Source organism: Eretmochelys imbricata, chromosome 2 (assembly GCF_965152235.1).
Source record: "Eretmochelys imbricata isolate rEreImb1 chromosome 2, rEreImb1.hap1, whole genome shotgun sequence".
NCBI lineage: Eukaryota > Metazoa > Chordata > Testudines > Cheloniidae > Eretmochelys > Eretmochelys imbricata.
The window spans coordinates 245,939,577-246,493,603 of NC_135573.1; the positions used below are offsets into that span (position 1 = coordinate 245,939,577).

General features: G+C 42.4%; 1 protein-coding gene across 1 annotated transcript; it reads left to right on the forward strand.

Moving 5' to 3' along the window:
* Positions 1–61,363: 61,363 nt before the first annotated feature.
* Positions 61,364–487,045, forward strand: ADARB2 (adenosine deaminase RNA specific B2 (inactive)). The gene is made up of 10 exons (XM_077809481.1): positions 61,364–61,463; positions 337,961–338,047; positions 346,424–347,331; positions 401,520–401,634; positions 426,762–426,930; positions 434,702–434,853; positions 457,862–458,030; positions 474,388–474,569; positions 483,304–483,482; positions 486,869–487,045. Exons 1-10 carry the CDS (start codon positions 61,364–61,366, stop codon positions 487,043–487,045), a joined length of 2,238 nt encoding a protein of 745 aa, XP_077665607.1.
* Positions 487,046–554,027: the final 66,982 nt, after the last annotated feature.

Below are 554,027 nucleotides of genomic sequence, written 5' to 3' on the forward strand. Positions count from 1 at the left end.
TATCTAGGAACAGAGAATGTAGGTCAGGTTACATTTAAAAGATGGGAGACTATGCCCTGGTCTACACTATGAGTTTAGGTCGAATTTAGCAGCGTTAGGTCGATTTAACCCTGCACCTGTCCACACAATGAAGCCATTTTTGTCGACTTAATGGGCTCTTAAAATCAATTTCTGTACTCTTCCCCGACGAGGGGATTAACTCTTAAATTGACATCACTGGGTTGAATTTGGGGTGGTGTGGATGCAATTCGATAGCACTGGCCTCCAGGAGCTATCCCAGAGTGCTCCGTTGTGACCGCTCTGGACAGCATTCTCAACTCGGATGCACTGGCCAGGTAGACCAGAAAACCCCGTGAACTTTTGAATTTCATTTCCTGTTTGGCCAGTGTGGCATGCTGATAAGCACAGGTGACCGTGCAGATCTCATCAGCAGATGTGACCATGGAGTCCCAAATTTGCAAAAGACCTCCAGCATGGACCGAACGGGAGGTACTGGATCTGATCGCTGTATGGGGAGAAGAATCTGTGCTATCAGAACTCTGTTCCAAAAGACAAAATGCCAAAATATTTGAAAAAATCTCCAGGGCACGAAGGACAGAAGCTATAACAGGGACCCGCAGCAGTGCCGCATGAAACTTAAGGAGCTCAGGCAAGCCTATCGAAAAACCAAAAGAGGCCAACGCCCACTCAGGGTCAGACCCTCAGACATGCCACTTCTATGATGAGCTGCATGCAATTCTAGGGGGTGCCTCTACAACTACCCCACCCCTGTTTGTGGACTTCTGCAAGGGAGTCTCACGCAACAGGGATGAGGATTTTGGGGACAAAGAAGATGAGGAGGAGGTGGTTGAAGGAAGCACACACCAGGCAAATGGAGAAACCGTTCTCCCCGACAGCCAGAAACTGTTGATCACCCTGGAGACAGTACCCTCCCAAACCAGGCTTCTGGACCTTGAAGGCAGAGAAGGCACCTCTGGTGAATCTGCCTTTGTAAATATAATAAACAGTTTAAAAGCAAGTGTGTTTAATGATTAATTTGCCCTGAAGACTTGGGATGCATTCACGGCCAGTACAGCTACTGGAAAAGTCTATTAATGTGTCTGGGCATGGAGCAGAAATCCTCCAGGGACATCTTAATGAAGCTCTCCTGGAGGTACTCCGAAAGCCTTTGCAAAAGGTTTCTGGGGAGGGCAGCCTTATTGCATCCTCCATGGTAGGACACTTTACCATGGCAGGTCAGTAGCACGTAGTCTGGAATCATTGCCTAAGAAAGCATGGCAGCGTATGGTCCCGGTGTTTGCTGACATTCAAGCAACATCTGTTCTTTATCTCTCTCTGTTATCCTCAGGAGAGTGATATCATTCATGGTCACCTGGTTGAAACAGGGGAATTTTATTAAGGGGACAGTCAGAGGTGGCCGTTCCTGCTGGGCTCTTTGCCTGTGGCTGAAAATAAATCATCCCTACTGTTAGCCATGCAGTGGGGGGAGGGGGAAGCGATCATCCCAGAAAACTGGGTGTGTGGGGGGGAGGGTTAGTAAAAATTGATATTTCAAAACAAAGCATCGAAGTAGATATCATGGGAAAAATCAGAACTTTTTTAGACTTCCTTACACTCCACTCCACACTCTTCCCCCATTTTTCTGTTCTCTTTTTATTACTTATTCCCACCTAAACCAGGGGGGCCTCCTACTAATGTAGATTGAAATAATGCGAGGAAATCAGATCCTGTCATGTATTACAATAAATTTATATTTTATTATTGATATATTCTTCTGAATTATACGTACTTGATTCATTTTTTTTTCATACATACACAATAGTGTACGTTGTATAATTTGTTGTTTTTTTTTAAAGTTCAGATAACTGAGATAAGGGGCAGGATGAAACATAACCAACTGAGTGGAGCACAGAAACGTAAACTGGCAGAAGAAACAAAAAACTAGTGAAATTTTCCAAAATCTTCCAAAGCTGACATCATTTTTCAAAGCAAATCCATCAGAAGCAACATCTTCTCTCAGTAGCACAGACATTGTTCCAAAACCTGTAGGTGTTTCAGAGATTGACCCTTCTTCTATTGATGAAACAAACACCATTCCAGAACATGTGGATGTCTCAGAGACTGTAACTGATCATCCTACTCCCGGTAGTAAAACAGACATTGTTCTAGAAGGTGTGGATGTGTCAGAGACTAAACCTGTTCATGCTGTAAATAATAGGAGAAAAGATCCTAGTATGTGGGTTGATTTCAGTACCGATGATATAGCTTACTGGATAAATTGTGGACCAAATGACTGTCAACACCACACTGGGCCATTTGAGAAATCATGTTGGACTTTTACCAATGGCAAACAAACAAGATATTGTCCACAAAAAAATATTTTTTGGCATGAAAGCCAATGGTGAGAAATACACAGGAGAATGACTACTGTATTCACCATCAACAGGTTCTGTGTACTGTTCTGTTTGCAAACTTTTTGCATATAAACATCCCGGTTTGCTGCAGATGGATTTAGTGACTGGTAGAATACTGCTTTAATTGAACAACATGAAAATAGCACTACTCCCAGAGATTCAAATGTTGAAATATATAAATCGAAGACAGGGCTTTGGATTGACAGAAAAATTGGAAGAACAAATTAAAGGGGAGCGTGAATACTGGCAACATGTCTTGCAGCATGTTATAGCTGTTATTCAAACATTAGCTGAACGTGGTCTGCCTTTCTGGGGATCAAATGACACATTTGGATCTTTGCAGAATGGAAATTTCTTGGGATTGTTGGAGCTTGTGGCTCAGTTTGACTCATTTTTAGCAGGTCATATCTCAAAATATGGGAATGCTGGCAAAGGTAACCCATCATACTTATCCAAGACAATACGTGATGAACTCATTGGTCTAATAAATGACAAAGTTTGTTCAGCTATTGTGGATGAAATAAGTACTGCTGTGTACTTCAGTTTATCTGTCGACTCTACACCTGATCTTTCACATATTGATCAATTGAGTATTGTACTAAGATATGTGTCTCCCACAGATGGAAAACCAGTTGAACGATTTATAACATTCCTCAATTTGAAAAGCCACATTGGTGAAGAAATGGCAAATCAAGTACTGCATTATCTGTGCCAAGTTTGCAAAATAGATTTCTCAAAGTGCAGAGGTCAATCTTATGACAATGCTGCCAACATGTCAGGGCGTTATCAAGGAATGCAGAAGCTTTTAGAACAGAACAAATATGCCATATTCATACCATCTGCTGCACACTCTCTCAATCTTGTTGGCCGCAGTGCTGTTGAATGTTGTCCAGTGGCAGTAAGTTTTTTCTCAACAGTCCAGTTACTTTATACATTTTTCTCTGCCTCAACACTCCGATGGGCAGTTCTTAAAATATATTTGGGCAATGATCGTGTGTTGAAATCTCTTTCTTAATACTCGCTGGGAGGCACATGCAGTGTCATCAAGTGCAATTCTGGAGTCCTACTCAAAGATTGTGGATGCATTAGAAAGTATAGCTGAAGACCAATCACAAAAGGGAGAAACTATACGTGAGGCAGAAAACACTGCAAACAAGATGCAAGAACTAGTTTGTATTCATGTTGACCAAGTGGAATGAAATTTTACAACATTTTTACCACACAAGTCAAGCTCTCCAAGAAAAAGAATTGGATTTGAAAACATGTGCAGACCTCCGTCAATCATTAGCAGACCACGTACACACTTTGAGGAATGATTCTGAAAGATTTGAAGACATATCAAAAGATATCTTGCCTAATACTGCAAAGAAGCCCAGTCCCACAAGCGAATCAGGAAAAAACAAGCAAATGATAGCAGTGCAACAGAAACAGCTTTGAATCCTAGAGACAAATTTCACGTATCTATGTACTACGCTATAATTGATAAACATGTAGCTCATATGAAGAGGAGAGGTGAAGCGTACAAAGAAGTATCAAGTAGATTTTCTTTTCTAAATGATATGGACTTATCTGATTAACAATATTCACAAGGTTCCCAAAAGCTAGTTGTCTCATACCCTGTTGACTTGAACATGAATCTCTGTGGAGAAGTATGGCAGTTCCACTGTTATATGCGTGCAAAGTTTAATGAAACAGGAAAAATGAAATTCAGTCACATTGATCTTCATGACACAATAATGAAAGACAGAATACAATGTGTATTTCCAAATGTAGAGATCGCACTATGTATTTTTCTAACATTGATGAATACTAACTGCACTGCAGAAGACTCTTTCTCAGCTGAAAAGATTAAAAAACCGTCAGAGAACAACAAAGTCAAAGACAGACTTGATTCACTTTCCCTATTGTATATGGAAGCGGACATGCTTCATCGAGTCAGCTTTGCAAAATTCTGGATAAGTTCATCAATCAGAAAATCTAGAAATAAACTATTTTAATTTCAGCATACATGTAAGTTTTGTGTCATTTCGAAAAAATAAAATTTTCTTTTATGGTATAGTATTGTTTTTATTTTGAATTACACATGGGGGGGGCCCACCATAATCTTTTCAGTGCTTAGGGCCTCTAAAGGTCTTAATCCAGCCCTGCACAGACCACCACTGCAGCCCCTGTGTAACCAACCACCCTCCTCCCAAAGTTCAATAGCCTCCTCACCCAGATGCCTAAGAACACGGGGGGGGGGGGGGGGGCTGAGGGCGGGGAAGCAAGGCTCCGGGCACCCAACCACTCCACCCCAGAGGACTGCCCAAGCAACAGAAGGCTGGCATTCAATAAAGTTGTGAAGTGCAGTGTGGCCTTGCCCTTCCCTCCTCCCCCACCCCACCCAGTGCTTCCCTCCTCCCCAACCCCTCCCAGGCTACCTTGGCAGTTATCCCCCTATTAGTGCGATGAATTAATAAAGAATGCATGAATTTGAAACAATGACTTTATTGGCTCTGCAAGCGGTGATTGAAGCGGGGAGGGGAGGGTGGTTGGTTTACAGGGAAGTAGAGTGAACCAAGGGAGCAGGTTTTCATCAAGGAAAACAAACAGAACTGTCACACTGTAGCCTGGCCAGCCATGAAACTGGTTTTCAAAGCTTCTCTGATGTGCAGCGTGCCCTGCTGTGCTCTTCTAGTCACCTTGGTGTCTGGCTGTGCATAATCAGCAGCCAGGCGATTTGCCTCAACCTCCCACCCCGCCATAAACGTCTCCCTCTTACTCTCACAGATATTGTGGAGCACACAGCAAGCAGTAATAACAATGGGAATACTGGTTTCACTGAGGTCTAACCAAGTCAGTAAACTGCGCCAGCGTGCTTTTGAACGTCCAAAGGCATATTCTACCACCATTCTGCACTTGCTCAGCCTATAGTTGAACAGCTCCTTACTACTGTCCAGGATGCCTGTGTATGTCTTCATGAGCCATGGCATTAAGGAGTAGGCTGGGTCCCCAAGGATAACTATAGGCATTTCAACATCCCCAACAGTTATTTTCTGGTCTGGAAAGTAAGTCCCTTGCTGCAACTCTTCAGATAGACCAGAGTTCCTGAAGATGTGAGTGTCTTGTACTTTTCCTGGCCATCCCATGCTGATGTTGGTGAAACGTCCTTTATGATCCACCAGTGCTTGCAGCACCATTGAAAAGTACCCCTTTTGGTTTATGTACTGGCTGCCTTGGTGCTCCGGTCCCAAGATAAGGATATGCGTTCCGTCTATCGCCCCACCACAGTTAGGGAATCCCATTGCAGCAAAGCCATCCACTAGGACCTGCATATTTCCCAGAGTCACTACCCTTGATAGCAGCAGCTCAGTGATTGCGTTGGCTACTTGGATCACAGCAGTCCCCACAGTAGATTTGCCCACTCCAAAATGGATTCCCGACTGACTGGTAGCTGTCTGGCGTTGCAAGCTTCCAGAGGGCTATCACCACTCACTTCTGAACTGTGAGGGCTGCTCTCGTCTTGGTATTCTTGTGCTTTAAAGCAGGGGAAAAGCAAGTCACAAAGTTCCATGAAAGTGTCCTTATGCATGCAAAAATTTTGCAGCCACTGGGAATCATCCCAGACCTGCAATGCTATGCAGTCCCACCAGTCTGTGCTTTTTTCCCAGGCTCAGAATCAGAGTTCCACAGCATGAACCTGCCCCATTACCACCATGATGTCCAAATTGCCAGGGTCCATGCTTTGAGAGAAGTCTGTGTCCATGTCCTCATCACTCTTGTCACCGCATTGCCGTCACGTCCTCGCCTGCTTTTGCAGGTTCTGGTTCTGCATATACTGCATGATAATGCGCGAGGTGTTTACAATGCTCATAACTGCCACGGTGATCTGAGCGGGCTCCATCCTTGCCGTGGTATGGTGTCTGCAGGAAAGCAGAGTTGCAGGGGAAGCGGTGGTTGGATGACTAGTTTTGCAGACCTACTGCACGGTCTGCAGCCAGGACACAACAGCTGAGCGGGCTGCACGCTTGCCTTGGTATCGCGAGACAGGAGCAGGAGAGCAGAGTTGCAGCGGAAGCAGTGGATGACAACAGTCATATAGACAATTTGCGAGACCACCAGGAGAGCAGAGTGGTAGCGGAAGCGGTGGTCAGAAGATCAGTTTTTCCAACCTACTGCAGTGTCTTCTCCCAGAGCAGGAGAGCAGAGTGGCAGCGAAAACAGTCATTCAATGATGACTATTAGCAGTCCTACTGCACCGTCTGCTGAAAGCATTAGGGCGCCCGCACAGAAAAAAGGTGCAAAATAATTGTCTGCAGTTGCTTCCACGGAGGGAAGGGCAACTGATGACATATACCCAAAACCACCCACGACAATGTTTTTACCCCATCAGGCATTGGGAGCTCAATCCAGAATTCCACTGGGCGACGGAGACTGCAGGACCTGTGGGATAGTTACCCACAATGCAACGCTCTGAAAGTCGATGCTTGCCTCAGTACTGTGGATGCACTTCGCTGACTTAATGCGTTTATTGGGGACACACAATCGACTGTATAAAATTGCTTTGTAAAAAATCAACTTCTATAAATTCAACCTAATTTCGTAGTGGAGACATACCCTATATCTTCACATGCAGTGACACTGAAAAGAACTTAGGGATCCTGATGGACAACCAGCTGAACATGAACTCCCAGAGCACTGCTGTAGCTAAGAGAGCAAATGGGATCCTGGGACATATAAGCAAAAGATTATGGAAACAGAAATGGCGAGGTAGTCGTACCTCTGAATACAACATTACTGGAGTACTGTATCCGCTTCTTGTGTCTACACTTTAAAAAGAATGTTTACAAATTGGAAAGGGTTCTGAAAAAGTCTGCAAGAATGATTTGATGACTGGAAAACATGAGTTAAAAATGAGAGATGGAAGACGCTCACTCTATTTAGGGTATGTCTTCACTAGGAACGTTAAATCATTGTCGCAGTAGTGCTTTAGCATGGCTGTGTAGTCGCTGCACCAGTGCTGGGAGAGAGCTTCTCCCAGCCTCTCCCAGCACTCTGAAAAACCCACCTCCATGAGGGGAGTAGCTATCAGCACTTGGAGCATAGTTCCCAGTGCTGGTGCATTGTCTACACTGGCACTTTACAGCGCTGAAACTTGCAGCGTTTGGGGGGGGGGGGGGTTCAAACCCCTGAGCGAGAAAGTTGTAGCGCTGTAAAGTGGCAGTGTAGGCAAGGCCTTAGTTTCTCCAAGAGTTAAGAGGTGATTTGCTCACAATCTACAAGTATGAAGAGATTTCTGATAGTTGTGGGCTCTTTAATGGAGCAGAAAACGGCATAATAAGATTCAGTCATTGGAAGCTGAAGGTAGACAAATTCAGACTAGAAATAAAACACATGTGTTTAACAGTGAGGGTAGTTAACCATTGGAACAACTTACCTAAGAACTTGGTGGATTCTCCATCACTTGAAATCTGTAAATCAAGACTGGATATATTTCTAAAAGGCATGTTATTTCTCAAACAGGAATGGTAATTGCTGGCTGACGTTCTATGGCCTGTGTATGCAGAAGGTCAAATTAGATGATTTTAATGGTCATAAGGTCCTTTCTGAGCTTAAAATCTATGAATCTATGCACAGTAGTCTATTACAGTAGTATATTTAAAGCCAATATTATATTCCATTGTATTCACAAGGAATAGGGGAAGAGAGAGCCTCTAGGGTTCCGTGTTAAATAGCAATGAAGTTTTAGAGTTACATTAAAAATGTAAAATTACATTTCCCAAGTGTTACAATGTGGTTGTGAAAATGGAGATGTTTCACTCCAGATAATTCTGGGTGACACTGTACTCTGGATTTTCAAACAGAACTCCCTGTTCAGTGGAGACGTGTTCTATTGAGTGGATGGGAAAGTATGGCCCTTGGGCTCATCTATCCTTACAGCGCTGCTCTGCTGTCAGCATAGGTACTCTACCTCCCGAGAGGCGGTAGCTCTGTCGACAGGAGAAGCCCTCCCGTAGATATAGCACTGTCTATACTGGAAGTTAGGTCTGTATAACTATGTTGTTTAGGGGTGTGGAAAATCCACACTCCTGAGTGATGCAATTATATCAACATAAATTTGTAGTGCAGACCAGGGCTTATTTCTTATCTCACACCAGTTTTTCACTTGTGTCATTCTGACCTCAGTTTAGTTATGGCTGATTCTCACCGGTTCGTGACAGAAGAATCAGGTCTGCAGAGCACAGCTTTAAAAGCTGAGAGTTGGCTGGCACTGTGCTTACTGGAAGTTGAATATTCAGTCTCAAAGAGGGCAGTGTTGATAACTATCAGGATTTGGGGTATTTTTCTCAGCTATTGGAGTCATTTAATTACATGAAAATTTCAGCTTTCTTGTATTTAAAAAAAAAAAAAAAAAGTGTCTAGCCCTCATGGTTGTGGACCAAAGCTTGAAAATGTGAACCCTAAAGGCTCAAACTCCAGAGGGCAAATAAAAAGACCCTATGGCTTCAAAATCATGACTTTTTTTATTTAAAAAAAAAATACAATCTCAATTTATGGGGCTTGATTGATATTTGGTTGGAAATACAGAGATGGCAACTGAAAGACTAAAGTTATGGAACTACTGTGGGGACCCCAAAAGGGATTTCATTTCTTGTTGGTATGTGCTGAACATAGTACTTTTGAAGGCCTTGTAATACTTTATTTTACAATCCAGTGTGAAATCTAAATTGTACGGGTTTCCTTAGAAAATTTTCCAGTGCTGTTCATAAGAAATAATAGCCAAGTGCAGTATTTGAAAGTTCATTTGAAAGAATTTACTGCAGTTGATTAATTTGACTTTTCCAATATTACCACCTTTGAGGTTCGTGGCTAACATTTACTAGAGGTCCCTTGTGAGCTCTTATCAGACATACATTCATTTTTTAATGGCACAAAGGCATTCTTATTGAGGACCAGAAGAAAAGCTGAGTGGTTTCCATATACATGGCAGAGATTTATACCTCTGGGAAAACTGGTGAAAAGTAAGAAAGGGGAGGAAGAGTAGTTAGGAGACAACGAAATATAGTTGTGAGTTAATACACTGGAAAAAACACTGACACATCTCCCATGTCATGCAACTGGGGAAGAATTTGCTATATATTTACAGAGTACACAGTAAGAGAGAAACAGGTACATTGGAAAAAGAAGGGTCAATATTACATACTTAAGTAGTTGAAGATATTATATCAATCACCTACCAAATTTTAGCATATACTAAGCACATAATAATTAGAAGGCCATATCCTAAACTGGAGTAAACTAGTGTGGCTCCATTGACTTCAACGGAAGGCATGGTACTAGCCAATTTAAGCCTTTCTGAAGAACGAACCTAAAGATGCTAATCACCATGATATCAAAGCAATATCTTACTGCTGACACATTCTTTAATGAGATGGTGTAAGTTTCAAACTTAAGGGTGGTGAAAAGAAAGGTGGTTCTACCAGAATGACTCTGTGATTGAGTACAGAATTAGACAAACAGTGGAAAGTTCATTCAGAAGGAAAGAAAATTAACGTCTATGTTAAGAGCAAATTTCTTAGTGCCATGATGATATTTTAGGGAAAGACCAATCTCTCTTTGTAGCTTTCCAAAGCATCCCAGAAAATGAAGTGAGTCGGGGAGAGATTGATAAAGAAGAACTGGAGGGGAAAGAAATCTGAAGATAAAGGAGGAAGGAATATTACAGATTTAAAGAGAGAGAGGGAGACAGAGACAAAGGTTTGATGCAGAACTTCACCATTTTCAGGTTGCATCAAAGTTTCCCAAAATATGAATTTTGACCATGAAACAGTGTGGTGTATATAAAGTGACCATACATCCAGGTGTTATAGAGACAGGTTTGCTTTTTCATATGATATCATAGGAACTTCCTTTGAAACACCTGAAGATTTCACTTTCTTATAACTACCAAATGTTATGATATGACATATTACATATCATATCATAGATATGACAGATAATACAATCACATGCAGTATCTTTGGGGACCATATTGTATGACATTTATACATACAATTCTGTACACATTGTGGGCCAGGCACTGTATTCAGCTCCATGGGAGGAATGCTCATCTAGGAGCTAAAGACAGGGTATGCACTGGTGATTTCTACAGTTCATGAGACAAACATTCCCAGAAAAATACCATTCCTGAGGCTGTTGGCACGTACTGGGTCAAACAGGCACCAGAAGCCCAAGGAGAATAGAAAAAAAAAATGGCTTTTGGCATAAAAAGCTGGTTTAAACAGAGTTAGGGCCTTTATTTTAATCCAGCGAATGGATAGAACCTTTTGTCTAAAGGGAAGGCGGGGGGAGGGGGGAGCTCTGCTGAAGGACTTTGGTTCCCTTATGTGAAAGATGGACTATTTCTGCTATGTTTAGCGTGTGTTTAAATTCTTGTATTAATTTTATGTGTCTGTGTTTTAGATGTAAGCAGGGTCTGAATGAGCTCTCTTCTGACAGCTTCAGGAGCACACTGTATTTACATGAACACACCTGCTCTGTTTAGGTATCCAGCAGACAGAGCAGTGTTGCCCAAAGTGATCAACTTTGGCTGGTGTTGGGTTACAAATCACTTTATTACTGAATGCAGGGATAGTGAAATGTTGTTATCAATGTGGTTATCTTTATTGTCTGAGTAAGCACAGTTCTGCTGCGCTTTAACCTTCCCTGATTGAAGGGGCCACCCTCAACTGAAAGGAGCTCGCTAAGCCAGGGACTTGAATGCCAGACCCCTGTGAAAGTAAGAGGGGTGGGGACAGGTGTCCCTGCCAAGAGGTATGGGCCCTATTGCAGAGCCCCAGGCATGGTTTAACCTGCCCCACCTCTGTTCAAAGACAGAGCTAAGTAAGGCTCCGTTAAGAGTCTTTTGTTTTGTTAAGTACTCACTAGAGCTGAAATCACTTGTGGTGGGACAGCGTTTCTGCCCAGCCTGCTTCAGCAATGAAGTTCACCCACTGGAAGCCGACAATTGCTGAGAGCTGAAAAAATCACTGAGAGTTGGGGGGAACTTCAAGCAACTGACCTGAAGAGGTCACCATACAGAAGCAGGTGGCAGCAGAAGGTGACTGTGTGCAGCGCAGCAGCCTGTAGGGTGGCCAGGGGAGTGGAACAGCAGCTGGCTGGGTGGCCAGTGGAATGGCGAGCTGCTAGCGAGGCAACCCGGCAGAGCGGAATGGAGGCCAGTGGAGTGGAACGGCGGAGCTGGGAGTGACTGGTGTGGCAGCCAGCCAGAACAAGTGCTCAGATGGTGGAGCAAGCAAGGCCCCTCTGCCCCCTGTTCCCTCCCCCAGTGATCAACCTCCCAGTGGGAGGTGAATTTACAAGATGCACCTCTGAACCCTGGGTCCTCACTGACCAAGGACAATTCCTGTGAGTGGGGTGTGGTGAGAGAGCAGAGAGGGGTATTGTAAAGGAAATCTTGGTTGTAGAACTCAAGAACATGAGGCAGAAGACACTGCTGCACACACTCTGGGATGGGTGTCCTGCTCACGGTTTTATGTTTATGAATCCTTCATGTGGCATTTTCCCTAACTAATGTCTGGTGACTTTCTTTCTTTCATTAAAAGTTTCTTTCCTACACTCAAACTCTGCATACGAGAGGGGAAGTACTGCCTCTTAGAGGTGCCCAGGCGTAGTTTGTGTAATTTTCCCAAGTCACCGATTGGGGGATCAAGCCAGTTCGGTGTTGTACTGTTGAAAAGGAACCCCTAGATGTAGAACCCAGCCCTGATTGCTGCTGACTCCACCTGGCAGAAGGGTTACATAAATATTCTCCACTTGTGAGGACTGTCTGGTCACTGATAAGAACACTGTGATTGTCCTTAGATGGAAGCCAAAGAGCACAGGCCAAAAGGTTATCAGACCAGCTTGGGGAGAATCACAATGAGATCCAAGGGGATTGCAGCCTAAAATACCCAGTGGTGGGTGCATGGGTGGGGGTGGGTGAAGAGAAATGGCAAATGAAGTAGATAATATCAAAGCTGTTCTTTTGCTCAAAATGAACAATAAGATTTGTTCTGTGGTTCATAAGAAACTTCACTTAGGGCTCTTAAGTTACTGGGGTGGGGGAAATCCTTCTTTCTGAGAAATATCCACATTTTGGTATTGATTTAGAAGCTAATGATAGAGACACCAATATACATTTTTTAAAACCACATTTGTCTTTTGTACGAGTATTTCATAACCCTAAAAACATATTGCCTCAAAAGTCCCCCTGGCTTTTTTATTCTGAAAATATTGACACCTTAGAATGATGAATGTATCTTGTATCGGTTATGATTTATTTTCTGTGTATTGCATCTTTAAATCTAGGAAAGACCTACTTCCTGTAGCAGAAGCAGCTACCATGTAGTCTGCTACCAAGGAGAGAAACACACTGTGCTCTCTCTCATTGAGACTTTTGTTCATTTGTGTTTTCCTTGGGGCTTGTCTACACTGGCACTTTACAGCGCTGCAACTTTCCTCGCTCAGGGGTCTGAAAAAACACCCCGAGTGCTGCAAGTTTCAGTGCTGCAACGTGCCAATATAGACAGTGCACCAGCACTGGGAGCTACACCCCTCATGGGGGTGGTTTTTTAGAGCGCTGGGAGACCTCTCTCCCAGCAATGTGCTGCGACTACACAAGCCATGTTAAAGCGCTGCCGTTGCCAGTGAAGACGTGCCCTTAATCAGACACACAGGATTTTACACCTTAAAGTATGTGCGTATGGAAACATAGCAAACAGCACTGCAACGTCCTAGAAACTGTGTCTCGGCCATTTTACATGTTATCGGTCTTTAATACTCGAAAACAGTACTTCTTAAAAAGAAGCTAAAAACGGTGTCAAATTCCTGTGAAATTATTTCTCTACTTAGCATGGTATAAAACCTTTTGGGGAATGCATTTTTAAGACACTGCTACATCTGATTATAAGCTTAAATTTAAGAAGATAATGTATACTTTACCAAGTGTTATACTTTAGCACTAAACAAGTGATAAAGTATAATCCTATTCTATGTAAATGGCCAGATTATGAAGTAGATCTGCTCCTGAATTGATCAAGCATATTCTTGTTCCTCTTTTAAGACTTTTGATTGGCTTTATTTATGTTGTTGTAAATATGGTGTGCTTTTCGGAGTTGCATTGTACAAACAACCCATGAAAACCTGAAATAAATGGAAAGTAGAGTAAATCTATTTAATCTGGCTAAAATCAGATGTAGTATCAGTTTAATGTCCAATACATCCTCTGTGGGATTATAGTAGTCATCATTAAAAGGTCAGTTATGCCCCATTCTATGTATAGGTGACCACATATATTTCACATACCATGGAAAGGAAATTGTTGGCAAATACTGACTTTTTAATGGCAAGCAGTATTGCCTAGTGGTGATGGATTCGCTAATCTAATAAATTCCCCAGTTTTTTCCCACAGTTAAGATTCAGGAGGAGGCATAGTGACAAATCATTACATATTTTACCACTGCAAAATCTGCTTTCCAGATTATAAAAAGTATCTTAACAAGGGAGTTTGGTGAAGTATGTAATTAAAAAGAGTCAGCAACATTCTTTTGCTTATGTCCATGTATGCATTCACACAGGCTGATATTCTCCTGAAGTTTCTATCTCCCTGACCTCTGGTTCCTTTTCATCCTTTTAGTGGATTCTGCTTCTCAAGGAAATAAATACTCTGTTACCACCGCAGTACCGTAATGCTATAAAACTATTCCCGAACAAGCCACTTTACTGATGCTGAGTGCTACTTACATCTGGAATGTTTAAAATAACAAAAGAAAACAACTTCGGAAAAAACACACTGTATACAAGAGAAAGAGGACTTGCCTGTACCCTGTGGGTCAGTTCCTTCTGCTACAAAGCTTTCCAAAATCTCTGATTTCACAGTGATGCGTTCTGGAAGCTAACATGATCATACCAGAGCTGCTCAGACCTGGGGCTCTCAAAAGAATTCTTACAAGATTAGGTTTTTGTCAAGTTCTCTGGTTGAGGGTGCATTTAATGCACATGAAGAGGACACTGTCATTTTCTTTACATTGCACCTTGAAGGCCTGGAGTTGTGAACTTCATTATTACAGCCTCCCTTCCTTACTCTGATTTGCATACACTAAATTTACTGTTTGAAATTGACAATTTAGGTCCACTAGAGAAGCAGTCATTCTGTGAAAGCAATGTCCTTAACAGGCTTCTTTATTTAAAGAGCAGGCTTCACTCTGTACCCTTCCACTGCCTATTACCTCCCACCCCTTTTCAGTTAGTTCTATAAACAAACTTTCTAAATCCATCGACATTGCAAAATGTTACCAAGTTATCTTATTCCACTACATGCAATTAGCACACTGAAATCATTGCAACTGAGGTGACTAACTTGTGGAAGATGTTTCTTTTGTTCACTTGGATGGGCCCGGGGAGAGCAGATCACCAGAAACATCAGCAACGATTAGGAACAGTCTGACAAAACCTTCTAAAATTTTAAGTACTCTGTACTATAAACAAACAGAATCAGACCTCCCATAAGGATATAGCGTGGCCACAATTTTCCATTTTTTTCCCTTGAGTCTAGAGTTTAGTTATGTGTATTAGTTCATTACTTCCTCTTCTTTTGTAATTTTGCAAACCAGAATGTGTTCCTTACTGCCATGGGACGCTTCCTTTCTCCTGCTGTCATAGTGCTACATAGGCACTAACAGGGAAATTGGAGTTGGATCTCTTTGGTATTAAAAGAGCAGAGATACCAGCAGGCAGGGCCATCCTTAGGCATACTCAGCTGCATAGACAACCATGAAATTTGGGGCACCAAACTGCCCCAAATTTCATGGTGCCCTAGGCAGCTGCATAAGCGGCCGCCACTGTTTTCCCCAGGAATTGAAATGGGGGCGGGGGGAGGGGGGGATGTCAGGGCCTATGAGCGGTGAGACCATTAGGGTGAAGGTGGTTCTATAGCACCATAGTAAAAACTGAAAAATGTTTCATGATCATTTTATGAGATTTAACTCATGTTTTAAAATCACAAAAATTAAAGTTGTCTAACCAAGCCTTCTATGAAGCACTACATCGACATCCTTCTTGTTATAATTTTGCACAACTCTGTTAATGAACTTCTTGAATGCAATGCGTTCATCCTTGGTGGCTTCTCATGTCTCTGGTACTTCCAGTCCTTCAATTGATATGCTCATTAGATAATTCACATGATCAGGCAGAAGGCGACTTCTTTCAGAAAACAAAATTCAATTCTGTCAAGGTTCCTCCCCCACTCTGAACTCTAGGGTACAGATGTGGGGACCTGCATGAAAAACCTCCTAAGCTTATCTTTACCAGCTTAGGTCAAAACTTCCCCAAGGTACAAAATATTCCACCCGTTGTCCTTGGATTGGCCGCTACCACCACCAAACTAATACTGGTTACTGGGGAAGAGCTGTTTGGACGCGTCTTTCCCCCCAAAATACTTCCCAAAATCTTGCACCCCACTTCCTGGACAAGGTTTGGTAAAAAGCCTCACCAATTTGCATAGGTGACCACAGACCCAAACCCTTGGATCTGAGAACAATGAAAAAGCATTCATTTTAATAAAAATAGAAGTAAATAGAAATAAAGAAATCCCCCCTGTAAAATCAGGATGGTAGATATCTTACAGGGTAATTAGATTCAAAAAACATAGAGAACCCCTCTAGGCAAAACCTTAAGTTACAAAAAAGATACACAGACAGAAATAGTTATTCTATTCAGCACAATTCTTTTCTCAGCCATTTAAAGAAATCATAATCTAACACATACCTAGCTAGATTACTTACTGAAAGTTCTAAGACTCCATTCCTGGTCTATCCCCGGCAGAAAAACAGCATAAGACAGACACACAGACCCTTTGTTTCTCTCCCTCCTCCCAGCTTTTGAAAGTATCTTGTCTCCTCATTGGTCATTTTGGTCAGGTGCCAGCGAGGTTACCTTTAGCTTCTTAACCCTTTACAGGTGAGAGGAGCTTTCCCCTGGCCAGGAGGGATTTCAAAGGGGTTTACCCTTCCCTTTATATTTATGACAAATTCAATGAGGCAAAAGAATGCTCAACTGTAGCTGACGTGACCGGGAGTAACAAGAGATGAATTCCTACTTCTTTCATCCCAGGAAACGTAGCACAAAGATTGGATCAAGCCACTAGTGATGATAAAAAAGAAGTTGAAGTCAAATCTTCATTCATTCGTCATATGATATTCCACTGTGAGTTCAAATTCTCTATTCTGTCCTGAGCACATGGCAGCCCCATTGCTGATAGTGCCTCACTCCACTCAACTGTCGGTGTTTTATAGGACAGGGATCTGTAAAAGCTACATAGAGGTTGAGTAGAATCTATAAGTCGTCACTGTAGATTTTTAAGAATCAAGTCTATGTACTTTTTCAGTTATCTTAAACACTTCTTGTCCTCTTCACTTAAGGATTCAATATAAATGCCTTCATTACTCAACTTCTGGACTGAAGTCTTTGCTTTTTCCAGTACTTTTTCAATGGATAGCTCTCTGATTGTCCAGCAATAGAAGCTACATTTGGATCTGTTGTAGCAGATGCCTGGAAGCCATTGTTTAATGACCCAAGTAGTTTCAACAGTAGACTTACAAGGGAGAGCATGGCAATAGTCTTCTCTGAATGTAGTAGCAAAAGTAATCCACCAGCCTCACTACTTAGATCCATCCCATCTTGGTACCTAGTTTCCAAAGCCAGTAATAACGGCTGGCTTAATTTTAAGACAACAGCCAAGAGAAAGCCAGAGGGTTTTCCCAGATTGGACTAACTTCATCTTCTATATTTTCCAAGATATTCAGTCTTTTTGGACTCTTGCTGAAAAAAGAATATAATGAAGACATTAAATGTATAGCTTTTTAAAAGTCTTCTGAAGAGTCTGCAGCTCATACTAGTGCTAGTTGGAGTAGATGGCCTCTGCAGTATGCATAGGAAAGATTAGGGTTACACTTTTCTCTGAGCAAAGCTTGTACTCCACCAGGTCTTCTAAAGAAGTTTGCAGCTCCATCAAATGCACAAGCAGCCATCTGTTTGGAGTCCAATTGACAAGCATTTAACTCTAAAGATGTGGGTTGTCACAGATACAGCCAATGTGTCTTCTATAACTTGAACATCTAGAAACACATCTACTGGCCTACCACTGACATTAAGATAACATACACAGTGACTTAATACTTGATGCCCATTTGCATCAGTGCATTCATCAGCCATGTATGCAATTTTTTTTTCTGGTGAGAGTTCTTCACTTTTTCAGCTGTTGAGTCTTTCACTGTTGCACCACATGCTTCTAGCCAGTCAGCTGAGTTTCTTGCAGAAAGATAGTGAGCATTTGCTGGTCTTGTTCAGAACCAGTGTTCAACTTCAGGATGAACAAGTGACAAGGCAGTTAACGTTGGCCTCCAGTTTGTAGCGTGTGGTATCTCTTTCTTAAATAGGAAGTATGATGCCACAGCCATGTTTGTTCACGTGAACTGTGTTGTGTCTCCAGCGTTCTTAACAGCCTCATTAACACTCACCGGTGTTGTCCTTGCTCAGTGGAGACTCAGAGTTCAGAGGTCCTTTCACATGAGTTCACCTCCCAGGTGGGGGGCAAGAAGGCACCTTGCTCGTTCCTCCAGCTGCTCACTGTTCACTCTGGCCACTGTTGTTCATTGTGCCACTGTTCACTCCATCGCTCTGTTGCCAATGACCCTGCACCGTCACCTTCTGCTGCCACCTGCCACTGTGACCTCTGCAAGTTGGTCTCCTGAGGTTCCACCCAGCTCTCAGTGATTTCAGCTGAGCTCTTAGTGCAGGAACCTCGCTGCTAGTGCGGACTGGGCCATCTCTTCCACAGAAACACTGTCCCACAGCAGGTCTAAGCACTTAGACCTGATTATCAGTGATTTCAGCTGTAGTGGTCACTTAACAGAACAAAAGACTATCTATGGAGCCTAATCAGCTCTGTCTTTAAACAGTGGAGAGGGGCAGGTCATATAGTACTTGTGACTCAGGCAGACCATCAAGCAAAACATCTCTCTCAATGCCCTCAATCAGCACAGGCTAAGTATAGTTCTACTGCCCTTACTCAGACAATAAGAACAACAACATTTCATTACCCCCCTGCCCCCAATTCAAGTGATTTGTAACCCAGCCCCAGCCTGAGTCTATCACTTGGGCAACACAGCTCTATTTGCTGGATACCTAGGTAGATTAGGTGTGAATGTAAATACAATCTGGTCCTGAATTCTTTCCCCCCAGCCTCTAGCTCATTACTAGCTGTCAGGGAGAGCTCATTTAGACTGCTTACAAATCATAATTTGAAATTATTAGGTTGGCCAGGGTCACCAAAATGAATGCACTGACATGGTCATAAAAAACAACAGCTGTATAAGGAAGCTAAACTATGTTTACACTTTTCAAATCTATGATATTTTTTCAGATACACCTATTTTATCATACACCATATATGCTTTTAAAGCGTGTATTAATGTTTCAATTCACATTGAAACAAACAGGCAATACTGCATGTAACTAGTTCACAAAACTGGGGGGTGGGTGTCGGAGAAATTCGGGGTGGGTGAGAGGGAGGGGGAGAATCCCTACCACCAGCCCCGGCAACAAGCCTTATCCCCCGACTGCCCCCTCCCCGCGGGCTGTGCCTATTGCAACGGGGCAGGGCCGTCCCTAGAGGGGTGTGGGGCCCCAGACAACTCCCTCCATCCTGCCCGTTACCCCTCTCCCCTGCTCCGCCCCCGGCCCGCCCCCATTCCACCTCTTCCCCCCCAAACCTCTTCCCCCAGCGACCCCGCACTCACCGTCAGCGGTGGGAAGCGAGGCAACGTGGCCCCAGCCCGTCCCACTCCGCCAGCTCCCAGCCGCGGCGCTCCGCTCCCCGCCGCCAGTGAGTGCGGGGAAAGGATCAGCCCCCCGCACTCACCGGCAGCGGGAAGCCGAGCGACGCGGCTCCAGCCTGCTCCTCTTCCCTTGCCCCGGCCCCAGCCGTGCCGCTTGGGGGCGGGTAAGGTACCCTGCACCGGCGCCGGGAAGCGGAGCGCTGCGGCTGGGAGCTGGCTGGGGCCGGGCTGCTCCGCTTCTGCGGCTCCCGCTGAGTGCAGGGGGGAGCCCTTCCCCCAAGCCCCGTCCCCTGAGCGATACGGCTGGGGCCGGGGCGAGGGAAGCAGAGCGGGCTGCTCACAGCCCCCTGCTAATCCCCCGGGCCACTCTGGGCCTGCGGGGACCCCAAAAGTTCCCCCCGCCACAGCTCCTGCCTCCCAAATCCTAGGGGGTGGAGACCTGGGGCCCCACACAGCTCCCCCTGCAGGGGGGCTGCATAGGGCTTTCAAAGGGCTAGAGATGGCCCTCCCAGCAGGGCATTCTCCCCGATGGCTCCAGGACTCTGGAACCTACCACCCCCCAGATCTGAAATAGCACCTAATTTCAGGGGGTGAAAGTAATTTAAAGGCCTTACCAACACTCCAGAGTCCTGAACAGGGGGCGTGACCTCAACCAGAAGAGGCGGGGCCTTTAAATACCCAGGCCTTTAAAGCAAGGTTTAAAGGTCCCAGGGCTCCGGCTGCTGCTGGGAGCTCCCGGGCCTTTAAATCACCCACAGAGCTCCGGGGAAATTTAAAAGGCCACGGGCTCCGGCCGCCGCTACCACAGCGGAGCTCCGGGCCCTTTAAATCACCGCCGGAGCCCTGCCGCCGCTATCCCCGGGGCTCCGGCAGCGGGGCTCGGGCAGCGCTTTAAAGGGCCCTGGGCTCCCCGCGGCAGCCGGAGCCCTGGGCCCTTTAAAGAGCTGCCGGAGCCCTGCCGTTGCTACCTCAGGTGCTCCGGCAGCAGGGCTCGGGTGGCGCTTTAAAGGGCCTAGGGCTCGGGCTGCTGCGGGGAGCCCAGGGACCGTTAAAGTGCCAGCCTGGGGAAGCCGGTCCGGTCCAGCACGGTGTACTGGCTCTTGCCAGTATGCCATACCGGACCATACCAGTTACTTTCACCTCTGCCTAACTTGTCAAACTTCCAATCATGCTGCAAAAGCCATTCATTTGATAGGGTTTGGGGGGTAGTGTTGAGGGTATGTATCCCTGAGAAAGTAGAAAAACATAGGTGCTGACTCCGTGGGTGCTCAGCATGCACCAGCCACCCACCGATCGGCTGTTTGGTGGGCCCCGCCAATCAGCTATTCAGCGGGAGGTACTGGGTGGAGGGGGCGGTGAGGGGGTAGGAAGAGGCAGAATGAGGGAGGAGCCTGTAGGGATGGGGGTGGAGCAGGGGCAGGAAGAGTTAGGGTGAAGCATGGGGCCTTGGTAGAGTAGGGGCCAGGACTCGGGGCGGAGTGGGGGTGGAGTATCCACACAGAAAAAGGAAGTCGGCACCCGTGTAGAAAAGGGAGTTTTCTGCTGGGTTAATTTGTTCCTGCATTTGATTATTTTTATGTTGCTAGGTGGTCACTATTTTATTAAAGTCATTTTAATTAACTGTTACGGTGCCCTTCGTTGTGTAGCCGATGGGTTAGTTGCCTCTGGTGGGTGGTGTTTATGGTGCCAGATAGTGCCAACCTGCTGAATCTGTGCAGAGCCTCAAAGAGCATGTTTTGGAAGCTGAGACAGCAGGAGAAATATGAGAGATCAAGGAGAAAGAGGACAAAAAAGAAGCCAACAAAGGCTCAACTGGTTAACTAGTCTTTTTTAGTATGATGCTGTTTAAATGGCTAGCAAGCAGCTCTGGTTCTTGCTCCTGCTGAAGCAGTGTTCTTGCACAGATTTGTTAATAATACTATCTTTGTTTTATTACTTCAATTTCTTTTACAAAGAGCTGTGGATTTCATTCTCCCTGACTTTCCCTGATAAGCCTGTGTGCTAAAAGGAGTACAATGAGACTATTGGTGCAAATTACTGAGCAGATAATGTTGTCTGACATTAAGGTCAATAGTGTTGTTTGCAATGGGGAAGGTAGTTAAATTTATATAGAAGATTGTTCAAATTAGAGAGACCCAGTGTTATTGGCTAGTCACAAAGGATAAAATTATAAATATGGTAATAAGTCCTTCTACCACAATATGTTACTTTGTTGTTAATGAAGTAGTGGAGAAATGTAATCCTGGTTAAATATAGTAAGTTGTTTTCAAATTATTGTCTTATGTTTTGACTTATTTTAATTTTTTATTCATGCAGTGTGCCACGTTAGAGAAAAATTCAAAAAAGATGTCAGTAAAATGTTTTGCTTTTTCTTAGAGTTTCTCTGAGGATTTTGAGAAGAAATTTAGAAAGTATTTTGCATTCAACTAATGAAAAACAAATTCCTGGGAGCAGGTCAAGTTCTCCTATACTTCTGCTCATTTGGCTTTGACAGTGGAATGTATGTGCAAAGCACAAAGTGGAGGAGGTAAGTCCTATTTCACTGGGTTTCTTATTAGGCAACTTGAGAGACAAGTCCATTTTGCATGAAAGTCTAGGACTGAAACAATCTTACTCTGGCCACGGTGAAGTTTTACAGGATTTAGAGGGACATTATACTAGTGCCACTATTGGCTTCCCTGGTACCACAGAGAACAAAACTGTCACATTGTCTATCCTAGGCACCCATAATTCCCTGATTATGACTTTTCTCCTTCCTTTTTGACAAATGAAACAAAAATGAGGTTTGATTAAAATTGCTTTCATATTTGTGTGTGTGTAATTTAAGTAAAGGTTTAGGAGCAAGATACACACTGTCATTTAATAAATCCTTGCGTTGCAGAAAACAGGAAAAAAGGAATACCCCAGATAAATCAGAGAAGAGCCAAAACAAAAAGTCCTTTTCTTCTAGCTCTCAAAATGCAGGTCTCTATCATTTGGCCTAACAGAGCTGTCCGTTAGCTGATGGCACTAGCAGCTAAAGGATGACCTTGCTCACACACAAAGCCTTAGGGCTTATATGTTACAAGAGGGCTGAACTTCTGCAATGCTTTGGCTGGCATAGTCCAGTGAACAGTCCATGGGATTGGGAGGTAAGAGAGCAGCATTTTAATTCTGTGTCTGCCACTGACTTGCAAAGTGATTTGGGGCATGTTACTTCCTCTCCCTGTGCCTCAAGTCCCATATGTGGAAATGGACACAATGATTTCCAAAGCTGGGCAAAGTGCTTCCAAGATCTAAAGATGAAAGGTGCTGAGCATTGTTAGAATAGGGACACTGGGGGTCCAAAGTCACAATCTGACTGGATTTGTCTGATGATATTTCATTATAGGGAAAGGAGGGGGTATAGAGCTGAAATATTGTAAATCGTTGGACTTTGTACCACACAACATTTTGATTAAAAAACTAAAATGATACAAAATCAGCATGGCACACATTAAGTGGATTAAAATCTGACTGACAGGTCTCAAAATGTCAGTGTAAACGGGGACCCATCATAGAGTAGGTGTGGTTCCTGTGGGATCCCGTAGAGATTTGTCTTTGGCCATACACTATTTGACATGTTTATTAGTGAACCTAGAAGAAAACAAAATCATTGCTAATAAAAGTTTGCAAATGACACAAAGACATTTAAATAATGTGTGGTAAATAATGAATCCGATAGGTCACTGATATAGAGCAATCTGGATTGCTTGGTAAACTGGGCTCAAGCAACCAATATGCATTTTAATACAGTTAAATGTAATATGTGTAAATGAACACATCTAGGAACAAATAATGTAGACCATACTTATGGGATAGGGGACTCTATCCTGGGAAGCAGTGACTCTGAAAAAGACTATGGTGGATAATCAGCTGAATATTAATTTACAATGTGCTGCTGTGGCCACAAGGGTTAACATAATCCTTGGATGTGTAAACAGGAAAATATCAAGTAGGAGGAAGGAAATTATATTAGCTCTTTATTTGGGAATATTGTGTCCAGTTCTGATGTCCAAAATTCAAGGAGGATGTTGAAATGGTTCAGAGAAGAGCCACAAGAATGTTTAAAGGATTGGAAAACATATGTTATAGGGAGAGGTTCAAGGAGCTTAGTCTATTTAGCTTAACAAAGAGCAGGTTAAGGGCTGACTTGATCGCAGTTTATATGTACTTACATGGGCAGAAAAACTTTGATAATGGGCTCTTCAATCTAGCAGTCAAAGGTGCAACATGAACCTATGACTGGAAGTTGAAGCTAGACAAATTCAGACTGGAAATAAGGCATATCTTTTTAACAGTGAGGGTAATTAGTCATTGGAGCAACTTTACCAAGATCTGTGACAGGTTGTCCATCGCTGTTAAATTTAAATCAAGATTGGATGTTTCCTTAAAAGTTATGCTCTAGTTCAAACAGGAATGAATTCAAGGAAGTTGTATGCCCTGTTTTTGTGCAAGTCAGACTAGATGGTCGTGGTGGTCCCTTCTAACCTTTAAATCAGTGAATCTATTAATCTCTTCAACCCCAAACTGTTCTAATTTATATTGGGTATGGAGCAGATTGAGTATCAGGGAGGCATAATGTGCTCCCTGACTGCCATCCTTCTACTGTGCCAAGAGTTTGGTCCATATTGTATGTATATAGGTTGACTAATGTACTATGTGCTTTTATATTTGAAGTTTATTCTATTAAAGCACTAAATTAGTGCTTTTATTCCCTCTGTAATACTAGGAACAGGCCAACTGTTATGTAAATGTCAGTATATGTATGGTTCATTATAAGTTTGGCAGACATTGCTTTCTTCCTACTAGCATCACCTCCATCCTGCACACGTTTAGTATTAGCCAGCCAGTTTCTTATTTCAGTGCCCTTTATCCAATAAGGTAGCTGGATGAGAGAATTTCCATGTGTGCACCTTACTCAATTGAATCTCATCTCCAAGACATGCATAATTGTGATCTGAATGTTTGAATCTCGGACCAATAGTTTTCTATATATAAATCCAATATTTGTATATTGTTCTGAAATAAACTTTTAATTCAAATACCTGTGCTTAACTTCAATATGAAAGGCTACTTATATTGATCTCACTATTTATGTCATTTGTGTATCCTGCCGGATTGATGCTTCTCAGCTCGTTTGCAATAATCCATCGGCGTCTTTCTTGGAAAGCAGGAGTTTATTTTGGAAAAATAAATTATTTTCTCATGCATAAAGAAAAGGAGTACTTGTGGCACCTTAGAGACTAACCAATTTATTTGAGCCTAAGCTTTCATGAGCTACAGCTCACTTCATCGGATGCATACTGTGGAAAGTATAGAAGATCTTTTTATACACACAAAGCATGAAAAAATGGATGTTTACCACTACAAAAGGTTTTCTCTCCCCCCACCCCACTCTCCTGCTGGTAATAGCTTATTTAAAGTGATCACTCTCCTTACAATGTGTATGATAATCAAGTTGGGCCACTTCCAGCACAAATCCAGGTCCCACCCCCCCCACCACCCCACTCTCCTGTTGGTAATTGCTATTACCAGCAGGAGAGTGGGGTGGGCGGAGAGAAAACCTTTTGTAGTGGTAAACACCCATTTTTTCCTGCTTTGTGTGTATAAAAAGATCTTCTATACTTTCCACAGTATGCATCCGATGAAGTGAGCTGTAGCTCACGAAAGCTTATGCTCAAATAAATTGGTTAGTCTCTAAGGTGCCACAAGTACTCCTTTTCTTTTTGCAAATACAGACTAACATGGCTGTTACTCTGAAATTTCTCATGCATATACTTGACTATTTAAGAGGTGCATTGTTGTTCCTGCCTCTTGATCTACATTCCAATTCTATTTCTCAAGTGTTTGAAGTTTAGTGCCTGTTAGTCATGTCAGTCAAGTAGAAGGGAGAATACACTGAACTGCTCTTAAGTATGCTCTCTGTCCCATAAGAGATACTAAAATGACTTACATACCTGGGTACTCCTAGCTAGCTTGTAGTCATTTGGAATGCACACCTTTTATTTATGTCACTTATTTAGGCTGAGTACAAAAATTGAAATAATTTCTTAAAAGTTTTCAATAGACTAAGAGCTATCTGCTTATATTATTATTATAATATATCCCGGTTTTAAATGCCATGTAGAACTAAGATATTTTTAACTTTAATTAATGTTTAGGTACAATAAAATATACACAATCATTATTTTGTGACTTTAATGAATTCTATTTTTCTAGCACAATTTGAATAGGCAGTTGAACAACCATGCACTAAAATACATTAACACCAGGTCATCTGCTTTGCATTTCTAACAATAAGCCCACATTTTCGTAAAGGGTAATCTTAAACCACACTTATTTCAGTACCACCAGAACATCTTTATCTAAAATTTCCAAATGTTACAACAATAGAAGATGGCTAAGAATTAGACAATAATTCTTCATCGCTCAGTGATTTATGACACAAAGAATGACCTTTCCTTGAGAGACTGTAAGGGTGAGGGGGAAGTGTTTTAAGAGGGCAGCTTCTCCCCTTTCTTTTTATTTACTCAGCAAGGCCATCATGTTAGAGAAGGTTGAAGTTTCGTGATTGGACATTTGGCTGTGTGTATTCAACACACACACACACACACACACACACATACATACACCTCTCTGTATATTGCACATGTTTACATAGGTATAATATAAAATAAAATGTATATTTCTGGAGTTGTTAAAATAGAGAAATAAAAGGAATGGAAGACTAGGATTTCCACAGTTCATATGAGTTGAATTATTTATCTTTAGTAGCACCCAAAATGTGCTACATACTTCCCAAAAATAGAAGAAAGCACATGCCTTGTTCCAAGAAACACACACTTTAACCATGAATAAATAAACAGCCATAGGAAGGAACAAACATACTGTTAACAAATATGTAAACAAGTGTTAACAAATACTTGAAATTATACCCATGTGAAAGGACAACTCCTTGGCCTTCAGCCTTTGAGTTTATTTGCTAAAAATTATACTGCCTTTGGCTTTGGGTTTATTTAAGGCTTTGTGTTTTTATTTAATAGCTAATACTAATTTATCAGGAAGTACCTTCAAGTTGTTGCTATTATAGTGTGTAACTTTAGCACCCTCGTGGCCAAGATGGAGTCTGCTCTGCAAGCAGCTCTGGCCAAGAAAAGGTGCATGCAGGAATGCAACACGGAACGTCTCTTCCACTCCAGGGTCACCTGTTCCAACCCCCCCTCCCCCACCCCGGATGAATACCTGCTTCCCCCCCGCCCCAAACAGTACAATGTATATAGGAAAGGGAAATATTTATTTACAGAGTGATGAAAGGAGAAAAACAACAGGGGAAATGATAGGGAGAGTGGTAAAACCTGGCCAGCAGTGACCATGAGATGGTCAAGTTCAGGATCCTGACACAAAGAAGAGAGGAGAGCAGCAGAATACGGACCCTGGACTTCAGAAAAGCAGACTTTGACTCTCTCAGGGAACTGATGGGCAGGCTTCCCTGGGAGAATAACATGAGGGGGAAAGGAGTCCAGGAGGGCTGGCTGTATTTTAAAGAAGCCTTATTGAGGGTGCAGGAACAAACCATCCCAATGTGCAGAAAGAATAGCAAATATTGCAGGTGACCAGCTTGGCTTAACAGAGAAATCTTTGGTGAGCTCAAACACAAAAAGGAAGCTTACAAGAAGTGGAAATTTGGACAGATGACTAGTGAGGAGTATAAAAATATTGCTTGAGCATGCAGGGTGTAATCAGGAAGGACAATGCACAGTTGAAGTTGCAGCTAGCAAGGGATGTGAAGGGCAACAAGAAGGGTTTCTACAAGTATGTTAGCAACTAGAAGAAGGTCAGGGAAGGTGTGGGACCATTAGTTACAGATGATGTGGAAAAAGCTGAAGTACTCAATGCTTTTTTTGTCTCGGTCTTCACAGACAAGATCATCTCCCAGATTGTTGCACTGGGCCGCACAGTAATGGGGAGGAGGTGAGCAGGCCTCAGTGATGAAAGAAAAATTGGACATGCACAAGTCCATGGATCCGGATGCAATGCATCTGAGGGTGCTGAGGGAGTTGACTGATGTGACTGCAGAGCCATTGGCCATTATCTTTGAAAACTGATGATGATCGGGGAGGTCCCAGATGATTGGAAAAAGGCAATATTGTGCCCATCTTTAAAAAAGGGAAGAAGGAGAATCCAGGGAACTACAGCCTCACCTCAGTCCCCGGAAAAATAATGAACCAGGTCCTCAAGGAATCCATTTTGCAGCACTTGGAGGAGAGGAAGGTGATCAGGAACAGTCAACATGGATTCACCAAGGACAAGTCATGCCTGACTAACCTGATTGCCTTCTATGATGAGATAACTGGCTCTGTGGATATGGGGAAAGTGGTGGATGTGATACCCCTTGACTTTAGCAAAGCTTTGAATATAGTCCCCCACAGTATTCTTGCCAGCAAGTTAAACAAGTATGGATTGGATGAATGGACTATAAGGTGGATAGAAAGCTGGCTAGATCATCAGGCTCAACAGATAGCGATCAATGGCTCGATGTCTAGTTGGCAGCCGGTATCAAGCGGGGTCAGTCCTGGGGCCGGTTTTGTTCAACATCTTCATTAATGATCTGGATAATGGGATGGATTGCACCTTCAGCAAGTCTGCGGATGACACTAAGATGGGGGAAGAGGTAGATACTCTGGAGGGTAGGGATAGGGTCCAGAGTGACCCAGACAAATTGGAGGATTGGGCCAAAAGAAATCTGATGAGGTTCAACAAGGACAAGTGCAGAGTTCTGCACTTAAGATGGAAGAATCCCATGCACTGCTACAGGCTGGGGACCCATTAGCTAAGCGGCAGTTCTGCAGGAAAGGAGCTGGGAATTACAGTGGATGAGAAGCTGGATATGAGTCAACAGTGTGCCCTTGTTGCCAAGAAGGCTAACAGCATATAAGGCTGTATTAGTAGGAGCATTGCCAGATCGAGGGAAGTGATTTTATTTCCCTCTATTTGGCACTGGTGAGGCCACATCTGGAGTATTGCGCCAATTTTGGGCCCCGCACTACAGAAAGGATGTGAACAAATTGGAAAGAGTCCAGCGGAGGGCAATGAAAATGATTAGGGGGCTGGGGTACATGACTTAGAGGAGCGTCTGAGGGAACTGGGTTTATGTAGACGGAAGAAGAGAAGAGTGAGAGGGGATTTGATAGCAGCCTTCAACTACCTGAAGGGGGGTTCCAAAGAGGATGGAGCTAGGCTGTTCTCAGTGGTGGCAGATGACAGAACAATAAGCAATGGTCTCAACTTGCAGTGGGGGAGGACTAGGTTGGATATTAGGAAAAACTATTTCACTAGGAGGGTGGTGAAGCACTGGAATGGTTTACCTAGGGAGGTGGTGGAATCTCCATCCTTAGAGGTTTTTAAGGCCCAGCTTGACAAAGCCCTGGATGGGATGATGTAGTTGGGGTTGGTCCTGCTTTGAGCAGGAAGTTGGACTAGATGACCTCCTGAGGTCTCTTCCAACCCTAATCTTCTATGATTCTATGACTCTATGAAAAAAGGGTTACATTCAACACAAGGCCCCACAAGCTTAATGGTACCACAGTCTGAAAGGGCAGACACCGAGCAATGTGTCTGCACTCAGAATTCAGGAATCCTGGGCAGAGTTCCAGTTCGATGGTGAGTCTTGGATGCTACTGGTCGTGTTCGGAGCCAATAAACTTTCCCTAGCAAACCCCCCCCCCCCCCCCCCGGTGCCCAATTCTGCCGCTCTCTGCAAAGCCACACAGAGTGACAGCCTCTCCACTTAACTAGCTACAGCCTTCCTCCTTATTCCCAATGCAAAGTCACAAGCCCCAGTACTCATGGCCCAATGTAGCTCTGGGCAGCAGTGATACTGGGTCCAGCTCCAGTGTGTCCTTCTTGGGTGATTCCTCCTTGGCACAGAGCTCCTCCTGGCTCCTGTCCTGGGGCATCCCCAGTCAGCTGCTCTGTCCCTCCCAGACTTCGGGCAGATTCTTGGCTGCTTCACTCTGTGAGGGCCTGATTGCTGCAGCCCTTCTGTCTGGAGTTTCAGACACACACCCTGTCGCTCTCCCTCTCTCCATGTCCCTCACCCCCTCTGGCAAATAGCACTTCCTCTTCCTGGAATAATCCGCACTTCCCTCCTCAGGACAAAGCTTTAAAGAGGTCATGGTCTTTAACCCCCAAAGGGGTTACAATCGTCATTTTAGTTAAACTCTAAGGATAAAATCCTGGCCCTACTAAAGTCAATGGGGATTTTACCATTGACTTAAATGGTGCCAGGATTCCACTTCAAATTGGTAAATGAAACTAGAAAAATTTACCAAAAAAACGAATTGCCTGTCAACCATCGGAGGACATAAAGTTAAAAAATCAAGTGCTAATATTTTGGGGCCTTCCTTTTCCCCACCACTATATCTCCTCCTCTTTTCTTGTTCCATGCCCTTGTTAACTAAATATTCGACTCTACTGTCTGGCCCAAAATAAGAAACTATCACCTGATGAAATCACACTGTAGCTCTGAGTAGTAGAGGTCTGTGCATAGCTGTTTTTCATCAGAGGCTTGTCCCAAGTATCTGAGGTACACTGTACTCCAAATACTCATAACACCAAGGATCATCGCTGGGGACTGAAGCTGTGACAATCAGAACCAGAAACCAATTCCATTGCCCAATGAAGTCAATAGGAGTCTTTCCACTGACTTCATTGGACCTTGGCTCAGACTGGAAGTGAAGGAATTTAACTGAAAAGTAGAGGTTCTGATGATGTAAGCCCCAAGTTCTAGCCTCAGTGATGATCTGCACTGGGTGGATCATTACACTAAGTAGTTCAGAGCTCCTCATGCTGCAGGAGTTTTCCCCCACATCTCAAAGTTGTGCCTGAGCGCCACATTTGCATGTTCTCATGCACCATAGTGAATAACTGTGCTTGTATTGTGCTGTGATTTTTTGGGAAAATCTGTGACCTAAAAGCTCTCTTGTTTTGGTTTATTCAGAATAGCCAGAAACCACCTAAAAAGGGAAATAAGATGGTCTGCTGTTCATAGTATTCTGTTGCCTTCAGTTCAGTGAGTTGAAAGAGCTAAAACCAGGATATAAATTGGGTAATGTCCTGCTTCAGCACAGGAGGATGGACTAGATGAACCCTGGTGGTCCCTTCCAGTCCTACAGTTCTATGATTCTATCTCCCAGTTCTATAGCAGTCATTCCAGATGAAAAAAAGGTATTTTCTATTGGCTGGAAATCTGCAGCCTTGTCAGACAGATTTTCAGCAAATTTTGATCTCTATACATTAAGGCTGACAGACAGGCACCCAGTTTAGATGCTAAAATAGCTTTATGTAGCCATGTATTCCCAGCTGACCTGTAATCACTTTGAGATTTATGCCTTTTATTTATAGCTTGCATCATAGATAGGCATATGAAATGCATAGAATTCTTAAATAATATTAAATGGACTAAGAGTTATCATTATTATTATTATTATTATTACTACAAAAAAGATTTTATACTTCTATTTTTAAACTCTGTGTAATGCTGTGATGCTTTGCCATTTAATTAATGTGCCAGTACAATAAAATAACACACAAAATCATTATTTCATGACATTAACGAAGTCTACTTTTCCAGCACAATTTGAATAGGCAATTGAACAACAGTGCACTAAAACACATTAAAACCAGGTCATCTGCTTTGCATTTCTAACAATAAGCCCACACTTCCATGAAGGGTAATCTTAAACCACATTTTTTTTTTTTTTTTTTTTTACAGAACAGCCAGTACATCTTTATCTTAAAATTCCAAATGTTTCAACAATAGAAGATTGTTAAGAACTAGACAATTATTTTTCAGCACCCATTGATTAATGACTTAGTCTATGACACAGAGAGAAAGTGTAGAACAAAGGAGTCCATTATAATAATGCATAGGCATTAAACCATCTTCATTAATAGGGTCTTTTTGGATTCTGCTTAGCATAAAACAAAATATGCCATAAAAAAAGTGAAGTATTAACTTTAAACATCTCTTTAAACTCAATGAAAGGGAGACCTAAATAGTATTCCTGGAGTAGTCTTAAAAATGTTTTGTTTGCTTCTGTTCACACATGTCTTCCAAGTGAGAAAAAATCGTGAGCCCAGATTTTAGCATCATCATGGGTAGGATGTGTTTTTCAAATAAATGTACAGTTGTAAAATTACTACTTTTTTCATTTTGGAATACTGTATTTTAGAATTAAAAGCAAGATACAATAATAACATATGGTCAGATAGTTCCACATCTAGTCACATTAATTAACTCATAATCCTTACTCCTTTGTGGCTATTGGATACTGCTACTCAACATTAATACAGGTATCAGAATATGGACCGTTAAAACAATTCACTTCTTGTGATTCAGTCATCTAAAATACCAAATCTGGAATAATCTGGAAATAAATCACAACAATTCAAACAATATTAAATAGATCAGACAATTCTGCTTTTATTCAGATGTACCCACATGATTCCAGGAGCTGTCTCTGGCCACCACTTGAACTATGTTGGCCGATCTAGCAAACACTTACACATAGGCTTAACTTTAGTACCATGAATACTCCGATTGACTTCTGTGGGATTTCTATTCACAGCAGTAAATTTAAGCACATGTGTAAGTGTTTGCAGGATCGAGACCTTAGACTAGTCGAATATATTAATTCTTCTTGTTCTGTTGCAGCAAAATCCATGGTTGATCTCTTCAGACATTAGGATAATTTTTATTTAAATATAATAGTTTTGTGCTCAGTTCTGTCCCGACTCTGTGCCTGTGTTTTTAGTAAATATTTTTTCTTGGAGATTTCTCTGGACCTTCCCCAGGCCAGGATCTTTGTTGTTACTTTGGCCAATGTTAACGGCAGAGTGCTGATAATCCTTTTAGAAACATCTCCGGAGGATCCCTTCTGATGTTCCCAAATTTCACAATCACTAGGAATCTCTTATGAAATGGGGCAGAATGGATATAGAGTAGGTCAACCTAATGTGAGAGCTTCCAAGGAGATTTGGAACTGCCAGGGAGCAGAGAGGGGGAAATAGTTTAATGTCATTTCCTATGGTTTTATGATAGGGGGTCAGAGAGATAATGTTCTCTCCAGCCCAAAGAGGTGAGAGCTCCTGGGGTGGATGGGAGTTATGGAAGGAAAAGGCTTTACCACGTCTGTCCTTTATGGGAGGGTTGCTGCAGGGCACTTAGCTAGTCTATCCAAAGTATGCGAGATCACCTTGGGTGATTTGGAGAGTGGTAGGTGGCAGGGAAGGCCATGGAATCTCTGGCCTTTGTAGGGTGGTGGAAAGGATATTGATCATTCTGGAGAGGTGAGGAAATGTTTTAGGAACTGATGTGTATGGGAGAGAGGAGGAAGGGACTTACAGAAGTGGGTGATTTTTTTTTTATGGTAAGGGTCGTTTCATAGATGCTACAGGAAGGAGAGGTTTGAAATCTGGATGTTGCAACTGTGTCATGTCTACATGAAATTCTGTACTACTTTGAGATTGGTGACTGCATTGTTTTTAGCAGGTCAGAATTCTGAGTTTATATTTGGCAGGTGCATGGAATAAAGGGCATTTTGGCCTATTTTGGTTTTGACTAGTTTTACTGGGAATTGTTCAGTGTTTCTCTTAGCATATCACATAGGACCCTGGTCATGCACCAGGACCCCATTGTGCTAGGCACTGTAAAATCATCGGTGACCACATTTAATATGGATTTCATACCAGCTTTTAAAGTAAGTTTCCTTCTTGATTTTTAAATTTTAAGTGCCACATTGACAAGCCTGGAAACTGTTTATCCGCAGAACATGCACTTCTGCAGCCTATGCTTTGCTGTCTCTGTTTTCTCCACACAGCTTTTCCACTACAGGACCCATCTATAAAGTGAGAGAGTAGTTGATTCTGATGCTGGGAGAAATCCTAGACATCGGTGAAACCACTGGTCCTTCAGTAGGGGGCTACAGGTACTTAGTATCATTGATTTAGATACCTAAATATGGAATTTGGTGTCTGACCTTATGCACTATAGTTATTATTTTATTATTGTGGTAACATATCGGGGTAAAACAAGAACAAGCTCCCATTATGGCAGGCACTAAGCAAGCATAAAGTAATAGGTGGTCCCTGCCCCTAAAGGGCTTACGGTCAAAGTAGACAAGACAGTCACTTAGGAGAAAAGGGGCATAACATATAAGCAGAGTAATCAGAGTGATAATTTGCCAAACAATAGTTTTGAAAAGATGTTCATCTTATATACTGGGATTTGTGCTAGGCTCTAAGGTAGAAACTAGTTCCAATTGATGAAGTTTTTATTTTGGTAAGGAACAGCCACAGAGCATTTTGATTTTCTGACACCAGTTTCATTTGGTATTATGTCATGTACAGTACAAAATATCTAATAATAGTAATTACTGTTATTTTTGTTATCTAGCCAGTTCTCACAATGCTTTGATGAACTGGCTTTTTGTTGTTGTTCCTTTTTTGCTTTGATTGCACCCATTTAAATAAGTGTATCTGATAAAATAGTTGCTGACAGCTTACCTGACAAGGACACACATGGTTCAAAAAACATGAGTCACTTTGTAATTTGCACATATTTAATAACATTAATTTGTTGGTCAGTGTTTAACAGAATAATGTTACATTATGCATTCTGTTAGCTTATTGATAAACAGTCATACTATATCTTCTAAAGGATCAATTGTAAAAAAAAAAAAAAAACCACAAAACCAAAACCCACAACCTAACAAAAACACTCCCCAACTTTATTAGCTTGCAACTGATGCAGAATAAAATTAACATTTTAAAATTATTGGTATCACAGAGCAACCCATTATTTTGGGCATGAATACAAAAGAAAATGCATTTTGCAACAAAAGTTTTATTATTTTCTTTTTATACTCCCTCAAAATGCAGCAATTAAATTGTTTTAAAAATAGCAGAGAAGCTCATTGTCATGGGGAACTCTACACTTTTTCAACAACTGTTTTGGTGGTTATTGTTATGAGCAGATGTCTTTTAGGTTTAGATTTTATTTTCTGTTCTGTTCTTTTCTTTTCTGTGGCCCCATACTCTACAAACACTGTAGCATGTGCGTAATTTTGCTCTCATTTGAATCCTCTTTGTGTTCTGGGAGTCTACTTATATGAGCAAGTTAAATATGGTCTCAAGTGTACAGAGGATTGAGACCTGTGTCTGTACATACCACACTAGTACAGGGCAAACTGGGAAAGGTTCAGTTTAGATAAGTAAACACAAATTCAGATGCTTCTCTGTACTATCCCAACTGCTGGAGGTAAAACCGGACAGGAATTGTTACAAGAATTCAGGTATTCGCCAGCTCAGGTATATCTGCGTGTGGCTCAAGAAAGGTCTCTCTTCTGGTATTTTGGCCCTTCTTTTCCACTCTAGTCTGATCAGCACTGAAAAACAATGGATCTCTTTAAACCTTAGTCTTGGTTCTATACACATTTTCTTTCAATTTTGATCGGTTCTTGTCCTTCTCAAGCTAGTCCTCCCATCCCTACTACATACTAGAAATAGACCTAAACTGGATTTAAGACACCATGAACTTTGGGGCGTTTCGGATCTGAGTCTATATCCAGGTTCAAAGTTGTGACCGGTTGATACTCTTGACCCACTCCCTGGTGCTGCTCTCGGGGGCCCAAGTCCTTCTGATGGACAGTGGACGGTGTGAGGCCGGTAGTGACCCCCGGCATACCAGGACCAGGTCTTCTTGGAGTCGGGTTACTTGGGAATGCAGCCCAAAGCGGTGGTAAACTCCATCTAAGGCTAAATCTTGGCATATTGTAACTAAAAGGCATTTCCAATAGGAACTGGATCTTAAGTATATTTTATATGGAATGTAGGCAAGTGCAAGGTCATGCTATCATGTTTTGCTTTGGTTTACTTACATTTTTGTGGTCAACAGTACAATCAAAGTGCATAGAACAGGTTAGGAACAGCCACACCTAGACAGCAGCCAGCTTCCTCACAGTGCCCCGATCCAAACCTCGAGGGACTACTTCCATATCCAATCTCTATCTCCATTCGATCCTCACTTCTTTGCTGATGCTGCCAAACAACCAACCACGTAGTGAGACTTAATTTTTAAGCTGTTGGTGAATAAGGCTGCTTTTGTGTTGAGGTGCCACCTTTGACTCTTTACAACATTCCTCTACTATCTAGAAATAGGATAATTGAACAACAGCAAGAGCCACACTCGAAAGAGCTGACCCAGGCATGTGTTCTTTAATTTCAGCACCTTCAAATCTTAGTGAAAGACAGAGTTGCCCTGAAATTTTTGTTTTTGTGTTTGTGAAGATTCCTCCTGTCTTTCACCACGTTACACAAGAAACTTTTCTTCTTAAGTTTCAAATTCATTATAGATGCCCTACTCCTGCAAGCTGTCTATGCCTCCTCTTCCAGAATGTTCTCCTCCTGACACAGTTCAGAACGGTTGTCAAGGGGATGCCCTTACCTGGTGCCCTTACTCTTCTTTTGTTTATTTTTATAGTAGGCAGAGATTTTTTTTTCTTGGTCTATCAACCTAAACCAGTTCATGTTATCTGAATTATTGAACAGATGCAGGCAGCAGGGCTTTATTATATTTTCTATCACAATAGCACCTACAGATCCCCAAAAGATTGGGACCCAACTGTGCTAGTTGTTTTATAAACATAGCAGAAGAGACAGTCTCTGATCCATGAATTTGCAATCTACATTTTAAACTTATTGATTGACTTATAAATTTTAAGACAAGACAGGACCACTATGATAATGTAACGTGGCCTCCTCCATAACACAGGCCAAAGACCTTCACACAGTAATTTCTGCATTGAGCCCATAACATCTATTTGAGTTATAGCATATCCTTTAAAAAAAGATATTTAGTCTTGACTTACGGACTTTAAATTATGGAAAATTCTATTACTCTCCTACTGTGTATTTCAAATTATCCCAGTACATAATTTCAGTATGCTTTATTTAGCATTAAAAACACCATCTACCAACAGGTAAGAACGTGCTTGGAAAACAGGATTGCTGAAAGAAACTAGAGGGGATGATGCACAAGTGACGGAAACTTGAGGTGATGGTGTAGTCATGGGCTTACAGTCTCATGTGGCAGTAAAAAAAAAAAAGGCTAGTGCTATTTCGGGTAGCATATGAAGAGGCATCACACAGTACAAGAGGAAGCTTACAGCACAGGACTGAGTGTCAAAAGTTCAGGGTTTTAGTTACAGTTCTGACACATGATTCCTGAGTGACTTTGAGCAAGTCACTCAGGGCCTTTGTGGTGGGGAGAACAATACATGTAGGTATTACTAGAAGTGAGGCCGAATGAAATATAACATGGAATATTTATACTGAATGTAAGGGAAAATGTTCTTCACAGTGGAATGTATCAGGCTATGGAATAAGGAAAATGGTGGAAAGCCAGTTATTTGGGACATTAAAACTAGACTGACAAAAATTCTGGTGTTTTACAGTAGAAAACAATCCTGCGCTAGCAGAGAGACTGAATGACTGAGCTAATAGATCGTCTTCATGCCTTGTTTCTAGGACCTGCTGGGTTCCCATCCTGCTCTTAGTGAAGGCTTGCCATAACTCCTGTTTACTTCAGGGGGATCAGGATTGGCAATTAGCAGACTATGGGAGGGCAGCCATTGGAGGGAGACGTGATCCCACATCACAAAGCCAGTGTATCGGCATGAATATTTTTATTTCCTTTATTAAAAAAAAAATCAAAACATTAGAAGGCAACAGAAACAAAGATGTCTTGTCTGTGTTTGCTCAAATCATTTCACCCTTGCTTGTGTGCGAGAGAGAACGGACAAGCAGTTTTTACCTCCTTCCAGTGGGCTAGTTATAGCTTGAATAGAATCTGAATCTCGGAGAGAAAAGGCTGATTTGTTATCCTCCAGCAAGTAGAAACAGGGCATCATAGGAAATTCAGATTAGTCCTGTTTTGTTTGGAATACATGCCCACCAAAAAACCCAAGCAAACTGTAAACCAGTTCACAAAATCCTTATAATTTTGGGCCATATCCTAACACAATAACTACATTTGACCTTAGCAGCTTTATCCAGCACAAGCAAACAAGCCTTGAATTATTGCTCTCCTGCAACATAACAATTCCACTGCTATGACCCCTGGTGTCTTGCAAAATACAGTAGAACAATAATGGTCAATCCTTCCTATACAATGTGTTACATTTGACAGAGGTTAGCATTAGCTACATGACCTTTGGCTGGTACTCAAAGAGGCAATATCTCTTCTCCAGTTCAAGTGATAAAATGTTAAATAGAATCAATGTTGGCCACGCTTTTCTGGAGATAGAAACAAAACCAATTTTTACACTAAAGCATGCTTTTAACGGACTGAAATTCGACGACAGTATTTCTCAAACTACATTGGTAAAGACATTATTTAAATGTCAGAAGTTTAATATTTTTAAAGAAAAGTGACATAATTCTTCTTCCCAATTTGTGGTATGATTAACAAAACTTTGACGTATACGGACAATAAAGGAGTTTGTTGCAGGTCTTATATGAGTAATGCATAAAGAAAAAAAGGAAGGACTCTTATAGATTCACTGTCAGCTTGTGATCAGGATAAAGCAAGCACATAATCAGACAGGGAAAGAAAATACATAAGTAGGTGGGGACTGTGGTGGGGCAACAACTCACTGCTGTGGCGCCTCCTGCTGGTTGTCCAGGGAATTAGCTCTTTTCAGCCAGGAGCACCCTCTGCCGGTCAGTATCTCACCTGCCGCTGGCCTCATGCCCCTCCCGGAACCTGGTGCACTTCTAGATTAGGGTTCTGCCTCCTGGCAGTACCCCCTCAGTCTGGGTCTCCCCTCCCAGGGGAACCCCCAACCCCCTATCCCTCCCTTGCCTCAGTGGCTACTGTCAATCATCAACTAGCCCCCGCTCCCTGGAGCGGACTGCAGTCTGTACCACTCATCAGCAGCAAGGGGGGGTCGGATCATCTGCCTCTGTCTAGATCTGGGCTGCTCCTCTACAGCCTTGGTACCCTTTTGTGTGCCTTTACCTCGGCCTGCAGCCTGGGGCTGGAGCTCCCCAGCTCCCTCTGCCCTTCCCCAGCACTGCTCTGCCTTAGGTACCCTACTCAGCTTCCCACACAGCCAGGTCCTCCTTTCTCCATATAGCTAGAGAGAGTATCCATCTCCTTCTGGCCCACTACCCTCTTATAAGGGCCAGCTGGGCCCTAATTACACAGGCTACAGCTGTGGCTGTTTTCCCACACAGCCCAGCTTTTTCCCTCTCAGCCTTCTCCCAGGGCTGTTGTCAAGGTTCCTCTCCCACTCTGAACTCTAGGGTACAGATGTGGGGACCTGCATGAAAAACCTCCTAAGCTTATCTTTACCAGCTTAGGTCAAAACTTCCCCAAGGTACAAAATACTCCACCCGTTGTCCTTGGACTGGCCGCTACCACCACCAAACTAATACTGGTTACTGGGGAAGAGCTGTTTGGATGCGTCCTTCCCCCCAAAATACTTCCCAAAACCTTGCACCTCACTTCCTGGACAAGGTTTGGTAAAAAGCCTCACCAATTTGCCTAGGTGACTACAGACCCAGACCCTTGGATCTTAAGAACAATGAACAATCCTCCCAACACTTGCACCCCCCCCTTTCCTGGGAAATGTTGGATAAAAAGCCTCACCAATTTGCATAGGTGACCACAGACCCAAACCCTTGGATCTGAGAACAATGAAAAAGCATTCAGTTTTTTACAAGAAGACTTTTAATAAAAAATAGAAGTAAATAGAAATAAAGAAATCCCCCCTGTAAAATCAGGATGGTAGATATCTTACAGGGTAATTAGATTCAAAAACATAGAGAACCCCTCTAGGCAAAACCTTAAGTTACAAAAAAGATACACAGACAGAAATAGTTATTCTATTCAGCACAATTCTTTTCTCAGCCATTTAAAGAAATCATAATCTAACACATACCTAGCTAGATTACTTACTAAAAGTTCTAAGACTCCATTCCTGGTCTATCCCCGGCAAAGACCCAGCATACAGACAGACACAGACCCTTTGTTTCTCTCCCTCCTCCCAGCTTTTGAAAGTATCTTGTCTCCTCATTGGTCATTTTGGTCAGGTGCCAGCGAGGTTACCTTTAGCTTCTTAACCCTTTACAGGTGAGAGGAGCTTTCCCCTGGCCAGGAGGGATTTCAAAGGGGTTTACCCTTCCCTTTATATTTATGACAGCTGTTTTAACCCCTTCGGGGCATGGCAGGGTGGTCACCCTGCCACACAATACCCACCCACCTCCCGGGTTTCCAATAAGACCCCGCCACAGGGATGCACACTTTTTTTTTGACTGTGCAAGGGCTATTGACAAGATCAGCATTTGCAGTTTCCATTTCAGGCTCTGAAGGGTAGTGTGTTGCAATGGACACACAGTTTTCTATCTATCCCCTCTCCTCCCAAGTTTGACCCCCCTTCTGCTCCTTCCCCTCCAACTTGACTCTGTCCCACTCCTATCTCTTCCTCAGAGAGCCCATTCTCCTTGCATACCCAGGCCCAGTCTCCACTTCTCAGGCTTCTCATCCCAGTCTCCTTGCCCCACCAGTCCTTGTCTCCCCCTCTGAGCTTGTTGTCCAAGTACCAATCACTCCAGACTTCCATTCTCTCTCTTCCCCACACCAGGTCTCAGTCTTATTGCCCAGCAAGTCCCTTTCCCCCTCACCCAGCTCCTCATCTGATCTGTCTCTCCTCTTCCCTCCACCGGCTCACAGTCTCTCTCTGCAGGCTCCTCATTCAGTTTCAGTCTCCCCCACATACACACCTTCCCAGGCCCCTTGTCCCAGTCTTTTTGCCTGCTCCATGGCTTCTTTTCAGATTTGTCTCTCCTCCTCCTCCATTCCCCCCACTTACTCCTAGTCCCAGTCTTCTTGTGCAACCAGTCCCAATCCCCCCCACCGCCCATCTCACCCAATCTCAGTGCTTCCCCAGCCACCTGACTGCAAGCCCAGTTCCCTTTTTTCTCATCTGCTCCCAGTTACAGCCTCCCTGCCCAATCAGTCCCACTCATGCCTCCCACCCTCTCGAGTTTCTAGTCCCAGTCTCACCAGACTCCTTGTTCCAATCTACTCCTCTTTCCTCTTCCCTTGTCTACCTTTTGTCCCCTTTTCATTCAGATCAGATGACTTCCTCCTCTGTGCGGCTTGGGAAATAGCAAGTGCGGGTGGTGGGGGGAAATTTTCCAAAATAATTCAGCTTGAGGCATGGAAACCTCAACCCAAATGATTACAGTTTGGCAAAGGTATACAGAAGTTTATAAAGGGAAGTGTCAGACAACCTGAATAACAGGCAGTGCTCTAGCCTCACCAACAGTAATACAGATATAAAAGTAAATTCATGGTTGTGGAGAAAAGCTGGGAAACATGATCCAGGGGTACCATAAAGGTTCAAAAATCAGTAAGTAAAAAGAATGCAAAATGTGTGGTCTTGTTTTAAATCTCATTATTTTTAAACCAATCTAACATTATAGGGACCAGGGGCTGATTCATGATTAATTTAATACTGGGGATGACAATTCTATGGATTATATACAGAACTAGCTTCTAATCGTAGGTATAAGGGCACAGAATCACATGGGAAGTGGTGCAGTACTATAGGAAGCCCTTACCAACATCTGGGTAAAGAAAAATGTAAGATGATTTTTTTGTAGGCAGTGGGAACTGTATTGGATAATAGTATTGATGGAAGGGATTCAGAGTTTTCTAAAGATCCCAGTTTTTCCTCTGCAGGTTTCAGAAGGTTGTTTCTTTTCAAGTCTCAAGGGGCTTCATAATGAGAAGTATCATCAGCCACATTACCTAAGAAAAAGAAGCACTGGTGAACATATTTTTTTTTAAATAGTGCTTGCTATCAAAAACTTTTTGCTGGAAATGAATTAGTTGAGGTAGAGTCTATTATCTTGCTTGCTTTTATTTATTAAATTTTGGGGGCGACCCCTCAAGTAAAATTTTTTTTTTTAGCTCAATCACTGAAACAAAATGCTGCTCTTAAACTATTTTTATTTCAAGTCTTCATAAACATATTTTCCATTTTAGGTTGATACCAATCTCTGACACCCACTTGTTAAACTTTCAAATGAGTGCCTTTGTGTTTTGTTCTTGCTGCCCCTTATGCTTAGGAGCTCCCTGTAAACATCCACAAAGCTACCTCATTATCCCACATAAAACTCTCCTGTACTGTGGTGCCTACAGAAAACTTCACAACAGCTTGGCACTGGTGTGCTGAGACCACTGTCTGTTGACCAGTAGTGTCTCATTGTTTCCTTGTGCTCCCCTGTCTGTTGTATCTACCTGTTATCTCTTGTCTTACATTTAGTTTGTAAGCTGTTTGGCGCACAGTCCATCTTCTTTTTCTGTGTTTTCACAGCACCAAGAACAGTGGGGTCCTTGCGCATGACTGGAGCTCTTAGGCACTATGGTAGGGCAAATAATAAATAATAATAATAAAAACAACAAGGAGTATAGTTTGGTTCCTAAATGGCGAAGGTTTCTCATATTCTAACACCCACTGAAGTCAGTGGAAAGACTCAGATTTCCATGGGGTTTTGGATCAAGTCTTCATTAAATGGTAAACATGCCTGATATAGAAATCAGCCTAAGTAGAAGAATATCTGTTATGGGAACTTTGCCTTAAAAGAGCTTTGGATCAGGCCAGATGTGAAGTAGCAGTTGTTATGGCAACTACTCAAGTTTCTTACTGAATGATTCTGGTCTTGTATTCATGTGTTTAATGCCTATTGACAACAGGCCCTTAGTAATACAATAAACTGTAATACATGATGTATGCACTGTATTTTCTTGTATATGTAGGCCCAGTCCTACCACGTGACAAGCACCCTTAGCTCATATTAAGGGTAGTGGGACTTGAGAGCAGTTAGCATCAGGCAAGAGGAACATTTTACCTTGCAGGATGGGGTGTTAAAAGTAATAACATGTCTGGGATGTTATAATTTCAGTATCATAGAAACCAACCTTTTAGTCTATTCTTTTTTGATCATATGTTTTTATTTTGTTTCTTGGATCTTGCCCTTTTGAAGATCTGGGGAATGTGAACGCACAATACTGTTACACTGAAGGTTGGGTGAAATATTGTTGAAGTTGGTTGGTGTCACAGCCACCCTTCATTCAAGATAAATGGAAGAAGTGGTCAGCTCCTTTTTAGAGCAAGATAAATGAAATGATAGGAGCCACCACTCAAACATGGACCACATGCAAGGCCAGTCAGAAGCTGAGCTATGTGAACAGAGGGTTTTCCCTGGGGACTGAATGCAAACATAGGAGGCTGGATATTATTTGTTGGAAAGGTGTTTGTCTGTGAGCAGAAGCAGCTAGAGAACAAGCAGAAAGCAGGCATCAAGAAAGCCAGGAAGACATCAAGAGAAGCACCTGCAGAGTGATCATGAGAAAAAACGAAGAGAGAGGGATTTTGGGGTAGAGAGCTGGCTGGAAAGAGGTTTGGAACTGCGAGCACAGAAATGATGTCCTGTTGTTTGAATCCTGCAACATTCAGGGCAACAGGACTTTGATGTAATCCTATTTATTTACATAGAATGTACACACAGAAATTCCTGACTCAATCCTCAGTTTCTCCTCCTAATGGAAACCACCACAAGACCACAAATATTGGCTAAGCACTCGGACTGAAAAGGGGTAGCATTATTAATGAACATTTGGTGCCACTTAAGGCATGGGAGAGGGGTTAGTAGTCAACAAAAGATATAACCTGTCCTTTTTCGCAATAAGTTTCAAGAAAATTATGCAAAAACCAAAATAACTATTTTCATTTTCAATTGAATGGGCAGCTGGAAATTTTGGATAGTTATTTCATTTCTTTTATTTGTTATATGTGAACCCCCATAATTTTTCATCTTTACTGCTGTAACCCTTCTGCCCATCAGAGTTGGCAGCAACAAGGGCCAGGTTCAGTATCTAGGGGTTCCATTCCAATAACACAATGCAAAACCGGCTCGAGCCCTCACCCAGTGACCTGGGACAAATATATACCACCCCCACTGGGCGCCTCTAAGAGGCAATACTTCCCCTCTCGCAAACACAGAGTCTGAGTGTAACAAAAGCCTTTTAATAACAGAGAGAAACAATGTGGCATTATGTGGGGGAAACACCACCAACAGGATTCATAACGCAACCTATGAGCAAAAAACCCACCCCAAGCAAATTGGGGCATGTTCTTTCCATTTGGTTCTTGAGTCCAGCAACCCAAAGTCACCCAAAGTCCCAAAAGTCCAACAACCCAAAAGTCTCTGTCCCTGGTCAGGGCAGCACCAGAGTTCAAAAGTTTATCTGCAGAGTTTTACTTGCCAACCTGGGTGGAGATGGGGGGGAAGGGGATGTTAAGGGGCACCTTACATGGTCCAAAGCCAATTGCCCCACCTCTCCATGGGGCTCCGCTCTGCCAGCCTCCCCCATAAGCTGCTCCCGCAAACTGCTCTGCTCCAAGAGCCACTCTCTTCCGCTCACCTTCCCATGAGCCACTCCAGCTGTCCTGCAAACTGCTCCACAATATGTCTTCAGGCTCCCCCACTACTTAACACAACACTCAGTGATTTCAGCTTGTAGTAGGGGAGCCTCCAGTGCTGGTACACCATTGGCCCAAAGTGAATTCACTCAGCAGCCCATAACTAGCTAGCTAATAGAATCAAAATTAGCTCTGATATTCTACAGTAGAGAAAGAAGGAAGTACAATTAGCATGTAAGGCTCTCACTGGGGGGGGCCATACCACCAACTATTAATACCTATTCCCCCAACCTCTCTATATTCACTGAGTTTTGGAACCCATGTCCCTTGCCTAGCGAGTGCTACTTAGTTGATGACGAGTCCCTCCATCATAACAAAAGCCCAAGTACAGTTCCACTGTCCTTGATTCACATAATCAGGATAATAACAATTTATTCTTCCTGCCCCAATAACAGAGAAACTGGGGATCCCACAGCAGCCAAAGTGACCATTTGGGCAGCTATGGGCTCATGGCAGGCGGGGTGGGTGTGCCTATGCAAATGAGATCAGCCCCTGAAGTTCTTTTCCACAACTTGCCACAACTCACCACCAGATGTCAGGGTGGAGCTCATCCTGACTCTGCTTACACTGCATTGGTGTGTTTGGAGGCATTTATACAATTTAGGTCAGAGATCAGCAACCTTTGGTCCGCAGCCCACCAGGGTAAGCCACGGGCCAAAAGTTGCTGATCCCTGATTTAGGTACACTTATTTTGTTCTACAAATAGTTCCTATTTCTAGGAATATCTTCTCTATTTTGAGGAGGTACTATGGCTTGTATTATGCAGGAGGTCAGACTAGATGATCACAATGGTCTCTTTTGGCCTTGAAATCTATGAATCTTTGAAAGAGAAACCTTTTTTTCCATGGTCTGTGCTTGGTATCAAAAAGCAACCTCCCATTGTGTACACGAAACTTTACAAGCACAAGAATTCCTGCATGTGCGCTCTTGGTCTAACACATGTAAATTTTGCAAAAAGAAAAGGAGTACTCCTTTTCTTTTTGTGAATACAGACTAACACGGCTGCTACTCTGAAACATGTAAATTTTGATCATCCATGTGTACATAACAAATATGTGTACTAGTATTTATGCTAGAAAAGTGTGCACACAGATTTTTCACATGCAAATATGCACACGCACAAAAGGATACCCCTTTGAAAAGCCTGAAACAGAAAAGGTATTAACCAACAGAGGTAAGTATATACAGTTTAATGATAGATGAATTATAAAAAGGTTTAGAGTTTGGGTTTTATTCAGGAAAGCCCTCAGATATTCAGCCATTTATCCAGACAATCTGCACTTCTTGGGCCTGCAAAGCTGAACTGGAAATTGGACAAGACTGGCTTTTCTGAGAGATGTCTAGTCTTTCCTGTTTCTGATTTAGACAGCTAGACTATGATACCATCTTTCTTTATGCTATTTTGGCACTTCAGTTAGCAGTCCTGACTGAAATTGGGAAGTGCAACAATGCACAGAAATGATAATGGAAGCCTGGGATTAATTTTGGGGAACATTCTATTTTATTGTAACCAGAGCACTATTTTGTTTTCATAGGGCTGGATCCTATACCCATTATGTATTCCGGGTAACCAGGCTGTGCTCTAAAATCCTTTTCCCCACTCAGCTAGGGAACAATAAGAAAGCTGCTCAACAGCCTTTACTGCAGTCTTGTGGTTGTCATTCTCCCACATCGCTGCAGTCCTCTGTAGGAGGAATGACTAGTGGATTTGTGTGTTTGTTGATTCTGCAGCCCTGATCCATTTCTCCCATGCCACATCTCCAAAAAATAGATGCATGGATTTTAAGGGCAGAAGGTACCATAACGATCAACTAGTTTGACCTCCTGCATCACATAGGCCAAAGAACCTTACTCAATAATTTCTGCATGAAGCCCATCATTTCTGTTAGAGCTATAGCATATGTTTTAGAAAGAGATCCATTCCCGACTTAAACAAAAACAATCCTGTGACCTTGTCCAAAACAAGCTTTGTGGAGCTTTGTGCCATATCGCTGGGCAAGCTTCTCAAATCCTATAACCTTCTACAATGCATCTTTCCTGTTTCTGCTGAATCTGTGGGTCAACCAGGCCAAAGAAGAAAAGAGGTTATGCTTTCTACAAAAGAAAGGAATGAACAGCCTGGATTTACTTTTCTTGAATTAATTTAAATTGGTAGCTAGAACTACTTGTAAGAAAACAAATTGTATTTTGGATTTTTTTTTTTAATGAAGAGAATATAAAACTACTGTAAATGATTGAAAACTAAGTTACAAAATAAATACTGATCTACACCTACAGCTCACTAGTAAAGAAATTGAGAACATGGCCCACTTAATGTATATTTTAAATAAATGAGACAAATATACATTCTTATGGCTAAGATGCATGAAGAAAACTATAAAAGGAACACCTGACATTTTGAAGGGTGGGAAAAAATGGCAGAAAGTATTGATCACTGATAATGAAATATCAACTAAGTTCACAGAATGCTTTGAGTTACCTCCTCCACTTTGATCAGGTTCAAATGTTACATTTAATCTGTAAAGCTATAAGTGGTACTCAGAACAAAAAAGACTCAAAGACCTGAGGTTTTTGAAAATAACTGCTGACGCTTGATTCAAATGTCAGAACAAAATTACAAAAAGGTGTCTCAGACCACTGTATTTCAAAATGAAATTAAAAATCAATGGATACTTTCTCCCCATGAATTTTAAAGGGATTTTAAGGTATTAAAACTGTATGTAGCAAACAGCCACATATATTCATATTTGTTGGATAACCATATATTATAAATACTAAATAATGCTAACATATCTCCTGTGAGCTTGTGGAGAGCTTATTGTCTTTGATCCTTTTGTTTTCTGAAAGAAAAAACATGTTAAGGTTCCTACAGCCTACATATTTGGGTAGGGAGGAAACACAAAAGATTTTAACAAAACATTGAGTTTTTACTGCTACCTTTACAGGACTGGTCCAGATGTTTGGTGTTGTTTAAATGATAGCCTTCTCAATTCCTAACAAAACAGAGTGTTGGTATTTTCCTTGGTATCTTGTCCACTTGGGAGGTGGTCACTGACTCTATAGATCAGCTGTTAACAGCGAGAATTGCATTGTAATGCAGAACAAATGAGGGTTGAATACATGCCCTCCTGGTATTCAGCAAGGCACTGCTGCCACTTACAATTACAAAGGACAAGAGCAAGAGACACTTCAGCAGCGGGAAAGCATGACCTGAGAGCTGCAGCTCATTTTGCACAGCACTTATTCAATACAGCACTGCCCTATAATTTCCTATAGCATTGTTATCTGTTAGCCGTTTACACAGTCACACCTTCATTATGTCCCCAGTTGCCAACATCAGCTGCTTGTCACATCTATTGATTGCACTCAAACTGCAATTTACATGGATCACTTGGGAGTGTCTTCAGAAAAACTGATATCCCTTCAAATGAGTCTGCAGCTTTCTACCAGGTACCTTTAAGGCACAACAAAATGTCCGGTGGAAACCAATGTGACTTTAAGCAGCACCAGCAGCAAGTATGCCAACATTTGTCAAAATCCAGGCTGCTCCTTGCTCCTGCTAAATGTCAAGGTGTCATTCTCTTCTTGCTATGTGGTATATTAATTGTGAGGTTGCTTAAGGCCATGAAAGGTCAGAAAGGACAGTTATCAAGCATGTCCCATCTGCCATCAGCAATAATGTGACTAACTTATTCAAATAGTCTGGATAAAGAATTAAATGCACATTATATGGTTACAAAGAGAGAAGATGCCCAGGTATTGAACTGCTGTTATTAGTTGTTTGTATTTCAGTAGCACCTAAAGAACTCCATCAAGTCTCAGGTCCCCATTGTGCTAGGCATTGTACATGCACAGAACAAAAAGACAATTCCTGAAGTAGTGGGTGCATTCAGGCAGTTGTGATTGCCGCCAGTGTATCTCCAAGGAATTCAATATTCAAATGTGTGTGTCATTTATTTGGAGTCATATACACCACTATTGTGTGCAATAACTTAGGGGTTTCAGGAGAGACAGAGGCACAGGGAACGTAAAGAAAAAACAATCTTTGGCAAATCTCAGCCAGTATTGCATTATCTTGTGTATTTCCCTACCATAATAAAAGTGCAAGTACAACAGAACGAGGACACAAGTTTGATTTTGAATCTGAGGGTCTCTCATACTACAGCCAACTAAAGTGCTGACTATCCCTAGGTGAACACGTGATTAAGATACTATTGCATGTCTCAGGTGTGATGCTTGTTCTGAATCTGTAATACACGGCATAATGTGTGTCCACACTGGTAGAATTGCAGGTATTTCACTAGTAGCCTACAAGACAATATTTCTGCAGCTGCTCATATTAAAAACAGTGTCAAAACTCCTGTTGTCTTCAAATGGAAAGAGGATCGGGTCTATACATGGTAAGCAAATGAAGATATATGCCAAAAGCACTATTGAAAAGATTGCATTAACAAACCACTATGACACATGAATTACAAGTGTATTAGGAGGTACATAAACAGGATGAGAGCTGTTTTAAAGGCTAGCGATTCACTTGCCTTCTCCCTCTTGCACCATATATTTCAATGAGTGTTTTGTGAGATTTAGATTCCAGAAGGACTAGAAGGAATCTGATGTGTCTCACTCAGCTGGATAACAAAATCCTCACCAAACTGCCAGGCAGGCAATAGACAGGGTAGACAACTACACAAACCTTTTCAAATCATCTCTACAAGGATGGAGTGCTGATAAAAGCTTGCAGTGAAATGTTCCTGAAATTATCTGTGATGGAGTAAAATCATGCACCATTTTGCAAGGGACATTGAATCAATGCTTATTACTAACCAGTAAAATGTTTAAATCTTTCAGTGGTTCTAGTAAGAACAGAAAGCGAGGGAGAAAGATTATGGTGAGCCTGGTAAATTTTAACATATGAGATTACAATCAAATAAATTCATCCTAATAGTCTGGCTTGTTTTGAACAGCACAGATATATTCCTGACATGTCGCCATCCCTTCCTTACAATTTATTACATTGATTAACACACTGAACCATTAATTCCATCTGTGTTTTGTTTTCTGCTTTTTCTTCATGCTGTCACACAGAGCTCTGGGGATATGACATCAATGGTTGAGAACATGAGTGCTTGCAGGGAAAAAAGGCCCGATCCTGCTCAAACTGAGATCTTGCCATCATCTTTAATGGGGACAAGATCAGATACAAAGACCTAAAAATATTAACCCTTAAAACAGGATTCGTTTAATTCTCAAAAAGGGCAATGGAAACAAATATAATCCAGTGTAGCTTCAACTAATTATACTTTTTTTAAAAGTAGTATATTAAGGACTCGCGTTTCAAAAATTAGCAAAAAATAGTCTATGTTAAATGTGAATGATAGTAATAAATTATATAGTGGAGCATAGTGGATTATAGTAAGCCATTACTTTTTATTTCTGCACAAATATATTGGTAAAGTATTATGCTTCTATTCCCATTCAGAAGGTCATGAAAGTCATAAAATACTGAACCTGGACACTTGCCTTTCACTGTTCCTGCATTATACAACAGCACTGGGCTGCTTTAACAATTTACAGCTGAGGTCAAGGTCAAAGGAATCAAATAAGCCCATGCAAGTAGTAGAATATAAAGGTTTATGATGAGGGGTCAGTTATGACAGTTGTATTGTATAATGCCAGCAGGCTAAACATGGACTAGCTGGTTGCCCTGTATATTTGAGGTCCCATGTAGCTGATATTAAACATCGCTTCCTGAACTGTGGCAGGCAAAGTTTTAAAAATAAAAAAGTTCAAAAAATCCGCCTTGGTAATGAGTAACATTTGATGAATGTACATGTGCTGGGGGTGAAATCTTTGCCCCACTGGTCAATGGCAAAGCTCCTGTTGACTTCAGCGGAGCTAGAACTTCACCTTGTGTATATGAACAGAGCAACACAGGCAGATAAAAAAAATACAGGAAAAAATATTGCTAGGAACTACTGAGGGCCTGACTGGGCTTTGAATCAGGCCCTCAGAAAGAGACATATTTTCCATCCAAATTCCCTTCCAGTCTCAAGGAAGCCAAGAGATTTTCATAACCTTTCTATCACAATGTGATTAAGGATGCATCGAGTAATGTAAATACTGTCCACAGTTATGTTTTTTCAATATTTGTAGGTTTTACCTGAAAGTTTTTATGTGAATTATTTAAATCCAAGAACAAAGGTGAAGTTAAAAGAGAAGAAGAGCTTTCCTGTGCTATTTCATTGTTTGCTGAAACTAATAATTCAGTGTCATAAGTGATGGTGTAGTAAGTCAGCAAACATGAAATATTTCTAGGGAGCCCTTTGTTCTGCTATTTTTTTTCTACCCAGTGCCTCTGGTTGTCAACAGGAAAACATAAAATACATTTTCAGATTTGAAATAAGGCGCCTTTAGGTATGATCCTAATCCATCTCCTTGCTGAAAAATTGAAGAAAATTATGTCAAGCATTGATGTAGAATTTATTTTTCCTGAAAGTGTTTAGCCTGGAATCCTAGGCATTTAAGAAAGATGATACTAATGAAATTGATTCAGTACAAAGGTAAAATGACTAGAGTCATGTTGAACTGAAAGATTTTTGGTTTTAGGGGGTTGTGGGAAGCTTTTTTATTGTTTCCATTAATTTAGGTTCACACCTCTTTTTGTCTCGCTTTGAGTTGGGAGTTCTAACAACCTCAAAAAAAAAAAAAAAAAAAAAAAGAAGAGAAACTCAAAAGGACAATTTTTGGGGGGGTGATGGAAGCATTTAGTGGTACCTGATGTCAGAGCACTTTGTCTGTAATAAGACTAAATATAACTGAGTTTAAGAGACTCTGAAAAATTAGAGATATGCCTGAGAAAAAATTCAGATTCAAACCTTCCCTTTCTGCCAACCTGGGAAGAGTTCATCCCCGGAGATTTGGATCAGGCCTGTCTCTATTGAAAGTAGGCAGCATGTAAAGAAAAGTTAATTATTTTAAAATAAATGGTGTCAGCTTCACTAAGCTTCTTTCTGATACTTGTGCTTTGGTAGCTGATTGTCATTATCTCAATGTAAAACTGTGATTTATCACTGGTTTGACATGTAGACTTTGTTATAGGCTGAATGCTGATTCAGTGAACAAAGCTCAAGTAAAAAAAGTTTGGAAAAAGGTGCTGGGGAAAAGAATCCTCAGCCCAAGGTAACCTGCAGCCTCCTACTTTAGCCTAGGAGATGGACACAGGCCTCTATGTACCCAGCAAGCCATTGTAGTGCATTCACTAGCTATGTGTGGGGCCTTCCCACATTCCCCTTCTCCTCTGGAAATAGAGACCAGGATTCTCCATTGAATAATGTTATTTATGATGCTTTAAAATAAAATATAAGGCTTCAGTCCAATTACTAAGCTCTGGCTAAGGTGATTGATCAGGTTTGGGGGAAGTGTCTTCGAAGTCACCTGGAATTTTCAGGTGATTTGTTCCCTCTCACTCTGGCTTTTGGAGCAGGTATGACGTGGAGATGGATTAGTCTTGTTACTTGATTATCTGCTTTTATCCATGCACAGAAGATAAGTGTCCTGTTTTATTATTTTAGACCCATCGTCAGCCTTTGATACTGCTGGGATTTTGTTGACCTGCGTGAGGATCCTGGTTGGGGTGAATGGAATTGCTCTGGAAGGATTTAGCTCTTGAAAGCTCCCAAAGGGTGTTACTGAGCAATAGGTCATCTGCCCTGAGTATTCTCTTATGCAGGAATTCTGTTATCCCTCCTGTTCAACATGCCTCTGGGGGAGATAGCATGGTGATTTGGGATGCAACGGCATAAGTATACATATGACAAGCAGCTCTAGGTCTCTTTTTCTACAGACACAGATGGTGCAGTATATTTGGTTTCCTGATGCCTCCCTGAGATCAGAGTTGGATGAGAGCAAATTAGATAAAGTTCAGGCCAAAGAAAATTCAGGTGACACTGATGTGGTAGGGAGTAAAAGAAATATCTAAACAGTGTTGAATGACTTGTTTTTGCCCACATTTTTGAGGGGGTATGTCAGCGTGCTCTTCAAGAGCTTGACAGTTTAGGAAATCTACTTTTGATCCCCAGTTTCTCCTGCATTCTCAGTGGTGTTAGTGGCTGAAATCTGCATCTGGTGAGGTGATTGCAGTCACTTATGTCGAACGTTTGTTTATTTCTATTACAGTAGTACCTAGAAACACCAAGCAAGATTAAGGCTCCATTGTGGTAGGTGCTGTTTACATACACAGAAAGAGACAGCCATGGCCCTGAAAAGTGTATAGTCTAAATAGACAAGAGACAAAGGAAGTATTACTATCCCCAGTGTATAGATGGGGAACTGGAACACAGAGATTTAAACTACTTGCCCAAAGTCATTCAGGAAGTCTATGGCAGAACTGGGGATTGAAACCAAGTTGAGGGCCTTCCTTTAGTTATCCAAGCCTTTGTGGCCACCGGATAAGGATTTCTGCAGTCTACTTTACATGGGCCTACCACTGAAGACCACTCAGAAGCTACAGGAGTTGCAGAATGCATCTGCTTGTTGGTGTGGGAAGGAGGACCCAAAGATGGCATTGGTTCTCTATTTACTTCTAGAATCAGTGCCAGTTGTTGGCTTTGATTTATAAAGCTTGTCATGTTTTGTGCTCTTTTTGCCTGAGACATTGTCTCTCTCTTTTGAGTTACCACAGAGAGCACCTGTGCTCAGCTGGGACCCTGACAGTTTTCAAAATGAACATCTAAGAGCTTGTGGGAAGGCATTTTCATTGGTGGGATCTTGGTTCTGGAACACGATTCCTTCTCAGCTCTGTCAGAGATGTAGTCTTTGGCGTTCAGGGTACAACATGAGGCTCATGTCATTCATTATTAACTATCATTATTATGAATTTTTCCTTAGCTGGGATGATTATGTGGGTTGAATAAATTCTGTTGTCATTTTTATAAATTAAAATAAAAGAATAAATAAGGCAGATGGTGATGGTGGTATTGGTGTTTTGTTAAATAATCTGTGGGCAAATATGTGTGTCATCCAGTTTTGCCTTTAACTTTAGAACAAGCCTACAGTAGTTCATTATTAAAACACAGTAGAGATATTTATATGAAATGCTGTCAGTCAAATGAAACCAGTCCAGATTAACTCACAGTGTCTGATTCTAAACAATCCAAGTGTGAACGGAAAACAGACACAATAGTCCAGCTTGGCAATCAAGAGACAAACTTTCTTATAGGAAATTTACACCAAAATGACATAGCCATTTAAGAGTCACAGGATAACTTTCCTAGGTCATCGCATAGGGAAATATAATACACTGAAATTGTTTACTAAGTAGCACTAAATCTCCTTTAGTGTCCTTTGCTCCTGATTCTAGACTTATCCTACGGTGAGCTTGACACAGACCAACACTTACGCCTCATGGAGCCTCACTGAAAATGGATTCTGCTCATGGGGAACTCATAGCAGGATCAGGGCCTTAATCACTTTATAAAATTGCCATTGTATCATATAGATGGACAAATGGTGAATAGCACCTGCATACAGACACATCATATTATTTGCACGTATACTTTGCATATGTGTACTCTCTTGCATACACATTTCTGCTCATGATTTTGTGATGGCTCATATACGAGCTCTATCTGAATGTTTTATTATTGCAGCATGTTGCCAAAATTCTTGTTTTTAAATAATTTTTAAAATAAGTGGGCAGATCATAATGGTACATTTTTATTAAGTAATAGAACATCATTACCATAGCATGAATCTGCCAGGGAGTCTCAGATGATGTTATTGCAGTTTAATATACTTCAATCATATTCTACTTAAATATCAGTCACTAACAAAGTTAAAACAAATATGGATTGAAGAATAGTGACAGGTGCAGGATGTCTGAACAAATCATTTGTGATACTGAACATATGCCATGCTCATGTCTGCAGACTTAAACTTTGGAGAGGGATATCCTTACTATAATAAATACTGCAAACCTAAAACATCACATGACTACAATTTGGCATTACATTTCTATGATTACTATTGTACAGTACTACATTATCTCTGCAAAATAGATAATGTATTGCATGATTTTTATACAAAATATCTCTGTGGTTCAAAAGAAATGGTTTGCCATTATAATCTGTGCTAACAGCATTTGGTTTTGTAGATGGTAAAATACTTTTCTACCAACTTTGCAAGACTGGTTTTAATTCATATAGTAGAAAAACTGCTTGGGGGAGGATTATTCCTAGTCTAATGTTTATAAGATTTCCAAAGCAAAGATATTAGGAAAAATAAAATATTTTACACTTAAATGGCACTTTCATTATCATATTATCACATTATCACACTTAAATGGCACTTTCATATCCCCATGTGGTAGGCTAATATTAACATCCCTATTTCACTGATAAGGAAGCTGAAAATTAGAGAAATTAAGACTCATATTTTCAAATGTTTTCAGTAATTTTGGGTGCCCCAGTTTTCTCAAAATGAGCGTCCAAAAGTTGAGGTGGCTAACATGAGGGGACACTTCATCTTTTCCAAAATTGAGCCGAAGAGAGTTGCCCACAAATTGTCTATGGTGGAGATGGGATTACAACCCAGGACACCTGACCCCATTAGTTTTAGACGTAAACCACAAAACCATCCTTCATCTCACTGTTAACCATTTCAATGAACTGGCTAGTATTTACATTAAAGAAACAAGGTGGGTGAAGTAATGTCTTTTATTTGACGAACTTCTGCTGGTGAAAGAGACAAGCTTCCAAGCTACACAGAGCTCTGCAGGTCTCTGTGAAGCTTGAAAACAGAAGTTGGTCCAATAAAATATATTACCTCACCAAACTTGTCTCTCTAATATCCTGGGACCAGCTTGACTATAACACCACTGCAAATAGCATTTACATGTTCCACTGCCCTCTGCTGGATACAATTATAAATACCTGGCTGCATGTCATAGGCTTAACAGAGATTCATTCTACTTTAGTTCCACTGGTAGGGAGCTCTCTCTTTTTATGAAATTTCTGAATGCCCATACTGTGCAATATAGATACCTTGCACGAGGTGAACATTTCCAGCACATGATGAATTTGGAGGATTTAGAAAGATAAAAATGAATTCATTTATTTCAAGATTCTTAGCTGTTACATGCTACTTTTCATTGGTCACTCTCAAGTCCCGTTACAAATTAATATAAGTATCGCTATCCCCTTTTGCATATAGGGAAACTGAGGCACGGAGGTAAAGTGATTTGTAAGGTCACATAGCAAGTTTATGGCAGAGCTCAGAATGGATCCCATATCTCCTAGTTCAGCGTTGTACCACTGAACTCAGGCCTACTTATTAGCCAGAGTGATGATGATGACTATTAAAATAGGCCTTTACACAGCTTAAGCTTCTCAGGCTAGAGACTGGCTAAGACAGTAAAATTTGGATCCAGAACAAGATTTCAAATGTCCCAAAATGCAGGAGGGTTTGAGCACAGAGCTTTAGTTTAGCATGTTATAAAGGTAAGAAGTACTAGCAGCGTTGAAACTGATCTCTAGTAGCAACTTAGTTACCCACAGATTCAGAGCTGTTGGGGTGCTAGGCTGAGGATCTCTGTATAAATGCCTAGAAAGAGTTGGGCCCATCCCTAGCTGTGGCTGTTGTTTCGTGGCCTCTTTTACTGTTCAGATTGGCATTTGTGTAAGCCATAACTGCAGTTACTATTCATGATGATTTGTAACCTTTGGGATCTAGGTGCTTTCCCCATTAAAGAGACTATGGTCTTGAAAACTGGATCTCTCATCAGGGAGATCTGACTCATCTTGCTCCCTTGCATGCTATATACCACAGTATGCATCCGATGAAGTGAGCTGTAGCTCACGAAAGCTTATGCTCAAATAAATTGGTTAGTCTCTAAGGTGCCACAAGTACTCCTTTTCTTTTTGCGAATACAGACTAACACGGCTGTTACTCTGAAACCTGAGAGGAACCTGTTTTTGTATAAGCCATGACCCTTTAAGAAAACCCAGCAAAGAAGACATTCACAAGCCTAGGAAGGAGGGGGAAGCTTATTGTGGGAGTTAAAACTAGTCTATTCTTGCTCCCCAAGCCAGCAGCAGCTGTGGTTATACCCTGAGTTCTATTCCCTTCGGTTAGTGAAGGGTCCAAATCCTTTTTAATGCAACCTCCACCCATCCGAATCCAGCCTAGCTCAGATTTCCTAATGATATTTAAATGTGCAAATCAGCATAACATGGTGACTTGTTTGCATGGAAACAGTTACCTACAGAGTGAGGACAACCTGTAAACATTAAATGTGGATCCTCACTCCTCTTTCTTCCCACCCACTCCTTGATGTCTGGCCCCAAAGCTACAGTGGCTTTCACTGCAAATAGTCACACTGACAGGCTTTTCAGATGCTTGTAAGTAGGGCAAGAGTGGATTAGAGCAGGCATTTTGCAACAGAAGGCTCTGGAGTCTCACCTGCAGAGCCTTAGGATTGCATTTCGTCCTGTTTCAATGCCCTCGAGCGTCTTTTATCTCCCAGTTTCTAAGGTCCTGATTCTTCTTTTCACCTTCATGGGCACAAGGGAGCAAAAGCAGGCAGAAATAGGAGGGGAGGGGGAGCATGAAAGAGAGGGAGAGGAGTCCTCAGAAGCCCTTCTCTACCTCTGAAGGGGACACATTGGGAAGTTGTCACTCTCTGCAGCCTGCTGCCCTCAGAGCCACACAGAGATCCCTGTAGAAGGAAGGAAGTAGAATTCATTAACTCTCACTTTGTGTCTGTGTAACCCACACACCTTCTGGGTATGGTGTTCTGTCCCTTCTTGTGGTAGAGAGAGAGAGAGAGAGATAAAATGAGTCAGCTCTACAGGCTTAGCTAATAGGCAGATGGCTTTTTAGTTCATGCAGTAGAGGCTCATGCAATAAGCTGCGGAGTCCCAGGTTCGATCCTGCGCACCACCAACCGGGGTCTTGTTGATGTTACGTCTGCACCCCCACATCGGAGCTGGAGTTTAGACACAGGCGTCATAGTCAGTCATGAAGTGTAAGGCCAGAAAGGACCAACAGATCATCTAGTCTGCTCTCCTGTATATCACAAGCCACCAACACCCCGCACTCTAAACTCAGCAACCAAATATTGATATCCACTCCACACAGCTCGTAAGAGAGGGAGGGGAAGCTGAGGTGCACCATAGTACAGAAGTAGGACTTCATTTCTGTGCAGATTCTAGCGTCTGCAGGTTTTGGAGGTCATGCCCCTGCTTCCTCTGCCATTCATTCAGACTCTTCTTCACGGAGGGAAACACCCAGTGGAGACACTGCAGAGTTTGCCACCCTGAGTGTCCAGGAATCCCCACCATGTGAGTTTTGCCATGAGAGGAAGCCCCAGCCAGTGGAAGCACTTGCTTCATACAGTATTATAAGGGTCCATAGTAGAGGGTACAGAATTTTTCTCGGTTGTGTTCGAAAACCAAAAGCTTTTTCAAATTTCAATAACCACATAGCTTAGACAAAATCAGATTTTTTTCCTCACAAATATTTTCATATTTTCAAAAAAATCATCAAAAAAATTAACAGAAGATTTCTAACTGGCAGAGGCAATATGGGGGCGGGAGGCATGAAGGGTCAAGTGCCCTCAAGATTGGTTTGTCAAAGGCAGGGAAGGAGAGGGGCTCTGTCCTTCTCTCCCTGCGCTTCTCCCCCGCCATGTTCAGCCGCTTTCCCTGGCTGCCAGGCGGGGAACAGGACAGAGCCTCTTTTGCCTGAGAGTGCCTGGCTAGGAGACAGTGGGGGCCTGCTCCTTGCCCGGGCTTGGCTGCCGGGTACAGGGGTTGAGCATACCCGGGGGGTGCTCTGGCTCACACGGCCCCTGTCCCCAGCAGCAGGGCCTGGGTGGGGGCAGCCTGTGTAAACATGCCAGGGGGGAAGAAGGGGCTCACTTGGCCACTGTCCCCAGGATTTGTGAGGCATGGTGGTCACCCAATTCAGGTGCACACAAAGTTCTGCTAAGATGCAGCCAAAATCTGTCTCTCATATTTTAGCTATTGGTTGCTGCCTACTGGCAAATAAACTACTTGGTCTTTTCTTCCGTTCTTTTAGTTTGGGAGACCCTGTGTGAAGAGGTGAGTTGCACCACATCTAGACTGTATTGAGGCTTCGGTTTGTTGCGATCACTGTTGGTGGGTCATTCCCTGTGCTGAGGGAATGTCTTATAAGAATTTGAGGCTAAGCTCTGACAATCATGTGTTGTACTGGCTGCAGTCAGCTATAGAGATGGGTCACAAAAGCAGTGGCTGTCCTTCAGATAACATAGAGCTGACCGTGAAAGAGCATTATATATGAGGACTGGCACCTTGAAACAAATCCTTCAATCTACTTCAGCTTGTGCAGGTTGCAGTGCCTCTGTGTCATGTGTGGGTTTTGTTTTTCACAGGAGGCAGGCTGAGGTGCGGTAGACAAACTGCAGCTTCTTGAGAGCTTTGGCTTTAGCTCCAGATAATGCAGTCAGAAGGAGTCCAACCAACCGGTAATGAACAAAAGGATCACTGTAGTTGGGCCCTCATCTGAGAAGAAAAGACAAAGTCTCCTTGTTAGACAATGGAATCTGGTATTACTGGTAATTACCATTATTTGGGTGTCCAGGAACAGGAATGATTTCAACAGAACCCCAAGGCTGCATACTGCATTGACCATGCATGGGCATGAGACTGCAGTTGAGAGACATCGTATTTACTACATTCTCTTTTTTGCACTAATATTGCCTGTGTTTTTCCTGGGTCGAGCCCAAGTTACTTCACTTTCATCCAATGGGATATTGTCTGTCTGGGATGAGAGAGAGAGAGAGAGACAGAGAGAGAGAGAGAGAGAGAGAGAGCTGTGTGTAATTGCGCTGGTCCATGTGACCTCACAGTTTCACTTATAGGTTTCACATAGAAGTTAGATAGAAGTGTGGAGACAAGATTGAGTTTAGCTGGATGAGGAGCTGACACCATCCACGATAACATGAGAGGAATGAACATATGCATTTAAGGAATTCTGTCAATTCCAGCAAGTTGTGCAACACTCTATAATGATGGTGTCAAAGGCAGCTGGTTGACTGATTAATTTTCACTTCCATCCATGGCCATAAGGAGGTCATCCATCTACTAGTATAAGAGCTGTCTTTGTTCTATGATCATTCCTGGAGTTGCCTGGGAGGGAACTATGTCATTGCAGAGCTCAGATGTTGCTCAAGTTGGCTTGCTGGTGCTTTCTTGATAACTTTGCCCAGGACTGAAAGATGAGATACTGGGTAGCAGTTCACAGGTGACAGCTTTCTGAGACTGAGCCAAACTGTCACCTTTTTAGGATTGGGTTGGTAGAATGCCCTCCCTGGGGACTGGCAATACCACAAAGACAACCATTCCCATAGTCTGTCAACACTCCAGTTAGAAGTAGAATAAAATTGTGTAAAACACTTTAGAACCTTAAAAGAATTATTTGAATTAAATCTTATAAATAGATGACTGTCCAAGAGTACTCTTTTTGTTTTTAATTAGGATGTGCTTTTCTTTTAAAGCTCATAACCCATATTGCGCACGTACAGCATTTAAATATGGAAGGCAATTGACTTCTAATTTCTATTTGTCTACGCAGGGATGTGATTTCTTCAGTGCTCTAAAACAGTGGTTCTCAAAGCCAGTCCACCACTTGTTCAGGGAAAGCCCCCGGCGGGCCAGACCGGTTTGTTTACCTGCTGCATCTGCAGGTTCGGCAGATCGCAGCTCCCACTGGCCGCGGTTCGCCGCTCCAGGCCAATGGGGGCTACGGGAAGCAGCAGCAGCCAAGCATGCCCAGCCTTACAAGACCTGCTTTTGGAGGATCGGATAGAGGGATTGTCACATTGCCTAGGCACATGTGGGTCAAATTAAGACCTTTACACAGAATGTACTTGATTTTATTAAAGGTTTAAATCAAAACCTTAGTATGATTTTGTGTCCTTTTTATATATTTAATATAAAAAAAATCTATGTAGAGTTCAACCCTGTCTAACCAAAAAGTTTCAGGGGCATAAAACATTTGAATATACAGGGGTCTGAATAACAGGGAGTGTTACAGCCTAAGTGCTGCACAGCCTGGGGTGTAACCTAGATGCAGATAAGAGGGAGTTTGAGATTAAAGAGGTTCCAATAAGCAGAGCTTTACTGTACTCCTATGGCTTACTGCAAATGGAGCAGCCACTGAGGACATTAATTATTTAGCATAACTTTTTCTCTAATATTATTTTCTTCTGTGTTAGCAATCTAGGGTGCAGCTTCATATTCTTTAATCAGATGATAACTAAGAGGAGAAATGCCCTGAAGAAAAAGATCCCTGTCACTTAAATGGGCGATCGACCTGCTGTGTAACCTTTTATTTTCTTGAGAAATATGTAATGTTTTGTGGTCAAGCTTTTCTGAGGAATGCCGTTGCCATCTTCCTCCATATAAGCCCGTCTGTACCAGTTACCTTCATTGCCTGGTTTCCTAAACGGAGCGCCGCAGAGTGTAATATGTCCGTTTTGAAATCAGACTGCACCCTGGCACGCTCATTCATTTACTACACTCACAAGGAAGGGCAAAAAGAGCTATTTGCCCTTCATTATGAATTTAGCAAACAAATGTGCCTTTAAATAACTAGACATGCAATGGGAATCTTGAATAAGATTTGGGGGTAGAGTGTTTCTTCAACGGTAACCCAGATTCTTCCCCTGGAAGCAATCATCAGTGCAACAAATGAACTAGTTAAAAACTATTTTGTTAGGGTAAATAGTCCCAGGATTTCTGTGTGCCGGGAAGCATAATATTCTGTGTTCATATGGTCTACAGCAAAAAAAAAAAAAAGCCTTGCAATCCCTTTTGTAGCATCCCTTCCTGTAAGCTGCCCCTTAGGCTTTTCCCAGATAAACTGGCAGTATGTTTTTATTCCCTACAGTGCAGTTCTCCCTTCCTTTCTATCAGGTCCTAGGCATATCCGTCAGCCCAAATGGGAGCTGAGTTTGCAAGCTGACAGGGGATGGAGAGGGCTGGTGGTGCTGATGTCAGAGCCAGGAGACAGTTGTGATTGGATCTAATTAGACTTTGCAGCAGCAAATAGACAAGCTCCCTGCATGATTGGCTTCAAAGTGGCTGGTGCCAAACAACTAGCAGAGGTGCAAAAAGTAGAAGCCGTGCATTTACAGCCCTGATAAAGGAAGGCAGCCTGAGTGAGAGCTACCAGGCTCTTGAGCAGCTTCAGTCTATACCTTTCCACAGTTCTCACAACAAGCAGTTAAGCATGTCAGCTCAGAAGATCAGAGACACTTAACCCAGCTGATGCCAAGTGACAGAGAATAATTAGAATTAAACACCATGCAGTACTAAAAAGTGAACCTTATCCACAGATCTATCAAGCAGCAAGAACCAGAGGTGAAAATATACAAGAAAGAAAAGACCTCTACATTCTTGTTTACTGAACTACAGTTATGACATCAGTTCTGGGGAACAACAGAGCTTCTGGAGGTCCAAGTACTCAACTAAAATGCAAGTCCAAAAGGAGGAGGAGAAGGAGATCAAAGAGGAAAGGTAAGGTTTGCTTTTCCTCTACCTTTCTTTTCTTTCATTCTCTCTCTTCCTTGTTCTCTCTCACATACTCTCTCCGGGCTGCTGCTGCTTATGTTGTCTATTTATTTTGGATATATGCACTTTTTTGTAGCCTCCAGGATGCTGTCTACACAGAACACTGGGTACAGGGGTTGCAAAATACCCCACAATTTCATGTAGGCTGTAACAAAGAGAGCCTTGCAATTGCTGGAAGTAAGGGGATGCCTGAAAAAGGATAGGGATTGTTATTTTGTTGAAGGAAAAGGGAAGTGTTTTGTTTCCGTCTTTCTTTGTGCTGGATTGAATCAGTTTAATTATCCAGTTTCTGCCGCACAACTCAACAATCCACGGCTAGTGTGCTTCCTTTGACCCTGTCAGAGGTAATGTTATCACATGATTCCTAATGAAATAATACATCGAGCAGTCCTAGGAATTAAAAAAGGAAATAAAAGGAAGCAAGACTTTTGCCAGGTTTTTTTTTTTTCCCCAAATACAAATCACCTTCAGATTCAGAGTTGCTCATACCGCTGACACTGGCTTTGCAATAACATGGGACCAGTTCTTATTTATCTGAGTATTTCTCCTATGACAATTACGAACTGCCTAATAAGTCTCACTTGCACATGGCTTATGAAGCAGAAATTTAGTATGTAAAAACGGATAGAGGATACACCATCTTGTTGGTAATGAAACAAGCTGGAAATCAGTGTGGGGAGAAAAGCAGTTTTCTGACAGGTTGCTACTTACAGACTGTTATTTTTGCCCTGTTATTAATATTTGCCTAAGCTTGCTGCAGTAAAGTTAGTAAATGCATTAATTCTGATCCACTTCTCTAACCAAACCTGCATTATAGAAATGCTAGATTAGTAATTACTCTAATCCAAAAAAAAGTGAAGCTACTGAATGTCATTGCAGACTGTGAGTATGCCTTAGATAAAAGCTTTTCCCAAGACAATCTTGCTTTCTCACAGAGAGGGAATAAGACTTCCTGCCACATTCCTGGTGCTATGCCTGAACAGTTAAAGTTAGGGTTATTGTAAGATATTGTAAGTACTTGAAAGTAAAATAAAATTGATTTAATAAGCAGAATGTCAGAAATGCCCAGCTGCAATTTGTTAAGGCTATAAAGATGCTAATACAAAAGGGTTTACCAGAGCTGTGAATTCCACCTAGTCTGTAATTGTCATTGCTTCGGAGGCCTAAGATAAGTTTCTGTCAGCTAGCTCGTCAGCTCAAGCTGTTCTTTTAAAGCCTTTGAGTAGGTTATTTCTTCTTCAGATTCTGGAAATTAACCAGACAGTTTGGAAGCCCTAAATGTCAATTATTCATGTGTCTTTTAATTATTGCCTCACACAAAATCCATTGGGCGTGCATCCTGATAACTTTCTAGAAAGGCTTCAAAACAGGCTTTCTGTGGCGACTTGCAATAACTAGCCGAATGCTAAAAGGGGGACTCTGCAAAATTGGATTGTCACTATTATATATTTCCCAGAAACTCCATCTTTTTGTTCAAAATTTTAGTAACAAATAGTGCCCTAAAAGTAAGTAAAACAATCAAACGTGTATGTGAACGGATACTTGAAATAGAAAAGCAGCAGCCTGCGTATAACTTTGACTTATTTCAACAAATCTTTAATATTTTCTAATAGCTCATACCAAAGGGTCTTCTACAGTTGTGCTTTATGCTGTGTCACAAAAGAAATATTATCTAAAGTACTAAGCAAGGGAAAAGTCCACCCCACAATTAATGTGGATTAAATCTGTTAGTTTGTAAGGCTCTCTGTTTTTACCTAAACCTAGCTCTACTGACTTTGTAATAAGTTATATGTGCTTTAGCAAACCTAGTTATCAGGACGTTAAAATTTGGCCACAGACTGTTATCCTAAACTTGGGTACAGAAATGAATCAATAATTCATTTAACTATAGAAGAAAGATTCAAAGGCTAATTACACTTGTTAGTTTTGTTTCTAAAACAACAGAAAAAGTGAAGATCTTTAATAAGGTGCCATTTCCTATAAACTGTGTTTTGCTGAAATAATATGGAAGTTAGGCATCTTCTTCAGACAGCAAAGTTGCTAAACGGTAACTATTTGCAGAATGCACAACTGGAATTTTGTAGAATTCCTGAAAGGAATTGATACATTTGTCCAATAGTAGATAGACAACTTTCAGGAGCTAATTTCTGATTCCTTGAAATATGGACATTTGTAACCAGTTTCTGAATATTTTAACTGGTTAGCATGTGAATTGTGTTATCATTCTAATTTCCCTGCCCATAGGCTCATAGTGCACACTCACAAAAATTCATATGTTCATGAATATATGATGACAACTTAAGAAAAACCCAGTATTAAACCTGTTGGATCTGTTTTTTAGAGCACACCAGTTTCCATACTGATTGTATGTATTTTTTTTTTACTAAGAGCAGTTAGTTGCTGATACAAAGGTGTTGTTCAGTGCATCAGATATATTGAGCACTCAACAATAAAAAAGGAACGCATCTTTTACATGAATGAATATGGGTCCTACTGTTTTTCAGATACTGCGCACAATGTAATCTATTTTAATCAATTGAGAAAACCATTTTTAAAGGATTATACCAAAGGTTTATGCATTTAACTATTTTCCAGTGTGTGTTTTACTATCTACAGCAGGTACGCTTTTGTCAGGTGTTATTGAAGAAAATAAACAGGGGGGCGGGTGGCTGTGTGTGTGTGCGCATGTATATGTGTGTTATATATATATATAATGTGTGTGTGTGTGTGTGTGTGTACACAAGTGCACACAGAGACACTCACCTCAGTGTTCAATTTTAATTTAGTAGAAATCAGTGTGAGAAAATGAAATATATCTAAAGACACACAAGTGATTTTACAAACAGATCATTTATAGAAATAAATTCATTATATCAGCTATATATTACATATTTGATGTGTTTATGTATCAGGTTAGAAAGTTGTACTACTTTATAAAACACTTAGGCATGCTTTGGAGTAAAAGCAAGTATTGCTCTCTATTTGATGCCATTCTTTATCTCTTTCTGATTTTACTTTCCAGGTTTTTGTTTATTTTCTTACACTGCTCGATGTGAATTTTAATGCAATGCCTCTGTGTATCAGTGTATAATCCTTTGCTGTGTTTTTCATTGATTCTGGCACTATGCTTTAGGAGTTACGTTACCTCAGAGGCAGTTACATCTGAGGGAAACAAACTGCATTCTACAAAAGTTAAATTTCTGCATTTATTTAGGGTAAATATAGGGAAAGGGACATACTCTCACAGGGACAGGCACTATTTCTGTATATGTAAATCAGGCAGTGGGGAGTGTAATCGCCATGTACTGTATGGTTTCAATGTTCAAAGATATAGTTCAGTTATTATTATTCCCTGTATTATGTTTATAGTGAATGAGTCTCAGGGCTTAGTTAAGACCCTAGTATTAATGGTATAAACAAATGTCCATGCAGTGTGTATCACATTACAAGCATATTTACATAGAAATTTAATTTAGTTTTACACTACTTGCAGAAAGTGTATTGGAAGGCTAAAATATTCTGATATTCATAGCTATTTTGTAAGCAATTATGGTTAGGAATAGTTGCACTATTATTCAGAAAATAACAATTTTAACTCTTAATGGTAAGTAAATATCATAATTTCTCAAAGGGCAGATGTAAAATAAAGACAGATATTTGCCAGAATATCAGCATGCTAATTTTCTGTAAATTACTTAATGGCAGGTCTGTAGCAGTATTAATTTTGTTCTTTTAATCTTTGTCTATGGTGTGATCTGACTTTAGAGAAATATGCTTAATAATTTGGATAAATCCATGTTAACATTTATTCATGTTAACATTTAGTGGCTTGTGTCCCTTTGCAAAACAACAAAAAACACCTTGCAAATTCATATGTGTACGAGTTTGAAACATAATAGGTTATAAACAGATTACTGGTAAAATTCACTTCAGAGCCTTGAACAAATTCTGTGTAGAAATAGGAAGGGAAGGGCAAGAACTTTAAAAAGAAAGTTTGTTTTCAGATGAAAATGCTTAAAAAGGGACTAAAATAAAACAGAGTTGTAACATGTTAATCATGCTGTAAAAGGCCAAACTTTCATAAGCCTTCCTCATCTTGGTGGAAATCAACATTTGGAATCTTAACGTGAAGTTGGTGGGTTGGAATGTACCACTGCTTCATTATTTTCCAAAAGACGACAGCAATTAAATTTACTCATTGTTTGAGTGTGATTTCTTCAAAGCCATTAGTTAAACTTAATCGTAGGAAAATGGGGTGAATCAGATATAAACGCAAAGTGAAATACTGGAATAGAGAGAGCGAGAGAGAGCTGAGTCGCTATTGATATTGAGGGGCAAGAAATAAAAGTTGGCAAAATGAACACAGTAAGTGCAGCGGATGGTGAGAGAGACAGGATTATGATGCAATGAAATTCCAGAGAAAAATAATGAAATAACAAGATTGTACTGAGGATGGAAAGAGGAAGTCAGCTTGAGTCTTCATCACCCAGCAATGCCAAAGTAATAAATAAGCGTGTTTCATCTTGGTTCAGGGACACAACTCCTTCTCTACAACAGGATTGTGTCGTGTTTCAAGATGCGCTCTGCTTATCTCATACCCTGACAGCTCAAGAGGAAGGGCCTGGATTTGATGATAAAATTAAATTGATTAAGCCTTTATCCATCTAATTTTCAACCTTTTTTCTTTTAACTATTACCTCCAATTTCTAGTGATCCGTGTAATGACAGCAAATGGAGATTGCATCAAGGGCATTAGCTACGATGGCTGAACTTAAATTTAGAATAAAAATATGGGATTCATGCATTGATATCTAAATAGCGGAGGATTTGGTTACAGCATAATTGCCTCTTCCTAGTAACTGCATGTAAGTGAGGGGTCAATAAAATTGAGCATTTTACCTTACCAGAGAGAGCAAAATATTTTGGATTAACCTTCACATGTTTACGTAAAGGAGAAAAAAGTACTAGCATATAAATCAATAATATATTCACACTGTACCTGTGCACTCCTTGTAAATAGCTATCTTCATTTTTTCAAACAATTAGAAATTAATTCAGGTTTTTTTGCTTCCTATTATGGCCGTTCAAAATCTCTTAAAGACACCCACAAAGCATCACAATGCAGAAAATGACTGTATGTCACTTAACATCTGTCATTTCTCTTTGTGAGTTGAGCAGGTAAATTTTCCCACACGGTTCTACACACCCAGGCTCACAAACTCCAGATTATTAAACGAGATTAATGCAGTTTTTAAAACATTTACGACAGCCCTTTCTGAAGTTCTACTGATACAAATGGGAAACACTGCACTAAAAATTAAAGGTCAGTTGAAATTGCCTAATGAAATATCAAAGCCACTAAAGGTCTGTACAAACAGTTTTATTAGCTTTACTTCCATTTATGTCTGTATGTGATAGTAAAAGAAAAAGTGAAACATTAGAATATCTAATATCCACTAATTGAACTACTTGGAAACCCTCCTGGCCAATATGCTATAGGTTTTGTGGGTAGTAATGAACCTAAATTGATTCCTACATTTAAAGCCAACTATCTCGACAACCTTCCAGGCAGTTTACAGTTTTTCCTTTGTAAACTATTAGTTATCGAGACAATAAAGCTGATATGCATCAGCAGATACATCAGTCTAAAAGGGTCCATGATAGACTTGACATTTTTTTTATGTATCACAGCCTGATTTCCCTGTAAATTACATAAGCTCCAATAGTAAATAAAGTGCTTACATTTCTTCCCTATCTAATCTTCTTTCCCTATTGGCTGCATTGTTCAAAATTCAGACAACCTAGCAGAGTTTGCAAAAGCATGTTGTAATTGTGAATGTAACAAAAGAGCACTTTGTTAACTCATGGAAGCAGCTTATGACTCCTAATAGTGACTAAGCCTTGGTAATTCATAAAGTAACCAAATGTGGTACCTTTAGTGTACAAGTGATCTGGTGGCTCATTGTTAAGTTTTCTTAATATCTCTTCTTTAAAAGGTGTATTTTTTCCTTTTTAACATGCAACGAGAGAAAGCATTTACTATTTATTTGAAAGGTTTCAGAGTAGCAGCCGTGTTAGTCTGTATTTGCAAAAAGAAGAGGAGTACTTGTGGCATCTCTAAGGTGTCACAAGTACTCCTTTTCTTTTTATTTATTTGAAGTATGTAGATGTATTTCCGGGCTCTGAATTAACCATAGCCACTCAAAGCTAAGAACTGGACATCATTGTGAACAGCTTAATGAAAACTTGTCCTGACTGTGCAGCAGTGGTGAGAAAGGCAAACAGAATGTTAGGGGAAAAAACGAACAGGATGGAAAATAACAATGAAAATATTACAGCGCCATTATATATATGAATGGAACGCCCTCAGCTGGAACGCTGTGTTCAGTTCTGGTCATCTGGTCTTAAAAAGATATCACAGAAGTAGAGGGATCTAGAGATGTGTAACACAAAGAATTAGTGATGTGGAAAGTCTTTCATCTGAAGAGAGGAAACATAAGAGGGGCGATGGCAAAGGTATACAATTAATGAATGGTCGTAGGGAAGGTAAATCAGGTAGTCCTCTTTGCCTATCCTTATAATACAACACTGAAACTGAAAGACAACACATTTAAAATTGATAAAAGGAAATATATATTTTATATAACACATAATGAACCTGTGGAACTCATTGCCTCCAGATATTTTTTACTTCAATATCTTAATAAGATTTTTTAAATCCTGTATATATGGATACTGGGGTTGATCCTGCAAAATTGATATCAGTGAAAAGTTTGCCATTGACTTAAGTGAATGCAGAATCAGGCCAGAATTGATGAATTAATAGGATTTGGTTTTTAAATAGGAGCTATAAATCCTTGTTCTTCAAAGCATAATCCAGCCATTTACTAGAGCTGGATGGATTAGGAGGAAACTTGCTTTACAGGAAAGCTATTCCACAACTGCTCACTGTAGTGTTTCTTTCACCTTATTCTGGTGTCCTGGCCATTGTCAGCAATACAGTACTCCAGATTTTGCTGTTGTGGAAGATTTAAAATGCCACCAGTAAAATAGCTAGAAAAAACATATGGTTAAAATGACATGTGTGGGCAGATAATTATTTCTTTTTAAGCAAAAGAAAACCAGTGATATGAAATGACGGCCAGATATTATTATTATTTCTTTGTATTATCATAGTATCCAGATACAGTAAATCTTTTATAATCTGTATATTTACATCAGTGGATTAGTCCTGCAACCCTTAAATAGTCTTATTTATGCAAGTGGCCCCATTGAACTTGAGGATTGGGTCCCAAAGTAGTTTTAAATGCATTTGATTTTAGATATATGCCACCTGCTAATATTGTTCGGAAGTACTGATGGTAAAGGAGGTTGCTGGTTCTTTTTCTTTTCTTTTTCTTTTCTGGGGTTCAACAGTGGTTTACAACTAGATTTCAGTCTGAAATCTACAGAACAAAGTGACGTTACCATCTTTATATAATCTTTGCTCTCTGTAAGAGAAACTTTGTTCAGAATTATTAGTGGAGTCGCCACTCTCTCGCTGTTAATGAAACACCAGCATGAAGAGTCAAAGGTGTATGAGAAAAAAAAATTGAACGTGACAGACTTTGTATCTCCATCCTTGTAGAAAGAGATTTACACCAAATTAATTTAACATAATTGCCTGGTTCTTACCTCTTCTTAGAAGCTGAAAAATGGCTGTTTATTCTTTAAAAAAAGAAAAGGAGTACTTGTGGCACCTTAGAGACTAACCAATTTATTTTAGCATGAGCTTTCGTGAGCTACAGCTCACTTCATCAGATACAGTGAGCTGTAGCTCACGAAAGCTCATGCTAAAATAAATTGGTTAGTCTCTAAGGTGCCACAAGTACTCCTTTTCTTTTTGCGAATACAGACTAACACGGCTGTTACTCTGAAACCTGTTTATTCTTTAAATGGTGATGGAGGGGGGAAGGGGGAAAGGCAGTTAGAAACCAAGGGAAATATGAACCGGAAATAAATATCAAACAATGGCTATGACGCCCGCACTAATGACATATCACCCTCATACCAGGCCTTAAGCTGCCACCTCTACTTGCACTGGAATCTCATAGTAAGGTCCTGCTCAGCATGAGCCACGGTAGTAGAATTGTGCCTACTGTATATATATAAAAAATGGTCTCCAGCTGCTCTAGACGTCTAGACATGCTAAATTGATGGGTATCATAAAACCCAGGTTGTATTAGGAAATAGCTCTTAAACACAGTGGAATTCACACAGTTCTTACTTAAATGTGGGTTATTATTGGGTTTTATAATATTATGTTTAAGAATTTTATATATAGCTGTAGAAATAGACAAAAGATATAAATGCAAATACAAATATAAATATAGTGTGTACATATACACACAGACAGGCATATATATAATAGTCCCAAATATATTGTAGTTAAAACAAATATGTGAAACCATCCAAAGAAAACAGCAAATAGAAAACAAATGGAGAAATAAATAAATGGAAGAAACTCCTAATCACAGTTTCCAAATTACATCTACAGTATATGAAATGAGTACATTTGCTACAAGTTTTTTAAACTTGGTTACTAGACAGGATAGCTAATTTAAACAGGTTTTCGTCTAATGAACTCAAATATTGCAGACCCAGAAGTTAAATGAAAACATTTAACGTGTTAAAAATGAGAGGATTTGGTTTAAACCGCTTCATGTGCTGATCTTGTTTCAGCTGCATCTATGGCAAAACTCATACTTCGGAGGGAACAGGGGCAGACCCTAAGCTTGTGTTTTGTATTGCATTCATCCTATCATCATCATCATGTTTCTATCATCCCTATCATACCTGCCACAAAATACATATAGATTCCTGAGTAGTTTATAAGTAAAATAAACTTTCTTTTAGCTGATATCCAGGTTTCCTTTCCCCCTTGCCAATCGCTTCTATTCGGATGTTGAAATTTATACAAATGGTAATTTAGGGATGGGGTGGGGGGGATCACAGCTATCTTTATTGTCTCTATCCATTGTTAAGCAGCAGAAACAGTAATTAAATTGCAGCTCAGCTCTTGCTCTTTATATCTTTAAAAGTTTTAAAAGAACAGTGTGAGCAGAGAATTTTCCCTAATGTCATGGACAGAAGATTTCCTCGAGCTGCTAACTGCTATGCAGTATATTAATTGGTCTGTGGTGCAGCATTTATTTATGCTAAAACATCTGATATATTTGTCTGTAAAATCTGTTATTTTAAAAATCGCGATATTTGGCTCATCATCACCACAGATCACTTTAAAATGACCAATTTTACGGGCATCTGCCATACTCCACAAAGATTTATTTTATTGAGTGCAGTATTCACAAAAAATACCTTACATGCATTCAGCTGAAAGCCATAAACTTAGTCACTTAATGATAAAAAAGCAAAAAAATCCTCGTACTACAAATTCTCCAATATTCCAACACATGCTGAAAAGGGGAATACCTAGTATTTAAGTATAAACACTACTTCAATTCTCCTAGCACAAACCAAGAGCAAGACTCCATACATGAACTTGTGTCCTAGCAATAGTGTATAGTAAAAGCATACCTTTCCTCTGCATTCAGTTGCTAGGAGAATGGAGAATTTGTAGATCTAAGCGTGTCTGGGACAAATTGTAAACAGTGAGGATGAAATGCAGTCAGACACCAACTTGTCATGAGTATCCCGCTCCCAATGGATTACAATTTGTTCTCAAAACCAGATGCGTTTGTTAAGGTCTTATCCTACTTTGATTAGTGAGAAATGAAATAGAAATTAGGAGTCTTTGCTTTTATAAGTGTGGTTTGCAATTGTAATAGGACAAATAACGGCTTTTACAGAACACACATTTACAGATGCATTCTAGAAAGTGCACACTTTGTTAGCCAGATGTTATGTTCTGAATAAATGGCATCAGACTCCAAAAAATAATTCTAGTCAGTGATGTGCTAGAGGGCTCGTGTGAGGACTCCGCGAGTGCCTTGTTAAAATTGCGCCCTCAAATTGGAAAGAGGGTTGGTGTGTTTTCCCTGCCCAACACAGAGATTATCCTCTTTCTTCAGGTAATTCGAACTCTTCCAAACCAGAAAGGATTCTTACTGCTAGGGTTAATAAAAATGCATCTTCATCATTGTCATAATACTTGGCACCTGTGCTTTGAATATTCAAAGCACTTATGCAGAAATTGTCATATTACGTCTCAGAATTAGAGAGGCAGACTACCTAAAATTCACAAGTGAGGAAACTGAGCCAGAGTGGTTCATGGACCTCAGGGTCAGGATCAGGTTTAGAATTCAGGAGTTTATAATACCCAGTTCTGTGCAGTAAACCCTTATTCACATTTAAGGAGCAAATTTTTGCCTTTGGAATTAATCAAATTGCACCAAATTTTCTCCGTGGAACGTTTTTCTAGGAGAGGACAGCCCCTGGTATCCCTGGCCATTTCAAATTATGGAAGTTAAAAATGTGCCATACTGCAGTATCAATATTCACAGTACAGGAACAGAGTGTAAACAAGGTCAGCAAATGAACCTATTCTATTTCTTTTTGAAACAGTGTTGTCTTTGTCTTTGGTAGTGCTTACACAAGTGTTTGTTTTAAAATGGGAAAACAATGGGTAGGGCCAGATCCTCAGCTGGTGTTATATTAGTATAACTCTTTTAATTTTGATGGAGCTAAATTTGTCCCACAGTCACTAGTGCTGTACATGTGGTAGAAGGCTTACGGGAAGCTGAGTGAGAAAATATTGTTGGGAACCACTTCTTCAAACATTAGCGGCCTATCACAAGCTTTATGTAAGACTAGTATATTTGTGTAACATATGTGTTCCCTTTTCCAATGTTAAAGGGGAATTTGTATACAAGGCTGATTGAAATGGTTAGAGATTTTTCTAAAACACATTGAAATGAAATGATTAATTTAAAAGGTGTAATGACTTCCAAGTTTATCTAATTTTGTGCAATATTTATCAGAAATCTTCACAGTCCCTACATTTGTTCTTTGCCAGCAACTCACTCTGTCTACGTGTGCCCATTTCCTAAAAGACCACTAGGTTTGCTGTACTGTTAAGAGCAGTTTCCATTATAAACTGTGTATACTTCTTAGTCATAAGAAGTCATGAGATCAAGAACAAATTTTAAACAGAACTTGAAAATAATAAGCATGCTGATTTTGTAGGTTACAGGATTCAAAAATTACTAGTATCTGCTGTTATTTTTCATTCTGAAAACTAAAAAAAAAAGTCTTTTTTTAAAAGAACAGAGAAGTTGTGGTTCCTTCATTGATAATGTGTATTAGTGACTTTATTTAGGAACAAAAAAACCACAAATATAAAAGTTACCAACAAATTCCTTTCCTTCATTTATTTAGACAAATTCCCAATAATTTGTAGTACACTGACTTGAGCTGCATGTGAATTGGCAAAATAGAAACTGCCTCAGACTTTCACAGTAATGACTGAAAAAAAAATGTTGAACTGTAAAGGATCCAAAAAAAACATTACTGTCACAATATATAGTTAATTAAGCAAAGCCTATGTAACCCTCCAGATACATGAATTGCATGCTTTTTTTATCTTTCTCTTCAACCAGCCTCCACCAAAACATCTTTCTCTGTCATCCCCACCTGTTGTTTTTGTCTTACATGGGTTTACAATTCAGTGTAGACATGTATGTGGGATCAGGGCTTGTGGACTCAATATTTCCAAGGCTGTCCTCAGGAATCCACACTGCATTCTAAGCCTGGGTTTACAATTGCTGGATCCAGGTCTCAGAGCCACGTCAAAGTGTCCAGACTGCACTATGCAGACCTTCTGACTTGGGTCTGCAGCTTGAGCTGTGTCCATACTGCAAAATGACAGGGCTAGCCCCCTGTCTCTCCAAAGAGTCTGAGGAACTGGGTGCTTGCTGACCTGAGTCAGATTGAATTGTGTATGTGGGTGGAAGGGGGGCTTGGGCTCAAACTTGAATCAGAGCCCAGACTTAGTGTGCCATGTAGACATACCCAAGTCCAGTCATACAAATCCTGACTCATGGAGAAAATTTATTCAAGCAAATATTGGGAGTACTTATGAGTGACTCTTAGATTGTACAATGTCTTCAGGGCAGGGATCCTGTTATCCTTTTTTTCGAGTGCCATGCTGTTCCAAGGCATTATGGTCCCGATTCAGAAAAACACCTTAGCATTTTCTCAAAAATCCCGTCCTTATTTAGCAAAGTACTTAAGTACATCCCCAAACCCCTTTGAAGTCAATGGGACCTAGCGCAAGTTTAAAGTTAAGCATGTACTTAAAAGCATTGCTGACTCAGGGCCTGTATAGGTAACAAATCATAGTAATTGTCCTTTTGGTAAATAATTCATATTTTAAAATATCCTTAATATATTTATTTAATAGTGTATGTTTTAAAAGGCTCCTTCACACAAATTTTCCCATTCATGCACTTATACTATGTGAAGGATTCATTTCCCCCTGAAAACCCACGCTTTACAATAACAAAAGAGAGTAACCCGCAAAGTATGTTTCTGCACTACTAAGGTTGAAACAATCCCCAATAAAAGCAAATATATTGCAAGTCAAGGGGCTGACATTCCTTTCTCCCGCCTCTGTGGTTTGGTACTGCATGAGGCTGTTATATAGCCTCATATTTGTGTATATGCAGCAATAGTGAGACACAAGAGGGTGAAGGATGGTTCATCCAGTTTGACTTTAAGCCATCTCACTGGTGGTGGTGTGCATCATTACATTAATATTGCCTGTGCTGGTTTGGTATGGTTTTACATAAATATACACCTAGCCACCTGTGCAGTCAGACACAGACCTACATGCAAACAGTATGCTTTTACTCTAGTATACTGCAGTGCAGTGTGATTCAGATTACGCTGATTCACTGCATGAGGTTAAAAAAGAGGCTTTTCAATAATCTTCAGTGTATATTTTGTGTGTTCATACACATACGGGTGGACAGACCTAGTACACCATATACTGTTATGCATGCAGTCAAGCATGCACACAGTTGCCCAATCTGTACACAAAAACATTGAATGCATCCGATGAAGTGAGCTGTAGCTCACGAAAGCTTATGCTCAAATAAATTGGTTAGTCTCTAAGGTGCCACAAGTCCTCCTTTTCTTTTAACAATATTATGGTGCCCTGACTGAATATAGGAAGTGGGCTTCAATCAATTCTGAGACAGCTTCTCTGCGCTGAATATTACATAAATTTCTCCACAACAGCTTGTTTCAGAAATTTTCCCTAATAATGTAGATTAAATTAAATTGTTTCTGCTGCTTTAATGCATATTCATCAGATAAAAGCCCAGACAGTTATTATGATAGTTTCTCTAGCAGGTGGAGTATGTTTTAGGATTTGATGGACACAGGATTTGATGGAGTAATCTCAGTGACATTTTGTGGATTATTTTTATGATGGGGGTTAGCATAAAAAGTGAGAACGTAAGCAGATTTTGAGGTGATTTCATTATGTTTTTACATTTGTTTCCTTTTATCGTTTTAAACCGAGAATAAGTTCATGCTTTGAACAAATGCAAGTCTTTTAAGGCAAGTAATAAACCACACAAATAAATGCTGCATAAGAAATATATGTATAAAATGACATTAATCATATGCAATAATGTTTCTAAAGTAATTGATTTTATTGCATTTATTTTCTTAAATAGTAGGAAGAACCTGAAGAAAATGTTATTGTATACTTTTGCACAAGTTACATGTTGTGTTATGTATATGTGCTTGTGCAGTATGCATATTACAATACATGTTTTGGTTCATAAGAAGTCACTAATACAATTGATAACACACACCTCGTGGTCTCTGGGAAAATGCAAATAGAAATCAAAGCACAACTTCACGTTTTTAAAAAATTGAACAGAGAAGAAAAGAAAAAAAAAAGCTTGGTAACAAAACTGAGCCAAAGAGAGCCGAAGTCTGATCCTGTTCCCATTGAAATCATTGGGAGTTTTGCCATTGGAACAGGATCAGGCTCTATTCCTATTAGGACTCCTGTCCCATAGGTCATGCTCACATGGGTAATCACATTGTTTTCAATGCAAATAGACTTCAGTGGCAATACTTATATAATTAGTGTCAAATAAACTGGCATTATAAATAATGGGTCACTGCCAAATTAGAGTTTCCAAAAGAAAATGGAAGTTAGAATTGCACACGCAAGAAAAGCCCTCTATTCCGTCTCTGAAGTGTATGGTTAGAATTTAACATTCCAAGGGGTTTAAAAATACATTTGATAACACACAAGACTAACACGGCTGCTACTCTGACACAAGAAGTTATCACACTAGACTCCACATCTGTTAATTGCTTTATTGCTAAATATCAGTAGCTGCATGGTATTTGACTTAACAGAAATAGACATGTTAAAATGCTATTAATTTCTTTACAGTGTTTTGTTACCAGTGAAACTTCAGAGCTATGAATGCATGTTTATAATTAATTTCTACTTAAACTCTTATACAGAGACATGGTAGTAATATGCATATTAATATACACACCAGCACGTGCCCCAGCAATGTTTATGTTAACCTACATGCATATTCATTTACAGGGGCTGAACTCAATGAGAGTTTAGAGATTCGCTTCACTAGGAGCTGGATCAAGCACATACTATTTAACTTACGTGGGGCCAAATTCCAAGCTCAGACTTTGACTCATCAGGTTTTAATTATTTACCATTAAGCGCATGTGATGATCTTCCCCCTCTGGTGTTACTACTCTCACACTCTTCCATTGTATAAGCTCACCTCCAGCTGCCTTGCTGTGTCTCCTATTTTGTTTATAAAATCTTGCATTTTATTTCCTTATGCAGCTATAATCATTGATTAATTAACAAACCTTCAGTTCAGAATTTTCCTCTAATTCTCAAGCCATTTATAACCTTAGCCTACAAGCCAAGATTGAAAGTCAGCCTTGTAGTTAATCTTGTTGCATTTTTCATGAATATTGTTTGTGCTTTATTATGCTGGTTATATTCTCTTACAATGAAATTCACCCTGATGTGGAGTCCTCCGCATCATGAGGCCCTGATCCTGCAATTAACTCAGTGTAGACAGGCAGTGTAGACAGGCAGCGTACCTCCATGCAGGTACAGGAGACAACATATGCAGAGTCAATTGCAGTGTCACTGATCTCAAGTGTTCAAAACCCATGAGTGAGGCCTCAAAAAATGATGGCATTGGCTTAAAAAAGTGAGATTGTAAATAAGTAACAGATTTGGGGTTGTTTTTATGCCTTCGGGCTTTTGAGGCTTTAGGGCATACTCACAGTTTCAAGATTTTCTCTGCAAACACAAGGGCTAGACAAAGGAAAGCTGTGATTCTCACCTAATCACGTGCTTCCAGTAGATGGAGCTTTAAGGAAATCACCAAAAATTTAGTGAGACTCCCAACTCTTATCAGGAAAGTTGGCAACACTGAGTTTGGAGCCTAAATTGTCTCCCAGTGCTATGAGATGGTGGGAAAACACAGGACAGATGTAGGGCAGCAGGGGAAGGGTGTCTCTGCACCACTGCACTCTGGAACAGCGTGCTCCACCATGACCAGGTATACCAGGATGCATGGAGGGGAGTACAGCAACCACTATTCCATCCCACAGACGGCAATTGTAACTACAGAAGGACTGTCCTGCAGCTAGACGCCCTGTGCCTGCCAATAGTGGGGGGGAGGAGGCCTGCCGATGGGTAAGGGGGGGGAGTGAGGGCAGCCAGCTTCAGCAGTGTTATTAGCATGCTCAGTCCCTGTGAACATGCTCAGTACAAGCCAAGCAGCAATTTGTGGGGGGGACATGACCCTGCATGCCCCCCCACAGTGCATCCCCTTATTCACCGCTACAGAAGTCTCCTCCATTACACTTGTTGTATACCTTCTTTGAAACAATCACAATCTAAAGGCTGGGCGTTTCAAACAGCCGGTTGCCACTGTGTGTTTTCAGTTAAAAACAGTGGGACTGGAAACTCTTCCTTGTGATCTTTTCCAGCTCACCGCACAAAGGGAAGCATGCAAGGTAAATTCTGGCGAGATGCTTTACATTCCTGTACAAATGGAATAATGATCGAAAAAATATTTATTTTCCTGTCCCTTATTCTGAACTAGTCACTGTTCCTAATCTGCACCTAGTAGCACAGAAAAGATGTATTCCTCCGAAAGGGACCAACCATCATCAAACATCCCATAATTTATGTAGCAATTATTGTTTACTCACCACTGAAGCAAATACCCTCATGGACTTGCCAGTCCAAGGGACCGAGTCCTTCACTTCACCTGGGTCAAATGGGTAACAGACTTTTTCATACATGATTCTTAAGTACAAATAGAAAAGCTATTGATAGCAGTTGTGATACTGCCAGCCAGCAATCCACTGAATTATTGAGAAATGATACCTGTTTTGTTATTCATACAGTCGGAGCCTATAAAAAGCTCTTGCAATATTTTGTGCTACTGTTTGCACTAGTGTTCACAGAGGCCACCTGGTTCCCGGGCTTCAGCTGAGCTCTGCACAGCAAGGACGAGGAAAGCAGGCCCTCCATGTGCCAGGACGGCACACTGCTCTGATGAACTCTGGAGAGCATTGTGCATTTTAAAGAGGCAGGTCAGGGGGCACCTCACTGAAGGGTTACTGAGTCTTTCTACATGAAGAATGGGGTAGATGAGTGCATTGTCACCCAAAGAAGATGGTACCTGAGAAGTTTCAGGAATACTGGTTGTGGGAAAAAGGGGACCAACAAGCCATCCCCCAAAGACACTGAATGCCTAGAGGTGGGTGAGATATGTGGCTGTGTCCTGAAGATGAGTTTATGACACTCTGAGTGGAACACCCTCCTCCTCAAATGAATGATGAAGAGAATCAGGAAATTCCCTCCCTCTCCCGCCACAATCCATGTTCATCATGTACATACACATGTCCTCTTCACTTTGAGCAAAAATGACAAAAATGGCAGTATAGCCTCACGACATGTCTGTGTTCTTAATTCCAGCCAACAGAGACAGTTCTCAGTGCCTGTATTTCCTATGCACAGATGAAAGCTCTGTTTTAACATTATGCTTGCAAAAAACATGGATAATTATTGTGAATTGAGACAGAGGCATTTTAAAATCAATTAAAACAATTCCAACACCCTAGCTGAATTCTTTCCCTTCCAGTTTAGAGATACCTGTGTATTTACATAATACAAAGGTTCATAACTACCCTCTTAGAATATTAACATTGGCCTGGTCATCCCCTCCCTCCCATAACATGAAAAGGCCTGCTCTCCATGAACTACTGTGTAGAAGTTGGCTAAAGCAGCCAGGTTCCCTCTATAAAGGTTGTGGGTGCAAGAGGGGAGAGAAAAGGCTACACAGTTGTCCATGAAAAGAAAACAGATATTGTGGTAGATTCTACATCTCTCAATTTCCACCGAGAACAGCGCAAAAGCCAATAGCTGGAAACCAGTTACAGCTCCATGAATTTCTGCACAGATGATTAGAGCAGCCTGGCAGTTGCTCCAACTTGTGCCAGCTGGCAGTGGCCCCTAAAAAGTGGGACCATGGGGAGGGAGGTGTAATAGCTAGCCCCCTGTATTAAGGGGCAGTGGTTTTCAACCCTTGGGGGTCTGCAGACTGTGCCTACGGGGGTCTGCGAAAGGTTGTCATTACCATAGAACGTTGGTTTTCAACCTGTGTTCTGCAGACCCCTGGGGTTCCACAGGCTATGTCTAAGACTTCCATTTGAAATTTTTTAGGGATTCACAAATGAAAAAAAGGTTGAAAAGGATTGTAGGGATATCACCAGCTGGAGAGTTATGCAGTCAATGCACCTTTTCCGCCACCTAGTGGTGTAAAGGGAACAGAATATAGTATCAGTTCTGGTTCATTGTCCTTTTAGATTATAAACCCCTTCAGCCTGGAACATGTCTTCTTCAGTTTTCACCTAGTGCTTTGCTGATGCTCAGTAAATAACTGTAGTAGGCTAACGAAAACACATCAGCTGAAAGGAGCCAGGTGTGTCAGGAAAGGAACTTATGTAGCTAAGGAAGATTGCAGGGTACCCACACTCTGAAACTGTTGAAGTTTGGGCTTAAAGTTATATTTCCCTCCTTACAAGGGTTATCTCTAATGTTAGGACCTAATTTATCTTCCAACCGCACAATCCTATGGCTTTCCCACTGTTGTTGTTATTACCATTGGTTGTTTCCCACATAAATGCTGAACCAGGAAAATGATGGGTGGTAACTGCTATTTATGTTAATCAAACTGCATACAGGCCATGAACATAGCAAAAACCATCTCAGGAGGGAGGGAAGGAGGAGATAGTATGTTGTTGTTTTCCTGTATTTCTTTTTTGCTGATATGATGCAGGGGTTCTTTACAAAGTCGGCATTCCCCAATAAGTATCACCCACTGGAATCTGAGATGCCAGTTTCCCTCATGAGGGTAACTGTAGTATCTCAAATAGTACTGCGTGGTAGCTGTAGGAAAATGTGAAATTTTAATTGAAACCACGGACATTGTACATAAATAATTTGATCACTGTTTATAACTTTGAAGTGAGGTAGCACAGTAGAACCTCAGTTATGCATGCTACATACCAAATTTAATGAATTAGCAAATAAACATTATTAAAAATCCAACAAGGATACAGCGTCAGAAGTTTATTTTATTTACTTTAAAAAGTGTAGATCTAGTTCTTTATACGGTTGACCGCTCCATGTGGTGGAAGGCTGGATGCGTATGCCAAGTTTTGCCATAAATTGGCTGCAAGCATATGTTTATGTGTCTGTTTAGCTCCCGTGCTTTCAGATGACACCATCCTCCATTAATTATTTGTAGTGTTCATGGTATTCTTGTAAAAGTAGAGCCTGACCGTGCAACCTTTAATCCCAGTAGTAGGTTTTACACATGTAGCCAGTCCCATTGAGTGGGATAACTGGATGAGCAAGCATTGCAGCAGCTGGCCCCTTCCCATAACGTATTTTGTGAAAGTAACTGAGTCTTAGAAATATGAGATCTCTACTATTAAGCGTGGGGTGAGACCTCCACACTCTTGGTTGGAATGATCTGTTTTGAGAAGCAGTGAAATGAGACCCAGATTATAAACTCTTTGGGGAAAGGACCATTTTATGGCGATGTGTGTATACAAGACCTAAAACAATGGGGGGTTTTGGTGCTACCTCAATATAATTAATTACTACTGCTAATGAAATATTTATATTGTGCCACATAAGAGATAGACAATTACCCAGCTAATGAAACCTTCAATGATTATTTTTATTTAAAATAATAATAAAGTCCCATACTCTCTGTGCATACTCTGCAATTAAATGTGATCAGCCCAATAACTACTGAAGAAGAAAAATAGGGAATTGCAGAAAGTTGTACTTGATACCTGTACATTAGTAATGCAAAAATAAACAGAACATTTAGAACGAGGAAATCAAATCTGCTCTTTGTTTTAATTTGTTGTTGTATTTGATAGAAATAGCTAGGATTGGGAAATGATTACTAAGAAGCATTATTTGTATACTGTATATTTCAAATCACAAAGAAGTGTTTCATTTAGAATGAAATCATTAACAAAAGTCCATCAATACATGAATGAATAGGAATGAAATGTTTCTGGTGCTGCAAAAAAATATAGTGAGTCATTAGCATTGGTGCAACTAGCTTCTTTTTCTAATTCACAGCCACATATCCCGATTAACTGTAAAATATTCCCAGATTTAGGACACACTGTCCTCCACAGAACGCTTAGCTGGGAAAGGTTATTAACACTGAATGGGGACTGTTCTCTCAGGAGAGCTGCAGCTAAAATGACCAGGGAAAGAAATAGCACAACTTCTCAAATTAGCATAATTAGTAATTATCTCTTAATAGCCCCACTTGGCTTTGGAGACTTGGCACTTGAAATTCCGCTTAAAGTTCAGTGAGGAAAAACAAATTTCACGCTGAAATGTCTCAATAACACAGCTGAGCTGCTGAGGTAATCGTCTGGTTTAGGTAAAGGAGAGAAGATGAACATATGGATAGCTAAGATCTTTCCTGTAAGTACTGTGGTTGTGTTTACATATGTAAAGCACTCAAGACTTGATTGTAGAGTTGCATCCTTCTCTTTTGGGGAGGGAGTAGGGGTGAGTTAACTTTTCCATATTTCTCTTTTAAGAGGGAAAAAAGGATTAGGGTAATAACAAAGTAAAATGAAGTAGCCTCATCCCTTTGGCATTTTGCAGAGTTAACTGGAAAAGATAATAAGCTAAGACAAACAAACGAAGTGGTGGAAGGAAACAGCAGACTTTATTGTAGCCAGTGCCAGAACTAACCCCTTCCCAAATGGCAGTGTTCTTGAACATTTTACTCAGGACAAAATCAAATGAATAAATGCAAGGAGCAATAGTAACCCTAACATTTTTTTCTTTTTGTGGCAAGGAAAGAGATGTCTCTCTTAAGATGCTTTTAGCTGAAAGAAAACAAACGCTGAAAAAAAATAGTTACAATTTTTATGTAACTAAAAGCTAGTCCTCTTTATCCCCAGGGAAGGAGTAATTTATCAGCCGATCCTGATCTGAGCAATCCTTTGTTATTATTAATATGTGTTTTATTTACACGCTGCACAGCTGGTTTGAAGCCCCTAACGAGAACAACATGTAAGCAATCGATAGGGTGCCAGAAACTAGTTCTGAATAGGAAAATAAGTTTCCTCATTCTAGCCTCTTTGACAGCTGGACGATCCATGTTAGGAGCCACCCATGCTGATAATGGACCTCTCTGGTTGCTTTTTTAAAAAAAAGTGTCAGATTTTGCTGAGTTTAAATTGCCTGGATCTGAACAAGTATGGAAGGTGAATTGCACTCTCATTTCTGAGCAGCTCAGCCTCCTCCAGGTGAGGCTGGATATGCCTTTGAGAACAAGCCAGAACTCCGCAATGCCTGTAGAACAAAAGGCTCCTCCATTGCTCAGAAAAAAACTCTCCCTTACCGCCAAATCGACAGAAAACTAGAAAATATGAAGATAAACTAGTCAGAAAAGGCTGACAGCTGTTATAAAACTGATAGGCTGACACTCTTGTGACCAGAGGAGGAAAAAAGGCTTGGCTTGGAAACTCTAATGAAGCCTGGCCAAGGTCCATTAGCTCCTCTTCACTTGTAGCTTCTCAGCCTCACACCCTATTGATTGCTCTTATTATACAGGGTGCTAAGTGAGAAATGTGATTAAGCAATCTGCTAGTCTGTGTTTCAGAGGACCAGTTTCTGAAAGTGTTTCAAATTCTTTATCAGCCAATAAAATTCATTTCAAAATTCAGAAAGTGTATGAAAGGCAAGGAAAAAAAAAAAAGAAATGGAACTGGATCAAAAGAGATGAAATGACATTTTAAAAGTATGGAAATGAGGAGCGTGTTGAGTCTGAATTAACAGCATAAAGCAATAAAAAAATGCAGAAATCTGGCAAAGTCAGATGGAAATATTTTCAGTCTGAAGAAAAGCAGGAGAATATAGACAATGTCATAAGGAGACAAGCACATTCCCTTCCTCCCCCACTCACATCCATTCCCCAAATGAGCACTCGACAAATAAATTAAGCTTACGCACTAACTATGGAGAGATCGCTGACAAAAAATCTGATGGATATCTGAGATTTTGCAGAAATATCTTCTGATATACTACATGTGGGTGGCAGCTGCTAAGAAGAAAATCCTACAAAAGGAAAATGCCCACTTCTTGACAAGCCTCTTTGTTGAATGATTGATATGTTTCTGCTTTCTGTCTTCTTTATAGTATCAGGAACTGGAGGTGTTGTTTCAGGACCAGAGCTATTAAGAATTTTTTAAAAATCTGTTAACTCCAGATTTTGGTGCCCTGTTTTCAAAATAGGCCTATTTCATGGTGCCCACAACTTCACTTGAAGAACTCTCCATGCTCAAAGTGGGTAATGGTCTGCATATCTTAATTGTATGTAAATTCTCATTGGAAGGCTGATCTTGTGGTCAGGGCAGTGGGACTGGAAGCCATGAAATCTAGGTTTAATTCTTGACTCTGCTTCACACTTCTTGTTTGATCTTGAGTGAGTCACTTAATCTCTCTCTGCCTTTGTTCCCTGTCAGCAACAAGGAGATGATTAGGGCCCTACCAAATTCACGGTCCATTTTGGTCACTTTCGCAGTCATAGGATTTTTTAAATCATAAATTTCGTGATTTCAGCTATTTAAATCTGAAATTTCATGGTGTTGTGATTGTAGGGGTCCCGACCCAAAAAAGGAGTTGTGAGCAGGGGGCGGAGGTCGCGGTACTGCTACCCTGACTTCTGTGCTGCTGTTGGCGGCGGTGCTGCCTTCAGAGCTGGGCAGCTGGAGAGCGGCGGCTGCTGGCCGGGAGCCCAGCTCTGAAGGCAGAGCCACCGTCAGCAGCAGCGCAGAAGTAAGGATGGCCTGGTATGGTATTGCCACCCTTACTTCTGCGCTGCTGCCTGCAGAGCTGGGCCATCAGCAGCCACCACTCTCCAGCCACCCAGCTCTGAAGGCAGCAGCATAGAAGTAAGGGCGGCATGGTACGGTATTGCCACCCTCACTTCTGCACTGCTGCTGGCGGGGCGCTGCCTTCAGAGCTGGGTGCCCAGCCTACAGCCACCGCTCTCCTGTTACCCAGCTCTGAAGGCAGTGTAGAAATCAGGGTGGCAATACTTCAACCCCCCATAAAATAACCTTTAACCCCCCTGAAATTCCCTTTCGGGTCAGGGTCCCCAATTTGAGAAACACTGGTCTCCCCTTTGAAATCTATATAATATAAGGTAAACGCACACAAAAGACCAAATTTCACATGTGGGGGAGACCAGATTTCATGGTCTGTGACACGTTTTTCATGGCTGTGAATTTGGTAGGGCTCTAGAGATAATATTTCCTTTCTCCCACCCCTTGTCAGCTACCTGTCAAGGCCTTGTCTACGCTACAGAGTTTTGTCAATACAAGCTACACTGAAGATCAAAAACTGGTATAATTACATTGCTTGTGCATGTTCAGACAATGCTCCTTCTGTTGGCAGAGCGCATCCACAGTTGGTGCTCTAGCACTGACAGAGAGCAATGTACTGTGGGTACCTATCCCACTGTGCTACTCGCCACTTTCTGCAGTTGTGAGTTGTGGGACGGCAGAATGGATCACAGTGCATCATAGGTGTGGGCTTAGTGTTCCATGATGCTGTTCTTTCCGTCTCATCATTCCACGGGCTTCCGACTGCATTTTGCGGCAGTTTTCAATGGCCCCTGTTTACTGCGCACCTTACATCTCCGTCTGAAAGGATGGATACTGCACTGCTCTCCACTGTTTTCGTCACTGTTATGAACACATCGTGGATGGTCATGAAGTAGATCATGAGAACCAAATCTGAACATGAATCGGAGCTGCCTGCCCTGCAGTGTGCCATGGAAAGAAACAACACCAGATTACTTTTGGCATTCATAGAGTAGCTGCACATGGTGGACCATCGCTTTTGGACTTGGGAAACAAGCACTGTTTCGCATCATTATGCGGGTCTGGGATGATGAGCTGTGGCTGCAGAACTTTCAGATATGGAAAGTCACCTTCCTGGAACTGTGTGCGGACCTTGCCCCAGCACTGTGGCACAAAGACACCAAAAGGAGAGCTGCCATCTCAGTGGAGAAGCACGTGGTGATTGAAGTATGGAAGCTGGTGACTCCAGACTGCAAACCGGTTGATCATGAATCAGTTTGGAGTCAGGAACTCCACCATTGGGGCTGCGTTAATACAAGTATGCAGGGCCAGTAAGCGCATCCTACTACGAAGGACTGTGAATGTTGGCAATGTGTGTGAAATAGTGGATGGTTTTGCAGAAATGGGATTCCCTAACTACGGAGGGAGGGTTCTCCAATTTTGGCTCCAGACCATCTTGCTATGGAGTACCTCAATAGAAAGGGGTACTTCTCTATGATATTGCAGGTCCTTCTGGATCACCATGGCCGTTTCACTGACATCAATGCAGGGTGTTCCGGGAAGGTGCATGACATCTGTACAGGAAGCTTCAAGCAGGGACTTTCTTTCTAGACAAGAAGATTCCAGTGGGGGATGTTGAAGTGCCCATAATGATCCTGGGAGTAGCGTACTCCTTACTCCCATGGCTCATGAAGCCTTACAGAGGGAACCTGGACAGCAGCAAGGAGTGCTTCAACAGTAGGCTGAACAGGTGCGCAATGACCACTGAATGTGCCTTTGGCAGATTAAAAGCACACTGGCACTCCCTTTATGGCAAGTTAGACCTAAATCAGGAAAATATTTCCAGGGTCATAGCAGCCTGCTGTGCGCTCCATAATATTTGTGAAGCTAAAGGTGAAAAGTTTCCCCCAGGGTGGAACGTGGAGGTGGATCACCTGGTGGCTGATTTTGAGCAGCCAGATACCATGGCAGTTAGCCCCCCACCACTACCACTGTGCCCCTCTATTTGAATCAGGGAGGCTTTGAGGTACCATTTTGACAATGAGCTCCAGTAATGTGTCTTTCTATACAGCACTCTGTCATGCCTTGTTAACTTGTCGCCTTGCATAAAATTTTCATGATCCCTGACTATGATTTGTACTCTGCAAATGATCGAATTGCCACTGTATATTAATTCCGACAGCAACCACCATGTGTAGGAGATAAATAAAGATTGTTTATCTTTCGGAGAGTATGTTTTTATTAAATACCAGTTAACAACACACACACATACACACACACACACAAAAGGCTTGGTAGGAAGGGAGATAATGAAGGGCAGTGTAGGCTCTCATAGCTGTAAGTTCTATTATCAGTTTAGAAGCTGTACAAAGGGGTGGAGTGAATAGGGTACCGAGACGGGTCGGGAAGTTGCAAGGAATGTGTGGGGTGGAGTTTGGAAAGGGCATGGAAAGCAGTTCTGTATCGGCTGCAGAGTAGGCCAAGCATGCATGAATTCAGCCTGCAGTATGATAAGGGACTTCAACATCTCAGTTTGCTCCTCCATCAGTTTTATCATCTGCTCTTGGCCCATTAAAATTTGCTCCTGGCTCTCCTTTCTGTCCTGCCTGTCTATTTATAACTTTGTTTTAAAGTCTCTCTCCACACCCTGCGTTCTTGTTTTTCAGCGTATAATGATTGGAGCACCTCTCAAAACATATCCTCTTTTTCTTTGTTTTCTTATCTGGTGGAGGCACTTCGCCAGTGTATAGGGGGTTCCCCCTGAAGACCACATCTGCAAAAGCACAAGAAATAATAAGCAGAAGCATGATTATTAGTGCATGCACAGCATTGAATCATTGTAGTAAAATGCACCTTTTTAAAAATATGAATCAGTTTCTCAGTTTCTCATTGGCAAGCACACAGCTCGGCGAATGCCCAAAACATGGTGAGTTCAGCCTGGGGGGCAGAGAAGCCACTCAAGATGAGGCGAAAGATCTTGGTGTTTTTTCAAGGGAATCACTACAGGCAACTAAGGACAATAATGTAAATTCTGCCACCATTTTCCATAGGCAGGGGTCAATGAAGCCAATATCTCACTCCTGAGGGTAAGCAAGGATGCAAGGGTGCATCTCCCACACGTGTGCAGCTTCAGACCAGGTCCCTATGCTGCCTACCTACATGCTACTTTGGTCCCTAAGTAAGTGACTGCCAATTGGCGTGGAAAAGTTTCCTACAATGGGGGAAAGAACAAAGCAGCTCTGCCAAGGAACCTTCAGCAGAGGATTGGCAAGTACCTCCAGGAAAGTTTCCTAGAGATCTCCCTGGAGGATTCCCATGAAATCTCGCTGTGTATTAACACACTGTTCTGCCGCACTGTTCAGCTGCACTGGGGAATGTGAAGCACAGGCAAACACATCTAGTCTTGTACATTTCTATCCCTTCACCCACTTCTAGAATATACAGAAAAAAAAACACCTATACCTCATATAACCAAGCAGCATCAATTCAAAAAGAGCACTTACCAGAGCTCTCCGTTCCTGCATCATGAGCACCAGAGACTGACTGCTGGGACTGGCTAGTAGAAAACAGGTGCTGACTCATCACACCACCGGATGACCCTGCCATGTGCTCCACATCATCCTCCAACTCAACCTCCTTGTCCATGACTTCATTCTTAAGGTTGAGTCCTGTGTCTGCTGTCTCCAGCTCTGCCAAAGAATCCATGGGGTTCTTGGCAGTGGAAGTGGGGTTGCCACTAAGGGGTGGCAACCAGTTCCTTATGGAAGCAGCAGGTTTTTGGCACAGCACCAGACCAACAGTTTGATTCCCTTGCATTCTGGTATGCCTGCCTCATCTCCTTGACCTTTACATGGGACTGATATGTGTCCCATTCGTAGCCATTATCCAACATACCACCAGAAATCTGCCTGTAGGTATCGAAGTTCCTATGGCTGGAGCAGAACTGGGACTGCACAGCCTCCTCTCCGCACAGTGCCAACAGATCCAAAAACTCAGGCATGCTCCAAGCAGGACAGCATTTGCTGTGCGGAGCCGCCATGGTCAGCTGGGAAGATGTAATGTGAACTGTCCACACTGAACAAACAGGAAGTGGAATTTCAAAAATTCCCAGGACTTTAAAGGGGGAGGGTCAGAAGACATAGGCATAGTTTGCTATATCTGGGAGGGAGGGGGCAAAGCACAGGCATGCCCATGCATGCACACAGATGCATACTGAGGCCAATTCCTGTGGCTCAATGGCTCTCTCTCCCTGCCTGCAGTGGAACCTGGGCTGCTGGTGCTGGGGGTGAGGGGCGAAGGGAAAGGGGGATGGGCTGGCTTAACAGGGGAGCCCCAGCTGCTGCTAGCAACCAATCTAGCACCAGCTGTGGCAGCAATGTCACGCTCTGGTGCTGCTGCAGCCGCCTCCTTGTTGGGGCTGGGGCTGCTGCTGAGTGGACGCCACATGCCGGGCTCCTGCTTTCCCCCACCCATTCCCATCACCCTTGTGTAGGAGACAGATGGGCACTAGGACCCAGGAGACAGCATCCAGCTGCTGAGGCAGGAAGCCGCAGCGCAGGAGAACAGCTGCTCTGTCCCGCCCCTCCACTCTCCGCCAGCTGGGGTGGGGACAGGCGCAGTGTTGGAAGAACAGAGGTCCCCCCTCCCACCCAACAGGACGAGCAGAGCAAGCCATGCAGGGCAGTGCAGAGCTTGCAGAAATGGGGAGGGGAGGGAGAAAGGGGCACATGACCCCATGTAACTCCCCCCACACACCTCACCTCTGTTGGGGGGGGCAATGCCCTCCACACTCTCCCAAACTACCCCCCCAGGCAGAAGCCAGTGTACCTGGGTGCAGGGCAGCACGGTTCAGCAAGGTCATTGTGGGACACCTGCTGGAGGCCATTTACAGCAACCTAACAAAGCGCAGTGTCTACACTGACATTTTGTTGATATAACTTTGCTGCAAAAAGCTCTATGCCTCTCATCAAGGTGGTTTTATTTTGCCGGCAAAGCGGGAGGAGAGTTTTGTCGGTGGAAGGAGCATTGTAGTTTGTACACCTCCACTGTTGTGTCGACGAAAGCTGACTCGTGTTGACAAAACTCTGTAGTGTAGACAAGGCCTTAGACTGTAAGCTCTTTAGGGGGTGTCTCATTACGTGTACGTACAGCATCTAGTCCAACTGGGTCCCGGTGTCATTTAGGAGCGGTAGGTGCTGTTGTAAATAATAAAAAATTAGAATTAGCACATTACATCTGGCTCCTGAGCATTCAGGAAGATGTATGTGTTATTTTGCAAGTGTAGTTTCAGAGACTACTTCAACATTTGGCCCTGGATGGCAAGAATTAATTATATATAGCACCATTCTGCAAAGTGCTAAGCCTCTTCAAGTGAGGTGCTGAGAGCCCTCACCTCCTACTGAAATCAGTGGAACCTGAAAGCACTCAGCAGCTTGTAGAGGATTGGGCCTTTAAAATTGGTCTGTGGGATGGATTTGAGGACAGAACCAAGAAAAGGAGAAACACACAAAATTACATGAGCAGAAAAATGCTTGAGGATAATTTGTTTTGGTTTCTTTTTTAAAAATGCCATTGGGTCAGACTGGCTTTGCAGGAAGCTTTTAATTGCATGAAGATGCTGCTGCCAGTCTCCTCATTCCAGTTCCCTTCTCCCACTTCATTCTCCAACTCAGAACTATCAAGTCTGGCTTATTTTGAATTGCTAGTAATTCAGCACAAGAAGTGTCAATAAGAATATACTGTATATTACTTTTGGTCTGCTTTCAAACAGAGTACAAGCTATATTTTCTGAACACATCAAGAAAGTAAATTAGGAAATCTAACAGACCCTATAAGCCCTACTCTCCTTTGTCTAATAAAAGTAGGTCAATGTTTTATATTGTTCACATTAGTGTCATTTATTTTAGTTCTTCTAATAAAAGCTAATGGCTGGGTAAGCATTAGTGGATAGCAGAATATCAGATAAGAAATTATAATAATAAAAAAAAATGAATGGCAATTTTTTCTTGAAAAGCACTAGATCATTGGAATGTTCCTATACAATAACTTAAATTACACCTTCTAACACCCTGTCATAAATATAAAGGGAAGGGTAACCACCTTTCTGTATACAGTGCTATAAAATCCCTCCTGGCCAGAGGCAAAACTCTTTCACCTGTAAAGGTTTAAGAAGCTAAGGTAACCGAGCTGGCACCTAACCCAAATGACCAATGAAAGGACAAGATACTTTCAAATCTGGAGTGGGGGGATAAAGGGTTTTTCTGTCTGTGTGAAGATTTTGCCGGGAACAGATTAGGAAGGCAGCCTCAGAACTTCTGTTAAATTAGTAAGTAATCTAGCTAGAAATGTGTTAGATTTCCTTTTGTGTAATGGCTGGTAAAATAAGCTGTGCTGGAGGGAATGTATTTCCTTTTTTGTGTCTTTTTGTAACTTAAGGTTTTGCCTAGAGGGATTCTCTATGTTTTGAATCTGATTGCCTTGTAAGCTATTTACCATCCCGATTTTACAGAGGTGATTCTTTTACCTTTTCTTTAATTAAAATTCTTCTTTTAAGAACCTGATTGATTTTTCATTGTTCTTAAGATCCAAGGATTTGGGTTTGTGTTCACCTGTACAAATTGGTGAGGATTCTTATCAAATCTTCCCCAGGAAAGGGGGTGTAGGGCTTGGGGGATATTTTGGGGGAAAGACATCTCCAAGTGGGCTCTTTCCCTGTTCTTTGTTTAAAATGCTTGGTGGTGGCAGCATACAGTTCAAGGACAAGGCAAAGTTTGTACCTTGGGGAAGTTTTTAACCTAAGCTGGTAAGAATAAGCTTAGGGGGTCTTGCATGCAGGTCTCCACACCTAGAGTTCAGAGTGGGGAAGGAACCTTGACACACCCTGATTTAGAAATGCCCGTATATACCATAATGAGAGTGCAAATGAACTGAAACATTGTAAAAAATCTTGTATGTGTCTTCAGCTTCAGGTCAGCGGTCAAACACTCAGCAGATGCTAACCATCAGCTTTATCTTGCAGTCCTTATACATAACTTCCATTAAATTCATGCAGAGTTTGTCAGCTGTAAGACTACAGGATCTGCCCTTAATTTCTATGGTTCTGTTCTCGCCACAAAGTAGTTCCTCTTCACATTAATGATAGCTAAGTTCTTGTGTAATGCTGACAGAACCTGGTTGTCAGCAGGCAGGATCGAACCTTGGACCTCTGGAGCTTAGTGCATTAGCCTCTACTGCAGGGGTCAGTAACCTTTGGCACCCAGCTGGTCAGGGTAAAGCCACTGGTGGGCCAGGACCATTTGTATATCTGGAGCATCTGCAGGCTACGGAGCCCCTATGGAACGCCTAATCATGGCCAGTGGGAGTTGCGGGGCTCCGTGCCTGCAGATGCTCCAGATAAACAAACCGGCCCGGTCCCCCAGCAGCTTTACCCTGATGGGCCGGGTGCTAAAGTTTGCTGACCCCTGCTCTACCGCATGAGCTAAAAGCCAACTGGCTGTTCGCTAAGGCTGTAGAGCAGACTCATTTTATCTCTCTTTTTAAGTGGTCTCAGTGTCACTAGATGGGACAGAACACCACACCCAGAAGGTGTGTGGGTTACACTTGCCTCAAGGAAAGAATAGCACCATGAAAGTTTAAAAATGTTGGATGGTAATTGTGAAGTGTATAGTAAGGGTTCTGCATACCTGAAGTTGATTAACACAAAGTTGAGCATAAGAGAAAGTCAAAGGAAAATGTACTGTTTGTATGTTTTGGTTCATTGGGCTTCTTCCTGAAGTCAGACGAGTATTACACCAGTATTCCTAATTCCAAATATTTGAAAATCATGAGTCAGGCATCAGAAATCATGATATTTAAAAGAAAAAATCTTTGGGTTCCTTTTACTTGGCTTTTTAGCCTTTAGGATATGCTTGGGTCATGTTTTCAAGATTTTTTTCTGCCACCATAAGGTCTAGAAATTTACTACTTTTTTAAAAAAGAAGCAGGTGAGATCCTGCTGTCATCACAAGACTCCAGGAGCTGAGGCTTTAAACAAAGCATCAAATATTGTGGAACTTGCGATCAAATCATGAGAGCTGGCAAAATGGTTACTTCCAGTTTGTAGATTAGGAAAATGAGGTATGGAGCCAAAGACTAACAAATAGGAGCCTAAAGTTAGATTCTGTGACAGGGTCGGGCCAGATGGCTACAGGAGAATAATTTTTTTTTAAGCAAAAGATGTTTTTTTATTTGCATAACACACTTACAAAGTAAAAACAGCAGCATATGCAATGTGTAACATAGCAACCAATCACAATTGTTTTTTCATTAGCTTCAGGGGAGGGAAGTGTTCAAGCTTGCCTGGGCCCAGAGCGGGGGGCTTCCTCGACTCTCGTGGTCTTCCACCCTTCCGAGTTACCTGGTGGCCCAGAGTGAAGGGGCTTCCTCGACTCTCACGGTCTTCCACCCCTTCGAGTTACCTGGCGCCACGCCCAAGTGTCACCAACAATTCCCTCCTCTGAAAGCACCCAACAAGAGGGGCAGGCTGTGGGGTGGACAATCTGGGGGGGCACGTGCACCCACGTGGGAAAGGACCCCTCTAAGGGTGGTGGTGTCCGCAGCAACAATGGCTGGGGCTGGGGTCCCTTACTCTCTCCCCCAAACAAAGGGTCAGATAAAGGGACCCAGATGGAGACACCGAGCAGAGAACCTCAGACAGCGTCCACCGCTCCTCAAAAGCATCAAGGGAGTCAGTGGACGCCACCCAGAGGAACTCCGCCCGGATACGTGAATGGACCGAGGATCAGAAAACAGCCCCACAGTCACAGGAAACTCCAATGGCCAACCTCCTCTCTCTGGTTTTATAGATGGCCGTTTTAGCCAGGGCCAGGAGGAGGTTAAGTAGGAGATCCCGCGACTTTGTGAGGTCACGGATGGAGAGTGCATAAATAAAAAGGTGAGGGGAAAAATGCAACCAAAAACATAATAGGAGATTTGTGAGGAGCCGGAACAGGGGCTGCAGCCTGGTGCACTCCAAATATACATGCGCCAGGATTTCCCTCACACCACAAAAGGGATAAGTATCTGGGATGGGGGTGAACCACACCAAGTACGTGCCCATGCTCACAGCTCCATGAAGGAGCGGCCAACGGATGTCCCCGACGGGCCTTGGAACCAAGGTGGAATATAGGCTGGCCCACCAGGGCTGCTCACCCTCCAAAGGTGGCAGAAGGTCTCGCCACTTTGTGTCGGGGCGGGACACTAGGGTGAGGGCGTGAAGGGTGTGGGGCACAAGCCTGTATAGACGTTTCCTTGGCGCGGTTTGGAAGCGTACCGGCTGCAGTTCATGCAGCCGGCTTGCAGTGAAGGGGTGAGGGGGTCGATTGGGTCTGCGGGGTAGGGGTCCAATTAAAAGGTCCGGCGGGCCTGGGGTAGAGGGTGGGCGGGGCGTGCCCTCGAGCAGGACCCGATCAAGGTAAGCTCAAGCAGTGGGCAGCAAAGTGGCCTTCGCCTCCTGAAGTACGCGCCGGGGGGTGCGAGGTCTGGAGAACCCCATGCGCCGGGCGAGCGTCAGGGGATCCGGCCAGGAGGTCTCCGACTCTCGTGACTTCTGCCAGGATCAAGCTCTGGTGCACCAAACGGGACTCCGCTACCTGCACACAGAGCTGGGGGTTGTGTAGCAGGGGCTCCGCGAGGAGATCTACCTCCTCAGTTGCCGCCACGGACCTGGTTGTTAAAAACAGTTTCCAAGTCCGGAGGAGGTCCTGGTAGAAGACCGGTAGCCCCGAGAGGTCTCGCGGAAGACCTCCTGGATGGAGATAAAAGAGCTGCCGGTCATATCGGAGCCCTCGGATGCGGCGCAGGATGGCATGCGCCAGTGTGCTCCACGCCGAACTGCCTGCACCATAGAGGAGCCTCTGTAGGGCCTGGAGGCGGAAGACACGGACCTGACTGTGTAGACACTTCAGGCCCTGTCCTCCTTCCTTCAGGGGTAGATGAAGAACCCCTACAGGGGCCCAGTGCGTTCCTGACCAAAAAAACCCCAAAACCGATGTCCAGAGGTTGGTCAGGAAACCCAGGGCTGGGACCAGGGTGTTGAGCCAGTACCAGAGCATGGACAGGACTAGTTGATTAAGCACCAGCGCTCTCCCTCGGAGGGAGAGACATCGGAGTAGTCCCATCCATTTCCAGAGCTGCTCTATCACCCCGCCCTCTAAATTTTCCCAGTTTTCTGGCAGAGAGGGATGCGTGGCAGAAAGGTAAACACCGAAGTAGAGCATTGGACCCGCACTCCACCGGATGGTCTGAAGCGTGGGTGGGAGGGAGCTCGCCTGCTGCCAGTCTCCTATCGACAAGCCAGAGCTCTTGACCCAGTTGACCCGGGCGGAGGAGGCTGCTGAATAGATGGCCTGGCAAGCCTCCACCCGCGCCAAGTCACCGGGTTCTGGATCACGAGGAGCACGTCATCAGCGTATGCCGACAGGACCAGCTGCAGCTCCGGCTCTCGCAGCACCAACCCTGTCAACCTCCTGCGGAGGAGACAGAGGAAGGGTTTCATTGCCAGAGCATACAGTTGGCTTGAGAGGGGGCACTCCTGCCGTACTTATCGCCCAAAGCTGACCGGTTTGGTCAGGGTCCAGTTGAGCTTAACCAGACACTCTGCGGAAGTGTACAGCACCCGGAGAAAACCCACAAACTGGGGTCCGAAGCCAAACTCCTGCAGAGTGCTCAGGAGGTACCCATGGTCCACCCTATCGAACGCCTTCTCCTGATCTAGGGACAGGAGGGCGAACGACAGACCGTCTCTACGCCCGAGTTCCAAAAGCTCCCGAACCATAAATAGGTTATCAAAGATACTGCGGTCCGGGACAGTGTAGGTCTGGTCTGGGTGGATCACGTCCGCCAGCACAGACCCTAGCCGCAGCGAGATAGCTTTCGCTACGATTTTGTAGTCCGTGCTGAGGAGCGAGACGGGACGCCAATTTCGTAAATCGCGGAGGTCCCCCTTCTTTGGCAATAAGGCGAGCACAGCTCGCCTGCACGAAAGAGGGAGGACCCCGCTCTGCAGAGACTCGGCCTAGATGGTGACTAGGTCTGGGCCGAGGATGTCCCAAAACACGCAGTAGAATTCCATGGTCAGCTCGTCCATGCCTGGAGACTTATTAGTGGGCATACGACAGAGGGCTTCTGAGAACTCGGCCAGAGTGAGAGGCAATTCTAGCTGGTCTCGGTCGCTCGCGCTGACCGTGGGGAGCTCCTCCCAAAGCACTCTGCAAGCGCTAGGGTCGGTCGGATCCAGGGAGAAAAGACTTGCGTAGAAGGCTCGGGCCCTCCCGCACATCTCCGCCGGTTCCGTGAGGGGGGTGCCGTCTTCTGCCAGGAGGCAGGTGACGTGTTTCTTGGCCCCCCTCGTTTTCTTCAGGGCATAGAAGAAGTGGGAGCCGCGATCCATCTCCCGAAGGAGGCGGATGCAGGATCGAACAAAGGCGCCCCGGGCCCGATGGTCCTCGAGGGCCCGGAGCTCCTCCCGCTTCTCCCGGCACACTCCGCAGAGGAGCGGGTCTTCAGGGCTGGCGGCCAAATGCCTCTCCAGCTCTAAGACTTCCCGTTCCAACTGCTCTATCGCCACATTTCTCCGTCGGCTGGTGCCCCGGGTGTAGTCGCGGCAGAAAAGCCGGGTGTGCACCTTCCCCAGGTCCCACCATCGCTGCACCAAGGGAAAGGCATGCCGCTGCCTTCACCAGGCCAGCCAGAATTCCCGGAAGGACGTCACGAAGCCTTCATCCTCCAACAGGCTGTTGTTAAAATACCAATAGACTGACCCCGGCCTCTCCGCACAGAGGGAGGCTGTCATGGTGGCTAGGTGATGGTCAGAAAATGGGGCCAGCCGAATGCTGGAGGAGTGGGCTCATGAGAGATGGAAGCATGATAAATAAATGCGGTCCAACCGGGAGTGGCTCGACCGATGGGCTTCCACCCGGACAAAGGTGAACGTGGAAGTGTCATCCGGGTGGTGGTCACGCCAGATGTCCACTGGGGAGTGATGTTCATCTGTCTCCCAAAGGGTGTCCGCGGAGGCCGGGCTCTGCTCGGTCCCCAAGCGGTCTCACTCCTCGTGAGTGGTATTAAAATCCCCTCCCAGGACCAGGCACTCGTGACAATCTAAGGTGCTGAAGGAGCCGGATGCCTGCTGATAAAATTGCAGCCGCTCTGGGTCCGATGTCGGGTCATAGACATTAACGAGGTTAATCACAAACCCCTCTATACGGACCCGGAGATGCAGCAGGTGACCCGGTGTGGCCTCAGCGACCCCTAGCACCTCAGGCCATAGGTCAGGGGAGAACAGGGTTGCCACTCCAGCCTGCTGAATCGTGGAATGGCTAAAGTAGACCCTGTCCCCCCACTCCAGCCGGCAGCTGTCTTCAGTGGTCAGATCCGTATGGGTCTTCTGCAGGAAAATCACAGAATACCCTCCCTCCCGAAGGAAGGAGAGCACCTGGGAACTGCGGAGAGCCATCCTACAACCCCGGGTGTTCAACGTTGCGATGGTGAGAGGTGATATGGGGGGGGGGGGCGGGGAGGATCCTCACTGGCAGGGACGCTCGCATCCCCCCACGGGCCGCGCAACAGTCCTTGACCCATCCCATAGGTGAGTAACTAGTCACGGAAGACGCGGACCGTCCAGTAGGCCGCTGCATCCTGCTTCCCCATCCCTTTACCTTCCCCATGAGGGCCCTTGTGGCCTGGATTTGAAAAAAATCCCCCCATCTCTGGAGAGCAAGCTGTACCTTGTTGCGGGAGCCACGGACATCCTCTAAAAACTTCCGCAGCTCTCCTCGCAGCTCATGGGGGGGTGGGGTTACGGTTTCCCGGTTGTTCCCCAGTGGGGCCCTTGGTGCAGCCCCGTGGTCCACTAAAACGGACAAGCAGGGTGCGGACCCCCGATGGGGTGCCTGATGGGCTGGAGCTTCTAGGCCCGCCTCAAGCTTTGGGGTGATAGGGGGCGGTGGAGGGAAGATAGCAGCTCCTAATGGGTTGGGGCAGGAGAACACAAAGGCCGCTCCCTGGGGGTCATCAGTTAGGAAAGGGAAGGAGACAGCCCCAGTGGAGGCAATAACATTGCAGGAGGTAAATTGGATAGGGGTAGGGGCAGGGGGAGAAGCGAGGTTCTGGGTTTCGGGAGGCAAGCAGCTGGATGGTGGCGCCTCCCGATCGGACTCGAGGGTTAAGGGAGTGGGGAGGAAGCTCTCAGTAATACCAGGCAGGGGCTCTATGGTGGATTTAGCGGCCACAGCATCAGGAGGTGGATTATCTTCTATTGGGCCCCCGCCTGGGAAGGAAATCGATTGCTCCACACCAACGGGGGGTGCCCCTGGCGACTCGTGTCCCGGCCGCATGGCGCCGGCTGTCACCTGAGCAGGCTCGGTGGTCGTCAGCGGGGTGCCATCAGCGGCCGGGTCGATGGAGGAGTCCAGGGGCTCCTCGGAGGTGGGAGCAGAAGCAGCAGTTATGGGGAGAGAGCATGGGGAAAAGAGGGGTAGAGTGAGGTCGCCCAAATCGAGGTTTGCTGGCAAAAGGTCGTCCTCCCCCTGGGCGACCGGAATCAGATCTAGGGCCTCGATCTCCTCGAACATGGAGGAGAGGACACTTTCCGTCGCCCCGGGGTTCTCCCCGCTGGCAACCGCCACTACGGTTGCCTCGGGGTTCACGGAGGCTTTGGGTAGTGTCAGAACAGAAGGGGCTTCCTCGAGGGTCTCGGAGGGGACGGTATCCCATGGAGGGGAGACACTACCTTCCAGTGCTACCACGTCTTTCCCGGCTGACACCGGTGGATGGGACGCACTCCTGGGCAAAGCGGAAGGTTCGGCATCGGTGCCCCCCTTCCTGGTCTTCCGGGGGGCCTCCGCCTTGGGTAGATGAGGTGGAGCTCGAGCCTTCTGCTTGCCTCGCTTTCCCTGGACTAGGGCCCAGCCCTCCATGGCATCAGCTGGGGGCTGGTTAGGGGGGGTCGTGTCAGGGGGTAAAGGTGATGGCTCAGGGACTGGGGGAGGGAGGGGGGGGATGATGGGGTGGTATAAGGGAGGGAGGATTCTCCCTGGGGCCGGCTCTCTCCAATGCATGGTGGTATCTCTGCCACACCCTCCTCCATAGGCCCCGCCAGATTGTCAGCAGTGAGGGCGGGGCTCTCCCGCTCGTCTGGGCGTTGTAGGGGAGGTGCCCCTTGGGCCTGAGCAGGAGAAGTGGTGGTCCGAAGAAGGGGGGCGGGTTCGGGTATTGGGCAGCCAGGGGTGTCGGCAATGATGTTCTGCCGGGTCTCGGGGATCCCAGATGCCCCTCCTTGCCGGGCTAAGGGGCAGTCCCTCCGGACATGCCCTGACATCCGGCAGAGGTAGCACCGGGCTTCCCCTGTGGAGAAATACACCCGGTAACGGGCCCCTTGGTGGGGAACTAGGAAGGACCCCTCGAGCGCCTCTCCATCATGCGCCGCCGACGGCAGTAGAAGCTGCACTTGCCGGCGGAAGGAAGAGATGTGACGGAGGGTGGGGTCCTTGCAGCCCAAGGGGAGAGGGCTGATGACAGAAACAGGTTTCCCCAGGGTGGAAAGGGTGGGTAACAGGGCAGTATTGGGGAGAAAAGGAGGGACAGAGGTCAGGACCAGGCAGAAGCCCACGTCCTCTAGCGGCTCTAGGGGGACAAACACCCCCCCCACCGCCAGGCCCCTCTCCACCGCCTCCTGGGCGGCAACCTCCGATGCTAAGAAGAAGATGACCTTCCATACATTTTGGAGGCAGCCACAATGGCCGAGGGCCCCACCACCCTCGCCAACGCCCGCACGTAGGTCTCCACATGGGGCGAGGCGGGCACCAGGAGGCATCGGACACCGTGCTTCCTTGTCATGGTGGGGAAGGGTCCCCGGCCGCTGCTGATGGTGGTGGAGGCGGTGGGCGGGAGAGATGATGAGGTGGCAGGCGGGGGGGCTGCCGCCGCCAGGGCATACACCCTGGGGGGTGAGGGAGGGACACCCTCAGAGCTGGTGAAGGGGGCAGCGCGGAGGGACGCCTTGGTCGGTGGCAGGGCTGCAGCAGTGGGGTGGCCCCTGCCATGGAGGGCCTGGTGGTTTTATCGAGGCCCTTCCCCTTCTTCTTGCCCTGGCCTTTCCCGCCGGCTGGGGGGGGCGGTGGGCATGGCAGCAGCGGAGGTCACCCTGGTGCCCTCCATTGCCGATGCCCCAGTGGGGGCAGTGGCAGGTGGTTAACAAGAGTTGGGGTCAGGTAAAAGGGACAGGCTGTGGGATGGGGAGGGGGCACATGAACTTCCGTACGCTTGTCCAGAGAGTCCTGTTTGGTTGGCTGGTGCTTCTGGCCCACACGGTGGAATCAGGGCAAGCAGCTAAGTCCAGAGGCAGATGTTAAACAGCCAGCAATGATGGTGGAGGAGGCAGTTGTGAAGATGATAATGTGGGGGTTGGGAGGACACAGATGGATCGGGTGGCAGCTCTGTGCCACACCCCCTGTGTCCCTACAAACACAGTCACGACACAGTCAGGGCCTCCCCCCACACGAGAGCACAGTTTGAAAGTTACTCAGTCTTGGGCCCCCTCCACGGCGATTTGTAAGTTCCCTGGGAGGTGTTCCTCTGGTAGACGGCTGTTTCTCTGTTCTGGGTTTTCTTTTTTGCATTCCAGAAATGCCGGAGCAAGTGATAAGATTCCTCTCAACCGGAGACAGGTCCGCAGACAAACAGCAAGTGGCTGGGTCTGGGGGCTGGGTCCTTCCACAACCCCCCTCCGGGGAAGCAGGCCGGCAGGCCTCCCCTCTCTCGGGGGGGGGTTTCAGCTGGACTGGCAGTAGCGTCCAAGGGCGGGGCGGGGGCTAACAGCCAGCCGGCAGCCAGCCAGCACTCTAGCAACAGCGGAGAAAGAAAAAAAACAACAACAACAAAAGGAAAAGAAAGCGGGGAGAGCGTCTGGCCTGGTCGGGGCGGGGGGGGGGGGGAGCTGAAAGCAGGGGCAAAAAGCAAGGAAAGCCCAGGCCAGAGGGCAGCAGCAGGAGAGCAGGCTAAGTAAGTCCCTTTTCCCTGGGTAAGGTAACGGGGAAGGTTTTTTGAACAATCAGGAACCTTCTGGAGACAATTAAGACAGACAGGCTGATTAGAACACCTGCAGCCAATCATGAAGCTGCTAGAATCAATTAAGGCAGGCTAATCAGGGCACCTGGGTTTAAAAAGGAGCTCACTTCAGTTTGTGGTGCACGTGTAAGGAGCTGGGAGCAAGAGGCGCTAGGAGCGAGAACGTGTACTGTTGGAGGACTATAAGCATTATCAGGAGGAAGGTCCTATGGTGAGGATAAAGAAGGGGTTGGGAGGAGGCCATGGGGAAGTAGCCCAGGGAGTTGTAGCTGTTGCACAGCTGTTCCAGGAAGCACTTTAAACAGCTGCATTCCACAGGGCTGGAACCCGGAGTAGAGGGCGGGCCCGGGCTCCCCCCAAACCTCCCAACTCCTGGTAAGACACAGGAGGAGCTGACCTGGACTGTGGGTTCACGAAAACGGCCAAACTGAGGGCTACTGTGAAGCTCCAAGGCAAGCAAATCCGCCAATAAGCGCAAGACCCACCAAGGTAGAGGAGGAACTTTGTCACAATTCCTAAATCCATATTAAGACACCTAAATAAATGGCCTGGTTTTCCAAAGTGTTGAGTACCCTGCAGCTCCCCCATTGAAGCTGCTGAATACTCGGATCTTTGGAAAATCAGACCTCTTATTTCTGAGTCTAATTTTCAGCTGGTCTTTTTAATTTTGACTGGAAATATTAACTTAAATGAGCTGCTCAAAGTCACACAGGGACTGTACAGAAAAGCCAGGACTGGGACCCATATTTCCTGACACCCAGCCTTGTGTCTTAACCATAAAAAACATCTTTCTTATCACATCCATTTATGATAATTACCATTTTATAATACTATGTACATTACAAAAGCCAGCAGGTTTATTTAAAATATATATTGTTTTCTCAATAGAAAATAATAGTGCAATAAAATACATGCATCTAGTTGTCCAATTGTTAAAATGGACTTTCTTTACTAAATAGATTGCTGTGGCTCCTGGGGGGCTGTTATAATTTATTGTGCCAATATTTGACTCTTTCCTCTTGCTGGTAAGCTGGTACCTTCCCGCCGCCAGGCAAGGCAAACTGGATATGTAATATGAAATCCTTTTCAGTACTCTAGAGTGGCTATGGGTATATTTCAAGGACATAGGAGTCTTCTTGGCTGATGACAAAAAGAGACAACTGTTACTGAGACAGGGAAGAATCTTCTCTGCTAGTGGAAAGTCTTGACCTCTAAGAATGCACAGAGGTGTTCCAAGGTGTTCCCCAGATTCATTTGGTCCCTATATGAAGAGGATAATTGTATGACATGCCTAAATCTGTGCATAAATAGTTCTTAATACACCAAAGGGAAGAATTTGTCCTCAGTTCCTGATTATTCTTTCATATTCACACAAATTCTGTATTACATACTGAGCTAAGGACACCCCTTCTAAGTAATTTAATGCATTATTAGCAAGGGGAAGGGCTGAGCTTGCTTTTTCCCTTCAATGCTAAATTCAGCTATCTAGGCCATGAGATTCAGAATATACCCAAGTGGCAGGGGAGTGAATTGAACCACTCAACTCAGACTCAGCCAGGTGAAATAGACACATAGAGTCATAGGCAGAATGGCAAGAATTGTTCCAGTACAGGTATTTTTGAAACTAAACCAGAAATGGCAGTCTGCATTGGGGAAAGTGTGTGCAAATTGGTGGGATTATTAGCATATGAAATGGAGATGGTGTCTGGTGGTGGTCTAAATGGGGAAGGGATAGAATCTCTGCAGCAGGCAATGGTGCATTAGAAATGAATACACGGTGTGTTAGTTCTCAAGATTTGGAGTACACAACTCTGCATTGAGACAAATGGAGGCTTGATCAAGACCTCTGTGGAAATTTGGCCCTATTTCCTTCTCTTCCAACCCTGCCATTGCAGTGGAACAACATACCCACAGTCTAGCAGAGATTGGGGCATAGCTGGAGGGCTGGCTGGCTGAGATCCAGACAACATGGGGTTAATGTTTGTGAGTCTGAGGAAGCCACTGAAAGAAATGGTTGAGATTATTTCAGCATCTCCTTGATTAAAAGGACATGCCCATTACTAGTAGTTAGGGGTCACAAGCTGGGAGTCTTGATTAATCCCTCAGCTGTTTATGGATATCTAGGTAGCAATGACTGCCAAGAGTACATTTTACCGCCATTGCTTCCGGCAAGAAGGTTGAGGTGCTTTTTATTTCTGATGCAGACTTCACCATGGGTATTCATTCCTTTTCAACCTGAGGCTAATTTACTAATGGGTTCTACTAGGAGCTACACCATCAAACTATTCAGAAATTGTATATACAGCAGACTGTGACTGCCTCTTATTAAGAAGTGTTTCCAATGGTGAACGTGTTACTCCCGAACTCTGATTTACACAGTCTCTTTGATTTCCAAGTGATGTTTAAGGTGTTAGTTTTGTCCCCCAGTGAGGGGGGTACTGCCACTCCACCACCTGGCTTTGCCCTTAAAGGTTCAGAAGGGTGCAGTAGATACATATAGAGACCCCAGAGTCCTGAGAATGGTGATTGGGGAAGGAATTTGAAAAGTGTACTTTAAAGGGACTGAACCTTGCAAAGCAGGCATGGCAAGGTTCCCCTCACCCAACCAATTGGGAAAGAGTTGGAAAAAGGCTGCCTTTTCCCTCAACATAGACAGACACTGACAGTAGAAGGCTAGCCTGCAGAGCCTTCCAGATTGGAAGACTAATTGGGAAGGGTGTTCAGCTGAAGGGAGCTGGTAAAAGCCTTACAGCTGACTAACCTGAGGCAAGAGGCCGGAGAGACAAACCCCAGGCCCAGAGAAAGGGTGAGAACTCCTGTTCAAAGGAGAGAGATATTGACTGTCTGAAGGCAAGGGACACAGAAAACTGCTAGCAGTACAATCCCACTGCTGCAGGGTAGATCTGAGACTCCATTTGGAGAAACGGCTCTGTAGCTGGCCACAGGAAAAGCTGGGAGGAACCACCAATCTCAAGGTAGGGAAAACAAAGCCTGAAGATCTTGTGAAGGTGCCAGTGGGTAAGGTAAAGGTAGGAGCAGCACAAGGAAAATAGCAGAGGGATTGAAGGATCAGTTCTTAGCCACCTATGCAGGATCCCTGGTCTGGAATCCAGAGGAGAGGGTGGGCCTGGGGTCCCTTGCCTCTCCCCCAGACCAAAAGGGAAGCATGGCTGTCAATAATAAAAGAAGCCAAGAACAGGAAGTGCCAGATAGAGACTGGCTTGAAGGCCATTAGATGTTGTTTCCTATTTTCTGGATTTTTTCTGTTAATCCCTGGAAAGGTAATGGACTGAGAGGACCTGGCCATGTACAATGGCAGAGCATTGTGACACCAGAACAACTACAAGGGGTGCTAGACTACAAAAAGTGCCGCAACACTGCACCGGGGCAGAGAGAGGTGTTGTGGAGAGGGGGGCATGATGGGCCGCACCCTCTCCCTCACAAGCTCTAAATGATTTGGATCCCGGTAATGTGGAGAATGACTCTCTGTCCTTTTGATAGTGGGATCAGCTGTGGTGTACAAATTAGCCATCCCCCAGTTAAAGTGAAAGGGGACTCATGGCAGTGTATTCTCAGTGGGGGTCCTCAGCTTTGGAACGTATCCCCTTTCAGCCTTTGGTCTGTCAGATATGGATGCTGATAACCTTCCAACCGTTCTGGAAAAGGTGCCTGTTTCCCCAGGGCTTTTTCAGGCGGAGAGGTTTGATTGGCTGCGAATCTCCGCTTGGGACATAAGGCTATAGTGATTGAAAATAGAGGGTTAGGGTGCAATTGTTTAAATTTCTGAAGCCCAAATCCTCAAAGGTATTTAGCTGCTTAACTCCCATTGATTTCAATGTGTGCCCTGAATTCCCATCGAAACCTCATTGCTTTCCCAGGTGAGTGCCCTGCATCTCACTGCATCAGGCTTTTCAAATGATGGCACCACCCCAGTCCATGACTTTGGGGTGGAATATGGCGAACCGAATCCCTTATGCACCCCTTACACACTTTTGTTTGCTGGCTACATGCAAATTAAAAGAACACAAAGGAGGCCACATATATACTTACTGACTCATTTTTGCAAATGATAGTAAGCATTGCATAATATAAAAGTATTAAAGAGATTTGTTGCCATATTGGCTGTTTGAGACAATAAACCTCTCTAGTGAAATTACCTACTGGACACAAGACTGGACACAAGCTAGCTGCAGGAGGCATAATCCAAGCTTTTTTGCAATGCATAACGATATGGAGAAAAAGTGAGAATATAAACAGATCACTATTACTTAGGTAAACATAAGTCTGTTCAGGTATATGATGTTGGGATGTGTGAGGGGTTTTCTGTGTTTTTTATAGTGACCTGAAAATATTGGAATTTGTGGAGAAAAATCTTACCAAAATAACTGCATATTCCAGGACAGATCTTCCCCACTCTCCTGACCCAAACTGGGTGAGGAACTGAATTGGGATCCAGGACAGTTGGATTCTGTTATTGGCTGGCTCTACTGCATTCCTGAATAAGCTTGGTCAAGTTGCTTTGCCTGTCTGGCTCCCTATATGTAAAATGGGAATAAATCTATTAATTCTTGTGAACTGCTCAGATGCAGGCTATTGAAAAGCCAGTCAACAACAAAGTGAGCTAAACTGCAGGTGTGTTGTGAGTTGTCTCTGTAGGGCGAAAGCAGCAGTGAGATCCAAGTATGTTTCCAATAGTGGGAGACATCCTGATTCTCCAGGGGACTCGTGTTATTAACCCCATAGAGCTCCACAATCAGCACAAAGGTGCTTACAGCACATGGCATTGTGGTACACAGTGAGTAGTAAACCATACACTATCATTCTAGCCCGTTGCTGCTGAAATGAGGAGAGGTTAAGGCCCAAAAATGGGAGGAAGGGGGGGACCATGTGCAGCTGCAGTCTCAGCAGCATTGCTGAGCCAATCGCTGCACAATGTGCATTTGGAGCACGAACACTGGCTTGCAAACAATAAAGAATAGTTAAGTGTATTTTAAACGGGCATTTTTTGCTTGTAGCTCACGAAAGCTCGTGCTCCAATAAATGTGTGCGTCTCTAAGGTGCCACAGGCCCTCCTGCTCTTTTTTCAGTCCTTTTGGAAACTTGGCACTGCCGTCGGCTTCCTTATCAAAGAAGGTGCGTGCACATGCACACCCCCACACACATAGGCTGGTTTAGTAGGGAAGGTTTGTGCTTTATGGGCCTGCTTTTCAAAGGTCTTTATCATCATTTATCATTGAGAGCTGCTTTCAGCTACCTGAAAGGGGGATCCAGAGAGGATGGATCTAGACTGTTCTCAGTGGGAGCAGATGACAGGACGAGGAGTAATGGTCTCAGGTTGCAGTGGGGGAGGTTTAGGTTGGATATTAGGAAAAACTTTTTCACCAGGAGGGTGGTGAAGCACAGGAATGGGTTCCCTAGGGAGGTGGTGGAATCTCCTTCCTCAGAGGTTTTTAAGGTCAGGCTTGACAAAGCCCTGGCTGGGATGATTTAGTTGGCGATGGGTCCTGCTTTGAGGTCCCTTCCAACCCTGATATTCAATGATCTCCAGTTCCCATTGACTTCAGCTGGATTTGTAGGTGCTCCATAGTTCTGAAAATCTGGCCTTATAAGTTCTAGCCTTCTGGATGTGATGGTATCTTTTAAAGGAAACAAACAGCATTGAATCCTTTATTTTGCAGGCGGAAAATACTCATTTGGGTTTACACTTTCAGAAGGGCACTCAGCATCCTGGGAGACTGGGCCCAAAGTATCTCAGCCCAGGAACAAATAAATTCTGCAGAAGTTTTTAAACAGCTGGTTTGCCACAATTATAACACTATAAATCATGAGTGGTAGTTCACTTTGCAGCACTATGAGTTTTCAGATCTCAGTAGAAGGACAAACTGATAAATACTTCTCTGTTCCAACATATAGTCCATGTGGTAAAGGACAATTGTGTGTGTTTGTGTATATATAGACACATAAGTTAATACATTGAAGTATGCCATTTTTAAGATTCTGTAAAAATTGGGCATCGGTTTCTCAAATACCTTAGTAAATTACAAATTTAAATATTTTAGGTCAGGGGAGTGAATAAGCCCTAAGGAAAAACTCAGGTGACGACATTTTCTACTGTTCTCAAATTATCAGCATTATGAATCTGCCTGTAACTGATTCCTGTATGAACCAAGGATCATTGATGCCTGTTATCTTGCAACAAATATTCACATCTAGACTAGGGATCCCAATATGAGAAGCAAATTGGTTGCACTTAATTTGGCATAAAAGTTTGAGTTACCGATATCAGAACTTTTTTATGTTAATCTAGTTATCAGTCAATGTTGCTCCAATTGATATATGCTCGCAGTCAGAAATCATAGTGTTAGCTGAAAAATCTCAATGAAAATTTTACTTTGCTCATTTAAGACCCAGTTCTCCTCCCCATTACTTAAATGGGAATTTTTCCACTGATCTGTATAGGAGCAGGATTATACACATAGAGCCTGATCCTGCAAAGAGGTATGCACATGCTTACTTTACATGAGTAGTCCCACTGCAAGATCTAGTTCTTTCCTATATATTACTGTAGGTAAACATTTTAGGTGAATAATAATTAGAGCATCTGTAAATGATAAAATGTAAATTACAATAACTTTAAGAGGAAATACCTTACTGATAGTGACAGCTCTTGATATATAACTATGTAAGCCTTTTTATTTCTAAATGTAGTGCACACAGTAAGAATAAAACAAGAAATTATTCATAATACAAGGCCAAATTCTGACCCTCTTTGCTTATACCCTCAAAATGGATGCAACATAATATTGTAAAAGAAACAGGAGTAATGTGAGTGGGACAAGTTGTATAGGGACACAGCTCGATCAGGGAGCTTGAGCTGACGCTTTGTCTACACACGCAACTTGCACCATTTTAACTAAAATCAGTTTGTAAATGGAGTTTGTTAAACTGTTGCAAATTCTCGTGTGAACACACTTAAATCAGTTTCTCAGCTGGCATATACAGATTTAGTTTAATTCTCTACATTGATATTAAGCCAATTGAAAAACTGATTTAAGTGTGTCTGCAACAGTTTAACTGAATCAATTGAAATGCTGATTGCTGCAAATCTGTTGCCAGTATTGAGAATAGGCCTTTAAGTGCCTGAACCTCATTCTCTAACTTCAAAGCCTCACCTTAAATGCCTCTACAAGTTGAAGCAATGGAGCACCAGAGAGCACAGTGATTCCATGGGTTTCAGGGAGAACCAGAATAAAGAGGACTGGTTCTTCCTGAGTTTCTCTTCCCAGCTGTGATTTTTCTGGTGGATGCACAAGACTAATTCACAGGTCAAAATTCCCTACTAGCCTAGGCAGTGAAATTCCACTGACTTCCTTGGAGCTGCCTCTTCTTGTGTCACCAGGAAATTTGCCAATAATCTTTAAGCTGTAAGTAAAGTGAGGTTTTACAAATCTTCACAAAGGGACTCTGCCTCTCCAGTTCTACTGTTAACTTCTATCCTTATGCCAGTGGTTCAGAGAGGCCCATTGGTGCCAACTGGTAAAGGGTTCACTGTTCTTTACAAACATCTCAGACCTGACAAACTCATTACACCAAATATACCACTTTCATGGTATTTATCTATGAATGGCAGCATGTGAGGTCACTACTGAAAGCTTGTAACTTATCAATGCTCATAATCATTGTGAGATGTGATTTAAGGAATAATTTTTTTTTTGAAAATGGTCTTAGAATAAAAGTGAATTACCAGGCAATCATATGCCTCGTTGATGGGCCCATTCAAGCAGAAGAGAGTTGTGACCCCTCATTGGCTAGCTGATCATGTCAATGAAAAGTCAATAGAAAACAATCAAAGACAAACTATAAACATTGAAACCACTTGAAAGTGAAGAGGAACGATATGACAGCGAGAGGATCGTCCTGTCTATGAATAAAGACCAAAAAACGGATTCAGTATATCGCAGGGTGTAGAAAGACACTCTGTATCCATTCCCTGAGGGGGTGCTTCCTGAAAGACTGGCTCCTTGGGGTTAGCAAGTGCTGCAAAAGACTAAACTTTGGGGTGAGAATCTATGAGAAGGTAGGAAAGATTAAGAAGTGTAGACCCTATTAGGTAACCATTTGTTTTCATCACTCTCATGTGTTTCTATTTGAATCTTTATTCGGTCTTAAATAAATTTCCTTTTTGTTTTCCTATAATAGAACTCAAGTGCTGCATGTAACACAGAGCAATGGCCTAAGTGAACTGGTAAACTGGGTTCACTGTTCCTTTTGGAATGGAGGATCTGGGATTTCTATGGATATCCAGTGCTTGGGGGCTGGATGTCACAGGGGGATACTTCAAATGGATTTGGGGGCTGGGGTGCATCTATTGTCAACCTGCAGGGCTTGTGTAGCCCAGAGGAGAGTGCTTGAGTGGCTGACAGGCTGCTTGTGTTAGGGAGTTAACACCCAGTTGACCCAGGCACGACTCCCTTGTGCTGAAGGCATGTGACAAAAAGGTGACTCACAGGCCTGGGTGCCCTGAGAAGCGACACTGCCACATATTAGGTTTGCATGAATTCATCCTGTCATGGTGGCAAAATCCTTTTTATTTGTAAATTTCCCATGGATATGGGGTAAACATAAAGAAAACTGTTTTCTTAACTTCCTTTGTTTACTGCCCCAACATTCCATGTGGGGAAAATTTACCTATTACTCATGTAGATACAAGATCTGAATTGCTACCACATTCAGCTGGGAAGGCCTTAGAAATCAGTGGCTTATGGTGCAGTTGCTGTTTTAACACAACGGATTGCAGTGTCAGGGGACCTCTTCCCATGTAAGTGGCACTGTATCCAATTATCCCAATAATCTAACTACACTGCAAGTTTCCATTACTAATTACAGGAATCTCATATTTTGAAACTTTCTTTGAAAATCTGGTAGACTAAGGATTTGTAATAAAGCACTTTATTTTCAGACAATATAGATCAGACTCTGGTTATTAAGTATGAGCAGCAAATAGCACCTGGCAACATACTTGCATCATTAGACACCATTATATGCCTCATTCCAGGACATTTATGCACATGCATAGTCCTGTTGAAGTAAATAGGACTACTCATATGTTTAAAGTTACACACATTGTTAACCAGCTGTCCTGGATCAGGACATAGTGACCACCATTGTCCAGTGTGGTGATAGCTAATGGATGTATGGGCTTGGCCAGTATTAGCTCGACATGAGCAGAGTGTAGGTCCCTGAGTTCCTCTCACTCAGAAGATTATATTGGAACACACAGACACCCTGCATTTCCTGTTTAGCCATATGGAGAGGGCGGGGTAATTGTGACCCCAGGCTGAGAGCCTTGGGGATTGAATGGAGGGTACAGCAGGGGTATAGGGTGAATATAAACACCCAAAGTTGCAAATCAGCAGGGGAATGATTGGACAAAGCTGCCCTGGCATTTTAAATGTACCCTTACACAGAACACCTGACTGCCTTTATGCTATGGGCACTCTTGTGCCATCCTCTGTAAAAATTATGTCAAAGCTTCTCCATGACTTCATCCTCTGCTGCTTTTCTTAATTTGCTCATGTGTTCCTGTGTTCTCTAAGTGGCCTTGTGGCTTTATCCAACAGGAGAGTGAGTGGACCTGAGCGGAGGGGCTGTTTCCATGTTATAAACACAATTACACTCTTGCCATGTCAAACTGCACTGACCAGCAGACTCACAGTAAGGGCATCCTGAAGGTGAGAGATCTGCTCTTGCACACTTGCCATAACTGTGCCAGCATTTTTTTTCCAGTCACACAGTGATCCACCAAATTTCTCACTGCAAGCTTTCATGATAGTTTGAGTGTAACACTGAACCAACTCAGGCACCTTGACCATCAGCTCCAGACTTCCCTTATAACCCAAACAATATTAAACTTGCTCCCAGTTTCATACAAATTAGCTGCTCATCAACTCTGTTATTAACCAAATGTGGAGCAGCTGCAGTGAAGAAACCATGATTACTATAAAACTCCTTCAACTCGAACGTTCTTACTCTCCTTCCTGTCATTTTACTCAATTGATTAACTCCATCCCGTTTATACTATTCATTTACTTTAACTGTCGTCAAAGGCCTCATACAGTTCTTCATGCCTGCATCTTTTGGACCTGGTTGTATCTAGCACTTCTTCAAATCAAATATTGAACTAACAACTCCACTTGGCCTTAATAATTTAGAATATCATCACTAGGTAACAAGTGTCCATTAAAAAGAAATATTTTAAAAGATGTACAAACCACAGAGTCTAATAGCAATGAAACACTGGATTATTTCACTGACTCCTAGTCCGATTCAGTAAAAACTGAGCCTGGCTTCAGAGCAAACCAAGAAAGCAGTGATTTTTGAAGCTTAAGCAACCTTGAATGGGTTTCTGAAGGGGTGGAAACCAGGCAGAGTTTATAATGAACCTCACTCAAGCCAAATGATGCAGTTTTCACTCGAGGAACCAAAGCTCTCAGTTCACCTTGATTTAACATGGATGTTTGACATTTGATAATTCATTCGCTTCTGTGTTATGTCCCCATCCCCTATCCTCCATTGGATTGTGCCTGTAGACTAGAAGTCCTTCAGAGCAGAGATTGCCTCTTACCTGTCATTTTAAGGCTCACATTAAAATGGGATTATGCACTGCCATAATATACATGTTGACTACCATTGATTACTTATTATTGATAATTAAATAATAAAAGTGTGGAAAGGCCACAGAAGGTCCTTCAAGGCAGAGGATGGGCTGTGGTTCAGCTATGTAAGAGCAGGAAGTGACAGGAAAGGTGTGCAACAGCTGCATGCAGCAGAGCTAGGCTTCAGGCCAGCTGTGCATAGGCCACTGTAGAAGAGGAGGTTTGAGGGGCAAGCTATAAGACCTGTGGACTTGTAGTTAGGGAGATCCAGTGGCCCTGAACAGACATGTCCGGGTGCATAAGGAATGTCGGTCATAGAAGGACTGCGGAATTGTCCTATGCGCTGTCCACAGATTGGAAAGACTGGATTTCATACACAAAGCCCATTAACTTAGTCTTTGATTGGGGGTGGAGGGAATTTTTTAACATTAGGTCAGTCTATGAGTAGCTTGTCCTCAAAAGGATCACATGGTCACTCTGCTTGTAAGTTTAAACTTGTCTCTGACTGACTGAAGCAAATAGTGTCTATTCTCTAAGCCATTCAGAAGTGGCTACTGGTAACTATGATGCTTATTGCACCTCTCCACCTACTGTGCCAACATCCATTACAAAGAATGTTGAAATCTACATCATTAAGTAGAATAGCAATTAAATCATTATAATCACTTTATTAAAGGCTCAGTCTCTTCTGCTTTGAAACAAATGTCTTGGCTTCACCTCTACATTTTTATTATAGCAGGAGACCATTTCCTTGGTCTGTTACATTGGCATTATCTCATCATGTCGAGCTTTCATAAATCATGCAAAGGACTTTATGGAAAAGAATCTTTCCTTTGAAAGGTAATTAATATCCAGATTACTTAGAAGGTGGGGAAGATGCAAGGAGTCTTCCTCTCCTGGGGTGTCATTCCGCTCTAAAGGAGTGGAAAAGAGATGGAGTCACATACCAGTCCCTTGGGGTGCATCTCCACAGCCTGTGGCCACCTGCAGCAGCAAGCCTCCTGGCCTGGGTAGACAGACTTGAGTTTGTGGGGCTCGTGCTACCGCATTAAAAAGAGCTGTGTAGACAACACTTTGAAGTTATGGCTTGGTCTGGAGCTCAGGGTCTGAAGCCTACCCTGCTCCCCAGGCTTCAGAGCCTGAGCTCCAGCCTGAGCCACAATGTCTACCAGCTAGCTTTACAGCCATAGTGCAAGCTCTGCAGGCCCCAGTCTTTCAACCTGGGCTGGGAGGCTCTCTGCTGCAGGCTGTGTAGACATACCCTTATTGAACACAGGGCAGCCATGCTGGCTACACAGACGAATGTATGTGGTACCTTCCGAATGGATAGTGCCTCAGCTGCACTCCTCAAGAGCTGTGGATGGCCAGAAGTCCCTTTGGGCAATACATCTCTGCACCACCTCTGACAGGCTCCTGTGTAAGCTCTTTTTGGCAGGGACTGTCTTTTTGTTCTGTGTAGCACAATGGGGTCCTTGTCCATGACTGGAGCTTCTACATACAACTGCAATACAAATAATAATAATTAATATAATAAATGAAGTTGACCCTCTAAATAACCCTGCAGTCAGTTCCGATACTGTTGTGCTATTTGTTTTAATTTTCCTCTGTAGATAAAACTACAGGTGTTATTTTGTTCTCATGAAAGTTGACTTGTCTATAAAACAAATAAGGTGGGATCCAGCTGTCCAAATTACAGAGGTGTCCTCTAAATGCAGTTGGAACTGTGAATGGTGGTGTTTCCAGAAGAAAATCTCTTTGTAGTTCTTGAAATGGCAGTAGAAGTTCACTAGTACAGTAAATTCTGCCCTAGCCAAAAAAAAAGTAGGTTTTTGCTCAAGTTAGAGACCATTTCTTTCAGTTGTTTGTTCTCCAACACCATCAACTATTCCTCCTGTAAGCTCTGCTCTTGCATGTTTGCTCATCAGCTTCACCTGCCCTATAAGTACCTATAAAGCAGTGGTCATTGAGACCACATGCCTGCCCTGTAGTGGATCTTAATGTTTGTTATAAGCCCCAAGGCTCGCTCTTCCTTTCCTGCCACAATAGCAATGGTTCTTGAAGTCATTGTTCACTGGAAGAAGAATGCCATGCCCAAGGGCAAGTGTGTATTTTCAGCATGGGAGCGGAATGGGTAACACAATGTGGGGACTTTTGTGGGGAATGAACTCTCAATTGAGTAATTTACTCACTCTTGCTGTAGGGCCTGTCATGCTCCCCTTGATTTCAATGGTAACTTTGCCATTGATGTCAGTGAGTAAGCCGTACAGTCAGTATCCGGTCAATGTTGTTGGCAGCTATCAGGCCATGCTAATGGAGAGTGGTGGAGGTACTATCTGGGTTTTTTTTTAAAAAAAAAACATTTCTCTTTCGTATTCAACAACTGAATGAACTCCTCCACCTGTTCCAAATTGAACTAATCTAAACCAGCTGAAATGGTGACTTTATATCCATTGCACAGGATAATATCCCCTGTAGGACGTTGCAAATCTTCATTTTAATCTGTCTTTGAAATACAATAGAATTATTAGTCAGTACCATCAATGGATTCCCTGTTGCCCCAGATGCCCTGCTCTGACGGCTCTATTTTGTCACTATCTGTGCCCCTTTGCAGTATGGACATTGACCTTCAGTGACCTCCCCATGAGAAGTAAAAGTTCCACCATGCTGATCCCATGAGCTGCCTTCAGCTCTCACTTACACCACTTATATGCTGACTTCATTGGAGCCAGTCCTGATTGATGCTGCAGTATGAGAGATCTCATCCCCTTTGGGTAGCATTAACTCGTTCTACAACTGAGATGCAGCCAAATTTTTTTAAATATTTTTCTGAACCAAGCCCAAATGTTGACCCTTACAATGAGCACCTACTGTTTGTGCTTGTCTGTCATGCTGGTTGCTTACTGCATAGGATGCTGCACTTCCCCTGGGCCAACCCCTTGGGTTAAGTAGGAACACTTGGCTGCAAGGTACTGTCGCTCTGGGTCTCATAGGTACAGAGGCAATGGGGGGGACATACAGAGAGGTCTCCTCCATCTCTAGATTTGCTGCTTGGCTTGTAATGAGCATGCTCACATTGACTGGGCAATATGTCCTGCAGCACCTACTCTCCACAGTGCTCCCTGGTTGCATTTCTGCAGGGCCTTCTAGTGGCACTGTGGGAACACCAGCCACTCTAGGCTCTGCAGAGCCAGGTTCTAGTCCCCAGCATCTTATGCAATGTAAATGTGAGCAGGATTGGTCTTTTTAATAATCAGTTAAGTAATTTTATTACATGTTACTGTCCATATGGTACCAGTAGAAAGCAATGTAAAAGGTTTTTTCCAGTTCTACCAATAATAAGGAAAGGATTAGCATAGAAATGTAGGACGCAATGGTACTTGTAATGCACTGGGTTTAAGAAAATTGCAGATGGTGAGGAGTTGCACAGTGAGGCTGTGGAAAGGGGAAACAATGCCTCTCAGACACTTAGGTCCGTGCCCCAAAAGGTACAGCCCAAACGGTGATATACTATGTAGTTCCCTCCATCACCAGCCGGCTCCAGTGGTGGATGAAAGGGACAGGGCTGGAGAGGTTGTGGGGCTAGAGTCCCACTTCTTCCTCACCTCTCCCTGCCCTTGAAACAGTCCTTTGTGCAGCTCAGAGGGCTGCAATTCTGTCCTGCAGATGGGGAGCAAATTAGAGGGGGTTCCTTCGACCCGTGGCCACCATCTGTCTGCCACAATAATTAGCAAGGTCACATATAATTAATCTCGAAGAGGTCAAGAGTTCCACTGTTCACCTCGATTTTAACCAGCCATGCAATTCAGAGCGCAGATCAAGCAACAATAAGAGGAAATGGGGGAGGGGAGAAAATCAATAATTTAAGTTAGGAGAAATCGTAATCAGTTTTGTATAAAGCAGCGCCACAAAAATGTAGCCCCACAGACATCTGAGTATATGACAGAACTCTGAAACTCTAGGCTCCTTATCTTTATGGGATCCAGATAATGTCTCATGCATTATGTGAATGAGATGTGCAAGTAATTCTCTTCCTCCCTAGGGTATCGACGGGCTGAGTTTTCATTGAAATGATAGAGTAGCATTCCCCCACCACATTTGTTGTTTAAAGATTGGTTTTGGTCTCTTATTCCCAGGTATGGTAATAAAATGTATGCAAGAGCAAGGCTTTCATACCTGTGGAAGAGCACGAGAGAGAGCAAGACAAAGGACACCTTTAGTTACTTACTTCCCCAAATCTTTATAGCTGCTCTCCTAACACATTATGCCTGAGCATGTGTTTGTTTCTGTATTGGATGCAATGATACAATATTTTGGTGCTCAGAGTATTGTGTTGTGGATTCTCACTCATTAACATCCATTCCTGCTGGACTATAAAAATAATTTCTTACAAAGTCGCTTACTCTGGCTTCTAACTCTATTGTAATAGACACTGACCTTTTAAACTGCTACACCTATGAGGGGGCTAAATTATAACGTTTAGTTCCCTAGATGCTCCTTAGCTGTCATAATGAAGGAAGTTTACAGTGGGAAAGTGAATGAAGCAAGCATGTTTTTAACCATATGGTAATTATCTGCTATCTGTGCAAAAGACATAAAGTGTTGTTTACCGGATATGAAAAGAGCATCTGAGAAGGGATTCCCTGGGGAGGGAATAAGGGAGATTTGGCACAGTGGCTGCTCTTCAGATGGCTTGTAATAGACCCTATAAATTTGGAATAAGCTGTTGTTAATCAGTGAAGATTGGAGACGGTTGGCACATAATGTTTCAGCGTTAAGGGGCAGGTGACCGTCTTGCCAAGCAGGCATTATTTTAAAACTGTAATTGAATTATGCAGTTGAGCTTTTAAAGTAAAAATGAACAAAAATGTGTAAAATGAGGTTCTAACTCTTTGAAGTCAATCGTGCATTTAATGAGTAGGAAGAAAAATCCTTAGTGGTGGATTTTTAGGTGTCATAGCACGACAGTCAGGAGAGCTCCCTAAATTATGGAATCTGTTTTTTACTTTTTTCTTTCTTCCGAATTAGCTTAATTCAGCTTGACGTCTCTCCATTTGCCCATGATACTTACTTATGCAATATGTTTCTGACAACTTTACTTCTTAAAAAGGGAGGGGGAAATGAGTCACGCTTATAACTGTAACTGCAACGGCACAAAATTCAGAATCATTTAACTTCAGTACATTAAATTATTCAGAAAATTGCCAAGCCTCATTTGAACAAATCTTAACTCAGTTTAGCATTTTAATACCAAGAAAATTGGTTGTGAAATTGCAGCAGTGCCATTTGCTATTGAATGTAGTACTTGCTACTGTGAGTTGTCCCACTGAAGCAATGGGAATACACACTGTAGTAAGCACTACATTTGGAAACAATCAGGTCCGAAAACACTTTCATCTGTGGGTAACTACAATTTATTTATTGTTGTTAATGATATTTATTGTATAGATGATGATCGCATCCATAATGCATATGTCTGAGCTTGTTAAGATTAAGTTTATTGAGAGACCTACAGGTGGAGATGTCAGAGAGGCACAAGTTATGTCTGCATAGCATTTTGGAGAGAGCCTCCCATCTCAGGTTGACAGACTTGGGTGAGTGGGGCTCGTGCTAACACTCTAAAATTAGCTGTATAGACAACGCTTTGAAGTTGAGGCTTGGACTGGAGTATGGCTCTCAAGCCCACCCCTCTCCTTAGGCTTCAGAGTTTGAGTTCCAGCTACAGCCGCAATTTCAAAGCACTGTTTATATAGCTATTTTAGACCACTAGCATGGGCCACATTCAGGACCAGATTAACCTTTTGTGAGCGGCCCCACCCACCCCTGTTCTGCCCCAAGGCCCCGCTCCCTGCTTCACCTACGCTCTGCCCCAAGGCCCCGTCCCCACTCGCACGGGGAGGAGGGGCCAGAGAAGAGTGAGCGCAGGTTGGGACGGAGAGGAGTGATGGTGGGTGGGGTCTCGGGGTAGAGGGGTGGGAAAGAATCCATTGTAAACCCAGCACAGGTCCCATTAGTCTCCTAGGCTGGGAGGCTCGCTCCAAAATACTGTGCAGCATGGGATACTGGAATGGGTCAAAGGAGGCAGGCTAGGAAAGGAGATGTAGCGCTAGTTTAAACCATGTATCTGAGCAGATGAGATAATGGTGTATAGAGGAAAAAGAAGAGGCGGGAACCCAGGACAGAGCCCTGTGCAGGGTCACCCGGGGGGGGGGGTCAAGTGGGGCAATTTGCGCCGGGCCCCACAGGGGCCCCTATGAGAGTTTTTGGCGGCACTTTGGCGGCGGGTCCTTCAGTGCCGCCGAACACACCTGGAGTGAAGGGCCCGCCACTGCTTCTTCCGCTCCGGGTCTTCGGCGGCAGGGGGTCCTTCCGAAGACCCCAGGCCCCCTGAATCCTCTGGGCAGCCCTGGCCCTGTGGGATGCCCATGGAAAGTAAGAGAAGGGAGGAAGATGACTCACTGAAAGAGAGACTAAAGAAAAACTTGAGAGGTGGAAGTAGAAGAAGAAAAAGTTACAGAAGTTAAAGAAGGGCAAGATGTTGAACACGAGAGTGTGATTGACAGTGTCGAAGGCAGCGGAGAGATCAAGGAGCTTACAGATGGAGCAGGGGCTGAGAGATTTGGACAGAAACAGGCCATTCCCTCAATATATGTTACCATCCCTCATTATGTCACATCTCTCTGTAGAGTCAGATCCTCAAAACTCTTATTCATACAATTTGTCCCATTGACGTCAGTGGGGGATGTTTACTTAGTTGAGGATTACTCAGAGGAGTAAGTGTTGTCAGGACCAGGCTTTAAAGATGTAAGCTTTTCATGGCAGGGATAAGATGATAAGAATGGCCATACTGCATCAGACCAGTGGTCCATCAAGCCCAGTATGCTGTCTTCTGACAGTAGTTAATGCCAGCTGCTTCAATGGGAATTAAAAGAACAGGGCACTTATCAAGTGATCCAACCCCTGTCATCCAGTCTCAGCACCTGGCAGTCAGAAGCTTAGGGACTCCCAGAGCATGGATTGCATACCTGACCATCTTAACTAATAGCCATTGGTGGACCTATCCTCCATCTTTTTAAAGATGAGGCAACCAGAACTGCATGCAGTATTCAAGTATACAGTGTATTTCTACAGCCGCACTATGATATACTGTCTTATCTATCCCTTTCCAAATAGTTCCCAGTGTTCTGTTAGCTTTTTTGACTGCCACTGCACATTGAGCAGAAGTTTTCAGAGAACTATCCACAATGACTCTCAGATAACCGCTAATTTAAACCCCACCATATTGTAAGTATACTTAGGATTTGTTTGTCAGTGTGCATTGCTTTGCATTTATCAACAACGAATTTCATTTGCCATTTTGGAGCCCAGTCACCCAGTTTTGTGAGAGTCCTTTGTAACTCTTTGTAGTCTGCTTTGGACTTAACTACCTTAAGTAATTTTGTATGATCTGAAAACTTTGTCACCTCACTGTTTAGTTCTTTTTCCAGCTCATTTATGATTATGTTGGACAGCACTGGTTCCACTACAGATCCATGGGGGACCCCACTATTTCCCTCTCTTCATTTTGAAAACTGACCATTTATTCCTACCTTTTGTTTCCTGTCTTTTAACCAATTACTGATCCATGAGAGGACTTTCCCTCTTATCTCATGACTGTTTAGTTTGCTTAAGAGCCTTTGGTGAGAGACCAGAAAGCCTTTGATAAGAAAGTCCAAGTACACTATATCCACTGGATCATCTTTGTTCAATGTTTGTTGAATTCTTATAGATTGGTGAGGCATGATATCCCATTACAAAAAACACGTTGACTTTTCTCCAACAAATCATGTCCATTTGTGTGTCTGACAATTCTGTTCTTTACTATAGTTTCAACCAGTTTGCCCGATCCTGTAATGCCAGAATCACCTCTGGAGCCTTTTTTAAAAATTGGCATCAAGTTAGCTATCCTCCAGTAATCTGGTGCAGAAGCTGATCTAAACAATAGATTAGATATCACAGTTAGTAGTTCTGCAATTTCATATTTGAGTTCCTTCAGAACTCTTATTAGTGTTTAATTTATCAATTTGTTCCAAAATCTCCTCTATTGACACCTCAGTCTGGGATATTTCCTCAGATTTGTCATCTAAACAGAATGGCTCAGGTGTGGGAATCTCCCTCTCATCCTCTGCTATGAAGAATTAATTTAGCTTCTCTGCAATGGCCTTGGTTCCATGAGTGTTTCTTTATCACCTTGATCATCCAGTGGCCCACTGATTGTTTTGCAGGCTTTCTGCTTCTGATACACTTAAAACATTTTTTTGCTGATAGTTTAAGTCTTTTGCTAGTTGCTCTTCAAAGTCTTTTTAGCCTGCTTAATTATATGTTTGCACTTGACTTGACAGAGTTTATGCTCCTTTCTATTTTCTTCAGTAGGTTTTGACTTCCAATTTTTAAAGGATGCCTTTTTGCCTCTAGCAATCTCTTTTACTCTGTTGTTTTAGCCCTAGTGGCATTTTTTGGACTTCTTGCTTTTTTTTAATTTGGGGTATACATTTAATTTGAGCCTCTATTATTGTGGTTTTTAAAAGTTTCCATGGACCTTGCAGGCATTTCACTTGTGTGACTGTTCCTTTTAATTTCTGTTTAATGTTTGTGTAGTTCCATTGTCTGTAGTTAAATGCTACTGTGGTGGGCTTCTTTGGTATCCTGATTTTTTTTCCAAACACCTCAGTATAAAAAAAGTCAATGACTTGCAGACTAGAACTCAACTAAGGAAACCCTGATCTCATGGGTAATAACAGCCGTACAGCCTAGTGGGTCAATGCTCTGCTCACTCTGAAGGCTCTCTATATGCATCAGCAAAAAAAAAAAAACACCCAAACCCCCATAACCATGAGGGCAGTTTCAGGCTAGAACTTGTATTTTAATAACTCTGTAGTTATATAATTTATGCAATCCAGGGAATATGATGTCTTTTATAAACTTCCTAATTACATTTTTACTCAATGGCCTGTACAATGTCTAATCATTTATCCACTAACTCAAAAAAAGGCCACCTTCTTGGTCTTGATAAAGCAGATTGCAACAAATCGCACAGAGCTGTTGCTGTTTCACCAAGTACATCTGTTAAGAACCATGTGTCTTTATCTAATTTGGGGAATAATATTATTTCATTGATGACATGTCATCTTACACATTATGTAAGGTGTAACAGTATTCATAATTTTCTGTTTTCCACATACACATAGCAAACAATTTCAGTTCTCCACAGCTGCCATTCAATGTATTTTCAGTCAAATGCATGAGGGTTGAGCTCTTCTGACACTTATCTTCATTTTGAGGAGAGATGAGATGTGTCTCTGCTGTTTTTGAATTATCCCCTTTCACTCCCCTCACATCTGAGTTTTTTCTTTTATTGGGATTCAGTGTCTGAGCCCAGTAGTGTCATCTAGTGGCGAGAATCTGTGGGGCTGGCAACAGGAGAACCTGGACCCTCCCTTCTCCACCAGGTTCCAACCCAGGGCCCTGTAACTGTCAGGTTGGGTATGTGGCCTGGGGGAAGACACCACCAAGCCTGCTCCCTGGGTCACTTCCTGCCATGCCCTCTCCCCTCCAAAGTCACAACATCATCTGTTTATGCACTTACAAAGGGGCAGGGTTTGCCCAGGCAGTGATCCGGAGGCTTTTCTACTTCTGTCTCAGCCAGCTGTCTCCGGTCTCGACAGGGCCTTCAGGAGTGGTGCCTGGTTCCGGCTGCATGAAACTCCTGCAGCCATCCTGCAGGAGCTAACAGTGGAGGACTGCTCCTTTCCTCCAACTAACTTGGGCTACTCCCTTTTGAGCTCTGCTTCCGATTGTGAGCACACCCAGCAGGTGCAGCTGGGCAGGGCTTCTTGACCCAGATTTGCTTATTAACCCTTGGTTCCCTGGTCTGGAGCCTATACCCCCCATCTCACCTTGATAAAGGCCAAAATGCGAGAACCTGTTCTGATTTCCTATGGACAGGTTGCAAGTTTTTATTTTCCCCCCCATTCTAGGTATTCTATTGCTTGTATCTTTTGGATTTTGTAGCTTAGTATAATGAACCAAGCAGTGTTTTAATGTAGGTGAATATTTTTGTGTACAACACTGTCAAGGTTCCTCCCCCACTCTGAACTCTAGGGTACAGATGTGGGGACCTGCATGAAAAACCTCCTAAGCTTATCTTTACCAGCGTAGGTCAAAACTTCCCCAAGGTACAAAATATTCCACCCGTTGTCCTTGGACTGGCCGCTACCACCATCAAACTAATACTGGTTACTGGGGAAGAGCTGTTTGGACGCGTCCTTCCCCCCAAAATACTTCCCAAAACCTTGCACCCCACTTCCTGGACAAGGTTTGGCAAAAAGCCTCACCAATTTGCCTAGGTGACTACAGACCCAGACCCTTGGATCTTAAGAACAATGAACAATCCTCCCAACACTTGCACCCCCCCTTTCCTGGGAAATGTTGGATAAAAAGCCTCACCAATTTGCATAGGTGACCACAGACCCAAACCCTTGGATCTGAGAACAATGAAAAAGCATTCAGTTTCTTACAAGAAGACTTTTAATAAAAATAGAAGTAAATAGAAATAAAGAAATCCCCCCTGTAAAATCAGGATGGTAGATATCTTACAGGGTAATTAGATTAAAAAACATAGAGAACCCCTCTAGGCAAAACCTTAAGTTACAAAAAAGATACACAGACAGAAATAGTTATTCTATTCAGCACAATCCTTTTCTCAGCCATTTAAAGAAATCATAATCTAACACATACCTAGCTAGATTACTTACTAAAAGTTCTAAGACTCCATTCCTGGTCTATCCCCGGCAGAAACCAGCATATAGACAGACTATAGACAGACACACAGACCCTTTGTTTCTCTCCCTCCTCCCAGCTTTTGAAAGTATCTTGTCTCCTCATTGGTCATTTTGGTCAGGTGCCAGCGAGGTTACCTTTAGCTTCTTAACCCCTTACAGGTGAGAGGAGCTTTCCCCTGGCCAGGAGGGATTTCAAAGGGGTTTACCCTTCCCTTTATATTTATGACAAACACGTACATAGCAATCCAGTGCTCTCTGGTGCAGTTCCTCAGCTGGTGCAATTTGATGTCTTTGGAGCTATTTATACAAACTAGTTCTGTTTTTCGTAATACTGAGAGGCAGCTCCTCAGCTAATGTAAATTGGGATACCTCCACTGACATCAATTTACACCACCTGAGGAACTCACTCTTAGTTTTTAAGACAGAGTTTAACAGTAAATGAAAATGCACTTTTGAGACCATTCACCTATAAGTTCTTTAGGTTATTGGATTGTTCTGAAGTGCTGTGAGACGCTCGGGGTGAGTTCTTCTGACAGGCCAGGCCTTGGTGAGAGAGAACATCTTGTGTTGTTAAGCAGTGGCCTGTCTCTCAACAGCTCTGGCTGTCTTATGAATGATGTGAATAGACACCAAAGAGAGTCCCCTTCTGTCCTGGGGTGGAAGCAAGTGCCATCAATGATGGGGAAAATTGTGTGCATATGTGATGGCTGGCCTGTTAGCCAACACATTAGGAATTGAACTGGGAACCTCCAGAGCTAAAAGCACAAGCTGCTACAGCTTGAGCTAAAGAGACAAGGGTCTGTAACTGGGTGCTGTAACAATTCAAATCTGCAGATCAGCAGAGGGCCTGTAACATACACTTGCCAATGGGTTACACTTCCTGGTTGCAAAGAGCTCCCAAACTTGGGTGAGGGTGAGAATCTCTTAACAAGTAAAAGTTACTTTCTCTTGTGCTAAAAATCCATGTTTTTCTTCATAACAAAGAAGTTGTGAGCTTCATCAAATAGATAGAGAGGTATTGCACCATTCAGAAACTGCACACTAGTAAAAATGTCTGGGGCCTGGATTCAGCACTGCACTAACCCTTTGATTTATGCTGGCATGAAGCTGGAAAAACGCAGCAATAGTCTTTCATACTAATCCTAATTTTTAATTGCAAATACTAAAACGTTTGACTAAATAGAGATAGTCTCTAGTCTGGATCTGTATGTGACTCAGCTGGTTCTATAAAACCTCGTGTTGTGATCTAGAACAGGTCATATTGGTTACAGTTCCTTCTCACACCAAATGTGCACAAGCTAAGATTCATTAATTGTATGAGCTTTCCTGAGCTACAGCTCACTTCATCGGATGCAGCTCACGAAAGCTCATGCTCAAATAAATTGGTTAGTCTCTAAGGTGCCACAAGTACTCCTTTTCTTTTTGCGAATACAGACTAACACGGCTGTTACTCTGAAACCTGTCATTAATTGTATGTCCTCTGTGACTTAGGGACCTCTTGATGCAAATTGGCAGAGGGCAGGGGGTGGATATGGCGTACGGGGATCTCCTGGGACTGGTATCTACAAACCATTTTGCCAAAAAGTGTCATGTAGGGGCTCTGCTGATGCCTGTATCACACAGGTCCTCATAATCATTGTGAAATGTATGTACAGATCATATGTAAGGAGATATGTATCTATACTGAAAATTGTGTTCTTAAGGTCTGTGACTTGGGGCTGGTCACCAGAAGGTGATATAACAAGTTTATTTCAGGCAGGGGGTGCTTATGTACTTATCCCTCTATGTGTAAATTGAGTATTGTATATTTCACAATGAATGTGTATTCAGAGTCTGAGCAAAAGGCCAACAAGTAATTGCAAAGCCTCCAGGGGAGATTCTCACAGGGAAAGCAAGCAGCGGGTGTTGCCCTTTTACAACTGAAGACAATGGAGTGTTGGGATTCTATCCGAGGGTACAGAGGTACAACCAGTTACCCTTCATTGAGGGGACAAGCTCCTCGCTGGCTTGTCTTAGGAATGGAGAATCACAGCTGGACTGGCTGTTTGATGCTGGGAGAGAAACTTTGGGTGAGCTAACTTTTATGAGACAGGAGAATGTCTTGTTTAGTTATGCTTAAACTCTAGAAAGCATGTTATGATTTTATTTTATATGTAACCATTTGTTTTCCTTAATTCTACTTGCTTCTTCTCAAATCTCTGTTCATTGTTAAATAAACGTCTGGGAGGCAGTGCTTATGTTGCAGAGGCTGGTGGAGTTGGGGAACAGACCCACAGCAGGCACAGACAATACTTCCTCACACTAAGGGCAGGCAGTTTTGAGGTGCCTCCCAATCCTGGGTACCCCTAGGAAGCATCACATCCTCTCTGTTTCACTTTCCCGATCTTTTACCATTTTTTTCTCTGTGCATTTTCTCTGTCTGTTGTGCTCCAATTGCCTCATCCAAAACCCACTAAGCCAGTGGGAATCATGCCACTAATTTTGGATCAGGCCCTAGATTCTTACAATAAGTCCAGTATTCAGAGTAAGCTCTAGGCATTGAGATGGTAAATGGATGCACTCATTGCTTAACTTTATACACATCGGTAGTCTCTTTGAGTTCAGTGGAGCTACTCATGTGCAGACAGTTAAGATTCAGAAAAATGGTAAAAATCATTGTGTGAGGGTTTGTTTTTATCCTTAGGGTGTTTGTTACCAAATGTTGGAATGTTCATACTCTGTCATTCCTGTAAAAACAAGTGTTTGAGTATACAGGATGGAAAGCATGTGATTTTGTTTTGCAGTAAGAAGAAAAGGAGTACTTGTGGCACCTTAGAGACTAACAAATTTATTTGAGTATAAGCTTTCGTGAGCTACACTTCACGCTGCTACTGTGAAACCTGTTTTGCAGTAGTATGTGTTAAATATGGTGGGGGGGGTTAAGGCGAATGCCATCTCTTTGCCAAGATTTGCATGCAGATGTGGGGCATTAACATAGTGGATAATTGGATATTGCAAATAAATTATCCAAATGCAGTGACTAATGAGATAATGTCCCTAGTTGATACATTCTCTAGTCTTCTATCTCTAAGCAGAAAAAGGGAAGGGAAAAAGTGGTTTTAAGAAAAGTGTTCCCTTGAATTGTGATTTGCATTATCAATAGCTGACTAAATTCTTAAGTCCGTCACTAAATATGTACATATATGTATATGCACACACACAGACTATACCTACATGCTTACAATGGATGCATGATATAGAATAGAATAGCAAAATGTACCAATGGAACATTAACAAAGGGGCTACTGTCCCAATTACAGAATAAAATTGATTTTTTCTGGGAAGAGTTTTGCTAGTACTGAGATAAGATTTTTAAAAAATCAGATTAATGAAAATCCAATTCAGCACTCTGAAATGAGATCCTTAGCCAGTGTAAATTGACCTACCTCTTCTGCAGTTGGGGGAAGCCTTATCAATCTCCACGAACCGAGGAGCTAGACAAAATTGACACAATATCTTCCCTTCACTTGTGCTATCCTCTTTTGGTGTCTTTCTGCACACCCTTGGTTTGGGCTTCCCTTTCTCCATCCCATTTATCCCTTGTTTCATGTACATATGCATTATGGTAAAGAGACCTTCTCACAGGTATTTTGATCAATAAAACCTTATTATCTACTATAGTTAGTACAGAAGATGTTTCTGTAATTTCTTCTGTGTTAATGCCAGATTTATAACAAAGGGTAGGATTTTCAATAGCTCCTCACTGAGTTTAGATGCTTAGCTTCCATTGCTTTCTTCACCTTGAGTGGCAAGATATACTTTTTTTTTCCCCAAATTAGCAGCAGTTGCCAAAAATATGACTGCAAACATAGCCAAAAGAAAGAGTAGTATTGACTTCATATGGTGTGACCAATAATCCTGTTTTTTATTTGTCTATAATGCGTATTAACAAATAATTCTGGCTATATTTTGTCAAAGATTCTACAATTGCTGTAACCATTTCTTTAAATCTTCAGCTGTGAAAACTAGTTGCTTTTTGTCATCAGAGATATACAAACTGCTTAGTTTGCACTTCACTGCTTCTAAATATAGAATATCTTTTCCAGTCACCATTATTATCAGCAGACTTAAGATGTTTCCACTGGTAAAGATGTTTCTTAAGTGCTTGACTTGTGATCATGTGAGCTGTTTTACTTACAGTCAGTAGGAAGCCTGGATTAAACTTCAGATATATTTTCCCTAAATGAAAAGATTTTTATAGTAGTTATAAAGCAGGTGCATATACTTGGCTTATCTAAGCCACAAAAAAAAAAGGCAGCCAGGGGGAAGAGGGAGTTAGGTCTGAGCTACCTGTACTTCAGTAATTATGTGGCATTTAATTTAATGTTTGACTCATCAATATGGATCTTAAAATCAGATGCTTCATGTAATCTGTGGTATCAAATTAAATTCTCCTTTATGGGAATTTATGCAAATACTTTCTCTGTAAAATTTGCTTGTCCCAGAACATGTTTAAAAACTCCTGGAAGTACCAAAGAAAAGTTTACCGCATTTCTGACATCTTGAAAATGATATATATCAGTGGGTATAAAAGTCCTAGCAGTGTTAACTATTTAAGTTCACAGGACAAACAAATCACAGTAAAGCTATCAAAGGACTCTCCTGGCTGACTTGTGTATGCCAGATGGATGTACATGCTGTTGCATTAATTTTAATGGGTTTGCCTTAAAAGACGAGTGCCTAGGTGTGCCAAAGGCATAGTGTTAATATGCCCTAGAAAAACATTTGCGCTTTATTTGAAGGATTCAGGGGGAAGGAGGGTAATGGTGACAGAAAGCTGTTAGACGCAAAAGGATGTTTAGAAGGGTGATGGGGCCGTAAAAAAAAATCAATCATTTATTAGTAAGACTATTGTATCTTTAAACACATTGTACACACAATCTTCCAAAACTACAATTCCATAGAGATTTGTAAACTGAGCCAGTAACTGGGTAATAGTTGGAAATGTACCTAGTAATTCTTTCTTAGGGTTCTTAGGTAAGAAACTAGCTGCCTTCTCCTGAGTGTTTACAAAAAAAAGTGATTTTAAGTTTCTGGTACATTCACTGAGCTGAAAAGTAAATGTAAAAACATGACAAGAAAGAATGTTCATGCCAGAGTTGATTTCTTTATGTCTCTGAGCATTAAAGTTGTCACCTATGCACTATTGCAAATCACTAATCCCAATCCCATTAAAATCAAGTTTTGCCTTTATCTTCAATGTGAGAAGGTTTGGATCCATAAAATAAATAGATCATACTCTATAAGGCTGGTGCCATAAGATTACTGTCATGTCCCACAATTAATTTCTGAAAGAGGTAACGTGGTCTCGTGTACAGGTTACTGGCTTGGGAGTCTAGACACTTTGGTTTAATTCCTAACTCTTCCACTGAATTTGGTCACTTTGCTCTCTTTTAGTTTGTCTTCTCTAGTCAGATGGTAAACTCTTTGGGGTAGCAACCGGCTCTTATTGTGTGTCAGCCCAGTGCCTAGCAGGATGAAGCCCTGATTTTGGATGAGGGCTACTGTAATACAAATGATAACTTTGCTGGAAATGACACTCAGTAATTTAATTATGTTGAATCATGTTGAGAAAAAGCCCAAACCCAAGATCCAAATGACAAATTCTACCTAAATTTTACTTTCCTCACATCCTAAAGCTTGTAAAACAAAATATTAAATGTGCAACGTACCCATGACTCAGTAATAGGCTCTGAAACCTTTGCAGTCTCAAAAACAATGTATAAGAGAACAACTGATGAATTTTATCATTTTACACAGAAGTTACCCAATCTCTCAAAATATGCTTAAAATGGAAAGAGGAAGCAGTGTTGCATGCGGGAAATGTCACATCGAAATGAGTTCCATTAAGAGAATGTCGGGAGACACATCTTGGAGAGATGTAGTGACTGCTACTGCGTTCCTGCTATAGCATCAAGGACATCATTATGAAGGATAATGTTGCAATTCAAGAGATATGCACATGTTTAAAAAAATTGCACATGAAAATGAACAGCAGATACTTTGGTGTTGGCTTGACAAGAACCAGTCACAGGATTGCTTGGGATTATGAAGAAATGTCATCCTCCTCTAAATAATATTGATTACCCCATTCGTACTGAAAAGTATCAAAATATATTAAAGGGGCTGGTCAACGTAAATTATTTGAGGAAACCCTTACAAAAATCCAATTTCTTTTTCAACATGACTGGTATTCAAGGCACAACAGTTCTCTATTTCTGGAGGGGTAAGTAACATATCTGCCAGTTATGATTTGGTTTTTTGTTTTGTTTTTTGTTTTTTAGTATTTCAGCACACTTATTTCTATATAAAATAATGGGACCCCAGTGTCATGGGAGGATAAGAAGAGCCATATCAGAAAACTGGCAAAAAAATCAGGAGAAGGAAAAGAAGTCCCCCCAAAAAGTAGGGACTAAAAGAGCTATTTAGAACATAGATAAAGTAGGAGGGTCCGAACAGAATTTGGGAAAAGGATATATCTAAGCTGATTTCTCCCTATAAAGGGAATATTATGAACCTGATTCTCTTCTCACATTGTTTTTTTACTAAACTGACTTATATCAGTGTAATTACAGAGACAAGGTGGGTGAGGTAATATCTTGTATTGGACCAACTTCTGTTGGTGAGAGAGAAAAGCTTTCGACCATACAGAGAAATCTTGTTCAGGTCACTTCTGTGTAAGCTCAAAAACAGAAGCTGGTCCAATAAAAGATGTTACCGTACCCACCTTGTCTCTCAAATACCCTGGGACCAACATGGCTAAAACAAAACGGCAAACAGCTTATATTAGTGTGAGAGAAGAATGATGTTTTGTGTTCCATAGTAAATGCTGTGCGGATATACTGAACCAGCTTTGTGTGGAGGAATGCATTATCATTAGTCATTTTCACCAATCGCTCATAATGGTTCTAAGAGCAATTAGTAAAATTAACCAGCAGTACTCCGTGCAAAGCCATCACAGTTGAGATACAACTTGACATCATTGGGGTGATGATGAACAGAAGAAAGAAGTAGGAAGGAAAACTCAAGGTGATAAAAGAAATGTAAAGGTGTTTGGAAATGGGAGAGAAGCGACATGTAGGCTCTTGTTTCAGCTAATTACAGAACTGCTTGTTTCAGCTAATTACAGAATTACAACTCCGCTTCTTACTCCAAAAAGAATTTTGGAGTTTTGATTACACAATAAGTGCTGGGTGTCCCTTACAACATTTGATTACTTAAGAGTGTGTGCGTGGGAGGGAGAGCTTTAGAAGACCAGTCCAAATAGTATATCATTTTGAGACAAACGTAGAAGTTTGTCACTTGTCCTTAGCAATAATCTTAGAAACATGAACATACTTGGCACTTAAGAAAGGAGATGGCATTTGGCACTTACATATTATTTCTTTCAGAAAGATAATGAGGCTTTTTTATATAATAGCCTGTAGAATACTTACACTTCTTGGATATTACTATTAGTTTCTTATTCTTTACCTCATTTATTGTATTTTAGTACACACAAAACAAGTGATGTAGATTAAATCCCCTATAGACTTCAAATGTGTCAGAATAAAATGAACTATGCATTTAAAAATGGTTGCCCATTGGGGTGGTATGTAAGTTTTGTTTTCCATTGGCATGATCACATCATTGAGTTATAACATTATGGGGGAAACAATCACCCTAATTACTAAATGCATTTTTATCACCCTAAAAGAAGAGGGGGATGTTATATGTATACACAAAGCAAGTTGTGGTCTTCTGTTGATAAAGACAGGATTTAAGTCTGATTGGCAAAGGAAACCCTGGGGCTAGCCACTGAAGATGGCCATTATCATTTATTAAGCAGGTGTTGAGATGAATTGGTCTTTTATCGTAATGCAGATTTATAGTACATTAGGCAATCCATTTTTCAATTTAGTGTACTGCCTCTGATAAATTAACAGATGTCGATTGATTTTTTCCCTTCAGTCCCCCTGTTTACACCTGACAGCCAGTTCTTTATAGCTGAGCAGTTATTTGAAGTTATAAACATTATAATTAGCAATTTTTTAATTAGGCTGACAATTAACAGGAGATTTGCAAAGCTGCTAATTTGACATGTCATACTCTCCACAGTGTTTATGTTAACCACTACTTGAGTGAATTCAATTGAACAGAACCATAGTGTCTGAAAAAATCAATCTCAGAAGAACCCTTTTTCCCACTTGGCTAGCATTATGGCACTTCAGGCAGAGAAGTGGGACTCAATGAAATTTTATAAGATGACAGTCCCAACTATTGAAGTTTAAACAATGTGACCCTGTTAACTCAAAGCTGCTATTGAGCGCCATGCACCAATCACAGGAGCATGCTCATTTGTTTCAATACCAGTGTGCTGCAAAACATTTTAAAAAAACAAAACAAAGAAACAAACAAAAAAAAGTTAAGATAAACCTGGTCTCTATGTGATTAAAACAGAGGAAAACAAACAAAAACAGAAAAAGAAGAAATCATGCATAGCATGTTATGAGTTTCTATGGTCATTACTAATGTCTGTTGTAGTTTTGCATTATGTTATTGAAACAATAACAGTATTTCCATAGGGCAACACCTTCAGGCACACCCCCTTATGGCATGGTGTGGCTTTTCAGGCTGATTGCCCTCTCCCTCCACCCCCCTGTAAGTTTAAAATGATTTACTAAGATCTGGGACTGAGATAGGGTTGCCAATCCCCCAGTATTGTCCTGGAGTCTCCAAGAATTAAAGATGTATCTTTAATAAAATATTATTTCATGTGATGAAGCCTCCAGGAATATATCCAACCAAAATTGGCAACCTTAACCTGAGAACAAGATGCCCCCTTTCCAGAGTGTCATTTATTAGCTCCTTTTCCAGAGTACAAGGAAACCCCCTCCTCGCTGGCCCCTCAAGTCCAGCCCCTCTTTTGGGCTAATGATGACAAGCGTCCTCTCCCGTCAACGGCAGGTATAATAGGCCAGGAGAGGCTAAGCCTCCCCTAACCTAGGCCCTGGCCCTGGCCCACTCCACAATGAGGCCCTGCCCTCACTCCCACTCCCCCCTGAAGCCAGCAGGGGCTTAGTTAGGGCTGGTGGCCCAGGCTGGTCCGGAATCAGAGCAACTCCTCCAGCTATGGTGGGAGGCTTGGGGGCTCTGGCGGGCAAGGGGCAACAGAAGGGGCTTGGTGGGGGATCTTCAGGTGGAAGGGGCAGGGCCAGGGGGCTAGCCTCCCCAAAGGGATTGGGGTTCATGCGCTGCCCATGTCCTCTGCCAAAGTCAAGAGTTCCCCAGCCTTCCTCTTGGAGCTGTGTTATCATTCAAAATGTCTTGCTCTCCTCCCAGAGTAGGGTTAGTCAGAGAGTACCCTAGCTCGTCTCCTGGAATAGGGTTATTCTTCAGGTCAGCTGTAGCCCTCTGTCAGCTTTTCCCTAGCAAGGCCCTTTTTACTCATTCCTTTCACCTGCCAACCTGGAGAGGCTCAAAGGCCTCGTCTTTCTCCTGCTAGGGTGTCAGGGGGCTCCTCTGTCTAGGAGCACCTCCCTTCATTTGAGTCCTGGGGGCCTATTATCAGGCCCACCTGCTCATTATTCAATTAATTGCCTAGATAAGCTTGTTCCCTTTAAATTAATTTCTCACAATTAGTCTGGGCCTGGACTCCCCTTAAAGGGGCCAGCAGCCTCCTGACATACCTAATGCAAACTGCTAGAGTATGAAGAGTACATATTGTCCCACTTAGCAGGAAAATTCCTAGCTCTTTTTTGGCATCTGACTTCTCTCCTATGATGTAAAATTTCTTTTAATTGCAGTATATTTTTCTCCAAGAGACCTTTGTCTACTGTACTCCATTTTCAATCCTGATGAACAGACTCTTTGTCCATCAGAGATATTCACTTAAGGAGTAATTCTTCTCTAGGTTCTCAACTCTTACAAAAGTTTCCATCCTGCCACCATCTATAGCATGAATTCTGCTGAAATCTAGCATAATGTTATGCAAATTATTTCAGTTTTCCAACCTTTGGAATGGTGGGAAAGCAATGCCATTGATGTGAATCATTTCTTCAAGGGAGAGGTATCAAGTGGTCTGTGAGACAGCGTTTTCACCAAGACATAGGCCGAAGAAAACTGGAATGAATGTGCCCATGTGTCCATTTCTGTGAAATAAGTCACTTGGATGCACATTTTTAAATGAAACAGGCTCACTTTCAGTGTAAATGGGTCTGTTTTGGCTGAGATGGCTCTTTATCTCTAGGAGCTATCTGCTTGCCTGTTACACAAATATGTATACACACTCTCTCTCTAAACCAGTGGTTCTCAACCTGCAGCCTGTGGGCCACTTGCGACCCAATCAGCACAGAGCTGTGGCCCATGTGACATCCTCAGGGCCATAAAGGTAGGATTGGACGCGGCTCACATAACACACTGTGGGCCACATATGCGGCCCACAGTGGTAAATAGGTTGAGAAACCACTGCTCTAAACTGTTTTTTGCTTCAAGTCCTGCAAATCCAGATGGTTACTGCTTCATTTGCCAGCTGGAAGTATTCACCCACTTCCTATATTAGCTACTACTCCTGCTCCCCTGGTCCTTGCTCCTAGCAAAAAGTATGCTGAGTTGGACTCCCACACCTACTTTGGGTGGAGGTGAAAAGAGGGCTCCAGCAGGAATTGAATGCACAGCCTGGCACTATTCCCTTTAACCACTAAGTGCCATGGAAGTCATTGAATCCAGACATCCATAGGATCTCAAAAGAAGGGACTGGAAGGGACACACTTATTCACACTATATGGACTATCGTGCTGGTGGAAGGGAGATCTTCTACCCTGGTATGCCTGTGATTTTAGTCACTTTCTAATACTTATCTTCCTCCTAGAGGGGCTTGTGAGGCCTAGCAATTGAGGGACAAATCCTGAGATCCTTACTCATTTTATTTATTTATTTATTTATTTTTCTCAGTCCATCCCTCATCATACTCAATGAGAAAAGGCTGAATAAAAGGCTAAGTAAAAAAATCTCAGGATTTGACCCAGAATTTCCAAAGCACTTTGTGTGAAATTCACTCTCTACGCAGAGGGCTACTGCAAGACCTGTGCCCCACTTAAATTCTGCTTAAGGCCTGTGTTGAGGCCACTGCACAGGGGAGGATTTCACCCTTTCAGACTCTTGCATGAAAAGTACTGAGGAGCTGGTGTCAATTGTCATTGCTGCACAGGACAAGCTCCAAAAGAGCTATGACCAGCTGAGGATCTGGCTCTAGAATAATTATCATATTTTCTCACCTGCTGATAATGACTTTCTTAACCACTTATATTTCTGGTCAGTAACTAAACAGATAGAGTTTTGAGTTCGTAGCCCAGTGCATTTTATAACACAGAAAATGTCAATGCTGCTTTCTCTCTGGAGTAATTAAACTAATAGTATGTCTTATGGTTCTATTGGAGTAAATGGAGAATCAATAGCAAATGAGTTGTAATTAAGTATGTGCAGTGATAGTATTAGCATCTTGCTGCTTACCATTTTTCAACTCAAGTGGGCTTAATTAGCAATGTGGAGAATCCTGTGTTTGACATGCTGTAAACTGAAGAATTCATTTTATGTGAAATATTTCTTGTTCACTTGACACAGTGAGTCAAGCATTGGGGCCAAGGAGGGCCCTTACTGTATCAAATACTTGAGTTTCTTCTCTCTGGACAAATAAGATATCAAGAACCACAATTAAATACCCTTTTAATGAACAAGACAAATGATCTCCCTAGAGACAGTGACTCAGGAAAAAAATATCTAGGGCTAGGCAAATACGAAGAACCTATTTGTGAGAAAACATGTCCTCTTTCTTTTCAAAAGTTCTCCTGGCTAGCAAGCTTCATTTAAAGTTAATGAAAAATAGAATTAAAGCAATTTTCATTGGGAGCTCAAAAGAATGTAATATGCTCAAATATGGGATATATTCAGTTATTTGATGCCACGTTTCCTTTTTGTTTTTTGAGTTATTTTTATATAATTCAAGGGCCATCTTTTGTCCCTGTTGCTGTGTATTTTCTGAGCCAAATTCTGATCTTCTTTACAGTGAAGTCAATCTAATCCCATTGAGATCAGTGGAGTTACTTTGGATTAGCAGTGTGAGAGAGCAGAATTTGACTTTTCCCTCTATACTTTTTGTTTAAATCATTCTTTGTTGAAATCAATAGAATGTTGTTTGGGGATTTAATATATGGTTCCTCCTCTCTTTTCCTTTCTCTTTATTCCCTTAACGGTTTTGTTTTGTACAGTATTTTGGTTCTGAGTTCACCCTCCTCTTATTCACATCTGTCTGACTTCAGAACTCTCTTAAGACACTAAAGAAAGCAGAGACTGAGACTAACTCAAACTGCTCCAGTGACTTCCATACTTAGAACACCTTGGATTCCTGGTCATTTATGGAGCACTTTTTTTACTGTCTCTTCTATGAAATCCTAGTGGGTGAGTATGGCTCACATTACACAGGAAATCCAGCCCCAAGATGAGTCAAGGAGTCTTCTGATCTCAGTTTCAGTTGGTGTGCCTTTTCCTTCCTCTCACCTACGGTACTCCTCCTCTAATTGTTCCAAAACACAACTGTGAAAATCCTTTCCCTTCCCTACCGTTCTGACCATGTTTCCATCTCTACTTAAGTCTCTTCACCAGCTCCCACCCGTCTTCCATATCAAACTGAATCATCTTCTCCGTATCTTTGAGTATCTCGACAAGTCCATTCCTTCCTGCATCTCTGCTGCTACATCTGCCTGGAGTAGCCTCCTTATCAATATCCACCACGCTTCTTCCATTTTCTTCAAGAAACTTTTAATAATCCAACTCTTCCATGAAACATTCAAACTGAAATGACTAGACACTTTGAGTCTAATCTGGCTTGTCTTTGTAGACAGGATGGAAATGAAGTTCTAACTTTTGGAGATGTTGAAGAGAAACTGATGGCAGGATTTGGAAAGTTCCAGATGTGAGGTGAGAAGGAAGCAGAGGAGATAAAGATAAGTCCAAGGATGCAAGGTTTCATGATTGGAAGGATAGTGGCAGGAAATAAGGGAAGGGAAGAAGTCTTACAAGGGAAAAATCAAGGGGTTATTTTTGTGCCTGGTTGAATTTCAAATGATGTCTCTTCATCTAGAAAGCATTATCAGAAACACAAATGGACACTGTTGGGGTGGACAAACAGAAATAGGAGCTTAGAGCATAGCTGAGTCTGTGGGAATAAAAGTCACCCAGGGAGAGAATAGAGAGTGACAAAGGAGCGCTGAGGATGGAGTCTGAAAGCACTGACTGAGGGAGGGGGAGGCAGGCCTTGGAGGTAGATGAAAGAAGAGAATCAAAAGAGTATGTTGCGTTGATGGCCCAACAAGGAGAGATGGATCAATAGTGCTAAAGGCAGCAGCTAGGTCAAGGAGCTAAGGAAAGAGGATACAGTAATATTACAGCTATCCCTAGAAGAGCTTAACCCCTAGTGGGAAGAAACCCTACAGCCTGAATGCAACTGTACACAGTGAGAGAGAAAAAAATATTTTCCCTATAAGTGCCAACAAATATGGGAGATATGGATGTGGAGTGGGAATGTTTGGACCTATTGCACAGAACAAACTGATTAATGTCATCACATCCTTCTCAAGTTCCTGAGTAATGTCAGAGAGGGTCCTGTCCCACTGGTAAAGAGGAGATGGAGTAGACACTGTCTGCTAATGAATATACCAAAAAAAGGACGTGAACAACACTCTAATTGAGAAAACTATTTATTTGAGCTGTTTATTTAAGCACAGGAGGATTCCTAATGGAGCCATCAGACCTCACTCATTGGCTAATAGTTTAATTAGGCCCATCTGGTGGAGGCTGTGGAGAGAACTGTCCCAGCTCTGATATTGGCAGAGAGGTAATTACTCATTCTGTGGCCCAGTGACTGGCACGCTAACATCTCTAAAGCCAAACAGAAGCTCAGCAATCTGTCTCACATGAGAATAGCTGAGAGCTATTGGAGGCATTTGAGTGGTTCACCTTGGCACACCAAGGAGAAATGACACTGTTCCACAATATCCTTGAGATAACCTCAACAAAGAAATTGGGGGGAGAGTTTCTGAAAGTCAAGTAAATCTTGCCTTCATCAGCCAAACTTAATATAATGACAATCTCTCTCCCCGCTCCCCCACCTCCCAAAAATGCATGTAAAGGGTAACAATGTTCTTTCTTAGTGTTCGGTAGGGAGCATCCTTACTTCTGAAAACTTACTTGCTATTTATAAAAAAAATCCTATTTCTAGGTAGACAGCCAGTAGGGTTGCAAATAGAGTATTGTGATACAAAGGCTTCACACCAGTGTAACCGCTGTCTTTAGCTGAATTGGTGGGGAAATGTGTGGGTTAATTAAATTAAAAGTGGAAAGCACTTCAGAGTAGTAACAGCTATCATTTTAAAGACTGAAATCAGCGTTTCCTTTTTAGCCTGGTGTTACGGTAAACATTACTGTCTGAGGAGGTAAGGTGGTGTTATGACCACCATTTTCTATTCAGTGGGTATACTTGAGAAAACATGGTTTAGTGCATAAAAAAAGTTGTATTTCATGTCTGTTTATCCAACATTATTTACGAGAAACCATTCCTTAATCTTCAGTTCACTCTAATATGACCCTCTCCCTTTACTGAAACCTCTAAAAAGCAGTTAATTTGTCAAATATTTTATCAACTTTTTTTACAGTCTCATAATGTGGATGCTGACTAAACTAAAATCAAGCACAAAGCCTGCTGAGTGCAAACTTAGCAATTTCCACTATAAATGACACTTAGAGAAGCTGAGTAGCCTCAGAGGAGACATCATAAGTTTTTTTTAAAAAATTGCAGCGAGTCAGTAAATCACCCCCTTTAAGAGAGATCAGTTCTCTAAGCTTTATAAAAGAAAAGAAGGTGAGTACTCAAAGAGGAACAGAAACTCCTGCTTACGAGCTTTAAATGTGTCCTGCTGATGCGGTGTCTCCTCTTCTGGATCAGACAATACATTGTGATTTCTTTTCAGAAGATGGTTTAAGTCATAACCTCGTATTATTTTTGCTAAACACCCTAGAATTCATAGTGGAATATTTTGTTCTTATTAAAATTTATTCTGTGTTCCTCCTTTACAATTACAGCCTTTTGATTATATAGACTCATGAACTTGATGGTCCAGAAACAACTGTTATAATTAATGTTATCAGTTGGGCTCTACTCTGTCTTGGCTTGGACATGCATGGAATTGTTGGTAGACATTGCACACTTCACAGGTGCAAACGCCTATGTGTTTATTTTAGAAATCACCTGTCATCTGTATGTGCAAGCAGGGCCATCTGTAGGGGGTTGAAGGGCCCAGGACATAAGCACTGAGTTTCTAATCTGCCAGGGGGTGCTCCCCCCGGCTCCGCCCAGTCCCTGCCCCCACTCCACTCCTTCATCCGAGGCCCCACCCCCGCCCCACCTCTTCCCTGCCCAGTTCTGCCCCCTCCTACGAGCACACTGTGGCCTCGCTCCGCTCCCCTCCCCCCAGTGCCTCCTTACTCTGCGAAATAGCTGATCCGTGGGGGGCGGTAGGCGCTGATCAGCAGGGCCCACCAGCAGGCAGGAGGCACTGTGGGGAGGAGGAGATTCTAGTAGGGGGGCTCCTCCTCGCCCCCCTGCCTGCTTGCCGCTGGCCATTCGCCTCCTCACCCCGCCCACCTCACCTCCCTGCCTGCTTTCTCACTATTCTGTAGAATTGTGGGGCCCCCCAGAGTGCGGGGCCCTGGGCGGTTGCCTCGATTCACCATACCCAATGGATGGCTCTGTGTGCAAGCATAAGAATTGGCGCCCATGTACCCAATGATTCCCAGTGGGTTTGCATGTGCAGTTTCAAACAACTGTGCACATTATGTGTAAATATACAATCAACACCGTTTTGCAAAAATCCATTCGCCCAATTGCCTGGGCAAGCAATATTTTGATGGGCAAGTAAACATCAATCATTTTTTAGCATTCTTATTAACAACATCCTGATAAGAATCAGCAAGTAAATTTTGTGGCACCTTAGAGACTAAGAAATTTATTTGAGCATAAGCTTTCGTGAGCTACAACTCACTTCATCGGATGCATGTAGTGGAAAATACAGTGGGGGGATTTATATACACAGAGAACATGAAACAATGGGTGTTACCATACACACTGTAACGAGAGTGATCAGGTAAGGTGAGCTATTACCAGCAGGAGAGCAGGGGTGGGGAAGCTTGTAATAGCTTACCTTACCTGATCACTCTCCTTACAGTGTGTATGGTAACACCCATTGTTTCATGTTCTCTGTGTATTTCAAATCTCCCCACTGTGTTTTCCACTACATGCATCTGATGAAGTGAGCTGTAGCTCACAAAAGCTTATGCTCAAATAAGTTTCTTAGTCTCTAAGATGCCACAAGTACTCCTGTTTTTTGTTGTTGTTTTTTTGTGGATACAGACTAACACGGCTGCTACTCTGAAACAAGTAAATTTTGTGCTTGGTCTGATAAATTGTTAGGACAATTTTGCAGTGCTGAACAAACTCACCCAGTGCAAATATTTACGAAAAGATTATCTAGTCTTAAAACAAATCTGACTAATCTATTCTGAATGTGCATGTTGAGTAAGCTAAAAGCATAGTAACAAAAATGCTTTGAAATGCAGGAGCTATACAATTCACTGCAACCTCTAACCAATCTTCTCTTGGAAGTTCACTCTTCTGTGTCCTGCTGCATCAGGAAAACAGCATTGCTTACAAAAACATTCTCAGCTGATTTACAGGATGTCTGATAGAAGCATTCTGACTACTAATTTATGCAAATTCTTTTGTCTTTACTGTTATCTTCTCCTCCTCCCATTCATTTGTCTGTTTATTTACTCTTTGCATATTGTCAAAATCCTAGATTGTGAGCCCTCTGGGATAGGGATTGTCTTTCTGCTACTTGTCTGATTTTTGATTTGGGGTCTCAAGTGTGAGTGAAATAGAAATTCTCATTAATAATAATTGTAAATGAATACAACCAAACTTTCCCAGTTTGCTACTTGTAAAGATACTCCTAGGGAATTCTGCGCCACTGCGTGTGTGTGGAATTCATGTCCCCTGCAGATTTCTTTGCTTCCCCACAGAAAAATGATTTTCTGATAGTGAAGCAAAAAGAGTGGTCACACCCCCACTCCCTAGCAGCACAAGTGCATCATTTTGGGCACCCGCAGCAGCCGACAGAGAGGTAAATCATCACAGGGCTGGGGTCACCCCAGCTGGTGGCTACTACTTGCACCAGGATCAGCTACTAGTCCCGGCTGAGCTGGAGGCAGGGAAGGACGAAACTTCCTCTTCCCCTGCAAGGATTGGATGGGGCTGGGTCAGACCCACCACAGAAACCTCCCCCATCTGCAGAAAGCTCAGCATCCTACTCTCTGTACCCTGACCCTCCACCAAGATTCACCCTGTATACCCAGAAGCCCCACCCCTCCCTACCTAAACTCCACCCCCCTAAACGTCAACCCCAGCATCTGGTGCTCCCCTGCACCCAGACACCAGGCCTCCAGATGCCTGCTTCTGCACCCAGACCACCCCCACTGAGCCCCCTGCACTCAACCCCCACCCTGATTAGCCCCACCCCTCTGTACCTGGACCACCCTGATGAGCCCCCCACATTCCCATCCCACTAAGCCCAAATAGCTGTACCTGGACCCCCACCCCATCAAGCCCCACTCCCCCAGCACCCATACCCCTTCACTGAGCGCCACACACCCAGACGCTCCTGCTGAGCCCCAACCACCTTCACCACAAACCCCCTGCAGAGTCCCATTGACCCTGCACCTGGAAATCCCCTCAATGAGCCTCTGTACATCCAGATCCCCACACACACCTGGACGCCCCACTGAGCTGCCCACACCCACATTGTCCCACACAGAACCCTCTGAAGCCCCACACCTGGATTCCCCCACACACAAACGGAGCCCCTCCACAGCTAGATCCTGGGTGGTTTAGCCTGTCTGTCCCACACCTGGCATGGAGGGGCAGGGCCCCAGGGTGTTTCTGGGGCAGGCCCAGCCCTTGCACTGTGTTAGGGTCAGGTAGAGCCTCATTGCCAAGTCCCTATTTTGGAGGGGAGGAGGACTGCAGGGTGATCTCCCACCTCTGTCCAGCCAATGGCCTGTGCTCTACACAGCCATGCTGAAGCCTCCACATTTATTTATTGACAAATAAAACTTGCAGAATTTTAAAATGTTGTGCACAGAATTTTTAATTTTTTGGTGCAGAATTCCCTTAGGAGTATAAAGAGCACGAGCACCACATCTGACTTGCAAAAATTGGAGCAGATTCCATCTGTCATCATCTTTACTACAAACATGGTGACTCGGAGATAACAGATCCCAGCATCGTAACTAAAGGTAATGAGGGTAGCCTGAAGCTACATTGTAGAAATATGGGTATGTCTGCACTGCAGTTAAAAACCCAAGGCTGGCTTGCACCAGCTGACTCAGGCTCTCAAAGCTTGAGCTAAGGGGCTATTTCACTATGGTGTAGACATGCAGGCTCGAGCTCTGGGACCCTCCAACCTCACAGGTTCTCAGAGTGCCCAAATCCAAATGTCTAAACCAGGGGTTCTCAACCTTTTTCTTTTGGACACCCCCCTCACCCTCCCCAACATGCTATAAAAACTCCAGGGCCCAGCAGGGGAGAGGGGGTCTCAGGGCTCTGGGCCGGGGGGTTACCTCAGGCATAGGTGTAGTTTGGCTTCTATTTTGGAGGTCCAGGGACCAGTGTGGCTCGAGCCAGCTCTGCACAGTGGGGTCTGGGGAGGGAATGCCACCTCCACCCCCTGACTCACATCAGCCGGTCCCCCAGCCTGTCTGGGTTGTGCGTTGTGGGGGGGACCAAAAATTATAACTCAAAGGTGGGGAGCTCAGCTCAAAAAGCTTAGGGTACAGGCAGGGGGGAGCTAGGAGCTGTGGGCAGGCAGGAAAGTAGCTCAGGATGCAGGGAGGGGGGAGCTAGGGGCTGTGGACAGGCACGGGGGTAGATCAGGGTGCAGATTGGGGGAGCTAGGGGCTGTGGGCAGACATGGGGGTAGATCAGGGTACAGGCAGGGGAGAGCTAGGGGCTGTGGGCAGGCACGGGGGTAGCTCATGGTGCAGGGAAAGAGTAGCTAGGGCCTGGAGGGCTTCCCTATGGTCCCTGTTCCCACAGGGCTCTCCCAGCCATGGAGCTGGATTCCCCCCTCCCGGGTGACTCTTACTGGCCGTGTGAGCAAAGGAGGCTGGGAGCTGAGGAGCAGCTTCAACCCCGGGTACCAGCTGCAGGAGCTGAAGGAACGCCATGACTGCCTGCTCTATGGCACCAGAAAGAGCAGCAACTGCCTCGCACTGCCTATCTCCAGCTTCCTGTCTCCGACCTGGCCAGGGGGTGGAGAGAGAAGGGGGTAGGGTGGGAGTGGAGCTTCCCTCGAAACTGCCCTGTGCTTGTACTTCAGTTTGGGGGGGGGGGCAGTACCCCCCCATACCACCCAACTCTGCCCATGGGCTTAGGGCTTTTGCCCCACGGGGAGCACCGTGGCTCAGGGCTCCAGAATTCAGCCCCACCGCTCCTGGTTTCAGCCCCTCATGGGGTGCTGGGGCTTCAGCCCCATGAGGGGTGCCAGGGATCAGGGCTTCAACCCCAAGGCTCCCAGCTTCAGCTATGCAAGGGGCACAGAGGATCGGGGTTTCAGCCCTATGGTGGGAGCTGGGGCTCAGGCTCTTTGTTTCCGCTGCAGGGCCCTGTGCCCTCCTGAAAGGGCTTGTGGACCCCCAGGGGGCTGCAGACCCCTGGTTGAGAACTGCTGGTCTACACTACAATTAAAAGCCTTAACCCAAACCTAAGTCAGCTCACATGGGCTAGCCACTGCTATTTAATTGCACACACCAGCCCGCTTCTCATGGCACAGGAGTTAGGCTGCATGGGAGTATTTTCTATACCTGCAACACGAGATGCATATAAGCAGGCCCCCTGAAGTCACTGGGGTTTCACGTAGGTCCACCTGCACGTATCTCTTTGCAGAGTCGTCTGGAGCAGCTAGTTAAGACTTTGCAGCTCAATATAAGAGTTGCAGATGGATAATGGATTACAGTCTGTCCCGTAGGATCAACTGCTCCAAAGTAGGGAGGGAAACCCTAAGTAATCTAACTTGGAGTGTTTTTCTTCGTAAGAATATTAGAAAGGAAGACCTAAAATGTTTTGTTCATTTAAAAAAAAAATGTAATACAAAAGGAAAAAAGCCTCATACTATCGATTTATCTTTGTGACGGACTATATGGTTATTTATCTTTTTTAATTATGCCTCCAAAGGATCATGAAGTGGCAATAAATAACATTAGGCAACGACAAAGGGAACAGCCTGGAGAGCTGACTGTAACTTGCTCACCCCACCCTTTTTATGTTAACCTCCATAAAAGTGCGTTGTGAGGGGGGGGAGGACGTTGCTGGTACCATCTGACATATTCAAGATGCTATATTTCTGGAATCAAGTGAAACACAGCTGCTTGCTGGTAAAGGGTATGCACGATATGGCAGGATTACTTTAGTATGATACATGTGTTGTTACTCAGGGACCAGCTAGTTCTCAAATTTAGTGCCAGATACCCACATATGGTCACACCTGAGCACATCTAAATACGTAGCACCTCCACCAGAGCCTGCCATGAGTTTATTAGCATTTGTGAATTTTTTTTTTTTTTAGTTTTGTGGAGTTGATGCTGCTTAAAAATAAATAAATAAATCCCTATAACTTTACATTTTAGAGGCTGCCAAGCACGAAGAACATTTCAAGCTGTAGTATCTTTGCTTTAGCGTGTGGCAGAGTGCAGAAAATCTTACCGAGCTTTCCAAAAGGAGTGCGTCATTTTGTGTGCTCCAATTTTTGGGTGCTCGTTTTGAGGGGCTACCTTACAGTAGCTGATTTTCAGATGGTTGAGTGCCTAACACTTTCTGAAAGTCCAGGTATCACAAACTGAGCACTTCAAATCACTAGTCACTCTTGAAAATCTTGCTTCAGTGTTTGGGAGTGCAGAGGCAAAATTATACCATCAGATATGCTCATGAAAATACAGCCCAATTCCACTGATTTAAACAGAGTTAGTTAATATATGCAGTGAAGTAACCAAAAGCAGAATTTGGCCTTCATGTTGACAGTAATATGACAATTTATCATGCAGACAAGTCTCACAACTATATCATAATTTCAAAAGCTTAGCAGTCTTTCATATTTTGTTCAGCAGTGAAGAATTGTTGGGATTTTCATGTGTGTTTTGCCTTTGCAGAAATAGAAGTAGGAATATGGAACATAGATCATCCTCCACATTCATTAGCATTTTAATGGCCTCTCAATCGTTAACAGATTTGATGGAGCTACTGGAAAGATAAGGCTGAACTTTGATTTACTTCCACACTTTCCAGTCCCTGTAGTAGTCGTCATGTTTTGTTTTACTAAGTGTAACATCAGGCCTCTGAAATAAATTCTCAATTCTTTGAGAAAAAATAATAAAGACAATTTGAGGTCAAAAAAGCCAATTTTCACTCTCTCCAGTTTTCACAGCAGAATGAAAATTCGAATCTCAATTGATATTTTTGTAGCATTCATTGAAAGTCCCCTGGAAAAAAAAAGTAGCAAAGCAATCTGAAAATTAAAGTTGAGGAACTTTTGCAAAATATAGCTACATAGCATAAAGTAGCAGTTGCTATAATGATTTGTATAATGACCCAAAACAAAGACTAATGTAATAAAATTGTAAAAAAAAAAAAGAAAAATCACATCATTGTTTTTAATTTGTGCCTGAGGTCTTATTTTATTAGGAACTGAGATTATTTGAGTGGGTTTAGTGCATAACAAACACCTTTGAACACAGACATGACCAGCTACGATATAGCTATTTATTATTTGTATCATTGCAGCACCTGGGAGCCCCAGCCACGGACCAGAATGCCATTGTGTTAGGCACTGTACAAACAGAGGCTATTGGGATTTTGCTTTCCAAAAGTATTGGCTCCAAAAAGTGATGCAGAATCAGAAAACACCAGAGCATCATACTTGGAAATGCATTTGGCATCAGAAATGAGGGAAACTACTTGAAGTGACCTACAGTCCCCGGACTCATGAAAATGGCATATGTTTTGGAGTTAAATACTGGCAATAGATATTTGCCTACCATCCCTAGTTTTGTTGCCTTGACAATCCAACATCCTCTCCCAGATTATTATTATTATCTTTACTGCAGTAGCAACCACAAGCCAGAAAAAAAAATCACCTTCTCAAGGACTAATGGTACCATCAAAACAGTCAATGGGAGTTTTACCGTCCACTTAAGAGGACACAGGTTCAGGACCAAGACCTGTACGAATTCTTTAAAAAAGAGGAAAAACAAATAATAGCATTACACTGTCAGAACAAACAAAATTAATTTCAGATTAATCTGAAACTTTTCTTCCTGTTTCCCACCTCCTTTCAGGCAATTGCCCAAGGACAACAGGAATTAAACGGCCCAGGAGTTTTGTAATGGGATAGGAATATGCTATCATCTATTAGCGGTTTTGTTATCTGGTCCACCTTCAGTGGGAGTTGGATTAGGCTCCTATCTAGCTGGTGATATCTCCACCCATTTCTCTCTGGATTGGTATCACCAAAGGACCGCTGCTCATGGTTGGGTAGAGTGCCCTTGTAGCCATCTTTGGAGAGGGATATAAGATTGACTGCTCAGAGAGAGAAACTAACCCACAAAAGGTCCCTCTATGTTGAGGCACCAAGTAGCAAGTCAGGCTGCAGAAGCTTCAAGCGTCATTACCAGTGCTGTGCCTGTTCTGTGGTTAAAGAGAGGATTTCAGTTTCCAGAAGTATTGATGCAGCAGTATCATGACAAGATCCTGTCAAAGCTGTGGAGGGGAGGGGATGTATGGATGGGGTGTGGAATACGCACGTTTTTTCTTTAAAAAACAAAACAATAAAACCCAGCAGCCTGAAAAGTCACCTTCCATGGCCTGTGTTGTACAGGAGGTCAAACTAGATGATCTAAGGATCCCTTCTGGCCTTCAAATCTGTGAATCTTCTTCATAACTCAGCAGGTGACTAACACTGGGCATCTGAGTCTAGACAACAGTCCTCTGATGTCAAAGGCTCTTCACCTTTACATCTGATATATTCAACCCCTGAACTGGGACGTAATAACTTTCTAAATCAGCAGTATTACGTTCCCACTGTATGATTGCTTTCCCTGTAGCATAAAGGGGAAAATTACGCTGGCTAACATATTTTACAAAATACTTATCTTAAGATGGTATCAATGAAGCACTGTTAGGGAGTACCTGGAGTTCACCTTTCATCATTCGGAGAGTGAGATCTCCGGTCACAAATCTAGATCTTAAAAATGTAAAATACCCATGGTGGAGATTTCCACTGGACTACAAAAGCCTCACTTTCATTAGGAAAACAATTTAAAATGCTTCAGTCATTGTGAAAAATATGGGCCAGGAGTGTGTCTCAAAACTCCATTGAGCTGAGCAACTGAAGACAAGAAAAATTGTGTTTGTATTATTATGACCATTATCTGTCCATTCAGCAGTAGTACTCTGCAGGAAAAGGCAAAGCTACACTGACAGCTCTGGGAGAAGCCTACACGTTTCTGTGTCACCGCTTGTGATAACCCATAGCACCACAAGCATGTTGTGGGTGCTTTTTAAGGAAAGACTTGTGTGTTTCTTCCCTCTGTCCCTCTCCCTCCTTCCCCTCCTCCACTGACCCCCAAAGCTTTGATAGAAACTTGCCATGATAGATGCAGGTGGCTAAAAATAGTGTGTTTTGTGTGTAACATACAAGCAAGTGACTAATTTTCTTCCGTAAGCAAGATGCCAAGGGACAGCAAAAACCTGATGGCAGTGGCAGCTAAGGTACAGTGATGGAGTGCTGCTCCCAACACACTAAATCATTGGCAGAGCAACTTGGCACACTTGCAAATGCTGCTGCAGCATCAGAAAAACCCTAGAGAAATACTCCCTGCATTTAAAAATTATTCTTTGGAGATATGTGTTTCATACAGGGAATTTGATCATTTATCCCTGCAGTGTGAAAACAGTGCAGTAATAAATGATGGCCTTGTTATATTAGCTGCCTCTGTTTCTGTCTCCTGGATTTGTCAGATTTGTTCGCTCTAGCCAGGATTATACCATATATCATCACACTTCTGCACTCTGCTTGGGGTGTGGGCAGTTAAACAATTAAAGAACCAGTGATTAAGTGCAGAACTAGAAAGCATCTCATCCAGTTCAGGTTTTACTAGTGACGGCATTAATGTAACAGCCATTCCTCTTTGGAAAGAGTTGGTAAGAGCGTGGCAAATAAGGCAGCTCTCTCCAAGATAGAGCTTTGACTTCTGTGGAAGTAGTCAAGCCATTGGACAGTTTTCTGTTTTACTTCTAGAGTGATGTAAGCTTTGTTATTTTTATTGTCCTTATGACACAGTGACTGTTACCAGCAGCTATTTCAATAATCTGGAATGAAATCCTGGCCCCATTTAAGTCAATTGGAAAATTCAGATTACAGCCCTGGATCTTTGCAAGATCATAAATCATTAGCTAGCCAAGTCCCTTGACTTTGTGCCTTGCTCTCCAAGTGACCCAGTTTACATGCTGACCGCAGAAGTGCTGCTCTTGGGATCAGAGGACAGTAGGTGGAATTGGAAAGAAGGAAGGTGCAGTACTTGTTGGGTGGAGTTTCACAATAGGAAACTAGTGCTAGAAATAGAATCCCTTCCCTGGAAGGCATGAAATCTTGTTTGATTGCGGGCAGCAGCCACTCATAGGGGAAAAACTGAGACTCAAGTAACTAATGTGTGGTCTAGTGGATGAAGCCCCACACTGCAAGCGAGGAGAGTGCTTGAAATCCTGGCCCCACTGACGTCAGTGGGAGTTTTGCCATTTGCTTTGCTGCCAGGCTTTCACCCCTGAACTCTACCATTTCTCTGTTATGGAATCACTTTGTCTTGTTGCGCACGGTTGTATTGTGACTGGGGTTATGTCTACACTACAGCCGGGATTAACGCTCTGAGATCGATCCACCGGCGGTTGATTTAGCAGATCTAGTGAACACGCGCCAAATCGACAGCAGATCGTTCTCCTGTCAACCCCTGTACACTACCCCCAACGAGAAGAGTAAGGTAAGTCGATGGGAGAGTTTCTCCTGTCGACCCCCCACCATATAGACCCCACGGTTGACTCCAGCTATGTTATTCATGTAGCTGGAGTTGCGTAGCGTAGGTCAACTTACCGCGGTAGTGAAGACATAGCCTTAGGGAGCAAGGCTGCTGTGCAAAGGACTCAAAGCAATCTCTACTGTTGGTGTGATGCTACTCATGCAGCGCAAAGAGAGGGGAGCAATCAAGGGAGACTGGACTCAGATGCAAAATGATATTCACAATACAATCAATGAAGTTTAAATTCTGAAGTTAAGTTCATCCATTGACTGTTAATTGGATGTCCTAAGAGGATACAGTTATACCCCAGTAGATTTGTTTCCCTCACACCAGTGAGAAAAATCAGATATGGGGGTTGCTGAAATCTTTTCCTCTGCATGATGATCTGCAGTCTGTAGCCACACACTCCTTCATTATGTAAATAGGTAGGATAAATGTTCCCTCTTTCCCACCCCCACCCCTATTTAAATGCACTGTTGTGAAGACCCAGTGCTGTTGCAGGACTGGTATTAGATTGTTCACATCATTAGTTTAAATGAGATTACGATTATACCATCTGCATTCAATTGCATTCCATTCAAACCTTGTCATTGCCTTTGCCAAACTTAACATCTTTTTTTAAGGCTATTTGTTTGCATTTCCAGACAATTTAAAGACACCTTGCTGCCTGTAAAGGCTGAATTTAGATTTAATTAATAAAACATTACTCTTTGCTGAGAGTTTAGGTCAGATTCCCTATTCCATGTTATTAGTGCTTAAACCTGCACCTTTGAAATAGGATGCCAAATTTTGGGTTGTTCTTTTGATAAGCATTCATCACTTGGCACGATACCCTTGCAATTAGCTAATCTTAGTGTTTCTTTCTATTATGTCTGACAAGTGGTGACCAGACGCTAAAGCAGAGATCTCCAATTAGCAGAGTCCCTCATACAGTTGCTGGATTTACTATGTACATTTATGACTCAAACCAAGAACCCTGTAATCCCTTGGCAACAGTTCCACCAGTTGATCCAAACTGGAGCCGTGTCCCACCCTGGCTAGCATGAGATGTGCTTTGCTTGAGTGAACTAGAAGCTGCTTTTTCCATAGCTTGCACTCTCCACTTTAAAATTTAAGCTTTGTCCGCCATTATTCCCAGTATAAATTCACATCTCGTATCCCTCGCAGCACCTGCTATCTTGTGTGATTCTTTTTTCTGAAAATCCAGGCTATAAATAGTGTTGTCCTGTCAGTTTGATTAATATCATTATAAAGGTCTGGCCCATCCCTTTCATAACAGAGCACTGTGATGGGGTTTGTACCCCTCACTATCATGAAAGGGGTTAAGTAGAACTAGAGAGCTCAATTAAGATGCCTGACTGCACATGGAAGGTAGGCCAGCCCCAATTACTGATGAATCCCAGGAGAGTTAGTAGAAAGGAAGGAAGTTGGTAAAAGAAAAGAGCTAGGAATTGTGCAGTTGCTCTCTGATCAGAGAATGGAAAGAGCCTGAGCAGAAGGGAGTTTAAGTCCTAGTTTAAGTTTGGGATTTTGGTTAGTGGGATTCCAGGGAAGAGCCTTGAGGGTCCTGGCCCTGAAAAAAGGGTGAACCTAGAGAGGTTGTGGGGGAGAAGGCCAGTGAATGCTGGGTAGGAAGAAGTCCATGGAGGCAGGAGCGAGGAGATGGAGCAGTCCTTAACTGCTTTTTTTAGGATCCCTGGGCTGGAACTCTGTGTAGGGGAGCCAAGGCCCTCCCACTATCAGCCACTAGTGAGCAGGACCAGCTCTAGGCACCAGCAAAGCAAGCATGTGCTTGGCGCAGCACATTTCCAGGGGTGGCCTTGCCCAGCCATGTGCCGCTTTGCCCAGCCCCCACGCGCCTCTGCCCGCGGTCCAGCCCCAGGTGGGTAGTGCCAACCCGGCACCCCCGGGCCGGGGGAGGCGATAAGGGCGGCCGCGCTGCGGCTCTAACAGGTGGGATCCTGTGGAGAGGAGGGGAGCGTAGGAGGCAGGGACGGGTCCGGGTGGGATCCTGTGGAGAGAGAGGGGGACGAGCCGGAGCTGCCTGTGATCCTGTGACAGGAGCAGCTGCTGCTGGCGCCGCCAGTGCCTCCCTCTGCCCGGCTTGCTGGGTCGCCGTCTGGCTGCTGCGCTTCCTCCATGCCTGCCCCGCAGCGGCCCCTCCCGGGGACTCGCCCCTGCCGCCTCTCCAGACTCCATCCCTGCTGGCCGGGCAGGGCGCAGCGCAGGGGCCGGCCGGGCTCGCTGCCGTCTCCAGCCCGGGACAGGGGGTTGGGTGCTGCCTCTGGCCAGGATGCCAAAGCCCCTGCTGCTGCGGGGGAGCCGCCCCGGGGACAGCGAGCTGGGGTGGCAGTTCGGGGACTGGTGCCTCCGCACCTACGGGGACTCGGCCAAAACCAAGACGGTGACCCGGAGCAAGTACCAGCGCACCGCCGAGGTGCTGTAGGGGGGCGCCGGCTCGGACATCAGCTCCAGTGGGGGAAGAAAGGCAAGTTCCAGTTCTGGGTCCAGTCCAAGGGCTTCCGGCTGGGAAGCAGCACCCGGGAGGCAGCGAAGATGGGTCAAGTGGTGTACGTGCCGGTGAAAACAGGAATGGTTAGTGCGCTCCATGCCCCGGGGACTCAGTGTTTGTGTCTGGTGTCTGTGTGTCCTTCCCTCCCACAGCTGGCACCCCAGGGGCCGGGGCCCAGTGCAGGGGGGAGACCTGATGTGGGGCAGCCCCCCACTCCAGCATCACACACCCCACCCAGCCATCCATCCCGGCCCCTGTCCCATCAGCACTAGCTGGCACATCCCATGTGTAAAAGCCAAAAAAGGCGGGGCTGGGGGAGGCCAAAAATTTTTTTGCTTGGGGTGGCAAAAAACCTAGAGCCAGCCCCGCTAGTGAGGTGGTGATGAGTTGGATGAGAAGGACAGAGAGCCCTGAGAAAAAGGAGTAGTGACCCCGGCACCCAAAATCAGGACTGAAGAGCTCATAGACGTTCTTGGACTCTGGTTTGTTGGACTCTTTCCAACCCCAGAACAGGTGGAGTTAAAGTGTGACCTGTTCAAAGAACTGAGTCACAGAAAGAGGCAGATCACTGAGAACTGAAACAACCATCAGCAGGAGATGCTGTAATGAGGGTCAGAGCAGCTATGCCATGTCCCGGCCATGAAGAGGCACTCTAGTGGTGAAGCCAACTCTACGTGCATTCAATTTTTAGTTATATAGAGTGGAGTTCAACTCAGTGACAGAAGCCATAATCCATGCCCTGTCTGCGTACAGCAGGAATGAAAACTTAGCATGCGTTATGCTGTGATTCACTGAGCAGCCGCCACCAGCACTTTGCTTTTTTTCAAATCCTCCTAAAGACTCTTCCAACAGTAGTGCCAAATGTCATGTGTTTGGCAGCCTTGCTATGTGTTCTCACATCTCAGCTTGATTTTCATGCAACCAGCTGAGCTGTTGAAAGGCTGTAGGCATTTGCCTTTTGGCTGCTACAGACATCTGTAATGGTTGATGATTAGGCAGCCAGGCAACTCCTCTCCCTGCTCCCCTGCTAGATGAGAGTCCAGAATAAGCAGCTGGGAGGCAGAGGTGGTGGCTTAGGCTGGGAGAATGTAGTAGGTGCAGTTGCACCAGGTGAGGGTCTAATACCATTCCCACGCTCTCTCCTTCCCCACTTCAGCTAGCTATGCCAGGATCTCCCCCTCCAGGAGTCCCTGTTCTCACCATGAGTCTGAGCACCTTATACCTGCTTCCCCCTCTGCTCTAGAAATCCTAGTAGCTGGTTGGGACTCAGGATTTGTTAGTCTCTAAGGTGCCACAAGTACTCCTTTTCTTTTTAGTTCCATTTGTGGCTCTGAAAACTTTCCCATTTCACCTTTTGCCAAGTCCTGCACCTCACTGACCTCCTTTTCCTAGGCCTAAAACAGGGGCAATACCAATTCCTTTCTCCCATCCTTTGTATGTCTCTTCTACTAAGATCGTAAGCTTTGTGGGCAGAGACTGAATTAACCGTATGTATATACAGTGCCTAGCACAATGGGCCAATGATCTCATATAGGGCTGCTAGATACTACTAAAATACGAGTAAATAATACAAATTCAGTAACTCAGTATTTTCTGTGTAGGTAGCTAAAGAGAAACTTAATATGGTTTGTATGTTTGTCAGTTGCTTAGACAAGGTTTTGCATTTCTGCTTAGAATGGGACACAAATGTTAGTGTGTCACTTCTGCAGACACAGAGTGTCTCATAAAATGGGTTTTACAGAGAAAAAAAGGGAGCCTGGGAAATAGATGGCATCTGTCCAAATTCAGGTCTCAAGTGCAGAGGCTGATTTGAGGATGAATACAGGACCTTCAGCTACACTTGCTATAGCTGTTGTACTATTTGAGTTAACTCAATGTCAAATATATGAGCACGCATTGTTTTGGGAGGAGGGAGGTTTTTTGCTTCTAAATTAGTTTTCTGCCCTCACAGCCTACCTAGGAAACTGGTCATCTTTTTCAAACAATCAAGTCTCAATAACAATTAATAAAAAAACAAAAACTACTATATGTTTGAAGTTATATTCCTATGTTTCAGTGTACTTTCTGCACCCATCTTACCTTTATGAATGATTAGAAATCTGTTCTTTTTTAAAAAATTAGTTTCAAGTTTAATATAGTGCTTTCAGAATTGTAATGGCAACTAATGAGACTTGGGAAGAAAGTCTTTTACTGTTGCAAAGTGCAGGTAAAGCAAGGAGTGGAAAGCTGAGATTCCTTTATCCTGTTTATTACCTGATTCCAAATGATACACTCTGCTCGAGAAATGGTAGTTTAATGGCCATTATTATCAAACAAGCCCAAGCCTCCTTTGAAGCTGTCAGCTTCAAAATCAACTCCAGTCGTGTATCTTCATTTGAAACCTTTGCTGAGCTTTTTTATCAAAGCATGACCCAGACCTGCTTTCCAAACACCTTCCTTCTCTTGCACTAAGCAAACTACTTTTTTCCCTCCTCATCTAGCATGCACAAAAAATGCTTTCAGACCCAGATAGAGACAGTGGATGTAAAAAATCATGGTGCAGGGAGAAGAAATATGCTAATTAAATTACTTAGGCACTTTAAAGGGATTTGCTTCCCTTGTAGAGTGTGCATCTCTGTTGGCATGTTAATTCAGTTGTAAAGTAAATTATTTACACTAATTATTAATAAATCATTAACAGCACATTTTTGAAGTATCCAGTTAAGATGCTAAAACCTAAATCTCTGATCTGTATAGAAACAAAATACTGCTGATCTATTTTGTGAAATAGCAGGACTTGGCTATTTCTGTCCCTCAATCAGAAGTATAAATTCTGTGCCCTGGGGTTGATGACATGATCTACAAGTGTCCTCCAACCCCAGTCTTTCCGCTGCTAATGTTGGAACCTGATTCACAGGCATGCCCAGCATCCCTCTCTCCATACTTCACTACAGAGGACTGAAATGCTCGTAAGGGTTTTGCAGGCTCTGAGAATTTGGTATTTGAAATAACTTCTTTGTGCAAGAGGGTTAGGGAACTTTTTATGAATCCCTTACTTTTTAACCCTCTGAGTTTTTCTGTGAGTTAGATCAGTCCTCCCTGCTTCTAAGCTACCACAATGGATATGTTTTTCTCTGTCTGCACTTTGTTGTCTAGCCCAGCTGATGGCCAGATATTTGTGTTCACTTACCACCTGATTCTGCAAGGTGTTGCCCATCCTCCTCTCCTAGTGGGCCTGCTCCCATTTGTTTGTTGTTTATCATGCTCCTCTCCCCTACATAAACTTTGGTAGGTGCCTCCTAAAACATTATTCCTGTGTGCAGAGCTTGCAGTAGGGAGGAAGTTGGGGGAGATAGGACACAGATAACATCAGAAATATGGGGAAAGGTGGTGACTTATGGGCCCATAGAGGAAATTAAAGTGCCTCTTAAATTCCATGTGTGAACTCCCCACACTGCCAGGCTGTGTACAGGGGGAGCTGTCTATGAAGTTTCTACTCCCTGCTCACGCATGTTGGTGGAGAGTGGGTGCAAAGGGGCAAGGAATGGATGGAGCCTTGACCACACACATGCTGTACCCCAACATGCTGGTCAGCAGAGAGAAGCTGGTGCAAATAATCAGCTGGTGGCATGGGCCAGAGCACTTGACTGTCTATTTCTAACTCCCCGTGAACATTACCCCCTGTGAGATGCACACACAACACTGCTCTAGTCTGTAGGCAGCAGCTCCACCAGGTTAGCTGAAAAGGAATCTTATTTTGGCTGAGCTCAGAGGAGCTCTCTCTCAACTGGAAGTCACTCCTTGCAGATCTTACAACCACAGGTAGGTCTAACATTAATATGAGTTACGCTTACACTACAAGGGGAGGATGTTTCCTCATATCAGATCCCAGATCTGACTTCCTAATTACTGGGGCTAGTGGAAAAGGAGGAGGTTATCTATTATACATGATAAAAAATGCTAATCTGTCCCCAAAGGTACAGGCAGTAAAAGATTATAATTGATCCTAGGCAATGAAAACAAGGCAAACTCCAGATTCCTTCATAAACTATTTCAAGCTCTGGGCAGCAGGTATCATTTATACAGAAATTTCTGATTTGCAGAAAGACAGGGAGACAAGTTTCTGGAGAAACTTTATGGAAGTGGGGTATTTGGGAGCAGGGGGGAAATCGATAGGCAAATCACCAATAGATCAATGTTAAAAAGCCACTAGAGATGCCAACCTAAAACCACAGTACACAGTACTGAATTCTTAAAGAGCACATACTTAGACTCCTTGCTGAACCAACAAGAGGGGATGCCATTTTAGATTTGGTTTTGGTGAGTAGTGAGGACCTCATAGAAGAAATGGTTGTAGGGGACAACCTTGGTTTGAGTGATCATGAGCTAATTCAGTTCAAACTAAATGGAAGAATAAACAAAAATAGATCTGTGACTAGGATTTTTTATTTCAAAAGGGCTAGCTTTAAAAAAAATTAAAGGAAATTAGTTAGGGAAGTGGATTGGACTGCAGAACTTGTGGATGTAAAGGCGGAGGAGGCCTGGAATTACTTCAAGCCAAAGTTGCAGAAACTATCAGAAGCCTGCATCCCAAGAAAGGGGAAAAAATTCATAGGCAGGAGTTGTAGACCAAGCTGGATGAGCAAGCATCTCAGAGAGGTGATTAAGAAAAAGCAGAAAGCCTACAAGGAGTGGAAGATGGGAGGCGTTAGCAAGGAAAGCTACCTTATTGAGGTCAGAACGTGTAGGGATAAAGTGAGAGAGGACAAAAATCATGCAGAGTTGGATCTTGCAAAGGGAATTAAAACCAAAAGTTTCTATAGCCATATAAAGAAGAAGAAAAAGAAGAAAGAAGAAGTGGACCCACTAAACACTGAGGATGAAGTGGAGGTTAAGAATAATCTAGGCATGGCCCAATATCTAAACAAATACTTTGCCTCAGTATTTAATGAGGCTAATGAGGAGCTTAGGGATAATGGTAGGAGAACAAATGGGAATGAGGATTTGGAGGTAGATATTACCACATCTGAGGTAGAAGCCAAACTGGAACAGCTTAATGGGACTAAATCGGGGGGCCCAGATAATCTTCATTCAAGAATATTAAAGGAACTGGCACACGAAATTGCAAGCCCATTAGCAAGGATTTTTAAATGAATCTATAAACTCAGGGGTTGTACCGTATGGCTGGAGAATTGCTAACATAGTTCCTATTTTTAAGAAAGGGAAAAAATGTAATCTGGGTAACTACAGGCCTGTTAGTTTTGACATCTGCAGTATGCAAGGTCTTGGAAAAAATTTTGAAGGAAAAAGTAGTTAAAGACATTGAGGTCAATGGTAATTGGGACAAAATACAACATGGTTTTACAACAAGTAGATTGTGCCAAACCAACCTGATCTCCTTCTTTGAGAAGGTATCAGAATTTTTTAGACAAAGGAAATGCAGTGGATCTAATTTACCTTGATTTCAGTAAGGCATTTGATATGGTTCCACACGGGGAATTATTAGCTAAATTGGAAAAGACGGGGATCAATATGAAAATTGAAAGGTGGATAAGGAACTGGTTAAAGGGGAGACTACAACGGGTCATACTGAAAGGTGAACTGTCAGGCTGGAAGGAGGTTACTAGTGGAGTTCCTCAGGGATCAGTTTTGGGACCAATCTTATTTAATTTTTTTTATTAGTGACCTCGGCACAAAAAGTGGGAATGTGCTAATAAAGTTTGCAGATGATACAAAGCTGGGAGGTATTGCCAGGAGCGGGATATCATACAGGAAAATCTGGATGACCTTGTAAACTGAAGTAATAGAAATAGGATGAAATTTAATAGTGAAAAGTGCAAGGTCATCCATTTAGGGATTAACAACAAGAATTTTTGTTAAACTGGGGACACATCACTTGGAAGTAACAGAGGAGGAGGAGGAGGTCGGAATATTGGCTGATCACAGGATGACTATGAGCTGCCAATATGACATGGCTGTGAAAAAAGCTAATGTGGTCTTGGGATGCAACAGGTGAGGTATTTCCAGTAGAGATAAGGAGATGTTAGCACTGTTATACAAGGTACTGGTGAGACCTCATCTGGAATATTGTGTGCAATTCTGGTCTCCCATGTTTAAGAAGGATGAATTCAAACTGGAACAGGTACAGAGAAGGGCTACTAGGATGATCTGAGGAATGGAAAACTTGTCTTATGAAAGGAGACTCAAAGAGCTTGGCTTGTTTAGCCTAACCAAAAGAAGGCTGAGAGGCGATAGGATTGCTCTCTATAAATATATCACAGGGATAAATATGAGGGAGAGGAATTATTTAAGCTCAGTACCAATGTGGACAAGATCAAATGGTTATAAACTGGCCATCAGGAAGTTTAGACTTGAAATTAGATGAAGGTTTCTAACCATCAGAGAAATGAAGTTCTGGAACAACCTTCCAAGGAGAACAGTGGGGGCAAAAGACATAAGACTAAGCTTGATAAATTTATGGAGGGAATGATATTATGGGATAGCTTAATTTTGGCAATTAATTGATCTTTGACTATTAGCAGTAAATATGCCCTCTGGCCCGTGATGGGATGTTAGATGGGGTGGGATCTGAGTTACTACAGAGAATTCTTTCCTGGGTGTCTGGCTGGTGAGTCTTGCCCACATGCTCAGGATTTAGCTGATTGCCATATTTGGGGTCGGGAAGGAATTTTCCTCCAGGGCAGATTGGCAGAGGCCCTGTTGGTTTTTCGCCTTTGTCATAAATATAAAGGGAAGGGTAAACACCTTTAAATTGCTCCTGGCCAGAGGAAAAACCCTTTTACCTGTAAAGGGTTAAGAAGCTAAGACAACCTCGCCGGCACCTGACCAAAATGACCAATGAGGAGACAAGATACTTTCAAAGCTGGAGGGGGGGGAAACAAAGGGTTCTCTCTGTCTGTGTGTTGTATTTGCCGGGACCAGAGCAGGAATGCAGGTCAGAACTCCTGTAAAAAGTCAGTAAGCAATCTAGTTAGATATGCATTAGATGAAGTGAGCTGTAGCTCACGAAAGCTTATGCTCTAATAAACTGGTTAGTCTCTAAGGTGCCACAAGTACTCCTTTTGTTTTGTTTAAATGGCTGATAAAATAAGTTGTGCTGAATGGAATGTATATTCCTGTTTGTGTGACTTTTTGTAACTTAAGGTTTTGCCTAGAGGGATTCTCTATGTTTTGAATCTGATTACCCTGTAAGGTATTTACCATCCTGATTTTACAGAGGTGATTCTTTTACTTTTTCTTTAAAATTCTTCTTTTAAGAACCTGATTGCTTTTTCATTGTTCTTAAGATCCAAGGGTTTGGGTCTGTGTTCACCTATGCAAATTGGTGAGGATTTTTATCAAGCCTTCTCCAGGAAAGGGGGTGTAGGGCTTGGGGGGATTTTGGGGGGAAAGACGTTTCCAAGTGGGCTCTTTCCCTGTTATATTTGTTAGACACTTGGTGGTGGCAGCAAAAAAGTCCAGGGACAAAAGGTAAAATAGTTTGTACCTTGGGGAAGTTTTAACCTAAGCTGGTAAAAATAAGCTTAGGGGGTTTTTCATGCAGGTCCCCATATCTGTACCCTAGAGTTCAGAGTGGGGAAGGAACCTTGACAGCCTTCCTGGGCAGCATGGGGCAGGGGTCACTTGCTGGAGGATTCTCTGCACCTTGAAGTCTTTAAACCACGATTTGAGGACTTCAATAGCTCAGACATAGGTTAGGGGTTTGTTACAGGAGTAGGTGGGTGAGATTCTGTGGCCTGCGTTGTGCAGGAGGTCAGACTAGACTATCATAATGGTCCCTTCTGACCTTAAAGTCTATGGTTCTATGATTTCTTAGAAACCAAGTACGATGTAGGCTCACCAGCAGACAAGATCTGAGAAAAGAAGGATAGAAGTATTTGTTCTTGCCTGATTAGACATCAGACTTTTCTGAGCTGTCCCTATTTTTCTAGTAATCAAGACTACATTGGGAAGTCTCAATATACCCAGCCCTAGGACTGTAGTGCAATAGTCCAGGGCTTCCAAATTTCAACAGCCCATTTAAAAAAAAAAAAAGGTTCGCATGCGTGCTAGGGTTCAGGCCAAAACCAATTATCTGCAAGTAGTGGGAAGATGACAACTCTGATCCAAATGGAATCGAAAAAGGCATGAATGGAAAACCTGCCTATGAGAGGGACGTACCCAGAGGACAAATACAAGGAATGTGGCAACCATTCTTGGACATTATTGAAAAATAGAAATTAGAGGAAAGAGAACACCTCTTACTTCCCTGCATACCCATGAAGAACCAATTATTGGGTCTGAGCCTGTGAGTTGCTGAGTGCCTCCAGCAATTAATAGGTGGCCAGGATGCTCAACGTTTCACAAGAGCTGTTTAAAATCTTGAAAGATCAGGCTCATTATTAATATAAAGCAGAATATTCCTTCTGCTAGAACTACACTATTGAGGTCAGTAGGGAGTCTTCGATAACTTCAGTGGAAGCAGGATCAGGCCTGTGTACACATTGGGTTTCACTGTCACTGGCCTTACACAAGTGTTTGTAGTCTCCTCCTTATGTGCTCTGTAAGGGTCAGCCACAACTGCAGACCGTGTGCCATGGGCAGCACAGTGACTCAGAGGCAGATTAAGATTTATCAGGACCCTGGGCACAAAGAACATTTGGGCCTCCCACACCCTGAGGGCCCAGGGGCACCAGACCTAAGGGAGCTTTTTTTGGGGGGGGAGACCTGCCCCCTCCCACTTTTAACTGTGGGATGGCTATGCCCACTCATTTTTTTTAACATGGGCATAGTAGCCTCAGACAGCTGCAGAGTGGCAGTGGCATAGGTGTATTTGGGGGGAGGGGAGCATGTTGCCCCCCACACACACCCCAAACTGCAAGCCTCAGGCCAGAGGTGACAGGAGTAGCAGTGCTGCATGTGGCTACTGCCTCGGGCATAAAGCCCAGGCATCAGAGGGGGGCAGCCCATCACCAGGAGCAGGAGGCACCTGGTGGGGGCAGCCTGGCAGCAGGCACTGAGTGAGCCCACATGGAGCGTTGCAGCCACTGAGGCTGGGCAAGTAGCAGTGGGAGCTGTGCCGGAGGAGCCCTCCCTGTCTGGCTCCTTGCTGCCTGTGACCTTCCCAGGGCTCCTAGCCACCTCCCAGGCTGGGGCAGAGCCTCCTCTCCCCACAGAGTGAGTCTGCAAGCTCCCAGGGTGGGGGCAGAAGGCTGGACTGGAGCCCCCACCACTGATTCCACCAGCAGTGGTGTGCCCTGGGGGCAGGGACACGGGTTGGGGGCTGCTCTCAGGCACCCTGGCCCCCAACCCAGAGCAGGTGGAGGGTCCAGGGTTCCCCACAGCATCCTGGGTGGCTCTTACCATGCCCTGGGTCCAGCTTCTGGCCTGGCCAGGGCCCTGGGGGCAGGGGAAAAGGAGCAGCAGGGCCACAGTTCCAGTGATGGTGGCCCTCCCACTTCTACCTAGGTTCTGGATCTCCTGTGGGGGCCCCCAAATTGGGTCTGTCAGGGTTCCTTCCCCACTCTGAACTCTAGGTTACAGATGTGAGGACCTGCATGAAAGACCCCCCCTAAGCTTATTCTTACCAGTTTAGGTTAAAAACTTCCCCAAGGTACAAACTTTGCCTTGTCTTTGACCAGTATGCTGCCACCACCAAGCGTTTTAAACAAAGAACAGGGAAAGAGATCACTTGGAGACATCTTCCCCCACAAAATATCCCCCCCAAGCCCTACACACCTCCTTTCCTGGGGACGCTTAAGAATAATATCATAACCAATTGGTTACAAAATCAAAGACCCAAATCCCTAGATCTTGGAACAATGGAAAAATCAGTCAGGTTAGCTGAGCTTCTTAACCCTTTACAGGTAACAGGATGTTTGTTGCCTCTGGCCAGGAGGGATTTTATAGCACTGTATATAGAAAGACGGTTATGCTTCCCTATATATTTATGACAGGGCCCATGCATTAATCCCCCACTGCAGTGACTACTCCATGCCTTTTGCCTGGGGAGAACAGAGACGGAGAGCATGAGGGGCCATGACCTAGTTCTACTTCACCATCCTGGAATGGGATTGGGCAAGCAGGCTGAACCTTCCAGAGCCACCAGGAGAAAACAGTCTCTCTGCAAGTTCTTCATGGGACAAGATGGCTCCATCCCACCCTGAGTGCAGAGCTGGGTTTTAAAGTCATAGTCTAGGCCAGTATATATATAAAAAAACACATTAATTTGCAAAACACAGATCAGTATTATGTATGAGAGCAAGGCACTGGTCAAAATCAAAACCTCAGAGCCAAACACCCACAAATGCTGGGGTTTTCAGAAGCCGCACCCAGTTCTCATACATAAACGCTGTTCTGTATTTCTGTAGAACCCTGATCAGGATGTACATACAGTTACAAAGTACACTGATATTTCCCTTGCTAAAATGGAGCTGGGGTGGGGGTGGGGGTGGGAAAGGACACTCATAAAATATTTTACATTTTAAACAAAACCAAAACCACAAGCACCCCTGCCAACTCCAGCTTCCATCAGATACACTCACTACATTCTGCTTGTCCTTGAATGCTTGGCTCCCAAGCCCTGGGTTTCAACTCACATAATCCTTTGCTGAAAAATTCCATCACATTTTCACCCACATGTAGGTTTTAGTAAAAAACAAAAAAAAAACCCAAAATATAGTGTTTACAGGTAATATGTATCGATCTGCCTAAATATATTGGGATTGCGTATGCAAAAAATGCCATAAAACTGGCACTGTTCTGCACTGGTTTCAGTAACAAACCCGTTTCAGTTAATATGTATTGGATCCTAGAGAAATGTTTAAACTATCCTTCAAGGCTTTAAATGAAATTGGCTTCTATAAATACTATTTGGTTTACTTAAATGCATCCAGCTGTGACAAAGAACTGGTGGGAGCACAAATAAAATCAGAAGGAATTAAATAAAATGCATTTGTTTTGAGAAGTGACTACTGGCTTCAGTGAAAAGCTTTATTGGGGTTAGTGAAAACAGTATTTTAATGAATCTTTGCTCATTTATTTAAACTATATTGTTTCCATGTATCAGTATTGGTTCCACTGGTTAATGAAATGAATTCAATTAAAAGGATTCAGCAAAATCATCTCCATTAGAAAAATTAAACTGACATCAGTTGTGTAACACCTCAGGTCCGTGATGCAAAAAGAATAATCCTATTGAAAATGATAAAATAAACACACTATAAATCCAAAGTATTGGATGAAATATCAATTAATTGAAGGGATATGCTTTGTGAACACAGTGTGTGTTTATACTGGATGGTATCTAATCCTAGGTATTGTTTCAGTCTGTGGTACTTAAGCATGTGCATAACTTAAGGATGCAAGTACATACGTGCTTAAGTGCATTGTTGAATCACGGTGGGAGACGCAGCCAACCTTCTGCACTGGAGTTTGGGTTCAGAGAAGCATTAAGGAGAGGAGGAAGATAAAACAAGAGGGAAACAAATGGTAGTTGGCAAAGGACAGTTATGCAGTGAGATGTGTTCATGTGATGATCTATTTTTTTAAGGTAGGTTTAAAATCTACAAAGAACTTGTTTTGTTTGGGTCAAATCCTGAGTTCTCATCTCAGTTTTTATTCACTTGCCCTAGCTCTTATCCCAAGTAACCCACTCTCTGCTTGGAGAGAGATGCTAGTGTGTTCCTTTGGAATGAATTGATAGGCATGTAGCAAAAGTCTATTTGTGTATATACCTTGATATATACACAAATAATCTTGATACTCTTTTAGGGTGTGACCCCTCCATCCTTACTGTTTGCCCTCCTCTAGATCTGTAAAACTAAAGACAGTTCTTCTGGACAGACATGATACAAGGTCTGAGAGTATTAAACCGTATAACCATAATCCTGTTGCTACCTCAACATGGAGCTGCTTTGGCTTTTCCTTTCTGACACAAGAAGGGACAAGGGGTGGAATCTTGGCCCTCCTGAAATCAATAGGGTCTTTGCCATTGACTTGAATAAAGCCAGAATTTTACCTACAGAATGTCAGAAGCTTAAATCTGAGGGCTGAGATTTTCATAGCACCTCAGCTGTGGTGAAAAGGTAAACCGGTTTAGGCAATTAGGTTAGCATTGAACACGTTTAGCTCAGTAGCTCTATAGCTCACTCCCCTCACACCTTGAAGTCTCCAACCCCAAGCCCAGTTATGTGATGGTTGTCTGAAGGGGCTTCTTATGTCTCTGGAGAGCAGCAGGGCAGGGGAAGCCTACTGCAAAGATGCCTCTTCCTCTCACTTTGGGGCTTTCCTGCCCCACCTTTCCTCCCTATGCACCATGTAATTGAAAGGGTGCCAGTGGTCTAGAGCCATCAGAATAGGAGCACTTTTATTTCAGACTGAGGGGGGTCTCTACAGCTCTCCAAAGAATTCAGTGCTGCATTTTATACATTTGAGATCTTTTCAAAAAATACCTGATTTGGCTCTGTGCCCGTTTTCCTATTTTTAACCATTGGCTACACTGTTGCTAAACCATTAGATATCTTAATACAGAAGATAATGTCCTTAGAATTATCATCATTATCATGCATTTTTCCTATATACAAGAGTGCATTAACTTCTCATTCTGACTAATACTTTATTCTAAAAATCAGCAATCGTTCAATGCAGTTATTTTTCATACACTTGCACTGTATATAGATTAATGCCTAAAACCCTGAGTTGAGTTACTTTCTCCACTGCTGCTTTCATATGGCTTGGGCAGTTAACAATGATTACAAATTTATATCCAGATTTGATAGCCAGCATGTTGCCGCATCAGTGAGCTGGTGAATGTCCTTCAGGCCCCCGGAAAAAGAATGAAGGGGGACTCACATATGATGCGCTCCATCATTTGTGCCTGGTGAATGCAGTTGCATACAGGTGTTTGCCTCATTTTCCATTTAAAGAGGGTTTGTCCACATTTCCCATGAGATGTCCTGATGCGATTCAATCTGCACCAGTCTTTCAGACATAGATCAAAACCCCGTGGTTCCTCAGCAGAGTCAACGACGAGCTGTTTGTTTTGAGCGGTTGAAATGCTCCATGTTGCTGTCCTTTGAGCTTCAGTGTCGAAGTTGAGTGTAAGGGTCTTGATGCAGTTCCATAAAGGGTTGCAGGATTTTAATCTTGTCTTTGGTGGGTTCTGCGGGTCATCATGCAATGGGATCCATGTGTTTACATTGACATGGTTGAGAAATTGAGATGTCTGGACAGCTCTTCTAATCTGTGGAGGCTGGATATGCGATATGCTGAGTGGACATCACAGATACCACAGCACTTCCTATAAAGCAGGAATTTATCCTAGCATCCCTAGCAAAAAGTTTTCCTCCTTCTCCCTCTTGTATAGTGTGCTGTGGACAGATTGGTTGTTCGTCCCATTCGCCAAGTCAGTATTTCAGTGGTGGTGTATGTATATAAAGGGTTCTATATCAAGAGTGCCTACGTCACCATTTTAGCTGTAAATTATTCAAATAAAAAAATAAACTGAATAGTGCCACCTGATCAGAAGGTAACTAGAGGAAGCCCAAAGAGTCATACTTGCATTAATCAATTTCAGATAAGCTTACTTAGACTCTGAGACCCCAAGAGAGGAAGAAGGTAGGTTTGTTTGGAAGCTAGGTCTATAAGCTCCAGAAACACAAGAGTTGCCATGTTTGTTTTGTGGTCTCTTGTTTGCTTTTGGTGTCTTTTAAAGACTGTTCACCTGTTTAAAGAGAAAATGGCCAAAGACTCTTCTAGTTTATTTTGATTTGGTTGCTCCAAACAAATTTGAAATTCCAAACTATTCAAGACAGGACTCTTGTTGAATTTTATTCAGTTGCATGATTGGTAACCCTGGTTTGCCTTAAGTATTTCACAATACTTCATATTTTTAATACTTTTCAGTAGACTGACTTACCTTGTATAGTCCCTGTCATAAATATAAAGGGAAGGGTAACCAGCTTTCTGTATACAGTGCTGTAAAATCCCTCCTGGAAAGAGGTACCCTACAGTTCAGAGTAGGGAAGGAACCTTGACAGTCCCATAGGTGGATTGGTCCATAAAAGCTGATTATTCTTAGTAATATTACATCAGTCATAGAAAGACTAAGTACAGATAGTAAAACTGTAGCAGCATAGAATCTCATTTCATATTACTCGGTTTTATTCTATATCCACTAAAATATTTATCAGGTGTCTAAAACTAGACATCCACACATAGGGTGAAATTCAGGCCCTATTAAAATCAAATGGCAAAACTCCTATTGACATCAATAGAGACATGATTTCACCCCTGAAATACATACCAAGGAGGAGGCCTATGTTAACGTTTTATTCTTGTTCATGGATGAGAGCTTGGTTTGAAGATAAATCTACCAGCCAATATTATACATCTGGAACTATTAAACTCAGAGGATGGTACTCCCTTCTTCCTAGAGAAGTTAGCATAATCCTTGCATGATCAGGTTCCTGGACTGGGCCTCACTGAGAATGCCACAGTCAGGGCAGACTGCAAAAAAATAGGGCAGAAAATCCCAAATGGTTTACTCTATAATCCATAATCAGATTCACCAAGCCAACAACAGAATAGCTTCTGCAGTACCACACTTGTTAACTGGAAGCCAAACACAGTCTCACTTAGGCATTCCAGCCCTTGGCTCCCATCCAGCTACATGGGCTTAATATGGTGAGGGGTTATTGAAAACCTATTTCACCATATGTGAGGTTCTTACTGATCCCAGAGGATTAGACACACATCCCTAGGTCAATATGAATCTCAGATCTTTTCCAGTGATCACGCTGATGCCAATCCTTTAAAGCTAAAAACTAAAGGCTTAATAATAAAAGAAAAGAAGAGAGTTATAAATCACTAATAGATCATACAGATACAAGTGATTTTCAGTGTTCATAGATCAGGATCATAGCAGTGATGGAATAAACTGCTAGCTTGCAAAAGTCTCTCTGGAATTACCCAAACAGATTGAGGATCATCAGTCCTTGGTCAGAGCTTACTTGTTAGAAATCCAGTCCAGAGAAATGAAAACAAAATAAGGAAAACAAAAGGTGCCTTTTTATATCCTCTGCCATGTGTATGGAAATTTGCTGTCCCAAACAAAGTCCACAGTCCCTGTTTGTGGAAACTGCTGGCCCAAGATGGAGTCTAGGGTCACACGAGCATATCACATGTCCTTACATAATTTAATGAATCGCAGGGGGTGGACATTGGTCCCCTGAGGCATCTGCAGAAAGACCTACTGGGCAGGATGAGTTTCTTCAGTGGCCCATTGTTAGAGTGAAGTGTTCTTAATGGGCCATCAACACATAGCAGTCTAGCCTTGTGTGATGATGTGGGGAGACCCATTCCAGTGGAATGAGTTCACCCCATCCTTAAAGCTGCCCTCGGTCTCCAGACCATAAGACCTAAGGGCAAGGGTCCACAAAGATGCCCTGATCCACAGGATTTTAAGACCCAACGGCCGGAGTCTATGGAATCGCCTTGATCCACAGGACAATAGGGTCACATGACCCATGTCCGGGGATAGCCCTTCTCTGCTAGCAGCCAGAGTCCACAGGGGTAACCTGGGGTTTGCAAGACAGTAAGGTCCAATGGCCAAAGTCAATAGAGATACCCTGGGTCTACAAGGCAGTAAGGCCTAGCGGCCAGACTCACCAGCAGCCAGGTCTAGTTGCTAGAGTCCATAAAGTCACTCTCTGGCCAGGGCTGTATGGCCTTGTAGCTGGAGCCAATAAGGTCACCTTCTGGGCACAGCTGTACGGCCTAGTGGCCAGAATCAATGGAGATATCCCTCCATTCACAGCTTGATTCTGGCCGCTAGGCTGTACATGGAAATATCCCTCCAGGTGGGATACAGCCTAGCGGCCAGAATCAATACGGTAGCCCTCCAGGCAGGGCTGTATGGTCAAGCAGATGCTTGGGAGCGGAGGTGGCAGCCAGGTAGGGGGCCCAGACCCTCCCTGTTCCACTGGGTCCCAGCCCGGGGCCCTTGCAGTCATGAGTATGTCCATCACTGGCTCACCAGGGATCCATCCACAACACGCTGACCAGCCTCGGGACAATGGCTTTTCCCCGCCATCGGCTACTTCCTACCTTGTCACTCCTGTCAGCAATCTGTGCATCTTCAGGGTCTCTGGGTTCTTTGGCCAGTGCAACCCCGTGTAGCTTCGACCTCCCTGGGGTGTCCACAGTAGTTGGGTGTCTATGACTCCTTTTCTTTTTGCGAATACAGACTAACACGGCTGTTACTCTGAAATATGTGAGTCTCAGTGTCTCTGGCTTCCACAATCTGGGGCACCAGTGGTTCCTGGGCAGGAGCTGACAAGGAGCATCCTTCCTCTCTGGCAGTCAGCCCAATCTGAGCCAGGCTGCTCCCTCTTATATGGCTGCTACACCTGGAGCATGCCCAGTAGGGATGTGGCGGAGGGGCTTCCTCTGCCCACGGTGAAGAGTCAACCAACCCTTCCCTATCCAGTACGGGGTGAGTTCACCCCGTCACACTTTGATGTAAATCTATTTGGGGGGTGTAACCCAGGAATACAACCGATGTGTAAGATACAAATATATAGCCAATATTCATAACTTTGGATATAAAGATGATACATGCATATGAACGGGATAATCATACTTAGCAAATTGTAACTTTTCCATTGACACCATATATGACATACTTTACACGAGATTTGTTACATTTGTATAACAGTGGTAGCAACAATGATACAAATGGTCATCTTTCTTATACACAGCTTCACACCCTGGTGTTCACAGATTCATAAAGTTTAAGCCAGAAAGGACCTGATCTCCTGTATATTGCAGGCCACTAAATTTCATCCAGTTACCCCTGTAGTGAGCCCAATACCTTCTTTGACTAGCAAATAACTTGTTTGGCTAAAGCATATCTCCACTAAAACATCCAGTGTTGATTGACTTAAAGAAAACAAGAGATGAAAAAATCTACCATTTCCTTTGGTAGTTTGTTCCACAAGTTTATTACCCTCACTGTTAAAAATGTCACTTACTTCTAATTTGAATTTATCTGGCTTAATTTTCCAGCTACTGGTGTTGTGGACTCAGGGGCAAATGCCTTCTAGGTCTTGCAATCCATCTGTGATATAACTGATTTTCATGAACAGAGTAAAGTAATAATGTTGTAAATTAGCCCAGCTAAGAATTGGAGAAACATGCAGGAGCAGGAAGCGCTCCTGAAGATAAGCGAGTAATTTTTTATCCTTCTGTTTATTCTATTATTTCTTACTGATCTCTGCATCAGGCTAGTGGATACAGTTTACTGTGACTTTTCTCTGAGGCAGCAGACTGGTGATGCTAAGAGTGAGAAAATGTATTAATCATTTGGCCTGGGGCACAGTCAGCACTCATTCTCTCTAGCACGCTTTCCTTTTTCTCAACAGGGTGGTAATAGACATGTAATCTTAGTATCTCTGTGAGGTTTAACACATAATCTCAATGTCTCTGCATCATAAAGACGTACCTGATGTCTCTGTTGCAGTAGGCATGGCGTACGTGCAGCTACAGCTGCCATGTTCATGTAATTTCATTGTATTGGTATACGTATGTATATGCAAATTCCCTCTGGCTATATATCTTCATTTGCAGACTTTACTTCTCTTTAAATATTTTCTGTATTTTTCTCTGGTAGCTCTTCCCATTTGGAACTGACTAGAATTTGTTGGACCAAAAAGAAGGAATGAAAACCAACCACTTCCAGATTCTTTCTCCTTCAGTGTTACTTAACAAAGCAGCAGCACACTTTGACTTGAGGCCTGATGTGAAAACACACATCTTTTCCCTCCCCAAAATATTCAAACTGGCTTTTAAAATTGAGGAGTTAGTAAAATGTATTAAGTACCAATGATGTGTTCAGTGCTGTGTACAGCCTCCACTTTAGAATTTTTCCATGCTGTTGCTTAGAGCCAAAGACAAGAAGTAACCGCCCAAAATGTATATTTTTTACTGAAATGAAGATACTGTAACTCAACAATCTCTATTAAAAACTAAATGGACTTTCCCACAAAGAACATGATGGGAGATGTTTAACTTGTTGGGTACATAGGAAATAAATCACTCAAGCCAGGCCAATCAGTCTGGATAGGATAAGTACTGACCCAAACTTTTGTTCAGAATGATAACGCAATGTGACCCTCTTTAGAGATTTGAATAAATATGGATGCCGGGTTTTTTCCTCCACACACACTTCTTAGTTCTGAGACTGGAACTGCTGACTGAGAAGAGAGGTCTGTCACGATATTTCTAGCTTGACTGGAAGCAGCAAGTAATGAAAATATTACTCCAAAAAGCTTTTCTCACCACATTTCCAGCCCAGTTTGCTGACTGTTGAAGTTCACACAAGGCTTGGTCAAAAGCCCACTGTAGTTGATGCAAAGACTCCCATTGACTTCAATAGGCTTTTGATCAGGCCCACGGTTGCATATGTGTGAGATTAGCACTGGAATTTTGGGGTGCTTATTCAGCTCAAGTGAATCTCTGAGTTTCACTCAACCCTCAGTGTTTCAGTATTCCCAATACTTTACTTCACTACGATACTTATTAAGAAGATAGTTTGAGGACTGTTATTTAGGAAAAGATTGTCACTCATCTTGCATGGGCTACCCACACTGCACATGACAGCATGTGGTTAGGGGAGGGAGAAAAGCTTCCTGCATGTGGACGGGAAGTAGGTTGGGGGAGAGAGGAGGATTGATTCCACTTCCTAATACGCCTGACTACCTCTCCTGCAGCATTGACTCAGCTGTGCTAATCTGCTGTTGGCATAGACTGTCTATACTAGTAGCAGATTACTTCTGCCATGTCCCCAGGAGCAACGGGTAAATGGAGGACTATATCTTAGCTCCTCTGATTTACTATATGGCCCCTTGGCTGATTCGGGGCAGCACAACTGTGTTCTACCCTACCTGGGGCAACTTGTTAAGGGCTAAATTGTCAGTTAATTATTGAAGGGAATTGAAAAGCTCATTAAGGATGACCACTGTAAATAAAGCTGCATTGGCACAAAAGTTATCTGTGTCATGGTAGAATTAGTGTTTGAAGTACTTAGCCAGTTACAAAATAGAATGACTGGCGGACCTCACTAGCAAATTGGCCCTTTTTTCCCTAGTTTTGGTAACCCAATGTTTTCTGTTTTATGGAAGACATCCTAGTTTCTTAACTTCTGTTAAAAAGTACTGATATATAATAATAACAATAATAATTAATAATAAAAACTCATGAGGGATGCTCTAACAAATTTTGAGTAAGGGTTTCATAGCAAAAACCTTGGAGTATGAATGCAGCCCCTTTCATCTTGCTCCCTTGCCTTGTGCACTCCAGGATTCTGCTCTGGGTTTAGGCGAATTAAAACATTACTTTTGGTGAAGGCTGGATAGGATGTTGAAATCTTGGAAGCACTTTTATTGTCCGCGCTGGCTTGTCAAATCTTGAATAAAACTAACTTATTCTAAACATCTTAATAAAAGTATCTGATTGTCTTTCCTGTGTGGAGCAGTAGCTTATTAAGTTCTTCTCTATGCCATTACAGGAGCAGAATTTGAAAATGTTTTGAAAACATCCCTTAGAGCCACACAACAATAATTAACAGCATAGCAAGTGCTGAGCAGCAAGTAGCTGATAATGACAGAGTTTAATGTCGACTGAACGCAATTAATCATGGATACTACCCATAGAGCTTAGGATTTATACTCACTTATTATGAAGCACTGATGAGGTCCCTTCTCGATCCTTCACAATGTATGTATTAAGAGTATCTTTTCTGCATAAGCAGAAGAAAGCAGAAGGAATGCTTTGAGACTTGTATTTCTTAATGTTTACTATCTCTCCATTATGCAGTTAGTCACTGGTATTCTCATAGGATGGTGATATCATGGAGAGGCAGCAGCAACTCATCCTTCTAATCTTTCCAGCAGACATGACAACAGGCAACATATAGCGCAATCCCAATGTGACTAATAAGCACCAGCATTTTGATTTGGATGCTTTACCCAACCTAGAAACCGAGGCAAAACAGCTTACCCCCAGTACATGTTCATCTTTGCCGAGGTTAAGAAGCCGTGATCAAATATTCTACTATGCGTGTATGCGTGGCTTCGTAATTTGTATAAAAGCTGCATGATTTCTCTTCCTCTGTTGCAATCATCGTATTCCACTTGTGCAGTGCAGCGTCATAGCTAGAGCTCTACCAAATTCCTGGCCGTGAAAAATATGTCATGGACCGTGAAATCTGGTTTCCCCCCATGAAATCTGATCTTTTGTGTACTTTTACCCTATTCTGTACATATTCCAGGGAGGAGACAAGCGTTTCCCAAATGGAGGATCTTAACCCAAAAACGGGAAGCAGGGCAGGCGCCAGGTTATTGTAGGGGTATGACAGTTCTGCGCTGCCTTCAGAACTGGACAGCTGAAGAGGGGTGGTGGCTGGCTGAGAGTCCGGCTCTGAAGGCAGAGCCGCTGACAGCAGCAGCACAGAATTATGGATTGCATGGCATGGTATTGCCACCCTTACTTCTGCGCTGCTGCCTTCAGAGCTGCGTGGTCGGAGATTGGCAGTTGCTGGCCAAAGGCCCAACTCTGAAGGCAGCAGTGTAGAAATAAGGGTGGCAGTACCCTACCATGCCACCCGTACTTCTGCGCTGCTGCTGCCATTGGCTCTGCCTTCAGAGCTGGGCTCTTGGCCAGCAGCCGCCGCTCCCTGGCTGCCCAGCTCTGAAGGCAGCGCTGCTACAAACAGTAAGGGTGGCAATAGTGCGATCCTCTTACAATAACCTTGGGACTCCCCCACAACCCCGCTTTGAGTCAGGACCCCTACAGTTACAACACCATGAAATTTCAGATTTAAATATCTGAAATCATGAAATTTATGATTTTTAAAACCCTATGACCGTGAAATTGACTGAAATGGACCATGAACTTGGGAGAGCCCTAATCATAGCTATTTGGCATTTGGCAATTGACTAGAATCTTAACTCCAAAGTGAGTTCACAGTAAGTAGAAGGAGACTGGAGCCATCGTGTTTCAGAGCATTCTCAGTAAGACTCAGAATACTGTATGGCTGAGTAAAGAAGATTCTCCACAATTTTAAAACTGTGTCCAAACCGGATTCATAGCTAGTTTCTGATTTATTGCCCAACCTAATCTCAGATTGTTTGTTTGCAAATTACTTTTGCATTCAAAAAAGAAAATAGCATAGAGCAGTGGCTCCCAAACTGGGGTATGTTTTCCCACCAGTCCTCATACTGCAAGGTTTTTGTAATGGAAATGGTATCCAAATCCTCTCCTATTTTCCACTTAATTATAAGGCTGGGATTTGGAGCAGCCCAGACTTCCTTACTAGTTGGAGAGTGCAGAGAGCAGAATTGAATGGGCTTTGGTACAGCAAAGATTTTAGGGGCTGTTGATGTAAACTATTTAACCATTTGACTGCTGTATTCTGCATATGTCCAATAAAACTCACCAAAAATTCCACTGCTTGAAACACATCAGTTATAGCAGTGGTTCTCACACAGGGGTATGCTTACCCTTGGGGGCACGCAGAAATCTTCCAGCGGGCACGTCAACTCATCTAGCTATTTGCCTCATTTTTAAAAAGCACTAGCGAAGTCAGTCCAAACTAAAATTTCATCCGTACAATGATGAATGTATATAATATACACTGAAATGTAAGTACAATATTTATATTCCAGTTGATTTATTTTATAATTATATGGTAAAAATGTAAGGAAGCCATTTTTCAGTAATAGTGTGCTGTGACACTTTTGTATTTTTATGTCTGATTTCGTAAGCAAGTAGTTTTTAAGTGAGGTGAAACTTGGGGTACGCAAGACAAATCAGATTCCTGAAAGGGATACAGTAATCTGGAAAGGCTGAGAACCACTGAGCTATGGTATAGGTGTCATTCATTCCACCAGACTGCAAAAGAATTCAGTAGCGAAGCTCCTGTGATGAAAGCAATAACCTACAAGTCCAGTGAAGAGAGGATTAGTAGAAGATAATGGGGCTAGAAATTTCGATAGTTGTTGATGGATTCTCTAGGGCTGATTCTGAAGGCATGGGAATGTTGAAACTCCATCGACATTAATGGGAGTTCCACACATGGCTGTAGAATCAGGCACTCTGAACACATTACCAAACTACCAACTGAAAAAAGGATTTTTTTTTTCACCATGCACAATTGGCCTGTGGAACTCATTGCCTCAACAATGGTTGCGATTTTTTTAATTGAAAGGAATATACACACTTGTTCTTGTAGGAATAAGTCAACCTCTAGGTCAGTTCCAATATGGTCAGTTATTCATAATTGTACACCTGAGTTTTCTTGCACTACCTTTGACGTATCTAACACTATCCATAGGCAAGGTACTATGTTAGATAGACCACTCGTCTGATCTGGTATAGTATCTCCTCTGTTCCAAATGTATTTCCTAAGTAAATCAACCCCCTAAAAGAACAAAGGTGGCTGACAAAATTCCTACAGTAGCTCTAAAATGTACAATACTTATTCACTGTAACGTTATCTTAGGGTTCTTCATCACTCTTTAGAGAGTGATAGATGGATATTGCTATACTAATGCAGTGCTTTTAGAGGTGTGATTCCCTAGTGACTGATTTCCACAGCTAAATAGAAAAATGCAACCCACAGTAAATCCAGTCTTCAGATGAGATGTAAAACTGAGCTTCTGAGAGCTTGTAACAATTAAAAAGTCCATAGAAGTTTTTAGAAGAGTAGAAGGTGCTTGTTCCATTGTCCTGGTCAGCTTTCATGCTTGAATATTACATTCTGGCTACCTAATTCCCCCAGCATTTTAAATTGGATTAGCTATGTTATTACTGTTGCAGAATGTGGCTATATGTTGTGAAAATGCCAGAGGTGGCTGTATTTCACTGGTGGATGGTATGAGTTTTCGGATGTGAAGCGAATTCATCTCAAAGCACTATTTAAATACCTTATTTTTTGGCCATTTGTGGTAGCAGCCAATTAAACTGCTCGTTATTTGGAGCGGAACCATTGTTAAAATAAAAAGTCATTTTTAAGGGCAGTCAAAGGATCCACATGCCAAGCTGTGAAAGTTGGGTTTGGTGGGGTGAGGGTGGGGGTGTTTAAATCTGTCTCCTTGCTGGGCTCAACACACTACTACACTAGCAACTTTGACGTCGTGCTTTCTTGTGTTGTATGGTCAGATCATCATTGGGCTTTCATCATTGAAAACAGCTGCCTTTTTTTCAGATCTAGAGATGAAAAGTGCTATACTGTATGACAGAATCAGGTGGATAGACTTGGAGATCTCGTAAGTCCTAAAGTCTCTAAATTCATAATTCTGAGTAACATAAATGTACACTCTTACTGCTCGGTGCATAACATGAATCCAAAAGCAGAGGGCCTCCACCGCACTTAAACCCCTCCACACAGTGGGTCTTATGGGTGCAGTATTTGTTCTTGGGGCTCTCTGAACCTACTGGGTGCTGTTCATTGCTTCTTTTTATTCGGTTTGAATAGACTGGTACATCCAGGACCAGCAGAGCTGGGCTAGTGGCTGGGGTACTGTATCCATGTTGATGTAGATCCCCATGCTCCAGGAAGAAAGATCTGACCTGACTTTTCTATTTTGGACTAGGTCTGAAGGAAGCTCTTATGGGTCTTGTAGAGGTGGATGTTGCTCCTATCTTTGTGTCTGCCTTTAATAAAGCTAGAAATCATTCCGGGGGTCATAGTACAATTTGTCTCTAAGGCAAGACAATCTGGAGCTTAAGTTATCACTATCCCTTCTCTTTCTGTCAATCATTTGATGTTCCCCTCCTTTACTTTTACCCTGTGCTTTGGCCCATTGATTAATACATCACTGCAAATAAGGATTCAGCAGAAGAAAAAAATAACAGTAATTTTAAAATGAAACTCACCTCAAAGCTCTGTACAAGATTAATTTTTGTACATTTCAAGCAACCTGCTCCATAGTAAAGCTACAAATAAATAGCAATAAGAAACTAAACACAGACCTCCACACTACTTACCTCTGAAAATGCTATGCTTAGCCTTTTATTCACTGAAAACTATGAATCAGTGTTTTCACAGTTCTAAAATAACTAAAACCTGCTAGTTCATAGTACTAAATGTATCTAATTTTAGATAACTGACATCCATACACATAATAAACACTTGTAAGCCACGAAAATGAGCTTACACGGTAGTACAACTGCAGATTTCCAACAGCCATTTTTAACAGTGCAGCTATGTTACACATATCTGTGGTGTATAGGTTTTATGCCTGTTGCTAAGCTTGGTAATTTGGGGCCCAGTCATACCAGAATTCAGGACCCTGTGAGTTTTGCCACAGGCTTTAATGGGAGAAAGATCAGGCCCATAAATGATCTCTGTTTAGACTTATGCCACTTACTCAATTTGCATTCCACATATCCTTTCCAAACTGTGGCTTTCCTGGGTTGTTCCTGAGTCTTTACACAAGACAATATTTAACCATTCTGCCATCAATGCCACTCTTCTCCCACTAAAAAATGGACAATTCCCCACACACATTCTGTGAGAAATGAACTTTTTAATTTTGAAGACCTGTGAAAATTTCAAAGAAAAGTCAAACTTTCATTTCTTACAAAAGAGTTAAAAATATCCATTTTTTTTAAATCTACTGCAGATTTTTTACACCTGTTTTGTTTTTATTTTAAATTAACCTAAAAATTAATATATGCATCTAATCAAATGTAAGATAGTGTCATATTCTTGTTTGCATAGTGTATTATCAGAAAGGAAACTTTGTTCCTTCAGAACCTGAAGGTTCTGGAGAAGTATCAGTGGTATACTGTAGTCATGTAATTTAATCATTGTGTGCTTTGCTATGTCTTATGACATTATTTGTCACCTCTACCACAGTAGATTGAATGACGAGAACAACAGAATTGTACATCATTTTCTGAAATACATAGAAATGTTGCCCCTTAACTTCTGCCGTGATAGCTGCTGCAGGTCTGAATAAATCACTTGGTATGTGTTACATGCATGATGGACATTTAGTCTTCCAGGTATAATTTTCAGTAAAGAAAAGTCATTTTATTTCCAGCTGAATAAGCACTCTATCATACTAACCAAGTCAAACAAAGTTATTATTTGGCTTTTTGCCAAGATGTACAGTATAGAAAGGTCACATTTTTAATGGCTTTGTACTCCATCGTAATCAAATTTGTAAGCCTGGAGAAATAACTACCGGTACTTCAATAAATCATTGTTCCCTGTGCATGTTTAACCACTTCCGTGCTGTTCTCAAAGTACCTTTTTCCAGTGTTGCAGTAGGAGTGGCTAGCTATGTTTTACTATGTTTTACTCTTATCTCAGTTATTAGCTTTGTACATGAAGGCATAAAGTGCTCATCATAAATCAGCAGCTAATAGGTCGTGTTTTCTGATTGCTTTGAAAGACTAAACCAAAAGATAGTTTTCCCAATCAAACATCTGCTTCTGGCCAAACAAGATTACAGTACTGTAAACCTAATGCACATACATGTTAACGTTTTACTAGAATCAAAATAATTAGAAGGAACACCTGCTTTTAAAAAGTTATTGTTCTGGATCACTGGGCATTGTATTCCCCCCAAATCTATGAAGATTACTCCTGAGTGAAAGCTGTAAGGGGTTCTTGTCTCAAAGTGAAACATATTGATAAAAATTCCCCAATGTCCCCTGCGTGACGTGACGGTCCAGCACTGTTGCTGTTGAGCAAGGTGTGATGTCAAAAATCAGCACAATCTTGGAAAGTCCCAGTGAAGAAGAAAGGTTAATCCGTATTAGTCTTTACTTGAGAAAAGAAAATCTTGTCTGCATTTTTAAATTTAAGATTAGCTTCTATTTTTTCATTTTTATTATAGCACTTATAGATTGGCTAGAATATAAGTTATCAAACAATAACATAATGGTCGGGAGTTGAAAATGCAAGAAGACCAGATAGTGTTAATTGTACTGAGGGCTGCTAGGTTGTGAACACTTGTCTACTACACAATGGACTCAGACAGCAACTATAGGTACCTAGTCTGGAAGCAAAACCTCTTTGGTCATAGGTCACTGGTTGCCTAGGTCAAATGAGACCCAAAGGTGAAAGTCCTTTCAATTTGTTTTGCTTGCACTTTCCACACATACAACCTCTGAGCCAAATCCTTGCTCAGTCCCTGCTAGGGCAAAACTCTCATTCTAACGTCAGGATCTGGCCCTGTAACACTTACCCACTGTTCCTGACTTCTCCAATACTAAGGCACAACAGAAAGAGATCCTTACCTCCACTCTAAACACAACTCTGCTACTTATTTCATCTTATCAGAAAGGTCGAGGATTTAATGGTTATGAAGACTGAAATACCTGCTCACCTGTTAAAGAAGTTCCTCCAGGTTAAAGTTGTGGGACTGCAGCTTACACTGCTAGTCTCCATCTTGCATCATTCTGTGGATAAAGGACTTTGATCTCTTGGAGTGTCAAACTGGTACATTTCACACTAACTAGAAAAGGAACACTTTTTACTTATGGTGAGCAGCACCATTGAAACAAACAGGACTAATTCTGGAGTAATACAGTACTCAGCATGACCCAAAGTATAAAAACATCTTTAAAATATCCATATTGACCTCTGTTTCTTGGTGGAAACATCTAGTACAACAAACAGAGCTTGCACTGAGCCCTATCTAAGTCAGGATCTGCATGCTCCAGTAGCCCACCAGCTTGCAAGAAGCCGCATGATTAGAGCCCTGGGCATTTTGCTAAATAAGAGGCCAAGTCATGTATTGTTTATTTGCCCAACATAATAACTTCAAAATGTATGGGGGGAAAAAAATCTTTAAAATGGCCATACCTCTTTGACTGTACACAAAGAAATAAAAACAATTTGAATATTAAATCCATTTATTTTTTAAATCCCAAACTTGTAAACTTTCCATTTTTCATAGGCTCTTTCCTTTTACCTGCACCTTCTTAAAAACAAGCAAACCAAGTATTGCTTTTGTTTTAAGCAAAGGCAGTTGTTCCAATGCCAACTTGTTGTAGGTTAAATGTCAGCCTGGAGCAAATAGTAACAGCCAACTTGTGTCATCCCTTGAAGAAAATGATTTAACTGAGCAACAAACATTGACAGACCTTTAACTGTTGTAGTCATGCAGCACAAAATTGGTACACATTTTAAAAGAAGGGTGTCATCATGAGCATAATTATACATAAAGTGGCATGACTTCAAATTCATATATCTGTGGTAATGTCACAACCATGTCAATGGCGCATGAGTGCTGAAAAGTGGAAAAACATCCCATTAAGAACCAAATGTCCATGTTTACCAGATAAGCTCTTTTCTTGTTTAAAGGCTTATTGTGATGAGATTGACCTGCAAAGTGGTAGGAAGAATTTAATGGTAGACTGAAAACAAGTTTGTGAAGGAGGCAGTCCTTCCTCCTGTAAACAATGGGAAAAGTGACTTTCTAGGTCTTTTTTGAAAGAAATCCCTCTGTTTTTGAGCTAAACTGTGGAGCAACCAAAATAAAGCCTGTCTCCAAATAATCTATCCCACCTTACACAAATAATCTATCACAGGTTCTGGGTGGTGGGAAGGGGACTGTGGAAGTCTTGGTTAACTCTCTGTAGACCTTGAGCCAAACCAGATGTGACTGATTAACGGCCTACACTGGATTGCTCAATGTACTATCATGACTGCTAATTGCACTCTGAGTGGTGCAAGATTCTGTATATCTGCTTGTGTGCAATAGTATGGATCAGTTTAACAATGGTTGCAACAGAAACATTGGGGTGGGATAGGGAATAATAAAAGTGAGGCTTCTCTGCCCAGTTTAGTCTGTTGGGCTGCTTAGGCTCCTATTCCTCATTCACAGCTAGAATCTTTCACTCAATAAATTACTGAGATTGTGTGGTATTCTGGCCTTCGGTAACAAAGCATCTTTATAATGGTGACAAACGTTCAAATACCTTCCCATTATGGATGTTCTTGTGTTCATCACTACTGCAGTTACCCATGAATTCTTTTCTGGTTATCCCACACATTGTCATAGCTGGAACACCATGTGACATCCCTCACCCTTTAGCTTGTACCTCTTCTATTTCTTTTGCATGCCCAGTACTGTGAAGCAGACACTTAGTGCAGTGGGGCCATAGTCCACCTAAGGAGGGTCCTTGATTAAGTGGATTGTAACTATACCCTGGTGGCAAATCATGGCATTCTGCTAGGGCCTTCCTGCAAAGAGAATGTTAGGATCTTGGCCCCCTCAAAGGTAAGATACATTCTACCCCATATATCTTGCTGTCTTCACTTTTGATCTCATTGCTCAGTGGTCATGAGCAGCAGAACTATTGCAGCCTGCTGTTACAGTCATAATTTGTGATTCTTCCAAAAGGATCAAACTATTTGCTGCTACATTGCATGAGCCTCTTTTTGTAAGAATCTCCAAGAAGCTCTTGTACTATTCACACAGTCCCCATGTAGCAGTGGAGAAGAGCTGGAATCCCATGCTTTAGTTCTGCTGTCTGGAAAGGTCTCCTAGCTGAGAACTTGGCAAAACTTCTAAGGTGCCACAAGTACTCCTGTTCTTATTGATGAATGAGCCATAACTCCTACAGTGTATTCTCAATACTTCAACTTAGGGAAAGTTTGTCTGGAAGTCCCTAAGGGGAACAGTAGAATAACCCACTCAAGATAGTGAATCACAAAGTAAGACCATGTAGATCCTAAAGTATATTGAGACTCAACAGATCAATTTTTAAAAATATACTCTTCTTATAGTTTAACAAGGGCTATGTCATTAGAAAGGCAGGTTGATTGTCTGTGTCAACATCAGTTAAACTTGAAAGAACATACACAATGACCATGAAATTCACAAGTGCATAAATCTATAACTCTATGTAAAGTAGAAACTGTTGATTATCCCTACTCTTACTAGCCCTGGATCTTGTGCAAAGGAAAGATCTGTGAATAGTCCTGGGAAAAACTAAAAACCAGGTGCTTGGAGTATAACAGCTGGAACGTTCTTGGAAAAGTAATCACAGGGATCATGGGGCAGGCAAGCCTATGAATGCTTCTCCAAGATGGAGAAATCAGGAGACTTTTCCTCATTCCAAATATCCACACCAAAATCTGAAAATTCAGAAAGCAGCATGAGATGCCAAAATAAAATGGAAGAACCCGGGAATGTGAAATTTCCAGAGTCACTAGAGGAAATGAAAATCTTCAGGATGTTTCTCACATTGCAACACAACCTTTTATCCTGTCAGCTTGACTCTCCCCTCTTGTTCCTGGGGGTGTAGTAACTTACCTTAAACTACCACCCTGGCATGCTCACTGAGCTGTGCTGGCCAGCATGGTGAAGGTCCTGAGCCAAGACTCTGCCCATTCCTCACCCTTCCCTGTCCACCTATTTGCAGTGGCTGGGAGTGAAAGTAAGCAGGCATACAGCACCTGTTAGCCCTTCCTGACAGCACCCAAGGTCCAGCTAGCATGAGGGGGTGGGAATGTCAGGTATCCCTTTTGCTGCATGAGCATGCAGCCCACCTCAGTCATATATTCAGAACTTACACTTGTTTTAAATATCCTGCACATAGCATTAAATCTCTTCCTATGTGACTCCCTAGCTTTTGACACATGATTTGTGTAGCTCTTTGTATCCATCTTGCTGCATGTATTAAAAGGAGTGGTCTTTAAGCCTGTGCTATTACAGGGGGGCCTGCACCTGGACACCCAATTAGAGGGTAGTGTGGAGCCAGGATGGTCACAGGGTGTAGAAACATAGGGCCCCATATGTCTGACTTCACATGAAGCCAAAGCCTCAGCTCTGTCTATAAAAGACTGAAGTCAAGTCCACTTTGCAATGTTTCTCACAACAGCATTACCCAGCTCGAAGATGAACAGCCAATACTGTTAGCATGAAATGGAACAACTCCCCTACAAAGTAAGGAGAAGGGCAGTGCTCACACCATCAAATGGCTCTGTTGCTAATTGCTTGCCTTTAAAAAGACTGATGGACGGAAGGAATAAAGCGAGTGATGTGTATTTAAACCAGACAAGAAATCACCTGGTTATTCCTTAATTACATTCATTCATATGACTGAAAAAGTTGTTCTCAAGATTGCAGACAGCACTGTATAAAATTCAGCAGCCAATTTACCCCTTTCAGAAGGGCACAGGCTCCTGCCACAGCAAAGAGTGAACATTAAAATAACCATTGTGTAGGCCTAGGAAGAAAGTGTCACACGCTGAGGTAAAACATTTCATTGAAGGAATGAAAAGACAAATTCCCGCTCATCCAGAAACTAACTCAAATATCATATTGTATGTGCTTCTAATCCTTGGGATCATGCAGGTATTACTGGTATAAAGACAATCTGGGAAGCACATATCCCAGCTTACATGCCTCTGAGAAAGACACAGATTCACAAAATGGAGAGGCTAAAACAAATATTGGGGAAGAAGGTGGGGGAATAGCAAGGGGGATGAGTCCTGGCCTCCCATGCTTGGATTTTCTTTTTCCTGTTCCAGTTGTATATTTATATTGCAACAGAGGGACCACAAATGGTTAACAGTCAAAGACAAAACCCACTGTGACCGGCAGGTCTCTGTGCAATCATCAGTAGAACTAGCTATTCTAGCCAATTTAATAGCTTGAAAATGAACTCATTAGTGGTCTTTTATCAGTGGAAAAAAGTCTATTAAATCTGGATGTGTGAAGAAGCAGTACAGAGGCTCATTTCCATCCCACTTGTGACCTGAACAAATCAGAGAAATGCTTTTCAAGGAACAGGGTCAGGCTTGACTGCAATAAGATATTTTCTACACACAGCACCAAACTTGTCTCTTTCCTTCAGGTTTCTGATGCAGTTAATTTTAATATACAGTCTGTTGCTTCCCTCTCCCCCCATCCGACTCTACCACCATCCCCATCGTACATAATTATGCAGGCTGTTTACACTTAGTGAGGAGAAAATGCAGTTTGGTCTGTTGGATTTCTGATATACCTGCATAAAACATGCCTCTAATAAATCTGCACTGCACATTACTTTTCAGTGACCAGGGCTTAACATAAAAGGCCAAATCCTCAGCTAGGATAAATGGGTGTAGCTCCATGGGAGTCAATAGAGTGGTGCTGGTCAAGGTATTTTTTGGTATGTTTAAGGAAGGAAGTTCAGTGATCAGAACCAACCACATTGAGATTTGGCGGCATGTGATGCACACTCACGTATATTGCATTCTTCCTGCCTCCAAACCTTTCAAGCTACTAATACCCAATTGTGGAACACTCTGACAAAGACCCACAATGAGAGACACAAGTTATTTGGGAAGCTTAATGTGCTCTGGGATTCATTTCTTTAGCGTAAACAATTCTTTCTAAAAAGCATCAGTTTTGTGATTCTTTATTTCTGATTTAAGCAATTTTCAAACATAAAAGTGGTGGGCACCCCTTATTTGTGTGGGACACAGGGAGCTTTGGGTCTGAAATGAGTGACAACCCCTGGAATATGGTACAGCTGACAGGAATTGCTGTCTCACATCTTTCATTTAGGAGTTGTCCACACCGAGTTTTGAGACATTAGTACTTCCCACAGAGAAGGGTTTAAACACAGGTCTTAATAGAAAGGTGCTAAGTTTACATAAAATAGTTGTGAATATGTATCTCCACTTAAAATATTTCTTACATGTAGTACCTCCACAACTGTGTTCTAGTTTATATGTATCTATATAGTATCACTTCATCCATAGTCTTGGAGACAGCATTATTTAACTGTGCCTGGAATAGACTCTTTCCCTTTTTCCTTACAATTGTTTGGTCAAAAGTTAAACTCATAATGGAATTGAATTATTTTTAAAATGTAATTCCAGACACTTTATTCACATGTATTTAAATTTATAGGACTTAATAAACTCGGATTACTTAATGGCCTCTCAGTCCTGCCCTGCAACATAACCCTATTATTCCAGTCTTTTGCTCTCCCATGCATTGAAAATCCCAGCCATGGTGAATTCCTTCCAGAGTATGTTCCGGTTTTGCAATGAATCTGTGCACTATTTTGAGACCACCAAACTCATTTACTCCAGGCCTGAATTGCAGCTCTCCGGGGGTGAAAAGTTACTTTCTCAACCCTCCATATCACCTAGCAACTAAGACAATAGTTTTGCTATAATGAGTAAACTATATATCTAAACCACAAGCAAGGTGTAATCTGATTCCCTTGATTAGTATAGTGATAGGTGGACTCAGAATGTGTTTGAATGTATCCACTAAAAATCTGTATGTTCAATTCTTAGATGAACTGTATGGGGAATACTTTCCTTATCTGTTCTAATTTCTCCCCATTTTCTTCTTCCTGCAATTCCATTGAAAAACTCCCCAGCCCCTCCCTCCACTGTCAGCTTGCTCTGGACCCAGAGACACATATAAATGATTCTCTTCCATTGTCTTGCCTGCCACTCACCTTGGAGATATCCAAGAATCCGTGAGCTCTGGTGACATTATTAGCTAGCATGGTAGTCAGTGTAGAGTTGCTAAAGGCCTGTTGTAGATTTTATGGTATATTGGCAAAGGGGACTTGGAGTCATTTACTTGTCCAAGCTGTGTAAGAGTTTGGGTTTAGGATTTTTCTTAACTAAACTGGTGTCACCTGTGCCTGGAATAGAGAAGCCATCTTCTTAGCTCTAGAAAGGTCCTTCTGCATTCACATGTGTCCACTAAGGGTGAGCCCTAAAGTGATAAAAATATAGCCATTGATTAAAATGAGATTTTTCCCATAGTATACATAAGGCACTGCCTAATTTAAGATGCTAAACTCTGTATCTCGTTGCACCAGCATCTGCACTGCAGGCTATTGTGAAGCATTGTTACCTGTATACAATGACAATAGAGCATCATTCAATCTACTTAAAAAAGCGTTTTACGCACTGTAAATGTGTATGTAAAATTCCACTGTGCTTTGTATAGCGCATTTACAGACCAGTAACTGCACTGAATGTATTTGTTGCTGTGAAGTAATTTTATGTTATCTGAAGTCCTATTTTTATATTTCAAAGTCTTTCTCCACACATCACTGGGAATGTTAAACTTTCACAAAGCAAAGGGGAAAGAGGCATTAAAATAGCATGCATACTGATAACATGCTGCCTTTTGTTCCGTTGTTCTCACACAGTATGTACTGTACAAGGAAAGAACATGGTCACCTATCCCCTCGCTAGAGAAACTGTCATTCCTAATTCATTTCTACAGGGTACTTAAGATGCCTTAAGCAAACTAAAACAGCTTTAAAGCAAAATTAATCTAGTTTGACTGTAGCAAACTAGCTTTTTCTAGAAATGTAAAACATCTCTTTATTAAGAGAAGGAGGAGGTCATGCTGCTTCTCGAGGCCCATTCAGGGGGTCTACTGGTAAAATCTTCACAGACCCCTCAGTCTCACTTGTGGTGAGGGGAAAGCAGCTTAGACAGCTATTGCACATGTGCATGAATAAAAATGACTACTTGAGCCCTCTCAGCTGCTATTCGCAGTCTGATTGGGTCTCAGTCCGAGTTAACATAAATCTTACAAAAAGTATTGTATATTCCTCCAGCTGCAAATAGGAGTCTGCAATTTCCTCCTGGCTTGCAAAGGGGAGAGACAGGAGCCAGTCAGCCAATCAAGGGCTGGGCAGCCATGCCAGACCTGGGTGCCTCCCTTACAAGCAAGGGAGATGACAGGAGCCATTGAGTCCCAGCATGGGAAGGCTGCACATGCCAAAATAGTGGCTATGCAGAGCCTCTACCTCAACCGTCTCCAAGTTGCAGGACGGATTTAATTTTCCTCATGTCCACAGTTCCAGCTGTGACTCTACAGATCTTCACCCGTTAGCCCTGTTTAAACTAGAAAATGAGGGATGCTTAGCACATATGTAAATTGAGGTGAACCGTGTAGCCAAATGCTCGAGATGAAGAATATTTTTAGTTACAGATTAAAGAGAGATTTCACCAATGAAACAGTGCACAGGTGAAGAAAGTAATCTTCTAAATCTTCTATGTATTCCATAAAAATGATTACAAAAGAACTATTGCTCAAATCATATACTTCTCTATAACCTTAGATACCCATGTATAGCATCTTGTAATACTTCTACTGATTTTATTGTCATAGGGGCCTGCATATCTTTTGACTTGGACTTTTATATCAGATCTCTTCTATCTAACATAATTATTTGAACAATTATGTACGCAACCCTAAACTAGATATTTTCAATCCGCACCACATCCTCCCTTAGGTGCAATGCAGGAAGACATCTATCTCTGAAGTTAGTTAACTATATATGCCACCAAATGTTCACGTATTAAGTTTGCAAAACATGCAGTATGTCATGTAAGAATCATTTACTGTGTATTTTTGATGTGAATGTCTTGCAAAGACAGAGTGCTACAAGATGCTACACTTGTCTAGAGGTTGGAGAATGAAAAGTACGATACTGTATTTAGAAACAATATGTGATCATATCATTAAAGATTCTTTTATAATGCATACACATGAGGGGGCAGGTTTAGGGTTCAGCCTTCAAGTGTTTATTTAGTTAACCTAATGTCAGCTTTGCATCTTTTTAAATTGTTTTATTTTTAGTAATTCCAGATAATAACAGGCTGGACTTCAAATACATTTCTCAAATATTGACTAACTAGTGGGTGCCAGTGAGCAGTCCAAGTATGTAACATACTGTCCATATTTAGGAAAAGTATTACTCTTCCACATTGGGCTGGATTCACGAGGAAATTAGGTGTGCCAATGCTCAGCATTACAATGTCTATGGGATTCACAAAGCCCGACTTAGGTGCTCAGGCTTCCAGTATAATGAACGAAGGGAGCTAGGCACCTCAGAATGGGATTCACAAAACATACCACACTGAGTGGGGAGCCACCGAAGCTAGCCAGTAGGAGAGATGTGTCCTAAGCCCTAACCTTTCCAGGTAGTTCAGTGCCTGAGTCCCAGCTGCAGGGAGGCTCCCAGTAGCTAGGGTATTCACCTGGGATGTCAGAGTGGATCCTGGGTGTTCTGCATCCCTGGTAAATACTCTGACTACCAGGCTATAGAGACATTCTCATGCTTGTGCGCTCACACTCTCTCTCTCTTTCTCGGCCAATAACTCTTCCATTAGTTATCCACAGTGGAACAGCTTCAACAGGAGAGACTGAAGAAGCCCAACATCAGAATATCCCATAGCTCAGGGGTTAGAGCACTCACATGAGAAGTGGCAGATCCCTGTTCAAATAGCTTCTGCCCCTCAGGCAGAGGGGAACTTAAACCAGGGAATCTCCCACACCAAGCTAAAAGTCATGAAAGAGCTCCTCCTCCTCATTCTGTGTGAGTTCACATGCAGGGTCCAATCTATTAAGTTTGCTTAGGGCCCCACATGTGAGTAAGTCAGAGCAATGCCTGGTTCTTGCATCACACTGGGGCTTGGGCAGCTGGGCACCTAGATTGGAGCAGCAGGTGGACATGTCCAGAGGCAGAAATGTAGGTGAATCTAGGACATTGTGCATGAGTTTATTTTGCCTTAACAGACAATTTTATGCTATTTTAACCGGCAGGTTAAGTGTTACAGTGCCAAGCTAGAAGTTCACAAATGGTGGTAAAATTCACATAGTACTATGAAATGTCTCATTAGGCCACATCCGTGTCCCTTCCTGCCAGCTTGGCAGTCTCTTACTATTTTAGATTGGAGGTGGGGCAGGGTGTGTGTGTTTAAGTGTTTAAGTACATTCTCCTTAAATGCCAGTGTAGTTGTTCTTTAAAAAGGGGTCAAATGATCCTAGAAATCTGAAAGGAAAACACTAGCGTTCCTCACCAAATTAGAAGCTTAGAGAGGGGAAAGGAAAAAATGTTCTGTCTCTCCCTCCCTGCTTGACGAACACACTGCCTTTTAGGTGAGACCTGTCAGTGATATACTGTCCCCTGGTTGTTATCACTTGTACTATGGAGAAGGAGCTAGGAGAAGCTGAAGGCAATGTTATTCTACCATTCTGCAAATTACTCACTGTAAGTATTAATATGGCCATGTATGGAATCCTAAATATCTTGCTATGATACTAACCAGATGACAGCAGCATCTGGTAATGACTTACATTTCTTAGCCCTCCTAGTGTCACAATTTCCCTCTTCAGATAGATTAATTTCATAAAACTACCATAGATAGGCACAGTAATTATAGTAGCTGTGAATCTTGAGCTGCTACTATCTAATGAAATGGAACTTTGTAGAAGTCAGTGCATGATTATTTTGATTTACAAAAAGAGGGAGAGTATAGTTTTCCTATGAAGACTTTTGTCCAATGAAGGATATATTTCGATGTTGTTTGCTGCACCTAAGGATCAGGACAGTCTTAAGGTTGTATTGCTTCTATCTGTTCAGTGTGTTCCCTGTTAGTCTTTTATTAATTGGATCGGTCACTGTTACTGAATCTTCTCCTAGTTCCTGCAAATGATTTTGGCATAATTGGTTCACTCTGATTTCGTCCCTATGTTTCTTTTTATAGCATCTTGTATATCTTGGATAACAGTCTGAAAGGCAAGATGTTAACTTCACAAACATTTATTGCAGCACGCAAAGAACATGGACAAACACAAAAGCAAACTTTAAAGCTTGTATGTATCTGACAGTAAATTACCCAGGCTTTACCTGAGCCAGATCTCTGCAACCTTTTTTTGTATCACAGTCCTATGGATAAAAATCAGCAGAGCACCTTTCTCTCAGACTTCCTTCTGATTGGCTGGCTGCAGGCAAGATGATCCTGCTTCAGGGCTATAAGAGAGCTACTCGCTGATTGCCTACCTGCAAGTCAGTCGACCCTTTCATGGGGCCTTAAAATTGAGACTGGGGGCGGGGGAAAGGTGTCGGAGGTCCTAGGCCTCATTTAAAGTAAACACCTAATTAAGTGCCATCCTGAACTGGACTCTAATGCTGAACTGTTTATGGCAAAGTGAGACTGTGATGCTAATGAGTAACTGACAGCTGGCCTAAATGAGCTTTGTAACTCCTCTCCACTCCCTCCCACTCCATTTTAAGCTGTAAATACAATGTTTTTTTGTTTTTGTTTTTTTTTTGCATTTATCTATGTCCTGTTGCCCTCCACAATGAAGATGAGGGGAACAATATTCCACACTGTGGAATTGTATGTAGGTTGCGAGGATTACCTCTGAGTTGCAGCATCAGCTATAATATATGTAAAAATGTATCTCCTGTGAGGATGCTTATTAGCAATTTTTATAATGTGAGACTCATTACAGTGTGATTCCTTTTGTACTGGAATTTTGCTCCATTTTTTTTTCTTTTTTGTCTTTTCAGTTAACATTTAACCGAGATTTGAAATCTGTTAAAGAATTCCCTCTTTGCTCCTGCCATTTAGTAACTGCATTTAGCCTATGAAGTTTGCTGTGAATAACAAGACTGAAAATAATGTGTGATGTGTCATTAACCAGGCGCAGGAAAGAAATGGAGTGTATAGGATGTGGCCTAATAATTGATATTTTTGGTTTTCTGGTGGTTTCCCAGGGATGTATTAATCAGCTTGAATAGAATATGAACTAACCTCAACCATTCCCCAAAATTCAAACTGAATTAGAACTGGAAGCAGAAGTATTTAGCAGTTCCATAAACACATAATATTGACAGGTGTCAGCTGTGCCTCACATGAAGTGGCTCCAAACTTCAAGGGTTGGCAGCAGCATTAGTGCTTGACTTTCAGCTCTTAAAACATCATCCGCTACCACGTGCACCAAAGGAAAATCCTCATTTGCTGTAGTAGAAATAGGATTTATTGTTGCGTGCCATCCCCTAGAGAGTCACAGTCAAATCATCTGAGGCAAGTATGACATTCCATACAGTAGAGTACTGATACACAAATACACTACAGCAACATCACTGTGTCGTGTGGCCTGTGGTTTAGAAGTCCTAAAATACCATGGTGAGAGTCTGTTACTTGGCATGCTCCCATCTAAAAAAAGAGCCAAAAGAGGAAGCAAATTAAAGTGAAGGAAAATCCATGTGGTGTATTTGTGAAGAAAAGAAGATTCAAAACTGTGGCATGGTCAGAGTATTGGATCACAATAGGAATGAAATGGTATTGCATAAAGTTCTTGATTAATGGGTAATAAAATACCAAACATGGTTACAACGGCTTGATTGTCAGAGATGGCAAGTACCGACAGCCCCTACTGAATTCAAAGCTCTTCTGAATTTGTTTTTTATGGACTGTTCTTACCAGAGTTCCCTTGGTGCATTTTTTTCAGAACTTCTGGGCCCATTCTTATATGTTGTTAAATAACCTCCACGCTTATTTTGCGTTGAAGACATACAGCACATTTCTGGAGTCCCTTACCACCTTGTTGGATCGGGCCCCACTTTTCTTGCTAATTCCAATTTCCATCACTTTTTTGTTTCATCACTGAGTCATTCTGTCACCTGTGTAATAGTTACAAGTAGTATCTGCTGAGTACTCTGAAAGTGCTTCCTAATTCTTGGATGGCACTTAGCATCAGTCTTCCAGAATCTCATCTACTCTCCTTAGCACATATTCTCAGAGTAGTGAACAGAGCAGCAGATCTGGCAGTGCCTAGAAAACTGTTCCTATTTAAAAATATGTTTGGATACTGTTTTCAGTCCCTTTACCATACATAACTTTATGGGGACTTTTAGTAGTGATTGACTTGACTATTTTATTTTAATTGAACATATGCATGTTTGTGTCCTGATGTCTTTTTTATTGTAGGTTACTATCTAATGAGCTCTAACAGGCTTAGGAGCTGTGGTAGGTAGATACTACCTCCTACATTTACTATAATGTGTTGCTATGGAGATAAATTCTTCTGTATCTGACAAGCGACAAAGAAGCCAAAGAAGGCATTGGCAAAATAGTTCAAAGCCTGGAAATGTAACATTTAAAAATCCTTTTGTCACTGCACTAAATTATTTATTTTGCCCCCATCTTGCTGTATTGTTTTATCTCAGTTTCTGCTCTTTGCTGGAACTACTATTTTTACATCTTTACTCCAGCTGCAAGAGCTGGCAGGCAGATCCCACTGGAACCTACCCCAGTTCTGCTCCATGAACTGGATTATACGTTGCTCGCTGATGTAGCTGGTGTTTGGCTCCCTTCTCTCCCGCAGTGCTCCCTAGTCAGCAGAGACTGAAACGTTTTTTCCTTCATCATCGTCCTAGCCACCAGTCACTTAGGCTTTCCTGATCCCCCATCTCCCAGCCCAGTGCACAGGGCTCTGGGAATTGTATCTCTTGGGCTCCTGTAGTTTAGAAGCTTGTCTTCCTATGGGAGTTGGAGTCTCACTGTTTCAGCATGTCCTTGATGCTTCTCTGAATCTCTCAGTCCATTGCTCATGTAACAGGATCAGTTTAGCAATTTAGGGGCTTTTTGTTGTTGTTGTTTGCATTCAGTCTGATTAACCAGCTAAGCCATTTTAAATGCTCTCTTCCCTTTATTGTAAAGGGTCAGACTGTGACCAGTTCTGCAAAAGTGTTTGAGAAAGAACACAAGAAGCCTTTCCTGATCACCAAACCAGCCCACTGGCTCTCGCCTTGAATGGGCAGGGCACACTGTACCCTTGAAAGATTGTTGCTGAAAGATCTGTTCTTGCTTTGCAAGAGCTCCTGCTAGTATGTGTCCCAGCAACTGCTGTGGGCTGTGTCTTAAAACTACAGTTTATCCCTAAGCCTAACCTTCTTTCCAAATAGTGACTGGCTTAATTTTACTACAATTGTATTTGATATTTCTCTTCCCAAATATAGCTTCTTTATTGCCTACTAACATTAGTTTAAGATGCATGATAAAAAGGGGAAAAATGCTAGGATTGCCTCTAAGTGTGACGTACGTAGAATGTAATCTTTCAACGTGTACAAAATTTCAGCCCTTGGGTTGCTCACAAAGCAGTCACTATGAGCTTTGAAAGAGAATTGTGCACAGTTTCAGGGTTTCTTGCAAGCATTTTGCATAGGGAAACTGAAATATGAAAAAGGTGTTGTGGAACAAAAGTTCTAAAAAATTCAGTTTGGAAATATCAACACTTCAGATTAAAACAGTGTTTTGACAATCCTTAATCAAAATGGTATTTTGGGTGGGTTTTTTTTTTTTTGGTTGTGGGTGGGGTTGGTTTATTGAACTAAATTGAAACATTTTGGTTTGAACTCATTCAGCATTACACTGCATCTGCCTTCGGTGCTCAATGCCTCAAGGAAGTTTTAGTTTGCGGGCAAGAGGCACCTGTATCCTGCATAGGACTAGGTGTCACAGTGGTCAGACTACATTTCCCATGTTTCAACTGCAGTCCTGTGAGTCCATGATGCACACACAGCTTCATTTCAATTTTGCAGAAACTGCATTTTCTGTCAAATCATTTCAATGGTAAATTCCTGACCAACTCTAACACTGGGACATAGTCACACATGATATAACTCTTTTGGATTTTGGAATGCTTTTGCCCCATTACCTGCATGAGCAGATAATCTATTCATTTACAGGCTGACAATAATAAATCATCGGCAGGAAGGTTTCACTTCTTGCACTGAAAGGTTAGAACTTGATGACAAGCAAATGTATTTTTATAAGCTCTGCTAACCAATCTAAGTTATCACTTCTTATTCATTTAAAAAGATTCTTCCCCTTGCAGTAGACTTTCTGATTACTAAATTGCCAGCATAACTTAGTTATAAGAAAGCACCTATGTGTTTTTTTAAAAAAGCAACACAACAGAAATGAGTGCTCATGATGTCCATATTTCAATATACTTACTCCTAAAGGGACACATGGAAACCTGGCAGGAGCTGATGCAAATCCCACTAGAGTCAGTGGGAATCACATCTGCTTTCACCTGTGTTTATATCATGTGTTCAGTAGCTTTCAGCAGTTGTCAGCATCATTTAATTTAGCAGCTGGACTTGACTTCAATGGGGTCAGGATTTCACCCATCAAAGGGAGTTTTACAATTGACTTCAATGGGACCAGGTGTTCATCCAATATTTTTGGTGGCAGAAGCTCACAGAGAACAAATGCAGTTAAAGTAAGCCAGGGGGAATGTTTTCTTCCACATGTGAATGAAGCACACCCGGAATCCTTGACACAAAAGACAGGGCAAAATTCCTCAGGTATGCACATGTCACTCCCATTCACCTCAGTTTGGTTTGTGTGTGGCAATCTGGGAGCCAAATTATCCCTAAAATGGAATGTGGCTATTTTCAAAAGTGTCCAACATTCTTCACTAGAAGAACTTTGGAGTGGGTGGGTGAGATTCTGTGGCCTGCGTTGTGCAGGAGGTCGGACTGGATGATCATAATGGTCCCTTCTGACCTTAATATCTATGAGTCTATGAGAACTTATTCTCAGAAACAGCAAGGAAGGCCAACTTCTGAGTGGGAATAATTGCGTTTGTAATATCCCTCCTTTCCACCCACGGGAGGATGCTAATGGCTAACAAGTGTGCTCTAGAAAGTGAACGTTGTTGTTTTCTTCACACTTTTCTCTCTTTATTTCTCTTCTCCCTTTCTAGCAGCAGCCACATCTTTGGTATTTTACCATTAGCCAAGAGGGCAAGAAACACCTTCCACTAAAACTATACGTAGATAAGTATTAGACATACAAGTAGCTTCATCCAACTTGCATGTTTTCTTCTAAGACTTTTGGGACGGTGGTGATAATGGAGTTGTAATCTACAAGGGCTGAGAAGTTATATACAATTTCCACTTTGAGTTCTTATTGCTTGCTAATTACAGCAGAGGAATAGATTGACTGAATGCTTTACATGATCCTGCAGACCATTAATCAGTTTTGGTTCTAGTTTATTGAATCTTCTGGCAGCTTTCACATGCATTGGATTGCCTTGGAGATTGCAGCAGGTGGGCTAATCCATTGTTTAAAATTGGCTCAAATCCTACTATTGCCAGGTTATCATCTTGGGTAACTTTGTATACAGAGAGCTGGGGAGTTAGTCCATGGTGCGATTTCCCAGGGTTCTATTCTGGTCCCTTTGCTATTTTATGTCCACCTGCTTCCTCTTGGAACTGTGATTAGATGGTACAATTTGATCTTTTGTTGCTCTGCCAGTGATAAACAACCAGTGAGCTAGTCATTTTCTTCTGATTATGCCATGGCTGCTTCTGTGCTCTCCTTATCAGATGTTTCTTGATGGGATTAGGATTCAGTCCAAATAGAGATTCTTTGGGTTTCAACAAACTTGAGTAGAAATCATGGTATATCTCCACCCACCCACCCAATTAGAATAGCCTTTTAAGTGTCAAATCTCCAAGATATACTACCTTAATGTTTTGATAATTTGGGGCTGGATTGTGGACTTCTTATGTCCATGTGCACTTAGATGAGCAGTCCCATCTCGGTCAATACTCAGCCTAAGGACTGCACAGTCCTGTGCTGGGATGGCTTACCCACTCCACATGCCTATGGATGGAGGTGCATGTGGAGAGTTGCAGAATGTGAAGAAATTAGCCTGGTGCTCTTTATTGAGGTAATTCTGCAAGGTGTTTATAGTAATTATGGAATGTAAAGTTGGCTGCTGCCAGGTATTCAACTGAGGGCTTGATCCAGTGAGATGGTGAACACCTCAAATCCCACTGACTCCATGGGGACATGGGTACTCATGATGCCATACGGCAAGGGCTGTCTTAGCATTAAAGCTTATCTATCGGATCACTAGTTCAGAATTCTACTATGTCACAGTGGTGTTGTTTCTTTTCTTATAGTACTTGCTAATAACGGTAAAATGGTTTCTAAAATGGAAAAGAAGGTTGGGGAAGAGGGTGCACCTCTGATGAGGTTGAGCACTACTAAAGGAAAAGAGTACCATAATGTTGATATATGTTTTGTATCTTACATGTAGGTCCTTCCTACTTTCATAAACTACCTTCTCCAAATACCTCATCTCTAACCACTGTCTGCTGATTAAGTAGGAGCACTTTGTGTGGTCTTCATTCACCATCTCTTTGAAACAGTTTTCCTCATAAGCATCAGAGTATCCTGTTCATGCATTTAGATCAAAATAGAGGACTCATGGGCCTGCTTCTCCTTCCATTTATGTAGGTTTTATGCTGGCATAAGTGCAGTGAGATCACAAGTCACTTCTAACTTATGCCAGAGTAATCAAAAGTAGAATACAATGCCTATTTTTTGTTACTGCTCTTTTATTAGCAATTTTCTCATTTTTCCCTTTTAAAGAACAATTCATTGACATTTTGCTCTGCATTTTCTGGGGCAGCATGTTTAAAAAGTGCATTGCAAATACTTTCGTTATTGGCTTCTTCATTTTCACACAGCTGTCACCCTCCTGATGGAGCATGGCAAAGTAATTGCAGTTCTTCCGATGGAAATGCTCTGAGAATCATATTTGTTTATTAAACTTCTTAAAAGAAATGAGTGAATATTAGAGCTAATGAAAGGTGCCATGTTCAGTCCTGGAGAATTAAGTCTTTTATCCACAAACAGGTATGCTATAGACCACTGAAGTGTCTCCATTCTGATCTAAGGAACTACCTCTGTGAGTGAGCGAGTGTGGTCTAGTATCTATATCCATTTTTTTTTTAATTTTGGTTTCTAATTGCACTGTCAATTAGTGCTGGTTTTGGTGGTGGTTTGTTGATGTTGGGTTGGACTTTCAAAAACAGCTAGGTGAGTTAAGAACACAAGTCTCTTGAACTTTCAATGAGACTTGGGCTCTTAGACCACTTAGGTGTTTTTGAAAATCCCAGTAGTGGACCTCTCTCCTCTCCTAGGAACCATGCTGAGATCATCAGCAACTCATTTAAGTTTAGTTAGAACAAATATTTTCTTGATATGAAAAACTACCATGGGGGATAGAACAAAAATTATGGGTCTGATGTGCTCTTGCTTATTCCAACTTCATGGAAACTGACTTCAAATATGTTACTCTGGCTCAACATTAGCATGAAAGGAGAATCTGATTATATAGCTGATTATGGGGTCAGATTTTATACATCTGACATCCTGGAAGGTCAATATTTTTAATGCATGAATTAGGAAGATATGAAGTAGACTAGAGCAGCTATAAGTAAAACCTGAACATTTAGTAGAAAAATGAGGTTTAGGATGCATAAAACATCTCTGTTTAGGCAAGTTCAAACTAATTTTATGAACCGTTCACCCAGATCTACTTTCCGTTTCTATCTCATTTTGTTTACCAGCTAAAAACAAATATAGCAAATATCAGTAGACCTTGAAAAATACATTAAAATTGTGCCCATGGTTCCTCCTTCTTTCAATATATCTCAGCTAAATTGAAACACGGCTATATTTTTTGAGCTGACAGCTTTAAAGAAAAGATGACATGAAGTTGAAACTTTAAGAAACAATGTGTTTGGGTTCTTTTTGAGAAGTTTTAGCAATAATGTACTCAAGCTACAGTCCAAAGCACTGATAACAAAAGCTACCTTCAGACTCAAGAACCTATTTATGCCTAATCCCTTAACGCTGTGTGTTGCCTGTTTCCAGTAGATACTAATTAAAGTCATAAAACTCAGAGCACATATGGTCAAGAACATTCATAATGATTCAGATTGAAACGTGTTGTGATGGGGTGTTCACCCCACACCATCCTGGAAGGAGTTAAAGTGGCTCAGAAGGGGCTAATTAACCGTATACATGGGGGAAAGTCATGCTTGATTGATAAACCCTAATTGCAGATAAAGCCAAGCTGGGAGAAGGATTATAAAGAAAGGAAGTTGCGAGCAGAAGGGAGTTCTGGGGGTGGGAAAATGTGTGCGCACATTCAGTTGCTCTCTGGCCACAGAGGAGAGAGTAGAAGGAAACCCAGTGAGGAGCAAAAGCCTTGGGATCCTGTTCTTGATGGAAGGGGTTTATAGGGAAGAAAACCTGTAAAGGGCAGAGTAGGAAGAAGCCCAGGCAAAGAGGTTTGAGACTGTGTAGGTATTGGCTGCTGATTATAGGATCCCTGAGCTGGAACCGGGAGAAGAGGGTGAGCCTGGGTTCATCTACCTGTCACTAGGAAGTGGCACAGGACAGGTGAAAGTAGCATCTGGACAGTTGGCCTGGTGGGATCTAGAAGGTGAAACTTACCTAGTGACTTGGCTGGAGGGCTGAGTCCTGAAGAGAGCATCCTAGGTCCTGGTGAGTGAGGGGGAGAGTGAGCAATGAAAGGGAAGGAGAGGTAGGCTAGATCAGAGGAATGCTAATTCCCCAGACCAGCCATAAGGTGCCCCCTTTCTGCAATGAGTGAACTAGGTTGCAGGTGTATTGTATTTTTATGAACTCTTGTTTCTTGTCATTCCCCCTCTCTGGTTATGAATGGTACTTTAGTCCTCCACAAGATGGACAGTATCAAATTGTACTTTGGATATACTGGACTAAATTCTGCTCTGCGGATAGCAATGCAAGGGTGGCAAATCCAGGGATTACAATGGATTTAATCATTATTTCTACTGGTATATCTGACAATGAAATTAATCCCAGTGATTTTTTATCTAGATGGGCCCATGCTAGAAAGTAGGGCTTTGTGTTTGGCACTCACCAAAACTTGATGGTATGTAGATCCAGCATTTTGATCAGACCCATCCATAATCTAAAGGCCTTTCAAAATGTACAACTGCACACCAGCTTGAGAGAGAGGGGCCTTGGCTGATGGTGTTTTTAAATGTGGATTTCCAACCTACAACAGGAAAAGTAATTGCCTCCCTTAACCAAGTCAGCAAGCAGCAGCTGTCCTAACAAAGAGCAATGCACAGGAACTATTTGAAATCATTAGAAACAGTTGGTAGAACTGTCTCACAGCAGTTTGTTTATGGTGTCAATTTTATGGCATTGTTGTTGGTGTCAAGATAGCTTCTTGTTCAGATCCTCTGTGGCTGGTGCCAATGTCTGTTTTTAAGGAAAACGTGCAAGGACACACTTTAGATTTCCTGGGTCACCACCTTATCTTAAACGGAGCTACTGTAGGAAAAACAAGCCATCAACTGTATCTGTTGCTCTATGAGAAATGCCAATTAATGCGGTGTGAGCTTTCCTGCACACAGCAGCTAGTGTGGAAGCTCTGGCTCTATTGAAGTGTGTTGCCATTGCCTTCAATAGAGCCAGGATTTCACACTGTTTTGGACCTGGGTGACCAAGAGAGTGTGACCCAATGAGCATCGAAGCGAGGGGCAGATCCTCAGCTGGTGTAGACACATTGAAGTCAGTGGAACAGTGCTGATACCAGCTGATGATCTGGACCTGAAACTCATTATCCCTTTTCCATTTAGGGATGGCAGTGCCTGCTGAGCCCTTTCATAGCTGTTGCTCTTGTGTGTGGGAATGAGTACAAACTTCCCTCCTTTTTAAAATAAATAAATAAATTAAAATTAAAATATGTAAATGATCCTGGAAATCGACATTTAAATGCCTGGCCCCTCCTCTCAAAATCTGCCCTGCTTTTGTTGAAATGCGAGCAATTTAACCTCCTGCACACAACACACACAATCTGCTCATCTTCTTTCTCCTGCCTTGATGTGACAGGTTTGTGGTAAAAATGAAGCGAGAAAAACAGGTTGGATATCTCTCAGATTGACTTTTATGCAGGATTTCTAGCACTTCCTGACTTTTGGCATGAATCTTCGTGCCCTTCCCCCCCCCCCCCCCCCCGAAAGAAAGAAAGAAACAGCTACCCAAACGGATTTAAAATCCTCACCAAAAAAACGCTGAGGTTTAGCCCAGCTGGGTGTACGGGTGAAGGTCCAGGCTGTTTCTTATTCTCACTGAGAGCAGTTCCCTCACTGTTATGTGTACTGGTAACTGGCCAACTCTTCTAAAGAGCTGCTGCATGCATGTGCCAGGAAGATTTTGCTGCCATTCCTGGGACACTGGAAACTCCTCTCTCAAAAGCTGTTCACAGGGGAAATGTCAGTATCATAAATGCTAAGAAGTGGGGATCAGATAATTCAGGATACAAATTCTTTCCACCTTAGTTCGGTGGTTTGCATACAACCCTGCTTGATATTCTGTCTTAAACTATCATGGCTGATGGCTTTTTGGTCATCTATATGAAATGAGGGCACCTCAGACTTAGTTCCTTAGGGACAGAGATATCTGCATTAAAATCACAGCAGAGACCCTGACCCCTGAATAGTGCTCTGTCCAGTCAGAGTTAAGGCACTTTGCTAGGGCCAGAATGGGGAAAGCATATCCTAGTGCTGCCCCCGTTGTGCCTGCTGAGTAGTGAAATAGAGAAATTCAGCTTCCTGTTCTGCCAAATACTTTTGCAAACATGAGTGTTCGTTTTAGAATTTAAGTGTAACTAGAGAATGAAATGTTGAATTGGCTGAATTTGTAAGTCCCCCAAAGCACTGATGTCTGCAGACAATTAGTGGAGTTCAGTTTGGAAGGTGCACTGTATATTTGAGTTGCTAATTATAGAACTATTTCCTGGTTTTGGAGTTAGTGTGAGTTCAGCAACAGTTGGGGACTGAAGAGAAGGGAAATAAATTCTTTACTCTGGATCTAGACTGACTGAGTTGTTCTGTAATCAGCGTATCAGTTCTTTTAAGAGTAAGATTATGATGAAATATCACTGATAGTCCACTAGGGACTTCACTATCACTATTGATTTTCATTGAATCATAGAATATCAAGGTTGGAAGGGACCTCAGGAAGTCATCTAGTCCAACCACCTGCTCAAAGCAGGACCAATCCCCAACTAAATCATCCCAGCCAGGGCTTTGTCAAGCCTGATCTTAAAAACCTCAAAGGAAGGAGATTCCACCACCTCCCTAGGTAACGCATTCCAGTTCTTTACCACCCTCCTAGTGAAAAACTTTTTCCTAATATCCCACCTAAACCTCTCCCATTGCAACTTGAGACCATTACTCCTCGTTCTGTCATCTGCTACCACTGAGAATAGTTTAGATCCATCCTCTTTGGAACCCCCTTTCAGGTAGTTGAAAGCAGCTATCAAATCCCCTCTCATTCTTCTCTTCCACAGACTAAACAATCCCAGTTCCCTCAGCCTCTCCTCATAAGTCATGAGTTCCAGTCCCCTAATCATTTTTGTTGCCCTCCTCTGGACGTTTTACAATTTTTTCACATCCTTCTTGTAGTGTGGGGCCCAAAACTGGACACAGCACTCCAGACTATTTTAAGACTATGGTAATGCGCAGCAACATAAAACCCTAAGATAGATAGGGAAGGTAATGTGGTATGTTTTGCAAAACCATAAATATGATAATGAAAATATACTATTACTCTTAAGTACAGTTGATGTACCTTTCTTACACAAGACTTTAATGGATTCCATTTATCTTATCAGCACAGTAGTAGCACTGTGCAATACAAGATGTGTTGTAAGTGTATCAGAGGCCATTAGGAAAAAAAGTAGATTATATCATATTAATTAGATATGTGTGATGATACAACTGAATTGTAATAATCACACAAGACCAGAGTTAAGGCTGTGCATTCAGCCTTAATGCTGGTATTTCCTGACTTGAGTGCTTAATCAAACATCATTAATGTCATTATTATTATTATTATTTTATTATTTTTGCATGTAATTGTCTAGTAAGTCTGGATGCCAGCTGGCAGAAAGTATGTTAATTTCACTCCTTTCTCCAACATTGCTGAGCTAGCGGCTGTCAATGAGTGCACTTTTATATACTGTACATAAGAAAAAAATGTTGCTCCTATATATTGTTTAGAAAGCATTTTATATCTAATAGAGATATTATTTTGCATAATTCCATTTCTAGTTTATGCAGTGGTTTATATACTGATTCTTTTCACCAGTGCTTCACTGCAGTTATATAAATCATTAAAATGGCAATAACAATAGAAGAGTCATTCAATTTATGCCTCTATTTTACCCATTGAACAAAAAACAAACACTTGACATGGCAGTCACATCTACTGGAACCTTTTCTTTTCCTGCTAAAATCATTTAGGCACATTCCTAACTTTAGCCAAATAGTTGGGATGTGCATGGAATGCAAGGCCTGCTTCTGTCTAGAAGTAGCATCTGGTGGGTGATAAGAGCAGCTACCCACTCTAGGAGTGGGAAAGAGAATTCTTGAACCACAATGAGGAATGCCTCATAGAAAACGCAGCCCTCTGTGGCCAGTTGATCCTGTCACCACTGAAACGTTGTCACTGCATTTTTCACATTCTCACTTGATAACTTACTGGATTTCTAAAAGCTGTATTGGACAATTCCAAATACATACTAATTTATATTACAGGATCCCAACTGAGATCAGGGTTGCATTTAAATTCCAAACATGCACATAGTAAGAGCCAGGCCCTGCCCTGAAGCATCTACAGACTAAACAGACAATGGGTGGTAGAAAGAGAAGGATATTATTCCCATTTTGTAGATGGGAAACAGAGGCACAAAGATTAATAGACTTGCGCAAGGTCACAGAGATACAGTCCAATGCATTAAGTGCAGCTGACAGGCAGAGGCATGATCACAGACTACTCTTCACTCACACATCCACTCCCTGTGGCTTCCCTCCTGACCCACAACTGTAGTGTCAAAAATGAGGTTATCACTTACATTGAAGACTTGTAACAAGCTTCATGAGTACATCCACATGACGAATTACAAAACAATTCATGGCCCACAATCCCTTGCAGAGGACACTTCAACTATCTGGAAATCCAGGTGCTTGAAGTTGCTGTCTATTTTCTGTATCTTTGAGAGATTACTTATCATCTATTCACAATCAATAATTAAATTAAAGTACAGTGGAGTTATTTTGCATCATGTCTTTCATACATACTTTTCTCCAAATGCTTTACACATTGTAGATTCAATTACAGAGTAGAGTTGGTACAATAATTATATACAAATGTTTTTCTCTGTGAATTTGGGCAATATTTTATGGAATAGTTGCTCATGGATAATGATTTTTTTCATTGCTTGGTCACCTGTGTAAATACTTGATGTATATTCTTAGAATAACACTTGCTGTGAATATTGATATTTTTTAAAATTGTAAAATATTTTTTTCATAACTTGGCCATCTCTGACAGATATTGAACCGTGAAATTGTAGCAGGAGAGAGAAAATGAGAGGGATAGTCATGGGGATTTTCAGCTGAGGTGTGAGTTGAGGAAGAGTCAGTGAGACAGATGAATAAAGCAGAGATCTTTTCTGACAGCAGCAGCTGCAGTGGAGAAACTATCACCAGCAATGGTTAGATTTGGCAGAAGGACAGAAGAATCTATATTGCAAGATGACTCGAACGACTAGGAAGGGGAGTAGAGAGATACAAATTCCATGACATAGACTGGAGGAGGATGTAATTTTTAATTGGATCCTGAAATGAAAAGAGCTAGTAGAATTTCCCAAGATGAGGAGTGATGTGGTTCTACACTTTTTTGAACACATGGAAAGGCAGAGAGCAGCAGTCTACACATGCACAATGGCTAGTAATTAGGCAAGTCATAAAGAAAGAAATTATATTAGTCAAAGTAGAAAGAGATTAAGGCATGTATGAGAAATTCAGCCAAGGTAGAGTCAAGGCGGTTGCATTGGTGATGCAAAGAGAATTGTTCTATAATAACATGCAGGAAGTAGAGCATAGTGCTTTGTTTTGCTTGCACTTCTTGAATAATCCTAGAACATTCTGCTCTTAGTGATGGGAAGGTAAGTGTTGAGAAACTGGTTCATTTGGAGAGAGTTCGGAGTCCCATCCTGGTGCAATGCTTCAGTGGAGTTGAAGGCAATCAGGTGAAACAAAAGCTTGCTTAATATTAGTGAAGGAAAAAGCTTACCTATTTTAACATCACAGAAACAAAATCTGAATGGCTGACTCCAATAAATAGTTGCATCTTTCTCTTTCTAGAATATAATCCTGCATGGGCCACACATTTAATTCCAATAATAATAATTTATACAATGTATTAGATGTTGAAACACTGTACAAACATTGGGTCCATTGTCCCTGGTGTAACTCCAGTGTCTTCCACAGAGTTACAGAAGGTATGAATTTGATCCAAGAAGTAATTTTACAGGTTATTGCTGGAGTTTGGGTTTTTGTGGTAGTTAGGCACTGAGACAGCAGAGAAGGTTCAAAATATGTTTTGTCCTTTGGGATGAATTGGTTTGTACAAACTATTCCTCAAAGCTCTTAAAAATGAGATTAAGGAGTGGAGGATAGAAGTTTTTATCCATAATGGAAGACATGTTCAACAACACAGCTGCGAGTTAGACACCCAACTCACATTGAATTTCAATGACAGTTATTCACCTAATTGCCTTTTATGCCTTTGGCAACCTCCCCTATCGTGTTTATCTTGAGTACAGCTGGATGTACCTGGGAAAACAGGAAATGTGGTCTCTTTTTGGGAGCCTAAGCTGATCGGATTTCAAGGTTGGGCTGAGCATAGTTAAAGCTAGAGAATCGCTCAGTGGAAATGGGCTGTACTGCTTTGTTATGTCTTGGGAAAACTTCTATTCTTCCATGATGAAACTAAGTAAGGGCCCAAACCTGAAAGGTGCTAAGCCTGACTTACCCGGGAATTGAAGGATGCTCAGAACCTCAAAGGAGATGCTCAACACCTTGTAGAATCAGGGCTTAAAGCTAGAAAGACCTTTTATGTGATTCCCTATGCCACTTCTGTTTCTCTGCCACAGTTGCTAGTCTGGCCTCAGGCTTCTCTTACACACCAGAGGAAGAGAGAAATGACTTTTTGAACAGGCAATGATGCAGTGATCTTGCTCTGAATGTCACCTAATGCATCAACCACTTTGTTGCTTTTCACGCATGGAGCAGTTTACACTGCCCACAGGCTTAGTGGCAGAATTTTTTGCCATTTCTTAGGGGACTCATTCTTCATGGCAAGCCTAATGAGTACTTTCAGGCTAGTGATGATGAAGTGGGAGCCTAAGGAGCCAGCCTGCAGAGCTTGGCTTACAAGCATTCAGCTCTCTGTGACCAGGTCACTCCAGCTCTCACACTGACGGAATATTCACAATGCTCTCCCCCCAACATGAAAATACAAAAATACTTACCAGCCATGGTATCACACTGGTGATTTTTACATAACAGAATAGTAAGCCACTAACATAAAGTAACATATCTGCTCCATCAATTAATGTACCATCTTCTGATATACCATGTTCTAGTGGGATTCTGGCATTCTGCAGCCAGGGAGCACACTGTGGAGGCACCCAGGCGTGTCACAGAACATGGAAGAGAGAACGACCAAACAAAGGCTCCTGCCCTCCAAAGAAACTTCAGCACTTCAAAGAAATGCCTGTGTTCTGCTACAGAACAGAGGCTGGAACAGAACCCAATAACAAAAGGGTTAAAGAATGACTAATTTTATTCAAACCAATGGATGAAGGAGCAGTTGTATTTGCACTATACATTTAGGTGTGTGTTGCACTAGCGAGTAAGGGAATACTGTGCAGATCTGTATGCTGTGGCTAGAAGAATATGCATGTGAAAGAGAACCTGTGAGATGAAGGAGCCTTACTATGACCAACCAGGCTTGTTCATTAATGAAAGTGGTGTGAGCTTCCAAGGAGGTGTGCTGTATACATGCATATGGAGGAGGGCAGGAGCCTTTGTTTGCCCCTCTGCCATGTACACTGGTCAAACTGGACAGTCTCTACGTAAAAGAATAATGGACACAAATCAGACGTCAAGAATTATAACATTCAAAAACCAGTCGGAGAACACTTCAATCTCTCTGGTCACTCGATTAGAGATCTAAAAGTGACAATTCTTCAACAACAAAAATTCAAAAACAGACTCCAACGAGAGACTGCTGAATTGGAATTAATTTGCAAACTGGATACAATTAATTTAGGCTTGGATAGAGACTGGGAGTGGATGGTTCATTACACAAAGTAAAACTATTTCCCCATGTTTATTTCCCCCCCCCCACACACACACACACACACTGTTCCTCAGATGTTCTTGTCAACTACTGGAAATGGCCCACCTTGATCATCACTACAAAAAGGTTTCTCCCTCCCACCCCCTGCTCTCCTGCTGGTATTAGCTCACCTTACCTGATCACTCTCGTTACAATGTGTATGGTAACACCCATTATTTCATGTTCTCTGTGTATGTAAATCTCCCCACTGTATTTTCCATTGAATGCATCCGATGAAGTGAGCTGTAGCTCACAAAAGCTTATGCTCAAATAAATTTGTTAGTCTCTAAGGTGCCACAAGTACTCCTTTTCTGTTTATTGAGCAATATGGAGATTGTAACTTACTTAAGGGTCTCCCATAGACTTTAGATTTAGATTCAGTAGTTCTTTCAGTCTTCTCTGCACAGTTAAATTTATCAGTATAATTGTAGTGCTCTAGTGATTAATTCAGCTAACTAGCTAAATACATTTTTGCTAGCAAGCAAGCAAATATATTTGAGCTTGCCACAGACTTGTATTAAAACAAGGTCTATTCTTTGGTGCAGTGCGGCTTCTTGGTACTTTCGATATATGCACTCCATGCGACTCTCACAATGGAGCTAAAAGCACAACAGAATTGTAGGGAAGAGTGATGAGTGAATGGAATTAATATAGAAGAGAATACAATTAACTTAATAAAATAATATCCAGGTTCAGTACATTGTGAAATAAAGCTAGAACTAGAAATGGCATTTTCTAAAAACGTAGAGAATGTCATTTTCCTAAACAGAATTAAGTAACTAAAGTAACTGAATGTAGCAAAACGTGAGGTGGCAATTTTCTTTCTGGGAGGCATTTACTCTCATTCCAACATATTAACTACTAAGTTCCTACTGTGTGGTGTGCACATGTCCAGTTTGTGGAGGTTTTTAAACTAGTTCTGGGTATGTTTGCAAGACAGTAATATGCTTTTTCTGCTTGTCTATACATTGTTTCTGTGCAAATTGACAGATGCCACACGCTGGTACACATTCCGATATTCAATGTCTCAATTAATTATGCATAAGGAGAAAAAGTATGCAGACTTTTGGCTATGTGTTGAAAATCGCTGTAAGCAGTTTTTATGATATTGAGCAAGCATGCAACTGCCAAAAGTAGTTCTGTAATATATAGGAATATTTAGTGCATTTTATATTACTTGATTATACTGGTACTGGGTCTCTCCTCTCCCCACCCCCAATGCTCTTTTCGGAAGGCATCTTTAAGACCAATTATTCTCTATCATTATTACCTGCAGGAAATCGGTCTTACATTTCCCCACCGTAGAAATAATCAGCAGTAACTATGAAATATCAAGCTGCTACCTTTTTAATGAGCTAAGCAGCATAACCACTAATTTATGGTAACTTCTCATGTGACAATAAAAATACATTAACTTTTATTTTTAATAAAGGCAATACAAAAACACCAGAATTACTGTACAGATAGAGAATAATCATAAGCATATGTGTGAATGAATTAACATTGGCTGTTAATTTTAATACTGTTGATTAGCATTCATAAAGTCACAATTTTTTTTTAACTTGAGCCTTTAATTGGAGCATTGCCTGCCAATGGTTTTATAGGCGGGGTAGGGCCACTGGATAAAATGTTTAAAAGTGGCTAAGTCCCATTTTCAAAAGTAATATGTAGACTAAGGAACCTCAGGGCCAGACTTGCAAAAGTATTTAGGCACCTGATTGATGCAGGTAGGTGCCTAGGAGCTTTTGAAAATCCCCCTAATTCTTTTTTAAATCAATAGGAGTTACAAGCTTTTTGGAAAGCTGAGTAGACACCTAGCTGCCTCATTAGGCACCTAAATACCTTTGAGAAACTGGCCCATAGATGCTTTTTTTTAAATGGCCTTTGTAACCTTTTATGTTGAAATTTTCCCAATTAATATTAAATTGTTAACAATAATAGTGCAATAAAACCCAACTTAGTTTTCAGGTTTGAGCCTCTAGGTTGGTTACAGAAAATTTAGTTAGTAGGGGACCACTAGGTGACACTTTGAATGATAAAACCAAACATTTTTTAATAAAGAAAATGATTAGTTAAGCAAACAGGCATGCAATTACCATGTACACAACACTACAATTATACTTACACTCAAAGATGAAATAGTGTATCAATGGGTCATCAGTCCCCTGCCAACAGAGTGAAGTTCAGTTTCATAATCCTGGAACTTAATGGCTCCCTTTTCATGTTAATTGGAGCTCCCCTGTAATTTAGGAAAACTGTTTCTTTTATAGATCATTATAATACTAATTAACATTATACTGCCCTTACCATAAATATATTTCCACCTCCTCATTGGCTCTATTCATTACACATTATTTAAATAAACACGTAAACCAATATCCTTCCCATACTATCAATATAGATAGGATTTTAATAACATTCACAATTCTTAAAAACACTCATTAAAAACCTGGAACAACCAGTTAGGGCCATAACCTAACCCTGGGTCACATCCTTACTTACTTCAACTTTCTTACTCTATCCTTACTCTGACATCTTACTCTATCCAACTTATCAGTTTCTCACACTCGCAAGCTCAGTTTCCGATACTCCTCTACACTGAGGCACAACTCCTAATTTCTATTTAACATAGGCTACAGATTTAGACTTCTAAGTTACTTAGTGGGGGAAATTTTAAGATTACCTATGTCCACTCTATAACTTATACCTTAAGGGCAGGATTTTTTTAAAAAAATGGGTGCCTAAAGTTAGCCTTCTAAATTTAGGCTTTAAAATAAGTTGACCTGATTTTCAAATGTTCTAAGTCAGTAGTTCCCAGACCTTTTACTAAGGCAATCCACCAACTGCTTTTTGTCTCTGTGACCCAGCACCCTCCCCCCGGCACTGGCACTGCAATCCCAGCCCAGTGCCAAGGGGTGTTCCCCCGAGGCTGGGACTGGAGAGAGAGCCTGCCCCACACTCACCCCGCAGTTGTGGCTGCTGTCCTCAAGTGCTGAGCCCAGCTCCCCTTCCCAGGTGTTGCAACCTGCCACACAGGGTTGCAGCACCTCTTAGTTTTAGTCCAGCTCCCCTTACTGGGCCAAACCTGAGTGTCTCTGTGATCCTGTGTGCCAGGTCACAACACCTGGAGTGGGCAGCTAGGCTCAGTCCCATGGAACAGGAGCTACTGCTGTGGGGCAAGTGCAGGTTGGGCTTACTCTCCAGCCTCCCACATCCAGGCCCTCCCCTCACAGTGGACCTGTAAAAATGTATGTTTGCCTAGGCCAGGACCCAGTGGTGGGTTAATGTGGCCCTGGATGTGGCGACCCACTCTCTGGTTGGGACCACCATTTGGGAAATAATGTTCTAAGTAGTTGGTAGCTCCCACTGAAGTCAGCACTTTTGAAAATCAGGTCACCTTTCTTGAAGTCTAAATAAAATAATTTAGGAGCTCAACTCCCCCGCCCCCCCCCCTTTTTTTTTAGATCATCATACCCTAATAACTTTCCAACACTAGCTTCTGTCTGAACAACTATAAGCTTTCACGCAAGAGCAGACTGTCCCTCCACCCTCCTCCCCACTGTAAAGTTGGATGTTTGCTGTGTTGGGAGGTCATGACGCTTCCCAGTGATCAAAATACAAATACAGCTGAAAGTCTTTAGTGAATTTTACATTATCTTAAATAACCATCCTAAACAATAATTCAGTTTACAGGTCTCTTCATGCAGACCTACAGTAGAATACTCAGTTCAAACACTTTATCATTCCATAGTAGGTAAGTATAGCTATAGCATATTGGCTCCTTGAACATAACCTAGTGAGAAAAATCTTTAGACCCTGAAAAAATGGAAACAAAATTCTCAACCCTTTTTTTGTCAATTTGTGTACTTAGGAAATTCCATTAAGGCTTTCACACAAATCTGTTCTGTTTAGTCCTGCCAATACACACTTTAAAATGCCTCCGACTACACAATAAGCTGTGATAATACACAACAAACTGTCTATATGATAGACTGCAGTAATTCCAATCATGATATCCACTATCTCACACTCCCATGAGATTTCATTTTCATCTTTGCTAATGCTACTAGAAATAATGGGCATAAATCCTGAAGTCTCAAAGTAAGCACAAATTTAGGTGAATTCTGGTAGTTTTGACTGCATTAGGACTCGTCTTCTCATTATATTCCTACAACAGATGAACAATAAACCTCATCATTTGACTTCCAGTCATGTGGTGTTGTCAATTACATAGCCCTGGTCTACACTGGAAGGGGGGAGGGAAATCGATCAAAGTTACGTAACTTCAGCTACGTGAATAACGTAGCTGAAGTCGACGTACTTAGATCAACTTACCGTGGTGTCTCCACCGCGGTGAGTCGACTGCTGCTGCTCCCCCGTCGACTCTGCCTGCACCTCTCACAGCACTGGAGTACAGGAGTAGACGGGAGAGTGCTCAGGGGCTGATTTATCGTGTCTAGACTAGACGCGATAAATCGATCCCCGCTGGATCTATCGCTGCCCGCCAATCCGGCGGGTAGTGAAGACATACCCTAAGACTCTTGAGGGAAAGGGATATCTCTGTTTTAACAAATGATGAACTGATATATGGAGAGCTGAAAGGGTCACATTAACTTAAAATTTTCATCTTTTTAACGGTTCCTTTAAGAAGTGTAAAGAAGTTACTTTTAGGGACCCCTTGGTGGCCCTAACAAATTTTGTAGTTTTAACAATTGCATTGAGACTGTACATAAACTGCTGTCAAATACCCTACTGAACAAATTGAAAAGATTTCATAGATTCTCAAACTTCATTGCACTGCGACCCCCTTCTGACAACAAAAATTACTACACGACCCCCGCAGGGGGGACCAAAGCGTGAGCCCAGCTGAGCCCTGCTGCCCTGTGCTTGGGGACCAAAGCCAAAGCCCAATAACTTCAGCCCCTAGGCAGGGGGCTTTATCCTGAGCCCTGGGCAGTGGGGCCCGGGCTTGGGCTTTGCCTTTGGCCCCGCGCTCCAGCAAGTCTAATGTCTGCCCTAGTGACTCCATTAAAACAAGGTCATGACCTGTGTTCCCTCTAAGCTGTGCGGTCACGCAGCTGCCCAGGAGTGAATCAAGTGCTGTGCACTTGATTAGCAAAGTGGCGTATGTGGCGTATGGTGATGTATATTCAGGTGCTCCTCCCGCCGCTGCTCTGCAGCTGGATTGCTCCTGCCCTCTGCCTTGGAACCCCTGGCCAGCTGCTCCCGGGACCCTCCTGCTTGCTGTGCAGAGCGGAGGGGAGGGGCTGATGTGAGGGTGTCCCCCGCAGCCTCTCCCCTGCCCATGTGCCCCATCTCCACAGAGCGGGGAGTGGGGGAGGGACAGGGCTCAGGAGCAAGAGAGCTCAGCTGCGGCAGTCTGAGCCTTCTGATGTGAGTGCCTTGAAGAGACAGTGCTCGCCCTCTCCGAGACTTCCCCAGCAGCCAGCACATGCATGCGTGCTCACACACACACATACACACACACACACAGTCTCTGTGTGTCACACACACACTGTCTCTGACATGCTCACCTTCCAACACATACTTTTGTTGTTGTTGCTCTTGTTACTTCTCGTTTCTAAAATGCTTAACCTGTCCCGGTTGGAGTAATTATCCCTACGGTAACTTTTAAAAAATATGTCTAGGTTTTTTGTTTTTACTGGTGGCGCCATCCGCACATTACCTCGGTATTGGCGCACATAATAAAATTTATTCCACACATGGCTGGAAAAAATTAGAGGGACCATTGGTCATGACCAACTTTGGGGTCCCAACCCACAGCTTGAGAACCGCTGGATTAGAGAAAACACTATAATTGAACGATTAGAGAAAAATTGCATCAGGAGCATCCGATGAAGTGAGCTGTAGCTCACGAAAGCTCATGCTCAAATACATTGGTTAGTCTCTAAGGTGCCACAAGTCCTCCTTTTTTTTGTAACAATAGTAGATAACGTTTTCAGTCAGAACAGTACGATTTGTATTTTTCAGTTGATGAGGGCTTTGTAAGCGACGTAATAAAAGTTCCGCATGAAGTCGAGAACAAAACCTAAATCTCCTGATGCCGCGGCCCTGGCTAATCGGCATGAGACCACCCTTTCCATCTGAGGGGAATGATGGGGTAGATTAAGGCCAGCATTTCCAGCTTCTCCCCTGAAATGCTACGCTTATCTCCCTCTAAGTCCAACCCTTAGCATTATTTGAACCTCGTATTTTGCAGTTTAAATGGTACTGCACTGTAGTGTGCCAGCACGGTGTCCTTTAATGGATACAACACTGAAAGAAATTGACTCCATTAGACCGAAGTACAGCCTTTTAATTCCCTTTGGTTGTGAGTGTTCACTTATCACTATCTCACAGCATCCTACATCCAAATCAAAGCTGCCCGTTGCTTAGAGCACTAGTTGTATTTAATTTAGTTAGTAAAAAAAAAAAAGCACCTCGACTTTTCCCTCCCAGCTGCAGACAGGTTCCTTTCAAGCTGTGCTGAGTAGGCGTGTTTCCTTCTGACATGAAAGGGCAGCCAATTTGTAAGGGGGAACATTAAATTTAGGACACTTAGTTTGTATGACTGAAAGCAAAATGAGGGTGGAGAGGCAAGGATCTGACATAGAAATGTCAGTACAGATAGCAAAAAGAACAGGAGGACTTGTGGCACCTTAGAGACTAACACATTTATTAGAGTATAAGCTTTCGTGAGCTACAGCTCACTTCATCGGATGCATAGAATGGAACATATAGTAAGATATATATATATATATACACATACAGATAAGTTGGAAGTTACCATACAAACTGTGAGAGGCTAATTAGTTAAGATGAGCAGGAGAAAAAAAAACTTTTGTAGTGTAACCAAGTTGGCCCATTTACACAGTTGACAAGAAGGTGTGAGGATACTTCGCTTAAGGAAATAGATTCAATATGTGTAATGACCCCGCCACTCCCAGTCTCTATTCAAACCCAAGTTAATGGTATCTAGTTTGCATATTAATTCAAGCTCAGCAGTTTCTCGTTGGAGTCTGTTTCTGAAGCTTTTCTGTTGCAAAATTGCCACCCTTAAATCTTTTACTGAGTGGCCAGAGAGGTTGAAGTGTTCTCCTACCGGTTTTTGAATGTTATGATTCCTGATGTCAGATTTGTGTCCATTTATTCTTTTACGCAGAGACTGTCCGGTTTGGCCAATGTACATGGCAGAGGGGCATTGCTGGCACATGATGGCATATATCACATTGGTAGATGTACAGGTGAACAAGCCCCCGATGGCGTGGCTAATGTGATTAGGCCCTGTGATGGTGTCCCCTGAATAGATATGTGGAGAGAGTTGGCATCGGACTTTGTTGCAAGGATAGGTTCCTGGGTTAGTGTTTTTGTTGTGTGGTGTGTGGTTGCTGGTGAGTATTTGCTTCAGGTTGGGTAGCTGTCTGTAAGCGAGAACTGGTCTGTCTCCCAAGATCTGTGAGAGTGAGGGATCATTTTTCAGAATAGGCTGTAAATCTTTGATGATGCGCTGGAGAGGTTTTAGTTGGGGGCTGAAGGTGATAGCTAGTGGCGTTCTGTTATTTTCTTTGTTGGGCCTGTCCTGTAGTAGGTGACTTCTGAGTACTCTTCTGGCTCTGTCAATCTATTTTTTCACTTCAGCATGTGGGCATTGTAATTTTAAGAATGCTTGATAGAGATCTTGTAGGTGTTTGTCTCTGTCTGAGGAATTGGAGCAAATGTGGTTGTATCTTAGAGCTTGGCTGTAGACAATGGATCGTGTGATGTGTCCTGGATGGAAGCTGGAGGCATGTAGGTAAGTATAGCGGTCAGTAGGTTTCCGGTATAGGGTGGTGTTTATGTGACCATCGCTTATTAGCATCATAGTGTCCAGGAAGTGGATCTCTTGTGTGGACTGGTCCAAGCTGAGGTGGATGGCGGGATGGAAATTGTTGAAATCATGGTGGAATTACTCAAGGGCTTCTTTTCCATGGGTCCAGATGATGAAGATGTCATCAATGTAGCACAAGTAGAGTAGGAGTGTTAGGAGATGAGAGCTAAGGAAGCGTTGTTCTAAGTCAGCCATAATAAAAATGTGAGCATACTGTGGGGCCATGCGTGTACCTATAGCAGTGATGCTGACTTGAAGGTATATATTGTCCCCAAATGTGAAATAGTTGTGGGTGAGGATGAAGTTCAGCCACCAGGTTTGCCATGATATTATTGGTGATATTGTTCCTGATAGCTTGTAGTCCATCTTTGTGTGGAATGTTGGTGTAGAGGGCTTCTACATCCATAGTGGCCAGGATGGTGTTTTCAGGAAGATCACTGATGGATTGTAGTTTCCTCAGGAAGTCAGTGGTGTCTCGAAGGTAGCTGGGAGTGCTGGTAGCGTAGGGCCTGAGGAAAGAGTCCACATAGCCAGACAATCCTGCTGTCAGGGTGCCAATGCCTGAGATGATGGGGCATCCAGGATTCCCAGCGTAAAGCAGTTTGTAATTCACCTTCATAATTCACTGCGTACTCTAGCAGAAGCAATACAGAGGTTGTCAATTAAAAGCAATTAATATATTTTCCAACACTCGATAACACTGAGTTTACCATTAAGGTTTACTGGGTTTTAGCACTTTCTTTTTCTGGAAAAATTCAGGTTTTCTCTTCTTTCCTTCTTTGGGCAAAGTTTTAAATCTGAAAACGCAAAATAAGAATTTTCAGACTGGAACACGGGGGATCTTGGTTTGATTCCTGGCTTTGCCTCAGAGTTTCTTGACCTAGAGCAAATCATTTAATTCGTGTCCCAGCTTTCCTTCTGTAAAACAGAATTGGGGAAAAGGAGGCATTATTTATCCCTTTCTCGGTCTTCTCTATTGCGATAGTAAGCTCTTTGGAGTAAGGACCTGTAAGTGCAATGCCTAGCATCTTGGAATCTCCACACGCTGCTGAAATTCAAATAACTCAACTGTGAGGTCTATTTTCCCCTTAGTCTGCTTGCACGATCACCATTAACACTGAGTAAATTAGGCACATATACAGGGGAGGGAGGAATAGGTCCTTCAGACCTCAGACACCCCAGGAGAGGATTGCATTAGGCATTTAACAGAGGAAAAAGAAGGCTATGTGTTTAAATAAGGGAAGATCGAAAATGCAGCAGGGAAGCAGTTGTGGCTTGTCACCTTTAGATAACCAGATAAGTGGTGGTGGTCTTGTGTAGGAAGGATACGGAAGGGTCTTGAGGAAGTTCTGCCTTCCAAGATCTGTACTCCACTCTACCATGCCTTTGGGAGTAGTGGATCTGAGCACTTGTATAGGAGACCATCTCCATGGTGGAATTCAGCACCAGTGCAGAGGTCTATGCATTATTTAACTCCTCTTAAGCCCTCAAGGGAAACAGTGCATATGGGACTTAAGTGCATAAGCTTTGTGCTGGGTCTTGGCCTGGGTGAAAGTTTCACCTTGTGAATTTAGTACAAGTGCAAAATGCTGGACTGGTAGCTCTTCATACTGGAGTCCTGTCTTCATCCGACAACAGAGAGAACGCAGCCAGCAGCAGTTGAAGGATCCCCTGCCTCTCCCCAGTCAACTGGCTTAGTTCTCTCATGCGGAGATCACCTCCAACAATAAAAATCTAGGTGTCAGTCTTCCTGACCACTCTCTCCTCACCCTAGCTGCCGAGACTGCCAACAAGGAAGGAAGTTAATACCAGTATAGTGATTTTCCCCCACCTACATGTGGACTGTGAAGCATGCTCCTGTTCTAGCAAAACTTACAAATCCTTAAAAATAACAATTTTGGTAGTACCTAGAGGCCCCAGTTGAGACCAAGGCCCTATTCTGCTAGGTGCTGTACATACACCTAGTAGGAGACAGTCCCAGCCCCAATTTACTGTCTAAATAGACGAAGCAGACAAAGACTGGGAGAAAGGAAGTATTGTCCCTATTTTACACATGGGGACCTGAGTGTGCCTTGTCCAGGGAGTGTGCCTTGTCCAGGGTCACACAGAAAGTTTGTGGTAGAACCATGGAACTGAACTCCGGTCTTCTTAGTGCCAGCCCAGTGCAATATCAGAGCTCCTTTGTAGCTTGAGAGCTAGCTAGTGAAAAGGGCAGGAAAGATGGCAACAGCTTTTGAAGTATGTGCTGAGCACAGGCATCATCTTTCTGAGTTGCCAGGGGTGTTTGACCCCCCACTCCACCCCTTCCCCCCAGCCCCCACCCCTGCCCGCCTCTTCCCACCCCGTTTCGCCCCCTCCCCAAAGCACGTCCTGCCCTCACTCCTCCCCCTTTTCCCTAGTGCCTCCTGCATGCCGCTGAACAGCTCATCACCGGAGGGCAGGAGGCGCTGAGGAGGAGCTGATTGGCAGGGTTCACTGGCAAGTGGGAGATGCTGGGGGAGGAGCTGATCAAGGGGCTGCCGGTGTGTGCTGAGCACCCACTATTTTTTTCCCATGGGTGCTCCAGCTCCAGAGCACCCCCAGAGTTGGCACCTATGATGTTGAGAGTTAGAAACCTGTTCTACCTATTACATGAGATGGCTCCCCAAATTATCTGCTTAGGTTTCAGGTGCCTCACAAGCCCTTGGTATAATCAGCATTCTACTGAATAAGGGTGGAAGAATTCAGGCTGCAGTTTTGATGTATGAGGACAGAAAACATTAAAGAAATTATATACACCAACACTCTGTTTGGCATGGACTGTTTCTTTCGCCACGATTGATTTGCAATGGTGTCTTGTAATTTATTCATGCAAGGAAACTATGATGGATGATGTAAATTATTCTGTTTTTCCCTTTTGACTTAAATAATAATTGCCAATATCTCAGGGCAGTATGGAACTATAGGGATAAGACAATATGCTGCATAGTGTTGCAAATTGTGGGGGGGAGGGTTAAGGAGATGTCAGTTGAGAAAGAAAAGCTCACGATTGAGCAAGGATCTCTTCCTGAAGGAGTGAAAATGTTAGTTTAAGAAAATTATTTGCCCCCAATATGTTAAATCTGTATGTTATGGGGAGGGGGGGATGATATCAACTGCACATTAAAATAAAAAATGATCAAATTTAGACTCCAGTGGTCCTATTTTAACTTTTAGTTCATTGTAAGAAATTCAGAATCCATGGGTTGATTTTGAAAATACAAGTTTTGGAATAAAACCATGTTTCCTAAGGCTATCTTTTCTGCAGCTCACCAGGGAGGGAGGTTTAGAAATAAAATTAAGAACTGGAAAATAGAATATAAAACAACCCAGAGACAACCATTCTGTATCTTACTGCAGCCCCATTCATCCTGGGTATAAACCAGCTATCTGCAGCAGTTACACCAATGATGAATTTGTCCCATGACATACTACAAATGACATGCATTTATCTTATTTCTAAGGAACCATTTCCAAGCACCATGTTGTATGATATACAAATAATAACAGTAGCACCTCAAGGTTCCAGCAGTGATCCCATTATGCCAGTCACTATACGCACATACAATACGAGTCCCTGCTCCAAAGAGTTTACAATCTAAATAGACAAGACAGACAAAAGACGAGAGGAAAGAAGTATTGCTAATCCCCATTTTATAGATAGGAGAATGAGGCACTGAGGGATTAAGTGATGTACCCAGGTTCACATAGGAAGTCTATGGTAGAGCTAGGATTTGAACCCATATCTCCTGAGTCCCCTTCCAGGACCTTAACCCACGACTAGCCTTGGTCTCTGTACTCTGACATCATATGTTCCCAAGGGGAGCCATGGAAGATGATGCTCTAGGTTCATAGTGCTTCCTCAAGCTAAAGCTTCTTCTGAAAGCTACATAAACACTCATTCTCTGTGAACATCCACTCCTAGGATACTTGTCCAACTTCAGGTTTTAATATAGCAGGTTATATCTGTATGTTTCATAGGACAGTGTTTTGGGCTGCAAACCTTTCATCCAAACTCCAAGCAAAATGTTGTCTCTGGACGACACGTGTACAAGACTAGCTCGGGTTCATTCATTTTGGTTTGTCATGAAACTTGTCATTTGGTATGCCAAGCAAGTCAACGGGCATAACCCAGTTCACAAAGTTTAAGTCTCCACTTTCCCATTGCCATACTAGGTTCAAATGAACTGGGACCTGAAACTGAGGAAGTTCATCCAAACCCATACATGTCTGAGATGGCTGTATTACTTCCCACTGCTCTCTTCGTCAGATAGGTGATGAGGTGATGATCCTCTCTATCACCCGTATCTCTATTACTCAAAGCATCAGTGGCGCTAAGAGTCTTATTTTCCCTCCTTATTGCCCACCACCCTTCCAAGTGACCTAAAGATTCCATCGCTATTGCCACTGAGCACAGGTCCAGTAAGCTTAGAAATTTCCTCTCACTTCAGCAATCTACCAAAGGCACCACCGTGTCAGCCTGACTTGCTCAATCAAGGCACTTCTTAATTTACCACCTCGTCCTCTGCGGGGGTTGCCCAGTCATTATCAGAGGTGGGGGTTGTCAGGGAAGTAATGGCTTTTCAACCCAGTGCCGCTGCTGTTGAAATGGGCTGCATGCTGAGTCACAAGAGCAAATGACCTTACCTACAAGACTCAGGTAGAGAACTGAAGTGCTGTGAGGGATATAGAATAAGGAAGGAGATAAAATTAAAATACCTTTTAATGGTTTTGGCTGAAGCAGTGCCTCAGGTGCCCAAAAGACAGAACTGCAGCTGTCTTAGAAGAAGCTGTCTGTCAGCTATGAAATGAATATTGTTACTGCTGCTACTTGTGGAACAAAGAACGCCATCAGAGAATCATAGTATGTGTTTGGGGGTTGGCGGGAGGACACAGGAATTAACGGGACGAGGCAAAATTCTTCATATACTCCCTGACTACCTACAATATCCAGAATCACTGTCTGTGATGTGAAGCTGGTTGGAAGCATCATTGGCCCAATTCTAAGGGCCAATTTACCAGGCTCCAACATGTAAAGGAAAAATCCATGTTCCAGTGCTAATCTGTTTTTGCCATGAAAACAGAGTGCCTACTAACAAAAATACACCAAAATTGTCTATAATAACAACATAGAAATGGACTGTAAAACCACTAATGATTTATGGGGAACATATTCTTATGCTAGTGCAGAAAACATGCATATACTTTTACAGTAATCAGCACACACCGTGGGTTTCCCATAGTACCTGCAAACTGCTTGAGCTGATTAGCACAAAATTTAATTTGTGCTAATCAGCTCAAGGCGATGGGAACGCAAAATTAGCTTGACATGTTAATTTTGTATTTTTGCAGCAATGCCCAGTTTGCCTAACCCTGCTAGACAAATTTTATACGTGTGTGTGTGTGTGTGTGAGTTGTCTCAAATAGAAGTATCATGCTATGAGATGTTTCCACTTTTCCTTTGTATTAGAGGCAATCCTTCCTCGTGTCTCACATTTAAAGTATCATGCTTTCTTTTAGCTACAGTCTGCTGATGGTACTAATGTTTAGTGACAGTTACTCAGTACTAATGATCACCTTTGGGGATTTTTGGAGTGCTTGCTTTTTGCTGGTCATTGGTGAAATGTAATCAATAAATCTGCCAGCCATGCTTTTCGTGTTGCCTTTCCTGTTGGAATTGAATGAGCACCACTATTAATGATTTGTGATGGAGGTCCCTTCCCACCAAAAGTGATCCCGTATGGGAATAATGCCAGTTAAATTGATCTATGAAATGTGTTGTAAAATGGTAAATAAATGAAGGGGAAACAAATGAGTATTACTTACTTTGGGGTTGTGCCTGGGTGTAATTCTTGCCTTAAAGGAGGAAGGAAGAAAACTGGTTTTAAAAAGGGCTGTTCCAGCTTTTTTTCCTTTACTTTTTTCTTTTCTGTTGAGTTGTTCCAATTTGCGTCTCTCTCTTTCTAACTCGTCAATACACAGATGAGATATTTTCAGGTTTTGTATTCAGCAGCTATGCATACACATTTTTTCATTTCAAAAAGAAAGAAGCTTCCATGTGTTTTCTCTGTAAGTGACCTCTGTCAGGATGTCTTCTGTCCCTATTGTAACATGAGTGTTAGCAATTAAGAGTTAAAAGTAAACCGTGTGTGATTTTTTTCATCTGTCAGTTCATTATATAAATCACTGTACCTAGTAAACGGACATTTATTTTTAATTATTGATTAGAACAGTAATTTTCCAACCTTCTGACATCAAGTAATAAACAACATTTAGTCAGACGCCAAATGGCTTTCTCAAAATGAGTGTACTGTGCCTGTGATTAAAGCATTATTTACTTTGGGTCAGATCCTGCAAAGAGACATGTACTCGCTACTCCCATGAGAAGTTAATTTTGTCTTCAAATGTCAGTAGGCGTTAAGGGAGCTCAACACTCAGAAGAACGGGTCTTTATTTGTGTGTTAATAGGCCATCTAATTCCAGTTTTGCTTCTACTTGTGTTTCAGTGCTGAGGGGTAAAGGCTAGATGCATCTTCAGCTATCCTCTTGCTGCAAGAGGAGGAGACTGCCTGCATATATGTACTTGTACCACCCAGGCAAACAGGCTCCAATAATTTTAACAACACATATGGTTTCAGCCCCTTGATTTGTTTAGTCTACTGCTTCTTTGGTTCATAAAAGGGAGAGAGGAAAAGCCATGCCCTTGTGTAATTAATTAGACTCTTTAAGGGTTAAACCTGTTAAAAGTCTGATTTCTGCAACTAAATCCAAATGTCAAAAGTAGTTAAACTTGAAGAAATCATGATTTTAAAAAATTTCCCCATGTGGCTAGCCACCATCTTACCTTGACTGATTGCTGCTGATGTTATACCCTGGACAATCAGAAGACAATTGACTCATATATTCAATGATGCTTTCAACCAGCTTCCTAATAAAAAGCTTTCAAAAGGCCTTTTAGCATCTCTCTCCCTCCCCCATAATAGCAAATAATCCATTTGGAGCTTCTGACTCTTGTAGGTTATTGCAGATCCTGCATGAAGCAACATGCATTGGAGATGTCTGCTGATTTGAATTAGAAATATATATCTAGGCCCTGATCTGGCAAAGATTGACATGTAACTTTACACACTGTTATTAGTACCATCGACTTAATGGAACTATTCTCAGTGCATTAATTTAGAAATGTGCATAAGTCTTTGAAGGATCCACTCTTTAGCTATTTTCGTTTTTTACTTTTACCACCAACATAGGAAGCGGGAAAGGTGACTTTGTGCTGCCTTTATGATACCCTTATCCTGGTGCCAGGCCAAGACCCTCAAGGTAAATTAGAACAGCTTTAAAAATTAGATTTATTAACATAATCCTCCCATAAAAAGATCTTTTTAATTCTACAAATGAAAATATTTTAACCCAAACTTCTGTGAAATCATTTTAAAATAATCCGTTGAGGTAATGCAACCCCAAATTTAACCAAAAATTCAACCTGAAAAGCAGATGGCCCTATGTATGAGGAAATCTTCACTTAAACTTAACTATAGTGATCAATAATAAGCTACCTTATGAAATATATAACATATCTGTGTGTTCTAAAGCCCTCATCACTGCAGTATATAGGTGTGTTTGAGTTTATGTTTATAGCATATTCACGTAAATAATGTATTTGGTGGTTTTTAACAACAATTTATATGGATATTTAATGTTAGTTGGGAAATGAGGATTTTTCCCCTGTGAAAAACTTCAACTTTTTTTTTCCCCAGCTTTTCCTCAAAAACCAAAAACCTCTTTAATTTTTCACTGAAAACTCCAACATTGTCAACAAACCCAGAACATTTTCACAAAAAAATATCCATTTAGTTGAAAAGCCATTTTCCATTGGGGGCTGGGGGAGAGGAAGAAAGATGGCGGGGGGGAGAATTGTCTAGTGGTTAGGACAATAGCCTACGACTTGGGCAACCTGGATTCAAGTCTCTACTTCTCCACAAACTTCCTGTGTGACCTTGGGAAAGTCTCTCTGCCTCAGATATCTCCCCTGTGAAATGTGGTTAATAGAACTTCCCTATCTCACAACAACATTGTGAGGACAGAGATGTTTAAAAGATTGTGAGGTGCTCAGATAGAAAATTTTAAACCAACTGCCACATGCTACCTCTCTAACTGAACCCGGTAAGGAACAGAGGATATCCTTAATCAGCAGTTTTAACAGCAAAAACAGTTATAAATAAACCGTGTTTGACTTTCAGCAGTGAATTATGCTACAAAGCACTGAATCTAACAATCTGACATGATGGCATCTAACTTAACACAGTAGTATCTGGGTGTTGACAGAACACTTAGATCCACTGGAAGATTTGCTATTAATTATCTGAAGAGCAAATTATTTGAAAACAAATCTTCCAGGTGGCTCTAAATACCCTGTTCAGATACGATGGTGCTATAAAAAAGCTTTAGATAGAGAGCATATAATTTTTCTGAGACTTCCCTTTCCTCACCTGACACAGAGGTCCTTTTGAAAACATATGGTAGATTTCTAGGCCTCCAGGTAGAAATGTCCTTGTGTTTCTCCTGAGGATAATTGATATGAAAGCAAACATGCTCTGCTATGCATGGAGTGTTTCTGAGCAGCAGAGAACTGCACAAGACCTCTATGGCAGGTATGTGATTGGCAGGTCTATTAGGGGTACTCTTTTCTGTTTTGTCACATTTCCTTTTTCTATGCAGGGATCAGCGTTGCCAACACTTACGACTGGGCATAGCAATACTGAAATCAATGGTAGTAACCTCTATGCTCAGTAGAAAGTGTTGACAGAATCAGGCCCGGGACAGCAATTTATCATTTAAAACTCTTTTGTTTTGTTTTTTTTAATCATTCACATTTCAGTCATGGCCACTTACTCATGTAACTAGTGCAGTTAACTTCAGTTGCTCTACTCCCATGAGTAAGGGTTACTCATATGGATAAAGGTTGCTGGATCAGGCCTCTGCATTGGGTTTATTCGAAAGCGCTTTACTTTGGTTTGCTTCATTTAAGGAGACTTTGTGCAGACCAATAACATTTGCAATACTGCAAATCCCAAATTTAATATTTGCTTTAGTGTTATTCCAGTTTTCAGAAATTGCACACATGCCAGTGCATTTTGAATAGAATCCAACAACTTTTGTACCATGCAACTCTAGGAAATTTAGCAATTACAATGCATTAAAGCTGAACAACTTATACCTTACACTCCCAAATTGACAGAAATCACTGCATGTATTTTATTATCAAACTGACACTTATTGTGTAATTAATAATTAGAACAGTAATTCCTCCAAGCTGTCTGCCACTACAAAGGGCTAAATAGTGTACTTCACGTCTCTGGAAGACTGTTCTTCTCATTGTTCTACATGAACAAACTGACTAGTTAGTTAATGGACACTGGTGGTTGATTCTGTAGAAGACCTTACAAGCAGGGAAGGATGGTGGCCATGACACAGAGTCTTAAAGATGAGGTGTAAAGTAGGAGGGAATATTTCAAACTAATTGTTCCCATCTGTACCTTGATATATTGTGTGTTTTTTTTCTTTTACTCCTATTAAAAGTTGAACTGAACTTTTCTTTAAGAATATAGCCTATTAACTGGATTAAGATGAAAAATAAAAAAATGTGAATAATTTTAAAATATGTGGCCAGTCATCATTAATTCATTTGGTGCTCATTATAGTACCAGTAATCATGAGTAATGTATTCGATAATAATACAGACTTCCACTGAAAATCTGGTTTGCTTCTAATTTTATTTCAAGAAAAATAATTGGCTGCTTAAGACTTGACCTATTCTCCCTTGTTCCTCAGTCTTTTAGAAGTGATGGCCAAGGGAAAATGGATCACTCAGGTGGTCGGCAATGGGACATGGAGCTTTTTATTCCCTAGGTTACACATTGAATGTAGGCCACGGCAAAAGTGGTAACAGTCTAATGACTCTGTGAAATAATTTAGTGGTCTCAGTCCAGCTGCTCACAAGCAGGTGTTCGTGTCACAAAACTTCCTTAACAATACTTGGCATCCTTGCTGGCAGCTGCAGCAGAGAGTTGAAGAATAAAATGCATCATGGTAATGGAACTTACTTCCGGCCTGTTGAGATAAGCACTGCGTGTCAGGGTTGATACATTCTGAGTGGAGGGCACAAGATTGAGAAGCTTGCATTGTTACTACCAAGAACGTGTCTTTTATGTGAGTAAACGATTTCAGTTTCCATTGCTGTCAATCTAGTCCCTTTCATGAGCAGTATTATTTCCCTAAGTGATGGCTAAGTTTGTTGCAATATATAGTGCCGCATGTATTTGCAGCAAAGAAGTTTTAAAATAAAGGCTGACTCTTTTGGCTTGGTGTGATTTTGAAGTTTTATTCAGTGCTATCTTCCATCATAATGGAAACCATACATTTTAACATTGCTTTGCCGTTTGAGCCAGCAAGTTAAACTGGCACCTCCTCCCTAAGTGTGCTGATAATGAATGCAAGTTCTCAGTTGCCAGAAGCTGGGAATGGGTGACAGGGGATGGATTACTTTATGATTACCTGTTCTGTTCATTCCCTCTGGGCCACCTGTCATTGTCCATTGTTGGAAGACAGGATACTGGGCCAGATGGACCATTGGTCTGATGCAGTATGGCCATTCTTATGTCCTTATGTTCAGTTACTCTGCAAAGTATAAGTATGAAAGTTTATGTCTCCTGATAAACTTTAAGTTGGATCTATGACTTTTTGGTTGCATTCCATATTTCAAATGTTTGTCTTTATTTGTTAGAGAATAAGTTTTGTGTTGAAATGTATCTTTCTCCTAATAAGTTAATGTTCCCCCCCACAAACACACTTCCATATGAAACGTGTACATGGTTTGGGAGATTAAATATATTTAACAAGGAATAATATCATCTGTGGAATACTGCAGTGCTCAATTGTCCCTCAGTTAAGATGGAGAATGTTACAGAAGCTTTACCTGATCTCAGTTTTAGATACAGTGTATTACTAAAAGCTGAAAGCAAAACCAGAGTTCTGCTTGTGGACACTACTTAAAAATAGAAAAAAATTGAAAGGAAGTGGGCTGCTTAAATCTTAGTCCAACCAACCCAGTAGGGAAGTGGTGTGGTTTTGTAGCATTGGTTCATTTCTGTGCCAGTTGTATTTAAATGTTCTATCAATAGGACTTTGATCCTGAAAAATTAACACAGGTGCTCACGTGGGGGATTGAATCACCCCTATGAGTGAAAAATGCATTTTTCATGTACCCCTCCTGGGGCCAGCTGTTCCTGAGCCACCCCCCAAAAAATACCCATGTAGGAATGATGGTTCTGCCACCTTCCCCAGACCAGGGCAGCTTACACTCCGCCCATGGTTTGATTCAGTAGGAGCCCCACTAATGGAAGATGCTTGGGAAGGTTCTGAATCAGACATACCCTGTACCAATGGGAACCATAGGCAATGGCCTGAGGAGCCTAACTAATGTCACTCCCCACCAATACTCCTGTCCTATTACATTGAAAAAGCAGCATGCTGCTTCCTCTCCACTCAGAGTGCCCTGCGTCCTGCTCACTGCTTCTCCAGTACAAGTTGAGCTGGTTCAGGTTAAATGTGGTATATGTAGACCCAGCGTAGGGAGAGTAAGATGGTTCCTTACCTCCCGCTCACACATATGCACATCTCCAGTGCCAGACTGGTCCTCTTGTGACACTGGGTTGTGAGTGAGGGGCGAGAGCCCAGGATAACAAATAACATATTTCTTCATTGTTATTGAAAGTGAGTGTGGGGGGTGGGGGGAGACTTGTATTTGGTCCCTACACAACAACAACAACAAGCCACTGCTCAGATTAAATCCAAACTGTCTGTTAAACATCTAATTATCAGCTTGCCTCTTGGGTAAAATGGTACTGTTCAATGATTGGTTTTTGTTTGCTTGTCAGCTGCAAAAAACATATTATCACGGCTTTTCAAACCAGCCAAAAGAACAGAAATTCTGCAAATTGCTTTCTAAACGTAGTTACTTTAGACCTAATACCTCTCTGCAGAGTGTCAGAAATTGTATAATGCTATGTTGCCTGCAAATTGTTGTTAATGTAGGTATTCCAATTATTTGTTTTACATTATGTAATTTTATTGAAACGATTTCCTTTGTCACTACTTTATATGTGGCCCAGTTTGACACATCCAACTTATCATGTAAAAAATGCATTTTATCAAGGCACTGTAAATAAAAGCAAAAGTTGTCAAATGGTGGTTAGTGCTCTGATACCATTGTGAGATGAGAAATAGAAACCTCTTTCCAAGGAGGGTAATTTCAAGACTGACTATATTTGACAAACTTTTTTTTATTTAATCTCTGTGGATAAAGGTTCAGGAGATCCTTTGTCCTTGTTGTGTCTGTTACTGATAACATGCTGCCAGACGGTATCGGAGCCCACACCCTGGAGTGCTAGTGCAGATATTATTATGGTTATAACTGTGTGAAAGCTAGAATGACTGAAGCACCATTCCTCCCATGCTAAAACTGGGGAATACATTTAATACTGAACACATTTACTCAGACACAACTGATTTTTGAGGTTACACTTCCTTTGCTTTCCATTTTGGAAGTGATAGCATCAGAGCACCATGTGAAACCTAGTCTACCAAAGCAATGGGAGCATAGGGGAGAGATTTCCTCTGGTGGCTATTAAATATCTTATTTTTCTCTCTCTGTTCCCCTCTGACTTCTTCCTGCATGCAAGAATGCCATGATCCTTGAAATAAACAGTCTTTTGCAGGCCAGTTGGTCAGTACAAGCTACAGCAAATATATGTGGTTATTTTTGAACTAATTCACATGCCATGTCATTTTCATCCCATGGCAGCTTACCTAGACATACCACTGTTTTGCTATTTCCTCTAGGTCTTCTTTTGAGGATGCCCTTATTGCTATGTCATCTGCATATAGCATCTACTAACGTTTTCCCACTGGGATCGTCCTGCTGACAAAGTCCATCATATGATAAACAATAAGGGCTGACCTCTCATGCAAAAGTAAAATTACACACATGCTTAATTGTGCAGGATCGGGACTAGCTGTTCTTTGTAACAATTATATAATGATTTTAAATATATTTGACCTAATCTGGAATTCTCCTTTAACCCAAACTTGGAAAATTGCCATGAAAATTTACCAGCTCATGGAACTAAATGTTTGCACGTGCAAGAAAGACCTTGATGCTTTATTTGCCCACCAGAAAATATATTTGCCCTAGGTAAGTGTATGAGTAGGATTTTACAAAGCTGCTTTAACCTGACTGTAGACTTCAATTAAGCTCTCCTTATGATGGCGTGTGTCATTCATTCTTTTCCTCCTCAACAAAAGCCCACAATAGCAAGGCACTCACCTTGCGAGTTTCCCAAAGTTCTCCCAGCTCTAATCATCACCTGTCTTTACTCAGTGACAAATTATGGCTTGGCTTCTATTGACTGAGAAGGGACCACAAAGGGTCAGAAGCAAAGAGATTCAGTGAGGCCAGCCATCCAAGAGAGGCAAGTCACACCTCATTAGTAGGCATGCAGCTAGTGGAGCTTTAGATTTGTTTCAGGCCCCTTGCAAAGGTGCCTTGGCAGCTTGAGTTATGTTGACAGCCTCCCCTCAAAGGGGAAGAGAGTGTCAGGCAGAAGAGATGAAACATGTTTCACTGTCACCCTCCACACAGAATAAATGGATGGCCTAGAATCTTGCCATCAGCGACATTCCCATCTGGGGAAAAATGGAAGAGTTGAGTTTGATGTTATAAATCACCATAATTTGTTACAATTTCCAAAGACAAATATGACAGGGTGGAATTACTTTGCGGTGCTGAGACAGTCATTTGCAGAAGCTATAAAGTGCCAGTATAAATCTAAGGATGAGATATATTTAATCTGAGGAAACAGAGCACAATATCACCTCAGTATATTGTGTTTACCAAGAGCTTAGTTGCACTGATGCTATGGTATTGCAGGTTGTTCATTTCATTTTACCCTTCAAAACAAGCTGACTCTTGTATAAACATTCCAATGACTATAAAGGATTTCTCCATATATTTTTAAATTTGCTCTGTTGGGAGGGGGAAAAATTATGTTTTTTTATGTCACCTGAGAAAAATGTATGATGATCAGTTTTGACAAAACAAATAGTTTCACAGGTTTATAAGCAGGATCCAGAGAAGGCAGGTGTTCATATTTTCATAAAATGAGGAATGTCTTCTCACAACTATCCCAATTTAGTGGCTCTTACAAAAATAGACCTTCAGTTATATGTTCTTGTGTTTAAAAGTACCTCTGACCATCCTCCCCACAGCCATAGTTTGAAACTGGCATTATTTACACCATTGTTAACGAACCCCAAGAAATACTATAAATAGTCCTTCCAAATTTTGGTCCTTCAAAATTTGGGGGATTGTGGGAGAGGGGTCTTTGGGATTGTTTTCAAATTGAAACCTATTTAAGAAATTTTGAGGTGTTATTCACCATGCGTTTAGACTTCAAAACCTGCAGCCAAAAACTTCTATTCCCAACTTTGGGCCTTACTGCTGGTGAAGTTGTTTAACTTCCTGTGCCTCACCTGTAAAATGAAGATGTCTACCTTTTCCATGGGGGTATTTTGAAGATTAAGAAATGAATTCCTGTAAAGCACTTTGATTACCTTAAACGGAAGGTGCTCTAAAAAGTACAATGTCCTATTTAAATGAAATTTCTTTTTAGGATCAATGTTTCCTTGTGTTTCCCACATGAGAGAGCTATGGCCCATGTTATCAAATGAATTTTTTTTTTAAAAAAAGGAGGCAGAAAGAGAAGGATTCTCAAATGCTGATTTGGCACTTTCAGCTAAGCCCTATCTGAGCCCCTGATTTTTACTTCTATAAATTCTGATGTTGGTATGTCAGTGAATAGCTGATGATGTGTTCCTTTATTCCACATTTGGGTGTTACCGAGAGAGGCAAAACATGTTTCACAGTTGCATTTTATGCAGCATAAATAAAATACCAGTAATGAAATGTAATATTATGAAAATCCCATTATGTATAAAATAAGTGAAAAGTGAACTCACCCACCTTCAAATATTCTCTTAGCTGGAGCTCTCATATGTTAGTCTCTTGCTCCAGAGGAAACTATTAGGTATTTTAAGCATGCTGAAATGACAGTAACTTTAGTAAATGCTAACAAGAAAGGGTTTAGTGCCTTTTGCCCTGCACCCTACAGAGCATGCAGTGTTCTACGTGGCCTCAGTGTTTGAAAGCTGAAACCAAGAATGAGCAAAGGATTGAGAGAGAACACAAAAAGAAAGGATGGAAAAGTTTAAGGTAAAATGTTACCAGAGTGTGTTGACATTTGTTTATAACTCTCCTTTAAATCCCCTCATTTTCCTCCCCAATGCTGAACTATAAGTCATGTCACCTCTCCTAAAGGGTTTTCAATCCCTTTTGCTCTGACACACCGTCTTCTCTCTGAGAGTGCTCCAGAGAATTCAGAGGGCCATTCCTACACACAAGAGGAGGGAGAAGTAATCACCCTGAGGTGCAGCAGAGGTTTTAATGGAAGGAGATAAGGGCACAAGTGGCTTTTTCCAACACAAATGGAACTCTATAAGTGTCACCTGGCCCGTACACTGCTGTGCAAACCACTCTCCTGCCAAGCCCACCTCTCTACCCCCTCAAGACTCAAACAACCTTTAACTCAATGTTTGTTTGGGTTATTTTGTTAAGTCTTCAGTATTTCAACAGAAAGAGAGAGAGAGGGAGAGAGAGAAAAGTCCTTGCAGTTCTATCACCCTTCACAGGCTATTGCCACGCAGTGTAAAGCGGCTTTCAGTGTGGAAATGGTTTGGGGGCAATGTCAGCAAGAGGGAGCTGTGAGAGAAACCTGGGAAAAGTACAGGAGCTGCTGCAAGCTCTTTCCACTCCAGTCAGTCAGGATGAGAAATGTGTGTGATGTGTTGCTGGTAGGCGAGCGTGTGTTTCCAAAAGTGGGCTAGATCCACTGGCGGCTAAATCAGTTTGCCTGCTTGGTATCCAACCTAGAAATCTATAGAATTCTTACTTCTAAATTTGTGCAATATGTTTAGTCACACAGCTCTTAATTATCTGCTCTACTCGGTCTTGATTTCCCCCTCTCCCCCCAAGCTTGAAAACATCCCAGGGTTAATGAGACCAAGAGAATAGTCCCTGTATAATTTCTTTAAAATTAGTAACTTGTAATACTGAAGCCTGTCACATTGTAATTCTTTTTTGAGTGGGTGTAGTCAAGTCGATTGAGCAAAGGGCTGGGATTCAAGAGACCAGGGTCATTGTATGACCTTGGGTAGCTACTTAACCATTCTGTGCCTAAAATGGAGATAGTAATGCTTACCAACATATGCAAAACACTTTGAGTTCGATGGGTGAAAAGTAAGGCTAAGATTTTGTCATGGTTATTTTTAGTAAAAGTCACGGACAGGTCACTGGCAATAAACAGAACTTCACAGAAGCCGTGATCTGTCTGTGACTTTTGCTGCTGCAGCTCCATGGTTTCCCCTGCCACTGTGGTGGCTGGGAGCTGTGTGGTTCCCTCTCTGCCCCTGGCAGCTGGAAGCTGCAGTGGGGAAGGGGGGGCCTTCACCCACGGTGGCTGGGAGCTGCAGGGTGACCATATTTCCCAACGAGAAAACAGGACCCCCCCTAGCAACTCACCCGAGGCCCCCCGCCCTACCACCCTGTCCCCCCACCCGAGGCTGTTGCCAGTCAATGGAACTCTGAGGAGGGCCCCCTCCGGAGTCTGTCACCTGTCACTGGACCCTTGCAGGGGGCCCCATGAAGAGGCTGTCGCCTGTCGCTGGAACCCTGCCGAGGCCCTGCTGATTGCCAGCTCCAGTCCCTGGGCCCCTGGGGTTGAAGCAGAGAATGTCATGGAGGTCTCTGGAAGTCACAGATTCCGTGACTTCCATGACCTCCGTGAAATAAACGTGGAGTACTATAGAGAGGGAACCCACCATGTGCCTGAACTCTCTTTTTGTCTGGATGGTGATAGAAGAGCTAGTGACCTCAGCAGCAGTATTCCACTTGTCCTTTGGCACTCTGCTGCTGGTGGTGATGGGGAAATGGAACCCAATGGAGAAACACCTTATCCCAACTCAAGGAATATCCACTCAGGGCAGAGTTGATACAACCTAAGCTGCTCTGTACCTGAGTCCTTAGAGATGGCCATGCACCCTGAAGAAAGCCAAAATGTGTGCAGTTTATGTGGATTCAGTAGTATGATTGTTGATGCCTCTCTTCTAAATAGTACACATTGGGTTGGGTTCCCAACCCCACCCAAGCTCTGGTCGGATACAGAGGCTTTCCAGGAGCTAGTTAGAGATCTCTTATCCAGAGCAACTGGAGCCAGTAAAAGTTAGAGTAGCTGAGGACCTGCTGTAACTTAAACCAGTGATGCAAGATCCTAGTGGAGAATGGTGTAGCCTCCGCCCACCCACAGTACAGCCCCTTTGTCCCCTGACATGCCTCCTACACTGAGGGTGAAAGAGGCTGCTCCATCCTGTCCTCCAGCCTAGGACAACATTCTCTGGAAATTCTCCACTGACCTTTTTGAGCCAGAATCTGTCCTTGGTGTGCAAAATGGATGGTGCAGACCAAAGAGCCTGGCCCTTTGGCTGCCTTTTGTAGGTTCAGAGACAAAGATGTTTAACTTTGTGATTCTCTCTAAACGGATTGCACCCTTATCAATAACAAAGCACCCCAAAGTGTTCGTGCTGCATAGCCTTTAAAACAGTGGGGACAGCAGGAGCAGGGACGAAAACAATGAGAACAGGGTAGGAAAGACTTAGTCTGGAAAAGCTGGTAAGTGGGGAGTAAGAGCAGGTAATCTAGTGTAGTGCTTGTAATTGGCAATCAAACTCCAGATACTTACTTGAGCACAAGGATTTCCATCATGTTAGGCTGCTGTGAAGGGCAAGTAAGTGGCGAAAAGTCCTCCTTGCAGCCCTTTCCCTCAGTGACTCAATCTGTCTGTATACTGTTAATTCGAGACCTAGCAGTTGTGTAGCCATTCGAATGTCGGCCAGCTCACACTAATCAACTCAGTCCTAAAAGATGTAGTCTGCTGTACAATGTGAGCTAAGTCAGTGTTCATTTTCTTTGGGAAATAGCACCTTCCTCTCCCCCCCCCCCCCCCGTTTAGCAGTTCGTCGAAAGAACAGTTTATTAGAACAGAGTAGGCAGGAGCCAGACTACAGACGGCAGATCATATCACAGTAGGTGTTTTAAGCATGCTGAAATTACAGTAACTTAGTTTTAGAATTAAAACAATAGTTTTAGAATTTCAGAAGGGGACAGTTTAATTGTATCCTTGGTCAGCATGAAAGACAGCTCACAAGTGGCCAAACTGTTGTCACACTTTTGAAGGCATAATAGCAAAGGTGAGTATACGTTGAATATATAAACACCATAGTTTTAGAATTTCAGAAAGGGACAGTTTAATTGTATACTTGGCTATTCAGTTATTTTCATTTGTGTAGCATGTATCTCATAGAATCAGATAGCTTATATACAGAAAAAACCTCTTAGGTCAGCATGTCCATTCCAACCTCCTCCTCCACCACTGTAGGGCTGTTTCTTACAAATTCTTCTCCAGTTTTCAGTGTCTCAAAAGGTGAAGCTTCCACCATTTCCCTTGGGAGATCATTCCACAGTCCAAGAGATCTCCCCATTAGCAAGTGTTCATTATTCTCAGCCTGCAGTACCATGGATCATTACTCCTTCACTTTCAATTTGTTTGCCAGGACTCTCTTAGTAACAAAATATTGCATCTCAGAATAATTCATTTATTCCTTCTTCACGCACTTTATATGTTTTTAACAATAAATCTAAATTGCAAAGAATCTTAAGCAACAGAGTTGTTTGCATTGCAATATTTAAAACTCATAACAGCACTGCATGAAGGGGAAAAATAGATCCATGTTATACTTAATATAGTACCATCCTTGAGAACTGGGCATTGCAGAGACATTGATATATAACATGGGTAATAAAAATTGGGCTTTTATGTATTTGGGAGATGAGGCAGAGGCATATATCATCAACAGTGGCAGAGCCCTCTAATAAATAAGGGTGGTATGTATTCAAGAGGAACATTTAAGGGAAAGGAACATAATCTACTGTCTGTATTTTTTAAGTGAATGTAGTGCTCTTGAAAGGTGCCAGATTGAAAGTCCTCTATCTGTCCACAGAACAGGCAATGCATGGGCAGCTGCAATGCAAATTCCATATTTTGTGTTGGGGTATATAAACTACCCTCTGGCTATGTCAGGATTAAGGGGCACCAGAGAGCCGAATTAGCCCATTATGTGACATCTGAAGAGAAGACAGGCAATTAAGGATTGGACCCAGTTGGGGTCTAAAGGAAGGCTTGCAGGGCAAGAGGGAGAGGAGAACCAGGAAAGAGGTAATTGGGAGTTTCTGCTCTCTGGGAAAGGAACCACAGAGGGGCCTGCAGGAAGCAGTTTGTAGCCTAGGACTGTCCTTAATGGGAGAGGGCAGCTGGGGAAATGTAGATTTCTAAAGCAGGCCTATGAGAAGAGAGACTCCAGGGAAGAATCCCTGAGGATTGAGTAGCCTGAGCGGAGCTGGGCCTCCAGGGGGAAAGCCCTGGGAGACAGTGCTCTGTAATAGAGTGGGGAAGAACTCTGTGGAGTCCAGGAGATGGATAAAGAGTCTGTGGAGGTTTGAGTCCAGAAAGGGAGGAAGAACATAAGAGCGGCCATACTGGCTCAGACCAATGGTCCATCTAGCCTAGTATCCTGTCTTCCGACAATGGCCAATGCCAGGTGCTTCAGAGGGAATGAACAGAACAAATAATCATCAGGTAATCCATCCCCTGTCGCCCATTCCCTGCTTCTGGCAAACAGAAGCTAGGGACGCTTCTGAGCATGGTAATATTCCTTTGAGTTTTGAGTTGGGACATTGTTCCCAGAAGGGGTGGGACTGTCAATGTGCCAGCACTGAAGGGCCAAATCAGTGCACACATATCCGAGCAGGAGGGCAAGGCAGAGGGCTATGATGCCAGGTCTTACCATGGAGAAGCATTCTGAGATGGTGAATCTGTGAGACACACACTGTAAAGAGATGGACTGAATGATGTCATACGTCTTCCTCTTCTCTAACTTCTATGTGTCTACGGATGTCTGACATGCATCTAAGTATGTGCTAGGTGCTTTACAAACACAGAACAAAAAGATAGTAACTTTTGTGGGGCAGGGACCATCTATGAATAAGACAAGAGATAGCCAATGGAAAAAGCCAGACAGATCAACAGGGAAGTACAAGGAAACAGTGAAATAATATTGGTCAGCATGAAAGACAGTGCACCAGTGGCCAAACTGTTGTCACGTTTTTTGTAGGCATAATAGCAAAGGTGAGTTTTCACCTTGCTTGTATTCACTCTTGAGCATGAACAGATATAGTAACTAGCTGATGTGGTGTAAAATGTTTGGGGAGGATGGACCTAGGAATTCCTATGACTAGCAGTAGAAAAGACTGCTTCCTTTACTTCCATATCTGCTGAGGCAAAGGTATTTTGTAAAGCACATAAAACCCAGGTAGGACTATTTTAACCTTATTAATTCATGTTGTATTTGGGAGTCCTGCATAACACCGTCAACAATGATTACTCCTGGTGTAGAAGTATTGGTTCTGCCCTGCCCCACTTGAACTTTTTTCTCGCATTGTACCTATCTAATTCTAGGAGACCAGATGGTCCGTAAAAAGTAAGAGAGGCCCAAATCCTCCACGTTATTTAGGCTCCTATTGTAGCAGAATTTAGGAGCCTAAATAAATTTGAGGATCTGGGCCTAAATGTCTCTTTCACCCTGGGGCAGTAGAACAGGTTTTAAGCACACCTGTAGGGACTTCACTATTGCTATCAGTTTTACATGGAAGGCACTTGGGTATAATGGTGATGGATATTACAAAACCCTAGGACAGGTAGAATTTCAGAACTTGCACTGCTCAGTCGCTATCCTGTTTGGCCAAAAAGACTTACTGCATATATTTCATCCTGCCTTCTGTGCAGAAATGGATGCATTGCTGAGGTTATGTATGGATTAAATTTACAATTCCAGTATAAGGGGGGGGGAAAAGCCAAAGAGAGAAGCAATTTTTCTCAAGGGGAATAATGGAGAAGGATAAATAATTACAGCTCACATTTCTGAGCTTTAGAAGATTAAGGCTGCTGTACATATGACTGTACTGAGAACAAATGATTTTGGAACAATTAATTACAAGAGCCAACATCTCAAGAACAATGATGAAAGCAGAAAATACTTTGGAAAGGATACAGGGCTCACAGTTGCAGCTGAGCAAGCCCAAGAAGTCGGTAAATACGATTCCTCCCAAGACGGGTACATGAATGGGAAAAGACACACAGAACAAGGCTGTGTGTGATATAACAGGCTTTTCTTTGTCAAAAATAGCAAGCAATGTCTAAGTTTCATAGAGCTTAAGGCCAGAAGGGACAATGTCATTTCACAACATTCCCTAGTGGTAGTACATAGACATTGCATGGGAGTGGTGACCAGTCTGAGCCCAGTGGGAGTCTGTATATGGGAGATTTTGAGGAGCGCTTTTCATTCTTTCGGTTGGATTATAAATCAGTATAAATAGCCCAATGGGTGTATCATATAACACACTGTCTGTTACAGGCAAAGATCAACTTAACAATCAAAACAGTGCAGACAATGACACTTTACCCACAAATAATGTAAACACGTCAGCTACCTTGTTCTTCAGCGTAACAGAGGATGAGGTACAATACACTGGAGACCATTCAGAAGTTTCTCATTTCCTCGCAGCTACCTGACAGCTAAACAATATAATCTACTTTGCAATATATTGCCTTATCGTGGGAATTGTATCTCAGTATGTTGCAGTAAAAAGGAAATATTTGAATGGTCTACATCCCCATTGCACATATCTGTCATATTTTAGATGGTCATTTAGATGATGTTATTGCAGTGGATGAGTTAACATAAGACACTGCTACAGATTACTCTTTCAGTCCAGCCCTGAAACTGACAGCAGCTGAAGACTGGCAAATGGTATCTTAGGACTGCAGAATAAGATCCCACTATTATGACAGAGGTGAAGGTTTTTCTGAGGATGGGCCCCAACCGGCAAAGCTGACTGAAGAAAGATTTCACTCTAGTAATGTAAAACTGCGGTAGGACAGATGCATTTTATACCATGTGATTTCCTGCTTAATCCATTCTGGCTAAACTCTAAGGATATAAGAGGCTGATCAAGAATAATTTCTCCATTTCTGACGGAGGGGGAACTGTTTGGAGAATCTGAATCCCTTGTGGTTTAATCATAAAGCAACATCCTCAGGTAATCCAGAGCATAAAAAATGAGTGGACCCAACTGCAGAAAAAGAATTGCTGATTTGACAAGGACTACAGAAGGGAAAAAATAGATTGTGAGTCATGAGACAGTCATGAGTAGATTTAAAAGAAAACTTCAAAAAATGGTATTTTGGTTTAAAATGCACAGATTCAGATTGGCAGAAGAACAGGCCAGAAATTCTGTTCAAGAGGAAGGGTGGTCCAGTGGCTAGGGTGCTATTCAAGAGACTTTAGTCCCTGCTCCACTGCAGACTTCCTGTGTAACTTTGGGGTAAGTCTCTCTGTGCTTCAGTTTCCCCAGCTGTAAAATATGAACAATTGCACTTCCCTACTGCACGGGGGTATTGTGAGGAAAAATACATTAAAGACTGAGAGGTGCTCAGATATTATGGAGAAAGAGGCCATAGATAGGCACGGGAAGAGATATCTGATCTCACTCTTTGGTGGATTTCAGAACCTGTTAAGGCTTAGGAATCTAACCTTTTGCCCATTGACTTGGATGGCAACACTTCTGTGGGTGCAAGATTGAGCCCTTGACCTGATCACTAGATAGTTAAAAACTAGATAGTTAAAAACTTATGCAAAGAGGTTACAAGTTAGTGAGGCATTTTGAGTAGATTTTGCATGTTTGTGTGTGATTCTTTAGTGAGAGGAATTCTTAAACAATTAGAAATATGGGTATAGTTTACATATGTATCTACAGTAACTGCTTGTGACTGGCTGAAAAAGTGTTCGAGAATAAGTAAAGTTTTAGGTTTGGATTTTCAAAAGCACCAAAGTGACTTAGGAGCACATTTGAAAATCCCTCCCTTTAACCTTATTTCTGTGTGTAGATCACTTCTGTTCATGCTGTCTCATAATACATATGGGTACTCAAGGCAGCAAGTTCAAAATGGATTAAGGGAAATACCACTTCCATACAATGCAATGTTAGCCCATGAAGCTCATTGTCTCAAGATATAATTGAGGCCAATATATAGGATTTGATATTTCTGTGGATACTCAGAGTAACCAGAGTTATGCTAGCTATGTTTTTTTTCAAAAAAAAGGGGAAAAAAAGAAGAAGAGTTTTTCAAGTAATACAAACCCTCATGCTTTACAGCATAATTCAACCTCTATTAGAGGTTAGGAAGAAATCTTCCCTAGTCAGAAATATGCCATAACTTTCTACTTTCCGGGCTTCCAGCACCTTGCTCTGAAGCATCTGTTGCTGAGATAGGATCCTGGACTAGATGGGTCAGTGATCTGATTCCATGTAGGATTTGCTATGTTTGTATGTTCTTGTATGCTCTTTTATATCTTCTAATCCACTGACTTTCATCACATCACAATTAAGTCCCTCACAGACTAGTTCTGTTTTGCTGTAATTCTGTGGTGATACAACACATATTAATGTTGATCAAACAGTACTGTCTTTCAGGAATGTCAATGTGATCTTGAGTCTTGCTAATTACACAACCCAGATGTCTTTATTATGACTATGATCAATAAATACTGAAAAATGTAATTGTAGTAGATGGAAACTGCTTTGAAAAAGTTGCCAAGTGAGATGGTTTCTAGACTAGGTTTTAAAAAAAGAACCTGGATTTAAGACATTTCTAAATATTGATGTTGATTTCATTCTTTTTGTAATCCAAAAAAGAATTTGCAGCTACAACGAGCTGTGTTTTCAACTCGTGCACACAGCTGTCTTTCACATTCATAAAACCTAACCATCACTCTGCACAGAAGATAAAACTCCTGCTGCCTCCCCTCCCCCTGATCCCAAGTAAATATTTTTGTGTAAGGTAACTACATAGAAGTTTCAGGGAGGTGGGATTGTGAATCCATTCCCCAAATCCCAGGCAAGAGGACAGGCACCTCCTTGGCTGGCATAAGACCCCAAACCTCTGTGCACCACTGTGGGGGCAGGATTGTGGAATCTGGGTCTGCATAAATTTGGATGTAGTGACTACTTCACCTCCCTGACCCTGACCCCCATCTCCTTCTGCACTGGTGTATGCAGAGCTGGAGTTAAGCCCATCGCTTAAAGTTAAGCCCATGTTTAAGAGTTTTCCTGAATAGGAGCTTGAGTCAGTTATGCCATCTCAAATTTAAGCAGTCACCCTTGCACTGAAAGCACTTTGCCAGCTCTAGTAAGAACTTCGTTTATACAGGATCCACCAAGATGCAATTTCTTTTAGCATCAGTGGTGCAATCAGAAATGGGCTGAGTCTAGCTTTCAGAAAATGTGTGTATATATGTACCATGGATATATGTTACATGGTGGCCTATCTGTATAGAAAGAAGGGAGAAGAGAAGTGAGGTACTGGCGCGGGAGAGAGGCCTTTTTTCCCCTTTGTGTGTTAGGGATATGTATTAACTTTGTGGAATCACTGAAGCACATTGTAACTGATGTATGAAATGAGAAATCCTTGCCCACTGCACAGAGAGGGAGAACATGACAGGCTGTGCATTTTCTACTGGGTTATTTACCATGCTAATCAACTTGGATATAGCCACAGAACCCCACCAAACTCAAAGTTTCAGCCAACAGACACTAACAAGGCAAAACTCAAGTATTTGATTCTATGGGATGACTTGGTGGTTTAAGCATCTGATCTGACATACCGAGAATCCCTGGGACTACATGTTTAAATCCCAGCTGGGGTCAGTGCAAAGGCATTTATTTTGAAGGAAATAAATTGAGTACTGGGCAGTTTAGTGTGAGGAGCTCTTACAGATGGGACCTTGAAAATAATCCTGGCTGCTCCATGTAGACACTTACGCCCATGGTATTTTAAAACAAAAAACCCAGCAACCCTGGTTTGCTCTTGTTGCCAAAAAATGTCTCCGCATGACCTAAGCTTTCCCTGTTCTTGTGTGTGGTTTGGTTTTACTTGTGTACTTACTGACCCTGGAAGGTGCCTCTGCCTTATTAGCCATTGCTTTGATTGTGTGCTGCAAGGTAGGTATCATTTTCTGTCTAGCCATCTCACTAAGGACCAAACTCTGATAACCTGCTGAATAGCACCCTAATCCACAGGCAGCCCCACTGATTCCACTGAACTGCTCTAAAAATGATGAGCTATTCCAACTCAGTAGGAAGATAAGCATCAGAATGTTGTGTTCTCTTGCAGAAAACACAGCAGTGACTTTCTACTATCTAATGCAGGGATGGGCAAACTTTTTGGCCCAAGGGCCACATTTGGGTGGGGAAATTGCATACTGTGCCACTATGTTTAAACTCTAACACTTTGGTTTTAAATGCTCCAACTAGTTACAACTGTTGGAATAAAAGAGGGGAAGAATGGCAGCCTCTGACCGGATTGTATTTTGCAGCCTCCCTATGTAATGGGCACCATCTCCGGGGCACCCCAGGGAAGGAATCAGAGCATGATTCCTTCTCTGTTTCCCACCCTTCTTCCTGGGTATAGTAGTCTGTAATTAGCCCATACTGGTAGGAAATTGTTATCCCCCTGCAATAGCTCAGCTGCAAGAGCTGGCACATTGATAGGGGAGGAGAACTAAGGTTCCCTCTGTTCCTCACCCCTCCCTGTAGGAGTATCAGGTGCCTCGCTCCTATTTAATGCCTCAACACATGCAGTAGACTTGGAAAAGAGGCCACACAGAGGCATGGAGGGCTCTTACTCTCCTGTACATAGTCACGGAGGCTGGGGTATGATCTGGCCCTAAGCAGGACCCAACCTAGATATGACTTAATAGATTTAAAAAAAAACAACCTCTCACAGAATTGCAACTTGACATGAACTGGAAACCAACATGGACAGGGGCACAGGAGTGATGTGCCCCATGAAACACAATAAGTCATCACATTCTGTGGTCTTTTAGGTCTAGACCACATTCAAGTGGTCTTTTAGGTCTAGCCCCAGTCAATAATAATAATAATAATTCAGCGGCCCTAAGATGTGCAGAAATGGAGCTCCAGACTTTAGTCCTTCAAATCTTAGTGTCAGTTCTATGGGATGTAGGAACACCACAGAACTGAAATTCCAGATTATCTGAACCCAACATTTTATAATGTTTTGGGACAGCTGCTAAAGCTTCATGAAATCAGACTACACCTCCGCTGTAATTCAGTGGGACTACTGAATTGCACCTACTCGTACAAAGGCCTGAGCCAACTGTCATTGGAATCAATGGGAGTGTTTCCACTGACTGACTGCAATGACAGCAGGCTCAAGGCTTGAAGAAGACTTTTCAAGTCTGACCAGAAATAGTAACCAAGTAGCCAAACAAATATGTTTAAATTGTTGCTGACTTTGGCATAACTAAAATTTAGTTGTTTAGAGACTATCATGCGATTCTGTATTACATTTGTCCTTTAAATGTGAAAGTTTTGATGCTCTCCATAGGGCTTCAAGAAGATTTTGCTTAAATAAAACCTGTAGAAGAAACAATGTAGTTTTTTGTCATGAAAATAAGGAGCTATCTAAGTAGCAGAAAAGTGGCACAATTTTATCCTTCTGAAACAGATCAATTTTTAAGTGAAATTATTTAATTTCTGAAGTGATTCTTTTTCTATTTTTAAAGTTAGCCTGTTGCTTCTTATCTCACAAATTTTTTCAGGCCAGAGCTGTGAGTGACAGGCTCTCTCGTGCACTCTGTGTGGATGATTCAAACTTTGAATTTAAAATTTGGAGATAGAAAATCTTCCTCGGGTGAGATAGGGAGCTGACAGCTTGAATCATCAGATTCAACTTTTCACTCTTGCACAGAGTGGGCAAAAGGGAGAGAAGCATAAACCTTCAAGTGATCGTTTTACTTACCATTGTAAATTAATGTTGACTGTCCAAAAACTCAGCCAATATAAACTGGACAGCTGAATAAATGTTTTACAAAAGCATTCTCAGATGCAGTATTTAGGTACCATACAATGAGATTTTAATACAAACTCCTACGAATTTGAATTTAATACAAGTTCTTCTATAATCTCTTTTATTAAAATTCATACCATTTAACATGTATTTCGTATTTCACAGTTGAGAAAGTGGAATGTCTATGGAAGGAATTTTTTTGCTGCTGAACACCAGAAGATGTTAATGTTACTGGAGATGGTTTCAAACTATAATAATTGATTCCAACCCTCCCGACTTTGAAGGTCAGATCTCTGTAGAGCAGGCTGCTTTAGCTGTGAATTTTATAAGCTGTACAACATGCATTGTGCTTGTGTTGAACAGCAATTTTCAACAGGTTGAAAATCTGTCAAATGCAAACCAGCATTTGCTACATACTTAATAGTGCTTCATCACAACGAAGGCTATTTTCCAGGCCAAGTTTGAACCCTCAAATGTTTTGACTGTTCACACTACAAAAGGCTGTGAGAATATTTTTATTATAAGGAAAATATTTTTCATGCTCTGCTTGGGGAAGATGTCAGACACACAGGGCAAAACTCCTTTTGACTTCAATATGAGAGTTATCAGACCCAGATTCTTCCCCAACCGCTTTCAGCTGTGTGTTTGTCTGCCTTTTTACAGCTCTGTCTACTCTATAGTGATGACTGAAAGAGATCCCAGTTACAGTGCTGCCATTTTGTAGCAAAGACGAAACCTCATTTTTCAAACATTCTTGTGGTTGCCATCTTATTTGTTAGGGGCCTGATCCAAAGCCCATTTAAGTCAATGGAAAAAAATTCCTCTTGGTTTAAACACATGTGGGATCAGAATCAACATATGGGTGAAAGAAAGCTGACTGGCAAACTTTTGATGAACTAGTTTATGTCAAGGTGCATACTTTCTGGATTTGATAGACTCATAGACTTTAAGGCCAGAAGGGACCATCATCATCTTCTAAAATGACTTCCGGCACATTTGCAGGCCACAGAATCTCCCCCATATTCATTTATCATCTCTTCTGATTTCCCTTCATTACTTCCTCCCCTATCTTCATTTATACTGTTCTACAGCTGAATCACAGCCAGTCTTATTCCCGCTCATGGTTCCTTTCAGCATGAAAGCTGATTTTCAATATGCTTTCAATATCCCCATTGCTCTTGAGTAGTTAATGGCACCATGAACATGGCACATTGATTTTCTGTGGCACCACCATAGCTCGGCTTGCATCATCAAAGAGCTGTGCTCACAGCATGAAATGTGCCAAGAGACAGAAGAAATTCCAAACCCATGAATTTCTAAGTTCTAGGTGATCATTATTACCCATTACGGTCTCTGCTGGCAAGAGGTGATCCACCGAAGCTGGTACTTAGGTTAAAAGATTTTTCAGTTAATAGACGTAAGGGAATAATAGATACAGTGTCACATTGTCAGTGAAAAATTTATTAGACTTTTGTTTAAGATCTATAGTAAGAATAAGGGGAATTGATGATTGGATGCTGATATGTTCAGATCATAGATCTCAGAGGTGGAAAAGACCCAGTAGGCTATTTAGTCCACCTTCCTGCAGTCACAGATTTCTCCTTACTGAATGTTCATGAATGTCATAGCTATTCATTTGCTGAATATTTCCACTAACTTGAGCATTCACCAGTGATGGGTGAAATAAACAAAAGGAAGTATTTCTTCACACAATTCACAGTCAGCCTGTGGAACTCTTTGCCAGAGGATGCCGTGAAGGCCAAGAACAGGGTTTAAAAAACAACTAGATAAGTTCATGGAGGATAGGTCCATCAATGGCTATTAGCCAAGATGGACAGTGATGCAAATCCATGCTCCAAAGTGTCCCTAGCCTCTGTTTGCCACAAGCTGGGAATAGGCGACATGGGATGGATCACTTGATGATTACTTGTTCTGTTCATTCCCTGTGGAGCACCTGGCGTTGACCACTGTCAGAAGACAGGATAGTGGGTTAGATGGACCATTGGTCTGAGCCAGTATGGCCATTCTTATGTTCTTCTGTACCTCAACTGAGACACGAAAGGAACCTCATAAGAGTTACTGTAACTGCATTTGCTGTGGATGAAATTTAACCTTATGTAGAAGGCCAACACAAGTTCTGTGCTCCCCTTACTTTCCATTAGCCTAGTGTTGGTACTCTTGGCACATATATGAAGTCTTTGTGAGCTTGGGCATTTTACTTAGTCCCTTCATTCCATAAGGATTTATGCACATGCTTAACTCTACATACTATCCTTTTAAAATCAATGGGGCTGTCCACAATGTGTCAAGTTAAACAGGTACATAACTCTCTGTAGGATCAAGGACTGTGATCTCTCTGAGCAATCAGTTTGCCTCTTTTTTGAAAAGGGTAAATATTAATACCTACCTCATAGGACTATTATGAGGCTTAACTGCAATTCATGAAACGTTTTGATCTCCTTCGGGGTGAGGGAGAGGGAAGGAGTTATAGAATTGCAAAAGGGTTGTCTTTCCACAATGATGCTTAACTTCATTTGGTCACAGCCAGCCTCCTTAAAATAACACCTCAGGAAATTCACCCTATTTTTAATTTACTTGCCAAGATCTTACATTTGACTTTAATTCCAGAGGCCTGGAACCGCAGTTCTGGTGCAAACTGACATAGCTCCACTGAAGCTGAGCTGATTTACAACACAGCTGAGGATCTGTTTCTAAAACCAAGCCAGTCGTACATTTAAGATGAAAAGAAACACTACAAATTAAATTTAGTCTGTGGCCTCTAAACTCAGTTTTAAAAAGTTCAACATATTACAGGTTTCAGTGTGTGGGGGTGGGGAGGGGGGGCGGGGAATCATTTAAACTGGGAGAGGAAAAAAACCACAAATTCCTGAAGTCCAGACCTTAACAAAAGTAGTTCATAAACCATGTGGCATCCATTTGTTTCCATGGTTTCACATAATGTGCATGAATTTTTAGGGTGCCATATCATATGTGAAAGCAGCCCAGAAAAAAACCCCTCCACCTAAAGACCTTTATTTCACTTCTCTTTTCCCTTTTTCAGCTGCTACAGCTGAAAACCTCTTGAGTTTAATTTGGATTTGAGCACTTCAAAGACTGCAGAGATCTAGAGCCTGATCCTGCCCCCACAGACATCAACAGAGAAACTTTCATTGCCTTCAGTGGGAAAAGGAGCAGGCCCCTGATATGAGACTGAGTAACAATAGCTTGGTATGATTCACTTTTCCCCAAACTCCCCAGAAATAATCTAACATTTCCACCATGATGCAATAAATTTATTAAAGGCAAATAGTCATCTAGTGCTAGAAATCCTTCAGAGTACAGTGTTTTGACTAAATGACATTTAGCAGTGTTGTAGCTCTAATGGCAAAGAAAACAGTAGCAGCTCAGTACTTAAACCTCTGTCCCAGGGTGAATATCACTTCAATATCCTGTTAAAATTCTTTGAAGTGTTTGTACCCAGGAAGCCTCAGTGGATTTACTCAGAATTAGTTAATAGTGAGAAAGCATTGAACTAAATTTATCGGTTACGGTCTCTCATGATCACATAAAAAATAAAATTAAAAGGAATCCTCTATAGAATACTTTATCAGGCTTGGTAATGGCATCATCTCTGACAGTGAGGCAATAAAAGCATATTAGTGACCCCCTGATGAAACATGTTTACCGGTGAAGTCAAAGAGATTGATCATTCTATCTGTGCAGTGGCATTTTAGTTCTATGTATTGTTACTGTTAGTCACAAAAGCACATTGGTCTGCTAATGAATGGTGAAAAATAAATGTGTGAAACAGGATAGAATTATTGAGTCCCACTCACTCCTTTCAGGAGACTTGAACACATTCTGCTTGCAGACTGGTCTTCTAGATCACACAGTCACCTGTATTTCTCATATTTATTAATAGTATTTGTATTACAGTATGGCTGAAAGTCCACAACCAAGATCTAGGGCTCCATTGTGCCAGGCACCATCCAGACACAGTCTTTCTCCCAAAGAGCTTCCACTCTAAAGAGTCAAGACACACACAGGGTGGGAAGGGAAACAGAGTCACAAAGAGGAGAAGTGACCTGTCCAACGTCATATAATAGAGCAGAGGCAAAGCCAAGAGCAGAACCAAGGTCTCCTGATGCTCAGTCTTGCACTGTATCCATGAGACCATGTTGAATTGTGCCTTGTTTTCTTCAGGATTGATGCAGTCAAAACAAAATCTTGGGATGTTTTTGAGTTCATCCTCTCATGCCACTGATACCCCACCTGAAGTCACAATCCACAGTGGCATAAACAGAGAGACAAAAGTCCCTTTCTTCTTGCTCTCTGCTTGGAAGCCTCTTGCCTCCAGCAGGTCCTCCTGAGATCCAAACGCAACTCAGGATGGATTGTTTAGAACATGGAACTCCCATCCTCATTGTCAGTGGTATGTAAATGGCACTTAGCTCTACATCATGCTCATCTCAAAATCATTGTCCAGCAATCTCAGCGCCAGACTATAAAAAGCTCCTGGAAGAAATTAAACCCAAACCAGACAGTGGTGATGCTGATGGGGGGAAAAAATGCTCTGAACAAACCGTCAAGACCAAAACATCTCCCTCAAGGTGAGGCATCTGCTGTCTGAACATTAAGATGGTTTGGGATTCAAAGGGTTCCTGGATGCTTTGCTGCTCCTGGACACCAAAATGGTGTCAGTAGCCAAAAATGCCTGTTGCCATCTTTGGCTGACCAACCAGGAGGCGATACTTCTTCCTGTCATCTGAGGGTCAGCAAGACATACATTTGTTACTTCTAGGCTCAATTATGGCACAACACCATACCTGGATATTAGAAAAAACATGATGAAAAAAGCTCCCAATGCTCTACTACATGGTGGGTCATCACCTCAGGCACACAGAATAATAAGACCATATCAACCTAGTGCATCACATGCCATCCGTAGCTCCCTGTTTGCAACTACGTCTAGGTTTACATCCTCTGGGTTAACATCCTGATCTCTAGGACTCTCAGTAGACTGGGCCTTGGTTATTGCAGAGACTCCCAGCTAACACTGTTATCAGTTGCAAGACCAAGATTCAAGTAGATGGAGACAGGGCCTTATCAATGGCTGGCCCAAGTATGGGTGCTTTGGATTGACCAAAGAGTTTGCAGTGTCCCACATGAAACACTGCAAAAAGCCATGTTTTTCAACCACCTTTCCTGTAATAACACTTCCAAGAATAACTCTGTGTGGGGAGGAGGAAAGAAGAAGACATGAGTAAAGGAGGGTAGAGGAAAACAAACAAAATTCAAGTAGCCATCAAAAGGATCTTTAGGAGGAGAAAGCACTACCTCTGGCTGCTTAAATGTTTTGATACACTGGTTAGTGATCAGTTACCCCTATAATGGGTGCATAATAAATATACAGAGAGATTCTGTGGGAGCGAGGCACAAACTCAATCCATGCTGGGAAAAATTAAAGGAAACTCCACCTTAATAACAATATCTGGAGTAGGGGAGAGTTTGGCTCAGACATCCTACTAAAGAGCAAGGGTAGAGAAAGAGATGTGTTTCTAAATATAAATTTCCCCCAAGCTTCCATGAGGCTTCTGCTTTAACACTTCCACTGCTATAGAAAAGTGTGACACTGTGTAAAAGCATTTCACCCTTTACAAGGAGAGGTTTGCTAGCTCAGACAAGTGTCACAATCAGAGACAACTTTTCACAATGAATGCAAAAGCTTCATTTAGTGTCTGCCTGACAATAATATTGGTTCTACTTTTTTCAGGTGCTGGAATTCAGATCCTTACATGTCTGTGGTTTTAGGTTTCTACTGCAAAGATCCCTTTTTAACCACCCTACCTATTTATAGACTTCTTATTGTTTTGCAGAGAAAGGTCAATGTGACTTAGACATTAGATTTAGAACTGATCTAGGTTGCAGAAAGCACTGGCTTTCCCAATACTGAACGATTTTCAGATTATTTTTTAAGCAGTATTGGAACCAGAAAATAAATGAATCATTTAGCTGGAACTTGTTCAGCCCAAAGAAAGCATCAAGATATGGATAAAGGCAAATCAGGAATTCTATTTAAGTCTCCAAGTCAACAAATCAGGCATTAAATTCCTCACTCCTCCCATTTCCCAGAAGAAGGTGACCAGAAATTAGAGAGAGAGCTCAGTAAACTTCTACAGTTCTCTCTTTAATCCAAAGTGACGCTCAGATGTAGTAGCTGACACAATGGAAAGCTAGAAAATGTCTAAACTGGGGTTTTCAAAAGAACCTAAAGGAATTAGATGCCCAACTCCAAAATAATCAGTGGATATGGATGACCGGGCACCTTCAGGACTCTCTGAAAATCCCAGTCCTGGTTGTAATTCAGGATGAGCCGCTATGTATGTTTTGTGTTTGGCTTTGGAAAAGTCACTTAACATCCTTATGTCTCTGACAGTCCAAGCAGAAACAGGTTCCTTGGAAAATGTGTGGACCTGACTTTTCAGTGAGTGAAAAAACAAGGGTGAGTCCTCTATGGACAAGAAAGGGGAGATAACGAAAACCAATGAGAATCAGGGGATAGAGATGAAGACTCTGACGGGAGAGGAACTGGGATGGAGAGTTAATTTTGAACATCTGAGGAGGAAGGTCAAGAGGGAAGCATGATTGTCTTTTAGAAGCCTGACATTTTGTTGGATCAGGCCTTATTTAGATTACAGCAGTGGTGGGCAACCTGCAGGCTGCATGCAGCCCATCAGGGTAAGACGATTGTGAGGTACAAGTCACTTTGCTGATTTTGACCATCCGCAGGCACGGCCCCCGGCAGCTCCCAGTGGACGCATTTCACCATTCCTGGCCAATGGGAGCTGTGGGAAGCGGCAGGCTGCAGGGACATACTGGCCGCCACTTCCCGCAGCTCCCATTGGCTGTAAACAGTGAACTGCGGCCACTGGGAGCTACAGGGGGCCGTGCCTGTGGATGGTCAACATTGGCAAAATGTCTCATGGCCCACAATCAGCTTACCCTGATGGGCCACAGGTTGCCCATCACTGCATTCATAGAATCATAGAATATAAGGGTTGGAAGGGACCTCAGGAGGTCATCTAGTCCAACCCCCTGCTCAAAGCAGGACCAATCCCCAACTACATTACAGTCTAAAAGGACCTACATGGAGAAAAAAATATGTGATAATGGACTTCAGTCTATCACAGAAAGGTATAACATGATTTAATGGCTGGAAGTTGAATATAGACAAATTCAGATTGGAAATGAGGCATACATTTTTAACAGTGAGAACAATTAACCATTGGAACAACTTACCAAGAATCATGGTGGATTCTCCATCAGTGACCATTTTTAATAAAGGGTGGATGTTTTTCTAAAAGAGAGATTATTTTGGGGGTGTTCCATAACCTGTGTTATACAGGAGGTCAGAGTAGATGATCACAATGGTCCCTTCTGTCTTTGGAATCTATGAATCTATTGAACTCTTTATTCTACACCTAAGGATAAGATCACATAATAGACTGTTGCATATTTTAGCTCATTTCAGAATGCAAAGGCCTGGGATTCTGTCCCCATGAAGCTTATTTTTTTTCCTCTCGATCAAAGGACTTTTCTTGCCCCTTTACAGTTCTGGGTTGTATATTTGGTGAAATGGAATTTCAAAAAAAACTTGGAGAATTTAAACAAAAAAGGTAGTCGTATCTGATTTTTCAATCTTTCTCTCACCATCTGACATTGTGTAGTAATAATAATAATACTGTGCATATCTTTAGTGCCTCTTATTCAAGGATCATAAGTGTTTTTTAAAAGATGGATAAGTATTACTATTTCCATTATAAATGGAGGAACTGCAATTTCGAGGGCTTTGGTATCTGATTGTTAGAGCTCCTGAGCACCTGGAGTGCCTACTTAAGTCAATAGTACCTTCTGAAAATCAAGCCTTAAGTAACTTACCAAATGAGTCTTTGGGAGAATCAGAGCTAAAACGTGCTAGTCATAGGTGTTAGTCATGAGACCATGTGCCTCACATCAAAAACCATGGGCTAGATCCTCATCAGGGGTTATCTGGCATAACTGCTTTGATTTCAGTTAAGCTACATCATTGTATTTCAGAAAATATAATAGTTGGGATCCACCTGTAATCTGCTTCAGTGAAAATAAAGACATCAGTGTGTTTAAGGGAAATTATTGCAGCACCATATGGTGTTGATGCTACACAAAGAAGCCTAGATGCTGGCAGCAATGTTCACTGACAGATCGTCCTTCCTCTTGTGTGTTTTTGAATCAGCATTTCCCCCCTCATTATTCAAGATCCATTATAAACAATCTTGCATTGTCTTTGATTTTGTTGTTTGTTGTTACGTTTTGCCTGTAACGGTTGCAATGCAAAGGGGAATGGGAATGGCAGCAGCAAAGTTGATGACACAGTGGAAAACTGCCATAGCTGATGTGGCAGTGCTAATCCACTGAAATGACACCAATTTATTTCTCTGTTTTTCTGAGAGTATTACAAGACTAGCTTTTGCTACAGTACGTTAATAAAACAACCCCTCACTAAAAGTCCCCAGGACAGTATGTTTGTGGCCTTTACAAATCATAAGCCTAGTTTTGTTTTCCTCAGCTCAGAAATAAACTTACCATAGCTTTTGTCAGCTAAAGGTCATCTGTCAGCTAGAGGTGCTGGGCCTTTACTTTCCCATCATGGGGAGAGAAATTAGCATCCACAAGGTAGATCATTGCAAGGACGCACAATATTAGGGACTATTTTCCTCAAAGGCTGGCTGAGAGGTTGCAGAATTTTCTTTCAAGATGTGGGTGTTCCCAGAGTTAGGATAGCTTTTGTCACCTCTAAGCTAGATTACAGCAATGCATTCTGTCAAGCATTTGCCCTTGATGGCCACTTGGAAGCTTTAGATAAATGCACAATGCAGGTTGTCTTTTAGGTAGAGATGGCCAACACAAGCACATTACACCAGTGCACTAGCTATGAAGCACAGAACAGCTGTTGCATGGCCAATGCCCAGTGCAACATTTGCAGTTTGCTGAGGACTCCTTCTGTCATTCTCCAAGATTGAATAATAGTTGCTAGAGGCTAGTTGTTCTATTTGAAGTGTTCACCTTTGTAGTTAGAACTGCTCAGCTGTGTGTCATAGACCTTCTACCGTTAGAGGCTTGCCTTAGCTCATGTAGTAAGGTCCTAGGCTTTTAGAGGAGGAGGATCTGAGTTCTATCCCAGTACTGCCATGGCCTACAATGCTGTGATAACTTTGAAGCCTCTAAGTGGTCATAGATTTCTAACAACAAATGACTTTTTTAGCATCTGTAGATTGGGTCTAATATTAAGGCTAAATTAGTGTTGCTCAGTTTGTTTTCAGCTTATGGGGGCTCATGGAAAAACAAAGTTTTATAAAAGCTCCCCTTCCAGTTCAGCATTTTATTTCCTTTGTTGTTCGACATAGATCAAGTTTCCTTCTAAAAATGTTGATGTCCAGAAGTACATCAATATTCATAAAAATATACACACTGTTTATTGTATGGAGAGTTCCCTTGAAACAAAGTGTCCCCTGTAAAGAGAGAAAGTATCAAAGGTATGGATTCTAAGGTACCCATCACTGGAGTATCAAAGTGCTGGGTTCAGGATAACCAGCTTGCATCAACCCAACATATGCTGCTGTAACAATGGTTACAGTACGGAGAGATCTGCTCTGAGGCAACTTACATTGTCAACATTATAGTGTTCCCATCTGTCTCATAAACATGAAAATCTTGGCTTTTCACAGGAATTGAAGTTGTGAACTTGTCGCTATTGGGATTTTCTATTAAATGTCTGTTCTTTGGGTAACCCATCCATTAAGCCAATTTCTAAACATCTGACAAACGGTTGATACCTTCAGGGGAGTACCTTACCTCCACCATCTTTTCTGTGTGGTTTGATCATGTGATCTAGCTGACTGGTGAGGGCACTCAACTGAAGAAGGGGGTCCCTTTGTTGACTCCAGATGGCTTTGATCAGGTCTTTTGACCTTTAACGGAAGCTTAAAATTACTGTCATCCTGTTTCCATTCTAATGACAATCTACATTGATGCTACCATACTTATGCTTTTCACAAATGTTAAGAACCAGGACAATTTTCTGACAATGATTTCAAAATGCATAGGAAATGTAGTTTTGAGAAGTGCTTATAAAACAGGAGTGCTTTTCCTTCTCATAGAACTCACTGAGCTGCTTTTCTTAGATAATTTTTATTGTATTTTATTCCTCTATTATACTTGTCTGTTTGTTTGCATGGGTTGCAGTGCAGTCATATTTTTCAGGCTATAGCTTTCTTTCTCTTTTGAAGAGCAATAAATGGCCACAAGGAATAAATGCAGGTTTTTCTGTGCTAATTTTCTAACTATTTAAATGTAAACGCATGCTACGTAAAATAATTCAGTCTTATTCCTGCCAATGTGTTTACATTAAAAGAATAAATATATTTTCCAGATGACAAATTTAGGGAAAAGATGATTATTCTTTTAATGTAAATACACTGGCACTACTAATCCATTTTGCCCAAAGTTTGTTTTGGGGGAGATGAGGTACATTCAGTTACTTGGATGGATGGATTCATAGGTAGATTCTGGTAGCTGGTTAAAACTCATTCATTCATTTTGCTGGTGCAGACCAAATCCTTCATTTGTATTGGCAAGAAACACTAATTTTGAGGGGTGGCCCCTCAAAAATAAGTTCGACCAACATCGCTTATTGTGGGATGGCAAACAAAACCAGAAAAAACATGGCTCCAAAGCAGGCCTAAAGCACCTTCCCCATAGAATCGACTCCAAGTCCTCCCTCCAGTGGTGAATGAAGAAGGCTGATGAGTGTTACAAACAAAAATCACTTTCCTCCTTTCAGATACCAGGACTTAGTTGCTTATGATAAAACTTTTTGCATTTGTATACTGCCTTCTAACTGAAGTTCGCGGTTACAATCATCAGTTAATTTAGCTTCACATAACTGATGTGGTTAGTTTCACATCTACTCCCATCCAGTAGAGGGCTGGGGCGTGGATGTGGAACTCTCTCTCCTTCCTTCTCAATTTCTTTTACATTTTAAAGGTGGCTTGAAGTAGCAGTATAGCTAATATACAGACTTTAAAGCCCTATGTTTATTTCTTTAGTGCATCATGTTAAGAGTTAACTCTGGAAAAGTGTAGCAGAGAATCTTCAACATACATGATAAAAATCATATCACATACTTTGTTGAATATAAATGTGGAGATAAAGGGAGAGGAGAACAAAGAGTGTGTGTGCGGGAAGAGTATCACAGCTCAGTGGGAAGCCAGGAGGAATACAAAGTTGAGTTTTTTTGATCTTTTAAAACTATTTTGTTAAATAGCATAACCCCAAATTTTCTAAAATAAGTCTAGAATTCTAATAGAAGAGTTCAACTATCATGGTCAAAGCACTTGAAGAAGGTGCCTGGGACTAAGGGGCCGAGGCTGGTGGGGAAGAAAAGACTGATACTGATGGGGAGAGAGTTCCTTTAAGCCCCTTGGGTTTATATAATCCTCCCATTCATTATTCTTTTCAGTGACACTGGGGTTCTGTCTGTCTGCTACTAGAATTCCTAGTTCCTCAAAGTTTGTAGGAGTTTGGAATAAGCTAGCAAAAAGGTAGGAGTTTCCACCACACACAGCCTTCTAACATGCGGGGAGGAAGGGACATTATTTCTTACAGTGTGTTTTGTTGGGCCCCAACTATCCTTTCTGCTACCATGAGTGGATGGGCAATGGGCCTTACCTGTGCAAAGCAGGGAGAGTGCAGATTCTAAGGGGACTGTTCCTCCAAACTAGAACTGGTTGCAATTTTCCACTTCTGTTTTTTCTGTGAAATTTGTATTTTCAACAAGAAAAGTCTTGAAAATAAATTGGCTTCTTTTTGTATTGTCAATCAGTTCTAAAGCTGGTCTGCATTTTTTCGGTTTGTCCGAAAATGTGGACCAATTGTTTTTCTAGTTCAAAACATACATAAATAAAAATATGAATTTTTGTATGTTTTTTTTTCAGAACCCTCCACTATACCCTGACCGAATCTGGATTTATGAAATCTGGGAGCGAGGCTGGTGGTTGCTGGATGTGGAGCAGGGGACCAGCTGCTGTGCATAGCACTGTCCCCTGCTGCTCCCCATATTTCCATTTGGAAACCACATTGGGATTTAACAGAATGTCAGGCACCATTAATTCCTTCTGGGTTACACAGGCAACTGCTGCTATCATAACTTTGGGAGGACACAACCATTGGTATTGTATCTCCCTCTGGGGCCAGTTGGGAGTGGAGCCAGCAGAGCAGCATGGAGAGTCCCCCACCACTCTGCCCCTCCTTCCTACCCCCTGAATTACTGCCTCTGTCTCCGTGGAACTAGGGCTTCCTTTTCTCATACTTTCCTAGGCTTTGTGGAGTTGAGAAGCTGTGTTCTATCCCTTCTTTCTATCCCATTCTCCCAACAAAAGCCCCCATCCTGAAATCACAATTGTTGGGAAACTCCTGTAGGTCAAGTTTGCTGACTCCTCTGCCCCCTCTGGGTTTTTCTGTTCAGGGGTATGAGTTGGCCCTTGGTCATGTCACATCAGAGAATGACAGGTTAGTGTATTAAGGCTTGACCACAGGCTTCATCCTTCAAATGGTCACTGTCCGGCTGGTAATCATGTTTCAAACATACATTGCAGCTCATAACTTTGCAAATGCAATTTCACAATGCAGTCCTGAAGACAGGATCCACTGAATTCAGATTGTCCATTTCTAACACTTGTGCAGAAGAGCAATTGTCCAGACCAACCATAAGATGTAAGATGGCAAAAATGAAACAATTATTTTACTGCTAATCAGAATCCACTGATGATAAAATGATGGATGAACACAGCTACCCATGCAGAAAAATGGTAGCACATGTTTTGTTTAAGGTCTATATTGGCAAAAAAGGGACAATCTCTGTAAACTAGACCCATACCTTTTGGCATATTCGATAGTGCGCAATATTTCTCACCTAGGAGAGAACACAGATAAGTTTATAAAGCTAATAACAAAGTGTTTGTATCATTATTTAATCACTCTAAAATTGCACATTACTGTTGTCACATGGCTACAGTAAATTTGCCATATTTAAAAGGAAATAGAGCTTAAGGGTAAGCTAGGGTTTGGTGATCTGTCAAACTGAAAAGAGCATTTAACAGGCTTTTAATCTATTTCATAGGTTATTGTCCCCTTGAGTGCTGTTAGAGTCTGCCGATAAGAAAAATGAGAACAAAGGGTTATTTTCACTTACAATTCAGCAGCTCATAATATTATTACTGTGTCATTGGTAAACAAACAAAGGTGCACTAATAATTGTATCCTTTAAACATGCAGTGTGCAGTAAATATTTGTTCATTTCAAAGTAAACAGGCTGTAGGAATTAGAATGCTATTTCCATCAAAGGTACCAGATTAAATACTCAAAACGCTCAGCACCACCAAGAGACACATGCTTGCCATTTTTATATGGTTTTCTTGACGTCAGGTCTGCTTGTACTGGGGGAAAAATAGACATTTGAAGTAAAACTATAATTAAAATCCAAATTAAATCTCATCCTGTTTCCCTTTTGAAGCCTAATCTGAAGATGGTCTATAATAATAAATATACTGTTTCATACCGTAGAGATAGGCAGCTACAAAAAATAACCTGCTACTCACCTCCCCTCATCTTGCTCTAATTAATGGAGTGCACAATGGCATCCAGAAGACAGAAATTTTATTTTTCTGCTCACTAGCTCCATGCAGGATAGACGGATGGATGAGCAATTCCTTTCACACTGTGAAAGACAGATAGATGGTCCAATAGGACACTTGAAGTTTTGACTCCAGAACAATGTGCTCTGGTGTTAGCCAGGGGGAGCCTCCAGCATCTCTATTCAGCTTCACAGGCACAAGACATGGAGAGAAAAACTTCTAAAATTAGACTGTCCCCAGGAGTCATTCCTGCTTTCAATCGTGAGGTGAGCTCTGCTCCTGAGGTGATGCAGGTAATGCTGGTTAGCTGTCCTCATTCTCACTTGTATCTGAAAGCACCTTGAGGCCCTGGGATTGGGGCCCCATTGTGCTAGGCACTGTACAAACATATAGTAAGTGACTGTCCCTGGCCATAGAGTTTACAATCTAAATAGATACAAGACAGACAAAGGTTGGAAGAAAGGCAGTAGTACTATTATCCCCCTTTTACACATGGGGAACTGAGGCTCAGAGCAATAAGGGGTAACAATTTCAAGATGCCTAGACTCATTTTCAGAACTGTCATAGGCAATTATGAGCCTCTGTTTCACTGAAAATCATTAGGTCCTAGGCTCCAGAATGACTTCGGCACTTCTGAAAATGAGATTGATGCTTTTTAAATCACTTTGGCATTTTTGAAAATGTTACCCTAAGGTCCTTGGGGAGTTTGCAGCAGAGCCAGAACTCACTTCTGAATCTCAGTCCACTGGTTTAACCACAAGACCATCCTTCCTTTTTAAGGAGCCTTTGAATCCCCAAGTTTCTTATCACTGAGAGAGAAGGGTTAGGTGGGGTTTTTAAATATTGCGAGCCTTTGAGATTGGTTCTTAGTGGACGAGCCATCCAAATATTTTTTTTCTCAACAATAAAATTCAATGCCAGCCTTCAGCCTTGTGGCCCAAGCTGATTTCTGTGGCTGAGGAACTCAGGTACCATAACCTGTTGTTTGTGCAACGAGAGACATCCAAGCACTAATAAAGAAATCAAATCCGAACTACAAATCCTTGAAAAGCTAATGGTTGGTGCAGGGACATCTCTGTCAGACTCTGAATTGTAGCAGCTCCTGCTGGTGCCACTATATTAACAGGGTCATAGCTCTGGAGAGAGAACCACTGAGTGAAGCTGAGTAGTTCTGATGCCAGCATGGCAAATGATTCAATACAGATCATTACATATACTGGATGATGCTCACAACAGATAAGTGTAAGGCTATGTGTGAGCTCCCCTGTTTGTGGTTGCTGTTGTTGTTTTTCCCCAGAGGATTTAAGTGATCGAATGCTAGAGATAGGGAGGCTCAGAAGTAGTTCTGGGTCAGGTGAGAGTGGCTGATTTGGTAACGTGACGGGGTCATACTGGTGTTCTCCCCTTAACATGAAAACAGCAGCTTTGCAAAGAGGGAAGAATGGGTGCAGGGGTAAGACCCAGTTGTGAACTGGTATGCCTGGAGCTTGGTTTTCCCCTCATGCCATTTACTGGACTATAGGTCATGGTCTGATGACTCAGAAAGAAAGCGTGCTAATATCAGTGCTTTGCAATTCTATAGCACCTTCCATCTGAGCATCTTAAAGCTCTTGGCAACCCTTTCGACCCAAGCCTCGCACCACCACTTTGAGAGAAGCAATATTAACCCTGTTTTATAGATTGGGAAACTGGGCTGCAGAGAGACAAGGTAACTTCCCTAAGGTCGCACAGTCGGTCACTGAAAAAGCTGGGAATAGAAACCAGGTATCATCTTGTTTCCCTGCTCTAACCACTAACCAGCTGCCTCCATGACTGAGTTAAATTGCATGCCATGTGATGTTAACACAGAGATAGACCAAACCACTTCAGACACCTGAACGCTGAGGATTAGGGAAGTATACTCCAACAAGCAATTTCTATACTAAGCAGTACTATAATTAGAGCTATGGACAGAGAGGCATTCAAAATACTATGTACAAAACACCCATTGAGTTTAATGGGCCCAATACCATATGTGCACTTACATGCTTAAAGTTAGTGTTTAAGTACCCTGCTGACTTGATGCCATATTGCTCTACAGCTTCAGGTCAGATCCTTAGCTGATGTAAATGGGCTGCATGCCCTTGACTTCAGTAAAACCATGCCACTTTAGTCCAACTGAGGCTCTGATTTGTAGCTCTCACAGTAGGGTTCAGCTTTTTAAAAGCCCAGGCTTTTCTGCTTGTCAGAAAAGCAGAGAAAAGTGCTGTCTATAAGCAGCGCTCTCTCTGGGCTCTGGCAGCTATTTCAGTTCATCTCTGCCCATGAAGAAAAACAATAGTGTGGAGTTAGGTGGGGAGAACTCATGTCTAAACCTTTTAAAAAGTTATTTTAAAAGTATTTTTAATCTTCACAATGGAAGTGGCTTATCTAATAGTGGTAACTGAAATGGTCTTTCCTTATCTTGGTATGTAAGTGGTACTAAAGAGTGCTCAGCTGAGGATGATGAGCTAGGAGTTTTAGAGCATTCGAAGCATCAACCTCATCAGACAGCTCTGAGGCCTATGTTGGAATTGTGCTGTGAAGCACCATCCAGGAGCCACTTTAGGACGAGGCAGTGCAGTGACTCAGTGCCCTTTTCTGCTTTCTGTAGACATCACTGCAGATCACCAAGGAAAAATGAGATTTTTTGGCCTCCCTGTGCACTCACATCACAGATCCATCAAACATACTGGCAGTTTCTGGTAGGGGAGAAAAAAGGCCCAAATCTGACTTCATGGGGTGTTGCAGTTGAGGAGTGAGGTGTATTGGCAAAGCTGAATGGAGATGCTTGAATACCATCTGCCAACACTATGCCTGGCCCTAGCCAGGGCTATTAGCCCTTTACTTTCATTATTTTTAAATTCACTCACAAATTCCTTTTTTGCCTGGCCAAACACGCCCAGATGCCACTGTGTTCTGTGTATGAGGATTATTGATGAATGCGGGGCAGACACCACATGTGGCTAGATAATTAGAGAGAGCCCAAAACAATGAAGACACGTGGGCATGGATAAAACTGATGAATAGAGCAGCAGGGAGTATATTTTCAACGCTTCAAATTGGACGCGCATCTTCTATTAAAATTTTAATGGGAGCTGTGTGTCTAAGTCCTGTCCATTGTGCTAAAAATCTACCTTTGTATGTTTTAAAACTAATTGATTTCTGAAGGTACCCCGCAACTCACTGGATATTAGCAGCAAATAATAATCTTTGGGAGAAAACATATATTTCACACTGTTCCCCAGCTCTAACTAATGCTGTTAGGGCATTTGTCTATTTTTACACCAATTCTGTAATGCAATCCCTGAAGGTCACTCTTTAGGAAAGGCCTTAATTAAGATTTCTGCCTGCAGCAAATTATGAGAACTATAATATATCACGCTGTAGCAACCCAGATACAGATCATTGGCTACCCTGATCCAGTCATGTGCTATGAACAAATATTACCATTTTCATATCGTTGAGGATCGTTTTACAATGCAATTAAAAATGCAGTGTCTTAGTTTTTTTAAAACATCTATGACAAGACAGAAGAATCTTTCTTTCAGGCCAAATGCACTGCTCAGTTTATGCAGTGAAGGTCAAATGTAGACATGGATACATAGCTGGCTGAGGACTGCAAGGCTTTTTTGCATCATAAATATTAAAAAGAATACTGTTTAAAAGGTCCAATCTATTTTTATTTAATTAATTTCCTTCCATCTGTTTTACTCTTCCTTCCCTCTGGACTGCCAAGGTCTGCTCTTCCTAGTCCAAGGACAGATCCTCTTTACCTGCCAGCCCTGGGCATTCATGATTGATGTGATTCCAAATCAAGACTTACAAATTTGGGCCCTGATTTTCAGAGGTGCTGAGCACCCATAACTCCTACTGATGTCAGAGGGCTCTGCACTTCTGAAAATCAGACCATTAGCTTCCAGGTGTTTGTCTCTGCCTGCTTTAGGCCCTGGTCCCGCAAGTGCCCGTGTGCGGGCAGACCCCTGTGCCCACGCAGTCCCTGGGGATCCACATTGGTGCAGGGATCCATCCACACAGAAATTATTGCAGGATCAGAGCCATATTTAGTGACTGCTCTGACCCTTTTTCTTTTTAACAAAAAAATATCTCAGCTTTGATATTTCTAGCTGTGGATCTTCTATGAAATGAGAGGTTTTTACTTTTCATTGTAGCAATGGCAAGATAACTTACTTGGGATATTTCAGTCTCTAGTGGATAAGGGATTTACTACTCAGATAACATACCTGGGAAGATAAGTTTGAAAATATCAGTGCACTCATCAGTAGCCAGGGATCATGCTTAGGGGCATAGGGGACAAAAGGGTGCTTTCCTTCTCCTTTTTCTGTCCCCCCTCGCCTTCCTCTTCCTCCCTCCCCCTGTCCTCCGGCTACATTGACACTGGCCCACGTATGGCTACATCTGCTCTTGGAGCTAGGGGCGTGAATCCCAGCTCACACAGTCATACGTACCCATGGAGTTCAGGCAGATGTGTACTCTGGGCAGCCACCCTATGTCGCTGTTTATCGATGCCCATGCTTCTGTAGCGATACTTCTGTGTTTAGCATGGTAGGTCAATGAACACTAGTACAAGTGTGTCGGAATTGCACCCTGAGCTCCAAGTGCAGATGTAGCCATTTGTGGGCCAGGAACAATCCGTCTCAGAGTCAAGACCCCGTCCCCACCCCTCCCACACACAGCCTGGGGGCACAAAGAAGGGAGCATGGTGGTATCCTCCTGAGTGTGCCTACTGAGTAGCTCCAGTATTGTGACTCCCCACACTGCACCCAGCCTGGGCCTGTGTATGAATGATCTCCCGTCTGGCCCAGTGAAAAGAAACCAAACCTTCTTGTAGGCATGAAGAGTTCAGTTATCTATTCCGCTCTCTCCATCTCTTATTTCATTGGCCACCTCAACACAGCTGGGGCCTAAAGCAGGCATGCTGAAGGACTGCGGGAGAGAGCCTCTTCTTGCTGCATTTCCTCCCTAACTGGAAGCAGAACCCATCCCCAAGAGTCTGTTCATTCATAAGACTCCCATCCTAATATTTTCAGCCTCTTGCCCCCTTTTTCCTGTCACCATCCCGCTGCAATGTTTTTTTTCTCTGCCTTTCCACCACAATATCCATAAATATAGAGAGGCGGCTGCTACGAGACAAATCATGTTGCACTTCCTCAGAATATCCCTAGAAATCTATACAAGATATATCCATTTGGTGCATGGCTGTACAGCTGAATCTTACTGCTTCCCTCACTCCTGTGAAAATCATGGATCTCACCCTAATCGCTGTGGCCTTGGGCATGCCAGGAACATTGCACTCCAGAGGAGAAAAAAAAAGAGAAAATTGTTTTGCTCCTGGCCAAGGCACCTAAAACATTTCATATGCTGCAAGGCAGTGGTGGTGCTGAGAGTGGACAGGGAAGGAAGGTCCATATTTCTATCCAAATGAAGTCTGCTGTCCACAGTCAGATCACTGTCCATTGCCTTAATCTCAAAGGTCAGCGCTTTCCCAGCTGCCTAACATATACCATTGACAGGGATACTGCCTGCCACCAAAAAAAAAATCCGCCTCATTTTTACGTTAATTAGTTCTTTTTTCAAAAAAAATCTACCGCCGATTGTGAAGAGGTTTTATTTTTGTATTTTATTTGAAACCAACGCATTTTTCATTACAAGCTGACAGTACGCGAAGAACAAGTTAGTGTTTTAGCCTCGTGGCTCATCGGAGGTCAGTAATCAACTGCCACTAATAAGAGACTCGGTATCATTTAATACCATGCTTTTATATAGCGTGACAGCATATATGGCCTTGCAAGTCCATGAGTGAAAAATGGCAGTAGGCCTTTAAAATATACATGCCTTCTGGTCTGTGTTTAGAGGTATCCTTCCACTCCCTATAAGGAAGGTATCCTTCCCCTTCCCTGTGTTACATGACAGTAACAGACGACAGTGGCATTTCAATGCAATCAGGAGTGCACCAGGCTAACTTGCCTGCTTTCCTTTCTTTATTTTTATTCCACTGTGATGTGTTCAGGATATTTTTTAACTATAATGATGTATTGTGAAATAGAGAAAAATATAAAGTCTTCACATGAGGAGGAGGCAGTTTACCTATGACTTTCTTGTGTCACTTTTCAAACAAATTTTCTAGGGTTTTATTTTCCCCCCTCCCTTTCCAGCCAAATGAGAGAAATATAGCCTGCACATGAGAGATAATATTGTCCTGGGAAATATCCAGTGGATTAATGTATTTCTACTGAAGCTAGCAGGAAATTGTGTTTCAGTTTGTGCTTATGGGCTTATTGTGAATACGTCATATTGAGAACAATTTGTTAAACAAGAAATATAGGGTGTTAAAAAATAGGAAGGCAAAATAAACTGAGAAAGTCAGATTCTATAATAGGCTTGATGTGTATCTGCATTGTTAATAGTCCAGATGCCACATTGCTGACTCCCTTCATTCTGATGAATAGCCCCCTATTCCATAACGAAACAAAAACCAATTGTCATCTCCAAGTTATTTATGTTCTGTATCTCATGCTGCCTATATACATTATTCCAGTGGTGTTAATTTGTAAACACCCTTTTGATGACATAATTATAGGTAAATAGCTGTACAGTGTGGTTAAGTGGTAATGCCTATATGATACGATGCAACTAAACTTAAAACAATGTCCACCTTTAGAAACAGGAAACCTCGGTGAAAGGAAGAGAGAGAGAGAGTACAGATAGGTCTGTCTCTGCGACATCATTGCACAATAAATGGATGATAGCAGTGAAGCAGAGCCAAAAGTGAGCTGTGAAGGGTCATCAATAACTAGTGGGAGTAAATGATGTATCAGAGCCAGCCACTTGTATGTGCCATTTATACAGCAGCGGCTTGGATTTTGATGGGCAACTAGGTCATTTTTTGTCAATTTTGATGGAGCCACGTTAGTGTTCACTCGCTGGGTGTGATACACACTATTGATAGGGCATTAAACTTAGTCATTACTGCCATAGCGCAGTGAGAGACTTCCACATCCACCTCCTATGTCACGTACCCTATGAGCAGGAGCAATCCAGGGATTTTGTCAGCCTGTCCAGAGCAGAGTGGGCTATGTGGCTCCTAATTAAAGTCAAATTGCTACGTGTAGAAACGAAGCTTTGCTCACACACAGCAGTTTGCAGGACTGGAACCTAAACTATATTGTGGTATAGAATTAGGCCAAGGTTCTCAAAAGTGACTAGTGCTTTTGGGGGCCTGCATATTTGAGTGTCCAGCATGTACCACCTTAAAGGAGCCTGATTTACAGAAAGTAGTGAACACTTTTCCTCTGAGAACCAGGCCCCTAATCCCAAGACACTTTTGAAAGGTGAGGCCTCTTTGTATTGTCTGTTCTAAACCAGTATTAGTTATTTCAGCTGCGCCGTGCATTAAGAATGTTCTGTCCCCTTAGTTCAGGGGTGGCCAACCTGTGGCTCCGGAGCCACGTGCGGCTCTTCAGAAGTTAACGTGCGGCTCCTTGGACAGGCGCCGACTCCACGGCTGGAGCTACAGGCGCCAACTTTCCAGTGTGCCGGGGGGTGCTCACTGCTCAACCCCTGGCTCTGTCACAGGCCCTGCCCCCACTCCACCCCTTCCCGCCCCCTCCCCTGAGCCTGCCATTCCTTCGCTCTTCCCCCTCTCCCCCAGAGCCTCCTGCATCCATGAAACAGGTGATCGGCAGGTGGGGGAGGAAGGGGAAAGCACTGATTGGTGGGGCTGCCAGTGGGTAGGAGGCACTGGGAGCTGAGGGAGGGGAGCTGATGTGGGGCTGCTGACGTATTACTGTGGCTCTTTGGCAAGGTACATTGGTAAATTCTGGCTCCTTCTCAGGCTCAGGTTGGCCACCCCTGCCTTAGTTTGAGACCATGTACTACATAATATAAAATGGTACTTAAAGCCTCTTGGGATGTATGGACTGGGAAGGGGCTAAAGTTATCACTGCTTCACTCTATAGGTGAAACCCTGAGTGAAATTTCGAACTGTTGGAGGCTTTTCTGATCCTTATTCCTTCGAAACAGAGGTCAGATAACAGGAGAGAAAGTCAGAGAAAGTTATTACAAACAAAGTGTTTTTAAAAATCTTTATCTCCACTGATATGATGCTAAAGACTTAACAGACTTGTAGGCAGGAAAATGCCAAAGAATCCCACCAAGGTAGCAATTAACTTCAAAAAATGTAGTGATACAAAAATGAGGAAGCTAGTTAAATGGAAATTAAAAGAAACACTCCCAAGAGTGAAATGCCTGCAAGCTGCATGAAAAATTTTAATAACACGATAATAGAGGCTCAAACTAAATGTATGCCCCAAATAAAAACAAAACAGTAAGCGGACCAAAAATTTCCACCATGGCTAAACAACAGAGTAAATGATGCTGTTAGAGACAAGAAGACATCCTTCAAAATTTGAAGTCAAATCCTACTGAGGAAAATAGAAAGGATCATCAATTCTGCAAGTCAATTATAAAAGGATAATTAAGCAGGCCAAAAAAGAATTTGAATAGCACCCAGCAAGAGACACAAATTTTTTGCTGTTAGTTTTTGTAAGTGCATAAGAAGCAGGAAGCCTACCAAAAAATCACTGGGGCAACTGGCTGATCGAGGTACTAAAGGGGCACTCAAGGAAGAAAAGGCCATTGCAGAGAAGCTAAATGAATTCTTTGCATCGGTCTTCACTGCACAGAATGTGAGGCACCTGAGGCATTCTTTTTCTGAAAGCCAGCAACAGTTGATGTAAGAAATGCAGTGTCTACACTGACACTGCGTCAACCCAACTGTGTTGAAGTAAGCTCTACGCCTCTCACAGAGGTGGAGTTAAGTCAGCATAGCGCACAAGTTACATCAGTGGAGCAACATTTTAGTGTAAACTCTTACAGAGCTAGGTCAACATAAGCTGCCTTGCGTTGAGTGTCTCTGTTAATAAAAGTTGGAACAGATTGTTTAGCGTAGAATCATAGAACTGGAAGGGACCTCAAGAGGTCATCTAGTCCAGCCCCCTGCACTCATGGCAGGACTAATTATCTAGACCATTCCTGACAGGTGTTTGTCTAACCTGCTCTTAAAAATCTCCAATGATGGAGATTCCACAACCTCCCTAGGCAATTTATCCCAGTGCTTAACCACCCTGACGGGTGTTTTTTAAGTTTTTCCTAATCTCCAACCTAAATCTCCCTTGCTGCAATTTAAGCCTAAAGCTTCCTGTCCTATCCTCAGAGTTTAAGAAAAACAATTTTTCTTCCTTCTCCTTATAAAAACCTTTTACGTACTTGAAAACGGTTATCAAGTCCCCTCTCAGTCTTCTCTTTTCCAGACCAAACAAACCCAGTTTTTTCAATCTTCCCTCATAGGTCATGTAAATATGAGTCAACAGTGTAACGCTGTTGCAAAATAAGCGAACATCATTCTGGGATATATTAGCAGGAGTGTTGTAAGCAAGATATGAGAAGTAATTCTTCTGCTCTACTCTGCTTGATTAGGCCTCAACTGGAGTACTGTGTCCAGTTCTGGATGCCACATTTCAGGAAGGATGTGGACAAATTGGAGAGACTCCAGAGAAGAGCAACAAAAATGATTAAGGATGGTGGTCTGAGCGAGGTTATTAATGTTGTGGAGTTTTTGGGAGAAAGTAATTTGTGTCCTGGAAGAATCTGACCCTTTTTGTGTTGAGTGGTTTGAGGATGGTTTCTGTGAGTTCCGATACTCCTTCAGTAAGAGTGTCTGGCCACATCTGATGGGTCTGCCTGGGTTCCCTTGTTAGTGTATCTTGGGAAGCATGTAGAAGGTCCCTGTGGGGTGTGGGTTTGTGGGGGATGAGTTTGCAGAGTTTCTCTTGGAGTTGTATCAGGAAGGATTTCATGAAAGCCTTAAATTCCTGGGTAAATTGTGATGTAGGGTCTTCTTTGAGTTCTTTATAGTAGGTGGTGTCGGAGAGTTGTTGGTTGGCCTCATTAACATAGTAATCATGGTTGAGGTGTAAATTAGCTGTTACCACTCAAGAAAGAGATCTTGCAATCATTGTGGATAGTTCACTGAAAACATCTGCTTTGTGTGCAGCAGCAGTCAAAAAGCGAACAAAATGTTAGGAACCATTAGAAAAGGGATAGAGAATAAAACAGAAAATATCATAATACCACTACGTCAATCTCCGGTATGCCCAGACCTTGAATACTGAATGCAGTTCTGGTCGTCTGCTCTCTCCCTCCTTCCTCCCGAAGAAAAAGATATATTCAAAATGAGAAAAGTGCAGAGAAACGTAACAAAAATTATTACGGGTATGGAAAAGCTTCCATATGAGGAGAGATTAATATAACTGAGACTGTTCAGCTTGGAAAAGAGATGACTAAGGGGGGATATGATAGAGGTCTATAAAATCATGAATGGTGTGGAAAAAGTGAATAAGGAAGTGTTATTTACCCCTTCACATAACACAAGAACCAGGGGCCACCAGATGAAATAATTAGGCAATAGGTTTAAAAAAATATAAGGGGGTACTTCATCACACACAGCAGAGTGTACCGGTGGAATTCATTGCCAGGGCATGTTGTAAAGGCCAAAAGTATAACTGGGTTCAACAAAGAATTAGCTACATTCATGGAGGATAGGTCCATCAATGGCTATTAGCCAAGATGGTTAGGAATGCAATCCCATGCTCTGGGTGTCCCTAAGCCTCTAACTGCCAGAAGCTGTGACTGGATGACAGGGGATGGATCACTTGATAACTTCCATGTTCTGTTCATTCTCTCCGAAGCAGTTGGCACCGGCCATTTTTGGAAGACAGGATACTGGGTTATATGGACCATTAGTCGGAACCCATGTGACCTATACTACAGTTAGTATATGAGAAACCAATTAAGTTGACCTAGAGTGTCAAAAAGTAGCCAGGCTGTTGGCACTCAATGTGGAGACAATTCCATGGCAGTCAATAGCAGCAGAGCTCAGAATGAGCAAACAGGGCAAAAAGAATGAATATAACAGTGCTCAAGACTCAGCCCTATAATTTCCTTAACTTTGCAACCAGCCTAGGGAACAGTGGAGCATAACAACAATCAGCCAAAACAGGCTGGTACCATCTATCTGTGTGTTCCTGATTGTAAATTCTTTAGGATAGGGACCATGCTCGTGTTTACCATACAGCACCAAATGCATAGTCAGTGCTAAACAATGAAGCATTGTTCATTGGCATGTCTATTCTGACAGGGAAATCAGTCCAGTTACGCTAAATGGAAGGGATGAGACTTTCTTTGTGCCTTGTCCAAGCTCAGTACACTAACAAGGGCAGGAATATATGGACACACAGTCACAGACAACAACCATGGCTCAGTCTATAAATGTCTGTTGGCAGACTGTGGACAAGTAGCAACTGTATGTGTTTCCCTTTAAGAATGATGGACTGTGAGGATATGTTGTCAGTCTGCCCGAGAGAACCGTCTCTTTGTGTTGGTGTTCTCTCTGAAAATCCTCCGCTGAGTCAATCTTCGATACAAGGGAACGAGTTAAAGGGGTGCCATCGGATCATTGAACCAGAGCACAGCAGTTAAACCTTTTGTCTGTTGAATTAGGGTTGGGCTCAGTCGGAGCCAGACCATGGAAGCATTGCAGAGAGCTTGTGGCAAAAGCTGTATCAACTGAATTTTGATCTAGTGTGTTCATTAACAGGATTTCTCAAAGTCAGACACTCCAGCTTCTCAAGGGGTTAATTGTGGGGATTTTAAAGCTGTTTTCCATTGTTATTACTCTTTATTTGTATTATGGAAGCAACTAAAAGCCCCGAATGACAGCAAGGCCCCCATTGTGCTAGGCATGATACAAATACATAGTAAGAGACACTGCATGCCCCACAAAGCTTGCAGTCTATGTAGAATGGGGTGAAAGGAAGTAGTATTTTCAGGAGTGATTCAGTAACCAGCAAAGGACCTAACTGCAAAACAAGTATGTGCAATGAATAGCTATAGAATGGACTAATCTGGTTGGCGCTAGCAGAAGGCCAAATGGTGGAATAAACCCAGCTATATGGGTCAAGATTAGTAATTCAATGATTATTGTAAAACTAACAAAATCATTTTATTAGAGAAACAGCACGTCAAACAGTGGCTCTGAATTAGGTAGCTGTGCTGCTTGAGTGATCTGAAGAGCTTCTCCTTTGGCATACCATCTTCAGTGGGCCCACAGTACACTAAGAAAACCTGATACTTAGCCTTACCACACTACACGATTGTCCATTACTGCTGATGCACGTTGCCTATCCTGATGTTGCCCCTTACCTTTACAATAAAAAAGGGACAACGCTAATGCTTAGTGAGCAGTTAGTACATTTCACAGCATCTTTTTTTCCCTGTAAACTCTAAGCTTTAAAAAATATTTTCATTTTCCAGTCACATACCATTATAGGGAGACTGTGGGGGCGGCGGTGGGGGGAATTGTTTCTGACAGCCATATTATGCTGACATATTAAAAACATATTGGCTGAGAAGTGACTATTATAAATAGCTGGCATTGTAGCGCAATACATTAGTGTGCTAGTCTTTTGATTCCTCTATAATTATAGAACGAAAGCTTCAATCCCTGCAGTGGGTGAGCATTTAAAATTACAGCTGAGATAGTAAATTACTGGTCCTCAATGTCCCAGTCAGACAGATTGCTTTCAGTTCATGAAAAGGAACTCAGCGCTGTGTCAGAGCCAGATTCCTCCAGTGAGCTTAATGTGTTCTTTTTAAAAGTATCAGATGAAGTAAAGGAAGTAGTAGAAAATCTTACAGTTCACCAGCGTAAACACTTATTTTTATTTTCATAAACATGCGGTGCTGGTGTTGCCTCAACAATGCTTACACTATTTATATTGCCTTTTGCTTCACACATCCTTACGAACAAAGCCGATCAGCTAATAGCCTGGTTTTATTAGTTTCACTGGATGCTGTTTCAGTAATGGGTTTAAGTCTCACACGAAGGTAAGGTGATGATGCCTTTTGTACCTGTCGATAGAGACTAGTCTCAAAAGCGCCTCCTACCAGTGGTTATGCTGATGGGGACTACCAAACAGAAAATTGCAACAACAGTTTCTAATTCTTTCTAGCTGTAATCTGAGCAATGGAGCAAGAATGGATGTCAGTTTTCATCTGCCAACCAATGATTGTCCCTTAAAGGTTGAAAACACCAAATAAACAGACATAGGTCTTATGTGTCAGAATCACACTTTCAAAGCAATAGAAGATTTCTGAATAAAATACTGATTTATTTTTTGTTGCAGGGCCAAACTTAACAACTATATAAGCGAGTGCAACTGGAGTGACTTCAAAGGAATTGCACCCATTTTTACCATGACAGAATTTGGCCAACATTTTCAAACCTGGATGCCTCAAGTTGTGCTAAATCCATAGATAAGCATCTAAATAAGGCCCTGATCCAAAGCCCAGTGAAGTCAATGGGAATCTTTCAAGTGGGTGCTGGAGGCCATAAAAGTGGTCTGATTTTAAGAAATGCTGAACAGCCAGAAAGCCCACTGGGAGCTGCAGGTCCTCAGCACTTTTAAAATCCAGCCGGAAAAACGTAGGTGCCTAAATTTGGATATAGGAACTTGACTAGGTTTGAAAATTCTTTTGGAGTGTGTTTATGTAAGCGGGGGAATAGTCCCACTATTGTGGGGAACCTTCCTGGCTTCTGCACTACCCCGTTGAAGTGGGCTAGCGAAAGGATCTGAGTCCTCGCTCCCACTTCCTTTACCCAGTGGCCTCCCTGCCCCTGAGGACTCTCCTGTCTGGCAGAGTCCTCGTAACCCCAACAAGGCTGGGCCCAGGATTCCTGGGGAGCTCAACCCCCAACCCTGCTGTGGTCACCTAGGACAGGGGCTAGGGTGTCCCCACTCCAGGGTACTCTCTCTGCACTGGGCACTTCTCTGACCCACTGACCATTACATACAAGTTAAAGCAAATGCAAGTTATTTAATCAACAATTAATTTTAAAAAGAATAAGGAAAAATGGGAAAGGTTAAAGGAAACACATCACCCTGCTCTGTGGCAGGGAACATCACAAACAGTGTCTCTGGAACGTCAGGGCAGTTCACAATCTGTTCCTTGTAAGTCCCAGGCCTCCTTCTCAGGCCCTGGCTCTGCTGCAGGGATGCTGTGCGTTGGACACTTGCTCTGCTGGTGGCCACACGCTCTCAGGCTCTAAGTGGTAGGACCCTACTTCCCAGTGTTGCCCCCACCCTGTCGGGGGTACGATCCAAGCCTGGCCTGCAGAGCCTCTCGGCTGAGGCGTCCCCCTGTGCTGGGCCCGCTGCCCAGGGTCCCCCTCGGTCTTCCCAGCTCCAGACTGCTTCAGCTCCAGCTCCACCGCTCTATCTCTGCACTGCTGCTGCTGCTCTGCCTCCAGCTCCCTGGGCTGCTTCTTTGGCCCCTCTGGCTCTGGTTGCTACAGCTCTGCTGCCAGCACTGACCTGCTTCCTGGGCTGCTTTTCTGGACACTCTGGCTCTGGTTGCTGCAGCTTTCTTCCCAGGGCAAGTCTGCTCTCTCTGGGCTGTGCCTCTGGCTTTGGGACTGCAGCTCTGCTCCCAGGAGAGGGTCTGCTCTCTCTGGATCTGGCCCAGCTCTGCTCCCCAGCTCAGCTCAGGCCCCTGCTTTCTCATTAGCTCCGCTCCACTCTGACTGACCCAGGCAAATCCAGCTCACAAGGAGGACGGGACCTCCCTGGCTTCCTGACTCCCTGATTAGCCTGCCCACGCTGTCATTCAGGCTGACCTGGAGCATTGGCCTCTCCCCGTTGTTCCTGGGGGCTGTCAGTCTCAGGGTCCTGATTCACCATTGACCCTTCCCCCGTTTTAGTACTGGGAGCTAGCAACTAAAACACCCCCACTGAATGTTAGTAAGGGGGCAACAGTCCCCTTACATTTAGATAGGTGATCAACTGCACTTGTGTTAGCCTGGAATAAATCTATTATTGGACCCTTCGAGAACAAGCAGTTTTGAAATGACTGTGGAAGGCAACAACAACACTCAGGGTATGTTTGTGAAAAAGTTAGTCACACCTCCTCACTATTGTTGTTCAGTTTCAGCAGAGAGGCCAAGGATTAAATGAAAATGGAGACCATATTACTTTCTCAAACATCTAGGTCAAGGCTCTGACACAGTGGCACAGCTCCCTGGGGAAAATTCCACTGTCCCTGCCCTATGTTGTATTTCTCATGTGTATAAAGAGCTTTTTATTACGTTTGCTTCAAATGTATAAAAGAAAAAAACAGTGACTCCTTTCTAGCCCTTCAGATTATGGGAAGCATTTTCAAAAGTGCCTAAGGCCCAGATTTTTATAGGTGTTTAGGCACTCTTCCACTCTGTGTTGCAAGGTCTAATTGAATTAGGAGCCTGCATAATATTTTCAAAAGTGACTTAGGAGCCATAGTTCTATTGATTTTTCAATAAACTAAGGTCCAGATTTTCAAAGGCATTTGTATATCTAATTCCCACTGATTTCAATGGAAGTTAGGCACCTAAATACATGTTTGAAATCTGACCCAAAAATCACATTCAGAAATAGGACTTTGGCTTCTGTGTAATTTAGGCACATTTGAAAATGTTACCTTGTCAGCCCAATAGTCAGACTTCTACTTTGTGAATGAGCAGCACTTAATTAGATTAAACAAAAGCTTGGCTGAGAACACCCACTTTCCAGGATGTCTTTAAGATTTTCCCAAAAATCTGTGTTAATATGAATTTTATGTAGACTATCTAAGAGTCACATTGCCAAATTACTTATTATCCTGGATCTGGATCAGTGTGTTTTGGGTTTTTTTAAAAATATACATGCACACAAAAATGATGCAGGACACAAATATGGAGAGTGGGGGAAAACCCCTTACTTTTGAAATCTTCTAGATTTTGAAGGTAACACCATAAATAGCTGGATGCATCCTTTCTCCATAGGGAAATGCCCTCTTTTGCACAGAAGTTTATAGGATTGTGATGGCCAAATTGTCACCAAATCGTCTGAGACACAAAGATCCCATGCATGGATTCTGATCCTATAGAAGTATAACTCCTATATGGAATAACTTGGCATACATTCCTCATGACCCACTACAACTAGCCACACCCACATTTGAGACCTGATTTTCAGCAGTATCCTAGGGCATCCATTTAGATATGCACAAATGCATGCCTGCGTTACTTTACATGTGCACTACCTGATGTGTGTGTAAGGTATAAGGCCCAAAACACATCAGGCTGACCTAAAAAGAAGCAATGCCTTCTTCTGTAAACATTTTACTTTGGTTATTTAATGTGGGCAGCATTTTTCTCTTTTGCTATAAAAATGTGTGCTACCAGGAGAGCCAGATTAAAAAGACAAAGGGAAGCACACACTGCATATATGAGCCCAATCTAACAACAAGAGATAAGCCCCAAAGCCTGTATTAATATATTGAAAAGCAGCTGGTACATATTTAAAAAGCACCTGAGGGGCTTTTTTATTTACATTTAACATTTTATATTTTAAAATGCTAGGAGTTTTAAAATGTAAACTAATCCCCTCCTCCAAGGGTAACATTTTAATGGCCCTTCACATTTTCCAAGATCATCTCAGCTGAAAATCTGTTTTCTAAAAGAAGGTGTCTAAATGTTCAGTCACTCAGCAACCTGGGCATTTAAGAATTCAGAAAAAAACTTTATAGAATTTCCAGAAAACCAAAGGTACCTTTAGCTAAGGGCAAAATTAGTCTTGAATTATGCCTTCAGCTCTTGTTGTGTTGATGCTTCCTTTCTGGATCATAAAATCTGCTTTTATGAAACCAAGTGCTAGAAATCACAGAACCCTGATATTCACCAGTCCGATGTGTATGCAAATGTGCATTTGCTTTGCAGGTGCGTCTCTATTTGCCCACACGTCAGTACACATCCATTTCACTGGTTTTGTGCCTAAATCAGGCATTTGTATATACACATCTTGTAGTGCACATGTAAATTGAAACAGGCATGCATTTGTGTCCACTTAAATGAGCACTTAGGATACTGCTGAGCAATTTGTAGTGATTTCATGAAACTTCGAAACCACAAGTGGAATTTGCTTAAGCTTCATATTGCCACTTTTCTTTTCACTGATATTTTGAAGTAAATCTGTGAGAACATCACACATACATAGATATAGATACACACACACACACACACACACGAAAACAATTGAGTAATCAAATTTTGGAAGGTCAAAACTTTTTCCCACCCCACCTTTTGGTTTCCAGTTTATTTTTTTGTTGTCTTTTGTTTCTCTCTCTCTCTCTCTCTCTTTTTTTTTTTTTAATTGCAGGCAGAAAATCCATTTTTCTGCCATTTTTGTGGGGTTAGGATGAACAGGACAAAATCTGCTAGTGAAATTAATGGCTTTTCACCTGGTGAAAAAGTTGCCAGTTTTGCTGCTAAGAAGCAAAAATTAACAGTTTCACACAGCTCTAAGGTTGGATTCTTGTTTAAAAATAGTAGAGCTCCCAAATGCATGAAAGGTCTTTATCTTTATGGAATCCCTTCTGACTTTTGCATCTCCTGCTTATTAAGGAATTCTCAAACACAAATTCCTGTAACCAAGATAAGCCCAAGTCACAAAATGTGAACAAACCAAAACTTGAAGATGTTCAGATCTGGGTTGCCACATTTAAAAAATTTGTGTCCAGATCTGGTTTCATATTTTGACTCTCCCCACAGGTCTGGATATTTGGATCAAGCGTGTTGCTTAGGATCCATCTCTGCTATGCACTATGTTTGGTAAACGGGATTTCTAGATTCCTTTTACAGCCCACCACTGGTTTCATATGTCAGGAACCACTTCATAGGTTTCAGTCTCCCTGACAGTGAATGGGAAGCTTTGCCTGGTGAGTGAAAGGACCTATTTTAGATAGCCTTCCAAACATGTATGGGGGAATAGGGGCGGGTGGCGGCGGGGGGGAGGAGAGGGAGTGGTGATGCCTTCCTGAGTTTGCAGATAAGCAGTGCCTGTATCTGCTGCTACTGAATAGCTTTTACAGGCAATAATAGACACTGGTAAGTTTCACTACTGATATTCAAAACCCTGTGGGCAGCATGAAAGTGGGCAGTGTGATTGGCCTAGGCACTGAAGCTGCTGCCCATAAGGTTTACCAGTGGTCCACCCATTATTTTGGATTGACCTCTAGCTAAGCAGGTGTCTAGTCATTTTTTAATTTTTATGATGTAATAATCAAAATGTTGGAAAAATAGCACTCCTCTTAATCTGACTCCTCTCATTTTAGAGAAAGTAACTTGATCTCTTATTATCATTGTTCAGATTTGACTTTCATTTTATCTAATTGGATATCTATGTTTAAAAGTCACAAAAAATGAGCATCAGTAAATATTAAGATAGAATTAATTTCAACGTTCTGAAAACATCACAAACCACACAAAAATGTCTTGTAGTTTGTGATGTGTCTAAAAAGTTTAATGAACTAACTTCCTGATATTAGCTTAATGTATTGTCCATCCCATCTATTATTCCCTATAATGATTAGATCCTTCTCCCACTAAGGTCAATGGGAATTTTGTAAGCGACTTCAATAAGAGACGGATTGACCCCATAGGAGTATTTTGCACCTAAGAGATGGTGATTATAATATATATATAAAAGATACATGTTTCTAAATCTTAACACAAACAGAATTTTGTCAGACTGTCAAACTTCAAGAAGAAAATGTTAATTATTCTCTCGCTAATCATGTCTGCTTACATGTTTCAAATCTATTTTTCTCCCAGTTTAGAGAAAACACCCACAAACACAACAAAGCTTGGTTATCTGTGAAACTGTAAAACAGGAGCTAGGTAAAACTATGTGAACTTGTATAAATTTAGCAGTTCTGTGGGACTTTCACTTTTTGCTTATAGTTCATTGTTGCTAGCAGATTTATATTGAGCAGGAGGTTAGCAAAAAGTTCTTGTTTTGTACATTGGATTTATCTGGGAGAAATCTGAGCGTAGGCACATTCTGTTCTTGCTGTGGAGACTTGCAAAGATTCATATGTATCTATCAGGTGCATAACAGGGAATCTCGCAAGGCAGTTATATGTTTTTGTGTATGTAGGTTAATGAAGTGTGCCTTCTATCCTGCAGCCAAGTTGAGGTTTCTTATAGTGGCAGCATTAAAAAAAAAAAAAAAGACCTAAAAATGAGCCCGAAGCTATGTCTGCTCTTCATAGCTAACTCAGAAACACTGTAGGATCAGCTTTATGAGCACTTCAGCATTTGCAACTTTAGATTTTTACATCCTCACCTTTCATCAGTGGATGATGCCCCTGTTAGTGTTCTCAGGCTCCTGCTAAGACTTTTTTACTTTTCTGTGATCCTATGAAGAAAGTAGCTTCCAATCAGTCATGTCCAGAGGTGCAATTCCAGGAAAACCCTTAGGGATAATCGTTTCCATGAAAAGTATCCAGTCTAGACACCAAGCAAAACATGTGTCCTTTACTGAGTCCCAGAATCCTGGGACTTGGAAGAGACACGGCCCTATCTTCTTCAGTGTGGAGCAGCAATTTCTCTTTTGCATTTAGCAAAGCTCAATATAGAAAAGCTGAGCCCAGAAATAAAACCATGGCAGACCTTTTTTCTTTTTCCTTTTCCTCCATCCTCTCTCTGATTTTACATCCTGAAGGTCTGAGTGTCCCCGTAGCACAGTGCAAGGGCACTTCCAAAGCTACATCTCTTAAGCAATAAACAGGAGGTGTTATTTCGGAAGCGGCAGTCATCTGGAAGGGCCAAGGCAAAGAGGAAAGAGAGAGGACTTTTACAGTTAAATTTGTTGTGAGTTGGGAGCCTGGGGTCACCCAAGCTGCCATCCCTGCTACCATGTCTTGTTAAAGAAGTGAAAATAAAAATAAAAAAAAGCTGTGTGACTTTAAACACTTCCACAGGGCACATATGACATAGCTAGATAATAAATGGCCATGACAATGTCTACAGAGTGTCAATTAGACAATGAGAGAGAGGCTCAAAAACAAAAAGCTCTCTCTCTTTATTAGAATGAACTTTCCGTTCATAAAGTACTAGGTCAATAAATTAGAATGAAACTCTTTGGTCTACTTGTAATTATATATTTGAGGTTATCCCGTCTATTAATTATCCAGGAAGAGGCACATTAATATAATAATCAGAACTGAATTATGCTCTCTGGGAACTGAGTCTCCGTACTATAAATGTATTCAGTTCCTGGACATTCTAGTGTTTTACTGTTACAATACATGGATTCACATCACTCTTATAGGAAGATGTGACTATTATATTTTTTAAGAGGACAAGAAAATATCCACCATAAGTAAAGTGCAATATTTTATTGCAATTCAAATGCCTTAATAAAAAGAGCAGATTTAATTGCCTTCAGTACTAAAATGGGCATCCTTTCTTTTACATACACAGAATATTCCATTTAAAATCAAATGTTCTATGTTGTATAATTCTCCAAGATGGGTTGTATGGTTTGGAATTGTGCTATGCCTAGAGATTTGCAAATTCCCTATCACAATAACCTTCTTCTGTAGTTATAATAAACTGGGGAAAGGACAAATAGCCTCATTAAAAAGAGTACCCAGTAAGGTAAAATGCAGGCATTATGAATAATTCCCATCAGAGATGTTTAAAATGTCACATTATGGTGAGATAAAATTTTAGCACAAAGAATCCCAGTGCTTTCTGAAGCTATTAACCAGAGCTTATCTTTCCATAAAGAGCCAAAATTCAGCTCCATCTCTGTTACTTAGAATCAACCATGTATATTATTTACCAGCAAATATGAACTGGGTTTGTTTTGATCATCTCAGGATGACAGTAGCTGTTTACTTTACAAATGTATAAAACTAGTCAAATATTGTAGCCGCTGGCAATACCAGCCACAGTAAATTGGCCATTGTATTTTCTAATCTATTACCTGCTCTTTAAAACATTATAAATTAACATTTTAAATACAAAGCATTACTATTTTTAAAGGAATCTCTAATGATTAAATTCCTTGCAGGTGGTGCTTGATACGCATCTGGCAAAAGAGTATGAAAGCATCTGCTCCTTAACAAGTAGCCTTCTTTTCACCTGCATGTCCTTACTAACAAGCATCTGTTGGCTGGCTGCGTGTGTAACCAGGACTTGGATTTTGCTTATAAATAAATTGTACCTGTGAAAATCGACAGTGTAGAAAATCCACAGAGAGCCAGGGAGGAAAAAACCCTTACGGAATTTCTTTAAGTCTCTCTTTTAAAAGCAGCAAATGACAGTCCTCATTTAAAACTTCTACTACCACTTCTGGGTTAAACTAACAACACCTTTTGTTTCGAAAACATTTTGGCAGTAGTGAGCATCAGAAAATGCATGCAAAGCATGGCTGCAAGTGGGGGAAACAACGGGAGCAGGGGCGTTGTTTTCAAGCATAATTAAAGTTCACAAGCATATATGTGTGTATAATATATATACATAATGTGTTCACAAGCATAATTAAAGTTATACACAAACGGGTGAAATTCAGCCTTTCATAGAGATCCAGCACAAAGTCTGTGCCTAGGTTTGTTTGGCACATTGAGCCTTCCGTTGGCCCTCAGCATGGGGCTGAAGCTCAGTCAAGAGGGATTCAGTGAAATGTCCATGTTTAAACCCTGGGGTCTGTCACATTGTCACCAAATACCTGGGCTTGTGCATACGGCTAGAAGTCAGAAATGTTCCATTAGAGTAAAGTCCCCGTTCTCTGACTCCTGAGGCTCAACTCACACTTGTGAAATTTGCAAATTCCCAAATTTAACCCTGCAGGATAAAGTCTGCATGTGGAGGAGCCAGAAACCCCACATGCAAGAGGCAATGGGGAGGAAATGTAATGAAGTAATATCAATCCTTCCCTCTTCTTTCCCCCGCTTGAAATCCGTGGATGCTTCCACGGCACACTTACAGATCCTTGAGTTCAGTAAGAGCATGAGGTGAGAGGCAGGACCAGCGGGAGGTCATCCGTCTGCGGTTCCCCTCTCTTTGCCCCAGTTATTTATACTAAACCCTCTACCATGGTACCTGAGTGCCTAGTCTGACGCTGTCAGCACTATCTCCCCTGGCTGGAAGGTACTAGAAGCAGAGGGTCTGGCTATGGCTGCAGGCCAAGTTCCCAGGACAGCACACCTCCCAAAGGGAGTCATTTAATCAAGGAGTTTGGGGAGTACCCCTTTGCTTCCTCCATTCCCTTGAAGGGTTTGCAGCTGGAAACTAAGGAGTGAGGTGCTCCCCCGTCTATCCGATGGCCTTTGAAAGCCATCCTTTGACTGTTATGCAATCCCTCCTCCACCAGAATGATGACTTGGGAACACCAGGATGATATCCTAACCTTACAGAAGTCAGTTGAAGTTTTTCCCTGGACCATAATGGGGCCATGTTTTCACCATAAAGACTGAAAGTTGCCAGTTGCCCCATGTTTTATTCTCCTTGCAGAGGGAATGAATTGGGTCCTAGTCAACTTTGTGACATGGGTGCGGAGGAGCTAGGTACTCAGCTACTACCCTGAATAGAATAGAAGAGGCTTGACAGAATGCTTAGAACACACCACATACCCCCAAGGAACAAGGGAGTGAAGAAAATGCCCTTTCCTATCCCTTACACCAGTGCATGTGACACCAGTGTCCCAGAGCTGACCATTTATCTCATTCAACCCACTTCCCCTGAACACTCCTCACCGCTGCATTTTGATTCTAGAAGCCCTGAAAATAGAACAGTGCTTAGAAACTAGGGCATCAGGCTTTGGGCTGTATTTTAAAGAATCCTTATTGAGGTTACAGGAACAAACCATCCCGATGTGTAGAAAGAATAGTAAATATGGCAGGTGACCAGCTGGGCTTAACAGTGAAATCCTTGCTGATCTTAAACACAAAAAAGAATCTTACAAGGAGTGGAAGATTGAACAAATGACCAGGGAGGAGTATAAAAATATTGCTCGGGCATGCAGGAGTGAAATCAGGATGGCCAAATCACACCTGGAGTTGCAGCTAGCAAGAGATGTTAAGAGTAACAAGAAGGGTTTCTTCAAGGATGTTAGCAATAAGAAGAAAGTCAAGGAAAGTGTGGGCCCCTTACTGAATGAGGGAGGCAACCTAGTGACAGAGGATGTGGAAAAAGCTAATGTACTCAGTGCTTTTTTTGCCTCTGTCTTCACAAACCAGGTCAGCTCCCAGACTACTGCACTGGGCAGCACAGCATGGGGAGGAGGCAACTAGCCCTCTGTGGAGAAAGAAGCGGTTTGGGACTATTTAGAAAAGCTGGATGAGCACAAGTCCATGGGGCTGGATGTGCTGCATCCTAGAGTGCTAAAGGAGTTGGCGGATGTGATTGCAGAGCCATTAGCCATTATCTTTGAAAACTCACGGTGATCGGGGGAGGTCCCGGATGACTGTGAAAAGGCTAATGTAGTGTCTATCTTTAAAAAAGGGAAGAAGGAGGATCCGGGGAACTACAGGCCAGTCAGCCTCATCTTAATCCCTGGAAAAATCATGGAGAAGGTCCTCAAGGAATCAATTCTGAAGCACTTAGAGGAGAGGAAAGTGATCAGGAACAGTCAGCATGGATTCACCAAGGGCAAGTCATGCCTGACTAATCTAATTGCCTTCTATGATGAGATAACTGACTCTGTGGATGAGGGGAAAGCAGTGGACGTGTTGTTCCTTGACCTTAGCAAAGCTTTTGATACGGTCTCCCACAGTATTCTTGACAGCAAGTTAAAGAAGTATGGGCTGGATGAATGGACTATAAGGTGGACAGAAAGCTGGCTAGACCGTTGGGTTCAACGGGTAGTGATCAGTGGCTCCATGTCTAGTTGGCAGCCAGTATCAAGCGGGGTGCCCCAAGGGTCGGTCCTGGGACCGGTTTTGTTCAATATCTTCATTAATGATCTGGAGGATGGTGTGGATTGCACCCTCAGCAAGTTTGCAGATGACACTAAACTGGGAGGAGAGGTAGATATGCTGGAGGGTAGGAATAGGATAGAGAGGGACCTAGACAAATTGGAGGATTGGGCCAAAAGAAATCTGATGAGGTTCAACAAGGACAAGTGCAGAGTCCTGCACTTAGGACAGAAGAATCCCATGCACTGCTACAGAACAGGGACCGAATGGCTAGGCAGCAGTTCTGCAGAAAAGGACCTAGGGAAGCTGGATATGAGTCAACAGTGTGCCCTTGTTACCAAGAAGGCTCACGTCATTTTGGGCTGTATAAGTAGGGGCATTGCCAGCAGATCGAGAGACGTGATCATTCCCCTCTATTTGACATTGGTGAGACCTCATCTGGAGTACTGTGTCCAGTTTGGGGCCCCACACTACAAGAAGAATGTGGAAAAATTGGAAAGCGTCCAGCAGAGGGCTACAAAAATAATTAGGGGACTGGAACACATGACTTATGAGGAGAGGCTGAGGGAACTGGGATTGTTCAGTCTGCAGAAGAGAAGAATGAGAGGGGATATGATAGCTGCTTTCAACTACCTGAAAGGGGGTTCCAAAGAGGATGGATCTAGACTGTTCTCAGTGGTAGCAGATGACAGAACAAGGAGTAATGGTCTCAAGTTGCAATGGGGGAGGTTTAGGTGGGATATTAGGGAAAAGTTTTTCACTAGGGAGTGGTGAAGCACTGGTCAGCTTTACGTAGGGAGGTGGTGGAATCTCCTTCCTTTGAGGTTTTTAAGGTCAGGCTTGACAAAGCCCTGGCCGGTATGATTTAGTTGGGGATTAGTCCTGCTTTGAGCAGGGGTTTGAACTAGATGACCTCCTGATATTCTATGATTCTAATATGAGGCCATGTGCTGCTCCAGTGGGAGCTTTCATCTTCAGTGCATGACACTTCCATTTGTAATTAAGTAAATACAAACCCAGCAAAAATAACCAGAACAGTCCATGTAACACAGCATCATCATTAATGTCTAGCATCAGATTAAGCTGCTTATAGTCAGCTGAATGGGAAACCGTCATTGTTTTATTAAAGCAGTTTGTTGGGGGGTAGATTTGTGTTATCAGTTCAGCTCAGCACAGATAAACTCTGTCAATGAAATAGACAAAAGATATATTTGGGTTCAGAAATCCGGTATATCCTTTCCTCTCTTTTTCCTTGATAATATAGCCGGCATGCTCTTGTCTTCATGGCATGCAAAAGTTGAACTCAGGCTGCTGATCTAAAAAACATACAATAATACAAATATTTACACTAATAAATAGAAATAAAACAGATAAAAATCTAACCATTCTCATTACCCACATAACTTTCTTTCCCATGCTAAATTATATTAAAGCAAAAGTACATACTAAGCCTTCAAGGTTACTTTAAATAAATAGGTTATTTAAATGCAAAAGTAACTTCTTTTTTGTTTAAGAACATAATAACGTAAGAATGGCCATACTGGATCAGACCAATGGTCCATCTAGCCCAGTATAATGTCTTCCAACAGTGGCCAATGCCAGGTGCCCCAGAGGGAATGAAGAGAACAGGTAATCATCGAGTGATCCATCCCCTGTCGCCCACTTCCAGCTTCTTGCAAACAGAGACTAGGGACACCATCCCTGCCCATCCTGATTAATAGTCATTGACAGACCTATCCTCCATTAATTTATCTAGTTCTTTTTTGAACCTTGTTATAGTCTTGGCCTTCACAACATCCTATGGCAAGGAGTTCCACAGGTTTACTGTGCTTTGTGTGAAAAAATATTTCCTTTTGTTTGTTTTAAACCTGCTGCCTATTAATTTCATTTTGTGACCCCTGGTTCTTGTGTTATGAGAAGGAGTAAATAACACTTTCTTATTTACTTTCTCCACACCCGTCATGATTTTATAGACCTCTGTCATATCCCCCCTTAGTCATCTTTTTTCCAAGCTGAAAAGTCCCAGTCTTATTAATCTCTCCTCGTATGGTAGCTGTTCCATACCCTGAATCATTTCTGTTGCCCTTTTCTGAATCTTTTCCAATTCCAATATATCTTTTTGAGATGGGGCGACCACATCTGCACGCAGTATTCAAGCTGTGGGCGTACCATGGATTTATATAGAGGCAATATGATATTTTCTGTCTTATTGTCTATCTCTTTCTTAATGATTCCCAACATTCTGTTCTCTTTTTTAACTGCCGCTGCATATTGAGTAGATGTTTTCAGAGAACTATCCACAATGACTCCAAGATCTCATTCTTGAGTGGTAACAGCTATTTCAGACCCTATTGTTTTATATGTATAGTTGGTATTATGTTTTCTAATGTGCATTACTTTTCATTTATCAACATTGAATTTAATCTGCCATTCTGTTGCCCAGTCACCCAGTTTTGAGATATCCTTTTGTAGCTCTTAATTAAGTCCCAGGCAGACTGCAATCTTGAGTAGTTTTGTATCATATACGAATTTTGCCACCTCACTGTTTACCCTTTTTTCCAGATCATTTATGAATATGTTGAATAGGACTAGTCCCAATACAGACCCCGGGGGACATCACTGTTTACCTCTCCCTATTGTGAAAGCTGACCATTTATTCCTATTCTTTGTTTCCTATCTTTTAACTAGTAACTAATTCATGAGAGGACCCTCCCTCTTATCCCACGACTGCTTACTTTGCTTAAAAGCCTTTGGTGAGGGACCTTGTCAAACGCTTTCTGAAAATCTAAATACACTATATCCATTGGATCCCCCTTGTCCACATGCTTGTTGACCCCTTCAAAGAATTCTAGTAGATTGGTGAGGCATGATTTCCCTTTACTAAAACCATGTTGACTATTCCCCAACAAATTTTGTTCATCATCTATGTGTCTGACAAATTTGTCCTTTACTATAGTTTCAACCAGTTTGCCCGGTACTGAAGTCAGGCTTACTGGCCTGTAATTGCCGGGGTCACCTCTGGAGCCCTTTTTAAAAATTGTCATCATATTAGCTATCCTAAAGTCATTTGGTACAGAAGCTGATTTAAATGATAGGTTATAGACTACAGTTAGTAGTCCTGCAATTTCACGTTTCAGTTCCTTCAGAACTCTTGAGTGAATACCATCTGATCCTGGTGACTTATTTCTGTTTATTTTATCAATTTGTTCCAAAACCTCCTCTAATGACACCTCAATCTGGGACAGTTCCTCAGATTTGTCACCTAAAAAGAATGGCTCAGGTTTGGAAATCTCCCTCACATCCTCAACCACGATGCAAAGAATTCATTTAGTTTCTCCGCAATGGCCTTATCATCTTTGAGTGCTCCTTTAGCCTCTTGATCATCCAGTGGCCACACTGGTTGTTTAGCAGGCTTATTGCTTCTGATGTATTTAAAAAAATTTGATATTACTTTTTGAGTCTTTGGCTAGCTGTTCTTCAAATTCTTTTTTGGCCTTCCTAATTATATTTTTGCACTTCATTTGCCAGAGTTTATGCTCTTTTCTAGGATTTATCTTCCACTTTTTAAAGGATGCCTTTTTGCTTCTCACTGCTTCTCTTATTTTGTTGTTTGGGGTATACATTTAAGTTGAGCCTCTCTTATGGTGTCTTTAAAAAATTTCCATGCAGTTTGCAGAGATTTTACTTTTGGTGCTGTACCTTTTAATTTCTGTTTTACTAACCTCCTCCTTTTTGTGTAGTTCCCCTTTCTGAAATTAAATGCTACAGTGTTGGACTGCTGTGGTGTTTTCCTCACCACTGGGATGTTAAATTTAATTATATTATGGTCACTATTACCAAGCAGTCCAGCTATATTCACTTCTTGGATCTGATCCTGTGCTCCACTTAGGACTAAATCAAGAATTGCCTCTCCTCTTGTGGGTTCCAGGAATAGCTTCTCCAAGAAGCAGTCATTTAAGGTGTCAAGAAACTTTATCTCTGCATCCTGTCCTGAGGTGACGTACCCAGTCAATATGGGGATAGTTGAAATCCCCCATTATTATTGAGTGTTTTATTTTAATAGCCTCTCTAATCTCCCTGAGCATTTCACAGTCATTATCACCATCTTGGTCAGGTGGTTGGTAATATATCCCTGTTGCTATATTCTTTATCTCTATTGCTATATTCTTATTATCGAGTATGGAATTACTATCCATAGAGATTCTATGGTGCAGTATGGTTCATTTAAGATTCTACTAGAATCATTTGATTCTATGCTTTCTTTCACATATAGTGCCACTCCCCCACCAGCACGACCTGTTCTGTCCTTCCAATATATTTTGTACCCTGGTATTACTGTTTCCCATTGATTATCCTCATTCCACCAAGTTTCTGTGATGCCTATTATATCAATATCCTCATTTAATATGAGGCACTCTAGTTATCCATCTTATTATTTAGACTTCTAACATTGGTATATAAGCACTTTAAAAACCTGTCATTTTTTATCTGTCTCCCATTACATGCTGTATTTGAATGAGACTTTTTTCATTTGACAGTTTCTCATCAGATCCTACCTGTATTTTATCATCTTCCATACGCTGCTCGTTACTAGGACATAGAGAATCTCCATGAGTAGATGCTCCCCTAAGGGATGTCTCTGTTTGAACTAAGTGTTCCTCCGCACCTGTCAGCTTTCCTCCAGCCCTTAGTTTAAAAACTGCTCTACGACCTTTTTAATTTTAAGTGCCAGCAATCTGGTTAAGTTTTGATTTAGGTGGAGCCTATCTTTCCTGTATAGGCTCCCTCTTTCCCAAAAGTTTCCCCAGTTCCTAATAAATCTAAACGCTTCCTCCTTACACCGTCATCTCATCCACGCATTGAGACCCTGCAGTTCTGTCAGTCCAACTGGCCCTGCATGTGAAACTGGAAGCATTTCAGAAAATGCTATCATGGAGGTCCAGAACTTCAATCTCTTACCTAGCAGCCTAACTTTGGCCTCCAGGACCTCTCTCCTGTCCCTCCCTATGTCATTGGTACCTACATTTACTACGACCACCGGCTCCTCCCCAGCACTACACATAAGTCTATCTAGATGTCTCAAGAGATCTGCATCCTTCTCACCAGGCAGGCAAGTCACCATGCAGTTCTCCTGATCATTGGAAACCCAGCTATCTATGGGTACGTCTTCACTACCCGCCAGATCAGAGGGTAGTGATCGATCTATTGGGGATCGATTTATTGTGTTTCGTCTAGACGCGATAAATCGATCCCCGAATCGATGCCTGTACTCCACCTCTGCAGGAGGAGTAAGCGGAGTTGACGGGGGAGCCGCCGCGGTCGACTTGCCACCGTGAGGACGGCCAGGTAAATCGAACTAAGATACTTCGATTTCAGCTACGCAAATAGCGTAGCTAAAGTTGCGTATCTTAGTTCGAACCCTCCTCCCACCCACCCCCCAATGTCGCCCAAGCCTAAGTTTCTAATAATCGAATCGCCCATTTCTAATACCTGTCTCTTCCTAATAACTTGAGTTCCCTCCCCGGGAGAGGTATCCTCAGTGAGAGAGGATACCACGACATCATCTGGAAGGAGAGTCCCAACTTTGGGATCATTTCCCTCTGCTCAAGTTGGATATTCTCCTTCCCTGAGACTTTCATCCTCCTCAACAGCACAGAGGTTGTCAGACTGGGTGTGGGACTGTTCTACGGTGTCCCAGAAAGTCACATCTACGTACCTCTCTGTCTCCCTTAGCTCCTCCAGTTCAGCCACCCTAGTCTCCAAAGCCCATAAATGGTCTTGAGGGTCAGGAGCTCCTTGCACCAAATGCACACATATGCCACCTGCACATAGGGCAGGTAATCATATATGCTGCATTGGGTGCAATAAACTGGGTAGCCCCCACTCTGTTGCTGGACTTCTGCCTGCATTCTCTTTTTACTCCTGCAGCTCGTTCCTTTGTTGTTGTTTTGTTTTTATCATGGGGTGTTTTTTGGCTTAAGTTTAAAGAAGTTGAAGGAATTTTAAGTGTATGTAGACCTCGCTCACACTTTCCAAGTAAACTCCCTCGCAAAACTCCCTTGTTAGCCACTCCTGTTTGTTAGCGTTTGCTTTTTGTTTTGTTGAAAAGAGCACATATCCTCAACACCGTCTCAAGACACATACCAAGGTCACCAACATTTCAATATGTGATTCAGGGTCTATTTAGGCTGCTTTAAATCTCATATATTTGAGCCATCTGAAATTGAACCAATGACCGCCTAAAAACTAATTGAGCTTGCACATCAGTGATGAAATAATTTGAGTTAGAGTTGCTGGGAAGGGTATTTTTAGTTTGCAAAATATGCTCTCAACCTGTGTGGTGGAATGCACAATGCATACTAAAAGGTGTGGGTGAGAACTGGTTGAGGATTTGGGAATGTTGTTACCTTGACTGGGTGAATGTGTCTGTGAGTTACAACAGAGAACTAGGAGTGAGGGCTCCTCGGATCCAATTCTTATCTCTGCCACGGATTCAGTGTGTGACCTTTGATAAGTCACTTAACCTCTCTGGGAATTGGTTTCCTCATCAGTAATATGGGTATGCTATGACCTACTTCACAGGGGCATTCTAAGACATTGAAGTCAAAGGGAGTTTTGCCATTAACTTCAGTGGGGCCACGATTTCACACATCATACTTTTGACACCTTTGGATTAAAGGTATTATGGAAGCATAAAGTAGTAGTAATAGTCTATCTGTAGATGTTAATTATCTCTTTCTTCTGGTGCACTGTTTTGTGCTAAATCTCTAGGCTGTAATCAGTCTGGGCACGCATGCTTTCTTTCAGACAACTTTGATTTTATCTTTTGTTAGAAGGAGTGCTTCGCTGATCTAGGGCAATGAAATTTCCACTCTCATCATTCTTAACCACTTATTGACTCAAAGGTCTTTCCAGGCTTCTGTGTGAAACATAAGTACATGCTTATACATTTAGAGCCTTTACAGGCTTTTTAACTCTCTGGGAGGTTTTTTAACTCTCTGGGAGTAATTTTCAACCTGTGTTCCGCAGACCCCCTGGGGGTCTGCACACTACATCTAAGATTTCCAAAGGGGTCCATACCTCCACTTGAAATTTTTAGTGGTCTGCAAATGAAAAAAGGTTGAAAACCACTGACTTAGAGTAACCAGGTCATTCCATGTGTGAAAGAAAATACAAATATGAGAGTCTTTGTTACTCATCAGCTTGAACTGGTATAGATAAAATTTGCCAGCTCAGTTTGACACTTTGCAATGGCTGGTCTCCAGAGACAGGTAGTAACTTCAGCTCAAAGTAGCATGGGGTAAATGTGGCATTACAAGTTTTGGTCTTCTGTTGCTGTGGTCTTCCCTTTGAGATTTAAAAGAGTGAGTGAGAAAATTGCTGGATCTCATCTCTTATCAGTAGGAGTCCTCAGAGGCCAGGTGACAGCTCTAGTTCTCATTTTCTTGTACCAGTGCTTTCAGTTTGTGGGAAGCAAATTGCTGAAGCCATCTTAGGCTTTCCGTTCAGATTTAGAGTTTTACATCTCATTCAGAAACATGATCTCACTTTCCACAGAGCCAGTCTGAGGAGATAACATTTCTACCTCATCTGGATTATATCCATTTTTTCATGGTAACTTAGATGGTCATAAAAAGAAAAGGAGTACTTGTGGTACCTTAGAGACTAACCAATTTATTTGAGCATAAGCTTTCATGAGCTACAGCTCACTTCATCGGATGCATACTGTGGAAACTGCAGAAGACATTATATACACAGAGACCATGAAACAATACCTCCTCCCACCCCACTCTCCTGCTGGTAATAGCTTATCTAAAGTGATTACTCTCCTTACAATGTGTATGATAATCAAGTTGGGCCATTTCCAGCACAAATCCATGTTTTCTCACCCTCTGCCCCCCCTCCAAAAAACACACACACAAACTCACTCTCCTGCTGGTAATAGCTTATCCAAAGTGACCACTCTCCTTACAATGTGTATGAAAATCAAGGTGGGCCATTTCCAGGAAGTTTTTGGAAAATGTAGGGGACAATTTCCTGGTGCAAGTGCTGGAGGAACCAACTAGGGGCAGAGCTCTTCTTGACCTGCTGCTCACAAACCGGGAAGAATTAGTAGGGGAAGCTAAAGTGGATGGGAACCTGGGAGGCAGTGTCCATGAGATGGTCGAGTTCAGGATCCTGACACAAGGAAGAAAGGAAAGCAGCAGAATACGGATCCTGGACTTCAGAAAAGCAGATTTTGACAACCTGAGGGAACTGATGGGCAGGATCCCCTGGGAGAATAACATGGGGGGGAAAGGAGTCCAGGAGAGCTGGCTGTGTTTTAAAGAATCCTTATTGAGGTTACAGGGACAAACCATCCCGATGTGTAGAAAGAATAGTAAATATGGCAGGCAACCAGCTTGGCTTAACAGTGAAATCCTTGCTGATCTTAAATACAAAAAAGAAGCTTACAAGAAGTGGAAGATTGGACAAATGACCAGGGATGAGTATAAAAATATTGCTCGGGCATGCAGGAGTGAAATCAGGAAGGCCAAATCACACCTGGAGTTGCAGCTAGCAAGAGATGTTAAGAGTAACAAGAAGCGTTTCTTCAGGTATGTTAGCAACAAGAAGAAAGTCAAGGAAAGTGAATGAAGGAGGCAACCTAGCGACAGAGGATGTGGAAAAAGCTAATGTACTCAATGCTTTTTTTTGCCTCTGTCTTCACGAACAAGGTCAGCTCCCAGACTACTGCACTGGGCAGCACAGCATGGGGAGGAGGCGACCAGCCCTCTGTGGAGAAAGAAGTGGTTCGGGACTATTTAGAAAAGCTGGACGTGCACAAGTCCACGAGGCCGGATGCATTAAGTGCTAAAGGAGTTGGCGGATGTGATTGCAGAGCCATTAGCCATTATCTTTGAAAACTCATGGTGATCGGGGGAAGTCCCGGATGACTGGAAAAAGGCTAATGTAGTGCCCATCTTTAAAAAAGGGAAGAAGGAGGATCCGGGGAACTACAGGCCAGTCAGCCTCATCTTAATCCCTGGAAAAATCATGGAGAAGGTCCTCAAGGAATCAATTCTGAAGCACTTAGAGGAGAGGAAAGTGATCAGGAACAGTCAGCATGGATTCACCAAGGGCAAGTCATGCCTGACTAATCTAATTGCCTTCTATGACGAGGTAACTGGTTCTGTGGATGAAGGGAAAGCAGTGGACATGTTGCTCCTTGACCTTAGCAAAGCTTTTGACACTGTCTCCCACAGTATTCTTGCCAGCAAGTTAAAGGAGTATGGGCTGGATGAATGGACTATAAGGTGGATAGAAAGTTGGCTAGATTGTCGGGCTCAATGGGTAGTGATCAATGGCTCCATGTCTAGTTGGCAGCCGGCATCAAATGGAGTGCCCCAGGGGTCGGTCCTGGGACCGGTTTTGTTCAATATCTTCATAAATGATCTGGAGGATGGTGTGGATTGCACCCTCAGCAAGTTTGCAGATGACACTAAACTGGGAGGAGAGGTAGATACGCTGGAGGGTAGGGATAGGATAGAGAGGGACCTAGACAAATTGGAGGATTGGGCCAAAAGAAATCTGATGAGGTTCAACAAGGACAAGTGCAGAGTCCTGCACTTAGGACAGAAAAATCCAATGCACCGTTACAGACTAGGGACCGAATGGCTCGGCAGCAGTTCTGCAGAAAAGGACCTAGGGGTTACAATGGACAAGAAGCTGGATATGAGTCAACAGTGTGCTCTTGTTGCCAAGAAAGCCAATGGCATTTTGGGATGTATAAGTAGGGGCATCGCCAGCAGATCGAGGGACATGATCGTTCCCCTCTATTCGACACTGGTAAGGCCTCATCTGGAGTACTGTGTCCAGTTTGGGGCCCCACACTACAAGAAGGATGTGGAAAAATTGGAAAACGTCCAGCGGAGGGCAACAAAAATGATAAGGGAACTGGAACACATGAGTTCTGAGGAGAGGCTGAGGGAACTGGGGAGGTTTAGTCTGCGGAAGAGAAGAATGAGGGGGGATTTGATAGCTGCTTTCAACTACCTGAAAGGGGTTCCAAAGAGGATGGCTCTAGACTGTTCTCAGTGGTAGCAGATGACAGAACAAGGAGTAATTGTCTCAAGTTGCAGTGGGGGAGATTTAGGTTGGATATTAGGAAAAACTTTTTCACTAGGAGGGTGGTGAAACACTGGAATGCAGTTACCTAGAGAGGTGGTGGAATCTCCTTCCTTAGAAGTTTTTAAGGTCAGGCTTGAGAAAGCTCTGGCTGGGATGATTTAATTGGGGATCGGTCCTGCTTTGAGCAGGGGGTTGGACTAGATGACCTCCTGAGGTCCCTTCCAACCCTGATATTCTATGATTCTATGACTGTGAAATGCTTAAGGAGATTAGAGAGGCTACAAAAATAGAAAACTCAATAATAATGGGGGTTTCAACGATCCCTATATTGACTTGGAATATATCACTTTAGGATGGGATGCAGAGATAAAATTTCATTAATAACTGTTTCTTGGAGCAGCTAGTCCTGGAAACCACACGGGGAGAGGCAATTCTTGATTTAATCCCAAGTGGTGCACAGGATCTGGTACTAGAGGTAAGTAGAGCAGAATATAGCTCAGTAATAGTGACTATAATGTAATTAAATTTAACGTTGTAAGGGATAAAATACCAAAGAAACCTACCACAGTCGCATTTAACTTCAAAAAACAGAACAATACAAAAATGAGGAAGATAGTCAAATGGAAATTAAAAGGAACAGTCACAAGAATCAGGTTTCAGAGTAGCAGCCGTGTTAGTCTATTCACAAAAAGAAAAGGACTACTTGTGGAACCTTAGAGACTAACAAATTTATTTGAACATAAGCTTTCCTGAGCTATAGCTCACTTCATTGGATGCAGTCACAAGAATGTAATGCCTGCATGCTGCATGGAAACTTTTTTAAAACCACCATAACAGATGCTCAAACTAAATGTTTACCCCAAATTAAAAAAAAAACAGTAAGAGGGCCAAAAAAAAATGCCACCATGGCTAAACAATAGAGTAAAAGAGGTGGTCAGAGATGAAAAGACATCTTTGAATAATCAGAAGTCAAATTCTACTGAGGAAAATAGAAAGAAGCATAAATTCTGGCAAGTCAAATGTAAAAGTATAATTAGGCAGGCCAAAAAAAAATTGAAGATCAACTAGCAAAAGGCATAAAAACTAATAGCAAAAAAATATGTTAGTACATCAGAAGCAGGAAGTCTGCCAAACAGTCATTGATCAAGGTGATCAAGGTGCTAAAGGAGCACTCAAGGAAGATAAGGCCATTATGGAGAAGGTAAATTAATTCTTTGAATCAGTCTTCACTGCACAGGATGTGAGGGAGTTTAGGTGACAAATCTGAGGAATTGTCCCAGGTTGAGGTGTAAATAGGGGAGGTTTTGGAACAAATTTGTAAATTAAATAGTAATAAATCAACAGGACTAGCTGGTATTCACCCAAGAGTTCTGAAGGAACATGAAATTGCAGAACTACTAACTGTGATATGTAACCTATCACTTAAATCAGTCCCTGTACTTGATGTCTGGAGGATAGCTAATGTGAAGCTGATATTTTAAAAAGGCTCCAAAGGCGAACCTGGCAATTACTGGCCAGTAAGTCTAACTTCAGTTGAAATTGGTTGAAATTTTAGTAAAAAGCAGAATAATCAGACACTTCGCTCTACACAATATGTTGGGGAAGAGTCAATGCAGCTTTTGTAAAGGGAAATCATCCCTCACCAATTTATTATAATTTTTTGAGGGGTCAACAAACATGTGGACAAGGGTGATCCTGTGGCTATAGTGTACTTGGACTTTCAGAAATCCTTTGACAAGGTCCCTCACCAAAGGCTGTGAACCAAAATAAGCAGTCATGGGATAAAAGAGGAATTCCTTTCATGGATCAGTACCTAGTTAAAGGAAGGAAACAAAACAGGAATAAATGGTCATTTTTCACAGTGGAGAGAGGAACATAGCGGAGTGCCCGCAGGATCTGTACTGGGACTAGTGCTGTTCAACATATTCATGAATGATCTGGAAAAAGGGGTAAATAGTGAGGTGGCAAAGTTTGCAGATGATACAAAATTACTCAAACTAGTTAAGTCCAAAGCTGACTGCAAAGAGTTACAAAGGGATCTCACAAAACTGGGTGAGTGGGCAACAAAATGGCAGATGAAATTCAGTGTTGATAAATGCAAAGTATTGAACATTGAAAAACATAATCCCAAAGACACATACAAAATGATGGACACATAACTAAATTAGCTGTTACCACTCAGCAAAGAGCTAGTTCTCTGAAAACATATGCTTACTGTGCAACAGCAGTCAAAAAAAAGCTAAGAGAATGTTAGGAACCATTAGGAAAGGGATGGATAATAAGATAGAAAATACCATAATATCACCATGTAAATCCATGGTATGCCCACACCTTGAATACTGCATGCAGTTCTGGTCACCCTATGTCAAAAATATATGTTAGAATTTGAAAAAGTACAGAGAAGGGCAGCAAAAATTATCAGGGGTTTAGAACAGCTTTTGTATGAGGAGAGCTTAAAAAGACTGGGACTGTTCAGCTTGGAAAGGAGACAGCTATGGGGGGATGTGACAGAGGTCTATAAAATCTTGACTGATGCACAGAAAGTGAATAAGGACGTGTTATTTACCCCTTCACAAATCACAAGAAACAGAGCTCGGCTGACGAAATTAACAGGCAGTCAGTTTAAAATAAACATAAGGAAGTGCTTCTTCACACAAAGCACAGACACCTATGGAAGTCATTGCCGAGGGATGTTATGAAGCCCAAAAGTATAACTGGGTCCAAAAAAGAATTAGATAAGATCATGGAGGCTATTAGCCAAGATGGTCAGGGATGTAACCCTCTGCTCTGGACATCCTTAAACCTCTGACTGCTAGAAGCTGGGACTGGATGAGAGGGGTTGGATCACGTGGTACATTTCTCTGTTCTGTTCACTCCCTCTGGCACCAGCCACTGTCAGAAAGCACCATACAGGGCTAGATGGACCATTGGTCAGACCCATTCTTCTATTCTTAACTTGCCTCAGATAATATGTCAACATCTTCGACAGTTATCCTAGCACTATTTTCTTATACAGTATCATGGTCTTGATGTTATTTTACCTTTAAAATATAATATCAATCTGTTCTTTGATTAGCCTGATAAATATTCTTTGTTTTAAGACTGTCCACTTTAGAAAGCATGGAAATAGAGATGAAGAGATGAACAAAATATTTCACAACTCTTTATGACTAGCAGGCATTTACCTCAAGGGAAGACTGTGGAACTTATTTTAAGCAGGATTGTCCTATTTATGATTTATAGGTCTGGTATCCCTGTAGTCTTATTTTTATGCCTCCGGTGTTCACGCAGATAATGGGATCAGTGCATGTAATTTCAACTCTTTCAAAAGAATTCATAACCCTTTTCAAGCTCTTGTTCACTACAAGTCACTTGTATGCCAATTTTGGTAATAATCAGCCACCTAACTTGACAATATGCTAATATAATTGTTGCTTGTAGTTTAGTAGCTGATATTATATCCTTTCACCTTGAGGTCTGATTCTAGATTCAATTGAGGCTATTAAGGACTAGCCCTACTTAGTACACACAATCTTTTTGTGGGTCTACCAGTGAGCAGTGCTGTAGGAAAGGGTGTTTGAGAGCTTTCATGATAAAAACCTGTTTACAGAGGTCTATAAATTGTTGGTGTCAATGTGTTGCAGCTTGATTGTTGTAAAAACACAAGTGAATGGGAGGTTGCACGTTGTGGTATATCTTTTAAATGAAGTTTTACAAAATCTGTTAGTGTTTCTTTTTAAATGGCAGCAGACTCTCATTGACCTTCACTTTTTTATATTTTGCAACCCAAAATCGTCCACAACTAAGGCTGTATAGCAAATGCTAGAGTGACATCCCATGCTAATAAAACATAATTAGTTTTACAAAATGGACCACAATGTGCCTCCTACCGTATCATGAATTCTGAGGTAGTAACACGAGGGAAACAGCAGCTGAGTGCACACAGGTTTTCTGACTTTTTTTTTATATGCATATTTGTATACAAATGCTGAAAGTTTGAGGGCTAGTGTAAATTAGCATAACTCCATGGATATCAGCCAAGCTGCTTCTCTTTACACCAAACTAAAGTTCTGGGCCTCCGTTTCCAAAGAATTTAGAATGACAGAAAATATGTTATGATTTATTGAGCCAAGTTTTTATCTGGTCTTAAGAAAGTTTTATTTGTATCCTGTATTTGTACGGTACCTGTGTGCAAATAATTGCAGGTGGAAGGTAGATGCCCACTTATCTAACTGTGCACCTTTAATCAGGTATGTAGCTATTGAGACAGGTGAAATTATGCCCACAAATAACTGCAAAAATTTCTAGGGCCACGTAGGATCATAGTCACACGGAAAGTGGCATGCAAAGTCATCGGGTCCATCTCTGTGATCCAAACACAATCCCCAGTAATAGTGAGTTATGAACGGGAGTGACTCATATGGATCATGAGGATATGACTGAAATTTGCTCCAAAGGACAAGTATGGGGAACAGTTTCGTATGTATAAATAACTGGTGTTAGCATATTTAAGTCAGGCTCTTACGTCATTAGAATTTTGTTTTTGAAGAACAGGACTAAGAAAAATCAAATGGGCCTGCACAATCTCCGTATGTAGAAGTCCCATGGAAGTCAGTGAGGGATCTGCATGATGAGGCCTTGTTGACTCTGGCCAATTATAAGTACCCAGTTCATTAATAACCAATCCAGCTTCCAAACCACACAAGTCAACAGAAACTCTCTTTGTCTGACCAGGAAGTCAAATGAATTCTTTACTGAATCTGGCCCTCTGTGTCTAAGATATCACATAATTTCTAACATACATTTCTAGATTTAATCATAATGACTTGTTTTTATATACAATGCGCAAACATCAGAAATTCAGTGCATTTTGAAGCCTATTTCTGGTTATGTAGGTGTGCAGGAGTGCATCAAGCAGTACTCCTTTTCTTTTTGCGGATACAGACTAACACGGCTGCTACTCTGAAACCTGTCATTATGCAAGGCACTGAATTTAGCCGTATGGAGTGGAAATCTATCGACTTCATGAAAAAACTCATACAGATACAGACAGACATCATCTTCCTTTCCCCACTGTATTTTCCACTGAATGCATCCGATGAAGTGAGCTGTAGCTCACGAAAGCTTATGCTCAAATAAATTTGTTAGTCTCTAGGGTGCCACAAGTACTCCTTTTCTTCAAGCAGTCCTATTAGTGACATAGCTGACCCCTGACATCTAACACAATGAATGTCTCCTGCCACTCAACCTATTTAGTAATGGGAGAGATCATGTCAAAGCACTTCTCTCACCTACAGCACAATTAGAATCAGCAGACTTGAGGAGGAGAGGGGACAACTTAGAATTCCAGGGTGCACACTAGTCATCAGCTAAACTACTACTGAGATTGAGAGGCTTCTTCAAAACAGGACATGAATTTAAATGAGGATTTACTATCTGAGAAGTCTTCTAAAAATAAGAATTGTATAATAGCAATAATTTACAAAAAGCAGCCTCTAAAATCACCCATCCAATGGCACAAAAGCTCTAACTATTGTCGCAGACACCCTTTTAGGTAACTGGAAATAATACATTAATTAGTTCATTGTAAGAAAAACAAAATGATCCATTTTTGGTAGAGGAAATAAAATAAGCTGCGGGGGGGGGGGGGGGATGTATGTGGTTTTTCACTCCTCTTTGGAATTTCCACAAATATATGGATTCCCTTCCCTGGAAAAAGGAATATACGGGGCTGAGATTACTAACTAGTCTATAACAAATGAAACCAGGTAACAACTGCACAGATTCAAATGATTGTCTGATAGACTTGACAGTTTCTACTTAGCAGAGTGCTTCCACTGACACTGCCAAGTGAGCTTAGAAACTAGGCTGTCACACAATGTAGGAAGAAGTTTTAATCATTAAAGATCTGTACAGAAGGAGCATTTGTAACTAGTCTGCCCTCTTCAGTATTGCCTGACTGACAGCATCTGGCTTGTGTTCACAGTAGTAAAATACCTTTTTATAGTATTGCATCATTTTTTATTAACACAATATTACAAAATTTTGCATTTATCCTTAAACTCTGTGATTCAATATATGCTGTGTAGGACACATTATATTATGGCGGTGCTAGATGAGATACACATTTCTATGGTAATAACTCAAATTTTATAAAAATAAGAAGAAATGGAAATTGGTGCAATGACTTTAATCCATTGATACAACAGTGCTTTGCCTCAAAATGGTTTGTGTTTAAATTACATGCATTCTCAGGGAAAACTTTTCTTATATATTTAGATGCTAGCCTTTGCGTGTAAACACCAAAAATGTTTCATTACAATTCAGTGATAATGTTATTTTTAAATGGTTCCTGCAATTTATCATTTAAGGAACTGGCTGTAATTTAAAGGTATGCTTCCTTAGAGGTTTTGTTGTTTGTTTGTTTTGATTTGATTTGATTTTAGTTTGTAAAAAATCAAGCCTTTATAGGGCAAAAGAAAAAAACACCCTACGTGTTAATATAAACAGGAAATATTTTTGAAAGCTTGAGTTCTGATCCTGCAATAATAAACAGTAAATCCCTGACCACTATAATTTGTACAGATCCATGCAAAATTGGGGCCTAGCTACTCATTAGCATAAAAAACCCTTGTTATCTATTTGTGTTATGGTTGCTCCCAAAGGCACCAGTCTTGACTGGACCCTGTTGTGCTAGGTGCTGTACAAACCTGTAGGGGGCAGAGATGAGTCTCTGCAGGTGCAAGAGTAAGCCCATTGTCCAGTTAGGGAGCATACGGTTTGATATCCTTGTGCTCTGAAGCTGCGAAGGTACGTTTGGGCTTGCTGGTTGCCTAGCCCTGTTACACTCACAATTAGCTTTGGTGGAACTTGAAAATGTGCTTGTCAAGGTTCCATGAGCCCTTCTGTTTAACAGTTTGAATTTTCCCTCACACGGAGGGTCTATATAAGGCCCTCACCAGCACCCAAGTCCTACTTGCTCTGTGGGAGAGACCTCTGGCAGTTCATTCAGGGTCCATTTCTCTGCATTCCTTGTGCACAGAGTGGGATGGGCTCTGCTTCCACCCCAAAGAGACTGGTACAGAGGGTGCTTTTTGAAAAGGGGCTAATGGATCAGCAGTCTGGGCAGATCCGATGTCCCTAATATTAGGTGTAAGTGGTGCAGGGAGTCTTACAGCCATTATTCCAATCTCTAAGATGTAGTAGTAGGCTCAGAGGGACAGTGTTGCAGCCCCTAGGCCCTGGGTGGCAATCGTTACAATAGAGCCATTTCAGAACCAGACCCCCATTCCTGGGCATTGTGCAAACACAGAGGAGGATGTGATCCCCATTCTGGAGGTCTCTACCCATGTGCTTTGTGCACGTCACTTGCACGAGCCTGACTGTTCTGTAAATTTCACCTTATCTATGCTCTTTGCGGCTGCTGCTATGTACCAATTCCAAGCCAGTTTTGTTGAGTAATATCACAAAGCCTGACATTTATTTTTTGTCCCAGATATCCAAATCTCCCGGTGCAAGCAAACTAAGGGTCAGTGTGTTATTCCTGGACACCTGTTGTACACTGGAGGTGGCTGGCTGGCGTTCCCCAACTGCCCCTTTTTGAAATTTTACTACTGAGCTGAAGGGAGGGCTGAAGTGATTTTCTTGCTCATAACAAGGTTCACCCTACCTTTAAAATATAAACATTTCCAACGAAGCGCCCTAATAGAATCTAACTCATGCTTACACAGTGTGGTTGTCTGTCTACCTTTAGTGGCTGGCCCACATGGAGGTTTATGAGTCTGTACAGCCTTTTTGACAGATCTCGATCTTTTAGCTGAGGCACTGGGTACTCATGGTCTTAAATCCAGAGGTCCCAGACTCCATCCCTAACGACAACTCACCCAGAAGCATGAGATTACATACATTTGTTTTCCAAGTGGATCTGCTGCTCTTCCTCTAGCCCACCCACCTATGTAGCCTTCCTATAAAGGTTGGAACAGAAACCAATTGCCAGGCACACTCTGTGACCACTAAACCAGCTGACATTCTTGCACAGTCCCTAGCAAGCCCCTTAACTAGTGTGGTGAGCTTCGTGTCAGCAGGCCACAATGAGAGTGAATTTCATCCTTAGCACATAGGTCAGTGCAGAAATGCTTTGGCTGTACATTAACAATAGAGTAGTTGACGTCTGCATGTTTAAAATGAGACACAACCATGGCGACCATGCTTGCGTTGATACAAAGATGGACTTGCCCATGCATGCGAATGCTGTATGAATTTATGATGTGCAAGTCAGACGTGAACCGAACTGACGTTACATTTGGCAAAATGCTGTGCAAAGCAATATTGGGAGGGTTCATCCAGCTTTACTGCACAGTAATCTTTTAAAACCACATTCATAAGAGGGCATCGAATATTATAGTACTCATTTTTAAATCTAATATAAAAACTGTGGATAGAAAGCTTTTACTTTCCTAAGAAGCAAATGTCAAGGCCTTTAGCAAAAGAGACTATTTTATTTTCTTGTTTCTGAAGACTGGTGCCTTTTTTTAAAAAGGCGCCTTCTAAACTTAGCTGCATTGGCAGTGAGTTATAGCTTAGGAAAAGAATAAAATGAATCTTGAAAATTCCTTCATTTCTCAATTTATGGGAAGTGAAAGGCTCTTTTGATAACTTTTCCCTTCACATCTCTAATAGCAGACAACAGAGTCGCTTATTCAAATGAACCAAAACCAATCAATCCTGCTGATGTATTTATCCAAATATGTAATGACCACATTTTCCAAACTGCACCAAAACAGATATGGTGAGATTACTACAAAGTGTCACTCAGAACGAAATATAAGGCTTGGTGTAGAACATCTTCTAAGAGAGCCTTCTCCAGTATACAGTCAATAATAAATCAATGTGCTGCAGGGTTACATGAAGCAGCTGCATTTTCATCACAGAAAATAAGGTCTTTTCACCTAGATGAAATTGATGATTTAAAGGAAGAATGTAAAACTTGAAATGACAGTTCAGGTACGTCCCATTCCTTGGGGAAATTTAGATGTACCTAGGTGCATGAAGAGTACTACTACTGATTTACCCTGTTCCAATTTAAGATATTCTTTGGGAAGCCAAAATTAAGCGTTAGGTCCTATTACCGTATTTATCCTAAAGAGTTGGGTGAAATCCTGGTTCCACTGATGTCAATGGCAAAACTCCCATTGACTTCAATGAGGCCAGCATCTCGCTCAATAGCAGCCTTGGGCCTATGCTACTTATGCACTTTCATAATGTCTCTGGCACTTAATGGCCCTACGGCCATCCTCCTGACCCAAAAGAGTGGACATGTCCTGGGCATGCCAAAGCGGAAGGATAGTCACAAGTGGAGAAGGAGCTGAATAGGTACCCACATGTTTTATTTCACTTAGGGCTTTACAAAATCTGAGGCCAGCCCTGAGTGTTAACAGAACCAACTTGTCAGTCAGTAAATACCAAATGCTCTTAGCACAAGATTGGCATCAATGTTAGGCTGCTGATTAAAACCAGCCAAATCTTAGAATAGCAACCAGCTGAATGTTATCCTTACTTAATGACAACTGCCATTTCAGCAACCAGTTTTACCCACCTCTTGTGTGACTTTTGAAGCAGAAATAAATATCTTCATCTACAATCAGTAGTAAAGTTCCTTCAGAAAAATGGTTTTAGACTAATCTAAAAAAATAATGAAAAGTGCTACTGGAAAATTGCAGGTTGCTTACTATTGTTCCCTAGTGTTCAAAATATTCAGTCAATTTATAGACAGTTCATAAATGTAAGTGGCTTCTGAAGAGCTGCTTGTATTTGCATAAAAGTATTCATTCTGTTCATAAAAGAGGCTGACAATTTTTAAAGATTTATTTCCATCATAAAAAGATGTTACATTACAAAGGCTTATGATTGGTGCAATGAACCTAAAATATCTTCCTGCCTTTTCCTAGTTGATAAATCATTCTAGCCAATTCAGCTAACATTTACTTGGTTAATAGGACATACATAACCAGGCAAAAAAGTGAACTCAGCAATCAAAATTTAACAAAATAACGTACATAGGGAGCATTTTTAAGCTACTGTGAAAGTTACCCATTGTATCAGGCAGAGCAAACACCTCTGTGTGTGTGTACATACATTGAAATTTTGCTTCAGAGTGCAGCTGAAAATGACACTGAAAATATAACCCCTTCATAGGTCAGATTAAAAAGTCACAGACTGATTCTCTTAATTGTGTGCTTTCCATTTGTCCTTCAGATTTTGGCTAGATTTTAAAGAATTAAGATGGCACAGAAGAAGAAATCTGCAGAAACTCAAAAAACAAAAAACCCAACAACAACAACAAAAACACCCCACACATAACTCAGTTCTCCCATCATGCACCAACTTCAGCCTGCAGTACTTTTATCTTTCTTTCTTTTTTCATGGAGATCTACTGGCAACTACAGAAGCAAACTAGATCATTTCCATACCTGCTGTGGTCCTATATTTTGCAGCAAGCAGAGATTTATAAAAAACCTTAACATACTGATTCCCACCAGAAGTAATCCCTGAAGAAATAAAAGGTTTGCAAAAAAAAAAAAAATCTGCCACACCAATTTTGCACTAATGCAAACACCAGTAAACAAGTAAGGAATTTTCAGATGAAGTTTTATTTGGTTGACCCTGATGGAATTTCTGTATGACATTAAAAAAAAAGTGTCCAGGGTTGTGATGGCCTATAAAGTTTAAATCAAATGATGCTACACTTGATTGGCTTCTCAGATACCTTGATCAAACTTTCTAAGTTTGGAAGCAAAACTGATAAAATTCTGCCCAATTGATTCTGATTCCCTGTCTGTCTGACAGGAAATCTCATGGCAAAGTCTATTCTCATGAGGTTCCAGACAAGTTTTGTTTTTGCAATAGTTATCTATTATTCAAGATGACAGGCAGGGTGAGGATTTAGAGAGGACGGTCCAGTCTCTTTGCCAACAGAATCCCCAGATTCTGTCCAGATTGTCATTCTGCCCAGATTGTCACTAAGGGTAACAATTGATGCCTTGATTTCTGTTGTATGAATATTTGTCCCCTGGAAGTTGATGAAGTACCAGCTCGCTGCATGTGGGACACTTTTAAACCGTCAGACAGTAATGACAATCTGCCAATCCTGACCTGGATTGTGCCCCAAAACTATGGAGATGGACTCCTTTTACACACTTATAATAATTTTCAAACCAAGGTCAATAAGTCAAAGATTCAGTGTTAATCTTTTGGAGGGCGGGGGAAAGATGTCTTTTTATAAAAATTGGAATAGTAACATTTTTGTAGTAAACCAGTGTCCTGTACAACGCTTCTGTTCCCTGCAGCAGCTCTGAGCATCCACTGAAACTATTTTCTGGAACATGATATCATTTAGCACGCACCAAGGCTATGTGTTTAGCAGCAGTCTGAAAAGTCTAAATTGTGTGAGAACAGCTCATTATCAGATTAGACCTTCTGTGAAATGAGCCACATTATGGCCTGTCTAATCCCCAAACCATTCAGCACAAAATGTGCTTTGCAGTCATAGAAGGGTATCCTCATTCTTAAGGCGTCTTTCAGCATACCTGCAGTCGGCTTATTATGCAGCTTGATTTTTTTTTTTTGTAAACATAAGAAAAGATTTGTCTACAATATGCAACGTCAATGTAGATGGTAGACAAGAAATGGGTATAGGAATGGACGGCACATTGGTAACATGCAAGTATGTTCTAATTAATGTATTGGCAGTACTGAAGAAAATGTTTTTCCATAGCTACCTTTTGTTTGCAAATTATTGGCTTGATTCTGCAACCCTTATTCACAGAAAACAGCACTGATTCTTGCAAGTAGTGTCATCTGATGTCATGCCACTGCCTAGAGCTCTGTTGGCTGTTGCTCAATATCTTGCTGACAAAACTGTGTGACAGTGGGTCTTGGGAATCGGTTCAAACTAGATTTTGCTCTTTTCCTCACCCGCTTCCTTGTGTAGTTTCAATTAAGTTGAGCTTAATTTAATTCTTAATAAAAATCAGTTGTTACTTTTCTAACTTGCCTCTGGATTCTTTAAACTGAGGTTTTCAAAGCCACTATGGTAACTGGGTGACTCCACATTGATGAGGTAGCTTTGAAAATCTCAACCTTAAATAACTGTTATTTCAAATACTATCGTTTGCTGTCATCTATTGGATAGCACAGAGGATTGAGGATGGGGAAATTCCCAGAGGAACTCAGAGGGCCAAATCCCTACTTGGTGTAAATCAACATACATTGATTTACACTAGCTGAGAATCTGGCCCAGAATTTCAATCAGTTTTATTTCCAGAGACCCAAAAACCTGGTTGCCTTTTTCAAAGTCTTTTTTCAGTTATTAAGGTGATAAGCTAGAGTGAATATACAGGGCTTGTCTAAACTGTCCCACAGTTCAGAATATGGGGATGTGAATAGCAGTGCGCACCAAAGTGATGTGCTGTAACTTCCCCGCGTGGATGCTGCAGACATGAACGAAAAGGTTCCTAGTTCACATTAATGTAATCTTCTTTAACAGGATTAAACTACTGCAAACTAGGAACTGTTCAGTTTGCACCTGCTTATTTAGAATAGCTTAAACTCAGCTTCCCCACTGTATTGGGTTATTTCAGAAGATCAAGTCATGATGACCCAGCTCAACTCTTTAAAAAGCTTTTCTGAACTGTCTGCTTTATTGCCTTTTGAACACACATTTGCTATAGTAACTAGTTCAATAAATCATATTAGAGGTATTCAACTGTAGTAGATTAAAGTCTTTAAAATACCCCAAACAGAATATGTTTGAGAAGTCTGTCCCATTTTTTTAAGAGATAAAGAAAAAACGATTACTCCAATCAAGATCTGATTCAGAATGCAAAATAACATTAAAAGTAGTCAGAAAAAAGAGAGATAGGATAGAATGCAGAGAGAAAGCTGCAAAACTGAGAACTAACACAGTCAATCTTGTATGATAAAAAATAAATAAAATCAGAGTGGGAAAACATGACATCAAACATTTTGATTCATTGAAAAGGGAGTCAAGGTAAAATTAACATAATAAAGCATAAGGCACAAATTTGTCTTTTAAACAGAAAACTAGCACAAGGAACTACAGAAAAACACATCTAGCAGTTTAACATTTTAAATGTATTGATCAAACACTATTAAACTTTGTGCTTCCTTTAAGCTTATTACTTCTCTCTGACAAACTCATCCAGTTATGTTATGGCTCCTGTTATCACAGACCAAATATACATATGTCAATTTTAAAATTCAAAGAAGCAGAGCAACAAGTTCATTTCCTATCCTTTGACTCCTAGCTCTGTGGTCTACCATTTCAAAGAATACTCACCTGAATGTAACGACAGTTGGGTACACATGCATGCAGAGTGAAGATAAACAGAGTGCCTCCTACTCAGGTGATTTGTTTTTTTCTTGCAAACACAAAATGTCTGAGGGAGATTACACTGAAATTTCAATTTATAAAAAAAAAAAAAAAAAATCAATCAATCCACTGTTGATGATACTTGAGAACAGCTGGTGGTTTCCACCAGTTACTCCCAAGTGGCCAGCAGTCGCAATTTGTGACTAGCCCTGTCTTCAAACATCTCAGGCCAACCAAAATGTGACAGGATGACAGATAGTCCTCTCAATAGATACTGACAAACAAATTAGTGCAAAGATGCTTTTCATAGCATACCAGATGTGTTGAATTCTATCATATGGAACAAGCAGTGAAAAACTGTCTATGTCCCATCTGTGCTTTTTTTAGTAATCACCGATGCACTAGTTGTGGAATATAAGGCACCGTAAACAGTTCATCTTGTGTTTTACATGTGAAATAAATGGACAAATCCAGGCCTTGGCCTCATCATCAATGTTTAAAACTTTTCTATTTGCAAGACTACCTTACATGCCCAGAAGTTCTATTCAGTAGTTAGGGAACTGTCCATTGGCTGCAATTAGTTGAAAAATTATGCCAATACCAAACAAAGGTTTATGTAAATCAGTTAAAGACTACAAAATTGTGCTTTGTATCTGAACAAAATGCTTAAAAAGCTCTAACTTAAAGAACTGCTATTTGGATTTACATCATTTAGTCTCCCAGGCTTATCTCTCCTCAGACTGTTAACCTACACTTAATTCAGAAAGGCTACAACTGAAGCTGTATTAACAGCATTATAATAGACATGATGGGAGTGAGGGGTCTTGGTGTTTAAAGGACACTGGGCACAATAACATATACATTGCTAGCTCTACTGTAAATGAAACCAATATCCTCTTGTAAAAATGCACTTTCTGTTGGGCATCATGCCATAAAGGGTCACATTCATTGGGATTGGAGAAGTATAATATAGGGCAGGATTGGCTCCAAATATCCACAATAAAACAGCACATAAGTATGATGGAGGTGCCTAAGTCTTGTGTTCTGCACGGGGTGAATTTCACCCACTATTTATGCTGATATGAAAATATTACATATCCTCACCCCACTCCCAAAATAGTTTCTTATTTTTAAAATATTTAAAATTAAGAAGACACATTGTAATTGTTGGAAGAGCCTTCCCAGCATCTGGACATCATCATTCACTCAGCTCTGACACTTGGACTCTTAGGTCCTGGTTCATCTCTGTGCCGGAGCTGAGCCTAGCACAGGGAGCATGAGAGGAAGCAATGTGCCTGCCTGATTCCTTGGATTGCACTATCTTTTTCCTTGATTGCAATATCTCTTTTGGGCATTGTGACAGCTGGGAAATAGCTGGGACACAGGAATGCCCTGGCTTGCCCTCCCTACCGCAATGTGCCTCAGCACTGGGGACTCTTTGGGGGAGAAAGGGGAAGACTTTTGGATGAGTTGCAACTTCTTTGCACCAACCACAGAGCACTGAAGAATTTAGCCCTAAATATCATTTATCATTGGCTGTATTGCCATTGGCTGCTGGTCTCACTTCATTCCACCCATCGCCACTTGCAGTCCCTCAGCCCTAAGAGGGACCTCTTTCCCATCATGGTTCTTAGCCTTCTTTTTGTTCTCACTGCTCTTCTCCATCTCCCTTCCATTTCCACTGATCTTCTGAGAGGCAATATCCCATTTGTCTAAACGAAGCTTTCTTTTTTCTTATCCCTTTTTGAAGGATATTGGTTAAACAATTGTGAATCCACCTCCAGTTTATGAAATAACCACAATATAGTAAAGTCAAAATATGATTCTCCTATAATATAATCACTCCCTTTTCTTTATCCCTTGAAGATGGTGCACCTCTTAGCACAGACAGTGCTGATTCCAAGTGCATAAAATATGTAGACATCTTTGCATTCTCTCTCTTTATACATGAGTGTGAGTTTGGGCGTGTGTGTGAGTGTAATATTATCCTTGCCATTTAATTTTCCCTGCTTTTCATTTTGATTCCTTTTTTAGAACAGGGACTTGTCATAATCCATCTGGGATTTTATTCTTCATCATGTAAAAATGTTGCTTGAAGGCCAGTTTCTACTTGGCATTAAGAGACTGAAGATCAGCCTAAATAGAATTTTATAAACCTCTTATATTGAAATCCCCTCAGTTGTAAGTGTACTGTCTCAGTAATTAGATCAATACACCAGACCACTTGTGTTACCAGAATAACATAGGAACTAATTTATATTTTCCATTTGGTATGAACATCCCTCATCAAATAACATGCCTCAGTATCTATGTCATTCGCCCATTGTTGTAGATAACTGTAGATGTAAAATTATTTATAACAACAGCTCCATTAGAAATAAAAACTACTTAAAAAAGAAAATCTAGAATGATGCTGTATGGACTAAGGGATAAATTAAAAGTATTTTTCAGTGGTAGGTAAGGGGTTTTTTAATTCTCATTTGATCATTGACAAAAAGCTTCTGACTTGATTGTGAAATGTTTTCTCTTGTGCGTAAATTTCATGCCAGAGATTATTAAAAATTGACTTTGCAGTATTTATTTTACTTATCTACCCCAGCCAGACTGCGCTTAACCTGTAGATTTTGTGAATTATTAAATTTTAAAAGCAATTTGTGTTGGATTTTACACTTCAGCTATGTCTGCAGGGACGTGCTCTTCCAGTCCTAAACCTGGAGCTGAAGCACTTTGATTCATCTTTAATCTAAAGACTTTTTAAAGTGTGTGTTCCAAAGATGTAAGACATAATGATAATCTCCAGTGTAATGCTTAACTAACTGCTTGTTAGTTTTAACATTTAGAAGCATATAATAAAAAATAAAAAGACTAGTTTAAATAGGTTAACCGAGCCATAATGATGCAAAACATAATTCATTAAGGCAGATAACAAGAACTATTCTGGAACATAATGAGAAGCTAATAAAGGTCACTGTGCCTACAAACACATATAGATCACTATTAATTTAACAGTACCAATGCCAAATACATATGCATTTCAAATATGGACTGGAGTCTTCTTAACTGAAACCTGTTGGAGTTGCATATATTTTAAAATGTACAGTCAGTTAAACAAATCTCACATGTTTAAATTAAAGATGGGCCCAAGCTACAAATTTTGAATCCAGATCAAGATTCATACTTTGAGGATCGTCATATCTGGAGTGCTTGGATTGGCCATTATATGGCTAGGACCATTCAGTGTCATGAATGGGGCCAAAATTTTGATCACTTCACTAGAATTTGGGGTGTTTGGATCCAGATTTAAGTTTTTAAAAATATATAGCCAAAATTTTCCCAAGTAACATTCGAGTGCCTCTATTTTGGGGTATCCAATTTGCTGCACCAGGAGGTAGCCTGATTTTCAGAAAGCTGTGAACTGCCATCTTAAAAATCTAACGTGTATCAAGTTTGGAACCCCAAAATTCCAGCAACCAATATCAACAGTCAGTTTTGAAAATCTTGGTCTATAGATGTTCATGGAACAACAACAAATCTTGCCCTTTGTTTACATTGAAAATAAACACTAATTTTGTTTTTGCTTAAACCATTGGATTTCTAAAATATGTTTGCTTGTCTCAGTAATTTTGCCAAGAATCATGCAATTGAGATGAATCATCACATTTCCCAAGGCATGCAGGTGCAGGAACAGAAAGAGGCATCGGATAATAACACAATGAATGTATTGCATATAAATGACAAACATTCAGTTAAATGACAACATGACTGGAAAAAAAACCCACACCAAACCACTGTATATAGCTACTTCCATAAATGCATGTTAAAATGCTGAGACCTGTGAGTGTTCTATCTTGTCAGACACCCCAAATTTGAGGTGAAGTTGCTTTATTCTTAAAGGGGCGCCAGCAAGGTGGATAGATTCAATGTTTGACCTACCTTTTTTTGCTGCTGATTGCAAGATCCATGTAATTATTTATGTGAGGTACTTTTATTGTATCACTGCTTTTTCTTTCCTTCTCTTCTTTGCTAAAAAACAGAACAATAAATTCCAGCAGCCCTCATGAGCACCCTAAAATAACTAGTCTGTGTGTAAGCACAATAAAAGGAAAACAAGTGTAAATAAATAGTTCAATGAGAAAGCAGTAAGATTGTTACTTGACCTTGAGAGCAACCGAGAAAAGAAGATGTACTAAATCCATTTTAGTCAGTGGACTGCCACTGACTAAATCCTCCTGATGGTGGAGGCGCCATCATTTTGAGTTTTTACAATCAAAATGGGTTGTCTTTCTGAAAGATGTTCTAAGTCATCCATAAGTTATTGAGGTGGATGAAGGAATTATTGGGTAAAATTCTGTGGCCTTTGTTATACAGGAGGTCGGATGAGAGGATCATATTGGTATCTCCTTGCGTTAAAAATCTGTGAATTCCCCCTACTCATGTACCATTTATGCCTCCTGCCCTTCAAGGCACAACTCTATACCTATCATCCTTCTGGATGAGGAGGACTGACTGATACACTGTCAGTGGCTTTTACTACTTAGCCATTCAAGGGTGACACAAAGCACTTCTGCATCCTATACTCTAGGGGGTGAACATATTCCTTCACAGCAGACCCAGCACTGGCTAATGTAGAGTACAGGACAATGAAACCAATAATATTTAGGTTGTTTGTTCACAGTACTGTTACTGCTAGCTAATTTGGCAGGAGTGAGATCCTGATTTTAACCTAAGGAGTGTTCTCAGTTTATTGTAAGATCGAAAGCTAAGATAAAATGCTTTTCCTCTAACATTTTACTTATTGAAAACAATTGTGAAGGGCCTGTGTCATGCATGGGGGACCTGTTACTGATATTTGGGTTCATAAGGGCCATCTCAGAAACCAGATGCATGATTTGGGTGCTAGTGTAAGCGGGGGAATAGTCCCGCTATTGTGGGGATCTTTCCTGGCTTCTGCACTACCCCGGTGAAGTGGCCTAGCGAAAGGATCTGAGTCCTCGCTCCCACTTCCTTTACCCAGTGGCCTCCCTGCCCCTGACGACTCCCCCCTTCCACTTTCCTGTCTGGCAGAGTCCTTGTAACCCCAACAAGGCTGGGCCCAGGATTCCTGGGGAGCTGGACCCTGCTGTGGTCACCTAGGACAGGGGCTAGGGTGTCCCCACTCCAGGGTACTCTCTCTGCACTGGGCACTTCTCTGACCCACTGACCATTACATACAAGTTAAAGCAAATGCAAGTTATTTAATCAACAGTTAATTTTAAAAAGAATAAGGGGAAATGGGAAAGGTTAAAGGAAACACATCACCCTGCTCTGTGGCAGGGAACATCACAAACAGTGTCTCTGGAATGTCAGGGCAGTTCACAATCTGTTCCTTGTAAGTCCCAGGCCTCCTTCTCAGGCTCTGGCTCTGCTGCAGGGATGCTGTGTGTTGGACACTTGCTCTGCTGGTGGCCACACGCTCTCAGGCTCTAAGTGGTAGAACCCATCTTCCCAGTGTTGCCCCCGCCCTGTCGGGGGTACGATCCAAGCCTGGCCTGCAGAGCATCTTGGCTGAGGCGTCTCCCTGTGCTGGGCCCGCTGCCCAGGGTCACCCTGGGTCTCCCCAGCTGCTCACCGCACCCAGCTCCAGGCTGCTCCAGCCCCAGCTCCACCACTCTGTCTCAGCACTGCTGCTGCTGCTCTGCCTTCAGCTCCCTGGCCTGCTTCTTTGGCCCCTCTGCCTCTGGTTGCTACAGCTCTGCTCCCAGGACAGGTCTGCTCCGCAGGCTGCTGCTGTGACTCCGCTCCCAGCACTGACCTTCTTCGTGGGCTGCTTTTCTGGCCCCTCTGGCTCTGGTTGCTGCAGCTCTGCTCCCAGGACAGGGTCTGCTCTCTCTGGGCTGTGCCTCTGGCTTTGGGGCTGCAGCTCTGCTCCCAGGACAGGGTCTGCTCTCTCTGGGCTGCTTTTCTGGTTCCTCTGGATCTGGCTCAGCTCCCTAGCTGTTTTCTCATTAGCTTGGCCCCACTCTGTCTGACTCAGGCAAATCCAGCTCACACGGAGGACGGGACCTCCCTGACCTCCTGACTCCCTGATTAGCCTGCCCGCCCTGTCATTCAGGCTGATCTGGAGCATTGGCCTCTCCCCATTGTTCCTGGGGGCTGTCAGTCTCAGGGTCCTGATTCCCCATAGACCCTTCCCCCTTTTTAGTACTGGGAGCTAGCAACTAAAACACCCCCACTGAATGTTAGTAAAGGGGCAACAGTCCCCTTACACTAGTGTTTGAAATCTGTACCTACAGCTGTAAAAATATGAGTTATGCAAAATACACATACCTCTGTCATAGTCCTCATTTGAATCAGAACTGTGAACATATCCACTAAGGTCAGCAGATAGCAGCCCTTTCATGTGACAGAGGAATAACTTTTGGTAACCTTGTTTATTCTTGTGGGGTGACTGGAGTCAGATTATGGTTGAGATGTTTTAAAACAGTGCAGGGGATTTCAGACATATTTATTCCACTAAAACGAATAGAAGATATGTGGCTAAATCCCTTGGTCTGTTTTGAAAACCTAGCTCTTCTGTGAGTCACACTTTTATTAGAGGAACCAGCCTATGGCATCGTGCTGGTGACAATGGTGTACATTGAAAGGACACATTTACACAAAGGGTTATAGATAGTATGATTCATATTAAAATGTTACAGAAAAGCTGCTGTCAGCTTAGTCCTCAATGGAAAAGTTGCAAAATGACCTCCCTCTGCACTTAAAAAGGGGTGCTGCTTCATATAAGCATATAAAAACTTTCTTATTTATTATAATCTATCTAATAATGATGGTGATTTTATTACAGATACTATATCATAACAGAATATTTTCGGGCATATGCTCTTTGAGTTAAAATTGCCATTTACTGTATGTTCATACAGTGCTGAGGACAGTGTGATTCCACTACCACAATATAGATCTTTAATAATAAATAACACACTCTATAGCATATGTTGCTTACAAGGTTGTAAGCATTACAAATGTGTCAAACCATGTTAGTTCAGGAACAGTGGCGGTGTCCTCAATCTGAAGGTACTGGAAAGCCACTGACTGAAAGGGGCAGACAGCAGAGGAATGAGGCTGTGGGGGGGGACAGAAGGGGTTTAAGGGCAAAGCGTGGGGGCTGCCTAGGGCTCAGGCTAGCAGTGTCCAGTGCAGAGGGTGATGGAGGGTGTAAGGGCCAGGGGAGTACAACTATTGTCCAGGTCACATTTCCCCAGAGAGTTAACCCAGCAGGACCTGGAGTCCCAGGAATGTTTCTCCCATTTGCTCATTTGCTCCCAGAAAGTGATGCCTTCAGCTCCTGGCTTAAATTTCAGAGACACCTCACCTACCCTCTCTTTACCTGTCCCTGAGGGGATGTGGCTCAGTGGGGTGCTCACTCACCAATCCAACAGCTTGGGTTGGATCTGCCACCACTCAGATGCATACTGTAGACGCCACATGTCTAGGGTCCCTGCCCTGGCCAGGAGGGGTAAGAACCATGGACCTGGAACTGGAGTTTGAGGTAAGTGCTGCTTCATCTTCGCCACCAGGAGCCCATGCAGGGGGACCACAAAGGAGAACTAAGAAACTAAGCCCTGCAGGAAGACCGGGCCTAAGTGGTCTGAGCAACAGCGCTCTGTGATTCTTTGAGTACCTGGCACTCCCCATATAAACCAGGAAGCCATTTCTGAGAGTAGTCCAAACAACACAGACCTCCCATGTACTTCTGCCTTAGATCCCACTCACTGCTTCTTGCTGTGACTCACTTTGATCTGATTTCCAGCTCTTGACTTAGGCTCAGCTTCCAAACCTGTCTCCAGTTTAAGACCATTGCTGACCCTGGTTAAAGACCTTGGCCTAGCCCAACCCTGGTTCTCACTTCACACTCTCAATTTGGTAACAGACTCTGACCTTGTGGTTTTGAACTGACCTGGCCATGGACAGATTCCTGATCTCTGGCCCCAACACAGCTCACTCTGTGCCCACAGGCCACCTACAGTCTAGTCATGACAAATCGCTTGGACCACCTCCAGACTCTCCCCTTCTGCCAATCCCAGATGATGGAAGAGGCAGGTCCATATCCCACCTGATTTTCCCGGGGCCACCGGGGACAAATCCCCAGAAATGAGCTGCCTACTTGCAGATGGAAAACCTTGCACTGCATGCCCAGTTAGGACAAGCCATGGCCAAAGCGCTGGTCCTGTGTGGGCAGCTGGCTCCTTCACAGACTCATGATATGTAAGTCATGTCAAAAGTACAGACCATTTCTGAGAGCAACCCACACATTCACAAAGAGAGGCATCTGAACTGCAAGGTCAGGTGGAGCACCCCCCTCTTGAGCAAGGCCCTACGGTGCTTCTACCGGAACAATTTGATGGGGGCTGCTGGAAATATCAGGGTTTTCTAAACCAATTTTGGCTGCTTTTTCTACACCCCACAGACCAAGAAAAGGCAGGGCTAGTGATTGGCCTGCCCAACCATAGTGGAGGCCAATGTAGTACTAGGATTTTTGTATAATCTACCTCCTATGTCACCTCCCCCAACCTGGTAAGAGAATTTCATTAGGCTTATCCTGACAAGCCTAGCCCAATTCTACTCCAGAGAAAATGGCCCTGAAGGGAGGGATGTAAGGACCCATCGGCCAAGAACCCATGGGTTTGTGTGTTTCCTTATTGCCAGCAGGGGCCTAGGCAAGGTTGCCACCAGGAAGAACTGAGAAGCTAAGCCCTGCAGGAAGTCCCACACTAAGGAGCATGAGCGACAGCCCTCCGTGATTCCCTGATTGGCTGGCACTCTCCATATAAACCAGGAAGCCATTTCTGAGAGTTGTCTGAGCAATGCAGATCTCTGGAGTGCTTCTGCCTTAAACCCTGCTTGCCGCTTCTTGCTGTGACTTGTCTTGATCCCAGACTCCATGCCCTCAACCTAGGCTTGACTCCTGACCCTGATCCTGGTCTACTCTCTCTGGCTTAAGACTTTTGCTGACTCCAGTGAAAGACACCAGCCCAACCCTGAGCCTCACCTCACATTCTCAATTTGATAATGGACTCTAACTTTGCAGTTTTGACCTGCCCTGGTCCTGCATTGATCTCTGATGTTTGACTCCAAAACTAGGTTGCTCATTCTGTGCCCACAGGCCATCCATGACCCAGTCCTGAAACAGGGAGATCCCTGGATGTCAACAGTGGCTTCAGGGCCAAGAGCAGCCCAGTCAGCATGGTGACTCCTCCATTTCCATCTTCGCAGCTGGAGGCAGGAAGAGCAGCTAGGAGATGGGGCTGCCACCAAACTTCCTGGTGATAGGCTTGAAGAAGCACCAGGCCCAGGGACTCTGCTGCCTAGGGCTTCCATGCACAGCAGTCTCCCAGCCCGGGAGTGTCCAAGCTGCTACTAGGCAGCAGAAACACTGAGAGGAGCAGCATCAGGGAGCACAGCCGGGTGGGGAGCGAGGGACTGAGAAGGGCTGCTGCAATAGTACTGGAACAGCATTCTGGCTCGACTGCATGACTGTTCAGGAACACTATTTCTTCAAAGGCTATTGTGGTTTTGGTCAATTAATTAATTGGCACTGTGACATTACTCCTGGAAGTTCATTCTTAGATGCTAGGCTGACAAATACATCCCCATATTTCATGATGTAGCCACAGATAATTGTGACAGTATCTTTATGCTACTGGATAAATACTGGTAGCCCTGGGTGAGTAGTGTGAAGCAGGGCAGATCCCAGCTATACAAACAGGTTCTATGATTCTATGAACTTCCTGTTCCTCCTTCTGGCTTGCATGGGGGAAGAGGCCAATTAGGAGCTCCAGTGTTCCACCAATCAGGGACCAGGGGTAGAGCTGCCTATCTGAGCTGGGCTTCAAGGAGTCCCAATTCTAACTAAAGCCAACAAGCTGTTGAGTGGAGGATTAGAACATCATGACCCCCTGAAGACCCCAGTTTGAGACCTGTGGGTCATGACACATTGTTCCTCAGAGGTGCCTCAGACTTGATCTGGAGGGAACACTTTTCAGGATCAGAGGATAGTTCTGTTTCAGTGCTCATTTGCTCCTTAAACTCTCTGGCCTTGTCTTCACTAAGGAAACAAGGGTGTGTTCTTGGCTTGTGTTAGCTAACACAAGCGCATATTCACATAATTGTAAAACTTACTTTCCAAGAATAGTCTTGCAAACAACAACAAAAAATCCCTGTAAGTATGTATTCACATGAGCTTTTTATTTTTTGTTTGGTTGTTTTTGTTTGCAAGAATGTTCAATGATGTGAATGTGTGGGATTTTGTGAAGAATATCATGGAAGCTTTCCTCGTCCTGTTTATTTCAACGGATCAGTCATCTAGCCGGGGATGAAAAAAGATACTGTGTGACTTAGGTGACCAATTACTCAGTATGGGTCGTGAAGCGTTAAAGCAATTAGCCTGCATATGGTAAAATACGTCTGCCTAGCGCATTTGAACAGTTTCATATGACAAATACGTTTGGAAAAACGAAAGTCTGTTTGCAGAAAATTTGCAAACAGAAAAAAAATTAATGCCACTGAACAAATCTTTAGCAACAAGTAATTCGCCCAGTTAGAGCCACAGGACATGCAGTTCTATAGCTCTAGACATTTTAATAATGTACACAAGTTGATCCAGCCATATGTATCAGTTTACAGGATTGGGGCCACAGAGAGCAGGGCTTTGAGTTCATTGCTTCTACAAGACAGGTTGAGGAGGTTTTTATTCAAGAAATACATTCTTGCCAATAAGTCACTTAGAGATGTTGCTGAAGTCACACTGCAGCTTGTAAATTTTGTCACCTACTGTATTAGGAACAAGCAATGAGACTGTTTGCATATAAATCATCAGTGCTAGACACAACTGCAGATAGCTTGTAAACCATTTATAGAGCTTGAAAACACACTAGAGCCTGAAAGAGATCCCTGAAAGAACCCTTCCCCTCAACCTTTGCTCACTTGAGATTTACTGTACATCTGCTTCTGGAGACAAATTGCCATCTTTTAGGTTTTATTTATTTATATTAATAAATATAAAGCAAATCTGTCCATTAAGTGTCAGCCAAGGCCAAAGGGTTTCAGTTTCTTTGCAGTTTTGACTGTCCTGAAGTATCAAATGCCTTGGAAAGGTCAATAAACGTAGTGGTTCTCATGGGACTATAGCTATGACCCCATAACTCTAAGTTGGTTGCAGTGCTTGAGATTCTAAATTCAAACTCGCATGCTATAAAACAAACCAGTACGTAGCTCTTATTCCATGTTCTAAGTAATAAAAATGCTAGTAATCATTGGTTCTTTCACATTTACATTGTGGCAGTGGCCAGAGGCATCAATCAGACTGGGGCCTCATTGGGCTAAGTACTGTTCAAACATATAGTAAATAACAGTCCCTGCCCCTGAAAGCTCATGCCTATGAACTGGGTGAAATTTTCCAGATAAATATTTTATTCGACAAAAAATGCAGTTTTGATCAACCAAAAACTGTTCATGAATTTTACACAACTCGTTGTGGCCCTTCATCAGACAGCTAGTGGAGGAGGAGTTGGCAGCAGTGGTGGTGTTGTTACCTCTCTACACACACCTCTAAGCTTGAGCCTGGTGATTTAGGGCCCAGTGACCCAGGTTCAAATCCCCATTCTAGAACAGAACCAAAATGGACTTTTTTTTTTCATTTTGCCAAAAATTTTAAAAAATTTCAGCTTTGGTTCAGCCCCAACTGAATGTATTTATTTATTTATTGTGATTTTACAGAACTGCCACTGAATCAAAAAATCACCTCTATGTACAGCTTATGGCCCCTTTAGACCATTCTAACAGTGTGAAGCATTTGGGACCATCTCAGCTTATCGACTGTATGCGCTAGATATTCAGCACCTGGTGTAAATCAGTCTACGCTACTGACTTTCATGGACCTATATGGATGTACAGCTGGTGAGGAGCTAGCCCTGTGACTGAGATACAACTCTGCACGAGCTAAAATGTACTCATTGGCACTAGTAGGGCGTTTGCTGTGAAGACTGACATTCTTTCTTTAATCAGGAGAGATGGTTCAGGAAAGATGTTTAGTTTAGTGTCAGTTTACAATATCTTTACCAAGTATAAGAATCTGGCATATTTGAATCAATACACCTGGAGGCCAAACTATGCCTTTGTGAATACAATGACTAGATATATAGTACAGTATAGTACAAAATATAAAGTAATGATTGGCACTTTAAGTGGATTAGTACAGGCTTTTATTTGTAGCAGCCTGGAGGACCAGGGATACTGTTGTTTGTTACTGTTTCACTTACACTGATGTTTCACTGTTATAATTTAGAGGCTAGAATTTAGATAGAAAAGCAACTGGATCTTCAAGTGGCTAAATGGCATCACAAGTATTACAAAATCAGCTGTGTTGCCATTGGCCTGTGGATATTAAATGCATAGAAGGTTCCACCTTTTGAAGTCAATGTAAAGCTGCAGTTCTGACCACTGGTAATCATTTTAAAAGTCCATGGTATATTTAGCAAGAGTAGGGTTGCTAACCTTCATGTCTCGGAGAAATTCCAACCTGGCTAATTACAGTCCGCCTCCCTGTATTTCCCCTTGTGTTTAAGACAGATTCAATATTCTCACTTACTATTCTAAACCACTTGTATTGTTACAGTGAACTGCTTTCCGTGCCAGAAGTGGCTGCATTTCAGTGGTAGAGGAAGTGATTCCTATACCCTTATAGCTCCATATATAGGAGGGCTAAGCACTTTGATTCTATGGTGACAAGTACTGTGGAAAACCCTAAAACAGACAGACATGAAGAAGGAAGGGGTAGTGGCCTTGCAGATTAATTCAGGGAGGGTATTTCCTGGAAGAAAGTATGGAGAGGCATGTGGGAGGGCAGACAAATGGGTATGAAAGATTGCCACCATTGGCAAAGCAAAAGGGATATGACAGTAGGGAGGGGGCACAGCTGTGAAAGGTCTTGAAGGTGAGAGTATTAGAAGCTTGAATTTGATGGAGCTGCATCAAGTCCCTTTTTCACAAGGAGGTGTTTGTGTGATGTGAAACATGTTTATTCTGGATCAGGAGAGCTGTCATACAGTACGTCCAGTCCACATGTCAGATGTAGCCTCCTCACTGACTAGGGATGCATTAGCTACTAATAATCCAGTTTTGAGTCTGTGCAGTTCATAGTGAAGTAACTCCTGCCATGACAACAAAGAAAATCTTCTTTTCCATTGAGGCAGAAGAGAAGTTGGCTAGTAAGAGAAGACATATATATTCAGTATATGATTCATACAACTAAATACATTTGGAGACTATAAATTATACATTTTTCCTACTCAGAGGTATTTTCTGTGCCAGAGGGAAAGATGCTTGAGATACTTTTGGTGCTTTCAAATGAAAGAACAGAATTTGGGAGCTGTCTTTCAATCTCTAGCTAAATTCAAAAGAGAAGTGATAAATGTGTACTGGTGCACCACAGCTATTAGTTGAACTAATGGAGCCTCTAATGAAGCAAAGTCTGGGTTGAGGTTCTTCATCTCTGTTATGTATGAGGAGTCCAAAAGACTCATATAATTAGCAGTGGATGAAATGGTTTTGGGGAGGGTGGAGGTGGGCAGAAAATAATTATCCTCCTCCACCTTTCCAGAAATGGCTCTGATCTGTATTTCTGAGCTTCTTCTTCCTTCATCTACCCCCAATTTGTTTTCACTTCTTGTTTCTAGGTGGAAATGGGATTGGAAATGTCAAAATCCCATTAAAAGGTTTGTTCTTATGGAATTCTTGACCAGTTCTCATCATAATCTTGCGGAACTAAGAAGTGTGAATAGTCTGTTTAAGTTTATAGGATCATAGCCCTAACTCATGTAAATCAATATAGTGCCACTGACCTCAGATAGTGTGAATCTACATGGGTCCATTGACTTCAGTTGATCTACAGAGTTTCACACCAGCTGAGGGCCTGGCCCATGAAATTCTAGAGGCTTGTCCAAACCAAACTGAACTCCAAATAATTTTAAGTTCTCCTACTGTGAACCAGACTTCTAGGAAAAATAATTAATAATTCAATAGCTCCCACTGCTTTTACTCCAGATACTAGCAACGCTGTGCTCCAATTAATCATTGGTTTAACTGCTGAATCAAGAGTTTCCAAGCAATCTCTGTACACAGAACATTCGAGGTGCAGGAGAAATTTATTCAATACACTGTATGGCAAGCGCTCCATAACTGTAGGCTTGCCATGAGTCAATGCATGAAGCAGCAGTGACATGCTCTGGAGGGAGCTTTCGGGCTAGCCATGAGGTCCGAGTTTCCTAACAGCTGCTACTGTAAATGGTGGGAAAAAAATCTATTTTAGTTGGGATTCTCATCACATGCTCTTAGTCCTCTAAAATGCAGAAGCTGGATTTGAACAAAGGAGGCAACCCAATCCGGAGGTCACAGTTATGCTGTTCTTGTAGGGAGATGAGCAGAAAAGAAAACAATACAAAGTAAGTGGTGCTTTCCAGCTAATCTAATCAGTTCTTTTCAAGAAGGGAGGGCTGTGCCAGCTGCAAATCAATGCACTAAATCAACTTGGTGCTTGTGTGAGTACTGTTACAGTGACAGCTGCTAACGAGGGAATAAAGAAAACTGTTATTGGATATTTAGTAGACTTTTAAGTGCTTGTGTAAAATAACATTTAATTTAATGTGAAGTTATAAATATAATGGAGCTTTATGGACATTGCAGCAGGGAAGCCAAGAATGGGCTATCCCCTTCCTCAACTCAAATTGCTATTTAACTCTTGTCGAATCTTAGAATGTCCTTATCAAACTGCAACAATAAAGAAAATTTGGGGGGGATTTTCCTTTTGTAATTCATTTGTTTTGGCCACTTTTCCCTGAACTGTACCACAGCCTGTTTGAGAAGGAGCAAACATGCTCATTTATAAGAATAATAATTAAATACATGGCATGTTATTTAGTTTTGAACATGTTCAGATCATGATACCATACTAATTCACATTCTGTTGTGAGTTAAATAATTAGTTAGTACTCTCCCTATTTTGCATCTGGGGAAACTGAGCCACAGAAGCAAAGTGACTTGCTCAAGGCCTGTCATAAATATAAAGGGAAGGGTAACCACCTTTCTGTATACAGTGCTATAAAATCCCTCCTTTCACCTGTAAAGGGTTAAGAAGCTAAGGTAACCTCTCTGGCACCTGACCCAAAACGACCAATGAGGGGACAAGATACTTTCAAAACTGGAGGGGAGGAATAAAGGGTTTGGTCTGTCTGTGTGATTTTTTTGCCGGGAACAGATCAGAAATGCAAGCCTTCCAACTCCTGTTAAGTTAGTAAGGAATCTAGCTAGAAAATGCGTTTAGATTTTCTTTTGTTTAATGGCTGGTAAAATAAGCTGTGGTGGAGGGAATGTATATTCCTGTTTTTGTGTCTTTTTGTAACTTAAGGTTTTGCTTAGAGGGATTCTCCAGGTTTTTAATCTGATTACCGGGTAAGGTATTTACCATCCTGATTTTACAGAGGTGATTCTTTTACCTTTTCTTTAATTAAAATTCTTCTTTTAAGAAGCTGATTGATTTTTCATTGTTCTTAAGATCCAAGGGTTTGGGTCTGTGTTCACCTGTACCAACTGATGAGGATTATTATCAAGCCTTCCCCAGGAAAGGGGGTAGAGGGCTGGGGGGGGAGGATATTTTGGGGGAAGACATCTCCAAGTGGGCTCTTTCCCTGTTCTTTGTTTAAAACGCTTGGTGGTGGCACCATATGGTTCAAAGACAAGGCAAAGCTTATACCTTGGGGAAGTTTTTAACCTAAGCTGGTAAGAATAAACTTAGGGGGGTCTTTCATGCAGGTCCCCAAACTGTACCCTAGAGTTTAGAGTGGGGAGCTTAGCTGCTTAGCTACTTCATTTCACAGTCTATTTCTCATCTCTCTAACTATCCCCTATGGATCCTCCTGAAAGGTGCTGTAATTTCTTTGCTTTACGTTAATATGCATGGAAAGTATGATGACACTTCTAACATTTTAAAGAAATTCCCTGAAAAGATTCCATTTTAAATTGAAAAGCAGAAGGTTGCCAACCTCTAATGAGTAAGCATCTTTAATGGAAAACTCCAAAGTAATACAAAAGATCTTCTAATTATTACACTGATGTCTTGCATAAAACAATAATAAAAACTAACAAATAGATATTTTGGTGGCCCTATAGGGAATCAGTGGCAGAGCCATTATTAGAACTAGGGACTTCCCTCTGTTTTACATTCCTCCTCTTAACATGCACTGTGCAGCAAAACCAGCACAATCATGAAAAACTGAACTCAGCCCAAAAATAATGAAATTCTCCTGCTGTGGCCCAGGCTCATATTTTCCCACTGGGTGATGTCAGAAAATTACTCTTTTAAAGGAGACAAACTCAAAAAGTGGCTGTTCAGGGGTTAACGTGGGATTTTGGTCGTCTCTGGTACTATCAAACATGATATGTTCCTAGCACCATTGCCTTCCATTTGTGGCTACTCCTTCTGAAGGAGTGTCCTTCTCGAATGCACTAATCTGGGAAACAAGGGACGGGACTTTGGGCTCCATGAAATCAGATAGCACCTGCCCTATGAAATTTCCCACTCCTTGAAGGCAGTAATTATCTACATATACTATGTCTGAAGTGTATGAACATCGAAGGAGAGGAATTGTTCAGAGTTGCTCAAAGGAGAGTTACTAGCACTGAAAAGATACAACTGAGCCTCTTCCCTAGTAACTTTCTCCATCTTCTGCAATAAACAAGTTGTCTCCAGTGCCTTCCAAGAGCTTTCTGGATAATCTGTGCTCTGCCTTATTATTTCCCAGCAGGTGTCTGGGTAGTTGAAGTCCCCCATTACTGTGCTTTGGATGATTTCTTTAGTTGTTTATAAAATGCCTCATCCCCCTCATCTGCCTGGTTAGGAGGTCTGTAATAGACCCCGACCATGACATCACCCATGGTTTTTTACCTCTTTTATCCTTATCTAGAAACTTTCAACAGGTCTGCCTCCCACTTCTGTCTCAACTCCAGTGCAAGTGTATACCTCTTTGATATACCAGGCAATGCCATCTTCCTTTTTCCATGCTTGTTCTTCCTGAACAAGTTGTACCCTTCCATACCAATATTCCAGCCAATTATGTCATAATTGTGATTATGCACTAATATTTCTAGTTCTTCTTGTTTATTCCCCACACTTCTTGCATTGGTATATACATATCTAAGATGTTCATTAGATTTCCCCTCTATATTCTCTCTAGTATATTTATGAGCACGATTAGTCTTATTGCTCAAGAATATACTAGAGAGCACATGTAACCCACACACCTCCTGGGTGTGGTGTTCTGTCTCATCTACTGGCACCAAGACCACTTAGACAGAGAGAGAGAGTAATGAGTCTGCTCTACTGCATTAGCTGACAGGCGTATGGCTTTTAATTCATGCAGTAGAGGCTCATGCCTTTAGTTCCAGAGGTCCCAGGTTTGATCCCGCTCACAAACGACTGGGGTCTGTCAGTGTTACAAGTGGGGGCTCGTCTGTGATTTCAACTAGGAAGTCTCTGAAGCTCGGGATGCACTTCCTCAGCTAGGGGAAGTATGTAAGCCACACACGTCCTGGGTGTGGTGTTCTGTCCCATCTAGTGGTGCCGAGAGAGAGTGTCTGCTCTACAGTCTTAGCTAACAGGCATGTGGCTTTCAGCTCATGCATTTAGCTCCAAAGGTCACAGGTTCGATCCTGCCCACCAACGACCGGGGTCTGTCGGTGTTGCACACAATCCTACATACACAAGGGGTTGGGAGTCTCTCCTATCCCTAAATTTTCTGTTATCCATCATTATGACAATCCTGCAGGAAGGAGAACTCCTCCAAGGAGCTCACCAGTGATGTTTTCAGATTACATATTAGGTGGTTGCTATTAGTCACACCACTTTTTCACTGCACACCTCACTTTTTCAGCCTTCTCAGCCCTCTGCCAGCTTAGGAAGTAAGAACCTGGAATCCCTGCAATTCACACTCAGGAGCATTGTCCTCATGCACATGACACTGTCAACTAACTGTAGCTATCAGACCAGCCCAATGTTGTCATTTCAACTATAGCCTTGCACTGAAATGCTTTATATAAAATACATATGGGCAAGCAGTGGCATTCCTCCTCTTTATTTCCATCAATCTCAAATCACTCCAAAGCACTGCCATCCTTGACTGTGCTAACTCTGACTTCCAGTAGTTCTGGGAACACCATAAAAATGCCAGCACAGCAGCAGTGACACAGAAATTCAGCTACTTGATCTTTGGAGAATTATTAGACGGTGCTAACATTCAAGGGTATGTTGTCAGCACTGTGCAGAAGGAGTCAGATGTACAGCCCCCATTATTATTGTTAATGGGAGTCATGTGTCAAACTTCCTATGCATTGCTCTGAAAATTTAACTCTCTTTGTAAAGCTTTGCTAACTTTTCTCTTGTTGCTTCTGTTAATTAAGTAACAGATTTGCAGACATCTGATGAGATGATGAGTAAAGATAGAAGTGGTGTGATTTGCAAAAAAATCCAACCAGTTAGTAGACTCTCATAATCAAGAGGTAAAGAACCTAAAACCTCCAAAGAGTATGCAACCTGGGACAAAAGCATTGATAAATATTAAGAACCTGATCTTCAGCTGGAATAAATCAGAACAGCTCCTTTGAAGTCAGGTTTACACTATCTGAGGATCTGGCCAGTCATCTAGCCTAGAATAGTTCAACAAAGTTATAGCTTCTTGTTCTTCCAACACCTTTAAAGTAATTGTTTGCTCTTAACAATTTTACACTCCATGTTAAAAATATATCTAGAAATTAACAGTAAAACCATTAACAGTCTGTCCTTTAAAAGAAGCCACAAACAGAATGAGCAGCAGAAGATTCTTTCATGGTAAAGAAAAAGTCGTCACAAGACAGGGTTAGGGTTAAATATGCATTATTGCAAAAATACAAGAGAGAGAGGTCATACCTTCCTGGTTTGTAGTAGATTGGGGATTAAACTGAGAGCCTTTAATCCCTAATCACTTACTGTTCCTTTCTGGAGCAATACATTCATTACACAGCACGCAAATAGAAACAAACAATTTCTTGCATGAAAACTATATGCAAATGCAATGGCAAGGAGTCATCTGCCCACAACTGGGTCTATTGGCAAGTAGTGGAAAGGTGCCATTTCTCACAGATAGCTTAATCATTTAGCAGTATGAATTGGACATCCAATCCTTTAGGTAGCTTGGAAAATACAACGCTAAAAGTCTATTTTACTAGTTAGTAAATAATACCTTTGGGAAACTAGACAAGCAAGGTGACTTTTATCCAACTGATACCCTCCAGTCTCTGACAGCATAATGTCTGTGTCAGTCAAGTTACATTCTAAACAATGAGAATGGTGGCCTTTTAAAGAGTGAAACAAATACTTGCCCACTCATTAGGAGTATAGTGGGGTTCACTTAGGGGCCGGCAGGCCATGGTTCAACAGTCTCCAAAGTCCTGGGGGGCCTTGTTGACAATCTGAGGCCCCAGTGGCCAGTCAGTTCTTCTCCAGATTCTCCCCCTTCCCCCAGTTTGACTAGGGAGATAGGGAAGGGTAGGGGAACCTGAGCCCTCCCTCACCACCAGGTCCTGGCCCAGGGCCCAAGAGATTAGGGGGTGTTTCTGTCCCCTCTAGTTGATACCCCAGACCAGCTTCCCCATGACCACTTCCTACCCTCCCCTCTCATCCATTATTGCTCTCTTGGGCTGTCACCATTCTCCAAATTTCCATTTCCCTCCTCACAGAGGTTTGTTCAAGAAGTCTCAGTGATTCAGATAGTTAATTGGGTTTCCCAGCTCCTTTCGGGGTGTTCAATGATTTCCCCCTTGTCAGGGAGAAGGGGAGAGGAAAAAAAAAGGGTCAGACCCCTGGATGCCTGGTTGGACCTTACCCACAGTCCAGGTCCTTCCTCTGTGAATTCTCCGTCCCAGAAGGTACTAACTGGCTCTCTTCCTGTAGACGATCTCTCCTTCACTCTCTCCTGCTTGATTGCCAGAGGTACATTTTAAGCAGGTCCTCCATTTGGAGCATGCTGTACAGGCGAGGCCTTCTTAGCCCTGTGCTGCTGCATAATTCCTTTAGTTTTAGTGAGGGGTCCGTAAACCCCATCACATGGAGTAATTGGTGCGTCTTCTCCCTCCAAATGCATCCTGTTTGCTCCCTCACCATTTATCTGAGGAGTGTTTTCTTGTTTCCCCATTTATTATTACTCTTTACGTGTGTCATTATTTGAGTGCTATCAGTGTAGGCTTTATACATATAAAGAGAGAAGTGGTCCCTACTTCAAAAAGTTTACAGTGAGACACAGTCAATGTCATTCTCAGAGACTGACAGGAAGTCTAGAATTGAACTAGTGTGGCTATCCTGAGAGAACGACTGAGTGGTGGTGGCCCTTGCTGATTGGAGCAATGCCTTCTGAATGTAGGAACCCACCTTTGGGAACAGAGTCATTACAACATAGGGTTGGTCTGCAGTGAGCTCTGTGTGGGCAGATCCCCCCTGTGTTTGTACAGACCTCATTCTGGCATCAGGGCCTTAGAATTTGTCCTGGTCTACACTTAAAACTTAGGCTGACATAGCTACAGTACTCAGGGATGTGAAAAATTCACATCCCTGAGCACCGGAGCTATGCCAACCTAACCCCTAGCCTAGACATAGCTATATAGGCAGAAGAATGTTTCCACCGACCTAGCTACCATCACGAGGAGAGGTGGTGTTCCTACAGCAATGGAAAAACCCCTGTAGGCTGCGTCTACACTACAGGGTTTTGCCAGCATAGCGACAGCACAATAGCTCTGATGATCTAGTCCTCGTAGTGTAGACATGGCCTTTGTCTAAACACAGAGTTTCATTGGTTGAGCTTAAGATGTGTTTTTAAACCAATTTAGGTAAACTGATATTAAAAGCTTGTGTAGACACTCTTATTTCAGTTTAAGGCAGCCTTATTTCACATTAGTGTAATTTGATTAGGAACAGATTTAAACTATCGTGAAATAAGCCACTCTTAAACCAAATTAAGATTGTCCACACAGGAGGTTGAACCAATTTAACTAAAGCAGTTTAAAGCAGACAATGCAAATTTCGTATGAAGACACAGCCATGTGAATAAGAGATTCCAAGATTAGCCTGGTCAACCCGAACATTGATCAAAGTAGTTACTGCAGGCAGGGTAATTATGTAGTGATTTGCCTGCTCTCTGTATACAGATGCCCTGCCCTAAAACTGATTGATATTCAACTGGCTCGCAATCAAATGATATTAAGTAGTATTAATTATGCCCCTTTGTTATGTGCTTAATAAGGCTACTGTCCCTTTTTTACTGTTTACGGCACAGCTCTTACTTGCAGAGTTTTGAGCAGCGATGGCTTTTTAACAATTGTTTGCTCATATGCTCTGTCTGCTTTAAAAAGGGTCTGCCCTCCAAAAAGAAAAGAAACAAAATGCTCACTTGTCATATATTATTCCCAAACTGCACAGAATGCAAAATGAAAATATTTTTAAAAGAATGCTCAAATAGAATCATAGAATCATAGAATATCAGGGTTGGAAGGGACCTCAGGAGGTCATCTAGTCCAACCCCCTGCTCAAAGCAGGACCAATCCCCAATTAAATCATCCCAGCCAGGGCTTTGTCAAGCCTGACCTTAAAAACTTCTAAGGAAGCAGATACTACCACCTCCCTAGGTAACGCATTCCAGTGTTTCACCACCCTCCTAGTGAAAAAGTTTTTCCTAATATCCAACCTAAACCTTCCCCACTGCAACTTGAGACCATTACTCCTTGTCCTGTCCTCTTCTACCACTGAGAATAGTCTAGAACCATCCTCTCTGGAACCACCTCTCAGGTAGTTGAAAGCAGCTATCAAATCCCCCCTCATTCTTCTCTTCTGCAGACTAAACAATGCCAATTCCCTCAGCCTCTCCTCATAAGTCATGTGTTCCAGACCCCTAATCATTTTTGTTGCCCTTCGCTGGACTTTCTCCAATTTCTCCACATCCTTCTTGTAGTGTGGGGCCCAAAACTGGACACACTACTCCAGATGAGGCCTCACCAGTGTCGAATAGAGGGGAACGATCACGTCCCTCGATCTGCTCGCTATGCCCCTACTTATACATCCCAAAATGCCATTGGCCTTCTTGGCAACAAGGGCACACTGCTGACTCATATCCAGCTTCTCGTCCACTGTCACGCCTAGGTCCTTTTCCGCAGAACTGCTGCCTAGCCATTCGGTCCCTAGTCTGTAGCTGTGCATTGGGTTCTTCTGTCCTAAGTGCAGGACACTGCACTTATCCTTATTGAACCTCATCAGATTTCTTTTGGCCCAATCCTCCAATTTGTCTAGGTCCCTCTGTATCCTATCCCTGCCCTCCAGCGTATCTACCACTCTTCCCAGTTTAGTACCATCCGCAAATTTGCTGAGAGTGCAATCCACACCATCCTCCAGATCATTTATGAAGATATTGAACAAAACCGGCCCCAGGACCGACCCCTGGGGCACTCCACTTGACACCGGCTGCCAACTAGACATGGAGCCATTGATCACTACCTGTTGAACCCGGCAATCTAGCCAACTTTCTACCCACCTTATAGTGCATTCATCCAGCCCATACTTCTTTAACTTGCTGACAAGAATACTGTGGGAGACCGTGTCAAAAGCTTTGCTAAAGTCAAGAAACAATACATCCACTGCTTTCCCTTCATTCACAGAACCAGTAATCTCATCACAGAAGGCGATTAGATTAGTCAGGCATGACCTTCCCTTGGTGAATCCATGCTTACTGTTCCTGATCACTTTCCTCTCATGTAAGTGCTTCAGGATTGATTCTTTGAGGACCTGCTCCATGATTTTTCCAGGGACTGAGGTGAGGCTGACTGGCCTGTAGTTCCCAGGATCCTCCTTCTTCCCTTTTTTAAAGATTGGCACTGCATTAGCCTTTTTCCAGTCATCTGGGACTTCCCCCGTTCGCCACGAGTTTTCAAAGATAATGGCCAATGGCTCTGCAATCACAGCCACCAATTCCTTTAGCACTCTCGGATGCAACTCCTCCGGCCCCATGGACTTGTGCACATCCAGCTTTTCTAAATAGTCCCTAACCACTTCTTTCTCTACAGAGGGCTGGCCATCTACTCCCCATGTTGTGATGCCCAGCACAGCAGCCTGGGAGCTGTCCTTGTTAGTGAAGACAGAGGCAAAAAAAGCATTGAGTACATTAGCTTCTTCCACATCCTCTGTCACCAGGTTGCCTCCCTTATTCATTAAGGGGCCCACACTTTCCTTGGCTTTCTTCTTGTTGCCAACATACCTGAAGAAACCCTTCTTGTTACTCTTGACATGTCTCGCTAGCTGCAGCTCCAGGTGTGATTTGGCCCTCCTGATTTCATTCCTACATGCCCGAGCAATATTTTTATACTCTTCCCTGGTCATATGTCCAACCTTCCACTTCTTGTAAGCTTCTTTTTTATGTTTAAGATCCGCTAGGATTTCACCGTTAAGCCAAGCTGGTCGCCTGCCATATTTACTATTCTTTCGACTTATCGGGATGGTTTGTCCCTGTAACCTCAACAGGGATTCCTTGAAATACAGCCAGCTCTCCTGGACTCCTTTCCCCTTCATGTTAGTCCCCCAGGGGATCCTACCCATCCGTTCCCTGAGGGATTCGAAGTCTGCTTTCCTGAAGTCCAGGGTCCGTATCCTGCTGCTTACCTTTCTTTCCTGTGTCAGGATCCTGAACTCAACTAACTCATGGTCACTGCCTCCCAGATTCCCATCCACTTTTGCTTCCCCCACTAATTCTTCCCTGTTTGTGAGCAGCAGGTCAAGAAAAGCTCCCCCCTAGTTGGCTCGTCTAGCACTTGCACCAGGAAATTGTCCCTTACGCTTTCCAAAAACTTCCTGGATTGTCTATGCAAATAAGATCAGACACTTACAAAAACATGCTATTTGTAAACTGCCACTTTCTAGCCAGAGTCACATCACTTAGAAAATATCTAATACTGTGTAATCCTCATGCAGACGGAGGTGCACATACACTGACAGTAATGCAAGGTATTTTATCTCTGTGTGTCCCCAGGCTAGGCATCAGAAGAGAAAAACACTCCGGAAACAAAATGAAATAGTTTTAGATCTAATTTTACTAGGCTGAACTAGATTTCAGATTGATTTCTGTAGAATTTAATAGAGAACAGCACACTCTGATACAAAATCCATCTACCACATTGTGCTTTTTACTTACTTTGCTGTTTACTGGAATTATAAGAAACTAATATTTCACAATGTAAGGTGTTTCATTCTGTAAATGGCTTTTCATTTTAAAGGAGTTTGGAATGGCTGTTATGGAGGGCTGAAGTATAGCCACTGAGATTTGTCTACTCAAGTGCCTATTAATATTCATATGGTGAAACTGCTGCTAAAATCTACCTTAGTCATTCTGTGAAATAAGAACTGCAGGACAGGCCATCATAAAAAGAAATAATATTCCAAATGCTGCATACTTAATAGCTTTCTTATTGTGGTCGGTATTCGGTTTGGCTAGTCGTCTCAAATCACTGGCGAGGGGCCCATTATGTGAAGGGGTTTAATCAGTAAATCATATCCCAGTTGAAGGTATTCTACACTTTGAGTCACATTTGTACATTCCATTGTCCAGATCCTCACAGATTGTTTGCAGGGTTTGGTTGTGGTGCGTCTCCACTTCCTGAGTATCTAACTCCTAATTACAAGTTGTTATCCTGAACACACAGTGAATGAGCACTGGTCCATGGCCCGAAGCTGAGGCCAGGGTGCCAGTCATAGTTTCCTGTCATGCAGACATGGGGGGGATCAGAGCCTCAATTGCAGATGAGTAGAAGTCAGTGAAAGAAAGTCGGGGGGATGCAAAGGTTGCCTTTTGTACCCCTCACTCCTGAGACTGTCTGGCAGCTAGTCTAGTCGCCGCTGGCTGTTCTGATACCTGGACGTGCAGCAACACTCCAGCCGCTCTCTTGTTCTCCAGGCACACTCCCTGCCTCAGAAGGGTTTGGCATGTCTCTGCCACCTGAGGATTCCTCTAAGTGAAGAGGAATCCTCCAATGACCTTCTGAGCCAGCTGAAGACCAGCCAGATTACAGGGCAGGAGCCGCTCTTGTCTACTAGGAGCTGGATTTTCCCATAGATTACCCAACAGTTTATTTAGATGGTAACCACTTTTGGCCTTGTAGGGCCAGATTATTAAAGATGTTTAGGTGCCTAAAGATGTAGATAGGCACCTAATGGGATTTTCAAAAGTTCCCATGGCCTTTAGGTGCCTAGGTGCTTTTGAAAATCCCACTAGGTGCTTAACTGCTTCTTTGGGTGCCTAAATACTTTTAAAAATCTGGCCCTCTCTCTGCGTATGCACAGTGTGCCCAGCCATTTGATAGCATCATTATCAGCCAGGTGAAGAGCCAGTAGCCTGCCATTAAAGTAGCTCAGCAGGCTCTCATCAAGGATATGCGACATAGTCTGAAGTTCACCACATCTACATTGTGGGTCATTAGAGAAACCCCATTTGAAGAGATTGGCCACATAATTGTCAGCAGCCAAGCGCAGCATCATCAATTGGGCCCTTAATAGACAAGACTGGAAGCCCAGAGGTAAAAAAGCTTTGTTCCTTTACCTGTTCCCTGAGCCATCTGAAGTTACACATTTAATGCTCTTAACAGTATTGTAATACAACAAACTGTTATTTATCTGTATTGTGCTAGCTCCTACCTGCCCCAGTCATGGGCCAGGACCCCACGATACTAAGCACTGTACCTTAGTAGATAGGCCCTTCCCCAAAGAACCAAATACATCAATAAAAAAGCAACCGTTACTTTTATTTACACCAAACTGCTGTATGCAATCGACCAAAGTGGAATTCCAGTTGAGGCAGAGGGATAGACCCTTTTATGCACTGTGATGCATATTGAACAGCTTCTAGATGTACTTCAGAGGAAACCTTCATGGCTTTGGCATTCGCTCCTCTAACTTCTGACTTGAAAGGGAGCCCTCCTAGTGCAGTCAAAAACCTTCCCGTGAAATGCTGAATATTAAAATGTGCCACAGGTTTGTCTTCCCTTTGATTACCAGATGAGACAAAATGTGTTCTGCTGTTTTATGTCTTAATTTCATATCCCTGCTGAGACAGAGGGGGAAACATATCATAGCTGATGAATTTCCTCTCTTATAAAGTTCCGTTCCTAATTCACAAAATTCCTTGGTTTCCTTCCAGAGAAAAATGTCCCAGGCAAAGGGTAGCAGAATATATGTCACTGAGGGTTTGTCTACACTGGACCTGGAGGTGTAATTTCCAGCTCGGGTAGACATAGCCACTCCCGTTCTGATCAAGCTGGCGTGCTAAAAATAGCGGTGTTGCTACTGGATAGGTGGCAAGACAGAACAGTCCAAGCTGAAACCCTGGGTACATACTCAGGGTGATGAACCCATTCCACTGCTCACACCGCCATGGCTAGATGGCTCTTTTTAGTGCAAAAAGAAAAGGAGTACTTGTGGCACCTTAGAGACTAACCAATTTATTTGAGCATGAGCTTTCGTGAGCTACTGAAGTGAGCTGTAGCTCACGAAAGCTCATGCTCAAATAAATTGGTTAGTCTCTAAGGTGCCACAAGTACTCCTTTTCTTTTTGCGAATACAGACTAACACGGCTGCTACTCTGAAACCTTTTTAGTGCACTGGCTCAAACGGAGCTTGCGTGGGTATATCTACTTGAGCTGGAAATTTGCCTTCCAGACCCAGTGTAAACATACTTTGTATTCCTTTACCACCTCCTGGAAAAGATTTCCCTCCACTTCTCACATCTCTCCAGCAGATGTGAGAAATCAATGCAAATGCACTAGATTTAAAAACTAATGATTAAAAGCAGATCTTGAGCAAATTTATGCACAGAGGGCCAACTTCTCAGCTGTTGCCAAGCAGCTTTCAGTGTATCTGAGGGCAGGGATAGCAAACTGGCTTCTAGCCACCTTTGTACCCATCCAGTCCAGTGGCTACTCTGCATTGGGTTGGTCCCCATCAGCACACCTTAGAGCAGAATAAGCGCTGGCTGCCACTATCCCCAAGGCATCGTGTCAGTCAGGGATTACCAGGGAAGCATGGATGTCCTAGACATGCCATCTTTCCCCAGTCATAGCCTGTGTACTGGCTGTGAAGGAGCTGTGAAAAAGATCCAAACTCAATATCTAATCAGAGATTTTCTGCAGCAGTGAATTCCACAGGTTATCTATATATTATGGGCCAACCCTCACTTTTGTATCCAAAAACTGTGTATAACTGAATACTGGCAGAATCCCCTGAAATTATTCAGTTGCTCCTATATTAATGTGCTCTGATTTCAGCTCATAAGTGACAGAAAACAGAAGTCAGTCACAGGGCAGGATTATCCACAAACCATATTTGCCAGTTTTAGAGGTGTGTACATGCTTCAGAGGCAGAGGGTCTAGCAGCTGTATGAGCCCCTGTAAAATCCAGTTGTGTATCTTTGCCCCCCCCACACACACTCCTTTGCTGTTGGTCTTAGATCATGACTGGCCAAATGATGGTGGACCTCTTGTGTTTCCCATCTTCACTGGCTGGTATATTGGGGCAGCAGAGACACAGACAATCTTCATATGGTGAAGGGTGCATTATTTCAGCTTGTAGCCCAAATGTTATCTGGCTGCATCACATATACACACGGTCTCTGGGCAGAACACTCCTGATGTTGCCCTGGCTTTGTCCCACAATCCCTTGTGAGGCCAGAGCCATGCAACATACAAAAAACTGGCCTGTGGCTCTTACTGTTGGCACATGCTGTGACCGATCTCCCCCAGTGTTCCAGGTACAGTGTGCATATTCTGTCCTTGCACAGTGGTATGAGGCATCTCAGAATCTGTCTCTGTGAGGGGAAGTTTTTCCTTCTATTTGTTCTGAATGCGATGGCCATTAATTTCATCAGTATCGCTAAAGTTTGTGAAATTTTTGCACGGAACCAAATGTTTGTGTCCCCACTCCCTGTGCATGTGCCAGATGTAGCTCTCGAAGGGTTAATCCCTTTAAGCATTTCTTTTTCAGCTGCTGCTAAATTCCACTATCTCTCTCTGCCCACTTGGTGTATGGGACAGCAGAGTAAACTACTTGTCTCTCTGTCAGCCTCTATGAGCTTCACTGTGAACCTGTTGGCAATATTATTATGGTCATTAATGATGTGTATTACACTAGCACTTAGGGACTGCAAAGAAGGATCTAGGGACTCACTGTGCTAGGAACTGTACAAACAAATAACACAGTCCTTGTCTCAGAGAGATCCCAATCTAGTATTTAGACAATGTGCAACTGGTGAATAAGCAGACGAGCAGAGGGAAGGACCAGGCAACAGTGAAGAGAGGTGTGGGTGCATACAGTAATGGTCTCAGTGGTAACAGAAAGTCAGCAGTCTAACCCAGGGGTGCCAACCTGTGGCTCTGGAGCCACATGTGGCTCCTCAGAAATTAATATGCAGCTCCTTGTATAGGCACCGACTCTGGGGCTGGAGCTAAAGGTGCCAATTTTCAAATGTGCCGGGGGTGCTCACTGCTCAATCCCCAGCTCTGCCACAGGCTCTGCCCACACTCTACCCCTTCTGCTCCCTCCCCTGAGTATGCAGTGCCCTCGCTCCTCCCCCCTCCCTCCCAGAGCCTCCTGCATGCCACGAAACAGCTGATCGGGACGTGCGGGGAGGGAGGGGGGAGGCGCTGATCGGCTGGGCTGCCGGTGGGTGGCAGGAGCTGGGAGCGGGGTCGGGGAGCTGATAGGGGGCTGCTGACATATTACTGTGGCTCTTTGGCAAGGTACATTGGTAAATTCTGGCTCCTTCTCAGGCTCAAGTTTGCCACCCCTGGTCTAACCGGTACTAGATGGCAGTGATTTGTGGGCACTGCAGTAAAGGTGAGTTTCTAAAGATGTATTTAAAAGAGGATAACGTGGTGGGTTCCTACATGCAGTGTCTGTGAGAGAACGGCACCTGGGCGATTTTACTGCAGCAATCTGGGGGCACAGTCTAGCAGTGCATACAGAAAAACTTGCAACTCAACAGTGGGATTCTGAATTCAAATTTAAAGGTTGAGATCGACGCCAAGTGATGCCAATCCCTACCTAGAAAACAGAGTGAAGTTCCTGTTGCAATAAGAGATGCATTCTGGTGGTTGTGCACTTTGCAATTTTAGAAATCTGTGAGCCTCCTGTAATAAGCAGTGTAAGTTTAAAGGAATTGCTATTTCTCCTGCAGTTTCCTCTTGTTTTTTTCCTTTTGTGTAAGGACTCACTTCTTTCTATCAATCACTGTGAGCTCATCCAAGTCTGAACTGACTGAACACATCAGGGAAGAGGAACAAAATCATCTCCTGGTGTGTGGGTTTATTTTATTTTATTTTATTTTATTTTATTTTCAGAAATAAATCGAGGTTATCATGAATGTAGCAATGTGAATATTTGATTTGCTGCATGCGTAAGTTAAGAGCAAAAAGTAGCAGCTGTCTTCAGGGAGTTTTACAGCTGAGTTCACTTTATTGTATCAAAGTTGACCCATCCTCACTAATCTCATACTCAGTGTGAATCGAATGCATTAAGGCTTGGTTTATAATGTCCAAATTGTGTTTTTTAAAAGAATCCCATTTAAGAAATCTCCAACATTCAAAGTAGCTTATGGTAATCAATTAGAATATGAAAATGGAACTAATTCTGTAAAACACACGGAACTGGCAAACTACTGGTAGCCATCTGTTTAATCCTTGTTGTGTAGTCAAAAGTCGCATTTTAAAACACAATTATTAATAGTTGTCATTAACTGCCAAGCAAAAGAGCACACCACCAATTTCCACAGGAAATACTTAGGGAGATTTGGAGTAGAACTTGCAGCGTGTTTCCAGCCCTGCCTTATTTCCTCAAGCCAAGAGCAGGTCTCTCTCTGCTTAGGTGAATAAGACCTGATTTTTTTAGAAGTGCTGAGTCCCACAAGCTCCCATTACCTTCATTCTACCCCTGAGGGGGCAGAGGTGAAAGTAACTTTAAGCACTTACCGGTATGGTGGCCCGGCTCCGGGCCCCCGGAAGGGGTGAGGCCTTGGGCAGAAGGGGTGGGGCTGGGGGTCAGCCTCCCCCAGCCAGCCCATCTGCGCTGCCTGGCCTGTGCCTCTCAGGGCTCCACTGGTGATTTAAAGGGCCTGGGGCTCTGACCGCTGCCGCAGTAGCAGCCGTGGCAGCTGGAAGCCCCAGGTGCTTTTAAACTGCCGGCCCTGGGGCAGCTGCCCCTTCCCCCCCCGCCACCATCAGCAGCCCTGCCGGTAGGGTCCATAATGGCAGGGTCACCAACAGGGGCAGCAAAAGGGGCAGTGACATTAAAGTATGCATACGGGCTGGTACCGGTGGCCACTTCTTACTGGTACGCCGTACCGGCCCATACTGGCTTACTTTCACCCCTGTGAGGTGGGCACCGTAGTTCTGAAGATCACACTGTCTTGGCATGGTTCAAGCTTTCTTCCAGCAACTAACAGAAGTTACTAGATCGCAGGCCCTGGTTCTCATGGGAGACTTCAATCACCCTGATATCTGCTGGGAGAGCAATACAGCGGTGCACAGACAATCCAGGAAGTTTCTGGAAAATGTAGGGGACAATTTCCTGGTGCAAATGCTGGAGGAACCAACTAGGGGCAGAGCTCTTCTTGACCTGCTGCTCACAAACCGGGAAGAATTAGTAGGGGAAGCAAAAGAGGATGGCAACCTGGGAGGCAGTGACCATGAGATGGTCAACTTCAGGATCCTGACACAGGGTAGAAAGGAGAGCAGCAGAATACGGGACCCTGGACTTCAGAAAAGCAGATTTTGACAACCTGAGGGAACTGATGGGCAGGATCCCCTGGGAGAATAACATGAGGGGGAAAGGAGTCCAGGAGAGCTGGCTGTGTTTTAAAGAATCCTTAGTGAGGTTATAGGGACAAACCATCCCGATGTGTAGAAAGAATAGTAAATATGGCAGGCAACCAGCTTGGCTTAACAGTGAAATCCTTGCTGATCTTGAACACAAAAAAGAAGCTTACAAGAAGTGGAAGATTGGACAAATGACCAGGGATGAGTATAAAAATATTGCTCGGGCATGCAGGAGTGCAATCAGGAAGGCCAAATCACACCTGGAGTTGCAGCTAGCAAGAGATGCTAAGAGTAACAAGAAGGGTTTCTTCAGATACGTTAGAAACAAGAAGAAAGTCAAGGAAAGTGTGGGTCCCTTACTGAATGAGGGAGGCAACCTAGTGACAGAGGATGTGGAAAAAGCTAATGTACTCAATGCTTTTTTTGCCTCTGTCTTCACGAACAAGGTCAGCTCCCAGACTGCTGCACTGGGCGAGGTGACCAGCCCTCTGTGAAGAAAGAAGTGGTTCGGGACTATTTAGAAAAGCTGGAAGAGCGGAAGTCCATGGAGCAGGATGCGCTGCATCCGAGAGTGCTAAAGGAGTTGGCGGATATGATTGCAGAGCCATTGGCCATTATCTTTGAAAACTCATGGTGACTGGAGGAGGTCCTGGACGACTGGAAAAAGGCTAATGTAGTCCCCATCTTTAAAAAAGGGAAGAAGGAGGATCCTGGGAACTACAGGCCAGTCAGCCTCACCTCAGTCCCTGGAAAAATCATGGAGCAGGTCCTCAAGGAATCAATTCTGAAGCACTTAGAGGAGAGGAAAGTGATCAGGAACAGTCAGCATGGATTCACCAAGGGAAAGTCATGCCTGACTAATCTAATTGCCTTCTATGACGAGATAACTGGCTCTGTGGATGAGGGGAAAGCAGTGGACGTGTTGTTCCTTGACTTTAGTAAAGCTTTTGACAGGGTCTCCCACAGTATCCTTGCCAGTAAGTTAAAGAAGTATGGGCTGGATGGGCTGGACTATAAGGTGGACAGAAAGCTGGCTAGATTGTTGGGCTCAACGGGTAGTGATCAATGGCTCCATGTCTAGTTGGCAGCCGGTATCAAGTGGAGTGCCCCAAGGGTCGGTCCTCGGGCCGGTTTTGTTCAATATCTTCATAAATGATCTGGAGGATGGTGTGGATTGCACCCTCAGCAAGTTTGCAGATGACACTAAACTGGGAGGAGAGGTAGATATGCTGGAGGGTAGGGATAGGATACAGAGGGCCCTAGACAAATTAGAGGATTGGGCCAAAAGAAATCTGATGAGGTTCAACAAGAACAAGTGCAGAGTCCTGCACGTAAGATGGAAGAATCCCATGCACCGCTACTAGGGGCCGAATGGCTAGGCAGCAGTTCTGCAGAAAAGGACCTAGGGGTTACAGTGGATGAGAAGCTGGATATGAGTCAATAGTGTGCTGTTGTTGCCAAGAAGGCCAATGGCATTTTGGACTGTATAAGTAGGGGCATTGCCAGCACATCGAGGGACGTGATCGTTCCCCTCTATTCAACACTGGTGAGGCCTCATCTGGAGTACTGTGTCCTGTTTCAAGCCCCACACTACAAGAAGGATGTGGAAAAATTGGAAAACGTCCAGCGGAGGGCAACAAAAATGATTAGGGGACTGGAACATATGACTTATGAGGAGAGGCTGAGGGAACTGGGATTATTTAGTCTGCGGAAGAGAAGAATGAGGGGGCATTTGATAGCTGCTTTCAACTACCTGAAAGGGCGTTCCAAAGAGGATGGATCTAGACCGTTCTCAGTGGTAGCAGATGACAGAACAAGGAGTAATGGTCTCAAGTTGCAGTGGGGGAGGTTTAGGTTGGATATTAGGAAAAACTTTTTCACTAGGAGGGCGGTGAAATACTGGAATGCCGTTATCTAGGGAGGTGGTGGAATCTCCTTCCTTAGAAGTTTTTAAGGTCAGGCTTGACAAAGCCCTGGCTGGGATGATTTAGTTGGGGATTGGTCCTGCTTTGAGCAGGAGGTTGGACTAGATGACCTCCTGAGGTTCCTTCCAACCCTGATATTCTATGATTCTATGGCTATCAGTGCCACCCTCAGGACAGACTGTCAAAAAAAGAGAGCAGACACTCCAAACTAGTGATATGTTCTATCATTAGATTTCACCAACTGAAACTGAAGAGATAGAGACAGGCATGTGCACAGAGGAAAGGAAGGAACGGTCTATAAGGACTGATGTGTTGGGGGCATGTTTGATGTGTTCAATCCTAGGCCCACCATCAAGATGCTTCTAAAGATTTTCAGGGAAACACCAAAACGCTTATAAAAATTTTTAAAGATATGACTTTAAAAAATATCAGATCATGCTGTTTAAAGGCTGAGCTGTCAACAAATTGAATTATTTTAAATTAGCTAATTGTGAAACCTTTCAGGTTCACAATGTCCAGTAAAATGATAACGTTCTTTGCAGCTGTATATAACTCTAACCCCCATCTTTCTGGCTCAGCACTAAGCCTGTATTTATGAAGTAAAAAGAAAACCTGTATTTATGAAGTGTGGATCAACAAACCACAGGGCAAAAGCCACATTGCAAAAGCGCAGAATTTAGCAGAAGTTTGGCAGCCCTTAGTGATACATTAGATCTGATGAAATGTTTGGATTAAATGCTGTTCTTTTTCAAACACGGGAAAGAAATTTGGCTCATAGTTTTTGGTTTGTTTTTGTAATTTAAAAGGATATTGTCAAAACAGTTCGTGTGATTTTTTTTTTAAAATTAATTGCTGCTGTTGGGAAATACCTCTTAAGAAATCTGCTTCCTTTCCCAAATAGTTTTTTTGGTTTGGTTTGTTAGTTTTTTGTTTTTTCTTCCATCTTGCATGCACATGGGATTTATACTGAGAGGACAGATGGTTGTGTGGTTAAGGTACTGGACAAGAGCTTAAGTCATTTGGCTTTGTGTGGAAGGATGGTTTCTGGGTCGGGCAGCAGACTGGGTCTTGGCAGATGCAGTATTGTTCCTGGCTCTGCCACAGACTTCCTGTGTGACATATTACCTCTTTGTGCTTGCATTTCCCCTCTCACCCGTTGTCTCTCGTCTATTTCCATTGTAAACGCTTTTGGTCAGGGACTGTATCTTACTGTGTCTGTCCAGTCCCTATCACAATGGGATCCTGATTTCATTTCTGGGGTTGCCCCTGTTTGACCAGAGTAGCCAGTCAAAGTTTGGGGCCATAGAGATATTCCATTTGGAAGTAAAAATTGATGGAGTCTAGTAATTTCTTTGATGGAACCTTGTTTATTTATAAGGCATGTGCAGAGTCCTGCTTTTTCAAATGCAGGAGGAACCAAGAACAAAAGCTTAAACCTCCAAGCCTCTTTAGCCAACAGACTCACAAGTTCTCTCCCTAGCTTTCCCAAGGATCAATGGCTCCATGTCTAGTTGGCAGCCGGTATCAAGTGGAGTGCCCCAAGGGTCGGTCCTGGGGCCGGTTTTGTTCAATATCTTCATAAATGATCTGGAGGATGGTGTGATTGCACTCTCAGCAAATTTGCGGATGATACTAAACTGGGAGGAGTGGTAGATACACCGGAGGGCAGGGATAGGATACAGAAGGACCTAGACAAATTGGAGGATTGGGCCAAAAGAAATCTGATGAGGTTCAATAAGGATAAGTGCAGGGTCCTGCACTTAGGATGGAAGAATCCAATGCACCGCTACAGACTAGGGACCGAATGGCTAGGCAGCAGTTCTGCGGAAAAGGACCTAGGCGTAACAGTGGACGAGAAGCTGGATATGAGTCAGCAGTGTGCCCTTGTTGCCAAGAAGGCCAATGGCATTTTGGGATGTATAAGTAGGGGCATAGCGAGCAGATCGAGGGACGTGATCGTTCCCCTCTATTCGACATTGGTGAGGCCTCATCTGGAGTACTGTGTCCAGTTTTGGGCCCCACACTACAAGAAGGATGTGGATAAATTGGAGAGAGTCCAGCAAAGGGCAACAAAAATGACTAGGGGTCTAGAACACATGACTTATGAGGAGAGGCTGAGGGAGCTGGGATTGTTTAGCCTGCAGAAGAGAAGAATGAGGGGGGATTTGATAGCTGCTTTCAACTACCTGAAAGGGGGTTCCAAAGAGGATGGCTCTAGACTGTTCTCAATGGTAGCAGAAGACAGAACGAGGAGTAATAGTCTCAAGTTGCAGTGGGGGAGGTTTAGATTGGATATTAGGAAAAACCTTTTCACTAAGAGGGTGGTGAAACACTGGAATGCGTTGCCTAGGGAGGTGGTAGAATCTCCTTCCTTAGAGGTTTTTAAGGTCAGGCTTGACAAAGCCCTGGCTGGGATGATTTAACTGGGAATTGGTCCTGCTTCGAGCAGGGGGTTGGACTAGATGACCTTCAGGGGTCCCTTCCAACCCTGATATTCTATGATTCTATGATTCTATGATTCTAAGGTCACATGGGATATGTCTACATGTTTATTTATTCTTAAAGTTATGTTAATTGAAGGGTGAGGTCACACCTATCAATCTCAATAAGGTTTTGACTCAACCCATAAGAAGGTTTCACTCAACTGATGACAAGGGTCTTCTAGGCCTTATTCTAATGCAAGTAAATAATAGCTTATTTACAGAAAAACTTAAAGTAAAATAGTAGCTCAAATTTTGTGCTTGCAGATCTTGAGTCTCCCTTTGAAAGGACGTGTAAGAGCAGAAGAAAGTGGGAAAAGATAGGATGCTTTAATGGTATTTCTCTGGGGAGCCACGATACTTTTTCAGATCCAGCAGCCTCCTTTATTCTTATTCATGAGATTTCTTCAAACTGCCAGAGATAAGACTAATTGTGATGGACATTAAAATATATGAGGACTTAAAAGTGTGAATGTCCAATTCCCCTAATCTTGTTAGAAACAGTAAACAAGAATAATACTGAATGTTGCCATTGACGATAAACCTAAATTAGTGTTACATGGCACATATATGGTAATAGACAATAACTTACGAGAGATGGAAGTGCATGATCATACCTTTAGATATATCTCCAAACAGATTATTTCCCTGTAAGCACCTCAATTTAATTATTCTGCCATCCGTCTTCTCCTCCTCCACAGACCGAGTAATTTGTCTGCATTAGGTGCACATAGCAACCCTCCCCTTCTTACATCTTTCATTCAAGAAACCTCCCCTTCTGCTTTTTCAGACACATAGTAAATCTTCCATTCCTCAGCCAATAGGTTTAAATCCTACATTCTAATCTTTATCATCTTTATTGATTGAGCCATATTCTTGTGTAAATTGGGGCCAAGTTGTATCTGTGATATAATTAATCCTTCCATTCTGATCTGCAGTTCTAAGATTGGTGGCATTGTCACAAACCACTGCAGTAAGTCTCTGTTCTCTGCCATGCAAAAGTGAAGAAACAAGGAAGATCTTTGGGGAAAAAATATTAGAAACCCGAGATGGCTAAGGGGTCCATTAAAATAAAATGTGAAATTTCAAGTCATATTACAAATCAGGCCCATCAGCCAAACAAATGCTTGTGCAAAAGAGGCGTCACAGAACGCTGTCTCATGTAATAATAATGCATTAGAAAACTATACTTAACCCTTATATAAATGCAATGAATTAATTAGTCAGTGCAATTGGATGGGGCCTAGGAAAGTGGGGTCCTGCTCTGTGACTGGAGCCCCTAAGTGCTATTGCAACACAAATAATAATGAAGTAGAGATTCAAAGTTACAGGCTAAAGGGGCTGCAGCTTCAGGAATGCAGCATCACAGAAAGATAGCATTCTAGAATAGACATGGGGCATATAATTTGGCATGATGTCATCAGAAAGTATAAAAACTAGAATCTTCAGCATCACTGTCACATGCCCTTACTACCTGAGCTAAAGGAATAACTCCATTAGCTGTGAGTAAGAAGCAGCCTTTATTCTCAGTGGGGGCACTTTCATTTAGTGTATGCCATCCTTTCTATTAGGCAAGCTGGTTCTGAATGTCTGAGGTCCATCAGAATTAAGTCCCAGCAGGGATGCATTTTATAATGAACCATATCTTCATATATACAGCACCACACTCATTGCTGGAGATCAAATCAGAGAATTCAGCACAAATGGGCTTTGGATCAGCTGTAGAAAGCACAAACGATTACCTCTTGAGCTAAACAAGTTACTCACTTGATTTAGGTGTGAATGTCAGCAGGTTTTAGCTTCACCAGGGCCAGGCACCAGAAAGAGGGACATGATCACACACAGTAAGCAAGTGTGTTACATAAGCATCACATTTCTCCCTGATATCACAAAGCAGAGTAACACCTCAGCACACATTATTTCATTTGGGAAAGTTTCTTGGCTAAAGCATGTGAACTTTACTCTCTCACTTCATCACATCACTGCAATCCCTTAATAAAATTGCAATTCAAGCTGGATGTTTCACTATAAATTATAAATTAACATAGGCTAAAAGGTTCATGGACTAAAAATTCTTATGTGGAGATACCATTTAGTGCACTTACGCAAGAAAGAACACTCATCTTGTACTTGTAGCTGAGTTGAGTTGTGCTGCTACCAAGCTTTGCTGGTTACAAATGTCTATATGCAGTTTATTTTGGAGTCTGATTACACCCTTTAATATGAGACAAAACTGTTTGCAAACCCAGGCAAAACAAGGCTGACAAGCCAACAGATATACTATTGAAACAGAACGAGTTTAAACAGACTTCTATGTCAGAATACACTGTGGAATGGTAGCTAAACAAGGAATCATATCTAAAATTATTAGCCATATGTTTCAAGGAAAGTTGTACTAAGAAAAATAAAAGTTTAGGAAATGTTTCCTCCCAAAAGAGAAGTTCACATTCAAAATTATTTTCCAGGCCTAATTAGACGAAGTTATTCATTATTCAGTTTTTGGTGAATTTCAAAATAATATGGTACAAGATATAAGTAAAACAGCCCAATATGGTGTATAGCAGCATTGATTATAATACTGTAGATGCTTCCATGAATAATGAGCTTTGATACATGTTTGACTAACTAGCATACACATCTGCAATGTAATCAGGTTTAATGTGTCTCTATTAGTAAAAGTTCTTTCCCAATATACAGATATAGAGAGAGATTCTCAGCATAGCAATGCTGTTTTTATTGAAAGTGCCTGGTAGTCATAGTTTTAAGATGGAATTTGATACATTTATGAATGGGATTATATGACGAGGTTGCCAGCGATAGTAATCAGTATAAATGAGACTATGGGGATTAGCAGGATTCAGACAAGGACTGGATGTTTGTTTGGATAATAAGAACATCCAGAATCACAACAGGAAGGATTAAAACAAATAAAAAAACATGATTTGGGGAAGAAATATAAAACCCCCATGCATTGAGGCATGAGTCAACCTCTCAGTAAGAAAATTTCCCTGTAGGTAGGTCATTCGATAACTTCCTTTAGCAGGCTCTTGAAATCTACCTCGTCTGAAGCAGCTGCTATTAGCCAGGGTCAGAAATAGGAAACTAGACTAGATGAACTAATGGTCTGATCCAATTATGGCAATTCCTATAATCCTATTCCTGCAATTGACTCCCATTAACTGTTTTGTTTTCTCCAGGGAGCAATAATAGCAGCCCTCTGTCCCAACTACCAATCTCCTTTAATCAGCATAGAATGGTGAAAGTCACAATGAAAACTGTTTCACGATACTCTCTAGCAGCATTATATCATGAGGCAAGCGCTACCTCAGCCAATCCTGTCTGGAGAGTTACATTGCTGACAAATTTGAATAAAGATCCTATTACAAGTAGAACCTCAATCAAATACTCCCAGAGGAAGAGCAAACTCACTGACTCTGCTCACAAAACAACACTGACTTTACTGAGCTTCTGAGGATAGGACAAGAAGCAATGAGTTTAAACTGCAGCAAGGGTGGTTTAGGTTGGACATTAGGAAAAACTTTCTAACTGTAAGTGTGTAAGGGTGGTTAAGCACTGGAATAAATCTCCTAAGGAAGTTGTGGAATCTCCACCATTGGAGATTTTTAAGAGCAGGTTAAACAAACACCTGTCAGGGATGATCTATAGCAGGGGTTCTCAAAGCCAGTCTGCTGCTTGTTCAGGGAAAGCCCCTGGCATGCCAGACCAGTTTCTTTACCTGCCACGTCTGCAGGTTTGGCAGATCGCGGCTCCCACTGGCCGCGGTTTGCCGCTCCAAGCCAATGGGGGCTGCAGGAAGGACGGCCAGCACATCCCTTGGCCCGCACCGCTTCCGGCAGCCCCATTGGCCTGGAGCGGTGAACCGTGGCCAGTGGGAGCTGCGATCGGCAGAACCTGTGGACGCGGCAGGTAAACAAACCAGTCCAGTGCGCCAGGGGCTTTCCCTGAACAAGCAGCGGACTGGCTTTGAGAACCACTGATCTAGATAATACGTAGTCCTGCCTTGAGTGCAGGGGATTGGACTAGAAAATCTCTCAAGGTCCCTTCCAGTCCTACAGCTCTATAATCCTATGAAAATAGACTTGCCAACATTCCTAATGGGCGGAAAAGAGTACGGTAAAAATCTGAATGTTTTGGGCTTTGGTGAAACCCTGATTTTATAAGTGTACATACTTTTTTTTCCCTTTTGTTCCAGAAAAAGTAAGCATATTGTCAACCTTCATCGCGCCCTTCAAGTATTTAAGTCCTGGTGCGGCCAATATGGAAGATGAAGACAATTTAAGTAAGCAGCCTCTCTTCTTCATATAGAGATGAATGATAAAGTGAATTGAAAGAACTGTAGAGTGCGGGTAATTCTGGGAGCCAGGTGATTTAGCAAATATGCAACCGCTGAGACCAATCATCAGTTCAATGCAAACTTCCCTGGTGCCTGGGGCATGACCTGGTCCCCAATGAAGATGGGGTTAACCTCAGCTCAGCTTCCCACCTCTTGCACAGATGCTAAGGGAAGGGCTATATATTGGGTGTGTAGAGATGGGAGAAAATTCTTATGAGAAGGCAGTGCTAGGGTCACAGGACTGGGGAGTTTCTTTGCTTTTTCTGTTTATATTAATTTATTTTGCTTTATTCTTATATGCATTATCCCTAAAGGAAAAAACTTCCTTGACTGACTCTGTTTCCCCTCACTGTCTTGCATTCTCAGGGATTTCAATGGGAGTTGCGCCTGAGTAAGGTCTTCAGGATCAGGGCCTTTGTTTGAAACATTGCCCTCTCCTTTTCTCTTTGTTAATATTACCTGAAAAAGAAAACAATCCAAGTCTAATGGAATGGGGATCATTCACTAGATTTGGGTTAGCTAGATTCAGCTGAAGGGCTGGTTACATGGCTCTCCAACAGCTACTCTTGCTCCTGAGTGGTGGTGCTGAAATATGCTGTACCAATGACTGTTTAGATATAAGCATGTCAGCAGCCACTATGTACTGAAGGAGAAGTGAAGTAATTAAAATGTGAATGAGGCTGGGGGGAATGTCTGTGGTTAGAACTGAATAACCTTAACCCGCTCTTTGTGTTTAACACCTCGCAGGGATTACTGCACATCCTCCAGCCTTCTCGTTGTAACATATTTCAAGGCACATAAAACAGAGAGGGAAGCTTTTCAAACCAAATGAACACCTCTTTGCCTTTTAGAATCCCCTACCAGATGGGTACCTCTTCCAGCCAGAAACAATGAAGAGTTGCCCTATTATAACCAGTGGGTGGAGAAAATGGATGATTCTCCATATTGTAGCTAATCTGCCTTGCTTTGGACATGAGGCGGCATGAACTGGAATATTTACTGAAGGAATATGACCCTTTATTGCACACTGCTGAGTAACACGTGTACATCGTATTGTGCTTTCTGACTGTTGTTAGCACCTTGACTGGCACGTAGAACATAAATTAGCAAAGGCCAAAAAGTCTAGAAAAGCCTTTAAATCCTGGTCCTAAGGAGCCTATGTTTCTGCAATGCTGTATGAGAAGTGCACACAGAAAACTTATTATGCACACGATGAGCTGCTGCAGGAATCTCCTGTAGAACGTTTCCTAAATGTGCTACTCAGTTATTTTTGAATAACATAATAAATTTGTACAAGCCAAAAACTGAAAACCCCATTTTCTTATTCCTGCAGCAGTATCCAGGCTTGCTTGCAGTTGCATTGGCTTTAAAGCTGATATTATGGACAACATAAGCTTTGCTTCCTCTCAGAGAAATAGCAAATTTCATCTTGTTAGTGAGCATCACACACTAGTCCTCTCCTGGTTCCAATATCCTATAATGAAATTGGCAATGACAACAATTTTGTGTATTCGTATGAATTACACACCATTTACTGCTAGGAAAGAAAAGGTCACCTACCCCAATCAAAGAGCTACCAAATGAACTTAGTGACTTGTTCTGAATAGGAGGTTTTATATTATGCCAGTACTTTCACTAAATGGCTGGAGGGGGAGATGCTTTAAGAAGAAATAAATCTATCTTGCAGTGATGTTCGGTGGTGATCTGGCTTGTCTATTATGGCTCTTTCAACCCTAATATCCATGGGCTGTATCAAACTGCTCAATCCAATCCAGCTACTGTTGCAGTCAGTGGAAAGATTCCCATTGGCTTCAATAGGAATTGCATCAAAGCCAAAAAGAATATTCCACATCCATTTGGGCCTTGTTTACACACAAACTTGCACCAGTTTAACTAAAGATGTCTTTACTAAAGGTTCAAGTCTTAACTGCAAGTCTGTGTATAGATACTCATATTTTGGTTCAAGGGGTGAAATAACCTGATAGACAGAAAAACATATTCAGGCCACTTGGCTCCTTTAAAATGCCATCTCTGCTGGACTCAACATCAGCCACAAAGGAAGAATTCATCTGAAACCTTATGGCAAAACTCTATCCTACAACATCATTCCCATAAGCCAGGTGCCAATGTCATCTATGGTAGCCAGGCTCCACACAGTGTGATCCTGCCTCTGGGAAAGGGGAAGTCTTCAATGGCTGTACCAACATAATGCCATTACCCTGGATCAAGGAGCTAGCTTTTTGGTTTTAGTCATAGAGATGCACAGACCTTCTCTGTGCAAGCAGCAATGGATACGTTTCCTGTTGGATCAGGCCCTATAAGACCATGATACACATATATTTTTGGTGACTGTGCAGACACTAGACCCTGAAAGACACTGAAGTACATATTTAACTATGAGCATATTGGCCAAGATTCTCAAAAGTGTCTAGTGATTTGGGGTCTCTCCATTTTTTGGATGCCCAATTTGAGACACCTTAAGGGAATCTGATCTCCAGAAAATGCTGAGCACCACCCTTTGAAAATCAGGCACCTTTAAAGCATCTCAAGCAGCCCAACATGGAGGAACCGAAATCACTCGTCACTTCTGAAAATTTTAGCCATTGACTTCAGTAGCCTTTCTCATGAGCTTAAAGCTGAGTATGTATTTAGGCCCTGATTCATGAAAGCACTTAAGCAGGGACCTATGCCAAGCTCTATTCAGAACAGCGCTTAAGTACACATTTAACTTTATGCATGTGCTTAAGTGCTATTCTGAACAGGGATGCTTTCCTGAGTCAGAGCCTAAATGCTGCACTGGATCAGGGCCAAAAGTTATGTAAATAAATTCCCTAATTGGTAAGAACTGTACTAGTGCTTAGGCATGTTGTAGTTATTACAGACAATAGATGACTCAGTGGTCGGAAAATTTTCAGTATGGAGGTGCTAAAGGAAACAACATTCACCTTTCACAAGGTCCTCCATAAATTCTCAGCTTTAATTTTAAGCAAAAAACTGGCACAGTTGTCGGGGAAACAATAGGAGACCTTTTAAAAGGATTTTTTTTAAACTGTAAATGCAGCCATTCTACAGCGTATTGTTATAATATTCTTTGGGGTGAATTATAATATGGTTTTAAACCACCTACACCTTGCAAGTTAGGAAGGATTGGATCATCAATAAAGACAATATGAAATGTTTTTTTTCCTCTTAAGCATAATTCATATATATACCTCTAACTGGTAGTTAAAAGTGTGTGTAGTTTTTATTTCTACTGTTAGCTACAAGTTTATTACACCAACTTCAAGAATATGGATCTGAATATAATTGATTTCTGCAAATCTCCAGCAAAAGAATTTTTGTTTCTTTTTTTGAGATTTGGTAGTTTATGAAAAGGTTGTTTGGTTGGCTGGGGAGATTGCCCTACAGTGCTGTTGATATACTAGTTGACTGGAACACAGGTCTCCTGAGTTTGACCTCCAGATCGTACCTATAGTTTTTGCTGTGAAATGCCTCATTTTCAAGTATGTCAGAAATGATGGAGGTGAATCCCTTTAACCTCCGTGGTCAATACAATGGAGATGGACAGCAAATAACATGCTTTGTGTGAAGAGGTCAAATGGGGGCCAGATATTAAAATGCAGACCACAAAAAATTAAAAATAAACCTAACCTTCACTGTTCAAAATGCAACAGTAGCAATCTTGGGATTCCTAAACATTTCTAAAGATAATATTGCCTTGTGACCCTCTTGTATCTAGGCAATCATTCCTTATTCCTTAGATCTTCATATAATAGATACCTTGCAATTATCTCAGATGTTTATTTGTTGTGATTTGTTTTTAAAAGATGTTTGCCATAGTGAAGCTGCCACATTTCCCACCCCCCCCTCAAAAAAAAATTTTTGGCAGCAGAATAACCTTCAACAGGAACAATATTATCTCTTCAAATGTAGCGTGGAGTATCGGATGGCTAGTTCTTCAGAGCCCTTATGACCCAGAGACATAGGCAGTGTCATTATTAGTGATGCATTATAGGTCTGAAAAGCTCTTGATGATGCAGACTCTCCAGGTTAACTCTACTGTGCATAATGACCAGAAAGGAGAGAGAAATTAAATGAGATACAGAAGAGTGAGGGGGAAAATGCACAAATAAATACATTTGATAAGTGTTCTCTTTTCTCCCATTCAATTGTTGTAGCAAAAATAAGTTTGCAATATAAAGGATAAAGGCCTTCACTTGCTTGTTCAGTCTGAAAAAGAATGACAAGTAAAGTTATCTGAGGGGATCTTACAAGGCAAAATCAGATTTTTTTTTAATCTTTCAGAATAAAATTAAAATTCTTACTATAAATCTGTATTTTTTTGTTTCTTCTTTTCCAAAAACATAATTTCATTACGCTGCAAACCTTTCAACTTAGGAGCACTACATTTGATTATAATTTTTTAATCAAATATACATAACGTATTTTGGAGACTCAAGAGCCAAGTCATTCTGAGAGATAACAAGGATGAAAATGATCCACCGTTTTGCATTTTTCCCCATGTGCAACCTCTGACTTGCCCCTTTCCTTTTAGTGTTTTTCATTTCTAAAATTGCTTGTGATTCTTCTATTATGGCTGCTTACAGTATTTATCTAATGTAATTTGGTGTCATTTACCTGCTTTGTCTGATTTTCATGAGAGAAGTACATGTGCCACCATTAGAGATGTAATCTTGTGTCTGCTGCACAGAGGTCTCATGAAAGCCACATTTCAAAGATCTCCTATTTCAAAGGTACCTGAAAGTATAAAGTAATTTAGCTTTATCCAACTATTGTTGGATGTCATGCAAGTCCATCAGGCATATGGTCTTTCTTAGAAGCTTCACTCCTTTGTGAGAAATAAAGGAACTTTCTGATTGAATTTAGGTGGCCACTAATTTATATGACATGAATGACAACTGGCCTGATTCTGCTCTCTTTGAAAGTAATGGGGAATTTAGCTATTAACTGGAATTTCAGGATCAGGCCCTATGTATGATTTAAGGTTTGTCTGGCCTAAGGTAATTTGCATCACCATCTACCTGAGTGTTAGCCCATAAGGTAGACATACTGCACCAGTGCTAAACAAGGTCTGTGGACGGTGCTAATATAAATCAGTCCAATAATTTTTGGTCCCAGCACCATCTCACACTGCTGTCGCACAACTACACTGAGGGTTTGCACTGGCATCACTGTATTTGTCTAGTTGCATTGGTGAAAAACAAATCATAGCCCACTACTCCACAACCAACCCACAACCCAGGATAGATAGTGCCAGAGACAAAACTTTTAGGGCCAGCAGGGAATGTTTATTTTTGGTTCATTGTGTTTGTGAAGGTGAAGGACAAACTGTCTCCGTTCACAAACCCATGGAGCAAGGATTATAAAATAAAATAAAAAAACAGATGGAAAAAGACAATATGAATTATAAATACAAATAACCCTCTGAGTTTTCCTATTCAGTGGTGCATAATCAATACAAATTCTTTTCAAATCTGTATATAGTGTGAAACAAAAGCTATCTTTCTTTTCATGCCTCCTGGCTTCAATATTATTAAGTACAATAATTGGGTCCGTAAAAACCCTATTAGGAAAAGAGAGAGAAGAGGTGTTAAATACAGAACCAATCCTACTTCCCTTAGAAAAGCGTATCTGAGGCAAAATGTTTCACAGCTTTTAAACAAGAAGGGATCTTCAAAGAAGGATAGTTCAGCCTTAGGAAGGTGGTGCTACCTATGGAAAACCAGCCCTGGTGGAAAATGGTTAGCTATTTCAATGGCTCAGGAAAATAAGACACAGTTTAGGCTGACTTGTTCCCCCTCCTCAATTCAGAGCTTCCATAAATGGGTTTGAACCCTAGGAGAAGAGACCGAGTTATCTCTGATCATGTCTTATGAACATGACCTTTTCAGTGGCTCGTTTCCAGTGAGGCTGTTTTAATAGCTATCATATTTTATATGGCTGAACTTTATATGGCAAGATTTTTCTTTTTCTAATTTGACTTTTTTTTTTCACTTTAGAATGTAAAAAATGAGCTAATCACTAAGGCTGTGATTTAGCAGCCCATGCCCATCCCTACCAAGCAATGCACTTAAGCACCCTGTGACTTTAATGAAACTCAAACAGAGGCTTGAAGTTTAGCATGTGCTGAAGTGCTTTGCTGAGTTGCAGTCTCGGTGTTGCAAGATGTTGTGCACATAGGGACCCCTGCACGCACAGTAAGTCCCATTGGCCTCAGTGGGTATGTCTATACTGCACTTAAAAACCCACGGCTGGCCCATGTCAGCTGACTCAGGCTTGCAGGGCTTGGCCTAAGGAGCTGTTTAACTGTGGTGTAGACATATGGGCTCAGGGGCCCCACAAGGGGGAAGGGTCCCAGAGCCCAGGCTCCTGTCTGAGCCCAAATACCTATAATGCAAATAAACAGCCCGATGAGCCCAAGCCCCACAAGCCTGAGTCAGCTGAAACAGGACTGTCGTGGGTGTGTCGTGGGTGCGTTGTAGGCCTACCCGGTGGGGCTCCACACAGGCATCCACCCTCACAGAACAACCTGCAGGATTGGGACCTTATTGTATTGATGGAAGAAGTTGTTCAGAGTTTAATCAAATACCAGGATTTGACCCATTGCTGTTTGGAATACAAAGCAGACACTTCATACACCCTTGGGGAATTTGCAGGTGTTAAATAACTGCAGTCAGGTTCCCCTATAATTCTCTGAGGACTCATATGTGTCCGTAAGGCACAGCTGGAGCTAGGAGCGGTGCAAAGTTGCAATGCTTCAGCAGAAGCTCCTCCTGCCCTTAGCAAACAGCTAGCTTCCCACGCCCCTGCACAGCCTCACAGCTTTGTCATCCAGAGGTTAGGAGAGACAGCATCATGGCCACACTCCTTTGGGGTTGTCGTGCACCTAGGGGAATCAGGAGGGAGTGGTCTCTGCACTCCCCTGAACACAGGGACTGTAACTTAGCCTGGTCCTTATGCAGATTTCCCATGAGTCACAGCTGATGAAATATAGGCAGCCAGGCATAGAGATGCTCTGCTTTGTGTCAGGGATCAGACTGGCAGCTGGTCAGCCCCTTGATCTGGTCCAGCACCAAGCAAACTTCGATTGGACCAGAGAATATGGCCCACTACATTTTGACTTCTAGAGGAATAAGAAGGGTATACATTTAAATGTACTAGTCAGAGATGGCAGCAGTACAGTGAATCACTTTGTGACCGAGCAATATGGTTTTCATTGTTGCTCGTTTTTTCAGTTTGCTACCAACCAAGCGCCAAGGATGCTTAAACTTGGTTGGCTCAGACTTGGTTCTCAGTTATACTGTGCTACTGCACTGAGGTCAGCGGCGATGCAGGAGCGTAGCTGAGAGCGGAATGTGGTTCATTAGCTCTGCGGTTAGAAAATGCTCCCTCTATCTTCCCCCTGCCCCACCACCAACAGTCCCTTGCTGTAGGTGCTCTTTCCTATTGCTTTTCTTTGACATAGCTCATCCTTTACATCAGTAATTACTGCCATCGTGCAGCTCTGGTTTCTCCAAGCCTGATTTGCACTGATCTAATATTTTTGCATTATTAGTTATTGCTGTTGCAGTCGCAAAGAGCACCTGCGATTGAACTTGACAGGAAAAATCTTACTTATTAAAACAAGGATCTTAGCCCCGGAGAATAGACTAGAACAAATTAGAGCCTCAAATACTGGAAAAGGATGTTTGATCATCTCTTCAGCTGGGTTTGTGATGTAAGTAATACAAAGGTCTGTGTTGTGGCTACAGCTGGTCAATTTACTCACTGAAAATAAATTATTCAGTGAATTTGCCCATTTTTTTGTTTGTGAATCATTTGTGAATCAATTCTGATTCGTAGCAACATTTGCTGTTTGTAAGCATTGGCCTATGTGGCTAATGTGAACAGATTTCAGCACAGGGGCACTTTAGAAACTATTCACTTTTACTATTAATTATCCATTTTGAGTGTTCATTTAAGTAACATGGCAGCATTTGTGCTCCCTCATCGGATAACAGAAACTCTTTAAAAAGTGGCTATGATTAATACACATCAGGAAGGAGTTCCTGGACCAATAATCATTCATGACATTCTAGGAAGTCATCAATATTGTAATAGATAAACCAGTCACCATCCAAATACTCATGAAGAACTATTAATATGACCCTACAATATCAGCCCAGTGAACCCAGTGAACGGACCAGGCTTATTCATGAAAATATCTGTGAATCTCTTTTCATGCGATTCTCCAGCTCTAGCTTGACGTTAGATTTCTTGATGGCAAGAGTAATGTGGAGTTTTCTGTTTGTTTACTGACAGGTACCAGCAGTGCAGAAGTAAAGGAAAACCGAAATGTTGGCAACCTGGAGGACCATCCGATATCCTCTAGTGACAGGTCAAAAGTGGGCACACCTAGCATTAAAAGGAAAAGACCTTTAGAGGAAGGCAACAGTGGCCATTTCTGCAAACTCCAACTCATCTGGAAGAAAGTCTCGTGGTCAGTGACACCAAAGAATGCCCTGGTCCAGCTACATGAACTTAAACCAGGTTTACAATACAAAATGGTTTCCCAGACAGGCCCAGTGCATGCTCCAGTCTTTGCAGTTGCCGTAGAAGTAAATGGGCTTACATTTGAAGGTACAGGACCCACGAAAAAGAAGGCCAAAATGCGAGCCGCAGAACTAGCACTGAAGTCTTTTGTTCAGTTCCCAAATGCATGTCAAGCTCACTTTGCCATGGGGAACTGTTTTAACCCATCCACTGACTTTACATCTGACCAGGCAGACTTTCCAGACACTCTGTTCAAGGAGTTTGAACCATCTGCACACAGCGAGGACTTTTCGGTCTATAACCCAGTTAATAATGAATTGCTTTCTACTGCTTATCGGCATGGCAGGTTACTCTGCCACACATTGGATTTAATGGGCCACGCCAAGCAAAACAAGCACAAGATGGCATCCACAGCTGAGAGCGAAAAAAACCCAGTGGTGTTGCTAAATGAGCTGCGATCGGGACTGAGGTACGTCTGCCTTTCGGAGACTGTGGAGAAGCAGCATATCAAGAGTTTTGTGATGGCAGTGAGAGTGGATGGGAGAACATTTGAAGGCTCAGGACGTAGCAAGAAGCTGGCAAAAGGCCAAGCAGCACAAGCTGCACTGCAGGCCCTCTTTAACATTCGGCTGCCCAGTCACATTCCCAGCAGGAGTAAATGTAACCATTTGCCACAGGTGAGAGTTCTCAGGTAGCTGCTACCAAAGGGGAGGAATTCTTAAGATTAATGTGATTGTTAATGTTCTTGCTGTGGTTCATGAATGATCGTACGTACCATTCTTCCCACTTACAGAAAGTACCATATTACAGCAAACCCCTTTCTTCACAGAAACAGCCTTAGGCCACACACAAAGGCCTGTATATGTGCTTACCTGAAAATCATTAGGAGCAATTTACAGGCTTTTCCATAAGATGGATGGATGAACATGGGAATGTCAACATTTCAACTTACCAGAAATAATTATTGTATTGACACACGTAATGAAGGTACTTTTTGTAATGATACAACATTCTTGTAAGAAAGGAAACCGTAAGTCAAAGCTAATGGGATATCTTGTTTCTTTTCTATAAAGTTACACTTTCCCGAGGGGAATACCATTCTGCAGAGTTGCTAGTGACAAGGAATGTGCCTTTTCTCAAGCCTGATCTTTAGACAATTCTGCCACTAGCAAAACTGATAGATAGATATGTGTATATACCTATAATAGATATACATATGTAGTGTGACAAAGCTCCTCCTCTATGTTGGTGGGTCTTGCGTTTATTAGCGGATTTGCTCACCTTGGAGCTTCACGGCAGCCCTCAGTTTGGCCGTTTTCGTGAACCCACAGTCCAGGTCAACGCCTCCTGTGTCTGATCAGGAGTTGGGAGGTTTGGGGGGAACCAAGGCCCGCCCTCTACTCTGGGTTCCAGCCCAGGGCCCTGTGGAATGCAGCTGTCTAGAGTGCCTCCTGGAGCAGCTGTGTGACAGCTACAACTCCCTGGGCTACTTCCCCATGGCCTCCTCCCAACACCTTCTTTATCCTCACCATAGGACCTTCCTCCTAGTGTCTGATAATGCTTGTACTCCTCAGTCCTCCAACAGTCCGCATTCTCACTCTCAGCTCCTAGTGTCTCTTGCTCCCAGCTCCTCAGACGTGCACCACAAACTGAAGTGAGCTCCTTTTTAAACCCAGGTGCCCTGATTAGCCTGCCTTAATTGATTCTAGCAGCTTCTTGATTGGCTGCAGGTGTTCTAATCAGCCTATCTGTCTTAATTGTCTCCAGAAGGTTTCTGATTGTTCTGGAACCTTCCCTGTTACCTTACCCAGGGAAAAGGGACCTACTTAACCTGGGGCTAATATATCTGCCTTCTATCACTCTCCTGTAGCCATCTGGCCTGACCCTGTCACGGTAGATAGATACATATAGATATGTGTGTGTATATATATAGATAGATATCTATATAAATAGCAGCTGTGTTTGTCAAGCTTCTAACAGAGAGAGGATTGCAAAGATTCATACATTTCTTGGAGGTAGTGGTGATATAGAGATAAATGATGAATATATAGATCAGAGGCCTATGTCTTGTGAATCAAACTGTGATGGGTTGTCACGTGCCAAAGACCATCATGGTGCTATATTCTCATACTTGTATGATTTTGCTGGGTTCAAAGAAACTGATGTTTTCTGGATGTGGAGGAGTCCTACAGAGGTCCGATTGCACAGAATTGTACCAATAGCTTTACTGTACTAGTGCTGAATTCCACTGCCTGCATTCACTAATGCTATGGAGCATGCTATGCTGTGCTACATGAAACTGTCTGCATTACAAAGGGAAACCAGGGGCGCCGCTTGTTCAGGGAAAGCCCCTGGTGGGCCAGGCCGGTTTGTTTACCTGCTGTGTCCGCAGGTTTGGTCGATCGCAGCTCCCACTGGCTGCAGTTTGCTGTTCCAGGCCAATGGGGGCTGCGGGAAGCAGCGCGGGCCAAGGGACGTGCTGGCTGCCCTTCCCGCAGCCCCCATTGGCCTGGAGCGGTGAACCACGGCCAGTGGGAGACATGATCGGCCAAACCTGCGCATGCAGCAGGTAGACAAACTGGCCCAGCCCGCCAGGGGCTTTCCCAGAACAAGTGGCACCCCTAATTTGAGAACCACTGACCTAGAGGTTAAAACAGAAGCTTGGGAATCAGGAGACCTGAGTTTCGTTCCCCAATCTGCTGCTAGTTTACTACTTAACGCCAATTCCCCCTCTATCCAATGGGGATGTTACTTTGCAAATTTCTTTAAGAATCTCAAGAGCTACGTAAATGAAAATTAGTAGTAGTTGTTATCATTAGCATTGGTAAATGAGACAGGCTTTCCAAAATAGACCCTGATTTCCATGCCAGTATCCCTTCTAATTTATACCAGCACACTGCATTCCTTGTGAAAGAATCACTTTATTTCAGCAATACAAATATAGAAGAAAACACCACCACCACAAGCATCATAAATAATAGGGCTTACACAGTGCTTCATGTCCTTTTCAAAATGCTTGGCAAACATTTGCTATTGGATCTTCCTCACAGCACTCTTCTTAATAGGAAGAGTCTATACTTTGGTGCTGCTCAGATTCCAGTGCTCAGGCTAGTGGCATGGGGCTCTTTTGCATTCAGTTGCAGCCAGTGATAAGACTAGCATCAGCATGGACTCCTAGGGTATGTTTTGCAGAATCACTCAGTGTTGGTCTAACTCTGCGTCCATTTGAAGTCACTAGGAAGGTTACCATTCTTCACATGCATAGCAAATCTCCCCTACACAGTTTCCTACACTAACCACCTTTGATCATGTGTATAGTAATGTTTACTTTTCTGAGGCATCAACCCAGGGCCCATCCATACTTTTTCAAGGATGTTTCCTTCTTGTCAATAGAATGTGCAGAATAATCCCGGATGCCTTTGTGCTTATGGTTATAGATTACTTTGCTACCCACAGAGAATATTGCTGGAGTATCAGCAGATGTCTGCTGTGTATTAACAACTCCATTGGAGGTAGAAGCTGATTTGTCATATTCTGAAATGACACCAGCCTGCATCATTACCTGTCTATACGACAGGGTGTACCATTACCTAAGTAGCTGGTCCCGTGATCATCTTCCAACCATGGGCGCCGGAATGGGTGTGGGCCAAGGGGCCAGGGCCCTCCCATTTTTGAAAGTGGACTTTTTGCCATGGGACTGACCCCTTGCCCCTCCTCTTTCCCCCAAGGCCCCACCCCCTGCCAAGGCCGGAAGCTGGAGCCTGGCACAGGTAGGAGCAGCCTGAGGAGCCCATGGCCTAGCTGCAGCTCTTCGGCCTCTGAGGCCCTACCCCCTGGCCAGGCCGGAAGTCAGAGCCAGGTCGCTGTAAGAGCCATGTGGGCAGCTGTGCGGAGCCACGGACCCTGCACCTGCTCTGGGTGGAGAGTTTCGGGGGGCAGAGGGGGCAGGAACACTGGCCAGTAGCTGCTCTCTGGCCCTCCCCCCACCCCGGGTAGGTGGAGGGGCCCGGGATAGCCAGCCCAGCTCCAACCTCTGGCTTGGCCGGGGGGTGGGACGTCGAGGGGAAGAGGAGGGGCAAGGTGGGACCACAAAGGGGGCAGGGCCTCATGCCCCCCCCCTTTTAGGACGAATACATCGCCCCTGCTTCCACCTGGATTGTACACCTTGCATGGCTCAGGAATTGTATATCTTCCTCTTCTGTCTTTTCTTCTTTCCTTAGACCCACTCCACCCCCCAGCTTAATCTTCCTATGCTTCTGGAAGTGAACATGGTAATGAAAAGATGTCAGTGAACTCTCTCTGTCAAACTTTCTTTTGGGTTGTTATATATTGTGCCACCAATAGACTAGTCAGGCACTTTTAATGCCAGCATTCAACATGTCAGCTCAAGGTACCATTAGTACATTGTGATTTTTTTTTCTGACATCCCACTAATCATGTCTACCAGCAGTGACTCATACTGTTCACTAAGGGTCTGAACCAAATCGCACTGAAGTCAACAGGAATCTTTCCACTGATTTCACTGAGTTTTGGATCAAGCCCTAAATCCACTGGTACCTTCGTCTGTCCAGGAGGATCATGTTAGCTCTTCCAGCACCCTTCTCTTCCTTGCTGTGCACAGCTGGCTATTGTGTTAACAGAAGTGGTGGCAATTGACAGTAAGAATGTACTCAGGAGCCGCTGTCCCATGAGCTGCTTAAAAAGGTACATTCTTTCTCTCCATCCTGTTCTATCTTGCCTATTGCTCAGCCATCTCTTCAAGCAGTTTGAACCCATTTCCCTTACTAAAGTAACATCTACACTTCGAGCGGTGCTCTGGTTGAGCTAGCACATTAAAAAGTGTAGCCACGGCAGCAGGAGCAGCAGGAGGGGCTAGTCGCCCTGAGTGCATACCTATCTAAAACGTCACTCATTCTGCATCCATGTCCGCTGAGGAGCAGGAGGGAATCCTGAAACCTCAATCGCTTTGAGACAATACCTGAATTTTCAGCTCCTTTTCTTTTCAGAAGAAGCACCAGCTATTCCCCTAACTCACCAATCATTCTTTTTCTGTGCTTTCTCTTTTTTTGTATGGAGATCAGAACACTGACTCATTGATCCTTGGGATGGGCAAACCAAATCAGATATAATCAGGATCAGCTACAGGAGTCACCAAAAAAATCATATATTTTGTGAAATTCAAATATAAATGGCCCCCCCACTGCATTCCATTTTTGCATATCTTTGCACTACAAGCAAAATTCTGTCATTGACTTCTCTGGGACCTTGATTTTTGAGCCATTCGTGTCTGCAGCCTGACTGGAAGCAGGAAGTGCCAGATGTCATGTGAGTCTGTACTTGTGCTATTTCTAGCCCAGTTCTGCTGCCCCTAGTGCAGTGGTCCCCAAACTGTGGGGTGCACCCCACTAAAGGGTTGCAGAGGAAGGTTTACAGGGGTGCACAGCAGGTTCTAGGCCAGCCCCCACTGGGGGTGGGGGGGGAGCGCCACTCGGCTCCACCCCCAGCCCAGCTCCGGCCCCAGCGGCAGCTCTGCCCTCATTCCCTCTCTGCGCCCAGGTCAGCTCTGTCTCTAGCCCCAGCTCCTCCTCCATCCCCAGTTCTGCCCTCAGCTGTGCCTTCAGCCCAAGCTCCTCTGCTGAGCCAACTGTGCAGTAATTGAGGGGGAGCACGGACAGAATCCATTACTGGTAAGGGTGCGGTGGGGGGCGTGCAACAGGAAAAGTTTGGGCACCACTGCCCTAGTGGTTTGCAGTATTTTATCAGTGTTTGGAGACAAGCATCAGAGCTTTCCAGGCGCTTAGTTGAATGGAATCTCAGAATCTTTTGAAGTTTGTGCCATTCTCTGACCACTCACTGAACAAATGAGCAAAGGTGCTTTGATGTAAAAGGGGTCTCTTAGGGGAAAGCTCCTGGAGCCACATTCTTCAATCTGTACTATCCTCCTTCCTCAAGGCCTGATCCTGATAGGTGCTGCAAGTACAGGAAGCCTAGTGAAGCCTCCAGAGTTGTGAGGGTTTATCCTCTGTCAGGATCAAATTCCCTAGTCACAGCACTGAAGTCTAGTCCTTGATCAGCTGTTCTCAATAAGCCCTTTCTCAGGCAAAACAATTAAGTGCCAGAATAAAGAAATTAGGGCAGCTGAAATCCTCAGGAGCAGCCATGACCTAACTTGCCTCGGCAGCTGCCTGCCCAAGTATCTACAGAGACTGAAATGTGCCTCTGTTCTCAGCAATGTCTTAAACCTTATCTGTTAACCTGGGCCAAAGCTAAATATGTTGCCACTCTACCTGAGGGCAGGACATAAATGCAATCAATGGTCTGAATCAACATGGAATATGTTGGTCATGGTGTCCAAGCAACCAGAGAGGATCCACTGAATCACCCAGCAGAGTCCAAGTGGAATGAGAATGGAAACATTTCATGAAAAAATCATCTCCTTTCTCTCAATCACTGAACGTTGCCCCTTGTTTACCATTGCACTTGGTCTTGACTCATATGACCCAGAAATGAAGATCACTCCTTGGCCTATCAACTTTTATGGGAGCCTGAGGGTTGGTTGTTGTTGTTTTTTCTTAAAAACTGTGATTCCTACTCCAAAATAGGAGTTAATAGTGAAAAATGCTGACACGACCTTACCAAGTCCGCACTAGTGAGAACCCAGTATATTCCCTGTCGAGAAACTGTGGGATACTTGTAGGCTTTTCTAGTGCAGTGTGCTCTTTTCAGAAACATCAAGGTGACCCCCAACTGCACCTGACCAGTTTCCAGATTGTTTTTCTAATCTTATACTCCTCCTAATCTATCTCACTCAGTGTAAACAGCGTTCAACTGCTGAGAAGCAAAACCATTAATTAATATTGCCATAACAAATTAGTAATAGAGGGTGCTCGGATTTCAAATGGACATACATTAAAAATGAATAGGTGTGAAAATCACATTCACCCTCTTTGACATTGTTTAACGCTGCTCATGCTGGTTTATATCAAGTGGAATCCAAAGGATGAGCTGCTAGTTTATGTGTTTAAACATAACCTCATGTGATTGTGCATTGTCTGTGTGTCACTACAAAGAAGCCGAGAAGACTGGTTTTTATTCTGCAAATGAGGCTAACAGTTTGAATCCAGTTAAATCCCATGTTTGCCTAAAGCCTCATTTACAGTCCAGAGCAATCTGAGTATCCCCTTTGTACTGATCCTTTACACTGTGCAGGTCAGGGATTCCTATTAGTCAACTTAAGTAACATCTTAGCACACAGGGTCATGTGGAGAATAATCACTATGTATGGAAAAGACCAATTGCTCATTCCCTCTGAACCATTTCCCGACGAAGCCCTGTTTCTCTCTAAGCTGCAAAATGGACTTCATTTTCACGTTGGATCAGTTGTTCCCATTCCTCTCCTTTATTTCTCTAACCATCCTTGCTGCCAGCTTTCTTGCAGTCATGCCCTCACACCAGTGATGCAATTAAACCAGGGCTCAGGTTGTCAGTGATAGATATGATTCTGGTGCGAAGTGAGATGGCATGTAGCTGCCAATGTGTTCTCCGAAGCTGTTCCAATGTGCCTTATGTGAACAGCTTTGTCCAGTCAAATGACCAGGCAGAGTGTTTTAACCTTCTCCACCCCCCATTCTATACAAAGGCAGCAGATAAGGACTTGTGATGCGCCTAACAGAGAGGCAAAGTGGGTAGGGAGGACTGGACGAATGCTGCTTGAGTTTAAAGCACCTGTCATCAGCACACACACTCTATGTGGGGAAAGTTGCTTTTCATATAACCACAACCGTGGCCAGTTGCGACATTTATAGGATTACCGTTTCTTAATGTAGAGCAACTGAAATGGAGCCAACTTGGTGACACAGCAGTAGTGGACTAGGTATTAGTAGTAGTATATTTGTATTGCAGTAATACCTCAGAGGCCCCCTTATAGACCAGGACTCCATTGGGCTAGGTGCTATACAAACACAGAGCAAAAAGATGGCCCCTGCCCCAAACAGTTTACCATCTAAGTGAGAGACAAGGTGGGTTAGGTAATCTCAACTTCTTTGGTCCAATAAAAGATATCACATCACCCACCTTGCCTTTCTAATATTCTGGGACCAGCACGGCTACAACAACACTGCAAACACTTTAAGTAAAAGACAAGAGACAACAGGTGAATACAGGCAGACAGATGGGGGGAAACAATGAGAACAATGTAGGAAAATTAGATAAAAGAAAAGTGAATGCTGAAGGGTATCTAGGGAAGCAGGACATCTCTGGGCACATTATCTTGGCAGTGTCAATTTGAGGCGGGAGGGCATGTATTTTGTATTGTAAGTGTCAAAAAGGTAACCACCAGCTGTTGAATGAATTAAAGAAGCCTGGGGCACAAAGCGCCCAGGCCAAGAATGTCCAGCCAAAGCAGCATGTCAAAACTCTACATAAACAGAGCTAAATATGGCCGTGGAGGTCTGGTTGTCAAAGGAACCTGTCCATGCCGTTTGTGACATTTAAAATAGCATTCCATAGGTATTACCCAGACAAAGTGGTTTGATGGATCCAGCTGGGTGACCAGATGTCCTGATTTTATAGGGACAGTCCCGATTTTTGGGTCTTTTTGTTATATAGGCTCCTATGACCCCCCACCCCGTCCCGATTTTTCACACTTGCTGTCTGGTCATCCTAGATCCAGGAATCTGTTTGCTGCACCTCCTGATGGATGACTACCCTCAGTGCCCATTCTGTTCATGCTTTGGGATGCTCTGTCATCTCTCATTTTCCTTCCCACTGGGTGTACGGTTTCCTTCCGACCACCTATCTCCCCAGTCTCCTTTCCCAGATGTTCTGTGCCACGGTTCTATCCCCCAGCCCTCTGCTGCCAGTATCTGCACAGAGAGGGAAGAACTGCGGCAGTAACCTGTAGCAGAGATGCTTTAAACTCTCCCCTGCTCATAGCGCCCTCTATAGGAGAAGATTCTAATTGGGCTGCTCTTGTGCTTAAAGTTAAGCATCTGTGTCAATCGTAGCATCATCTCGGTGTCAGACCGAATGCCACAAGGTGCTTAAACTGACAAACTGGGATAGAGGAGTTTGGGAGGGTGAGATCGCAAAACCAAACAACTTAGCAGAGAAGCATAAGGCTTAGTGTACCACTTACCTAACAAATGCCAGATGGTTAGTGCTTTGTAATAATAATTAATAATTAATGGTTCATGGGCATTTGTGGCTCTTTATAAATTATATTTATATCTTCCAGGGGAAAATGTACATAAACTAAAGCAATATTTTTCTCAGCTATAAAGACCTTATCTTCCTCACTAGCAGAAAAGATCCATAGCTTTCTAAAAGACACTAGTAAAATGATGGATGCTCAGTTTTTCTTTGATAATTAAACTGAAGAGCTCTTTGTGATGGAAGCATATGTAGAATTATTGTCAAATGACTTGTCTGCCAGTGAATGCTGGGTGCTGGCTGCTCTGGTAGTGTAATTTTTAAATCATTATTCCATCCATCCATCCCAGCAGCCAGCATTTTGCTTTCTTCTCCTCAGAATGTATATTATTTATTAAGTGAGGATAGTAAGACACAGTATGGACCCTGCTAACTTTCCCTATTTACTAGTCTGAACCAAACTCTCCTATCCGGGGAGCTGATGATGGGGATTACCTGATTTGTGGAGAACTATTATTTGTATGAAGCATTATGGTGAGAGAGTTTGTTGAGAATGATTAGGTCTCGGGCAATGAGCTGGGCTAGTTATTACATGAAAGCTTGAATCCCAGTCCGGTGTCATCATCACATAAAACTTCCTTTAAAAGCGAAAAGAAAAGGAGTACTTGTGGCACCTTAGAGACTAACCAATTTATTTGAGCATAAGCTTTCGTGAGCTACAGCTCACTTCATCGGATGCATTCAGTGGAAAATACAGTGAGGAGATTTATATATACAAAGAACATGAAAAAATGGGTGTTATCATACACACTGTAAGGAGAGTGATCACTTAAGATGAGCTATTACCAGCAGGAGAGCGGGGGAGGGGGGAGAAAACCTTTTGTAGTGATAATCAAGGTGGGCCATTTCCAGCAGTTAACACAAACGTCTGAGGAACAGCGGTGGGGTGGGGGGAATAAACATGGGGAAATAGTTTTACTTTGTGTAATGACCCATCCATTCCCAGTCTCTATTCAAGCCTAAGTTAACTGTATCCAGTTTGCAAATTAATTCCAATTCAGCAGTCTCTCATTGGAGTCTGTTTTTGAAGTCTTTTTGTTCTAATATTGTGACTTTTAGGTCTGTAAAAGCGGCCACTCTTACAGCTGTCAGAGTCTAAGTTGTTACTTTTCTGGCTCTGTAAGTGAGCTAGGGACACGTCAAAAAGCTCCTGGCAAGTTGGACCTCATTAAAGCTCCAGCTTCCTCTTGGACTTGTGTCCTTTACATTGTTTATGATCCTTCATTATTATCTACTTAGCACAAGCTATGATCGTTCTGTTCCACTAAATGGGAGATGTAATACCAGCGCCTGTTGTGAGCTTTTCTCTGGCTTGGTTCTATACAGACCCTTCTCTGTTTGAGATGGACTGTTAGTCATTTCAAAATTACATTCTTTATCTGTTTATCACTGATAGTCACATCTCGGAAGCCTTAATTGTTCAAACAGCTTCTTCCTTCCCGAATGCAGAGTAGCAATTTGAATTAGGCTACCTCTTGTTTTATGATGACTGACTCCCTCTTGTGGTACTCCTGCCAACTGTATGCGATGCATTCTGCAGCTATGTAATGAGACTGATAAAACAAAATTACAAAGCACCTAGGAATGTTCACCCACTAACATCATTCCGTTACCTGAATATTCAAGTAACTCTCTTTTTAAGATGACATGTTGTCATACACAACAGCAATCATGGATCAGTTCATTGTTACAGCCTGGTAGGGAGCTTTCTTAATTGTTTTCCTTTAAAGTCTTTTAAAATAGAGTTCAGATGTTAGGGTGTCATTCTATCATCACTTTCGACAAGACTAGCTCCCTGACCCTTTGGCCTCAACCAAACTGCTCACGCAACTTTACAGTATAAAAAGGTCTATAATTAAGAATGTATACTGTAGATATATCAAGAGATAGACCATTTGGGTTTATACAACCCATAAATTATACATTCTATAGCATATATTTAGGTCCTTATTTTTAGGGGGACTGATCGCCAACAAACCCAATTAACTTGGAGGTGAGTGTGCTCAGCCCTCTGAAAGTGAACCTTGGGTGTATAAATATATTGTATCCATGTGATCAGTGCATGTACATATGCACAGCTGTAGATACATTTGTTCCAGCTAACCAAAAGTTCAGAACGTATTGTCAGACAGCGAAGGCTATTGTTGTTCAGTAAATGCTTTCTTTATTTGGATAACCTAGGAGTGGGCACACAGTTTCAAGAGACACAAAATTAGATATAACTAGTTATTTTTCTTTCTCATTTTATGAGATGGATTATGAGAACATTCTTTAAAATAAAATATTTTTCAAAACTATTGAAAAACATAGATGGGAAATAATTTTGTATAATCATTGTTAATTTTCAGGTGTAGCAAAAATTCTGTTACCAGGATTGGAATTTAGTTGGATTATATGTATGCTTTTTGCACGCTACACCATTCAGTTAAAAGAATGAATATTCTCAGTGTTACCCCCCAGTATCACATGATACAAATCAACTTCTTTGAACTCTGTCAAAGAAAGACATTTTAATGTATACATAAACCTTTGTCCCTTCTACAATGTTATCTCCCTCACCTTAAACTCCTTCTCATTATTCTGAGCCAAATTAGTGTGTTTTTTCCTTTTGTTCTTCTTATTGAAAAGTTATGTTTTTGCTTAAAGCAAAAAAGTGCTGAGCTAGACAACTCTCTCCTCATTCAGTGTAGAGGGTCTTGTAAGAATGCAGCCCATGGTGATTAATCTTATCCCATCAGATCCCCTGCAGCCTCTAGCCAAGTAATCAGTTCTGCTGAAGGCAAAAGAATCCATTGTCATTATTTGTTATGTGGGGATTCTGCCTTAAAGTCAAGTAGGAACCAAAGATGCCATCCACAACTGCAGTTCTTCCATGGGGAAGCAGAATCCATCCTTGGTATAAATTCACCATATCCTTTTTTTTTTTTTCTCATTTTGAAACGAAGGATTGTCTTCACCTACCTGACTTATAAAAGAGAGATAAGAGTGGAAGGAGTGTATAGCTGGAATATATGTGTTTAAGTCAAATGAAGCGTGGGATGTTGTTTCTCACCTGTTCCTGTTTGTTCACAAGATCGGTCAAAGAATTACTGGAATTTCTAGTTTTTGTGCATGTGGTTCTTCATTGTTCAGCTGCTATTATTAGATACTCTCTTATGAACTGTGCAGCATTACTCATGAAAACAATTATGATCAACTCCTTCCCTTCCTACGCTGGTCACTGCTTTATTAGATTAAATCCGATTAATAATGTGCATCTCAAAGGCCTTGTGGGGAGACTAGAGCCTGCAACATTGGCCTCATTTCATGTTTGATAGTTTTTATCTGAATCAACTGCACTATACTTTTAAGGAATAATCCTCATAGGGAGGCTAAGAAATTAACGCTTATTGAATCAACTTTGGTTGGTGAGAGAGAGACATGCTTTTGAACCACACAGGCCTCTTCTTCAGGTCTGGGAAAGCATCACAGGTGGAATAGATTGTTTAGCATAAGTAGTTAGCACATATTCTAAGGGACCATTCAAGATAGATACCTCAGCTGCTAGAAGAGGGCCTCATCCTCCCTGATTGAACTGACTTCATTATCCCTAGCCTGATTCTTGCTTGCATATTTATACCTGCCTTTGGAAATTTCCACTACATGCATCTAACGAAGTGGGTATTCACCCACGGAAGCTTATGCTCCAATACATCTGTTAGTCTATAAGGTGCCACAGGACTTTTTGCCACTTATTCAAGATAGAGTGGCCCACTAACACTTCTACAGTCATGGGACAGAAAGAGGGGGTTAGTTGGTTACAGATTGTTGTAATAATGCAGGGGTGCCCAACTTACTGCCTGTGGGCTGTGCATGGCCCACCACAGCATTTCATAAGGCCTGCTGCCTGCTTTAACACAATATCCTAATCGTCAATTCATTAGCATTTTGTGTTCTTTACTTTTTTTCCTGTTGTCTATCATTCTAATACATGTTTTATGCACTGATTTCTTTATATGTTTTAAAATAGATGATACTGTATATGGAAACTACCTATCTAAATACATACAAAACAAGCTGCACTTAAGATTTAAAGTCACCTCTACTGGTTTATATCTTATGAAAATATGTAGAATATGTTTGGCCCATACAAGGTTGTGCTTAGGTTTATGTGGCCCTTCTATGTAATAAGGTTGGGCACCACTATAATAAGTCATAAATCCAGTGTCTCTGTTCAGTCCATGATTTTTGTCTAGCAGACTTATGAATTTAAGCTCCCAGACAGGCTTAAATTCCCAGACAAAAGTCATCTACATCCATTGTAAATGTCATCAAACCCATGCAAAATTGACAGATGAAGCATGCACTCCCCAAACAGCAAGATAATGCTCATGGTATCTTCTAACAAAGGATAGTTATATTAAAAATGGTGGTGATAATATTATAGCAAGGTGAACTATGTATGACTCATGCCTGAGTGGTCACCATCCTGATACCTAGCCAAACTTATGTCCTGGGCCATTATCACCCAAGACAAAGCTATGCATCTGGTACATGCAGGTAGTGACTTGTGTATCATATGTCAGTAGCTTCAGAGCCCAAACCCAAGTTTTTGTTATCCTCAGCCAGGGTTGGAAGCACATAAAAACACAGCTGTATTTTGCGGCCATTTGGAGCAAAGGTTGTTCTACTTGCTGTGTAAACCATCCTTTCCCTACTCATACAATGGGCACTAATGTTGTCTTATTACTATAGGCTGGTATGAGAGAATTGCTGTAGCTTTCTGATAACAGTCCAGTATCCCACTGTCTTGGAGAAAGTCTCCCCTGTACCTTTGCTAGTTTGCCTTCACTCTGAAATACTGTTTAGCTGCATTTGTTGATGAGGTTGGGTTTTGTCTGTAGAGTTCGTCATTGTCAAGCTACCAGCAACATGACATGAATTGCTAAAAGAGTTTTTTGCCCAGACTGTGCCTGTCTTTTCCAAAAATGTGTTGTTCTTTACGGCTATACTCTCTGAACTTCATTTACATCCTATTATCCACGCATCTCTGTGCTCGGGGTGCCAAATCCAGCAATACTTAGGCAACCCTCTCACTGATTTTTATAGGAGCTTTGCAGGGCAAGCATCCTAGCACTCTGCGCTACTATTCTCTGTGCTGGTGACAAGTTGCCCTTGTTCCCCCATGTGAAGGTTTTTTAAATGCAGAGGACAACTTAGAGCCCTTAGAAAATGAATATTTGTCTAAATTAACACACTCAGTTCAATTGCAAATTTACCAAAGTTCTGAAAACCAAAGCCAACAAGCCTCCAGGTTGCCATAGAAACATCAGACAGAAAGGACATGGGCTTTTTACTTTTGGAATACGGTGGTTTTGGTCATAATGATAGAAATTGTTGTGATAGGAGGTTCCTGCTGCTTTTAGAGGGTAAAACCTTCAGCTCTGTGTTTTACATCTTGACGTTGAGGGAAATTAAAACAGGGCAGGGATGTGGACGTTGCTGTCGCCATAGAACACCAACAGGGAATAAATGAATTGCATCCCCCCCAAAAACTGACAAGCTAGTTACCTGGAGTTTCCCTTGGATATTTCTGTGCATTTACAAGGAACAGAGACCCAAAAAACAAATTCTAAGTCCAACATCTAGCTTTTATGTATCAAAAATCAAGAAAACAAGCTATTTTAAAGTGGAAAGTTGAAGTTATTAAAGAGAGGGTCATATAACTACTGGACAGCCTCATTATTAAAATGAGCATAAATTGAGCACAAATCTAGGCACAGATGCCACACTGCCTATCAGGAGTGACCTGCACAAATGAAAGGGATCAATTAGTCAAGCATGCAGTAACAACAGGTCACAAGATAAACACCAATGAAGTCAGATTGATCAGCAGGAAGAAAAGGAGCATTGCAAAGACAAGACAGAAGAGGCATCCAGTCTGCCTTTGACAGAAATTGATCTGAGTAAATTAAACACTTGTACCACAGTGGTTAGCAGCATTAAAAAAAAACGTAAGATGGTGGTGGTGTGGCGAGATCAGTGCTGCTGCTTTATCTGTTACTGAAAGGCTGAAGTTCATATGGGAAAGTGCAGCCTTCTCAGCTGCAAATACAAATGCAAACCTGTGTGTTCTGGTGAAAAATTACAATTCATTGAAAGAGATGGAAGCACTTTGGAAGGGGAGGGATAATCAGACACCTTAGCTGAAAATCCAGCACCTTCTGCATCTACAGAAAACCTTGAGTCTCACTGGGGAAAATGTGGGAGTTGTTCAGTAGAGTACTGAAGCACAGGGACAAAATCTAAGCTCTGTTTGAAAGGATTCTGCCGGGTATACGGCGGAGGGCGTGTTATGATGGTAACTCAGCTGTATTTTATCTCCCATGCTGAGTACCCTAACCTGTGCTTTTATTTCTTTAGAAGTATAGACATTGTCTTTGCATTGGTTTAAAAGATCTGTGGTTTTTTTCTTATCATGAAACTAAGAATATTAACTGGGCAAATTTAAAACAATTCTACATTCCATGGCCAAATCCACTGTCAGCTCCACTGATATAAATCCACAAAATCCCACTGAAGTTAATACCGTTACTCCAGATTCACCTGGGTGCAAATGAGAGCAGAATTTGGCTCAGTGGATTTATAGTGAATAAAAGACAAAACTTACCCTGAAATGTGTTGCAGCCATTTCTCATTCCGTCATGCAGCTGATAAATACCTAATCTCCAGGTCAGCCCTCTATATTTAAATGTGCACAGCAAGAAGTTTAGCTATCTCCAGCTGAACTATTTCAGTTGAATATCCCTAGTTCATTGCTTCTGGTTCCTATTAAATATAGTTCAGATAAGGTCCGTTTGTATTCTACTAGTTCTTCACACACCTTGCTTCTGCTCATGTTAAAAGGTTCTGTTTTGGACTAGAATAAAAGTCTGTTGGAAAAACGTATATGCTTTAGTGATGAAATTCTAAACAACATTAAGACTGGAAGGACAGTGGATTACTTCTTCTCTTAATGCACGTGTGACTCTCATTAACTCTACTGAGAATCCTGAGTTTTTCCATTGAATTTAGTTGAGTGCAGGATCAAGGCCAAGATGAGGAGGCTACATGACTCACCAGTGGTAGCGCAGTCAGGAGTGGGTGATAGGGCACCCACTCTCGATTGTAGATCTCTTCAAGTTACTACATGCTCTGTTTACATAACTGCCCGCTCTTTAAAAGCTGTCTTCTTTTTTGGCTCTAAATGTGTTGCAGTTTCAGAGTAATTCTGTGCTGGAGTAATTCTGAGCCTCCCTGTTATATGCAGTGACAGCCTTAGGCCTACACAACTTCCACACAGATCCAAGCAGGGTGTCACCCTCCAGGGGCCCCCCAGCACAAGCTCAGCTTCATGCTGCAAAGAGCTCCATCCTTGATTCCTTTTCTCTGGCCCTATTTGACGCCAATCCATTTCCACTACTCTATTCCTCTGCTCCCTGCTTAGAAAGTTGAAACAGGAATTGGTGCCATCTCCTGGTCTCTCCAGTCCCTGTGCATGTTGGCTTCACTGGAGTTCCAGAAACTCACACAGGGGAGAGAAACATGCAAGGACGCATGTATCACAGGTAAAATTATAGATGGAGAGGGATTTTGATGGAATGCTTTGCCATGAAACTTTATACAACATACAACATAAGCCTGACCATAGTTTTAGATTGCTGGTTCCTTTCCCAGCCAATAGCTAGACAGCAAATAGGTGCTGCTAAAAACTACCGAGCAGCTGAGAACATTTGTGCAAAACTATTTTAGATCTCACAATCCTGTCTCATCCATTCGGCATCCTTGTAATAAAAATACAGAAAGTAGTGTGTTAACACAATAGTGTACATGCAGCGTATAGTTACATTTATATGTCTATGGATACAAAAATGCATATAGAAATAAATACATGGAAGTATGCAGTACATCCCGGTTCACTGTACATTCCATATTAGCGATTAAAAATAAAATAAAATAATTTTTAAAAGCCTAGCTCAGGAGTGTTTGGGGTCATACTCATCCCTAGCAGTGTTGATGGGATAAATCTGGCACCTGACATATTTTACAACAAGATATATAAATACAAACAATTGCCTTCTGTGTCTTGGGATTAGTTCTAAGACGTTTCAGTTGATTACTTCAAGGTTTTATCTGTATTTTTCTAGTTGTCAGATCAGTTGCTATTTTACAGCTTTCTATCTAGTACTATATAACTCTCACTCTGTTTACATGAATAGCAGGTGGCCGCAGAAGCAGAATCAATAGTATTGAGATATACTGTGCCTGTATTACAGAGGTTACTGCCGTTGGAAAATAGCTGATGAAGACTGGAGGTAATGAGCTGAAACATCCGGAAAGTAATTCCTTGCAGCACTAAAGACAATAATATAACTTCACCTGACATGGGTAATCCTCAATAGACTGAGGAAGTATAATTTTTTCTGGAAGGGAGTTTTGTGGTCCACTGAGAGTTTGAGTGAGATACGGGCTATATCTTACAAGTGAAGAATGGCTCATAACTCAGGAGAGGTAGAACCTAAACGGAGTCACAAAGGTCATTCTTATTTTATCACAGGCGGAATTACGCCCTATATATCACATACCTTTCACGCATTTGGTTATAGAGATAACTCTTATTGTAACAAATTGTTGCCCTTTTTATTAGGAGGCTTTTATTTTCTGGTTTTCTTTTGGTGAGTGTTTTTGAAACAAACATGTACAGAACATTTGCCTTTTGATACCAAAGCACAGCTCCTTTTTACAGAGGCACACACATTGTATAAAATGGGAGGGGGGGGATTTTTGTTATTGAGTATTGAGCATTCGGCTGTTCTTTTTTTTTTAGCATTTTTGTCCTCTTTGGGAAGGCTTTTTTCAGCCGCAGTGCAGAGACTGGAAGGGCCACAACAGTAATGAGAAGAGTTTGCCAATCTGTCTGTCTTCTCTCAAGCGTCCAGTCTGCCGTGCAGTCTCAATATTCCTGCAAGAGAGATTTTTGTGTCTATTTTCTCACATTAATTCTCCAATCCTAAATCTAAGAACCCACCATTTCCTACCCCACACCCATTCAGAGCTGTATGTATCACAGTGTAGTGGAAACATTGCTTTCCCCAGCAATTGTTTTTATTTGTAGTGGGCCACATCCGGAAGTCTCTGCTCAGTTTTCACTCAGTCCTTAGTTGTCATCAGTGGGAGTTTTTCCTAAGTAAGGGCTGAGAATAAACTGTATGGGCCTCCAAGCTTGTTTTGCTTTTGTGTAGAGTGGGCCTGATTTCCCCCTCACATAAAGCTATTATAAAGCCTTTGCAATCACACTAGTGTAAGACTGGTGCAAGTAGGAGGAGAATCAGGCCCAGTTAGTTTGTATCTAACTCAGCGCAAAGTAAGCAGTGCTTTCATTTGTGTCTTTACCTTTGAGATTTTTTTAATATAGCAACAACTTATGAAAATAGTTCTTATTTAAAAGTCTGTGTAATTGGCCTAATTCTGTGTAATCCTCATTGAAATGCATGGTTTAAACTGGCATAGGTTTTAGTTTGATTTGTCTGAAGCAATGCAAATACAATGAGATAGCTCTTGGTGTAAGAGGCAGCTTTGTCTCTGTTTTTCACTTAAAATGAGATTCTTTACTAGGTAATAACATGGATATATAGGGAACTCCTAGGGCCTGACTCTGATCTCACATCAGTGTCAATCAGGAATAACTTCATTGAAGTCAACAGAGTTATACCAAATTCTGAAAGTGGTGGGAGTGATACTAGAATCAGTCCCTAGGCATTCATGTTGGCTAAACTGGGTAATTTTGACATTTCACAATTTGCCCAGTGTTGTGTTTGTTGCATCAGAAGGGCGCTTTACTATACCAGGTAAACAGGCATTATGGAACCAGTGTGCCATGAATAAAGGAATTAGCAGGGTGAGGAGGGGAATAGCTTTCTTCTCCTATCTGGCACGTATGTGGATTTCACTGTACTGATTATAAATATTGAAATGTTTCCCTTTTATTGAGATTGCCACTAGTAGTCCCTTGTCTTGTGCAGCATGATAGCGAGCAGACTATGTGGCTAAAAAATGGCATTAAAATAGTAGGACACCGCATGATTGAATTACAGGAAGTGCATTCTAAAAATATCCCTGTGTATGCAGAGTGCACCTCTTGGCCAATCTGTATAAAGACTGGAAGCTGGAAATCTAAGGGAAGTAATATGAGCAGTTGATTGGTGGTGTCAAGGGGGCAGGCCGGGAAGGGACATCATTTATCCTATTTATATCTATAGTGGTAACCAAAAATGTGTTAATCTGAGTTTAAATTCATTCTGGTAACAGATATATGTGATTTCAGTGCTTTTTAATGCAACATTTTAATGCAACGATTAATAAACTAAAAATCCAATTATTTCTTGACTCAAAAATAAAGAGGGTAACGTGAGAATTTGAATTGTTACATTCACATTTTTTCTGCGTAACTCTCTCCTGCCTCTGATTTTTCTATAGCGTTTAAATTTGGGGATTTTAATTGGCAAAGGGTAGAAAGGTGAGAGATGGTTCATGAGAGGTTCTGTCATAAACTGGAAATGTACAGTAATCTAACGATAGTGTTGATGAGTTTACTGTTGTACAGTTGCTATAACTGTAATCTGTTGGATTGTGATGGGGCAAATCCTGAAGTTCTTGCTCAGTCAGAACTCCCACTGACACCAATCAATGTAGTTGCTGAATTAAATGGTGACATTTGTACTGAGCTGCTGAGAACAGTGTTTCAATGTGTTAGAGAGTGAGGTCAGTTTGCAATATGTCTGGGGGCATGTGTGTAATATATCTGTCGGTGTCCTTGAGGCAGTGTGATGAGGGAATTGAATAAGAAGATGACATTCAAAACAAGGCTATAGGAAGAGGACAAAAACACAGTACCCAAGAAGACCTCGGGTGAAATCTTGGCCCCCTGATATCTAAAGTCAATGGCAAAACTCTCATCGATTTCAATGGAGCCATTATCTCCCCTGATGGTTTTAGGAGAGTGCATTTAGTGAACACTTGAAAACTAAAAGATTGAGTTACTGCAATTTAAAAACAACATCAATGGTTATTCATCATTAGCTGCCTGGTTTCCATTCATGGCTTGCAGGTCTAATCAATAAAACATAATCATCTCCTCCATTTATAAGGTGATATTTGTTCTGTGAATAGCACTATTGAAAGTCCATATGAAGCGGACATAGACATATGTGTCAGGATCAATTCAGGGTTTAAATTGTTTATAATGGTTTTTTAATCTCAATGCAGATATCTCTGAGTGGCCAAAAGAGATGATGGCAAAAATGTAACTGACTGTGTAGCAGGCTACAATTTTGCTTGTGTATTTTAGAGGGACATTGTCAACTTGAAATCTAGTCAATGAGTTTTAAAGTAGTGTCAGGCACTGCACCTGCCCCAAATCTCCCTGCCAAATTTTGTGATTTCATAACGACATTGTCCTATTTTTTAAAAATGTTTCTCTCTCCCTTGTTGCTGTGTAAAAGACCCAGAACAACAAAAAGGAAAGCTGAATAACTAATGAGGGGAAAGCATGAAACTGACCATACACAAATTGATGTCAAATGCAGAAAGCGTGTAAACAGAATTTTTTTCTCTGTTCTGTGTTGGTTATAGCACAAGTTAGTGGGCTAGATGCAGGAATTACTGGGTGAAATTCTATGGGCCTGTGTTATGCAGAAGGTCATATGGGATTATCGAAATGGTATCTTCTGACCTTAAAATCTTTGTCTTGTGAGTTGCTTTTCTCAGTATCAGGTAAAACAAATTTTTGGACAGAAACATGGTTTTTAACTTGATGGTGTCCCTTTAGTTGTGATGTTTAACAATTGGAAATGTTCAAATTAGTAATGAAACAATCTTGATAGTGCAAGTGTTGATGGAATGCTTCATAGTTACAAGTCCTCATTGGTTAGTATATACAATATCACACTCTGATTGCAGATCCACATTCTGCTAGCTATATCATCTGTATTTCACTTCAAACATGTTTTATTATGGTACTTTTAAAAGGGGAATGGAACATTTTATCATATTTTCCTGCCAACCCTCTTTCATCCTCACCCCTCTCCTCCCCGCTTCAAGAATAGTTATCATCCATCTTTTACTTTGTATCACTGCATTTTCTTCACCTGTTGGTGGGAAAATGAATGGACTTACAGTATACAACAGACTGACAGCAAATCATAGCATGGATGTTCCCTTAAGAATGACAGTTATACCCTATAAGGCATAGTGACTAAATAACTCATTGTGAAAAACTCCTTTTCACAGACAGTTGTTAAATTGGAGGTATCACAAAAGTGGAATAGAAGAATTATCTTCTACTCCATGGTCATTTTTCTTTGGTTAAGGATATCCGCCTTTCCTTTGCCTTCTGAAAGTAGCAAATGTAAAAGGGGAGCAGACCAGATTTAGATATCACAACGAAGCCTGCTAGTGTCATTATCATTTATGGTCACTCAGCGTTTGTATTACAAGCCCTGTTTTCCAGGTGGGCCATGAAAATTCCTCAAGGTCAGGGTTCAGCATACAGTTCACTCTTATTCTGGGGAGACATGATCTTTTTGTGCAATTTTGAGATCAAGCATGTTCATTTTAAAGTTTACAGTAGTGTGAGCTAAAAAATTAGCAATTTCAGGTGATTTTTGTTGCTGCTGTGCTATAACTCAGAATCCAGGTCTGAGTTTGAAGCTGGGTTTTTGCAGATGTCTAATATGAAATATATTGGATATATTGGATATGGATATATTGGAAACAATATGTTAAAATGACAGGTTTGTTTTATTTAGAAAAGCACCCACTGCGTATGGCCAGCAAATGTAATAATTTGACTGCACAGACTTAGTGCCAAAGCCCAGTGGTCTGCTGAGCCCCATAGACTTTAATGAATATGTTGGAGCCTTTGCACTCTTCTCACGTCAATAATCCATCCCTAAAAGAGTCTCAGGATATGTCTGACGTACAGAATGGTTATGTATTATTAACTGCTTTTTCTTTAACTGCTTATAAGTGAGATCCATGCAGTAATAGTTACTGATGGTCAAGAAAACAATGACCATTTTAAAAAAATCACTGTAGTACAGATATGACTAGCTCTGGACCAGTGTAAAGACAGCCTTGTTAGAACAAGGGTTCAGTGATTGCTTTTTTAATCTACATATATCAGTTTATACACCTATGTCTATCCAGTTTTGCATCAGTAATTTACATTTACAAGAAATACATACAATAAAACTAGCTAACTTGTAGTCTATGCTAACACCCTTTCTTCTCTAAAAAGAAATAAAGAATCTCACCACACAGGCCACATCCCGCAACTGGAAAAGGGCCAGCCAAGCTAAACAGATCAGCTTTGCTGCGTTCCCTGAATTCTGAAAGACAATAAACTGTGTCCAAAGCAATCTGAAGAGTCCTTCATGGATAGCTCTCTGACCACACGCCCTGTGCAAACACCACTAGGGATTGTGAGCCATGAGTGTCCTGGCGCTTCTCAGCTGTTGGGGTGTGAAGAGAGATGAAGCAATCTCTAAGGAGGTGTGTACACTGTGGCTGGGAGCATGGTTCTGCTCAAGCTGTCGCACTAAAAATGGCAGTGGAGTTGTGGCACCAGGGGAAGCTTGGACTAGCCGCCCAAATAAAAACCTGCCTGACCCTTGGTATCTGTATTTGGGTGGCTAGCTTGCACTCCCAGCTGCAATGCAGACATATCCTAAGAGAACTGAGGCCCAGGTCCTGACTTACAGTTAAGGAATACTCTGTGCAACAAAGGGGAGTGCCATACAATTGAATAACCAGGTGCTTAGGCATATTTGGAGTTTCTAACAGATTTACATGTCCTGGTTGCAGAATGGAGGGAATTCAGTAGTTTTACCCCTCTGGTGATTTTGCAGCAGTTTGTCCATTTTTTCGTGCCCTGTGTGTCGGCTGAGCAGTGTTCTTCAGAGCTATCATCAGAAGCAGCACCCACAGAAGAGGGCAATAGTATTTTTTCCTGCCACTGTGAGTCATGCAGTCACATGTTCCCCTCCCCTGCTCTGCCCCAAACACATAACCACTTTTTTAAAAAACAGTTATTACAATTTGCTTAAATATGTGGGGTGATATTTTGCCTAAGTGACTTGCAGCCCTAAGAGGTGTGCTGTGGTGTGGCATAAATATTTTATTGGGGAACATTTTGGATGTAACTTATTCATTGCTTCACAACTAATTGATACAATATGTCCATCCTGAATGCATGCCAATCAAACCTTTATACCACACCACACTGTTATGTATTTTCTGTTTTCCCTAAGGATCCCAAAGCACTTCCCAAACTATGGGCCTGATTCAGTATGGACTGAAGTCAATGGGAGTTCCATGCATAGAACAGTTGCAGGATCAGATACTACAGCACCACTGAGATGCAGCCACTTCTGGGGTGGGAATGTGGAAGGTAACAAAATAACTAGGTTCCAGCACTGTAGAAAGAAAAGAAGTACTGCCAGAATACTGGAATCAAAAATACAAACATGTAAAAATAGCCATACAATCATTAATATCCACACAATGACAGAGGTTTGGTTGTTAAGGTCCCATCTGAAAAATCTGCTCATAGATTTACCAGGCTGTTAGAGGAAGGAAATAAGGTAAGCAGAGCCAAAGTATGCTGCAAAACAAAAGTACATGAAGAGCAGCAGAAAGTAATAAACAGGTATTTCGTGAAGGCAAAAAGTCAGAAAAATAAGAAACAGTGCCCAGTTCTAAATGGAGAACCATTTTATTTCCCTGTGGTAGCTATACTCATAAGAATGATTTTCTTTTCGGTTTCAGTACTGACAGAATAGGAGAAAATGGTATAAATGTTAACCGGGAGAAAAATATCTTTGCTGTATTTTTACACCCACACGCACACACACTGCCCTTTGTAATGGCAGGAGGAACAGGCAAGGCATTCCTTTTGGCAACTGTTATAGTGGTAAAAACAGAAGTGGGTAAATTAACCCTTCAAAGTCTTCCATCTCACCCATCCTTTTTGTAGGCTTTAGTTTGAATTAAGAGTCATAGGATCATAGAATCTCAGGATTGGAAGGGACCTCAGGAGGTCATCTAGTCCAACCCCTTGCTCAAAGCAAGACCAATCCCCAATTTTTGCCCCAGATCCCTAAATGGCCCCCTCAGGGATTGAACTCACAACCTTGGGTTTAGCAGGCCAATGCTCAAACCACTGAGCTATCCGAAGCTAAGCTCCATGTTCTCCAAATGAAAAGTAGGTAAACTTGGTTTACCCAGGGTTACCCTCAGCCACCCTACTGCTTTTGGACAACCCATCTTTTAAAATAATTATTTTGCTGAGTCTGTCTAGTGAAAACTCAATCAGGATGAAGCCCGGTGTCATTTTACTGAGTTCAGACCTAAGAAGGAAAATGGAAAGAGAAGAATTCAAAAGATTTCTTTGACAATAATGTTGCAGTTGGAGAAAACTTTTATATCACTAACTTATTGCTGATTGTTTTAATTAGAATAAAAAATGCCCTTATGAAATATTATCAAATGGTCTATAGGTCTGACCCAAAACCCATTGATGGGAGTTTTTCCATTGACTTCAGTGGATTTTGGATCAGGCCTTATATGTATCATATTCTAAGGCAGGTTATACTATGGCAAGTTTATACTATAAAGAGTTTTCACCATTCATAATTGTGCTCAATATCTTGGCTTTACAAATAATTTATGGAGGAGGAATTTTTGCTTCCAAAAAATTTGTTGTTGGGTTTTTTATTTTTGGAGGGGGTGTGGGTTGTCTTTGGTGATTTTTTTTTTTAAATGAAGCTTGAAGGCTGAAAATTGAAGGCAATAAAGTAAAGTTCATATACAGTAAAACCTTTAGCATTAATTGCTCCTGAATGTTTGTGAGTACCCAAAATCCTGACATAAAAGCTTTAATTTCTATGCAAAGTAGATAGGATGATTGAGTTATAATTAAAATGGTAATTATACCTTAATGCTCTCTGTATTTGACTTTTCAAAAAATGTTCTGCTCCAAGAAAAGCTATTTAAAGATCAGAGGGAAAATGAGTGAAAATGAATATATTCAAGACATTCTAAATCTTTTAAAATCCTGTTATTGATTTTTACATGCTTTCATATGTAGTCTGAAATGTTTTCTTCATTTATTTTGGTCGATGAAAATAATAAAAAAATAATTGAAATGTGAAACGCTTAAACAAATGCAGTATTATCCAAGTGGACATTTAACATGAAAAATATTTGAAATGTTTTTTTGGGGTAGGGGTGGAAATATTCACAATATGATGACTAAAAATCTGACCTCTTCAACCTCAACCAGCCAAGGCCAGGGAAGAACGAATTGGAATCCAGCAACCTGTGGTTCCTCCCTCGCTGGCTCAGGATGTGTCACTCTCCATTCTGCGTGCTGCAAACATGACATTTCCTTTGATCCTTTATTGACTGTTTAGAATTAAAAAGAGAACCTAAAGCTATAAATCAAATGTCAGATGTGGCAGCCTAGTGGAACCATATCAATATTTCATATTATATGGCTTGCTGGGAGGCTTTACAAGCATTGACCATGCCAAAAATGACGCCCAATATGCTTTGCACTCACTCAGCCATGATGTCTGCCCAGAGCTGCAGTCAGTGAATCATGAATATTTGGTGAGACTTACACTATTATATATAATGTAAGGTGGGGTCTGAATGAGGTCTCCCCTGCCCTCTATTGATGAACTGGGGGGGAAAAACCTCAGGAGCAGACCATAGTATTTGCATAGACACACCTACTTTGCATAGGTGATCAGATAGCAGACCTGTTTTGCCAAAGTGATCAATTTTGGCTGTTTTGGGTTAAAATTCACTTTTAGTCTTGAATGCAGGGGTGATGAAATGTTATTATACTTTACTGTATAACTGAAAGGCAGCAGAACTGTACTTAGCATACCCTCATTGAGAGAGGTCATCCTAACGTGAACCTCACTTGTTAAGCAGCGGGTAGTGATTTCAAATCTAAGTGAAAGTCAGAGTTGGTGATGTTGTAGATGCTCTTTAAAGAGGACTAGATATCAGTTGATGCTCCTCTTCCAGTGTTTAAAGACAGAGCTGATCTAAATTGAGTCTGTGTTTCTGCTCAGTGATTACAAGAGCTGGAATCACTTATGAGCAGGTCTTGGGGGCTAAACCTTAGACCTAGTATGACTCTGAAACCTATGGGGACAGTGTTGCAGTGAATGACAATGCAGAGGATACAGCAGCAGTGAGGTTCCCCACTACCCAATGAAATCACTCAGAGCTGAAATCAGTAAGAACTGGACTCAGTGATGGAACCTCAGAACACGACATTGCAGTTAGAGGCAAAGGCAGCAGCGTGTCATGGCAGTGATAGTGGTGAGCAGCTGCAAAGATGGTAGGCATCGGTCAGCAGAGAAAGCAGCAGCAACAGCATTGCTCACCACCCCCTTCAGGGGTAGGAGGTGAGCCGACGTGAATGCACAACTGAATTCTGGGATTTCACTGACTTTGGAAAACTGACTGTGAGGGGAGTGCAGTGGAGGAAAAGGGGAGTGGTGTGTTAAGGGGGCATTCATCTGTCAGACTTTCACCCCACAAAGTGGGAAACTGAGGTAAAGGACACTGCCCAGTATACTGTGGCATAGGTGTTTACTTATACTTTGCGTACCTTTGAATCATTGTGGTGCTTTCCCAAATTAATGCTGGGTTCCCTTTCTCTTTTATCAAAAGTTTTCTTTTGTTCTACACAGACTTAGTGCTTGTGAGTGGGGAAGTATTTTCTATTAGAAGCATCACAGGGTGGTGTTTAGTTTTCCCAGATGTCTGGGTGGGAGTTCCAAGTCCGTTCTGTTTTGTAATGTTAAAATATTGAACTTGGCCCTTGTTGCTGGCAACACCACCTGGCAGAATGGTTACATATACACAGAGCTTACATTCTCATAGAATATTCCAAGAGCCCCCCACACCTCCCCTCCCTTCCAACATGCTATAAAAACTTCAGAGGGGCTTCACTCTGGACAGCTCCGGCTGAATTTAAGCTCTGGACGCATACAGAGAGAGAGAGAGAGAGAATCTGTAGCACAATCAAGTGACAATCATGTTCTATTCTTTGCATGCACACACTGTTGCCCGTGCCATTAATATGTTGAAAAGTGGATTAGGCGTGCCTTTATTCACACTGAAGTTCATACCGCGATCGTTCCTATTGTTCAAGTTAGCACTTTTCTGAGCAAGATGGAGACAGGGCATAGCAAGTTGTAGACATTTACTGTGCAATCAGTAATGTTGTGCGAGTATCTAAGATCTTGTGTGCCTGCTTCTTCTGCAGCATTCATAGCGAAAAATGTCTGCTGTCTGTCCCTCTATCCAGTACCCGTCTAGTTTAATCTGTACTTCATCACTCCCCACCCTTTATAGTCTGCACAGAAGATCAAAAATCTCTTCTCACTTCACAGCTGTCATGTCAGAAAAACTATTGTGTGTGGGGGAGAGGATGTGAAGTTGTTTCAGCATATACAATATTGAATGTGATTATATTATATCCTGTAAAGTGATGGGGGAGAAAAGGTGGAGCATATAGACCTATCCTTCCTTTTTAATTCTCCATTCAGGCCTGATCCTCTGTCCATTGACATCAATGAAAAAATGGGCGTTGGGTCAAGGCCTCGTTTACTATTTTGCAAAATTCAGCTATTTGAAACAAATCTCCTGGCCATTATTGTGAATTAGCCAAATGCTACAGAATATTTTGTGAATATCTGAATGAGATGGGTCCTAGGACCCCTGCCCTACAACCCGCATTCACTCTGCTCATAGGTCCAGCACTGCCACACAGGGGAACAGAAAACAAAGTCATGGAAGAATCACTCCCCACCACTGTGTGTCCTGGTATACGTACCCCTCAGGTTGCTGTCTCCCTCTGCTAACAGAGGGGACACTTTGGCCCTGAAGTAGGAGCCTGGAACCACAATGAAAGGATGAAAAGAGGCCTGAATGGCACAAGGGGAAATGAATAAGTAAAAAATAACAAGATGGAGAAGTAAACCTTGGGACAGAGAGTGGACTAGGGATGGAGATTAAGAATGGGAACCTAATCAAGGAAAAATAAGGGTGAGAGCAAGGAGAGAGAGACTAGGTAACAAAGGAGTAGAGCACTAGAGGGAGACAGAGAGAGAGAAAGAATGGGAAATGTTCTGGAAGGAGAGAGAGGAGGACTATTCCCTGACTTTATTTTCTTCCTTTCTCATGCAAGATTGTGCAGAAATATTTGTAAAGCGTTCACGTCTTTTGAATTGAATCTATTTAAATTTATCCCATTCTTTGTTTAATGTGGTTTTTCACAGTCTGGCTTCCTTCCTTAATCGAGAGATGATGTTTGCATTCGCCCTGCAGTATGTTCTGAATGACTGATTTTTAGTCATTGAGATTTTTAGAAACGGTCCTAGTTAGCAAAAGATGTGTTATGGATGGACATCAATGCCAGTTGGCCAGAAGAAAGAAGTGTTGGTAGGCATCGCTGACAGCCATTAGCTATTCTGAATATCTAGAGACGCATATTGAAATTAAATGCAGAAGCACATTTATATAAAAGCTTTGCATTAAAAGTTTCACTCGTGAAATAAAGGAAGTTTCACATTTAAAGTGCACTAGGGGATACAAAGCCCACTGAATTCAAGAGGAGTCTGTCCACTGACTTCAATAGGCTTTTGATCAGATACTAGGGTTTTTTTTTTTTTATATGTCACATTACTACAGTCTGGCAGAAAGGAGGAGATAAAAAACAGAGGAAGAAAATTTCTCCCCAATTGTTATTCTTGCTGGAATTAAAAATTAATTTCTCCAAAGTGTTTTGGAATGTTTTTTTTAAAAACTCATACAGTAAGCTAGATCCTCAGCTCAGGTAAACGTATCTTAGTTAATGGAACTTAGCCAGTTTATGTCACCTGCAGCTGTAGCCCACTATATATATTACAGCTTTGCAAAATTATCGTGAGATTTACCAGTCCAGGAATGAATGGAATGTTCTTTCCTTAAAACATGTAGTATGAATGTTATTATTATCAATTATCTCATGCCAATTCATTGTTTGACATAACATTGAAAAACATTGCAGTTTTTAAGTGATTATTTTATTTTGGGGGTTTTTTTTTTTAAACTAATCTCCTAATAGCATGTTGCGGTGTCTTTCCCCAAAGGTTTTGTAATGGTTGCTAATCTCTGAAGAGGTTCTTAGGATATTTTATTTTTGTATATATGTTACTGTATCTTTCTAGAAAGAGAAAATAATGTCAATCGGTTGTGCTGTGTGGGCCTCAGTCTCCATTAATTTGTACCTTGGGGGAGAATTCTATATCAGTGTAAATTTAGGAAGTATTCTATTCCTTCTTTGCACTGACTGATATTAAATGATGACTCAGGCCCTAGGTCTCCTCAGTGTTCCACTGGAATAACAAGTCATTGATGCTATATGATCAAAGGTTGTGAGTAGACACATTGCTCATCACATCTACGAGCTGCCCTTTGGCAGCTGACGTACAAATGTGTGTCCATCATGGTGTTCTGCTGGGAAAAATATGTACCTTCACTTGGCTTTCTCAAGCTGCTGTTTTGTTTCTGGGGAGTAAGAGAATATAGACACCTGCTGTCTGAACAGCACTGTTAAAAGCTGCTTTCATCTCCGCTGTGACAAAGGACAAGACACACACAGCACTTCTTTCCAGACTGTTAGGGCCATCTAGGAAGCTGAGATTAGTGCATCAGCCTGCTCATTTTGAATCCAGGAGCAAACAAACAGGGATATTGTTTTGAGATCTCATCTTCCCTCATTGTTAAATGATTGTTGTTATCTCTACCAGCATTTATCCTACAAAAGAAATATGTTTTCATTTTGTTTCCTTGGCAAAGGCTATGGGAAGGATGCTCGGTGCTAAAGCTGTCCCTGTATTATTGATATGCTAACATGCTAATAGTAACACTTTGCATTGAGGCAGTGATTTTTGTGTTGAGGGCATAGTATGAACATTAACTAGCTGATCCTCACAACATTCCTGTGAGGTGGGTAGGTAAGTATTATCATATATATTTTATAATTAGGGAACATGAGACAGAGAGCAATATTCCCTCTAATTTTTGACAGGACGTGTGTGCAAAAAATTTCTTCTGTGCAAATTGTGCTTCTGTGCAAATTTTTGTATGCACTGTGTTTCGCCATGTTCGCGGGGTTTAGGATCTGTGTGTGCGCTCACATGCGCACAGTTTAGAGGGAACAGTGGCAGAGAGATTAAATGATTTCACCAAGCAAGTGATTAGCACTCATGACTTCAAATTTCATGTATCAGAGGGGTAGCCGTGTTAGTCTGTATCCACAAAAACAACAAGGAGTCCAGTGGCACCTTAAAGACTAACAAATTTATATGGGCATAAACTTTTGTGGGTAAAAATCCCACTTCTTCAAATTCTTCAAATTTCATGTGTGTTTCTCTAAATCCCAGTGCCACAAACCTAATGTCAAATGCCACTGGTTTGTGTGTGTGTGTGTGTGTTGGGGGGGGTCATCAGCATCCATTTTTAAAGTATTAAAAAGTCCCTGTTTATTAATAACAACACAAAAAATAATAAGAAAAGAAATCAGGTACAAATCATACATCCATATCTGGGACCTTTGACTCAGCCCTGTGTCCCTTTATTGTACTTCACATAGTACTCTCCTCAAGGAAGGCCTCCAGCAATCTGAACTCCTTTCTGATATCTCCTTTTTTAATACCCTGGAGAGGGTTCCCATCTGAGTTCAATCCTTGAGGGGGGCCATTTAGGGATCTGGGGCAAAAATTGGGGATTGGTCCTGCTTTGAACAGGGGGTTAGACTAAATGACCTCCTGAGGTCCCTTTCAACCCTGATATTCTATGATTCTATGCTCTGCCCTTAAAGAAGTCCTTACACTTTCTCAGTGAGAGCTTTACTCTGCTTTCGTTGCTCTCTCCGCTGAAGTACTTTAAAGGCAAAGTAGAACAGAATAGAACAGAAATCCTTTGGCCAACATTTGGATACACAAAGGAAAGAAGAGCCTTTAGGCTCAGCACCATATTGCACTACTGCGTGTTAAATGTTGGTAAAAGTTGAGGTTGTAATAGCCAGCCCTGTGTGTCTTATAGAGACAATTATGCATCAGAAAACTCATATTCATTGGAAGAAGACACAGTTTGATTATGAGGACAGAAAGGAGGTGAAAGCTCAGAAGAAAAATTTGAGAGGAAGTTTTTTTGCTTGCTTGGTTAGGACAAATGAAGCACCATGAAAAGACCGGGGGGGGCTGTATGACCTTAGTAAGCTGCCGGTGGACAGGAAAACACTTTTGAACAATTGTACAGCCCTTCACCAGATGCTTCCATGTGTCAGCATCTGGTGAAGGGCTGTACAATTGTTCAAGAGTGTTTTCCTGTCCACCGGCAGCTTACTAAGGTCATAATAAAGACCTCTATGTCATACTCGACAACATATATCACATTTTGCACTCTCCACTCCAAGTTCTCTAATTCATTTATTATGCAGAGCTGAAGGTCACTTTTCCTAATGTGTGGATAGGTTTGAGGATTCTGCTCATGCTGCCGGTCACAGTTGCGTGTGGTGAGTGCAACTTTTCAAAGCTCAGGCTCATTAAAACACATCTTCAATCGACGATGACCGATGAGAGACTGACATCACTTGCTATTTTCTTGCTTGAAAATGCCATTGGCCAGTCTTTGGATCTCGCTGATGCTGTGCTTCAGTTTGAGAGGGCGAAGGCAAGAAAAGTGACATTTTGAACTAAAGGACTAGGGTTGACATTCCAAGGCTGTCACCTAGTATCACACTCTTTAATACTGGTCCACCCAATGTTGATGCACAATTTAATTTCTTGATGTTAATACATTTCAGTAATTCTTAAAATTAAAAATTTTCTATAAGCTTAGAGGAACCAAATATTTGTATTTGCTTATATATGACATGAATAAATATAGATTTACAGATCCTAGTGTGCAAATTTATCATTTCATGTGACAGGGATAAATCATGCATGAAAATCATGCATTGAAGTTATGAAATGGGCTACAAATGCAATAAAAATAAGGTATTTAAAAGTTTAAAAACTGTGGGAGGGAGGCACCGAAGACGCTCCTTACCTGGGGTGCCATTTCTAGGGCCAGCTCTGGTTGTGAGGCTCAACTGGAAAGCACTTTGAGACCATCTAATGGAAAGTGCAGCTGTGGGTGGCTGAGAAAGCTAAAATGAGCACAGCTTTTTTGAAAGGCCTTTCTGTCCTTACACACGAAGACCCTAGATTCACGTATTCCAGCTCTGTGACCTTTCAGAATGCTGCCTGCATTGCAAAACACCAAATGTGCTCATTTTAGTTGTCACTGCTGTGTGGGCACAGTATTATTATTATTATTTATTAATTATTATTATTATTATTTATTTATTAAATGCAAATAATATATATGCATTTATATATATATTATATATATATATATAATAATATTTATTAAATGTAGATTACCCAGCATTTCTCTGTCAGAGGTTATAATAGTTTTTCATTTCTGAATAGACACAAAAGTAATTGTGTAAGTCAGGCCAGCAATGCTCAACCTTGGCAAGGGAACTCAGTAGGTTTAATGTTTTGTCAGCTGTAATCTATGAGAGTAAGTCTGATGGTTTTAGATGCTTGTCTGAGCTTTCCTTATATTTACTAGCCCCTCTACAGAACTGAACAGCCTTCATTTGAAGCAGGTAACTACTACTATAATTCTATTGCAGTAAGGAGACAAACAAATTGCTCGTGAGGAAGCTAAACAGAACATTTTATACACACGTCTTCCCAAGCTGTTCTAACAGCATAAAACACCAAACCAAACTACAGCCCACTGCTGGTGGACGCTTCGCCAACCTGCTACTCACCTGTGAAAATGGACTACCCAGATTAATTACCTGACAAAGACTAGACCTGAGGTGTCAGCACGAAACCGAGGAGTGCTGTGTGGATGAGAAGCAACGCAGAAAATATTCTAAAAGGGATTTGCTCAAGAACCTTGCCTTCACCAGGCTTTTTTCTGAAAAAAAAAATCATCCCTCTTGCCATTGTTTATTATTTGTATTGCCATAGCACCTGGGAGCCCCGGTCATGGACGGGGACCCTCTTGTGTTCGGCACCACACAAGCCACAGAACAACATGGCTGCCAAGAATGGAGCTCCACCAATAATAGCAGTGTCGGGAGGGCAAGCATAGTTGCCAGTGTTTTAACCACTGTGTCGTTCAGACCTACTCTATACACTTTACCTAAGATGATGGTTAAAATGCCAGTAGCTGTGTGAGCCTCATCATGACTCGGGCTTCTACCATTCTTATCACTTGTGTGCTAAGAATTAACACTCATCAGTGTTAGCAACAGCGGGCCATTTTCCCAACAAGTGTAGACACGGCCAGACTGGCCTAATACTCCTCTGTGCTTCTAGTTAGCATTCCTGTTATTTAATCAGTTGGGCTAATGGTCTCTGGAAACTTAGGAAGTGAACAGCTGAGAACAAGAAAGAATTGGACTGGGTTATGTGTGCTCTATTGGAGAGTCTATATGGTTTTGGCATTTATGTTCCTGCAGTGAATTCAAATGATAATGCTGATGGTGATATTTAGTTATGAAACAGAAGAAATAACGTAAACAATAGCAACTCCCTAATAAGTATAGAAGTGCTAAACAGCCAAAAATAAAAACACTGCAGCAACAAGGCCAAATTCTGCACCGGGTTACATCTATATAAATCCGGTTAAGCCTCATTGGGTTCATTGGGGTTACACAGAGGAGTTAAAGTAAGAACCGGTGTAGCACAATTCCCACTCCCATCCCTGGTTTGGGGGGATGAGCCCTCCCTCACAGCTCCTCTTCCTCATTGGTTTGTCTTAATGAGAACTCCTCTTCCTGCCTCAATCTTGTTATTGGGTGTAACTGAGAGCAGAATTTGCTCTGTGCATGGCATCCGAAATTCGAGTCTTATGCCCAGTTCTTCCATTAGCTATTCAAGGAAATTTAAATATAGTATATTGCAAAGCAAACAAAAAATACTGGTCAGTTTCGCAATACAATGCACGTTTATTTTTTAACAGAGTTTTCATTTTTTCCCCCAAATAACTTTATGGAGATAAATACAACAGAGCAGACAGTATAAGTATAGTATAGTATAAGTACACAAGTTCATAATTTTGGGATGCAGTCATATACCATTGTGAGGGGTATTACATAAGAACCAAGAATGATGGACAGATAGTATTTTCATAAAAAGATTTTCTGTGGCATGGATCTCCAGAGTATTTGAGCCCCTCATATATATTAATAAATTTGAATGCATCTCATTATTATAATCCCCATTTTACAGATGGAGAACTGAGGTACAGAATTATGAGACTTTCCCAAGGTCACAAAGGGCATCTTTGGTAGAGCCCAGGAACTGAATCCAGAAGTCCCAAGTGTTCTCTCCACTGCTGTAAGATTAGATTGAAAGATTTTTTTTCTGCTCATTCAGTTCCAGTGAAAAATATCACTGGAAATTGTATACAAATACACAAAATCAGTTTGGTGGTCTCAATCCATGACTGTCCAAAACACACAAACCAGTTCCACAATTGACAGAAATTATTTCACATGTTGGCAACCTCATTGGAGAAGCTAAAAATTGAAGGGAATGGAAACAGATCTAACTTTCTCAACCCTAAAGGTGGTCTCACCCAGTTTGGGCAGGGTAGCATATGGGAGTATGCAGTGTCACTCACGTATTGAAACTTTTCTGTCAATAATAGAGGACATTACCCACCAGGGCTGTCGATCCATCATCTTGCAGAAATACTAAATGCACAAGATTTTAAAAACTCAAATAAATAAATAGGACCTGCACATGCACCTAGAGACACATTGGGGTTTGCAGGCCTTTTGGGGGCTTGTCTGCATTAGAAACTCTTATCATATCAGGACACATGTTAATTGACATTATGTTGAACATGGAGTGGAGACAAGGCTATGTCATGTTTAACATCATGCTTGCTAGCCATGGTTAACTATTGTTACTCCATAGATTTCCTGTGTGTCCACCCTATGTTTAGCTATGACCAGCTGACATGATATTCAACATGACTTGTCCTTGTCGTCACTGTATGTATTGCATCATATTGGTTCATAAACATGTGTCCTAACAAGGTGTGATTCCCCAAGGTAGATAAGGCCTTGGAGAGACGTAGACAGCACCTCAAGAAATGAGAATGAGTTTCAAGGCCTAGGATAAGAAGGAGCCATGTAGAACTCTACAAAATTTACCATTTCTCCATAGAATTCAGCACAAGAAGTTTCATCCTGTTGTTTGATGTCATTTTGCATCTTCTCTGCCAAATTTGGCTTTATTCACAATTTAGATTAAATGGTTATTCTTGAATAAAAAATCTGCAGAAATACAAATGTTGGCATGTTTTGACTGGTATGACCATAGCTGATAAAGGATAGGCCTATTTGCACCCATTTCTGCTCAAGAAAGCACCCCTTATTACCAAAAACTGACACTGAAAAATTAGCCTACGTTTGCTTTAAAAAAAAAAAAAAAGTCTGACATATTTTTGAGTTCGTAATGAAAAGAGAAAACTGATTAATTTCACATTCCATTCCAAGCATTTCACACATTTCTCTAGCCATTCACAGTAAGTGCTGCCTGTTCTGTCTCTATCTGTCATCCTAACTTCAAATCAGCCCTGGTCTACACTGCGGGTGGGAAGGTCGATCTAAGTTATGCAACTTCAGCTACGTGAATAACTTAGATCGACTTACCATGGCGTCTTCACTGCGGTGAGTCGACTGCTGCCGCTCCCCCGTCGACTCTGCCTGGGCCTCTCACAGCACTGGAGTACAGGAGTCGAGGGGAGAGCGCTCGGAGGTCGATTTATCGCATCTAGGCTAGATGCGATAAATCGATCCCCGCTGGATCAATCACTGCCCACCGACACGATAGGTAGTGAAGACATACCCGCAGTCAGGAGTCAGTTTGCTCATCAGATGAGTTGGTGTCCCATATAAAGCACAGAGAGTTAAAAGCTAGTTAGGACAGGAGAAGGAAAAGGCTGGGTGGGGGAAATATAGGCCATACTTCTAGTCTGGAGGAAATGTCTTCCTAAAAGTATAGAAATGATCAGCCTATAATGGAAAGTTACCTGGAAAACTGTACTTAGACTCACAGATTTTAAGGTCAGAAGAGACCATAATGATCATCTAGTCTGACTCCTGCACAACGCAGGCCACAGAATCTCACCCACCCACTCCTGTAACAAACCCCTAACCTATGTCTGAGCTATTGAAGCCCTCAAATGGTGGTTTAAAGACTTTGAGGTGCAGAGAATCCTCCAGCAAGTGACCCATGCCCCATGCTGCAGAGGAAGGCGAAAAAGCCCGAAGGCCTCTGCCAATCTGCCCTGGAGGAAAATTCATTCCCGACCCCAAATACCGTGATCAGCAAGTGCCAACCCTCCCACCTTACATCCTCTTTACACTTACATGTTCTGTGTCTTCTCTCACATGCTCCTTTTCATAAACTTTCTAGGGCCTGATCTTGCAAAAGTCACTGATGGGACTCCTTTCACTAGTAAGGATGACTCGCATAAGTAAGGAATGCAGGTCTGAATCCTGGACCCATAGATATTCTAACTCTTTCATGCATCTGATCTCATATTGTTTATTATTTTTATGACTACTGCAGACTAGCCTAAGCCTTGTGTATGCTCAGAAATAGGCCTGATACCGCAGTCTGTGCAACAAGAGTGTAGACAAGGGCAACCCAGGGTTGATTTGACAGGGTTTGGCTCCCAGATCAAACTGATCAAACGGCTGCACTGATAGCTGAAATGATACTATTCACAGATGTAGAAAATGCTTTAGTTCTTGACTATGAAACCTTTTCAGTGCCAACCGTGCTTAATGTGAGGGGTTGGTTAGGAGGCTCACGAGGGGCTGTATATGTGGTCAAAAAAAAATTAATTTAATTTAAAATCAAGCTGAGTCTCTGAGGGGTGCACTTTAGGCACTGTTTTACCACAGCCGCTGCTCCCAGATCTGATAGACCCCCCCACACACACACACATACTTTTTTCAGTCCATTTTAAGGCCTCAGACCCACCCTCTGCCCACAAAATGCTGAAAAGCCATGTTCATTGGGTTCCTATAGCAACTGTTACTCTACCCATTACACCTCCACAATTGTAAAATTTCTCTTCACCCAGTAGGATTTATTTTCCTTCAGTCAGTGGTTCGCAGACAGCTTCAAATGAACTTTGTTTTGGGTGTGGAGCGGGGGGGTTGATCTGTATTTTTTTCTTCCCCTCCAAGTCTTTTGTTGGGCATTTACTTGTGCTGGAAGACAACGTCCTGCTGACACTTAGAGAAGCATCAGTGAGTAAAGTCTGCTGTACAGGCTGCAAAGCCATCTGGACTTTCTGCTGAAAAGGTTGGACATGGATTTAGGCAAGATTTTATCACATCTGAAAAAAAAATCTGCAGACCGTACATCTTCCAAGGTTGCTGTCAGATTTTTTTTTTTTTGTCAGTTGCAAAACAAACCAAAAAAAATGACAAACAGTGGGAAGGCAGTAAGGATGGAGATATAAATCTCTAGAGGAAGCTTTGTCAAAGGTAGTGGAGTATAAACAAAAAATAAATTAGTTTTGATTTTATCAGAAACTGGACAGACTTCTATTCGTACAATAGTTTTTTCTGAGATTCTCGAAGCTGCCTCGATAGCACTTCCAAAAAGCTAAACACAGATTCACTCAACACAAGCAGAGAGTTTTTTCCTTCTAAAAGCTACAAAGGGTTAAAAAAATATACTCTCCGGAAGGAAAATGGGGGCTGGGGAGACAAGGAGACACATGCAATGAAAGAAAACTACAGGAGCTTTGAAATTCTGTGCCTTCTTTTTCCCCGGTTGATCAGCATGACACGTTACCTCCTTTTTCCAGAGAGTTCAGCTCTTGAGTCCAAAAGTGTTACGTAGCTTAGCAACATCTGCTACAAAAAAAAAAAAAAGAAAGAAAAAAGCTTTCTTGTAGTTTGAAGAAAAGGTAGAGCAAGTCTGTATGTCAGAAGTAATCCCTTAACTCGATGTCTTGTGAGCAGAACAGGAGATGGCAAGTTACTGGATGTAAATTATTGGCATGCCCTTTAGGTTATATGCAAGTTGGCAAGTGTGCTAACACCCAGCAATTGCCCTAAAAACACATACCGATGACACAACTTATGTATTCCAAATGCCAGATGTTAAACATTGCATCTGCTGGTAATTCAATTCCCTCCGTGCTATTGTCATTTGAAATCTTGCGAGACTGTTATGTTGATGGGACAATGGCTGCACATTGCAACCGAGAAGTGTGACATTAGAGATCCTCAGATGAAAGGTGCCAAGTTTATGTATTAATATCTAAAGAAAAAAAATCTTCCTCCAATTTTTTTTTGTTTAACTCCTAGGAGCTAGTGATCAGAGCACAAAACTAGGAGTCAGGACTCCTGGGTTCTATTTTCAGCTCTGCCACTGACTTACTGCACCTTGGGCAAGTTACTAACCACTCTGTGCCTCAGTTTACCCATTGGTAATGTGGGAATACTGTAATTGTATTTACCCACCTCACATGGATCTTCTGAGGCATAATTAATTTACTTAGAGAGGCTTAGTTAAAAGGTGCATTATAAATACAAAGCATTATGGTTTACTATTGCTTTATTTATTTATTCATTTATTATTTGTCTTGGTCTTCCCAAGAAGTTATATTCCTAAATTTTGTACTACAAAAATGTGTCTACGGTGAGTAAGGTCCATATCTCATAACCTACTTAGGTGCTTAAGTCCCAATTTTAGACTCCAATGTGATCCACAAAACTCCTTCTCAGCTGTATGTGCCTAAACTCACCCAGTGCTTACATTTTTGCAGTAAAAGTTCCCTAGCTGCCTAGGTTTTTGCCTCTGGGCATCTGCACTGCTGCCTCACTCTGGGCATCTGGGTGCCTAAGCTCCAAAGCAATCCACAAACCAAAGGAAGAAAGTTGTTCGTCCACCTGCCTCACGTGCAGGGCCTGATTTGGTAGATGAGCTCATAAGTCACTGCCCGGATTGGGTCCACTCAAAATCTGACCACCTGCAGAATTAGGGGTGGTAGTGGCTCCCTTGTAACTTTTAGTCCATGGGGAGAGCACTCACCTGGTCACAACACCTACATTCCTTTTGGGAATCCAGACCTAAATTACGCAGTAGCTAGAGTGACAATCTTCTACTCTTAATGTAGATCCAACTGGTCCTACTTTCATTAGGGATACTGTGATAGATATAATGTAGATATTGCCCTATTTATGGCAAAATTCAGTCCACCACTTACACATACATGTATGTATATGAGAAAAGGTTATCAAGTGGGGTATAGCTGTTATGCCCCATTCTGAGTTATCCCAGGATTAACAGAATTCATACTCAATCATCTCCCAGAGCTGGTGCTCAGAAGCAGTTTTCTGAGGCAGAGGTTAGTGCCAGGGGAAGTCATCATCAAGTTTTAGTGCAGGTACTCCCACATTTGGCCTTATCTTCCATGCAAGAGATTATGACTCCTTCTGACAGGAATTATCTGAGCAGAAAGCTCCATGTGGGGGTGCAGGCAGATTGGAATATGGACTCATATTAATGCTGCCTTTTCAGCTTTAGGGCCAGATCTTCCACAGGGGTGAATAGGCTTAGCTCCATCAACTTCAGTAGAGCTATGTTGATTTATACTAGCTGAGGATATGTACCTTGATGTGCCCCAAAATCAATGAAGGCCTGGATTTAGCCCTTGGTGACTTAAACAAATACCTTTCACACCCCATGAGTTGCCATAGGATTGTGGTATCAGGTGTTTGGGAATTTCTCCTCTGCCAAACAAGTATAGACCCAGTTGAAATAATGGACCTGACTCTAATGGTATAATTTTAGCATAACCCACAACACAAAACCACCTGAAATAATCTTGTTAGTGAGGAGAAAAGCCTGCAACTGAGGTAACTTGAAATGTAAATTGCCTTAATACCCCTCCAGATCAAGCAAGAGGTCATTAAGAAGACTAAAGCAGGATTTCTAGGTTCATTACGCAAAATGAGAGCATGCACCTTAATAACAAGAAAACGTAGAAATCCACTGTCTTTATAATGACTGCCTTTCAGTAGACTGTGTGTCTCACTATGTAGCAGTTATGAAGGGTTCATTGTTTGATCCCTTGCTGGGTACAGCAGTTCAGAATAGATGAGATTTGTTTTAGACACTGACTGCCACCCCTCCGTGTGTAACAAAGCATATGTGTGATGTGGAATCCTGTTAATAGTACAGCTCTTTAATGAGAACCATAAACACATGGGGGTTGATTTTCGAAGTAATGCTCATGGGATTTAAGAATACACAGTTCTCGCACTGCTTCGAAATTTACCCAAGAGCCATCCCTCTTCTGACTTTAGTGTTAAAGCAGACCTTGAACAGTCAACAGTATTGTTTGTGACAAGGATATAATGCTACTGTTAATTTCCAAAGGGTGTTCATCTTAGTGTATGTGAGAAAGACAAAGCAAGGAAATGGAAAACTGAAAGGACATTTCTCGGATGAAGCATTGATTTTATTAAAGAGATAGGGCTTGTAATATGAATTTAAAATCCAATTTTTATAGAGTATAAAAGGCTTTTTACAGAGTTAAACATTCCCAAATGCTGGTAGCTTTATAAAGCTTTTATCTAGTTAAAGGAAACTCATTCGAGCTAATTTAATGTCTGTAGTGGTACAACAGCTTGACACCTGAGGCTTGTCCTAAGCAGTCACAATGTTGCGAAGTGAACACAGCTTCATTGTTTTGAATTATTCAGCATTTACAGCCAATCTTATGTATGTCCCTGCAGAAAAAGGCTTTGGGGTTAAGGATCAGTTAAAAAAAAAAAAGCCCACAAACCTTCCTTTCTGGCATTTGTTAGCAGGTGCAGTATTGACTTTAAGAATGATTCTGCAAACTTGGCATGGACATTCTTCATTACCTAAGCAATAAGTGCAAAACTGTACTCAGAACTAGCAGAAGCTGGAAAATGAAACATGGCCTCCTTTAGGGAACATCTGCTTATTTCAGTGGAGAAGCTTGTTTCTCTACATTTATTGAAATGGTACTTGTTTTGAAAGCAAGCCGAATACAAACAGTAATGAATCAATCTCAAATGGAGGGGCTCATCCATTAGCATGCTAGCACTCTAATGTGAATTTAAAGATTCTAATTAAACCTAGATGCAAAATGTTTTACAAGTAAATAGCAAACTGTAGTTTTTGGAAGAGGTGGGAACTTTGGATTTGACAATATTTTTTGTTAATATACTCATTTGTATGGGTTCCATTTTTTTTTCAGCCAGTCCAGAGGTATATGAAACAAATAAAAGACAAATATTAAGTTTCATTGATCTAGTGTAGTCAGGGGAATTTTTTTTGGAAACAAGATAGTTTATTTACTGAACCCTTAAACTAAATTCCTGTTCGATCTTTGTACTTCCCATTCTTGCTGTATATGTCTCCTTTTAGATGTTCATCAACAGCATGTCTGGATAATCACATTCACTGAAGTACATCTATACACACCTGATATGTGTGTGTTTATATAAAATTAAAAGACTAATGCATTACAACAGCAATCTCATCATAGTTATAGTTGAATCTCAGTCTCCAAATTTCCCCTCCTACTCTAGAAACCCCAATTCAAATTATTCCTACTTCAAATCTGACATGAGTGATCTCTGCCAAGCAGATAATTTTCCCTATAGTTTGAAGTTCATGAAAACCATTTTTAAGACAGGGTCTGCAAACATTCTCCTATTTCTTTTTTGTCACATTCTACCAGTTGCAAACAAAAGGTTTGTAGATGAGATTTTAAAGGATTTTAGTAAGCTGTGGTGCACAGAACCAAGCTTGAGATGGACAAACTAGTAACACCAGAATGGCTTGTCAGAAACCAGCAAATCCTTAAGGTTCACTGTGGCCGCTAATGACCTTTAGGAAGCACACTGTGGATATGAACAAATTCTGGAAGTAAGATGGATTGCTTTTCAGGTACAGTTTCCTGCCATATGCCCATTCAAAGGGCCTCATCCAAGAGTCAGTGAATTCAGTGAAAAGCCTCCCATTGACTTCAGGGGATTTTGGACCAGGTGAAGAGTAAGGTTCCAAAGGTCCACAGGAAAAGGGTCCTCAACACCCCTCTCATTTCCTTCTCCCACTCCCGTCTTTGTATCTTTTCCATCCATCTCTTCCTGTGTGGAATGACCTCCCAGCCTCAGAGAGTCAGCTTTCCATCTTCTTCCCCCATAAAGCCCTATTTTTTCTGTGAAGCCCCCAAATTAAAATAATCAGAGTAGGAATTTACTGAAGTGACTCCTTCCTCTGGGTCTTCCAATGTTTGTCAGTCTTGTATTTAACTGTAAACTCTACAGTGCAGGGACTGTCTTGATCCTACAGTTTCATCCAGCACCAAGCACATTGTTGATGCTTAACAAATAATCACTAATGATATAAAATAAATAGACTGGACTAGCTAATGTGAAAATATGTCTGCCCTGGAAAGGACTGAGGAACAAGCAGGGTAATAACTCCCTAGCAGGGGGGGAAAGAGTGTCCAAATAAGAACTGCTTTGTGAGCAAGAATTTTTCGCCTCGTCCCAGCACAGTTAGCTGAGACATCAGAGATGCCATAGATTGACGCCCCCACATGTGCAGAACAAATTCAGTTTGTTTGATGATTACAGAAATATGGAATTTACCATGAGAGCTGCGCCACATATATAGTTAAAACACTCATAACAGATCTACTGAACAGGTTTTCTTGCTGTAGGGATTCTTCTGGCCAAATCAATGAGAGCATCTCATCTTTTTTATCAATTTTGGTCTGAGAAACTTGAGGGTGCTCAATTTAAAAATACATTATTTTTTATTAAAGCTTTGGTGAGAAGCACAATGCAGGGATGTGTAACAGGTTACATATGTGCACAGCTCACTCTAATAAATGTGATTAAGTAGACTCTCCTGAGTTGGGGTGTACGAGGAATATACTGATGTGTTCAGCGGAAATGAAAACATATAGTCAGACAAAATAAAATAATGTCTATGTGAGCTAAAACAAAGTCCCTCTCCTCTGGTCCCTGAGGGATAAACCAAAGCCAGACATAATGATTGATACCGTGCAGCAGTTATGATCAGACAGAAATCGTCATTGCACATCTCCAGGAAAGAATCACAACGAGCTCCCTGGCAGTGTCCTGTTCCTTCAGCAGTACTGTATAAATGCCTCTGCTGAGTTATGAAGGCAAACTAGGGAAATATCCCTATTTTACATAGGGGGAACTGAGGCACACAGTAAATTAAATCAGTGTCACAAAGGAAATGTGTGATTGGGCACAGTATTGAACGCCAGTATCTTGAGTCCTCAGTCTACTGCCCTACCACTCAAACCACCTTCCTAATAGTCTGGCTGTCTTTTTATCTGTCTGTTTCTTTGGTCCCTATCACCAAAGTCTCTGAGTGCCTTCCACCTGCACACAGAACTTCCACTCTTTCCAGAAGACAAGGATCGAAATCAGCCTATGACCCTTTACCATCTTTTCTTCTCAGACCTGTATCTTCCAGATGACATAGTCCATGGAAAGAAGCTGATTACTTAATTGGCTCAAGGATACAGGTGTTGGGAGATAAATTTCCAGCCACCTATGGAAAAGTTATTTCCAAGCTCAGACCAAAGTATGCTGGGTAGCTATTTGCTACATACCCTGACCACTTTGTCTGCCATTTACCCCTATTCCACAAAAAGCTGATGAGACGTATGATTTAATGTCAGCGACTTTGGAAAGGTATCTCTTTATAATTCAAATCCTCTGTGCCAGTTTTTTCTTCTGTTTGGATTAACGAAGAAAAATACTGATTCCTACCTTCAAAGAGGGTACGTTTTCTGCATATTGTGTAAGAAATTACGTGTACAGCTTCTGTTATCAGTGAAGGAGGTTGTGAACCTAATCCCCCATGCTCAACATTTACCCCCAAATGTCAGTAATTTACTGCAAAATAGAGTACTTGGGAGACAGGAGTAACAGAGCCCTGTGTGATATCTGTTTAGTAGACTATTTCATCCCACCCATATGCAAATCTAACCTTTCTGATATTTCAACCCTATAAACCCAAAGACAGGATTTCAATAGAAAATATTTACGAAAGGCTTTCTACTTTATAATCTATTGATTTTAATATCCTTACCACTCCTGTTGAATGTCAGTTTTACCCTGAAGACTGCCCCTGCAAACTTGAACACATTTAATTATTTATAACATTTGGAATATTAGTGCTGAGAAATGAATAAAAGTTTTCGGTTTTGTAATGTTATGATCTAAAGTTTGATTTTCCTCTGCGAATAATGCTGGTAATTTGATATTGCAATCAGGAGTTACAGAAGGGTACAGATGACACAGTGCAGCTTGAAAGAGAGTGACATTTATTTTCCACCTTATTTATGTACAGTAACAAAGAGCTCTTTAAATCCAGTGTTCCATTTTAGAGTATACTTTTGCAACTACAGATTCAGAATTATCTGTATTCTTTTTTTTAACTAGACACCTAACTGAAGGCCTATTTCTGCCATCAATTACACATATGCAACCTCCATTGATTTCAGTGGGGGTGGGTAAGTGTATCTGACAGCAGAGTTTGGCAGATCTAGTTGGCCTTACACACATCACTCACCTCATTGACTAATGCAAGCAAGGTTTTGATGCTGAAGAGCTTGTTTCTGGCTTACATTTTCTGTTCATGTAGAAAAATCAAACTATGGAACATATGGAAGCTGTGATTTAAAAAGCAGACAGACAAAAAAAACTTGTTCAGAAACTTAGTTTGGGAGTTTAAAGAACTTGGCGAATTAAAGGTTCATTCTGCTAGAGAGCCAGATTCTGCCACCCTTAGTCAGTGGGTACCTTACTCTGTTGATTTCAGTGGGACTACTCAATGAGTAAGGTATTACTCAGCATACATGTGGCAGAATCTGAGTCCTGATTTAGCAAAGCATGGGCTTAAATCCCACTGACTTCAAAGGTTGAAAGTTGAGCACATGCTTAAGTACTTGGCTAAATCTGTATCCTAGCATACAGGACCTAAAGTAAAGCCCTCTGAAGTGTGTTATCTCCATTGACTTCAGTGGATTTTGGATCAAGCCCAAAGTCTGTAGGAAAGCTCACCTCCTACATAGTGCCCTTCAGGAATCAGACCCTGTATCAGAAACTGTGCATTCTTGTGGATTTTCAAAGCACTGAATGTCAATAGTCCCCTCTTCCCCCCAAGATTTGCAGTCTGTTTATGCCATTACACTTTTAGTTCAACTACATGCTGTCCTGCTGGCTGCATAGTTCACAATGAATATTTCTATTTTCTTAAGTTTCTGCATCTTCCTTATGGCCTGCCTTTTTCACCAGCTGTGAGACTGTCATATTGAGATTGCCAAGATCTATTCTGCTCTTTCATTTAAGCAAGATGGGGACTCTTGTCTTCAGTCCTGATATCTGGCAACTGTAACCATGGGTGTCACCAAATATAGAGATTCTCACAGATGAGTTTCATAAAGCAGAAATGGCAAAGACTCCCCCTCTCTCCTCCACCCCCACTCCCACCCCCAAGGTGTGCATGATTTTAAAACTCTTTTGATGGCAGCCAACTTTTCCTTGCCAATATTCCTAAGAATCCCGGTGATGGAATTGTCGCCAGGCTCATGTTATCCTTTGATACTAAGAATTTCCTGGCTTTTACCCCATTGGCAAGTTACCTAGCTATGTACCTTTTAGTAATTTAGGACTGTTGTTTAATTGTAAAGCCATGACCAAGAAAATCTATTGGCCCGAATACCAGGGATGCCTGTGAGCTGGATGGGATAAGTCTGTACAGCACTTACTTCCACAATGTTCGGCCACTGTTTATTAAATCCACAATTTGGTTTGGGTTTGGTTTTTTTGTTTGTTTTGTGTTAACGGAAAGATTCAAACCTGATGTGGGGCCTGATCTACTGCCTCTGAAGTCAATGTAAAGGCTCCTGTTGACTTGATAGATCAGGCCAATGATGCTGTTATGGTAGTTTATGTTTCAGTATTGTGTAAGAACAGGAGACCACACATTCCAGTAGTTACAACACAGGACTGGGAATCAGGACTGTACTCTATTCCCAGCTCTGCTACTGAGTCATTGTGTGGATCTGGGTTCAGTCCTGCAAAGTACTGAATACTCTTGTAATGTACTACTCACACTCAGTTCTCATTGGAGTAAATAGGAATAGGAGGGCATTCAGCACCTCACAGGACTGAACCCTTAATCTCTGTATACCTCATTTTCCCAATCTGCACAAATAGAGATCATGTTGCTTATCCACCCATGTGAAGTATTTTGAGATTTGCAGATGAAAATTTCTATATAAGTGACAAGTATTAGCATTATATTGTAGCTCTTCGATTGCCTTCTAGATTAGGTCTTGCACTACTGGTTGATGCTTCTGAATCCTACTGTATTTTACAATGACCAGCATATGTCACTCCATCACTTCTACATTGCATTAATTTTACTGGCATCCTGTTCAGCAATTTATTCCAAACTAAAATACTCTCCTGTCGTATTTTAGCTAAGAGGCTTCACATTTAATGGATTTCCTATTCTTCAAAGTCCCTGGTCACTCTTTGAGATCAGTGAATGCTAAATTCCTTATTGTCCCTAAATGTTATATGAAGTCATGTCATTCTTTTGCCTTTACTGAGTCTCATTGCCCTCTGGCTTTAGAATCCACTGCCAAATGAGGTAAAGAACGCTCCGAGTTCTGGGATTTCTAAATCCAAAGTTAAAAGTTATTTGTTCTTTTTAGAATTTTTAAAATGAGTCTTTTAGGAATTGCATGTGCCTCTAAGCTAATTAACTCTTAATGAGCACAAAATGCCTTGGGATGCTTATATGGAGGGCACTGTGAAAATGCAGGCAAGGATTGGTCTGTAATACTATGGGAGATTAAATGGATGATTTGAGTCTTTTTAAGATGATGGTGCAGATTGTTTCACTGAGACATTCCCTTTTTAAAAAATTCTAAATAAGCTGATCAGATTTGCAGTTCACACTGTGTGAACCCAACCATATCAATCCTAGGTGCATATTTTTATTTTCCTGTTCGCCTTATTATGTTTTTAAATATGGAAAACAAGATTAGAAACAGAGTTTTATATCATGAAAGCCAGGCACTGTTATAGTGGTCACCATAGAGAACTGGAGTTCAGGGCAACTGGGTGCTCTTTCAAGCTCTGCTGCTGATCCTCTTGGGCCCATCATTTACCCTTTCTGTGCTTTAGTTCACCCATCTGTAAAATGGGTATAATTGTATTTATATTACAGGTTTGCAGTGAGGCTTAATACATTTATGGATGTTTAGTGTTTGGGGATACCTTGATAAAGGTATTATTCATAAGTGCCAAGTATTATTATAATTCATAGATAATTCATAGATTTATAGTGTTTATGGCCAGAAGAGATCATTAGATCATCTATTCTGACCTTCTGTATATCACAAGCCATTACATTACACCCAGTTACTCCAGTATTGATCCCAATAACTCAGGTTTGACTAAAGCACATCTTCCAGAAAGGCGTCCAATCTTGATTTCAATACATAATGAGATGGAGAATCCACCAGCTTCCCTGGAAGTTTGTTCAGTGGTTAATCACCCTCACTGTTAAAAATTCATACCTAATTTCTCATTTGAATTTGTCTACTTTCAGCTTCCAGCCATTGGTTCTTGTTATGCTTTTCTCTGTTCCATTAAAGAGCCCTTTGCTAGTCCCTATTTTCTCCTTGTGAAGGTACTTATACACTGTAATCAAGCTAGCTCTCAATCTTCTTTTTTAAGCTAGACGGGCCGAGCTTCTTCAGTCTCTCACTGTAAGGCATTTTCTCCAGCTCGTGAATTATTTTCATTGCTCTTTTCTGCACCCTCTCCAATTTTTCAGCAACCTTTTAAAATGTGGACACCAGAACTGGACCCAGTGTTCCAGTATCAGTCTCACCAGTGCCACATGACGTGGCTAAATCCTTACTTTTACTCACTTCTCCCCTGTTTACACATCCAAGGGATGGCATTAGCCTGTTTTGCTACAGCATCACACTGGGAGATCAGGTTCTGTTGCTTGACCACTCTGACCCCGAAATCCTTTTCAGAGTCATTGCTTTCCAGGATACATTCCACCATTCTGTAGGTATGGCCCGAATTCCCTGTTCCCAGACATATGACTTTGCATTGGCTGTATTAAAATATATGTTGTTTGATGGGCCCACCTGGCCAAGCAATCCAGATCTCTCTCTAAGACTGTCAATTCTGCCAATCTTTGTGTCATCTCCTGATTTTATCAGCAGGGATTTTATATTTACTTCCAGATCATTGATGAAAATGTTGAATAGCATTGGGCCTATTGCGGGGAGGGATAGCTCAGTGGTTTGAGCATTGGCCTGCTAAACCCAGGGTTGTGAGTTCAATCCTTGAGGGGGCCATTTAGGGATTTGTGGCATAAATTGGGGATTAGTCCTGCTTTGAGCAGGGGGTTGGACTAGATGACCTCCTGAGGTCCCTTCCAATCCTGATATTCTATGATTCTATGTGATGGAGTGTCCACCCTACACAGGACTGGATGGGGTTAAGATGGCCAGGCGGCCCAATTAACACAACAGGCTGCATGTGGAGGAGGAGCCAAGGAGCAGGGAATTGACTGGAAGCAGGCTCAGCTGGGGGGGTCTATATAAGCCAGGAAGCTGGCAACAGTTACTCCCTGAGAGGAGGGAGGCTGGCGAACCCAGTGAGGGGGGAAGCCAGGAAGGTAGGAGAAGACTCAGGAAATAGTAGCAAGGTAGGACATTGCAGGCCGGGGCTGTTGATTGGAGGGCCCCTGAGCTGAAATCTGGCGTAAAGGGAGGGCCTGGGTTCTCCTACCAGCCACTGAGGACATGGCATAGACCAGGCAAAGGGCAGTGGATTGCCTGGGATATTTTGTTCTGGAAAGACTTTGTTACTTTCCCTGGAAAGGGAGGACATTTGTGACCTGACCAATGAGCCAAGCCACAATGCAGATCCGTGAGTGAGCAGGGCCACAGAGCAAGACAGGATGGGGGAAGACACCACCAGAGAGGGAGCACAAGCCTCTCCTGGGAAAGCTAATTCCCAGGACAGCCGGCAGGAGGCTCACTGGCGGTCAGTGCACCCCATGACAATTGATGGAGAATGTGGGCACCTGGTCACCCCGATACAAGGGGTGTTTAAAAGAATGCTGTGGACCGTAAAGGACTGCAAAAGACAGTCACCCCTGATGCAAAGGGAGCGTGGAGAGCTATAACAGAAAAAGAGATAAAGTGACAGTGAGTGCATCCGGTGACAGTCTAGTACCGGTTTCTGTGGAACCCCACTGGAAACACGCCCATTCAATGATGATTCCCCATTGACAACAACTTTTTGAGATATGTCCACTATCCAGTTCTTAATCCATTTAACATGTGCTTTATTAATATAGTATAGTGCCAATATTTTAATGAGAATATTGTATGGTACTAAGTCAAAGACCTTACAAAAGTCTAAGTATATCACATCTGTGTAGTTGCCTTTATCAACCAAACTTGTAATCCCATAAACAAATGAAATCAGGCTTTTTTGACAAGACCTATTTTCCATGAAACCATGTTGATTGGCATTTATTATATCCCTATCCTTTACTTTTTATTAGTAAGAACCCTGTATCAGCTTTTCCATTATTTTGCCCAGGACTGATATCAAGCTAACCAGTCTATAATTACCTGAGTCATCTCTCTTGCTTTTTTTTTTAATATTGATACAATATTAGCAATCTTCAAATATTACGGAATTTCCCCAGTATTCCAAGTTTTCTTAAAAATTAACATTAGCAGTACAGAGCTTTCCTGAGGCAACACTTTTAGGATTCTTGGATGTAAGTTCTACAGGCCTACTGACTTAAAAGTGTTTTCCTAATACATGATATTTACCATCCTCCTTAGCTGCTAATAGACTGGAACATACCTTATCCTTTTAATGTGTTACAAGTACATCATCTTTCCAAATAAACAACAGAAGTATTTATTGAACTCTTTTGCCTTTTCTGCATCATTACCAGCTTTACCATCTCCATCTAGTAATGGGCCTACACCATTGTTCGGGTTTCTTTTGTTCCTAATATACTTTAAAAACTCTTTATTATTGTTTTTAGCTCTGCTAGCCATAATTATGGTTATTATGGTAGAGATTTTCCAAAACACAAAAGGGAGTTAGGCTCACTGCTCCCATTGACTTTCAATGGAAGTCAAATGTCTAACCACCTTTTAGCTTTTGCTCAAGGGACACTGGGTTCCATCCCAAAGAGTTTACTCAGCAAATGCTACTGAGATTTGCAGACTTTAAGGTTGTTCGTGTGCACCAGAGTTATTACTAGCAATATGAGTTATTTTATTATTAACACGCATTCACACAGCACTGCTAAATGGATAGAGCACTTCTTCACACAACTAAAATAACACAGGCTTCAGATTTCCTGTCACTAGTTTGAAGTGTTAGGTGATTAAATATATGTGTGTTTATATGTATGGATAACATAAAGCTGAGGTTGTGTCAAGACCCTGTCTATTACTCATGCCATGGCATGTTTGCAGACAATTCTTAGCACTTAGCGCTTATATCACCTTATATCACAATTCTTAGCACTTATATCACCTTCAAAATACTTCACAAACATTACCCATTTAATGCTCGCAACAGTCATGTGAGGTAATTAAGCATTATTATCAGCCATTTTATAGACAGGGATATTAAGAGACTGACAAGAGAAGAAACCAGATGAGAGTTACACAGCAAGTAGGATGAAGAACTCAGGAACACCTGCAATCAGGAGTGGTGTAAGGTCCCAAAAAGTGAGGGGGCCACCGGCTCCCAAACGGTGTCCCCCCATGGCCCTTCTCCCTGAGGTCCTACCCCTGCCCCTCAAACACATGTCCCCACTCTGCCCCTTCACACTGAGTCCACACCCTAGCACTGCCCATTCCCCCAAGACCCCTCCCTGGCATCACCCCTTCTCCCCGAGCCCCCACCCTCACCACCCCATCTCCCTGAGGCCCTGCCCCCATGCCACCCTTTTTCCCCAGGGCCTCTCCCTTGCACCATCCCTTCCCCCAAGGCCCTGCTCCCACGCCACCTCTTCCCCACAAGACCCCACCACCTCCACCCAGTCGCTCACCCTTAGGGCTGATAAAGTGTGGTGGGGGGCATGGCCCCCCGTTCCAGTGCCCCTGTTTGCAATCCCATGCCCCACTAGCCCAATGGCCATTGAGGATATCCCTACACTGCAGTCCCACAGTGCGATTGCAGTTTGTGCAGACATTCCCAAACTAGCTTTGAACTTGTTAGCTCGGATACCAGAGCAGTGAAGCTGCAGCAGCAAGGGCTTCAGTGTAAGCCCCACCCGTGGAGAATTACAAGGTTCCAGGTGGGCTTGGACAGGCTGCACTGAAGCCTGTGTTGCTGCAGCTTCATTGCTCCAGTACCCAAGCTAGCGCAAATAAACCTAGTTCCGGGAGGTCTACCCACACTGCAACCACACCATGTCATTGCAGGTAGAATGTTAACCCTGACATGCTGACCGCATTCCAAGTGAATTAGGCACATAGGTCCCCAGTTAGTTACCTAAAGTACATGGGTACATGACTAGGTATTTGAATGTGCTGATTTTTGATGCACTGAGCACCCACAGTTGCATTCATGATATCTATAGTTTTATTACTGTTTAACATGTATATTTTGGTAGCGCCTAGAGGTCAACCACATCAGGGACTAGGGTTGCCAGATGCCCGTTTTTTGGCCAGAAAGTCTGTTTTATTTGGGCTTTTCCCAGAGATCCAGTTTAGCCCAGTAACAGTGAAAGGCAATAACTGCTGCTTAATCAGGACCATGTTAATGAAGACTCTTCTAAATGGACCAGATTGCTCAGAGATTGCATGATGCAAGTGAAACCCCAAGAGATCTGAACCCAGGACGCAATTCTAAGCTTGAGTCTTGTAACACAGAAGTTTTCAGTTGAAAGAGTTTTTGTTGTTGTTTGTTGCTGAGACAAACTGAGGCACTTAATCAGAGCAGTCAATTAATAGGGCTGTCCTGTACGGTGCTTCAAATAAGATCAGGGTAATCCGCTGGCAGGCCATGAGGCAGTTTGTATACATTGACTGTCCACAGGCACGGCCGCCAGCAGCTCCCAGTGGCTGCGGTTCACCATTCCCAGCTGCAGGTTGCCCACCACTGGTTCTGATCTATTTTGAATAGCCCCCTCTCTGTGGTTGTGGGTGAAACGCTCTCAGATTATTCAGACTGGAACTCTTAATGTGGCTCAGAGCACTGACCAGAGTAGGGCCCAATCCTGAGAAACGCTGAGCACCCTCCTCTCACTGCCTTTTGATTTCAATGTGGCTGTGGTGCTTCGCACATCTCGGGGACAAGCCCCGCTGCTGCCTAGTGTAGCCCATACCAACACAGTGCTGCAGGGCAGGGGTTACTGCTCTTTTGCAGGTACCACCCTTTATGTGAAACATAAGAAGAGGTCTCTCCAGCTGTGTTTGATGGCTGTCTATGTGGAAATTAAAAATCTTATGATATGTTTCTAAAAGAGTTGGCGATAACCCTGGAGTCCATCATTTCTGCTCTCTTAGCTTCACTGGGCCATTAAAGGCTCTTCTTAAATGTGGAATAAGGAGCTTCTTGTGGCACCTCAGCTGCAACACAGAACTCAAAGGGCATCTCAGACTTTGCTTGGCTAGGACCCAGCCAAGGGACAAAGTAACTTTTCTTTAAGTTTCATGAAGTGATTGAAAGCTTTGCTAAATTAACATTCATGAACAACAAAAATACTGAAAAAAATCACTGAGAAAATTAGGTGACTCCCCCACTGTTCAGCCCAGTAAATGACTTGCTGGGGCAAAGAAACACTTTTTCAGACAAGTAAAATGCTTTCAAGACTGGTAAATTTTTCTATGAACTAGCCCTGGACCAATGACCAGAAACAAAATTTGTCAAATTCTAGGACTTTTTCTTGAGCACTAAGAATTTGATTCAAAGCCTAGTCAAAGTGAGCCTTCCTATTGATTCACTGGGTTTTGGGTCAGCTCCTAACATCAACCTTCTCAGGATATGTCAACAATGCAATAAAAAAAGACGGTGGCATCAAGACTCTGAGCTCAGGTCAATTGACTTCAGCTCATAGGGCTCAGGCTGCTGGGCTAAAAATAGCAGTGTAGAGATCCCCAAGCCCAGGTTCTAAGGCCAACTCCCCTCATGGGGTTTCAGAGTCCAGGCTCCAGCTTGAGCCCAAACATGTGCGGTGGAATTTTTAACCCCTTAGCCAGACCCCTGGGCCAGCCTCTGCCATGCCGTGTGTCTTTTGTTGCAGTGCAGATGTACCCTTAGAGGCAGCGAGTAGCCATTTATGATATTGATCCTAGGGCAGGTTTCAGATTGGTAGCCGTGTTAGTCTGTATCAGCAAAATCAACGAGGAGTCCCTGTGGCACCTTAGAGAATAACAGATTTATTTGGGCATTAGCTTTCGTGGGCTAAAACTCACTTCATCAGATGCAGGGAGTGGGTTCTATCCCACGAAAGCTTATGCCCAAATAAATTTGTTAGTCTCTAAGGTGCCACAAGGACACCTCGTTGTTTCTCCTAGGGCAGGGGGTCTCAAACTTTTTCTTTCTGAGGCTCCCCAACATGCTATAAAAATTCCACAGCCCACCTGTGCCACAACAACTGGTTTTCTGCATAGAAAAGCCAGAGCCAGCATTAGAAGATAGCAAACAGGGCAGTTGCCTGGGGCCCCAGGCCACAGGGGGCCCCCAGGAAGCTACATTGCTCAGGCTTTGGCTTCAACCCCGAGTTATGAGGTTCAGGGCCCTGGGATTCAGCCCCAGGCAGCGGGGCTCGGGGCGGCAGGCCTTCAGCTTTCTGCCCTGGGCCCCAGTGAATCTAATGCTGGCCCTATTTGGCAGACACCCTGAAGCCTGCTCGCAGCCCCCCCAAGAAGGCCCCGGACTCCTGGTTGGTTTCAGAGTAACAGCCGTGTTAGTCTGTATTCGCAAAAAGAAAAGGAGTACTTGTGGCACCTTAGAGACTAACCAATTTATTTGAGCATAAGCTTTCGTGAGCTACAGCTCACTTCATCGGATATGCATCCGATGAAGTGAGCTGTAGCTCACGAAAGTTTATGCTCAAATAAATTGGTTAGTCTCTAAGGTGCCACAAGTACTCCTTTTCTTTTTGGACTCCTGGTTGAGAACCACTGTCCTAGGGAACCGTTCCTTTTATTTTTTTGCTGAGGTAGGTGGAGCTTATTTCTAAAAGTGAGATCTCAAAGGCAGAAGGCTGGTTATTAATCTCCAGACACACCCAAGTGCTTCAATCAAAGAAAGTGAAAAATTCCTTCTGATTGTGTCTTTCAGGAGTTTGCTGATTCCATATATCAAATGGTTACACAGAAGTTTCAAGAGTTGACAGACAATTTCACCTCCATGCACGCACGCCACAAAACCCTTGCAGGAATTGTGATGACCAGAGGTAAGATGCCCTTTAATTTCATTATTTTATTTTATTTTCCTGAAGTATTCTTCATGAATAAGGAATGTATTATTTACCCAGTCCACAGTACTAAAGAATCCCTTTACTCCAACACAGAAAAATATACAGTAATGAGAGAAAACAAGCATTAAATATTTAAACTTCGAGCAGGTGCACAAAAAATGTATTGAAAGTAGAAATATAGCTAAATTTATAAATACATATAAATATACCGTTTTCTCTTTATTCATGGGAGGAAATGCAAATCTAGCTAATTTTATTTCTCCTAATAGGGGTTCCTTTTTAATTATCAGTAAGAAAAATATTAGCTCTTTTATTTATCTATTTGTTTGTTTGTTTATTATTTTTAGAGCTGGAGCCATTTAGTCTTAGGTCTAATTTAAGACTGGCAGGTGAAAACAAATCTCAGCCCATTTGTCTTCCACTCTAAGTAAGCCCGGAAACCTAAAGCTTTCTATTCTGCTTGCATCTAAACACAGGAAATATTCAGTGAGGAGATGCTTGGATGTTCAGTTCTGTTAGCCTCTAAACAGGGGATGTACTAAACCTGAGAGCATATACTACAAAGACACGTTCAGCAGGTGGATAAAAGCATTGCATACATGGCCTTACTTTGTTTGTTTGCACAGGAGTGATTACCTCGTTTCTGGGCACCTTATGATATTTATGAGAATGTCACCATCCCAGATACTGCATTAAACATCATTCTCACTCAGAAGTGTGGAGCAGTAGATAGACTTTAGATATAAGAGGGAAAACTTGGAGGTGAGAGAAATGTATAATTAATCCAGGCTTTTCTGTCTTGTTCCTTTCAGCAATTACATTAGCCAGATTCAACAGGGACAATTGTGCGTATTGCAGAACAGCAGGCTGGAGATAGGATTTCCCACCAGGTCCTTTCAAACTACAAATTCGACATCCTATAGACTAACACATAATTCCACGTACTTGTTGCCTCCTATTGAAAGGGACAGAATGAGAAATCAGCATTAGAATCACAGAAATTAGAGACAGAGTTGGCCTAAAATTCTTTTCCACCTTTTGTCAATGCAGTATCGTTTCCCACCTATATTTCCTACTACTTTGACCAACCTACTATTATTGTTGTTGTTTGTATTGTGATAGCAACTAAGAGCTCCAGTCATGGACCAGGACCCCCATGGTGGTAGGCGCTGTACAAACATAGAACAAAAAGATGGTCCCTGCCTTGAAGAGCTTACAGATGAAGTAAAAGAGATGAGAAGGAGATACAACAGTCAGATGGGGGATCACTAGGAAACAATGACATAATACTGGATAGCCCATTAGGCAATGGTCTCAGTGCACCAACTGTCTAACCAATATCAGGTTTTTTTGTAGGAATCATTGCGAGGAGAATTTTAAGGGCCTTGACGCAGGACAATGAGGGAGCTTTGCAGGTGTTTAGGGGAGCTCTTCCTGAGCATGCGAGGCCTCAAAGGAGAAAACATGAAGTTGTTTCTTTGAAAAAGTCTAGTTATTGGTGTCCTGAGTAATGTGGCTTCAATCACTTCCTTTGGGAGACTGCCCCACAAGTGAAACAATCTCATCATCAAGAAGCTTTTCCTAATATTCAGCATACATTTTCCCATTTATAACTTCATCTCATTCATACCCATAGTGCCACCCTGAATAACCCTTCTGCTTCCTTGGGACCCAATCCTGGCTCCACTTAAACAGGCACAGTAGAGCCAAAAGTACCATAAACAAAGCCATTAGGTCCATGCATAGCCAAAATAAACATAAGAGTAGGAGAGGTGTAGTGGAACATGTCCACTGCCCCCTCCAGCCCAACAGTTTTTGGACATGCTCAAGTTGTATTGGTGACTTTGCTCCCTTGTATGGGGAGGGTGGGAATTTGAGGAGTCCTTCCTCCAGATCCTTTTGAATTTCATATGAATAAAATCCTTTAACTGGGATTTTATTCTTTTGCACTTCACATTTCTCCATAGTCAGCACAAATCCAAGAAATAAATGTGTTTAATTTATCCTCCTAGGTCCATTCCTCCAGACTCATTATTTTAATTTTTTTTTCTCTGAATTCTCCCAGTTTAAATTATCTCCAATTTGTCATTAGATTTTACTGGTCCCCAGACTGAACTCACTGCTATAGGTGTGCTCAAGAGAAGCTACTAAGCCAAAAGCAGCCTTATCTGGACACGTTCTCCCTGAAGATTTGAGTCCCTTCTTGCATGAGCATATCTGCAAACCCATGGATAGGGAGGATTATTTGCCATTTGTGAAACTACATTTTGTTCTGTACTTACAAGGTTGTGCTCTTTTCCCAGTCATTTCCCAGAGGTAGCAAGGATCATGAAGTATAAGGTTTCAAAGGTGGTAGGGGTAGGTTTCACTCTAGCAGCAGACCTATGAATAAGTGCAAATCTCTTGGTTATTAACATGGAATCTGGCTGCTACTGTGGAGAATTGTAAAAGCTAAGCAAATAATAAATAACAATACCAGCAATAAAAATAACTCTAGTAATGTCTTATTGAATTTGGTGAGATACATAGCTCCGTGCATCCAAAACTCATTCTGTTTTTCCCTTCATTTCAATGTAAAGTCATATGGCTTATAAATAGAATTTTCCATGCTTGTGCTGTTTTCAGGCAAAACTTGTAAAAAAACACAATATGATTGTGGGATAACTGCCATTGAGATAATACAGCAGCTCTACAAACAAAACAAAAGGTGCAGCAAATTGGTTCTCTTTTCCTGAATTCTGGCATTTTTTTTCTGCTTTTTCAGATTACAGGGGAAACCAAAGAGAATTGCAGTTGAGTGCTGTGTCTGAGTTATGTTTCAGCACCAAGGGCAAATTCCTAGCTAGAAGGAAGAAGAAAGAGGAAAAAATGTAGAAAATGATGTTACTGAGTGCCTGTGAGTTTTCAGTAGTGATAAATTGCTTGTAGGAAAACAGAATTTCCATCCATTTCCATAGGAAATTCTGACATTTCAAAATTTGTTTGCATCCCGAATCTTGATGAAAAGTTGAAATCTTGAAATATTTAGCAAAATGGAAATTCCAAAATATTTTGATTCAAAAACATCAAAATGACTTTGTGAAAGGTTTCATTTCCATAATGCTGAAATATTGTAATGTAATGTGCATGAAACAATAAACTCAAAGCAAAATGTTTCAACACTATTAGAACAAAATGTTTTGACATTATCAGAGTAAAATATGGCAACATTATTGGTATGAAACAAGAAAATTGAAAGAAATCATTTTGAAACTGTCAAATTTGTTGAAATCAGCACATTCCCATGAAATATTTTGATTTTGACAAAATGATATTTTCAAATGGAAAACTGTTTTGTGGAGAAAAAAAAATCAACCATCTCTAGTGATAATAAAATCCACAGAGAATTGCAGAAAATAAAGATAGAAAAGACCTGAAGTCAGTTAATCTACCCTTTTTCCCTCCAGGATCTTCTGAAATAAATTGTTATGTTTATTCATTAGTAAAAAAGAAAAGGAGTCCTTGTGGCACCTTAGAGACTAACAAATTTATTTGAGCATAAGCTTTCATGAGCTACAGCTCACTTCATCGGATGCTTATGCTCAAATGAATTTGCGAGTCTCTAAGGTGCCACAATACTCCTTTTCTTTTTGCGAATACAGACTAACACGGCTGCTACTCTGAAACTTATTCATTAGTGTAGCACAGTATTAATGTGATGGCCTTATTCTCACCAGTTTTACACTGGTTTAACAAAATGGTTTGTCCAACTCACTTTTACTTCAACTCAGAAAACTAGAAAGACAACCACGACAGAACTGTATCAAATACAGACTGTCAACTCAGAATATATAAGTTTAGTACTTGATGAGCAGTTTTTCAGGAGGAGGCAGATGGTATCAAATGCATATTCAAGACAGGGTGGCTAAATTATCTGGAACAAATTCACATTATGCTGTAGACTAGCATTGTGCAAAACATTATCTAGAGATGGCCAGGTTCACTAATCTTTCTGTGACCCTGGGATTCATCGTTTGACAAATTACATGCACATGCTGTCTGGCCCAACGTCCCGCAGCCTTGTTGAGTTCTTCTGGAGTGGGTATGGGCTAATCATAGAATCACAGAATATCAGGGTTGGAAGGGACCTTAAGAGGTCATCTAGTCCAACTCTCTGCTCAAAGCAGGACCTAATTCCCAACTAAATCATCCCAGCCAGGGCTTTGTCAAGCCTGACCTTAAAAACCTTAAAAACCTCTAAGGAAGGAGATTCCACCACCTCCCTAGCTTCACCACCCTCCTCATGAAAAAGTTTTTCCTAATATCCAACCTAAACCTCCTCCACTGCATCTTGAGACCATTACTCCTCGTTCTATCATCTGGTACCACTGAGAACAGTCTAGATCCATCCTCTTTGGAACCCCTTTCAAATAGTTGAAAGCAGCTATCAAATGCCCCCTTATTCTTCTCTTCCGCAGACTAAATAATCCCAGTTCCCTCAGCCTCTCCTCATAAATCATGTGCTCCAGTCCCCTAATCATTTTTGTTGCCCTCCGCTGGACTCTTTCCAATTTTTCCACATCCTTCTTGTAGTGTGGGGCCCCAAACTGGACACAGTACTCCAAATGAGGCCTCACCAATGTCAAATAGAGGGGAATAAACTTCCCTCGATCTGCTGGCAATGCCCCTACTTATACAGCTCAAAATGCCGTTAGCCTTCTTGGCACCTGTCACTTTCATCCTTACTGTCCAACCCTTACTACATATCTGGGCCACACAAAAATTGCTGTGATGGCAATAAAATGTCATCCTTATCCCTTGAGTATTTTGACATTTTTTTGGTCTTGTCCTATATCTTTGTGCTAGAGCTGTGCAATCCACCACCTGCACATTGCTCTGTGCTGGGAGGGAAGGGCAAAGGGGAATGTAGATGGCACCTTTGCCAAAGAGCAACAGGGCTTGTTCCTCTCCGCCCTTCTCCCTGTACCTCCACAGTCATCATGCTTTCACAATTATAGGGCAGAGGAAGAATGAGGCTACATTTTCAACACTAGTGTTAGTTTATTTGGAGTGTAAAATGATATTCGTATTCTAGAGGCAAGTGTAAAACAATGCTAAATTGAATGTTTCATTCAAGACGTAAAATGGGAGGGTAATGCCAAACTGGCCCAATGGGGGAACTGTTCATTGGGTCTCCCCTCTGCCAAGCCAGCAGCACCGCTCTGGGAAGTATGAGAGCAAGGGAGGCAGGAAAGCAACCCAGGAAGAAGAAAAGAGAGAAGGCGACTCAAGACCATCTGCAGCCCTAAGCAATACTTCAGCGTGCCACGCCCCCTAGAACAGGGGGACTCGCCCTCCGGGTATGTGTGTGTGCACCTCACCAACCTGGGGCATCGGGCTGCAGCACCACTGAGGTTTGGCTCAGCCACCCCTGCTGCCCTAGGCAGAACCTATACAGCTGCCTAGTTTGCCTATAGATAGAGCATCCCCTGCAGGAGATGAATGAGCACTCCAACATGAGGAACTTTTCCAAACATCAGTCCAAAGGGGGTTCATGGCAAATCAAGGTTTGGAAGAAAGAAGATCCATTTCTTTTCAGAAGGTGATAGTTTAATTAAGGGGGAAAGGGAAGTCACTGTTAAGTGATGCTTTCTGGTTTATTGCAATCAAGTTATCGTAGAATATCAGGGTTGGAAGGGACCTCAGGAGGTCATCTAGTCCAACAACCCCCTGCTCAAAGCAGGACCAATCCCCAATTTTTGCCCCAGATCCCTAAAAGGCCCCCTCAAGGATTGAACTCACAACCCTGGGTTTAGCAGGCCAATGCTCAAACCACTGAGCTATCCCTCCCTCCCAATGATTGGTTTCTCATGGGAGTGCTTCTATGCATTTATATTCCTCCTTTCTATTTAGGGCATACCTGTGGTATGCCGTAAATAGAATGCCTCCTGTTTGCACCATAAGGGTGGTGTGCCTCTTTCCGTGCGGTCTGTACATTTCTGCTTCTTAGGCATAATTTGCCGATTATGAAGAGCAAACAATTGTTATATTTTTGTGTCCTGCAGAAGGGACAAGAGAAGAGAGCCTTGTGGTTTTGTAACATTTGCTATAAGACAACATCAGAGAACATTCACACTGTTATTCAACCATAGATAGTTTTCTTTTGTGGACATTAACAAATACATGTGCGGGTGATGGCCACCCACTTAGCTTATAGACCAGGGAGTGAACCAGGAACATTCAGAGCTAAAAGCATAGGCTGCTACAGCTTGAGTTAAAGAGACACGGCTTTGTAGTTGTGAGCTGCTACAACTCGTATCCTCTGTGGATTAGCACAGAGCAGAATCTGAACCACACACTCTCCGGGGGTTACACATACACTTGCTCAGTACCTAAAAGTACTGGACATGATAAAGAGTACCTGTCACTTGCTCCATGGATGATCTGTTATTGCTAAATTTTTTCTAATTATTGCTAATTTTTTCTTTCATGAAAAAAAAATCTTAGGCCTTGTCTACACTACAGTGAAAAGTCAACCTAAGCTACACAATTTGAGTTACGTGAATAGCGTTAACTAAAGTTGACGTAGCTTAGATCTACTTACCGCGGGGTCCACACTATGCGATGTCAACGGGAGACACTCTCTCATTGACCCCCCTTACTCTTCTCGATCCGGTGGAGTACAGGAGTCGACAGGAAAGTGAGCTGTGGTCGATTTAGCAGGTCTTCATTAGACCTGCTAAATCAACTGCTGATGCATTGATCACTGCTCGTTGATCCCCTGGTAAATGTAGACAAGCCCTCAGAATCGATACAAACAAAATGAAACTGGTATTTAAACACTATTTTCCCATTGTGTTTGATAAACCTTAACAGTTTAAATACATGTAGAAACTTTTTTGTCATCTTTCCTGCTAAAAATGAAGCATTAAGAAAGTTCAGTGCTCTTCACAGTGGGGGACATTCATGGAAAAATGTTATAAGTTGATTTCTCAATTCAATTTTGTGTGTGTGTGAGAAAGAGAAAGCGAGAGAGAGAGGCTGACAATCACTTTGATCTTAAAAGCAAACTAGGAGGTCTTTTCAGTTATCTATATGAAATAAAGATGAACTGGCCAAAAGAGCCCTAAACAGCAATTTCATGCTTCGATGAAAGATGGGACATTATCATCTGTTATCTCATGGAATTGATCTTAATAATTGCTAAGGAGAATAACAGAAAAAAAGGGGAAGTCTGCAATATGTCTCCATGGATCTTTCCAGTCATATTAAGATAAAAAAAAACCTGACCTCTAACTACAATCAAGAATATTGATGGGCAATTAATTTCTAATCCATACTTTAAACAGGGAAGACGGAAACTAGTAAAATACAGCAGCAGATTTGTAACATTTACATTATAAATATGCAGGATACCAAAGCTGATTCGTGTCAAATACTGGCATCATCAAAACCGGGTAGGCCATCTACAAACCTGTCCCATGAACAATATCCCAGAAGAGTATTAGATACTGGGTAAATTTTTCAAAAGCCCTAAGTTACTTAGGCTTCTCCATCCCATTTTCAAGAACTGATTTAGGCACTTAAGAACCTGCATACCATTGATTTTCAATGAGAATGGGGAGTTAGGCATCAAACCTGTTTAGGTGCTTTGAAAATCCCACTAGGCTCCTATCTACATCTTTGGGCACCTAAATATCTTTTAAAAAATCTGTCCCTATGTCAGTTAGGTGCTTTTGAAAATTTTACCAACTCTTTAGAAATGCTTAAACTCTGTGGTGTTGGGGCTCTCTAGATATACTTAGACAGCTAGGAATAGATTAGATTAGAAGTCATGTACCTAGCCTTGTTTTTTAAAAATCTGTTTTTCTTTGTATATGAGCCTTATCCTGTTCATCTGCAGCTTAATGGTAAGTACTCCAAACTCTGTAACTGAGTGATTGAATCCCACAGATCTGAATTTCACAATTCCAGTTTATAGTGGGCTGAACAGGAACCCCAGACCCAAACACTAGATTGGGTTTTGAAATCTGGGCTCAAATGAGATCAGAATTGGCAGTTGATACAGTCAATAACAGTGTGAAAGAGAAGATGTATATCAAGTAACATTTTAGCTTTATGGTCTTGCTTAGGAAATGTGAAATGTAGCATACCCCAGAGCTTTATTTTCAGAAGTGTAAGAAAAGGCTTCAGCTAGGCAGAAGGATCAGCACCTAAGCTGAAGAAACCTTTGTGATGAAACTCCAGCTCATGCGAAACTTACTTGAATTCAGATTTTCTTAACTCCAGAACTCGTTGAAAAATTGATTCAGGTTTGTTAACCTGGGCCCTATTTTCAGCAACCATAGCCCAGGGTTTCAATGTGAAAGAAGGGGAAACTTGGCAGTCTTGACCAAGTTGCATTTTGAATTTATTCGAACCTGAAGCCACACGAACTCAAGATTTAAAAAGCTAGGGGGAAAAAAAAGACCTTGTCTACACGTAAAAGTCCCCAGTGCATATGCAGTTATATCAGTATAATGGTGCTAATGTCAGTACAGTTTATTCCCATACATAAAGGGAAATAAACTGTACTGGTAAAAGGCACTTTTACTTCAATAAAACTGTGTCCATACTAGGGGGTGTACTGGTATAACTATATAATTAAAAAAATCATACCCCTTACCAAAATAATTATATAACTACAAAAACTGTGTGTAGATCCGGCCACAGTTTTGCATCACTCTAGTTAGCTAATATTGTTGATCATTTGTCAGAACAGGCATAGTAAAAAAAAATTACAAATAAACCCTCTGGTGCTGGGACTAAATGTGTAAACCCATGACCAGATCTAAACTTCAAACTGTAATCAAAGTGGTCACATTTGGGAAAGTTTAGGTCCCCATCCAAACACTGCACCTCAGGCCCATCTCTGAAAACAGTGACATTCAGGTGCAAATAGAAACAAATAAAGGACAAAGGTTGCTTTTAATATTCAAAAACTTAAGAAAATGATAAATATATTTGAAAACAAAATATTTGAAAATCCGTTCCGCTTTTGCTGAACAGCGAACTTGAGTTAAGGATTCTGTTTTCCCTACTGCAGTTAAGAATGATGATCTTACCACACATAAAGAAGTGTAAGAATGTAGCTTTGTTTACTGCTTAGGTGTCAGTGATGCTACCTTCTGTAGGAGAAACACAGATTTCTGAACTCAGGTATAGGCAGGGAAAAATGCTTCATTTCACCTTTAAAGTAAAATGGGGACTTCGCTGTAAGTCCCTGCATGGTTTTATCCCTGAGGAGGAAAATTGTGTTCAGAGTCTCAAAAGTGTAGGAGGGCACAAGAACAGGAGGACTTGTGGCACCTTAGAGACTAACAAATTTATCAGAGCATAAGCTTTCATGGGCTACTTCATCGGATGCATAGAATGGAACATATAGTAAGAATAAATATATATACATACAGATAAGTTGGAAGTTGCCATACAAGCTGTGAGAGGCTATGCCTATGTTAATATTGACTCCGTCAGTATTAACTTAGGCAAAGAATCCTATGAATTTGGTGAGGGGATCAAGTGTGCAGACCACCTATTTCTGCTCTAGTCTGCCTGATCCCCTGTAGATTTTCAACACCATAGAGGGGCAGGAAAAGGGAGAATGGTGCTACAGAGGTAGTATTGTCTCTTTCCATGCTCCCCAGGAGCAAATCCACTTGGATTTCATCCTTTCCATCCACAGAAGGGAGGAATTAAATGGACCATAGAAATTAGAACGGAAAAGACTGCTAAGTCATCCAGTCTATTCCCCTGCAAGAGCAAGATTGTTTCCTATAGTACATTCCTGAATACTTTTTCCAGTCTAGATTGAAATGACTCAATTAGCAGTGCGGCTCTCAATACTATCCCTGGGAGACCATTCCCATGTAATAGAGCTCATTGTTAATAATTCTCTCCCATTATTCAGCCTGCCATTTACTTTCCATGATTTGATCCCATTGCTCTTAGTTATAACTCTTTGTGTCACCCTAAAAATATCCCCCATTCAGTTTGCACCCTTCAAATACATGCAGACGTGTATCCTATTCCCTTAGTTGTCAATTAGCAATGCTATACATATTTAATTATTTTAACCTCTTCTGAGTTAGTCTCCTCCACAGCCTCTTAATCAGTTTTGTTCCTGTTTTCTGATCTACCTCAAGTTTGTCAACATCCCTGTCTGGCCAATTCTCTGTCTTATAGTGCTGTATGACCCAAGACCTAGCTTCTTCTTGTTAAGAATGACACTTGCTGAAATGAAATGCATAGAGTCAGGTAGAAAATGTACCTGAAGGTCTGTTCTTTTTCAGACATCCATGGATCTGAGCCAGCAGGTCAGAATGGGCTTAGTTCATAAAAGGATTTTGCTTTAAAATGAATTGGATTTGAAGAGCTCATTTCACAAAGAAATGTCTTGGTAGCAAGGGCTGTTCAACATGTCTTAGCAATATCAGTTCTCATACACTGAGAAGCCGGCTGTTGTTACTGCCACGATGGGATCCGAGTTCAGGACAGAGAAGAGTGAATCCTTGTTCCATCTCTGACAGGGGTTGAGCATGTCTTTGAGATGGCCCCCTCCAGCAAGCTGATAAAGTCCAGCTCTGCACAGCAAAGGAGGAGTTACCTGGGCACATGACCTGAGCATGGAAAGAAGGGAGAATAAGCCAGGGAGAACATGTGAGGATCCCATATTTCTACTGTTCCCACCCGCAGTAGAAATATGATGTAATATTCACTTTCAGATAACTCACACCAGGAAGAGATCAGGAGAAGAAATCACTACGCAACCACAGCATTTCAAATATCACTGATGTTCACTAGCCATTGTGGGGCCACATCTACTTTACTTTGTGCACCCAAAAATGCCATTGAACTCATTGTTGACCATTTTTTCCCTGACGTTCAGCCACCCTTTGTTCAGATTCATCCAGTAACTCCTTGAGGCACTCTTAACATTCCTGTTCCTCCTTTGGCCTCGTCCGCACTAGGGATTAGTTCTAAAACATCCCATCATTGCTGCCACTGGTTCAGCTCCACCAATGGCAGCAATCTCAGGAGCGTTAACTTAGACCCCCCCATGGGGTCACTAGGATTAGATCACATGATCATTAGAACCACAGCAGCTGGTGTCACTGTTACTACCACTGGTGGAGTTGAAATAGTGATAGCAAAGGTGGGGATAAAGAGAAAAAGGGTAGCATAGACACAGTCTTTGGGTGTACCCCTTCCAGATAGCTGCAGACAGTTATGCTTTCCTATCTGACTGATTGTATCTACCCGTTGTCCCTTGTCTTACACATAGATTGTAAGCTCTTTGGGGGGCTGTTTTTTTTTGTTCTCTGTAGCTCCTAGATGCTACCACAATACAAATAAAATAATAATAAATAAACAATTAATATGCAATAAGAGTATGGGGTTTGCAAAGTGTGGTCTACCTAGCTTATGTCTGTTACGATTGTTTTTCTCTATAGACAGAGAAAAGTTCCCCTTCTCTGCTGCAGAAGCAGCTGCCATTTTGTGTTCAGATCCCACCTGCTACATAGGAGATACACGGACAGACCCCAGCCTTTCAATCTGCTTTCTGTGGGTAGAGCCCTCTGTCTGTGCAGAGCCTCCATGACTTCAGTGGGACTCTGAGAAGGCACACGTCTTGCCGATGTGGTTCAGATTGCAGGATCAGGGTCCTGGTGTGCTGTCCCATGGAGGACATACAGCACTTTTGTCCTTTCTTGTCTTGATGTTCTCTTATTATAAAGTTAAGGTCATTCGACTGATAATATATGGTTGCTATGGAACAACATAATGCAAAGGGATGCAGGATTTGTCGGATGCTACATCAGTAGCTTCAAAAAAATTTCATTTCCTATAAACAAGACAGAAATGGAACCCTCATCCTCTTCTACAGTGGATAGAGAATGAAAAATAAATCAGTGTGTGATCACAGCTCTATTAAGCTGTTTCAGAAATGATTCCAAATACATTTAACAAAAGAGAATCCTTTTGATTGATTTGTTAAAAAAAGCAAAGAAAGAACACAAAATTATTGCTTATCAGCAAGAGAAGCAGCACCATTTAAAATAACATGAAATTGTACCCAATGAATTATTCACGAGGGCTGACTTTACACTATCATTATTCCTGGCTTTGCTTTTTCGTGAATAGTAGTTTGTGTCAGTTGTCTCCAACCTAATAAAAGAGGTGGATTTTTTTCTTAATTAATCAAGCCTGATTTATCTGATTTTTTTTAAAATTCACGACGAACAAGTTCCTAATACGATCTTTACAGTGTCATATTGAAAAGGAAGATAGATTTCTTTCTTGCTAGTAAGTCCTAAAATGTGCAGTGAAGTGCATGCTTACGCAGTAACCTTTCTTATGGGTGCAAAATATTAGGCATCCAGATAGTGAGCTCAATTCAGAATTGGTATTATAGATGCAACTCAGTTGACCTCAGTCTGAATTTAGTCAATTGAATATTACACAGATCACTGACAAGCAGGCACTGCCTTTCTCTAATACATACAGTGGCTCTAACTCAGATTTCGAATAGTGCAGATTTGATAGGCTGCAACTACCTTGATTGCAAGATCTGTTGACTGTTGCACCCAATTACACCTTGTGATTTTGAGTTTTCTTTTTAAGTTTTGTTTTCTGGGCCCCAAATGTAGATATCCCATATGTGACAACAGTGCACCAGACCTTCAGCAGACATAAATCAGGATAGCACGACTGAAGTCATCCGAGCTATGCTGATTTAGACTAGCCGAGGACCTGGCTCATTGCTTTTACTGGTGGGGTTGTCCCTGGCAGCTGTGTATAGACATACCTGACATTTCTTGTAGTAATTTTTTTAAAGCATAACTCATAAACTATGCTACCTGTAGACTCTTGAGTTGTCAATCAGTTTCCCACATCTGGCTCATACTCTGACCAAACCTTTGCATCTCTCCTTCTTTACTGTCTCCACCTACTCTGTTGACATCTTACTGTAACATTTCTATTGCTGTAACTACGGTGTGTTGTGAGATATGTGTAAGGAAGCAGTGTGGCCAACTCTCACGATTTTATCACAAGTCTCATAGTATTTGATGTTTTACACATTGGCCCAGTTCCTGAAGTCCTAGGATCTCAGCCTTCATTTTTTTTAAAGTAAATTTCTAGCCCTGATGGTTTCTGGGAAAGGCTGGAAATCATGAAGCCTAGAGGCTCAAACACCAGAAGGTCAAATAAAAAGATCCCAGATTTATTATTATTTTAAAAATCTCATGATTTTTAAGCCAGTCTCACGATGTTTGGATTCTGGCTCATGATTTTTGAACACTTGGGATTGACAATACAGAGCACAGCACACTATAAAACCTGCAGACATTCTCCTTTATAATGAGATACCATCCCTTCTCCCAAGCTGAACAGAAGACAGCCAGGTCAGTATTTGGGTGAGAGAGCTCTAAAGAACACCAAGGTGCTGAAAGAAGTTATGTTAGTAATTCAGGGAGTGGCATTCTGTACTGTCCTAAATCCCCTAGATATTGATGTTGGATTAATGGTAGTACTGCACTGTCATGGAATCATAGAAATGTAGAGCTGGAAGGGACCTCGAGAAGTCGTCAAGTCCAGCCCCCTGCACTGTGGCAGAACCAAGTAAACCTAGATCATTCCTAACAGGTGTTTGTCCAACTTGTTTTTAAAAGCTTCCAATGATGGGGACTCTACAACCTCCCCTAAACGTCTTTTCCAGATCTTATAATTCAAAAGTTTTTCCTAATATCTAACCTAAATCTCCCTTGCTGCAGATTAAGCCTGTTATTTTTTGTCCTACCTTCAGTGGACATGGAGAACATTTGATACAGTCCTCTTTATAACAGCCCTTAACATATTGGAAGACTTATCAGGTCTCCACCTCAGTCTTTTTTCTCAAGACTAAACAATGCCCAGTTTTTTTAACCTTTCCTCATAGGTCAGGTTTGCTAAAGCTTGATCATTTTTGTTGGTCTCCTCTGGACTTTTTCCAGTTTGTCCACATCTTTCCGAAATTGTGGTGCCCAGAATTGGACACAGCTCTCCAGTTGGGGCCTTGACACTGCCAAGTAGAGCAGATCAATTACCTCCCATGTCTTACATCCAACACTCCTGTTAATACTTCCCAGAATCATATTAGCCTTTATTGCAGCTGCATCACACAGTTTACTCATGTTCAGTTTGTGGTCAACTATAACTAGAGCCCTACCAAATTAGCGGACATGAAAAACGTGTCACAGACCATGAAATCTGGACTCCCCTGTGAAATAACATAAGAAAATAAGAATGGCCATACTGGGTCAACCAAAGGTCTATCTAGCCCAGTATCCTGAGGGACTGAACAGAACAGGTAATCAAGTGATCCATCCCCTGTCGCTCATTCCCTGCTTCTGGCAAACAGAGGCTAGGGACACCATCCCTGCCCATCCTGGCTAATAGCCATTGATGGATCTATCCTCCATGAATTTATCTAATTCTTTTTTAACCCTGTTATAGTCTTGGCCTTCACAACATCCTCTGGCAAGGAGTTCCACAGGTTTACTGTGCTTTGTGTGAAAAAATACTTCCTTTTGTTTGTTTTAAACATGCTGCCTATTAATTTCATTTGGTGGCCCCTAGTTCTTGTATTATGAGAAGGAGTAAATAACACTTCCTTATTTACTTTCTCCACACCAGTCATGATTTTATAGACTTCTCTCATATCCCCTCTTATCATCTCTTTTCCAAACTCAAAAATCCCGGTTTTATTAATCTCACCTCAGACGGCAGCCGTTCCATACCCCTAATAATTTTTGTTGCCCTTTTCTGAACCTTTTCCAATTCCACTATATCTTTTTTTGAGAGGGGACGACCACATCTCTACGCAGTATTCAAGATGTGGGTGTACCATGGATGTATATAGAGGGCAATATGATATTTTCTGTCTTATTATCTATCCCTTTCTTAATGATTCCCAACATTCTGTTCGCTTTTTTGACTGCCAATGCACATTGAGTGAATGTTTTCAGAGAACTATCCACAATGATGCCAAGATTTCTTTCTTGAGTGGTAACAGCTAAATTAGACCCCATCATTTTATATTTATAGTTGGGATTATTCACTATAATCTGGTCTTTTGTGTACTTTTACCATATCCTACACAGCGTTTCTCAGACTGGGGCTCCTGACCCAAAAAGGCATGGTAAGCCTATTGTAGGGGAGTTGTGGTATTGCTACCCTTACTTATGCACGGCCTTCAGCGCGGGGCGGCCAGACAGCAGTGGCTACTAGCCAGGCACCCAGCTCTGAAGGCAGCGCCCTTGCTGGCGGTGGCGCTGCCTTCAAATACGGGTGTCTGACCAGCAGCCGCCACTCTCCATTCTGCATTCAGAGTTAGGTGGCTGGAGAGTAACATCTGCTGGCTGGGAGCCCAGCTCTGAAGGCAGCACTGCCAGCAGCAGCAGCAGCGCAGAAGTAAGGGTTGCATGGTATGAACACATCCACGAAATTTTCTATTTATGCTGTGAGTAACCCGTGAAACATGTATGATTTCTCTGTGATTTAAGTAAACCCCTAATTATAACCTCCGGATCCTTTTCAGCAGTACTACCACCTAGAGAAGTTATTGCCCATTTTGTAGTTGTACATTTGATTTTTCTTTCCTAAGTGAAGAACTTTGCACTTGTCTTTATTGAATTTCATCTTGTTGAATTCAGATCAACTATACAATTTGTCAAGGTTTTGAATTTTAAGCCTGTCCTCCAAAGTGCTTGCAACCCCTCCCAGCTTTATGTCATCTGCAAATTTTATGGGCATCCTCTCTATTCTATTATCCAAGTCTTTAATGAAAATATTGAATAATACTGGACTCTGCGGGACCCCACGAGATATTCCTTCCAATTTGACAATAAACCATTCATAACTACTCTTTGAGTATGGTCTTTAAATCTATTGTGCACCCACTTTATCATAATTTAATCTAGACCGTATTTTCTGAGTCTGTTTATGAGAATATCATGTGGAACTGTGTCGAAAACCTTACTAAAATTAAGGTATATCACATTTACTGCCTCCCTCATCCACTGGGTCAGTAACCCTATCAAAGAAGGAAAAGAAGTTGGTTTGGTTTGGCATGATTTGTTCTTGACAAATCCATGCCAAGTATTCCTTATAACCCTATTATCCTCCGGGTGTTTATAAACTGATTGTTTAATAATTTTCTCCAGTATCTTTCCAGGTACTGAAGTTAGGCTGACTGGTCTATAATTCCTTGGGTCCTTCTTGTTCCTCTTTTCAAAAATAGGTACTATGTTTGCTCTTCTCCAGTCTTCTGTCCTCCAAGAGTTCTCAAAGATAATTGCTAAGGGCTCTGAGATTGCTTCAGCTAGTTTCTTAAGTACCCTATGATGAATTTCATCAGGCCCTGTCAACTTCAGTACATCTAACTTATCTAAATATTCTTTAACTTGTCCTTTCCCTATTTTGGCTTGCATTCCTTCCCTCTGGTTGTTAATATTAATTGTGTCAAGTATCTGGTTATCACTAACCTTTTTAGTGAAAACTGAAGCAATATAGGCATTAAGCACCTCAGCTTTTTTGATGTTATCAATTATTAGCACTCCTTCCCCTCTAAGTAGAGGACCCATACTTTCCTTTGGCTTTCTCTTGCTCCTAATGTATTTAAAGAATCTCTTCTTATTGACTTTTGTGTCCCTTACCAAGTGTAACTCATTTTGGGCCTTAGCCTTTTTGATTTTGTTCCTACATACTTGTCCTGTTCTTTTGTACTCCACCTTATCAATTTGACCATGTTTCCTTTTTCTAGTAGGATTCCTTTTTGATTTTCAAGTCATTAAGGAGTTCCTGATGGAGCCATATTGACCTCTTGCTATTCTTCCTATCTTACCTTTGCACCGGAATAGTTTGCAGTTGTGCCTTTAATATTGTCTCCTTGAGGAACTGCCAGCTCTCCTGAACTCCTTTTTCCCTTAGATTTTTCTTACCATGGAACCTTACCTGCCAGTTCTCTGAGTTTGTTAAAGTCTACTTTTTTGAAATCCATTATCCTTATTCTGCTGCTGTCATTGCTTTCTTTCCTTAGAATCATGAAATCTAACATTTCATGGTCACTGTCACCCAGATTGCCTTTCACCTTCAGATTCGCTACCAATTCCTCCCTGTTGGTCAGAATCAAGTGCAAAATGGCTGTCCCCCTGGTTACTTCCTCCACTTTCTACTTTCAACTTTCCAAAAATTTATCACCAATACATTCCAAGAACTTACTGGAAATTTTGTGTTTTGACATATTACTTTCCCAACAGATGCCTGGGTCTCGAAAGTTCCCCATTACTCCCAGGTCCTGTGTTTTGGATATTTCTGTTGTTTGTTTTAGAAATGCCTCATCCACCTCCTCTTCCTGATTTGGTGGTCTGTAGTAGACCTCCCACCATGGCATAACACAGAGACTTTACAGAGAGACTCTCAACAGGTCTGCCTCACACCTCCTTCTGGATCTCAGAACAAGTGTATATATCCTTCATGTATAATGCAACCCTTTTTCCCTTCCTGTCCTTTCTGAACAAGCTATAGACCTCTATACCACTGTTCCAGTCATGAGACTTATCCCACCAAGTCTCTGTGATGCCAATTAAATCACAATTTAGCTTATGTGCTAATACTTCCAATTCTCCTTGCATTTATGTATAGACATTTAAAATGTTGATCATATTTCTCCCCCCCCCCCCCGATTACCTTCTTGTTGCTCCTTTGACCCTATTGTCATTTTCCACATCTCCCCCAGCCCCATAACATCTAACCCGATATTAAAATCACTATTTTTATACTTACCTGTGGGTTTTTGTCATCTGCCCCCTGTGAACCTAGTTTAAAGCCCTCCTCACTAAGTTGGCAAGTTGGTGCATGAAGATGCTTTCCCCCTTCTTGGTCAGGTGGACCACATTTCTTCCTAGAGGACCTTCTTCCCAGTACAGCATCCAATGGTTGAAGAAGCCAAACGTCCTCCTCTTGCTGCCCTCTGTCTATTGAAGGACACAGAAAACTGAGGTCCAACACCCTTTGACTTAAGAATAGGTTTATTAACTGCAGTGTAATTACCCTATTCCACCTGGGGTAATTATTTTCTGGTTTCTAAACCCCCTCTGCAGTTTCAATAGGATACAATTATTATTCTTCACTTCCTAAACTTTTGTACAGTATAAAGAACACTGTTAAAGGATTGCTGAGCTCAACTTCAAAGAGGTAGCTGCATTTCAGTGGTGGTTAAAGAGACCCTGGTATATCCCTCACCAATCTCACAGGGGTGCTATGGGGCTTAATTTATTTTTATAAAAGCCACTGAGATCTTCAGATGGAAGGCACTATATAAGCAGAAAGTTGTATTACTTAATGGAGTATTTTTGTGTGAGAAAATTCACCCATTACAATTATAGTATATATATTTTGCATATGTATACACAATAAAGATCCTGTGGGGAAATCCATTTTTCTCTCCATGGATACAACCTGGTTTATTATAACTTCTAAGATTTCATCGATTCATATCAGGCTTTGGTAAAAAGCCCATGCCCTCGCTCAGTGTTTTTCTCTGAGGTGCTTGTTTCTGATTTTCTCATACACAGTAATACTTCCAGCATGGAACCTGTTTATCAAAGTGGGAAGAAAAGGGTGGAGAAACTTTTGTAATGCTGCCGTGCAGGCCCAAGCTGGTGGGCAGAGCACAGGAGAAAGGTGGGAAAATAAGAACAGGTTGAATAAAATCCTCAAATTAATATAATTTATCGATAAATTGGAGAGAATTCAGAGAAGGAAAAGACATGATTTTGGGGCTGGGGGAATTGATTTACAGCATGAGGGAAGATTAAAAGAACAGAGCCTGCATTTAGTGTATGTATCAATGATATAACACACACACTCTCTGCTTCAGAGAAATTCCCTTCATATCCTTGTAATGTAAGGTCTCACTTGAGAAGATATAAATTAGTCAATAGACTCCTGACCTCTTAGCATACAATATAACATAAAAATACCTAGTCTTTTATACTGTACTTGATACACAAAATAGCAAAATGCTTTACAGAGAAAATTAGTCATAAACCAGCCAGAAAAGAATTTTTTTAAGGTAGAATTGAAAAGGAAAACTCCCCTGACTAACCCAAGTAATTCAGGCAATTGATCCTGCCATCCTGGTACAGCATACAAGTATAACCCACTGGTGAGTATCGGTTATAGATCCCCTTCTGTGCCTGATCTGCTGACATGTGAGTCTGTTGCAGCCACAGCTGGAGAGAATTGGTCCTTTAGCGCAACCTATTGTAGCTCATGTTTGTAGCTCTGGAGATCCTCGCTTTCAGTCCCTGCTGTGTTGGCCAAAATAGCAGCCATCACATAAAGAATCTGCAAATCAGGACGTAATCCAGCTCTACTGGAATCAAGGGGAGTTTTCCCATCGACTTCAATGCGGGCTGTATCAAGTCCAAAGAGCTGGTGTCAGAACCCAGAGCCCTGCTACCCGAGTTGAACCTGACGGGACCCAACTAGAAATGTTGAGTCCAGGTCAGGTCGGGTGGGAAAACAAACAGACCCTCTCAGGCTTGGGTCAGGGGGCCGTCTCTCCGCCTGCCTGTGGATCAGCATATGCGCACACTGTCCGAAGTGTGCGTACCTGTCGAGGAGTAGCCGAGCCCCTCACTCCACAGTACATGCAGTGCATCATGGAGAGCTGGCCGGCAGGAGCAGGACCCGCAGCCACTGGCTCATGCAACTGCCACTGCACAAATCCCCAGCAGGAGGAGAGAGACGACCCCCAGGGCAGGAGACAGCGGCTCCTGTTCAGGGGTAAGAGTTGGGGTCATGTCATACTCAAACCCCCTGGGCTTGGGGTTGGTTGGCTGGCCTTCTGTCTGGGTTGGGCCTTTCAGGGAAACTGGGCCCGATCCCACGCCTAGGGATTCAACAGGAATTTTCACAGTGACTGCAAAGGATGGGAGCCCTTTCTGGTTAGAAATTCATTGAACCCACATAAGAGGTGGAATCCTGGCCTCACTAGAGTCAAAGGCAAAATTCCCATTGACACCATCAGGGCCAGGATCATGGCCTGAGCCTCCGAAGTTCTGACCACAGCATCCATTGAGGTTGTGGGTTTCCAGCACCACTCTTCGCCTTACTAGGCTGGGCCTGTGCTCGAGCTGGGAGAGTCATTTGCAAATATATTTGTCCAATAATTTACCCACTAATTTTTGCATATAATATTTTGAATAAAACATTTGGCAAATTCTTTCCCCCTTCACCCAGCTGCCACTGTGAAAAGTGTTGAATCCATTTTTCAGCCCACATGCTGACACAGCTCCCCTATTTCCTTTCCCCTGCTCCATTTCCTTTTTAAATTGAAAACTATTAGGAGCATTTAGGCAAATAATAGAAACCTGAGTGTCGGCACCTCTTATAAATTGCTCACTAGTTACTTTTGCCCTAATGTCTTCTCAAATGTTATTTCATGCCAGGCTGTGAAGGGAAGAAATGCTTGAAGAACTCTGACAGTTGATGGGTCAGGAGTCAAGGTCATAATATAGAAGTTCGTTTCTTCTTATTTTTCAGATGATCTGACTGTAGGGTTAGCAATGGTTGGCAGCTTTAATCTGGACCTGGTTTAGGTGTACAACAGCCAAAAGTGTACATGTTTGATTTTCAGTGAAGGATGTTCTCTTAGCTTGGTTCCAGTCAGCAACGATGTGGATTCTTTTCAAGAGCTATATCTTCCTGTCCAGAGAGCTCTGTGTGTACATCTCTCACAAAGCAGAGCTGTAGAAATAATGCTAATGAAAATGTTTGTGGAACATTCATCTGAATAAATATCACAGATTCATGATGAAAATATTTGAGATGCCTTTTGGTTGGTTTTCCACAACCATTCATAAGAGTTAATGGGGAGGGGCGTAGTAGAGCCTGAGACTACCCTCTAAGGCAGCAGTTATCAAACTGTGGGTCGGGACCCCAAAGTGAGTCACGACTCCATTTTAATAGGGTCACCAGGGCTGGCTTAGACTTGCTGGGGTTCAGGGCCAAAGCCCGAGTCCCACCACCCAGGGCCGAAGCCAAAGCCCAAAGCCAAAGCCCCAGGGCTTCAGCCCTGGGTGATGGGGCTCAGGTTACAGGTCCCCTGCCTGGGGCTGAAGCCCTTGGGTTTCAGCTTTGGCCCCCCTGCCCAGGGTGATGGGGCTCAGGCGGATTCAGGCTTCAGTCCCCCCTGCTGGGATCGTGTAGCAATTGTTGTTGTCCGAAAGGGGTCCTGGTGCAATGAAGTTTGAGAACGCCTGCTCTAAGGGAACCCTAAAGAGCTATTACACCAGTATGGGATCATCAGATTGTGCCACACATCAGCTCCGCCTCTTTGCAATCCTCGCCCATTCTCTGTACTGCTGCCATCAGGGGGTGGTGGCAAATAGCCAGTGATGCCAGATCTGTGCTAGCCAAGGATTCCACCACAGTCAGTGCTTCCTTTTTCCTATCTGTAAAATGGGGATAATAACATCCCTTTGTTCTGCTGCATGTTTGGAGGTTAGATTAATGAACATTTAGAAAGTACCTTGAGATTATCAGGTAGAAGTTGCTATAGAAATGCCAAGTATTATTTAAACGAGAACAAATACAGAGGTGGTAAATAACAATTAATAATTAATGTTGATTGTTTACTAACAATTTGAGGTAGAAGGCTCAAGCTAACTGTACTGCAAAATCAACAAATATTGGTTAAACTATACAGAAGGATCTGTCCAGTCTCAATCATTGGCCCCAAAAATTTAGGTTCAGCAGCTGAAAATACTACACAGAATAACAATGTGACAAGTCTTTCCTCCATTAGAATATAAGTGTGACTTCACCGAGGGGCTGGGTTGCAAATAAATTCATCTTGTGTTCATGGAAAGTTATATCAAGGGAATGACTTTCTGATTCTATACATATACATAATAAAGCATACAAGAGAAGGATTCATTTGCATACATGCTCCTGAATGCATCAGACACCTGTCATATTGTCAGAAGTATTTTTCATTATGCCGAGTTCCCTCACACGTGGTGTTCAGCAGCAGTACATTGGTCACAGAGCGCTATACCCTTTTGGCTCCTCACTGACATGTGGCTATTAGAGTGCTAATGCATAACTCATGTACATCTGTGTTTCTGGGTGTCTTAGTGCTGCAACATACATGAGGAGCATGGGTACTATTTCCACTAATTGGGAATAAGACATGTTGGAAGATCACTACATCTCTAACAATGCACAAGGCCAATTTTGTGGGAACTTGGAAGCCAACTCCTCTAAGAAGGGTCCACAGTCATCTTGATGTCCTTGATACTTGTGATACTTAATATTTGTTTACTTTGTGACAGCAACACTGGCATATATGTGGCTCTATGAAGGCATATCACCACACCAAGTGGACAAGTGTGTCCATATCTGTGGAGACTGGGGAGCAGTATCTAATTCACCCAAGGGGGAAAAGGTTCCTTAATATCAATAGTGGCCCTGATATTGTTATGTGGGAGGGTGTTGGTGGTGGCCAGCAAGCGTGTCTCTGATCTATGTTCATCAGAGACCACATAGAAGATGATGGACACACCAGTCACCTTTCATTCAGATTAAATGGAAGAAGCAGTTGAACTCCTTTATGGAGTAAGGTAGCTAAAAGAACAGAAGCCCCTGCCCAAGGCACTGGATTGCATGGGAAGGCCTGAGCAAGAAGAAGGAAGAATATAAAGGTTCCCTGAGACGGATTGCAAACACAGGGACTGGGGCATTGATTGGTGGAGCTGTGTGTGTCAGAAGGTGAAAGGAAGCGGAAAGCCAGGAGAAAGCAAGAAAAGCAGCTGATAGCATTGCCCTAAAAGGGAGCAGAGATAGAGCTCCATGGGCACAAGAGTGGTTAGGAGCAGACATGAATTTCAAGGAAACTGCCTGGATACAGTCAGAGATAGAACAATGGGCTAGATGGACCATGGGTCTGAAACAATACAGCAATTCCTATCTTCCTTAACTGTGACATTAGTGTCCCGATTTGGAGATTTGAGGTCAAAGAAGTTGTAATGCACAGACTGCAAATATCCCTTTTTGTAGCATGGAAGACACATCTCCATATAATTTTTTTTCCATAATAACAATAAAAACAAACACAAATATTTGTTCATTCTTTCTCTTCACTGCATTTTCCATCATCTCCCTTGTGTGTCTCTCTTTTAGCTTGTGAAAAAATTGTCTCTTATATTTCCAAACACATTGTCATTAGGCTCGAAACTACAATAATAATATTAATTGATAATCACAACACAGATAAATCAACTTCCACAATGATGTGCACTTTGCAGTTACTGCCTATAGCACCTTCCATCTGAGGATCACAAAGTGCTTTAGAAACCACAGTGAGTTAAGCTTCACAACACCCTTTGGAGCTTGGGAAGTAGTTTTGCCATTTTACGAACTGGGAAACTGAGCAACAGAGAAGTCAAGTTTACACAGGAAGTCTGTGGCAGAGCCAAAACTACAACCCAGGTCATCTCCTGAGTCCCAGTCCCCTGCTTTAACCACAGAACAATCCTTCCCCTTTTATCTTATCTGCAATTTACTGCTGCTTATCTCATATCCAACCCAGGGATCTTATGGGAGAACATGTCCCTAAGCAGCATGCTTCTAATCCAGAAAATCATTGCAATTTCTTGTTTGTTTCACTGCTCAATAGATTTCAGCATACAACTAAGTAGCTGACTATATAAGATGAATCTCAAAGCTTATCACACCTAAAGAAGGTCACAAAAAGGAGAACAAAGCAAATGTGCATACAGAACAGTATGCATTCTCCAGCAAAGTGTTTCAAAGACAGAAGCACTTGGCCTGCGGTAAGACTGTTTCCATTCACAGCATGGATATATCTGACCCGAGGCTCCCTGTCTTAATCCCAACTCTGTTAAATCTTAACGTTTTGGATTGCTGTGCCCTGTGTGTGTATATAATAACTGTTTACAGCTGCAAAACATGGATTAAAGTTCTTGGGATACTTGATCAAGCCTTGACGGTATCTCATTTGACCAGAACACATTCGTTAGGGGTAGATTTGTTTGTTGGTTTGTTTTCTCTGTCAATCAAAAATGGGCATGTTCTGTAAAGTGCTCTGCAATCACTTAAATGGGTTTTATTTCAATGCATTTTTAAACTGTTCTCCCAGGGCTGTACTGAAGAACAACACTCCTGTCCTGGAGAACAAAACTCCTGTTGACTTCAGTGGAGTCAGGTTTCACCCCTAAAATGTTGTTCATTCAGCTGAATGAACATTTTAGGAGTGAAATCTGGCTCCATTGAAGTCAACAAGAGTTTTGCCATCAACTTCAATTGGGCCAGGATTTCACCCCATAGATCTACAGGTTGTGGCTATTTTGAATAAAAAAGGAGCAACCACAGCTGCCCTTCCCTTTAATATTGAGAGGAGACTGTAGGTCCGAACCAGTAACGTTCCATCTAAGTCTGAGCAGAGACTACATTTCAGAACCCTGTGGGCCTCAATATAGGAAGCACTGATGTAGAGGTACATGTGAGGGTGGGGAGGAAACCAGACAGAAAGTAGGATCTCTTTGTTCTCTGAGATTTTTAAAGAAGAGAAGCTCCAGAAGTGTTACTTGCATTTTATTTAGCACTTCCAGTACACTAGTGATGAAAGCTAACATTATAGGGAGTGTGTGTTCCCATCAGAAAATGTCTTCAGCAACTCATAAAACCTGGCCATTTATCAGCACTGTGGGAGATCTTTATTACCTACTTACAGCATGTGCTTTTCTATGATGTAGTTATTGATTTAACAAGTAAACTTTGTGGCAAGCTTTTATCCAGGAATTAGCAGTGCAGACTGAAATAGAGCCTGTATTATTCTAATAGCGCTGAGATGTGAGGGTACTGCATATTCCAAAAGCCATATAATCATTTTCATCAGCATCCCATTAGGGCTGTCTCAGCTGCCACATCAAAATGGGGGCTGCAAGAACTTTAACAATTACGATGTCTCGCTAACCCTGAGGCAAGTTACAACTCTTTTGTTTTCCTTTCTGCAGGCTTGGACACCAGGCAGGCTCAGGTTATTGTGCTGTCATCGGGTACCAAATGTATAAATGGAGAATACATTAACGATCAAGGGCGTGTGGTCAACGACTGCCATGCAGAAATTCTGGCAAGGAGAGCATTTGTTCATTTCCTTTTCTCTCAGCTGGAGCTACACCTAAGGTAAACTGAATTTTGTTGATGCCTGGGAAATATTATATAGGCTTCTGTGGAACAGATCTGTCCTCTAGATGCCTGTCGATACATCATTGTTTATGAGTCTTTGGCTGATGAGTGGCCAATATACTCTGCCAAGGAAAGCAGAGTTAGATAGTCTATTGTTTTGGGTTATGAGCTCTTTCATTCCAGCTGATTTTCCTTCAGCAGCTATTAGATATGAATCATAAAGTCAAGTTTTATGAAGTCTGATGATTTTCTGCAAATTCTTTAACCACAGACCTAATAATAACCCTCGCTGGTCAGAGATTCTTATTACAGGCATTTTCCTTCCTTGCTGAACCTGAGTTACCTCAGGAAAGTGATTTACATCTCTCTCTCTCACACACACACACATACACACACACACTTGAACTACACTGATCATTAACACATTCGTTGGCTTGCTAGAGAACCACTGCCTGTTAACAATATAGCAGACCTGCTATGAAAGAACTAGATATTATTGCTCCTTCTTTGTTTTGTTAAAAATGTCATAGCAGGCATAGTTACTGGAAATTATTCTGATGTGGGTGCCTCTTTGTTGCTAGTGTCTTCAGCCTTGCCCTTGTCATTGTTTCTTAGATTATTCATTTTTATAGTCATTAATTATCCATTTCTGCTCTTAACAAGTTCCCCTTCTGCTACCACAACAATACCAGCCTCAGCCTTGATGGCATCCTTGTCTATCTCTTCTACACTGCCCTGGGTGCATGAATCACCCTTTCTGAGCTGATCCTTAAGACCGGGGTGGGCAAACTACGGCCTGCGGGCCGGATGTGGCCCACTAGCCGTTTTAAGCCAGCCCTCGAGCTCCTGCTGGGGAGCAGGGTCGGGAGCCGCTCCACGCAGCTCTTGGAAGCAGCAGCATGGCCCCCCTCTGGCTCCTACGTGCTCCAATGGCCACTCTCCAATGGCCCCCTCCGGCACACCAATGGGAGCTGCCAGGGCAGTGCCTGCAGATGGGGCAGTGTGCAGAGCCACCTGGCCGTGTCTCCGCGTAGGAGCCGGAGAAGGGACATGCCGCTGCTTCCAGGAGCCTCTTGAGGTAAGCGCCACTCGGAGCCTGCACCCCTGAGCCTTTCCCCACATCCCAACCCCTTGCCCTGATCCCCCTCCTGCCCTCCGAACCCCTCGATCCCAGCCTGGAGCATCCTCCTGCATCCCAAACCCCTCAGCCCCACCCCAGAGCCCACACCCCCAGCTGGAGCCTGCACCCCTTCCCGCATCCCAACCCCCTGCCCCAGCCCTGATCCCCCTCCTGTCCTCCAAACCCCTTGGTCCCAGTCCAGAGCAACCTCCTAGACCCCAAACTCCTCATCCCCAGACCCACCCCAGACCCTGCACCCCCAGCCAGAGCCTGAACTCCTTTTTTCTGGCCCCACCCCGGAGCCTGCACCCCATCCCCAATTTTGTGAGCATTCATGGCCTGCCATATATTTCTATTTCCAGATGTGGCCCTTGGGCCAAAAAGTTTGCCCACCCCTGCTTAAGACTTTACTTTCTCCAAATCTTTTTTCTGGACAGATTCTTTCGCATTTTGGTAGTTCCTAGAATCCTCAATCTGGGCTCATGGCCCCATTGTGCTAAGTGTTATCCACGAGTGTATCTAGCAAGATGCCTACAAGAAACTAACAAATAAGGAGCTGAAGCTGTGGGTGTGTAGCATATATTTTTAATCAAAGATCCAAAGAACCAACAACAACAAAACCCTCAGTTGTAAGTTGTACTCTCCATTTTTTGTTTTCACAGGGCCTTATCCAAAGCCCATTAAAGTAAATGGAAAAACTCCCATTGACTTCAAAGGGCTTTGGATTAGGCCCCGAAGATGCAAGCATCTCTGAGATGGGACTGTGTCTTCCTGAACATGTGGGAGAGCACCTGACACATTGCGAGGTCAACCATAATAGTCATAACAACATTAGTAAATTTGCACTTCAGACTACAAGGAGAAGATGTTAAATAGATGAGGATGGTCTAACGAGGTTGGGGAGACAGACAAGACACTTGAGGGGTTTAATCACAACTAGCATTCGCTCTCCTTCACTCTTTATTGTTTTCATTTCAAGTTTACATTAAATTATTATGTTTTCAGCAGTTAGCGACCCCACTACTTGCTTTATATTGAAAGCTGTACCCGTCTCTCTTGGCTTATAAGTGCTACCACCATATTTTAAGCTATTGTATTGATCCAGCTTCATAATACATTCAGTTATATTATGTTATTTTGATTGATGTAACATTTTTTTTGTAAAGCGAATTCTCAGTGCAATACAAATTCTGCTTATGGCAACTTCTGCAAATGTTTCTGTTCAGGAAAGAACCAAAACCACTGCTCCCCTGACCTGTACGCACACAAAAAATCCCAACAAAAATGGTGAAACCCCAACACCCTCTGAAACACAGAGCTGAAAATATTGTAGAGTCAGGTTCTGCTCCCTTGCTATCCATATATAAATCAAATAATCCTTTTATATGTAAGAATAATGTGAATATATATAACCTTGTTACATACTCTTCATGCCAAATGTTCACTGCTATACTATGGAAATGCCAAGCCATCATCAGGAGCTTTGTCACAAGTCAAGAAACTGTGGATGTTCAAGTGAAATGCTAAGCGGGTTTTTGTAACAACTTCTACACTTTGGACTAAATTTTGCTCCATCTTCTACTGGCGTGGAGGCTATCCTGGCAGACAAACCCAATGTGATTCCATTGCACAGCTTAGGGCAGAGGTTTGGGGGGGACGTACAGAGGGTCTATATGCCATGTGCAGAGCTCAGTCCCAGAATGATTCCCTGCACCCCAATGCATGGGCAGACTAGGGAAAAGACAGATGATTCTCTACTGCATAAATGCTCCCGTCCTTCCCTATGGAAAGGACACATTAGTGCTTTGGTGGCTACTTTAAAGTCTTCATCATCTGTCTGTCCCCCACGCAGCCCAGCTACTCAATTTGGTCTGTGAGGGCTGGATTTCACCTCGGTGAATTTATTTTATGAGTTTTTAACAATACTCTGTTTTCTTAATAATGGGATCTGATCCTTAGGAGAAGTAAATTGACATAATTCCACTGACTTCAATGGGACTTAAACACATGCTTAAGTTCTTTGCAGACTCAGACTTTTGTCTAATAGTCTGTAGACGGGCTTCAAAAAAGCAGGAACAGGGATGCATGAAGAAGCAACAATAGGGATGGAGGAGGACTAGATAAGTGAACAAGGACATTCTGCTATCTTCTATATTTGATACAACTACAAAATTATAAAAATGATTTAAATTACAAATGCATATTTTTAATTCTTCTTGTTTTTGACATTAGAAATGCCAATTCCCTGTTTGTTGTTTTTTGTTGGTGGTGAGGTTTTTGATGATTAGAGGCCTGGACTGGGAGCTTTCTCATTTCTCAAGTGAAGAGATAGGCATGTTGAATGTTTCACAAGCAGAACTTTTCTCTCAAAGTTTGTCAGAAGTTTGAATTAAATAGATGTTACAAAAATTTTTGGCTGCTCAGATTTATTTTATTTTATTTGTGACAGTCACAATCCCACTAATTCTCTAGATGTCTATGAAAAGACCAGACTTTTCCAATGTAAAAATAAAAAGCAACAACAACAAAAACTTTTTGGGGGCCTTCTTTATACATCATAAAGAATGAAGAAAGGCTACCAAAACTGTTTTATACCAGTGAACTGCATTGACTTCAGTGGAGTTACTTCTGCTTTACATTGGTGTGAGAAGGAGAATCAGGCTCTCTATTTTCATTCTTTACAGGTCACCCTTAATAAAACTATTATCTGCCTATTGAACATATTGGTATGGCATAGTGATCTTGCTAGTAAAGAGGCTTTGCAGTTCCAAGGGAGATAAGCTGCACTGGGAGTTTATGCATTTCCAACCAGTCAGATTGCAACCTCTATCCAAACCACACTTTAGCTTATACATGATGAAGCATGTAGTAATTTTCATCCAATCAAATGAAATTAGCTGCAATAAAACCAGCCACTTCGCCATAAATTTAACTCATACCTTGTTTTCATCCCAGTGGTCTCTTAATGGACTTGACTGCTTTTCTGTTAAGCTTGCTATTAAGGTACCTGTGGGAGACCATACACATTTATAGTATTGTAATTGGTCTACAGACTTCCCTTACCTGCATTTTACAAGCATTGTTTGCCCAAAATAACTCCTGTAATTTTTTCAGAGAGTAAGAACCTGATTCAGCAAAGCACTTAACATGTGCTTAACCTTAAGCACATGCTTAAATCCCTTTGAAGTCAGCTTTAAGCATATGCTTGTGTCCTGCTGAATAAGGAAAGGCTTAAGCACGTGTTTAGGGTTAAGCACATTCTTTTGAATCAGGGCCTATACACTGAAAATAGGAAGCCCTACCTGTGTCTCAAAATTCCCAACTTCTGCTATTTTGCTGTTACCAATTCTGCTCACCTGCAGGCCTTCCTTCACATCCCAAATACCAGATATGAAAGAAAGAGAGTGCATAATAGCCAAATGCATAGGAATAGATTCTGCCTTTTAGCCACTGCCTGCATTGGAACGGGTATACTGATAGCAGATCCTGAAGTCATGATGCTTGTGCCAATACAATAGACTTCATTCTTCACTGTGTAGTTATCTGCGCCTGTGCAAAGTAGGTGTAAACCACATTCTGACTTAGTAATATTTTAAACCCTCTGTACATTCACACTACGCAGGGGCTAGGTAATGGGGAATCTGGCCCAATGGCTCTGGGAGAAGAAGTGCATTTGACACGGTATACCATTCTCTCACTGTCCCGTTCTTATGAGCATCACTTTTGGCTCTGGAATCCCCTCGTCCTAGCACTCTGAGAGCACAAGGATAACCCTGCACCTGGATCCAGCACAGGTATACATGGTGCCCAGGGAATCCACCCAAGTCATGCTGCCCCCAGTTCTCATTAAAAAGAGAATCGTGGCTGTCTCAGTATCAGAGATGCTCAACTGCTATGCAGGGAGGGATCTGATTTCAAAATCAGCCCTAGAAATACCCCCCCACAGGCTGGTTAGGAGCCTGGAGATAATAATGCTTTCAGAATCCTGGAACAAGACCAAGGCTGCACTGCCCTCTAGCTCTGCTGACTATTTTTAAAGAAGCTATTTATCTCCCATTAGCCATAGATATTCCTTGATACTTAGGGAGTGGAAGAGGAATAGGGTTAATCAGTGAAAAATAATAGAACAGGGTGGGTGATGATTACTATGAACTCCCTTAATCCAGCCCAGTAAAGGACTATTCCAACATACCTACCACCCTACCTAGCAACTGTTTCTAAGTCACACAAGCTTTCTCCCCCTCCCATCCCCCCACAGAGTTTTACATAATAATAGCAGGTTTCAGCAGCATTAAGACTGCCCTGCTCTGCAGTCTCCCAGCTGATTTTGTAGTGAATTATTTAAAGGCAACAGTGATTTCTCTGAAGTCCAAGCAGCAGGTCTTAAAGGTATTTTATTATTTCAGAGGTTTCTATCAGGGCGATAATATAATTAGTGTGATTGGGAAAATTCCGTCAAAGCAGGAAGAAAAACAAGAGAGCTACATGTGGCAGTCTCTTCTCAGGAAACCTTGTGGCTTGCTTTTCCTACAGGCAGGGTAATGTGCCTGTAAATTTTGCCTGACAGAAAACGCATCATAGCCTCAAAAACCGACAAAACAACCAATCCATGGAAGAGTGACAGCCAAATACCTCTAATGGTGCACAGATTGCACTGGGAAAAAACAAGCAGGCCCCGCAAGGAACAAGCCTGTTCCCATCTTGGAAAAAAAGCATCCCAGTTACACCAAGCGTAGGCAGAGCAGCAGAATTACCCTGCGCAAAAGGATTGCTCACATTTCAGATTAGATGGGCAGAAATCCTGTTCCAAGTAGGAGAACCTTCCACATACAGACCCAGTTCTGGTCTCAGATATGCATACATACTACTCATTGACTTCACTGGGTGTATCTGAGGGCAGAGGTGCGATCACAGTGTGAGCGGCTTGTCATTTCTCAGCTACACTAATCACATTAGAGACTAACCAATTTATTTGAGCATGAGCTTTCGTGAGCTATAGCTCACTTCATCGGATGTGTGCATCCGATGAAGTGAGCTATAGCTCACGAAAGCTCATGCTCAAATAAATTGGTTAGTCTCTAAGGTGCCACAAGTACTCCTTTTCTTTTTGCAAATACAGACTAACACGACTGTTACTCTGAAACTAATCACATTATCACCTTAAAAATTATAATCCTCATCACTAAAAGGTGTGTGATCCTACTGTCTGTCAAAAAAATCATCACTGCCTTCAAACAATCCAAAGGGAAATCACCTGGGATGCTGCACAAGAGAGCAGCCATGAAACCTGCTCTTGTTTTAAACAACATTAGTGAAAGGAATTTGCCTTCTCTAGCAACCTTTGCTAGGGTGACAGGTTGGCTAAGTGCAATGTGTCCCCTTCTAGCTGCAGAGCCACTTAGGCAGTAGCAGTAGTAAGCTCTTATCTTCTAACTGAATTAGTTTTGTAAGAGAGACAAGGTAGGTGAGGTGATATCTCTTATTGGACCACCTTCTGCTGCTGGAAGGTATAAGCTTTCAAGCTACACAGAGCTCTTAGGTCTGGGAAAGGAAGCAGTGTCTGAAGTGCTCTGTGTAGCTCAAAAAGCTTGTACCTTCTACCAACTGAAGTTTGTCCAATAAAAGGTATCACCTCACCTACTTTGTCCCTCTCATATCCTGGGACCAACACAGCTACAACAGCACTTCGGACAAGAATTAGTATTTTAGCTAAAGTAGTAGAGGTCTGTGTTTTTGGTGCACAGGGCCCAGGTTCTATCTTCATTTCACCAGGTAACTTGTGATTCCCAAAGATTTCAAAACAGACAAGAGAGCCACTGTCAGTCAAGAATCAGAGGTCAGTTATGGGGGGGGAAAAGGGGGCGGCAGTCCTTTAGCATTCACACTTGGCTATGGATGAATAGGGAGGAAAACAGAAGCCCGTTTTTGGATGTCTGAAATCTGTTAGGTTTCAGAATAGCTGCTGTGTTAGTCTGTATTTGCAAAAAGAAAAGGAGTACTTGTGGCACCTTGGAGACTAACCAATTTATTTGAGCATAAGCTTCATCCAATGAAGTGAGCTGTAGCTCACAAAAGCTTATGCTCAGATAAATTGGTTAGTCTCTAAGGTGCCACAAGTACTCCTTTTCTTTTTGAAATCTGTTATTTTCTTTTCAGGATTTCTGTTCATAAATTCAGGGCACTGCGATATCACCTCAATTCTGCAAATCATTTAAGCATGTGCTTAAGTTACCTTGAATTTCAATGGGATCTGAGCACATGCTTAGGGGCTGTGATGAATAGGGATAATTTGTTAAACCTAAGGGAGCTGTTCTCCTTTGATATGTGCACATAAGTCCCATCAATACCAATGAGATTTATGTACTGTATTTGCACATCCAGATCCCCTCTATCATTCGAATAAATTCCAGCTAAGCAAGCCAAGAAACACATCGACAGTTCCTGGACCTTTTGAGCACCTCATTTACTTAGAGTAGCTTATTATTTTTCTACCATTGACACTAGCCAAAATATGATGAAAGGTGCTAATAAAACGAACAAACAAAACCCCCAAAGGATACAAAGAGAAACAAAACCACCACTGAGAAAGCAGAAATGTTTCTGATTTGGAATGTAACAAATGACCCGGAACTTCTTTTGTGATCATAGCAAACGGCGAGAGGACTGGGAGCGATCAGTCTTCGTGCGATTAAAAGAGGGAGGCTACAGGCTGAAAGAAAACATTCTGTTCCATCTGTATGTGAGCACTTCACCCTGCGGAGATGCACGCCTCAACTCCCCCTACGAAATCACAACTGACTGTAAGAGCAATTACTTCTCCAACCCTACCCCTCCCCTTTTTTTTAAGGCAGATCTTTGTTCCTTTGTTTGTGGATAACATATTTCACTAGCAAGCACAGATGATAGGGGTGTGTGTCTGTCTGGATCTCTGTATGTATGTGTTGGGATGGAAACGGTATGGGTGGAAATGAAAGCTGGTCAAGTGTCATGGGACTTCCGTGCCTGCCTGCAGCTCAGTGGCTGTGCTGTAAGAAAACCCCACAGGCCCTAGTAAATAAACACCTTTCATGTAAAGACCTGGGAGATCATCCAAGCCATGGTCCTCTGGTGGAGCAGAGCATCACAACTGTGACTGGATTTGGCCGTTTCCTTCTCAGGGTTTAGGTTGTACAATCATAATAGTTCCTTGTGATTATCAAAAATAGTCTGTCATCCGATGATCCCAAAGCACTTTGCAAACAGCTTGTTGTCGTTATTATTAATTTTATTATTATTATTACCCAGTTCTTATATGATGATTTTCATCCACAGGTCTCAAAAGCACAGTAGTTTCTAGAGGCCCCAAATGAGACCAGGATCCCACTGTGCTAAATGCTGCACATATACGTAGTGACAAACAGTCCCTGCCTGAAAGAGCTTACAGAACAAACAAGACAGAAATGAATGGAAGGGGAAACAGAGACACAGAAAGGTGATGTGACCTGCCTTAGGTCACACAACACCCTTGTTGCAAGTATCTTGATCTTCATGTTGCAGGCAAAGAAACTGAGGCACATAGTGGAGAGATTTGATCAACCTCATGCAGCCAATGAGTGGTATAGCTGGAGAGTGGTACTTCTCCCAAACCCCACTTTACAAACATATTTGTTCATTTTTAAATATTATTTTCCTGGGAATGGAAAGTTTCACACCTGTAATGATATGTGGAACATCAAGCCTGCCAAGCTGAAATTAAAAAAAACCATTCCTATTGGTAGTAATATTGGTCCCAGTTTGTAGAAGGTGAAAAGATGTCCTGGACTGGGACTCAGAAGACCAGAGTTCTATTCCTGGCTCTGCTCTGGCCTGCTGGGGGACCTTAGACAAGATACTTCAACTCCCTGTTTCTCAGCTTCCCTGTCTGTAAAATGGGGATAATGATACTGACCTCCTTTGTAGAGCACTTTCAGAACTACTGATGAAAAGCGCTATACAAGGGCTAGGTATTAATTATTAATTTATTATTATTTATTTCTATATTCTGTAATGGTGTCATGGAAAATATAAAGAAGAGAAAGAAAATGTCAAAAAGTCAAACAAAAAACTAGTCTAATTTCAAGGCTAATTTCAATAAAGAGCTAGCACAAGCCATCAAACACCAGTGATTACTCTCTAAAGATGCATTAATGTTTAAAAACAGCATCTCGCCTTGTGGTTTCTGGTTTTGAGTAGGAATATGGTAAGCCTTTATCAATATGTGGAGTGAGTGAAATCCATTCCTCAAATCTCCCAAAAATTTCCTGCGTTATCCACCGTTACTTCCACAGCATCCCCAAATCTCCTTCTTATGTGCCTTGTTATGGTAAAAGAAGAGATAAGTTTGCATGCACTCAAAACCACATTCTTAAAATAGATGGCACTGGGTAACAATCAATGACAGATGTAAAAGTTTGACACTGGGGCTATGTCTACACTACCATTTACGTCAGCAAAACTCATGTCGCTCGGGGATGTGAATATTCCATCCCCTGCGCAACGTAAGTTACACCAGCATAAGTGTAGAGTGCACAGCACTATTACCGCCAACATAGCTACTGCTGCCCATGGGGGATGGATTAATTATGTCAACGGGAGAGCTCTCTCCCGACAGCATAGAGCAGCTACACAAGAGATCTTACAGTGGTGCAGCTGCATTGGTACAGCTCCGCGGCTGTAAGCTCTCTAGTGTAGACCTAGCCCAGGTGTTTGTAATGGCTGTAATGCAGTCTGTAGCTGAAGGAGGAAAGATCAAGCAAATCCCTCTTGAGCATGACTGAAATGAGCCAATGAGTGACCAGAGCAGAAGAGAGTAAATCTGTAGAATGGCATCAGTGTTTTTCCTAGATCAGGCTTGAGTTGTTCTGATGGTTGATGTATCTTCTGCCAACAAGGGACAATCACTTACTTGTAATTCTGAAAATATAACTCCATCAAGATTCTGACTTCTGATTCCTTAGTGTGAGACCAGCCGAACTCTCTCAGTTCTTACAGAACTTTGATCCTTTGAGGGCAGCAGTAGTGGGATAAAGTGAGGGCCATTCTCTCCTCAGCCAGCATGTCCCACCACCTGCCATGTGTTAATGCTGGCTCCCAGACATTCCTGTCAGTTCTGGAGGTGAAGCTCCCAAATGATAAACCAGTTTAATCATGGCCCAAAAATGGGCCTCAACAAAAATAAGATACAAGGTGTAAATGCTGATTCTCTGTACATAAAGATAAACCCCAAAGTCTGAGAGTGAATGATAATCCTGTCAGGATAATATCTTCAGAGAAGCAGGTAATTTAGTCACCAGTTACAGATAAAGTAACTTTCCTTTCCCTCAAGATACCCACAATCTGCCAGGATTGACACTTGTGGAGAATAAGCAGCTCTGGAGAGAACAAATGAAAAAGCAGGTAAAACTGCTATAAGCAGCAACACTAAGGGCTATAGGAAAAGAAGGTAGGAGCGTAATAAAAGTTAACCTATCTGTCACAGTGCCTGGTATGTGGCTCACAACTGAGGGGCCAATCTTAGGTCAGACTGTCAGAAAACAGGGCAGACACCCCAAACTGGTATATTCTATAATTAGAGATCGCCAAGCCAGTAACAAATGTGCGCTACTGGAATACTGTCTCACCATAGAGCCAGAGGCAGTCCCCTTAGGCACTCCAGATGATTTACCAAGAGACAAGCTGGACTTAATGATGAAAGGTTATTAAAAACAATACTCATCACACATTATTTTCTTCCAGCCCCAAAGGGCCAATCATGTACCCAAGGTTAGGGTGTACTTCAGCTCTCATCAAAGACAACGCTGACAGCCAATTTCTTAAGTAAACTAAAGATTTATTAGGTAAGAAAAGGAAATGAGTGTCATTGAGAGGTTCAAGCAGATAAAATACAGTACAGGTGAATTAGAGTTTGTAGTCCAAATGATGCAGAGATGTAATGTCTGCTAGTTTTCAATAAGTTCCTCAGGGTTTCCCAAAATGGCTTTTGGGGACCTCTGTCTTGCATCTGGAACCCCCCTGTCAGTGTTCAGATGGCTCAAAGGTGTGGAATCACTCCCAGTGTGCCTTTTTATAGCTGAAAACAGTCTAGCAAGCATTTTCATCACCACATGGACCTTGCTTTGTTGACTAAAAGTGGACAAAGTCTATGGATCTTCCACTCTTCTTCATATAATGACCAATGCTTAGAAATCAACAACCTTCTCATTCAAAGTTTTAAGGCTTCAGTTCCGGCTGATGGGCCATTTAGAGATAATGTAAGCATAATGTGATAGCCAGGAACAATACTTCATTAGATTTTATACATCAAGTAACTTCACATCTAAACATTTAAATACAGGCCTTTTGACCTAATGTTAATTAAGTAGAGTTGCATACATAATGTAAAAGTAATTACAGAGTTACAGGACATGAAAAAGGATATAACAACAACAGGTTAATTGAGTTACACTAATATACGTTAAACAGGATGTAGGTAGATGAAGACAAATGCAATTAACATCTGTTCTAACAAGTGAAGTGCCTAGTGCCTTTTAACATTCCTTTGAAGTTCACCCACCAGTGAAGTGGTACACTTAACACTTCTCTGAAATCTTGACCTGAGCTAGCCAGCTGTCAGGACCACACTACCTTTAAACAAAAGGACTAGAGTGATTCAGGTATTTAAAGACCAGTCATACTTACTTCAGTGCCAGATAAATTTGCTGAAACAATTTAAAAAATATTATAAAAATCTGTTATGAAAAAATGTTTTGATAGGAACAAACCAACATGTCTTCTGTCAAGAAAAATCTTGGTGTGCACACAAAATGGTCATTAATAGCCTAATCTAAAGCCTGTGGTAGTCAAAGGAGAGATGACCATTGACTTCAGTGTGTGTGGCGGGGCGGGTGGGGACTGGCCCCAAAGGAGAATTAGTTGACTTAATTTATTTGGACTTTCCAAAAGTCTTTGGCACAGTCCATCCCCAGAGGTTATTACTAAGTAGTCATGTGATCAGAAGTAAAGAACTGTCATGAATTAGAAATTGGTTAAGAGAGAAAACAAAGCATAAGTAGTCAATTTTCAACGTGACAAATAGTTAGCAGCAGTTGGTGCCCCTAGGTTCCATATTGAAATCGGTGTTGTTTGCAATATTTGTCAGTGATCCAAAAAAGGGGAGTGTCTGTTTTTGTGTATGTCTTTGACATAATTTGCAAGTGACACAAAATTATTTAGGTTACTGAGGACTAGAGAAGACTGGGAGGGACTCCAGAAAGCCCCAACAAAGTTAATGGCACATGAAATTCAGTGTTGACCAATTAATGATAACCACCCAGGAAAAAGTCCTGGATAGCATTGTGGACCATTCAATGAAATCCAAATGCTGCACAACAAACGAATGCTACGCGTCCCCATGATGGACTCAGAATTTGCAGTAGGAAAGGTTTTGACATTGTGAAAAACCAGTGGGGCAATCTGACAGTAGCTGACCAGGTATACTGTCTAGCTAAGTACCCAAACACAAACAGTTTGAAACAAGTACTTCATATTTTGGATACCAGGCTCCAACCTTCATCTCACTCCACTATAAAGAAGAGACAACGAGGTCTATAGTGAGAACTGACCCAATACAGATAGGCACAAAACATCTCTCTGTTTAAAGGACACATATGGGTTGATGAAAAGCAGTGCAGTGCAGCTTGCAGTAGCTAAGGCTTCCTATATAATGTACCCTTGCTGTGTGATTGTAAAGCTGCTTATTTATGTAACCCCTCATTATCATTGTATCCGAGTGCCTCACTGCCTTTAATGTGCTTATCTTGTGACACCCCTGTGAGGTAGGCAGCCCCACTGACTGTTTGGCAGGCTTCCTGCTTCTGATGTACTTCCAAAAAAATTGCTCTTGGTTTTTGAATCTTTGGCTAGTTGCTTTTCAATTCTTTTTCGGCCTGCCTAATTATACTTTTACGCCTGGCTTGCCAGAGTTTATGCTCCTTTCTATTGTCCTCAGTAGGATTTAACTTCCAATTTTTTAAAGGATGCCTCTTTGCCTCTCACTGCTTCTTTTACTTTGTTGTTCAGCCACAGTGGCAATTTTTTGGTTCTCTTACTATGTTCTTTTGTTTTTGTTTTTGTTTTTTTAATTTTGTTTTTTACATTTAATTTGAGCCTCTATTATGGTGTTTTTTAAAAGTTTCCATACAGCTTGCAGGCGCTTCACTTTTGTGACTGTGCCTTTTAATTTCTGTTTAACCAGCTTCCTTTTGGGGCCTACAAGAGCAAGCACTTGAACGTAGGTCTCCAAATCCTATGCTTGTGCCATAACCAGTGGACAGTCTTTCCTCCCTCCTCCAACTACTGGTTTCAGAGTAACAGCCGTGTTAGTCTGTATTCGCAAAAAGAAAAGGAGTACTTGTGGCACCTTAGAGACTAACCAATTTATTTGAGCATGAGCTTTCGTGAGCTACAGCTCACTTCATCAGATGCATACCGTGGAAACTGCAGCAGACTTTATATATACACAGAGAATATGAAACAATACCTCCTCCCACCCCACTGTCCTGCTGGTAATAGCTTATCTAAAGTAATCTTCAGGTTAGGCCATTTCCAGCACAAATCCAGGTTTTCTCACCCTCCACCCCCCCACACAAATTCACTCTCCTGCTGGTGATAGCCCATCCAAAGTGACAACTCTTTACACAATGTGCATGATAATGAAGTTAGGCCATTTCCTGCACAAATCCAGGTTCTCTCACTCCCTCACCCCCCTCCAAAAACCCACCCCCATACACACACAAACTCACTCTCCTGCTGGTAATAGCTCATCCAAACTGACCACTCTCCAAGTTTAAATCCAAGTTAAACCAGAACATCTGGGGGGGGGGGGTGTAGGAAAAAACAAGAGGAAATAGGCTACCTTGCATAATGACTTAGCCACTCCCAGTCTCTATTTAAGCCTAAATTAATAGTATCCAATTTGCAAATGAATTCCAATTCAGCAGTTTCTCGCTGGAGTCTGGATTTGAAGTTTTTTTGTTTTAAGATAGCGACCTTCATGTCTGTGATTGCGTGACCAGAGAGATTGAAGTGTTCTCCGACTGGTTTATGAATGTTATAATTCTTGACATCTGATTTGTGTCCATTTATTCTTTTACGTAGAGACTGTCCAGTTTGACCAATGTACATGGCAGAGGGGCATTGCTGGCACATGATGGCATAAATCACATTGGTGGATGTGCAGGTGAACGAGCCTCTGATAGTGTGGCTGATGTTATTAGGCCCTGTGATGGTGTCCCCTGAATAGATATGTGGGCACAATTGGCAACGGGCTTTGTTGCAAGGATAAGTTCCTGGGTTAGTGGTTCTGTTGTGTGGTATGTGGTTGTTGGTGAGTATTTGCTTCAGGTTGCAGGGCTGTCTGTAGGCAAGGACTGGCCTGTCTCCCAAGATTTGTGAGAGTGTTGGGTCATCCTTTAGGATAGGTTGTAGATCCTTAATAATGCGTTGGAGGGGTTTTAGTTGGGGGCTGAAGGTGACGGCTAGTGGCGTTCTGTTATTTTCTTTGTTAGGCCTGTCCTGTAGTAGGTAACTTCTGGGAACTCTTCTGGCTCTATCAATCTGTTTCTTTACTTCCGCAGGTGGGTATTGTAGTTGTAAGAAAGCTTGACAGAGATCTTGTAGGTGTTTGTCTCTGTCTGAGGGGTTGGAGCAAATGCGGTTGTATCGCAGAGCTTGGCTGTAGACGATGGATCGTGTGGTGTGGTCAGGGTGAAAGCTGGAGGCATGCAGGTAGGAATAGCGGTCAGTAGGTTTCCGGTATAGGGTGGTGTTTATGTGACCATTGTTTATTAGCACTGTAGTGTCCAGGAAGTGGATCTCTTGTGTGGACTGGACCAGGCTGAGGTTGGTGGTGGGATGGAAATTGTTGAAATCATGGTGGAATTCCTCAAGGGCTTCTTTTCCATGGGTCCAGATGATGAAGATGTCATCAATATAGCGCAAGTAGAGTAGGGGCTTTAGGGGACGAGAGCTGAGGAAGCATTGTTCTAAATCAGCCATAAAAATGTTGGCATACTGTGGGGCCATGCGGGTACCCATAGCAGTGCCGCTGATCTGAAGGTATACATTGTCCCCAAATGTGAAATAGTTATGGGTAAGGACAAAGTCAAAGTTCAGCCACCAGGTTAGCCGTGACATTATCGGGGATAGTGTTCCTGACGGCTTGTAGTCCATCTTTGTGTGGAATGTTGGTGTAGAGGGCTTCTACATCCATAGTGGCCAGGATGGTGTTATCAGGAAGATCACCGATGGATTGAAGTTTCCTCAGGAAGTCAGTGGTGTCTCGAAGGTAGCTGGGAGTGCTGGTAGCGTAGGGCCTGAGGAGGGAGTCTACATAGCCAGACAATCCTGCTGTCAGGGTGCCAATGCCTGAAATGATGGGGCACCCAGGAGTTCCAGGTTTATGGATCTTGGGTAGTAGATAGAATATCCCAGGTCGGGGTTCCAGGGGTGTGTCTGTGCGGATTTGATCTTGTGCTTTTTCAGGAAGTTTCTTGAGCAAATGCTGTAGTTGCTTTTGGTAACTCTCAGTGGGATCATAGGGTAATGGCTTGTAGAAAGTGGTGTTGGAGAGCTGCCGAGCAGCCTCTTGTTCATATTCCGACCTATTCATGATGACAACAGCACCTCCTTTGTCAGCCTTTTTGATTATGATGTCAGAGTTGTTTCTGAGGCTGTGGATGGCATTGCGTTCCGCATGGCTGAGGTTATGGGGCAAGTGATGCTGCTTTTCCACAATTTCAGCCCGTGCACGTCGGCGGAAGCACTCTATGTAGAAGTCTGCTGCAGTTTCCACGGTATGCATCTGATGAAGTGAGCTGTAGCTCACGAAAGCTCATGCTCAAATAAATTGGTTAGTCTCTAAGGTGCCACAAGTACTCCTTTTCTTTTTCCTCCAACTACTGTTTCACACACTCTCATGTTGACACTTCTGCATACACATTGCTGCGGATCAGAGGACCCTGTGACCACCTCTCCTTTTCCAGTGCCCCCTCCCACTTTGTTTTAGTTGTACAGACAGCTGCTATTGGCCCCGGACCTAGTGACTATGCTTAGGGGCAGTATCCTAGCTCTATTGTTTGCAACATACTCCACTGGTTTATACAGAATACAGTGCATACATTACACCTTTCACCACCTGGGAAACTACAGAATAATCGAATTGGGCCATTGATGTGTCTTGCGGCTTCTTTGATTTGTTAATTATTTTCATGAGCCTCCTTTGAAGTAAAAGGAATCACACACACAAAAAAAAAACCTGAGTCAGTGAATCCTTAACTTCCCAAACTCTCTTCCTCCAGCAAGTTTTTGCTTCTCTGGACATGTTTCTTCCAAAGTGTGCACTCTCTCTCTACATGGATTGACACAGATAGATAAAATCTGCCGTAGGGCTGTCTCCACTCTCCTCCCCTGGGCTGTTTTTCTATCTCTTGCTAACATGCCTTGTGCCATTGACTCCTTGATAGCCCAGCTCCTGTTTTATCCCCACTCCCTTTAGGTCTGAAACACACCATTGCATCTGCTCCATGGGGTCTTCCTCCTGCTTGTCTATTAACCTACAGCTGTGCTGGAACTCTGATGCACACAGATTCAACAGAGCTCCAATCTGAACTGGATCCACATGCAACCATATGAGCTGGGTCATTGAATTTGTGGGTAATTTAGAGGTGTGATGTGAATTTTTCAGTGGGAATGGGGAAGGCGAAGAGAAGAGCACATGGAAAGACACACCACATGAAACCTTGAATTCATATACTCCATAGATGGCATTGTGATTTTAACAACTCAAGGCTTCAGCTGCTGATCTTTTTACCCCATCTGCAATGAAAATGCAAGCTCAAAGCTCTGTTTCCTCCCGTTGACTGAGCTGTTCTAGAGGAAGCAGCCTGGCCAAACCAGCCCTGTTAGAGTTAGTAGAACTAACCCAAACTTTTGTGGGTTCAGGTTTGGTCACCTGGGGGACAGACATTGCATCACAGTATGATCCCCAGGTCAGGAACCCAACCTCAGCACAAAAGCAGCAGAAAAGGACCAGCCTTACCAGGAGGCCATATAAGCCAATCCATCTTCCAGAGAACTGGACTCAAAAGGCAGTGATATCCATGGCCCATCACTTCTCCATGGAAAAGTTCCCCAAACACAGACTGTTCTAAGCTGACATCAGGATGCAAATATCATCAGCTCGCGATGCTTCGTGAGCCACAACCTGTGTCCAAACTTTTTGGAGTTTGGTCAGTGTTTTCAGAAATGCATGAGAAAATTGTCAGCTTCTCCTCTACTGATCCCAGCTGCTGTTTGAATGGTCTGTTCCGGAATAGGCACCTTTTACTTTTGTAGTGCTATTTTCTGCTAGGAAATGTTTGTTTCTTGGAGAGGAGGGGAGGAAAAGGTTCCCATTTCAAGACAGAACATCTAAGTAGCAGCTCACCTCTCTGATTACTGATTAGGTACTGTTCAGTGGTAAAAAAAAAAAAAATGAGGTTCTTTATGGATTGGAATATACTACCCTCAGGGCAATCAATGTATAGGTGGGACACAGTCATTTTAGGTGGGGAACTATTTAGTTTTAGCTGTACACCTGCTCAATAATGACAGGTACTTTTCACTTCTCAGTGCTTTGCTGTGATTGCTGGGCTGTTCAGTTAATTGGTGCTGCTGCTTTGGAGGCCCCCCCGCTTCACTTCAAGTGTAGGTAACTTGAGTTAACTCTGCAGTGAAGATGTAGCCAGCACAGTATTCCCTATAGTTAGCTCTCCCCGTCATTTGTGCCTGTTGTTCTCAGCTGGGAGCAGAAAATGACTTTAGTTTCTGGCTCAGAACAGCTGACATGGCAGCACTGCAGAGCGTGGCAGCAGGTTAACAGCTTTGTACAGGCCTGCCCTCAGTCCTAATGTAGCATAACAGCTCTGTACTCCTTGGGCCTACCTGCGGGAAAGTAAGAACAGGGAAGCAATACTGTAAAATACCTGTCGGCTTTATTATTGGCATTATCATAACCCAGCTAGCTCTGAAAGAGGAAGACTGCTGTCACTGCATATTGTGAGCTAGCAAGGAGTCATGGGCAGACAGCTCTAATGGTCAGAGTCCGAGTCTGCAGGAGCAGGATGGATCTCAGTTGCACAGGGAACTTCCTGTTCCTGCGCTGGGTATATATAGAAGGACCCCCAGCTGTGGCAGCGTCCCCCGGGTGCAACCTGGACTGTGGGACCCCTGAGCCCTCCGAACCTACCAATCTGGGATGGCTCTCACACTGTGATGCTGATGTCAAACTACAAACCTCTGGCAGACACTGCACTTACACAGCCATCCACAGGCAGGGACACACCCAACCGAGTTATATCAATGATTTCTCAATCACTCATGAACCAATAATAGTAAGGCTCCAGCCAGTTCATCCCAGCTCCCCAGCCTTGCATCCCAGAATTGTACCATCTTGCACTGATCAGAAATGTGACTGGTATAAGCTCATTACCTAGTTCGCCACTCTGTCAAAAGGGCAGTGGACGTGCAACAACCCTTTTTAACATGAGCTGATATGTCCCAGCACTGTTTTAGGCAAAATATAAAACAGATTTATCAGCTACAGAAAGATAGATTTTAAGTGATTATAAGTGGTAGGTGTAAAGGTCAGAAATAGTTACATTAAGAAAATGAAAAGTAAACACAGATTCTAAATTTTAAACTTGTCATATAAGCAAGAGTTAAATAAAACAATGTCTCACCCTGACAGGTGGTACAAACAGGTTACAGTTCCTCAATACACCAGCTAGGACTACCTTCCTGCCTGGGACCATCCTTCTCCAGTTCAAAGTCTTTCCCCAGTTCAGACATTCTTCCAGGTGTTGAGATGGGGCATAGGCTCTGACTCCATGAGTGCTCTGGGGCTGGAGCACCCATGGGGAAAAATGGTGGGTGCTGAGCACCCACCGGCAGCCCTCCTCTCTCTCCATCCCCCCAGCACCTCCTGCCCGCTGCCAGGCCCTGCAGATCAGCGCCTCCCCCTCCCTCCTTGCACCCCCCACCCACCTCACTCAGCTGTTTGACGGCATGCAGGAGGCCGGGAGGAAGGGGGGAGGAGCAAGGACGCGGCTTGCTCAGGGAAGTGGGTAGAACTGGAGACGAAGAGGAAGGGTGGGCGTGGAGCAGGGGCGGGAAGCGGCAGGGTGGGCTGGGGCCTTGGGTGGAGTGGGGGCAGGGCCTGGGGAAGAGCCGGAGGTTGACCATGCCCCAGGATTTTGGAAAGTTGGTGCCTCTGAGATGGGGGAGTAGGGGGGAGAGGCCAAGTCACTTCCCCTCTTTTATACTTTCTTCCAGCTTGCTGGAAAGATCTTTGCTGTTAAGTAGGGATCAGGCAGTTCCTATTGGTCAAGCAGTCTCCATTGCCTCTCTGTCTTCTCTAAAGAGTCTCTGGGATAATGGATTCTTTTCTTGATGGGTGTTGATGAGCCATCAACACTGTCTGGCTATTGATGGATACTCCTTTGTTATAAGTGAAAGGCTCACTGTGGGTGTTCCCAACATATTTCAGTAACGCATATGGCAATGCCTCATAACTTCACATACAATGATAGTACATACAATCCAACAGGAAATTAACGTTCAACTGATCAAGACTTTTAAAATGATACCTCACAAGGTATACTTTGTACAGAAGATATCATAATCGTATCACCATGGTGAATATAGAGGTTCCAGGGTGTGACTTTGAGGTACAGGGTCAAACCAGCACTCTGCCAGTCAGGGTCCAGGACTGGTGTCCTCTGTCAGGGTTCAGCGTCTGCCTAGCAACTGTTAGCAGTTCTCTGGGTGACAGGTTAGAGTTTACTTGCCCCTAAGAGTTCTGTGGGACCAGGGTTTAAGACTTGTGGTTCCTGACACAAGGCACTAATGGGTATAAAGCATTCAGTATCAGATAGCCAGTGTAGGCAACTGTTATTATTACCTCATCTTTGCTTAGCCCAGTCACTGTAGCTAGTATTTTAATTTTTATTGGCTTGTGACTTTCTTGGGTACTGTTTGGTTTGCAGATTTTTTAGCAATATTATAAACAACATCATAAAGGAAGATTTCTTTTAGGAGAGAAAAAGAGAGTGTCTGTGTGTGTATGGAGGAGGATATGGAAGGGAGGGGATTCCACCAACTATCCTGGGTAGCCCCAGACTTTAGTTAAAGACAGTAAACTAGCATTCTGTGGACATGCAGAACCGATGTAATTAAAGTGGCTTATGATCATCAACATAACTTACATCGACTTAAGTCTGTAGTGTAGACATGATTTGGCCAGAGCCTTAGAAAGCTTTCATGCAAAGCAAAATCTATTTGTCTGGGTCCAGGCAAGTTAATTTCCACAGCTATAATCAGATCCTAAGTTTAATAGAATGCTTGAATCACCAAAGGGAATTGCACTGTGTTTATTGATTCTGTTTTGTTTCTAGGTATTGCTGGTTTGTAAAACATTACATTCAGAAGCAATGTTCAGATGCAATATAATGGCTACATTAATCAGAAAAAGGCCACAGCTGAGAAGTCTGCAGAATAGTGGGAGGAATTTTCACACAGGCAAGCTATTTGTCCAAGTATTTGGCTGGCCCTGAAACAGTTATTTGTGAACTCATCTGGGGCTTCCTGCAGAGTGGATCAACAATATGCAAAACAGCTCATGACAAAGAATGCTCAGTCCCATCCCCCCAGGATCTGGGAATACTACTAGAGTCACAAAAGTGGAATGCAGGCCCTTTGCTAGATCCACAAAGGGATTTAGGTACCTATCTCACCCCATGTATTGTGTAGGGAGCCTGGGTGCCTAACTCAGGGCTGTGGATTCCACTAGGTGGCAGGGAGCCTAAACATTAGTTGTTGCAATGCTGCATTGAAGTCCCCTTTGTGGAGCTAGCTCCTCATGGACAAAAGGTCCCTTGACAAACATTATTCTTTTTGCTTTGATTCTAATGCATCTAGTCTGCACCATGCCATCAGGGTGTCTGCTACTGTCCAATCCAGGACATCCTGAACTCAATAATCCCTTTCTGTTTTTATCTTTAAAAATATATATAGGGGGGTTAGTTTCTTCTTTCAGGATTTGCCAGTCATTTGCCACAGTGCATAAGCAGTAAGAGGGTTGTTGTCAATCATCCAGTACAACACATTTCGTCCAGTTTAGAAAGACATTTCTAGCATACTGGTTAAAACCCAGTGTAGTCTTAATGATGTGATCACACAAATAGCCACATTCCATAGATGAACAAAGGCAGTCCTAGGCCTGAGTCCATGGCAGTCACAGTAGGAGTCACACCTAAAGCTCAGCAGCTGAGGCCAGAGGCAGATTGGTGTCTGGTGGGATTTTCAAAAGTGCTTAGGCGCACCTAAGGGAGACCTAAGTCCTATAAAAAAAAGACAGACCTGATCTGACTGTTAATGCTTTTGAGTGGGAGTAAGAAACTGATGGGGTCTAACCCCAGCTCTGACACTGACTCCCTCTGTGGTCTCACTTAGGCTCTGGTTACGTCAGTTTCCACATCTGTAAAATGGTGATGAAAGTTACCTACCTTACACAACTGTGTGAAGATCAATTAATGCTTACAATAGATCTTTGAAGATGAAAAAATCTAGAGCTATGTATTATTATTAATAATAATAATAATCATAATAATAATTCATAGATTTTAAGGCCAAAGGGGACCATTGTGATGAGCTAGTCTGATCTTCAGCATAACACTGAACTTCACGCCTAGAGGCCATAGAACTTCACCCAGTGATTCCTTCACTAAGCCTCATAACTTATAGTTTAACTGGAACATATCATGAGAGAAAGCCTTGGCCATGAAACCTGTAGACTCTAGGAATGCCAAGACACATAAGACTAGAGTTGGTTGTAAAATAGGAAAATTATTTTGTGAAAAAAATTCATTTTCTGTTTCTCATGAAATTTCGCAGGATATTTTTATTAACATGTTTACTAAACTTGCTATAGAACATTTTCAGTTATTGAAAAAATCATGTTTTCTTGGTAAAAACTAGGGTTTTGGTAAATGAAAAATGTCTCTCATGATGTTAGTAAAAATATTGATGAAAAATAGCTTGGAAATTTTCACAAAAAAATTCCATGATGTTAACGGTTTTACCAGAAAAGTTTCATTTGTTTATAAAAAGAAGAGTCTTAGATGGAAAAATCTTTTAGATAGCATCCTGCTCCTGTGGTACTGTGATTAGGAGTCTTATGGGCCTCTAGCTCCCATTGACTTCTGCCTTGTTGGCACCACAAAATCCCTACATTCTGGATGTGCTCCGTCTGAGAACTGAGTACCAGCAATTACGTTCAAAGCTGCAAAAGGATTAGTTGATCATCGGTGGCAACCATCTAATGAGTCTTTGTGACTAGCAACTAATCTCACAAAAAGTTCGCTCCTTCTGAGGCACAAATCCTAAACGGCAGCTAGAATTTTGCAGCTCCCAGAAGGCCTTTTGACAGATCTCCACACTTTGCCCCACGGGGGCTGCTGCGCTTTCGAAGCGATGGTGCAGCACGTCTAATTTTAGATGAGAAGTGCAATTAGTAATTAAAAATAATAATCTTGAAGCATTCAAGTTGCACTTTCCTTGATTGGTATCTCCAAGCCACATGCACAGAATCTTAATTCCTCTGACAAATCTTGTGATTTCTGCTTAGATGTGCTAACACAATTCTCATCCAGAGCCGGGCTGGGTTCTCAGCATGGAAAATAATAATTATAGGTGAGACGAACCCCACCCTGACCACAATAATTTTCATTCCTCTGGGCCCTCAGAAATAATTTACAAGCACAATAGCCAACTGTTTGTGGCTTTGATGGCAATAATTTGTTTTAAGGGACCATTAAGTAGTAGTATGTATTTACCAGCTAACAGGCCCCTGAGGGAGAGTATGTGACATGACACACATTTCATAGGATAGATATTTCCCACAATATCATGTTTGGTCTCATAAGGATAAAGCCCCATGTGAGACGGCAGCTTGTTTAGAAGTTGTTCCAAAGACACAAAAGGCCCCAATAGTTAGTATAAAGTGTTCTTTCTTTAGCAGTTAGCTTCACTCTAACATAACTCCAGCTAGGATGAGCATTTCACATACGTTTCTAGCTTTTACTAATGTAAGGAAAAGAAAAGACATTGGAACGGAACTGAGGTCCCACCCTTCTAATACTTATGTGTGAAGGCATTGTCTGATGTAACTAAATTCAGCCCTTTCAACAGATCACAGTCCCTGGTAATACTTTCCCATTCCTGGCTATTAGTCCTAAATATTGCTGACAGACCATACATGTCAAGACAAGACAAAAACCACAGTTCAATAGCAACTAATTTAAAACAGATGAGGAGAAATAAAGCAGTAGTTTCCTGTTCTATACTTTTGGATGTTTATTCATGCTGATCATCTCCCGTGAACATTCCCATCAATGTTTTTCTATATATGTGATAGATTGAATTCCATTTGTCCAGGGTTCACAGATAAGCAAACTCCCAGGAACTTCAATGGAACCAGAATTTCACACCTGAAACCAGGAGCAGTGGAAGCTCCCTAAAAGTGTGGGGCCACCGGTGCCTAAACTGTGGCCCTGCCTCCCAGGCCTTGCCACCCTGAGGTCTCCCCCGCCCCCCAGCCCTGCACCACCTCTTCCCCTGAGGCCCTGCTCCTACACTGCCTCTTCCCCCCAAGACCCTCGCTGCTCCTCTCTACTCCCTCCTCACCGTCGCTCACCCTTACAGTGATGGAGCCAGGACCCCCTGCTCCCCCCCTTGTTCCAATGCCCCTGCCTGATAGATTAGAAATTATGGATCAAGTAGAAGGATTCAAGAATGCTCTCTTTAAAATTAGTGCAGAGCAAGAGAAAGATAAAATACCTCAGGTAACACCCTGAATAAAGTCAAGGGATGCCTAATTATCATCCAAAAACAGGATTTCGGCCAGGAAAGACAGAGAGGTGAGAAGAGAGTAAAGGGTTTTATCTTTAGCTGATAAAGTCATGGGCCTCTTTTTCCTAGTAAATATTGGACTGATTTTGGGGATGATCCCCAAGAATCTCCATGAGCTGTAATAATGTTGTGATAAAGCTCTCGGCCTACATTTCAGACTTGACTAATGATATTGGGTGCCACAATTTCTGGGTGCCCAACTTGAGACATCAGAAAGGGGCCTGATTTTTAGAAAATGCTGAGCACTCACCATCTACAAATCAGGCCCCTTAATATTCTCTCAAGTGGGCAGCCAAAAATTGGGACACCCAAAATCACTCTTTGGTTTTGAAACTGTAGGCCTTTTTCCTCCTTATGTGCCTGTCTCTAAAGCAAGGCAAGACCAAGAACACCTGACCACATCTGACATTCTAGCCAGCGAAGAGCCAGAGGTACTCATCCATAGCAATCAGTATGTGTTATGACTCCAACCCCAATACAAGTGCACATAATACTATTGTACATTTATATAATAATACCTATATTCAGCTGTCAAGGTTCCTCCCCCACTCTGAACGCTAGGGTACAGATGTGGGGACCTGCATGAAAACCTCCTAAGCTTATCTTTACCAGCTTAGGTCAAAAAGTTCCCCAAGGTACAAAATATTCCACCCTTTGTCCTTGGATTGGCCGCTACCACCACCAAACACTGGTTACTGGGGAAGAGCTATTTGGACACGTCTTTTCCCCCAAATACTTCCCAAAACCTTGCACCCCACTTCCTGGACAAGGTTTGGTAAAAAGCCTCACCAATTTGCCTAGGTGACTACAGACCCAGACCCTTGGATCTTAAGAACAATGAACAATCCTCCCAACACTTGCACCCCACCCTTTCCTGGGAAATGTTGGATAAAAAGCCTCACCAATTTGCATAGGTGACCACAGACCCAAACCCTTGGATCTGAGAACAATGAAAAAGCATTCAGTTTTCTTACAAGAAGACTTTTAATAGAAATAGGAGTAAATAGAAGTAAAGAAATCCCCTCTGTAAAATCAGGATAGTAGATACCTTACAGGGTAATTAGATTCAAAACATAGAGAATCCCTCTAGGCAAAAACTTAAGTTACAAAAAAGATACACAGACAGAAATAGTTATTCTATTCAGCACAATTCTTTTCTCAGCCATTTAAAGAAATCATAATCTAACACATACCTAGCTAGATTACTTACTAAAAGTTCTAAGATTCCATTCCTGGTCTATTCCTGGCAAAGGCAGCATAAAGACAGACTCACAGACCCTTTGTTTCTCTTCCTCCTCCCAGCTTTTGAAAGTATCTTGTCTCCTCATTGGTCATTTTGGTCAGGTGCCAGCGAGGTTACCTTTAGCTTCTTAACCCTTTACAGGTGAGAGGAGTTTTCCTCTGGCCAGGAGGGATTTTAAAGGGGTTTGCCCTTCCCTTTATATTTATGACATCAGCATTATCTTTAATCTGAAGAGCTCAAAGTACTTTTCAAACATGAATTAGTGTTAATTAGAGGTGACGTTACCGCCATGCGCGAAAAGTCATATTCTGCCATCTTTACATTGAAATCCTGAGCTCTGGTTGCATAGAAAAATGCTACCCAAGATGAGAAGGGGTGGCAGAACTTGTATGCATTTCTAATTACAATTGAACTACAAAGTCATTCATATGCTAGTACTGCTTTTTCCATCGCTTTGTTCCTAACTGCCTTTATGAAGCTGTATAAACCACATTGATGAATTGAGAGTCCAGCCTCCAAAAATGCAAGATAGGCTTCCCCCCCCCCCCGACCCTTCTGGAGGAAAGAACAGCCTCCAGTGAAGCACGGAAACAGAAAATGAACCTCAGAGGCAGCCACATGTGAATTTCAGACAGAGCCTTACTTGTGTGATTCTGTTTCATCACCATCCATTTCCTTTGAACGCATCATCTATACATAAACATGGATTTTTTGTTTTGTATACAACTCATTTTTTCACATGCCCATGGAAAACAACACCGGAGCAAGGCGTGCACCCCAAATTAAATGGATGTTAGGGCACTATTTTAAATATGGGTTATCTGTTTCAATTTATAGGACTGTAAGTAATACCCCTGCACCTTTTTATTTCCAACATTCTCAGGAGCTTTTTTTTATGTCTAATTTTACGTCTAGCGTACCTCATAAATCCACCCCAAATTATTTTAAAATTTGTACTCTCTAATTCTGGTTTGAATTGACATTTTGTTCTGGTTGAAGTGACATCCTCAGCTTCCTTCTCCCTCTGCAATTAGTTGAGATTAAGCAGTTGGAAAACCAGCATGGCAAAGCTCAGAAATGTTCAGAGTCACTGATGCTTTGATCACACTGAACAGGAGAGCAGCAATAGACTGTCGTTTGTAACTTCAAGGTACATAAATAAATAAATCTCTGAGATATTTTTTAAGTGATCTGTGGCAAAGGGTATTCCACAAGTGGCGTCACATTAATGTCTAGCAAGCAGTGTGCACTCCAAAATCAGTCCAAAACTTTAATGTAAAATAAAGGGATTCTTTGTTCAATATTTATATTTGCATACATTGCTTAATGATACAGTAAGAACTAAAACTGGGCTCATGTTCCAAAGATCAGATCCGTATCCAACCTTTAACAAAGATCAGGGTGTGGCTTTTAATAAAACATTGTTTTCTTAATACATGTTAAAGAGCAACATATTGGAACATGTGTTTTGTTTATTCTGATGAGGCAAACAACTTGGGACATGCAGCAGTGCACAAGGGTTTAGTCACACAGCATCCACTGAATTTAATAGCCGTTGAGCAGCTAAAATCCCTTATCAATTCTTTGGAAATGTATCCCAGGGTGAGTGTGCACAGGCAATGGTTGCCTGAATCCTATCAGCTAATTCTGTCTGCTCTCCCTCTCCCTAGGTAGAATTTGTATTAGAAAGTAACAAAGTTTGAAGATTGGGCCAGTCCATGTAAGCATTTGAAGGGTGAGATGTTTTGTGTGATCTCTTACATTTACTAAACTATGGAGATCTGTGAAAATGTGTTGCTAAATTACTGGTACTTCCAATCCAGGGCAGAAATGCCATAAAAACAGCCATTCTCATAGTCTTTTGGCCCTTCCAGCTCCAGTCCTGAAGCGCACTAGAAGGGATAAGCATGCACAAACATCAAGTTTAATGGGAAAAAGAACATTTTCCAAAGGTTTGGAACCCACAGAACAGTTGGTTTTGATTTCAATTCAAAAAAATGACCAGCAATTATTGGAGGGGCTGGTTCTTATTTTCCCTGAACTAGATTGCTCCTCCTTAATTCTCTCTGTCTGCTGATTCAGCGATGCTTTGCCCCTGGCTAGGTAACATTTACTTAGCATAATCAAAATTATATAAATGATGGGATATTCCCCTTGTCGTGTAGTCACTAAAATCTTTAGGCCGCTGCATCCTGCCCCCCTCCATCCACCTTGCTAATGTTGCAGGCTTTGACATACAAGAGTGAGTAAAAAGGGGGGTAGCAATTTGGTGTCTGTTTTCAACTGCTTGACTATCAGAGTGAGAATGGAGAACTATGGCTGCAAGGGAGAGGGGCTGTGGCATGGGAATTGGTGAGGGTAAGAGGAACCGGAGCAAAGTGGGGATGATGGGGAGGGAAAGGCTGGGAAGAAAGAGAACACTTTTAAAAGGAAGCGAGGACCAGTAAACATGGAACCTATATGCAGGCGTTAATATAGATTTTTATATAAATAGACCATACCAGACACAACTCTACTCTTCTTGCTGTTCTGGGTGTGCAGTCCCCCATACAGTGTTGTGTCTAAATTTTCTGTGATCATTTGGTCCTACTTCTGGTTGTGTTTGCTGTGGAGCAATGGTGCTGATTGTTTGTCCTGACTGGCCCAAATCCCATCATATCTGCCCCATGTTCCAGTTGTTTAATGACAAAAATGCGGATGCTCACCTTTTTTGGAGATATGTGAGAAAAGACAGTTCACCTCACAGTCTCAAGAGACAAGTGGACCAGTTCTCAGACCACTCTCCCTATAACAGGAACACCAACTGGGCCCTATCGGAGGAGGCAACTTGAACAAAGAGAAGTGGTGGGATCAGAAGACAGGGTCAATGAATATTTTTGAGGTGCTCAGTTAGTGCTGTGATGAGCACCATAGATACGAATCAGAAAAAAACCCACAATTGCATCCCATGACAATAAAGACAAAATGTTAGCTGTATTGGGGGGGAGGGGGGAATCATGCTGCTACTGGCATAGCATTTCCTGTGGAAATAGCGTAGGCAGACCCCTTAAAGAGCTGGGATGTATCAGAGCCTGTCCTTGAATTAATATTTTTAAAACACAAGAAAACGAAGAGCAAATGATCACAGGAGGATCGGCCGACGTAGCTGCTGGCAGGTCACAGCTGACACTGCTGTTCTACATGTGTTTGCTGCACTTGCTAATCCCAGTGTTCTGAAGCAATTTATTTTTCCATTGCTTTTTTGTAAACAATCCATTGGCACCAGCCAAAGTCAATCAATTGCTTCAACTCGCACTAGCAGCACAGGATACACTGTAACAAAGCAAACACGTTGAAAAATGACAGGAGGGAACCGGGCGCAGCGAGGGAACGCGCACAAAGCCAGCTGCTTTCTGCCAGTGGCATGATCAGCCCAGTGACTTGTCACACCTTGATTTTATTTTGTGTGATGAACAAGGTCCATACAGACCTGAAACCTGCTATATACGTGCATATAACCAGGATAATCTTACTTAGCAAATCCTACCTTTTCCATTGACGCCTTACATGACATACTTGGTACAAGATTTGCTGCAATTCTATAACGGTGGTAACATCAGTGATATAAATGGTCATATTCAATCATACAGCATCACACCCCAGTGCAAAACTGATGCAGGAAGGGGTGTCTAGAGTGCATCCTAGAAACTTCCCATTCTTAGTCTTGTATTATTACAGCTTCTAACCCAATATTAAAGGTATCAGTGTATAACAGAAATGGTTCATCAAAATCATCTCTGACTAAAGAGGCTTTCTCTTTGTAAGGTCCATTATGGAAGTAACAATGTTACAGAATCCCTTTACAAACCCCCGGTAATATTTGGTCAGATCTTTAGTGGATTGGACATGCTCTTGCAGGAGTTGCAGTATAATCCCTGCATGTTTCATGTGAACTCACCAGGAGCTAATGAAAATAGCTAATTTATCCATCTAAATCTGGCAAATGTTTGGGACCCATTTAACATCAACTCAGTGTAGCTATTAATGTTCTTCACCATGTAGGTATCTGGCATTTAGCTCTGAAAGCAATGCGGGGTATGCCTCAGTTTCCCTGTTCATACAGCAAATCAGGTTTGCAATGGCTTTTCTGCTGTGCAAAGTTTTAAGTTTGTTTACAGGTGCTAGGTGAAATATCAGTCTCCTCAGGCTTTCTAACATGAAATGTGTTCTCATGTAATACAACAGCATAACCATAAGGGTTTCTAGCACAGAGTGTGTTCTCATGTACCACTCCTAACTTGTTCAAGGATTTTTCCAAAAGACCATGCTCACTGTACATTTGTGTTGCCTCTGGCTCCTCCATCTGACATTTGATGTACCAGGAACCACCCCGTTCCTTTGAGGGAAGCTCCCAGTGTGAAATGGACACCACACAAAAGTTAACACAGTCATAAGATGCACGAACATTTGGGCAGATTTACCTCTGGTTGCTGGGGAGATGTTAGTCCACACCCACCACTCCCATCCCCCGCCACCTGGCCTGCCTCATTTTGATCCATCTATGTACAGAGCCCCCGTTATAGACATAGGGGTGGCCAGAGCAGCACTGTGGAGATGAGCAGCATGTGAACCGTCTTTCACACAGGTGGGAATGTTAGATCTACAGGCCAAGGGGCTCCTCCATGCATTAAGTTTGATTTCCTTCCTCCTGACTTATGGATAAACCAGCCATCTCTGTATGATAATGGTAATGTTGCTAATGAATTTGCACGCGTACAGTAGCCTTATATCCAAATTGATCCAAAGTGCTTTACAAATTTGACTCTCTTTCGTACAAACTACACAACTACAGGTTTCATTTTGCACATTACTGAAATGCAGCTAGCGCTGGGGTGGAGTGTGACAACTGTTTAACAGAACCTATCAACACCACACAGGAGTGTAGTATACCTTATCCAAGGGAAATTATAGGGGGAATCTTAGGCAAACAGAATATAACTACCCACGCTTTACTTTGTCAAGACACCAGGTTGGAAATTTGTAGGGACATCAATCCTGGACTTTAGTTTTACATCTCCTTCCAGGATGTTTCTTCCATTAGCATGGTACCTAACATTATGCTTTGACATTGCTTCAGTACTGAGTCAGAGAGGAAAAGCACCACCCACACTGGGTCCTCAAAGCACCTGAGTTTGTCCAGCCAGTATCAAACTGGTCTGACCATGCTTAGCTTACAAGAGCTGAGACGGGCACTGCACAACATACTGGAGGGAATAAGAAATCAGAGGGTTGCTTAAAAAGCCTCTGATTTTTTCAATACGGTGGTGACTGTGAAAATTATCTCAATGCATGTTGTGTTAAAACCACAGATTTATGTGAAAAGCTGACAGTGCAAATCACTGAAAATATCCATTATGCTTCTCTCATGGGCTGCAACCTTATCCAATTTCCTCTTTGATTTAAAGGGCTCCATGTGTGGTTCCATGATGCAAGCTGAGGTGTCACAGACATTTTCATTCATCTTGGGAGACAATTGTACAAACATTTAATTACTGTCTTTCTATCATCACTTTTTTCTGACCCAGTGAACAGTACCAAGCACATAGTAAGAAAGTACCGGGGGCATCTACGAACGAAGATTGAGTCTGGGGAAGGAACCATCCCCGTCCGATGCCATAATGCAGTTCAAACATGGGACGGTGTATTGCTGGGAGAGCAGCTAGTCACAATGTCTTGCACAGACAAAATTGCCAGGTAATGTGAGCACCTAATTTATACATTATAAAACTGGTTGCTGTGTGGAAATGAGGTTGATGTCACAGAGGACTGTGACTACTGGTGGGGAATAAATAGCAGGTGCTGATAAACCCTAAGGAAACAATGACCCGCTTTGCATGTAAATGTAAGGCACATAAATAGGATGGAATGTAAATAGAATGTTTTTTTCCAAATTCTCCGTGGATCATTAGCTGCTCTTTAAAGTGTGACAAAAATATAAAACGTCTCTTGCAGCATTTTCACCAATCATATTTCTATATGCAAATTAAACAAAATCACCTCTGTGCTTATTGGATGATTTACCTCTGAAGTGGCAAACCAATCATGATTCAGATAAACTTATTTCATTTGCATCCTATTGCATAAAGTGCTCTAAATGATAAGAATGTTTATAGTTTCTAAAATGCAATTTCAAAACTCTGATGTCACCAGTGCTATATGAAGCCTTCTGATGAAGAATTAATCGTGAAATATGATTTTTCTTCGCTCAGGTGACTGTGATGGGTTTTTTGTTTGTTTGCTAGCTCTACTCAGTAAATAGAATGTATATTTACTAAGGCCCCCACTTAACTTGTGATATTGCGGAAATTGCGGATTCCACAATATTAGACTTCCAATGCAGTTTTGACAGGAACCCTGCCATGCGCGGGGCTGACAGTGGGAACCCCAGGCAGCCGACAGCATAAGGGCCCGCTCTCAACGCTGGGTGGTCAACAGTGTAAAATCACAGAAAAGAAATAATGGACTTAATTACTACAAACAATAATGTCCATTATTACTTTTCTGAAATTTTCCATGGCTTGTCACAACTCAGCTGCAATTTTTTGACAATCATCCCACAATTCAAGTATGGCCTTATATAGATGTATATTAATACAGAATAGTTGCCATTAAAAAGTCAACATTTGCCAACAATTATTCCACAGGGGCATGCAAAATACCACAGCTATTTCCCATTCTAAAGTTAGGGTACTAAGTATTAGCAAATGTTGATTATTTTAAATGGCAACCACTCTGTGTGCGTATATATTTAATACACATATGTAATTATATATAATTATATGTGTGTGTGTGTGTGTTATGTATATTAAATGTACATGCATCTCTACTTGTAAAATACATTCCATCGCAGCTATAAGAAATGTAAATATTATGGGTCAAATTCTCTGCTGCCATTTTATGTATATGACTTCAATGGAGTTACATCAGAAGAGAATATGGTCATAAATATCAAAGGCCAATGTGAGCACAATGCTAGAAAAATACTACTGTTTAATGCACTTGCCCAAATTCTGCTCTGAGCTTTTCCTATACAACCCATCTGAAGTCAATAGGGTTGTACAGGCAAAACTGAGAACGGAATTTGGCCAAGAATGTGTGTGTTTCATCCAATCATAAAATAGGAGTGCTAACAGAACAAATTACAATGCATCAAAATACTCGCTCTGCAATAGGTAGATTAGTCACAAAATTACTTCTGTTTGGATGACAAAGAAAAGGAATCCTCTTCTGTAATATTTTCATGTATTCATATAGAGATAAGAGAAAACTTAAAACTGAGAGTTTCAGCAGAACTCTCCCTCTACTTTCAGATACAACTGGGCTTTCTAAATCCAAACCCACACAGACTACAAAAACTAAACAAGTTAAAGTTTCTGAATTGAAATTTTGCAGTCTCTGTGGTTTTGAATGTCAATAGACAGTAAATTAAATATCAACTCTGCAAGCAGTATTATATTTGTTATTGATGGGAATGTCAGTTTTAATATAGACTCTCGGAAGCTGTTTTCTCCAGATACTTGTTCTTTAATCCAGTATTATATCTGCTTAGGGCTTTCACTGAATCTTTGTATACCTTCATGAAACTGATTGTTACCCTGTAACTAAATGGCATTAACCTGTAAAGGAATATTACAGATTGCCATGCAATATTCTTACATTATCAAAAGAAAACTTAGAGCCTCCCCCTTTGCTATGCTCTAATTGTTGCTGTTATTATTATTTATTTGTACAGTACCATAAATGTGCATGGCACTTAGACAAAATACAGTATTCCCTACTCTGACAAGCTAAACAAAGCTATAACTTGATGAATGACAATTTCAAACACTGTAGATAGGGGTAAGGGAAAACAAAAGTAACATCAATAATACTTGTTGTTATCTGTACATCAAGTGTTTTGGAAGTTGTGAGACTTACATGTGATACCATATCTCTGAAGGACAGGCTTCATGGAACATGTGTGTTTTAAGGAGGCACTTGACGAAGGAAAGGGTGGAGGCATGGCAGATGGGGTGAGGAAGGGAATTCCAGTGCATACGGGGCTGCTTGGAAGAAAGTCCTGGAGCAAGAGTGGGAGAAGGAAACATCGGGAGGAGTCAGTCATGAGACTTGGGTGAAGCAAAGGGAATAAGGGAGGAGTGAAAAGAGGGTACGGCACACAGGTAGGTTAGTGCTCTGTTGTGAAGGATCTTGAAGATGAGGACATGAAAACTGAATTTGATGTGGAAGGTAAGGAGAAGCCAGCAAAAGGAAAGAGTGGTGACAAAGGATATGAAGAGAAGCTGGGTCTGATTTTTCCAGAATTTGGATGGCTCATAAAGCCAGGGATGCGGGGGGGAAGGAGGGGGCAAAGTAAGAAGAAAGGAGGATTGAGAGGAGCAATGTGGTAGTAATAGAGAGAGAACAAGAGAGCAACTGAAAGTCAGAGCCTCTAAAGGAGGATGTGATCAACCATAGCAAAGAAAGAGGACAGGCCAAGAAGGATGGGGATGGAAAAGAGGCTTTGAAGCTTTACACTGATGGCTTTGGAGAGGGTAATGTCAGTGTGGTAGAGAGCGTGGGAGCCAGACTAGAGGGGTTCAAAGGGAGACATGGTGGAGGGAATATTGAGGTTAATGAAGTAGAGAGCACAGAGATGAATGGAAGGAGGGGAAAGAGATGCTAGTAAGAAAGGCAAGAGGAGTCAAAATAATGTTCTGGGACATTACAGTGGCACATTTGAAGGAAGAGGGGATGGTGGTAAAGGAAAGAACAAAGCACCAAGTACCAGGAAAAGTCTCATCAGCTCAGAAAAGCTCTTTTTCATTTTAGACAGTGTACTATTCCCTCATCAGTACCCCAGCAAAATGGATTTTTCTTCAACAACCCCATACTGAACAAGTTACAATTGAGTATTGGGTGCTCCTTGGGACAGTTTTATCTAGAGTTGGGCAGAGAGCAGTGAGGGGTGGGCAGGGGATGTGAACCCTTCGTGAACTAAATACCAACTTTCAGTTCACAGTGTATACAAACCCATGATCAGTTTTGTTCACCTTGTGCAGGACCTGAAATAGGGCAGGGCAAATATAGCTTTATCCTACCTTTGCATTCCTCCAGTCCCCAGGGCTGCTTACTACATTCTTCACATAAGGATACAAGAACCACAGCTGGGAAAGGAATCCAGTGAATGAGAAGAACATTGGTTTAATGCCTTCTTTATACTCCCCCTCCTGGAGGGAAACTTCAGTAGAAAGTTATTATTCAATACTTTTGAACTCCAAATATTCACCATAAAATGTAAACAGCTCAATCCCCCAATGACTGCAGGGGCTGTGGTGACACAGGAACCTATTCACACATTATCTGGACTTGCCCTACAGTAAAAAAAACTTCCAAAAATGAACCCATTTGTATAAATAAGATTTTTGACAAAAATCTTCCTTATACTCCTTTGATTATGTTGCTTGGAAAAGGCCCTCAGGAGCATTAGGCTATTAGAGAATGTTCCCCATTGAGAACCTTACTAGTAGCTGCTAAAATATGTGTCATTTTGCACTGGCAGCAAAGGAACTTACTACCAGAATATCAAAGATCCCAGCAATGGAAAGCATTACTGAGCAACAAATTATGTTCTTTCCTGCTCACAGGATATCCACAAGCAGAACGTGGTTGAATCAGATTTATTTATTTATCAAAAACATTTAGCAAATTTTTTTACCATTTAAAAAAATTCTATTGTTCAAGCACAAAATTTTCTGCCAGCGCTCGATACCTAATATTTGCTATTTGATGCAGGGGTCAGCAACCTTTGGCATACAGCCCATCGCTGGTGGGCCGCAAAACATTTTGTTTACGTTTACCGTCCACAGCCATGACCCCCCGCAGCTCCCAGTGGCCGTGGTTCACCGTTCCTGGCCAATGGGAGCTGCGGGAAGCAGCGGGCCACGGGCACTTGTTGGCTGGGAATGTGCTTCTGGGAACAGCAAACTGCGGCCAGTGGGAGCTGTGGGGGGACGTGCCTGTTGTTGGTCAACATAAACAAAATGTCTCACAGCCCGCAGCGGATTACCTGATGGGCTGCGTGCCGAAGGTTGCCGACCCTTGTCCTAGAGCATATCATTTAGAAAAACATACGATCTTGATTTAAAAATTGTCAATGGTAAAGAATCCTCCACAACCATTGGAAAGTTGTTCCAATGCTTAATTTCTCTCACTGTTAAAAAATATATACCTTCCTTCCGTCTGAATTTGTCTAGCTTCAACTTCGAGCTGTGTTATACCTTCCTCTGCTAGACTGAAAAGCCCATTATTAAATATTTGTCCCTCAAGTAAGTACTTCAAGTCACCCAAGTAGCACAACCTATTTAGCATATCACTATAAGGCATGTTTTCTAATCCTTTAATCATTCTCGTGGCTCTTCTCTGAACCCTCTCCAATTTATCAGCATCTTTCTTGAATTGCGGGCACCAGAACTGGTCATAGTATTCCAGCAGCAGTCACACCAGTGCCAATGCAGAGGTAAAATGACCTCTCTACTCCTACACAAGATTCCTCAGTTTATTCATACAACGATTGCATTAGCCCTTTTGGCTACAGTGTCACACAGGAACTGTGTGATTATTCATGTTCAGCTAATAATCCACCACAACCCCCAAATCTTTTTCAGAGTCACTGCTTCTCAGGATAGACACCCCCACCCCATCATGTAAGCATAGCCTACATTATTTTTCTTAAATGTATACATTTACATTTAGCCATATTAAAATGTATATTGTTTGCTTGAGCCCAGCCTACCAAGTGATCCAAGCAACCTGTCTTCCTCATAATACCACTCCCCCAATGTTTCTGTCATCTGCAAACTTTCTGAGGATGATTTTATGTTTTCTTCCAGGTCATTAATAAAAATAGCATAGAGCCAAGAACCGATCTCTGCAGGACCCCACTAGAAACACACTCATTCAATGAAGGTCCCCCATTTACAATTACATTTTGTGACCTATAAATTAGCTAGCTTTTAATCCATTTTAATGCATGCCATGTTAAATTTGGATCATTCTATTTATTTTTTTTTTAATCAAAATGTCATTCGGTACCAAGTCAAATACCTCAGTAAAGTCTAAGTATATTACATTGACACTATTGTGTTTATCAACCAAACTTGTAATCTCCTAAAAAAGATATCAGGTTATTTTGACAGGGTCTATTTTCCATAAACCCATCTTGCTTGGCATTAATTATACTACCTTCCTTTAATTCTTTATTCATCAAGTCCCATATCAGCCACTCCTTTATCTTGCCCATACCTGAGGTGAGACTGACAGGCCTCTATTTACCTGGGTCATCCTGTTTACTCTTTCAAGTATTGGCACAACATGAGTTTTCTTCCAGTCTTGTGGAACTTCCCTGGAGTTCCAACACTTACTGAAAATCAATATTAACTGTCCAGCAAGTGCCTCAGCCCGTTCTTTTAAAACATTTGGATGCAAGTTATCCAAACCTTTTATTTTAAAATGTCTGACTTTAATAGCTGCAATTGAATGGTCCCTTCTGGATTTAAAATCTATGAATTTATATGTGTAAATTTAAAATTTGGTTTCTGTGACTCCTCACATAACCCACACTAATATAGTGTTGGCCTTGGTCATCCTCAGACGGCCAGTCCACCTAAAAGTTTTATGAGCCTCATAATGCATGCTGAAGTAGTAGCGGTTCAAGATTTTTGAAGCTGCAGGCTGTAGAATCAAACACCCTGTTGACTCAAGTACCCTTGCTTACCCTCATACATAAGACTCTGAAATTCATTCTCCACGAGCACTGATGTCACTAAGACACACACACACATTTGTGAAAATATGAATATGAAAGGGGCATATGCATTGCAGAAGCAAGTTCATTTAAAAACTCAGCCAGTTGTTTAAGGAAAATGTTTTTGCAGTCTTCACCCAATTCTACTTGGTGCTAATCTCAACCTCCAAAACAAGACCTTTGGCTCGGTATAGACACATTGGGACAGCACTGCAGTCCTGGGAGAACTGTAATTTCTCGGGCTCATCATCAAAACAGAAAACTCCAAACTTGCTTAATATTATGGGCCAGATTAAGCCTCTCCTTACCTTGCTGCTCCCATGCAGAGGCCAAGTACAGAGGAAATCTAATGCAAGGTGACTATGGGGTTAATGCTGCTGCAGATGTTAGGGGACCAGGGAGAAAGTTTGGTGTGGTAACACCCTTCTTCCATTCTGGCCCTGCTGTGCAAAGGAGAGCAGATGATGACCTGAGTTTCCTGGGAGCTTCAGGGAAAATTGTGCCTGCTTCAGGCACAGCCCTTGCCAGAGCAGCCTTAAGAGTGCACTTTGGCACTATCCCCACTGCAGGTCTGTAGCTGAATCCCACAGTCCTGCCCTTTCTGCATAACAGCAATTTAGAGAGATCAGTTCAATTTTTTTGTCTGGCTTGGATACATTGTCAGACATTTTTTGCACATATTTTTCTGCCTCTTTAGGTGTCTAAATACTTCTAAAAATCTGGCCCCCAGTAGGATTTTCAAAAGCACCTAGGCACTTAACTCCCATTCATCTCAATGGGTGTTCGGCACCTAGGTGCCTTTGAAAATCTCATCAAGCATCTACATGCCTTTAAAAATCTGGCTCTAAATGCTTAATGCTAAGATCTTGTGACCATCTGGCCCCAACTGTGGGTGCTGAGATCTTCTGAAAATCTGACTATACACATACAAGACCAAATTCTGCAACATATTGTGTTGCACTCCGAACAGCTCCACCATCATATTTCAGAGCAGGCAGCACTAATTGTGCATCCCTCTTCTAGCTGCCCAAAGTCCATCCCCACAGTTCCCAGTGCAGATTAGATTGTCTCTATTCCTGGCAGAGATAACCTGGTTGAGGGCATGTTGAGCAATGGCCAAGCCAGGACATAATCATGTTTAAATGCATGGCCCCTGGCTCCTAGGCCCCATTCAGAACCATCCTTTTGAGATTCCCCTGGAAGAGCACTTGTGGAAGGTCTGCAAAGTATACTCACCACACACTTTGTTCGGACATTCCCCATTGAGCCACAGTTTCTGACACATGCTTAGGAGTAAACACCAGTCAGAGTTCAGCCCACATTGCACTCACTCTTGACTTTAGAGCATAAACCATTTTTTAAATTGTTTTCTTTAAAAAAGCTTCCTCAAAAGGTCAGCTTTAAAAGGCTGCATTTTTGTGCTACCACGTTATGCACTGAGCAGTTACCTACTATTTCAAAAAGACACTGAAGTTAAACCCAGAGGCTAAATGAGATTTACAACATCTGAATTACACCCCACGCGTACAATGACATGAATAGCAGCAGAGTGCCTCCAAACTTCATGTTTGCCATTGTCAAACAGTCTATTCTTGTTCCCTGGCTAAGATTCAAGGGTCCTTCTGGCCCATCGCTAGTGAATAGATCTGAATATCTATTGAGGGAAGAATTCATAACAGGGTAGGATAAGAGTGGTGTTAAAGAACGGCGTAAGGATTTAGCAATAGGGATCCAAAATAGAACTTTACAAAGTGATTTGGACAAATTAAGCTGTGTTTAAATGTAGCATAGAAAAATGCTAAACTGCAAGTCAGGATAGGTATTCACTTTTTTAGATCTATTTTAGGGTTAGCCTGTTGACCAGAGAAATTTATTAACAGAAGTCTGAGCCTGGCAAGTTAACTCTTAAAAAAAGCCACTTCAAAAGCTGCATATTAATGTAAATGAAAATCAATGAACACAGCTAGCTCTTCAGTTAGAGACAATTTGTGCACACAATAAAGTCAATTTGTAATTCCCTCTCTTAACCCCTTTCTGTGTGACTGAGAATTCAACTTCAGTCTTTCATGACAGGGGTATTCCAGAAAATATATATATGTATATATATATACACACACTGCTAAGAAACTCATCAAAAATGAATGCTCTAGTTTCAGTTTCTAAACCCATAGTAGCTTAATAATCATATAAATAGGAATATGATAGGTATTCTGCTGAATATAGACCACCATGAGTAACAATTTATATGGTGCAAAAGCATAACGGGAAACTTCGGTAGTAATGTCTGTGGTACGGTAGTTAATGGCACACTAAGCAGACAAGACTTATAGATAGATTCATAGATTTTAAGGTCAGAAGGGACCATTATGATCATCTAGTCTGACCTCCTGCACAATGCAGACCACAGAATCTCACCCACCCACTCCTGTAATAAACCCCTAACCTATGTCTGAGCTATTGAACTCCTCGAATCATGGTTTAAAGACTTCGAGGTGCAGAGAATCCTCCAGCAAGTGACCCACGCCGCACTCTGCAGAGGAAGGCGAAAAGCCCTCAAGGCCTCTGCCAATCTGCCCTGGGGGAAAATTCCTTCCCATCCCCAAATATGGTGATCAGCTAAACCCTGAGCATGTGAGCAAGACTCACCAGCCAGACACCCAGGAAAGAATTCTCTGTAGTAACTCAGATCCCACCCCATCTAACATCCCATCACAGGCCATTGGGCATATTTACCGCTAATAGTCTTAAAAGAGTTGATAAGGACAAGAAAAATGCATCTCCTGTAAAAGCAATAAACAAAGAAAGCTTTCAAATTCACAAGCAATATTATTTATAATTGGGGTTTTTCAAAGGTGCCTAAGGGAATTAGGTGCTTAGTTCCCATTGACTTTCAATGGGAGTTGGGCACTTAATTCCCTTACCTGTCTTTGAAAATTTCAATCTACATTTCTCTTAATATTTCACTGGGGGAGGTGGTGTGGACAGTGGAGAGTTAGCTGTTTCCTTTAACAATAATAACAATAATATTGTTAGGAAAAATTTAGGATTTGAGTCTGCCCTCGTGCTGTGAATCAGGAGTAGCTCCACTGAAGTCATTGGAGTAACATCAGTGTGAGATAAGAATCAGCCCTAGGTCTTCACAGCGCATCAGAGGTAAGTAAATATTGACTTCAGGAGAACTATACCCATTTACACCACTGAGGATTTGGCTTATCACCCCTTCTTCATCAGCGTGCTCCATTTTTATAACCTATGTTGAGAACCAGAGCATGCATGGCCTTTGAATGAATGCAGAAATAGGAAGTAGGACACAAAGAGCCTTATCTCTCTGTCTGCCTTCCCCTCCTACACGCACCTTCACACAAAGACCAGGCACAACAGCAACCCTTGCACTGAGATGCAATCCAGCCGAGCTCACTCTGGGGCTACTCCACCACCCAGTGCAGACCAGTGCCTTCAAATCCCCTTAGGTTTTGGTTAGTTTACACAGGCTCAATCAATTTCAGAACACAACAATTGTTTGTAGTGTTGTTGTAGCTGTGTTGGTCCCATGTTATTAGAGAGACAAGGTGGGTGAGGTTATATCTTTCTTTGGACTAACTTCTGTTGGTGAAAGAGACAAGCTTTTAAGAACATAAGAATGATCATACTGGCTCAGACCAAAGGTCCATCTACACAGACCTCTCCTTTAGATCTGGGAAAGATACTTAGCCGTGACACTCTGAGTACCTTTCCAAGACTTGAAAAAGAACTCTGTGTAAGTTTGAAATCTTGCCCTGGTCTACACTAGGAGGGGGGATCGATCTAAGTTACACAACTTCAGCTACGTGAATGACGTAGCTGAAGTCGACGTGCTTAAACCTGCTCACCGCGGTGTCTTCACTACAGTGAGTCGACTGCTGCCACGCCCCCGTCAACTCCACCTGCACTTCTCGCGGTGGTGGAGTACAGGAGTTGACGGGAGAGCACCCGGGGGTCGATTTATTGCGTCTGGACTAGATGCGATAGATCGACCCCCGCTGGATCGATTGCTGCCTGCCGATCTGTCGGGTAGTGTAAATATACCCCTTGTCTCTCTTGCCAACAGAAGTTAGAATATGGCAACACATTTTTCTCAGCTGAAATGTGCCCCTTACTGTTCTGCTCCCCCAGTTGAACAGAGACGGTCTATGAAAGTAGCAAAGTCTTCAGCATGCTCTTACTTCGTAGCTTCAGATCCACCCAATCACACCTTCTTGGCTTCTCTTCTCCATCACGATTTGCTTGAAGCAGTGGAGGGGGAGAGGAGGAAGGAAGGTAAGTTAGCAAACTGAAGCAACATTGACAGGTTTCAGAGTAACCAGCCGTGTTAGTCTGTATTCGCAAAAAGAAAAGGAGTGCTTGTGGCACCTTAGAGACTAACCAATTTATTTGAGCATAAGCTTTCGTGAGCTACAGCTCACTTCAAGTGAGCTGTAGCTCACGAAAGCTTATGCTCAAATAAATTGGTTAGTCTCTAAGGTGCCACAAGTACTCCTTTTCTTGAAGCAACATTAGTTCCATGCTTAGAATGTGTTTCTTTTAATTTCACCAGCAAGAGAAAGGGACAGAGTTGTGGAGGGAGGAGGAGTGCAGATGGTGAGGGTAGGCCAAGAGAACAGAGCATCACAGAGATTGAAATAAAAACCACTTAGGTAGGGGAAGCAATCAGTGGATAAGGAGAGTGGGAACAGGAGCGTTTCCTCGACCAATTACTGTCACCCTCCTGGTGTGCAACATATCCTGGTTGTCTGCCCAACACCCCAAGTTGGCCATATTTCATTGACAAAGCTGTATGCCTAGTGTACCCGAAGCGCACTGGGATCCTTTGGGAGGAAAGGTGCCATATAAATGTAAAACACTGTCATTATGTACACTGAAAGATAATGGATGTGAAGCTACACGTACTGCCGTTGTGTCAGCTTCACATATACAGCAGCATGCTCCCAATGAAGGTGCTGCAGCCAACTCCTGCCCCAGGCTGTCAGTTATGTCACAACGGTGATAAGGATTCTGATGTAATTACTATTTGTAAGTCTATTTTCAAGAATCTCTCTGTTAGTGACTAACTGGCATAAACACATGCAAACAGTTCCATTGCGATTGTAGTCGGAGTCGCCATGCAGTTTTGATTTGTTCTGAGAAAGAAGAGTATGTCACCTAATTAAAGAAAAGCTGCCTGCTCCAAGATCCCTTCCAATTCATCTTTGGCATTTCAATGACTGACAAACAGGCAAAACTATATTTGTTTAAGGATTATTGAAAACTGGGCATGGAATTTTGTCTCCGCGAATACTGCAGTAATATCTGCGGCTTGAACAAAAGGGCTTGCGCAAAAGCCCTAAACGCAGAAAAACTCCCCAGTTTAAGCTCGGGGGGGGGACATTTGGTTTTATTGAACTGAAGATTGCTGAAGATTTTTTTAAAAATCTGTGACTATGTGAGCAGTGGGTTGATTTACTTATTGGAAAGGTTATTAAGAAGCACACAGAGTATAAATCATCTGAGAGGTGTGCCCTTGAAAACAGCCTTTAAAAGTCTTGCATAATTAGAAATACTCAGAATGATCCACTATATTTCTTCTTAGTGAGGAAAGTCACTTTGATATTTTGAGGGTCTGAAATGTAACACTGCGTTTCCGCTGAATAATAATTTTATTTGGAAAAGCTGTATTTGAAGCAAGCACTTTGTTACAGTTCGGAACACAGCTACTTTCATGCACCTATAGTAGATTATGTAGAAAAAGCTCCTTCAGAAATGAACATTGCTATTGATATTTTTACTGCCACTCAGACCAGAATCACTTCCTGCAATTTTCCTATAAGTAATCCTGTAGATGTTTAATTACCAGAGAACTGAGCTGGTTACTAAAACCAAGTGTACTATAAATATGTGATAGTCAAAACAGGGATTATACAAGCAAGAGGCTTCTCCCAAATATTTGTCATTTGAATATAGTCCTCATGAAAGTTAATGGACTGACTGCCCTCAAGCATGAGCTCCTCTTCTTAGCCACAGAAAATAGTGCAGCACAAGTTATAGCAATGCAAACTTCCAACCAGTATGCCTCTTCTATGATCTGAGACAGAGATGGGAGTGCTCAGGGACCCTAGTGCAGAAGTCCATCCCTAATCAGGACAACACGCAACTTTAGGCACCTATTGACTTCAGTGGGACTTAAGCAGGTGCTTATAGTAATGGTGCTCTGCTGAATAGGAATAGACTTAAGCTTTGCTGAACTGGGGCCTTACTTGAGAGCATAGTTCAATCTGTGCTTTTTCCATCTGTGGGATCTGTGCGGAGACTGCCAGTCAGGGTGCAAATTAGTGCTGATTTTTGTAATGTGGACTTGGGAGTAGGTCAGCAGCATCAGTCACTGAACAGCCATCAGATGGTAATTTGGTTGCTGCTATCAAGGCATTGATCTGAATCCATGACCAATAGCGGAAAAGTTCTTTCCCTCATTATGCTTCCATTGCAACCCCATGACGATCCAGTTCCCATTCCCAAGCATTTTGAAAAGGAAACGCCAAGCTTTCCATTCTTTTGTTAGCAAGGAGAACCGTTACCTCAAGGACATGAAAATAGTGAAGCATCTTTTTTCATGGACAGGCAAGTGTCTACCGGGAGGTGTCCGACCAATTTAAGGACATAATCCAGTCCTTATAAAATGTAATGGAAAGCTAATGGAAGCTAAATCGGGCCACAAGTTAGACTGGCATAGAGACACTAAGCCTGCAAAACATGAGATCGTCTGAGAGCCATTTTTAAGACTGAATAGACTAACTAGCTTGATAGTTCTCATAGGGGGCTGGCACAGTCAAGAGCTGCCTTCCCCATTGAAACTTGCCTGCTAGGTGAGTAGGTCCATTATCTGGTCTCTCTCTCCTCCATGGCACAGGATATAGGTGATATTCTGAAAGCACCTTAGTTCTGGGATAATAAACTTACACTCTGTCTTCACATTTCAGGCACCGGTGCTGCTCTGAATTTTTTCCCTCATTCTTTTAGTTGCTTTCTCCCTTCTTTCTGTGTATTTAGATATTTAAGATATAAATATCTTAAAGTCAAGATCTGCCTTGGGTGATCCACAAATCTTATTGCCTTTTTAATGCTATTGCTGGATTGTCCTTGGGTGAGTGGGAATCTTGTCAGGCAGAATGAGCACAACAATGGGACTTGGGAAACCCTGAGTTCTAATCCCAGCTCTTCCTTTAAGTAACTCTGTGGTCTTCGGCAAGTAACTTCACTTTTCTGCCTCAGTCTCCCAGTGTAGATAATTATATTGAGCTACCTCTCAGAATCATTGTGAGAAATAGTGAATGTTTATACAATGCTTTGAACACAAAGGGCTGATCTGATCACGCTTATACCATGTTTTCCATTGATGTAATTCCACTCACTTCATAGACTTAGTCATCCCTAACAAGGGTGTCAGCGAGATCAGAATTAGCCATATACATCTTTGTAAAGATGCTACAGGTTGGTATTTAATGCAAATAATAATCATGACTATCTCATTATTTATTATGGGAACTCGCTCGCCTGTTTTTGTAAATAAGACCCATGTAATCCACCTATGATATGCATACTGGTGATATTTCAGTCTTGCGGAGCATATGTTGTTTTTCTGTTTTCTCTTTCCTTTTCAAACAAACATATAGGGTGGGAGGTCTGGAGGGAGAGTATAAAAGAAAATGTCATATATTGAGAACGACACTGAGATCTTGCAAGTGTTTCAGTCTGGAAGGAAGAGTTGCTGTCTAATATTTTTTACTCTGCTGGGAAGCCAATTCTGAATTCAGTACTGTTAACTGAATTCTCTATTTCCTAAGCTTGCATTATTAATTTTGCATTGCAATAAGATATGCATTCAGAGAGTCAGATAGTCCCTTCCTTTAAAAGTCACATTATTTGCAGAAATGACCACACTTTTTTTTCCCCCAATGAAGCTATGCAAATCTGATAGACTAAAGTAAATGTTTCATAAAACCAATGACTGTTTAAATTGTGGGACTAAATTGTTTGTATATAAATATTACCTTTTATATTCCATTTGAGTTTTATGTAGATGAACACATTACTTTAATGACCTGCATTTATAGAGGGAGAGAGGGAAAGTCTCACTCTGAAATCCTCAGCAGCCAGATGGCTGCCTTTTCTTGCATGAGATTAAAAGATGTTTCTCATTCACAGCCCTGCTTCTGAAGCAAATTAATATAGCCAGCTAAATTGCTTGTGTTTTTGGAATAAAATTTAAAGAGAACTTTTTAAAGCAATTGGTGTCACAGGTTTCTTGAGCAGATTGCTCTCCAGGTACAGCATGCTGGTTTTAAACATTCCGTAATTAATGGAAAGTATTCCGTGTTAATTGACTGCTTCAGGAAAGGGAAATATAATGACTCCTTATTAATCATGAAAAGAGACATACAGCACAGAGGCACCGCAATAATTGCACTAACGGTTGAGAAATGTTAATTAATGAAAAGAACAATGATGTAAGAAATTAGCTACATAATGCTTGCTGCTGATGGAGATTGTGCTTTAAACACATTATTTAGCATGGTAACCACTGGATGTTGCCTCAAATAGCAGACACCTCTAAACTTTTTTTCATTCGGCCCTGGATCTCCAAATGTTGTCAGTGTTTTAGCTTTTTTAGCCAAAATGCACTCCCTAAAAGTACATTTTTTAAAAGAGTTTCTAATTTGAGCTCAGTACTGCCCAGAACGGGGTGAAAAGCTTTGAACTACATTATAAGTGTCACTTAAGTTCAGGAAAACATGTTTGTGTTAATTTAGGAACGGAAAATATTTCTTATTAAACTGGCACTGAGCGAGACAGAATCTGAGGTTTGCAAGTGAAGATAACCATATCTTGAAATCTCTTTTTTCCCCTTTTTCTCCTTTCTGCTTTTTATCTAATTATATACCCTATAGAGAATTTAGAATTTGGATTCAGTCTTATTTGTAACTAGCTTTATATAAAAGAATTGTACATATTAAAATGCAGAGCAGCTCTTTCAACTAATCTAATAGCCGTTATAAGGAGCTTAAAATCATTAGCACTGACAAGGCCCTAAGGTTTTCATCGTCATTCTTTATATCTGTATTGAGAGCATCAAGGCAAGGCACACTCAGTCTGAATATATCAGAGCTCATCGAATTATTTGTTATGAATAAATTACCTAACAAATGTAGCCCTTTTTTCGGTTCAGGAATACACTTTAATATTTTTTAAGGTATTTGCTATTCATAATTGCATGGCAAAGTCTGTGCCAGCAAATGTTAGGCTCTGTGGTGTTTGCAGCAAACGGGTCATAACAACCATGTGGTGTGGCAGTTGGTCATCTGTGAAACATGGCATCATGTCTGCCCCATGATTGGACGACCAAAACTTTCTGAAAGAAAAGAATAGCAAACAACATATGACCAATAGCAAATAACGAATAAGGAACATAAATGCTTTCATTTCCACTCTGAGCTCATTTCTAATGTAAGAACATGGATGTTTTTATCCAGGACAATTTTAAAAATCCACACAAATGTGTGTTAAGAGTAAATACAAAAGAGGCTTCAAATAACATAGCCATTCCAAGGATTGTGCCCAACATGAGCCCTGTAACTCAGACATAACTCCACTAAATCAGCAGAGTTACACCAGACTAATACCAGTGTGAGAGGAGAATCAGTCCTAGTGTTTTCCACTAGTTGACCAGTGTGAGAAAAACTATGGGCCTGATTCACTCCTAACTAGTTCAGCTTTATCCAGGAACAACTCCACTGAAATCAGTGAGGCTGTACTAACATAAAGCTGAAGTAATACAGTGCTAGCTCAGGCCTAATGAGCTAAATCCTCAGTCTTACTATGCTTGGCACAACTGAGCCGGGGTGCGAGGGATAATTCTAAACCACCTTTCTGCTTCCAATCCAGGGGCCACCGGCTCCACCCCTTTCTGCCCCGACATGTTTCTGACATGCCACGGCACACTCTGATGCTAGAGCAGGAGGACCTTTATGTCAGCCAAAGATCTCTCCACACCGACAGAATCCTCAGCTGTCTATTTAGGGCAGTTTAAGGGGACTTAGCCAAGTAGAGCATCTGACCCTAAATGTTTATCTCTGGAATCAAAATACCAAAGAAGGGAAAAGTCCCCCTCACCCATGTGTTGACATTTTTTTCCTCACAGTCTCTCACAGGTTTGTTTCTGTACCAGTATGTTTGATCACTGCTGTATTTCTTTTCCAGATGGAACGTTCTGGGGTTACAAGGTGCTCTCCTCAGTTACTTCATCGAACCCACATACTTGCACAGCATTATTGTGGGAAGCCTCTGTCACACTGGTCACCTTTCCAGGGTAATGAGCCATAGAATAGAAGACATTGGTCAGCTGCCAGCTTCATACCGGCATAATCAGTTGCTCCTCAGTGGTAAGCAAACACCTGCTTGAAAGACAAATGATCACCTTTCCCAACACTAATTGTGCTGGACGTCAAGAGGAAAGTTAACTTCTTAGCATTTGTTTACACCGTGTGTCCTCCCTGCATCCAAGCTGCATGTTTCCCTCTCATTCTCCTTTGAGCAATAGCAATACCCTGCTCCAGACTACACTGGCTACAGAGGAATGATCCAACTAATGCAGCAGGCTCCCAGAGAAGCAATTTATTCCCAATGATAATCAGTAGGAAGGACTGCTGGTCAATAGGGACTGCCATTATGCATAGCTGGGGTGACCATGTGGGTTACCTGAATATATGCATAAGGGGTCTGATTGGGCACCCACTGAAACCAATAGTAAAGTTCCAATTGACTGCAATAGGCCCAATCCAGCAGGGTGCAGCGTGCCCACAGTTCCCACTGAAATCAAATGGGGTTGAGTACACTTAGCACCTCACAGGAGTTGCTCAGCGCCTTGAAGGATCAGGCCCTAAACTCTTACAGTGGCCTATTGGTGGCCATGAATGCTACACAGCTTTAAATGCTTAAAGTGGAATCAGTACTTTAGCTCTTATAGCCCAATGGACTTCATTCCCCTTGTACTCAACCCTGCCCGCCCAGCCCAGCCCAGTCCACTCCTGACCCAGGGCCTCCTCAAGCTCCCTCCAGCCCAACTCCCACCTGCTCAAAAACATCTTCCCCCAGACTGAAAATCCTTCCACTTCCTACCTGACATCTCCACAGCTTAGAACCAGCCCCCGCAGCTCAGAGCCCTTTCTCATTTGACACTCCCCGCAGTACATCATCCACACTACACAGTAGTAATATTATTGGTAGGATGTAGCCCCATCAGCCCCCCCATAGCCTAATAAATCCTTATTAGCCAGGGCCTGATCCAAATCCAGTGACATCAATGGAAAAAGTCTCATTGGCCTCAGACAACAGCCAGGATTCCCAACTATTCTGAAGTTACCTTAGGGCCTGATCCTGAGAAGTGTGGACAACATCCTGCAGATTGCTGAGTGCCTTCCATCCATTTGAGGTAACTGAGAGTCGAAGGTCCTCAGCACCTCACAGGATCAGGCCCGTCAATCAGGCTCCTGGAACACTGGAGAACTGTGATTGTTGGCGAGGATGCACTGAGATACCAAGGCAATGACTGTGGCATGTTTAAATGACTTGCCAGGAGTCTCTGCTGACATTGCAACACTGATCTCAATGGAGTGACTTAAAGCTCCTAAGTCACTTCAGTGCTGTTGGATAGTTTATCCTTTATCTATTTCTTATTCCTCTTGCTGAGTTTGCGTCTTTGAGATAAAATTAGCTTTGCTAAGCCTGAAGAAGTGGTAGTTTAGCTGAGGGGGAAATTGGCTGTTTCACTGTGGCTTAGCACATTAGATTGGTACTGCTTGCATGTGTGTTGTCAGGGTGAGTATGTCAGAGGTAGCTGCTTAGCCTGTTTTCAAACATTTGCTTTATAAATCTTCAGTATAGTTAGACAAATATAGAAGATTGTCTAATACGAATGTATAAGGAATCCCCATACATATTTCATCATTTTGTTTGAGATTACATTAATGGCCCACCTTGAGTATCATACACATTGTAAGGAGAGTGGTCACTTTAGATAAGCTATTACCAGCAGGAGAGTGGGTTTGTGTGTGTGTGTGTGGCTGGGGGGGGGGGGTGAGAAAACCTGGATTTGTGCTGAAAATGGCCCAACTTGATTATCATACACATTGTAAGGAGAGTGATCACTTTAGATAAGCTATCACCAGCAGGAGAGTGGCGTGGGAGGAGGTATTTTTTCATGCTTTGTGTGTATATAAAAAGATCTTCTACACTTTCCACAGTATGCATCCGATGAAGTGAGCTGTAGCTCACGAAAGCTCATGCTCAAATAAATTGGTTAGTCTCTAAGGTGCCACAAGTACTCCTTTTCTTTTTGCGAATACAGACTAACACAGCTGTTACTCTGAAACCTACCATTAATAACTATATAAATCCTGTTTATCAATTACTACACTAGAATGAGAATTGGCCTCTAAAGTGATTTCCATATAGAGTATCAGTGCATTCTCCCTTTAGTGGGGAAAATTTATCCCTGTGCAGAAGGCCATCACACACTTAAGCCAACTAAATCCTCAAAATAGGGTTTAAGTGGGACTTACATAGTTCATAGGTCTTGTGCTGAACCTCTGCACAGGGGTGAATTTCATCCATTGTGACCATAATGAACTTATTTCATATGTTATTACATCAGTTTTACATAATCATAACTCCACTGATTGCATCAGTGTACATGAGATAAGAATCAAGCCCATTTTCTAATAAGTCTCACTGGAAGTTTCCTGTGTAGAAAGAAACCCCACACAGGTTGAAAAGTGATTAAAAATGATAAGATGCTAACAAGGGTGACAAGCACAGCCAGCCCAGATGATATTCACAAGGGTTTGGCTTTATACTATAAACACAGTGGGCCAGAGCCTCAGCAGGTGTAAAGCAGCATAACTGGCCCAGTGTACATTTATGTTTGTGAGCGAATCTCACATTTCCAGGATGGTAAAGCTGCATCTGTCACTTGTAAAAACTGTGTTTGTCTCACAGGACTTGGTTTCTTCTTTCACTGAGAGTTGTCTTTGTTTGGGAAAGCTTTCTCTTTGCCTTCATGCTGTCTGTGAATTTCCTGTAGACTGGGAGCAGTAGTGGGTGGAATCTGCCTCTCCGTTAAGAAAAACTTTTGATACTGTGGAGCCAAGTGTCAGAAATACTACAGAGCCAGTGTCAATCCAGATTAAATGTAGATTGTTGTGATTTATGTTATGCGCTTCACAGCTCTAAAACTGTGACTTCCTCAGATGAGAGGTTTCGAGGACAAAGTATTCAGTGAAACTAATGGCTAATGAAATGAGTAACTAGAAAAAGGCACATGGAATGCATTGAAACCCATAACAATCTCAAACCGGGCAGCTTCTAACTTCAGGATTCCAATTAGAGATCAAACTAATTAGGGATTAAAAATTATTGGTCCCCTTTGTTTATGAGGATACCAAGCATTTTTGTTATCTCTTTTATGCTTTAAGATAGACCATTTTAGTGAAGAAAAGAGTTAAGGTCCTGGTAGCTGAGGATAACTGAGATCATTCCTTGCTATCACAATAGAAAACGTCTGTTTGATTTTTATTGCACATCAATTCCACACAAGTGAAATTCCATTGACTTCAGTGGCATTACTCTTGATTTATACCATGTGACTGAAAGCAGAATAAGGCCTAGCATTAGGGTTTTTTTGTTTCTATTTCTTTCTAAGATCTAACCTGTTATAAAGGGTTTTCTTACTGTTGTTTGATTGAGGGGGAGGGGCTGAGGGGGAATCCTAACTCATGATATTTAAATGCTTGGGGTTGGCAATGCTGTATATCCCATTAAAACAATGTAGGACCACACTGTGCCATCAGCTACACTTTTGCAACTCCTATGACTCTAATGGGGTGGAACCAGATGTGATTCAGGGCACAATTTGGCCTACTTTGTTTCAAAGACTTTAATATTAATGAGCTGGAGGGGATGCCCTTGATCCACAGGAGCCCCTTGTTAAAATTCTCTGACCCTATCCCTTCCCCCAAACTTGGGCCCGGCTGCAGGGGGGAAAGAACAGAAGCCTGCTGTGTGCTTGGTATTCTTCTCATCCCCTGAGCAGGTGGGTCAGGAGGAATAGGGAGTAGGGAGAGTCTTGGCTTCACCCACACTAGCTGGTTCGAAGGGAGGAATATTCTACACCCAGTAAATGGCTGTAGCAAATGACCCTCTCCCAGTCAAGTGAGGAGCAGGAAAGAGATTGTGATTCTCTGAGTCACAATTCCTTCTTGGGGCTCTTCCATATCCGAGCACTGAGCAATGGCTCAATATAACCCTAAAGAAAGGATTGGAATGATTTCCACGTCTCTGGTCAAGTTCACCCTCTCTCTGGATATGGCTGAATTATCCTGCCAGAAAAGACTTCTGTCTGGAGCGCAGAAAAATACCTCTGGAGATCATTTTTTCCTCTCTCTACAAATAAGATCCCCAACTTTTTCCACTCCCCCATAATGTATACCACAGGCAGAGAGGAAACATTTATGTGGGATTAAATTATCCACTGTGCAAAACTTTGAGTTATTAGCTAAATAACACTCTGGCCTATGCGTCCCTCAGTCACTGTAGATGTTCTCAGGTATGCAGGTGGGGCAAATCAAGCCATTTATTCCTTTCTGCATGGATCTGGAAATCACCAGATCACCACCCTTGTTACCCACCTGATACTGTTAACTGACACTGTAACAGGACTAGGTGAAGAGGTGATGTCTAGATCTGGGCACGGGGGCTAAATTTTATCCATATGATTGGCAGACATACATTGACATGTGCTATTGCCTTCATACAGCCTTTAGGTTTATGGGCTGTTCATCAGTAATATCAGGTTTTTTCCCCTAGTTTCTGTTTTCAATTGTGCTGTTTTATGCACTGGTTATTGCAGAGCTTCAACTATTGTTTAATGTCAGCTTGGTTTTGGCTTCTGTGGGTTTCTATGATCCATTCCCCTATTGTAGACCACTCTCTATTGGCACTGATTGCCTGGGGTTGATTTGTATTCTTTTTTATTGTTTAAGGGATTTATTGTAATGTATGTATGCAAAGCTCCTGTTAATTCAAATCACATTTTTGTTTTCCTCTGGTCATTGATTTTGCTGCATCTGTGTTTATTCTATGACCTGTGGCTTTTTGCTAGGCAGGAGCTGGCTGAGCATTTGCTGCCATATTTTTGGCACTCAGTCCATTAAGCTTTTTGGTAATATCTTGTCAGAGACTGGTGCGTAAGTGTCAAATACCAGATTCTGATCAGTTTGCATTTTGTTCTGTATGGAGGTAAATGAATAGCACCATGGAGTTCTCTGATATTCAGGACTTTAGCAAAAAGACGTTTTTATTCTACTGCTTAGGTGAATTGGATTTTGAGATGCAGACTCATCAGTTAGCTCAGAAAAAAACTGCAATTGGTATTAATGTGACATGAAAGTGATTGCGAACCCAGTGTGTGATTATGACTCAATTTTAGTCTTTCTTAAGCCGCCTTTGCGCTGTAACTAGGATCGTTCAGTCATCTTGGTCATTCCTCTAATGCTGTCCATGCCAAGAAGCCACAAATACTGAATAGCTGTATCTAGTGTGACCACTTTCATTGTATTATTTTGTTTTTTAATGGCCTCATTTCTTTCCCTCTGCATGCTCAGTCTCCCTTTTCTGTAGCAGACACTTTCTTTCCATGTAGAGAGAACCATGCTGGACAATATTTGGAGCAGAGAGTGAGCAGCTCTCTATGACATTAATTCATGTCCTGCTGAGAGGCACATAGCTGGGGGGTGGGAACTGTTTTAAGTGGCAGAACTGGCGCTGCTTCCAATGTTACAAGTGCTGGAAGCATTTTCACGCAGGAGGACACCAACACTATTATTGTACTGGCAATGTGGTCCAGTGAGTAGGATCCCAGTGTGGATTTTGTTCCCCACTGGGCTTGCTGAATGACCTTTGGCGCTAAGGCCTTTCCAAAGTGGCCGCTGATCTGTGTGCCCCCATTTTTGGAGGCCCAACTTGAGACACCTTGGGATTGATTGTTTAGAAGTACTGCCCACCCACAAGCTGAGCTGCAGTTAGTGGGAGCTCCTGGAGTGCAGCATATCTGAAAAGCAGGCTCTCAGTGTCTCAAGCTCAGAACCCAGAAATTAGTGGACAGTTTTGAAAGTATTGGCTTTAATAGTTATGTGCCTCAGTTTCCCCATCTGTAAAATGAGGATAGTGATTCCTTTCCTCCCTTGTAAAATACTCTGATAGTAATGGCTGAAAAGTGCTAAGATATAAATTTAAAGTGACTGTGACCAGGGTCCCAGTGGAGACCAGCTGTGGTCACTCAATTAGGGTGAACTGCAAAAATGGGGCAGACAATCCCCAAAAAGCTGGTGGATATTCCAATACCTAGATTTACCCAGCCAGCATAAAAGAGCTTCTTTATTACCTTACTGGTTACTCAGAAGTCCAAACAATACAGTTCCCTCAAAGTGATCCAGCCTCAGGCCTCCATCCAGTACCTAAGTCAAATGTGATGAAGATTCCTGAAAATCTTATTTCATCATATAAAAGAAAAGGTACTACTAATCCCAAAGGATCGGACACATTACCTCCCAGGTTACTGAATATTTCGGTTCTTACCCAAATACATGATATAGTCAATTCTTATTAACTAAACTAATATTTATTAAAAAACAAAAAAGAGAGAGTAGGGTTAAAAGATCATTATACATACAGACATGTGTTCAGTTCATTGAGGTTCAGATTCATAGCAGAGATGGTGAGCTTTGTAACTGCAAAGAGTTCTTTCAGAAATAGTTCATAGATTATAGTCCAATGTCCAAATGTCATATTCAGGGCGTACCAGCATAGCTGGGACCTCAGTCTTGTGACTCAAACTTCCCCCGATGAAGCTTAAGCAGATCTGAGATGACAGAATCAGGACCCGAGGACCTTTTATACAATTTCATGTCCTCGTTGACAAGTTGGGAGTTCCTCGGGGAACAAAAGGTAATTAGGATGACTTTGAAGGAGGTCCATCACTGGCACTTAGCTATAGAATTAATATAAGGCAATTTGCTTGTTCCTCCATCATTCACAGATTATTTGCTATACATTTCAAAGAAAGATGAATACAGAGATATCTCCTGTTTACAATTCATTTAAATGCTAAGATGTTCTTTTGATCGCTGAATTATCGGAATACAGCAAAGACAGGGACTGTTGATTACATTGTCGACCGGACTCATACATATGTAAATACACAAAAACACAAACATTATCTCCCCACTTGTCTTTTGAGGGTTATTTATTTTGCAGGATGATTTCTGGCTATGCATCACAGTGACATTCATTGTTGTAATCTATCAAAAATAATAAATGGAGTTTTCCAAAAAGCTGTAAAAACAATGCATCATTGTTTGTACTCACTATTGTAGCCTGACACGCATGTGGGAAGGGCACATTGTCTGTTAGCCAGGCTTCAGTTTGGAAACAGAGAGTCATTCCTGGACTCCAATCCATGCCTATTGCCAAGGTAACCCCTGCCCAGTAGGACAATCCACTTCAGCCCAACCACCAGGCTGGCCTCCTCTAGCCAGGTTTGTGGGGTTAGTTTTATCTATGGCAGATCAATGAAAAAGAGAACAAGTGAATCCAAACATATTGCCAAGTCCCTGCATTTCCAAATATCCTTCAGGCCACCATCTCTTTTCCAGGTGGGGTATCACTATCAGACCCAGAAGTTGGAGTGCTGCACCTAAAAGTCACTATTGAGCATCCTGGTCCTAAGCTCTCTTCATGCCATTTATATTGTGCTGGAAAATAAACCCAGCACCTTCCTTACTCCTCTTATCTCCTTGGGCTGACTCTGCTGCTGATCTATTCCTGGCTCCTTGTGCCTCAAGGCACAAGAGAACAAGATGCAGAAGTTGCCATGAGGAGGGAGCTAAGCTACTTTGTCACCTCTAATGTTGTCTGGTCACAAAGATCTCCAGTATAAAGCAAACAAACACCCAGACACAGTGTGGCCACAAGAGTCTGTGCACTGATGCTAGTAGGAAACCTGTAGTCATACATGGTGGGACAAGGATGAGTTGTCTAGGACAGAAGCAGTAGCTTCTAGACAAGTACAATGGTAACCCATATGACTTGCACACTCACCACAGGATAGCCATGTGCCATCCACCGAGAACTTGGAATGCCTGAGATACATTCAAGGATAGGGCAAAATCTTGTGTCTGCAGTAGTGACCATCCCCCATGCCAGGGGTATAACAGTAGTCAGTGGAGTGACAGGAGTGTTGACCTTTGTTACCCTGCCCACATTATGTGTTTGGGGCAAAGGCCTGTGAATTCAAAGTTAGTGCTGTGAGCCTGGGAAAGGGTTGTGATGACTGTCCCTTAGGCGGCTTCTTATTAAGGTGTTTGTACATATTATGTATCTGTATGACCGATGGTATTTAGAAGGCCCCTATCAACTTGGGGTCTAAGTGCCAAAGGAAAGATCTCTTCCTTTCCATGGTAAATGCCAACTTGAGAGACACGCATTTTGTTAACACAGCAAGAAGTCCTTGTGGCACCTTAGAGACTAAAAAACTTATTTGGGTATAAGCTATTGTGGGCTAAAACCCCATATTTTGTTGTTATGTCACATTTTTATTGCCCTGCCAACCAGAGGCCCCAGTTGGGATCTCAATGTGCTACTTACTGGACAAACTCAGTCCCCACCCGGAGGAGCTCTTAAGAAGAGATGTGTTTATTGGGGCTGCCTGTTAGTTCTTTTTAAAAATTGTGTTTTACATTGAAGCCAGTTAAAGGAAGCCTCGTTCACTCAGCTGTTATAACGCTGCTCACTGCCATGCATTACTATGTAATTGCATTCCCCATCCTAAACATAAGGTCTGTCTGCCAAGAAAAAGAATCTACAGGAATGGCTGAATTATTCCATCCTCGTATGCCCTAAAGAGGTGGCGGTTAAGAGACAATAATAACAATATCAGAGTGCACAGTAGGTATATGTTTGCACAGAGATATTTCAGCAAACAAAGGCCCACGTTTGCTGGCTGTGAAAGTTTGGGGCCATTGATATTAATGCTCTTCTGCCCTTCTGTTTGTCCCTTGACAGGAGTGAGTAATGCTGAGGGACGGCAACCAGGAAAATCTCCCAGTTTCAGTGTGAACTGGATAGTGGGTAACACGGACCCCGAGGTTATTAATGCCACAACGGGAAAGAGGACCTGCGGGGGCTCTTCACGGCTCTGCAAGCACACGTTTTATGTTCGCTGGGCAAAGCTTTATGGAAAGGTAGGCCTTGTAAACTACTGGGGTACAGCCTCAGAGTCAGCCATGTGACTGCTGGAAGCTTCCCAACCATGGATCTGACGTGGTATAGCATTTCAGCCTTGCTGTGAGGGAGAACTCAGAGCTCTGCTTTCTTGCTCCTCAGGGCTGGAGCATCTGTGAACAGAGACTGTGCCTTTGTCCCTAGGACAGGTTGATCCCTTGATCCCTACTCTATAGCTACCCTCTTTGACAGTCTAAGTGTAATGATGACAGCCTCCAAGGAGCCCCAGTATTCCTCGTTAGTGGAGACTGAAAGCTGAGGGAAATCTTCGGGAGTCATGTACACTTGAGATGGCATTAGCTGGAGTGGACAGGAGCACAGAGAGACCTAGCAGCTGAAATAGCACCCCAAGTTGTACTGCAATAATCCAGGCAGTTTTCAAACGGAAGTGCCCACCTTGGTCATTCTGGATAGTGGAACGCTCCATTTTCAAATTTGTAATACAAAAATAGGACACTGTGTTCCTGATTTGGGTGCACATAAATTGGCTGTTTGGTTTCCTGTGTTCCATCCTGAGTACCCACATTTGAAAACTGGGCTCTGATTGTGACTGTTGTTTAATATTGGTAAATACCTCTTATGCCATTTCAAATTCTTACAAGTGACATACCCGATCCTGCAAGATTCGGAGTGCCCAGAACTCCCACTAAACTCCACAGCAGTTATATTTAATGGAATTAAAGCCACAGGTTTCCCTCAGTTAAAATGGCCACTATTCCTCCATACCCTGGTTGCCCCTAGCAAAGCTGGCCACCCTTTCCCATTGTTTTGTCAATACAGCAATTGGTAAAGGATCCCCTGAATGACTCCCTCTGATTTCTCTCTTCCCCTGGAGGATGCTCTCCAAGAATCCTTTTGTACCTGGGAAACTGCACAATCTGTGTAGGATCACCAGATAGGCACTAAGCTATTGTGGCTATTTCTGCTTGCTCCTTCCTCATCTTGTCCCTCTTCTTTGAGTCAACCTTGCTCTTCTCTTCGAAGGAGTTGCTAGAGGAAGAGCAAGAGCTGGGTTGAAAGAGCTGAGAGCTAAGGTCCACACTTCCAGGCGAGAAGACAAAGGAAACTGAAAGGCTTAAGGGGGATGCTGCCTTTATATATCCTTTGCCTCCTTGCTTCCTGGTCGTTATAGCACTGATTGCCAAGAATCATCCTGCCGTTCTCTGCAGGATGGGAGAAGATGGGGACAATCAGCAGCCACAACCACTTGGAAGACATGTGGTGAAGGGGAAGTGGTGTTCCTTTTTCTTATAGCCTCTTCTTAGTTGCTTTTCCTTTATATCCCTTTGGTTTGTAAATTACACTCATTTTGCATGCAATCCCCACAACCACCCCACTATATGAAGGTGTAAAGCCTCACTGTGTGGGTGTGAATTCCCACTCCACAAAACAGCAGAAGTACTGTGAATGCTGTAGGTCTCTGGAGCCCTGATTGCAAACAGAAGCTGGGTAGGGAGAAGGAAGGAAATCCTGGACCAAGTTCCTATGGCAAGGTCTCTTGGGAAGATGAAGGGATAGCTGGGGCATCAGCTGGGCAGGAACAGTGGCTGTCACAGCTGCTGCTACAGGAACACGGCAGGCTGAGAGCTAGCTCTGGGCTGGAGCACAGGTCCAGAGAGCAGTCTGGGTATGTGGCCCTGGTGAATCTGCACTGCGATACACATGAGAATCAGCCAGAGCCCAAAGGGAAGGAGGCCCTGGATCAGTGACTGAGGGACGGTGTGGGGTGGATGCATGGTGTCCTTTGTGTCCCCATGGGCGAGCAGCCTAGGCTGTATGTTGCTGTGGCCAATAGAGAGGGAGAGCAGGGAGCAGTACTGCCAGAACCCATGGGTGAGGGGTTCACCGGTGAATCTGATCTAGGGGCAGCTGAGACCCAGCAGAGAAGTCCAGGCCAACACTGGGACTATAGCAGCTGGTGCCATAGGTGGCAGGGGCCCAGACTCAGCACTCTGAGCTTTCACTATAGAGAGACGGGGGGGGTATGGGGGCAGTTTGCACTTTGAATTGGTTTATTGATGAGCAAGATGCCTGTTGCTGATAAAGTTCTGTGTTTGTGCTGATAATGGCACTGCAGTGTCCCCTAGGCAAATCCCTGCCTCCCCAAAGGCAGCAGGAGGAGCCCCTTAAACTAATGCAAGGAGCAGGCGTCTGGAACACACTACTAGCAACGGGAGCCGTAACTTGGCACACTACTTTGCCACTTCCACCTGTTTTCTGGTCAATGCACACCTGGCTTGTAACTTGCACCAGTATTTAGATCCTTTGCTGAATTTGGCTGAATATACCAATAAAACCATTAACCTCCCACTAAATTGAATGAGTAACATTGGCCCAGAGATTTCCATCTCTGGAAATTTCAACCTGCTCACTTCAGCCTGCATTTTAGTCTCTCTCTCCGGGATGTATGCTCCTGGAGGTTGTGCTTTGATGGGGAGTTTTTCTTACAGGATGTAATTTCGCTGGTTGTAAGCACTAGACGTTCACCTGTATGCCTGCTCTAAGGCATTTTCTAGACCTTGATTATTTTCATATAATGTCAAAGACTCACTGTTGGCTTGACTGTGTTAAGACTTCGGCAGATCGGAGAAGGTCATAGATTTAGTCCTTCTGAAACACAAAAGTGCTTTCTTCTTGTTTGTGTGCTCAGGGTGATTGTTGGACTGCAGACATGTGTCTTTGTCTCTTAAGACAGTTTCTGTCAGATGCTTCAGGTTTTACTTCAGAACGTTCACTTGTGTTGAACTAGCCATGTTCCGTCTCAACAAGATAGCTTCTCAGCTATACATTCTGGCATAAATCCCCGAAGCTTGATTACTGTCCTATCCTATGCAAGTTTCGCAGCATCTTTTATTATAACAGATTTAAAGGAAGGGGGGAGGAGGATCCTCCTCGTACTGTCTCTTGGTATTAGTTTGACTGGCTCAAGCTCTGAACTGCTCCGTTTCCTTTATTGAAACCAACCACGTCCTCTTCTTTTCTTAAAGGGTGGGGGTTTTTTTCCTCCTCTAAGCACCCTAACTGACAAGCAGATTTTTCTTTGCAAAAACACCAAGTGATTTGCAGGTTTATATTTGCTGCTGGTTTTACCCACTTCAGGAAGGCAAAAACTGTTTTCCTTTTTTTGCATTTGCTCCACATTTTCAAGATAGGAACAATGTCTTGTGCCTTATACCTTCAGTGTTTTGTTGTTGCAAATCAAAGGCAAACAGAGAAAGCCCAGAGATAGTTTGTTGCTTAGGAAATGTAGAGGGGAAGATTATATGGCTGTTGAAGTCTCCTGTTTCTGCTAGCTTGTTGATTTGCTTTTTTATTTTTTTCCCTCTCCTCTGATTTTGTTCTGCAGCTGAGCACACGAATGCCAAGCCATGGAGACATGCCATCAATGTACAGTGAGGCTAAACTGGTGGCTCAGACGTACCAGGCTGTCAAGCAGCAGCTGTTTAAAGCATTTCAGAAAGCAGGTCTGGGCACCTGGGTGAAGAAACCCCCAGAGCAAGATCAGTTTTTACTAACTGTATAAATCATTCGACACCTTTACTACATGACCGGATCACATCAACTGGAGATAAGGATAGGCAGGATGTGTGGGCTGATAGAATGGATGCAGTTCAATATTTAATAACAACCTCCATGAGAATATTTTCTTTTAATTCTGTATTGGAAATACATAAACATAAGCTGTTTTCGATTAATGCACTGAACTTGACTTTAGGAAACTGCTTTTTCGTACTGATCCCCTTACACAGATCTACATTCCCAGATTATAAAAAGTTTCTCACAAAGACACTGCTGTTCATTGTTTGTAGTACACAGGATTATTATTATTTATTCAGGAAGCAGCTGCATTTCAGACTTCAGCAGGCCATGCATCTGACTTAAAATACAGTTTGATCCAATGCTCAGTTTGTAATGAAAGAGGTGCCGGGGCTCAAGCAATTAGGTGCCAGGGCTTAAGCCATTTTTTTTACTTTCATAACTGACCCGGCAAGTCCTGAGATGCTCGGGCAATTAGCTGCCAAGCCTAGAGATGCCGGGGCTCAGCCCTGGCACAAATTAAGCACTGAGTTTATCTTCCCCCAACACCATCAGAGCAATAATGTTGCTGAATGATGGAAGATACTTTAGTAAGTGAATAAATGAAAATACCTTCATATCCACAGCATGACAGGGAGTCACAGGACAAGCATATTTATCCACAAAAAGGAGTTGCGTATCCTCTATGCAAAAATCGTTCAGTCAGCTGCTTAATTTTGACTACAGGGATTCTTTTAAACCGTGTTTCCTGGTTTCAGATCTGAGCATAGTGCTAGGAGTCAGGATTTCCTGAGTTCTAAACCTGGCTCTGACACTGACTCCTTTTGTGTCCTTGGGCAAATCACTTAGGACCAAACTTTCACCCACGGTCCGAAGTTTTTGGTGCCTCATCTTTTGGAAGCTGCAAACTACACAGAGTTAGGGCCTGATTTTTCAGAGGTGCTGAAGCCCACAATTCCAGGTGTAGTCAATGGGAGCTGAGGGTCCTCTGCACCTCTGAAAAATCGACTATTGAGTGTCTGATGTTGGATACCCACAAAAATCTCAGATACCGAAAATTAGAGACCACTTTTGAAATTTGGTCCTTTGCTGCCTCAATTATTCCATCTGTCAAATGGGGATAATAATATTTATCTGCCCCATGTGGAGCTTGTGATGATAAATTATTTAATTAATGGTTGGTTGTAAAGTACTGTCACACTTATATTGAGTAGTACTTTAGGCTGTAGATAGTCCCACTGAAACCATACAATGGACATGACTACCCCCAGAGTAAGGATTTACTCAACATGCGAAAGGTAGGCTTGCCAGTTTTGGTCTGATATATGCCTGGAGGTTTCATCATATGACGTAATCTTTAATTAAAGATTAATCTTTAATTCCTGGAGACTCCTAAAGGGTTTTCAGATTCTGGTCTTATGTAAGTACTAAATAATCTTATTAAATTGACCACACATTCATTTGCAGTCTGAAATGCAGATTGTTTTGTATTACAAGAAGAATAGCTTTTATCTGCTAAATCATATCTTCAAAAGGAAGGACTGAGTCTGTTATTATTGATCTATGAATCATTTCATGTCATCAGAATGTAAGGAAAACAAAGGCATGGGAGATCTAAACTTCCATAGTCCAACTACAGAACTAACTGTCAGACACACTGTATTTCTTTTTTGGTTTTTTTGTTTGTTTGTTTTTTAAATGACAGGATTTGCAGGTATATAACAACATTTCTTTTTATTCCAGTGATTCTCTTTAAATCTGTATATAACATCCTGCCATTGATTTGTGATAATTGTCTAGGTATTTCCTCAGAACAGTCAAGATGAGTTACTTTTCAAACAAACACATAGCTCATATTTTTCTATGTAATTTCCTTTACACAGGAAACTGTTCCTATCAATAAAGGTAGATGCTCTTTGTATAGCGTTTATCATGTTTGGAGAGCCATATGCCGTAAATACATTGTTATTGATGCCCACAATAGACTAGCTACAGTATTTTGATGAGATCTGATTTTTAGATTATAAACTACAAGATGTAGCTATCGTGTCTTGTATAAAAATTATTGTGATAAATTAGACTTTTTAAATTAGATAAAGCAGAGCTCTCCCCTTATGGAAACCTTTCCAATAAAATAATACATTCCATATTAACTACCAAAAAAGTCCTTAGAGTAGCTATATTTAATAACCTGAAGTTGTTTCAATAAGTTAGGGGCAAGAAGATATTTTGTGGTAACCACTTTGTTAATATGACCCATTCCAGGGTTACCTTTAACGTTTCAAAATAACGTTAAACTCCTGCTGGAGATTCCATCTGCACTTCTGAATGTCGAACATTCCCCTGTGTTACCTTCCCATCTGGCTTTGGCCCTAGCTCCTGCTGGTGTTGATAGAAGATGTCCCCACTGACATCAAGGAGAGCAGTATCAGGCCCAGAGCCTGCCAGCTTTGTGTCAGTGCAGAGGGGGCCACTTTGTGAAGGTAGCAGGGTACAGGTCTGTGTAGTGAGTTACACACAGAGCTTGTGGCTGCTCCGTAAGCAGGTATGAATGAGGGAAGGGTGGGCAAAGGGAGTCCCCTCACCCCCATGTATCGGCTCCTCCAGGGCCAGGCCCCAACTACACAGTCGCTGCACTTGACAAAGCATAGGATCTGCTCCCTCCTTTAGTCCCAAGGGCTCAATCCACCACAATGGGGGGTTGGGCCATGGCCCTGCCCCAGCTTGACATGGGGCTGGTGTGTAGATGGGCTCATGCAGCACACCTTGAAGGTATATAGCCCCCAGTGTCCCAGGTAGCTCAGGGAAGAATTCTAGCACCCTGAGACAGAATTTCCCTCCACCCCTTACTCTGAGCTGAGCACTTTTGCACGATGGGGTCAGTGCATTAGCAAGGTTAAAATCCGGCCGCCAGCATTTGAAAGGGCCCAGTTCTGTTGAGTCTGACTTCCCCAGCATGAAGAATACTGGGGCTCTGTCATTTAAATTGACCCCCTCCTCATGAAGGGTACTGGGGACTCCTTCTTGAACTACTGGGTCTCTCTACGTTAATTAACCCAGCCTAGCCACACGAGAGACATCAAGGCTTCTTCTTAAACCACCTGGGTTCAGCCCCAGCATGTTTCCAACCTTATGGATGCGTAAGAGCTGCAGGGGCTGGCGTCAGAGCTAACATGATAACAAACTGAAGGATCTGGTTATTTTAAGGCTGACAAGACAGGTGGGGTGGACTGATCTAGCCTTTGCTGCAGCAAATAAATTTTAAAAATCCTGGCTTCAATTGCCAGACCTAATCTAGGCAGTGAGGACTGAACTTGAACCCCATTATAAGTAGGCATATGATAGGTCCATTGAAGGCAGTGGAGTCACACCTGCTTACACCATGGTTGAATCTGGCCCAAGCTGTCTACCGTTCCTCATTATATGCATCAATACAGTGTGCACTGCATCCCAGCAGCACAAATTACCAACCTGCAGTATTTCCTGAAGCAAAGGAAAACTTTCTCAATAGTAATTCTTAAATGACGATTATGTACATAACACGCATGAGTGAATGGCAATACTGTACTAATGGATGTAAATTTGTAATATTTGTAAAAAAAGACAACAAAAGAAAATAAATCTGAATTTACATATGTGAATTTGCTGCTCAGTTCTGTAAATTGCACTTCAGTGATACCTGATAAGTGAATGTTTCTGTTAAGTGAATAAAACACCGAGTAAAATTGTTTCTTTATTGTTTGGTTGTTATTTTTCACTGTGGCCTAGAAATCATATTCTCTTTATTTATTCAATAGTCAATATATTCCCTATATGCCCAATTACAGTGCTTCATGGGAGCTAAATGGTTGTACTGAGAGATTATCCATCCTGGATGTATTTGGATTCTGTTCTGAAAGTGATGGGAACAATCTTGCACTGGGAGAAGGATGAACTGAATCAATCTCTAATGTTAACCATTCTAGGTTACAACTGGGGCTACTGTTTTAATCACAGCTGTGTCACCATATCACGGCAAGACTGTCAGTGTCTGCATTATAAAACTTTTATTTTGTCCACAGACTTAACTATCTTGTTCACCAATAAACATGTCTAAAGTGTCCTTTGCCAGAGTAGCTAGGTGCTGAATGGGATTGTAAGAAACAGTGAAAATTGTCCAGAGAGACATTCTTTATCCTGCTGTTCAGTACAAGTGTGAAATCTAACATATACAGAAGTGCAAGGAGTGATTTCCCCTCCTGCAAAACTTGGAGGGGGCAGAGCGTCATTTTTGATTCACAGGAATGCAAAATTCCCCAGAGGCTAGTGATTTCAGACACTTTTGCATAGCTAGTCCTTTGCCACAAAGGCATCTTTCTTTTTAAGCCAGGATTTTGCTGGTGGTATAACTGTGTTTTGGGGCATGTAGGTAGGAATGATGGCTATAGTGGAACACTTTCAGAGTCAAGTTTTTGCCACAGTACCAAGTCGCTGAGGGTCAAGTCTAAACTCCTAACTCAGGCAAAACTCCTACTGGAGTCAGAGTTTTGCCTGTGTAACGAAAAAGTCCAGACTCTCGGTAGTTATAAGTCTTAGGTCTTGTCTACATAGAAAATTTGCACTGTTGTAACTGGTATCGGTATAGTTAAAGAAATACCACTCCCCTAGCGTGGATGCAATTATATCGGTATCAAAGTGCTTGTACCAATACAGCTTATTCCCATATAGGAAGTGGAATAAGCTATGCTGGTAAAAGGACCTTTCACACAGTTATAACTGCATCCACACTAGGTGTTGTGTTGGTTGTGACACTTTCTCAGGGTGTCCAGAACCATAGGTCACTGTAACCTCCCCTGCCTCAGCAAGAGAGAGATTTCCTGGGACTAACTGGCTAACAGCTCCCTGTCACACCAGTCTGTTACCCACCCCCAACAAACTGCTCAGTAATCTGCCAGTCCTTACTTTGCCTTGAATGTAACACTTGGTGCACCCCAGTTCTGGTGAACCCTGGAAGGGCATTTGCCTGGAACAGCCAGCCCCTGCCACCAGTCGCTCACAGAAATTGTCAAGTTTGCTATCTCCAAAAAGAGACTGCACACACCAGCTTGTTTGATTTAACTAAGAATTCACACTTGGCTCAATATTACAGGATTGAGCTCTACTTATGATAAAAGAAAGCGGCATTTATTCACAAAGATAACGATTTAAATGATATTAAACTAGACACTGGAAACAAAACAAAAAAATAAAATGTTTCTAAGAGACTAAACATAACTTAAGCAGGCTAAAATCTTTGTCTTTCCTACAGCAACCTCTCAGTGTCACCAGCTCCCAAGGCCAGGATCCAGCTTTCATTGATGCAAAGTGCTGTCCTTTCTGCTCCCTCATGGATGGACCACCAAAGTTCTTTTTTTCCCCCCTCCTTACGGTCCAGTAAACCTTTGAAATGTATCCTTTTGAATACTGCATGCAGATCTGGTCACTCTGGTCTCAAAAAAGATATACTGGAATTGGAAAAGGTACAGAAAAGGGCAATAAAAATTATGATGGGTAGGGAACAGCTTCTATATGAGGAGAGATTAATAAGACTGGGGCTTTTGAGCTTGGAAAAGAGACAGCTAAGGGGGGATAGGACCGAGGTCTATAAAATCATGACTGGTGTGGAGGAAGTAAATAAGGAAGTGTCATTTACTCCTCAGAACACATGAACTAGGGGTCACCAAATGAAATTAATAGGTAGCAGGTTTAAAACAAACAAAAGGAAGTATTTTTTTCACACAACGCTACGTCAACCTGTGGAACTCTTTGCCAGAGGATGCTGTGAAGGCTGAGACTATAACAGAGTTCTAAAAAGAACTAAATAGGTTCATGGGGGATAGGTCCATCAATGGCTATTAGCCAGGATGGGCAGGGATGCAAAACCATGCTCTGAAGTGTCCCTATCCTCTGTTTGACAGAAGCTGCGAGTGGATGACAAGGGATGGATCACCTGATGGTTACCTGTTCTCTTCATTCCCTCTGGAGCACCTGGCACTGGCCACTGTTGGAAGACAGAATACTGGGCTAGATGGACCACTAGTCTGACCCAGTGTGGCCGTTCTTATGTACTCCCAGATAAAGATCTTCTCCCCTGCTGCTTGTCCTCCCATAAGCTGCTTTCTTATCTTCCTGTTAACTTGTTTGTCCTGCTTACCTCAGATGCCACTGTAATTCCCATCACAGACTTTCTAAAGCGCCGGAGGGTGCTTGACCCCCGGCTCTGCGTCAGGCCCTGCCCCCCACAACACCCCTTCCCTCAAGGCCCACCCCGCCTTTTTCCCACCCAGTTCGGCCCCCCTCCCCTGATTGCGCCACATCACCGCTCCTTCCCGCTGCCTCCCAGCCTCCTGCACACTGCAAAACAGCTGTTCGCAGCGGCCAGGAGGCGCTGGGAGGGAGGGGGAGGCACTGATCTGTGGGACCCACAGGCAGGCGGGAGGCACTGGGGAGGAGTGGGGGGGGGGAGCTGATAGCAGGGCTGCCGGAGGTGTTCAGCACCCACCATGTTTTTCCCCATTATCCCACTCTAAGCCGTTTTGCTCCAACCATGTTCATTGTAGGCAGGTTCCAACCTATTTTCCATAGTAATGTAGCTATTTGTACCCATCCATGGCAGCTGCAGTGACATGACTTGGCTGCTGAAAACAACTGCAAAGCAATCCCTGAGTCTGGGGTTAATCTCATTAAGTTGAAAGGAGAAATACTAGCATGACAGGCATGCACCACAGTGTTCTCAAGCACAGCTGAAGTTTTTTCCAACTGTAACTTGGGGGAAAATAACAACATAAAACTGGAGTAATTTGATATATTGTCTTAATAGAGGGCTTCAGTGAAGTGCCTGTTTCTCAAATAAAATAAATAAGTCCTTCTGCTCCGGTTAAGTCTTGATAGGCATGCTCGTGTGTTGAAGAATGAATGGCAGTGTAAGAGCTTTTTAAACCTTTTGATTCATTACTTCTGTGTCTACTTTGAAGCCCTTAACCCTGATTACTTTGGTTGGTTTCAACTTGAGCATGGATACACTAGTTCAGATGGAAAGCCAGATGAAAAGTCAGCTCTCTTAAAGGGCCAACAGCGTTTCTGCTGAAACCCCACAAAACACCTGCAATCCACACATGCACACACAACTCCAAGGGTTATGAGCTAAATAACGTGGCCTTGGAGAAAGAGGATTAATAATCACTGGCTTTTCGTCAGTGAAATTGTTCTGCTCAAATACTCTGTCCAGTCTGGCTTTCCGGGTAATTTCATCCCTCGCTGGTGTAGTTTGTTCTATTTTATCAGCTCAAGACTGAATTACTTCCATTAGGCCATTTAAAACCTGGTCTGTTCCCTACAAGAAAATGGTCACATTCTTGAGAGTTTAGCCTTTTCACCAGAACAAATGTCCTTTGAATCTGTAATAATCTAGCACCCTTCCCCGCCCCGTCCCCTGGCCCAAAGAGGGTGCTTGGATGTTATGGTGAGGAGCCCCATGTAAATAGATACATTTATTATACCCAGAGTGGCCAAAACAGCCAGAGACACAAGCTTATAAATAATGTGAATAGTGGTCAAAACTGAAGGGCTGGAGCCACAAGTGCCGACTTTCATTTTTCTGGGTGGGTGATCTGCCTTGAGGCCCCGCCCCCTCACTCCGCCCCTCACTCCGCCCCTTCCTTCCCCTGTTCTGCCCTTTCCTGCCCCTGCTCCGCCCCCTTCACCAGTGCCCAACGCTCGCTCTGCCTCTACCTGCCCCCGCTCCACCCCTTTCCCCAGTGCCTCCCACCCTCTGCTGACCAGCTGATGGGCACATGGCTGGGCTTTTTCCATAGGTGCTTCAGCCCCAGAGCACCCACGGAGTTGGCAGCTCTGGCTGGAGCTGAGGCTCAGCCAGTGCTGCTTGCTGTAACGGGGGCCAGGTGTACACTACAAACTTACACCAGTATAACTACATCGCTCAGGCATGCGAAGAATCCGTACCCCTGCGTGACGCAGTTGTACCTACCTAACCCCCGGTGCAGACAAAACTACGTCGACAGGAGGGCTTCAAGTGCTGATGGCTGCAAGGATTTCTTTTTTCCTTACAATAACAGAAGCCTTAGTGATTCTACACTGCACAGCTGATCTGCTTTCAGCTGATGCACTTTCACCTTTATAACTGAGAGACATCATTTCACTTGAACCCGTAGCTCTTGCACGACAAGCCATTCTTGGCCCTGATGCAGCTGCACTGATTCAGGGAAATAGAGGTGGAGTCCGTATTGCCAGAGGCAAAACAACTATCTACCACATTAGCCTTGGCATTTGAATTTTATTACTGTGGGTCAGCACTCTTTTTTCCTTAGCTGAACCAACAACTCTAGCTCTCCATTAACAGTGAATCTATTTGAAGAGCCCTTTACTATTACTTGAGGTATATGCTGCAACACTTCAGACACTTTTTAGTAAGGTATTTATTTAATTATTTTTGGGTTTCTAAATAGTCTACTTATTGCTGACACTGAAATTTTCACCCCCTACTTTACTCTGGGATAGTAACTGGTCTCTACATATTCCAGTATGGCAGGAAAATAGAAAAATTCCAGCGCACTGCTCTGGAGGGGGCGAACCACATAGTCAAACTCCGTTCTGTGCAACCACAGAGGTAACAGAGCAGAGTTTGACCTTATGTGGATAGTCCCCTCTATTGCAGTCACCCCAACTGGAACAGAGCAGAATCCAACTCATGACATTTGTTTAGGCTACATGAAAAAGATTGTTTACTTTGTCATACTTGCATTTTCACAGAATGTCTCACGATTTCAAACCATACCGCTAAGCATCAGAGCAGCCTAATATCATCTCTAGGGTAAAGATTAATCTGTGAAATAACATTAGGATGGTGACGCTTTCTGGTGCTTATGGGATTTGGCCGGGGTGCCAGAGTTTACACATGCTTCAAACTTCAAGTCACTTTTTGTTGTCTTAGCGTCTGGCTATTTTAAATTAGTGCAATAAGAGTTGTTCAGTTACTAATGCAAGAGATTCATACACGTCAGGGCCCAAAGGGACCACGATGATAATCTATTCTGACTCCAAAGAACTTCACCCCATAATTCCTGCAACAGACCCGTCACTTCTGTTTGAGCTACACCCTCTCATTTTAAAAGATCTCTACTGTATCCAAACATTCATCCCAACAGCAGCCCTTACAATAAATTGTCCCAAATTTCCCTAGCAGAGAGCTGTAAGATTAAGGCCGACAGCAAGAGCTCTTCAGTGTCACAATGAGAAGTGCTCACGTAGTGCTTGATCACGCACTCTGGAGCATTAGATTCTTTTTTAGGAGCCTCTGCTGGAATTGCCATATAGCTGCTGCTTAACACAGACAAATGTAAAACAATTGGTTGAGGAATAATAACCAAAACAGAAAACACAGCTAAAATGCAGCAGTTCCCCTCACCTCCTACCAAGGAGATTTACAATAGCTCCTGAACTCCTGCAACACTGTTTCATTGGGTATTAGTGATTTTTTTTTCTCAATACTCAGAGCTGCCATTTCCCAGAGGGAGACTTATCAGCTCCAGCCACGGAAGAGGGGACACCAGGGCTGCTTATAAAAAACTCCAGGCTCCCTTGTCCTGGTGGCTCCCTGGTCTTGCAAAGCTTAGTAGCTCTGCAGCAGTCCTGGTTCCTACAGCTTTCCCTGTTTCTTCTTTCAATGAAGCATCTAAACCCTGCCAGGGAGCTGTTCCAGTTTAGACACACTGCCAGGCTCCTAAGGTTGTACAGCCTTAACTGCACTATCACTTCAGGTTCAAAGGTGTAACATGAAAATACTACAGTGAAACATCTTTGCAGTGACAGGTTTCAGAGTAACAGCCGTGTTAGTCTGTATTCACAAAAAGAAAAGGAGTACTTGTGGCACCTTAGAGACTAACCAATTTATTTGAGCATAAGCTTTCGTGAGCTACAGCTCACTTCATTGGATGCATACCGTGGAAAATGTAGAAGATCTTTTTATACACATGTGTATAAAAAGATCTTCTACACTTTCCACAGGATGCATCCGATGAAGTGAGCTGTAGCTCACGAAAGCTTATGCTCAAATAAATTGGTTAGTCTCTAAGGTGCCACAAGTACTCCTTTTCTTTGCAGTGAAAATCTCCAGTTCTTGTTCTGCTCCAAAACAGACCCATTCCCCACGACTGGACTCCAGGCACAACGTATTTCCTCACTAGTTTGTGAAGCAGACAGTGCCCTCATAAAAGCCTATCACATCAAGCTGCCTTTCAACCCCTACTGAGTATGAGGTCTTATGGGAATCTGTAAACTAGACATGCCTGGAACTGGCTAACATAGGTTCTAGTCTATGCAACTGTCAGTCACAGAGGTAGTGCTGGCTTGTAGCAAGAGCGGGGGAGCAGGCCTCAGAAATCCTTGGGTTCAATCCACCATGGTCCTGTGTGTTGCATAGTCATTTGCACAAGTGCAAAGTCACTGGGTGTAAAATGCTACCAAATCAGAATGGCAGCTCTTTGCACACACATTGCCAGGAGCCAGTGAGTGCACAAGGTCCAGGACAATGATCAATCAGACCCTCGGATACTATGACTGTTATTTGCTCACTATTGACTAGTGGCAAATCATGTCCCCAAAGCCAGAGTAAGACAATATGGGGCCCTAGGAATGCAATGACATGCCCCCTGATCCCTACCCTCGTATTCCTGGCCCCACCGGGACATGTGACGGAGGAGGTCCCATTCCGTCCCAGAAAGGCCAGCTGGCACAGTGGCACCCTCTCCCTGCCAAGAGGGGCAGCAGCAAGGGGTACATACAATACAACAGGATACTCATGTTCAACAGATCAAGACTTTTAAAATGATACCTCACAAGGCATGCACTGTACAAACACATATCATAACCATAGCACCGGGGTGAATATGGGGGTCCCAGAGTGCTATTCTGAGGTACAGAGTGTCACAGTGATTCATTCCAGAAGCTCCTAATCAGTTAGGGCACAAGTAACACCTCACTGGGATGATTGGGACAGTTCTTCTCCCTCAGGCTTATTGCTTCAGGATCTCTCCAGATTCAGGCAGACATCACTGCACAGGCTACACTCCAGTTGCTTTTTCAAGCTTTTCTTCATGATCATGAGAACTAGAAATGTTGTTTGTTTTTTAACGAAAAATATTTTGATGTATTCACATGACTCTAGGAACTAGGGCCCTAAGCATGGGCCTATATAGCTGCAGCCTTAAGCTGGCCCTTCATGCATAATTGTACCCATCTGTAAAATGGCCATAATAAATATCCTACAGAGATGAGGTGAGTCTTCGGTTAACATATGTAGAGCTCTTAGAGAGCCTCAGATGAAAGGTACTATGTCAGGGCAATGAATGGCTATTATTCCTACAAGGGTTAAAGCAGGTCAGACCTATTGGTCTTTAAAATCTGCATGCCTTAGCCACCTCAGACCTTTAACATCTTCCCTAAAATTGGAAGCATCAGCCTGAGCCAGTAAAACGGCCATGGCTGTAGCTGAAGCTGCCCTGAAAGAAAGAAATTATAGGCTTACGGTTGTGGTGTTTTAAAATCCAATACAGCTGACAAGCAACACTCCTGATCTGTGACTAGAATACAAATGGATGGTTGCAAATTGCTGCCTCTTTCTCTTTGGGCTGTTCAATCTGAGCTGTGGCTACTTCAAAAGGCTCTGCACTCAGGAGACAATGAGTGGCTGGGGCTATGATGAAGCTGCAGATTTCAGGGCAAATTTCTGCCTGGAGATCTACAGGGCAGAGCACAACTCTGATTTCCTGCTCTCCCTACACGCCCATGGGGTCCTTTGCACCTGAAAGGGAAGCGAACTAGCAGAGTCAAACTCTGCGTGCAGCTCTGAGAACAGAATTTTACCCTGGAGCAGTAAAGACATCAAAGGCCACGCAACCATAGCTAGCCAATGTTTTGTTTATTTTAAATTGATTTAAATGAACAAATATTTTAAATGGGAGTTGTTTTACACTATAGATTGATAGGTATCTTTAGGCAGTGAGCAGCCCATCCCTCTTCAGCAAAGTACTTAAGAACATGCTTAACTGAATCTGGGACTTAGCATTTTACCAACATTAACTAATTAACAACCATGTGCTTCACTGCCCCCATTTTACAGCAGCTCAGTGATGTGTCCAAGGCCACCATTGTCAGGGATGGGATAAGAACCTAAGACTTCCTGAGACCGACGTCTGTGTTCAGACCATGCTGCTCTCTCAACCCTCCGAATTAGTAAGAAAAGAAACTACCTATAAAACTAGGGAAATACATGATAGGGTCTGCAATTGTGAGATTTTCTTATTTCTCACACCTCACTACTTGGCTGAGGCATACAGATAGCTCCCAATAACTTCACTATTCCCTGTTGCATGATCTTCCTTACTTGAAAAAGCTTCTTCATAAGTCTAAATACCTCCTGTGATGAGAGCGAGGACCATTTGCAGAATGAAAGATGCTAACACCTCAGGAGGAGCTGGAAATAGACACGTCACAGCCCATCAGCAGCCTGTAAAGTATTCATCTCAGGCACATTAACAGAGATAGAAATTGTTTCCTTTATTCATGTATCAGAATGGGATTTCAATCTGGCTATTTTAGCAGAATTATTGCTCAGTGATGTCTTCTGATATGTGCTGAGGTATAAACAGTTGCATCTAATACGTTCCTGTCAATAGGAGAATTGGGTTTATTTGTGAATATGGTTGTTTGAAATATTTCTGCTCGGTACGAGGTTTTGATCTCTTGGCATAGTTTGCTGCCTACTTCCTATATGCTGTTTTTCATTATGCTGAACTAAATATAAATTGAGAGGAAGGATGGATAGTCATGTAACTAAAGAAAGGGAGTCAGGAGTCCTGTGTTCTAATCTGATACTTCCACACACTTCTTATATGACCGCAGGCAATTTGTATGAGCCTCTTTTTTCTCCAGCTAAAGTCTACCACCTTTGACATCAATGCATACACACACTGTGTACTGTAAATGCCAGATTAATTAGAGATAGAAAACTTTTTGGCACTTAAAATGTATTAAGTATTATCTGTTAATGGACACCATTAACTGTTAATAAACATCATTAATGACTGCTTCTTGGAGCAGCTAGTCATGGAACCCACAAGAAAAGAGACAATTCTTGATTTAGGCCTAAGTGGAGCATAAGATCTGATCCAATAGGTGAATAGAACATCCTTGTGGGAGGGAAAATACCAAAGAAGCCCACCACAGTAGTGTTTAACTTCAGGAAGAGGAATTACACAAAAATGAGGAAGCTATTTAAAAGGAAATTAAAAGGTACAGTTGAAAGAGTGAAATGCCTTCATGCTACCTGGAAACTTTTTAAAAACCATCATAATAGAGACTCAAATTAAAGGTATATCCCAAATTTAAAAACATAGTAAGAGGACCAAGAAAGTGCCCCCATGGCTAAACAGAGTAAAAGAAGCGGTTGGAGGCAAAAAGGCATCCTTTAAAACTTGGAAGTCAAATCCTACTGAGGAAAATAGAAAGGATCATAAACTCTAACAAGTCAAGTGTAAAAGTATAATTAGGCAGCGCAAAAAAGACTTTGAAGAGCAACTAGCAAAAGACACAAAAACTAACAGCAGAAAAAAATGTTAAGTACATCAGAAGCAGGAAGCTTGCCAATCAGTAGGGTCTCTGAACAATCAAGGTGTTAAAGGAGCACTCAAGGAAGATAAGGCCATTATGGAGAAGCTAAATGAATTCTTTGATTGGTCTTCACTGCAGAGGATGTGGGGGAGATTCCCAAACCTGAGCCATTTGTTTTAGGTGACAAAACTGAGGAACCGTCCCAGATTGTGGTTTCAATAGAGTGGTGTTGGAACAAATTGATAAATTAAACAGTAATAAGTCACCAGGCCCAGCTAGTATTCACCCAAGAGTTCTCAAATATGAAATTGCAGAATGACTAGTTGTGGTATGTAACCTATCGCTTAAATCAGCTTCTGTGTAAGATGACTGGAGGATAACTAATGTGACACCAATTTTTTAAAAAGGTTCCAGAAGCCATCCTGGCAATTACAAGACAGTGAGCCTAACTTGAGTACCAGGCAAATTGGTTGAAACTATAGAAAAGTACAGAATTATCAGACACATAGATGAATATGATTTGTTGGGGAAGAGTCAACATGGCTTTTGTAAAGGCTTTTGCCTCAACAATCTATTAGAATTCTTTGAGGGGAGTCAACAAATATGTGGACAAGGGTGATCTAGGGGCTATTGCGTACTTGGATTTTCAGAAAGCCTTTGATGAGGTCCCTCACCAAAGACTTTGAAGCAAAGTAAGCAGTCATGGGATAAGAGGGAAGGTCCCCTTTTGGATCAATAACTAGTAAAAAGACAGAAAACAAAGGGTAGGAATAAATGGTCAGTTTTCAGAATGAAAAGAGGTAAATAGTAGTGATCCTCCTCCCAGGTCTGTGAACTGGGACCAGTGCTGTTCAGCATATTCATAAATGATACAGAAAAAGGGGTAAACAGTGAGGTGGCAAAATTTGCAGAAGATATAAAACTACTCAAGATAGTTAAGTCAAAAGCTGACTGCAAAGAGTTACAAAGAGATCTCACAAAATTGGGTGAGTGGGCAAGAAAATGGCAGATGAAATTCAGTGTTGGTAAGTGAAAAGTAATGCACACTGGAAAACATAATCCCAACTATGCATACAAAATGATGGGGTTTAAATTAGCTGTTACCACTCAAGAAAGAGATCTTGGAGTCATTGTGAATAGTTCTCTGAAAACATCCGCTCAATGTGCAGCAGCAGTCAAAAAAGCGAACAGAATCATAACGCCACTATATATAAATCCATAGTCTGCCCACACTTTGAATACTGCATGGAGGTCTGGTCACCCCTTTAGAAAAAAGATATATCAGAATTGTAAAAGGTATAGAGAAGTTCAACAAGTATGATTAGAAGATGGATCAGCTTCCATATGAGGAGACTGGGACTGCGAACCTTGGAAAAGAGCCGACTAAGGAGGGATATGACAGAGGTCTATAAAATCATGAATAGTGTGGATAAAGTGAATACGGAAATGTTATTTACCCCTTCACATAACACAAAAACCAGGGGTCACCCAATGATATTAATAAGCAGCAGGTTTAAAAAAAAACAAAAGGAAGTACTTTTTCACACAATCAAGCTGTGGAACTTGTTGCCAAGGAATGTTGTGAAGGCCAAAAGTATAACTGGGTTCAAACAAGAATCAGATAAATTTATGGAAGATAGGTCCATCAATGGCTATTAGCCAAGCTGGTCAAGGATGCAACCCCATGCTCTGGGTGTCCTAAGGCTCTAACTGCCAGAAGCTGGGTATGGACGACCAAGGACAGATCACTCGATAATTGCCCTGTTCTTTTCATTCCCTCTGGAGTATCTGGCATTGGTCATTGTCTGAAGAGAGGATACTGGACCAGTTGGACCGTTGGTCCGACCCAGTGAGACTGGCCTTATGTTCTAGAAAAATCTAGCAGGTCTTTTCCAGCTCTATTTGCATGATTCTCTGAATTTATTTTACATCACTGAAGTTCACTCTGAAATTGCTAGCTTATCTGCTTCTATCTTCTAGGACTACACACTTCTTTCCCAAGACCATCCTTCTGTATTAGTCTCTGAATAATCATTTTTCACAGAAGAGCATGGAATACTTTAGCATTTTAAGAAAACCATAATTTGTTATAAATGCTTGAGCTGCAAACAGTTACACTGCCCTTTTTTTTATATTATTTTTAAAGCACCACATCATCATGTCCCAAAGTAAGGGAAAATGTCAGATGGAATTTAACACACTTTAAAACATCAATGCTGGGAATTCCAATCAGTGTGCAGAGACAAGACCAGACTTCAAGATGATGTGATCTGTGTATACATGCCAGTGTGTGAAAATCACAATTGCTGAAATTAATTGCCAGCTGTTCCTGGAATCTGATCATCACCTCCTTCACCTTCACGGTCCTCACCTTTTGCTCACTACAGTGCTATGTCTTGTGCGCTGTAAAAATTTTCCTGGACAGTGTCAAAAAAGTAACTCTCTGAACAAGTGGATTTTTACACTGGCAAGAAGCTTACCATACACCTTTGACTTCAAGCAGCTGATCCAGCTTCTGCTTTGTCTTTCTTTCTGACACTAAGAGTTCTCTAAATATCCGTATTCCTTTAGGGAAGCATGCATAAGGGCCCTGCTCCTTCAGTAAGTTATGCTTATGCAGTTCCCCACTGGTTGCATGCACAATGACTGGCAATTTGGGAGCCATAGTGTGTGTCAGCTTCCGCAGATATTCTGTCTATATTTGTACTGGGGAGGGATTAACATGTTAGAGGTGGGGCATACATTTCTCAGTCTTCCTCTCCTTCTATAAAATAAAATAAAAGTATTGGACCTTCAGTCATTAGGTGGTGCTATCACAAATAATGTGGAGTACTGTTTATCTCAATGTATAAGGAGTTAGCGCTTGAAAAATGCCTACTGTCAGCTGTGATGCAATTTTTTTAGATGCTGGTCATAACTCCAGTAATACTGACTCCCTGTCTTAATCTCAAAAGTAAATATATCACCCCATTACTATCATATCTGAGCACTTCACAATATCTAATGTATTTATCATCATAACATCCCCCCTGATGGAACTGAACAGAGGCACTGAAAGACTAAGCCCAGTTCCTCGCCCAGTTCCTCAAAGGCATTTAGGCACCTAGATTTTATGAAATCCATGGGAGTTAGGCACTTAAATATCTTTAAGAATTTGTACTTTAGTGTTGTAGACCAGGAATTAGGTGGTTAGACCAAGTGGTCAGAGCAGTGGTGATCAGGAGATAGGAACCAGAGTTCGAAGTCAGAGTCAGAGTCAAAGCCAGGAATCAAACAAAGGGGTTGGAGTCAGAGTCAGTAGCCAGGGGTGGGGCATGGCAGCAGGGACCTAGAGTAGGACAGGAAAGTAGGAATCATGGGGGCGGGTGGACCCCCACTTCGGGGAGGTTAGCCCCGGCTCTGCCCTTCTGCCTGTGTCCTTCCACCACCATGGTCAGATTCCCAAGACCCCCTGCCCCCCCACAGCCAGAGCCCCATGACCCCCTGTCCTCCCCATGGCCAGAGCCCTGAGACACACACCCCTGCCTAGAGGAGCCTGAAACACCCACACACACCTGCCCAGAGGAGTCCTGGGCCAGCTGCAGCCACTCCATGCCTACCCTTCCCAGACCCCAAGCTGCCTGGGGAAAAGCATCTCTCTGATCCAAAAGAAACTTTTGCTATGCCCCATGCAGGTTCCGGGGTGGCTGAGGAGACAGTGTTTGCTACACAGCTTCCTGGGTTCATCAGTAATCTCCCTGGTGTCCAGGGAGATTATTGATGAATCCAGGAAGCTGAATAGCATATATTGCCTCCCCAGCCATGCCGGAACCTTCATGGGCATAATAAATCAAAAACTTCCCCCCAAAACCCCACAACTGGGGGTCCAGCCTCCCCAGGCCTATTATACCCACTGCCCATGGTAGGAATCAGGAACAAGGCAGAGCTCAGGAGTCAGGTGAGAAGGCAGGGTCTGATATAGCAACCAGCCATGAATTCACCCAGTTGCTCAGACAATGTCCTATTCCTTCTTCTGGCTTAAATAGTGAGTCTGAGCCAACTGAAGAGGCAAGATGTCTCTGTGAGGGTGCCCCCCATAAGGCTTTATGGAAATATGCTTCTGAATGTATATATGACATAACTAAAATGTTTTATGCTACATATGCCATGTAACATTTCTCTGTAAAGGTTATGATCTACTGAATCTATTTATCCTAATTGTATGCATGTATCATTTTTCTAGTCAAAGTTATGAATATTGGCTGTGTACTGGCTTGATTTTTAAGTAACCTTTGTAAAGCATTTGGTCAGCTTCTTGAGAAAGGAATGCGCAAATCAAGAAGCACTTAGAGGACAATAGATCTTGGAATGCTCCAATTCACAAAGGAACTCTACTTGAGGACGTTCAAGGTAGCATGTGACCCATGGCTGCTACCTGTAAAAAACTGAGCCATGCATGGACATGTGACTTGCCCATGTGACTCCAAAACTCCATCTTGGAACTGGACTTTGCATAGGGGAAAGGAGGGGGTCTTCACCCACAAGAGAAAGTCTAGTTAAACCCGTGGGAGACCCCTCCATTTTGTCTTCAGCTGGCTAAAGAGAGAGCCTCTCCATTCCCAAGGATACCTGAAAGAAACTGGAACAAAGAACAGTAACTACAGGGGGTGTGAGTGATTGCTGGACCCAGACTAGAAGGAGACTAATCTGTAAAAGGAAGCTTACTGGAACTGGTGAGGTTTTTATCTGTATTCAGTTTTATTACAGTACTAGACTTAGACTTGCATGTTTTATTTTATTTTGCTTGGTAATTTACTTTGTTCTGTCTGTTACTACTTGGAACCACTTAAATCCTACTTTCTGTATTTAATAAAATCACTTTTTACTTATTAATTAACCCAGAGTATGTATTAATACCTGGGTGGGGCAAACAGCTGGACATATCTCTCTATCAGTGTTATAGAGGGCGAACAATTTATGAGTTTATCCTGTATAAGCTTTATACAGGGTAAAACTGATTTATCTGGGTTTAGACCCCATTGGGAGTTGGGCATCTGAGTGTTAAAGACAGGAACTTTTCTTAAGCTGCTTTCAGTTAAGTCTGCAGCTTTGGGGCATGTGGTTCAGATCCTGGGTCTGTGTTGGAGCAGACTGGCATATCTGGCCCAGCAAGACAGCGTGCTGGAGTCCCAAACTGGCAGGGAAAGCAGTGTAGGGGCAGAAGTAGTCTTGGCACATCAGTTGGTGGATTTATTTGGGGTATGGACCCAATTGGGAGTTGGGCATCTGAGTGTTAAAGACAGATGCCCTGAGCGCCTCCTTCCCCCTCAATCCCCATGGCCAGAGGAGCCCCGGCCAAACCACCCCGGGCCACCAGCTGCCCTCAGCACCAGCCCCAGCACCAGGCTGCCAGCCACCCCAAGCGCTGGCCTCAGCACTGGGCCACCAGACTCCACATCAGCCCCAGTGCTGGGCCGCTGGCCTCTGACTGGAACTGAGCTCCCATTGGCTTGGGGGAGAGGGCAGAGCATGGGAGGAGTCAGGGCTTGGCTTAATTGGGGTTGGTCCTGCTTTGAGCAGGGGGATTGGACTAGATGAGCTCCTGAGGTCTCTTCCAACCCTGAACTTCTATGAGTAGGGGAGAATTAGCCTCCCCTAGCCCATTATACCCACCTCCCATGCTGACCGAGGTTTGAGACCTGTGCTCCCTCGCACTTAGTGACTTATCAAAGGTCACACACGAGGTATGTGTCAGAGCAGTTCATTGATCCCAAGTCTTCCTTCTCTGTGTGTGCCAACAACTGGACCAACCTTCCTCTCTCTGACTCGTTTATGTCTTAGGTGAAGAGATGACACGGAAGCAAGCAAGAACATTACAAGTAACAGCAACCAACAACTGTGATGGGCAAAAAAAATTGAAGAACATTCATTTGATATTCACCTAGGCCGTCTTTCTTCCCTACAGAGTGTAATCATTATGTAGAATTCTTCCTCCCTGGAGGTACAGGCTGAAATGTATCAATCATATTATGGTTTTTAAAGAGGCATGATTACTTGGACATCACCAGCATTGCAGGTAATAAATAGAGATAGATGGCAATGATGGGACATTGTACGGAGGAATATTTCAACAGTAGCCATTTGTAATGCTGGTCATTATAGGCCTGATTTTTATGTGTTTCCACCTGTACCCAGGCAGCTTTGCATGCACAAACTCCTCCAGGCCCATTTTTTCCGCACAGTCATCTGAAATCCTTCTCAGTATAAGCTTTGTTACTTCCCATCACATTTTGACACAACTCACTGAACAGACTGTTGGTGCCCTTGCGAAATCATGGCCATCTGACAGGACAGGGTTAAACCAAAGGAATCATGCAGTCAGACTCGCTGTGCATCATATGCATGGCATGAACCAGGACCCCCCGCCCATAAGCTACAGCTCTCCTAGGTGAGCCAAAGGGAAATGACCAAGCTGATAGAGCTTCTGGACTTGACTCACCTGGATGCTGCAAATCTTACATGGCCAGTGTGCAGTCAAAATAAAGCCTCTAAATATATGTCCTCTCCCTGAATTCCAAGGACTATCGTGATTTCACAGGATTGCAGGCCGTTGTCTCTAGTTGCAACCTGTTTTTTTGTCATCCACTATCCATCACCTATAATGTATAGATGAAGTGTTTGGCTACAGTACATTTGCACTGTAATCAAATCATTAGCCTGGGGGAGGCATAAAACATTAATGACTTTAGGAATGTTGGTTAAACTCCAGTCCTGATCAAAGAGACCAAAATTTATTGTCATTCCACTAATAGCTGTGCAGTAACCAAAATGAAATCAATTTGATGAAGATAATTAGGTTCCCATCTCCAAATCACCAGGCATTTAGCACAATTAGGTGGAATTAGCTTCCTCCGCTAGCAATATGATAGAATGAACACAGGCAAAATTATCTTCTCAAATGGTTTCTCCTCCAGGTCTGAACTGTGGATGTCCAGACCTTCTCTTCATCTACTCTATGAATAAGCAGCAAATATCAGCAATAGAGCTAATCAAATCATGAGAAAACAGATTTGCTACCGTATTCATCAGTAAATGGGCAAATTTTGCTCCTGTGGTATTTATGGTATTCTTATAGTCCTCCTACATTACATTTGGGAATGCTCAGATGATGGGGTGGTTTTGTGGGGGAGGGAAGGGATTTTTTTATGTTTGTAAACCCCAGTAGTTTCCTGAATTTTAGCCCAAGTGACCTGTACATTTTCAAAGCAGGAATTCAGCACTTGGAAGCAAAGGCTAACATTTTCAAGTCTCTAAGTGAGTTAGGCTCCTAAGTCCCATTAAAAGCCAAAGCTTTCGAAAATTTTTCCCTAAAGCTCATTATGACTCTTAAAAATCAAGGGTGAGTGGCCAAAGGACAGCGTGTTCATCCTGTCCCTCAAACATAGCACTGGTCAAATTTTGAAATTTCAACATTCAAAATAAAATATTAAGAAAACTTTTGGCACATTTGTTCACCTTTCCTCCCTGTTTTTGATCATCAACCTCCTCGCATTTTCAAAAAGCCTTTTTAAATTTGTGCAAATTTCCTTTTTTTTTTTCTTGTTCTTTTTTTTGCCACCCTCCCCCCATATCTCCCCTCTACCTGTTCTACTCAAACAGTGGTACTCAGAAGATATACACACATTCCTGCAAAATAGCGGGATACTAATGATGCCTAGTTTGCATAGTTTTCATCCACAGATTTCAAGGGCAAAGGAAGTCAGTATCATTACCCCCATTTTAAAAGTGGGGACAAATGAGGCACAAAGACATGAAGTGAGTTACCCAAAATCTTCCAGATCAGTGCCAGAGGTGAGGATATACCCCAGATCTCCTGCATTGTTCACCAGTCCTTCTGCCACTTGGTCTCACTGACTAACAGGCTTCTTAGACCTCAACCCTGCGGCCCACTGTGCAAAGGCAGACTGCTGCACCTATCTGCAGCCCTGTGCCTACTCTACCCACGCACTACACAATGCAGGATCAGGGTGACTGTAGCATATAGTCTGTTGAGCCTACTATAGATTGTCCTGTGGCTTTTATAACACAGTGTTACCCACCTAGATCATTAATGCTATTGCACTGATCATTCTGATTTGGGCTTGTTTGTGCAGCCAGCAGGGAATAACCGCCATGAGACGTCAATGAGCAGGCATTCACATGCAAAGGGCTGTGCATATTTGCCACAAGTACAACAGAAAGGGAGTGTCAAAAACAATTAGACCCCCCCCCCCAAAAAAAGGTGATGAAAACATCAATAGAAAAACTACATGAATTACTCCCATATTTAATCATAGCTTCTGGTATTCTCAGAGGAAATATTATGATGAATAAGCAGAGAAAACTATTGAAATTCTTGTGTAATGAGCCCTATGTTAATTGCCCCACTGGCCATTTAAATACAAAAGACAGTAATGAAGCACACAATCTCATTGTCCTCAGGCAGACTTTTGTTAAGCCTCTGTCTCTAAATGCTATGCATCCAAGGCAACTACATGATACGGTGAACTCCAACAAAGGGCCTCATCTTGTCTCAAAATGAAGAATCCCTCAGTGTGGCCTGGCTTAGTCTGAACATATCAACAGAACTACTGGCATGTTGTTAAAGCTAATGGTGGAAACTGAGGTATCATATAGTCCTGGACCTTAATTCTTTACTGTGTAAAAGTGCACTGTATACTGTCACCAGTCCATGATCACCCTAGAACTTAATTCAGAGGGGTAGCCGTGTTAGTCTGTATCAGCAAAAACAATGAGGAGTCCTTAGATACTAAAAAAATTTATTTGGGCATAAGCTTTCGTGGGCTAAAATCCACTTCATCAGATGCATGGAGTGAAAAATACAGTAGACAGGTTCAGAAACAGACTTCAACAAGAAACTGCAGAACTGGAATTAATTTGCAAATTTGACACCATCAAATTAGGCCTGAATAAAGACTGGGAGTGGCTGGGTCACTACAAAAAGTATTTTTCCTTCTGTTGATACTCACACCTTGTCAACCATTGGGAATAGGCTACATCTACCCTGTTTGAATTGGCCTCATTAGCACTGATCCCCCACTTGGTAAGGTAACTCCCATCTTTTCATGTAATATATATACCTGCCTACTGTATTTTTCACTTCATGCATCTGATGAAGTGGGTTTTAGCCCACAAAAGCTTATGCCCAAATAAATTTGTTAGTCTCTAAAGTGCCACAAGGACTCCTCGTTGTTTTTGTTGGAACTTAATTGTTACTATACTACACACCACAGCCACTCAGCACTTCACAGCAACAGCTGAGATAACCCAGGTCCTCCTGTTTCAATAGCACAGGCCACTATTACTTTAGCTAAAGGAGAATCTCTGCTAGTTGTTAGTAGTATAAGGCTTATGAGACACACATGGGCGGTTCTGGTCATACCAAGTAGAGGGGCTGTGGTACACATATACATAGTATTATGGCACCCACAAAAGGGTTAATCTGAGCTAAATTACAGCGTCTCATTCTCAGGATCAGTGATTAGGCCATAAGAGTTGTTCTGGTGATGTTACATTTGTTAACTGTTTTGATATTGAATGTGCTGTGGGGGAAGAATTGGCGTTTCTCAGGGCCAGTGTGAAATACAGCCTCAGGCTACTCATGTAGTTTGAGTTGAAACTCAGTTAAAATTAAGCATCTTAATAAAGCAGATATTTTCCTAGCTTACCTGTGGCTTTTTGTTGCCTTTACTCCAAACACATAGAAAAACATGGACACTAAGGACCTGGTACTGCAGCTTTTACTAAGGGCATGTCTCCACGAGAAGCGCTATATCATCTGGTGAAGACGCTCTATGCTGACAGGAGAGCACACTCCCATCAGCATAATTACTCCACCTCTGTGAGAGGCGGAAGCTGTGTCAGCAGGAGAGCATCTCCCACCAACATAGCGTGGCGTGGATAGCATTTAGGTCACTGTAACATGCGTAGCTCTTTTTCACACCCCAAGCCACATAAATTAGATCAATTTAAGCAGTGGTGTAGACTTGCCCTAGGTTAGTAGGAGTGGGAGTTTTGCCTGATTAACAACATCAGACAGGGTCTCAGCAATATATAGGAGACAGGCAGTGTGGTCTGATGGAATAATCACCAGGCTGAGAACCAAGAGTCCTGGATTCACTACCTGCCTCTACCACCAACTTGCTGTATGACCTTGGGCAAGTCTTTAACTTTCTTTGTCCCTTAATTTCCCCATCTATAAATGGAGAGAATAATTTTGTTATTACAGCTGTCACCAGGCAGCGCAGCTACACATAGTCATTTAGGTTCCTTTTCTTAGCATACAACAAAATGTTCAGCTTTGGGGACATTTGCTGTGGGGTGTCATTAGCAGCTTTTATTTGGGCACAAGCTTTATCTGAAGAAGTGTTTTTTTACCCATGGAAGCTTATGCCCAAATAAATCTGTTAGTCTTTAAGGTGCCACCGGACTCCTCATTGTTTTTGTGGATACAGACTAACACGGCTACCCCTCTGATACAGAAAAGCACAGATTGCCTTCATTCAGTTTGACCACGGCTGTTGCAGAACTGGTGTATACAGGTGAATAAAACAAGTTACGTCTAGACTATATGCAGACTCCACATCACTGATATCTTCTCCACTGGGAAGCTGACCTGCAAGCCTCCGACATCTACTACCATTCAGCAGAAGGGCAACAATATTTACCTTTCCTGTTATCCTCAAAGTGCTTTCAGATCCCAGATTGAAATAGCACTTTAAGTGCAAAGTAGCATAGTTTATGAAGACCTAAGGCACATCAGCATCACAGAACATAATTCATTTCCAATCAAGATGAACTGGAAGCTCTCCAATCTTTCAAAATACTTTTTATAAACTATTTTCTCTTCAATTCAGCTTTTCAGTTCTTAAACTTAGTCTTATGTCATGGTCTGATTATTCTCAGAAAGAATAAAACCAGAAGAAATAAAGATATTCCCTAGAAATCTCATTATGTTATTAAAGCCTCCTTTAGTGCTTGTGTTGTGTTTCTCCAAACCACTTGTCAAGATATCATCACCTCAATTTAAAACACCAGCACGATTGCTACATGTGGTTATGGCTGGAAGATCTTCTACATTTTCCACAGAGATTGTAACTCTTGTTGCTTCTTCAGGCTGAGCCTGCAGAGAGTAGGCTACTGCTAAACATACACAATCATCTATGAAGCAGTGGTGATGCACAAAAGGGATGAATGACTGCCCCAAATCATTAGCAATTCAGGCCCATGTTACCCCTTGTCAAGGTTCCTTCCCCACTGTGAACTCTACAGTACCAATATGAGGACCTGCATGAAAGACCCTCTAAACTTATTCTTACCAGCTTAGGTTAAAAACTTCCCCAAGGTACAAACTTTGCCTTGTCCTTGAACCGTATGCTGCCACCACCAAGCATTTAAAACAAAGAACAGGGAAAGAGACAACTTGGAGACATCTTCCCCCAAAATATCCCCCCCCCCCCACCAGCACTACACCCCCTTTCCTGGGGAAGGCTTGAAAATAATATCCTCACCAATTGGTACAGGTGAACACAGACCCAAACCCTTGGATCTTAAGAATAATGAAAAATCAATCAGGTTCTTAAAAGAAGAATTTTATTTAAAGAAAAGGTAAAAGAATCACCTCTGTAAAATCAGGATGGTAAATACTTTACAGGGCAATCAGATTCAAAACATAGAGAAACCCTCTAGGCAAAACCTTAAGTTATAAAAAGACACAAAAACAGGAATATACATTCTCTCCAGCAGAGCTTATTTTACAAGCCATTAAACAAAAGAAAATCTAACACATTTTCTAGCTAGATTACTTACTAACTTTACAGGAGTTGGAAGGCTTGCATTCCTGATCTGTTCCCAGCAAAAGTATCACACAGACAGACCAAACCCTTTGTTCCCCCCACACACTCCCCGCTCCAGATCTGAAAGAATCTTGTCCCCTCATTGGCCATTTTGGGTCAGGTGCCAGCGAGGTTACCTTAGCTTCTTAACCCTTTACAGGTGAAAGAATTTTGTCTCTGGCCAGGAGGGATTTTATAGCACTGTATACAGAAAGTGGTTACCCTTTCCTTTATATTTATGACACACCCCCCAAATCACAGATAGGGTGAAACGCTGGCTGCGATTTCTTCCTGGAGCTCTAGGAGAAAACAGAGTTAATAAGACACATGCACCTCTAAATATACTACTAACTGTATAAAGACTAACAATATTTTCCACACCTTAGGGACAATTTTACCCAGTTGATTCTGGGAAACTTTCACGGGAGAGTGCATCAGCCACTTTGTTAGATGCTCCTGAAATGTGTTATATGTCGAAATCAAAATCTTGGAGAGCTAAACTCCACTGAATACGGTTTTTGTTATTTCCCTTGGCGGTATGAAGCCACTGTAGCGCAGCATGGTCAGTTTGCAGGTGGAAACGCTGTCCCCAAACGTATGGGCGTAGCTTTTCCAGAGTGTAGACAATGGCGTAAATTCACTTTCACTGACTGACTAGTGGCTTTCCCTCTCAGAGAGCTTCTTGCTGAGAAACACGACAGGATGGAACTCTTGATTCGGTCCTTCCTGCATTAAGACTGTTCCCACACCACACTCAGATGCATCTGTGGTTACTAGGAACGGTTTGTCAAAGTCCGGGGCCCTTAGTACAGGGTCAGACATGAGTGTCACTTTAAGCTGGTTAAAGGCCTTCTGACACTCCTCAGTCCACTGAACTGTCAGTGGGGCAGCAATTTGGCTGTATTGCAGTACAAATCGCCTGTAATATCGGGCCAAGCCTAAGAAGGATTGGACCTGTTTCTTTGACTTTGGGACAGGCCACTTTTGGATAGCATCCACTTTGGCCTGTAGGGGGTTGATAGTTCCTTGACGCACCTGGTGTCCAAGGTAAGTCACTCTGTTTAGGCCTATTTGACACTTCTTAGCCTTAACTGTTAGTCCTGCCTCCCCTATGCACTCAAAGACTTTTTGTAGATGTTCCAGGAGTTCTGCCCAAGAATCCGAAAATATGGCCACATCGTCAAGGTAGGCGACTGCATATTCTCCCAGTCCCGCTAGTAGACCATCTACAAGTTTTTGGAAGGTGGAGGGTACATTCCGCAGCCCGAAAGGGAGCACATTAAATTCATACAGCCCGATGTGTGATGAAGGCTGACCTTTCCTTGGCGGATTCATCTAGAGGTACCTGCCAGTACCCCTTGGTTAAGTCCAAGGTAGAGATGAACTGGACCCATCCCAGTTTCTCGAATAGTTCACCTGTGCGTGGCATTGGATAGTTGTCTGGGCGAGTTTCAGCATTTAGCTTATGGTAGTCCATGCAAAAACATATTTCCCCATCTGGTTTGGGAACTAGAACCACTGGAGATGCCCATGCACTGCCAGAGGGGCAGATTACACCCATCTGTAGCATATCCTGGATTTCACGTTCTATAGCAGTTTTAGCTTGAGGAGACACCCAGTAAGGTTGGGCTCTAATTGGGTGAGCATTACCTGTATCAATGGCATGGTATGCCCATTCAATCAGTCCTGGAGTGGCTGAGAACGTTGGCGCGTAGCTAGTGCACAGCTCCTTGATCTGCTGTCGTTGCATACGCCCAAGGGTCATGGAGAGGTTCACCTCTTCCACACCACCAGCACTTTTCCCTTCGTAGACACCTTCAGGCCACTCAGTGTCATCTCCTCCCTGGGCTGTAAACTGACAAACCTTTAATTCTCTGGAATAAAAGGGCTTTAGAAAATTAATATGGTACACCTTAGGCTTTCAGTTGGAGGTGAAGAATGCTATGAGATAATTAACAGCTCCCAGGCGCTCTTGGACAGTGAATGGCCCTTCCCGCGATGCTTCCATTTTATGGGCCTGGAGTGCCTTTAAGACATGACCTGGTCCCCTACTTTGAAGGAACGCTCTCTGGCATGTTTATCATACTAGGCTTTTTGCTCTTTTAGATTTTCTTTAGCAAGCGCTAAAGAGGTTCAGAGGGTGTTTTGTAGGTTGGTTACAAAGTCCAGAATGTTAGTTCCTGGAGAAGGTGTAAACCCCTCGCATTACTGCTTCACCAACTGTAATGGCCCCTTAACCTCGCGGCCATATACAAGTTCAAATAGGGAAAACCCTAAACTGGGATGTGGTACAGCTCTGTAGGCAAAGAGCAACTGCTGCAACACTAGGTCCCAATCATTGGAGTGCTCATTTACGAATTTACGTATCATGGCCCCCAAAGTTCCATTAAACTTCTCCACCAGGCCATTTGTTTTATGGTGGTAAGGGGTGGCAACCAAGTGATTTACCCCATGAGCTTCCCAAAGGCTTTCCATAGTTCCTGCCAGAAAATTAGTTCCTCCATCTGTAAGGATGTCGGAGGGCCAACCTACCCTGGCAAAAATGTCTGCTAGTGCCTGGCACACACTTTTAGCCCTGGTGTTGCTTAGAGCTACTGCTTCCTGCCATCGGGTGGCAAAATCCATGAAAGTCAGTATGTACTGCTTTCCTCTGGGTGTCTTTTTCAGAAAAGGACCCAGAATATCCACAGCTACTTGCTGAAATCGAACCCCAATGATGGGGAGTGGCTGTAGAGGGGCTTTGACCTGGTCTTGGGGTTTTCCCACTCTTTGGCATACCTCACAAGACCGGACATAGGTAGAACATCCTTGCCCATTCTCTCCCAGTGGAATGACCTCCCCAAACGGTCTTTGGTCCTGTTCACTCCAGCATGACCACTAGGATGATCCTGGGCTAAGCTTAAGAGCATTACCCAGTACTTAGTTGGAACTACCAACTGTCTCTGAAGATGCCAGTCTTCCTGGTGTCCACCAGAAAGAGTTTCCTTGTATAGAAGTCCTCTTTCTACAACAAACTTGGATTGATTAGAAGAGCTGAGAGGCGGTGGGTTGCCCCGTGCCACCATCCAAGCTCTCTGGAGGCTTTCATCTGCTTCCTGTTTGGTCTGGAACTGTTCCCTTGATGCTGGAGACATCAGTTCCTCATTGGATTGTGGACCTGGGTTTGGTCCCTCTGGAAGCAATGCAGGTGATGGGGCTGGTTCTGTTGACTGTGAACCGCTCTCTGCTGGTGCACTATGTTGGGTTTCAGGCTCCGGCTGAGTCTCTTGTGTAGGGTTATCTGCTGCTGCCAGTGCAGGTTCGGTGGGGCCCTCTGGTGTTGGGGTTGCAAGTACTGGATTCAGTGCTGGCAATGGTTCTGGTGCTGGTTGTTCTGCCAGTTCTGGTTCTGGGACTGGCTCTGTCTGGGTCTCTGTGACTGGATCCACTACTGTTGTTGCAGACGTTGGCATGGGGTCCGGTTCCATCACCTCTGACTGGATCCTGGTAGAAGTTTCCAGAACAGAGCTAGGTGTGACAGCTCCATAACAAAGGATAACAGAGACACAAAATCTGCAGCTGCAATCACCTTTTACAAAACCTTTTAAAATCCTGCTGTGCTTCTGGTTCAAAATAATCACTGGTTCAAAATGATCCCACCTCTCCCACCATGTCAAGGTTCCTTCCCCACGCTGAACTCTAGGGTACTGATGTGGGGACCTGCATTAAAGACCTCCTAAGCTTATTCTTACCAGCTTAGGTTAAAAAATTCCCCAAGGTACAAACTTTGCCTTGTCCTTGAACTGTATGCTGCCACCACCAAGCATTTAATACAAAGAACAGGGAAAGAGATCACTTGGAGGCTTCTTCCTTCCAAATACCCCCCCCACAAGCACTAAACACCCCCTTTCCTGGGAGAGGGTGAGAGAACAAATGTGACAGATATTAGTGAAGTTGCTTAAGGCACTATTGGAAGGTGCTCAGATACTTCAGCAATGAGCCAAATATAAGAACCTATATAGAATAGAAAAGAATAGAATATGCCCCTCCCCTTCCCAGTGCTTACTCCTGCAGCTATGGTGTATCTGGATGGCTGGATGAGAAATCCCCCTCTTATTGGCTCCCTTCTCCACTTTCCCACCTCAGGAGGAAAAGCAGCCAACCAGGGCTTCTGCAGGAGGCAGGCAGAACTCTTCCCCTCCCCTCAGGAGCCAGAGGAATTTTTGGGTACAGGGGAGAGAAAGGGATTAGCTAAAAACATTTTCACCTAAGGAAGCAGAAAGAGCCCAGAAATCAGGGTGGCTCTGCTACCCTTCCCCCACCTCCCTGCATGTGAAAAGTGAGTCCAGTCTGCTCCTAACTCCTCCATTCCCACAGCAGGAGTCCTGGAATGAGGGAGAGATGAAGAGCCTGCAGGAGGAGCAGAAGAGCATTGAGGGAAAGGGCAGATGTGGAGCTGGGAGAGCAGAATTGATGGAGGGCAATAATTAATTCCTGGGCTGGGGGATGGGCAGTTGTGGAGCTAGGAGATGGGAGACATAAAATTAATTAATTGGCATGTTGGGGTTTGGAAAGAAGCTGGAAGCTCCACACCATGAGGGCAGCATTTTATTCAGATCTTTCAGAGTAACAGCCGTGTTAGTCTGTATCTGCAAAAAGAAAAGGAGTACTTGCGGCACCTTAGAGACTAACCAATTTATTTGAGCATAAGCTTTCGTGAGCTACAGCTCACTTCATCGGATGCATACTGTGGAAACTGCAGAAGACATTATGTACACAGAGGCCATGAAACAATACCTCCTCCCACCCCACTCTCCTGCTGGTAATAGCTTATCTAAAGTGATCACTCTCCTTACAATGTGTATGATAATCAAGTTGGGCCATTTCCAGCATAAATCCAGATTTTCTCACCCTCCGCCCCCCTCCCCCCCCCCCCCACACAAACTCACTCTCCTGCTGGTAATAGCCCATCTAAAGTGACCACTCTCCTTACAATGTGCATGATAATCAAGGTGGGCCATTTCCAGCACAAATCCAGGTTTTCTCACACACCCCCCCCACACACACAAACTCACTCTCCTGCTGGTAATAGCTCATCCAAACTGACCACTCTCCTTACAATGTGTATGATTATCAAGGTGGGCCATTTCCAGCATAAATCCAAGTGTAACCAGAACGTCTGGGGGGGGGGGGGAGGGGTAGGAAAAAACAAGGGGAAATAGGCTACCTTGCATAATGACAGCCACTCCCAGTCTCTATTTAAGCCTAAATTAATAGTATCCAATTTGCAAATGAATTCCAATTCAGCAGTTTCTCGCTGGAGTCTGGATTTGAAGTTTTTTTGTTGTAAGATAGCGACCTTCATGTCTGTAATTGCGTGACCAGAGAGATTGAAGTGTTCTCCGACTGGTTTATGAATGTTATAATTCTTGACATCTGATTTGTGTCCATTTATTCTTTTACGTAGAGACTGTCCAGTTTGACCAATGTACATGGCAGAGGGGCATTGCTGGCACATGATGGCATATATCACATTGGTGGATGTGCAGGTGAACGAACCTCTGATAGTGTGGCTGATGTTATTAGGCTCTGTGATGGTTTCCCCTGAATAGATATGTGGGCACAGTTGGCAACGGGCTTTGTTGCAAGGATAGGTTCCTGGGTTAGTGGTTCTGTTGTGTGGTATGTGGTTGTTGGTGAGTATTTTCTTCAGGTTGGGGGCTGTCTGTAGGCAAGGACTGGCCTGTCTCCCAAGATTTGTGAGAGTGTTGGGTCATCCTTCAGGATAGGTTGTAGATCCTGAATAAATGGACACAAATCAGATGTCAAGAATTATAACATTCATAAACCAGTCGGAGAGAAACTGCTGAATTGGAATTCATTTGCAAATTGGATACTATTAATTCAGGCTTAAATAGAGACTGGGAGTGGCTAAGTCATTATGCAAGCCTATTTCCCCTTGTTTTTTCCTACCCCCCCCCCCCAGACGTTCTGGTTACACTTGGATTTATGCTGGAAATGGCCCACCTTGATAATCATACACATTGTAAGGAGAGTGGTCAGTTTGGATGAGCTATTACCAGCAGGAGAGTGAGTTTGTGTGTGTGTGGGGGGGGGGGGGGGGGGGGGGGGATGAGGAAACCTGGATTTGTGCTGGAAATGGCCCAACTTGATTATCATACACATTGTAAGGAGAGTGATCACTTTAGATAAGCTATTACCAGCAGGAGAGTGAGTTTGTGTGTGGGGGGGGGGGGGAGGGGGATGAGGAAACCTGGATTTGTGCTGGAAATGGCCCAACTTGATTATCATACACATTGTAAGGAGAGTGATCACTTTAGATAAGCTATTACCAGCAGGAGAGTGGGATGGGAGGAGGTATTGTTTCATGGTCTCTGTGTATATAATGTCTTCTGCAGTTTCCACAATATGCATCCGATGAAGTGAGCTGTAGCTCACGAAAGCTTATGCTCAAATAAATTGGTTAGTCTCTAAGGTGCCACAAGTACTCCTTTTCTTTATTCAGATCTTTGTAATTTGACTTAAACTGGGACCTCCATTGAGAGCTAAATCACCTTAATGCTACAAATTTGGGAGAGTTGGCAGTACTGTAATTGCCTCACAAACATACCTTGTGGAGAGAGGCAGAGGGAGCGTAAATAAGAAAAAAATAAGTGTGTATATACACATATATCCCATGATTTTGGGGGCAATCTTCTGATTTTTTGGCGGGCTGATTGGGACTTTTGTGGTTGGCAATGCTGTTTCAGTTAAGACAAGAAGACGAAGGAGGAAACGACAGCTCAGGAAGGGGGAGAAGTGGAAGCAAGGAGCTACAATTGTTTGGGTGCGTGATACATGTGTTTTGAGGGTTAAGCTGGGTCAGGTGGGTAGAGAGTGAGAGTGTTTCTCTCTTTTGGGCAGGGCTTTGTTTAATACATGGAGTGACACTTAGGCCCCTTAGCTAACAGTCCCCTGTTCTTTACAAACAACTTTCATCTGACAAACTCACTACCTCAAATCCGTTGCTTAGCGGTATTTGTCCATAAAGGGTAACATGGAAGGTCACTATTGAAAACTTGCAACTTATCAATGTTCATAATTATGACGTGATTCGTGTATGGGTGATATTTAAGGAATAATGTAATTATATTGAAGTTTATGCTCTTAGGGTCTTAAGATTTAAAGGAGTCACAAGAGAGTAAGGCTCTGTCTACACTACAGCTTATGTCGATGTAACTTATGTCGTTCACCGGTGTGAATAAACCACGGCCCTGAGCGACATAAGTTACACTGACATAAGCGGCGGTGTAGACAGTGTTATGTTGGGGAGAGAGCTTCACCTACCAACATAGCTTATGCCGCTCATGGAGGTGGTTTTATTGTCCTGATGGGAGAGTTCTCTTCCCTCAGTATAGAGTGTCTTCACCAGACGTGCTGGAGTGGCGCAGCTGCATCGGTTCAGCTGTGCCGCTGCAGTGCTGTAGGTGTAGACAAGCCTTTATATTACTTGGTGACAACCTGTTCATGCAGGAGGGAGTTGCCACTTCTCCCTGGTCAGCTGGTGATGTAGTCCAAGGCTCAACTGGCTACCATTGCCCCTCACAAAGCAGTCAAAGGAAAATCGTCACAGACACACACAATCAAAACCCCACTTGGAGGTATAAAAGACCATTGTAACAGACAGGGGATCGCGCCCAGTCTATGAATAAAGACAAAAGACCGATTCGATGTAACACAGAGTCACTGAGAAGAAAAACACCCCCACGCAAAAAGATGTCATGTAACAGTAGTTCCTGTGAAGCCAGCCAACTCTGCAGCACTGAACTTAGGGAGGGAAACCTACTTTACTAGCTAGAAAAGATAACATTAATAAGTATAGGCCCGATTGGGCCTTTTATGATTTTGTATTGTAGGTTGCGTCCATCGTGCTCTCTTGTCTCTAGTGGAATCCCCATTCTTTCTTAAATAAATCTTCTTTTGCTTCATTAGAAGTTCTGCATGTTATGTAAAAGTGGTGGTTCAAGGTAAAATGGGGGCACACTGCTTCATTGGGGGCAGAGGATGTGGGATTTCTGAGAGTAGAGAGTGTCAGGTGCTGGGTGTTACGGGGGAATGCTTCAAGAGGACTCGGGGACTGGGGAGCACCTCTTGTTAATCTGTAAGGCAAAGACAGGGCTGGCATAGCCTGGAGGAGAGTGCTTGGGTGGCTGAAAGGACAAGCAAGACTCCCTCATGCTGGAGGCAGTGGGTAACAAGGTGACCCACAGACCTGAGAACCATCACACATGGCCATAGATTATAAGCCTCCTTGAAGTACTGAGTTTCCAGAGGGACTTAATTATGACAGATGGGGCTAGGAAGGGACTTCCCGGGTCTAGGACACTGAGTAGAAGAAGATGAAGAGGCAAGCGTGGGAAAGGCAACGCCTCTGGATCAAGGGTGAAGCCCACACTGTCACTGCCTGTACTGTATGCAAAGAGAGGACTTGACTCGCCAGGGCTTTCAGCCAGCTCCTTTCAGCAGCCCTATATGTGCAGAAAAGCTGTATTTAATAAAAGAAAAGAGTCTCTAGAGACGCTTACACAGCTCACTATTAAATGTCTTGGATTTCCAGCCTGATTAAAACCAGCAGTAATGAGCGCAAGATCACTCCAGACAGACAAGCAAGGGGATAAGTGGTGAAATTACAGCTGTACCCCAGCCAGCTGGTTTTGAGACTCTGAAGCCGAGTAATGATGCTAAAAGCTATGGCAGTGTTACAGTCCATAAGAAGATGACTAGAGAGATTCCTTGGGATGAGAGAGAAGCATGGATTTCATCAGAGCAGTCTCAAAAGCTGGGCTTGGTTCTAATTTCCCTCTCCCCCATCCTCAAAAACTCTCAAATACAGAAAAGCCAGCAGATGCAAGAAAATGGCAATAGTCTTTTGGAATCCGCCATCATCATACAAGTGACCTGAAGGATTCATAGTGGAAAAGACGATTGCAACAAGGGGAAATGAGTTTAGGAGAAAGTAGAAGCACAGAATATAACTAGCCCCAATGAGCCACAGTAAAATGCTATTCCCTGAAACTGTTTAAGTCTTATTTTGTTTTTTGCTTGCTTAAGCAATTCAGCGCCTGAAAGCAAAGCTAATGAGCTCACAAAAGGATTTTAAAACATTCAAATACTGATGACTGAAACAAACAAAAGGCCTAGAAAGCCAAAAAGCACAAAACCCCTGAAAAACCAGGAGAACAGCCGCAAACTGGAATATTGTTTGTCCAATATTTTGGCATAGAGTACAGGAGGCGACAGCAGTCATGCCTGCAGCAGGGAGATCTTACCAAAGTTCTATCACTGCATTCTTGAGCCCTTAGGTTATTTTAATGAAGTGTCAATAAGAGCTTGCACTATTTGCTTGCCCTCCTCAAGCCCATGGGGCCTAGAAGGGCTGAAGATGCAGGAATGGATGTTCAGTTCCTGGAGAGAAAAGGAACAGCAGCCAGTCTCTGGACTACTTAGGAGCAGAATGTGATAGGGTGCATATGGATCTATGCCCAGCCCTCCTTGACTGGAAACCAGGGCAGCTTGTCACCTGGAGCTGTTGGGTAGTGTTCAGCCTCTGGACCAACGCTCTTTAACAGCAGGCTACAATACTGTTTGTTGCCACCAGGAAGTCATCTAGATACTAGCATAATAAAATGTTAAATAATAATAATAATAATAATGTGAATTGCTTATTGCAATGTGTATATTTTCAACTGTCTGGTCATGCTGGCTGCCAAGTAGAATTGACCAAGCAGTTACCGTAGAACTTCAGAGTTACGAACACCTTGGGAATGGAGGTTGTTCGCAACTCTGAAATGTTCGTAACTCTGAACAAAACATTATGGTTGTTCTTTCAAAAGTTTACAACTGAACATTGACTTAATACAGCTTTGAAACTTTACTATGCAGAAGAAAAAACCTGCTATTAACCAGGTTAATTTAAATTAAACAAGCACAGAAACAGTTTCCTTACCTTGTCAAATCTTTTTTTTAAAACTGTCCCTTTATTTTTAGTAGTTTATGTTTAACACAGTATTATAGTGTATTTGCCTTTTTTTTTTTGGTCTCTGCTGTTGCCTGATTGCATACTTCCAGTTCCATATGACATGTGCTGTTGACCAGTCAGTTCATAACTCTGGTGTTCGCAACTCTGAGGTTCTATTGTAAAAGAAAATATTTGCAAGGGGGCTGGAAGGTGGGGGGCGTGGGGCCAGGAGCGGAGCCTCATCCGGGCTGCAGTCAGGGCTGCAGCCAGGTGCAGAGCCGCAGCTGGACTGGGAGCCGGGGCCGCAGCTGGAGCAGAGCTGGGGGCAGAATGCAGCTGTGTGGCTCTCCCTCACCGCCCTCCCATGAGGACTGGCCCAGGCCCCACTACAGCCCTCCTCCTCCCTGCAATGTTCCTTCGCATCCCTGTAGGGGGGCACGCCCAACAGTTTCAGGACCCCCGCTCTACAGATTACCATTATACCTATCATGTCTCTCCCTGGGACATCATACCAGAGACAGAGCTATATGGTTGAGACCTAAATGGTGAAAAAAGAATGTTTTCAGATAGTTGTACTGGCAAGTCCCATTAGTTTAGCTGTTTTGCAACAATTCAGTTTGAAATAAATAAAATATATCGAAAAAAATACTGGAAATTCACACGAGACCTTTACAGGTCATCTTTAATATTTTTATCATGTATATCAGGACTTTGCATTGAACTTAATCTGATCTGTCACCAAAAAAATAGAAAGCTTAAAGTACTACCTGGAACACTGCATATTTCAATATTATTACTCATCTGCAATAACCGCGTGTTCTTGCTATCAATCAAAAGTAAAAATCATCAATATAAACGTACTATGCGTATACATTTCTTCAAGTTTTACTGCTACTCCCCATAATTACTGAGTCTTATCATTGTTACTTTTTAGAAACATCTAATCTGTATTAACCAGTTACTAGAATTATACGTGTAATTATTCCAATTATTTAAAATATATCAAAAATATGCACCAGTACAAGTGTAACTATTGTGAAATACTGATAAATATATAATACTGAAACAGGCAGACATTTCATACACATCTAGTAATTCATATGAAGTTGTATGCATATTTAGAAAGGAACTGATCTTGCACCATTGAATCAGTGGGAGTTTGGCGTTGACTTGAATGGGAGCAGCATCAAACCCATAATTATCTGTGTTTGTCCTACTCATCTTAATAGTTGAATCAAAGGATCATTTTGTTCCCAGTTCAGGGAGGCATCCATATTCAAGAACCCTGAGCACATGTTTAACTGTAAGCATGTGCTTAAGTCCCATTGAAGCCAACGAGACTTAATCGTGTGCTTAAGCACTTTCGTCAACAGGAATGGATTTAAGAATGTACATGCTTTTATAGATTATAAAGCCAGAAGGGGCCATTGTCATAATCTAGTCTGACTTCCATTATAACACAGGACATAGGACTTCTGCGAATTAATTCCTGTTTGAATTACAGCATCTCTGTTAGAAACACATCCAATCTTGATTTTAAAATTGCCAGTGATGGAGAATCTGCCACAATCTGTAGAGATATGAGGCATGTATGCAATAATGAAATTTATCACACCCACATGACCACAGCCCCTTGACTCATTCTAACATATTGCAAAACCTGGGCAGCTGGAAACCGTTCTTTAAAATCAGCCTGATAGAGAAATGTTTCCTCTTCCCCCTCAATGAGGAATTTGTCTTTATCATACCATGGCTGGCCCTTTATAGGGAGATGGGGCTCAGCCACACCTGTGGCACCGACAGCTCCCCACCTGAGGTTGGGGAAAATGAGGAAAGTTATATGCCTGATGGGTCATGTGACCTAGTCAGGCCTCTGGAGTAGATAAGGAAGAGACCTGGGGAGAAACAGGTGGTGATGGCAGATGTCCAGGGAGACTCTTGCAGAGGAAGGATGTTTGCCTGCTGCCTCATGATGTGATGTGGCCTCCAAGCTCTGGAGGAAAGATTAGTAAGAAAAAGTTGTTATAAATTTGTTTTGAAAGACTGTGTTGCCAACCCAGGTGGAACTAGATGAGGGCAATTGGGGAGCTATTGGGACTAGTATAAGGATGATATAAATTGGGTCCCAGAAGGGGAATCTTGTTTTTGAATACTTTGGACTGCGTGGGGTTTTTCATGAGCCCTGAGGCAGAAAAGTAACAGGGCCACCCCATCAGAGCACCCCCTCATGGCCTGGGATGGCTCTGCAGCCTCAAAGGGGTGGCTCTGTCACAGATGGGGCCGGCCCTCATCTCCCTTTAAAGGGCCACCCACCTTGTGACAGCTCTCGCCCTTCCCCTCACATATTATCCTTGCTTGAGACCCAGAAAGCGCAAGATTCAGTCCTGTTCCAGTAACAGCTTTTCTGTACATAAACATGTCATGTCACAGCTTAAAATCCATCATCTTGGCACCCAGCAGAGCCAGAAACAGAAGCTTCAACCCAGTGGGCAAGGAAGATTCACAGCCTCCCAGTGGGGACCAGCAAGGGCCCAAGCAATCAGACATTAAAGTTGTGACATTTTTAGGTACAGAAAGGCAATTTACAATAATTTGTTTCTCACTTACTAGTTTTAATTTTTCTCGCCCTTGGAGCTTCGCACAGTTGGACCCTGGCTTGCCAGGGATGGGATACAAAACATAGTCCCAATTAACGTACTTAAAACTTTCTCAAACAGTCCTAAAATAGTGGTCTGTCATGTAAAAGGCACACCTAGACTACATGCTAGCAAGGGGTAGGACACTGTTAATGAATATTTTTTGCTGGTAGTGTACAGAGGCTGCCATCTAGACTGGGGCTCAGCTGTGGTAAATGCTGCATAAACACAGAGAGATGTAATCCCTGTCTCCAAAGAGCTCACGGTCTAAAACAAACAGCAGGTTCGAAAGGGTGGGGACAGGGAAATAACATATATACAGAGCTTGATTCCATACTCCCTTATGTACCAGGAACATCAATGTTACTTTATTGGTTTCCATGCCACCATTTTTATACCTGTGTATATTTTAATATATATATGGGGTGCATATGCCCCACTCACACACACATTCATTCATACACATAGCGGGGGTATCTCTATATTTAGCATTGTAATTTCATAAATATCAGCTTTTCCAGTTACCCCTCACCCACTTGAGTTAACTTGCATAAGCCACTCAGAACTTTGTACATACGTACAGTGTGTATTGTAGCCCCCTTGGGGTTCAGAGAGCATGGCCAATTAAATCTTTTTCCTTGGGGAGAAGGGCAGATTGTTCCAAAAGGAGGAAGTGCTGGTGGGGGGATAGGGAGCAAAGAGAGAGAGGAGAGGGACAGGGTGTGTTTCTGGAGCTCCAGACAGGGCTGCAACAAGCAGGCCCTCCCAGAGTGAAGCAGCCAAGAACCTGCCTGGAGCCTGAGAAGGACAGAGCGGCCAATTGGGGACACCCCAGGACAGGAGCCAGGAGGAGAACTCTGCCAGGGAGGAATAGCCCAAGAAGGACAAACTGGAGCTGAACCCAGTATCACTGCTGCATGGGACCATGAGTACTGGGGCTTGTGACTTTGCACTGGGAATAAGGAGGGAGACTGTAGCTAGTTAAGTGGGGAGGTGGTTGCTCTGTGTGGTTTGCAGAGAACAGCAGAAGAGGGCACAGGAGGGGTTTGTTGGGGAAAGTTTACTGGTGCCAAAGATGACCAGGAGCACCCAAGACCATAGGCGCTGACTTCCCCTCTGCCCGGGAGTGCTCAACCTACCCCTCCGCCCAGGTCGTGCCCCCACTCCACCCCTTCCCCCAAGCCCCCGGCCCTGCTCTGCCACTGAGAACGCTGCATCCCCGTTCCTCCCCCTCCCTCCTGGAGCCGACCTGCATGCCACAAAACAGCTGTTCGTGATGGGCAGGAGGGGAAGGAGTGCTCAATGGGGCCGCTGGCAGGGGAGAGGCGCTGGGGGGCAGAGGGGAGAGCTTGGCTGGCAGAGGGTGCTAAGCACCCATTAATTTTTCTCCATGAGTGCTCCAGCCCTGGAGCACCCACGGAGTCAGCGTCTATGCCCAAGACTCGCCACTGGGCTGGAACTTTGCCCAGGACTCTTGAACTCTGTGTGCAGCCATATTGCTGATTGCCTGCCCTTTCACACTGTGGTACCACTGGGCCTGTGAGGCCTTGTGTTGAACGCAACCCTGCTTTACCGTTCCTCCTGGATTTCCCCCTGTTGTTTTTCCCCTCTCATCCTTCTGTGAATAAATATTTCCCTTTTCTATGTTCATTGTACTCTTCCGGTGTGTGTGTGTTCACCCCAGGGTGTTTGGAACAGGTGCCCCTGGGGTGGAAGGGACTTTCCCTGCTGCATTCCTGCGCGCGCCTTCTCTTGGCCAGAGCTGCCTGCAGAGCAGACTCCATCTTGGCCATGGGGGCGCTAAAGTTACACTTGGTGTTCCCTACGGGGACTTGCAGTACACACACACACACACACACACACACACCCTGCGAGCTCCTTCACAGAGCAAAGAAACACCTGCGTGACTTTCTTCTCAGTAAAAAAAAAAAAAAAAATCGAGAGGGGATTAGTAGAAGGCCGGTGCCAAGGGGCAAGAAACTCAATAACCAAAGCTGTGCTGGTGGCAGGATACCTGGAAGAGAGGGAACGAAATGAAATTGAGGAGAGCCTAGATGGAGTGGAAATAGTAGGGAGAGCGAAGGTCCACACCTGTATTTACAGCCACGAAGTGAAGGGCACGGTAGCACTATGTACTCACTCCAAGAAAGCAGATCTTGATCAAAAGTGTCCAAAGAGGTGCAAGTAGGAGGTACCCCCTGGACAATTCTGGGGCCAGAGCAGTCCCCTACTAGTGTGCCCATGTCATTTGAGGTGGATTCATTAGCACAGAAACTGCAAGCTCTGATGGTGGATGAGAAGAGGACACGAGAGGAATTAATTTTGGCATTAGGGGGGCTCCAACACTTGCAGCACCCAGCCTGGTGGAGAGGGCCATCATGCCCTCAAAGATGCATTGAAGCCAGCATATGAAAGTCCACCCTACAAGCAGTTGTGTTCTTTCTTGGCGGTGTCACCCATACCCTCAGGGGAGGATGATTATGAGACCTGGAGAGATTTTGCAGTGCCCCTTGTCCAAGAGTAGGAATGCTCCTATGCTGAGAAGCAGAAATGTGTGCTCGAGAGTCTGAGGGGACGAATTGTCTGAGCCCCGAAAAACTCCCAACAAACTGCAATGGTGCAAGACTATTTAGCCACTTTTGAGAGCGTTTACAGTGCTATTGATAGTGGTAAAGATCTGTAATATCGTTTCCACCATACCTATCAGGAGCCCCATCAGTGGTTGTCAGATTTCATCAGGAGACTAGAGGATTTGCAACAGCAGGTAGTGCAGAAGGAAGCAATCCCCACCAAGCCTATTGATTCTCCTAGGTTGGACCAGATCCTTTGGGGCACCCAACAAGATGGGTTGATGTTGTGGCAACTGCAGCTCAGGGAGTGGGCCCAGAACTGACCCATTCGAGAGATAGATGAAGAGGAGGAGCGACTGTTGCAAGTTGACACAGTGGTACAGCCGAAGAAGGCAGGGAGTCACACCACCATAGTGCTTGGAGAGATGGAAGAGGCCTCATCAGTAGCAGCAGTGCTGAGAGACTGGACCTGAAAAGTAGCCCTGATGTGGGCTCAGGGACATACTGTGCCATCCCTAAGAGGGGAGAGTAACAGGAAGGATGATAGCCTGTGAGGAGGTTTCTTTTACAACTGTGGGAGAGATGGGCACTATGCCTTGGACTGCCAAAACAAGACAGACCATGCAAGGGTATCTCGGAGATTGCAGCAAACCATTAGGGAGCTTAAGGAAAATGCCAGTGGGGCTTGGGGAAGGAGCAACCCAAGACCCTGAAGTTCCAAGGTTCCCCAGCAAAAACCACAAACAGGGGTTACCCAGTTGGGCTGGTAGGACCCAGGATGTAGTACCTGTTTGTATAGAACAGGGATCGGCAACCTTTCAGAAGTGCTGTGCCAAGTCTTCATTTATTCACTCTCATTTGAGGTTTTGCATGCCAGTAATACATTTTAACATTTTAGAAGGTCTTTCTATAAGTCTATATAACTAAACTATTGTTGTATGTAAAGTAAATAAGGTTTTTAAAATGTTTAAGAAGTTTCATTTAAAATTAAATTAAAATGCAGAGCCCACTGGACTGGTGGCCAGAACCCGGGGAGTGTGCGTGACACTGAAAATCGGCATGTGTGCCATAGGTTGCCTACCCCTGGTGTAAAAGGTTGATTGTGTGAGGCATTGCTGGACAGCAGATCACAGGTCACCATACTTTATGAATCTTACTACCAAGAACACTTGCAGCATTTACCCTTGTGTCCCCTGTCCGGCCTGACAGGCTGGGGAACTGGCTGTGACTGCTGCCCTTATTGGGGATATATCCTGTTGAATGTCCAATTTCCAAAGGACATTTCAGGGGTAACCCAGGAAATAGAAACATTGGTGCTGGTCTGCCCAGATCCAAAGGGTAGAGAGTATACACCTTTAATCCTAGGGACAAATGCAAACCTGTTCCAGAGATTGACCCAGAAGTGCTGAGAGACGGCAGGGAACAACTATCTGCAGAAGCTGCCAATGCCCACTTTATGTAAAGCTGCATACCATCCCAAGTGGAGACCAAGGCTACACCTTTTGGGAGGGATAGTTTCCCCCCATTCCTGCAGAGTGGAAGGACCACCTGTGTGAGAAGTTAGTCAAGAGAAAGGCTGTTTTCTCTATGCATGAGTGGGATGTTGGGTGTGCTCACGATGTGAAGAACCATATCCGAATGCAGGATGGTCGACCTCTTCGAGAGAGGTCAAGACAATTAGCCCTCACTGATATCAAAGATGTCAGGCGGCACCTACAGGAACTGGCTCAAGCAGGTATCGTTGAGGAATCCAGGAGCCCCTACACGTCGCCAGTCATTGTAGAACGAAAAATAAGTGGAAAGGTGTGCATGTGCATCAACTGTTGCACTCAGAACCGGCGGACGATCCCTGACCAATACACAATACCCCTGATGCATGATGCCTTGGATAGCCTGAACGGCAGCTGCTGGTTCTCTGTCCTTGATCTCTGCAGTGAGTACTATCAAGTATTCATGGCACCAGAGGACCGGGAGAAGACAGCATTCATCTTCCCCTTGGGGTTTTACCAATTTAATCGCGTGCCCCAGGGAGTGTCTGGGGCTCTGGCCATGTTTCAGCGACTCACGGCGCGGGGGATAGGGGACATGCACCTGCTAGAGTGCCTGGTGTACCTGGATGACATCATGGTGTTCGGGCGCACTTTAGAAGTGCAAAAGTACAAAGTCCTGGATCATTTAGAAGAGCGTGGCCTCAAGTTATCCTTAGACAAGTGCATCTTCTGTCAGACATGCATGCAGAATGTGGGGACCCCTCAATTGAGAACTTTATGCTAACAGGTATCCATTGTAGAGGAAAAATCCATAGCCAATGGAGAACGAGCAATTGACGGTCTGGGGGCACCACCAGAAGCCATACCCATATGTGCCCGCGAGGGCGGGGGGGAGATACCAGCAAAAGGAGGACACTCAGGCCTAAGAATAGTAAACTACACTTTATTGAAGGAAGGAAGGAAGGAAGAACTTATGCTCCAATCTGCACGGGGAGCCCTTAGGACGCATGGAGGGGCTGCAGGGAACTCTGTCAGTTCGGGACAGCTGACCAGGCAGGACTCCACGGGAGGGGGAGGGGTGGGGGGGGAGAGTCCTCTGCGGCACTATTCTCTGCGCTCATCTCGGGGTTACCTGGGGTCAACAGCTGGTTATATTCTTACATGTATGATTTATGCTTGTTATACAAACTAACTTGTTTACAAGCAAACATAGGCTGAGCTATGCTAAGATATCTTTTGGCAGGGTCTGTCAGACAAAGTTCATTGAAACTGCCTGCATCCTCCGCTTACATCCAGTCACGTACTCAGTCCACCACTTAGCTCCTTGCCAATCTTCCGCAACCTTGCCCCGACACCATAGTCTACTCAAATGTTACTAGAGTACAGGACCCTCGGCTGCCCAGACTAAAGGACTGAAAGGTGGAGCATGCCCAGTGAGCTGATCCATGGATGAAGCACATCCTTTATGTATCAGAAAGGGGAAAGGACCTCAAGACTATCTGACCAAGTCACCCAGAGAAGGCCCTTTTGCTAAAGGAATGGGACTGCCTATTGGTTCAGGATGGATGACTTTATTGAAGTCAGAAGCATCCCCAGAGGCCTCACCCAAAGCAATTGGTATTACCACAGAAGTACCGGTGTTAGAGACCTGCCACGATCGAATGGGGCATCTGGGAGTAGAGCGATTGGAAGCCCTAGTTAAGGCAAGATTCTATTGGCCCCAAATGGGGGGGGGTGACATCGCTCACCATGTTCACATCTGCACCAGATGTATCAGACAAAAGACTCTGCCTAAGCAGGCAGCTCCTCTTGTCAACATCACAAGTTCGGCACCCTTGGAGCTTGTTTTTATGGACTTTCTGTCATTAAAGCCTGACCTCTGGGCCACTGCAAATATCTTGGTGGTCACTAATCATACTCGTTACACCCAAGCTTGTCCCACCAAAGATCAGAAAGCTTCCGCGGTTGCCAAGATCCTGTTGGAAAAGTTCTTCTTTCACTATGGGTTGCCCGTGAGACTACACTGAGAGCAGGGATGGGATTTTGAAAGTCAGTTAATAAAAGAACTTTGAAAGATCATGGGGATCAAAAAATCACACACCACCACACAAGGCGATCCACTGCCATAAGCTCCTCAACATGCTAGGAACTCTGGAGCCTCAGCAGAAGAAATACTGGAGCCAGCACGTGGAGCATTTGGTACATGCCTCTCACTGCACTCGACACGATGCAACTGGGTTCACACCATACATGTTAATGTTCAGTCAAGAAGCCCAGTTGCCGGTCGATCTCTGTTTTGGAGTTTCTTCAGATGGGGCACTCTCAGAAACATATTTGGGGTATGTGACTCACCTAAGGGATCAACTGAAGGGGGCATATTGGATACTGATGCAAGCAGCTGGTCACCAGAATAAAAAGAATAAATCCCTATATGATCGGTGAGCGAGGCAACAGGAGCTTCAGATTTTTGATCAAGTTTTGGCTTGAAATCTCGCATTACAGGGAAAACACAAAATTGCAGATCGGTGGGAGTCATACCCATATATTACAGAAGAGAAAGTGGGGGAATCTATCAATATATAACATACGTCCAGAAGGCAGTCACAGCCCCACCAAAGCTCTCCACCGGAATCATGTGTTACCTGTGGGACAAGTATTGTTTCCCCATGAGGATGTTTCCACAGATTCTGAGACTCCCGGCCCCGTGAGTCGGACACGGTCCCAATGATGGAGATATACCCGGTGTCTGCAAATGCCCAGCTCCTCAAACAGTGAGGATGAAGTGGGGTTTGGCAAACATCCTGTTTGGGAGACCCCGACCATAATGGATCCTCTTGTCATTGCACAAAGAGATGGTGAAGGGGAAGGACCCACACTGAGCATTCTAGAGGCCCCATTATCCAAAGCTGTGGGGACCCCCCAAGAGCCTGATGAGGAAGGTACAGAGCAAGCAGAGAACCCTGTACTGCAAATATCCACTTTAAAGCCAGATGCCCTCGATTTCGTGCCTCAAGGACCCATCATCTTGCCTCCATGTTCCATGGTGTCACCTCAGTCGAAGCCTGACAGTCAGCCTAGATGTTCCTCCAGGGAAGAGAAGCCCAAGTGCATGCTGATGTATGATCATTTGGGAGAACCCAGAGACCTACAGATCTCTGGAGTGCCACCAGGGGGTGAGATGCCTCATTGGAAACCTGATCCACCCCACGGGGTCCTGTGGGATGGATGATGGGGATGCTCCTGACCAGTGGGGGCCCTGGTCTCCTGCTGGGGATCCATGGCCTACCTACCTGAAGCCTGGGAAGGATAGAGCGGCTAATCCGGGACACCCCAAGACAGCAGCCAGGAAGAGCACTTGTGCCAGGAAGGAATCGCCCGAGAAGGACAAACCGGACCTGGACCCAGTATCACTACTACCCAGTGCTGTGTGGGGTCATGAGTTCTGGGGCTCGTGACTCTGCATTGGGAATAAGGAGGGAGGTTCTAGCTAGTTAAGTGGGGAGGTTATCGCTCTGTGGGGGTTTGCAGAGAGCGGCAGAAGAGGGCACTGGAGAGGTGTGTTGCGGAAAGTTTACTGGCACCGAAGACGACCAGGAGCACCCAAGACTCACCACTGGACTGGAACTCTGCCCAGGACTCCTGAACTCTGAGTGCAGACACATGTTGAATGTAACTCTGTTTTATCACTCCCCCTATATTTCCCTCTGTTATTTTTCCCCTCTCATCCTTCTGTGAATAAATATTTCCCTTTCCTATATTCATTGTACTCTGCCGGTGTGTGTGTGTTCACTCCGGGGGGGTTTGGAACAGGTGTCCCTGGGGTGGAAGGGACTTTCTCCGCTGCATTCCTGCGCGCGCCTTCTCTTGGCCTGAGCTGCCTGCAGAGCAGATTCCACCTTGGCCACGAGGGCACTAAAGTTACAGTATGTTTATGTAAAACCACATCTTTGCCTATGCATATGTGGGTGTTTATGCATATAGAGTTATCACTGATAAGTATAGATCAGAATACAGGGTTTCATGCACAGACAGTGCTGAACTATAAAGATGAAACTCTAGTCAAGCAATGAGCCTGTTAAAACCAACCCACTAACCTGAGGGTATGTTAATGCTTAACCTCTGGAATGCCTTAAGGCATAGAGGCAATGTCCAGTGAAAAGGCACTTGTAGGGACACTCGCCATCCATCATGCTGCTGCATTGATTATAATGGATCAGTTTTAAAAATCAGGGTTTGGAGTATGCTAGGGGCACGGCCATGAGTTAAGTAGTGGAAACTGTTGATTATGCTCAGCTGCTGCTACTGTTGCTGGCTGAATGTTTAGGAACTTATCCTGTTTGGGGAATTATAGAGTAAAAACTTGGCAGAGTAGACAGCATGAGACAAAATTGGGCCATAGGTTTACAGGGCAAGGTTTAATGAACTCTTAGAGTCAGCTGAGGATATCTGTGCCTAAGGTATCAAACATGTTTGTGTATTGTTCCAGCAGCTTCCTTTTAGTTAGGGTGTGTAGTCTTTAGCTAACCTAAACAAGTTTTTGAGGTGCCATTCTTTTCTCCTAATTCAGAAGGAAGTGCCTTATTGAGACACTGATCAGCTAAGAAACGTAATATTGTCTGTTAAAAGATATGCTCTCATCATAAAGTGTGTAATGTTTCCCCACCTAACCCTGGCTTTTACAAGTGCAGTTTTAGAAATCAGGATCTGACAATCACTTTTGTGAGTATCTCCATGTTCCAAAAGGAAAGAACCCTGTGAAAGGTCCATGATGGTTCAAAGGGCCTTCTGCTGCACTGAAGTGAATCTCACCATAGATGAACAGAACAAGCATCTCCAAAGAACAGGAGAGCTGCCAAAATAGGTGTAAGAAATAAAACTGAAACTCTGAGTTTTGCTGCACAGGGCAAAATTGAACTCATACAAGGGCGAGGCAGAAAGGGAAGGGGCATAGCCTTGGAACTGCTCTGACCTAGGGTATCCTGGCAGTTCTAGCCATAGCCCGGTGGATTGTGTGCATCATCTACACAGAGGGCCTACACTTCCCCAGAGCTCAAGGGTGTTTATTCTGACATTTTGGTTCAAGCCCATGTCTCTGATTAAACAGACTGCAGTCATGGGCTTGCTAACAGTATACTATCTAGATCTGAGATAGCTGGGCCAGTGTTTTCCTCAAGGCAGCTGACTGGTGAGTCCTTGCTGTGCATCTGAATGGGACCAGGACTAGGGCCTTCTTGGTCCAGGGAACTCATCTATGGAACTTTATGCTGAACCTGTCCAGACAGTCGTTTTGTGCAAGGCCCTTCTATGCAGGTCAGGACATTTTTGTCCAGCTGGTTTTCATCAGGTACCCCGAAGACAGGATGCACTGGAAAATACAGGGGTAGTGGACACACTATTGTGTTTTTATTTAATAAAAAATCATCACTTCTTCCAGGAGGCTCCAGAATAGTTATTTAAAACGGCTTTGAATTAGGAGAGCCCCATCTTCGGTCTAGACAGAAAAATCAAGCTTAGGAGTGCTAAACGTGACCCAGTTGGCAAATCCCGCACAGGTTTTTGGAGATTAATTACTCCTCCAGCAGAAAGGTGACAGATCCAGCTTATCAAATACGGTTTGGAATGGGAGAGTCCCATTGACCACCAGCTGCATATTTCAGCCCTAAATGTACTTCATTGTAGCTGGTTATCAAAGATTCACCTCACAGAACAGGAGGCAGAATTTAGCCTAAATTAGCTGTATTCATGGAATGACACTGCCTACTTTTCAGCCGCTCAGACTGCATTTACACACATTTCATAGTTACATTTTCACTGGAATGAAACTATATTGGAAAATAAAGTAACAGCTCCTTAAAGTACAGTACTTTATATTTAACTGGGTGAAAATCTAATAAATTGACAAAGCCTTCTGTGACTAAGCATGAGATTGAGTCAGGAGTTCTGAGTCAGGCTTTTCCTTTGTCTTGTTGTGCGACCTTGAGCAAGTCACTGACCTTTGTCTGGGCCCAAGTCGTCGTCTTTGTACAATGGGGACAAAGTACTGTGGAACTAGCTCCCAGAAAACAAAATTCAAACAGTCCTGAGGAAAGAATGATCGCTAACTCATCTGTGGCCAAATAAGGTGTGGAATTTTGATTAAACAACAAATCTGGCTGGGTAAAAATATGGTATTGACTTACAGTAATTTAAAATATTGTTTGCAGGGTTGGTATTGCAAAATATTGGTTGCAGGATTGTATCCATGCTGGTCCCAGCATATGACCCACTCACCCTCCTTTGTCCTATGACTGCAGACAGGGCTGGCTCCAGGCACCAGCTTTCCCAGCAGGTGCCTGGGGCGGCATTCAGAATGGGGCGGCAATCCGTGTCCCGCAGTGGCAATTCGGCTGCAGCTCTGCTGCTCTTCCCGCTGCGGCGGCTTTTGGGCAGCAGCTCTCCCTCTCTTCTGGGCGTGGCGACAATTCAGTGGCGACTGCTTGGGGTGGTAAAATTGCTAGAGCCACCCCTGACTGCAGAGGTGTTAATTGCCCATGTTATCTTGACTGGTCTCTTGCAACATGTGTTAACTCCTTCTGCTTAACAACCTGTTCCATCTTGACTTTAGCCGTGACACTCTGATTACCTTTCCCAGACCTGAAGATGACCTATGTGGAGGAACTTGAAAGCTTGTCTTTCTCCCCCACAGAAGCTGATACAAGGAAAGATATTACCTGACCCACCTTCTCTCAATCATTTAAAATAATTTTAAAATTGTTTGCCGTGTTGTTCCAGCCCCACAACACACTTTTCAAGATCCATGGGTCCTACCCATGCCGATCACAATATCTCATCTGGTGCATCAAATGTCCCCACAACAGACAATCACTACACTCTTGAATGAACTCATACAAAAAAATGATAAAAGACAAACACCTTATCACCTGTGGGCAAACACTTTTCATAAAGCAATCACTCCATATCTGACCTCTTAATCCTTGTTGTCAAAGGAAACCTTCACAACACCTTCAAAAGACGAGCCTGAGAACTTAAATTCATAACTCTGCTGGACACTAAAATACATGGATTTAACAGAGACACTAGCCCACTGCAACAACTTGTAACACCCTGCTGCTTAGACATCAACTCCATGGGTGCTCTGGGGCTCAAGCACCCACGGGAAAAAAATAGTGGCTGCTCAGCACCCACCACCCACAGTTGTTCGGCAGCTGGGGAGGTGCTTGGGGGAGGGCAGGGGCCTCCGCAGAGAGGTTGGAGTCAGGGCAGGAAGAGGCAGAGCGAGGCCAGGGCCTTGGGAAGGGGCAAAGCGGGGACAGGAAGAGGTGGAGTGAGGGAGGGGCCTGAGGGTGGAGCATGGGTGGAGCACCCCCCAGGGAAAAATAAAAGTCAGTGCCTATGCCCTGCTGCCTACCATTGTCCTACAACTGTGGAGGTATTAACTGCCCGCTTCGTGTTAAGTTGTCTCCTACAGCCCCTTATGCTTGACAATCTGTCCCACCTTGTTTAGCTTGGACACTCTAGTTTCCTTCTCTAGACCTGAAGGAGAGCCCTGTGAAGCTTGAAAGCTTGTCCCTTCCACCCACAGAAGTTGGTCCAATAAAAGATATTACCTCACCCACCTTGTCTCTCTAATAATTTATATAATTTTAAAAGGAATTTTAGATCTTGTGTCTAGTCACAAGGACCCACATTAATACTCAGAGGAAGCGATGAGAAACAATGACCCTATAAACACTCCTCTATGGGGCCTGATCCAAAGCTCATTGAGGTCACTAGGAGTCTATTGACTTAAATGGACTTTGGATCAGGTTCTATTTATGTCTGGGTTTCCAATATTCATTGTAGCAACTTAAAACCACTGCTTATTATAAATGCACTAATTTATTGTTGCTGTTCACTTAACTGCATATATTGACTGCTGAAAGGATATCTAGGAGACATTTTAATTCTCCAGAAGGATTCACATATGGACATTCATTCAGGAACACATTTGCTGTGTACAATCCTGACTAAACAAGCATGCTAAAAAAGAAAACAGCTCACAGCAGAAACCTATAGATTTTGACTAACAGAAATGATATCTAATGTTTTGTCTTCCAATGTTGAGGCACTTTCTTAAAGGGCAGTAATTCTGTGAGACCGTTTTGCAAAGTGAAAAGTTCTTACCAGGTCTTTAAAACAAGAAGTGACTGCTATTTTTAGATTTTGTTATTTTCTAACTATTGCATGGAAAAGGTTAATGGAAGAGGATCAGGTGAGCCCAATGGATTATTTTAAAAAAGGAAAAAATCAGTGCATCAAAAAATATGGCACATTCATTCTTATTTTAAGATAGTTTGTGGGTAGGCATATTTCAAAGCAAACACCACCACTGCCTTGGCAGACCAATTATATTACCTTACAATGCCTTCCAGGCACATAAATTATAGATCAACATATTTTAGATTGCGCTTCAAATAAACCAGATGTACATAGTTTTATAAAAACACTTTTCCATGCATCTTGGCCTGCCCTCTAGTGGTATTTATAACTAACACCACATTGCTGTGTACTAAAATTCCCCACAAAATGCACTATCCCTCGACACAAGAGGTTTGTTGGAGACCAGAAAAAAACCAAATGAACTCCGACGTCCGAGGAAGCATACCACAAAACAGCAGAGACCAACAAGTCTGTCTATATCAGAACTAAGGAGATTGTCATGTTGATCAATGTGACAGCTATTTTCAAACACCTTCCAGAGACAGAAGGAGGCATAAATATAAACAGAAAAGCCAAGCGGTGAAATGCAGTTATTATGACACATCTGTGGGACAGAGACATGTATCCCCCACAGCTGATAAAAGTGCTCCTGTTACAATTTTCTAGACATAAAGTAAGAGTCCATCTATGGAGTAAGGGTGTTCTGAACTGGAGTTACAATTTGGGCCAACTCTGGTATTTTCTAATGATTCTGTAATCTAACTCTTTAGGGAGCTGGGGCGAATTGGATCAAGAGAAGCACACCCAGATGTGAGGGCCTGATGGTTCACTGGCTCTACAGACAAGCACAGCACGGGCAGCAGATGTTGTGTAAACTTCACAGTACGGGCCTGCCAACCATCTTGCTATTCCAGAGAGGAGACTATTAGCTGTGCCAAATCCTCCATTGGTGTCATGAGATTAGCACCCAGTAACAGCAGACTGAGACCACCACATTCTGATACAAGTCACACTTAAACCTGGGTCCCACAAAGTCAAAATGCTTAATTCACTCTTCCTTAAGGCTCCCTGATGTAGAGATTTACATGCAATTCCAAATGTGGTCCTGCTTCCTGGCACACTCCCAGTCAGAGCCCTCACCACTTCGCACACCCCAACTTCCTGCCCCACCCCGGAGCCTCCTCCTGTACCCCAAACCCCACATCCCTGGTCCCACCCCAGAGCCCTGCACCCCCAGCTGGATCCCTCACCCCAACCCCCTGCCCCAGCCCAGTGAAAATGAGCAAGCGTGGGGGAGAGTGAATGACAGATGAAGCAGGGGATGGAGTGAGCAGGGGTATGGTCTTGGAGAAGGGGTGGGGCGTCAGGGAAAGGGTGGGGAAAAGGGTGTTCAGTTTTCTGCAATCAGAAAGTTGGCAATTCTACCCCTGACATCAATGGGGTCTCCCTGTGCAGAATTTATTGTAGGATCAGGATCCTATTTTGTTAAAAGAGGAGATAAAGTGGATACCTTTTTTCAGGTAACAGCATGAGAACATAAAAGCCACTATTAACTTGAAATCTAGTCAATTTAAAAAATGACTTTACCGTAGTTTCATCTATTACATGAGCCCGTAAGAACACAAACACACACCTGCCAAATTTTTGTGGTTTTACCATCACATTTCCCTGTTTTATAAAATATTCTCTCTTTTCTGTTGCTGAGTGGCAGGCCTCACATGCACAAAGTATTGTGAAACAATAACCCACACAAACACAAACTACAGTGGAACTACATACATTCCCAATGTAAACCAAAAAAACCCCTAACAGAACATTTTCCCCATTCTAATCTCTTTCAAAAGAATCTTGGGTGTTATTTGTAACAATCACAGGTTAAAAAAAAAATCGAAGAGAAAGGAGATTTTTAAGATGACATCCCTTTAACCTCTCTTCTTATGGCATCACAAATTATTAGCATGGTTTCCTTCCACCATCACCTTTTTACTAACGTTCGCTATATTGCATTTGTTTAAAATACATGATATAATCTCAAGCCCCAAATCTGTAATTTACCCAAGACCGAGAGAACATATTAGTGAACATTATGCATTAAAAGATCACACATTCTAATTGTTTACACTGAAGTCTCAATCGGGTATCAGGGCTTTTTTGTGCTATGTTCTATTTATTTAAACAGTGCAAAGGCAGTCTGTGCTCCAGAGTGAGCATAATCTAGAATGACGACAAGATACAACCGTTAAATCTAGTGACAAATGGAAGGGGATGGGGACTGAGCAATAGCAGGTGTGTTTGCATGTATTGCTAGCCTCAGTGATCATAGTGAGAATGTTGTAAGATGTGAAAGATTTCTAGGAAGCTTTTATATATGTATATAAATAACTGCTATTGAGTGAGTTAATACCATTTCCTAGCTCCAAATTACTGAACAGCAAGCAAGTGAATCAAAGTGCTCTAAAGGCTGAGATTCAGTTCCAGGCACTGCTGGTCAAGCCGAGATTAAGTAAGTGATAGTAGCAAGTGCTCTGGGCGTCAATAATTCACTGAGAGAACCAGCTATCCTCCACTGCGCTGGTCGCGCTGCCCTGCCTCTGGCAGCAAAATGTCATGTCGTTTGGGTTTAGAGTTCATATAAAACAGGGCCTCTCAATTAGAAGGATATAAATAGCTAGATCTGAAAAGAGAAAATCCTGTGTGACTGAGAAATTAAGGCCTGATCTTGCATGATTTTGGGACTGCAGCTTTCATTGAATTAGGGAGCTGTTGTCTTAATTGAGATGGAATAAATGGGTAGAAGGTGTTAACATAACCCAGACACTGTCAAGCATTAAATGGCGTTAAACAAGGACGAGGGCTTGGAATACAGAGACCTTTGCCTGCATAACACCACGGCAAACACACCATTAAAGATCCTTTTAACCTTCTGTTAAAGACACAGAAAAGAAGGGGAAAGAGTTAAAGCATTTGAAATGCAATGTATTACATTGGGTTTGTATTTTAACATCTCTTGTTCCTGCTTCCCCTTTAGCTGGAGCAAGTTTGTGGAAAGAAAATCCCCCGTTGTTTGACAGTCTCTGGGTGGTATCTATCATCCCAGGTGGGTAATAACTGTCATCCCAGGTGGTATTTGGGACTCAGCGGGAGCCTGTAGGGTTGACAATGTCATCGGAGCCCCTTTCTTCCTGGCCCATTCTAGTCGGGATCAGGATCTGGATGGTGAAGGCCCAGGGTCCCAGGAAGCAGGGGGAGTGGCAGTCATGATGGTGAAGCTCGCTCCGGGAGCCTATGGCTGTTCTTTCCATCTGTTGTCCTTTTTGTTCTTTCTTTTAAGGACCCACAAAGGGAGCGATGGGTGGAACAGCCCAGCCTCTCATTAGTTTGTCCTCCAATTAGGCCTAATATCCACCATACCAATTTTGGCTCATTAACTTCCAGCTCCACATTTCCTGTTCTTAACAAGCATAATTTCAAAACTTCAACACAATCCTTGACTCGTATCAGCTTGGCCTTTTTCTTTAGACTAATTCAGTTATTCTGTCTCCATTACATACCTTTTCCCATCAGCCTCTGTTGTTATAGGTTATTGTAACGTCTTATGAACTTTTACATAACTTTTACAGCTGAGCTCACAGTTCGGGTAAATTTGTAGGCCCAATTGTCACAACAGAGCTCAAGCGCTCTCAGAATCAGGCCCACTAATTATTAATTGCAATGATTGATGCATCATTTGTCTAGTAAGAAGCATCAAGTCGTTCTGTTCACAGGCACCAATTAAGAAATAGTCCGATTAAAATACTGCACCTTTGAGTCACAATAATCTGATTATGCGGCAATCTCTTTTCCCTGCCTTAAGAAGAATAATCATATTCTATGGACATTTTAGATGAATCTCCCTTCTCCCAGCCCCCGGAGCTCCACTAACTAGGTGGGTGGCCTTTCATTCTCGTGTGCGGCCACCCAGGCAAGCACCTTAGAGGGAACTATCTGCAGACCACCTGAATGGAACTCGTGGACCACAGTTTGAGAACCTCTGTCAGACTGAGGCCTGAAGAGATCATTAAGATCATCTACTTTGACCTCCTACATAGCATAGGCCACAGAATTTCCCCAAGTAATTCCTGCATCAGGTCCAATAATTGAATTAGAGCATACCTATTAGAAAGGCATCCCATCTTGATTTAAAGGCTCCAAGTATTTACCAGCTCCCTTGGTCAGCTGCTACCATGGTTGATTACCACACAGTTAACAATGTGTGCCTGTTAGCAGGTTTTTGCTAATTTCAGCTCTCAGCCATTAGATCTTGTTATGCCGTCTGTCTGTCTGTCACAGGGATAACCGCACAAAAAGGCTCAACCCACGAATCAGAATGTGGACAATCAGATCCAATTTCCCAAAGCAGCTTTGGAAACTGTGCTTCCAAATCGGCCATATTTTTCCAGAAGTACCAAAGCAGAGCGATAATGAAACAAGTTTTCCATTATAACTACGTGAACAACCTCTGTCACATTCACTCCCCAAGAACATTCCAGCACTCATCAGATGGGTTGTTTATGATGTGTGGCTTAGTTAAACAACACATCCAATCATGAAGGAAAGCAATACATAACTTTTGTAGCTATCCAAACCGTACCATTTTTGACCTGTGGATATTTGCAATAAGCGCTGATCGAACAATATTCAGATTTTGTTTCACAAACCTTTGGCAATTTAAAAGATAAATATATTATAGACTCATTGTACTAGGTACTGTCTAGAGACACAGTAAAGACTCTCCCTGCCCCCAAACAGCTTACACTATAAAGAGACAGAACAAAAGATAAGGGGAACCATGCATCAAGAGGGGAAGTGAAATAACCAAGGACACACAGCAAATCAATGGCAGAGTCAGGACTAGAATTAAAATATCCTTAGGGACAGTCACTGCCCTAACCACTAGACCATGCTGCTTCTACACCAGCTATAGAATTTAGAGGATAACCTGCTAAATGTGCTCATGGAAAAAGTATTCAATGGCTTTTACTAAATAGTTTGAATGTGAACATTACCCAATATGTTTTGTCAACTGAAAACTGACCATTTGATTGATCCTGCAAGCTGAACCACAGGACTGGACACTTCTTCCTACAGAGAGCTCCATTTAAAGTCACTTGGATTTGCATCTTGCAGGATGGGAGCCTGTGTTTGCACTTTGCCCTTTGCCCTAAAAGACATTTGTCAGCAGGACTGGTTATTTTAGAAGGTCATTTGTTCTCCAGAGCCTGCTGGGGAAGAGAGAACTTTAAATACTTGGTATCAGCTTAATAAAAAAAATGGATCAAAAGCTAGACACCATTTCTCCTAAGATTCGAAGTTGTAAACTTCAGGAGAACAGGTGGGCAAAAAAACCAAAAGCATATTAATTGAGGATCAAGATCAAATTAAGCTGGATTTAAATAGCTCTAAATGTTATTGAGTATATCAGTACAACACGGTGCTTCAATGTGAGGCAGTCTGGAGGCTCTGGAAAATAAGTCCCTGGTCTCCAATATTTCAATAATAAGATTGAGGGAGGTGCTGACAGAGATAATCCTTATATTATATCACCACAATTCTCTAAGGAATAGCTGGGGGGAAGTTTGATCCTAGCTTGTTTATGCAAATGGCTTTTCATTTGTCTCCCTCTCATGCTATTTTGAGGCAGGCGGATGTCGCTGGGAGGACAATCTCTTCTATGGGGTTCTCATAGTAGTTATGATTTTTCTTTTTAAATGACTAAGCAGAAAAAAAGTTACATAGCAAGGACATTGCATCTCTGTATTTGTAGCTATGGCTTAAGACCCAAAATCAAAAACCATATTTCAGAATCCTGCAAACACTTACATGATGAACTTTACACGCATGAGCAGTCCTGTAGCAGGCAGTAGGACTACATACACTGGAAGAGTTTGTAGGTTTGGGGCCACATATTCAGATTTAAGACCCCAATTCAGTAAAATACTTAAGCACATGCATTACTTTAAGCACGGGGGTACCATTCGTGTGCTCAGTTATACATGTACTCATTGTTTAGTTGTGCTTCCCTGCCTGTCTGTATCCACCTATCGACTCTTGTCTTACACTTAACTTGTAATTTCTCTGGGGCAGAAACAATCTTTTTTGTGTGTGTTTGTACAGCACACAGCACAATGGGGTCCTGGTCCGTGGCTGGGGCTCCTACATGCTACTGTGGTACAAAGAGATAATTATAACAAAAGCACACTTAAGTAACTTGATGCATCAGGGTCTAACTCTCTTAAAGAGATTATTGGAAGAGGTACTCAATAAGTTACATCCTATCCCGCAAAACTTCTTATGAAGACACAATAAAATATATTCTCTAAACATCCTTCTCAAATTGTAATTGTACAACAAACTCTTAAAAAAATCAGTAATTTTTGAAATTGCTCTAATTTATCTTCCTGGTATCTCACCCTATAAAGCGTAGATTCAGAATCTACTAGGCTTTTAAATATTACAGTTATTTTTACGTTTCTGCTGTAGAATGAGGCACATATTTTTTCTTTCAAGCAGAGCAATGCATGGGGGTTTGATTAGCCTCACGTAGTGATATTTATTTTGTTTTCTTTTTCTCTTGCGCACTGGTCACAGATCTGCATGTAAGTACAGCGGGCCAAGCTCTGCATGATTCTCAGTGTTGGATGAAGGCTTTGGTGCTTTTAGCGTTGTATTCGTCTAACGTACGTCTGGCCACGCTGGAGGGAAGATGGGGCAGTGGATGTGGTTTCATTAGGTCTCAACAGAATGAAGGACAGTGCACTGACTTTCTCCTGATCTGACCCCAACTGCTTCCTGCCCTTCCTGTCCATCCCTGTAAATTCTCCCCTTCTGCTCTCTGTTACAAGGGAGCCCTTAAAAGGGCAATACCCCTTTTCCTGTAGCTAGCCAAGACTCCCTTGCATGAAGTTTATGCTGGGTACACTACAGATAGGGCTGGTTGGGGAATTTTTCAACAAACTGGTTTTTCACCAAAAAATGCCAGTTCGTTGAAACCAAAACTGTTCACTACACACAGTCAGGTTTGATGAATCTCCCAACTTGAAATTTTTTTAAAAATGGTTTTGAAAATGTCAAAAGTGTTTCAACATTTGGAGCCAGAAAAAAATCAGTTTTTCCATGTTGAAACAACATTGATTCAAAATATTAATAAATTTAGATCTAAAAAAGGTTACATAACAGATGTGCCTCAAAACAAAATATTTTTAAAAAATCAATTAAAACCAATTTCTCCTCACATTTTCCAATGACTTTTTTGGGGGGGAGGGGAGATTTAAATTTTTTGTCCTGATTTGGTATAGGAAAAGTTTTTGATCTCTCAAAAATGTCCATTGGATGGGAAAAAACATCCCGCCGCAAACTCTATTTATAGCAAAATACTCTGACATCTATTTATAGCCTAATCTGTAAAACTCTGTAGTCTACATCTTTCAGCATAACAAAGGTTTTGTTTTTGTTTTTGTTTTTTAATAGTTTGCCCAGATATTTTTCAATACCAAATTTGGTTCGACAGAATAAATCAATGTTAAAAATAAACCCTTACACACACTACACACTTATATTCAAACAGAGATATGCACGTGCACACACAGGTACACACACACACACACACACACACACACACCCACCCCCTATATTTAGGGGATAAGGAACTCTGAAAATCTATAGTGCTTGGAAGAGAACAAAGGTGATCCTAGATCTAAAAGTGGTAATATGTGAAATAATTCACATGGTTAGAACAAGATGGAACTGAAATGCTGTGCACAGAGATAAGTAGTTTTAAATGGGGATAAATACCATGCAGGTATTATGGTTGTAAAGGAGACTAGGTCTGATAAGAATATCTGCCCATTAACTCTCATATCGAACTATCCTCAAGTGTTCCCTCTCTCCGAAAAGAGAAAAATGCTCAGTCAATAGAAGTACTAGGATGAGCATGCATCATCAGCTCCAAAGATGACTTCTCAGAGACTGTTTCTTTCCGCGGTCTGCCATAAACAGAACCTCCTAGGGAGTTCAATCTCTTTCCTCTTGATTTCTTCCATCTGGCTTCTATTTGACCTGAGCAGCTGTCCAAGGTATATTCTTCCACATTATCCCTATCTATGTGGCTCCATCTCTCTCTTGTGTACATATTATGATTGAGTTTCAATTATAGCCATTGGCATTCATGGTCGAGACCCTCTGTCTGCTCCATCGAAAACTAAGACTGCTCAGCTGCTCTCTGTGTTTCCAGGAAGGTATTTTCTGGACAAGACATGAACAGCTTGGAGAGATGCCTGTAGTTCTTCACTATAGGTGTCTATTTTTATACATACTTTCAGCAAGGAAGATGTTCCTTGGCAACTGCATGCAAATTTCATCTATTCCTTGTTCCTGCAGAGCATATAGTACCAAACTCTTTCCCACCCCATCAAAGCAGTTACCTCAAAGGCAGTTAATTCCTTAGAACAGGGGTTCTTGAACTTTTTCTGGACCCTCCTTTGAAAATATTTCAGGCTGTGATGATACCCCCTCACTCCCCCCAAAAAGTGATAACAAATTACTGTACATACTCATAGGAGCACACTCAAGGTATCGCCACCCTTACTTCTGTGCTGCTCCAGCTTCCCCTCCTGTCATAAATATAAAGGGAAGGGTAAACCCCTTTGAAATCCCTCCTGGCCAGGGGAAAGCTCCTCTCCCCTGTAAAGGGTTAAGAAGCTAAAGGTAACCTCGCTGGCACCTGACCAAAATGACCAATGAGGAGACAAGATACTTTCAAAAGCTGGGAGGAGGGAGAGAAACAAAGGGTCTCAGTCTCTCTATATTCTGTCTTTGCCGGGGATAGACCAGGAATGGAGTCTTAGAACTTTTAGTAAGTAATCTAGCTAGGTACGTGTTAGATTATGATTTCTTTAAATGGCTGAGAAAAGAACTGTGCTGAATAGAATAACTATTTCTATCTGTGTATCTTTTTTGTAACTTAAGGTTTTGCCTAGAGGGGTTCTCTATGTTTTGAATCGAATTACCCTGTAAGGTATCTACCATCCTGATTTTACAGGGGGGGATTTCTTTATTTCTATTTACTTCTATTTTTATTAAAAGTCTTCTTGTAAGAAAACTGAATGCTTTTTCATTGTTCTCAGATCCAAGGGTTTGGGTCTGTGGTCACCTATGCAAATTGGTGAGGCTTTTTTATCCAACATTTCCCAGGAAAGGGGGGGTGCAAGTGTTGGGAGGATTGTTCATTGTTCTTAAGATCCAAGGGTCTGGGTCTGTAGTCATCTAGGCAAATTGGTGAGGCTTTTTACCAAACCTTGTCCAGGAAGTGGGGTGCAAGGTTTTGGGAAGTATTTTGGGGGGAAAGACGTGTCCAAACAGCTCTTCCCCAGTAACCAGTATTAGTTTGGTGGTGGTAGCGGCCAATCCAAGGACAAAGGGTGGAATATTTTGTACCTTGGGGAAGTTTTGACCTAAGCTGGTAAAGATAAGCTTAGGAGGTTTTTCATGCAGGTCTCCACATCTGTACCCTAGAGTTCAGAGTGGGGGAGGAACCTTGACACCTCCCTTGGGCAATATTTTTTGTGATTTTGCGACCCTCGCCACACGCACAATAACCTTGCAACCCCCCTTTTGGGTTGGGAACCGCAGTTTGGAGAAACGCTGCCTTAGAACGTCACACCACACAACTTACCTTTCAGCTATCCAGCAGCTGATATATAGAAACAGCCTATTGTTATGTCCTACTCAAATGCACATCCACTTGCTCACCTGCTTGGTTAAAATCCGTTATTGCAACAAGCACATTACATTCTGGAAAACATGGAAAATTGTAAAGGTGGCTGAAACCATTTCTGAACTCACCGTTTTCCATGAAGCATAACAATGTTATTTCAGGCATCCTGGACAATCTTGTGTGTCTGTAGTAAAATCTGAGAACAGTTCTGTTGTTAACTTTCTATCTTTCATGGTATCATTGGGAATGCCATCTTCAGCATTCTCCTTAGTCATTCACATTTTATGTCACATAAGATAAATGATTTTAAGTTTTCAAGCTGCAATTTTGTAGACATGCTCACTCAATAATACTGTCCTTCCAGCCACAGAATACGGTCTGTCCAAAACAATACATTTCCCTGCTAGGTTTTAGGTAACAGGGAGCTCCTTAAATCAAGCCTGGAGACTCACACAACACATAATTATGAGTATTTCTGACCATACTTGTACTAGCCCAGAAATCTGTTATAAAAGGGGTTGGGGCCTTGTATTACAGGAGTCAAAAATATCATTTAGATTTGGGTTATACCGTTTCACCTGCAGGAAGGAGAGGATACCTGTGCTGTAACTGTAGTACTTTGAGATGTGTATCCCTATGCTCCACTTCACATGCACCTTCAGTGAAATTCACTAGTAGTGTCCATTTGGTCAGCACAAGAGCCCTACATATCCTCATGTCCTGAACCAAGGCTATCTAGAGCTGGGTGGGTAAACCACCCTCATTTCCTTCTTTACTTCAAAATCCCATAGAGGAATCTCTGAAGTGGAGGAGATGTGGGGCAAGTAGAGGAGCACCCATAGGGACATACATATCAAAGAACTACAGTTACTACACACGACAAGTAACCTTTTCTCCTTCTTCGAGTGATATCCCTATTGCTACTCCACTTCAGATGACTTCCGAACAGTATCCCTGGAAAGAATAGGCAGCTCTGGAATAGAGTCCAGTACTGAAGACAGGACTGCACTGTGAACTGCCACACCAGCTCTAGAGGCATGGACCGAGGCATAGTGTTTGGAGAAAGTATGTACTGAAGACCACATAGCAGCTCTGCAAATCTCAGTTACTGTAATGTCCCTAAGTAGGGCCATAGACATTGAATATGATCTTGTAGAGTAGGCCAATACTCCAACAGAAGGCTGGGCATTGACAGTATCATAGCAAGCGATAATCCACCTCAAAATCCACCTTGATAGTCTCTGGATAGAAATAGTGGATCCCTTAGATTTGTCTACAATAGAAGTAAATAGTCTAGGAGACTTTATCTAGATAGGACCAAACCATTTCAAAAGGCCAATGCTCTTCTGATGTGTAAGGCTTGGAAAGAAGCTTCCTGATGGTTTCAGGGGAAAAAATGGTAAGCGGATAGCCTGATTCATATGAAACTCAGATGACTCCTTAGGTAGGAATTTAGGGTGTGGATGTAGGGAAACCTAGCCCTTGAAGAATACTGTAAAGGGAGTATCCACCATCAAGGACCCAATTTCACCAATTCTTCGAGCTGATGTAATGGCTACTAAAAAGGCCATCTTCACAGACAAGTTTGGTAAGGAACAGGAACCCACTGGTTGAAATGGGGGTCTTGTGACATCTCTGAGAACTAGATTAAGATCCCAAACCAGAGTGGGGACTTTTACTTGAAGAAAGAGTCCCCAGTTGTTTAATGAACCTAACTGTTGTAGGGTGAGAAAATAATAAGATTTCTTGCACTGGAGAATGAAAGACAGTTATCACAGCCAAATGTACTTTGATTGAGCCATTTTCTTCAGTTATAGCAAGTAATCCAGAATAAGCGAAAGTGAGGAAGATTCTGGTCTAAACTGCTGGCATTCAGATCAAATAGCTAAATATTTTCCATATCTGAAGGTGGATTCTTTCCTGGTGTTTAACTACAGCTGCTATACCTCTACAGAACAGGTAGGCTCTATCCCAGAGAACTATCAAGGAGCCACACCTTGAGGCAGAGAACTTCTAGGTTGGGATGAAGCACTCGGCCAACATCTTGGGATGAGGGGTACGTGGAAGATTGATCACTGGACAAGGAAACAATCAAAAGAGGTAAGGGTACCATGCTTGTCTCGGTCACACTGGGACTATTAGGATAACCCCAACTTTGTCCTTCCTCATCTTGTTCAATACTCTTAGAATTAGAGACTTTGGGAGAAATGCATAATATAGGCCCTTCATCCAAGATAGAAGGAAGGCGTCCTCTAGGGAATGGAGGCCCAGACCCCTTCTTGAATGAAACAGATGACATTTCTTGTTTGTGGCAGTGGTGAAGAGGTCCACTTCCAGATGTCCTCATGTTCAAAATATGTCATCTAGTATTCATAGGTCCAATTCCCATTTGTAGTCCTGGAAGAAGTGCCTGCAGAGGACATTGACCATGGTGTTTTGCACATTGGGAAGGTACGTTGCTGGAAATTGACGTGATAGACTATGGACCAATTCCATAACTTTATGGCTTCAGCACACACAGAGGGGATCTCACTTCAACTTGCTGGTTAATATAATACAATCAGGATAGTCTATCATGATCTTGATAGTCTTTCCCCTAAGGAGAGGTAGAAAAAATGGAGGTAGGCATTCCTGACAGCCCTTCGTGCCCATTCTTGACTGCCATTCCTGACGGTCATCCACCAGGGATGGTGGTGTTACCTGGTGTTCTTTCAACCCAAAGCTCTTGGTAACTTTACTCTGTGTGAGATGGTATCAGGAAATAAATCAATGGAGACACGGCTGTCTGACCAATAGATGGCTGGCACAAACAGGATAACACAAGAATGCTCTCCCTTAAAGCTATACTTTAGTCTCAAGCATTTGCATGTGTCCGCAACAACTTACCGAAACATCCCCAATCCTAAATAATTAATGAAGTTTGGTGTGGCTCTTGAGTATTACAACAGCAGCTGCCCACCCAATTGACCATCTTTCAGTTGCCATTGGAGCACCCCAAACTGTGTGCATTGAAGAGATCCCGGAGAGTCCAAACCTTTCCCCCCTTACTTATCTTTGTTAGTAGACATAGCTTGTTCATAAAAAAAAACTACTGAGCAGAAGCTAAGTTAAAGATGGAGATTTCCAGCCTGCCAGGTGGGCAATTTTCTATCAGTTAGTGAGGAGAACTTTCCACCAGTTAACCAGCTGTGTAGCAATAGTTAACTATTTCCAGACTTTCCATCTTGCAGAACCTCATGCTTCAGAGAAACAACTCAAGTCAGGAAGGCAAGGGGCCATGTTTACTCCTTGAGGTCACTCATTTCACCCTCCCCTCCTGGTCTGCTAGCTGTGCCATGGTTTCAGAAAGGCATCCTTTAAGCTGCTTTTAGCTACAACCATAACAATGGGTATCCCAGATGCTAACAGCGGTTTAAATACGTTACAGGTCTCTGGACTATCAAAAATCTGCTCCTACAGTGGGGGGCGGCATGACAGCCTTGTCTGGAGAGGAGGAGGAGATAGTTTTTGGGATCGCCTCCTCCTTGACATCACCCTCATACTCCTCCAAAATTCCTTCTGGGAGCCCTGAAGCCCTGGATGCTGTGGCCAAGGATGTGTGTCTCAGGGGCTCACGGGTGGGACTAGAAGCCCAAGATGCAAGGGGGCGGTATGCACCCCAGTGGTCCCGGTATGTACACTGGGATGGCGGTGGCCTGGAGCCCAGTGGTGGTGCCCGCGGATGGCCATATCAGGACAGCAGTGGTGGGACTATCTGAGGTTATGCCCAGGGGCCCTGCTGGTATTGGGCACCGTAAGGGGCTTGGGAGGAGTATTGAGATATACCCTCCTACGGTTCACTGTGCGAGGAGAGCTGAGAGCGTGGCAAGGCAGTGGAGTGGACTCCCGTGTGGGGCGGAGACTCAATGTGGAGGTCCCAGCGCTGAGGAGAGTCTGGTATGTCAGTTATACAGAGGTCCCTTGAGTGCCGACCAACTTGGTGCCACATGCAGTCTCGGAGTTGGGGAACACGGAGATCTTGTCTGCATCAGCCGTTCATGTACCAGGTGTGGTGTCGATACTGATGGGACATCATGTACCGGTGATGCCTTAGAGTGTTTTGCTCCTGTTCTTCTCCTTAGGTGCCATGGGTCAATGCTCTTGCCCACTGGGTCTGTGGGCATGTCAACCTGCACGTACCTGCTGCCGTAGTCTTCCTTGAGCCATGTGTCCCGGGCTTGGCCTCTCTCAGCAGCAAAGATACTGAGCATACTGGGGATCATTTGCAGCTAGCCTGCAGCTGGCTATGGGGTCTTCCTGCTCCTTTTCAACTTGTGAGAGGGCGCAGTGGCTGATTTCTTCACCCCTTGGATGTTGAGGGCTGTGGGGAAGACTCATGGCTGTGGAAGACTCTTGGCATGAGTCCAGAGAAGGTCTGAGAGCTGCCTCCATGAATATAATCTTCTGCCTTAGCTTTCTGTCCTTGAGACACCAAGGTCTAAGCTGCTGGCCAAGCGTGCACTTTTGAGGAATGTGTTCTTCCCTGTGGCACTGAACGTGAGTGTGTGTCTGCAATGGGTACAGCCTCGCTGCAGGAGAGGCACTTCTTGAAGCCCAGAGAACTGGTCGTGCCCCACTGGGGGTGAAGGAGCTCCAACGAGAAGGGCAGGCGGAAGCGGTGGGGAGGGGCCCCTACTTGCTCTGGCCCTTGGCCCCACAAAACTGTAATCTGCCTCATCTGATCTTTGCCTTGCAGGATTACTGTCGCTATCTATATACTCAGCAACTAAGGCCCCAGAGGAGATATTTGTTCCATTAAAGTGCTTTGTAGGGCTGTTAAACGATTAACAAAATTAATCATGATTAATCACACAATTAATCATACTGTTAAATAATAGAATACCATTTAAATAGTTTTGTATACTTTCATTTTCAAATATATTGATTTCAATTACAAAACAGAATACAAAGTGTACAGTGCTCACTTTATATTTATTATTATAAATATTTCCACCATAAAAACAAAACAGTATTTTTCAATTCACTTAATACAAGTACTGTAGCACAATCTCTTTATCATGGAAGTTGAACTTACAAATGTAGAATTACATACAAAAAATAACTGCATTCAAAAATCAAAATGTAAAATTGTAGAGCCTACAAGTCCACTCAGTCCTACTTCTTGGTCAGCCAATCGTTCAGACAAAAACATTTGTTTACATTTGCAGGAGATAATGCTGCCCGCTTCTTGTTTACAATGACAACTGAAAGTGAGAACAGGTGTTTGAATGGCACTGTTGTAGTCGGCATCACAAGATATTTACGTGCCAAATGCGCTAAAGATTCATATGTCCCTTTATGCTTCAACCACCATTCCAAAGGACATGCTTCCATGCTGATGGTGATCATTAAAAAAATTATGCGTTAATTAAATTTGTGACTCAACTCCTTGGGGGAGAATTGTATGTCTCCTGTACTGTTTTACCCACATTCTGCCATATATTTCATGTTATGGCAGTCTCGGATGGCATGTTATGGCAGTTCATTTTAAGAACACTTTCACAGCAGATTTGACAAAACACAAAGAAGGTACCAATGTGAGATTTCTAAGGATAGATACAGCACTTGACCCAAGGTTTAAGAATCTGAAGGGCCTTGTAAAATCTGAGGACAAGGTGTAGAGCACGCTTTCCGAAGTCTTAAAAGAGCAACACGCCGCTGCAGAAACTACAGAATCCGAACCACCAAAAAAGAAAATCAACCTTCTGCTGGTGGCATCTGACTCAGATGATGAAAATGAACATGGGTCGGTCTGCTCTGCTTTGGATTGTTATCGAGCAGAACCCGTTATCAGCATGGACGCATGTCCTCTGGAATGGTGGTTGAAGCATGAAGGGACATATGAATCTTTAGAGCATTTGGCACATAAATATCTTGTGAAGCCGGCTACAACAGTACCATGCGAACGTCTGTTCTCACTCTCAGGTGACATTGTAAACAAGAAGCAGTCAGCATTATCTCCTGAAAATTGTAACCAAACTTGTTTGTCTGAGCAATTGGCTGAAGCAGGACTGAGTGGATTTGTAGGCTCTAAAGTTTTACATTGCATTCAAAAATAAAACACTTATTTTTTGTACATAATTCCACATTTGTAAGTTCATCTTTCATGATAAAGAGATTGCACTACAGTACTTGTATGCGGTGAATTGAAATATACTATTTCTTTAGTTTTTTACAGTGCAAATATTTGTAATAAAAAATAAAGTGAGCACTGTACACTTTGTATTCTGTTTTGTAATTGAAATCAATATATTTGAAAATGTAGAAAACATCCAAATATATTTAAAGAAATGATATTCTATTATTGTTTAACAGCATGATTAATTTTTTTAATTGTGCAATTAATCGCAATTAATTTTTTAATCACTTGACAGTCCTACTATCTGTACATATGTATTCTAATCTGTAAAGAGACTTGTTAGGGTGTTATCAAAAGCCAGAAGTCAATGGGAGTCTTTTCATTGACTTCAGAGGGCTTTTGAAGAGGGTGCTAAAATCTGCCAAGTGAAGAGTTGTAGCAAGGACATTTTGTGAGATCTGCACCAATTTAGCTTAAACGTGTGGACACTCTCAGAGCTGCTCTACACTAGAGTTAGGTAATTTAGCTACATCACACCCTGTGCAATGTATAACCAACCTAAGCCCTGGTGCAAACGCTGCTAGGTGGATGGAAGAGCTCTTCCATCCACCTAACTACCATCTCTCAGAGAGGTGGATTTACTACACCAGTGGAAGGATCACTTCCGTCACTCTAGTCAGTGTCAACACC

What these genes read in the sequence shown, in the direction of transcription:
- ADARB2 (XM_077809481.1), top strand. Translation starts at nt 61,364, where the DNA reads ATGACATCAGTTCTGGGGAACAACAGAGCTTCTGGAGGTCCAAGTACT. An exon ending in CTACGAAATCACAACTGACT is followed by an intron (nt 434,854 to 457,861) that starts GTAAGAGCAATT and finishes TTTCTGACCCAG; the next exon opens with TGAACAGTACCAAGCACATA. An exon ending in TAATCAGTTGCTCCTCAGTG is followed by an intron (nt 474,570 to 483,303) that starts GTAAGCAAACAC and finishes GTCCCTTGACAG; the next exon opens with GAGTGAGTAATGCTGAGGGA.